This window comes from Prinia subflava, chromosome 5, assembly GCF_021018805.1.
Source record: "Prinia subflava isolate CZ2003 ecotype Zambia chromosome 5, Cam_Psub_1.2, whole genome shotgun sequence".
Lineage (NCBI taxonomy): Eukaryota > Metazoa > Chordata > Aves > Passeriformes > Cisticolidae > Prinia > Prinia subflava.
This window is the reverse complement of record NC_086251.1, coordinates 51383612-51833643: the sequence shown is the minus strand read 5'-3', so window position 1 is coordinate 51833643 and position 450032 is coordinate 51383612. Positions and strand designations below refer to the sequence as shown.

Here is a 450032-nt window from a genome sequence, read left to right as displayed (position 1 = left end):
GTGCAAGCCTCTACCTCTTCAGCAGAGTGTTAGACAGTAAAACACAGCTGTTGTAATAGGAACAGTGGCAAGCTCCAAATCTATTTATTGATGTTGCTGGGACACTATCAGTGCTCTCTCCAGAGTGTGTGTCCCTGTATCTTTTTCTGCAATATTCCCAAACTGTATCTGCTTGAGATATCTGCCTTACACTAGTGAAAAGTCTATGAGATGCTACATTATTGACTAGCCAATAGCCTTTTTCTTTTATAACTAGCTGATTTTATATGATTTAACAACCTCAGGTCTACTTGGAAATTAGAAAGAAAACCCAGCTCTAGAACTATAAAGCATTATTGTCTGGGACTTTGAGTTCAGCTGCTAAAGTCACATGGGAAAGAGTTACTTAACTGAAAAACCTGGCACCAGTGAGTTCAGAAAAGAGAACTTTTTCTAAATGCCAGCATTATTATGAACTTATGTTGAGAGGGGATATATACAAAGGAATTTTATCTTGCAGAAATAGGAAATAATTGAAACTACAATGAATTAATTAAAGTCTTCAAGCAAAAGCAAAACATGTCCCTTAAAAACACTTCTACAAAGCAAGTTTAATGCTGGAGAAGAACCCCATGTTGTTTGTGGGGGGAAGGAATCAAGGAGCTTCTGATACCCATCCTAAGTTGATCAATACTAATTCAGGGATCTCTGCCATGAATCTTTGCAAGCAGTGTGCACTGCCCTAGTGCAGATATAGACCCATTTCAGCAGCAATTGTTCAGTCCTATGCCTCCAGCATTAACCTGACTTCTTCCACTGGCCCAACCCAGAAAAAAAATAAAATCTAAGCCAGAAGTTTCTGTAGCTTTTTCAGGAGGACTCTCAACCTTAACAAAGAATACTCAGACACCAGTGCCAGGCTCTGGGTGTCATAGGAAGTGCACAATCTCACTTATTGCCCACATTTGTTCAGGACTCATAGGAGTGTCCACATCCCAGAGTTCATGGGAAGTTTCTGTAGAGGCACAATGGTCAGTCATCCTGCCAAGCTTGTTCTTTTACAAGAAATGGTTTACAAGAAATGGGTGTCTTTACTATAAGGCTATTGCAACAACAAACATTCCACATGACAACTGGAAGCTGCCTTGAAAACAGGCCAACCCATAAAAACTTGTCCAGACACCAACCTTAGTGGCTGTGTATCTACTCTGTTAAATAGCCTAGCATTTATATTTAGCTGGACACCTTGCCTCCCAGTCATTGACTTTGCATGTGGATACAACTAGTGCCAGAGGATTTCAAATACATGATGTTGAAAGTATATTTTTATACCCGTTGGCAGTGAAAAGCCATTAGCTTCACAGAAAGGTTCCTGTAAGAACAGGGTAACTTAAGAACAAAGCCATGAGGCAGGCAAAGGAGGTTGTCCTCCTAGTTCTGCCTCCTGTTCCCCCAGGCCAAATCAGTATTACCAGTTTCCTTATCTATAAAATAGGCATAATTGCACCTTTTTACCTCACAGAAGCAGCCTGAGGCTTAGGTTATAATTTCTGCAAATTCAGACTGTAATAATGCCATAAAGTTGCCAATTACTGAGCTTTTATCTTCCTTTCCTGAATGATTTCCCAACAGTTTTTGTCACCAATCACAAGCGTATTTGCTGAGTGACTGAGTAGCCTGCAGAGGGAAAGCTGAGTAAAGCTGCTGGGCTGGTGGATGGTTATTAGCTCAGGTGACTGAGCTCAGTGCCAACTCTCTTATCCCAGTGTGGTATTCATGGTCCCTGGCATCTCCAAACTGTGATGCTGAACAGCATTTGGGTTCTGCCGGAGACCTGCTCTCAGTATCCCTGGTGGCAAGCACTTGTAAAGTCTTCTGGCCTTCTCCAAGGAAGGCCAGCAGCTAGGAAACCTGCTCCACCTGCAGCAAATAGAAGAGAACACAGTCCTTGGAATACTTCAAGTACTTTGGACTCAGGTCCTTGCCCAAATACACATTTAAAAAGTGATTATCATTTCTTAGCCATCATAGTATTATCACAGGCCAGAGACAAAGATGGGACCTGTGATAAGAGAAGACCAGACTCAGCATGGGTGTGTGTAGGTCTGAGACTTCTGGCTGACCAGAAAAACAACAGAAAAGGAGAAGACTCAGCAGCTGCGTTAGCAAAACCCTATGACCTTTGTAAACAAAGGCAGTGCCAAGGAAAATCCTTTGGACTAATGCCTGTGGGCAGCTTTTTCTGGTTTTCTGGTCTGCTCATTTCTCATCTGCTTCCAGGGAAGAGCCCAGGGGTTTGCCATGGTTTTGTATTTTGAACAAAGCACAAGACAACTGACTATGAACAGGGATAGATTCCTCCTCAGAATGAGCAATAATGTTGTGGACTGTTCAGTGTGCTTCTTTCTCTTCTCCAACACACCAGTAACCCAAACTAATCCACATACACGTGTAGCAGAGGCTGAGACAAACAGCAGAAGGTGCATGTCAGAACTTGGCCACTTCTGCTTAAATTGGAGAGGGGCAGGCTATCCAGGAGGTCTGTGTTCCCAGGAATAAAAGTGTTTCCATTTTACCAGGATAAAGCATGGAAAGTTGGAGCTAGACCAAACTTTTCAGGGCACCTTACAACTTAGAGTATACTAAGCCACACCTGTCCCCCAGCACCTCTGCTTCTCACAAGCTCAGCATTTCAGATATTAGTGAGGCACTTGTTCATTTGCCATGATTTCCCTGGGCACAGAAGAGGCCTTACATGCTGGGACCCTGACCAGGGCATTTTGGGGGGGGTCACAAAGCCTCTACCCATCACTACATCCGTAAGCAAGGCAGCTCTGTTTCAGCAGCACTCAGCTCTTGTACCACTGCATCAGTTACATCTCATGCTTTGAAACACCAGTCTTATCAAGGGGTTTTATCAGGTTGGGAAGTTTCAACACTTGATATACAGTACCTTTGAAGCCAGTGGGATAATGACGTCAGAGAATACCCTAAAGGTCACAAAGTTAATGGATAATAAAGGCATCCAGTCCCCTGAGAATAATGCCTTAGCTGCTCTATCTTCAAGTACAGCTGCATCCAGAGGATCTGGAGTATCCCACTGACCTGACTCAACAGCACAACATTGAGTGGGACAATGCAAACAACAGGTAGGGCAGCAAACACAAGAGTGTTCAGGAAAACAAGGAAAATGGACCTGAATCCACACAAAGGTACCCAGTGAATCCACCTGGAGAAGATTATTTTTCAGACAAAGGGGTGTTTCTGTTCAGCAGCTCGGTGCCTGCTTGTTTCCTATGTACACTGTGTCCCAATGTTTCTCTCATTTCACCATTTGGATTTATTTGTCATTGCTTTAGATGCCAGCCATTCTGTAAAGCACTCGATTGTCATCAAGCCTGGTTGTGCTGGACTGCAGTTTCTGGGAAATGCAAGGTTTTCCTTGAAACAGTTTGCTGCTGGAAATACAAGGTTCACATTGCACATGGTCTGAATGCTACCCATGTTCACATAACATGGGGCACACAGAGACCTGCTGCCCCAAAGAAACTTTGAAGAGTGAGTCAGGGAACCAAAGAAGGTGCCAGGAAGAAGCTCAAAATACAGTCACAGCTCAAAATACAGCCACAGCTCAAAACAGAAAGAGAAACTGATGCATTTTTCTGGGTAATACGATGAGAGCTGGCCAAGCCTCAGCAAAGCTCTAGGGAGCAAAAGGGAGGCTGCCCCATCCACCACTCTCCATATTGTAGTGGGACCTTTCTACTGGGACATGGCCAATTGCTGATGCCAAATTCACAAGCAAACAGAAAGATTTTGAAACATCTGAGTCAACAATGTATATTTTATTGCATGCCATTGCCACCAGAATTTCCACAAGTTTAACACAACTCCACATTTTTGTTCCTTTCCTACTTCATTCTGCCCCCTCTGCTTTATGTTACACTCACCTGCAGTGTTTATTCTGTCACATTTCTTGCTCTCTGCCTTTTTCTGTTCCATTCCCTAGTCTCCTGATCCCCCTGTGCAGGTTTCAGTGTGGGCTCACCTTCTCACAGATTTCCCCTGTGTGCCACTGAGGACAGCAGACAGCCAGCAGGTCACTTCCTCCTCAGAAATGAGGAGAAGCTTCCTCTGCTATCTCACCCCTCAGCGTCCTCTACAAAGCCTCTTCCACCTAAAAGGAACAAAGGTAAGAGGTTCTTTGAAGGGTTAGATTAAGTTACAACCTTTTCTCTCAGACACATGGCAGTACAGCTGCTGTACATGCTGGCAGACTCTGTGTGTTTCCCAAGCTGTTCTGGCCTCTTTATTTTCTGTCTTCTTTATTTGAGGGGCTCACATTTCGCCGTGCAGCGGGGAAGCTCAGTGGTCCCAAAGAAGAAAAAAGCAGGAAAAGCACAAGCTCTCCCTCCAGCACCCCAGGGTTTGCATCCCAGAAGTTGTTAGTTAGGTTTGGAACAGCCTTGGCAGAATGAGGAAGGAAGTCACAGCTGAGCCTAATCCACAGAGCCTGAAGGGCACAAGGGTCCAGCAAGCATCTGAGTCACACTGAACCAGAAGCATTACACATCAACAAAGTGGGCACAAGACTAGACACAGCTTCTAGAAAAACAGCCTGAGTGAAGAGAACCACTAAATCTGGGTTTCCTTCAGTGCCAGGTTAGGTGTCCTCTCCAAAATCATATCTATACTGCACACATAAGGCCCTGGAAGAATATTAAAAATACTTGATCTAAGAAATACTGCCCAGCTGGAAGAGCTCTAATACTTCCTTCTATTATCACACAAATACAAGCATCTATGCTGACTCACTGTCCCACCCACACACCATGCTCATGCCTTAATGAGGTAGCCCTGGACATCTCAGAGTTTATTCCAATGACCCCTTGATGTTCTCTGCACTGGTACATAAAGTGGCCCCCACCCCTCTGAAGTGCTCCAATGAAGTTTGGCAGCATTGAATAAAAGATTCTGTAATATTAAATAAAGCTTATTAGGAACAGCTCAAGCATACAGGAACAAGACAGGCCTTGGGTGATTGCAGCAACCTGGGAGGAGCTGCACAAACATCAAGAGCAGGATTAGAATTCAAGTGATCTTGACAAACTGGAAATACCATCTGGAAAAAGCAATTTAGCATGAACAGGTAGGAACAACTACAGAAAAAAACCTGCAAGGTCAAGGTAGGGGACACTGGCACACAGCTGATCTACTGGAAGGGACCTGGAGCACATCACATGTCACAGGCTGCCCATAAGTGAACAATATCATACAGTGTTATGTTATGCTATGTTATGGTATGTTATGTTTTATATGTTATGTTATGTTTGTTATGGCTCCTGTGAATATCTGATCTCATATTCAGATACATGAACAAGAGTGTTGTCTGCAAATACCCAGGGTAATCTCCCAGAACTCACTCAGCAAGGCCTCAGGGCTTGGTTTAAGGAGCTCCACATCAGAGTGGATGAAAAGGAGGGTAAGAAGGTTCAGAGATCAGAAGATAATTATTAATATAAAGCAGAGAAGAAAAGACTAAGACTGAAACCATCTTCAGATAACCTAGAAGTGCCTACAAAGAGAGAGGAAATGTTTTCCCTGACCATTGTGGCCAAACATTAGAATTACAAAACCATTTCTGGTAGAGAAGGTAATTCCTCTGAGGCAGATTGCTTGGGAGGTCAGAGGATTTGAATAACAGATTAAAACCACTTTGGCCAGGAACCTTTTAGGTGAAGCTGATCCTTCCAAGGCTTATGATAAAAGACAGAGGCATGTAACATCTGGGTTTTCACCTGCACGTGGTTCTGTAGTTTCTCCCACGGACCCAGGGTGCACAAGAGTCACAGAACGTCACTTCCACTCATACTTGCATAAAATGCTTAAAGAAGTACAACTGATGAGGGATTCCTGTCTGATCTCAAGTACTGTCTGTAGGTGTGTGGGTTCAGGAAAACCTCAGGTTCCTGTTAGGAGGTGGGTGATAGAGCAGGAGTGGGCAGTTCCCAAAGCCATGGATGCTGCGCCAGAGGGTAGGACCAGCCCATCCATCTGCTCCCTTGTACCAGCTGGTCATCCCCAGGTAGGACAGGTATGGGAATGAGGGAACCCAAAGCATCCTAGAGACACCTTGGTGCTTGATTCGATTTGACAGGTTTTAGAGATGAGAAGGAACCCAAATGAGCATTGGATTGGAAGATATGTAATGTCAGGGATTCATTGAATGTTTTACATTCACATCTTGTCTAGTTATTAATTATAATAATGGTCCAAGAGCTGCTAAATCTGGGACAGGTTCCCTGTTTTTTCCCCTAGTAATAGTCTCAGGCCTCTTTGAAAGCATCCTTGTCTTTGTTCATTTGTTTGTGTGCTTTCTTGGCACTGAAGGTGAAAGCTGGATTGATTTTAATGCGCTGCTCCACTGCAAGATTGTATTGACTTTTGTGGAGCTGCTACACCTAAAAAACAACTGCCATACCATGGAAAGCAATTATATATAAAAAAAAAGGAAATAAAAATCCACCCATCTGCTTTTCCATTCTACTTCTGGAATTTACTCTCTAAAAGTAATTTGGACTGTGTAGGCCCTGAAGAAGATCATGTTACTCTAAGCAAAGCTGGAATAGGGTCCTTATTGTTCTAGGCCACTGGTGTTCCCCTTTCTGCAGAAATAATGAGCAGCTTAAACAGGGCTCCCTTTTGCAACTGTCAACAGATTGAGCTCCCCATTTAAAGACTCTGGCATCAGAGCACCCTGGAGCCAGGCAATGTTAGCAGGAAAGCAGAATTAATGCAGAACTAGCACAGCCTGCAGGGAGGGAGAGGTCCCTTGTGCAGGGTGAAGTGCAGCAGTGCAGTGTAAGACTGAGATGCTCTGCAAAGCCCCACGGGCAGCAGGCTGCTCGTTTGTGGCTTTGACCACCGAAGATTGGGTCTCATTCCCACACTCCCCATTGTGCCATGGGGTCAGCATTTGGCACAAAATCTGCTGGTGCAACTCTTCCTCCTCTCTCTGGGACAATATTTTGGGGTTATAGAATCACAGAATGGTTTGGGTCAGAAGGGACCTCAAAAACCATCCAGTTCCAACCCCTCTGCCATGGGCAGGAACACCTCTCACTACAACTGGTGGCTTGAAGTGCCATTCAATTTGGACTTGAACAGTTCCAGGGATGGGGCATCCACAGTTTCTCTGGCAGCTTGTTTCTGAGCATTGCCAGCAGGTGGAGGGGGGTGTTCCTGCCCCTCTGCTCAGCCCTGGTGAGGCACATCTGCAGTGCTGTGCTCAGTTCTGGGCTCCTCAGTACAGAGGGACATGGAGCTCCTGGAGTGAATCAGCAAAGGGCAGCGAGGTTGATCAAGGAACTGGAGCATGTCTCTTCTGATGAAAAGGTGACAGAGTTCAGCCTCTTCAGCCCTGAGGAGAAACCACTGAGACGGGGCTCAGTCAATGTCTGTGAGTATCTGAAGAGGGTGGACTCAGGCTCTTACTGGTGTTGCTAAGCAAGGGACAATGGGCAGAAATCAACGCACAGGAAGTTCTACCTGAACATGAAGAACTCCTTTACTGTGCAGTGACAGCAGACTGGAACAGATTTCCCAGAAATGGTCTCGGGTTTTGCCTCAGTGAAGGTATTCAACAACCATCTGGACACAATCCTGTCCCACGTGCTCTGGGATGACCCTGCTCAAGCAGGAAGGTTGGACAAGATGACCCACTGTGGTCCCTTCCAGCCCGAGCTCCTCTGTGGAGCTCTCCCTGGAGCTTTCTGCAGGCAGAACAGCCCTGACTCCCCCAGCCTTTCCTCGTAGCAGGTCTGACAGGCATTTTATCCCCGTTAAAAGGAGACATTGTCTCCAAAGTCCTCATGATATCAGCTCCTCAGGCTTTCCATCCACAAGCACTCAGGGATGCCTCTCCCAGCAAGCAAGACCCCGCAGGACAGCCTCCCCGACCCACCCAAAACAACCGAGGTGCTACTGATGCTCCACAAGAGGGATGCTCTGCCCCTCCACCCTCCAACCACCACCTCCACAACCTCCCAATTTTTTTTTCAGCCTTTCCTTCTGCCTCATTCCGCCGCTGTTGCAGGGAAGGAAGTGCCAGGCTGGAGGCGGGGGAACAGGGGGGTGTCGGAGCTGCCGAGAGGATCCCATTCCCGGTATCCCCAGTCCCGGCAGCCTCACCCCGTCCCGTCCCCCGGCGGGAGCCGCCCCTGCTTGGCCGCCAGTGGCTGGGGGCGGCCTGGGGGCGTTGTCCCCCGGCCCCCGCCCCCGAGGGCGGCCCGGTCTGTGCGGGTAGAAAGGGCCGGCGCTGGGCGGGCGGCGGCAGAGCGGGCTGCGCTGCCGGCATGGCTCTGGATTTCCTGGCGGGATGCGTCGGCGGTGAGTGCCGGGGGCTGCAGGGGGAAATGATCGTTACAGAAATGGTGGGGAAAGGAAAGAGAGGGAGAAGGGGGTGAGAGGAAAATAACAGGAATAAAAAAGAAAAGCAAGCAGAAAAAAGGCTAAAAAGGAAAAGGGGAGAAATATAAAACGGTAGGAAACAGAGAAGAGGCGTAGAAGGGGACAGAGCGAAATGTTTTTAAAATGCGAAGAGAGGCAGGCAGGTCGGCGCGGAGGGCTGGGCGCGGCGCTGTTATTTTGGAGCGGAGGATGGGGCCGGGGGCGATGGGAGCGGCCCCGCTGCGGCAGGGCCGGGCCCGCCCGGGGGCCTCGGGGGTTCCGCGGCCCCTCCCGACCCCTCCGCGGCCGGGGCTGCCCGGGGGCTGCAGGGAGCGGGGGTGGGCACGGGGGTCTGCGCGGGGTGGGAACCCCGGCCTGAGCGCAGCGGCCCTGGCAGCTTTAAGATGGGGAGGAGAGAAGGAGAACGCGCCTCCTGCGCTTCCCCGCGCATCTGCGGCCGGCCTGCCGCCTGCTATATTTAGCAGTTAATAAATTGTGTTCAGGAGACTTATTCTCGCGTCTTTTCGGGTGTTTGCGCTTGTCGTTTTTCTTGCCAACCTGGCAAACATGTTTTCAATTCCTTTTCCCGGCGTCTCTCTGGTTTCATCCCAGTGCTGCTTGCCTTGCCAGGGGTCAGCTGCGCCGCTGGCCTTTCCGTGCCCAGCACGGTGCACGTTGCTGTTTTTCTATCTTGGGCTGTGTTGCTGCCGTGCTGGCCTTAAACAGCCCGGGCTCCCATCGTGGGCAGGCACGGTGCTGCGGCCGTGGCCTGCCCGGCAGAGGAGGGCAGGATCCTTCCCCGGAGGCGGCAGAGGCGCTGCAGCCCTCGCTGCTGTCACTGAGGGCCGCCGGGTCACACCGTGCAGAGCTGAGGGAGCATTGCCTCAGCCTGTGCCTGCGAAATGCCTGTGCTCAGAGTGCTGTGACTAATAGGCCTGCATGAGATTTCTAAAAAGTCCTTCCATGCTGGAAGAAAGCAAAGGCGTTTAGTAATGCGTGGTTCCTCTGCAGGTGCTGCTGTCGCGTCTGGAGAGGCTGTGGGCAGAGAGCAGGAATGTTCTGCTGCCTGTAGAGATGTTTACATATTTACATAGAGTGATATGTACATGAAATATTGTGCTCTAGAGGAAACTTGCATTTTCTGCCCGCTGGACTTGCCTTGAGCTGAGGGCAGGAGTCAGGGCCACATATTCCATGTGGTGTGGCACATTCTGCAGTCACACAGCTCAGCCCTGCCTGGGGCTCCGAGGCTTCCTGAGAAGCATGAAGGCACCTGGTACTGGCCTGAAGGACTAAATTGTACATCTCTTATCTCCTGACTTTGTAGGATGCTCTTTAACTGGTTTGCTGACCACGCTATGCACTCACACCTCAGGCTGGTGGTCCTGCTTTGATTACTGTAGCCCCAGACCCAGGAAGAAATTGTAGAGTAATAGCCATGGCATTTCTTTCATTTCAGGTGCTGCTGGTGTGCTGGTGGGACACCCCTTTGACACTGTTAAGGTGGGTTGATTATGAAATATATTTCCCCTCCAAGTAGAAAGCTTAGTTTCTTCAAGGAGTAGGCGAGGAAAAAATATCCCCAGATGCTGTAGGAGTGTAAATCTGTGTGGGAAAGCTTGGAGCAAGCCTCCACCACTACTGTTTTAGATTCCTCAATCTCCAGCTCTCCAGAAGTGAAAACTTAGTAACATAAACCTTGGCCTTAAACTGCAAGTTCAGTGCAGTAACAACGTGGTGTTTGGAAATACAGCTTTGCATTGAGCTAAATTTTGTTCTAAGCCTGCTTCTCTGCAGCTGTTCAACACTAACTGCTAAAACTGCTTCTCCCTGCATTTGTAGCTCAAACCCACTTTGTTAGTAGGTTAAAAGATTGGTGTTTTGTCTTCCCCTCAAGCTCTGCTATTACTCCTTAATTTGTAGCACTAGGTGGAAATCAATAAAAATCCACAGTATGGAGCTTGTCTGGGGGCTGTTTCCTCCAAGTATTATGTATTTTTATAACTTTCCAAGTTAAAATTGCTTTTCTGATGGTTAGCTCTGTGTGTTGCACATACTTCAGCTACTATAAATACAAGATTTGAGATCTCCTGGAGGGTCCCTCAGCAGGGCTCTCAGGAGTCCAAGCCCATCTTTCAGAACAGAATGACAATTTGAGTCACCTTTTGGCAGCCTTATCCAAAGTCTTGCACTGAAGAACAGAAGGAGGGATATCAATGTATTCCCTGCTAAAGTAATACATCAGGTCACTTGACTGCAGCAGACAGCATGCCACGTAGTAGATCTATATTTGGAACACCTTTACCTTGCTGAATTTAGATATGCAAAGGCTGTGGGCTGATAGTGTTACCGAGGACCCCCCCAGGATATTCTGTATTCCAGCACATGGTTAATTCAGTACAGAATTCATGAGTTAGTGGGTATTGATCCTCCCTGCAAGCTTCCAGTGCAAGCTGCTCAGACAGTAAAATCTGTCTTTTTGTTTCTCAGAATGTGGTAAATTTGACAGTTAAATAATTCAGCTGAATTCTAGAATATATTTTTGGGAATGGCATCATCCAGACTTGCACAATTTTTATTATAGTGGTACAGGGCCAGCTGTCTTTTTCTCTCCCATCCTGCCAAGTTTTACATGCTTAACTGGAGGTGATCAGTCATTTCATTGAATCCAGTAAAAGTGCTAAAATTCTATGCTCAGACTAAAGGTAACCATGTGTGGGTTCTTTAGCTGATTTTTTTTTAAGTGGCACGGCTTCTATTGCATGAAACTAAACATTTAACTGTAAAAACTGGGGCTCCTATGCTGGTTCCAGCAGATATATCATTGCAAAGTAGATGTATGAGCTTTAGAAAAAAGCATCTTGCTTTGCAATAGAGCAAACAATTAGTTTCTAATTTTTTATAGCATCCAATGTAACACAGGATATTTTCATATCCTTTAGAAGGTATTGTAGGTGTTTATCTCTATTTTGTTAGAACAAATACTAATGTTTGTATTATTAGCGGGCACAGTCAGCACTGTATGTGGAAAAACTAACCACCCTTTAGGGAAAAAGGAAAAAAAAAAAGACATTGCATAACTTGTGTGTGTATATGTGTTAAGAATTAACTTTTTATTGTTCTGCAGTGTTTAAAGAGCTAGCTGGTGGTCACCTTAGACGGTGCATTTTTAATATAACTGAACAATGGCAAAGCTGCTTAGATAAGCCAAACTTTTACCTCTGTCTTGGCATTTAAGCTCTTCTTTTTTTTTTTGGCTGGTGCTCGTGTTTCAGAGCGGGGAGGGGGATGGTGGGCCACACAGGGAGGCACTGAGCCCATGGAGTCACCCTGCAGCTGAGCTCATCTCAGAACTGCCAAACTCTTTATCCCTGGTTTGTTGATGTAATGTATAAAATTGCTTTTTTGCTTTTAACTGCCTTTACTTTCTGAGCTAGGGGCTGTCTTCATTAACAGCAAAAGTGTTACTTTGTTGTAGATGACAGATAAGCCTCATCACGGGAGAGTTACCTAGTAAGTATAGCCCAGGTGAACACTTCTGTTTCTCTCAGTCTTAATTTATTCCCAAATGTATTAGTTCAAGTAAAAAACTGAAAGACTTATGAAGCTTTTTCCCTTTTTAATTTTAAACTGATGTGTCCCTCTTCTACAGCTATGGCATGGAGGGAGTGGGGTTTAAATATCCCTTTTTTTTTAATGTAGTTTTATTCTGAACCTTCTTTCTGCTATGCATTTCTGGCTGTATACACACACAGTGCCTCTAAAATGAATCTCGGGCACAGTGCTGTTGAGGTCTTATCCACTACATATTCTTGGATGATGTTTTCATTGCTCAAATACTTCTGAAGTCACTGATTTCCCACAGTATTGAATGCTTGGACTGTTTTGAGGATATAGTGGTTTGGGTTTTTTTAATTTAGTCTTGAGTGCCTTTATGCAAGTCTTTAGTGATGTAAAATTACTAGGTGTTATTATTTGACCTAAAACCTTAGTAACTGTTTTCCAATAAGAAGGAAGCTAGAATATTGGGCAATGAATGGAACAGGTGGATAAACTTTGCACAAGATTCATCTCTCCTACAGTTGTACACATCAAGGAGCTTGTTGAAAATGGCATTAACATGCATGAAAAGGCAAGTTTGATGTGCACTCATTGCTGTATGTGGCAGTTTGCTAATGTGGGCACCCTTATGTGACCAGCACTGCTCAAGAGAAAAAAGTTGTTCATTCTTAGACCTGGGGAGTCAGTACTCTAAATATTCTAGCTTACAGCAAGGCTTAATTGGTTAATATTTCACAAATTATTTAGATAAAAATAGAGGGAGCTGTATGCCACTAGGAAATTCAGCCCATAGATGTGACTAATTCTAAACTATTAAACACAAGCAGAAAAGATGAAGTAAGAAGGTGGAAGTCACAGACAAGGTTTGAAACAATAACGGTAAATTCTAAATGGAGTAAAACATTTGTTTGTGCAATTAAGATTTGCCTTTGCTTGTGGACCTGCTACTTTAACAGTTTTGGCAGTCTGTCTACGCCCAAAAGTCACTTGAAGTGACAAAGGATTGGTTTTCTTGAATCCTACTGTAAGCCTGCTTTTAGTGCTGAGATGTTGCAAGACCCAAGGTGATCTCAGCCTCCTCCTATGGCTAGCATATGCTAATGTATGAATATGCTAAATATATATAATATATATCCTAAATGTAATGTATATACACATATATGATGTATATGCTAAGGCCACACTGAAAACTAATGTTCTGATTTACAAAGCATAAAACAACATGTAGGAAAAATACTAAAACTGTCAATTTCTTTTTGCTTTGAAGAAAGCTAACCTGAATGTAGGATTCTGACAAACCACCCCCATAAATTGTTTTCTAGACACACATATTACAGGTCCTTCATTGCTCTGATTGTGTTTTTTATTACTTTAGGCAACCATGAAAACAAATTAAGTTCAGGAATCTTTCACATAGATGTAAATTTTTTTCTTTTGCTCATAGTAAGAGACTGAAGTTTTTTGCCCTGGAGTTGCAGCGGCAGAATTACGTGGTTGATAAGCATCATTTCTGAAGAACATTGCAGCCCTCCATGTGGGAGATCAAACACAGATTTGTAACTTTATCAATCCAGTGAAATCAATGTACTGAGTTCATTGCTGAGTGTAGAGCTTTGCCTGAGCTAGGTAGAACTAAGACTATTTTAAAGTGTGCTGAGGGCAAATTAACATGAAAAACAGAATTGGAATTTTCCATTATAGGTTAAAAAGCATCCAGAAAAGGGATCTCTTAAGACCACCAGTTACAGTTATGTCTCCAGCAGAACATACTGTTTCAGTTTTTGGAAAAGTTAATCCATTGATAACATTTCAAGGTTTGAAGCAGCTACACCCTCACCAATTGCTTGCATTCAGCAGGCTAAAAAACTAAAACAGACTAAAATTTAAAAGGTCAAGTGGCTTTTTACTTCTTCCCTTATGCAAAGACAGACATCTTAAGAGTCACTGCCCAGCTACCCTCAGAGAAAAAAAATCAGATCTCAATGAATGGGCTCAAATCTGGCATTTAGAAACACTGTGGGTATTGTTGAAAGTTTCCATCCCTTTAAAATTATCCTAATCTCATGCTTGCAAATAATCTTTTTATTAAATTGTCTCAGGTTTGCACAGATATTCCTTAGTAGGAACAGAAGTATTCTTCAGAGCTAAAGAAAGTCCCTATTGTAGGCTGTACTGGAAAGCACCTGTTTGACATTCCAGATATTAATGTACCCTTCCACTTATTGGTTTGCTAATAGTCACAAGAAGTTAATGATCCTCTCCCTCTCATGTTTTCACCCCCAAACTTAATTCAAAACACTTAGACAACATTTTTCAAATTGTTGTGCCACATATGGCATTCCAGTGTCCAGCCTGTGCTCTTGCATTGCTATAGCAAATCTCCACCTAGGTACAAGACAGTAGCTCACCCTTAGGCTGTTCCTGATGTACAAATTGGTGTCTCACACAACTTTTTATAGGTTCGTCTGCAAGTTCAAAATGTAGAGAAACCTCTCTACCGTGGGACTTTCCATTGCTTTCAGTCCATCATAAAGCAAGAATCTGTGAGTACAAAATTATTGTATTGTGTACTTTTTTTAATCTTTGTATATTTTGGCTCAGGAGGGTGGGAAAGCTGTTTAAAAGCTGACAAATATTGAAGATCAAAAGATAAAGCATACTCTGAACCTCACCTGACTGTAGGGCAGATACTGCAGTCAGAACTTTCCCAGAAATTTTATGAAGAAGATCACTAAGTCAGAAGATGGTATTTTGAGGTCAACTTTTTAAATTAAATAAGTTATTTAAACAACTAGTTTTCTGAGAATCTAAGCAAAGAGTGAAGAAACTGGTGAGGTGTTTTTGCTGCTGAAACTTTAGGACTATTGTTAAAAAGTTGGCTTCATTGTTAAAAAATATACTTGTTTAAAAAGTAAGCTATTTAAAAAGAAAAAATATAAAATTTGCCGGAAAACTTTTCTCTGAGTGGAGTAAGATTATTTTCTGGATGTGTTCAACTATATTTTTGTACTGCTAAATTGCTTAGATGTTTGTGTCCTAGGCAGAGATGAAATTCTCATTGCAAAACAAGGTGGTCCTGATGTGGCCACTGTTAGAAAGCTGGGGTGCAAGGGAGAGCCAGAAAAGCTGTGTTCTGCAGGTTGAGGCTATCCACACCACTGTTAAAAAGGGCTTTTCCTCCCTTTTTCCATTAGGCTTTGGGACTCTATAAAGGCATTGGGTCACCCATGATGGGACTTACGTTCATTAACGCGCTGGTGTTCGGTGTGCAAGGAAACACCCTGCGTGCTCTGGGCAAAGACACTCCTCTGAACCAGTTCCTGGCAGGGTCAGCAGCAGGGGCCATCCAGTGCATCATCTGCTGTCCCATGGAGCTGGCAAAGACAAGGATGCAGCTTCAAGGAACAGGAGAATATAAGCTGAAAACGAAGAACTACAAAAATTCCCTGGACTGTTTGATCAAAATCTATCAAAAGGAAGGGCTGAGGGGTATCAACAGGGGCATGGTCTCCACCTTCATAAGAGAAACTCCAAGCTTTGGCTTTTACTTCCTGACCTATGACTGCATGACTCGCTATCTGGGCTGTGAGGCTGAAGACAGCTACGTTATTCCCAAGCTGCTGTTTTCTGGAGGGATGTCGGGAATCGTGTCGTGGCTCTCAACCTACCCCATGGATGTGATCAAATCCCGCCTGCAGGCCGACGGCGTCGGGGGGGTCACGCAGTACAAGGGCATCCTGGACTGTGTCAGGAAGAGTTACCACGAGGAGGGCTGGAGGGTGTTCACCAGGGGCCTCACCTCCACACTGCTCCGGGCTTTTCCCGTCAATGCAGCCACCTTTGCTACTGTCACTGTGTTCCTCATGTACATGAAGTCAGAGGACAACCTTCCTGAGTGTGAGCCAGGTCCAGTAATCCATCAGCCCTCCAGTCTGTGAGCCTCCTCTCTTTGTTCTCCTCCTCCAAAGCCCGGCTGCTTGGGTTTTGTGAAACATGAACACTTGACCCACACAAGTAGTGTAGATTTATGCTATCTGTACAAAGAATTTCTAAATGTATCAAATTAGGATTTCATCTCACTACTTGTATAAACAGCATCTTGCCTTATTCAGGACTCCATGTCTAGTAGTATTCAAGTAATAGGGGGACCTGCCCTTAGAAAGTTGCTGTTGTGGCTCCAGAAGAAACTCTGGGGAGTGTTCTAGCACCAGAAATTGAGTTTTCTTTCACTCAGGTTCCAAATGACTGAGTTTAGTTGAATGCAGAAATGTTTCCATGGAAGAAATACTCATTTTGTATGTGACAGGAGTAAGTGTACTCCTCTAAGGTGAAGAACGGGGAAGAAGTTTAATGGTGGAGGTGTTTTGCAGGTAAACCCTGAACTGTAAAGACATGAACTAGCATTCAGCTAGTCCTGTGTTTTACTTTTCCTTTGCTTTTATATGTCAATGGTTTTAGTAGCAACTTTGTTCATACTGATTTGTAAAAAAAAGAAAAAGAATTGTACCCAAGTTACTCCCTGACCTTTCAGCTTTGTATAAATATCTTAAGCACAAAGTTAGCATCTGCACTCAAATGCACTTGTTCCTTTAAATCTCAAGGCTTGTAAGGATTTAGGGAAACTCAAATCTAGTGGAACTGGTGTTTGCCCTCATCTGTTTCTCCTTTGGTGGGTGCACAGGCTGCATTGAGTAGTTCAGCCCAGTGGACTTTGTTCTCTGAAGTTAATGCAGCTTTGCACCACTTCTCCCAATGTGCCCCATAGCAGCCAGTGATGTACGGAAGTCAAAGTCCTGCCTGTGGTATTGCACAAAATGTTTGTGGGTGCAATGTTAGCTTAGCAGCTTGAGGTATCTTAGAAATACATACTTATTTAGGATTGGAGGTTTCATACCTTTCCAGAAAATAAGGGTGTAAGTGTCTGAAATGGTTGCTGTTCAATACACTTGCATTACGAATTTAAACAATACTGATTTTTATGTATTTAGTTACAGTGCTACTGGAAAGAAGACTGAAAAGGGTTTTAGAGAATTTTCTTGTTACATTAATCTGCTGTAATTTTTTTTTAACCAGTCTGTCCAGGAAGAATTGAACTAGCCAAAGAGCTACAAAAAAATATTTAAGATTTGAGCTAAAAGCTACACATATTTGGCACAAATAGCCAGGAGGAAGGACTGTATGTGTGTGAGCAATGTTTTGAAACATATCAAACCAGTACAGTAAGTACAACTTGTTACACTTTTGGTTGGGACAAGTGCAATATGTGTTTAATTTATATGAATTTTCTAAAGAAGCGTTACTTCATAGCATTTTGCACTGTAACAAAATATGCTGGAGAAACCTGTAAAATTGGTATGTCTTTTTATACCTTGAAGGTATGGTGGATGTTTTAGTGCCTACTTGCACTGAGATTCAAATTGAATGTTAAATCTGTCTACTAAGCTGCATATGCACAACAAATCACAGCAAAGACCATTTACACCTTTGGAGTATGTCAAATCTTGTAGATATATATATATAGAGGGAATAAATTTTTTTAAAAAAAATTGCATTTGGTTCTTTGAAGGGTTTTTTTTGTTTAATGTTTTACTATGTTTTTGCTTCTTTGTGTTAAATCAAGCTTGCATGAGGATGGAGTTTCTGGTTTTTGCCAAGGGAAACTTGCTCTGTATCTGCCTTCTGTGCACCACAGGGGAAGGGCAGGGTCTTGCTTTGGCTTACACCCCAGCACTGGAGCAAAGAAAGGAAGTTGCCTGACCTCACTGCAAACTGACCTTTTCTCTACTGCAAGAACAATCCTGTCCTAGAGCCAAAGAGCTGCCCCTATGCTCAGACACTTCCTATTCTGCATTTATTTGGTTTAATCTGTGCTGATCAGCTCCAAGGCTGCACAACTGTGGTAGACAAGTCTTGGGTCCCTGTAGGGTCACATCAGAATCCAGTACCAGGCATTCATAACCTCTCTGGCCAATGTGTTCCAGCACCTCACCACCCTCACAGTGTGAGAATTTCTCCCTAATACCTCATCCTGACCTACTCTCTTTCAGTTTAAAACTGTTATCCCTTATAACTCCATGCCCTTGTAAAAAGTCCTTCTCCACATTCCCAGTAAATCCCCTTTAGGCAGTGGGAGGTGTCCCCAGAGCCTTCTCCTCTCCAGGATGAACAGCCCCAATTTTCTCAGGCTGTTTTCAAAGGAGAGGGGCTCCAGCCCTTTGATCATCGTTGTGTCCCTCCTCTGGACTCGCTCCAGTAGGTTCATGTCCTCCTCTTCAGAGGTTATTTCTGGTACTGATTCATCTTCTTAAAGGGTAGATACACGTGGCTGAACAAACACTGTCAAGCATCAGTCTCCTGGATCAGAAAACAGCAAGGCCACCACTTTTCCACATGACCAGGGTCAATTCCAGTCAAGTACCTTTTGTTCTCTCAGCAGGAACAACACCTATGTTCAGCACTGAACTATGGAACAGAAACAAATACCTGGAATAAGCAAACAGGGTCTCCTTAGAAGATTAATATCATTAAAACAGGAAAGGGCTATACAATGTTTTACTTGCAGTGCTTACTAAAGCATTCTTTCCAGAAATTCATCCATCTGGGAACTTAAATAATCAGTAGCAGACAGTGGATGTTACTCAACAAGCCTGAGAAGAGGCTAAAGCCAGCTTTCAGCCTTGTCTGATGTCACTTGCGTGAAATTCTTGTGACTTCCAACTATTAAATCAAGCTAGAAAACAGCCTCAGCCTATTAAATCATAATACACTTGTTTCCTGATACATTTTTGATATGTGAGCCAATTCAGACAGAACTACGTCCTGCCTTCCCAGATCCTCATTTCCACACCATTAGCAAGCAATTCCCAAATAACAAGGAATTAGGAAGGTAAAAATCACTGAAAATGAAACTCACTATCAAGTCCCTCTGTCCTGTTCTTTCTTAAACTAGATGAGTCATGCCAGTTTTAAAAGTTACAGCCACAAACATGTCCAATTCGGACAAGAGGGGAAAAAAGTACCCTTGTATACTGCTTCTGGAATAAGTTACTACAGTACAACAACTACTGTGAAGTTTATTTATCAGGCTTGTAACATGACAATTTTTTGTCCACTCTGCCTTGTCTTTCTCTGCATATCTGCAGTGATAGGACAAGGGGTATTGCCCTTCAGCTGAAAGAGAGGAGGTTGGGATTGGAGATTAGGAAGAAATTCTTCACTGTGAGGGTGCTGAAGCCCTGGACAGGTTGCCCAGAGAAGCTGTGGGTGCCCCACCCCTGGGAGTGTCCAAGGCTGGGGGTCTGAGCACCCTGCTCTAGTGAAAAGTGTCCCTGACCATGATAGGGGATGGTTGTAATTAGATGAACAATGATCTTTAAGGTTCCTTCCAACCCAACCCATTCTAGGATTATATGATAAAGCTTCTCACATGGTTCAGGTAAAAGGATAGCAAGACATTCAAGGGATGAAAATCTGCCCATTGCAGGTGCAGCACTGGCAGCATACTGGGAAAAAGACACAAAATGTAAATGTTGACCTTGAAAAGAGGTTTGTTCTTTGAAATTAAATATATTTATTATTGTGCTGGAAAACAGGTGTTAACAGTTTCATGTTAGCTGCTATTAGCCCGATTTTTAATCCATGGATAGTTAAAGAACAATCTAAAGCCCAGGAGAGTGCCAAACAGCATTAGATTAGCAGAATGTGCAGTTAAACCCCTCTTCTGCCAGAAAAACAGGCAGAGAGAATGCTTACCCAAGCCAAGCTACCCTATCAAACACCACAGCCATGGAGACAGATGAAGCATCTGAGGGAATCTGTGACTCTGGGAGGCACAGCAAGAGATCAGGGAAGCAGAGAACATGCTGGGCCAGACCTAAGGAGACAGCCTTCGATATCAAGAGGAAGCAAACTGTTGCTTTCCATGTTCAGGAATTTCTGTGTGTCCATGGGCAGTAGGGGAAACAAGCAGAGGAAAACAAGCCATTTTCATCTTCCCAGTACAACTGTTCTGCAATTTTTGTATTAATGTTGTCCTCATGAATTGCAAAAGTCGTTATCACCAACAGAAAGTGACATAATATGCACAATAATGTGTAAGATATACAGTAAAAGCTTTTTACTTATAGTTTATTACTAGTTTTAACTGAGTTGACCTAGAAAGTGATTTTGAGCTATACAGGTTCATCAATAAATAAACTGAAACCAAGGCAAAGTCTGCAGTGAACACTAATGCCCTACAGATTGATATAAATTGAAGAACATCAAGTTCTTATGTTCACAAAATACTCTTTGGGTCTATAAAATGTAACAACTAACACAGTTAAATTGCTTAGTTATCATTCACTATTATAATTTATTATAATTGTTTTTCTTACTGAAAGAAGCACACTGCATTTCTTACTGAGAATAAAATAGACTTCTACCATTCTAGCCACATCCATGTGTCAATCAATAAAATACTAAAATCATAATGATGCCTGACCTCAATGGTCTGCACCATTTCCTATATATATCAAAACAGAAAGAAGTGTTGCTCAAGTAATTTGACTTGGCAAGATTAAAGTTGGTATGCAGTAAAAAGAATATTCTTTTTCTAGGATCTGATATTCTCTTAAGCAGATTTATTGTAGATCAGGAATACTTCAGGGTTGCAATCAACCAGGCCATATACCTTCTTCCTTATGCACTGAGGTATTTTCACTTAGGAAATACCTTTTTCAAACTGGCCAGTAATAAAGTTCAAACTTTTTAACTGCAGTTAAAGGAGGCGAATGTAAAAATTATTTCTACCCTTAAATTAATCCAGGCAGTTACCTGCTTCCCTGTCAGTTCTTAATTGAGAGACTGGACATATTTTCATTTCACACTCTGGAAAAAATTGGAATGGATTCCCCTTTCCCTAACTTATGCAGGAAGAAAAAATAAAAACAAACAAACCAACCAACCACACAAGAGGAAAACATAAAGACCTCCCATAAATATTATTCCTTACAATTCATTTTCAAACCATAAACATTTGTATGCCCTTTGACACTATGGGAGTCACTGGATTCATACAAATCCATTGGAGGTTCAGTCAAAGCATCAGTTAGAACTAAAAACTGCAGGATTCTATATCAAAAAGCCAAATTTTCTGTTTTGCAGAGAAAAAATAAATGTGTTGAAAAATAAGTCAAAGCCTGAGCTGCATGATGCCTCACATGTGAGGCAGTCAAAATCTTTGTATGCCAAAATTGGCACTGGCAAGGTCAAAACACTAATCAACAAGGCAGTTTTCCACAGATTTGTCTTGCAACAAATTCTTGAGATGAGCTTTAGCCAAGGGCCAGTAGGACCTATCTGGTCACCAAGATGTTTTGCGTGTGGATTTTCCGCTATTTAAGAAGCAGTATGTGTTATGCCACAGTGCTCGCATGCTCTCATTTATCTCAAAAGTATTTATTATTCACATCCTTCTGAAAGACACCTTGTCTGTGGGCCTGCTCCAGGGAGGGAACCAGGTTCCTTGAGATCTCTGATCCCCTGAAGAGCAGCAATGCAGGACTCCAGTGCACCCTTGGTCCTGTGCTGCAGTCTCTGCAACGCCCTTGCACACATTGTGAGCAGCAGCAGAGTGAGGCAAAGACCCAAACTGCCTCAGAAGAGCTTGGACTTTTTAAGACACCACTGCTGGAGAGAAGCAGCGTTTTATAAGTCCAGCAGTTAACCAAAATAGCCACTCTCAGCTGAAAGCACATTCATTAACACCACTGATCACTGGATTTCCACATTACTCTCTAGTTGATGGATGTATGCATACATGATCCATTGTCACACTCAACAGTTTTTATTTACAGTCTCTTATTTTCATTGTCTTGCTGGTGCTTTTAATGAATGCACAAGTACACTCAGGACTCTCAGAAATCAGCACACAGTTGTACTTCTGGTTCTTCTGAGTGGTGTGTGGACAATTTGCTCTTTGACACTGGCACGCTCCAAGCCTGTCCAGGTCTGCTGAACGCCCTGCACACACTTGAGCCTGCAGGGCAGCCTGACAGTGCCACTCTGTCTGCCTGTGCAAACGGGTCACTCACTGCCACCTCCTGGCAAACTGCTACCGCGTCTGAGCCGGCTGAACAAAGCACTGACACCAGAGCGATCAGAGAGGAATCACACTGAAACCTACAACATCACTTAAAAAGGGGTGGCAAAAGCAGCATCTCTAAGTCCTGAAAGGACAGCACAGATCCTCCATCCCTTTCTCTCCCTTCCAAAATTCACCAACATTTGGACAGAACTTCAGGCTTGCTCCTGAGAGGAGCTCCCAGCAGACACAGGCACCTGTGAGAGCAGCAGCTCACAAGAGGGTATCATGTCCACACCATAACACACAACTGAAGCTGTGGTACCCAACAGCACCCAGGCTTAGAGCTTTTCCCTTAGAAAAAGCAACAGAAGACTTGGGAAACCCTAAAACAGGAACTGTCGAAAACCCAGTTGCTATAAGGAATCTTATTCATTTACCTACAGCAAAACAGTGTCTTCCTGATACTTTAGGGGAAGCCAGGACCTGAAAAATTCACATTAACTCTTATACAGAATCTGATGTGCTTGCCCCAAAGGAAATTCAATACTTTCCAGACAATTTCCAGAAAAAAGGACTGAAAAAATTCGAAGTTAAACTGCCTTAATAACATAGGATCATGGAGAGTACACATAAAAGCAGGTTTGCTTTAGGCAAAAAGAATGAAGTTGAGAAAAGGACCACTGATTCAATTACCTTAAAAAATTAAACCAGTAACCATCCAGATGGCATTTCAGCATTGCTGTAAAGCCATCATCACATTCTTGGAATCTGACACTAGACCAACTCATCTTATCAAACTGAATATTGAATATTTCAATACAAGCACTTACAGCCCTGCTCTGGTTCACACCTTCCGTCACAGATCCCTGTGCAGATGTTTCTGCTGCTTGTGTTCAGCAGCAGGGTTGCACTGCCTCTGCTCTACTTCACCTTCCCATTCTTTTGCCCTGGGACTCTTCCCAAGGAAAGTGCGCTAAAAGTTTTTAAAGTATTCCATTTACACAGCCAGGAACAAAAATACTCAAGTCCAACTCTTGTTGGTATTTCTGCCTGCAAAATTAACAGTGTTCAGTTGTGAAATCCACCACAGGTTTCCCTCGGTAGCTTTAAGTGCTCCATGAACATTAGTGCAGTAAAGCTCGATGCTGACACAAACATGTTTTACTCCTCTCCTCACACCACCACTACACAGATTTTAGAAGGTGCTGTACAGATGAAAGACTTCTTAAACTTATTCTGAAGTGCCATCATTGTAGATGGCACATTATAGACATTATAGCGTTATAGACCAACCAATGCCAGTAGCAGCTGCCACTTGACCGATTAAGAATTCCCAGACAGATTTTCTAGCAGCCCTGATGAAAATTCCAGGTTTTTTCAATTTCTTCAAGGCATTAAGGCAACACTTAGGAGAATGATATTCAGCACATACTGTCCTCGAGTTTATGCATCTTAATTGAGTAGAAAAATCAACCAGCCCCCGTTTTTCCAAGGCATACTAACAAAATATCCTGTGAGCTACGTGATAAACACGGGGAAACACTTGTTATTACTGCTGCCATGCCTCTTCAGCACTTTGAAAGAATTCACTTTCTTCAAACAATTTAAAGCCTGAATACTTTTGCCATTTCTGTTAATTATTGCATCTTTTGCTTTTTACCTGCAGTGGAATTAGCAGAGAGAAAGGATCTCCACCTGCCCTTTAAAAACTCCATTATTGCTGACAAGCTGTTGTTAGGATATGTTTAGTATTTGGCTTTGGTGATTGACAACTTGCAGCCATTACAGGAAAAAGTCAAAATGTACCTCAATTCCACAGTGAGTCTCTTCAAACAGAAGATAACTCAAATTCAGAGCAGGTTCAGCTGAGGTCCTGGCATTCTGTTTCACTTTATTCTCTTAGCATTTCAAATCTGAACCTGCAGTTCTACAACCTTTTCAAGAAACACTCTCCACAAGTAATTAGTATTTAAGATCAGTTTGTTTTGCCTTTACTGACAGACCATAAATAGAGGAAGTCTAGTCAATTCTACCCTTAAAGTAGGTCTGAGTTTGCCTCCTTTCATTTTGACAGCAGCAGAACCAAACAAGGTGTATGTACGATCAAATGAGCAGCAGAACATGTGTAATGAGCTGGCATGGAAATTTTTTGCCGGTTTTAAACCCACATTTCTACCACCCCTCAGATTCTCCTCCCCTTACCTGAACCTGCTCACTAATTGGTGGTGTGAGGCAGGAACTTGATAGCAGGCTAGGAATGGTGGTTTCAAAGTCAACTCTGTCGCTATGCTCAAATCCTGTAATTTCTTCACTGAAAAACCTTGAGAAAAACTCTGGAATCAATTAAGCAGGATGTTTTAAGAGCAAGGTATGCCAATTATACTTTAAAGGCTTAAACAAGTTACAGCAGCTGCTCAATGCTAGTATTTATTCATACCAAATATGGAATTAAGTACTTACAAAGCAAGACCTTTCAAGCTACTGAGTGTTGCTACTTAGACTCAGGAGTATATTGAGTGCTACTGATTTGAGGCCTAGATGGAAATGTCTCTCTGTAATCAGATGCAAAATAACCAGAGGCAATAACAGTTACAGTTCCCAGTTGGTCCTCAAATCAATATTTAACATAGCTTAGTCTCAAATGTATGTTCAAGGTAACACACTTCAGTCCCTAATAGATGTTCAAGGATGAAATACTGACACCTTGCAATTCAATAAATGACTTTATGACACAGGAAAGCAAACTTCTGTGTAAGCCTAACAACATCACAGATACTGCTTAAGAAAAAATATAAGGTCAATTAGAACTAGACTGAATTAATTTTATTTCCTTCCAAAAAGAATAGACACTAATTTAACTGTATACAGAATTTAATTTAACTATAACTATACAAGTTTCAGTATATTGTCCTGTTCAAAAACTGCTTATATATAAAAGAAAAAATACTGCCAAAATTCTAACGCATACTTTACAATTAAATGTCCCAACTTTCTTTCTACCCCTAATAACCTCAGACTAGAGTTGCAGTGTTCAGATTAACTTATGTACGGATGAAAATTCCCTTGGTTTTAAGTGCAGTTTCTTTATTACCCATGTTTTTGCCACTACCACCAACACTGGACTCAAAATTAAGTTTTACAGTATTAGCAATGAAAACTTTGATGAACCTTTTAAGAACAGAATTCAGAAAAAGATTAACAACACTTTTTACTGCATTAAAATATGTTACATGCCTCTAAAAAATAACTTATGCATTTCTCTGCATTTTTTCTGTTTATTAATCTGTCACATTTTACTATAGTATCTGCTAAGTTTTCTTTGAACACTTGAACAAATGAGAAGTAACCACTCTTAGTTAGACCATCAAAACTCAACTCCATCTAGTTCTTTCAGAACTTCAAGTTCTTGTTTTGAAACAAAAGGTGTCCAATAAGGTTCCAAGGATTTTTATCATTACAATCAAACACGTTAGCCAAAAGAAGAAACAGTTTCTTTTTTTTTTTCCTGGTATGATCACCCAAACCCTACCATTCCTCCACTTTCTATTGTTAATGCATTTAAACCGCCAACACTCTTTACCTTGACTAAACAAAGGTTTCCATTTAGTTATTTCCTGTACTGTTTTACCTACTTGCTGTCCAGGCACACAGAACACTCCCCACTACACTGCCAAGTCTCCAAATCCAGTGTTCCAGTTAATGGAATTCTAGGTCACTCAAAACCAGAATTAGTCAGCAATTCTGTTCAGATATACCACCTGACGTGGCATTAACTGCATCACAAATCACTGTAATTGAATGCAAAGTAAAGGAAACTTGAGTTTATTTAGCTTCCAATTTCTGGGAGGTCAAGAGGAACTAGAACTGCTCTGGACAACAAAAGAAAATTGACTGCGCTTACAGATCATTTTCTGCCAGATTCTTTCTTTAGGACCACTGTTTTATTGTTGTCCTTTCTATTACATGGGGGATGTACATATTATCAGGTGTTAATAAACGGTCAGTGCCTGTACAATACATTCTACAACTGAGCACCACTTTCCGTAACTGAACAGGCGAAGAAATTACACTGAACATCAGCATCTGGCAGTATTTCTCCAAAAAAAGTGACTAAAATGGGTTTAAATTGATTAACACTATTAAATCACATCTAATATTTGATACTACATGATTTCATTACAGCTATACGATACAATTATACAAAATGTGTTAACATCAAAGAATACAACCAAAATTAAGATAGCAAACAAAACCTATATAACTTTTTTTTTCTTTACAGGAAAATACTTTTGAAGTATGCATGTAACTGCCCATTCTTTTAAAGAAAATCTACCGCAAGCAAGTTATCAACCTCCAGAAAATCACACATAGCATTACTACGCATATCCCCAAAAAGTGTACAATATGCACACTTGGAAAATACAAAATTAAAAAAAATTGTAAGCAACAGGTGAGCTTCATATTTATAAGAATGTGAAAAGAAGTCCAATTTTAGCACTGTTGTATAAAGAATTGTCTTTTCTGATGCAAGTTCATGAGCTGACCCGTCCGGTTGGGGCCACGCTTTACAAAACACCGTGTTCTTGAAACGGGGTTACAGATCAAGGTGGATCATCTTAGCAATGTCACCTTAAAGTTTCCCGTGTGGTTTTTTTTTGCTTTTTATTTACTACTTATCAAAACACGTCCTTTAGGTTTGTAGGGTTCTTTTTAAAATTTTTTCCTAGAAACAATATACAAAGGGGAGGCGTATTTCTTTCCAACTGATTTTCCTGTAAGATGCTTAGAGTTCTAGAATGTTCTCCTCAACCTTCACTGGTTGTTTTTGGCCTTAGCATGTGTTAAGATGTGAGATTTCAGGTTGGTTGATTGCGCAAACTTCTTATTGCAGCCGTCAAACGGGCAAACGTAGGGCCTGTCGCCAGTGTGAATTCGCACGTGTGTGCGCAAATTGAAGTCCAGTGAAAAACGCTTTCCACATCCTTCAAACGTACACTGTTGGAGGGAAAAGAAACTCTGTTAGCTGGGGGAACTCATCTCCATCACTGATCAGGAGAACAGCCTTTTTTAAATCACTACCCTGCACAAACATGAAGCCAGAGGCTGAAGATTGTTGAGTGAAGCTGTGGGGATCCTGGGAACTGCACTAAAAACTGCAATACTTCAGTATATAGCATATATACAATGGCATATCTATTTTCAAAGAGGGAAATAAATCACCTCTAGCTTGCAAGCAAGCACTTCACTAAAGACAGCTCTGCATGTGAAACACTACCTACATCGTACAGCAAACAGAAACAGGATTTCACATCAGAACTTCCCCCTTTGAGTGATGATTTGCAAAGATTTTCTCATTTTACCTGCTTTACTTTTAAGATGGGCTTGATCTAAAAAGGACAGCATTTTCAGCATTAAATACTTATATTTACTACACAGATAATTTAGTGTATGCATCCAAAAGAATGCCTGAGGAGTGAAAATCAACTTTCTGAAATATTTTAGAAAATTATCAACAACAAAAAACCACATCTATCTTAAGTGTGTTCTGGGGAACACATATATGCTCAAGACTAAGAATAACTTTAAAGATTTATAGGGAGTATCATACAAAGAGGGCAGGGGACCTCTGGTGGCAGAAGCCCACGTGACTCCACATAAATGAAAGAGATTCAGTGACTCCACCATTTTATTGAAAACTGATTAATAACCTCTACTGAAAATTAGTACCCTGAGGTAACTGAGCAAACAGCCTCAAGTCTCAGCTGTCCACAAGCTGAAAAGATGCTGAGGAAAAAAGAGACATTTCTTACTCCAGTAATTGTAGGCTTCATTTGTAAACTTTACATCATTTTTTGATATCTCTCATGTACACCCAATTTGTAAGAGAAGTCCATGTCAGTAATTAAATGATAGCCTAAATTAACTTAAGGGGACTCGCAGTTTTTCAGGTGCCTTGTCTGATTTTAGGAAAGCCCTCGTATGCCCAGGTCCTGTGGAAGGCAGGCTACAGCTCAGTCTCCAGTGTTCCCAGACCAAGAGGAGGCACTCCTGGCTGCAGGCAGCAGTACCTGAAAGGGTTTCTCTCCGGTGTGAACTAGCTGGTGCCGCTTTAGCTTCGAGCTCTCCACAAAGGCCTTGCCACACTCTGCACACACGTGTACTCGAGGGCCATGGGTGTGCAGATGCTTCCTCATGGCAGAGTTGTCCCTGAACATCTTTGTGCAGCCCTTAAAAAGAACAGTGAAACTCAATTAGTAGATAAGCTAGTTCTCCTAAAGAAGGTTTTATCTGCTACAGTACAAGCATTGAAAATGCTTTCATATCCTGAACACTTTCTAAAGAGTTTGCCCTGAAAGGACATCCCTTACATTTATTTTTTTAAAAAGCAATACAAGAAAACTAATCATTTGAAAAGCTGACAAAAAAACCCACAAACCCTAAACCCAATCCCAAACAAAAAAAATCCCAAATCATTTCCTCCCTCAGTATTATGAGCCATGTGCAGTCAAATGAATGTAAGGACAGTCTCATGGAGAAGATGCAGCATTGACAGAAGCAAATGAATAAACCAAACAAAAGCACTTGACAGGTTTCAGAGGAAAAAAACAAACACAAAACAAAAAACCAACCAAAAAAAAAATAGAAGACAGAAGGAAAGCTCATGGATACCTATGGTATACTCTTCAAAGTGCTATATTCTGAGAACTACAGTACTACTAGATATTATATAGTCTCTAATATACCACAAATTGTCCTCTAGTATGCACAATTGGTATGTGCACCATCTCCCAACATTCTGTCCTCTTCTCTGTCCTTCTCATTTCTGACAACGAGTGGAGCAAGAGGGTGTCCAGCACATAACTTACAGAACTACCCTGTCCAAACTGGCAGCAGCAGTTTGATCACCACCACCTGGAGACAGAGAGTGCCACTGCTGCTGCAGTTCAAACCTACCAAGTGATACTGGGCAGTGGAATAAGATGGGACTACAGCTGGAGTTAACTCAATCCAAAAGCAGAAGATACATTAACCCAGGTACAGCATCAAAAGTCTTAACCTGGGGTCAACTCTGCATTGACAGAGGAATACCAGGAATACCACTTTTGATTTCAGAGTATGCTTAAGCCAGCTGTGACCTGGGGGTCTATTTACCTAATCTTTCCACTTCCATTCCACTTTCCACTTCCTTTACCTAATCTTCCACTTCCATTTTTTTCACTTCTTAGTGACAATCAGTGAGTATCTATCATATGTTTTATAAATGTCTTCCTTAATTCAAAATCCCTTATAAAATCCTATTAATATTCATAAATCTTATTTGTAGTACAAATGAAGCTGTTTAAACTTATAAAAAATTAGTCTGCCAACACCACTGTGTTATGAGGCATAAAATTTAACAACAGTATCTAAAGGACTATTAAATTGCTAATCTTAAATTCTGCAGGCTTTTTTTTTTTCCCTCCAAACAAATACATTTATTTAAGCTTTGTTTCTTACAAAAAGGGTGAAATGTCACTTTCAGGAGTTCTCTCTTCAGGCACTAGAATCTCTTTGGTTACTTTTGAAGTATTGTGCCACCATTTGTGGCACATAGCAGAACTGGGTGGGGCAAAGCAGCACTGAAGTAAACAGACCATCAACTTTTTTTTTTTGCATTTATTTCAAAGTCCCTTCTCGCCTCTGAGAGCAGCAGGTAGAGCTACAATATTTTTCTTTTGTTAAACTGAATTCATAAATGCATAAAGCCTACAAACACTACAAGATAGAAAATCAAAGGATAGAACATTCTTTTTTTCCCCCCATTTAGATGAAGTTGAGGCTATGAAAAAATAAATCAAAGAAATGGAGGTAACATTCCTTGGTATAGTAAAAAGTAACTGTCCCTGTATCTCTGCATACTGTATCACAAAAAAACATGACACTTTTAGAATGTGGAGAATTGGAAAGCAATATAAACCCAAAGAGGAATTCAGAAAATTCCTTACACCATGGCTGACAGAAAGTAGCCTTCTATTCATGCTCTCTAATAGATAACTCTAATAGCTATCTGCCCTGATTATTTGCTTAGGCTCACACTTATCTAGACCAGAAGTCAGCAAGATTGTGTTTGTCTTTTTTTGTTACAGACTAAGTCAGCTAAAAGAAGTGCTACAAAAGCTGGATAATGCAGTAAAGCCACAGACTACCAATCTAGGTGACTGGCAACATTTATTCAAGACAGAAGCTTCCTTGCTACCAGTGGATCAGAATCCTATCTCCAAGATGCCTGCCCTCTCTTTCATGATGATGCACTTTCCAGCTCTGTGGAACACAATTCAGAGTCTTCCAATAAAGCTGACTTTGCCATCTGCACCATAAATTGCTGATTCCTGATCTAGACTCCAAATCTGTCATATTTCCAAGCAGAGGATATATAGATCTTAGGAACGTACTTTGAACAGCTTTCAGAACATTCTTTCAAGTATGTATTCTTGGGTGTCGGGAAATCACAACAGTAAAACCAGCATGTTAGGGACTGTGCATCATGGTTACCAGAAGATTAGGGATGTACTAACCTTAAGACAAGGAATGGGAATAATATATTATTCAGTGAAAGGTTTTAAAGGAAGCCTCTAGAGAATGACAACTAAAATACATTTAACTGAGTGCATTCTATTAACAGTAAGATATTTTAGTTATTCATTCTCAAGAGAAAACATCAATACAAAATTCTGATCTACAAATTACTATCTACTTAGACACTGAGCACTTCACTTACTTTGTGAGGACAAGCTATCGTCCGTGGAGCATCATCTTCTTTAATTTTTCTTGGTTTCATTCTTAAAGATAAAAAAATACAACAAAATATTAGTAGAAACACATTAGTAGACAGCTCTTCTCCCCTAAGTGCCTACATAATGAGCACATTTTATCCCCCAGTATTACATGTGTCAGTGGCACTCACTTTAACATTTTTAAAACCTTCACAAAAACATTAACAGTATAATTTAGCATTTGGAATACTCTGCTTTTCCAGAAGGTCTCAATTACAGAATAAGACACTTCATACTATCTTCTTAATCCTCTGAATACGTGGAAATTGAGATTTTCTTTCCTGACTTATGCGAATTGTAATGAGGAGGTTTTGTTTGAAAAGTCCATTTTTGTTGTGCCAGTACCCATGTGGTCTATTTAGCTTCACTTCCTCTCCATCCATGCAGCAGGACATGAAGGACTATAGGTTCAATCATTCTGCAGTATTTTCATCACACAAGATTTACAAAGAAAACTCTACAGAAGCAGGGAAAGCAGAATCAGGCAAGTTGTGGAATCTACACTGACAATGTAGACATCCATTTCTACCACAGGAATTCTTACTTAAGGCTACTGTGCACACAGATTCCACTCCTGGCAACTGACAAGCAATCACCAATTTACTCCTGGTCACTGACAGGGATCTTCACCATTATTTTATAGATAATCTTCACTGCTACAAAAGGAGCCCAGCAAACTACTGCTTATATGTGCTAGATTTGTCTTACATACAGTAAGACTCCCTGTACAAAACAATCTGAGAACAGTGTTATAACAACCATCTGTCAGAAAGTCAGAAGAGCCAGATGTGATTCTGGGGAGAAATGTGCATTGCACATTCAGCTGTGTTTATTTGTCAAACCTGTGGTGCTGTTTTCCAAAAATTAAAAAGAGAAGGTTTATCTCCATCTAACTATCGAGGTAGGTGGGTGTAAATAAATGGACATCCATACAGCTGAGATTCCCTTAGGTAAGCAGTGAGGCTTTGCACATTCCCAAACCTTGCTGTGGAAGCACAGTTAGTGTGCTCATGTGGGTTACTGAACTGCTTTTCCTGGCAGTACAGCACACAACAGTTCTGTGTGACAAGGTAGCTAGGCATCATATCTATAAATTAATCCACATTTTTGATGGTGCACCCTAGTCTAAAATAGAATGAGTAGCTTGAAATCAACAAAATAATTGAATTATCATAATCAATCTTCTTAATGTTAAGAAGGAAAGTGCCTGTTGTTATCCATGACAATTTTAATCCGTATGAATTCTGTTTCTGGAAACTGATATAAAAGAACAAGGTTGGGGGAAGAGATTTCCAAGCAATGCATATATGTACTTTTTAACATCCCTTTTTTATTATTTCATATGAGAATGGCTAAACAGCAACTCTCAAAGCACTCAAAAACTTCCCAAGAGCTGTAGAGAAAATAAACTAAAATGCCTCCCTTCTGACCACAAAAACATTTGATTTTTGCAAGCAGAGTCCAGATTTCTTTGGTACTGTCACACTCCTACGGCTGAAATCTGCTTTCGCCTGTTTCGTTCACATGGACTGTTGAGAGAAGAGGGTGAATTAAGGCAAGAGCAGTGAAAAAACTCCCTCAGAAGTCCTGAAAACCCAGGAAAATCATCTGACAACTGCCAGTGGAGTGATATGTGAGGGACAAGTCTCCTCTGGCTCTGTCAGCTATCACTGGTCCCTCACTCTGAGCCCTTTCAGTACTGCAGATGTAGCACAGTTCAAGTGACCACCTACAGACTAAAGCACTCAACAGCCACTTCACAGACAAAACTAAACCCCAAGGATTTAGAGGTTGCTTTTGTTCTTTTTTCTGAATGGGCATTTGGGAAACTCTTGCTTGCCTCAGCATCTCCAGACTAAGTAGGTACAGAGTTAACATGAAGAACCCTACAGTCTCCTGCAGGGTTACAAATGCATTTACAGATACTAACAATGACTTGAGAACGGGTGTAAGTTGTTTGAGTAGTTCAGTAAGCTCCTCTTGTGCACCACACAACCAGCAGCACAACTAAGATTTCATCAACTTAAGGGCAAAAACATTCTGAACACAGCAAACGACATCTGTTCCTGTACAGCAAGTTCCCGTCCTCATTATCTTAATTTTCACTGTAGATATTTTTTTCAAGACTACAGACCAACTCAGCTGACCTTATTGATTAGACTTAATTTATACAATCCAACTGGAATACAGAATGGTTGTGCTGTTTTTAGTTTACATAGTCTCTTTGAGTAAAATACCTGGCTCTAAACGAGTGACTGGGATTAACTGACTACACTTTCCAGTAAGGTCCCAGACTCAACAGTACTACAGGTACTGAGGCTGTAGGAAAATACACACACACAAGCTACAGTACCCCTACAGAAAGCTTTCAATTATCTTTAGCACGAGATTCTCCTTACTATAGCTCTGTGATTTAAAAAAAACCAGGAAAAGGGACAGAAATGACCACCTGTAATAGTTAAAATGGTCACAGAAGAATGATTTGACAAGATCGGACATGAGAGAACAGAGTGTCATGATTTCATTCCACTGGAGAATAAACATCCTTAGGAGACAAAGCTGGTGCCAAAACCATCTCCTTCTAATTCAATCAACCTGTTAAATGTTGGCTGAGTCATCCCCCCAGCGCCCAAAAAAATGAAGCAAAAAAAATTTCCTAGGTCTGAGATCTGTGTCACTGACATGATCAGAATGAGTAAAACCACTATTGTTCCAAAGTCTTAACTGGCCACCTGTAAAGGGAGTGACTAGACCAAGAGAAATGCCAACAAGAGATGTGACAAATAGTTTTAGTGGGCAGTGCCTGCATTTTCACACTTTGTGTTAAATCCTCTTCCTGACTCCTGGATCTTACCTCTGGTATTAAGTCACTCTTGGAGAAAAAAATGCTGCAACAGCATCATCTAACAAGCTGCTGAGATAGAGAAAGAAAGTGCCCTGGGACAGTGCAGTAAGGGAGCTTGAGGAACCAATTGCAGGTGAACTGGATGGTCAGACACAGGGCAGACTGCAACATCAACATACACCTTACATTTTTCAGTTCAGTGTCTGAGCAGGCATAGAATATGAATGTCCACCCAGGACTTCTTAATCTTCAGGCTTTGTTTCTAAATTAAGCAGTATCAGCCCTGTAGTATACTTGAACATTTGGACACAAATGACAAAAAAGTTCAGTAAAAAAATGAGCAATTTTACATCTTCTCATTTTTCATGGAAACACAGCAAGTTAAGCCTAAAATGTGGAGAAAGACTGCTTTTGCACAGGGTTCCATAGGTAACCAGGCTTATCAACAAAACAGCAGCAGACAATGCAAAAGAAGAGATGGCAAATGGTGTCCAGGTTGTATCCCAGTGCCACAGGCACGAGGAAGCAGCTGGGCCCTTTGTACAACTGGATTGAAGGCATGAGGGCATAAACACCACAGGCACAGCTGCAGGATTATTGTGTCAAAAAATGTCATCTTGCTCACAAAGCTGCAGAAGCCATATGGACAATTCCTCAAAGAAGAATTTAAAGACTTACATATTCAATGCATTAGAAAGAAAAGATTTTGGTCTTACTTTAAAATTAACTTTCTGCAAAAGGAGACCAGACTAGAATCTGTGCTGTTGATCTTAATTACACTGGTGCAGGTAGCTCTTGCTGGTGGTGGTTAGACTTTTGGCTCCCACCCAGTAGAGCATCTCTACCAGCTCCATCCAAGTTTTCTTAGCCTGAAACATTAATCAAAAACAGAACTCTAACAAATATCACTATTTAACACAACTACACACACACACATTAATACTGGGGTGGAACTTCAGAAACAGTTGCCTTTGCAGAAAGTCAACTAACATGGCAAGACCAAAATTTTCATTTCTGCAGTGAGTTTACATGTGTTGCACCCAGTACAGGCAACTGCAAATCAATTAACTGTGAAAATCAGGAAGGCTGCCTTTTGGATCACCTCACTGGGACACTGCAATTAAAGGCTATGTCTTAACTTGCACTGGGGGAGTGGAAGGAGGGAATGGGTGACAGCAGAAGCAGCACAAATGTGCGCAACCCAACAGCTTTACAGAATGAGCTGCATAAAAGCACGCTCCCTTCTCCATGTATAAAGATGACTGAGGGAAATCACAGGTAGTAAACCACTCAGTTTCTCAAAATAAATCAATATTGTGTGGTATCTGAAAGTTAAATGTAACTACCTCCTTTCATCTACACAGCTGAAATGCAAGTACTTCACCTTAATCCCCACCCCAAATCCCTGCCAAACTCCATAACCTAAAGACTTGTCAATTAATGCAATTTTAAAAGTCAGCCATAGAAATGACGTTAAAGCTGGGAAGAAAGGAAATAAAATTCAAATAACAGTATAGAATTTCCCCCTTGCTCCACGATCTCCCCTTTTTTTGCCACTGCCAAAGAGTTCTGTGTTCTCACTTCCTTTCTGTTGCCTCTATACATAAGCTAACCTTAATAGCTTCACTCTCTCTCAGGCAACTCCTTTAACACATCCTACAGGTCTCTGATGACCAGCAATGACATTCTCCTGTGCTGATGCCACCCCCACTCCACCTCCCCAGGAACACTCAGAGGTGGAAGAAATGATTCCCCCTCTGTGTTACTGGCACTGCTGGTGTGTTCCCCTCATTCTGCCATTCCCCTTGCACTGCCCTGCTGAGCAGAACCAACTTCAGCATCGCAGCCCTGTGCTACTGTGAGAGTTTATTCATGCTGAACAACTCCTGGAACTGGCTAGACTGGCTTTTGGATAAACAAGATGAAAGGGGAGTGGCACAAGGTGTCCCAGGAATCTATCTACATACAACCCAAGAACAGCCAGTGTCTTACCTGCTTCAGTCTCAGTTAGGAAGCAAACTGCCATAGGCAGTTCTTTCACTCCAGGATTCTGGCAAAAATTATTACTGTGTTTGTTCCAGTTATGAGGAATATGATATGTGTGAACAGGGACAGTGACCTGTGCAGTGTGGCACAGAGCAGATCTACCCTGCCCTAGAAGAATACTGGCTAAGGCAGTTGCCACTTTACTGCCCTTTAAGCTTCTCTGTAACAAGAACAAAACCAATACAAAAGCATACACCTTATAAAGAGCTCTGAGTCATAAATCTGGATGACCAGAAGGCTTTGTCACTTCTCAGAAGGGTGTCCAATTTCCAACTCTAATGCAGCTTCCTCTCCTTTGTTTTCTATAGGTTTGGAAAGCAGATAGAAAGGAAGGCCAGCCCTCACAATGGCTCTCCTTCAGAAAAGATACCAACATCAGCAGAAAATAAAACCACAAAGAATAAAGTTTTTACCACCAGGACCCATTACTGTGCCAATTTCCCAGCTACAGGATATTCCTTCTTATTTCTTTGTTTTACTGATGTCTGTATTCTGCTGTCTTCAGCCAGTAGGGTCGTGTATTTGGAGGACAAAAGGGAGGGAGGGGGCAACCAGGGATATGGTTTTTAGTGGCTTGCTTTGAAGGAATTTGCCATATGCACATTCTAGAAATATCCACGCTACCTTCCTAAGTTTTCACTACCAAGCAGCTATGATCTCCTCACAGCTAACTACTGAGCTGTCATCAATTTAGATTTGGATGAAGCATTTTACTCCACTTGAAGGGATTTCCAGTTTCCCAGTCAAAGGTATCAAATGAAAACATGGTAATTTATTAGGTTTTGTCCTTCTGAGCAGATCATTCACAATTAACATTTCACATTCTGATATGACTGTCCAAGAGAATCCCACCATTTACTTTTTTATCGCATTTTTAAAGCCTGCTGGAGAAAATTCAAGACTCCTAAAACAGAATAAAGTAATCTGTAAAAAGTGATAAACTGCCAGCCAGGTGTAACTTATGGTAATTTGTCTATGCATTACTGAACATGTCCATGTTCTGACACAGCCTATTTATTCACTATGTTTTCAGTGGAAACATAGAATGCACAAAAGCTTTTCCAGGAAAAACTGTCAGAGTTCCAGTTAAAGGATTCAGATTCCTGCTCCATGACTCAATGACATATGCTCTAAAGCAGGCAGTGCAAGACAACTGTATGGCAAGAGGCACCACAACCACTCACCCTGCGAGAGCCACCGAGCTCTGAGCACTGGTGGCCACTGCAGATGCTCAATTACTACAGTTCTGAATTATTTTCAAAGGGCTGCAGAGCTACAAACAACTTCAAACATCAGGTTTGTCCCTGCATTACCTTTCACTAACTAGATCATGATCAGAATACCAGAACCTTACTCAAAATCTACTACCACTAGAATTCAAGCTTTGTCTGTTAACCTCAGAACTTAACCTCAGAACTTTGTTCCTAATAATCAATGCAAGTATTTAAAATTAATTTATCCCTAATCAAAACAGCCTGCATTTGTTATAAACAAATAGTGGATCTAGTCTGATTCACAGAAGGTAATTTCTAAAAATGTATGGTGAGATTCCTTCCTACTTTAATGAAAACCAGAAAGCAACCCTACATAACTTTTTCTCAACTACACACACGATATACTTAACACACAATTTTACTAACTACTTCACACTTCTTATATGTGGACTGTCACAATTCTTTTTTCAAGTAATCTACATAGAAATTTGTAATTCAAAACCTTACAGCATGTGAAGCTACTTAAGTTTAGAAGCAATTTTCAACTTCATGTGCTGCTAAAAGTTTGCAAATATAGCTACTGAGAATTTTGAACTTCTGAACTGTACAGCAATGAGCAATGTTTGACAATTTCAGAGAACTTCATACTAAACAAACACATTCTTTTAGCATGAAAAACTACTCCTCGAACCTCCAAAGCCAATTCCAGCCATGTGAACCCAATTTCTTCTTCCAGCTTGCCATGCAAAGTTCCTAGGGATACTGCACACAGCAAGGTCAACAAGGCAATTGAACAGCAGCCTCCAGACATCAGTACTTGAATTCATCTTATTAACTAAGGGGTTCCTTCAACATACCTCACTGCAAGAGGGCAAGACCTTAACAAGAAATGTTCTAATTCTAACACACCCATACTCTTCAATCTCAGAAGAATAATCAAACACAGTAATTCAAGACAAAACATACAACTGTAAGGCAAGAGTAAAAGTTCAAGAGTCATTGATTCTGACCAAGAAATAAAATAACCTTTCTTAGAAAATGCATTAAATACTCATACATCTACAATTAAGCTATGAGGACAGTTCTTCCCATGTTTTGAGCAACTTGGGGATGTTACTAAAGGTGATATCCACGCAAGGTGCTTCCTCTACCATTATGCATTTATCTTCTGACTGAAACAGATTACATTCATGTGCTGTGAGAAAAGAGACTGTACACGTAGAACTGAATCTTTCCACTACCTGCAGCAAATTCCAGCTCTGGAACTTCCTAGAAAATTCTACTATAAATATAGAAAAGTAATAACTTTAAAATAGTGCCAGCAGCCACTATTTTCTCAATAGAAACTTAACTAAAACATTTTACAATATTCAGAAATATGCGGACACATCTGATAGAAGCAGCCTGGTCGTTTCATGAAGCCCAAATCCTGACAACCATTTCAAGTATTCAACTCAATCTGAAGAAAAAAATAGTCAGTATTTGCATGGAGAAACTATTGCTGCTTCCTAACAAAAGACAGCTATTCAGTACTTCAATGTCTAACAGAACCAGAGGTTTCAGCATGTTTAAAGTAATGGAGAACACCATTCTAAACACATGATGTGTAAGAATACATAAGTAACAGTTTAGAATTGGAACACTATGGACACTCAAGAATATCACTTAAATATTTGCTTTCACAAAAACTTGTATGAACTCCTCAGCAGCTCCCAGAGAAAATTACAATAACTTTGATTATTGTTAAACACAGAAGAAGAGTTTCAATAGCCAGAACCACCCATCACTTCAGCTAGACCCCTGTTCTGACTTGTTTGTGATGTACTTTTAGACATTTCCAGATCAGACAGCTTGAAGCAGGAAGCAAGTCCTGCAGAACTATTTTACTAGAAGCCTTCAAAATTCACAGTTCAATGGCTTTAGTGAAAGTAATTGTGGGATGAGGCTGTGCTGTTATTCCTCCAGCACAAACACACTACAGAGTAACAGGACAAAACTTGTAAAAAGCAACAAGATCAAAAAGGTGGAACAAGAGTAAATGCATGAACTGAACACCAAGATCCAGCTAACCAAGAAGCCAGACCAGAACTTGTGTCAATAGTCCCTGCCACCTAGCAACTACCTGGAGAAAGGTACAGTCTCTCTCTGCTAGGCAGTAAGGTTAGCTACATGCGACTGAGCACCTGCTCTGAGAGTCAGAACTGTACACCTGAGCTCTGAAGAGTAGCCAGCGCTAAAAACTGAGAATGGATGTGGCTTTACACATGCTTTGCTTTCAGCTTGGGACAATCTGGCAGCAGGGGCAGAGAGAGCCGGCAGCCACACTCAGACCGCTGGAGACACAGCAGTGGTGCTGCCCGGCAGAGCGGGGCACACGGGGCCGGGCAGGCAGCAGAGCCAGAGCCGGTCCCAGCGCGGGGCCGGGCGGGCAGCAGAGCCAGAGCCAGAGCCGGTCCCAGCGCGGGGCCGGGCGGGCAGCAGAGCCAGAGCCAGAGCCGGTCCCAGCGCGGGGCCGGGCGGGCAGCACAGCCAGAGCCAGAGCCGGTCCCAGCGCGGGGCCGGGCGGGCAGCACAGCCAGAGCCAGAGCCGGTCCCAGCGCGGGGCCGGGCGGGCAGCACAGCCAGAGCCAGAGCCGGTCCCAGCGCGGGGCCGGGCGGGCAGCACAGCCACAGCCAGAGCCGGTCCCAGCGCGGGGCCGGGCAGGCAGCAGAGCCAGAGCCGGTCCCAGCGCGGGGCCGGGCGGGCAGCACAGCCAGAGCCAGAGCCGGTCCCAGCGCGGGGCCGGGCAGGCAGCAGAGCCAGAGCCAGAGCCGGTCCCAGCGCGGGGCCGGGCAGGCAGCAGAGCCAGAGCCGGTCCCAGCGCGGGGCCGGGCGGGCAGCACAGCCAGAGCCAGAGCCGGTCCCAGCGCGGGGCCGGGCAGGCAGCAGAGCCAGAGCCAGAGCCGGTCCCAGCGCGGGGCCGGGCAGGCAGCAGAGCCAGAGCCGGTCCCAGCGCGGGGCCGGGCGGGCAGCAGAGCCTGAGCCGGCCCCGGCGCGCTCCTCCGCCGGCCCCGCGGGTGCCCTCTGGTGGCCACGGGCCGCCCGATCAGGCGGCACCGGCGGACACTTTCACTGCCCCGCCCCGCTCGAGTCAGCACCGCCAGCGGAAAGAAAAAGTCACCTTGGCACTCAGGCCAGCCTACCGAGATGGAATCGAGCGACAATTCTGACTCACCAGAGACAATCCGAGCAGTGAAGTTACCTACCGACTGTGAAACTGCAATTATGAGTGGCACGTGAAAGTGCAGGACACACGAGTTAAGATCCTGAGCTTAAGAAACAGGTGAAAAAGAACAGGAAGTTGTGTTGCCAACTAAATCCTGTAGCCTTGGTATTTTACTGGACAACCTGAATGCAGCGTTTCACTTATTGGATCCTTCGGTTCCCAGGAATTTAAGGCTACTCACGTGAAAGAAATATTCTGCCATGTAAAATCACGGAGTTGCTGGGCTTGGAAGGGGCCTCTGGAGACCATCTAGTCCAGTCCCAAGGCAGGGCTACCTACAGCCATGCAGTCTGTCGATGTATTTAGGTCCTGTCTCACCTAATGGAACTAAGGACTGGAATACACTGAAGAATTCACTGCTGAATATATAATCCTGTTATTTTAGTTCAGAGCAGAGTAGCTGATGCTGTGGTAAGCCCCTTGTTTTAGAAGGTAATTAAATGGAATAATAAGCCATACTAAATATACCGTATCACCTAACAGTTTATAATTAAACCAGTAAAAAGAACATAATGTTGAAGCTCCTTTCTTCCTACTTACCTAGCAAATTCAGCCAGTTGCTTGGGGTCTGAGAGGTCAATGCCAGGTATTCCTCCAGGAGGAAGTTTCTTCCCTGTCATGTACTCTGAGTAATCTGGAGGAGAATTCTCTCCAATGATTTGCTCTTCCACCACTGTTTCATGGTCAATATCCTTTTTATCATCTGAAATACACAAAATACTGAACTCAATACATAAAAAAGATCAAAACAACATTTTTATTTATTAGGCTACATCTCAATACAAATTCACTATTGCTGCATATTTAAAAGAATACACTGCACTTCCAGATTTCCACACTAATTGTGAAGAGCAGAAAGATACCCATGTAGTTACAGCCTGAAGAACAAAGAATACAGTGAGTGTGGAAAAAAAAGCAGAAATTGCATATCTACTTTAAACACAAACAAATACAGAAATTAGTAGAACAATTCTATGAATGTCTGCTGTACTTGAAAGATAACGTACTTTTCCTGAAACAATGCCTAAATATTTAATTCCTTTAACCTCTTCAGGACTAATCTTCACTATACCCATGCTGATACTCAACAGCAGTCCCTAACTTTGCAAGCATATCAGAAGAGCAGCAGACACTTACCCTAAGATGTCAGGACTACTGATCTATACTTCAAAGTCTTCAGACTTCCCTGACCTCCAACAGAAGTGTCATAGAGACAAGAAATTTAAAAATAACTGCTGTTGGGCTTCAACACCTGCTAGTAAAATTAAGGTTTTTTTAACACTTGCAGACAGATCTCAAAGAAAGCAAGTAACTCAATCGTGCACCTCTCTCAAGGGGATGACTTCCTTCTGTGGCAAAGGCCAGCCTAAGCTCTTTCCCACTTCACTATGCAAACAGCAGACTGGGACTATTCAAAGCTTTGATCTGCAAGCCAGTTAGGATATTGTTTTCTCTGCTCTAGAGCTCCTCCTTTGAATTTGTGCTCAAGGACTGCAGTGAAATCAGGTGGAAGACCTGCTGTTGCTGTCTACTCACATTCATACCTTAGAAAACACTGTACTGTGTATTCTATCCCCTCTTGCTATTTTATAACGGAAACTGAGAGACACACAAATGAGAGAGAACAGAAACATCCATCTATGTTCCTCACTGCAGTGTTCACAGCAGCAGAAAGGAAGACACAGCAGCTACCCAGTTTTCCACCCCCAAATACACCTGGGACAACAGATGTATATATGGCTGTAACTACTCAGCTCAATGTAATAGAACTTGACAGGACTTCTCCTACTATGTGTATGGGGAGCAGATTCTGGAAATTGTTTTATACACAAGAGGCTACACAAAAATAACAGGAAGTTTTCTTTTACAGATATTGTTTAAACAGTGGAAACACAAGGTGGTAGGACAGAAATAGTGTTTCACCAATTAAAAAAAGATAGGAAAACATAAGGCAGAAAACAAAAGACAAAATGTTTTTGGATTTTTCCCCTAAACAGAAACACAGGAAATAACATTAGTCATTACTCAGTAACTTGGGCTAGAAAAGAGAGAATAAGACAAGCAAATAAAAAATATATACCACACACAAACTTCTATTCAATTTGTAATGCCTGCTTTCCATGTTTGCCACCGAGCTATTTCTAGAAATGTTACTGCTAGTTTGAGGTTTAATCTGATCTACCGGATCAAATAGCAGTTCATGTATATTCCATGGTGAAAGAGGAAAACAGACTCCGACGCTGCAAAGACAGAAGTGTAAATAAGAAAATACTATCTGCAGCACTAAACTCAAACTACAAAACTGACTATTGACCTTTTAGCTGTACACTCACCACCACACTACCTTTTCAGTCCCTACCAGTGCTTTCAAAAAGCAATTGAATTTACCTTAAGTGACGATTACATGTGAAGTTTTACAGCAGTTGAAGGAGTAACAAATTCAAGTCAATAAGCCTCTAGTCTGGCAACAATTTGCTCTTTCTAACAGAAGCTTGCAAAAAGGGGAGAAAAGACTCCGCGCTCAGAATGGCACAGGATTTCTGCAAAGCTAGAAGTGACACGTTCTCTATGCTGTAGACTAGAATGAGATCAGCTGCCCTCCACGTGGCCATTCCCACAGCCACCCAGAACGCGCAGTTTGACTGATGACACTCGTAACACAGACAAGTTTTCACTTCCTGCCTCACATCACATGCATGAGTCAACTGGGAAGTTCTGTGTATGTTCTTAAAGACCTTTCCTTCCTTAGCATAAAGGTTTGCTATTCCACAGTCCTTTCTTGCTATTTGAGGACCAAACTGAAAGCCAGCCTTCAGTGGCTTTACTGCCCAAAAGCCTGCCAACAGAAGTCAATTCCACAGCTATTTAATTCCACAGACTACTGGAGCAAAACACAAAAAACTATAAACATATTGCTTGGATAGAGTAAAACATAAGAGAAATGATTGTTTACTATATTAGCAGTTATATGAAAATAAAAAGCAACCACATTTTCCTATAATAAAAAACAGCATCTTTACAGTTGCTCCACTTCTAAAAACAAATTTAAAGGAAAACAATAAAATACATTTAAAAACCTTCTAAAAACAGATTTAAAACAAATCAATAAAATACAAAACAGTTACCTTGAAATGTTAGGTTAGGCTAATATTTCTGAAAAAAAAGCAGCAGCAGACTTCAGTAGCTCTTTAGTATCGTGACCATCCCGTGACATTATCAGGTCATTGGGAAAACAAACCAAAATCACACAAAAAAAACCTCATCCATTTTTTTTGGACGAAGTTTGGAAATGGAAAAACTTTACCGATGTCCTCTATGCACAAATTTAGTTTATTTGTGATGGCCTACCAACCTGGACCAGGCAGCTCAAAGTCTGGAGGGTAAAGTGCAAGCAAACTTTCACTCAGGCTGAACTGATCATTCTCGCTGCTAACTGGGTAAGTTAACTGTTTGCTGGTTTTTTTGCCTTCAAGCAAGTCCTGATGCCCACTACAGGCAAATTACTTCCCCATTTTCCTCTCATGAAGCATCAAACATACTGCATCCAAAGCAAAACACAGACAAAACCCTGAAATTACAGTGACACCTCTGGATGCCACCCATGCAAGTTAAATATGGACAGAACCATGGAGCCAGTCAGGAAAAGGAAATTAACTACTATATATACACTATCTAATCTACTTTGTTTTGTCCCTTAAAACCACCTGAGAGTATAGCAGACTCATATATAAGGTATTCGGCTGAAACTCAGTCCTTATAGATCCAATGCAGCTTTTTGTAATGAACATAGAACACACTTTTAGTGGCCTCCCCCTATAATCCTCCTATGCCAACTCACATTAAGGTAGAGTAAGTCTAAACTGGGTTGTTCTAGGCACATTTTTAGGACATACCCTAACACATCTTCATGTTCAGTGTCCTTCCAGCTGCATGTCTCTCACTGCCCCCTAAACAGGGACAATACACATATTGAACTGGATCTTCTCAGGCCCTTCAAACCAAGTATGTCAAACATTCTTCTACTAAGATCAGTCAAAGTTCAGTGTCTAGCCAGTTGTGTCTTTTGACTCCTAGTGAAACAACCTGAAGTTTTAAGAGAACCAAGCCCAAGTATTGAATGAAGTAGGAAGAAGCAAGATTACTGGGATAAAACTAGTAACTCCATGCAACAAATCAATAACAAAACATGGTAGAGTCTGCTTCCCAAGACTTTACTGGGCACATTTTGCTCCTATTACCTCACTTCCTTGACATATCTTGCAGCCGCTTCTGTTTCTACACTGAAAAATCCACCCAACCTGGAATCCCACTATTTTGTGCATTTCTTGAGTAGCAGCTGACAACTCTGGAACTCCCCAGATGACCCTCTTAACTCTCAACCCTAGAAGCTCTGCCATTACTTTTTCTTTAGTTATTCTTGATTTTACTGTATTCCACTTCTAAATTGCTGAATCTCCGAGCCATCCTCCTCCTCTATTACTGAGCAAGGAGAACACATTGTTCAATCAGTTTTCATCTGAGGAAAATGATGCAAAAGGGAACTCAGGAGATACACCTGGTAGCAAAGCAGTGACACCTGATCCTACATCTTCCTCCTCAAGGCACTAAATTAAAAGACATTCTACTTAGCCACTAAAAGGATGAACAACATTTAAGCTTAAAATATGATCACACAGTTAAACACATTTGCTTTTAGGAACAGCTGAAAAGCAATTACAGGATAAAGGATGTATTCAGCAGCTGTGCACTACCAAGGCGCTGTGGTAACAGCTTGGTTATTGCTACCACATTGCAATCTCCTCAGGCAAATTAGTTCATTGGTCATGTTTGGAAGCAAAGAACTGTAATTAGCTTGTTAAATAACACAGTTATTTAGCAGACACTTCTGAATGTTAAAATTCCATTTTGCACAGTATGTCATCTTTTAACCTAAACGGCTGCTAGGTTACTTTCCCTCTGACGTGCCTTGCACGCAGATGGAGAAGAGGTTCTTCTTTCCCTGTGTCACCCATCTCTCATTTCACACCACTGAGACATGAACTGACAAAACCAGTGCATGTATCAATAGTCGTCATCTGACTTCAGCATTTATGAGACTGTGCCGAAGCACTGTGACCTTCTGAATGGTCAGCACAGAAGTGACTCCAGCGCCCCAGGGAAGGATCCAACAGCAAGTTACAGGACTGTAGTCTGAAGGGGGGCTGAGGAGCAAATTAACTATTTTAGATGGTGAAACACATTCATGTATTTCACTTTCAAAACTGAAAATACATTTAAAATAAAAGCAGAGAAGTCTTCCTTATCACTGGAAAAAATGTCAGAAGAGATTCAATACTTAGAGCAGAAGCCTGTATCATTGTCTTAATTGGAGTCAGAAATAGATTGTCATCTTAGTATTTTAAACCAGAGAATCACTTTCTGCTTTCACTATAACAAACTTTATAAGAAGTTCATTATCTGTCATTGCAAAGCATTTTGGTCATCCCTGATACAGGCCCACAATTGAACTAAGTGACTCATCTATCATTTATACTACAGAAGACAACTGGTCAGACAGCAGATGGTTATTTTTCTCATTCTTGCAATCTGATGAAGTGAAATGAAAACCTTTCTATTTTTTGAGACATTGAAAATTTAAGAGATTTTGAAGAACCTTCTAGAAAGCCAATGTGAACTTTCCAAGCTTCCAACTAAGGGTCCACAGCACAGGCTTCCTGAACTATCAAAAATAATTTCCAAACCATACATGTAACTTCTATATCTTTTTCTTTCCCATCTAGGGATGGGACACTTGATCAGTTTAACATCTGTGGGCAATGTTTGGTTGTGCTACTTCAGCCCTTAGCTTGCAGACTATGCTAACAGTAATAGTTTAAGCCAACACCTATTTGAGGTTTGAAAGCCTGACAGTCATTACCTAAAAGGAGATGTAGTTACACTAATCCATTTTTTTGCCTTCGAACTTAAGCCCCAGTTGCTTGAAATTTCCAGCATTTGGTGCAACCAGCACTTAAGCACCACCTTCCCAAATGTTCCTGCATGCAAGAATCAGTTTTGCAAGCACCATCTGACAAAGTGATTTCTCACGATCCTTCCCCTCCCCCTTCACTATTGTGCACTCAACCTGGAAAAACTCACTAAAGACAATGATTCAAGCTGAATGCAGCAAAGGTACAAATAAATTCCACTTGCTAAGAACAACTGCTCTAGTACAAACTGGAGTATCTCACTTGGAGAACCCCATTAACTACGTGCTATTTTCTGATATACATATTTGATATAAAATAAACTTGCTAAAATAAAAAATGCTATAGGAATATGATTGAACATCCATCATATACTCTCTTCAACCCTTTTAGAAATACACCTTCATTCACTTCCTCCTTTCATGAATACATGAAGAAAGACAAATAATCGTATTCTTCAGAACTGAAAAGCTGATCTGAACTAGAACAAGGCACTCATCCTGCTTCAAACGAAACACTTTAATCATGGGTCACAAGTTTGATATCACCATAGACACCAAGGTGATAAGAGAAGTTATGCTAAGTCCAAATTGTTGCCAACAACAGTACTGCAATTTCTAAGTAACCACATAACAAGACAAGGATTAAGTAGTCCCCTTTAGTCACATTACTATATATTTCAAAGATTATTTCTACACATTTCAAGACATGCTACACGACATGTTATACTCATTTATGGAGAAAGATTTATGATTGGTTAAATTTGGTACCACCCCTGTACAAGCCAATATAGTAGCACCAGCAAACAGTAACAAAGAATTCATTCACTTTGTCATCCCACACTGTGGTGAGCAAAGTGTCCTTTTTCCCAATTCAAAATCCTGTGCAGAGCAATATAGGGCTCACTGGTTTATCTTGATGCATGGCCTTATTTGTCACTTGTCTTTTGATTAATTTTTCACTTAGCTTTTAAAACAGTCAATTGAATCAGTGTGTAAGCAAATTTTTAATTATGTCAAAATACAGATTCAAACCTACTATATTTCTTCAAAATAAAGTAGTTTGATTCTTTAGGGAAACTTTAGAACTACCCTTTTGCAATCCAGTGATTCTGGGTTTTCTTGACGTTGATTTAGTTTGAGGTTTTTGGGGCAGGTACTCAGGTTGGGGTTTGGGTGTAAATCCCTCTGCCTCAAGTTTTGTTTCTTCTTCAATTCCTCTGACAACAATTTAGCCTCTGAAGTTTCAGGGAAAAACAAAGGAGAGGAGAGGAGAAGAAAAAAAAAAAGCAAAAAAAAAAAAAAAAAAAACAAAAACAAAAAAACAAAACCCACAAAACAACAGCAAAGGAAAAAAAAACCCAAACCAGCATTTGACCACATCAGACCCCTTCTGTAACATTAAATAAGCTGTACCTGAGGTGAAAGAGCCTGTCCAATATTCTCAGCAAAACTTCATTCTCAACTGAGCAGGTTATTACCAAGGCTCTTTGAAGCTGGGGGGTGGTGTCTGCATGTGCAAAGGGAGGGGAGGTCAAACTTTTTCCCTACGTATTTGATTTTGCTTTTGGAAGTGTGTTTTTTGGCCAGTCAACTCAGACTAGGTACTCTTTATTCTTTTGCATCATGGATATAATTGAGTTAAATGTAGCAATGCAATTCAATATCCAGTAAGTTATAAGTGGGTATCATTCCTACTGAGCTTGCATGGTCATGCTCCTAAACAAGAAAACCACCAAAATCAATAAGGCTACCCCTGAAATAAAAGCTGTGTATGTGGGAAGAGAAGCAAATTTATTGATTATACACATGCTTTGCTTGGGCCAAGTAATAATCAGCATGCAGTCCTAAGGAAGCATCCTATCAGGCACTCTGAATTTCCAAGTGCAAATGCATGCTAGAAATTGTCAATTGATCTCAGCGAGGTCCTGTATCCTGCCAGCTCATGAGTCATACAGCCACTTGCATTCAGCTGCCTCCAGCAGCTTCCACAAGCCAGCAGACTGTATTAGTTTCTATTATCTTTTATATTTCTTGGATGGTCAGGCCTAAGAAAACTACTAGCAAGGGAAATTATTCAGTTTTATACAGTGATACAGAAGCACACAGAACACCATCCTACTAAAGAGTATTTGGGAAATTCTTCGTCAAGAATTAAAGAACTTCGATCAAATTCATTGGGCTGTCATTTCATACGCCAATAGCGTCAAATACTCTGTGAAACTTGCTTAAGTAGTCACCCGTATCTAAAAAGAGAATAAAAAATCCATACCACTGCGTTTTCCATCTTTTCAGGCAGGAGAACTCAGCCGTCCAATACACCTTCCCTTCTATACTGCCCTTTCTAACAACTTCTGGGCATTCACAAACATCACAGAGTGCAAACATTTTCGACTACATCAAAAGATTCAACAGTATATCTTACTAGACTCTTTCTAAAAAATTTGAAAGAGTATAAAATTACGATATGCGAGACAGATTATCAACTCACTATTCAGAAACCACCCACCAATTTAAATGTCACTCGAACTGTATTATTTGACCTCTTTCTTTCACATTTACGTAACTTATGGACAGAACTCTGATTACAGAGCATTGCTGCCGGCAAGACATTTTTGTAAAAAATTAAAAAAAAAAAATAAAGTGGGTAGGGCAGGTGTATGTCAGCTTTACTCTAGGTCCCAGATACTAAATACCTTCACAAGATTTTATTCCTTTAAAAGACACTCCCACACACACACACACAAAAAAAATCCTCAAGAAACACAAAATCTCCCACGACAAGGTCTCCCTGTGCCTACTTAAAAAGCTTATTTAAAGCTTCAGACTTAGTCGAGGAAAAGCCCGACGGTTTCCGAGCGCCAGGCAGGAATTGCCCCTTTCCTCCCCGCGGGGACGGAGGTCAGCGCCGGGGCCGCCCCTCCCGGCTGTCACCCCCGGCGCCCCCCGGGCTCTGAAGGGCCGCTAGTTTGCGGCCGCCCCTCCGAGGCGGCGGGAGGCGCGGGCAGCCCCGCGGGGGCCAAGAGCTGCTTCCCCTCGCCGGCACCGCGGGCTCCGGGCGGGGAGGCCCCACCCACCGCCGCAGCGGGCCGGGGCCGGGCGGCCCCCGGGCGAGCTGCTCACGGTATTTCGGGGTTCGCCGTCCCCGCGCCGGGGAGCCGCGGGGTAGGGGCGGGCGGGTCTCCGCCCGCACATCGCGGTCACGGCCCGGCGCACACGCCTCACCCGCGGCCGCGGGGCGGCAGGGACGGGAGCGGAACGGCAGGCAGGGAGCCGCGGAGGGGCGGCGGGACGGGACACGGGGGAGAAGGAGGACAGAGGGCGGCGGCGGCCGGGGAAGGGGGGAGGGCGGGCGAGGGGCAGGCGCGGAGCGGGCCCCGCGGGGAGCGGCGGCGGGGCGGGGACGGGGGGAGCGCGGGGAGGTTCGCCCCGCACCCCGCCTCCCCCTGCTGCAGAAACTACGCCATTGCGGCCTGGCCCGGGAGCCGGCGGCGCTGCCGCCCGCCCGCCCGCGCACCCCCCGCCGCCGCCATCTTGGCGGCCGCCGCCATGTTTGCCTCCTTCCCCCCGCCGCGGCCGGGCAGCAGCGGCGGCGGCAGCGCAGACCCCGCCATCTTTTCGGGGAGCCGCCATACTTGCCCTGGCGATGAACATGGCGGCGCCCATCGCACACATCAAAACATGGCCTCCCTTCAAAACAAAACTGTCCCGGTCGCACCGCGCGGCCGCCGGCGGGGCCCGCGGCCCAGGGAGGGAGGGGTCCGGCGCGCACTTACCCGAGGCCCACATGGTGACCGAGAACTCCCCCTCCAGTGTCTTGATCTGCACCTGCTTCTGCTCCCATTTCCTGCCGCCGCCGCCCTCGGCCCCGCCGCCGCCTCCCCCGCTCAGGTAACTCTTCTTGCTGCTCTTCTTGCCGCTGCCGCCCTTCTTAACGCGGCCTCCTCCGCCGGCCGAGGAGGAACCGCCGCCTCCGCTCTTGCTGCCAGCGGCGGCCACAGTGACCAGGGTCTGCTCGATGTACTCGTCCTCCCCGGCGGGGGCCGGTACCGGGATGAGGATCTGGTCCTCGAACCCGTCGTCGGCCCGCAGTCCGTCCGAGTCGTCTCCCCCCACCACCTCCTCGCGGGTCTGCACCAGGATCACCTCCTGGTGGTGGTGGTGCAGGTGGAGCTGCCCCCCGCCGCCGCCGGCCGCGCCGCCGCCCGCCCCGCTGGGGTCCCCGTCCGACACCAGCGGCTGCAGCGCGATCATGGGCTGGTGGTGGTGGTAGTGATGGGGCGGGTGGTGCGGGCCGCACTCTTCGCAGCACTCGTCCTCCTCTTCCTCCTCCTCGTCCTCCTCGCCGCCCACCACGGTGGTCTCGATGGTCTCCACCGGAATGGTCTCCACCTCGATCTCGTGCAGCTCCACGATCTCGGCCGGCATCTCCGAGCCGTCCGTGGCGATGTACAGGGTGTCTCCCGAGGCCATGGCGGGGCGAGGGAGGGCAGAGAGAGCTCCGCGGGCGGCGAGGGGGCTCGGGTCCGCTCCCCTCGGCGGATGGTGGGGCTCCGGCTCCTTTCGCCTGCCCTCCTTCTCCTCCTCCTCCCCCTTCCACACAAACACCAGCGCCTCGCAGCCAGCGACAGGCAGGGAGGGAGGAGGGAGGGAGGGAGGCAGCACCGCCAAATCCCGGCCGCGCTCCCTCGCGAGACTTCCGCCGCTGCCGCCGAGACGGACCCCAGCCCCGGAGGCCGCTGCCGCCGGACTCGCCCCCCCGCCGCCGGGCGGCCAATGGCAGCGCCCGCCGCGCCCAGGCGAGAGGAGCAGCCAACGGGGGCGCGCCGTGCCGCAGCGCCCCGCCCCCTCTGGCCCGCGTCGTCCTATCAGGGAGCGCTGCGAGCGCGGGGCGCACCCCCGGCCCTGAACAGCCAATTGGCACGCGGCGCTGCCTCCGCCCCGCCCCTCCCCGCGCGGAAGCGCCGCGCGGGCCCCGCCGCCCCGTGCGCGCTCGGCGGCGGTGGCGGGGTCCGCGCCGCCAGGGGGCGCCGTGGCCGCGCGGCCGTTAACGGGCGGGGCGCGGCCCCGCCGGGAGGCCCCGTGGGGAGCGCGCGCCGGCAGCGGCGGCCGTGGCGGGGGCGTTTCCGGCCCGCCCCGCCGCCCAGGGTCGAGCTGTCGGCCCGGGGTCCTGCGCTGCGGGACGGACGGACGGGCGAGCGCCGAGCTGCGGCTGAGCCTGGGGACTGGGCAAGGTCGGCGCGTTTGAATTTTACCGTTGAGCTGTTACTGGCACGTGGGAGTTTTTTCCTCTCCTCCCTTTATTCTTTGCTTTCCCTTTGGCGGGGTTGCGTTCCCCGTGGCGCGGTGCTCTCCGCAGCCTTGCGCCGGAGTCGCGCCCGGACACACCGGGGGCTTGCGGAGCGCCGGCTCTCGGTGCCGCCGGCAGCCCGGCCTGAGGGCTCGGACTAGCTGACCGAGAAAGAGCGTTTACAATAGCTGAAGCATTGCAGTTCAATCACTGCACCAGATTCCAGTACGTGAACTGATCCCCTCATTTAAACTGTCTAGTGTAGGTATTTGCCTTAATTATTAACACACCTCTCCGTCCCTGAACTCCGTTGCTCCCCAGAACCCTTCCAACAGCAACACAGCAGTTCGTGCCTTGCAAATGCAGCAGCTCCGCGCTCCAGTCACGCTCCACTTCCTTCCCCTTCTGCCACTGCTGCAGGACATCCCTTCCTTACCCCAGCACGGAATGCCCCGTGCAGAGGTGCCAAGGGAAAAATACTCGAGAGTGTATTGCACTCGTTTGGTTATTAGCTTTGTAAGGGGTTAGGCCTCTAAATCAGGAGCAGAATTTGCAAAGAAGCAGCTGCCTATCTTGATGTGAAAGAGTTATGAGTAGGAGATGCAGAGCTGTGGACTGAGTAATTGTAAAATGTTCTCTACAGATAGGCAGAAGTCCTTCAAAAGGACCGTATGTTATCTTCAGTCAGACGTTAATGTGCTGGTGGCTCTACAAGTGTGTACATCTTTTTTAAAAAAAAGTCTTGGATTATACAAAGTAAATTAGTACCACTGAAAGTGCGGGCTTTAAAACAAGCCTCACAGGCCTTCTGTACTCAGGGCAAGATCATCTCCTCTTCCTCATTCCTTCTTTTTTCCAGCTGTTACAGCACCTTTGCTTCCCCTTTTATGTTAACCGCAAGTGCAGATTTGCCTCATAAGTATTTCCAAGTATTTCCAAGGTTGCTGCAAGTATACATTCCATTTTAACCTTCACTTCTCAGTACACCATTGCTTTGTTTGCTCATATCCCAGATTGCCACAATATAAAAACCGATAAAAGGTTCCTGCTAATAAATACTTTCTTCTTCCACCTCATCATCAAGTGTTCTCCACGTTAGTCTAGTCCAAGTCTCAAGACACCAGTACTGAGCTTTGCCCTAATGATGAGATTAGGAAATACTTTCCTATTAACTGTTAGAAATAGCAACAAGTTTACTTGTGGAGATCTGGAATTTCCTTCTCTCCAGTCATACTCAGCACTCCCATTTTAACAAACTATAAGATGTAGTTTATCATGGCAAAATTCTCACAAACTGAAAGGCTGTTTTTAGATCCTGTAAAGAGATTTCCGGAACTCTACATATAAATTCTGCCCCTCTTTTTATAGCTGGAAGGACGAGTGTACCAGCGTGGGAAAAACGGTTCTGTAGCTTCTAAGAACAAGATTTCAAAATTAGAATGAAGTCTCCCTAGTCCCTCTGTAAAAGTTACATGTAATAGAAAAAAATGGTGAGTCATTATGGTGTACTTCAGTATTTATTTTTTCAGGAGAAATACACCACTCAGTTATACTTTATATTCTGAGCTTGCATAGAGAAAATACTAATGCCTCCTACATGTTAGACATGCACTCAGTCCCGCTCTTGAATTCCCATCAGAGCTGACATTGCCATCAGAGCAAGTGGAACTGTGCCTGAGTGGATTATTTTGGGTGAAGGGTGGTTTTTTTGGTGTTAGCGTTGGTTTTTCAAATACAAGAACAAAGTCACAAGTCTCTCTTGTTTATTGAGATAAAATTTTTGGTTCAGGTCAGTGATAATAGTTAAATAATCTTGCACAACCTTGTTTCATTTTTGTGGTTTTCTTTTTTTTTTCTGCAAGCAATTATATAATTTTACACAGAAAGGCACTTTCAAGTTTGTATCATAACCACCTCATTTTCAATTGTGTTCTCTTTATCCTAAATAAAATAATCTGCTTAACTTACATTATTTTGCCATTAACAGCTTGACAAAAAATACAGCAACAAGGAAAAATAAAGACGTGAAAGCTGCCCAGTGAAAAGGTGTTTATAAGAAAACTTTGTCCCTTATGCAAATAGCAGCAGAATTTATCCCCTTAATAATTGCTTATCTTCTTGCCCTATGCACTCCGTTTTGCTCCCCATGCTCAGAACTCCAGTTTGTTTCCTAGACACAATTAAAAAGCAAGGGAAAATGGTTTAATGTAAAAAATGTAAACCATCCATTTGAAATAAAAGTTATTTTTAAGCATCTGTAACAAGTGTTTAGGAATATATATTCTTTGTAAACTCCAGATGCCTCAGATTTAGCTGTTTTATTGGGGGGGGAAGAGGGTGGGGGTGTTCTTCCCTGGTTTCTTCCTTAAAATCTGCTGCAGGAAATTGTAGTCCACCATCAGTCTGCAGAAACCAGATTTCTACTTTTCACATGCACACACCCGCCAGCATTTTTTTATCTCCACTCTCTGTTCTTGCCACTGCAAAATTCCTGGTAGTAGTTTCAGGTGCCAAGCACACCTGACTGAAAGAACAAAATGTCATGGGTTTTCTCCTGACAAACCCAGCTTCTGCTGCCCTCAAAGCCTTCCTTTCTTTTGGATTGAACTGACTCACACATCTGCTTTTCTTAGCACCAGAATGTGCAGGGAAAACCTCAGGATTCAAAGAGATGGCAACTTCAAAGCCAGCACAAACAGTGTAGTAGTTCTGTACAGAAATTATTTGGACAAGTTAGAAAGCTACAGTCACTGAGAACTCACCTCTTTTCTTTTTGGTGTAGTGTTGTAAAAAAAACAAACTAGTGCCATCCATATTTACCTGAGCCCCCAGTACCCTGCACAGGAAAAGGAAGGCAAGAGAAGAAAGGAGAGGAAGGAAAACGAAGATGCCTGCTCTCAAAGACTTTTTTTTATGCCTCTGAATTTCCTTCAGCTTTTAGCTTTCACATATACTTTACATGAAGTACTACAGAGTACTGTATGTGCTGGGTTCTTGGTTTTGGGTGAAGAGGTACATCAGTGTAAATAGTAGAAAGTTCTGCAGGCAGGTTACTGCCACCATTTGCATTGATGGCATACAAGGATAATTTGAAAAATCATGTTAAAATTAACTAATCCCGAAGAATATTAAGTTGAATCAGAGATATTGACCTTCTCAGTTTCACAGGATCACAGAGGAGCAGAGCTGAGATTGCAGGGGATCTCTAGATAAATTCTAGTCCAAGCCCCAGCTCAAAAGTGCAGTCAAATAGAGCAAATCGTTCTGAGTTGTGTTCAGCAGAGCTTTGAATATCTTCACTAATGGCGACTCCACAGCCTCTCTGGCAACCTGTTCCCATGAAGGAATCTCTTCCCTTATGTTTAACAAAATCTTTGTGTATTGTGCCTGTAGCCTCATGTCCTTTCACTGGCACCACTAGAAGAACATGGCTACTTTTAAAATTTTATTTGTAATTTTATTTTGCAGTTTCTGGAATGCATTTGTTAAATGCAGACTACCTGCAGAGAAATCAGCAGTGTTGCTCATAGCACGAGATAAAGGGTGCTTGAGGCATCGCAGTACCATAGATATATTTATATATACACACACATATATATATATATGTATGTATGTACTATACACCGTTTATATGATCACCAGATAATGGTCAATACTCAACATCATTAGCCACTCAATCAATATTATGCTTTTAATCTTGTACATTTTTTTTTCTAGTGAACTAGTAGTTCACAACTTCCAGAACCACAGTTCTAGTTGTACTAGTCCAACTTTGTATATACTATCTGGCTGTGTGATATTTATATGAAGAGCTGTTTCTTGTTTCATACTACAGAACTAATTGTCCTGAGCCTTATCTCAGCTGCACCTTGCCCAGACTAGGTAGCTGTTCTTTTGAAAAGAATTACTCGTCAAATACAGATGTCCGCTGTATTTTAAGAAAGGTCACACAAAACAATCTTTCACAAAGTACGAGTGAATCAACAAAATGATCAATGCTTATCTTCTAAGTATTGGGGTGGGGGGTTTTTTTAAGTCTTATTCCTGCCCTTTTCACACCAAAGGGAAGACATTGGAAGTGTGAAACTTGTGAAATAGGCGAGGTTTTCACAGCCAGCATCTACAGCCTTCTCTCTTGCCTCTAGCAGGGTCAACACACCCTTTTCCTGATTTGTTTCACCCACCGTTTCAAATTCACTGGCTTGGAAAACCCTGATATCCTATTTTTCCTTCTCTTTCTCACACAAACTATTTGTCTAATGTTTAGGAAAGAAAGAAAGATTACCCTACACATTGTAAGCCAACACCGATCACTAAACTGATAATACTTACATATCTAGTTAAATATGTGACATGGATAGCTGTTAAGATATTTTTTGCTCTTGTATAAAAAAGACCAGATAGAAAGCCACTTACTGGAGGAAAGGAAAACCAGTAGTTGATAATAAAGGGTACTCTTGTTAACACTCGTTAAAGGCTTATCTAGGACTAATGAATAAATTCTGCCAATTCAAGATAGCAGGTTTTCCTTGTTATCTTCATCTAGAATGGCCTATTAATCAGTTAAGACAGAAGTCTTGAAGAGAAAAAAAAACAAACAAGAAACACCACCCAACTCAGGAAGAAATTTAAATTGGGATTTACAATGCCATTAAAGTATTTCACTGAGTAAAATGCTAATTAGCTGTCTTTCCAGAGCCCCTTGTCCTAGCTCTTTGCAGCTCTGCAAGAGATGTGGTTTTAACTTTACCTTTCTAGTCCTTCACAATTTAGCCTCCTTCATAATTTAGGTTCCTCATCTCCAGCTGATCTAATATGCTGCCTGGCTTTATGGGTTTTCTCCTGACAGACCCAGCTTTATGGCACTAGATTCTGCTACAAATGTCGTTGCCATCTCTCCTCAGATTGCTAATTAAACATGAGGGAAATCCCAATTTGTGTATGGACTCCTACAAAACACATTTAAAGCTTCATTATGAGCATGAGGTTCTGCTTACTGACCGTGACTAGAAACAAGCAGTGGACTCTGGGTACACCTCTTTTCTCTGTTTCACTTTCTAGTACTTTTAATAATTATTGTTTTATTTGCTGTATCACATCCTACAACAGATTCTCCTCTTAGTAGCAAGCCAAGCAGCTAACAAAGCTACACCAATTCATTTACTGAGATTTATAGTGCTCTCCTACATTTGTCATCTGCTTGTTTTGAGGCTGAGTAGAGTGAGGAAGGATTTTCTCTCAGTCATCTTGCAAAGTGATGGAGAGAGAGTTTGGAATGCCACCGTTCCACAGTAATTTCTAAGTTATGGTCATTAATCACCCCAGTTTCATTAAACAGGTTTTTGTTGTAAGGACAAGATCATATAATTAGTTTTTCTTACCATATGAAAGTATACATGAATCAGTGGGACTAATCCTCACTCCAGAAACGTTTAGCCCTTTAATTATGAATGAAAAATACAAATAATTATTATTGAGTTTTAAATCTGATGATCATAAATGAAGTTTTTGTCCTCCATTCCTAATTTCATGGCTGAGGGTGTGAAACTACCTTTCCAAAAATCCTCAGTCTTCACGAAAGAGCCAATTACACCAACACAGGACGTGTGTGGATATATGAACAGTCCGTATCTTGCAAATTGTAGACAACACAAAAAGCAAGAATTTCTGGGGAAATAATACCTATTAGTTGAGCCAGCATGGTACGATTTCACACTGCCAGCACAGGCAATGTGTGTGAATGCGTGTCCTAACTGCTCCCACTGCTCCCTGGGGCAGGGAGCAAATCTGCAGCTCCCATTCACGCTGATTGTCCTGCAAATAGCTGCGCTGCCTTATCTCTGCTCCCGCATATGCACTCTCCTGGGTTACAGACCTGATGCTGGAAAGGGCTCAGCTCTCGGCTGCTATTGAAGTCATCGGATAGATCCCAGTAGCATTAAGGAAGATGTAGCCCTAGAGTTAATAATTCATTTTAAACGGAAAATAGATTGAAATGAACAAGGCTAAATAAAAATAAAGTATAAAATGCTGCAGTCTCAAGGAAAACCCAAGGACTTTTTTTTTTTTTTTTTAATTAAACCAACTTAGGTTTCCATGCGAAAATACATACTGTGACTTGACTGACAGTTTACTAAACTATGAGCAAAACCTTATACTCTTTAGGCATGGGCAAAGCTGATCAATGGTTTTTCTACTGTGCTTATACTAGAAGGATTTGTAACTCATCAGAAGAAAGACTGTAATTTTACTTTATCAACTAATAGTCAAGCCCCAATCCATCTTGGAGGATCTATATATGTTGCTACAATAGAAATACTAACTAAAAATATTTCTTAAAAATAGACTGTATGACATAAACTTTGGAATCCAGTTCAGTTTGTTATCAAAGTTGTTCTCCAGCTGTTCCCTACAGAGGCAATTCTTCCTACACATCCACACTACATACACACACAGCAAGACATTTTCAAGTGTCTTTTTTCTTCCTCTACTCAAAGTTTAGTCTCTGACTTCAAGAGGCTGAACAAGTACCCCTCTTAACCCCGTGTCACTCCTATTGTCAGAAGTGAGCTCAGCAGCGCTCAAATGAAAGGTTTTAAGTGCATCAGGCTGAAACCTGAGTATCGGGAAATAGTTTGGGAAAGCAGATCTGCGAGGGTGAGCTGCAGCCCCGAGCGCACTGCCAGACAGACCAGCGACGTACAGCAGGATGAACTTTCAGAGGACAGCGGCATCGGTGTTTAGAGGGGAAGAAGAGACGTTTTCTTCACCGGACCCACGTTCTCTCATAATCCTGACAACTCGTCCACAGTGAACCCCTTGGGTTCTCATATTTGGATAGATTACAAACGTTGTTGCTACTTTTTGTGTTTTAAATTTTCGCTGTAGAATAGAAGGCTAGTTCCCACACTCAGGAGTTTGTGTCAGGATGCGAGTAAAGCTTCCTGAAATGCCCAGGATTGCAGGGATGGTAGCATGAGCTATCCATGGAGGAAGCACTTAAGATGTGTAACAGCAAATACGTCTTGTGAGAGAAAGCAATTGCAAATCCTCTGGACAACATAAGCCACTCCGTGGAATAAACTGCTTTGTAGAAAGATTGTGATTCTTTAGAAAAGCAAAGAAATGTATCCCGAGGGGGAAAAAATATCTAGAAGAGGAAATTGTTTCCGTGTGAATTCTGCAGGAGCGATCTGTCTGAATATATTATGTACTGGAACACAATGGGATCGTTAGTTACAGCAGCCCCGCATTTGCTAACCGCCAGACAAAACATTTTTAAATTCCTTAAGGACGTATTTCTATAGGAAGCCAGAACACTCGAGCGCTACCAAGTCCGTCGCTCTTTGCGGAGTGAGCCCTTCCTCGGCCGCCCTTCGGTGATCGCCGTTACCTTCGGCGGGCGGTGGGACTGTGGGGATGGAGGAAGGCGTGTCTCGGAGGGGCTGAGAGAAGGGGAGTGTCTCGGAGGGGCTGAGGGAAGGGCAGTGTCTCGGAGGGGCTGAGGGAAGGGCAGTGTCTCGGAGGGGCTGAGGGAAGGGCAGTGTCTCGGAGGGGCTGAGGGAAGGGCAGTGTCTCGGAGGGGCTGAGAGAAGGGCAGTGTCTCGGAGGGGCTGAGGGAAGGGCAGTGTCTCGGAGGGGCTGAAAGAAGGGCAGTGTCTCGGAGGGGCTGAGAGAAGGCGTGTGTCTCGGAGGGGCTGAGAGAAGGGGAGTGTCTCGGAACGGCTGAGAGAAGGGCAGTGTCTCGGAGGGGCTGAGAGAAGGGCAGTGTCTCGGAGGGGGCTGAGAGAAGGGCAGTGTCTCGGAGGGGGCTGAGAGAAGGGCAGTGTCTCGGAGGGGCTGAGGGAAGGGCAGTGTCTCGGAACGGCTGAGAGAAGGGGAGTGTCTCGGAGGGGCTGAGAGAAGGGCAGTGTCTCGGAGGGGCTGAGGGAAGGGCAGTGTCTCGGAGGGGCTGAGAGAAGGGGAGTGTCTCGGAGGGGCTGAGAGAAGGCGTGTGTCTCGGAGGGGCTGAGAGAAGGCGTGTGTCTCGGAGGCGTCTCGGGACGGAGCGGGCGGGCGCGGTCCGTGCCCGCGCTGGCGGCGCGGCGGCGGCAGGGGGCGCGCTGCGCCCGCGGCGGGGCGGCCGAGGCTGCGGGGCCCGGGGCGAGCGCGGCTCCGCTCCCCGCCCCGCACGGGCCGGCAGTGCCGCAGTACGGGGCGAGCCGAGCCCTGGCTGCAGCGGAGCTGTTCATGGAGCCCTTCGGCCGAGCAGCCTCCCCCCGCCCCAGCACAGTGCCCCTCGCCGTGCGGGCGCTGGTGCAGCCCGTGCCGCCTCTCCCGGGCGCTTCCCGGCGCTCCCGGCCGCGAAGGGAGCGCTGCCCCGGCCGGAGCTGCCCGCAGGGCGGCTGCGGAAGGCGGGCAGTGATGCGGCTTATCGCGGGCAGGGCCGCAGCGCGGAGCTGGGCAGCAGCCAGCCCCTCTCCTGGGGAGCTGTTGGCTTCTCGGAACCTCCCGTCTCATTTGGGCAGCCCTCAGGCAGGGACACCATGAGCCAGCCAACATCCAGCAGGGCTTGCCGGGGGCTGGGCACACGCGGCTGCTGTGAACGCCGGGCTGTGTGAAGGGTGGCTTACACGTAACACAGCCGAGTGTATCCAGCATCTTAGCACTGCCAAAAGGAACGCGCTTTTCTCCTCTGGCTCCTGCACCAGCTCCTCAACATCTTTGTTTGGTCAGTTGAACTCAAAAGTCTAGCATAGAACTAACCCAGTGGAAAGAGAGATCCAGGATGACCTCGGGAAGGGCCAGCATAGGTGAGAGGAGAAAACAAAGGAGCTCTTATTGGCAAATTGTTTCTCCTGAGCTTACTTCGATGTGGGTGTGTCTTGATATGGCTCATCTAGCAGCTATGCTGCCTATGAAAATTTGACTTTATTCAATAAAGTACGTCATGTGGTAAATGTTGGCAGTAGTTGCGTCAAGTCAGAGAGTGATACCCGATTCAAAATGACAGCAAAATCTTCAATACAAAAGCAAATATTATAGCTATGTTTTCTTCTGGTAATGAAAGAAGATCCAATTTATACAGATGGAGAAGAAAGTAGGTTATGCAGTAACTGAAAATACAAGTCTGTCATGGGACATGGAGCTCTTACTTCAGAGGAGAAAACATTTTGTTTAGAGATAAAAATCCCAGACAACTTTATTTTAGTTCCAGAACAACAACTTTAACAAAGATTAGTTGTTGGCAACCACAAGAAGAGGAGTTAAGGCCTGCACACCAGGGCAGAACTAATATACCTCAAACTCCCAAGGCTGGCAGTAGTCACTAGGAGACGTGTGCAGGTGTTCCTGCTGTATTCACTCTGTCGCCTGTCCTTTCTATGAGCAGAAAAAAGAAGTAACTGGCTTGTGTAGCAGAAATACATTCATGCTGGGAAGCCAGCTGATGGATAAGCACCTTTGGGTGAGGAAGGGTGAGTCTGCCTGGATGTGTGCAGGTATGGACCAGTATGTCTTGCTTCAGAGCTGTATATCATAGGCCGTGTCCTCAGTGGAGCAAAGGATTTTTGTCTCTTTTACCCATGCTGGATGGGATGCTGGAGATTAGTGTGATGTGTACTTAAAACTATGTAAATGAGATATTTTGATGGTACCTTGCACAGAGTCAGCAGTTGTGCTCTTCCTTCTGAGTGTGTTAGAAATTTCCCTCAGCTAGGCTTCCCAATAGTTCCCAGAAATCCCAAACAAGTATGGGAAATTAAATAAGAAAGGGAGGCTACAGTTGAGAGAACCCGGCCATGTGAAGCACACTTGAACTGTGTAAAGTGTAGTGACTCTGTGAATCTGTAGAGTTCACAGTCATTACAGTATCCATTAAAAGGACTATTATTGGTAGGTGCCATGAATACCCCTCCCTCCCTTTTCCATTGCGAATGGTTTTGCTAGGATGCTGTAAAACTAAGGATGCCAAATGGTCAGAACTGGATAATACTTTAGCCAATTATAGAAGATGATCTAAAGCTGGTGTTTCTTGTTTGTCCAGCATCCACAATTACTCTTGAATTAGTATTATTTGTTTGGCTTATTATAAAAATATAAAGCATGAAGTTCTGTTTTCAAAACCAGATGCCAACTCACTGGAGACAGAAAATTTTCTGTTCTTCTTTTGTGGTCAGGTTGAGTCTCTAGTAATGAGCTACATGAAGGAGATGTTGTTTGCCTACAAAGGAGGTACTTAAATTTCCATGTGTAACTTACTGTATGCAATGGCACTATCCTATTGGATGAGCTTTGGGGTGAAATCATATTTGTTTTCTTTGTAACTGCACGGACTGCCCCACTAATTTCTTTTTTAGTCACGTTCAGCACACCTGAGCAGGAAGTGACAAAAGGGTGTCATCACATTTAGTGTCTTTGGCTTCTCCACCGATACTGTCAACACCCTAAAACGTTTGAACCAATTAAAGGTTTAGGCTGAGATACTGATGGATCTGCTCTCTGAACAGTCCATGTCTTCTAGAAATACGTAATAACCTTAACTTGGATTAACAGTCCCTAATCTGGGCTGGATCCTGCACCTTCATGGGCAAGCACTAACCTTATGCTGGAGCAATAGTGAAGAAACTATTGTACTTACAGAGAGCTGAGCTGTAACAGCAAAATGGTTAAACTCCTGCTCCTGCTGTGGCTAAAACTGTTTCCCTTTACACCATAGTCCTTCCGGTCACCCTGCTTTGCACCTTTCATCATTCAAGGGTTTACACTGTAAGCTAGAAGAGAACATCCAAAGGAGGGCAACAGAGATGGTGAAGGGTCCTGAGGGGAACCTGTGTGAGGAGCAGCTGAGGTCACTTGGTCTGTCCAACCTGGAGGAGGCTGAGGGGAGACCCCATTGTAGTTACAACTTCTTCATAAGGGGAATAGGAGGGGCAGGCACTGGTCTCTTCTCTGTGGTGACAGTGACAGGACCAGAGGGAATGACCTGGAGTTGTGTCAGGGGAAGTTTAGGTTGGATATTAGAAAAAGGTTCTTCTCCCAGAGTGTAGTTGGGCTGGAACAGACTCCCCAGGGAAGAGGTCAGTGCACCATCCTGACAGAGTTCAAGTGTTTGGACAGTGCTCTTAAATGCATTGCCTGGCTTTTGTGGATGGTCCTATGCAGGGCCAGGAGTTGGGCTCAATGATCCTTGTGTGTCCCTTCCAACTCAGCTAATTCTGTGATTTAGACAGGGAAAAAAATCCCCAACTCTCAAAAAAGCCTCCTAAAGCTTTCTAGCAGTCAAGCATCGGGGCTTTGGGTTTGTGGTTTGGTTCTTGGTTGCTGTTTTTTAGCCCTTGGTGTAACTGTTCTACCAAGAGATCCACTAGGCTAATATAAGAGGTGATAGAGTTGCCAGTGTTTGTAGGCAAAAATCTTGCTGAAAAATAGTTACATCTCATATTTTCAAGGCTGCTTTTTTTGTCGCCTTTAACTTCCATTTGTCATAGACATTTTTAAGGGTAGGATGGAAGGAAGGATGCTAGAGACTTTCATATTGAAACATAAAGAAACAAAGATGGAGCTGATCCACGTGATGTTGTTGTTGGAAGGACTAATGATAGGGATCGGGATAATGAGTGAAGATGGACAGGAGGTCAGGTATGGACTTGCAAAAGAATATAGTGGGAACAAGGACAGCACTTTAATTTTGGGTAGTGTGTGTAGAAACATCACTGTGTAACATGTAACTCTGAATCAGAGAGGCTAGAGAGGTATATACGGTTATTTAGTTTTAAGGTTAGCAAGTCCTTTGCCTGGTTTTGTTACCAAGGTAGCAGTGTGGTTTCCTGCTGCTCTAGCGGGGACAGTACATGGGAAATGGGCCACAGACTACCAGGAGTGAGGTGTTACAGCGCCAAGGGCAGCTCACGAAGGTTGTCGGAGCGCCAAGGAAATGTATGTCAGCTGTTGGTTGCCTTGGCACTGTTCTAGGTCTTCCACCCCTGGGAGGAGCTCACACAACTGGGCTTTGCCCTAATCCACTGTTCTGCTTAGGGCTTTGTCTCTGGATTTATGGCGTTTGGATTGCTGTGTCTGGAAGTGCTCGGGGACCTGCAGCGCTGGAGTTCCCCTTGTGCTCTGGAGCCGCCCCAGGCAGCGATGGATGTAGTGGCTGTGCCGAGCCCTGGTGCTGGCAGCAGCGGGGATCCCTGCTGCCCTGCAAGCGCACCCACCCCACACACACACCTCTCCCGGCTGTCTCCGAGGTCCCTGCAGGACGGTGAGCCTCGGCCGCCCGTCCCCTGTCCCCTGAGTCTTTCCCGAGGCACCCTCCTCCGGCCGGACTGCCCTGACACCCCGGAGGGCCCTGCCGGCTCCTGCCGCCCGGGAAAGGCGCGGAGCTGTCCCGTCCCGCCTGCGGCGGCCGCGGGGCGGGCGCGGGCGGGGAGCCGCCCCTCGGGGCGCGGAGCTATAAGGGCGGGCAGGCGGCGCGGAGCGGGGCGCAGCAGCGGCCATGGGCAACCGCGTCACCCGCGACGACTTCGAGTGGGTCTACACGGAGCAGCCCCACACGCAGCGCAGGAAGGAGATCCTGGGTACGACGGGTAGCCCGACGGCGGCTCGGGCAGCAGGGCTGGGCTGCGCTCCTGGACGGGAAGGGACGGGCGGGGCGGGGGGTCCGCGCCGGGACCGCCGGTGTCGGTGCTGCTCGGGCTGGTGTCCAGGCTGAGGAGAGCGGATGCCGCAGCCCGTGGGGTTCTCTCTGCCTTCTGGAGGCAGCGGCGGGGATGCCGAGCCGGGTCCCTGGGTGGCGGCAGCGGCGGCGGGAGACACGGGCTGTGCCCGGCGCCCGCCGTGCGCACCGCGCCCCGGGAGCGGCCGCTGCCCCGCTGCGGGCACGTGTTCCCGAGCCTCGGCAGGGCATGGAGGTACACGAACGTGCGGGTCGGGTCTGCTGGAGAGCAAGTGCAAGTCCCCGCTGCTTGTCGGGGACAAGGTACACTCCTGTATTGACGCTGGACACGCAGCGCTTAACTGCGCACAGGAGTGTGATGGGTCGGGAGGTTTAATTTTGTAGGGAGGTTTGGGCTATTCTGAAGATCGTTTTTGAGAGTCATTTATAATTCAGAATTGTCACAGATTATTGCTGCGTATCTCCTGAAAATACATTTTCAACTTTTTGTTAATAAAAAAGATTTTTACTTTTTCCCCTCTTCTCGTTTTGGTGGGTTGGTCGTTTTGTTTTCCTTCCTCTAAAGATTTGGGTAAAGTTTCTGAGGAACTTTTATAAAACGGCTATGAAGTTTCTGATGGAGTTGCTGCACAAGGTAGATGCTAATTAGGTGCAGTTTTTTAACTCCCCCACAACCTTACAGATTGAATCCAGGATTAATCTAAATTACAAAAACATTTCCGGTATAGTTGCAGTGGTGGAATATCCACATCCAGGTTTGAATTGCATCCAGGAAAATAATAATTATTTTACTATGCAATCATGATAGTCAAATTACACCAGTATAGAATGATGCTACTTGGTGTTGTGCTCCTCGTCCCTTCAGTCAAGGGAAATACATTTTGGTGAGCTAAGGACAGGAGAGTCTATGGTGGGTCTCTGCCCTTGCTGCTCTCTTGCCTTTTGGGTTGTGCTGTAGAATGGGGTGTGCAAACCATGATGAAGCTGTCAGGAGGTACTTGTATTCCCTTGTTACAGCAAACTCTTTTTAGGACTCTTCAGCAGCACATTGCAGGGGTTTTGCCCGCCCCCTCTTTGCGTTAAGAACAAGCAATTGGAATCAGGGTCCATCTCCTTCTTTACAGCTTCCCCTGCCCCAGCTGTGGGAGTACAAAGAGGGGCACAGAGAAATACAACATAGAAGGAGAGATATGAATGATCTGGTCTGATGAGACAGAACGGATTATAAAATTGGTGTCACAAATACCAAAAGTTACTGAAACTATCATAATATCCCACATAATATTTGTATGATGATCCTCACTCTATTATTCAAAGCCTAAGGTCACCTAGTATTCAGAGTATATAGTTCCCAAAGTGTTTAGTGTCTACTAAGCTGGAGTACACAGTAAGAATCTTAAACACGTATGAACAAATAGCTATAAGAATCCATGTATTTTACATTTTTGTGTACAGCAATGCCTTGGGGACAGCATTCCATGCTGGTAAAGGAAGTATTTCCTTCCCAATAGGTTAATGATTTAGTTGCTAAGCACTGAAACCTGATTGTTCTCTGGGCTGCAGCTTTTAAAATGTTGGTCTCTCTCAGGCATGGCTACTTGGATTTAAATACAAACGGAAATTATCTGTCAGGGAAAAAAATGGGTAAACTGACAAACATAAGGCAGTTTCTTTCTACATAAATGGTGTTTCCCGGGCTGTTGCCCCAATCTGTTTCTATAGAGCTTCTGGCAGGTAAAGTAAATTCATCACGAAGTTGTTTGTCCTGACTTAAGTGTTAGTAGCCCAGGTCTCTGTAAGACTTTTGTAGTCAGTGACTGTGTCTGAATGAGAACTCCCTGAGTGCAGTCTCCCTACCATGGGCAGGGACATCCTTTGCTAGCTCAGGTTGCTCAGAGCCCCATCCAACCTGTCCTTGAACACTTGCAGGGATGGGCCATCCACAGCTTCTCTGGGCAACCAGTTCCAGTCGAGCTGCAGATCTATGAGCAGTGTTTATCAACTGGGCTGGCTGGAAATTGGCTCTGTGACAGGACACTTGCATTAGATGAAGGTTGTGATTCCTAAAGGTTATAATTATACCAACAAATAGATTGACATTTTGCACAAGGGAGAGGAGATACTTTCTTTCTTATCTCTTGGTAGTATCTGTGTATTAAAATGTAGCTTGTGCTTAGTACAGTGTGGGTGCAATTGCTTCTGAACTTAGAGTGGAGATCTCTTGCCAAGCTGGCACTTCAACCCTGATCACGTTATACATGTTCCTGAACACGTTATTCACGCTTTTCAGTTTATGAAATGGAATTGTTTCATTGCTATTCTCTCGCTGTCTTGTTTATGAAAAGCCTGTTACTGCCTTGTGTCAGGACTGGGATTTGTGTAATGCTGCAGTAAGCTCTGTTAGGGAAAGATCTGGTTAAAACCTTCCTGATGGAAAAGTTTTTTCATCTAGATCTGATTAGCCTTTCTCTATAGTTACAAAAATGCTATTAGTGGGAGATATAGCGGGGAGATATAACATAGAGAGGGCATTTAGTAGAAATAGGATTTCTACTTTTTGTCAGTAAGGATTTCTTGGGCTGAAAGACTTGGAGAAACTATGCTCTTGCTCAGTGGGAAGTGTTGATGGCTTTTCACTCTTGAGAGATGAAAAAGTCATTGCTTAAATGCAGGTAACACCATAATCATACAATGTGTGGTCATTTCACCTGCAAACAATTTCCCAAATGCAAGCAATGAGCAGATGTTGTGACATGGAAAGAGTGAGATCATATTTGTGCCATGGCCTGGATCTAGCCTCATAAAATTACTGTAAGTTGGTCAGAAAATGTCTTGCCTCACAGGATCCTTAGGCAAGCACTTGTTTGCTGCTGAGGATGAGGACGGAATCAGTGTTGCTCAGGATAGACCAGAAACATCTGAATATGATCTAACATCCAAGAATGCTTAATAGTTATGTAATTAGTTCTTTGGCAAGTTATTTTGGAGTGGAGATGGTGCAAGTGTTTTATATGTACTTTATCCTGTAAGGAGTCCGAGATGTTAGCCCATGGGGAGGGGTAGAACAAAATTAAAAAGCCAAAAGCCATTTCATTTGAGTGTTTAACTGATCTGAATATAGCTTCCAGTTCTGTTCTCTTATTTAGAGATTAATCTGCTATTTCTTCTGGCTGTCTCTTCTGTTGCCTTTTTAAACCTCACATTTCTGAAAATTCTGATAAGTTGTCCCTACTGAAATATGCAATATATTATGTCCTTAGCTTAAATCAAAGCTCTGAAGTACATTCTCCTGACAAAGAAACTGTTTGCCCTTTATGCTGCAGTGTGTGGGTACAGTGCTGCCCCAGATTGTGCACGTCCTCTGCTAACTGCACCCAGAAGAGCTGCTGTCCCAGTGCTCATGCCAATTCCCTGTGGGCATCACCTTTGAAATAAATCACATGGGCAGAAAGTGACTGATGCAGGCATTTGTGGTCTTCTGTGGGAAATCTATTAAGTGCAACCAAAGGCTTCAGCTTAGTCCAAATTGCAGATTTTTGTTTCAGAAGGAGCTGGAAGCCCTCTTTCTAGCATTGTTACATCCCTTTACTCTGAACTAGCTAATAAACAGATGGAAGCAAACAGGTGCTGACATAGAGATGTGCTGACATCATCCACCCTGTTGACACTGGCAGAGTGGCATTGCTGTGGCATTTTCCCTCTGGTGGCCACTTCTGGGTCACCCACTGCCCTTGGCCAGCTAGCACTAAGCTATTTGGAAACTTGTGGTGACAAATAGGAGATTAAGACACTTGTCCTTGCACAGTGGACATATAAAACTTCACTGTAAGTAGCTGGGCCTAAACTGGTTCTTATTATTTTGTGTACTGGAGCGGCTTTTTCACAGGAGGCTGTGAAAAACCAGAAGGTGTTGTCATGCACATTGTCTTCTGTGTATCCTACCTGTGCCATGACTCATGCATTGTTTGAATTAATCATTGAATCATAGAATAGTTTGAGTACCAGGTACATCATCTGCTAGATCAGGTTGTTCAGGGCTCTAACCAACCTGTCCTTGGATGTTTATAGGGATGGAGCATCTACAGCTTCTCTGGGCATCCTGTGATAGTGTTTCACCACCCTCATTGTAAAAAATTTCTTCCTCGTGTCTAGATTAAATGTCTCCTCTTTTAGCTTGGAACCATTACCCCTTGACCTATCACAACAAGCCCTACTAAACAGTCAGTTCCCATCATTCCTATAAACCCCTGTTAGATGCTGAAAGGCAATAAGTTCTTCTTTGAGGCTTTTCCTCTCCAGACTGAACAGCCTCCATTCTCAACTCTCTCAAGCCTTTCCTTATTGGAGAGGTGCTCCAGCCCTCTGACAGTTTTCTAGCCCTCCTCTGGACTTGCTCCAACTCATCCATGTCATTCACAGAGGACTTGGGTGTGCTGTGCTTTTTTAAGCACGTTTTTGAGCTGAGCTTCTACAAGGCAAAGCACTATAATGTTAGTAAACTGTCTTCTTTTGTTTTGTTTATTTATTTATTTGGTACAAATATCAGCTCCAGCATAGGACATGGAGTAGTAAAGCTTACATCCTGTGCTTGGTGTCTCTTTTATCTGTTTTGGCAGGGACTCGTAAACAATAGAATGTAATCCAGGACAGCAGTATCACAGATATTTTTCCTCTTTCCCTTTAACAAACCTTCAAAACGAATTATGCTGAGGAGTATGTCCACTTTGACTGTGTCAGTATGCTGCACTTGGGGTGAAAAGAAATAAAAATTAAGAAAATTAATTTCTTCTCTTTTTACTACTAGTTTCTCATGGATGTGGACAAGGCTGCTGCTCCTTTAAACCTCCATCACCACTGCCTCTGTGGACAGCTCCTGCACTTGTTCAATTTCAAATCCCATGTGTACCAAAATATGAGAGTGTGAAGTATGTGGTGTCACATCAATGAGAAATTGTGTCTGGTGCCATCATTGGGACTTGCCTCAGTTATCTCAGGGACAGGGTTAGTAGGACAGAGGATGAGTGAGAGCTCAGAAGAAGCTATTTTCTGTCTCCTGAGGAGGAGGAGCAGCAGGACCTGGCAACCAATGGCCTGTCCAGGAACAATTGCTCCAGCCCTAACTGAGGACCACTGTAGGGCTATAGTGAGTGCTCTTGGATCTCCAGAGAGACACATCAACAGAACAAAATACATAATCAGACTAATTTGTCAGTTTAGGCACTTGGCGAGTGAGACCTGCCTCTTGAGAGATGCATAGAACCGTGATCTCTGTGAAAAGTTAATTCAGTAAATGTTTTTTTTCAGAATTGTGAACCCTTCTGAAAATATACTTGCAGGATTTGTTTTCTCTTGACTTGTAAGAGTGGGGAGTGCTATCTTTCACCAGCATGGAGCAGAGAGACTGTGGAGCTGTCTGGGCAGAGTTAGTGACTACATTTACCTACTGTACTACAGTGCCCGTGCTGCTTTGGCAGTGTGCTGATCTTGGAGACAGAAAAGCCGTCCTTGTGCACTGCTGTACATCTGCACCCGTGTCCCCAGCCCTCACAGCAGTACAGTGCCTCAGTCTGGACAGCTAGAAGTCCGTGTGGATAACCTCTCTGCTGGCCTGAGCTAGCAGACCTCCCCAATGAGCTGGAGGCTGGAAGATGTGCTGTGTAGACATCAGAGTAGCTGGGTCTCTCCTGTTTTCATTGGACTATAAAGGGCAAAACTTGGTCCCATGCAGTCACATAACTGTAGGTGTTGTGTCCTGTCCTGTGTTGTGTCCTGTCCTGTGTTGTGTGTCCAGACTTCATCCACCCTCCCCTTCCTTCCCCCCCATACAGAAGGGATGAATGATGGGGTTGGTTTTTTCCTCCTCTTTCTGTGCCCTTTCTCTGTGCCTCTGATTCTCTGTTGCCTTTTTTCATGCTGGTGGGTGATGCCTGGTTTGCACAGCACTTACAGACCCTTGTCACAGCAACCTTACAGGGATGTCTGGGCTTTTCAGCAGCAAGTGAGGCTCTTGCCTTACTAGCATTCTTTCAGCTAACTGCAGGGCATGAACACAGGGGAAAAAGGAGATAAAAATTCATGTTATCACAACTTTGTGTCAGCACATTATACATAAATTGCAGTCATCAGGATCACTTATTCTGGTGTTAAATGTGTCTCACTGAAGAGTGCTTGGCTTTTCACGTTTGAAAAGGTCAGCATTCAACATTCTGCATTTTAAGTGCTCCTGAACCAACAGGTCTCTGGCAGGCTACTCCACCTTTAGCTTCCAGTGAACTTACCAGCACCACTCCCCTGCCCAAGCCATGGTTTCTCCATGAGAAGAAACCTGAAAAATTTCCATGCCATGGAAACAGGATGGCTTTATCAGTATTAATGATAAACAGCCAGTATTGTGGTTTGACTAGTATGCAAAAATTTAGTGTTGAAGTTAATCATGTGTTGAATTTAATATTAAACCCTGGCAAGTTACTTAATAGCTGTCACCTGCAATAAGTGCAACCTGCCTGCATTGCTGCTTGCACACACTGTTGCTACCATTTGGTTGCTCTGGAACCTTTTAAGTGGAATCTGCAGTCCTTGTTAGTTGCCACAGAAAGAAATAGGTCCAAAACTTCCATTATTTTCAAATTACAGTATGAAGCATCTCTAAGCAAATTTCCCATCCCATTAAATTTCTTTTTTTTGCCTCAATTTGACCAGGCTGAGGAACAGATTTGGTTGTTTTACATTTCATCTCTTCTGGTGACTGCAGTAACTTATCTCTACTAGCTGTGTGGTATGACAACATTTGAGTGGCTTGACTTATTAAAGCGTTTTCTGTCTTTTGGACAGAGACCCCTAAGGAAGAGATTAAGACACATAAAACTGCATGTCTGTAACAGTCTTTCTGACTGGGCCATTATATTGTATTTTAGAGTGAGCTTTGCATAAGCAGCACTTTGTCTAAGACTTTAGTAGCTATTCAGGTACTAGAGAACAACTTTTGGCATGTTAACTTTATTGGTGTGAAAAATATAATTTCAAGAATGGTGAAAACAGCAACAAAAACCAAACCAGCAAAACAAACGAACAAAAAAACCCCCCACAAAACCAACCAAAAACCCAACAAAACAACAAAAAACCAAACACACACAAAAAAACCCCCAAAAAACCCCCAAAAAACCCCCCAGAAAACAACAAAAAAAACCCCAAAAAACACACACACACACACAAAAAAACCCAAAAACAAAACAAAACAAAAAACCACAAACAAACAAAACAAAACAACCCTGAACTTTCTGGAGATTTTTGTCAAAAAAATTGTCTGACTTCAGAAAGATATGAACTTTTACTACAGCTTTCCCAGCACTTAGAAAATCTCTCTCTTGCCTGAATACTCCTCATGGTGACCTTGGCCTCCTTGTCCTCACAAGATTTGAGTATATCTTCTTTGTCTTCATCTTCCACAGCACTTGTCTAATCTTTGTAATCTCTAAATTCTGTCAAGATGGGCTGAAGTTGGCCAAGAGGCTCAAGGGTTGTTGGAATGGTTGCAAAGCATGACCACATTAACCTGCTTCTTTAAGTAGCACTTCATCTCTTTGAATTTCTGTAAATTTCTCAGGGGTCACTTCCACAAAAACCTTCCCTACATCCAACGTTCAGTATCTGCCACTGCTTTCAAGGTCACATAAATTACATGTATGGTCTCCAGCCTTTGTTTATAGTAGACACAGCTGCATAGATGCAGATCATTGTAATCTGATTTTATTGTATTGGTATTATACTGTGACAGTCGGATGATGTTTACTTTTCTATTCATAAAATGGGCCCATGAAACTCACAGGGACACTGTGTAACCTCAGGGTTCAGAATGAATGACTTCTCTATGCACTTATCTGTGTAAGCTGCAATTACTGAGAAATGCAAAGTATTAGTTAAAGGAGGGAGGTCAGTACGTGGGTAAAAGCCGTAAGGCAGAAGAAGGAATCATGTGCAAGTTAATATTGGAAGTGACAAGTGTGGATTTGCAAAGAGGAGATGTAAATCAGTGAACAGCACCTAGAGGATGGGCTATACTCTGTATTTTATGTTCTTTTTAAAGGACAGATGACTGGCTGGTGGGACTGAAGATCAGTAAGCTGGTCCTGGCCTGACATGAGTCAGACTTACAAGCCTAGCCCATGTCTCTCTGACACTGTATTGCAGTATTTGGGAGGCCTCATGAAGCTGTTGTGTGATAATCAGTGTGGCTTCTATGCCTGCTTTTGGTATGTGACATGGGAACAGAGAAAAATTTTCCATGCCTTACAAAATCCTGATAGGATTACTGACTTTACTGTGATGTTACCAGGTGTGAAGAGTTGTACCTGTTGTGAGCACTGGTAAACACTCAAATAATTAGGAACTCTTTTTAAATGCTGTGTTTGTCATCTAACCACGGAGCAAAACCTGGTGAGCCTGTTGCTCAGCTCTCTCTTCTGCCTTGTGTGTTTGAAACAACAGTGTGAAAAGGGCTACAAGGAAGGCAGTTGTATCCCTTTAGTGGAAAATAACATCTGAGCAAAATACTGAAGGACATTAAAAGCTTAAAAACATGACAGAAGGTATTTCTTAGAGCTTAAGTCCTGTGGGATTTGGCATATTGCTACTCATCACTGTGAAGCAATACTCATTGTGGGGAAGGCACATGGTACCACAGAGAGACCATCAGGGGATTTTAATATGTCTGTATATATCAAGATCAATCACAATTGCACATGATGCTGGAACTAGTAAAACTTTAAGCGTAGTGGCAACCCTGCCTTGGAATTGGCATTTTATAAAACTAAGGTCTCAAACACAGTGTGATAAAAACAGAGAGTCACAGTGGTGATTTTGTTTACCTAATTATTATCTAACCAAGTTTTTCTCTGCATTTTTCTCTTTAGCAAAGTATCCAGAGATCAAGACTCTGATGGGACCAGATCCACATTTAAAGTGGATTGTATCTGGAATGGTTTTCATGCAGCTACTGGCATGCTACCTGGTGAAAGACTTATCTTGGAAATGGATTTTCTTCTGGGCTTATGCATTTGGGGGTTGCATCAACCATTCCCTGACCCTTGCCATCCATGATATTTCACACAACGTGGCCTTTGGGAACAAGCAGGCCAAGTGGAACCGATGGTTTGCAGTCTTTGCCAATTTGCCCATTGGCATCCCCTATTCTGCCTCCTTCAAGAAGTACCACATTGACCATCACCGGTATCTGGGAGGGGACAGCTTGGATGTGGACATTCCCACGGACTTTGAGGGCTGGTTTTTCTGCACACCGCTTCGGAAACTGCTTTGGCTGTTCCTTCAACCTCTGTTCTACAGTCTGAGACCGCTCTATGTGAACCCCAAAGCAATCACACGGATGGAAATTCTTAATGCTCTCGTCCAGTTTTCTATAGACCTCATAATTTACTACCTGTGGGGGCTCAAACCTGTTATTTACTTAATAGCAGGTACAATTCTTTGCTTGGGTTTTCATCCCATTTCTGGGCACTTCATAGCAGAACACTACATGTTCCTAAAAGGGTATGAGACCTACTCTTATTACGGACCTCTGAACTGGCTCACCTTCAATGTAGGCTACCACATGGAGCATCATGACTTCCCCAGCATTCCTGGATGCAGATTGCCCATGGTAGGTATAGCATGAGTGAGTTGGGTTTTTATGAAAGCTGCTGAACTGTCTCAAAGAAAACACTCCAAATCATAGCAATGGGTGAATTTAAGAGAAAAAAAAGGGAAAAAAAAAGAGAACAGCTTTTTGGATTTGTTTCCAATTAATTTTAAGCCAGATATTGATAGAAATGGCTGTCAAACTGCTTTAATACTTAGGTTTTTTGATGCAAACAAGAACATCTGATCCTCAGAGGGGCTTGAGGAATACCTTATACATGATACAGTCCTCCAACAAGGCTTTGAATGTCCCAATTTACATCCCTCAGCCACTACGTTTCAACTCTTTAAAAGTTTAAAGACCCATCAAAAGGGAGGCAGGTGGCAATTGCTACTTGAAATTTGTCTAATGATCAATCTGCTAATTATATTGCTTGATTAACATCAAAGAAAAGTTTTTGTTTTTGAGATGACATAATTTTGGGGGCATGTTCCAGCCTGACACAGATAGCACTAGAAAATAAAGCCACACTCTGTGCGACTCCTTTTAGCTCTCCTGCCCCACCCACAGAAACTGAGGAGGCCTGCTCTGTCGTTGGGAAAGTGATGTGGCTTTCCTCCTTTGAAAGGCAAACCCCTTTTTGTTTATGTTTTATCAGTTGTGGGAATCAAATTTGCAAAGCCCAGGTGTCTAGGAAGGGTTTTCAATCTCCCTCCAGGTGTGTAGCTGCTCCTGTGCGTTTAATACAAGGTTCCTCAGCAGGTGCTCACAGTGTGAGGTACGTGACTTCGAAGGATTGCTCCTACACTCAGGTTCTCTGATGTAATAGGAAGGAAACATCTTTCTGTGGGCTGATGCAAAGTTGGGAACTGCTACTGCAATATCCATACGAGCTGGAGGTAGAGCTGAGGAGCCTGAGGTTCAGGACCTCCCCACTCCTGATACCACGTGTAATTTCTGTGACCGCATACCCGGGCAAACCCTGCTCTGTGGGTTCGTGTTCTCTGTCACAGAAACACTCCCTGAGACGAGATTCAAATCAAGGGGAGATTTTCTTGTGGGAAGCCTCTATACAGTCTGCAATTGTGTTTCATTCAGTCCTTTGCTCCTGGAGGTCTGTCCTGAGACACTCCTGTCCCTGGTGAGGCCCAGAGGAGCTGGTTCAGCAGCCCACTCTCGGATATGAAGTTCTCCTGTGAGGCACTCCCATCACTGATACACCTGGTAGCTCAGCAGGGAAGTGCACGTGCTTAGTTTTAGTTTCAAATATTCAAACTTGTTAGATGGGCTTAAATGCTTAGATTACTGAAATGAAAATAGAAGAGAAGGAGGTTAGATAGTATCCTGCACAGGGGAGGTGAGTGACTAATTGAACTTGCTGGGACTGTTGCTCCAGCCCTGACTGAGACCTGAAAAGCTCTTCTCCACCCACAGCACAAATAGTTCAGCCTAATTCCTTGAGGCAGTGCAGCAGCTGGAAGTATCTGCCCTCCTGTGTAAAGAGGATGGAGTTATTAGCTGAATTTCATGGGCTTGTGTTCACGTGTGTTTTACTCTTTGGCAACTGAGACTTGCCCTGCTGGTGGAAGAGAGAGCAGGCTTGTTAATCACTGCTGCCTGACAGAACTATATGGAAGACTTGGAGTCTGACAAGTGATCAATTACAAGTAAAAATTCTATTAAGAAGAATTCTATTTAAAAAATTGTATTTTCTTTGGCAAAACAGTTCCCATAGAAAATCCTCTGAACAATAAAACAAATTGGTTACTCTTTTCTGCAAAATGAAAAAAGACAATCTCTGCCCCTCTGATAGAAAGAGATAAGAAAACAGATCCCCTCTTATTAATTTTAAATCTGGAACTTCACAGTAGGTAAGAAAGCTCACTTGTTTTATTTTGCTCCTGGCAAATTCTTCACTCAGCAAAGATCTATTTTTTCATATTTAGTCTCTTAGACACTTGAACTTCTAATAGTTGCATTGTGTAATATAGATGACCTCTCAATGAGCCTATTTTTATTTTTAATTATTGGCAAGTAGAAAGTGGAGTAAAGATCTCTATTTTTAAAGATCTATCCTGCATGATTGAGATCAGGGGAGAAATAGGATTTGAGAATAACTGAATCTTAATCTTGGAAAGTAACTGGCTTTTCAGCTTGCTTATCAGGAAAGTAAATTCAGCTTTTTCCTTTGTTACAGGTGTGTCATTCAGAATGTTCTGAGTAATGTGTTTGCCACTGGAAGGACCTTTACCCTAGGACTGTGACAGATTTGAAAGAGGAAGAATTAGGCTGTCCTCATAAGCTTATGGATATTAACCATGAGTGACACGGGTGTGCAGTAAGAACTTGTCCCACTAGTATAATGAGAGATTACACAAGAGACCATGAAATTTAACATTGCAATGAAGGACGTGCTCTAAGAAAACCCTCTGTAGATTTAAGACTAGATTAGTCTTTGAATGTAGTCTTATAACTATAAAATATTGCATTGTTTACCAAATGAGTAAAGAGATCCATTCTTTGTTGTCTGAAGGATTGAGTATACTTATGGAAAGAGGAGATTGGTGAAGAAGGAGGAACTCTACTCCTAGAAGCCGCAATAAAAGCAGCAGTGTTACCAGAGGCAAACTAGTTACTCATTAAGCTTGTGGGAAAAGGAAAAAACATGGTATGAAACCAGATTTATTAGACAGACAAGACTGGAAAACATGGTAGATGTGCTGGTTTTGAATTGCAGATTTCATTAACCCTATGATGGCCAGGAGGGCTACCTTGAGTGCTCAGCATCCTGTGGTGGGGATGTAGGACTATAGAGAGAACTTCTTGTAATAAGCCTTTGAGCATTCTAAATGTAATTCTGCAGCTTCGTGTCATAGGGATCTCTAGCTTCTGTATAGCCCCAGGACAAAGAGTGTGTAACAGCCATGCTGAAATACTAGGCTGCATTTAACTTTTGTGCCTATCAGATATGAAGAGTAGGAGTGTGGTCCTATCACTGTGCTCTACAAGCACAGCACCAGAACAAAATTTCAGTCCAAAAGATGTGATTTCTTGCCCTGCCACCTTGACCTACTTAAAGAAAAGCCTCAATATACCAGGTGCCAAGTGCCTAGCAATTGTACTGCAGGCTTTGCAATCTCTTGTTATCCTTCCATGATAACAGAATCACAGAATGGGTGAGGTTCAGCCTCCCTGCTCAAACAGGGTCATCCTAGAGCACATGGCACAGGGTTGTGTCCAGATGGTTCTTGAATATCCCCACGGAGGGAGACTCTGCACCCTCTCTGGAACCCAACCTGTTCCTGTGCTGGTGCCTGGGGTTATTCCTCCCCGGGTGCAGGAGCCTGCACTTTCTCCTGTTGAATTTCAGATGGTTCTTGTGTAATTTTAATTTACAAACTAGCAGTGAGTTAAGACTTACAGTTGAGACTTGTAAGGAGGAAGGCAGGGAGGAGTTGAACAAAATGGACCACCTGCAATGCAGTATATGGAGAGCTTGAGGAGTAGGATTTTGGAATACTTAACTACAGTGTCATCCTCTTTAAAACAATCTATGATCTGGCCACAAAACTTGCTACCTGGAAACTGCCATCTACAGGTTTTGTACTGTAACCAGAATGTAACACAGAGGATGACTCTTCTGGAAGAGGATGACTCAACCATACTTAGTAGATATCATAGAATCATTAAGGTTGGAAAAGACCTCCAAGACCATTGAGTCCAAACTTTGATCTAATACCACCAAATCAACTAAACCGTAGGACTAAGTGCCATGTCGAACACTTCCAAGGGTGGTGACTCCACCACTTCCTTGGGCAACTGTTCTTATGTTTGACAAGTCTCAATGAAGAAATTATTTCTGACGTCCAACCTGAACCTCCCTTGAGGTTCAGGTTGCAGCTTGAGTCCTTTTTTCTTTTGTCCTGCTGCTTGTTGCTTGGGAGAAGAGGCCTATCCCCACCTGGTTACACCCTCCTTTCAGAGAGTTGTAGAGAGATAATGTCTCCCCTGAGCCTCCTTTTCTGCAGGCTAAACAACCCCAGCTCCCTCACCCACTCCTCATATGATGTTGCATTTAAAAGCATTAAGCTCCAATTACTTTCTGCCTTCCCACTATTCAGTTTTTCAGGTAGATAAGGTGATAATTCTGTTTCATGTATGGAGATGCTGAAAGAAATAATGAAAAATGAGATGTTTTTGCTGGAAAACTTTTGCATAGATCTATTATAAACGAGAAACATCTTTTAAAATTCTTTCCTGCCACATGATAGCAAGATGGGAACATGTACCTAACAAATTCCCTTCTTTTCCATAAGAAAATCCTTCAGAAGTCCCCCCTCTAACTGCACTCATTAATTTCTCTCTTTCCTCCATTCCTTATTGCAGTTTCACCTTCTCCTTTGTATTTTCTGTACATCCCATACAGTTGACCTGCCCACAGACCTTGCAGTGGTGCAAGTGGTGCCTGCCTTCCTGTACAATGCCTGCCTTCCTGTACAATAGCTTCTGCTGCTCGTGTTTGCAGAAGCTATTGGGCTGAACACAGGCAGGCTGTTTATTAGCCTCTTCTCTGGGCCATTTTTTAACTACTTTGTCACTAGTACTTTTCCTTTGGAGCCAGAGGACAACCCGAGACATTGTTCCTAGGAGCTGAATTGGTTTCTGTGAATCTCCAGCCTTCTACTTCCATGTGCAAGGGACAATATAGGAAAACTTCCTGAAGCTCTTGTAGTGGTCAGAATGTAATGTGGTCAAGAGCTCTGCAGAATAATGTAACTCCTTAAGAAAACATGGTCTCATTCAGAGGCCAAGAAATACATGGGCCTCTAGAGAAGAGGGGAATGGTAGACTTGCCATATGAACTTGAGTATAGTAGATGAGGGCTAAACTACAATTGAAAGGCAGGATTCGGGCAGAATTTCTAAAATGGAGGTAGGAAGGAAGGTCTAAGCAACTGTGTGCTAGGTAATGACCATGTCAGAGCTAGAGTGAAGCTTTTGAAGCTGAGTATCTGAGCCCCCCTTTGTGTTTGCATCAGGCCTCACGAATAGCCTTCATTCAAGGGAGCTTACTGTTGAAATAGTTCTCCCTCTCATCCTCTGGCTGTTTCAATTACCCAGCTGGGAAAAGGGAGGATACAATACCCAGATTAAATTATTTCTGATCGGGGTTACACAAGGAACATGGGGAACTAAATCTGCATCTCCAGAGATCTTGGAAACCTAGAAATCACCTCTCTTCCAGTCATTAACAAATGTCTCTAAGGCGAAATCCTGATATTGTCTGAATCCCATTGAAAATGAACTACTTTGAAGTACAAACCAATACTTTAAAGCAGGATAGAGAAAATTATTATGAAGTTGGAGGTATTCAGTGAAAGACAGAATACAGTCAGATCTGAACTGAATCTTCCATCTCCAGCACAGCACTACCATGCGAGGAGCACAAGGAGTGTGTAAGGGACAGAGGTACAGAGGTAGAAGATCGTAATGACTCTTGTACATTACCCAACTTACTTCACAGAGAAGTATCTGCTAGGAGCTGAATTAATGAGGTAATTAGCAGAAAGCCTTATGAGCTTATAATTTAACTTTCAATGGAATTCTTACCTTTTCACAAACAGTCAAATGCTGTGTTAAGGTTCCACACTATACCTCAGGTGGTGATGAGACCCTCTTCCTGCATGACGATTTCCATGAAACCCTTTCTCTCTTCACTGCTCTGTGCTCAGTGTAGCTGGCTTTAAAATTCTGCAGGGTTTTTAAGGAGGGAAGTCATGCTGTCCAGCAAGACAAACTACTCCATTCTAGAGCTTTGTTTGTCTAGGAGGTGGAGCAGCAATAAAACCATGCCCAAGCAGTTATGTGGAAGTGCACTGTAGTTAACAGATTCTGCTGCTTCATAAATGTGTTCAAAAAGCAAAGCATCTAGTTGGAGCAGGAATAATAACTGATAACTTGGGAATCCTCACAGTCCTTTGAACCTGCCAGCTTTGGAACCTTTTTGTCCTCTGGTTCTGGCCTAACTCTCACTACAAGCACCACCCTAATGATTCACAGTGCTTCTCTGATGGTAACAGTCTTAAGACTTGGGGAATTATAGCAGGGATGAAATTTTATTAGATTTGTGACCTAATAATGAATCTCACAGTATTTTTAATATCAGACTGAGGAGAACAGACCACCCCTGCAATTTTCTTTGCCTGCTGGAGGAACCCATCTCTTGGATTTGCATCATGGTTGTAGAATGCAGGGTAGGAAACAAAGTATAATCAAGGTGTCTGTCATTTTCTCAGTTGTTAATGCTCTCTTACCCAGAACCCTCAACAGAAGAATATTACAAGTGGCAAACAGGGCTTTAAATAGCTGGAGTCTTGGCAGTTGATAAAGTGGATAAAGTACCTCATTGTGGAGATCCCACCACCTTTGAAATGAGACAAAATAGTTCTGACTGAAGGCAGCAATCCATTGTCTTTCAAATTATGACACTGTGAGGCAAAACTTACATCAGAAATCTGCTGAGAAGTCTCTGAATGCCATTAAGTACATCTAATTTGGCTGAGCTTCAGAAGCTCACAAGCAATAACAAGATAACAAGTAATTTCAGGTAATGGCTGTGCTATCAGATCTGAATGTGACGGCTGAAACACACCTGCCTGTGCAGCCGAACAGCTCATTCTCTCTCTTCTTCTTCCAGGTGAAGAAGATTGCAGCAGAATACTATGATAACCTCCCACATCACCAGTCCTGGATTCGAGTTCTGTGGGACTTTGTTTTTGATGACACTCTTGGTCCTTATTCAAGGGTTAAGAGACTGTGCAAGCTGGCAAAGGAAAGCTAACGGGGTAGCTCCGCCGGCTGCAGTGGTGTGTGTTTGTTCATTCCCATGACTTCAGTTTTCTGCAGAAATAGAAGGATCTTTGTGTGTGCTGAATTTAAGTTGGTGCATGCTGCTTATGCCAAGAGGATGGGTGTGAAAATGAAGCAATTTTAGACAACTGATACCTTTTATCAAAAGATATTTGTATATGTAACCCTCAGAACCTAGATTAGAGTGAAATATGATGAGCTGAACCTTTGGTCTAGTCTTATAATTAACTTCCTGGGAAACATGTGCCTAGGCCTAAGTTTTAGCTTTGTCTGTGGGGGAGAATGTTGGCTGTGTGTTACATGTGAGGATGAGTGTGTGTAGTTCAGGACTTGTTTCTCTTGATGCCAGATTGGAAGTAGATGCTCTGTGTGCACAGGACTGTGGAAGCAGGGAAGACTGGCATGCAGAAGTAAATGATACTCTCTGGAGAAGGGTGCTTTTAGCCCAATGTCTTGTCTAATCTAATATCTTCTGATAATTGCTAATGGCAGATTTTTTATATATGCAATGGAATATGTTTATATTTTTGTATGTTTGTAACATTATTTTCCTAGCTGCTGTTTGATCTTTATTCCAGGGCTTTGTCTAAACCTTTTCTGAATAAATTTCTATTCTTAGGATCTAATACTATTGCTAACTGACAGATCTGGACTGTGGCAAGGAAAAATCCTTTCTTTAGTCTTCCACCTACTTCCTGATAGCAGCATGGATGTGCCTCTGGAGGAACTGGGTGGTCCTTTCTCACTCACCTTTTCAACAGTATTCATAACTTCATGTATCTCACCCTTTTCCCTACTGTAAGTCCTCTGGGGAAAGGAGAGGTTCTAGTTCTGCTTTTTCCTTGCCAAGACTGTTAGCATTCCTGGTCACCTTTCTTGGTCTCCTCCATATCACAGCCTTTCTGCACACGGGAGTTAGGAGTGTGTGTCAGTGAAGGCATGGAGATGTCTTCATCTTCATGGTGGTATTTGTTCCTAACTGCTTTCAGAGCAATGGCAATTTTTCTCCTCAGTCATTCAAGGGACACAAGTGGACATTTGGGAAGCACATGGTACTCCAGTTATATGAAATTGCCACTGGTGGTGTTGGGGGGATGTATCTGGAACATGGAGATGGTGCAGTTCCTCTCTCTCTCTATCTCTTATTTGGTGCTATTGACATTAACCTTCATCTCTCATTTCTACCCAGTGGCATACTAAAATCTTCCTGCCTATCTTCTCCAATTATAAACTTCTGGCTATCATCAATAATTCTGTATCATAAAAAACCTTAATCAGCATAACTTTTCTCCAAGCAGAACAATATCTTGGGAGCCAGGAATTGAGATGCTATCTAATAAATTCCCTCTACCATGGAAAGCTGGCAAAATATTTTTTTCCTTACAAAGTGGTTAAAAGAGAGAAATTTTATATATATATATATTTGCTCTGTAATCCTCTAACAATTTGAGGTTTTTCTTCTGTAAATATGTGGCTGTAATAAAGAAAAAAACTTTTGTGCAGCCTCATTGGTCCCTTAGAGTATGTGATTAGGCCTGGGAAGCCTGATTTCCTCACTAAACATGGTTTTGTTCCTTCCTTCAGCAGCACTGGATCCAGTGAGCCAGTTTGTCTGTTCATTAGACAGCTGAGATAACCTGCAGCAATTTTGGGTTCCTCCTTCATTTCTCCCTTCTCTATTTTTCTCACCCATGTGATTTTGGCAGTTGGGTAAATAAATACCCAGGCTTGCTTAGTAGATCAAGATCATTTGTAATACAGGGGCTGAGCACCAGTTTATTCATCAATACTGTTTTGTGCTTCTGGATAAGAAGAGCAAGAATGGGGCTTCTTCCAGCACTTCAGCTTTTACTGGTTCTTCAGCGATGAACATAAGACATTATATCTTAATTATTAAAGCTACTTTTCTCCCAAAGGAAGAGGCGCTTGTGTGGGAGCTTCCATTACCTTTGTGTCAGTGCTCATGTCAGGGAATTTCAGGTTTTTTGTTAATTGACTTCAGATTTTCTGGCACTCTTATCATGTATTCAACTTCCCATGTCTTTAGCAGCGGTTCCTCAAGTCTCTTGTCTAACTTAATAAGTTAATATAAAAACCACAATAAAGATTATGCTATCTTCCTCAATCTGACTGTTGTTCTTATCCTCTTTGATGAGTGACTTTATGCTGTAGTTCCCTTACTCAGCTGTTTCATGATCCAGTTGCCCATCTGCTGTGGACTACTAACCTAGCCTGACACAGAGGCTCTGGTGTAAATGAGCCAACCAAAATCGTCAGCCTCTTCTTCACCTGCCTCCCATCAGTATTTCCATCATGGTCCCAACTTGTTTAGCCTGGGCAGCCCCAGAGCCCTCCTGCTCAGCACTGTCCATCCCAGCAGGAACTGGAAGTGGCTGGAAGCCTGCAGATGTGCAGTGTGAGCTGAGTTCCAGTGAGTGGGATGCTGCTGGGGAAGGCTGTGATGCTGTTCTCTCCATGGGCACTTGTCTTTGCTGCTACCAGTAATGTTGGCGGGAGGGCATATGGGTCTGGGTTAAACGTGTGTTAGAGCTACACATAGTTTTATTCCCTTTGCTTAAAAATTGATCCAGATCTCCTTCATTGTTTGGGCACACCAAGGCTCTGGCAAATAGCTGTATGATAGGAAGGATTGGAGAGTGATGTCCCCTTAGATTTCTGCCGTGTAATATGCTGTGGCTGCCCTGTTGCAGTGGCTCAACAAACCCAGTATGAAAGGACGCCCTTCTCTGCAGAGGCAGCTGGCAAACTGAATTACTGTCTGGGAGGAGAGAATCCTCTGGTAGTGCCACTACTGGAAATAAGCCACCTTGCACATCCCTGTCACTGGAGCTGAAGGCTGGGAACTGGCACGGTGCTTGTGATGCCAGGACTGCTCCCCTGCCCCTGTCAGCCAAGCTTCACCTCCACCCCACACACTTTGCTCCCACTGTTGAGTGGGCCTGTGCAAACTTCAGCTTATTATGTTGTAATTATATGAGGCGTGCAAAGGTAATTGAAGAAAGTAACAACATCCCATTTACAGCAGCTGGCTGTTGTTAACACAGGGGCATGCCATACCCAGGCTGTACAACATGGTTATTACTGACCTTAGGCCACATTCCAAGGAAAAACGTGAACCACGCCAAGCACCAACTTCCAGAACCTTAATTAGGATTACTGGAGACTTTCACAGAACAGATGTGATCTTGAGCAGCAGCAGTTTTGAAGTGTACTTGCCATTATCAGGTATGACATTAAATGGGTTTATAATTAAGAAATGCATCAGCTACTGTAAGAGATTTATGCAACAGAGCATTCTAATCTCTGTTGTTACTGAAGCTTGTCTGGGTTGTTCATTCTGGGATGGCTCCTTCTTGTGGTCCTGGCGTTCTTGCAATGTGGTGCACATCAGTGTCTGCCTGCTTTAGTTCCCAAGTGTAAGTCTTTATCCTGCTTTTTAACCTCTCTCTTGCCTTCTGTTTGGATTAAACAGCTAACAAACATCAGTCTCAGTCCAGAGCTCACTCTTGCATTAAACTCAGATTTCTCCCGTATTTAATCTACAGTATAACCAGACTGTGAAAAAGACTCATTTCTAAAAGGCATTTGGGTTGCTTTGAAGATGCTGAAGAACACCCCAAAACAAAACAGGTAACATTTTACAGCTGACTGCCAAACAGGACCTATCTGCCTCCTCTCCTGTAACAGGCTGGCTGTCCCTCCTGCCTGCTGCCTGCTCCACCAGCAAGGGGACAGTCACAGGCTCTCCTGTGCTGCTGCATCAGCCTCTGCTCCCAAAACCAATCCCTGGGGCCCGACTTTTAAAATAACATCTTTACGGAAGCCTGAAGAAATGAAGGGATCTTGTAAAATACTTGAGAGGTTTCAATAGCTGAACTCAAATCCCTTGGCTTTTGCACGAGGTTACCAGAAGATGGTATCAAGATGACTGCCACACAAAGCTTGCACCAGACTAAGTCAAGCAGAAATTCCCAAGATTGCTCTGGTGGGAAGAATGGCTGTAAAGGAAACAATTGCATGGCTTGGATGATATGACTGGCTATGCACTGTTAAGTGTTCAGTGTCCTGTACCAGTAAAGCTCAAGATGTGCACACCATTAACAAATGACTCCCCTTAAGTCCCTAGTCAGCAGTGCTGTGCCTGGGATTTCAGTCTGCATCCACCTAATACCTTTGGTAGCCTTGTTCTGCATAAACACCTCCCTTGTATTACTGCAAATCTGCAGGAGTGCAGATGATAGGACCTGTGTTTTTCCAGTGACAGCATGAGATGTGGTGGCACTGAGGAGAGCCTTAAGCCACTGTTCTTCACTTGCTTTGGCAAAAGGTTGCTGAGGTTGTGGCAGCCTGACTGCAGGACAGGTGCTCAGCCAGCGATGCGAGAGCACTGGGCAGGTGAGGGCCACATCTACCTGTGAAAGGAGGCAGAACTGCCACCCCACAGTGAGTCTCAGTCACCTTCCTCTTACCACCAGGTGACACAGAAGCACAGGAGCTCAAGGACAAATGAAACAAAGAAAGGCAGGGCCGTGTGGACAATAAACAGTTTATTACCAATATGAACACAGATACTGTGATGCACTGACGTACCATTTTTTAATATTGTGATAACTCTGAGACAAAGAACTTGTTGGCTGACAACTAAACATGTCTCTCTCGTCTGGTGATGCCTCAATACATTTCTGTTGGCAAAGGATCTTCATTTACATTGCAGACTACTAGTAAAATTACTTTGAAGTCATCTATCAAAAGCAAATGGTTCACGTGTGTTCTTATCTACTACTAAAAAGAAAGGTAATACATTTAAATAAGCAAATACAAAATACAAAAAAGGCTGACAAATCCAATGTGCAGTGTCAGATGAAATCTAAAAAATCCAGAAATTTAAAATTTAATAATCTTTAGATTAAGACTTGTAAAATGAAGCGAATCCAAGGCAGCAGCAAGCTTCAAAGTGTGCTGAGTCTGCTAATAAAAAGGGTGTAAGAACAAAGACAGTGCCGGTGTCCTCTCTCACCATCTTGCATGACCTTGGTACACTTAGAAATGATCCAATCTTCCTAGCATTCTTAGTACCGTCCAAATGCTTTGCAATCATTATGTTGTACTGATTCTACTCAACTCCTGCCGTATGGCTAGAAAACCAAACCAGAAAGTTAGTGCATCAAGTTACATCCAGGGTGATGGAAAACACTACGTACAGAGGCTGCAGAAAGTACACGCTGGTAAAAGGATGAGTGGAGGGCAAAAGGATGAGTAAGGGTAAGCAGTCAGCTGCTGGCTTGCAAACTGCAGTACTACTGTAAGAAGTTGCATCTGTGGTGTATGTGAACGCCTTGTTTTGCACTGGAATGAACTAGGGAGGCTCTGAGGGCCAAGCTGCTGGGACAGTAGCGTATGGACAAGGGTCTCTCCAACTGCAAACTGCCTCGAGGCTTTGTGAGCACACAGATCTAGGGCAAGGGCACAGGGAATGGATTTTAGCTGTTTCACAGTCTCCTCTTTTTCCCCTTCCCTGTCAATCTAAGGTGGGGAGAGCAGGGCGTGGACATGCATCTTTGTATGCCCTAATGTGGCCTTCAAATGGGAATTTTGCTGTGTATTTCAATAATGGCCCTGAAAAATCCCTTCACTTGTAAACTGCAGAGCAATTTATAAAAAAGTAGATACATTTGGTACAGTTGCTGTACTTTTCAATGAATTGTAAAAATATGTGGTTATTTGGAAAGCTGTAATCAAGTGAAAGTCTGAACTAACTCTTCAAGAATAGGAAACGTACAGAAGATTTTTGGGAAGGATTTTCAGTTAGCTTCCTTTGTCCCCTCCTCATCCCGGACCTGTGTGGCCGGCAAGTTACAAGTGATTTCACGCTTGCTGATTGTGATAAATTGATGTGCCATGGGCTACAGGCAGGCCCTTTCTCACCCTCCCACCTGTGAGAAACACCTGCCAGTGAATTTCTCATAGGCTGGTGGTAAAAATGCTCATCAACAGCATAACAAAGGATGTAAATGCAGTGTTATGGTCAGAGCTCAGATAAGGTAGATGCTTGTTCTTCAAATGTGTGTATAAATCAGAGCTGCTCAGAGAAGTCTGAAGATACCAGGGAACTCTCTGCAGTTCCTATCATCTTATCTATGGAAAATTAGTCATAAAGATGAGAAAAATAATAATTTTTCTCTTTCTTACCATCAATTATCTCCTCTTTCACTTTGTGTAACTCTCTTACAACTTCCTCCAATATTTCCTGATGAGACAAAACACAAGTCAGCTGCTCAGAATTTCCTTCTAACTGGTGGAAGAAAATGCAAGTTTAACACGGTTGTGCTTGTCCCCCACCTCCACTGCTGGTCAGAGCCTAGCACTGCTAACAGCTATGTCTGCACTCCCGGGCACGGATGCAGAAGATGCTGGCATATTTACTTGCACATTTCTGTGCAGACATAATGATGAAATAGCAGTGAGATTGTGCTCTCTTGCTGCTCACCAGCTAGCCCTTCTCTAGGCACCTAGTTATAGAGGAAATCAGAAGACTGAACAGCCGTTTTGCTTGTACAGCGCATGCATGGGGGAAAATGGGTAGCTTGCCAAACCTCTAAAAGTGCAAATGACATTTTCACTCACCTGTTTCATTCGATCAAAATCTAAGGCATCCATAGCCACATCATTGCTGCTGCTCACTGGTTTCATCCTTGAGAAAATGAAGAAAAGCATAAAAAAGCCAGTCAGTTCCCTGCCATGTGTGCTGAGCTGCACCCACCTGATGGTGTGGATGAAATCCACCCCGGAGCAGGAGTGCCTGTGTTCCAGTGCTGGACAGGAGGCTCCCTATTGTGCTGCTGAGGAATTTCTGGCAGCCAGAGAGCAGCACTGCTCCTGCATACACAGCCTGGCCCTCAAAGATGCTGTGGATTTCTTTTTTTTTTTTTTTTTTTTTTTTTTGTGTGTGTGTCGGGAATCTCAGCGATTCCAGATTAGAAAATGCTGAGGGGATAAAGCCTGTTGAACACTGTGTTTTATTACAGCATTTGCAATTTGCAAGCTGCATGTTTGGTTTTCTCTCATAGCCCCTTTACTGTACAGCAGCCCTGTGCTGGCAACCTAGGCTTTGACTGGGTGCTAAAGTAATAGTAGATTACAGCTTAGAAAAATATTATTGAGAAAATAATAACCCATTAATCCTTTTCTTGGAAGACTTGAATGAGTCAAGTGGGGCTTGTTGATAGTGTTATGTATCACAGCCATTTTTTATTCACTCAGAAACATAACCAGTCTGGCTTAATGGCTAGTGCACCTGAGCATTATTAGCCTTTCTGCATGGTATTAGTCAGTGGGCTGAGCCATGATGACATCTGATAAAATAAATTAAGGAACCAAAAGCTGTTTGCCTTTCTCTTTTAATCAGTAACTCTAAAACATTTAAAAAACTAACCATGCTACACAAAGGCTTCAAATAACTTTGGCATCATCTTTGGAGCCCAAACTGGGAGCTGGTGGAGATGCTGCTGCCTCAGGAGGGTTGCTTGGTCTTGCAAACCTTCCTTTGTAAATCTTGACATTTGTCCTAGCATCCCAAAGCTAATAGAGTTAAGAAAGATCCAAATGCCATCAAACTGATCAGGAATGGAAACAGGTCACCCCTGATAGCTTTAGAAACCTGTCCTGCTACCCCTACAGAAGTCTTTCAAGCAAGCACTACTACTACTGAGCACCATCCAGGTGCTAAACCAGGAAAGCATTTTTTTCCCACTGAACTCTTCCTCTCAGGATGCAATGCCATTATAAAAGATAGCTACTGAAATGTGATGGCTGCTTTAAATAGCCCATGTTTAATTTCCATTTGCAAGGAGGAAGAATGATCTTCTATCTATTTGAAGCTCATGTATTTCCTTGAACCAGCATGTTTCACTGGTTTTAGGAGAGCTGGCAAAACTGTATTTTGCTATAGTAACACTGATGCATCCCTCTGAATGTTTGGGCAGAACATGTTACAGCATTTTTAACAAAGCAGCAAGTATGTGCAGATAGTTGCCATTGGCAACTTAGCTCTCTCCAGACTATCAGCGCACTCTCATATACCTAACAATGTAAAATAGGGACATCTGTTTGCAGTAAATACTAAACATTTGTAAACCTGTGTTCTACCTCCTTAGTCAGCTTATCCATCCATCTCAGTGTCCAGTGACACGGGGTGCTCCTGGACCAGCACGGGAAACAAGCCTCTCTAGCTGCCCAACATCGAACTTTATCTCAGTCTCTGTGATTAAAAACATGGGTGCTGATCCTGAAGCTTGGCTGTTCTGACTGACAGGACTTCTGGAGTCCTACTTCAGGTTTCTTGGCTTTTGACACCAGCTAGTTTTTGTACCCCATGTGTCTGTGGTGGGGCCTTTTTACACCTTGATTTTATTACCAAGCTTCACTCTCCTTTCTTATGCACCCACTGCAGTTGCATGGGTAGAAGAATAACTTCCCTTATCCCAGCTGCAAGCTCTTCAGATCATTTCTGCTTTTGCCTTTTAACTTCTGCAGAGGCTGGGCAATGAAAGCTTCACCTATTGGCAGTGTCACCATGAACCTGCTGTAGAACGATGTTCCAAAACCTGCTTTCCACATGGCACACACACACACACAGATGGTTTAACTGTTGGTTCCAGCATGATTAACATCTGCAATGCCCAAGTGAGCAGGGGGCTGTTTCCATGGAAGAAACCTCTGACATGACACCTTCACACTTTGTGCAGCAGCAGACAAAGCAGGTTGCAAGAGAATGAGCAAGAGACACGGCAGGAGACGAACACTAGCACTGAGCGATGGGATGAGCCCAAGGACAAGCCAAGACAGTTAAGAAGCCAGGCAGTTAGCCAGTACCTAGAAGACACGTGGGATTGTGTGGGGCTCTTAGCTTCACAGCTCTTCACCACGGATGGATTTCTACAGCAATGGAATGAAACGAGACATGAGTCGTGCCACAGGGACAGCAGGGCCATCCCGCCTGCTGGCCAGCCGCAGGGACAGCCCGTGCAGCTCACCTAGAAAGTAATGAAGATACAGGCTTTTCAACAGAATTGCTCCTTTCCCATGGCTTCTTCCCAGAGTCTGAAAAACAAACATGAAAAGTCAGTTTATTATTTTTGCTCTAAAAATAGAAATATCCTGAAGTTGATTGCCTTATACAGCTGCTTTCATTCAGTGAGGATGAGTGACTTAGGAAAAGAACCAGGAAAATGAGATTGCTGAATGAGTGCATTTGCCTACATTACTGGGAAAGCATTGGCAAAATTCTGCTTAGTGATCTCTTTAATCAGGGACCACGTAGTTAAGCAATACTAAAAAGAAATTGAACTAGTAGGAAGAAAAGCATAAATAATTTCTATTAGGAAATACAGACTAATTGCTGCAAGGCTTACTTTACTCAGTACAATATTTATGTATATTTTAAGTTATGAAGTCTTATGTTTTTTGTTTGCATAGTTGGCAGAAAATGTGGGTGTATGTAAAAAAGGGCAGTAAGACCCCACTATGCAAATCTCCACAGAGAATTTATTTAATGTTGTGTACATCTATCTCACAGAACACTCCCAAAAAGCTGTACTACATAACCCTTGTTGCTGAAAGTGCTTCCTAGCATCCCAGTCTCCTCCTAAAATTAACTGTTGCAGAGATTTGACAACTTTATATACAAGGATTTGCTCTTCTGTGAGGTCGTAAAAAGCCTTTTAAAAGAATTACAGGCACTCCCAGGAAATCTCTAGATATCATTTACGTACACCTTTCTCCTGGCTTCCTCCCCTTCCCTTGCAAAGCACACAAGTCATGGCTTTATTCCAAAAGGAAGCTGGAATGGTTAAATAATCATTCCCTTGGGAGAGACTTCTCTCAGAATGCGTGAAAACCAAGACTGACGCAGGGATGAATGTGAGTGCTTGCAGCTCATCTACTCAGATATAGTTATTTCAATTAATTGTAGGACAACCAATTTCATCTAGGAACTCTCAGGATCAGCCTTATTGCAACAAACTATTAGATTAAGGAAAAATAGCAGTTTGATATCCAAACCCCACCTGTATACATCAGGACATCTACATTACATAAAGTAAAATAATACAGCTTTTTTCTCCTAAAAGATATAGGTGTGTAATGTTGAATACACAGATCCTCAGCTACATGTCTAACTAAACTGCCTGTCTTGCAATTTTCTTGACTGTGAAGCATGTAAAAGTCATAATTTCTTGCTGAGTACAGTTTTTAAAACAAAAGGTATTTGGGAATCTTTCTGTTAGTTACTGCTGCTGCACTCAGAAGTAGGACAATGAATCCAGAGTCCAGAGGTGGTGGAGAAGACTAGATTAAGAAGACAACTACCAGAAAGAAATGCCAGCAGTTTAACTTAATACCTGATGAATTTTGCTGCTGCTGGGCAGAGCCTCGTGTACTGGTTGAAGGAGAGGTGCTAGCATCATCCTGCAAAGAGAAAAACAGGATGTTACTGAGTTTTGGGGATGAAGTGCAGAGTCCTCTTCTACTCTGAAGACAGCTGCAGCACATGTGGTACATACAAAAGTAAATTTCCTCCCTGTCCAACAGGCACTGTTGCCAAGGTATGGGCTCAAGGCCATTTAAACTTTAACTTTTCTCAGAAAAAATGGATGCCACAATACATCCTTTTTATTTTAGTTAATGTGGACACCTTTTCATGATTATACTCAATCCCTCTCATCTCTATACACCAAAGCAGGTGAAACCACTTTAAAGTGCTGTCTGCTGTTGTCTAAATACAAACCATCCACTTCCCAAATTCAGAAACTCTCTGAGATATGGAGACCGAGCCACCTAAAGGAAGAGTTACTCACATCCCAGTCTTTCACTCAGGACAGCCACCAGTACCAGAGAGAGGAGTTCAGGTACTAACAGAATATCTAACTAAATCAATCAGTACTCCTCTTAAGTAGAAGACTAAACACTTCATCAGAGATTTGGACTCTTTTATCTTGGATGTATGAGTGACAGATCATAAACCCTTCATCCATATATTTGGCATGACAATATTATCTAGCAACCCTCAAAACATACTCAGGCAAAGCATCAGCTCTTCATTGTAAAATGGCATTGTACCCAGTTTGAAAGAAGATACCCTGAACATGAAATGTACTCAAGACAAATTAAACAGATGCTCTCCAAAACACTTTTCTAAACAGATTGGTGCTATTGAAAACTTTGATTGAGGGTATAAACTAAAGAAGAGTTTCAAGGTGGGAGAATAAGGGACAGAAAGCAGAGGCTGGCAAGTTAGAAGCTAAATGGTGCCTTTCATCTCCAAGTGTATGGTTCAAAACCAGCTTTGGGGCAAGATTAGGAGCAATGGTTGCATAGCGGGTTCAACATGCAAATTCCACGCTTGAAGCATGCCCTGGGGAACGTGCAAAAAATAGCTGCTTTTCTCCCTAAAGAGAGAAAAGTGCTTATTCCTGCTCTTCCTACAAACCTTTTTGCTTGGGGCAAGACCTGGACTGTTTTAATGGATTTCCTACTGAACAGCTTTGTCTTTGGAGAGAACATCTCTACGCAGGCAATATGAGGCACACAGGATGCTCTGTGACCTTGCAGCCGTGGCAGAAAGCCTTCACGAGGGTACTGGCTAGCAATAGGAAAGCTGAATGAGCAGCAGCCTGGAAAAGCAGCACACTGGGAAGGACACAGTGCAAATCCTGCCCTCTCCTAAAACAGGAAAGATCTTCCACCCTTTACCAGTTCAACAGGTAAAATAGTGTTTTCATCTGCATGTTGAACTCAAAACTCAATCTACAGAGTCAAATAAAACCTGGTATAATTGCTTTTATGGAAGAGAAATTAATCAAAGTCCCCCAAATTTGTCCAAATTCTATCTCAGTTTAGTGTAGCTACCATGGTCACATATTTTGACTTCTGCACAATCTAATCATTAATACACTGTTTTCCCTTCTTCCACCAGGCATGGTCTCTGTGCACTCTGGGGTCTGAAGTGAGCTGATTCTAGCTTTGCATGGAGGTTGGCAATCCAAAGTTACACTTCAGGGCTGATGGTCCACTTTAGCTTAGCTCAAGCCTCAAACATAAAATAAGAAACATGAACTTTATCTCAAGTTAGCTTGCCAGAAGGTTCAATGCACCTTCTTACAGGGCAAGAATCTCCTGTTCCCTACAACACTGGGATCAGACCATGAAATAGAGCTCATTAACATGGTTTAGGCAATGCCCTCCCTATGAATAAAGCAGCTGTTCTTGTTTATAGGGTGCTGTTCCCAGGAAAGGTGGGAGCAGTTACATTCGGCTCTGGATCAAATGTGCACATCTGTTCCTGGGTCAGCACTGCTTGTTACTGCCTGCCAGACACAGTGAATGAGCACAGGACTTTGGCTCACCAGGAATCTGCAAGAGCACAGCAGGGAGGAGTGTTTCACTTACGTTTTGGCTTTCCTCTTCCTTTCTGTCAGCCGGCTTGTCTGACTGTGACGCTGCTTTCCTCCTGTGCAAAGGAACAGGAGAGAGGACACAGTCAACCCTCTAGGAACAATCCTCACAGGAAGACTAATTCAGGCTTTGGTGGGGGTTACTATTTATTTAGCTCATCCCAGAGAACATAGCAATGGCTGGATGCGTTTGGTTGTGTAGGACTGGGGTGGAGGTGAAGAATCCAGATCCCAGCGATACAACTCAGGGAGAGGGGCAATATTATGAGATGGTGTTTAACAGAGGAATGCAGGGTACACAGCATAAAGAAATGGGATGAAACAGAGCTGGGTACACAACTGCGTGAGAAAAGGATGGTTTCTCTCCAGGGTTCAGAAGTCCTGACTCCTGGGTCCTACACAGCAGGAACAACTCATCCCCCATCAGGGGTTTCTGAGGACCATCCCTGCCCACAGCAGATGGCTCAGGTGGGCATTGCAGTGATGACACTGCCCTCAGCCAGCTCCAGTGTCTGTTTGTCACCTGCCACATATCCCACATCCCTGATCCCGCACAGACAAAGGGCTGTAGCAGGGCTCCCACATGATGGGAAAACTCTCAAAAAAGCCCATCAAGCCAGGTCCACCCTCACTGGGAAAGATTGGGCTATTTCTGCTCAGCCAAGACTCCTTCTTCCCTCCAGGGTGGGAAAGCTCTGGTGGGAGATCAGGAATCAGGAAACCAGCTCACCTGCCTGGTTTTCAAGTGCCCTTGGTGAACAACAGGAGATTATTTTTGTCTCAAAACCACTTCAAAGGCAGCAGAGCTCCTGAGTAGTACCAGGACCAGCAGTGCTGGAGCTCCCTACAGAAGCTGAGTGAGGACCTGAGACCCACACTCGTTTCTGCTTCCCAAGGAGGAGCAAAACTCTCTGAGAAGTGGCAAAGAGCTGCAATCCATCCACTGGGGCAAGTAGATATGACAGCAAAAAAAGATGTTGGTTGTTTATTTTTGAAAAATGCATGGTAAAACTTCTTGGGCATTAGCCAAACTGGATGATGGAAAGAAAACAAAATTCTTGATTTTTAAGCCCTATTTAGGTTCTAAGCAGTACTCAGTGGGCCAGGTGCTGAGGGTCTAGAAATCCAATTTCCCATTTTAGACCATTAGGAGAACTGCAGCTCAAGTCTCCACGTGGACTTTGGTTGTGCTGAACTTTACCCTCATCCACCTGTGAACATTACCCTTAGCAGATGTTTCTTAAAACACCAATATGATAGGTTTTTCATTTAGTCTTGGTTCTGAAGTGAACAAAATTCAACTCAGGAAAAAAAAAATCCCAGAAAGCACTAAGAAAGGCTTCTGAGAAAAGCCTCACTGGATACACAACTTGGAGGATTTGATGAAAATTTGGCAAAAAACCCAAACAAACTGAGCAGTATGTGTCTGTGGGCCACAGTGCTCTGTGGGAATTATTTCCAGATATTCAACTGCATTAATTCAACTGTATTACTAGATCAGTAATGATTTTTTGGTCTTTCTCTAATATTTACTTGATTCTTCTAACAAAAAGAAATTGTGATTATTACAAATGTAAGTGGTGGAAATATTTGCCAGGGTGAGAGAACAGTGTTACATTTATATCCTCCAACAAACTTAACTGGGCTGGGAGTGACAGTGGTCTGTGGGTTCATTATTCTGTTTGCACTTTAGTCCTCAGGCAAAGGGCTGCTCTCACAGGGCTCAGTGAATCTAGAGTGTGTTATTTTATAGCATCTGAGCTCTCAGAAATGTTTTCCTCCATTATTTACCAAGCATTAGACATATTCCCTGTTTCTGAGCATGGGGTTTAATGCTCAGAAAAGGGCCCCTGAGATCCCATGCTCATAACTCTGATTTCTGTATTGAACATGCTCAATTTAAAACCAAACCAAGCCAATATTTTTTTTACCTCCTGGTAATAATAGGCAAGTAAGGTAGGTAAGTACAACCTGAAACAGAATGCCAGATTCTTCCTTTCCCTATGTCATCACACATAAAAAGGAATTTACAGTCAAAAGGAATTCTCTCAGAATCAGCTTAACAGCACATGCCCAGACTGAACCCTTGAATTGCACTTCTGTATTTCCAGGTACTTCCATGGCTTTGTGAAGAAAAATTTAGAGGACAACTCTGTTGCTATCAGCTCCCTGGGAAAGGATTTGGAGCTCATTTATTTTCACAGCAGAGGCAGCATAATGCTTGTGGCAGAGCAAGTGCTTTTGCTAAGATACCAGGGGAAATCGACCCTAAATACCTGAAGACACAAAATCCTACTGCCAAAAGCCATACTGGAGTACACTTTAGACTAGAACCACACAAATGTGCAGAATTTCTATGTCCAAACATATGAGATGTCCATTCAGCTTGCTTGCTTGAACAGAGCTAGTTACCTCAACATCTAAGTCACCAAAACTTACTTTGCCTGTAGACAACTTCCAGTTAGGGAAGGTCATTCTTGATACACAGCAGGCCAAGAACCACTAAAAAACTATTAAGAGCTGTCAACCTATTTTAATTCTGGAAGAATATTACCTATTTGCTATTTTATACTGCTGGGAACTTTTTAGAGTGTTGTGTATTTCCTTAATACTTTTCAAAGTATTACACCCATAGTCTATGCTCAGGATTTCTTCTGAAATGAACAGGACATGGAGGAAAGTTGAAATCAAATCTTTTGAGCTGAAAACTGTCTCTATACTAAGACAACATTATTTAAAAACTCCATCTCTGTGCACCTTATAACTGTATCTACCCTTCATTATTTTATTCATCTCTTTCTTTCACTATTTATAACTTTAAAAAATTTAGATCTAAAACCAGAGCATCTTACACTAGGAGAAGGCAGATGATTTTTCCCATGCAACACTTCTTGCATTAAAGTTGGGCAACACTGTGACCAACATCTATGCAGGACCTGTCAAATTGCAAGGAAACACCTACTGCTAACCACAAAAATGACAGCACCCTCTTCCACAATCTTCTGCAGATCTCATGGGGCGTACTTGAGGTGTAAGTACAAACCTTTTTGCCAGTAATTTATTCATTTCTTCCATGAGTCCTCCTCCGCCTCCTCCACTACTTGTTCGATTGGCATCGCTCTTAGAGACCCCACTGGGGCTGGACCCTCCTGAACCATCTTCTGGCTTAAGAGAGAAATCAAGATTGGAATTAATGAAAGGTTTGCTTTACAACCATGCCCTTAATGATTAGTTTTCCCAAGTGTTAAGAACAGTGATCACAATCACAGCCCAGAGATAACCAGAGATAGGCTGTGTCCTGCCTTGGGAAGAAGACTCACAGGAATATTACTAAAACCAAGACAGATCTGGGTGATGCAAATATACAGGCAAATGATTAAAAACTCCAAAGTGCTGCTTGTTCATAATTGCATGGTTAAGCAACTCTTACCTAAGTAGACAGCCACTGACCAGGCCTCAACAATCTACATTGGGTTTTTTTGTAAGTATAATGTACTTTTAACCACTTAAAACAAGTGGAAACAATACCACAAAGCACTATGGTGGACTATGTTGAAGTAATGAAATCCTGGCAATGCGAGAAGTCACAGCCATTTGCTAACTCATACATTCTGAAGAGCATAAACTCCACCCAACATTTCCCACTCAGCTTTATTTGCACTGCAAAATCACATTTCAAAGCCCAGCCAATGGTCAGCTGGAGCATGTGTCACTCTGGGTTTGCAGAGCATTACACCGAGCTGTGCCAGGCTTTCCTGCAGCGGAGAAGAGCCCATTGGGAGTCCCAGTGCCACCTCCTTACCCGCTGGACTCTCCTCAGTTTGGCACCAGCCAGAGCTGCTGCGAGCCCTGACACTGACCCATCTTCAGCCCCTTGGCCAGCGCCAGCCGGCAGCGGGGGCGGCGGGGGCGGCGCGGCTCCCATGGGTGGCGGAGGGACTGGGGGGGGTGGCGGAGGTGGGGGCCCCCCAGATGAAGCAGGGATCACAGCAGCACCACTGGGGTGGCCAGGTGGAAGCGATGGGCCTGAAATGCAGAGAACAGGAATCAGACGTGAAGCACCATCTCCTCCAGCCCACAGGCAAGGTCACAACGCCACGGCCTGGCAAGTGGTCAGTGCAAGGGAGCACCGTGCACGTGAAGAATGGGAAGAGGTGCTTGTATCAGTGGTCAGTCAGCTACACTTGTGTCCTCCTGAGAGACCCTGTCGCTGACAGTCTGCTCCCTCCTCTTCTCCCTGGCTGGGCTAGTGTTTCATTCTGTGTCAGAAGCAGAACACAGACAATGCTTCCCAATTCATAGGTGGCATATTCCTCTGCTTCTCCCACAGCTTTCTATATGGAGATAACAAACTCCATGGACTTTGGTTGACATCAGCTTTTCAGGAGAAGTGTGGGCTACAGCGACACATCCTCCTTTCTGTCACGCAGAAGGTGTGTGCCCTCAGCCAGTTTTGCAAAATAACCGGGGGAGACTCCAGCTCCAAGTACCTCAAGGTTCTGCAAAGCTCCTCTCAGCAGCAGCCTGCTGGAAGGGCTGATGGTGGTGACTGCCCTGCAGTGTTCTAGCTGTCTGTAGCAGGTCAGCTGAACATATACACCTCCCCAAGGGTATTTCCCCGTGTACACTCTGTCAGAACAAGCTGCTCTTGCTACGTATTCACAGCTTCAGTTGTTCAGTAAGCGTTACTTTGAAAGACAGGCGGGTTTTGACTGAGAAATACTTGGAAACCATATTTAACATTAACAGCTTGTTTCTCTTCTTATCTAGGTTTTCTTATAATACTGCCTTATTTCTGTGGTTACTTCTGCCATTATTTCACACTCCCAATTCCATTCTTGAAATGAACCATAGCTGCTATTAGAAATACTTTAAACATTTCAAGCCCTCTTTCGTTCATGAACATAATAGCTAGTAATTCATTGTGGGTACATTTAATTGTAATTGCAAAACTACACCCACCTAATTAGAGGGCAGCCTCAGGCAAAAATTGAACTGAGTCAAAATAATGGAGTGATGTGAGTTTAAAATAACTTTATTGAACTAAGTGGATTTCAAGGACTTACATCAGCTGAAGGACTGAGCCTCCACTGGTTACAGCAATACTTTTAGTAGAAAGTAAAAGGAAATGTCTTAGTTTTCTTCCTTTTCTAGGCACACCACTTTAGCATTATATGTGGTTATAAACCTGAATAGATCCAAGTCACAAAACATATGCTCTGAGTTGCAAATAGCCATTGCTTGCAAATTGTTCTCACTCTGCAGGCTTTAGATAGGCACGAGAAATCAAGACCATCTACAAAGTGGCCAGACCCAAGCCCTTGATCTGCCTTCAATAAGAAAGGTTTGCTGGAATAGTTACAGTGACAAGCCCACAACTATAAATGCAGCAAATACCAGGACGAGAGTTTCTTGAATTAAATAAATTGCACAACCACAGGGGATTCTGGGCATCTTAAACAAAATCCATGTTCTATGTTTCCCTGGTAGCACAAATACCACTTAACAAAAAGAGTAAAAATCACAACCTCTACCAATATTCCTACACAGATAAGAAACCTTCTTCTTCAGAAGAGCCCATCCACTACATTTGGACCAGCTGAAAATAGGTTCTATATGAAGGTCTTTGAAACAATTTGACTCCGCTAAATGACAAAAATCTAAGTCTAGGACAATACAGTAGGAATATGTATTGCAACACCCCAGCTACAGGGTTCTGGTTCTGTAATTCTTAACTTTTTGCCTGGTCCCTGGACCAGTCCGAAGTATTTTGGTATCTTTCCACCCCAGTTTCAGAAATCACATACAGCAGGAGCAGCTTTGGGTCTCTCAGCCCTTTTTCTTTTGGTCAGGGGCAGTGCCAACCAAGCTTTTTGAACAGGTGACAGCTGAGGCTTTACACAGGCTTTACTCATTCAAAAGCAGTACTTACTCGAGTGGGCAATGGCTGGTGATGTCATGTAAGGAGGGGTCCTCCTGGGCATAGCCACCTCAGACACAGCAGCGTGAGGGGGAGGCAATGGAAGACAGTGTGACATGGGCTGACAGCGCTGCTGTGCAGGACAAGATGACAAATGGGAGGACGGGGAGGGAGCCTGGCCACAGGAGCTGGGGGGGCTGGCGATGGTGGGCAGCGGGGAGCAGGGGGCAGCTCCTAGGTGTGGGAAAAAGGACCCATCCACACTTTTCACCTGGGTTCCAGGGGAGCCTAAAGCAATTTGCTCTTCGGGATGGCCGTCTGGGGGTGCATTTGCTGAGGTGTCCCACCCTGCTTTATCTGTGGGTGCCTTGACCCTGTCAGGTGGGACAGGAATGATGGGCAGGATGGTGGGACCACGTGGCTGCAGGATGTCACCCCTCTGCAGAGATGGTGCATTTGTGGCAGAGGGAGAAGAAGACTGAGGAGAGCAGGAAAGAGAAGAGCCCCTGAGAGGCTGGTGAGAGGGAAAGGGGATATGGGAAGGATGGAGAGGCGGTGGAGACAGCGAGGTTCGCCTGATGCCTGGCATGGCAGCCCTGCCATTTGGGCAGGGTGGCGGGGAGGAACCCGGGGCTGTTGGCAGCTCAGAGGCCGAGTGCCTGTGCAGGAATTGCGAGGGCTCTCTGGCCCTCTGCTGGGAGAGGAAAGGGGACTGACCAGTGGGCTCAGGGACAAGGGGTGCTGAAGAGACAGCGCTGGCTTGAGGAAGAGGGGGGAGCACAACACCAGAGGCAGGAGCACCGCAGTTACTAGAGGCAGGAGGAGGAGACTGCGGATGAGAGGGGGGAGAGCATATGCTTGGTTGAAGGGTGGAAACTAAAAGAACAGAAAAGACAAATGAAAAGAATAAGGTGGGTACGCAGGAAGGAACGAAACCACGGCAAAGTGGAACGGAGGAAAAGGAACCGTGAAGTAAACGCAAACAGAAACTCAAACAAAGCAAAGAGGAGATGGTGCAGGCACCAGCTTGGGGATTTCCAGCCCTCAGCAGAACTGGAAGGGTGTGCAGGGCAGAACCCTGGCAGCACGGGATGGGCTGCATGCTCTGGTGCCAGCGAGGCTCCTCCAAACCCCACGTGAATCTGAGTCAGGATCACGAGCATCACCTTTGCACCGGGGACAGGTGGAAGGGACAGGCTGAACACAGAGATGGCCACCTTGCAGGCAGAGAGGGAACAGCCAGCAGCCCCTAGGAGACATGTCCCATTCCTTTTGGATGCCAAGACAGGATTTTGGCTAAGTTCCCCATACAGAACAGCACGCTAACCTCTGCTGAAACAAGAGTCCAACTCTTTCTGTCACCAAAGGCATGTATGTGTGTCTGAGCTGGTTTCTAGTCAAAAGGTTTAACAGCTGAGGAAAAATAATTCACTTATGTGGCCAGATTAATTGAAAAAACTTACCCAAAACTAAAGCCCAAACACAAGATGGCCATCTTGGCTTGCTTATTCTGCCTCCTTTCAGAGAGGCAAAGCCATACTTTGAGGCTATAAACTATTCCTGTCATCCCTTCTCTCAGTTTAGTGCAACTTAATATGCTATAGATTTTTGTAAGCTCATTAAATATACACATTTTTTCCATTAAGTTCACAGAAGACATCCTGATCACAAAATCCCCCATGAAGAGCATCTAGAGCTGTACCTTCCTCTGTGCTGTAGTTTGTTTTGTGCTGCAGAGCAATGGGAAGAGCCTGAGCACATCCAGCACATCAACCCCTTGGTGCTGACATCCTCTGGAAACACGGAGCCACTCTTGTGGTGGCTGTGCTACCTGCTCTCCTCAGGGGTGTGGGAGAAGCATGGCCAGGCCCCCTTGGTACACCTAAAATGCCCCTCAGCTGTACAAGTTTTGCCAAGTGCAAAACCTGACTAGCTCCACCTGCATGCCTCAGACCTGAGCCTCTGCAAAACAAAGCAACCATGCCCAAATGCATGTAAGTCTCTAGCAGCAAATCTGATCTTTAAAATGTAATTTTGACTATAACCACTTTTAGCAGTCTAGTTTTTGTACAGCACCCCACAAACCCCAACAAACAGCAAGAGAAGACAGTCAGGGAGAGACTGTATCTGCTTGATTTGATACATGCCTGTGGTAGAGGTTCTTCTTTCCAGAGATTCCTGGCGCTGTTGCTGTTGCTCCATCACTTGTCTAAAATAGCAATGAAAAAACCCTTGGTCATTAGTTATTCCTTGTAATTTTGAATAAAAGCTTCATACCCTGAGAAGCACTGTGTGTCTGGGGAGAGAGCTGACCCCATGAGATGGAGGTGGGTGTGATTTCCCTTGCCCTGGCCGCAGCAGTGCCAGTTCACACACGGGGAAGCTTCACCAGGACATTGCCCTGCATGCACCAGACACTGCAGGGGTTGGTTGATCCATTGAACACAACTCCTCAGTGGCTCTGCACAAGGAAAAGGCAGTGCCCAATGCCCAGCAGAGCACAGCAAACATGCATGCTGTTAACCTGAGGTGTATGAGCACTGCAAGGAAAGAGTAAGTGGCTTTTCACATAAAATCACAGAATCATGCATTGAATAAGTGTGGAAGAGAGCACTGGAGGCCATCTAGTTGAACCTCCCTGCTCAAGCAGGATGCCCTGAAGGATGCAATCCCCAGGATTCTGTCCAGACAGCTTTTGAATATCTCCAGGGAAGGAAATATTCAAAATGACACAGTCCAGAATCTTTTATGGATCAGAGCCCAAACCACTTGTAGAATATTAGCATATTAGAATGAAAATACAGCAAAGCTTCATCTTTGTTTTGGTGCTGCCTGTACAAAGCCTCTGTTGTCCAGGGGCACATCCAAGCCCTCTTTGGCACTGGCCAGTCCAGCTGACAGCCCCAGCACAGCTGTCCCTGTGGCACCAGCACCCCCAGCACGGCTGTGCCCCCTCTGCCAACCCATCACAGCCCTGCCCTGCTGCTCCTTCCCGCAGGAGCTGCCAGCTGGGCTCCGGCGGGGAGAGCCTCGGGCAGCTCTGCAGGGATGTGCAGTTCCAAGGGCCCAGCAGCAGAGGTCTGCTCCTGCCCACTGGATGCTCCTGCAGGAAGGGATGTCCCTGACCCCGCCACAAACCCACCCTCACCTGGCTCCCCTTAAAAAACCCGACACCCAAAAACCAGACTGCTTGCCAGGCTTCTCAGCAAGTGCATGGATATGGACTAAAGATTTCAACAACATTAAAATACAACTCTACATTGACTTTGCTGAAGTACTTGGTAATAAATTTATTACCATTTTCTTCCACAGTTTCTAGGTCAGATTTACCCTAATTAGTTTCATTTATCTTTAGACCAGTCTTCACTGTGCCGTTTTCTCTTTTCTCAACAGCTTTACTTCACGGTCTGTACAGTAAAGCAAGCTCAACTCTAAGCAACATTTCTATTTTGACTCCTTGCACAGTATTTTAAGACACCTCCCTGTTACATTTTTACTTATACTTTCCAGAGTCTGCAATGCTGAGCAATTCTATCTTATTTATATACCAATAGAAGCTTTTAAAATAAAAAGTGGTCCATAAAAATAAAGTTATATCATGTGGAAAAGAAAGAATATCTTGATTTGCAAAACAAGTTTTCTGTGCATCATATCTAGTTCAAAATATGGGAAAGGAAAATAAGTAATTTTGCTGTGGAAGGATCAATCCTAAAGTGGTTTTATGTTCAGGATATGCAATCCATGCAATTTCTAGAAAAATGCAGGTTTCTGAGAAAATTATCATATGTGCAGAGGTGAATCACTTTTGAGAAAGTCTTAGCTGGTTCATTCAACTGGTGCCATTTAAGCTATGACACATTAAACCAAATAAATAAAAATCTTTACTTCAATATATACCTTAGCTCTTTTTTGATTGTTATGGATGCAACAGCATCAATTGCACTGCTAAAATTTCAATTGTTAATACATGTACTAAGAATTTCCTGAGCATATCGTGCCTTACCTTAACTTGGCATTTATTAGCAAAATTTTATGATGAACAACTTGATAAATACATTTTCCTGATTAAATCTGTGGGAAATTCTTGGTTTATCTAGAGAACCAAGCTGGAAAATTCCAGTCTGACAGAACAGGAAAGAAATATGGGTAAAACACCCCCAAATCACTAGAGCTGCTGCAAAACAGATTGAGGTGCAGGGTACAAAAATCCAAACCAGGGGTTAGCCTTTGCCACTTAAAGTCACTGGGGTTCATACCAGCCCTTTCTGCCCTTGGTCAGAAGCAGTTTGTATGTGCCAAATGCACCCTCCCACACATGCTAAAAGTAGAAGTTCTTAAACTCTTAGGAAATCAAATTTATTTCAGTCGAACTAAATAAAGCCTGGGATTGGCACAAGGCTACTTAAGGAGTATGCAAGGAGTAAAGTACAAGAGAGGACAAATTACACTCTGACTTAAAAAGAGATTCTTTAAACATTTGTGTAAAGATCTCTAAAAACCTTTTAAACAGACAAATTTGCAGGGTAGATACCATAACTTAATTTCCTTCCTGTTTATAAGATGTTTAAACCCCCCTAGGCTTAAAATTAGGTCTGCTGTATGCTTAAAGTATGCATCAGCATAATTAAAGCTGAAAGTCCTCCAGTGCAGATGCAGTAATATCTAACTGCATCTACTGGCATGTCTTATTCCACTCCAGTGGAGCAAAAGAAGCTTTCCTAGGGCCATGTACCCTGGAGCAGTCAAATAATACCTACCCAACGGGCTTTTATTGTCTCTAAACAAAAAAGAATAAATAAAATATGTTTATTCTAACATAGCTAACCTGCTCACATTTTAAATGTACAGAATAGACACCCAAACTAGAGACATGAATTACATATGGTCTGCAGAATCAGTGACTTCCACTGGTTAAAGGAAGAGCTGGACCAGGTTTGTCAGGAAGGCAGTGGGAGAGGCAGTATCACCTGCCTTGGCGTGAGCAGGGGCTCTCTGACCTTTATGACATCTCTGCTATCCCAAAGTAAATCTCAGAGTGAAATATCACTGCTCACCCATTTAACAGTCATGGTAAATCCCTACTAGATCTTAGCTCCTTCACAGTTATTCATTAAAGGTGCAGGAAACTAATTTCCCTACTTCCCTTAGAGTTTTTGGAGGCAGCAAGACTCCTGAATACCCACCAAGCAAAGAGTTTACCTAGAGTGTGAACTTTGGCTCACTTCACCCTTCAACATCATTACAGAATCATTAGCAATGATTAGAAAACATTCAGATCAGGCTTAAAATATATACGAGTAAAAAGAGCAGTGCCTACTGGTGAGCAAGGACTGCATGTTCATCCAAGCTACAAACTAGAACTCTGCCACTGCTGATTAACTCACCTTCTCTGAGCTTCCATCTCATCTGGAGATGGACCATTCTGGATCTGGCGCTGGGCAGCTGGACCTACAGAAAACATGAGAGGATCCTATTAAGAAGGCAAAAGTGTCTGACTTTGAAAAAACAGTGCCACTCTGTTTCTCCACCTTACAGATAAACCTCAAGCATCATTGTCTTCTCTTTGCTTTATTATTCTCTTTAGCCCCCTTTTTTTCCTATTAGACAAATCATTGCCTCCTGTGCATTTTCAGTCCCACTGGGAGAATCCAGGCGCTAAATGTGGGAGCAGATTTGTCCAGAAACTTGGCACCACAGTTGCTGTAGATTACACACTAATCCCTTGGTGATGTGAAGACCTGCAGTGTTGCAAAAGTTGTCCTGTAGAAGGACAGCCCATTGCACTGGGATGCATTTTCAGGTTTGATGTGGTTCAGCTCCATCCTTCAAATATTATTCTGTGCTTGCACAGAAATTCAACTGCCTTGCTGAGTCTGGGAGCACACAGTGTGCTAACTTGTGCTGCTCTGATGCTGAACTGGCATCAAAAGCTGCTTGATGGAAGGTGCCAAGAGATGCAAAATTAAACAAGACTTTCATAAAGGTGGCTTTTCTTTTTACAGTGCTCTGGTCTTCTGCTTCTGGGAGACCTACATCAAGCTGAGCTTTCACTGGCATCCACCAACAAAAGCTGACTATGCATGTGACCATTTAAGTCACATCTCCTCTCTCGATTGATCATTTAATCTCTGTTCTTGGACATTTAATCAAGGACACTGACACTACATACCATTTTCAGAAAGAAACAATTATTCTGAAAATAAAAATAATTATTGGTAACATAAGTGGTCTTGCATTTATTTCGAGGGTTGTTCCATTCATTTGAGGAGGTAGGGTTCAACTGGGATTAAACAGGTAAGACTTCTATTAAATCCAACAGCAATTCTCCTGATAAACTGGAAGGAGATCAGTTGTGTGCAGGAAATTATTATGCTTACCTTATTTTTTTCATTTTCAAAAGTTAAAAATTATCCAACAAGAGCAAATCAGAATTAAACACTTACAAACCTAAATATGTCACTCTCAAATTGTTAAGCATATTTATCTCTATACTCTTTATGCATTACTGCCAGGCTGAATGTTATCTGAAAACCAATTAGGGAAGTATGAAAACAGGAAAGATGGCAGAAATGCATGGTAGTCAGAAATTCCAGAGCATTGACTGATCCTGAGGAAATCGTGCATATTTTTGAAATGTGTTAAAGGACTAACATTTAAAGTAAGAATACACAGAACTTTCTGAAAAGCAGGCCTGCTTATTCTAATTTTGGGTCTCCCAGAAATGAAGCCAGTGACAACCACGAAGCCAAAAGCTCTGACATTTAAAAATATCCTATGATTGGGCATGAAGACAGTTCACTTTAATGACTCATGACTGACAACTTAGTGTTGTTTATCACAGCTCTTTGCCAAACTATTTAGACAGAAGTGCCACATTTTGTAAAGATCACATGAAACAATGAACGTGGGGGAGCGGGTGATTGTTTCGGGAAGGAAGCCTCAGGGAAAAACTTCGCAAGTATTTGGGAACCCCACAGCAGGCGGCTCAGGGGAAAGGAGTTTAAGGTGCAGCAAGGATCTTCTCAGGAGTTCCACGGGAGGAAGGCAGGGCCAGCTTTCAGCCTGCTCAGCCACAGCTCACGGCCACGGGCGGCAGGGATTAATTTCATGCTTGGTTCTGCACATGCTTTGCTGTGCACGTACAGACAGCTGGGAGGCGGAGCGGGTTTCAACTCAACTGGATTAACTTAATTCCCCTCCGCATTTTTAGGTGTTTCTCAGACAGAAGCAGACACGGACAGGGAGTGCTCGTGGTGATGCCATCCTCATTGGAAGATGCTTCTCTGTGAGCTGCCTCTGACCCTGCCAGCCCCTGGGAACAGCCACAGAGCAGAGCACCTCTCACTCAGCACAGTGACCGGGAGAAACACTGCTGCTGCTGACCCGTCTGCAGCCTCACAGCTGCTGGGAGCCACTTTTTAAACAACTAATGAACGCAGGAGATACTCTGCGAATGTCTGTGCTTCCTCGCCTGGCTGCTTTGCACTAATTAACCGCGCTTTTATAGAAGCATCTTGCGATTCAGCTGAGGGCAGATCTCGGGAGCACACAGATGTTTTCCGCGGTTTTTTCTCCTCCTGCTCAACCTCGCCGGCTCCCCCTGTGCCCGTGCCCGGCTGTCCCTGCAGGCAGCAAGGGGGGACTCCCGGCACAGGCACAGCCTTGTGCCGGCCCAGGAGGGCTCCGTGTGCCGGGGGATGCCACGTCTGGGACCGCGGGCACCAGGGCACTGAGCAAAGCTGTCCCCGATGGAAACAACCCCCACGCCAGGAAAGCATGAGCGAACAGCAGCAATGCCATCCTTTCTCTCCTCCCGGAGAAGCTCCAAGCAATGCTTCTTTACCCTCTTTAACTTTGGCTGCAACTGCAAGCAACACTGAGTGCATACGCTTAGAAACGTATCAAAACCTTTTATTTCTCTGAGCAACCAGTATTTTGTGCTTCTTCAGCACAGCAGGTCCAATCTAACACACTTTCATGCATTATACAGAATGGAAGCAGACCCTGGCTGGGGTTTCTGCAACTCATACATCCTCCATGGTGCTTATGGGCCAGTGTGGTGAAAGTGGTGGGCTAAGGAAAGGGCCCACAGTCAGAGCTGAATTAGAAATACATATGGCCTTGAAAATCATGATATTGAAAATTTTCCTTTTGCATGACACAAACATGATGATTTCGTGAAAAAAAATACAAAACCCCAAACCCACAAACAAACAACCCGCCAGCAGATGATGGGAGCAGAAGAGGTGTCAGAGAGACAGACAGCTCTCCCTCATTGTTTGATGATTCCAGCACATGCTTGGATTGTGGAGGACTCTGGTTCAGCCATCAGGTCTGACCTGTCATCATTTATATTCTGGCAATGTGACATAAACTCTTGCTTATCCTGACAAGAACAGAAGAAATCTTTCCAGATTACAAGTTTCTGCAAAGCTTTTCTTTCCAACAGCAATATCTTTCAAACAAATTGGCATTTTCTGTCATAAAAGCCCACATATCAGTTGTTGAAAGCATTTCTGACTGATGCTAATGCCATCGTCCCTGTTCAGGTGCAGCCTGGGCCACGCTGGGACTCAGCTGGGCAGGGTGCATTGCTGGGTTCCCCATAACCCCTCCTTCTTCTCCTGGGCACTTGGGGCTCTTTGTTCCCGAGTGCCAGCAGGCCAGCCCCACCATGAGGTGACATCCAGTGGGTGCTGTCCTGCTCCAGCCATGGATGTCCCCATCCGCCACCACTGCCCCACTCACAGCCTGCCTGTATTTTAGCTCTCTTGCCGCTGTTGGGCAATCACGCTGCCGCTGCTGCAGAGCCTGTGCCAGCACTTTAACACCTCCTGTGCCCGGGGAACTCAGCCTGCTCGCTCCTGGTGGGGACCACACGTGCTGGAGATGTCCTGGCACAGCTACGCCACTATAAAGCATGGAGCAGCGGGGGCTGGAATGGGAATAACAGTGCTGGGGACTAGCTGTGCCAGTGACACTCCCTCAAACTCATTACTAGGGACGATTATCCTGGACAAAGCACTGATCTAATTAGCCTAGATAAAGCCCGCAGATAAAGCACGGTGCCTACACTACTACTCGGGCCCAAGAGTACAACCAGCGTTGGATGACACGGAGGTCAGGCAGACCTAACTTTCCATGGCGAGTTGAGAAGAGGGATCACTGCTCACTGCACTGCCACTGCAGCTGGGCAGAGCCACGGGCCCCTCAGCGTGCTGCCACACTGCCACGGCACTGCTGTGACGGGATTTCCACATGTCCTGCTCCTGCCTTGTCTGGTTTGACGTGCACCAGCACCCGCGCAGAGAGAGGGAGCACACCCCGCTGAGGGAGCACAGTGCCACAAAGCCTGCTTTCAGGCAGTGTGCCTCACTCCTATTAAACATTAACCCGAAATAGAAAGACTTTCAGAGAGTGTTACTCACAGGCTGGGTGCCTCAGTAGCATTTTAACAGAATACATTAAATACCTTCTATAACATCATTTACACATGCACCAAACTTCTCCTCTGAGAACTGCAAAGAACTTTATCAGCCTTAATTAAGCTTCACCAATGCTATGAGGCAAAAGTGACTCGATTACACTTAGGCCGTGTCTGCACAAATAAAATTTGGTTGCATCAATTTACCTACAGGTGAGATTTGCTACTGACACAGTCAAAGTTATGTAAAAGGTCACCTAAGGCATTCTTACTCTAATGCAGACCAAATTTGGTTTGACCTGAGGAAAGCAGAGTGCAGGGAAATGAGCATTTCCAACTGTGTGCCAGAAAACCTTCTCTATCTCCCTTCCTTGTTCCTTGGTGACCAACAGTGCTCTAAATGTGTGGCAGAGCAGAGTAAAACACATCCTCTTAAAATCATCCCCAGCAGTGCTTTACACAACATGAGTTTACCTTATACCACACTGGACAAGGAGCAGTATCTATCAAGTACCAGCTGAATTCTAGAAACTCCCATCTTAGAAGCTATTAAAAGCACCATTCCCAAGATCACAACTGCTTTGCTTTTATCTTTTACCTTTTACCTCTAGATTACTTTAATCTAACATGAAACAGGCCCTGCTTAAAGTGAAATAAGGGTGTGAGTACAGGGGGGCTGTATGAAGTCTATTCATTTGAACTGAAAAATGATTTAACATTCACTGCTGAAACTTTCTGATGCAGATAAGATTTAAGGACAGTGACAGAGCTGGAAAAACAAGCCTTGTATTTAACATGGGCGTGCCCTACCCTCGCATTAGTTCACACCTCCTGCAAGGACTTCTGTGCAGATGTGTACGCTGTGCACAAGCCTTTTCTTCCTTTTTATTTTTTTAGGAAAAATCAACAGATGGAATTGCAAGGGCCCCTATATGCAGAACCACACAGGTGTGCACTGTGCACGATGGAAAGCCTGAGGTCCAGAGAGGAGTTAGCAAACAAAAAGGCTGTGCAAAGATCCAGTGGTGGAAGATGATTAGAAAGAAAGCATCTTCAATTCACCAGAAGTGCTACTGAGCACACCAACATGAAACCACCGCTTTTGACTCAAATACTACAGCCATTATTTTGCATAAAATATGATAGCACTTGTTTGATCCTGACTGTTTATTCATCATGACTATTTATTCATCATGGCACTGGCACAACATTTGGTAACTTTTCATGCTTGTGTCTTGGTTGAGCTGGTGGAGAAAAATTTATTTCTTGCTCCTGAATCCAATACAGATGAGACAGTGCTAAAGCAGCTCCTGCAGCAAGCAACTCCACTCTGACAGCAGGAGTCACAGTAAATATGTAAAGGACATGGCTTGGCTGCATTTATCTCAGCAACAGTGCCTCAGCTCAGCAGCACAGCTTGGGTTACCTCTCACATAAGAAACAGCACAACAGCTTTAAAAAAGATTTTAAAATACACATAGGTGACTGTGCAAACAGGAAACCTTTCACAGTGAGGTGGCTCTTGGGCTATTGGGGTCAGCATCTCCCCCAAAATTCAGCCTGGAGTGGTGGGAATGCATCCCCATACTTAGGGCAAGCAACAGGGATGGGAGCCCATGTGTTCTGGTACGGGACTCCCTGTATTTTATCTGGTGGGTGATTAACATGACATATAAGAACTGTGTAAGAACTGGGAATTATTTTCCTCTCAGCAGCTCAGCTCTAACAGGAAGAACAAAACACACACTGATCTAGAACAGCATGAGCTTTTTGGGGTGGGAGAAGGTGAGCAAGGAAAGCTGCAGCTCTGCCTGGGCAGGGGAAGTAGCTGAACCTTGGAGGAAGTGCTTCAAGCCCCAGACCTTGAGGATGGCAGCCCAGGGGAAAGTGGTGGCTCACACCCAGCTGCAGAGCACAGAGCCTGGTGCACGTGCAGTGCTGGCTCTCCAGGAAACAGAGAAACTCTGGCACGGCGTACCCATGCAGGACAGAAAAAGATGGAACTCGAGCATCCCAGGGGGATCCTGTTAACTGTGCTGAGCCCCGAGCCAAAGAGAACTAATTCAGCCATGGCTCAGTGATGGGTTGATGAAATGGAGGTGGGTATGGCAGCCACCTGCCAGGCAGCTCCCTCCTTGGCAGGCTGGTGCAGGGGCGCTGATGCATTTAGAGAAGCAGCATTGTTTCCACAGGCAGTGATAAGTAGGCATCCAACTTAGTTGCTGACCAATTGTTTTTGTTAGGGGAGCTGCCTCTGGCTCAGAGAAAAATGTTATATGCATAGAAAAGTGTAGGAAGAGTAATTTTACTTTTGTTATTATTTAAAAAAAAAAAAAAAAAAAAAAAAAAAAAAAAAAAAAAAGAAAAAAAAAAAAAAGGACATAATTTTATTTCTAAGGATGTCATTCCAATATTGGTTGCTTTATAAACAGGCTCTGGGAAGTTGATGGGAGAAGATGTCAATCAGTCCCACAAGTAAAAAAGTAATCTATAAAATTCAGGACCATGAGATTAGCTTAAAAAAATAAAAGAAATTAAATTAACCTCACAATTACTAGTAGGAAGTAAACAAGCCCCCAAGCACTTCTGTTCCTTCCTTTTCTTGATTGTTTTTCAAAATGTGCATCAAGCCTATTTTCCTGAACATCCAGGATTGAAACTTTTCAATAAAAGTGAAGATTAGCTCATAATCTTGTGCCTCTAGGCAATAATGGAGCTTTAAGAAAAACACCAAATACCATCAGAATCTCATTAAAATTGAGAGCATGGGCCATCCTGAGAAGCTGGCAACTCCCCACCACTGCATGGACGTTCAGTTAATGCCAGAGCCCAGGGAGTGGACGCTCCAAAGAAGCTGTGAGTGGAAATCAAAACACAACATCTAAAGATATGGTTTATATTGCACAGATATTTTCCTGAATTTGGTTTCAGTGAGGACATGAATTGTGTCACTCCAGTATCAGTTTGCCAGGTGCTGTCCCAACAGAGACAGGGACACTGCAATGCTGGCCTTGTGCTCTGCATGCTCAGCTCAGAAAGACTTTCCCCTGGATGTCTCAAGCCCCACACATCTGTTCTGTGAAATTACAACTAAGTGTGACTTGGTTTCTGCACCCAACTAAGTGCATATACCTGTTCATACCCACTTCACACTTACATTTCTTTATATCAAATAAAAGGGAGGGATTTGACCCCTTGGGGGTTTTTTTGGACAAATTGAATTTCTGAAAATTTCTGAAGTCAACAAGAAGAAGAACCCAGCCACTGGCATGGGCAGCAGTTCAATCAGCTGATATTTACACATGTAGCTGGTCAAACATCATCTCTGTTTTTGCCTAACTATAGGATTTATAACACATTAGATCAGAAATGTGTATGTATACACCCCCTGTGGCCTGGTGCAGCACCCAAGGCACCAAGAGCAGCATGGTCTGTTCTTGGCCCATCTCCACATACAACCTTGCAAGGCAAGGCTCTCTATTTTCAAGGGTCTCCTCCCTGTCTCCCTCCTGGTAGGACAGCAAACCCCTCAGGACAGTCTTTTCCACCACGTGGAGAACAGCAGGGCCCATACATGCACTGAAGCACCATGCACACACAGAAAGCACCACATTATAAACACACAGTTTGCATCCAGTCAATGGTTCAGATCCAGACAAGAACCATTTCACCAAGATTTAAATCCCAACACTGCTGTAAGACAACTGTGGTGGGTTCCTGTAGCTGGGTAAGGGTACTGGACAGAAGAGGACTTTTCTGTGAAACACAACTAAATGGAGATATATTTTGGGATTTATAAAAAAACCACAACCCAACAAACCACATGGAAAAAAACATCATTAGAAACAGGTAGGATTCCTTGATAATTAAGTTGCAGTCTTAAATAAATTCAACAGATAAACAAAATACTCAAATACAGCACCGGATCCCAGTCACACACCCACAGCCAAGCTATCTGCTTAAGGGAAGCAAAACTCCCACTAGCTAAGAAGGGCCAGAGTAAACCCACTCATCTCTGCAAATCCTCATTTACTGAAGAGCTAACAGGAATTGATAGTCACAGGCAGGTCATTATGGAGAAAAAAATAGGCAAATATCCCATTAACTACAGCAAGTATAAAATGCTTCCCTTTTTCATAACAGTTTTTAAAACCACTATGTATTCCACGAGTACAGATGCTATTCACTAGCAATCCAACACATTGATTCAGAGGTCCATGTCCCTCATTCCTGCTGTAATGACCTCTCCTGATTTAACAGCCCTGCCTAATGCCGGCATCTCCTCAACCTAACGGGTCATTTCTCTCAAATATTATCCCAGCCTCCCACTGCCCCTGCCTGAATTAAAGGCAAGTTAAAGATGAAGGATCCACCAACCAGCTACAGCTGTAAGTGGTCTCCCAGCACAAGGGGATGGAGGCACACACCATGTCCACGCAGGAACGCCCTGGCACCAGCATCCCTTCCCCCTGCCCGGGAGGGCTCCTGCGGGAGCACAGCATGCACGGGACGGGACGCGCGAGGCAGCGGGGAGCTTCCATCACCTACAAGACATTCGGCACAGGATGATGCAGTCGCAGTGGCAGAGGCAGAAGCAGTGCCAGCTCCATTCCCTGCTGACCATGGCACGGCCGCGGCCTCCCCAGCACGCTCCCGCGGCGCCCAGTGCTCCCCGCCTGCCACAGGCCGGGTTTCACCACTGTAATCAATCCCCTGCTGCAGCAGCACAGTGGGCACGGACACCTAAATATTTAATTGGACCCTTTTCCTCACCTATCACAACACTCCTGGTGTCTGAAGCCAGACTTCGTTGTCTGGACTTTCACGTGATGCTGTCAAAGTAAGAAAGAAATTGCGTTTTCCGCCTCTTGCCCCATCAGACCTCCCTATGTTTGCCTACTTGCAAGCAATTACAATAAAAGCAAAGTGTGAATAACCAGAAGGTTCAGTTGTCTTCGGGAAAAAATGGCTGTTATTGAACATGCAGGATCAAGTTCACTGGTGGCTTCTGAAGTCAAAGGGGTTCAGTGATAAATGTTGAGCACCATTCTTAAACCGTGTGAACAAGATGGCTTCAGAAATATGTATATGTGGTTTAAAATCCCACCTACTATTAAATTTTCTCTTCATCACCCAGTCATACCTGATCTCCTCTGATCCCAACACTTCACCCTTTTTACTTCGCCTGCTAATCACTTTCCTCTTCTATATTTAAGTGTGGCAGGTCCTCCAAAGGCAATCCAGTTGAAGTTAATGGAGAGTTTGTATGAGGAGGCTAAACAGAATATTTATTTGCTCTGCACCTCTGCCTTATCATCTTTGATCTATTTCCTTCCCTTCTCCTTGCTTTTGCATTATTCTGTCTGCTGGGGATTTCACACAGCCTAATGCTCTATTCCTCAAGCAAATTCACAGCTGGTTTAGGGTTGTATCTCCATAGCTTCAGTGACACTACTCTGATGTAGATCAATCAGTATTTTGACCCACTAACCTCAGCAGCTAAGTCTTTTATCTAATATCTGATTTTCAGAACATGCTGGATAAAAATTCTAAGTTTTTATAAGTTACCTATAGTTACACCTGGTGAAACCCTTGGGGAACAAGTTCATAATTATCAATTTATCAGAGCCATTCCTATCCTTCTCAGGCAATACTTACTCATCATAACTGAGTAGTTGTTCACTCTCTGTACCTGCCTCCCACAGCATTCTCAGAGTGACTGATACGTAGATATTCTAATAGTGAAGCTGCTTATCATATGTTTTCTAATGCTTGCTGCTATTAATTATTTATGTCCCATTTTAAGTCTACTATATCAATACCTCTCAGGTATTCCCCACTATCAGATGGAGCAAAACAAGCATTAACCAATCAATATCTGAGACAGCAAAAACTCTGTTGATAGCAAAGTATCTTTTTCACTATGGCACACAGATGGTTTGAACTCTACCTGTATATGCTCATTGTTTTCTGCCTGCTGGCTTATAAAGCCATTAAAGGCACACCAGAAACAGGAATATTAAATTCAAATCTGAGTGTAAATTCAGGGTCTCACAGCCATAAATGCCAATGGTTTTATGTAACTACATTCTGAGGATTTAAGAAGATTTGGGAAAATATTTAAATGAACAAAAATGGCATTAAAATTGTAAAATTGTAGGCCATGTTTTATATTCAGGACTCCAGTTTTCCTAGATAACACAGTATCATCAAACCATTGCATTCTCAGTTTTGAGGGAACTTCAAATCCTTTTTGTTCTCCTGTGCTTTCTTCCTGTATCTCACACTGAAGGGCTGAAGGGAAGCATTGGGCTGATGTAAAATATCAGCAAAGCTCTCCAAAGTACTCACTTATCCTGCAATACCATTGGAACCACCTTCTCGTTCAAAAGAAAACACTATTACAAATTACAAATATAATTACAAAAGAAAACACTATTACAAATACAGGCAATTTTAAACACTGTATCAAACTGTTGACAGAATCTGTAAACCCAGAGATGTACAATTTAATTCTGTCCTAAGAATGCATCTAACTCTTTCACTGACTTATTTGGCCAAGACTATGTTACCCCGTATCTTTATTATTTTCTTACACACTTATCTCTTACACAGGGAGTTTGTGGTTTCTACAGGGTTAAATATGGCCATGACTAATAAAAAGCTAAAACACATCCTTCCAGGCCAAACAGCATCTCAGAGACTCTCAAACTGATCTAACAGAGATTAACAAACTCCTACAGATCCTCCGGCAGACTTACCACCTGCACAGCAAACTCCCTGCCAACAGTCTGCCATGGAGCCAGAAAACCACTGAGTGGGTGGGATAACTCCTGCCTCCACCCCAGCTCCACCCTCCTCCCTAAAATTGACATAATGTTTTAAAATAGCTCATTCAAACCATGTAGGGCAGCACAGCCAGGGCCACCATGTGATGGAGTAAATGGCAGAGTGGGATGCTCATATGGATTGGGAACAGGTTCTCTCAGAGACTTCACCATCACTTCTGATTCTCAAATAAAGATTGGTATACACAATCCCACCAAAAAGACAGCGACCTCTTTTTAAGTGGAAACAGCAGCATGGCCCACAGGAAAAATAATTACAGACCCTGAGAAGGCAGTTGCCCCAGACAGTATGACATGAGCCACCACCTCTGCTTCTACTTTGGATAAACAAAGTTATGACTTGTTGAACACTATCAGTGTTGGTCCAAGTTTGGGGGGAAAATCTGATGTGGCCAAAAAACACCGTGAAAATACTTTTATAACACCTACACTGGGATTCCTAAGCTGTGGTATATGTGCCACCAGCTGCATGCAAGTCATTTAAAAGAGATACTCTACCGTGCAGTAGTGGGCATAACCTGCCCAGAAATCTTATAATTTCTTATTAGCATTACTTGACTCTCACGAAGGTTACAGCCCAGCTTGCCTTGGCTGCACAGATGATTCCTGAACGAGGAGCACTTGCAGATGCTGTGCACCTAAAGAGATTTTAAGTAACAGTTCAACTGACCACCTCTTACTCCTGTATGTAAAACCCCCTTGACCTCATTTTGAGCATGAAGCAATACCAGCTGGCTGGAAGGCAAGCACTCCCCCAGCTAACTGCTCCTGCAATCCTTGCAACAGGAAATCAATGGTGAAAATTGCATTTTGACAAATATAAATCATTACTGACAAAAAGGCTGACAAATCCATCTCGATGCCCAGCACTTACCGGGTGCAGCAGCCCGCTGGAAAGAGATGTGCTAGAAAAATGCTTCTTTTTTAAACAGAAGTTGGAAAACACTAATTCCACAATCTGCAGCAGTGAAAATAAAGGACAGCTCTGATCCTGCAAGTGGTAGCAGGCAGACAGGTGATTCTCCTACGTGAAGTCTTTTGCAGGAAGGTTGTAATTATCTGGCTGAGCACCTACTGATTGTATCTGGAGACTGTGTGCATAAGAGCCAATGTGCAGCTGATACAACTCATGTCATTTTACTTTCTGTACATTTTGTCCTTAATTGAAAAGGTTGCTTTCCTTTTCTATTCCTAATATCTATTATCCATGCTTGAGAAGGCACTTAACAGTACATTAGACAGCTAAGAACCCAGAGGCCGTGCCAAAACTGAAGTAACACTATGAAATGAATCAAGTGCTTGGTTTCATTTTAGTAGTGCCTTTATCAACTGGCACTCTGAGAAGGTCTGTACTTTAAAGAACTCTGGAAAATACTCAAGAAGGAGAACAATCAGCCAGATAAAATATACTAAAAAAGCCATGCTCAAGCCATAGACCATATCTTTGTAGTTCTCAAGATGGAAACTCATTTCTGTTAAGGATCATTGTCAGATGTTTTGTTATACCTGTAGAAGCTGTTTATACTGAACTAGCCTTAATTTTTTATATCATTTTTCTCTGCTCTCAACCTCCATTTCCACCACCAGTGCCAAAGGACTCCCTGGTGCTGTGCCAAGGAGAGCTGAATTGTTTCCCAGCAGTTCAGGATGCCCGTGGGATGGCTGCAGTCCCACAGACAATGCAGACACACACCTTAGCAATTAGGCTGGAGTATGGAGCAGATTTAAGACCTGGGAGAAATCAGCCTATTCACCTGCACATTTTGTCTCTCTGGAGCTGCTCCCTGCACAGAGGCTTGGCTGAGTCCATGCCAAGCCAGGACACTTAAGTGGATGGATCCTCTCCTGAATTTCAGTACCTGCAGTACAGGCACAACTGAGCGAGGCCAGCCCAGGAACTCAGAGTGTAACCTGCAGGTCTGGCGTGGACAGCCCAGATTCAGGGGCCTGAATTCAGACTCAGCCATGGGAGTGAGAAGACTCACCATGCACAGCATCTATTTCAGAACTAGCCCCTAACACATATTTCCAGTCACAAACCATTTTAAACGGATGCAAAACTTGAAGTTTCTGCCAATAAATAGTGAGCAAGAAACATTCTAGGCAAATGGAAGTCTCCCAGACTAAGCCCAAAAAAACCCTGTCAACTAAAGTAAAAATTATAGTTACCAGAAAATTATCTGCATTGGAGCATTTTGTGCTGATGCCATTCCCTAGTAATATGCTCTGATTAAATCACGTCAGTGTTTGTGGTACTAAATTAAACAATATTTAAAAGACATGCTTACACATTGCATATCTTTTCTTTGCAGGGCACTGCTAAGAGCAAAATATCTGCACAGATGAAGGAAAGATGAAGGCTGGTAAGTCAGCCATTTCTCATGACAGTTGCCCCACTTACAAGTTATTTAAGCTGCTGTCAGTATCCTGTAGTATGGTAACACATAGTAACACACCTATATTACAGTATATTGCTTTTTAAATTGCCTGCTATGAAAAAAATTCAATCAGTTTAACTGATGGGGAAATTTGAAGTCTGCTACAGTGCTATTAACATCATTTGGTATAAAGGAAGTGCAGGCATGCATTTGATACTTCTTAGAGGGCTCGACTTGAATTAATTTAAACTTTCAAATTGATTATGATTCACTTGAAAATGCATTCTGTTCCCCGAGAGTATAAACAAGCACTTGTTGGGAAACCATGATGAACTTCTCCTATGATGCAGAAAGCCAGGAAAAAGCCCCCAACTCCTGCAAAGAGGCTAGCAAGCACAATTCAAAGTAGTTCAGCTTTGCAAACTTCTAGTTGCATCACCACCCTCCTCACTTATCAGTGCCAGTCTAAGAGAGGGATGAATCCTCCCTGGCCGTCTGTCTCTGCTGATTACAGGAGAAGCCTGGGTGAGACTCACTCCTATAAATATAGCTGGTATGAGTCCAATCCTAAGAGACTAAGCCATAAACTCCACCAAATCACCCACAGATTCTGGGAGGGCTTGGAAAATGGAATACCACTCTGCATCTTGGCTCTCCCTCTGCTCACCGCTGTGACTCACGTTGGGTGTGCCAGAAAAAGCCTTGCAGGGGGCACAGTGGGCAAACACTCCTAGCAGTGAGTAACAGGTTAGGCTCTGCCTGACCTTTCATGATGGGACCTCTCCTGATAAATCAAGCAGGCTTTTCCCCTCCCTGTTCATCCCCCAGAGTGAGGAGTGGAGGTTTATTCACCACTCAGCCTGGGTGACCAGCCTTCTGTCCTTTATCTGTCTCATTATTGAAAGGAGGCTGCCGAGGTAAGTGGTTGTGAGACAGCTGTGACACAGAGCACGTCTCTTTTCTCCCAGCATGGAGAAAGAGGACTTCCCAGAATGAGAGTTAAAAATAGCTGGTCTGCCTTAGAGGGTGTATTCACTTTGAAACACAGAAAACAAGTCTAAGCTGCTGCATCTAATATGACAGTCACCTTTAGCAGCCTGCTCTCTGTCAAAATACCTAAGCCCCTGGTCTTTCTTCTCCTTAATTTTTTTACCATTTCAAACTGTAGATGCTTTTCAGCATGTTATGAGAAGCCTTGGGGGAGAGAGGGCAGATACAACCTTCTAAGTTAAAACCTGCCTTTTCTTCAGACCAAAAAGTCTCTTCAAGATTATCTCTTGAAATCTCTTGCAGTCTTGCCTTAACCCCCCACATTTCTCACACCAGTGGTGTTTCAGCTCCCCAGCATCCTCTTTCAGCCCTGCTCAGTGCCTGTCTCCCAGGTGGAGGGCAGGCTGCCACATTGCACCCGGTGCTGAGATGAGTGGACAGTCTGGTTTGGGTATCAGAATCAGTAAGGCAGCTTGATGCTTTCAGAGCAAGGTGTATCCTTTCAAACACAGTATTTTATTTACCAGTGATGGTGATGAGCCAGTTGGGCAAACTTACCTGGGGCAGTGGTAGATTCTCTATCACATGGTGTTATTATATTAAGGCAGTGTCTTTCTAAAGTACACCTTCACTTGGTAAAGAGTTTGTGGTCAGAATACCAAAGGTTTGAACACAGAGGTCACAGTGGATGGCTTTAATGATTTCTATTGACTCTAAAATTCTAGGAATCCAACATCATTGCTTACGGGTGTCTTTACACCAAAGATCTGCTTGACTCTTCTGGGAATACATTAAAGCTTAAAAGCTTGCCAAGCTGAGAAAATAACCATGATATTTCCAGCTGCTTTCCCCAGAATGTTACATTAATCCTTCCCCGGCCCTGAACAAGCCTTGCCACTTTTCTTTGGAGCAGCTTGACAAAGGAGCACGGTTGGGCTGCTCGTCTCTGTGCCTCTGTCAGGGCTCCCCCCTCCCCATAAGTTTGCTCTCAGGTATTGCCAAGCCACCAAAGGATTTGGGAAGCTTTCCTTGCTGTTCCCTGACACAGGTATAAGCATTTCTTTGCAAGTCTGGAAGCCAGCCCCACAACTCACACTGATGACCAGGCAGACCCTGCCAGCAGATTCAAGTGATAGCCTAAATAAGAAGCACTTGGAACGTCATTCACCATAAAGCTGAAAAACTAGCAATGTGCCACACTTCTCCTGCATGCTGAAGGGACAAACAGGAGACAGGGCTTGCTGTCCAGATGCCGAGGATGGGACCTGGCTGAACACCCCCTCTCCACCCCCAGAACAAGCCCACCCAGGCACCCAGGAAACGTGAGCAATTCTGCACCGCGCTGACGAAGCTCTGAACCTACGCGTCACCCAGGCTGAACTGCGGAACAGGGCTGCCTGCCCCAGTTATCAAATGACCTGAAATCCAGCACGATCATCTGCCATAACAGCTGGTTCACTGACGAGGACAGAAACTCCTGCCTGGCTGCTGGACCCAAGCCAGCAGCTGAACTCAGGACCCAGCACACACAGCTTCACACACCGAGCTGCTGCTCCCATCCCCCTGCGTGGCACGGCCTCAAAACGTCTCGTGTTCTTCGAATTCTGCACGCTGACTCCTTCCTCTGTGTCTCTATTTTTCATCTGTGTCATTAAAAAGATATTTCAGAGACCTAGCACTTCAAAGAGGGGGAAAATAATGGAACGTTCTTCCCAAGGAATTAAAATGAAGGTAAGGTTGGATCTTGTCAGTTTTTTTACTTTCTACATAAATAATACAGCGCACCAGCAAATTTACTTCTTTTTACAGTAGCAACCTATATAGAAACATAGTACCAAACATGAAAATGATTGTACGAGGAAGACTTAAGTGCTCAACACAGGCAAAGTAAGGGATCTAAATAACTTTGACAGATGTTATAAAGATTTTTTTAGAAATGACTTATACTCTAACATTCATACTTTTTGAAGTTATTTTGATGTACATGAAATTATATTTTTCTATTCCACTGACAAAAAAAAGTCCTGATCACATATTAGTACAATATTAGTTTCATTAATGTGGAAGTTAGTATTAGTGGTATTTACTACTCCTTAATAATGAAACAAGCAGAATTAAATGTTTGCAGTATATCTTAAGATAGCTTTTGCACTTCTTCCCCAACTAGAAATGAAGAGTGAAAGCTGTTATTGAAGACCAGCCCCTCAGTTGGAACCCAAATGTTACTCCATTGAATCCAATGGACATAATTTCCTGCTAAATTGGATCTGGAAGATGATGTTTTCTGTGTGGATCTGTCCTCTTGGCTAAATACATTTTGCCATTCCCTAGCTGAAATGGGAAATGTGATCTGCACATGTTCGTAGTGTTCTCTGTCTCAGTCCTAGAAAGTCCAACAGGTTCACACTGCTAATGTTGTGCCTAAGAAGCATCTGTCTGATTTTCACACATGTAACTGGTTGTAGCTGTTGCTAGAGCTCATATTGCATGAGCAAGAAAAAAGTTTGGACTGAACATATGCTTTATTCCTGTGTTTACTTCAAGGTAGGCTTCAGAATCCTTTCTGTAAGTGTGAATACAACCATGAATATTTGATTAGAGACACACGGTAAGAATCTGAAATCATATGGCACCAAGGCTTTAGCTAAACTATGCATGAACAAGAAAAGTAGCTAATATATGTATGCTTGTATTTTTCTTGTTCTGCAGCCTTGTCTGCACATCAACGTGAATTAAACAAATTGAAACCCCACACTGAGCAGCATCAGACCTAATTGCAGTGCAAAATGTTTCCCTAATGAATTTCAGTTTTCATATTTTCTCCTACAAGTAGTGTTATCATGCTACTGAATAAAAACAGTTTTATTACTAATATATACAGACATATGTGGATATATAGGGCTAATTAATATTAATCCAGTTATTTTGGCTAATTTATAAGAAAAGACTATGAAAATAAACATTTTTATCTGTATGAATTTTACTTGCGGGCTACTGTCAGCAATGCCTTGATTTTATTTTTTGATGCTGTTTGCCAGGTGCTGACAAATGCATGAACAGAGTTACTCCCTGTCCAGGGCAGATCATAATCTGGGCAAGCAAGTCTTTAGCATCTCCTAATGATGGGAGTCCTCTGGTGAGGCAGAGACACCCTCCAGCCCTGCTGGATCAGCTGAGCTCTCCCATCAGCCAGGTGGGGAGGAGGAGGAGCACTGCTAACCCCCAGCCTTGCAGCGTCCTGAGCCTTGATCTGTGAGACAGACACACAAAATGCACCAAGGAGGGCTCAGTGGAAACAAACACCGGGAGTTTTCCCACTAGGACTGCATGCTTTTGCAACCTGAGCAGAACTCCTGTCTCCATCACAGGCATTTATCTCGTGGAAGAAGGCAGTGGCTAACACACCTTATTTAATAGTCATGTGGCTGCCTGACTGGGGATGATGGGCTTCAAGTGGCAGGTGGACCCAACTGTGCAAAGTGCTGAGCTCTGCGTGGGAGATGCCAGCTCACTGCCTCTCCTGGCATTACAAAGAGCCACCAGCACATTCCTGAGGTGTGTGCAGTCAGCACCTCCTGTATCAGCTCCACCACACGTCCTCCTTGCCATTCAGCTTAATTCTGTCTGGGATTTTTCTAATACCTGGAGAATGCTCCTCACAAGCCTTTTCTTAAGCCCCTCTTTCATTCATTAGCTGTGCCAGAACAGGGGCAGGACAATTGATATTGGACAATTTAAAGGTTTATATTACATTTGCACCTTTTTGGGCCATTTTCTAAACCTTTTCTTTCGTAGATGAAGCCAATTCAGCATAATTTTGCCTTAGGAACTTTTTAAAAAAGGTGCTTTTTTAGGCTGGCAATAATAATACAAGTAAGATTATCATAAAGCTTCCTGCAGCAAAATCTTGCTCAGCCACACATAATCTTAAAAGTGTTGCTCTGAGAACTACAGACAGACTTCTTGGGAAATGCCAGAGGAGGTGTTTGGCTTTCAGCTGTAATGCAACAGACAGCTAATTAAAAGCTTTGCTAATAATAGTATCCTGTGTATGAGGAGATAAGCTCAATTACTTACTGAATTTAAGTGGAGTTTTGCAGACATGTTGGCATAGTCCTGGTAGCTAAACCAACTTTTTTTTAGCAGCACAATTTGCTCTCCTTTCTATTTCTCTAGTTTAGCTGTATCATTAATGAACATAAAATGTCACTGATGGAAAGAAATAAACAAATCTGACATTTCTTAGTTAAAGCTCTATTACTACATCAAAAATGACCATCAACTCCATAGAATAATGGCAGACACTCATCACAAAACAACCTCAAAAGAAGTCAATGGAAATCCTCCTACTGACTTAAGGCAAAACTAGACCAAATCTAGGATTGTTCTCATCAAAGTATGTTTGCAGTCTGCATGTAATCCATGGACCACACAATGCTGTGAAATTCAGTACTTTCAGCACATAATCAACACTTTGACATTGAGCAGGGAAAATGGAATCCCCTTTGCTTCCCAGATTCTTTGGGAAATACACAGTTTTCCCAGTGTCACAACTCTTCTTAGATTAGGGTACAGGACTTTTTACTCTTCACACTCCATACTCTCAGAAAACACAGCAGTGATTTGGAGCTAGAGTACACAGCCTAAATTGAAAGAAAAATTACTGTTCATGAAGCAATAATGCCATTTGTTTCATCTCCTTGGCATGCCTACCCAAGGCAGCAGGGCCATGCAAGAAAACTGCTGACACAGTGCCGTGATCAAGGGAGGGGATTCTTCCCCTCTGCTCTGCCCCTCTGAGATTCCACCTGTGTCCAGCCCTGGAGCCCTCAGCACATGGAAAACATGGAGCTGCTGGAGTGAGTCCAGAGCAAGGCTCCAAAGAGGATCAGAGGGCTGGAGCACCTGTCCGAGAAAGAGTCTGAGAGAGTTGGGCTTGTTCAGCCTGGAGAAGAGAAGGCTCTGGGGAGACTTTAGCACTTTCTAGTTTCTACAGTGAGCCTACAAGAAAGAGGGACTTTTTACAGGGGCATGTAGTGATAGGACAAGGGGAAAGGCTTTAAGATGAAGAGGGCAGCTTTAGATTAGATATTAAGAGGACATTTTTACTGGTGGGGAGGCACTGGCACAGGTTGCCCAGAGAAGCTGTGGATGCCCCATCCCTGGAAGTGTTCAAGGCCAAGTTGAATGGGGCTCCTGGTCTAGTGGAGTGTCCCTGCCCATGGCAGGAGGGTTGGAACTAGGTGATCTTTAAAGTCTGCTTCAACCCAAACCATTTTATGATTTTATGATTCTGTGATTCTGAGATCCACTGGAGGGTGATGAAGATGACTGTCAAGGAAGAGTTGTTCTAAATTGTGATTTCTCTTGTAATTAAAAGGGCAGGTTGGTACAGATAAGGGCCTGTGTTTCAAAACAACACTTGCATTTGGAAAGGAAAAGAAAAATGCATATCTAACATGGATGGAGGTAAGAAAAGAGAGATTGAAAAACCAAAGCAGCCCGTGGGTCAGTGGAACTTGACTCTGAGCTGCATAAATAAACACAGCTACAGCTTCTTGCAGAATTTAGGAAAATGCCCTAAGCACATGAAATGTGGTGGTTACCATAGCAATTTATATACAGTCATCCATCAGACAAATCCTGAAACTCTCAATTGAAAACACAGGATTGGGTACAAAGAACAAACCTCCTGTCCACTCTGGTTGAGACATTTCTCACCTCATTCCACAGGGGTCAGCTCATGCCCTGTGATGAGTGACCACCCTCCACAGTGCAGGCTTTACACTCTGGGTGCAGCTGATTGCTCCACTCCTCTGTTTTGCCTTTTAAAAATGTGTGTGTGTATATGGAGTAGCACAGACACAAACCTCCTTCCTCCAAGGAATGTGCCTGAATACAACACAGAGCTGCTCCCCCCACCCCTGCCAGCTCTTTGCATGGCATCTGTTCCGTGGTGGTGCACGGCAGCTCCTGTGAACTATGCTGCACTGCCATCTCCAGGACCTGGCACTGCTCACTGCCTCGGCCACCTGGCACAGCCAGATCAGCTGCTGGGGCTCTGTGCCTGCCTGGATGCCCAGAGTGCCCAGCCCAGCCCAGGCCCTGCCTTGTCTGTATGACCAGCTCTGAGCATCCCTCCCAAGCAGGTGTGTATCAGACTGGGATGGGGCTGATTTCCTTCACAGCATCTCATGGGGTGCCATGCTTTGAGTCTGTGTCTAAAACAGTGATTCTTAAGACACCAAAGTGTGTTATACTCCTTTCCAATTCCCCAAATTAGGATATATTAGGGAAAACTAGGAATATTAGGACAAGGGCAGAAGCTGGGGAGCAGCTGCCAGGCTGGAATGGCAGAGGGACCTTCTTGCCCTGCACCACTCCCCTTGCACTTCCTCGCAGCTGACTGTGGATAACACTGCTGCCTGTGTGGAGGGGACTGAGGATGAGGTGAGCACTGCCTGCTCATGGAAGGGACACAGGCTCTAGGGCCAGGAATGGTGACAGCCAAGGAGCAGGCACCCACCACCTCCACTAGCAGGTGACGATGCTGCACAGATTTGGGCTGTCTGGGAGCCTGCCTGGATGTGTTGCTGGCATTGCTGAGCCCAGGCAGCTCAGCCCTGAACAGCCCAAGCAGCCTGCAGGAGCTCAGAGAGGGTGCGTGCGAAGGACTCTGACTCAGGGACAACAAAAGAAGAGTCAATACGTCTGGACATGCTCTGAAAGGATGAAAAAGCAAAAAAAAAAAGATGTTGTTCTCAGGTCTGTGGCCAGAGGGAAAGTAAGGAGCAAAATGGTGAATGAGCCATGGCTCTCAGCTGCCAGAGCCATTAATAGAGGGAGACAACAGGATGGGGAGGGGTTGCATTGGAGAAAGCACCGGGGTGCTGCAGATGGGAACAGTGGCTGCACTCGGCTCTCCCTCGAGGGCATCCTTCCTGGGGGCCTTCCTTCCTGGTGGATAAACACGCTGCACAGAGCTGTCAGGCTGGAGCTTGACATCCTCAGGAATAAACAAAGGTGCGTTTGACTGGGAATGGGAACGACAAGAAATATTGAACAACAAGGAAAGGCAGAATCGAAGTTCCCTTGATGGGAAAGGTCCCTCCCTGACAGAGATCACCCTCCTCTCAGCAGCACCTGCAATTCCTGAGGCTACAATTTCACTTTCAATAAAACACTTTCATAAACAACTTCTGTGATAATGCAGCCGTGGCCTCAATAGCAGAGCTTGTGGCAGGAGGGTGCTGGACAGACCTGCTGGAGACAAGGCCTGTCTCCTTCCTGCTCTGGGGGTTTAGGAAATTTGGGACAGCAACTGGCAGCTCCGTGAGTCCTCTCCAACACTTTGTTCTTCTGCACTGCAGTACTGCAGTGCCATTTGGGATCCTACCTGGACAAGCAGGTGGGCACAAACCCCTGAGCCATCGCTGCTGACAGCTGCACTGGTGACGGCCAAGCCCCATCAGCTGCAGGCTGAACCTGGGCTGCAGGGAATACACAGAACTGATGCACTCGAACAGCAGACCTGCAGGAATTATTGTGTTCACACTGTAATAGCTGAAAATAATTAATTTCCAGAATATGGATTTGTGGAAGACTTTATGCTGCTTCTGTGCCAATGCACAAGGTGTTCTGTCAGACTTTCTCCACCTGCCATCTCTTAGTGTCCTAAAAAAGGAATTTTTTTTCCCATCAGGCTCTTTACAGTTCACAGGGAATCTTCCAGTATCACTTAGCAAATGAAATTATACTTCCATCCCCCCCAAACCCTCCAAGTGTGAATTTTAATTCAAATAAATCTTGGCAGAATAATAAATCTATTTAAATGTTGTATTTTTTTCTGAAACATCTAGAGTTTCATGCAGTGCTTTTAGGATGATTGAATTGGAAGACTGGAGAACAAAGCCTATCCTTTCCTCATTCAAAAGGTTTGATTTGGACCAGCTGCATGCATTTCTGGTTCCTGACTAGCTGATGTACTCTGCTTATGTTTTCCCTAACAAATAAAAAAATAAAAATCAATTGCAACAATGAGAAATCAGGACAAGGCAGAGGGCAGGCACTTTGGTTTCTCTTCTGAGACCAACAGAGACAGATTTTTGGAAGTACACTCTGGACCAGCCAGGGGCAGACAGGTTTTGAAGGACATGGAACATTTTTCACTCCCTGAGGCAGCACAAAGTGCTGAGACTTCTCAAATGGCTGCACAGCCATCACTTGCTCACTCCTGGACTGGACTTCTGTCCAACGGGAATGAGAACAAGGAAACAAAGCACAAAAAAAGCAAGGAAAGTGCCCCATCCTCCTGCCAGTCCCCTCAGCACTCACCACTCTGTGCCATAAAACCTGACACACACTTAACCAATTTTTTACACATACATGACCAAACTTTACATGGTACCATGGATTAAAGATTCTCAGTTCTCAAGAAAGCACCAGGAGAAAAAAGACTGCTGGAGACCACAGCAGGTATGATTGCTATAAAAATATAAGAATATCCCAATAAACCAATTATTAAATCCAACTTAATCCCATTAAACTTGCAATATGCACTTGTTCTCAGATGGCACAACAAACCACCACCAATCCTCTTTGCTGAAATATGCCATCCCTTGTGTCTGGATCTTCTCAGGAGAAAAAGAAAGGAGATATAAGCATAAATACCACACTTTACATCTGGAAAATAAAACAAAATGCAGGTGTAATTGCTGATCTGCCTTCTTTTATGCTGAAATTAATTTTCTTATGACTCTATGAATCTCTTCACACAGCTCAACTGCAAGAGAAAGGTGGAGGTGACCAGATAGGTCAGCTGAGTTAGCAAGCAGAAAAAGCCTGTCATGCAAGAAGCTTTAACACAGGTCATTCAGAGGAAAACATGCACGCTATGATCATCTCACATCCTCCTCTCCCTCTTCAAAAGGAATAGATTGCATTTATAAACCTCTCAACAGACTGGGCTTCCACCAAATGTGTAAATCAGAGGTGACTGCACAAAGTCAGTGCATTGTGCAAAGTCTGCATTGTGCCAAGGCCATGTAAGAGAAGCAGATATGTAAGAGTAATAATAAACAGCAACTGAGATTCACACATGAAAAAAAATGCAATTTTATTTCTGGCTACAGTACAACTACTCAGAATTAACATCACCTAACTTCTTCTGGATGTACACATATTTTATCCCAGTGTGGTCCCTTCCAACCTTATCCATTCTGTGATTCCCTCTTTCAATCCACCCAGTGAAAGTACTGACATCTGCTTTAGCAACCATGTATATGTCTAATTAATAGTTCCCATTACTATATTTAAAAAATAATAGTTTAAAGATACAAGCAGGGGAGGGCTACATGCAGTTATTTTTATTTTGAAAAAGTGGCACTGAAAAACGCAGACCAGCTGTCCCAGGCAGGACTGAGGGCTCTGTGAGCACCACCACTCCCAGTGAGTGCTTGGCTGATGGCAGCCCAAATCCTCCCCTCCAGGAGATGCAGCTGAGCCAGCTGCTCTATAAAAAGCTTCCTAAGGGGAATGTGGAGAGAGACGTTGACTTAAGCAGTCAGACTGTGTCCAAATGAGATGATGGGAAAAGCTGGCACCTAAACATAGACCCAGTGAATCCCAGAGTGACCAGGGACATCTCGTGTGATGAAGAACACTCTGGGAAAAGAGTGGGATCTCAACTCAAATCTGTCACAGAACTTCACATCTCCTGAGGCTGGTTTGCACCTCTGCTCACACAGGAACAATGCACAGGCTTCCCTAGACCACAAATCCTGGGATCAGGCACAGCCTGAGGCCAGAGATGACTTTATCCACAGCCCATGTCACCCCTCTGCCTGGCACCACAGTGTGAATCACACCTGTCTGCTACCAAAGATTTGCTAAGCAGAGCTGAAATAGCAACGTGACACATAAAACATCTCAGTTTCAATGTTAAATACCACTTTTCAAGGGGTAGTACCTCTTGAAAGTTAGAAAAGTGCCCATCCCAGACAGGGAGTGGGCATAGGGTTATGGTAAAGACTGTGGGGTCCACAGGAGAAGCCACACCAAAACCAGAACACAGAGGCTCTTTTGCACTTCTCACTCAGGTGATGTCCTATGCAGCAATATTCACTTAGCTGGTGAGATGTGAAGGGTTTATTAACTCTTCACCCATGTTAGCAAAGCAGTTCTGAGATCCAGGTGTGGAGATATCTCTGAACAGCAGGATGGGCTGCTGGGGTCACTCCCTCACCACTGACACCAGCTGGGCAGGTATTGACTTTTTACCATTTAGGCCAAAGTAATACATGTTCACATCCCAAACAGACAGGAAATTGTAATAACAATAAAATAAATAATTATTAAATAATAAAAAAATTGAATAGAACTCATTTAAACCTAGGGACACCAGGGGCACCAAATACTCACACCTTCTGTAGTAACGTGACTTATTATTGAAACACATTATTAGAGACAAACACTGCTTTGTATTTAATAACTGGTTTGCTTTTTTCACCATATTCTAACACATAAATACAAAGGCACCTGATGAATGGCTTTTGTCAAAACTTGCTGGCTTTTGGAGGTGGTCCCTCAAAAGACATTTTAAAAATGAATCATTTTTTGCAATCTTGGCGTGAACAATTCTGTAGAAGTTTATTTTTATATATATAATTCCAGATATATGCTGAGCTAACTGGAAGAGAATAATTATGATAAGGTTTCTTCTCTGTATGTTCAGGCTTACCAGCTCAATGTTACTTTTCCTCAATAGCTGGTGAAGTCTCCCTTGCTACATCCCTCTCACAAATACTTGTGGTAGCAGCACACCTCCTCCCAGGATCAAATATATACAGCAAGGGTAGGAGATCAGGCAAGAGCAATTCAGTGGAAGAATTGAGCCCTAGAACACCTTTAACACAGTTGTTCTATTTTTAATCAATCATCTCAGCTTGGATGAAAAATTGTGAAAGCAGCCATGAATAACACCTCAAGGAAATTTGGGGGAACAGACTCAATATTATGAAAAAGTGATACACTGACACTTTAAATAGAGATATTGTGAAGTAGCAGGGTCACATCAGTCTCTCACTGTCATCAGTCAGAACCAAAACAGCCCTGACCGTGTTCATAAATTCTACAGTAACTCACATTTGGGGATATGGGAGCATTTTATCTCCTTTTCTAACTAGCACGTTTTCCTAGTGAGAGCTAACCTCTCACTGAAATACCATGAAGCCCATTTCATACCATCAGCACATCCCATTACCCTCTGGCTGAACATTATTGTCACATTTTAATAATTCTCCTCGATGTGAAGTCCAACAGCTGAAAATCCACTTCCTTCACAGCAATTTTCTTTCCTTACCAAAGCATCGCAGGAAATAGCTTTTCCCTCAAAACGCTTCCTCAGAAAATCCTCCTGCAGAAGAGGAGGCTGAACTGGGCACAGAGCAGGAGAGAGTCTCAATCCCACAAAGCAGCACCTGTACCTGGATCAGGGCTCTCAGTTAACACTGGGATAAGCTGCCTGGAGGAGCTGAGGATGCCCCATCATGGGAAGTGTTCAAGGTCAGGCTGCATGGTGCAAACTGAGCTAGGGAAAGGTCACAGAATCACAGAAATATTAAGGGTAGAAAAGACCCTGTTGTGGCTTCAGCTGGGATAATTTTCTCTGTAGTATCTGGTGTGGTGCTGTGTTTTAGATTTAGTACATGAATAATGTGGATAACACAGCTGTTTTGGCTGTTGCTGAGCAGTGCTTACCCTAAGTCAAGGACTTTGCAGTTTCCTGTGCTCTGCCAGTGAGGAGATGCACAAGGAGCTGGGAGGGAGCACAGCCAGAACAGCTGATCCAAACTGGCCAAAGGGATATTCCACAGCCCAGTGCTGTGATCAGTACATAAACTGGGGGAGTTGGACTGGAAGGGGCAGATTGCTGCTGGGGAATGGTTTCCCAAAGTCCCTTAATACCCAAGCTGTGATTCTATGAATAAAATTAGTGTATCTTTGTGTGTTGTGTTGGTGTTCTGCAGATTTTTAGGAAGAAATACACCAACGTTTTCTGCACTCCTGGTGTGGGTGATCACTTTGCAGAAGGCTGGTGTGCTGGCTCCAGCTGCAATAGAGTTACTTTTCCTCACAGTAGTTAGTATGGAGCCATATTTCAGATTTGTGCTGGGCATTATGTTGATAATACAGGAATGTTGTAGTTGTTGCTGAGCAGTGCTTACACAAAGCCTGTCCCCCCACCCCACCAGTGAGCAGGCTGGGGTGCACAAAGGGCTGGGAGGGTCACACCTGGGACAGGTGACCCCAGCTGACCCAAGGGGTGCTCCACACCATGTGGTGTCATGCTCACCAACAAAACTAGGGGGAAGATGGGCCAGGGACTGCTGCTGGAGGACTGGCCAGGCATCACCCCATTGGTGAGCAATTGTTTGCATTTGTATCACTCCTTCTTGTGTTTTATTTCTCTCTCTGTGTCCACTTCCCCTCATTACCTATCTTTTTTGAGACACAGCTGTGATGGAGACTGCAGGGATGGGGTGTGGCATGGGAAGCTGGACCCACACTGCTGCTCAGGACAGGGGAGATGATGCACCATTCCCCGAGGGGACCAGTAACATTAAAGGATAGGCAGCTCTGCTTTGTCTTACCAATTGTAAACTTTATTCCCTGTGGAGTCAGAAAGACCTTTAATTTCTTTGAAATAAAAATCTGTGCAAATATGGGGAGTAATTCACACATACAGTGTGGTATCTATTTTTACATCCGTTCCAAATACGAAAGGAAATTAATGTATTGGAGTGGGCTCTTCCAACTGATAATATAAAATTTCATTGCAATTCAGCATAGAAATACATCAGAAAATCTCATAACTCTCAAAACTGCTATCTGTGTTTAATTCACCCAGGGCATGGCATAAAACCTTAATCTGACATGCAAATGAACATAAATCCCTGCATAATACTCTCTCTACACAATCATCATTGTAAATGTGCCCTCATCTTTAGTGCCCCAAAATAAAGATCTATTCTTACAAGACAAAGCCCTGCTGATAACTCCTGAAAGTCAGTTAATGAAAGACTTTAATGAAAGTCAGGGCCATGACAAAGGGCTTCTTTCCCTCTGCAAGGCATTTCAAGCCCACAAGGTGCAGCTGTTGGCCCTCTTCTAGAGGCAGAGTCATGCCAAGGATTCCCGGCTATTAGATTGGCCATAGTCCTCTGATTTGGGGGATTTAATTCTTGTCCCATGTGTACATGCCCTGTACACAGAGCCCTACAAAAACACACCTCCTGATGGGTTCCCAAAGCACCTCCTTTCAGAACTGTATCTCCTGTGAAAATACACCGCCCCAAAACAGATGGTTTTGGGTGGGAGGAGCTGCTGCTGGTGGTGGTGATGGTTTAGTTTAGTTTTTGTTTGTTTGGTTGGTTTGTTTTTGTTTTGTTTTGGGTTTTTTTGTGCCATGAACAAAGAAGCCAGCACAGACACTATGTTTCACCCTATCAGCAGGTCAAATTTTGGGTTTGCTCTTTCTTGAATAAAAGACCTTGACAACATGACCAGCACACTTAAATAAAAGCACTGGAAGACCATCCAGTACTGACAGGGACTAACAGAGATTGATTTAAATTTGCTCCAGCCAACCACCCCTGTTGATAAACCCACTGTAGAGGACAAACCCTGAACAAGTTGGGCCCTGGAGGAAGGAACCCTAGAGACTACTGGCGTTCATCCTTGAATGCTCTCATAGTAACAGGAACTCGCAGGAGGGGAAAACATGCTTCAGCTGAAAAAATGAAGGAAACTAAGATTTAATTCTAACTTCTGTAGGCACTGAGCTCGGTGAGAAGACTGAAACACAAAGATGAAAGTCCAGTGAAAAACATTTCAAAATTTCCAAGCAATATTAAAATGGAAGAAATAAAACCACTTAATTTTAAGGCACATATGTATGGAAGACATCATCACTTTCTCAGTGTTGCAGAACAGTTAAAATGAAACTCAAAAATCAGCTGATTAGCACAAAAGATACTTTCAGAATCATGTGATATGATAAAAACCACAAATATCCTACTGTATCTGTTTCTCATGTAATATGAGAAAATACCAGTTTAATTTATGTAGTGTGAAAGCTAACAATATGTTCTGCAGTGTTGTTTAAATAGCTAATGTTCTCACATTAGCTGTGATTTTTGACACTAAAAATAAATGTAATAAAAATAATGTGAAATCCAATAATTCAAGATGCTGCTGACCAGCACTCATTGCTGCTTTACTGTTCCTAGTGCAGCCATGAAAAATGAACTTTTGGTAGAATTTTGGAGTTTAATTAAAAAATTTATTTTAGAAATGATGTTTGAATTGATGCACAGAAATAGATGGAGGTTTGATTCTCATTATAAGATATTCCTTTTATTTTAAAATAGCATGTTTCCTCTCATCTTTAAAAATAAAACATGTCTTTTTACAGTTTTGTAATTTGCCATGAATTTGAGCTTCAAAAGGGAAACACAATGAATGCTTAGCTTGAATTTCTCTTTATTTTGAACCAAAAAGCTGGAGTTTTGTCATTGCCCTCATGATAACCAAATATGGAAATTTACTTGATATGCATTTGAAAAAAAAAGTGAAGCAAAATGTAATTTCAGAATGAAAGATACATACTTCATCTTCTCAGGAAGGTTGAAAGTTCAATTTTGTTTTTAGTAAAATAAAAACTACAACCAAATGTAACACATTTCCAGGAAAAAAAAATGGTTTCCATTAAAAGAACCTTGAAAACCCTTGGTGTGGACCTCTCAGTGAGCTGAGGGACTTTCGGGGGCTCCAGAAGAAAAGCCCAGTTTGTGTAATTTTTCAGGAGCTGCAGAGACACTGCAGTGAGTGTAAGCCATGGCAGTGAGATGTGAGAGAGACCCTGCCTGCAGAGCAGACCTGTGCAGCTCCTGCCCCCCATGCACCCCCCACGCTGACCTCTGCAGCAGCACCAGGGACACAGCTCTGCACACTGAGGTCTCTGCAATGGTTTCTCACTGCAAAAATAGCCTCCCTGTGTGTGACAGCTTGCTGACCAAAGCTCCTGCCCCCAACTCAGCAGCTCAGGTTGGTGGCTGGCTGCCTCTACAGTGTTCTGCACCATTTGCAGCGTCAGGGAAAACATTATTTAAAAATACGGCGGTGTTGAAAGATCTGAGTGCAATATAATGTGGTGTAAGACAAGCAGTATATACAGCATGGCTCTTGTTGGGCAATTTCTGGACACACCAGTAAATGCTGATAAGCAAAAAGAGGTGATTTGGGGGGAGCACTCACAGGCTGATGAGATAATGTAAAGCCACCCAGGGGCAATCTTGTCTGTAAGAAAATCATTGCAATAACAGTAAAAAAAAAATCCCTTGCAGTCACTCTGTGCTTGTAGGAATGTTACAGCACAGAGCAAAAAAAAAAAGGAATCAAATGCCAGCTCATCTGAAGAGCCCAATATCTATTCTCAAATTTGAGCTCTGAAGTTGAAATACCATAGTAAGAGTAATAGTGAGATACCATAGTAAGAGAAAGGTCAGAGAGATGAGAACATAATCAGCAGGAAGCATAAGGCATACTTCGCTTTGGATCCTCACCTTTGTTACACTTTTCAAATCCTTCTTCCTTCCACAAACTAGGGATAATTTACTCATTTATCTGAGTCAGGAGTTTTCCTGCTGACTCTGCCAGAACCAAGCTTTCTCTTGGTGCCTTCTGCTTTCACTGCAGAGCCAGAAACTCGTCCACACACTTGGGTCCCACATCTCCAGAGCCTCTGGCTGCCTGCATCCCTCCCCCTCTCCATCCCTGATGCAGGGTGCCCCTCCTGCTGCACTGTGCCTGGTAACTCTTGCCAGCTTTTGCATTAGATGTGCCACCCTGGTTAGTCATCACCAGCACTGAGTGCTTTGGCAGGCTCCAGGGGACACTGAGAGGCTTTCTTGTTGTCCAAGTTCAGCTAGCCCTGCTGTTTTGCTGATTCAAAGTGTTTTCTTTTGCATTTAGCAAGGATCCTGTAAGATCTGCTGGCAAAGCATCTTGAGAGTGAAACTGCAATGTACGTATTTGTAAATGATGCAGGGGAACCTGGGGACCCAGACTCAAATGTGCAGAGTCATTTCTATTGTGGATGCCAGAGGTAAGCCAAAAAAGGAAAAAATAAATACTCCATAATCTAAAATGCCTTGGAAGGGATGTCCATCAAATTTCAGGACAATCCATATTCAAATGGATTTCTGACAACATCCAGTCCTCTGAACGTCCTCCTGCTCCTGTCTGCAAAGCACCAGAGCAGCACACACGCTCCTGCAGCCGTGCTCCTCAGTCTGCCACGCTGCAGGAAATGCACCACTTCTTGAAAGGAACGAGCAGTGCACACTTAGCAAGTTTAAACAACCAGAAGAGGTGATAACCTAAGCTTTGACCCCAAGTTTATTTTTAAAGGTGTGAGAAAAGCCAAGATGCTCTTCAGTTCACCTCTCCTAGCGGGCTGTACCTCACAGCTGATGCTCACTCAGCTTCCTAACCACCAGAGGGAGTCCCTGGAAGCCAGCACTGCAGGAAGCGGAATTATAATTCATATTTTCTACAGAGATCTCCAGAATACCAATCAAGACCAACAGATAAAGCAATCCATGCAAATCTGATTGACGGTGATTGCTTGGCAGGGTTTGGCTCTTCTGTCAGTGGAGGTGGAGCAGAATTTCAAACACCCCATCAGGCCCTGAAGCACGCTGTGTCCTCCTCAGCCCTGCAGCTGGGCACGTGCGAGGGCAAAGGCTGGGTGCTGCAGAACTGAAATCTCCTCTTAGGAGATTACTTACTTCCTGAACTGCAGTACAGCCCCATGCTGCTCCATTCCAGCACACGATTTTTGCTCCCTGCTGAGTGGCAGGGACTGTGCAGCGTGTTGGGCCACCAGCCAGCAGCACAGGACTACAGCCACTCACCTCCAGGTGAGCCCTCCTCGCTCCATGGAGAGGAAGGAAAATGCACAATTATTGTAAGCTGGATGCCTAGCATTTAAATGCCTAAAATTCAGTTAAATGAATCCCATTTTCAGCTGTATTGCTTCATCAGAATTAACTGGAGAAATCACAAGTCATTGCCACAGGGGTCTGAGACTCTGCTTGCAGAAGGCAACACAGCCTAGAGCTTTCGAAAATAAGAAGCTGGATGACCACAGAGAGTCACCTAAGAAGGCCTTTAGACTAAATAGACTTTGTGTGAGCTCCCAGGGATTACCAGCCAGCAGGAGAAGCTGCTCTCATGCTTTGCTGGCAGCAGCAGATGGCGATTCACTCGGAGGCTGGAATCAAGCAGACTTTCCCCTCAGCTGAGCCTGCTGCTGGAGAGGGTTCCAGAGCCCTGCCCTACCTCCCCAGCTGCACCACTGGCTGTCCCTGCACAGTCCCCTGGTTCTAAACTCTGTGCTTTGACAAGGAACACCTTTTTACTGAGTGCTGTTTGCACGCTTAACCATGGCACATAGTGACAGCATGATTTAAAAAGAGAAAATTCAAAATACTATCAATTTGATCAGTGAAAAATCCTCTTAGCCTGGCAACGTATTCCTGACTTCAATCTATATATGTGTGAATATCTTCCTAAATTCACTTCTGGTGTAAAATCAAAAAAATTTGCATGCAAAAAGCCCATCTGTTTGCAGAGCTCAGACAGTCAGAGAAGTGATAATCTGATGTGCAATGCTCATGTGAACACATATATGGACATGCACAACACACATGTATTCCTGGGAGTTCTCATTAACTGTCCCAAGGAAATCCACGGAGCATCACTAAGAATACACCTTATACACATCAGTTTCCATGTCCCAAATTTATTATTGTGAAACTAGAGGTTCGATTATCATTGTAGTTACTAATTAAGTACACCATCATTAGAAATCATTAATTCATTACTTAGAAAGTTTGGAAGAAGATCACAGTAAAAATCATCAGGGACCAAAGAAGGATTTTTAGCATTAATCCTTTACACTCAGGGATGGAAAAGAGAGGGAAAATGGATGAATTTTGCTTTTAGGGACACCTAATATATAACTGACTGCACCAAGAGCACCTGTTACTGTTTCTTGACCACACAGATATCCCAGCTCAGGTATGAAATGTCATGCACATAGTTCTACTCCCATTAACAGGAGGATCATGGTCACACAATTTTTTAATTGCTAGGAATATGAGCACAGCTAGGGGGGTAGATGAGTTACTGTGCAGAGACAAACTATTATAGAGTCTGGCTCTTAGCTGGGAATACAGAAAGTCTATTAAATAAAAAGAAGCAACCAAGGCGAGGCTGGGTGAGGCTTTGAGCAACTTGATCTAGTAGAAATTGTCCCTACCCATGGCAGGGTGAACTAGGAACTAGGTGATCTTTAAGGTCCCTTCCAACCCAAACCATTCTGTGTATGGTCTCCAAATGAACACTGGCCAAAATCTGGCCTATACTGCTTGCACATAAATTACTGGACTTGTTAAATTTTAATAATTTATTTTTTCCCTAAGCTAATATAGTCTTCTGCCACTGACTGCACTCTAGTGAAAAAGCCACAGTGAACCTTCTATCACTGAGCTCTGGAAACTTCTCCAGTTTGCACCACACTCAGAAAAACAGGGCTTTGAAGGCGATGGCACAAAGGAATCTTGCCAACACAAGTCAGTGTGTACAAGTCTCTCTTAAATCTCTCAACAACTTTTTTTCCACACACAGTTTCCTTCCTGAAGCGGTTTTGACTTAGTGCAGAAGAGTCCAGCACAGCAAAAAGCATCAGCAAGAGACTCAAGAGCCTTGAGGTTCATGATGCTGCTCAAAGAGCAGAGGAGGTTTTGTTGTTGCAGAGGTGGGACAGCGGCTCCGGCGCCGCTGCTGCTCTGAGCAGGGACACAGCAGAGTCCTGCAGGGACACAACAGAGTCCTGCAGGGACACAGCAGAGTCCTGCAGGGACACAGCAGAGTCCTGCAGGGACATGGCTGAGGTGCACACAAGCAACACATCATGGGGGTTTGCTTGCATGACTCTGAGAGAGCACTTCAGTGCCCTGGAAAACTTTCTGCTGTGGGTTCCTACCGTCCAGGGGACTGAACAACTGAACTGAAAAAATGCCTACTTCTATAGAGCAGAATAATTAAATAACGGTTTGATACTTCCTGACAGATGAATAACAGCAATGATATTTACAGTTCTAGCACTGAAAGCAGTCTGTAACCCCAGTTTATCTATTCATGACTGAATCAATCCACCTCCTGTGCTCCAGTCAGCTGGAGCCAAGCTAGTACAGAAGATTAACCAGTTTTACTCACTGCTCCTCCTGGCTGGAGCAACTTCTTCCAGTTCTGGTTTTAAACATGTTTCTCTTAATGTGAAGTGTACCCAGGTTCCTAGAAGCTGTTTAGAGCCTAATGCTAATAATGCAAGGGTTGTGGGTTTGATCCCTGTGTGGGCCATTCACTTCAGAGTGGGACTCGATGATCCCTTCCAGCTCAGAATACTCTTTGATTCTGTGAAATGTCATACATCCAATTAGGAACTCATGTTCACCTGAGAAAAGGGCACCTGAGCAGTCTGGCAGGCAGGGGAGGTCTGCAAGCAAGTGCTTATTATCTCAGAAGTTTGGTTATTTTGGAAAGATGGGCAGAGGGCTCTTGCGAGGACTGTCACCCCCCTCAGCACAGAAGGAAGAAGATTTGGGAATTAAAAACACAATGAGTGGTCCTGTGGCTGAGCTGATGTTTTACAGCTGGGGTCACAAGGGACTCCTGCCCTCACAGGATTGGGCAGAGACCTGTTGAACACAGTGAGGCACTGCCTGGGGTGTGCCTTTCACTGGTTGCTTCGGGAAAATAAATTCCCACCTAGTCTGCTGGGTAACAGCTCATCCCCATCCAACTGGCAAAGGAGGAAATGTATTTTTACAGTAAGCAATATACCAAAATATTCTTATGTCACGTGAACTTTTCTGGAACAGTTTCAGTGATAAATCAATGCAGCAGATGAAAGGAAAAAGCTCATCATCTTATTTGAATTTTCCCTCCCTCTTCATTGACTTACAAAGCACAGCAATTTAGATCAGAAACCCCCCTATCTGCAGAACATTTCTGAGTGACTGAAGTTGATACTGAAACTGGTGTAGGCATGAGTCTGGAAATAATGTGAAATTTATTTCTCTAAACCTTTCTCTGGTGTTTTTGAAAGATGTTGGTCAGAAAACATTTAATCTCCTGGAAAAACTTTTGTTTTTTAAAGAAGCAGAATTTTTTTTTTTTTATTTTTCACATGCACCCAATTAACCATTGCCTGCAGGCTGCTATTTTGGCCAGCCCTAGGTATCTGATCACATGGATCATATTTACACCAGTGAGTCCAAAAGTTTGTTGTTTACAAGTTCTCTATGCCTGGAATATAAATAGGAACAAGGTCCGGAATGACTTGGTTCAAAGACCTGCAGCAGAACACATCCTTATGTTCTGCAATGCCTGTGCCACCTGAAGTTACACGTCTCTAAATGTTAGTAGCACTCTGAAAAGTAAAAAGTGCCCAGAATACACCACCTTAGGGCTTTATAATCTGCACCAACACACCTGATAGTGTGGGAAACAAGCCCACAGTGCAGCCTGTGAAGCATCTTGCATGGAGCACAGATCCCTTTACCCCAGCACAGTTTTGGAACCAGCTGGCTGCAGGTGGGCATTGTGTTCTGTGGTGGGTCCCTTCCATTACTGCTGAGCTTTTTTATGTATTATGCAGTGCTGTAATGAAGATGAAGTCTTTTGACTTCCCACACTGTGTCCTCTGTGGTGCTGGGAAGTCTTGGGGCAATATTATCAAATAAAACAGGCACTGCTTTGTAGAAGATGAATTTAGATGACTGAATCTCTCTGAAGTTACACTTTACTGCCACTGAAAAACTGAGGGATGCAGGATGAGTTGGCAAAATGGTAATGAAAAAATTAACTGAATATAGCATTAGAAGAAAGTATAAAAAACTCTGTGTACCTTTTTCTCTGAAATCCAGTGCATCATAATCTTCACACACATCGTTCACTGACAGAAGCCTTGCAAATACTTAGGGCATCTAACTAGCAGAGAGAATGTGTGGTGCATTCTGCCAGTTTATCTGCTATTTGATGAATCAAAGCTTTATTCTTTTATTTCTCCAAAGTATTTTTTAAGGAACTTCCTCCTAGCCATACAGACATGTCCCCACTTCTGAAAAAGGAAAAAAGCAGAATGACTGAAGGAAAGGAAAAAGATCTCAAACTCCTGAGAATTTAAGAAAATCCAAGATCTTATGGGAAAAGAGAAATACATGTCAAATAATCCACAGTGGTGGAAAAGGCAGCAGATCTTCTAACCAGAGGAAGAGGAGTGAGGAGCAATCCTGCTGACTATCAAAACATCCTCCCTGCAGAGATAAGGCTGGCTCTGTGAAGCTGAAGGCACAGGGCTGAACTCTGCACCCTCCATGACCTCTGTCTGTATCGTGTGGTCTGTAAGACACTTAGAACAAGAAAATGGCTTTCTTGCAAGGAATAAATAAAGAAATAAATCACTATTAATTTTCTTCAAGCCTCTCTCCTATTTCAAGCTTTCCTCCAATTTCTCCCTTCTTAGTCAGATAAGGCAGCTGACCTCTAACTATGATTAACTCTGCAATGAGCCCTCTGCATAAGGCTTTTCAGCATGTGGTGTTTACATTTAGAAATGGAATTTTCATACACTGTATGCTAACAATAACTAAGTCCCCAGGGCACGGACATCAAAAGAAAAGCAGAAGTTCACAATACATTATGTTCACTATGTCACAGGCAGCATTTACCAGCAGCACAGACTGGAGTCTTAATTCCTCTCCAAGAGGTACCACGTCCCTAAGCCATGGAAGCCCAGGATGCCCCCAGAGCTGGTCACGCCAAGCCACAAAGCTGAACCACTGCCCCCTTATGCAAGGTGGGAACATGCAGGTGCTGCCAGCAACCAGCTGGGACTCCATGTCTGAAGAGAGCAAACAGGGAAAGAAAAAAAATGAAGAATTCCTCTGCCTGTCCCCCGAAAACTGGGGAACAAGAAAGGAGAGAAAACAGTCTCATTCCCTCTCTCCCAGAAGTGTAACCACTCACTGGGAGAAGCTCTGAGTGCACAGGCTCCATTAAGCCCTGCAGAAAGTTACCTTCATTATAGGCACCACTGGCTTCCCTACAAAATTGTGGCAGGGGAGAACTTGCCCATGTTAGTGACTAATGCTCTCACATCATGTCCTGCTCCAATAACCATGCTGCCCTGCCACCAGTCACTGCATTGGTAAATCTAAGAGGATGTAAGCCCTGAAAAACATGAAACATCAAACAGCCTGTGGGCAGGATCTGTGCAAAATTCTTCCACACTCTCCTGGGGCAGGAGGGGGTGATGCTCTGTCCCAGCGAAACCTGGCTGCAGGTGACAAAGTAAGCTGGTGACACCCTACCTTGTAGCAGGTAATTTATGCCAGTGAAAGGTCTGACTTCTCAAAGTGGACACCCATGAAAGAAAAACAATTAAATGAGAAGTTGTTTGTCACATTAACGGTCTTACTAAATGACACCATTAAAGCACTGTAAGCAAGAGATTGGTAATGAGCAAGTCAGTGTTATCATTTGCTCTCATTTCGCAGGCTGGCTCAGGACCAACATTTCTCCTTTTGTTTGTAAGGGAGAACAGATTAAAGAGATGTATACGGAAATCAAAGTAATTAGGTACACAAACAAGTTGGCAGGTAAACAACTGTGATTCAATCAGGCAACTGTCAACCTCTAAAGGAAGGATGGTACATATTTGTAATATTATTTCAGTTTTAGTCCCATTTTATCTGATTTTGGATTACTCCTAACCTAACCATTAGCATCCTTACAAAGCAGAAGAATGAGGCAGGTCTGTGTTCACCTCTTTCAAGGCTTGCTTTAGCCCATTCGGGGGACATGCACTGGGAGAGCTCCCACCACAGCCCTGAGAACATGGACAGCTGTAAGGTGGCCAGCTGTCCCCACGAGTAAGAGTGTGAGTACATCCACTGCAGAAACACTGCCAGCCAGAGAGTTTAGGCTGGGACTTTTCTCCCAACTTTGCAAACTTTGGGATGTCGCACTCCTGGGAAGACACCTGCCCCAGCACTGATCTTGACGTGTAACCTGGTTAACCACACAGTCTGGCTGTAGGATCTGATTCAGCCCCTTTAACCTTTGGCATTTAACAAAGTACTTGGTTTAGTTTTCACTCATGCCCCATGCAGTCAGAACAGAGAGATCAGTGCTTGTGCTTGTGCTTGGGCATCGCAGTTTCTCATGAGGCATCTCCATCTCACGAGGAAGAGGGACAATACAGTAATTCCAATCCCTAGCTCACAACTATGTATTCAGTTGAAGTGACCCAATCATCTGAAAGTCAGCACTACCTAAAAATTATTTCCAACTCCCCAAAACATAGACCACTACCATTTTTTCTAACTAGTTCAGCTTAATGCACCATTCAAAACCCCACACCATTACTTTGTGCCAACACTATTTTCCCAAATGTAACAGTACCCTGACTCCAAATCTGCAGAAGATATGATGCAGTTTCACATCTTCTGCTGTAGTCTGCCATGATTAATTTTAGTTTATGGAAGGGGGTGGTAGAACGAAGGGAGAAGCAGCCATGGAAGCCAGAATCTGTTCAACTATGGGAGAATGAGCAGTACTCAAATGTAATAATGCCTCAGTGGGGAATACAGGAAAAAACTAAACATTAGAAATTGCACGTGCCAAGTAGTGCACACAGCATATTCCAAGCTGCAGAACAGCAGGTAGGGTTTGCTGCCCTGTGAATGTGACAGAGGGAAACTCTGTTTCACCCTGTGCTCTTGGGTGAGCTTTTTATGAGTTGTATGAGCAGTTCTGGGCATACAAATGCACCCCTTAAAGCTCCCATCCATCTGCATAAGCACATGGGCAACTCTAATACATGGATGCATAGATATAATGAATATGTTTTTCCTAATGATTTTTCCATATGAAAAAGCAGACCCTAATGCAGCATGCAGGCAGCAGAACGGATGGGGTATGCAGGCAGTGGCAGTGCCTGAAAAGATATATGGATATATGTGCTTGTATGAATCCCCACTCACATTAATTCATGCCCACAAAAGCTTAAGGGCTATAGAAGCCTGGAAGAGCAGATATGAAAAAACATTCTATAACTTATGTCCATTATGTACTTTTGCTGTCAATTTGCACACTGAGATCACTGCAGTAACGGGAAAAGTTATAATGATATAAAAAGCTTCATTCTGATCCATTATCAATGTGTAGCTAATATTACAGAGAAATACCTCTTCAGATAAATTTCATTATTAAAAGAAGAAAAGAAAAATGAGTACTTTTGGAATTTGTTTTATAGAATCAGAGGGTTAAAAAAAAAAAGCTTAAATAAAAAGCTTAATTTCTCTTTAATCAAAATTTCAGATTTTGACAAGTTCAGCTGTAAAGAATGGGGCAACTGGCAATCTTTGAAACTTATAAAATTTTATGTATGAGACAAAAAGGGTTGCTGAAGACTGAATGTTTATCAGACCATTCTTTTTTTTGTCCAGAAAATAAAGTTTTTTATCTGTGACCCAATTCATGTCTTTGAATGTGACAACTACAAACTCTAAACACAAGCTCTTCAGCGTGGACTGAATTTTAAACCTGTAAAGCATCTAAAGCACACTTTTGGTGTGCTAGGGAAATGAATTAAAACTACTCCAAAAAAGGCAAAATGAAAATTATTGCTGGCTGTATATGCATAAACTTCTCAGAAATTTAATAGGCTTTGCAAGTGCTCAGAAATAATTTCTTAAAAATATCTCTTGCTCATTGCTAGGTGTAGCTAACATAATTTAAGACAGTTTCTTGTATTTTAGCCTATGAGCAATGAATTCTTATCCTGAGACTTGTGTTTCCACAAGGCACCTCCCTGAAGCAAACTCAAAATCCTGCAAAAACCTCACTCCCTTTGACAGGAAGAAACAGATGGGAAACAAACCCAACACAAAATTAAGGGCTTTTGGGAGAAAGGCAGACTCATCACAGACTTTGACCCAATCACTACATCCAGACCACAGCAGAAGTATCCAAATTTGGAGGGATAAAAGGGCTGGGCACATCTGAGCAGACAAAGAGCTCTGTACTCTTCTGACTTTCCTGAGTTTAGGACTGGTGAATCTTGGCCAGATTTCCTCATGAAGTCTCCTGCTGTGGCACATACTACAGCTCAAAATCTTCAAGATGAAGAAGGCAGAATTAAGCCCTCAGTACCTCTAAATATAGCTAAGAATTTGAAATATGTCTTGATTTTTGATGAGTTTTGCATTTTCCAGCTTAATAGAACAGAAGTAGCAAAATAAAAAAATATGAATTCTCATATTACAAGTACACCTTTTAGCAAGACGTATTTGTGTATTGAAGGCTGATTGTCAGGAGACAATCTCTCTCTAAAGAGCTGCTGTCCATCACCAGTGAACACTGCAGTGAAACCTGGATGGCAGCAAGGGCTGCAAACTTTGACTCACCGTGTTTGCAAAAGGAAAATAGGGCTGTGGTGTGTGCTTTTGCAGGAAAAAAAAAAAAAAAGACACCACACAAGGACTGCTCTGTTCCCAGCCCAGGAGCTGCAGAGAGGTTATAAGCATTTAACTGAGGGCAGTGCTTCATCCAGATACCACAAATCAGAAACTGGCTTCCACTGAGAAACCAGGACTTTATTTATTTTGGGCCCTGTTCAAGCTAATGCAATGACAAATTCCCAGAACAGCAAAATTCACCACAAACTTCTTCTACAGTTAATATAGCATTCAATGACCAAGGTGCCACACCTCTTTTGGAAAGCTGACCCACAAGAGCCAATGGCTGAAACTGGCCCAACACACTGGAAATACCACATCTAAGTCCTATCCTGGAAGATTTTGTGACTTTTTCCCTATTTTCTGTTTACTTGAAAGTTTTATTCTGCCATCTCATATGTAAAACAACACATTTAGGGATCCACATAAATCAGTGGAGCTACCTGCCTGCTGAGGCATTCCCAAATAACTACTGATTTCCTATGGTGAGTTAAGGCACCATGAAAAATGAGCAGAAAGGGAAATAAAATCTGAAAACATGTTCAAATCATACCACAGCCATTTCTCATCTAAAGGCTAAGGGTTTTTATTATAATGTGTTTTATGATGGCATCATACCCAATACGACTGCACGAGGTGATTGCTAACAAGCATTTTAAAATGCCACAGATTAACAGAGATTAATTTACCTCCATCTTGTGAGTTCATGATGTTCAGAGCAAACAGCATGGCATTGGAGAATGTGGTAGCCTCTTCTTTGCTTGCAAAATTCAAGCCATAGACCTGCCGTGCGTCGCGCCATTGATGAAAGGTAGGTGTTGCTTGATTGTACTTCAGTCCTTTCACAATTGAGTAATTAATCACTACCTGTGATTTGAAACAGAGGGGTGAGGATTAACAACAGCTCTTCTTTCAGTGGGAAAACCCCTTGGGTGAAGGTTAGCTAAACGGGTTGAGGCAGTTCCCGAGGCAGCTCCTACACGGCTGTGCAGTAAGGCAGTGTTTGTTTCTGTGACAAGACCCACATCTGGGGGTGAGATTCACTGCAGTTCAGCTCAGCCTCGGGGACTTGCAAGCCAGTTTTGCAAAATCTATTACCTGCTCGTGTTTTCTACAGCACCTCCACAGGATGCAGCCGTGCAGATGCTGCAAACAGCTGTCAGGAGCCAGGGCCAGCAGCTGTTTCCATCTTTTGGAGGATGATCATGCCCAATTGTTAGAAGAAGAGCCAGACAGAGTTCTTGGAACTAACCTTGCCCTATAGCACACACATTACTCATTGCAACAGTTTTGCTTTCCTCCTCCCATGTGTCTGATCACCACCAGCTTCTCATGCTTAGACTTTTTCTTTAGAATCAGAGGCAATGACAAACGCAGGAAACCACTCCTCTCTCATTTCTTCCTTGCTGTATGTGTGGTGTTTTCCAAGTAAGGGGTGACTGCAGCAGAAGGCTGTTACTTTTGAAATTTAGCCTGCTAAATACAATGCCCTGTTTATCCTTGGGCAGGGCACTGGGACACCCAGCTACACAGCACAGCTGGGCTCCAGACAGAAACCTCCAGTGCTGAAAGTGTAAGCTGCTCTAGCTAAGGGCGGAGAGGCAGGAGTGTCCACTGCACCACCGTAGCACTTTGTACACAGAATTTGTGTTAGAGGTGGATCCCACACACCAGAAAACCCACCAATACTTTTTTTTTTTGCGGTCTGATCAGCATTTCGGAAAGTTTTCTGTTAACACTATGATTGCAACTAAAAAGCTTCAGTGTATTTAATTAGTCCAACAACATTTCTGGTAGATGACTGACAACTCTTAATTATAGAGGGCAGACTTTTAAAACTAATTTCAAAGATTAACAACTAGCTCTGAGTTTTGAATTTTTAATGGACAGACAGTTTAAACTGGCAGAGAAACATTAGATGAGCACCTACTAAGGAGCAAATTTTTTTACATACATTAGTATTTTTGAAGGACAATACAATTTCATTGATATAGTTAACAGATGTCTTGTAACTTGACTATATTAGCATACAAAAAATTATGGAAACCAGGAGAGAAGCCACTACACCCCTAAGTGATTACAGGTATACTCCTATTTCTAGGATGCATTTACTTACAGAGCCAGCCTTAGAGAGTGATGTAGAAGATAGTCTTTGACTACTTGGTCTAGCTTTAAGCACAAATATGATGGTGCAGCTGTTGCACTCAAACCACTGTCATTACCAAGGCTCCACAAAAATGCATTGAGAAGCAGTCAGACCCACACTGCTTTCTGGACACATTTCATTGCAAAATTCCTGACCTGTGAGACAAAGGAAGATGCAGCCCTCCACCAGGTGTGCAGGCTCCTAAGAATTAGTCCCCTGGAAATAGGAACTGCATCACCCACATGCTGCATGGAAAGACACCCACACCAACCAGAATAAAGTGGAAACTGGTCACAGCAAAGGCACTGAACTTCCTCTTGTATCTGAGAGCTTGGACAGCCTTTTCTCCTTGAAAAATTGCGACATCACCCCCATTCTTCTACTGAGCATTGGGAGAGCCTGTAGCAATGTTGCTCACACTCAAAGAGTCTCTTGAGCATCAAGTAGACTCATGCCTGGATTTCTAAACCAACAGTTTTAACATAAACCAATCTTTAAGTCTTCCAACCATTTTGGGTAGACTAACCAAGGGAAGGCAAATCTTTGAGAAAATATTAGAAAGATTGTGAGCTTCTACCAGGTTTTCAAAGTGAGTCTTTCTCACCTACTAACAGAAGCCTCTGTTTCAAAGGACACCACTATCAAAGCCCAAAGAGCACCAGAGGGTGCAGAACAGCTGTATAATGAAAGGCAGAAATTGTACAAACCTATGCCAAAAATTGTTTATTGGAAGCCAGGTAAACTGTTCAAAACCTGCTTCCAAGGAACTCCATGGATCTGCTTTGTTCTGAGGGTTAGATCCCTTTAATTGAATAAAGACAGAATTTAAATGTTGGCCTTCAGTAATCATCAGGATGCCCATACATGTAATACCTTGTCTTCAAACTCAAATCAGAGAGTTTACTGAGAAATGAATCACTGGTAAATGAAACTTAAAATAGCCAGAGATTCATTTTTATCTCCTTTGGTTCGTGTTTATAGAAAATGGAAAAAAGAGGAGGGGATCTCCTGCTGTTGTTAAGAATGAGTACACAAAGGTGTCCTGTACAGATGGTGTGGAGCCTCTGCAAGGCACATGATGATAATGAAGTGCTTCAGAGCAGTAATTAGAATAAAGAAAGTCTCCTTGTTTGAAGCATGGGGGTTTTTCCAGGTGCTTCTAAGGGATCTTTACTCTAAAGCTTCGTATGTCAGTAAGAGAGCACATCTGCCAGGCTGAGCAGAGTTCATCTTTTAATCTTCAGTTGCAGTCTACAGCAGGTGAATTGCAGAAGCTCTCACTGGAAATCTTGAAGAAATAAATCATGGATTTGTCCATGGCAAACAGTTCTTCCTATAACTCTTCCCCTAGAATTTGACTTAAAAGATGAAACATGACATTTCATATGCCACTTTTTTTCTTTTCAACCCTCTTTTAGTATTTTATATCCTGAACAGCGTAGTTTTACTGCTATATCTTACTGATATAAATGTCTGTGTTGTTTTGAAGCCTGTTAAATTCTGTATTTCAGTGATCTCATATGGCAAGGATGGTTTCACAGACCAGTCATGTACAGCATTATCTTGACACATTTCAACGTTCCCATCACTATAATGTTAAAAAAAGAGAGATTTGCTTCACTTCTACCCAGTACTCTCCCTCACCCTTTCACCTCAGTTTCAGGTGTAGGCTCCCTGGGACCAACAGGGAATTTTAGAATCTCAAAAGCTCAAAACCAAGAACCTTCCTTTTGACTGCAGAGCTGTGAGCTGTCAGCAGTGACAACAGTGGTGGCTGATGGGGCTCACAGCAATGGGGCTAGAAGGGATGGAATGGGCTTCAGGGTAACACCTGAGGTGTAAACACAGCCAGGATCGTGGGAAGAGTTCCCACACAAGCCTCACCACCAACACTCTTGCTTATTGAACCAGGACAAGACAATTGCTTGTTTCTGCAGAGCATGAAATGGTTCAGCAGCTTGGGCCCTGCTCTGCTGCCAGAGCTCAGGCTCATCTCTCAGGGAGCAGCCACGACTGCCAAAACAGCAAGGATATAAAAACTGCTACAGCTGAGGCCAGGTTCTTTATTCTGTAGGCAGGCCCAAACCTGATGAACTTCTAAGAAGTTACAACAGTGATTAATTGGTTCTTCCTTTTCAAAAATTGTGGTTAGCTTATATTGCAAGAATGCCGTCCCTGCTTCAGTTTTGGCTTGGCTTCACATGTGAAATGTCTCACCTTTCCCAAGGCCCTGTTTCTACATTCACTTCTCAGCCACATGAACACACCAGCCCCTCAGGAGAGGTGATTCACTTGTGAGCTGCACCCTACTCCCTGCCTGTTTGTTCAGCACGTGCCTTTGGGTGATGAGATCAGGCTGAACTGACATCACTTGATGTAAAGTTCTTATTTAAAACCTTAGGTTATGAGGACTCCGGAATGGGGAGCTAATGCTTTTTGGCTTTGTGAACCTCTTGCATGGTGACTGAAGTTCACACTTGTCACCTTTACAAAAGGCCAGGTAACAACAACAGCTGGCAAGATGCAACGGGTGTAAAAGACATGATTGCGACTGTTGGCTTCAAGAATCAACAGAATCATAGAATTGTTCAGGTTGGAAAAGACCTCAATGAACATCAAGTCCAAAATGAAGGCTGCAAGGAAACATCAAAGCTCGTGACGTTAAACGATTGTAGCACTGATCTGGCCTTAGCTTCAAACCAGTTCTGGCCTCTGTGTGGTTACAAAGCTTCCAGACTGTGCCTGTGGTTTTCTAAGGTTCCTGCTCAGGCCAGTGTGAGGCTGTGCAAGGCTGCACCTCGAGGAGAGCAGACAGGGAGCCGAGGCTGCGCTGGTCCGTGATGCAGCACTGCGCCGCTCGCGGTGAGCGCCCACACACAGAGGAACCAGACCTGCTGCCCACATCCTGGGGGTGACAGTGCTCCAGTTCTGCTGCTCCACAAACCAGATCTGCCTGTGGTGTGCTTTCAGACACTGTCAGCAGAGGAGCTACGGTGATAAGGAGATAAGGCAAGCAGAACAAGAATATGGTGTCGTAAGCTACACACATGCACCAAAAAGGGGGCAGAAAAGAGAAAGGTAACTAGACAGAGACAAGACAAGGAGTCTACAGAAGAAGATATGTGGAAAATGAAAAAGAGGATGAAAATTAAAGAGAGATATTATTAGAGGTGTAATATAAACCACCAAAATTAAGAAGCAAATATAGTCAGGCCTGACTATATGAATGAAGCCACTAAGATTATTACTCTAGTCTGTGCTTGACAAACAGAATGTAAGAAAAGTTTAAATTGTTCCTCCGTGGTATTGTTGTATTACATATTTTAAACTAGTTTCTCAACTCCTCAAAAATCTGTGTAGCTTCATTAGCTTCATCATATGCCAAATCCCATTTTAGCTGAAGATTGGTCCTTTTCAGATAAATATGTCTTTTTTGGCAAACCAACAGCTTTACTAAAGCCTCAGTTTCAGTGAGGCTTTCAGTTTAACAGAATCTGAGAGCACTCATGAAACGGCTTGAAGGGAGAACTATTTTAACTGAAATTAATTTCTATTCTCTTTAAATCCAAATACTTAGCAAGCCTAGCAAGCTTATGATTCCATGTGAGACTCATATAAAATATATTAAATTCTGAATCTTGAGACTTTCAGAGTGTTCCTTTGAATACTGCTATGCTACACTGTCTTGACTTTATTCATAATACTGGATTTTTGCAATCATATTTAAGGGAAACACTTTGTTTCAGGGAGTTTTAGGTGACTCACGTAAGTGACTATACTTTCTGTTTATTAGAAAGAGGATTTTTAGTCTTTAAACTCTAGAGAAATATATTCTTCTACCTGTTTCCTTCTGAACTGAGATGATTTTTAGACAGCATGCAGCATCTTCATAAGTTGGAACATTCGAAAGCAAATAAAATACTACAGTTAACGCAAGGCATGTTCAAAGTGCAGCTTAAGATTTGACTTTTTACTACGTCCTACTCTTTAAAGTGCATGCTCTGATTAAGACAGACCTCTGGTACTTAGTCTCCTTTACAAGTATACATACTGACTTTATGACTTGTGCTTCTTGTACACCAGCTATTCAATCCCATCTAAGATCGCAGTCACATGAAAGTAATTTACATTCACCTGCTGGCTATGTAAAATAATGAACTAGCATGGCCCAGGATAAAGCAGTACTCTCTTTCATAACTGACTAAGAAGACATTGTATTTAATTTTTTTAATATATATTTTCTCTTTCTGAGTGGAACTGCTTTCATATATTGCCTTTGCTCTACAGAGAAGGATAAAAGCAGACACAAAACTTTTGGCAGATGTTTCAAAAGTGCACTGCAAGGAGAGCACTGAAAACCAGTGTGCTCAAAAACCACCTATTTTTGTTCTGCTTTTCCTTTCTCAGAGTGACTCTGTGTATGCACGGTGTAGCAAAGCCATTACCACCTCCAGTAAGCAACCTGAGTAACTTTTCCAGCTGGCCCAAGCATCTTCACAGCTGTCAGCTGAGGATCAGCAGCGTTTCCACAAGCAGCTCAATCCACTCCACATTTGTGGTGGCTGAGAGGTGCTGCTACCCCGGCTGCTGCTCTCTGGGCTGGCCTGACCTGGCTCAGCTGGGCTGGGTTTGCCCTGCCCCTGCCAATGCCACACCAGCAGCAGTGCCAGCCTCACCTCCCCAGGAGGCAACACCACTCCTGAACCAACAGGCAGCTCCTGGGAAACTTTTTCCTGATCCTTGTGCCACGCAGAGGGCTCGAGGTGAGCCAAGGGTGGGCAGGCTGGGCTGCCCCTGCCAACCAGCCTCATGCCAGCACACCTCAACCCTGAAATTGCTGCTCTAAAATGCAGGGGTTGCACCACTACTCACTCAAGTAAACTTTGTCTGGGGTCCAATTGTGACACTCAGGGAGCTCTGATGGCTTGTGCTGCCCAGCACACCACAAACCAGGCTGGCAGGGCCACGCCGTGGCAGCCCCGGGCTGAGCATTGTGCTTTGGTGGCCAACGGGGGTCTGATCCCCCTGCTGATAATCTAAATCCCATTTTATTCCTTTAATACCCATGGAGGTCCTAAAAATTAGTGCGCTGTAAATCAGATCACAGTGTGCACCTGGGATTTTCAAGTGCATTACAAGGAACTAATTGCTTATCACAGCAATGCAACAACCACCCTTTGTGGGACAGCAGCACAGAACAACTGATTTTTATTCTTAATATAGTACCAAAACCAAGCAAAAAGTAATTTGGAGGGAGCTGAGAGCAAAACCTGCAGAGTGAATAGACACATTTCACAAGAAAAAACTGGGCGGGGGAGGGTGGACATTTAATTTAAATTAAATGTTAAATTAAACATTTAATTTAATTTTAAATTAAATAGCATTTAAATCTCTTTGGCATCTCCCAAACACTCTGTTTTCAAATAAGCAGTAATAATTTCTGATACATTCTGTGTGCAAAAAAAATTATACAAAACCTGAATCAGTGGAATCTAAACAGACTAGCAGGCACTTTGCAGGGAGCAGGAAATGTTGCATTAGGTGTAGAACTGAGGTTACCAAATGAGATCAAAGGTTAATTTACAGGAAACTTGATAGAGTTACTCACTTGTTGATCCTGCAGTTTAACTCCAACTACCCTGAAGGTGTTTGTGGCCGTGTTGTGGTAGATGTTGATTCTGCTGAATCCCTGCTGGCCAGGTTTGATTGGCACCCATTTCTTACTGGTATCGTCATAGACCATAACTGAAGCTCGGGCTTGGCAAATACTCTGTTCACTGGGGAGGAAAACAAAAATATCAGGAAAGAAAACAGTGAATTTGCTGTTTATTGCTTATTACTTAAAACTTCTAAAGGAAAAAAAACACCACAACAACAGAAACTATCAGTACTACTTTGAACATATGTTTTATAAGAGACCTGCTAATCCTTTGAATGTGATCTGTTAAATTAAAGCTGACATGTCATGTGTTCACAGACTTAAAAAACCTCCTGTATGCTGCTGTTTTGAACCAATAATCTATTTTATATAAAACATTAAGCCTTGAGAAATAACCTGCATCACATAAACATTATGAAAACTGTCCAACAGTACAAATGCTCTATTTATTTTATGTATCTATTGGCAAGCGAAGCCTTTTACATTTGCATGAAAACCTACCAATATTTTATAGCTTGCTGACAAAACAAACGTGACACCCACAGCTGAGTTATACATTTCAAACTGGAAGCAGGCAGACCTTGAACCAAAAGCCATGTTAGGTAAACTGAAGAAATCAATTAAGTTAATCCAGCTGACGCCCTAATACCCAGACCCATTGACGCACTTAGGAGTCCCAGAAAACACAGTGCAAAACACACAGGAATGCTTTTTTCCTAGTCCTAGTAGCAAAGAAAGTGGGGAAGGGGAATCTATGAACGTGGATGCATGCCAGCATTAAAGTACATAACCACTACTTTGTATAAATATATACAAATTTGTATAGTGTAAATAACTCTTTTCCCCTTTAGAGTCACAGAAATTCCTTAATACATTACCTCTTGTTTATTAGTCATATCCTGACTAATATACATATAGAGAATCATAATAAAACACACCCTTCAAGGGCAATAAATGCCACTGGCAAATGCTGTGACATGTCAGAATTTCTGTTCTGCTCTCCTGGTTTCCCACCCACTTTTGTTATACCAGAGGAAATACAAGTTGAAGAAAAAAAATGAATCCTGCAAATTTTGGAGATTTGAGATCTTTAAATGTAACAGGGATTTTCAACAAGCAAATAATGCACCTTATGACGCATTTATGATTCAGTTAGTGCATCTAAATGAAACTGTTGAGATCTATGTCCTGCGAAAACTTTAAGTTCATGACTGTCCTGTTAACTTTACACCTATATATAGGTATATATACCTCCCTTCCTCAGCCCAAGCCATATTAAATAATTTTCTACAATGCAACAGCAAGTGGTTAATCCGCTTTGCACACAAATCCCCTTCCTTCCCTCTTTGGGTTTGCCTCCCTAGCACACACACACACACAGAAGAAAAGGAGAAGCTCCTGGGTGATGCCAGACCATGTTGCTGCACTGCCACAGTGCCAAATCGCAGCACTTGTAAATTATATAAATTATATAAATTATATAAATTATATAAATTATATAAATTATATAAATTATATAAATTATATAAATTATACAAATTATATAAATTATATAAATTATAAATTATACCCACTGCTGCCCACCCCAACCTGCCTGACCCCATCGCTGTCACTATTTTAATGAAAGGGAGCACGTTGCTTCAAGTATTAAGGGGATCTGGGTTGATTATAGCAGCAATTTTCAATCATTTCTGACTTGTGTGTCACAAAAAGATTTCCAAGGCAGATGTATCCCCCACGGTACACTAAAGCCTACTGACTCTGGCTTGTTTTGTCAATCACTTTGCACAGCCTCCAGGTAGCCCACAGAGCTCCTCCAGGCTGTGGGCAAGAGCCTGGAAAGTCCTCACAGGATTTATAGAGGGAGCAGTGATGCCAGCAGACATCTCTATAAAGAACAAGGTAGGAAAATTCAGAATAGATTGTATTTTTATTACGTGTCATAGAAACAGAAAAATTCTGTTACCAGAGCAATATATTTAGATCACAAGGACTAAACATTATTTTATTTATATTGTTCAGAAGTCATAAAATCCAGCTCAACCACCAGTTGCTATTGCATTATGAGATACCTGGAGAACAGCTGTGCCTTTGCTGATGTACTTACCCAGCAAAGACCTCTCCCTCCTGTTCTTTAAGGTACGCTAATGTCTTGTGGCAGCTCCTCCATATCTGACACGAGCAGCTGAGGGATTTGAGCTCCTTCCAGCCTGCCTAATCCTCCAATTGCTGCAAGAGCTGCAGCCTGGCAGCAGTGACAGCATTGCCTGCACCCTCCAGACCTGCTGGGGGACACTTGGATTCATAGATGGGGAGAATGGGAGAGAAATATACCACAAAATGGCAGGTTCACTGGATGGCCTTTGTCATATGGGAGTGGAAAGGCTAAAAATAATCCCTGGTGCCACAAAGTCTTGTAGATGGATGGATGGTGGCCACCTGCCTTTGCTGCCAGGTGTCTTGTGCCACCTCCAGCTCCACAGGTGGGGGGAGCATCAGCTGCCCAGGGCACTGCAATCCCCTGCCCAGGGAGCCCAGTGAGCCGAGGGCTCCAGGAAAACATTGTTCCTGGGAGAGTCACACTCAGCCAGTGTGACACCACGTCCTTCTCCTCAAGCCTTGCCAAGCACTACAAGTCCTGCTGTAAACTAAAATAAGCAAGAGCACATCACTGGCTTCAGCAGAACAAGCCTAAAACCCAACACTGTCTCCATTTCAGATGAATTTCTGAATGGTGTACCCACCATTACTACGAGCTGCTAAATTAATCAAAATTAATTAAAATATCCTTACTTACAACAAAGAGACTACACCTAACCATTCAGACATGAAGGCCTTAACATGGCATTACTCACAGTGCCACACCCAGATCCCAGCAGATACAGCAACTTTGCCTTCAGGCTTTGCTTACACCAAAATCAGCAGCAAAGGACCTGACACTGTCCTGTGGCTGAAACACAGACACAGAGCTCAGGAGCAGGGTTTGATGCACGACAACCAATTGGTACTGTGACATGAAGCAACAACACATCAAGCTGGATCCCTGCTCTCCTGCAGTCAATGGAAGATTTTCCTCATTCATTTAAATGGAAACAGGATTGAGCCTGTTATCTGGCCTCCAGTGAAATAACAGAAAGGAACATAAAACACGAGGGGAATCCTTTTCTGCAAAGCACTTCATCAATCTTTCAACATCCAAAATGCCTCCAGGGACCCATTGCTAGCTTGCTGTCTCACCCTAAATGGAGGTGTAACTCTTTATTCTGCAGATTTTTTACTTTTCCTGTGTGTAAAAGGCACAACCATCCCACCGCTGCTTTAAGAGGCTTCTCTGAAAACAGCCCAGAAAATGTTCCCTTTATAAAGCTCAGTGAGAATCTCTCTATTACTCTTTGTACATTATTTTAAGCACAAATCAAGCACCAATGGTTTCATGAATGTCCAGCAAAATTTTTTGGTTATTTTTAGGACCATACATCACTGATACTTATGTCAACTACATGTGATAATAAATGTGGGGCTTAGTAACACGATTCTGAGTATCCACATTCCTTCTCCATGATAAGAGTTTGTTATGTATTAGTATTTATATGCAAAGTATGCTTGTACACTTCTAGAACTTGCTTTATTTTCCTATTACACAAAAGTTACTGAAAATTTGGTATTTGATGGAGGTCCATCAAATTTCACACATGTAAAATATTGGGAATTCTCCTACTGATATTTTGTTTTACATTAACATGCAGTCAGGCTCATCCACCATAGGTAATGATGTATAAAAACATATAAAATTGAATCATAGAGAGGTCTTAATTACAAAATTGTTCATGTTTGTGCACAACATCTACTTCAATTTGCTACACTTTACTGTGGGGCAGATTAAAGACATCTTATTTAAATGTAGAGGGGAGGGGGTTCTTCTAGGGACCCCAAATCCTCATATTTACCCCTTTTTATTCTGAAAGCGTTACATCTGCGGGATGGCAAACTTCTGCACTAGTAGCATTTGTTTGCCTGAAGTTAAAGAAAGTCTGCTTAGTTTTGTTCACAGGTGATATCTAAAATGGAGTGTTCATAACTGAGATTTATAAAATATTGTTTCAATACTACAAAGCTGTAAATTAAGGAAAAAAGTTTGCAGATAAATACTATTTGTTTTATTCTGTCTGACACATTTTGACTCACTCTCATCCATCTCTTCTGTGTAAGATTCATCGTCAAAAACCAGCAAATTGGTTAAGTTGGATTTAACCCTTCTTGAGAGGGTCAGCATTGACCTTTCTTGCCCAGCCCTGGTGAGAGTGGGCAGCCACTTTGAGACAGTGCTGCAGGGAAGGTGCTTTTATCCTGGAATAACCCTCCTCTCCTCTTCCACCTGTTCAGAACCTGAAAAACACAGTCCTTTCTTCCTGACTTTTATAAAGTAAGCATATGATTACCAAAATCTACAGCCAAAAAAGAGCCACAGATGAGTATGGAATGGATAGCACCAGGAATCTTGGGAAAATACCTGTATTTTTTGTGAATTATCACATGACACTTAATGTGGTGGCTTGACATGACCTGGCTGACTGCAAGTAATTAAATAGGAGGAAGAAATATAGGAGGTGTGGGGTAACCAAATGGCAGAAATTACTGTGAAGGCTGGGAGTGGAGGAGCCGTGGATCAGATAGAGAAAAACCCTCCTGCTTCACTCTGCCTAGCCCAGTGGGTTATCCAAATATTCAAGTAAAGAGCTCAGGCTGGAACCACGAAAGATCTCTCATAGAGAATAAACAGGAAAAAGAGAGCAAACCATAACGTGTGGAGGAGAGTCTGGCTCTGAAGGGTCTGTAAGGCTTTTCCCTCTCATTCCAGACTGAGGAGAAGTCGAGTGTCCAAGCTGTGCTGTGCTCCTTCCCTGACCTGTTTTCTCTACTTACACAGTTATCCTCTTAGGAATAAAACTTTTGCAGCGCTTGGTACTGAGTGCCTGAGCCACCTCTGACCAGCAGCCCTGTGCAGAGCCTACAGAGTTATCCCAGTCCGACCCTGGACCCCCTGTCCAGCACCAAACCTCCCAAGGTCACACCTCTGGGGCAATGGGAGAGGTTTGAAATACTTTCTCTAGAGCCAGGACAAGGTCATACCGATTTTGGAGGGTCACCAAATCGTGCTCACAAAAAGTGTAACAAATGCACAACTAGCTAACTTTGGGACTAAACACCTAATTCTGTGGGCTTTAGTCCAACCTGCCAGGAGGACCTGGACTATCCTTCCATTATCCTTCATATTTACACACACAACTGTGTCCTTGGGACAGAGATTCCCTTAGCATAAACTCTGAAAGCTCCCTGATAGAAATCAAGATCTCATGCTTTGAACCTATTACGGCTCTACCTTGTTTCAAGTTGCTCATGATTCACTGACTTTCAAAGATGCTCTTTTCTGGTACTCACAGAAAAGGCAAACAGCTATTTATACAAATATTTACCTTATTTTTCATTTCCAGCTCCCATACATCCCCTCCCTGAATATTTGCATTATTAATAATTAAAAGTTATTTTAGATTGCTCTAATCACTTGTATTGGTGTGAGAAATTGTTGCTATTACTTAGCCCCAGGCTTGCCTTGCTGAAACCTCAGCCCAGAGAATGTGGGAGATAACACACAAGGCACTTAGCACATCTTACTCTACTTGTCCACCGAGTTTGCCACAGGAAGTCAGTCACACTTGTGTGGTTAAATGTGCCACGCAAGAAATTGCTGATGCTAACTTAAGAAGATGACAGAATACTCTCAATGTCAGCTTAAACAGCTAATGTAAATCCAAAATCCTGTATACAGCGATGTGTGATCTGTGCAGTCGAGATCTGTGTTAAACTCAGAATCAGCAAGCTACAAGTCATGTTCCTGCAGCATTTTAAAGTGTACTTCAAACACTAATATACTAATTTGCTAAACATTTTAATAGCTTTCACTTTAATAAATATAATAATGACTGGGATGCAGGGAAAGTGTTTCAGTAGTAACCTGAAACAAGGGACAGTTCTCTCTGACCACTGGATTTAGAGAACAGAAAGCCTGAGAGACTCTCTGAACACAAGACAGGTTTTTTGGGCTTATGTGGAGACCACAGCTGAGATCTGAGCTTATTGCAGATAAAGCTGCTGTAGTGCAGTGGCTCTCCAGCCTTCCCACCAGAGATTCACCACCAGCTCTGCTCATGACCCCACTTCTCCCTGGGAGCCTCATTTCTCCAGCACAATGTCAGTCACACTTCTGACTCCTTCTGGGACCCCCTGTTCCAAAGCCTACTTCCCTCTACAACCAAAGTTGCAGCACAGCCAGTGTCACCATCGTTCACCTTTGTCCCAGAGCCCTGAAAAACTTCCTCAAGCAATGCAGCAAGACCTCCCAGTGAAAATACAGCATTTAGCCACACCAATGGAAATGCCCAGGACTATTTTATAGCAGATATTTTCACAGAAGTCACACTCTCATATATAATATTGAGATGCCACAATGACTACCTCCAGTTTTTTTCTGAGCTCCACGTCCTGGCATTCCCTGAAAAACCAACCCATGGACGCAGTGGTCAGAAGTTCTCAATTTGCACTCCCTCCTGGTTGCCTGTCTGTGCAGAGAGGGCTACCCAACAGTGTTGCCCTTGCTTCATTCAGCCTGAAGTGAAGCCCAGAGAAGCTGCTATTTTTTGGTCTCTGCTCAGGCTTGCACATTCACACTGCAGATCTTTTGGTGCTGGAGTTTGTCTGCACTGCCAGCTGGAGATGAGCCTTTTGGACCAAACATCTGTGGAAGGTGCCTGGCCATCACCTTTCTCCACTGTTAAACTCTAGCATCTAAACAGTTTAATATTAAGTAGTTACAAGAAAATAGTAGAATTATGAAGCCTCGTTCATAAGAGCTCTCAAAAGAACTGGCGCTGTTAAATAAAGTCCTGACACACCTGCAAGACAAATATATATTTTACAGAGCAGGAAATGGAAATACTGGTACTTACAGTGCTATCAAAAATAAGATGAACACCAGTTCACCTCCATAAGAAAGAACATTCAAAAGTTACTTTCTGTTAGGAATAAGACATTAATTTTGAATTCTCCCTTACTACACTGGCATACACAGTGGGAACTGCCTTGTCCAGTATCTGCTGCAGATACCCACAGCAGACATTTCAGCTGGAAACCAGAGAAGACACAGTTTGTGAGGCACCCAGGATGCACACTAAGCCAGGACTTTGGCAGACGAGTTGCTAAATTTGGGAACACGCACACACAATCCCGGCATGACCGGAGACACTTGCATAACCTTCTGTCACCCCTCCATGCTCCTGAGCATGGGAAAAGCGAGTAGAAATACAAAAAAAATATACAGTATGCAAAACATGACTGCAGGAACAGATATCTCACCTGGGCCTGACTGTCAGTGCAGCACAGCTCAGCCCTCAGCACTGCCAGCTGAGTGTGTGGAGAGCCCTGACCTCGCGGTGCCTGCCGCGGCACTGAGATAGCACATCTGCCAATCAGTGCAGATCTGGGGCCAGCACTGAGGCCACACACTGATGCCCTCATAAGCCAGCACATCTGCTTAGTTTATGTTGCTGAGATTTTTAAACCATGCAGTGCTGTTAATTTTAACCCATCCCTCTTCTGCTGGGTTTTGCACACTGAAGCGTAACAATTCAAATGACTCTAAGGGGAACTCCAGTTATCAGCATCTCAACCCAGCACGTTAAGAAATGCCCAAAGAGATCTGCTCTGCAAAAGACACTTCACTGAGGAAGTGGTGTGATGAAGAGAAGTGCCACTGCTGCTGGGCATTGCTGCCAGGCCATGCCCAGGAAACTTTTCCTTCCAAGTTCCAACAACTGACTGCTAATGGAGTCTCCCAGTGGAGGAACTTCACTGCTCCATTAATGCTTTGAATCATGCAAAATTTCCTTCTGTGAAGGGTTCACTTTCAGATTTTACACACCACCTTGATGATACACTTTGGGAGTTCCTAAAAGTAAATATCAAGTAAATGCTTAGAAGTTTCTAAAAATGAGTCAAGTAAATGGCCTGGAGAAACACCAGGAACTCAATTAGACAAAAACAGTAAAAAAGCAACTCGACTGGATCAAGTTGCTATTAATATAAACTACTTCCCTTCCCCCTTAAATTACAGAAATAAAAACAAGAAGTACCTAATTGTGTAAAATATGAATTATGCAAAACCCCAAACTGAACTATCAAGTGAAAATACATGACTGAGGGTTCTCACTCATGGGCCAACCATATCTGTATTTCAGGAGAAAAATACCTTAAATAAAAGCTTTGAAAGATTATAATCATAACTAATGACCAGGAAAGGCAGACTCATAAGTGAATAGAGGAAATCAACATAAAGATCTTTCATTAAAGCTCATATCACTTTGCCTTGGTTTCCCTGAAATCCCAGAAGAAATGTAAATAAATCTATGACAATTCCCCTCGAGCTGATGGAGGCAGATCAGGAATGAAGAAGCTTCAAGTCAGCTTCTCCCTCACTGCCAGGGGATGCATATTAATGTAGCATTGCCATAAAAGCTTAATTACCATTTTATACAACTATAAATTATCCTACCAGGCTATAACCAAAACACAAACCTTCTGTGTTTATCACAATACGTGCTCTCCTTCACATCCAGTCACATTCATTCTGGTCAACAAATTCCCTGCCAACAGGCACAGTCCCCAGATACTTACGTGCCTGCCATGGAGGAGGACCTGGTCAGAATCCCACAGAGGTAAAGGCTCAAAGCCGGCACGTGTGCTCAAATCCAAATATTCTATTTCACCTGAGCAGAAGACAAATTTGGCAGAGAGACAAGCCAAGAGTCCCTATGAAATCTTATAACCAAAACAGGAAAGGGAAGTGCTATTGAGAGACCAGGAGGCCAGGAAGTAACACTTATACAGCAGGGGCGGGGAAGGGACTTTAAAGAAGAAATGTATAATTTCTTATAGCTGCTTTGCTGAGCAAAAGTACAAACAATATAGATTAAGATTAGATGTGCCGTTGTTGCCTCATTGGAGGCGTGGATATTAAAAACTTCTCACACATTTTCTCAAGGCACGGGTTCACTGTCCAAGAAAAAGCAAAAGCAAATAAAGCTCAGACCCAGAGAAAAGAAATTGCTGTTATTCATTTATGGCACAGGTGTTTGCACAACTCAGAACCAAAGCCAGGGGCCCCGGTGGTACCACCTGGCAGCCAACCTGGCATCCTGCTGAGGCCCAGCTCCAGCCCAAAACTTTAACTGGCAGAGCATGGTGCAAATTTTCTCTCTCTCACTGACTTAGATGCCTTTTGCATATCTGCACAACTTGACCTGGAGCAGAGGATGCAGGGTGCAGGTACCAGGTAACTTCCCAAAGCACCTCATGAACTGCAGAGCTTCTCAGCTCTTGAAGAACTGCTGGAAACACAGTCAGAAGCCAGAGTTTACCATGAGGCACACAGACCTTCTCTGGGAGTCAGCACCAGAGGCTCTGAAGTCTCCACTAATGAGAGCAAAACCTGCAGAGCCCTCAGGAGATCATACAATTCCTGGCGTCCTTGTAGTGCTCTCAGAGTGCAACATACATTTGTAAAAGCTTAGATCCCTGTTTAATACAGCAAAAAGAGAGATGTGCAAGAAACAGGCTGAATTTGGCATGGCACATCAGCTACACAAACCACTCAGTGCAGTTTCTGCTGGGGAACAAGGGCTGCAAATGCTGCTCCATCTAAGCAGGGGAGCAGAGCGTTTTCACCTTTTTTTTTCCTGTTACAAGAGATTACTTTCGTGGTGCAACTGAAAGACCTGCAGAAGCTACTGCTGAAATGGCACCTAGTGAAAACATGGGTGTCAAAATCTGGCTGCTCTCACAGTTGGTAGTACATCGCCTGTTCAGCTGCTGCTTCCAGTTCCTCTGCAGAAAATCTCTGTATGACTGAAGAGTTTCAGTTTTCTGATGGGGGAATCTAAAAGCCAACAAGAATGAAAGTTCTCACTGACATTTAAGCACAGTTTTTTCTGTAGTTTTTTTTTTCTCTCTCTCTCTTTTTATTTCTTTCTGTTTAATGAAGCATTTTATTATCACTTTCTTGGGATTTCAGTTTGGCTGCATTTTCATGACACTACATCTTTCTGCTTTGAGATCTGTGTGGATGTTGGGCACTACCTTGTTTCATTCAAAAAAGGCCTGCTTTTCATGCATTTAAAATTTGACTTTACTTGGGGTCAAGTAGCAGTTTCTCTGTATAGCTCACACACTACTTAGACTATAATTGTAGAATTAGTCAGTGCAAATAGTGCTTTACTGCATGTATTAGAAAAGGACATCACCTGAAAAATGCATCTCCAAGTAAGTATGGACACAAATCACTAATGGTCCAGATCAGCCATGCTGGCTCCACTGCTCTAGACAGAAGATACAGGAAGATGGACTAAGCAAAGATCTGAGGAGCGTTTTTATTTCTCTGATGTCATGTGTCTGAGACAGATATGGTTCCTGATTCGTGGGGAAGGAGACAGCACTTTTGAGATAGAATAGTTCCCCCATTAAACCAAGCAGGTATTACTCTCCTTACACACAAGTATCAACTGCAATGATATCAGCTAGAAAGCCCTGGTTTTAAAGATTTGGTTCTCCTGAACAAACACCTTTGAGCATACCTGGAAACTCCCAGTCTCCCCCCTCCTGCTAGCACCATGCATGCTGAAAGCACAGCAAAGAGCAGGTCACTACTGACACATCCAATGTCACCCTGGGAAACGGTGACAGTGAGTAGGACAAAGCCCAGGGCTGCCTTTCCATGCCCCTGTCATAAGCCAAATTAATTTCATTAAGCACCACAGCATACATTCCAGCAGAAGTGCCTCTAATCACCTCTTTGCATTGCTAAAATGCCTCCATGTCCCTGCACTGGAAAGGGAGCACTTAGAAGGACACAGCACTCTGTGACAAATGACACATAAGACCGAGTAGCTGACTTCTATCCAGTCCTCACAAAGAACCATATGCTGGATAAACAGATTATTTCAGTCATGTGTTGAGATCTGTGTGAGCAGATCAGGATTCCTAAACACAGAAGAGAGGCTTTAGTTGCAATTAAGTGAATATTCCCATAGGTTTCCAAGCTGCATGTCTGCCGGCCATGTACTCGACTTTCATGTTCCAAAGACTCCCAAGTGTTGGATTTGCTTTCTTTTGGAGAGTTTCATGACCAGATGAATCGTGATTTGTATAAGACAATAACATTATGTATTTACAATCCTTAGAGGACTAGCCTGAGCCAGAAAGGTGAGTGCCTCAGCCTCAAAATTACTCATCTCCAAACACAAAACCTAGGCTATTTTTAAGAATGAAATGAAGCACTGGAGAATGCATTGCTTATAATATTTAAAAAATAAGAATCACAATTATAATATAAAACTGTATCCACCTGAGAGTTATTTGAAAGTAGACATGATTAAAATATTTTTTTCTTAATAAGCGTGTTTCAGACCTTCCAAATAACTATTTATACTTATATATCTGTCGGGTTTAGTTCTGTGTTATCCTCAAAAGGCATCATGTTATATTGCACAAATTTCAAAATTTGCATATGGCAAGTCTTTCATTTAATGATTTCCTGATTAAGAAATCTGGAAGTTCACACTGAAACGGTACACTCAAATTTCATAAACTACAAGACAGTTTCATGAATATATGCACAAATTATATGCAACAGCATATAAAATATGCAGTTATATATTCAGATTTGTAAATCTAATTTCACAGCTGTTAATAGTCTTTGAATATAAGACATTTCCTCATACACTGAGATTTGCAACTGTTAAACATGCTGATGAGGCAAAAAAAAAAATCTTTGTCCTCAGAAAGTTTAACCCTATATGTTAATATATGCTCTTGCTCTCCCAATCTCTTTTGTTCCATGCTTCACACTCATTTGAAAGGAACAAGAAAGAAACCAAACAGGAGAATAAAAGATACATAATTTACTATTAGGAGAGTTAAAAATGTGCAGTGAAGAGAGGTACCAGCTGCCACCACCAGAAAAACAATTGATCCTGCACTGAGCATATTTTACAAATTAGTCTTTTTGGGGATATTAATTTAGGATGCAATCCCATCACTGCTGAGGTCCAAGGAACTCTTTCCATGGATTTCAGAAGGACTAAATTCAGCCCTTTGTTTAGACCCATTCAAGTAGTGATAAATAAACATATGGCAGGAAAAAAAAATCTTTTAAAGGCCACGAGTTATGCAGGATTTGGGAAGCCCTGTTTTCCTTCTGGGAAGCCCCTGGCTCTCAAGTCATGCAGTGCCCTTTGCTAAGATGATTTCATCTCACCCTCACTGCTCAGAGGGAACAGCCAGCACTCACCTGCCTCCAAGGAGATGTTTTGGCTGATGCAAACAGCTTAGGTATTGCCTTAAGGAAATAAGTGTATTGCAAAGAATTAACTCCATGGCTGCCTTCAATTTTCCTCTCTATAAACTGTGATGAGCAGTGGGCAGTAAGCCCAGACCCCACGGTAAGCAGCATGGAACAAGTTATGTACCATATGGAGAGAAATAAACTGCCACTTCATACACAGGGTATCTAGAATGCCTTTTTTGCTTGAGTCAGCTAATTGTACATCCGCAAATCAGCACATTTATAACAAATGGGGCATTATGATATCATGGGAAATCTATTTAACATGATCAAAGTCTGCCAGGAAAAGTTCCCCTGAAATTACGAAAGTACTTAAGAGTCCTGAGTGCCGGGGACATTTTACAGTCCTTATTAAACAAACATTTTCACATTGTTTCATGGCAGATGGTGGTACCACGGGCTGGATCTTCTAAGGCTCCATGACAGCAGTCTCACTGCAGCCCCCAGCATGGGCATGTCCCTGCTGCAGGCAGGAGGCACCTCTGTACCTACAGTAGAACCAGCCACACCACCCACCCCTGCTCCAGCAGCAGGCAAAGAACAGCTCCTGGTCCCACCAGCAGCTCAGCTGGGGCATATTAATGTCCTTTCTTTTCAAGAAGCTGAGATTTACAGAGTTGCAAACCCTCCTCTACACTGCAGACTTCAAGGGGTGTACTGAGCTTTTCCATGTAACTTTTTTTTTATGTTAAAGCTTAACAATGCCCTTGATCTAAAGAGCCATTAGAAATTGTCTGAGTATAAATATAAACTTGCTTGGGGTACCAGCTGAAAAACATTCTCATATTTATGTCACCAAACACGTGCTATCCCCCAACATTGCTCCACAGCTGATGTATTTTCACCTTCAGCTTGCATTTTCTCTTAAACTTTAGTAAACATGATGAGTGGTTTTAGCAGCTGCAGGCATTGGTCCTTTCAACTGCCTAAATCACTTCTTTGTAGCTCTTGATTTATGGGGTGCTCATGTAAATTTCTGGGGTTTGTATTTGAAACAAGAAATACCAACTTCACAACAGTCCCAAAGCAAGACTAGGAGCTTCTCAGTCAAAACTAGCACTGCCTCAATTCTTAACTATTTAATGCTGTCCACCATTAAGAAATGCAATTCAAGCATCATGTGTTACTGAGCAGATAAAGACTTGTCTCATGAGACAACTCTATCCCACGCTGTGGGCACCACAAGCCCATGGAAGGGTTTCTGTCACAAGCCTGTCAGAGGCACAGGGTGGGTGAGGTACAGCCCAGCAGGTGTGAAGATAAGGAAAGGATTTCTGATGTAAGGGATGCTGGAGTAAAGAGAACACAGCTTAAGAGACTGGAGGGGAAGCAGCTGACCAAAAAACAATCAGAAATCACACATAACTGCATTTTTATCACTTGAAGTTCTCTAAAGAACTGTCTGATGTTCAGGCCATGTCGTTTGATATTCATTGGGAAAGCACTTTTCAAGACAGCAATCCCATCCCTAAAAAGCAAGGGCTCAAAGTGAAGGTTGTGCAGGCTCTGGAAGGCTAGGTTCACACCAAGATGAAGAATGCCTGGCCTTGTTTCTAGCCCTGTTTCTAGCCTTGTTTCTGTTATTTGTGTTTCTTGGAATAGGACAGGTTGGAAATAATAGCTGACTTATAGGCACAGGGAAACTTCAGCTTGCAGAAGGATCCCTGAAGGTGGAATGGGCACAGTCAGCTATTTTTCATGTCCACTCACCACACCTTTTACTGCCATGTAACACAACGTGGTGCACACATGCAGGGAAGCTCTCTCCTGTAACAAAAGCAAAGCATCCATATTCCTTCCACATTTTTCATGTCTCACAATAATCCCTTACAGCATTTAACAGGATGCTGAGGTAGTTTTGCATGAATCAAAATTTGATTTATCCTTGCTGAAGTTGGTGGCAAAATTCCTATTAGCAATTAGCCATTCCAGCTGCAGCAGAAACTTATCTTTTATATCATCTGTGTCATCAGTTAGGCAGTAGAACAAGGTAAATTATACTGGTCTGTTGAAGCCTCATCTTAAATCCAGTGCCTGCAATGAATGACATTGAATGTGGCCCTGATATTTGTAGATACACTTTGTCTGGGAAGAATAACAAATCACTGCTGGGCCCAAACAAAAAGCTGCACAACTGAGTCACAGTGTAAATTTAGATTAAGTATCTTCATTCTGATAAAAAGTGAACATTGCAAATTGACTGTTTGTAGGGTCCATCATGAAAAAGATGAAACCCTCTTCAAGGTGGGTATAAAATGTCACCAAATGTCAATAAAGTCTGCTCAAAAATCTATATTATTTGTGGTAATCAGTGTGGGAGGATGTCTCCTAAATTTCACAAAAAGAATAATTTTCAGATTATTTTAGTAAAAAAACCCACAAGGACAGCTAGCAAATGGAGATGTGTAGTAAGCAAATCCTTCCTCCAAAACTACTGATACTTTTTAAAACAAAAATTATCCTGGCAGCCCCTTCTTTTCCCCCTTTCCCTCCTTCGATTATTTATTGGCAAAGATTTTCCCCATTGCCTGGCAGATAAAAAGATTTTCTGAGTGCCAAAACTAAAACAGGATCCCTGAGCACATTTGTGCACCAGACGTGTTTGTGCACAACGTTTGTCAAATAATGGCAGAAATATTCTTCTTTACCATGATTTTTATCCTTTTCCTCCTAGCAACCTTCCCCCCTTATGAAGATTTTCCCATCACCATGCAGGGGCACCATAAAGTGCCCTTTCTCAGGAGCTCAGCATCTACTAAACACGTGCAATTGGCAGTGAATTGCTGCTCAGCCTGACCGTGTCCTGCCTTTGCCTCACAAAGGACACCACATGAATCACTCTCCTCTCCATCCACTTGGTGAGTGTCATAAACCACTGGATTTCATTCCTCTGTCAAACTAGGCTGACACTTTTGAATCTCCTGGTCAGCTACTGGGAGGGTGGTGGAGAGAAGGAAGAGGATGGACAGACAGAGAGGTGAAGAAATAAACCTTATTTCTAACTAAAGACAGGTTGTCCAAAGAATCACTGCTCACCTCTACTAGTACCCTCATCAGTTTGTTTATCTGATGACCACCACACCCTCCACAATGGCATGCACAGTTCCTTTCAAAATCAGCATCAGAATTACAGATTTTTTCCAAAAGTACACCTTTCTAGTTGTCTGGCATTTTTTTTCACTGTCTAAAACATGTAGGGGTTTTGTCAGCACTTCAGACTTGTCAAAAGCCAACCCCTCCATCCAAAGCTTAACATAAAAGTTCAGCCCTTGAGCCATTACACAGAGCAGGAGTGTTCAAAAGCCTCTGTTTGTGTCAAGATGTGCTTTTCATAATAATACCCCGGGTTTATTATAACACAACTGAAATCTTTAAAACTGTCCTTTTGCATTACTGATACAATGTTTTGGGAAAAAAAAAAGAGAAGTTACAATCGCTCACAAGTCAACAAATTACAGAAAGGACAGGTAAGAGAAAGCCTACAGAGAATGGGGAAAGCTTCAGTAGTGACTCAGCTCATTGTTCCTTCTCATTTCTTTCTGAACCTTCTGCAGCTCCACCATCTCCCAGGATCACAAATTCAGGGCTGAGGCAAGGTCATGGAGGATTTCTGGGGAGTAAGATAACACCTGCAGTGCATCTTCCACTGGGCCAGTGTTAGGGCAGCCCAGCCTCTACAGTAATGCTAACAACCACAGCCAAGTGGGATCAGAAGGCAAATTCGTCTTTCAAGTGCATCAACCATTATCTTTCAACCTCAACAAGAATATGGAAAGCAGCATTCAAAGCTGCATTATGATTAAATTGTTAATTAAAAAGCCCCAAAACAACTCAAGAGTTTTAAAAGATTCATTAAATTGCCATAGCCTTGGATGTCTTGCCCTACATCACGCCCTGGCTTTTCTCTAGGCCCCGAAGGCCTTATAAAAATCAAAACTGATACAGAACCCTTCAGTCAGTTCACAGCAAGATCCCTCACAGACAGCTTTATGACTGGTGTGTTATCAGCTGAGCAATGTTGCAGTGTTATTTGGTCTGCTGAAACCAACTCCCCAAAGTGCAAACAGAATAGAAACCAGGCAAAGCTCTCAGTTGTCTCCTGGGCTGCACACTCAGTTTAGGCAGTTACAGCCTAGTGAATAAAGCACTGACCTCTGAGAGCCCCAGTCAAATCCAGCTCATGTTCCCATGAAGGGCACTGGAACTGGGTTAGGGAGCATAGGCTTCAAAGAACCAATTTCCTTAGAAATGACTGGATTTTTTGCCATGAACCTTTCTTCTTCAATATTTCTGCCTTCGTTGACTGTCTCATCTCTTTCTGCTTAGGCTAACTGGCTTCTAACACCAAAACCATGGTCCTTTATTCACTTGATAATACAGCCACAGCTGGAAATCAGACCATGGATTGGGGGAACTCTCCCCTGAAATACATAATGAGTGAAAACAGAACTTCTCTGCCTCACTCTGATGGCACAGTGGCCTACACAGCGAATGGTTTCCAGCTCCCAGCTTGGTGTTACATAGCTAGTGGACTCTTTATCATATGCCTGGTTTTCCATCCCTCCCTGTATCTTTTCTGGATAGAGGTGTTTTGCTCTTCAGTACTCATCCCACCTGGCCCAGGAAAAGAGAAAATGGAAAATAGAATAAAGCAAGAGCTATGAATTGGTGTGCCAACACAGCCAGATGCCTCATTCTTCTGGGTCTTCCACTGACACTGCCACTTTGAGTTAGGTTCACACCATTTTCAAAATGAGAATAAGAATAAAACATGCTGATAAAGAGGTTTTCTATATCTTGCTTTCTATGGAGGCTGTCTAGGTCTGTGCCATGCCTGAGGCACTGTGCACACTGTTGCCATGCTCACTGCCCAGCTCTGATTTTGAAGTCTCAAAGCACTGCAGTTTTAAATAGAATCCCTCCAGAAAACAGACAGAATACTTCTCACTCAGCAGCATGCACATCCACACTCACCAAACTGGCTCTGGGACCAACACTCCCTGCTACATCAGTACCACACGTTCTTTGTTAGCTGATACTGGGTCAACTAAAAAGCCTCTGGATGAGCATAAGGTTCAGAAAAGATAGGGGCTTGTTGCAAATTCCATTTTACTGGTGCTATTCTATTCGATTCAATTTGATTCGATTCTATTCTCTTTCAAGACAGTTTTGGGGAGCACTCTTTTCAAACTTAGCATCACCACAGGTTAATCTCAGTCACATGCCAAAAAGGAGACTTATGCTTTAAATGTGTCTGTGTTTGTCTTAGGCCACAGACATCATGCAAGGTGGAGTTCAGTGGATGGAGCCCCTTTGCCCTGGGCAGCAGGAACCACAGGCAGAGCTCTGCCCATGGCTGGAAGCAGTGTAGTTCCTTCCTTGAAATGTGGTTCCTTCCTTGCAGTGTGGTTCCTCCCTTGCAGTGTGGTTCCTTCCTTGCAGTGTGGTTCCTTCCTTGCAGTGTGGTTCCTTCCTTGCAGTGTGGTTCCTTCCTTGCCACAGCAGCACTTGTCCAGGTCCGAAGAGGGGAGGCAGATCATGGTTTTTATCAGGAGCAATTACTAGTGGCTTGTTGATTTAGTTGGTTGCATAAATGTACAAAGGAAAAGGGAGTGTGATGCAAACCCTTGGAGGTCTCTCAGGAGTCTTCTCTGCTGGATTGGAAACTTTCTGAAACCAGAGGATGAGGGCAGAGTCCCTCTGTACAGCCTTGACACCAAAGAGCCAGGAAGCAGAGGGCTGGCTGAATGACTGGAGAGGATGAGAGGGGGTTTGTAGACTTAGATTCTCCTTCACTTTTTCATCTGTACATTTTATAAACACTTGCAATTCTATCATCCACTTCAGCTGTTACAAATAAGTACCTTCACTTACATTTTGACATAACCCAGCTTGAGACAAGGTTAGTTTCCAGGTGCCACACTAATATTACAGTGTTCCTCAAGCTATATTACAGCTCTGTTTATAGCTGTGAAGCTTTAATGAGCACCCAGCTCATTATAATAAAGCACAACACAGAGTGCAATGAAGTGTGCCCTCAGAGACACTGCGTGGAGCTGTGTGAGAGCCAGCACTGCAGGGTGAGGAGAGAGGGACGTTTCCTGCTGAGCAGGATTCCCAGCAAACACCAGGGTACAGCCAGTGTGGCCAGCACTGCATCTTCATTGGGAAACCTGGGGAGATTCAGGTTTCCAAAACAGCAGAGCTCATTTCCCAGCTCATTCCTAAAGCTACTGGCCTGCTTGGTAGCCACCCCTGACCCTCTCTGTTCAGAGAGCATCAATTTGACCAAGAGCCAGGGCAGCCCTCAGGAAACACTTGTACCGAGTCAACAGGAGCCAAGCTATTATGCAAACTAAGAAACACATATTTATGTATGATTCCCATATTAAACTTGTTTTATGCACACGCAACAGTCACAATTATTTCATGCTTTTCATCTGCAATGTTATGGTGCACATATAAGGACATTCTTATTCTGGAGAAGAAAAGAGGGAATAGTATGCCTTAGTCTTTCAGTTTATATTCAGTGCAAAGTGGAAAACCTAATTGAAAGTCATTAATTCATAGGTCTGTGCTGCAGTAATGAAAACAAATAAGGCCAAGTCCGTTATTTCAGTTGCATTTGGTTTTCAGCAAGAAGACTGAGATTTCTAAGTATATGTTAGGTAACACTCTAAAATCCAACAGAGACTTGGCACCTAGTACCTTGTATCTGAGCTTCATTATAGGAGCAGTGTTTATGTTGGATGTGTGTTGGATGGTTTAATTCCAGCCTACTGAAGAGCAGCCTCCAGGTCATAGATCTGCTGCAGCTAATTTGGCAGAAGCAGCACTGTCTCTTCACAGAAGGGCAACATAAATCTGCAAATACAGCTTCTGTCTGGGGTAATGAAGAGCTTTAATTTTCTGCAGAATGACAGTCACTGAGCAAATGTAAAAAAACCCAAACCAACCAAACAACAACAACAAAAAAAACACTCAAAGAGCCATGGTAGTAAAGCACAGATCCTCCAACACACGGAAAATCTCCAGAGCCTCAACTCCCCTGAGATGTCAGCGCTGTGCTGGGGTCACAGCAGAAAGAGAGAAGAGACTTTTTTCTCAGCAACACTGCAAGCACTTTCAGCCATTTCAGGTTTCCACCTACCAATGCAATGTGATGAACCTTCCCCCCTCTAGTCAAAAGCATGTTTCAGCACCTTGCAGGGGTGTGCAGGAGGTGGTTTCCTTTCCCAGAGAACCCCGGGAAAGGCAAAGCATTTGAGCAGTGCTTTTGGCAGACAGCAGTGGGAAGGCAGCAGGCAGAGCCCTCCACACCATTCTCTTGTGGAGGAAGCAGAATATCCCAGCCCATACCCCAGGGACCAACTACAGGCAATTCCTGGGACAAGGCAGCCCCAGACAAACAAGAGATGCCCACCAGTGCCCACCAGTGCCACAGGGCTTTGGGCATACCATGTGCTCAGGGTGGATTAGAGGAGGAATGATGGAGTACTGTCCTTTATGCTCTGCACGTGCTTCAGGTTTGCTGAAGGGTAGAGACAAATGAATATTTCACCTGTAAGGAGTCACCACGCTGAGCTATGTGGTGGCACATGGCATTGTAGGGAAATGGGCAGGGAAAAGGAGGCACAAGTGGCTATGCCAAATGCTAACGAGAACAAAACACAGAGAAACAATACCCAGAGCATTTACTGTCCATCTTTGCATATTGGCACTGTTCTTCAACGTGCTTGTCTCTGAGGAGGAAATATTCTGTGATCTCCTCTCTACTACTGGCACTCTCCTTGCAGAGAAACAACTAGCTGAATTACAGCATATACAGCAGCCCATGCCAGTGTTAGCTTATTTGACTATTAATTACTCTACGGAAAAATCCTGCTGTTCTGAAATCTGACAATTTCCACAGGAGACTCACCAACTACTTATCCACTAAAACCTAAGATGACAAAGACAAAAAATGTTATATAAAAAAATCAGTTTATTAAAAATATATTTAAATAACATTTTAAATTTTTTAACAATTAAAATAAAAATGTTAAACCCATAGTTTATTTTAAAATAATTTTCTATGTATTTCCATAATGTAATTTCAGTTTTGTGAGATGCATATTGCATTGAAAGAGATGCAATCAAAGACATCAGAAAAACAAATGGGATGATCTGTAAATACAAATCATATTTTTCAAGACAGCACTATTTTCTTGATCTTAAAAGGAAGATTTATCATTATGGAAATATACTAAATCCTACTTAAAAATGAATCAGAAAAGGCAAAACCAAACTGGTCCCTCCAGCAAAGAGCCCAGACTAGGACGATGGCAATTTTTCTTCGCATCAGTTTTAAGGGATAACACTATATTTCTCTACCTTGATAACCTTCTACAGCTTGCAGTACTCTTATAATTTAAACTCTCTGGAAACCTATATTTCTTGTGTTTGGATAAAACCAAAGCAAAGAACCCTCCCACACAGGCCAGACCTGCGGCGAGCTGGGGTTGCTGGGGAAGGTTTGCTTGGCGGCTCAGGCGGAGGCTGAAGCAGTGCAGGGACAAACTCTTCTGTGTATTTCCCTTTCTGCAGTCAGCAAAAAAAGCCCCACTCTGAAAACAGCGTTTGTAGGTTGCCACAGGATAAAACAAACCTCAGAAACATAAATCAGGCTTAACAAAGGAGCTTCTTCTTAACATGGCTAATGGCTCGGGTTCCTCCACAGACAAAGACACTGTTTGACCTACTGCTCTAATTAGAGGAGTAGTGATGTTGACATTTGTGTTGTATAAAGCAGACATGTTAACAGCCAGAGGGAAAGCTGTCAGTGCCTCTAAAGATCACAGCATTCATGGCAATGCACGATTCAGCCTTTAAATATTCAAATAATCAATGCAATGCTTAATTTCTTTTACTGATAATAAGAAAGAACTCCCAGATCAGAAAAAAAACCAAACCAAACCCCACCAAAAACCCACCCCAACTTCAACCAGTGTTAATGTTGAAAGATTAACAGGCGATACATGAATAAGTTTTATTCTGCCGAGTATAGTGTTTCCTTCCAGGTTTACATAATCCAGTTTTGTCGTGAAGAAACACAAGCAATTTATGCTCTCTGGGCTTTTCACTTACTATTAAAATAATACCAGCCACCAGAGACTGAGGTTTGTGCATTCATATGTGTCAGGTTCACCAAAGCAGGAAAACAGATACTGCTGCTCATTTATAAATACATGGAACGTGTTTTAATTTGACTCTGATCTGTTGCATCCCATTCCCTTGACATGAGATGCACCATTGCAACATTCAGGCAATTCCTGTCTCACAGATCAGAATCCCTGTGGTAAATCCTCTCTGTGAGCACCCAAATACCCCAGAATGACAGCCAGCCCTTAGTGCTGTAGCTCAGTTAGCTCCAAACCCCGCCCAGATTTCTCTCCCCAGGATGTTGTTGATGTTCTCAAGCCCACTTTTACTCCAGCTGAAGCTGAACACAAAGTACAGCAGAGTGATAGAAGCTTTTGTATTGCAGTCCAAGATGAAACTTTTCTACTCTCAGCACTTCTATCCCAAGGAGAGGAGTCAGGCACAGAGATGGAGAGAGGCTCAGCATCATTCATCACATCCCACAACATGATGCTGGCTTGACAGGACCCATCCTCGACACTTTTAGAGCCTGTTTTGTAATTATTTTCTGTAAGTGGATAATTGACTCATTAAGCTGAATTAGAGCAATGTGATAATGCACAAACCAAAAATGCAATCATTGTTTATCTTGCTGTTCAGTCCAGACTTCAAAGCCACTACAATACAATTGCTAAAGCCAACGACTTCTGAAGGAAAAAATTTACAATGTGTTGTCCAAGCTTTAAAAAAGTTAAGAAAAAAGACATTTACAATGGTATACATTTTGTTTATACACAGATGGCACAAATTGCTTCCCATTCCTTTCTTAATGCTTTTAATATTTTCCCCAGCTTTTAAAGACTGTTCCACTTTCCTTTGCATGACATCCCATGGGGCCAGTATTGCTCTAAGGGAAGGCACGTGGAGATCATCTCTCTTCCCCATACAGCTCCAAACACAGCACAAGGACATTTATATATATGTGTATGTGTAAAAGGTAACAAGATTAACTTAAAATGCATTATGGTGAAGGGATCTGTGAACCTCCAAATGTGCTTGGATGGTAGGTTATGAGGAGACACACCTCTGAACAGCAGCAACATTTTGGGTTGCTTCAGTAGAGTTAAATCTATAACTTCTCTTTTGATAATCAAGGAGACTCAAGCTTGGAATGACTCTGGTATAAAGAAGATAAGGGAACAGGGCCACAGCACACTATCCATCCCAGCAGGGGAGGGAAAGTTAACTTCATGTCATTCACTCTTCACTGCACAACTGCTGCTATTCCCTATCGATCCCCACAGTAATTGTGAGTAGCCACAGAAAGCCATTTCCAGAGCCAGGACAGTGCTTACCAGGAGCAGTTTTGCTGTTTACAACACTTCAGGGAAAAAGATGGAGGCATGAAGAGGAAGGAAAGGGATTCTTCCCTCTCAAATTTGTTTTATGCTGACAGAAATCCATTTATTTTGTTGGAGGTTTTTTTCCTCATTTGCAAGGACAAATTCCACTCCATTCCATGAAACTCCCTGTTCCAAAAATTGGACTACTTAAGCATAATTTTGGGACTCTAGAGGGAGATACAGCAAACACAAGGGCATAGGGTAGACATAAACATGACAGCAACAAGACATGAGGCCACAGCAGAGGGTTGGCATCTGGCTGGGCAACAAAACGGAGCCAAGGTGGGTGACACAGCAGGTACATCAGCACTGAATGACCCAAACGAGTGAGGTCAGAAATGGAAAACTCCTGCTGTCCATGGAGTGACTCCTCTGCTCTCAAAGGAAGGTCTCCTAAAGAACAGAGCTGAGACCATATCTTTGGAGAAGGGGACAAAAGTAACAATCACTTTGGAGCCAACAGAGACAATATTTGCGTGTTAAGCTGTAGATGAACACTGCAGTAGAGAATTTAAGTATGATGTTAACACCTTGCCTGAACATTTTCAGGAATCAGCCTGTGAAAAGACAGAACCAGCCAATGTATTGCTCCCATGCGCACCTCAGTTAGGGCATTTAGACAGTGTTGTGGTGACCAAGACCCACCTGCCACATGTCACCAGTCAGATCTCTCATAGCCACAGCAGGCTCAGCACTAGCAAGGAAAGAAACAAGCCACAGTTACCCCAGAACATTTGCAGCTCCTGGTGGATCTAGAACGCACTATGGTGAAAAGAAATAAACACTATTCCAGTACTGCAGCTAGCACTTGCATAACTAAGTGTTATAATACAACACCTGATGTGATAGTGCTCTACACAGTCCCTGAAAGGACAAACCACCACCTGGAAGAACACAGGGAGGAATCAGTCCCCTTTTTCAACAGGAATTCCAACAGAATGATATCTCAGTGAGAAAGCTTTGAAAATTCATTGAACAAGTCTGTACTCTGCTGTTTATCTGTTTAGCATGTGACTGGCACACAACTTCCAGACATTACTTTAAAGCAATTAATTTCTCTAGACAATAGGAGGGAGCAGTAGGTTTCTCCAGAGCCAAAACTGCTCCTGCTTTTAGGCTTGGCTAAATGCAACCCGTGCAGACTGTGGCAGCTGGCAGGCTCAGCCACAGACCCTGCTGTGAATTACTGCTAAAAAACACATTTGGGTTTATTAAGCCTTTCTTCCTCCTCCAAGTGTTATAGTCATGGTTCTGGAGTAATCACAGGCTTTGTTTAGAAGTGTTTAGGGAGTAAGTGTTTGAAAGCCCTTGCAAGGTTCGGCTCAGAGCTGTTCAGCTCAGGGATCTACCAGCTGCACCAGAGATGTACCTGCAGCCTGTGGGGTCTGATGCTTCAGGAGGGATTAGCCTCAACTCCACAGTCCCCAGCTGCTCCCTCCAGGGTGTCCCCTTTCCTGTCAGGATCCACACCCATCCTCTCCACCCTGGCAAAGGTCTTCCCTGACAGAAATAGATGCTCAAATTCAGATTAAAGTGCAGCAGCTCCCACTGTGTGTGCTTGCAGACCAGCTCAGCTATGAAATGGGGACCACATATGAATGGAGGCCCTGAGCCTGCAGCCAAGTGGAAGGAGGGTGGGGGAATACACAGGAAAAGTCACAAGGGAGGAGGAGGGACCAGTGCTGCTGGATGGGGTGCAGGATAACAGCAGCAAGGCTGTGAGCCTGCTGCTCTGCAAATAGCTCTGCTTCTTCTGTTATTGTGAAATTTCAGGCTTGGTTCACACCATATTTAATTAAGTTTTGAAATTTCTCTTTTTTCCAAAAAACCAGTGTTGGACAATAATGCTTCTGATTAGCCAGCAAAAGAGATGACTGTGCTATTGGATTGAAAGCCATAAGGCATATGTAAAGTCTCAAAAGGTACCAATCTGGGTACCAATCTGACGTGGTAAAGGAAAAGATGTCATTTCAGGCTCATATATGATAGAGCCAAAGCAAATTACCTGCTGCTGCTGTCTTTTTATAGCATTGATGGCTGGGGTGGAATAATGGTTGCCAAATGAAAACTCATTCAGCCCTGGGAATCAACTGATGTTCCTAAAGCCAAAAATCATGTTGTTGATGCTCACAGGAGATGGAAATTGATGACTGTAATCTCCATGAGGAGGATGGAGACTGCACTAAGGCACCCCTGCTCCCCACCCCATGTGGCACAGCCATCAATCTGGTGTGTGTTGTTAGCACAATGCAAGGTTGCAGACCACTGAAATAAAAGAGAAAGAAGTAAAAATTTCCACAATGGGAAATTGCTGAAGGAGGCAGAGAGAGAGGATGGCAATTTTTGTCAGTTCACTGGATGAGAATATGACCCTTGAGCAGTTCTGAAGTTAACACCTGGCTATTAGAGGGACACGAGGAGGTTTCTGTTCCTTTAGGCACACGGTGTGGTTCTGCCTGTCTGCCCACAGCCCCAGCTGCTCTCACAACGCCGGGTCACAGCAAGGGGGAAGAGCAACAGGGGGATGACGGTGGCACCCAAGGTGTGTTCTGGAGTGCTGTGCTTCCTCTCAGAGCAGTCCAGCTGCCTGCCAGGAGGGCTCTGTGAGCTGGCACTGTGCAGGGGTGGCTGGTGCTGGGCAGGGTGCTGGGGGAGCACGCACACCCTCGTGCCCCGCGGTGGGTGCTGCTGCCTCGCCGTTCGGGGCCGCCCACGTTTCCCTGACTTTCTGGAAAAGACAGAATCAGGCCAGCCAACTTTTCACCATGTGCCGTGCTTGCTGCCAGCAGATTTTCTAGCATGTGCACGGCCACAGCAGCAGCCGGGTTCTGCTCATCATCTCCACTTACCCCCATATTTCCATGGATGAATAACATAGTATACATCAAAATAAATTTATCTTGGGTGTAACCTCTGGAATGTCACTGTGGTAAAAACAGAACTACGTGGGCCATAGAACAGATGAATCCATGTCACTGGAGAAAATAATTTCAGATGCATTTCTCTCATAATTAATAGCCACTAACTTTTTCAGAGGGAAGAAATGCTGGGAAGATTTTGCTAAATGCAAGCTTAAGAGAAAATAGCAGATTGATTTTAGAGAATAATTTTCAAATGCTTGTAATGAGATGATGTTCTTCTGATACGTAGTTCACAAAACAACCCCAGGCCAGAGTAGGTGGAGACTAACATATTGATTTCATTGAAGCAGACACAGTACTCATCCCTTTGAAAGCTGGCCTTACCCTTTCACTTTTTTCAGTCAGTAGCAGAATGGCATAATAGGAAAGAATTTTTAAAAATATCCACTGTGGCTGATACAGCTGAAAATATGTTCTGAAACAGCTCTGATGACATAGAGAGTGATAGAAACCCTCAGAAGCCCAAAATTAGACACACAGATAGGTTGTGTTCTTTCACGTTGGTGTTGGTAGACACTGCTGCAGTGTTAATCCCTATCATAAGGGCATGGTTTGTCTTTTCCTCCTAGCCTAGCAGCAGTGACACATTCTGCTTTCAACAAATGGTCCTGAAAGGCTGCTTTGCTCTTAAAAAAGAATATGAAGGGACTGGAGAAGACCAAATCAGCTTGTCCTGAGCACTGTTTTGTAGTGAAAATTTGCTCTCCAATTGCATTGAGATGCTGTGGTTGAAGCTTTTCCAGTGTCATCCTCCACACAGTGGTCCCACTGCCAGGGCTGACTGATCTTGCTTTCCATGCCCAGAGCCAGGTGCAGCATCAAACCCAATGCATTATTCAGCCATCAGGTCTCACTGCACTTCTGGCAGTTTGCTAAGGTACAAAGGTTATTCAGCACACATTATTGCCTAGGGATCATTTGCCTATTCATAGCATGTCGTTTACATTTCCTGGAATTTTTAGCAAGGTTGTTCTGCGGATAGTAGATATTACAATAAAACATTCAATTCCTATCAAAAAGTCATCAGCTCTTGTTTTATTTTTTCAGACTGGAGGGTACATTTGAGGACAGCATGAAGCAGATGTGTAATTTTTTTATCCCTTGCAGTGTTCTCAATCAAAGAGTGATTGACCATTCTTTAAATCTAATGGCAAACTCTATCCAGCAACAGACATCCCTCCTTGCACCGGAGGCACTTCTGAGGATGTTGCAAGATATCCCCATCTTTGCCTTTTTATACCCAGCTCTTCTCCTCAGGGATTCTTTTGCCCATCTCATGCATTCATTTTGCATCTGCCTCACAGATCCACACCAAGTTCAGTGTCTGAACCTGCATCTCAATCAGTCTGCAGTCAACAGAAAGGCTCTCCCCCTCTCCCAAACCAAGGCTGGCTGATATTTTCATCAAGCTAAATTTGTTTAAGTGGAAATTTTAGATATAAAACCACAAATAAGAAGTCCAGAAAGAAAATCAAAGCAGCATAGATCATTGTGAGGTCTGCAGTCTAGCCTGAAACTGCAAAAAACTGTTGTTTTTGCAAACTTGTCATGAGGTTTTTTCTTACAAAGTAGAAAGTAAAAAGTTTACACAATCCTACAAAAAAATCCAGCTCCTCCTGTGAAATCTTAAGTCTTCTGATGTATGCTGTCCTCTCTGTGAACTCCTCTGCCTCTGTGTATGGGTTTATTGCAGCCTCAAATGCCACCAGAGCATCTCATGTTTCCATTGGAGCAAACTCTACCACCAGCAACGTTTCAAGGTGTGAAACCTGTCCAAGTGCCTGATGGCCTTCTGGAGTTTTTCCTTTGGAGCCAGCTAGAGTGAAAAACCACTTCTGCCACACACAGCCTCCTCCGTTTTTCAATTTTTTTTGAAATTAACCTGGGATCAGCAACACTGATAGCATTTTCCAGAAACAAGGAAGGGAACAGAGAAGAGGATCCTTCCCCCTCTCCTAAATGCAGGACCATCCATCAAACAGGACTCCTTACTGTTGACATCTCTCAGGACAGTTTGGGAATGTTTTTAATTATTTGCCTCTTGGCTGATGTGCAACAGTCTTTTCTTGGGAAAAGCAGGTAAAGAAGCATGGGAGGAAACATGTGGTTCGTGGCAGTTTTTGGCACGGTGGTTTTACTGAGGGTTTGTTTTGTTTTTTTGTTTTGCTTTGCTTCAATGAGTCTCTTCTGTCTTGCTGTCAGCTCTGAAGCAAGACTTCCTGCACCGAAAGCCTAAATTTTCCATTGCAGAGACATGAGACTCCACCACCCAAGAGTACAGGGTACGTGTGGTTATTCCCAGCTGGTGATGCCAGGAAGCTCACCCAAAGCTCGGGTGAGTGGAGCCAGAGGCAGGCAGGAGCTCAGGACAGGTTACAGCACAGCTCCTCCTCTGCTCACCCTTTTCAGTCACACCACGATGTCTGTGTCTCACCCCAAGCCCCAGACAGCTTCATAGGGCAGAAGGGGAAAAGGGAAATATAAGTTCTAACAGGCAACAACTACAATGTCTGAACTTTTACTGTCTGCATGCTGTAATTCCTAACAAGGCTCCTCCATAAAAGAAAAGCCTTTTTAATGATGCCGAGGATTAAACCCCAGTGAAACCTGACAAAGAAAAGCTTATTCAGAAACTCTGATTTACTTCTTGGGGATTAATGACACTTGAAAGCAGAACAAACCATCACACCACAATAAACAAGCATAAAGAGAAATCAGCACATAATGGTGATTTATTTCTCTGTACAGAAAACAGCAAAATTGAACTATTACAGAGGAATCAAATGAAAACCATCGTTTTTGGCTATAAAAACCTTTTATGTCAAATTAATGTAGCAACTAAGCGTTGCATTCCAATTTGGGATACTTTAAAACCTTTCTACTAAAAGCAAAGGCCAGTTTCAGAGGGGGAGTGCAGAGTGTGATTTCACAGCCCCTGTGGAAGCTGCCCTGGCTCTGTGCTGCAGATCTCTGTCCTGGCCAGCTCTTCTCTGGGAGTCACAGAGCTGCAGTGAGCTGGGTGGCAGCTGCAGCCCCGGTGCCACCTCCCTGCCCCCTGCCCAGGCTCCTTCCCAGCCCACCTCCATTTCCAAGTGGGTCCACAAGTTGTTCTTGCAAAAGCAGGAAGTGTTAATTATGGTGTAAATCAGTAAAATTAATTAAAACAGGGTGTTCTGCACTATTGCCATTTTGGTTTGCATTTGTGCTTTTTTAAGCTGTTTCCCAAAGGAAACTCTTACTGGTTGGAAGAAGCTTGGTGCATCTTCAGGTGATCAGCAGACTACCTTATTCAGTATTAAAACTCAATAAGCAATTAAACAGGTTAACTGTACTTGTACTCAGAATTTTTAATTTTTACATTAACTTAGGCAAAAATGAATGACGTACATTTTGCATTTCATAGGGGTTGTTTTTCTGGTTTTGATTTGTCACACTGTGTAGCAATAGAAATTTGAATTTTAATTCATAGCACACAAGAATAACTTAATTACATTAAGAATTACATAACCCCCTAAGTTCCATCTAAAAATTAACTTTAAAAATATTACAGAATAAATATAAAATATCTGCCATAACACTGAGCTGACAGACTTAAAGCTTGGTGTTCTCCACTGCTTTAATGCTACCAGGTTACATTTTTATTTATAATTCTATTCATAATTACAACATGAAGGTGGAGAGAAAACAAACCCCAAAACTTTATGTTCATTCTATTTGGTCTGCAAATTTTGAATTCACATTATTCAGCCAATGCAGGAGAACTAGCAGGAGTTAATGCAGTCCTCTCAATAATTCTGCAGGAAGAAGCTATGGTGGTCCAACATTTAAACACAAACTACTTTCTAACCTCCACCTCTTCTGTAAGTAGACATTCTTTTTAACTTCAAGAGTCAGCATGGAGAACTTACTAAAATATTCTTAATTGAAGGCAGATTTTAAAAATTGTCTTTTAAAGATATAAAACTAGCAGAAAAAAAACCTTCATCCATAATTCACAATTAATGAAGATACTGATTTGTGATTTCATCCATGGTTTTCCACCTGATGCTGCTTCTAATAAAGTGGAACTTTCTCCAGTCTCTGAAGGCTGCTCAGCCATACATTAACATGGAGCTATAGAAGTATCTCAACATCTGTAGCAAGACTTCAAGGAGAAATCTCTCACATCTCCCACCTTTTCCAAGCACTGCTCAGAATAATGATCAGGAAATCAGATCCATTGAAGGCAGAAAATAGTCTAATAATGACTTTCTTGGCCTCCAATTTTTCCAACATCTGTTTTTCCTACTGTTTCATATTTCAAACCCCTTTTTAAATAAAAAGTCCTCATTTTAGCCACGCCTTATGAGCATGTCATTAATAGTGTCCCACTAACAGAAACACCAGGATAAATACAAATGATTTAATATACACTATTCAAGATCAATTTTTAATCTGATTAACTCCATTACATTTTCTGTTTCTTATTTGTCTTCTTTAACTGTCTGCTCTTTTTCTTTTTTAATCCAATCATAATAAATCCTGAAAATAAAGATTTTTCTTTTTATTTCTTAACTCAGTCAATGCTAGACAGGTCATACTCTTCCTTCTAAGCAGACTTATGCAGGAATACACTTGATGGATGTGCAAGATTGCTCAGTCCCCTCTCGGAATAACCACCTGGAATAACTCTAACGGGTCCTTCAGTAGGACTTGAAGATGGAATTTTACCACCAAAAGGGAACTGCCCAGCCAGCACCTGCAGTGCAGGCATGAGACCTGGCAATGTGCTGCACCAGGGTCTTGTGCTTTTCAAGCTCTTCCAGTGTCACATGCTGGAGGATGCAGCATCACAGGCTCACTCCCACAGTGCCATCCCTGCAGAGCTCACTGTGCCAGCACAGAGTGCTGTCCCTGTGTGCCACAGGAGTGCTCCTGCCTCTTGCAAGTTCTCCACCAGTCTTTTTCAAAACCAAAGGCAGCATTTGCTTTCTGGAATATCTAAGTGGCAAGAAGGCAAAATTGTTCTGGGGTTACTCCAGCAAACTAGCAAATGGTGTGTTTGTACATGTGATCCTTGTGGCAGCAGGAAGAAGGGAAAAGACCAGAAAAAGAGAGTTGGGGAAAGATGAAGGAACAGATTGCTGAGAGACAGAAGAGAAGGGGACATTGCTGGTTCGAAAGAAAACAAGTGGGGTTTTTTTTGTGTTGTGTTAATCTAGTTGTCCTGGGTCAAATCCAGTGGAGCTGGCCAGCTGCCATTAGCTGAGCAGCCAGCCCACTGCATGTTCTGCCTGGGGATTGTTGTCTCATTTCTAGAGGCCTTCAAGACACCTGCTAGGGCTCTCCACGGCCAAGCATTGCGTACCTCTGAAAATATGCTTTGTTTATTTAAATGCAGCTTCAACAGACTGAGGAGCTTGTGGACTGCTGTCAACAGCAGTGGATGTGTTTACCCAGAAAACAGGTGCAGTGAAGGCAGGGCTCTGCCCTCCCTCGGCACAGAGCAGGACACCAGCAGCAGAAGGAAAGGGAAAAACCCACAGGATAAGAGCAGTCTGAAGGATCAATAAGGCCAAAATGGAGATATTTCAATCTCCCCTCCCCAGCCCCTTTTTATCCCAGAGAATATGAATCCCTCAGGCACTTCTGACTGTGAGATAGGATGATGCTCTTTGGCATTCAGATCTTGCTAAATGATACATTTTTAGGACATTTTCCAGTGTAGTAGTCTCCTTTGGGACCACATCCCAGCATTTTCCCTGCTCCATGGCCCCACAGTCCAGCCATGACTGGTCACACATCAGCTGCAACTGTGGGATCCAAGCTGGGAGAAGCCTGTAACACACTGTCCAGAGCATGAGTCACTTGTTCCCCATGCAGGCTGCACAGGGGACAGGCCAGCCTTCCTTCTGCTCTTTAACCACTGCACACTCACTTCAGTTTGGAGTTAGCCACCTCTGCCACAGGCAGGCAGCACACCCATCTCTGAGATAACCCCTGCTGGCAGACAGATGATGTGTTTCGGAGGACAGGGAAGGAGCAACAAATCTCATCTTGCAAAGAAGATTTTGTGACTTGAGTTCATTCCTCCAACATAAGCATTTGGAGAGAAACACAAGTCCAGAGATTCCACCTCTGGGCTTCTTTAGACAAAAAGCCAAAGAGATCCCAGGAGCAAAGTGCCACAGCCGGCAAATCAGATCTAAAGTTCCAGGAAGAAAGAAGAGAGGCTTCTTGTGTGTCCCCACAATCCCAAATATAATACCCACAGGACTCTAAAACACACTAGAGCAAGAGTACGGATGGATGTTTAAATAGACTGTTGTCATCTAGTACATCTAACAAATCTAATCAGAAGGAACTAATGCTGCTAAAAGCCTGCTGCAATGGCATCAGGTGTAGCATTTAGGAGTCAATTTGCAAACACTATCAGTTTCTTTCTTCCTTTTTGGATGTGTTTTGTTGATATCTCGTATCAGGTTCTGCTCCTGTCCTAATCCACACTGATTTCAGTTTGTGACCATAAAAACACCTGTCTGTCAGATCCCCTTCTTCCCAAGGGCAAAAGGGAAAGATTCATTGGTAAGAGGTGCTCAAATACAAATCTAATGGATGTAGTGTGAATCTCAAGAATTAACAGTAAACAGGACATTTCCTGGCAAGTCAAGAAATCTTTATCTAAACTGGTCCTGAGCCTCATGAGGGCATTTGCAGGCAGAATGCTGTAGTGGCAGCAATCACTTTTAAGCACGAAGATGCACAGGAAATGTCAGGCACACATTTGGATGTGTGTAAAGTTAAGGATGTGACACAAAGCCTGCTGAAGCCAGAGTGTCTGAGAGCTGTCTTAGAAACCAAAATTTAGGTACTTTGTAGAAAAAAAAAGGAAAAAAAAAAAAGTGGATGTATTTGTGACCCATGACTGAATAAAGCTAAATACAGCTAAAGAGAATGGCTTTTCCTAATTATATTTTTCAGGAGAATCTTTTTGATTTAAACACTTGCATAGCTGTAACAATGTTATCTAATTTTGGCAGAGTGGAATGGAGTAGACTGACTAAAATTAGGTTTGCAAACATGCACTAAGAGACACAAGGCTTCACATGACTCATCTACATCTCTACTAACGCCTCCCTGATAGACTAATGGAGGGCTCATCAGCAAGGGATCCTCAGCAAGGATGATGATTTTCTCAATAAAGGCAGAAATTTTAAAGTAACCATGTTATGAGCAATAAGAAGATACTGCATTTGCCCCAAGGCAGCACACTCATTTTCAGGATGTCTAGCAATGGAAAAACTCTTATTTGGAGAAGGTACCTCTAAATATTTTCCTGAAAAGGTAGTTAAATCTGAATGAATGTGTAAGGCCTATGTATCCTCACCTCCTGCCACAGATAGGCTTTGCAGGGAAGTCACATTATAACAGTGTGATATGGAAATAGATGAAACTTTGTCCAGGAGGGGTCATTCAAAAGAAAAACACCTGAGTAGAAGCTGTTTGCAAAACAAGACTGTTGCAGCCTTAGCAGGTTTATACTCCAGCAGCCTACCTATCTCCATTTTTTAGACAGTGAATCTTTTTGCCCAAGAGACCCCAGTGTTAGCACAAGCCTAGGAAGTAACCCAGGTCTTCCCAGGCCCTGCTCCCAATCCATCCACCATATCCCACCATCTTCCTTCTGAAGCCCATCCTGAGTGTGGGTATCTGTAACAGTGGTGGGAATAAGAATAAATCTGACAGTGCTCTGCATTAAAATGGTGAAGTTGCTGAGCTCAATACTTTCTACCTTCATCCTTTCAGCTCAGAGAAGAGCTCCTACATGCCATCCATGCCTCATGTCCTCTAAAGGCTGGGAAGACACAACACTGCCAGAACAAGGCTGCTCTTATCAGTGCCTCCAAGACCAGGCAAGCAGGCAGCAGGGTTACAACACCCTGAGACACAGGGGGTCCCTGTGGTGATGAATTGTAGAAAATGTAAACAGTTAAGACAACACTGGGTGACGCACATGGGTATAGAAAAGACAAATTGTTTCACTGACCAGGATGGCACAAGGACAAACACTGTGCCTCTCCTGCAAACAAGAAGTGTGACTTCAAGTTCTGTGTATGCAACTCAGTCAAAATTATCATGGAACTAACAAACTGGGATCATGCCAATGCAGACACGAAGTTCAGCTTAGCTGAGTGCTATCTGAGCAGATGAGCTTCACAGCCTCTGCACCACCCCTGATGCCAGGAAGCATCAGACAACAGCCTACTGCTACACAGGGAATCACTGTCAGCCCCACTGACAGCTGCACAAGGTCTGACTAACACTTTAAGTCAATGATAGATAGCTGATGGGCAGGGAAGTAGGCAGAAATTACAACCCTGGGGCTAAACTGGTGAACTGGCAGTTGGAGTGGCTCAGGGAAGGATATAAAAGGATCTGCACCAAGGGGGGAAGCATTGGAAGCTATGGAAGAGGGCAGAGTGGTTTGTACTTTCAGCCATAGATTAAACTTTTGATTCCACTTACCCACCTACCTTCCATTCCTGGCTAGACTCCTGCAGCTTTATTCCAGTAATGGCTCCAAATTGGGCAGCCAGGAGAGGGAATGAGAAAATACCCACTATTTCTTGTTTTACATACATACACTCAGCTGCTCTGCTCCTCCCTCTCCCCTGAGGCTCATGGGTGTCCTCTGTGAGGAGCTCCCACCTCGGGAACCAGGCAATACAGAACTGCTCTGGTCTTTGCATGGCAGGGCAGGCTATGAAGAGGCTATGAAGGCTTCTGATGCTGGAGGCTGCACTAGAGGACAGGCCTGTGTAAAGCAGGGGCCTTGTGATAATGAGGAGAGTTACTATAAAACTGATTTAATTGGTGTAATTGAAGGCAACACGCCTCACTTTATTGCAGGAAAATGAAATTGTCACATCTCATTCTCTCTCCCACCTTATACCCAGAAATACAATGGCACCAGGGTTTGAGTGACTGGGAATAGCTCCATTTTCTCTGCAAGCAAAAAGTCAAAGAACTTTGTATTTTTAAAAATGAAAACTGAGATTAGACCTGACATTTAGAAGCTTCCAAAACTGGCAGGCCCTAGGGCCAGGGACTTTGCAGCCCCAAGAGGGCAGCTGTGCAAATTCAAAGAAATGAAGTGCAAGGAAATTGCATAAGTTGACCTCCTCTTCTGCAGCGAGGAGAGAAAGCCCAACACTTCCACGCTTCACTGGGCAGGCACTCATGAAGATGAGTACAATGTTATGATCAAAAGCTGTCTCCACAAGGAAACTCACTGAGGCAGCTGGTCTCCATCCCAGCTTAAAAATTCAACTCTGCTGGTCCCCTTAGAGGAGCAGGACCCTGACACAAGCCTGTTACCTTCGGCTTTCTTTTCTTATATGACTTCCCAACACTTGAGCCTGTAGATGAATGAAGCCTCTTTGCACAGCCACTGCCATTTCACTTGCAGACTCAGGCACCAAACTCACAGAGCAGAATCGAGTCCAGCAAGCCATGAATGCATCTTTTCTGTCCTAAGGAACTGCAACACAGCATTTTCTGCCAGAAAGAAGGCTCGGTTGTTCAGCACCTTTTGAACACATGCTTCCAGATGAAAAATATCTGCCACTATAATTAAGGGTAGGGTGCTTAACTAAATATTTCTTTTGTCAGCCATTCATTTTAAAATGCGAGTTTGTTGCCACATTATGCCATTTCAGTACTGGATTGCCCTCAACCAGAACATCTGTGTACTTCACCAGCTGCTTTAAACAACTGCCTTCTTCAAAACTAAGTGAAGCAGATTATGTGTTTTATTATAGTCAGATTTCACTGTGAAGTTCATTGTTTCATGTGCCACAGTTGGCAAGAAGAGAATTATTAACTCACTTCCAAATTAATCAAAAAACTAAAACTCAAACCTCTCTTCCTAAAGGGACAGCAACTGCCACCTTATAATTGCGATAAAGATGTGAGCACAGGAAGATTTAACATTATTTACATATTCATCTGCTTAATATTTGCTAAGACATTTGGAAGCATGCCCCAGGAAACACACAGGTTCAGTCATTCTGTAGCTGGCAGTACCAGGGAAGGAGAGATCAGCTCCTGGGACACGAAGATAATTGCAGCCTTTAGTTGCACATAGGCTTGGCTGGAATAACTGTTGGCTCAGGATATTCATGTGCACTTTTCAGTGCACAGCAGTATCTCTCAGAGTAGTGAGATGCAAAAGCTTAGGTGTAAGAAGGGATATGAGATTTCTTGTCCCAGAGCTCAGCTTTTAAAACAAGAAGTTATCAGTTATCCTTGTGACAAAGAATTTAAAATGTAGGCTGGATACAATGGGCACATCTGCCCAAGTTTTCAGAAAGCATGAATCATGCTTAAGATCCATACTTATTCCTTGTTATTTCAATGGTTAATGAATTATTAGCCAGATCCAGTGCAGGAATAAAGTAGTACTGCATGGAGAACATCCCCAGCTACTCTACAAAAAGCACAACAGATTGAGACTTTGACAAGATCATGTAAACAGGAGCACAAGGATTATTTCTTGAAGGGAATTTCCTTTTTCGTGTTTGCAAACTACTGCACCAGTGAAACCAGGGTGGTCTAGGATGACATTTAAAACAAAGCACTTCATAAAAACAAGTGGTTTCAGGCAAATGTCAGCTATCCCAGCTTCATTAACTAACTGATTCAAAGCATAAAGATAGTAACACCCAAATGAGAGGACGAAAGTTACACATTGTCCTTGTAAGTCACAGGCCAGGAGAAGCTCAGATACACTTTGACATATCCACTTTTGTGTTTCAGGTGTTTAACTCACCAGGAACCTTTTGAAATCCCCTGCAATTCTTTCCACAACTTCTCCAGCATCCCAAAGGGCAGATAGGTAGAACATGAACTATTCTCAGTTTTCCTCATCTGAATGGGTTTTACTATCCAGGAAAAGGCAGCTCTTTGGACTTTTAAATACCTCTTTCCCTCGGAAAGCTTCATGACAGCACAGAATTTCAGTGGTTTGGGTGCTATTACATATACATAATCGAGCCAAAGCACAACAAAGTCACAAGGCACATCATACACCTTAACACAGAGAGGGGCATTTTATAAACAGCCTGTATGGATACACAGGAGCACAATAAACTAAGAATACTGATGCAGTAGTGCTTTGGATACCCCTGTACAAATGGTCTTCAGATGGCTGTGTAAGCATCACAGGCACTGCATTCCAAATACATTTCAAGGAGAATTTAAAGTCAACTGAAAGAAAAAGAACAACCCAGGGGATGTGATAAGAATCAGGATAACAATGAACAGAACCCCTAAAATGGTCCCTATAAAGAGGGGAGTAGGTGATCTTGTTGGAAGAGGTGCTTGTACCCCAATCAGAAATCAAGTTTTGTCTTGACTAACATCACATTTTACAAGGGAGTTTATTTGCTCCATTTCCTGCAATGAAGAGATGCATTCAAGCAATAAACTGGATTCAAAGCTGTGGTCTCACCCAAGTGAATGAGACAGTACCTGGGTCATTCAAATATTTGTACTCTAAAATTGCGGTTAAATCTAGTGGACATTAAAATGGGGGCCAGAAGCTGAAGTAATGAAGATAAAATGAAAAGTGACACATGCAAAACCCCAGTATAAAAAAGATAAACTCCTGTAAGCCACAGTTTGAGCCAGACAAAATACTAGAAGCACACTCTTCTGAGTTGTGCTTCACCTTGTCCAGTCCAGACAACCTCTAAGTGTCAGTTCTTCATTTGGACTCTCTTAAAACCAGAAGAAATAGAAGTGTTTCTAGAGCATGCTCTGTCTGCTCCTAAATTAGGTGGCTAAAACAGGTCAGATGAATCACGTTAGCAGCAGTTTTTTCTCTCCATTGATTACACAAGGAGCCTACAGGGACCAGGACGGATGTAGACATTCAGAGAGGAGAAATGAAGCTCATCCCAAACATCTGCACAACTGCATCCACAGCACTACTAACCTTCTCATGGCTGAAAGTGGGACTAATTTCCACTGCAGAAAAAAAGACAAAAGTAGAATACACCCAGCTTTCTGAAGAGTGATCTCAAATGTGAATTCTCAACATGGCAAGGTCTTTCCATTTCAAACATTTGAATTAAGTCCATGGGTTGAAAGAGTCTGAGCCTGTTCCCTATTCCCAGCACTACATTTAATCTGGAATCTGACCTTTGGCATTTTACTTAACCTTACTTTTCCTTCTAACAGCAAACTAGGGATAATTTTAACAACTCTGCCAGAACACTGAGTTACTTGATGAACATCTTTAAAGTGTTCTGGGATTTCTGTGCTCTTCATCAAAACAGGGATACTATTAACTATTATATGAACACTATTATGATTACCATTACAAAGACAGCATTTTTTTGATATTTACCTTTAAACCAGCTGATATTATTTTTCATGTGTTTTTTTTTGAACAGTCCTTCTCAGTCATATTCCCATGCCTATTTCTCTGGGATTTATATCTTCTGATCTGTCACTTTGCAGGTTTATCACCAAATTCCCTTTTCCTGTTGCCTGTTAAAATCATGTACTAATGAAAAAGGAATCATTCTTTTCTTTCTGCCTAAATGTGTCTATATATAAATAGATCTCTCCATATATATAAAAGCCCACACATTCTGTCATTAAGTGTAGCAGACAAATAGATTGAATTGCAGTAGTGTAAATAAACATGCAGCCTTTTCCCAAATCTAATGGACAGATACAAATAAGTCCTGTCTAGGAGCCACACTTGAATCACTGTACACAGTAACTTGGGCTAGAAATCAAAACAAAGTGTCATTGTCTCCATCCTCTATTCTCACAACCCTAGAAGGGAAAGTTCAAGGAAAGTGCTCACATAACACAAACTTTCATTTGCAGAACAGTGTAGAAACACACATACAAAATATCAAAGTATGTTTATGTACACATACACACACATACAGTCATGTTTCAGAGGGAAGGCATCCTTGGACCAGGGAGACCCACACAGCAGGGCTTGGATCCCACTCATCAGTGCCACTCCCAGGATTTAGGACACTCTGTACCTCAATTTCTCTGCCTTTAACAACTGGTCTGGGGACAGGCCTCCACATCCACGGGCACACAGGTCCCATGTCTGGCAGCATCTGCACTAAACCCCAGCATTAAACACAAATCCTCAGCTCTATGGCACAACTGTCAGATTTGATCCCCCTTGAATTTACAGTGATTTTGGACTAGAATATGCATGCTGAATCTTATTTACCAACTAAGGAAACGCAGCTGACTCCTCCAGGCCAGGTTCCTGGATGGATGGCTCCCTGTGCCACACGTTTCTGGGGATTGCAGTGAGAGGTGCAATTGCAGCTCCTCAGTGCCCCTGCACTGCCCTGCCTGCCCACCAGCCCTGTCCTTGCTTGCCTCAGCTTGCTTGAGCATCAAAGTAAAACTCAAACTGACAAGCAACACCTGTCTCCACAGCTATTTTCCACACCCAGCTACATCTAATCCTTGCTTCACTGCCTTCTTTAAAGTTTAATAAAGGTTTCAGTGAGCAGTCTTAGTCAAGTTTCTGACTCTTTTTCTTAATGCTTCCATGACTGAGCTCAGACATCTGAAGGAATCTGGGTTTAAGTAAGCTGCTCACGAAGAAAGCCCTGGAAATATGCTTTCTGCTCATCATCACCTTAAACCACAAGTGCAAATCTGCAATACAGTGCATTTTTCCTATGTAGCAACATGATGGCATGGTTTTGCTTCCCTTGCACTGGATTTTCTCAACAGCTCCTCTTCCCGATGGACTCAATATAAATCAGCATATATGTCTCAAAATTAATTTTTAAAATTCAACTTCCTATTCATGGTACCCACCATGAAAAGGCTTTGTATCATCCTTTTGGAGTAGTGAGAAACAATTAAAAGATGCAGCAGAGTCTATAGATTAGTTGTTTTACTTTAAACACATGTAATTTCCAAGCATGCAATCTGACTATAAAGATTTGAACACCTCAGAAATTCTGAGAAAGCACCAGACACTTTAATTTGGTGAAGCATGGCCAGCTGAGTGCTGTATTTGGCTCACAGCACATACTGGGGAAGGTGGTGGGGTAAAGCCCCAAGAAGTAAGACTGTAGCAAGTTCTTGGAGTTTGGTGGGACCCCAAAGGTGTCAATCCCTGCATGTGACACCAAGGCAGAGCTGAGGCTCTCATCCTCGGCATCGCCAGTCCAGACAGATCAACCTTAGATAGTTCAGGCAGAATAAACCAAAAAAAGCGAAGGAAAACACATTCCAGACCTCAAGAGCCAAGTCCTGCACCTACAGGGAAAACCAGTCTGTGTCTGAGCCCTTGCTTTCTCCTCACCCCCACACAGGAGCAGCCAGCTGAAATCCCCAGCATTTGGCAGTCGAGGTTATCCTGCTGCAGACCCGGAGCACTCAGAAGGAATGGCTCTGGAGCTCTGGCTGGAGCTCAGAAGGAATGTGGGAAGCTGCAGGGACTGAGCTCAAACCCACACCCGATGCTTGTGCACTTGCAGGCTCAGATGTGACCCTTTGTGGGGAGAGAGAATTGTATCTGAAAGGAGCAGAGCTGCAGTGGGAGCTGAGGTGATGCCAAAAGCACTGTGTCCCCTGGAAACAAACCCCTCCACTCCCAGGTCTTGATGCTAGGAAATCACATCATACTTCAGGATTGATTCATCTCTTACTTCCACCTTCAAAACCAGGATATTGTTACATCTTGGTCAGTGATGTCAGGATTTTCCGCAGTAAATCAGACACCATTTTAATGTCAAATTACTGAGATACCTTACATGGGCTGTACCCCGTGGGTACTTCATTTTCACCTTCTTCTTTAATAACACCTTCTCTTTCTTCTCCTTTTCACACTGAACTTTATAAAGAGTTTAAATAAATGCCTATCTTTGTTTAATGAGCTTGTGCTGTCTGAGTGAGCTTTGAAAATACCATTGGTAATATGGAGTAGTTAAAAATTACCATAGGGGAGCTACTGACATGAGTGCATTGTCTCTTATTAGCACTAATAATCTTGCCTAACAATCCAGTACAGTCTTTGAAGTGCCATCCTCAAGCTTTGAGATTGATCCTTTTCCCAAAGTGGTGGTGGGTTTCCCCCCATCCTTTATATCACTAGTACCTAGGACTCCTAAATCCTTTGCTGTTTCTCTTGCAACAAAATTGTCCCAGTACCATAACAGGACCAGTCCAGCTGCACCATACAGAACAGTGTCAGGGCCAAAATGCCTGCTCCCCCCATTCTGCAACACACTCAGACAAGCTTACAATCACATTTTCCACACTCTTCATGACTGAAAAACAAACAGAAACTTTCAGATAATTCAAATACTCCACATCTCTGTGAGCCTGTAAAGACAAAGGCCAATTTTCTACATAAATAGCATCCAGCTGGTCCTCCTCCCTGGAATAATCAGAGCCAATACATGCTCTTGTGAAAATCTGATCCGTGTAAAATGAATTTTTCTTCAATTTTGAAATATGGTTTTTAGATTTCCATTCCCCAATTAAAACAAGAATGTGACTTTGATCTCAAATAATTTGCAATGCATGTCAAAAAGAGTCTTATCTGTTACTTCCATTCTAATGTCACTTTATAAGAAACAGCCTCTTCCCAAACAGCAGCTAAGCTGTGATGGCTGGGCAGAACAGCGTTAAATACATGAAATGGCATCAAAAAGTGCTGTCTCATGAAGCAAAGACAATCTGTGGAGGCAAAGCTGGCAGGAATATTTCTTTTATTATAACAATTCTTACAGTCAGAAGAAAGACTGAGCTTTTTGGTATAAAACCCTCCTTCGGTCTGAAAAAAAAAGTTTCAATCATCTCTTTCCCTAAATTTCTACCTGTCTTTTTCTTCTTTTATTTTCTTTCAGCCTATTTTTTCCCCCATTTCCTTCCCTCCCATGGACAAATTTAATGTGAAGTTGGTCTGAGGCTTTACACCACAAGGATTAAAATGGATCATAGGAAGAAGCCCCCATATCCTGTATCTACCTTATGAATAGCAGAAATAACAAGACCAGCAATTTTATCCATCTGGCCTTGTTGCACAAGAAAAGGCAAGAGGGAATTTAGACATCCACACTGTTCTGTAGCTGAAAATAGGGACAGGGACAGACATAATGAGCATCTCTGGGAGACACCAGGATATTGAAACTGAGCATCCAGCCCTACGAAGCAGGCACTGCAGGTAGGAAGCAGTGGGCAGCAGCTGTTTACCATGAAAGGTCAGCTGAAATGCTTCAAATCTTTATAGACTTCATACTAAGGCTTAGAAAACACAGGATCGAGAATAACTTGCTCTAATGGATGCCCATAGTAGATTTAAAAATCATCATAAATTCCGTTATTTAAAGAAGCCATTTGTACTTGTGTTTGTTTTCATTTTAAAGACTGACATCAACTTCCATGTGTCTTGATAACTACCTTCACTTCTGAAAAGTGTGTCTGGACCCTCACTAAAACAACAGCAGACACTTCTTGTTTGTAAACATTACCACAAGGTTGGTTAAAAAAAGGACAGGGGGCTAAACCTGTTTTGGAGATGAGAGAGAGGTTTAAACAAGAGAGAAAGGGATAAACATGTTTTGGAGATGAGAAAGACAAGATAAAAATGCAAAAACAGGTTATCATGCCTAGAAGGCAAAGGGAACAGAGAAGAAATTCCTTGGGCTTGGAAATGAATTACCCTGCAGATCTCAGGTAGCTGAACCAAGCCTTTGGCACCAACGAGACTGGTGCCCTGTAGGGTTTACAGTTCAACAGGAGAAAAGAAGGGAATGTTCTACAACAGACAGGCCCCTGTTTTAGGCACTAAATACACACATCACAGACAATTTATACTGATTTAATTGTGACTGGAAATTACCTCCTGACATAGACAGGGGAGCTCCTCCAATTCAGTGAATATCCTGGGATAAATCTCCTTTCATATTTATATGTGGGATAAGATTATATGCCCAAGCATCAGAATTTTTACCCCTTAAAATCTGGCAAAACCTGACTCCACCACCTCTAACAAAGTGTCTCTATCTATTTTCCTCTTCAGTAGAAATATTTCAACATCTCCATTATGAGAATAGTATGTGTTTATCTTCATCTCCAGCAACAGCATTCTCACATTATTTTCTTAGAAGCATTTCTCTCCTTCTCTTCAAATTTCTCTGTGTAAAACCACTGAAATATGTGGCAACTGCAGTGTCAGTTGTCACAGGGAAAAATATGTCAGCAGAAACATTTGATTCAATCTGCTGTTTAAGGAAGCAACATTTCCTCAGGGTGTATGCCTTGTGTGGATAAATAACAACTGTCCAAAATCCAAGGATCGAAAATCAATTTCCAATATCAAAGAGCAGATTTGAAGCAATCATCTTCATCAAAAGAAAAATGCAAAACTAGATCCTTTTTCTCCTTTTTTTATTTAGTGCACATTTGTTTTGGAAAAAAACATTATAAAATTTAGTCTCTCAGTCACAAAATGAAAGGTGAAGGATTATGCAAAGGGTGTTATAGATCTTATTGGGACCATAATTTGGCCCCCCAGGCTTGTGCATTTTCTCTGATGGGATGCATCATATGGAATATTCACATTCGCATATTGAACAACAAGACTTGCCAATTCCTGCAGATAATAAAAGACTTCTGTCTCAGCAATGTGTTTTTATCAAGTTTTGCATTCAGCTCTGAGACTCCCAGCATGAGGACATCAATCTACCAGAGTGAGTCCAGAGAGGCCATGAAGATCACCTGAGATTTGGAGCACCTCTCCTGCAAACACAGGCTGGGAGAACTGGGGCTGTTCAGCCTGGAGGAGAGAAGGCTCTGGGGAGACCTTCCAGTGCCTAAAGGGGCTACAAGCAACATGGACAGGATCTTTTCACAAGGGCATGGAGTGAAAGGACAAGGGGAAAGGGCTCCAGACTGAAAGAGGAGATGTTTAGAATTGGTATCAGGAAAAAATTCTTTACTGTGGGGGTGGTGAGGCTCTGGCACAGAGGAGCTGTGGATGCCCCATCCCTGGAAATGTTGAAGGAAAGGTTGGATGTTGTTTTGAGTAACCTGGGCTAGTGGGAGGTGTCCCTGCCCATGGCTGGGGTTGGAAGTGGATGGTCTGTGCAGTCCCTTCCAGCCCAAACCATTCCATGATGCTGTCAATTTGTGTGTATCCAGGGAAGAACAAAAGAGAGGAACATGAGCAGCTGGCTCACTGGTGGACACTACTGCAGAGAAGGCACTGAGCAAGCAGAGACTTGGCCAGCCTGCAGCTTCCAGGTTCACATCTCTGTGGTTATTTATTAGGCACCTACAGGATATTTTGAACAATCTACAATTGGAGAGTTCAGCTATGCAGGTCAGAAGAGACTGCAACTAATTATGGTCTGCCAAGATACCATCTTTGAATTTTCTCCTTTTTAAGCTTGCTTCCTCCCTTTCATTTTAACACTTTTTGAACTGAGAAAAAATTACTCTTCAAATTTTTTCCCCTCTTGTCAGAAAAGGTTAACTACACCATTTGGTGTGTTTTTCACTAGCTGCTCCGTCTAACCTGGAAGGTCAGAGTCACGAACTTGGAACAACAATTTGATCCATTTCTCTGTAGTACTGCAATCCCATTACACCTCTACACAGAAGTTACACTCCTGTAACAACTTGAAATAGTCTTTTGGCAACTCTCCTGATGATTCTTACTCATCAATATGATCATATTTCTTGCAGCAAGGAACAGGAATCCTTTTCTATTGTCATAGAGTCATAGAATGGTTTCAGTTGGAAGGGACCTTAAACATCATACAGTTCAAACCTCCCTGCCATGGACGCCATCCATGTTCTTGGGATTGCCCTGAACCAGGTGCAGGACCTTGCATTTGGCCTTGCTGACCTTCGTGAGGTTCACATGGACCCATCTCTCAGGTCTGTCAAGGTCCCTTCCCTCGAGTGTCACTGGCAAACCTGCTGAGGGTGTGCTCAGTCCCACTGTCCATGTTGCCAACAAATACATGAACAGTGCCAGTTCCAACACTGCCCCCTGAGAGTGCCACACATCAGTGTGGCAGCACTGACCCCACACCAGTGCCATCAGCACTGGTGTCCACTGTCACACCAAGCTGTTGACCACAGCTCTTTGAGTGTGAGCATCCAGCCAATTTCTCATTCCTCGAGCTGTCCATCTGTCAAACCCATGCCTCTCCAGTTTAGAGTCAAGACTGTTGTGCAGGACAGTGCCAAACATTTGGCACAAATCCACGCAGATGATGACAGTCACTCTTCCCTTATCCACCAACACTGTAACCTCACTGCAGAAGGCTTCCTTTGTCCCCATGTTTGTCAGGGAGGATTCACCCTTAGTGAAGACATGCTGGCTGTCACTATTCAAACTGCAGAGTCACTTCTGAAAATTAGGATTACTTAAAAGGCCTCCGTCTTAGGAATTTTCAGCAGGAAAAGCTACTGGAGACAGGCCTGCATTGCTTCACAGCACCAGAACTTTGTCCCTTTGATAAATCATCTTATTGTTTGTTGGGGAAGGGGGAAGGCAAAGTCAGGTGTCTTTTACTGTAATATCCATTTTTACAAAATGATCATGCTTGTCCTTCATACGGTTCTTTAACAAACATGCCAGGTACCCTGGAGATACCTAAGCTGTCAGCAATGAAATGACAGAATCATAGGATATCTCATGTTAGAAGGGAACCAAAAGAATCACCGAGTCCAATTTCCTGCTCCTCACAGGACTACTGAAAACTAATCCATATAACTAAGAGCATTGTCCAGGCACTCCTTGAACTCTGACAGCTTTGGTGCTGTGACCACTTTGCTGGGGAACTGTTCCAGTGACCCACCACCTTCTCAGAGAAGAAAAGACTTTCCTAAAGTCCAATATGAATTTCCCTGATGCAGCTTCATTCCATTTCCTTGTGTCCTTCTGTTGGTCACCAGAGAGAGGAGAATGCTGCACTCAGAGTCAGAGCAGGCATTTGATGGGCACCTGCCACCAGAATTCATTCTTGCAGAATCATGTTAAAACCAAAATTCTTCACTAATTTGCCGTATTCATGGGTTTTTTTGCTTGGTTTGTTCTGCTTAAACATCAGAATTCCTGTGTGCTGATCCAATTGCGCAGCTAAACTCAGCCATGAAATGCTTATAGGTACAATAAACTCAGTGCCTTCGTCTGCCCAAAGACACAGGGGATCATCTGCTCCCAGAGGATGTCTTTTAAAGCTGCTGCTGCTTTGGGGATCAGCAGGTGAGAGGCTCTCCATGCAGCACGGCACCCAAAGGCTCTGCCCTCATTGCGAGCCTTGCTTTCTATTCCTCGGTGGGTTTCAGTTCCTCTGCTCAGAGCCAGCCCGCTTTGAGAGACTCTTCTTCCTTCCTGTGGCGTTCTCAGTTTTGCAGTTGGAGGAGGGAACAGAAGATGTAGTTAAAAATACTGCGATGCTGTGGTGGGCGGTGTAGCAGAAATAGACAGACACCAGCTCGCTGCGAAGAATACCAAGTAACATCCCAGAAAGATAAAGGCATAGCAACAAAAGAAAAGAAAATGCATTTGTGTTCTGCCACTAGAGAGCTAAATCTGGGCGGAAGATACCAAATGAGGAGTCCTGCTCGTGGCCAAGTGCACCATCCTCCTGGTGGCTTCACGTGTCATCTTACAGCAGCGTGGTCAGCAGCAGATCTTGAAAGCACGGCTTGTGAACAATCCTGCCTCCAGTTGTAACCCAAATGTATGTGAACTCTGGGGTTTTACGAAGACAGCGCAGGAATCAGCAATAAAATGGGCCCAACCCATAGCACACAAAAACCAGAAGCCTGTATGGACTGAGAGGGGGCTTAGCTCCATCAACCCCTGCTTAAAAGCAAAGTTTTTCAAGGGATATTAGGTTCTTTCCAAGAGAAAGATAAACCAAGCCTGGCTGATACAAGAAGCTGTGAGATTATTCTATGGCTTTACTCCCTATTTTTCCAGAGGCTTAAATCTCACTTCACCCAGCCAGTAACCACACAGGAAAGATTCCATCCCAAAGGGCTTTACAGATAAGTTTTTCACAAACAGTACACCAGAGTCACTTACAGTCTTTGAGACAATTCTTCAGAGAGGTCCAGCAGCTGCTTAACACTTCACAAAAATAACCTGGCACTGTTTCACCAGGGAAGTGAGGATGGCTGCATCAAAATGGAATCACTGGGGGAACTTGGGTGCCCTGATTGCAGCAATGCATCTTGGCAGGGGCCCAGGGTGGCACAGCCCGCACCACCCATCTGGGGACTCCTGCACGTCCTAAAGGCCCAGTGTGGAGACAGAAAAAAACCCCAAAAAAGCAGAGTAACATACGGAGATGTCATGGTTGGGTCTGCATGAGCAGGCACCGCTGGGCTCCCCACTTCTGGGGACACTTGGGTGCTCAAGGCCTGTGGGTGCACTGGAGGATGGCGACAGCCCTGCTGCTCCAACACGCACACAGCATCCACCGCAGGTTAAAGTCAAGGAGAGGATGAGTGCAAGCCTGTGCCCTGTGCACAGGGAAAACAGGAACCTTTAAAAGAGAGTGGGGCAGCCCTGCAGCCGGGGCCTTGGGCCAGGGAAGAGTGCCCTCTGCTGCTGCAGCCACCTTGCTTCCAGGAGCCCATAGCAGCTTTCACCCCACTGCTCAACCAGACCTCTTTTGAACCTTCATCTTGCAAGATATGTTTTGATACCATCAAAATCTAAAATAGCCACGGGCATGAGAATAAGCATACCATAAAAAAACCACCCATCAATATGCAGATGCAACCTCAACAAAACACCATGGAAATTCCTAATAAAATAAATGCCATTTAAAAGCTGCTGTACAGAAACTCCAGCCCTACCAGCGCAGAAAATTTAAAAGAAATTGTCTAGCAGTCTGCACATCAAATGTTAATACTATTTTCAAATCAAGTCTAAGAGAGGATGACACATAATTTAATAAGCCTAATGGGTGTGTAATCAACATTTGACCATTCCTGCCAGAAAGTAGGTGTCTTCTGGCCCAAGATGTCTAGGAAAGACACCAAAAGACAGCTAAGGCTTTCAAAGCAGAATTTTAAAAACATCCTTTTTTTTTCTGATTGTAGATTTATTGAGAATTTCACTCAATTAAGAATAGGACCCAACCAACTGGCAGAAATACGAACAACTCTGTGGGCACAGTGAGTGGCATAGTAAGTTTGGGGCCCATTTGCACCTTAATTTACTGCCAACAATCAGCAATGTCAAGATTCCAAGCATCTCCTGACAGCCCTGACAACAGCAGTTACACAGCATTATCTGGTCTTCCAGTAAAATCTTTCCCCTCAGACAGCATTCATGCTGCATTTCACAACAGGAGGAATATACAGTCAGCCTGCATCTCCCCAGCCCTTGCAGCTGGAATCAGAACATTTTGGGGAGTGGGGGAGTCCTGTACCCGCTTTTTCTGCTTTTGCCACCACTCACACACAGAACCGAGCAGCAAGTCACAAAATAATGGTAATTGCCAAGATATTTACCTAACAGAAGGCAGAAATAATGTTAAAAATATCTCATCTGAAGGTAGAAAGTTTAATTTTAAGGTATTTGATAAAAATGCTCATTATGTATAGAAAGAGAATCCATCATCTCCTCTAGTTACATACTTAGCCAAACAATCAATTTTTTTGAATCACAAAAGAAAGGTATTTTTAAGATACATTACAATAACATGTATCTATACAGACAAATGTATCATAAGGTGATGCCTAGTGCTATTTCAATATTGTCACCATTTTACCTGGACAATTTTATAACACAAGTTATAAGAACTGGACACATTAAGCATTTTTTTTTTTACAAAAAGTGAGACACTCCCTACCCCACAACTACTGACCAGAATTTTTCCAAGTCCCAAACAGCATAGGAAAAAAATTGTCTTTTAGTGAGGGTAGAAATTCTGTTTCATGTCTTCAGATATCTGTTGGGGTTTTAATAGACCTCAATACTTGCATAAGGATGGAGTTATACTGGGGTTGGGGACGGAGGAGGAGAGGGGGCAGAGGCAATACTGAGTAGAACCTATATCAAATAAAAAGTGCTAATTTTATATTCTAACAATCACAGTTGCTCAAATGTTTGCAAACTACAAACCAATCCCAACAAACTTAACAATATTCTTATTTTAAATGTAATTCATAAGGAATTCTGCAACTACAAGGTTATGAAAAAGACATGTATACTCTGCAGCAGCATAAAATATAATCCTATGTACAATCCAAGCATCAATTTTCTCTTCTCTATCACCATCAGTATTTTATCTTGAAGGAGCATCTGTCAGATTCTCCAGAACTAAAAATAGCAAAGACCCTTTTAAAGAGAACAGCTTCTGGTTTATATTTATAACTACCCTGTACTCGCTGCTTCTGGCTGCATGGCTATGAAATTTGTGCAAGATATAATCAATTACCCAGCTTTGCACTTCATCATGCAGTTAAGCTCCCGTTACCTGCAACGAACCCTTCAAGCACTTCTCCCCATGCACAGGGTAGAGATTGTAAAACACAATAAATATCTGCACATTGAAGAACTAACTGTAGAGCTGACTGACATTACACAGCAAAAATCTTGTGAGAACAAAAACCAAGCACACTGATGTATAAAACAGAGAGCCTACCTGAATTCTTCAAATGCATACATGGCCTAGCAACTACACAAATGCTCTGAAATATAAAATAATCTTCTTAACGTGGAGAGGACCATTTAGTTTGTCAAACTGCAGCAAAATGCATAATGACGAGACAGTATATTTGGAATATTCTGAGGAGAAAGGGTATGCAGATACTGGCCTGCAGCCTACAGCTCAGCCAGCTGCTGACAAGCAGCAGCTAACAGGAAAAGGCGATAGAGTACCATGTGATCATTCCTGCAAGTCTGATTAATGCAGCATACTCCAAGAATACAGGCTGATATCTTTATTATTCAAGCCAAATAAGTCAAATACGGTACGCGACAGGCTTCACAGCTGAATTATCATTCACATGCTACATCAAAATCAGCAAGCGCAAGCAGAGGATAATAAAAAACTAAATATATATTGTAACCAAAGAGATTCATCAGGCCCATTCAAGCTGGTTTTCTTACCTTGTAGTGATATTTTAGTCTGTTTTTATTCATCTAAACCATCAGTGATGGAACAAAAGACTGCATCCACAAACCTCCCCTTCCATGAAAGCCAGAACATTTAAAGTAGTTTATCTGCTAGAAATCATTTCCTCTGTAGTCTATCCCCAACCACTTTAACTCCTTCAGCCCTGAACTCGCTGCCACAAGCCCTATTTGCGGTGCCGTGCGGGCTTTTTAGGGTGTACAGGGTTAACACCGAGAAATCGCAGCTCTGCTACCGAATGAAGTGGGATGAGAGCCAAAGGAGTCATATCTGCGAGATCACAGAAGGGAGACAGCAGCGAGGAAAGTTGAGCATTTCGTGGCATTGCAGTGTGCAGGCGAGGATGCTTCAGCTGCCTAGCAACAGCGCACGCAGTCCCTATGGCAACAGCGCAGCCAGCGCAGGGCACAGCATCCGCCGCGCACCCCAGGGGCGACACGGGGGACAACCCCGCGGGCACGGCCACCGCACCCGCACGCCGAGCCCCTCCCGGGGAGCCCCGGGCTCGGGGAGCAGCCTGCCCCGGCCCCGCGGGGCTGCGGCGGGCGGGACACACGGACACGGTCCGGACAGCCCGGCCATGGCCGGCACTGCTCTGCAATAACGCGGCCCGAGGCGTGCCGAGGTTGAGTAAACACCGCTCACACACCACAGACACGCTCGCCATCCCCACAGCAATGCCTCGGAAATGCTGGAATCACCGGCCGGATGACTCCATCCCCGGTTTGCTTAGGGATTGTCTGGGTGTGAGAATGGGACTGGGACACTCTGCCCAGGCAGCCAAGCTCAGCAGCGCGATGGGGAGGGCCAGGGCGAGGTGTAACCCCGAGGCTGTGCACGCTGCATCAGCCTCAGCATCAGCCACCACAGCTGGGGCCACCCAGGGCTGCCAGCCGGAGGGGGACAGGCTCTGCCAGGCACCTCTGCTGGCTGGAGAGCAGGTGAAAGGTGAGGATGCTGGAAATGGGGGAGATTCAAATCCTGGGAAATCGACCCCAGCCCTGGGAAGGACAGAGAATGGGGCAGTGGGAGAACATGCTGTCTGGGAAAGTCACAGGAGACAGCAAATTCAAAGTTACCTCTGGGGCTGCTCCCCACCTTGACTTGCCTCTTTTACTGCTAGGGCTGTTTCTGGCACAAGAAACACGTGGAGGATTTTGGCTGGAGTCTGAAATATCCAAACCCAGCTACAGCTCCTGAGGTTCACTGTGCTCTAGGGCAGTGGCTGTCCCTTTGAGCTATGGGATTTGAAGGCTGGAAAAGCATCCAAAGTGTACAGTCACATCTCCTAGACACAGTGTTTGGGGACAGGCCATGGTAACTGTGGCATCTGTTCTCATGGCTCTGAAAAATACAGGCAGAAAGAGCTGGAATGAACGGAAAAGGCACTCATGGCAAAAAAACCCCAAGCATTGAATTAAAAAAAAAAAAAATCCACATTTACTTGAGATGTGGTGTTTTTAATGCAGTAGTGACCTTGGGTTTCATTTTATTTCCTTTAAACAAATGTGATAGCTTTAAGTGACAATAAAGGCACACTGTAGGAACACTAAAACACATGCAGTCACACCATCTGACAGAAATTAATTCTTCCACAAGCATCCAGCAAGAGAAGGACTGCGAGGTAGGTGATTCTGGCTACAGCCTAATAAAAGATTAAAATTGGCAGAGAGAAGATTGCAACCATCAGGAGAAGCTGCTTTCCATATTTAGGCTGAACCTCACTACAAGTATGCTCACTGTATACAGCACCCAAGCAGCTGGGCACGGGAGAAGTACCCCTTGCAAGGAGCTGTTCTGCTACTGAGTTTGTAAGAAATAGTTTTATACCTTCAGAGCTGGCCAAGATCCCTCACGGGAGAAGAAATGGAATTCTGAAGTTCTGTTTTCTTGCTCCCCACAATCTTCCAATAACTTGAATCAAGTGGAAGGGGGCTAGTTTTCTCTTGAAATGTGTTTCTTTTTCATGCTGTTTATCTAAAGTAAAACCTTTCTTCAGAATTAAGAGTAAACATACTGCTTCCCCTAAGCATTCTTCTTGAAACAAAGTTGACAAAATCCCTATCTGGTCTTCCAATTCCTGCAGTTTCTCAACAGCCGCAATGCAAATAAATAGTCAGCTGTTCAAGTCAAGGCTTCTGTCATCAATGAGTTCACTGTGAAAGACTAGAAAAGCAAACATCCTCCACAAAGTTTTCATATACAGTAGAGGTCAGCTGTTGAAAGGTTTCATTAGGATAACATTTTACTTTTTTTTTTCTTGGCCAGCACTCTCACAACAGCTGATAGCATTACAGACAGAAACAGCAGGACTTCTGTCTTGTGGGATAACCAATAGTCTCAATTCTGGTTAATTAATTACTAGGATTCCCATATTCAACAGTAAGATGAGACCATCATGTCCTACAGTAAACATGAATGAGGCTCAGCATGAAATTTTACCACCCAGAACTCGCAGTGGCTTCAGAAAGTCACATGAATACATGCAATGGCCAAACACATAAATAAATGCAAGGCTATAATACCTCCTTATAACTTCTTAGCAAAGACTATAACTTCCTGTGCCCTGAGCCAGACTGAGCCTGAAGGTCTTGACAAACACACAAACTAAGTCAGAAACCACATTCAGCGATGACATTTTTTGCAAGTTGTTTATTCCCTTCCTGGCAGTATAACCAGTCCTGACATTTGATGACAAATGTCCCTCACTTTACCAAAAATTGAAATGATGTCACATGAAAGAAAAATTTATTAAACATTGGGTGGAACAATTAATGTAATGGGAACTGTGGGACCTAGACCCCACCTTCTGATCAGAGGCCAAAAAGATGTGACACTGAGTGTCTCTCCCACTGAAGACAAGCAGTAGCTTTTGGGAAACAATTTGCAATTTTAGTGCTGGGCTCTGACAAACAAGTGAGACTGTAATAGAAGTGGTTATCCTTGATGAAAGCTTGTCAAAAGAGCAAAGGAGGCAAAAAAAGCCTGGAAATACAACAAACCAGAACAAGGCAGAGGATACTTGTGAAATTTCTGGCTTTGTCTAGTATTTCTCTGCCATCCAAGGGCCTCATGCTGATACCCTGCTAAGAGCCTGCTTTCCTCAAGTGTAACATCTTGCATTATTGTTATTTAGTGTATCAGGGTATCAGTGTTTGTCCTCCTGACCTGAGATTCCACCAAAGCCTTTGCCAGATGCTTGGTGACATTATCCGATCACAAACAGACTGAGATATTTTAATGAAGTAACTACTTATTCCCTTGCTCAAGAAAGGAAGAAAGCCACTAACACAGTGGACTCCTGTCATTAAGCCTGCATTATCATTATGCTGAAGTGATATTCAGACCACTCTAAAAAAAACCCTGCAACTGCGCTGAAAAATTCAGCATTCACTTCAATTCATGAGGAAGAAAACAGAAAGGAGAAGGGAAATGAGCCAACAAGAGCATATCTAATGAGTGTTCATTCACTGCAGCTCCAAAATTTCTACACAGTGGAGAATGTGGCAATCACAGGCAGCATCCCAGAATATGCTGAAAAATCTCCTTTCGACAGGATTGGCTCTGAGTTCAAAAGTCTTTCTTTGTATTAAGAAAACAAGACTTAAAATGTTCATTGAAACAGAAAAAGAGTGGCTACCTTGGTTTGTTCAAGTACTGGGGAAATTGTGAAAATAATTGCAGTGCCCTTAAGTTTACAGAGCAAGGATGTATTCCACATTAGAGTATTGACTCAAAGCTTCAGCTGTTGAAGGGAAGGATGGGTGGGGCAAAAATGAACATGTTTTTCCTCCTTTTATCAATGGGATTTCTATTATGTGTTGCCTTAAAATAGAATGTGATTTTTGATGCACAAGGATAATCCAACATATTTCAGGCTTCTTCTTTTATTCTCAGTTTTTCAGGTTGACCGTGAAAGTTTGATTTCCTGATGTCAACCTTCACCAAAAAATCCTACCTCATTTATATATCTTGGAATTATCACAGCCCATGAACATTTGCACAGAAAAAAAATCAATTTTTTTCCGTCTCAACTCTGGCCCAAGTATGCTTCATGCTTTGCAAATCTCAGGATTTGAGATTCCTGATCACTGGATGGCTGATGCCTTCTCCCACAGCTTTACTCTTATCATTCTGGGAGTATCACACACCATTTTCATGAACAGATATACCCTGTACCAGGTACAGACGAGTGCACAGCAACTCACAGGGCTGGATGTTTTTCCAAATACAGCCTCATCTGCCTTATTCCAGTGCTTTAGGGAAGATGCACTGGAGTGAACCAGAGAGAATGGGGTTCTTACTGATTTTCTATCAGCCCTTGGGGATAGCACCAAGTCACAACTAGCAATCCAACAGAACTGAGCCAGTCAGGGTGAAAACTAAAAGCTCCATACGGATTATTAAGTTATCGATCACTGCAACAGGGCCTGAAATATCCAGCCAAGTGCAGGACTGTGTGGTGCTGACCACCAAAGAAAGATCAAAATGGAAAAGCAGTTTACATAAACAGTGGACAAGGATATATGAGATAAATTCAAATTGGTAAAAGAAGGAATATGGTTAAGCCACCAAACATCTAAAAACTAAGATTCTGTCTGTATAGGTTGCAAATGTTAGTTGATATGACCATGATTTGAGTATTGTTTCCTGTTTATGAGAAATTATTTAAAATCATACAAAATGTAGTGACAGAACAAGGGACAACGGCTTCAGACTGAAAGGTCAATTCAGAACAGACATCGGGAAGAAATTCTTTCCTGTAAGGGTGGCGAGGCACTGGCACAGGTTGGCCAGAGAAGCTGTGGATGCTCCATTCCTGGAAGTGTTCAAGGCTAGGCTGGATGGGGCTCTGAGAAACCTGGTCTGGTGGAAGGTGTCCCTGTCCATGGCAGGGGAAGGGAACTAGATGTTCTGTAAGGTCCCTTCCAACCCAAACCATTCTATGATCCTATTGATTAAAAGACAAAAATCCCTTCCAAGGAAAGGGACAAGGCTATACAAATTTGAAGTGCAAGGTAGTAATGTATTGTTTTTCCTAGATAAACAATTATCAACTTTTTTTTTCAGTTCAGCACAGATACATTTGTATCATGCAGACAGAAATCTCTTTTGTCATAAAGAATTACACTGACAATATTCACCTGACAGCCTCAGTATCTTACAGCAGCTACATCTTTGCTGTTTAGTGTCTGTACACAGAGCAGAACATTGAAAACACTATTCAAGAAAATAAAAGGAAATGTATGTTGGAAACTTCCTTAAAGCTAGCTGAAATGAGTCAATTTGACGTTTTCCAAGGTGTGAGGGATTAAATAGGGATAAAAGGGAAGTTGGAGGCTAAAACTTGACCAGCACTATCACCACAATCAAATGAACTGTCAGTGGAACTGGAAATAGTTGTGAAGAAACCATGGTCATCCACTAAAGGGCACTTCACAGTAAAACTTTTGGACACTTGTGTGGGATGTACACCTCATATCTCAACAAACACATCTGTGTGCTTCAGACATGAACACAAATACACATACCACCACAAACCCCCTGGCTTCTTGACATCTCCAAGCAAGCCAGTGGCCTAAGTCTTATAAGTGTTTCAACTGTACAGTGGCACGCTTGCAGCCAAAAGCAGCAGCCACCATAAACCAAGCAACTTCCCCCACGCAAACAGACCCATTATTGCCTCAGTCTTTGGCTCTTTATCAGGTATACTGGCTGGACAGAAGTTATTCTGCATGGGAAACATCAGTGTCTATAGACATCTTCTCTGGTAAACATTAGAGGAGTATTCCTATTAACAACTGGGCTCCTTGTTGTGAGACATTGAAACAGTTAATGGAAGAAACATTTCTCTGGAATAAGCATTTTTCTCTGCTGCCTCTTTAGCATTACCACCACTACAACCTCCTCATGGAACCAGTCTGCAACCATCAAACATTTCAACAAACATTGAAAATAAAACAACCAAGCCGCAGTGTGAGGCCCAAGGGTGGTGAGATCTTTCTACTCTCATCCTTTCTTTCTTATACATTTCCTTAAGTGACACTTCTATGCTTTCATATTGTCATATTGCTGTATATAACCACCACCAAAAAGGCACATATCTGTTTTTCTGCACAACCAATTTGTTCTGCAATGAACTCCACACGTGAATATTTACAGACACTGAGCACTCAGCGTGGTTTCCCTCTATTCTGCCCCAGGGATCTGTTAACAAAACCTGGGTCACCCTTGCCTTCTGGAGTGGGCTGTAACACTTACACCTCTCCACTCTCTGGCTAGATAGTCTGATGTAGGCAAGAGAAAAATTAAGGCTAAGTTTTACAGTTCTGTTTCTTGGCCAAAAGTAACCTCACTGCAGTTGATAAAACTGCAAGGCTAAACCACCTGCTGTGCAAGCTCTTTGCAGCACTAGATCACAGCACCCAGGTTGTAGGAGCTATTGGATTATGGGGATTTCACATACACATAATGTGAAAGCTCAAACTGGATCAAGGTCTGGAATTTCACCAGGAACATAGAATTATAGAATGGTTTGGGTTGGAAGGGACCTTTAATATCACCCCATTCCAATCTGTGCAATGGGTGGGGACACCTTCCACTATCCCAGGTTATTCCAAACCCCATCCAACCTGGCCTTGAACACTTCCAGGGATGGGGCAGCCACAGCTGCTCTGGGCAACCTGTGCCAGTGACTCACCATGCTCAGTAAAGTATTTGTAAAAAAAAAGGCAGTAAATTATTACTATTTCACAGTGAAGAATTTTTCCCTGATACCGAATTTAAACATCCACTCTTTCAATTTGTAGCCATTCCCCTTTGGGCTATCATTACAAGCCCCTATAAGAAGTCCCTCTCCAGCTCTCTTTAGGTGCAGGAAGGCTGCTACATGTGGGGGTTATTCAGCGTAAGGTGTTGCTGATAGGGAATCTGCCAAAACTGAGCTGTGTTGCTATCACATTAGCATGTATTCTCCCCCTTCTTCCTACAAAAAAACTGAAAAAAAAACCCCACGAATTTTTCTTTCCCTTGCATCCAATGCAAAAGATGTTAGAATAAACATGTGCAGGAATTATTCACACACACTGTGGAATTCTTTGTTCAGAAACAGCTTCTGACAGCAGCACCAGACCTAAGCTGTGGCAATTTCAGAACAGCATTTCCTCACTCCCATGAGAACTCCCAAAGTTCTGATTCCTCCAAGGCTTCATTACACCCTAGCACTAATCAGCACTTTTACACATTAGCCCAAATGACCTTGCTGGCAGGAGAGAATTCCAGTGTCTGGTGCCACTGGAGCTGTGCTTCTACCAGAGGAAGGTGACACCACTGTCACCCTGGCCAGGTTCTGGCCTGCTCTGCATGAACAAGTCTTGTCTCCAGTCAGGCTTTTGACATCACATCATTATAGACACCTTCACCACTGTGTAAAAATAAATACACAATGGGGGAGTAAAGAAGACAGTCAGACCTTTCTCAGAGGGGACAGGACAAGAGGCAATAGGTACAAATTTTGAAATACAGGAAATTCAGTTCAGAATACAGAATCAATCCAGAAATAAGAAGGAACTTCTCTACCATGAATGCTCAAACACCGGTACAGGTCACCCAGAAAAGCTGGCAACAGCATCTCGGGAGATATTCAAAACTCATTAGGACAAGGTCCTGAGCAAGGGTTGGACTTGATGATCTCCAGATGTCCTTGCCAACCTCCACAGCTCCTTGGTCTGTGAGCAGGACTCTCCCATCCCTTGGGAGCAGTTTGCAGAAGGACAGTTTGCTCCCGAAGTGTGTCTGGCTGCTACAGCAGATGTTCCACAGGCAGCATCAGGTCATTCCCACAACCTCTCCCCTTTGTGATATCTCATGTGGAATTTACTTACTGACAACGCCCGCTCAGGGGAGGAGGATTATACATCATCTTTAACGAGAGCCACTGACACAGCTAGACCACAGCACTGAGACCTCATGCTGCCTTCTTCCCTTAAGGCTGGAGGAAAGTCAGGGTTGGCCACAATTATATTCTACAACCCAGGAGAACCTCAGGAAGGGCTTTCTCTGCAGTTCATGTGGCTTGGCCATGCTGACCTCTGCAGAGGATCAATGCAGATTTGCCAACTCTACCAATCTCTTTGCAGAGCATCAGTAAGTCCCAATATTTTTGAGCCAGACCTAGTAAGGAGAAATGTTTTATGATATTCTATGGCAAATCAAAACCAAAGCAGAAAGCTTATGTTGCAAAGTACTGTTTTGAATATCATGTTTCCATCCCTCACTTGTTCTTCACATAAAGACTGAAGATTGAAAAACTGTGGGGTTTTGGTTTGTTTTTGTTTAAGAAGCTGAGAAATATCACAGCTCCAATTTTTTTCTGCTTCTGCTGGACTCATTGGAGAGGGTCCACTGGCTTTTGCAATGAAACAGTATTAGGTCTGACACTTTAACTAAAGGGTGTGTCAAAATAAACACAAAAATACCTTTCTAACATAAGCTGCATGTTACCCTTTGGAGTCAAATGCATGAAAATTACAAAAACTGCATCACAGCAAAAGCCTTTATACAATCCATGAACCTAGGCAGCATTTAAGACCTCACATCATCTGAATATCATCAGTTCTCCAGTTTCCAGTGGTAGTAGGGATGAGATTCAATTTTCTACCAAAAGGACAGCACTAAAACTCATAAAAGAAAAACACTAACAGAGACCCCATGTTAGGGGGAGTTTGTTTTGCATTCTATAACCAGAATTTTCCATGAATTTCCTACTCTTCCTGCATCTTCTCTAATAAGAACAGGATTTCTGAGTGGTGGAATAGTGAGTAAAGCCCCACTGTTTGTGCAGCAAAGTTACTGATGAAGTCTGAATTCTCACTTTGGCTCTGCCAGTCCCCAGACCTCTGCTCTATGCACAGTCTGAACCAGTCTTCAACAAACCCTTACTGTGACCTGTCCCAGCAGCTCTAAGCCTTGGCCATGCACCACTTCTGTTCAGGACCCAGCCAGAAGAAACCAGGACAGCCTGGGAGGAGGAGCAGAGCAGGGGGTCACACACACTACTTGCCCAGCCATAATTGCATGGCTTATCATTTCTCAACTGAATGATCCCATTTTCTCACTCTGTCTTTAAAAAACCTGCCTACTTAGCCTATACAACCATGATTAATTAGCTATGGTAGAGCTAGTAGCATTTTCACACCCAAGTAAGGATCTGTAGTACAAATTGCCTTACACTACCATGAATCAAGCCTCGTACAACACCAGTTGCCTCCCTGCCTGTGCTGAGGGAGCCCTTTTCATCATTTAGGCTAGACTAAGAGGCAAGCCACACAGAACACATCCAATCTGTCCCACAATCAGGTCACAACCTTGGGAAAAGCAGTGGGATACAATTTTATCTGTCCCAAAACTGCACAAAGGAGGCAACCAGGAGCAGGAAAGGACAGAGGGGAAATTAGGAGTGAGTTTTGCAATCACAGACAGCTGGCTCTAGTTCCACTGACTCATTTTTGTACACCAAACCCCAGAGCAAACTGCAGCAAGCAAAAGCTTTTCCCTCCCAGCAGTGCTCACAGCTGAAACATTGCATATTCCCACTGCCATCCTGCCTAGCATTGCTTGGGGTTCAAATCCAGGGATCCAAACATGTGTACAGTGTCTGGCAGCCAGCTGGGCTCTGGTCATGGCCATCAGCCACACATCCAGCTCTTGGATACTCCAGGTCATTTGAAATGGAACTGGGCACCAATTCAGTTCAGACAACTGACTTTTATCATTAAGTATTTGTTCATGAGTCAAATCCTACTTCCCTCATCTTTGGAGGGAAAGAGAGGTGAGCAGGACCTGTCCTTTAACATGAGATACATTTGTCTTTTCAATTATGAATGACTTCCTGAAGCAAATGGTTCAGGTCATCCTAGATAAACATCCTAGTCAAATTCCATCTTAGCTAATTTCTAATGAATGAAGCTACAGAGCAACCAGTGCATCCCAACGACCTTGAAAGGGAAGACAGAAATAGCAAGGCTCTGGAAATCAATTCACAAGACTCATAAAATGAGAAATGATCACAAACTGTCAAATACCATCCAAAAATTACTGCCCTTGCTCCCAAAATTCCTTCTAAGTTTCCAGCCACAGACAAGAATCCCTATTCTTCAACATTTTTAACTCACAATTCTCTCTCAGAGCACTGTACATCAGCCTCACATTCCTAGATGTATTCACCACACTGGCTGAAAATCGCTCAAGTTTCACAAATCTTTCTTTTCCATCCATTGCCATGGGCACTGCTCCTTTTGCTACCTCAGGCTGGTATTAGATGCACAATATTAAGTGACATCAGTACAATGCTGGACCCTTGGGCTTCTACTCCAGGCACTCTGCCCTCTCCCCCTGCCCATTCTCCAGAACCAGCCAAAAGTTACCTCTGCCACTGCAGTGCAGGGCTGGGGACAGAGCCCAGCCTGTGCAGCTGCCTCCCCACCTCCTCAGAAAGGCACTGGGCAGAGCAGGAAAGAGCTGAAATGTGTGTTGGGTCACTACAAGCACAGGCATGGCAAGAAGAGGTCAAGGAAAACCCGACAAGGATGCTGGAGGAGAGGATGCAATATCCTGAGAGAAGGGTATTTTGTAGGGAGCAAAATCTGAAGGATAGGTACTAGTCCCACAGCCAGACTGTGTTGACCTCACCCTCTTCCCCCAATTTCTCAACTTCCCCAAAACTCTAATTATTTCAGAGTATTGTTGATGCTTGAGGCTGTCCTTTCTGGTATCCACGCTGTGACAGATCCACGTGGCACTGCCCATCATTGTGCCCCAGGCCTCCAACATCAGTGTGGCCTGAAGGCCCTTCTTCCTTCAGAATTCACCGAATTGTGCAGCTTAAGTCTCTGAAGTAATTTTATATTCCACCTCTATATCATATAGACAGGGGATTCAGAAACAGCCACAGTGATTGTTAGGTTATAATCACACTTTCCTTCTCTAATTCCTCTTTCTCCTTCAACTACGTCCTCTGAAACCTTTTCAAAATGCTGCTGAGATAATCTCTCTTCTCTCTCTTTCTCCCCAAATAACTCCAAGTCTAAAATGCTTCTGTCTCTGACACTCTCCCTACAGTTTTTTATTTATCTTTATCACACAGGCTCTTTTATCCCACCACAGTTCCCAAGGGGTTAGGGACATAAAGGAAATGTTCCCAAGGAACGTCAGCATCAAAAGTGATGTCAGACCAGATTATTCCTAAACAATCACACACTTACATAAACAGAAGGCAGCATTCAACAAATAAGTAATGAGAAATAAAAAGGGTATAGAGAAGTAATTATGATAAAAACATGTGAGTTTGCTCAGGAATACTGAAATACCAGGAATTTTTTCATTTTATCTTTGAAAACCTGCTTTTTCTCTACATACTTTGGTCGAAAGGGGTCTTTGGCCTCCTTTGACCAAGATACTGGTTTCTCCTCAAGCAAATATTCCTGGGAAGGGGCGAAAAAGACACACAACACTTGCAAGCTATCACTGCACAAACCCAGGAGTTACCTCACTGAAGAACCATATAAAAGAAAACTGTCATGGAGCCAAAATATTCTCTTGTGACAGCCAAGCTTCTTGCAAGTTCCCAAATAAGGCCACGACTTTAAAGAGGATGTCTTTTCAAAGCCTCATTGATTTTCAGTGCCTCGTGAAGAAGCACATTGTTTACGTGCCTGGGTGTGCTGATATTCAAACAGGATGAGATGGGCACAGCTCGGTGGTTTCAAGGCCTGGCTCCCACAAAGAATGAACCAAATAATCACAGGAAGCTTCTAAAGGCTGACAGCCCTGCTTTGGCCACTGTTTGGGAGTGATTCCTGGTGCAAACTCAAACTAGAAGGTGTGAAGATGCTAGCAAGAACAGCTAGAATTTTCTGGTATTCTGGGGATAGACCTCAAGTGAATTTTGAAGCACAATATTATATTCCACCTCACTTTCCAAAGTTCAGAAGCTTTTGCATCAAAGTTAGGGTTCTTGTTAAAGTTCAGGACATGTTTTGGAGAATTTCTCTATTCTTCAAATACCAATTCAGAGAAAGAAAAAAAGGAAAAACCACCAAGCTATGGAATCAGATAATCTTTGCTGTATCTAGTTCATATTTACCATCCACTCCTCTCCTCCAGTCTCTCCAGTATTTTCTGCTTGGCAAATTGCTGAAAATTATCAGATGCTTCAGTTCAAGTTCTACACTTGAATCACAGCACTGTTTGACACAATTCTTTGAAAACAAAGTCCACCCTTACAAAACACCCTACACAAAGACTTGCAGGTCTCACCAATTCCAGCTATCCCATCTTCACAATTATGGCGTGTCCATTCCCTTAATAATCAAACAGCAAAAAATGCACTCACAGAACTTCAAGGCCACCAACACAAGAGGAAGAAAAGCAGTCAGAAAGTGGGTCAGTAGAGCTTGAGTGTATTGAGGGCATGAGCTACTCAGGTGATGCTGCTCAGAACCACATGCTCTGTAGTACTACTGAGGCACACAGCAGACAAGCCAGAGGGAAAGAGTACAAGCCAAAGCCAAGCAATACATCACAGTTGTACCTAAACACCAAGAAAATCAAAATTGGTGCTATGTGGCTTGAGGCAACTCCAGCAAAGCTCATTTCTTCTGTCCATCTGCTGTGTAACCCAGCAGAGTGTGGGTGTGAGCAGGGTGTCTCTTGCACAAAGGCTGACCCCAAGTGAGTTCCCACCCTGTCCACCTTGATCACACATTCACACTCCTGTCTTCACCCTGTGGAGCACCATGCAGCCACAAATCAGGTGAAACTGTGACTAAGCCAACAGTAAAGTGATGATTTTCCTTTGCCTGGATTAACAAATTAACAAAACATCCCGCAACAAAATGCTCATGAATTGCCACAAGAGGAGAGCAGTGGGAAGGTCCTTCTACAGCCATGGGGGAATAAACACACAATCACACCAGTTTAGGCCTAAATGATAAACTGTCCTGTAATGTTTATCTACATGAGAAAGCTCTAGAAAGGTAATCTGAATTAACATTTCTGTAATGAATCAAACCACATTAGATCCCTGCAGACTCACTCATTATTAATTAAATCAACCCTATTTCATATTTAGTATCATTTACTTTGATGTGAATTTAGCTGAATCAAATTAAGGTCACTTGAATGCTGAATCAGATAATATATACAATGGTTTAATTTCGTTTACCTAATTTACTCTAAATTCACATTTTTGGTACTTTGGATTAGTTTTCCTCCAAATCCTTGTTCAGACATTTTTAGAATAGAGACAGCAAAAACCTGGGGAGATGCTGCAAAAATTCCCCCCACAATCAACAGTTCTGAGCTGTGCATGAATCCAGCCCCCAGGAAAGGGGTGCACAAAGCTGTGTGTCCCACTGAGGACACACTCTGGGCTGCTGCATGCTCAGTCTCCATGCAGGCTCTCCCATCTCTGTCTTCACTAAAGTTCCTCTGGTGCCCGGAGGCTGGAGAGAAAACCAGACCCTGGAAGTCTTCACTCCATCCTCCTGCACTGCAAGAGCTGAACAGATGTTGATGGGCCATGAGAAATACATGTCCTGAAGGAAAATGCGACAATCCTCAAGGAAGCTGAAGCATTTGATGTGGTTGTTTTTTAAATAGCAGGTCACGAAAATATTTGACATGTTTTTTACTGTTGGGAAAACACAGCAGTTATCAAAGTTCTTGTTTGTAATAAAATAACAACAAAAAAATTCATAAAAGCCTGCTTCTTCAGGCAGACATGTTAAATTGAGTTGCCATGTTTATTCACAGTTTTAAGGTCTTCTCGTTTTGCTTATCCTGCTCCAACACTTAAAAAGTCACCACTGAGTCTTCCAGCAAACTCCCCTCACATTCCTCTTACGTGACTATGCTTTTTACCATTAAAGAGATTTTTCTGTCTACACAGATGTGTAGACAAATGCACTCTGTCGTATTTAGGGCACTAGTCATCTAATATCTTCTGTGATGCAGGTACCATCTGTGAAACTGAACTGCAGTTCAGGCCTATCATACTGACATGGGTGTTGGGGAATCAGAGATGGAAATTGATATTAGATTATAATCCCACTGCATTCAAATAGAAGACAAGGGCTCTAGCAAGGTCAGGCTTAACCTTTAATACCCAGGCATACCTTTAAATATTTTTTTTCAGGTAACCTTTAGCTGTGTTGTTTGTTTTGCAGTGTCCACTCAGGATTATCATCTTTTAAAGGTCACAAAAGGTGTCCAAACCTCTGAAGCAAAAGGATGATGAAGAGGTCCTGATAGCAACAACCGATGACAGCTGGCATCAGGGTGCAACTGAGGTTGCAGTGACAGACTTTGACCAAAGTGACAAAGAGATCAGACACTGGAGACCATAGAAAGTATTCCTGGGTGAGGAAAAATGACTATTCTTTAAGCTATCTAGCATGGAAGTCCTTAGAAACCACCTGGTTAATCAGACCATGCAGTGATCTAAATGTGAGCTCTTGCAAGGATGAAATCAGCACTGCCAGGAGGGTCAGACACGGAGCATCATTTCCACTTGGGCTGACCTGCTGTGTTGTGGGGCATCACAGCCTTCCCTGCCACTCCCACTGGTGTGGTGCTGACACATTTACACAGCTCCTTGGGGAGCTCATCCAGGAGACTGAGCCAGCTGGAAACTGGGAGAACTGACTAATCCAGACCTGCACCAGTATTCAGGACAGCAGTATCATCCAAATGCACACGCAAGGCATTCACCCCTGACACCTCTGAACACACTTCAGAGCTTGAGAAATGTCCTTGTGTGCCTTTAGTGCTCTTACAAACTTGTTTCCACATTCCCTAGCTTGCTGGCTCAGTGTCCCCTCTGCTATTTCTGTAACACTCTCATATTTAATACCATGAAATTTTAAAATAGCATGCTGGCTCAGGTTTTTTGAGCTCCTGCAAAGGGTTGCAGTCATGCAGTTCCAGCACTATTTTTTTTTAGCAAGCCAGGACAGAAGAGACAAGCAGACCCTTGCAGCTCACCCTTGGGTCACATCTTGAGGAATATAAAATGAGGAGGCATTCACTGGGGTCAATACAACAAGCCCTGGGGGACCCCCCAGTAAGACACACACACTCCTCAGCTACTCTAAACGCTCTGACCATGTTTCTATTCCTTTCTTATTTCCATTTTTGCCGGTGAACCCCTGGAAGGGAAAGACCCACCTCACCTGCCTGACTAGGATGATTCTGGCAGCCCCAGCCCTCCACACTGCTCCTTGCATCACCTGCACAGCTCCTCTGCTCCCCAAGGGCTGGGGTTGTTTTTGACTTACTGACAGGTCTTCAAGTAATAACTGTTCATTGGGGTGGGGGGAATATTTTAAACAAGATGCCTATATTTCTATTTGTCTATGTTAAAGGTGAAGAATTCCATACAAAGGACAGGAATAACTTTTGTCTCCCCTCCTAAAAATTACAAATCTCCCCTGCTGAGTTCTGCCCTCAAATGAAGAAGAGAGCCCTCACTGCTCCACCAGACCTCAACCCCTTCAATACTTGCAGGGATACTTAAATTTATTACGGTCAGTGGTCTCATCACAACAGCCATTAGGCTCACAGACATAAGGGATGCTGTTCCCAGTAATAAGGTCAAGAATGTGTACAAGTCCTTTCAAGATTAGGCCCTTAATGCTGTAGCATCAGCCAGCTCATGATATCAGCATGAGCTGCGGGCAGCAGAAATCCCCAGGGATGGAGGCTGATGGCTCCAGGCTGACCTGCAGGCACAGGAAAGTGCCTCTGGACTGCTCCTGGGTGTGTGATGACCCAGACACCCCTGGGCACAGCCCTGCAGACAGCTGTGTGTGCTTCCAGATGCTGTGAACTAAGGTTTGACAGTTCAGCACCAATTAAAACAAATAAACACAAAGCCAAGGGGCAGCAGGTCAGGCTCTGGGAGGATCCATCACAGCACTGGGCTACCAGTGCGATCCGAGCTGCTGGTGTGAGCTGTGATCACGCTGGTGACAGCTGACAAAGCAGCACCTCTAATGGACAATGCTGCACGTGCCAAAGTGTGATGAAGAGATGCAACTCCTTGTTCCACCTGCTCAAAGATGGTTCTTCTTGCCACACAGGCTAAACAACACACAGGGACAGATAAAGGACATTTCATTAAGCGTACAGGTAAAATGAACATGTAAGTCCATGTTTTCTCTCTTCTTCTTACTGAATAGTCAAAGAAATTAGTTGCCTGAGAAGGCTGCTTTATTTGGATGATATAACCCTTACTTCTCAACATAACAGCTGTGGGATCAAACTGACTTACATTCACCCAGGTAATGTATTTAGTTAATTAAAAAAAGATTAGCATGCAAATGTGTTGCAGCACTCAACACTAATTCATTACGGAGTCAATCTTAAAGTTACCTCATTCTGTCAAAATATACTCGTCCAGTATTTCTCTCATTTTAAATCACAAATCCTTTTCAAAAAGAATTTCACAGATTATCTCAAATCCCACTACTGTTTGGCAGGTGGGAACTAGAATGACAGACAAAACAGAGCTATGTAATAAAATAATTGTAGTATCAAAAGTGTTTTAAGTGGGTAATAAGAACAGAAAGGAGCTAATAGGAATAGGTACACACATACAAACTGCATGAAATATGTGCACATGGGGATGATTTTAAACTGCCTTGTTTCTGATTTTTTAAATTTTTATAGGCATTTTTTGATCTCTCTTTTGATGTCCTCTGGACCACGAACCATGAATTGAGCAGTGCTAGTCTGTTCAGTGCTGCAGAAATGTTCCTACTCATCCAGCACACGTGTACCAGGCATTTCCAATTACAGCTTTTACACACGAATTTCCTTATTCAGCTGTCCTTTCATCATGAGCACCATCCAGCAGCCCTGGGTGTGTTCAGCCGTTCCTGTTGCATGCAAACACACCCTGGGAACCCCGCTGCAGCCAAGCCCCTGCACCACTGTGTGCTGCTGTGGAAAGAAAAGCATGCAGCATGCAATTAAAGGGATTATGGTGGCCACGGCCCTGCTTCTCGTTAATGCCATTTCACTGTATTTCCTAGATCTCCTCATTACTGAGGGAGTGGCTTACTGACAAGGGATAAAGGAAGGAAGCTACACACAGGCTGGCTTAGAAGCAGCGAATGATGGGAATGGGAAAAGAGGAAAGGGGAGGAAGGAATGAATGGATGGCAATGCACAGTGAACTTTGCTGTAATGCTTAGCATTTATTACAAAGATGGTTGTCATCCTCGGAAATGCTTTTTGAACAGGTGACTCCAATCTAGCACAGCAAGGACTTCAACAGGACCAAACTTAAGCCTTAAATCCTGTGCTAGACTGAGACCCAGCTACTTAATCATCTTAATTCCCTCTCAGGTAAGAATTGTCATCCCCCAGCAGATAAAGCAATGATGCCAAAAAGGTTAAGAGATTTAGCAGCTGCACACCATGCCTGCACCATGGAGCTCACCCCAGCAAGGACTGGCCCTGAGCAGCCTTGCTGCAGAAACACAAACTGCTGGAGCATCTCCCTGTGCCGGCACCCGTGGCACAGTACGAGTCACAGTGCTACACAGCTTGCTTTTTTTTTTCCCTCTCTTTCACTCTCTTTTCAGAGAAAAGATGTCTATCCATCCTGACACCTATGTGAAGCTGAAGAAAGACAGAAATACAACTGTGAGATCTCAAGTTGCAGGAATGACACCTACTGCCTGGGAAATGAACTGCTCACCTAAATGAGATGAAACTCAATGGTGAGGAGCTTCCACAGGACAAACCAGCACAGGGACAGGGGCCAGGAATGTGTGCTCACAGCCCAGAAAGCCAATTGAATCCTGGGCTGCACCTAGAAGGGGTTGCCAGCACGTGGAGGGAGGTGATCCTGCCTCTCCATTCTGATGAGACCCCACCTGCAGTGCTGCATCCAGCTCTGGAGCCCCAGCATGGGAAAGACAGCGACCTGTTGGAGTGATTTTTAGAGTCCCTCCCGACCCAAAGTGTCCTGTGATCCTACAAAACAGGTCCAGCCCCAGTGCTGACTGCGAGGGTGATCACATGAAAGCCCACAGGAAATTCAGCCAGGGAGGGAGGCTCAGTGATTTAAGAAAGGTGTTTAATTCCTGATGAACAGTATATGTAACTCAGGGCAGGTAAAAATACCTCCACTATGAACTCAGGTGAAAAATACCTTTTTTTGGATAGGAAACATGGTTTGTAGTTAGAAAATGCTCATCCATACCAACAGCTAGGCTACACAGTTTGTATCTCAAAGCACTAGGGAGCCTGCAGTGGAAGGTCTGCAGAGCATAAGAGGGAGAGCAGGAGCAGCATCTCAGAAAAAGAAATATTTTAATTTGTAGTAATAGCATTCCCTGAAGAAATGGTTCCTCGGGCATTTCTGGTGTCAGGGAGCACTCCTACAACCTACTTTGGATATATACCTTTTGCATATGGAAAGTGAATTTTCTTCTTTCTGTGTAAACACTTCATCACCCAGCTCATCCTACCAAACCACAAGTGGCTAAATTGGCACAGCTCAGGGGAACAAGAATGGGAACTCAGGAGAACTATATAAACACTGAACTTGAAACAAATGTAAGGCTTGAATGCCTGCACCAAGAAGGAAAGTCAAAAGTTTCTGGTGGCCACATGTCTCTATGACTTTAGGACCGTGATATATCCAGTGAAATGTCATGCTTCACTGGTTGTTGTGGTATTGCAGAATGGCACTCTGGATAGGCAGAAATGTGAAAGTTTCCAGGCTCAAATTTTTGGCCAGGACTTTCCTACTCTGTCTCCTCTACTAATAAAGATAGATATCCTTAATGCTCCTACAGCTCTCAAATGATAAATAACAGTTTTGGAAAGACTGTCAATAATATTCCAAGCATTTGCTCAACACAAAAATGCAAAGTGTCACAGGAAAAAGCATTCTGCAGTGCTAAATACACCAGAAATGGAAAAAAAAAAAAAAAAGAATTGAACTGTTTTCAGTTTCACAGGGTCACAACCTGGACTGAACACACTTTGAGTGTTTACTGGGTGATGTGCACACACTCTTGTGGACCTGGAGCTGTCACAGGAAAAATGTGCTGGAGGAACCCAGAGGTTCCTCCAGCGCAGGGTGATGTCCCCAGCAGCCCTGGGAAACACGCTGCCCTCACCCTGCAAAGCTTCCCGGGGGCTAATTAGAACAGGGGAGATTAACCCAAGCAAGGCTGTGTGTGCCATGGCTTGCACGCTGGCAGCCTGGCTGGAGGTCTGGTGTCCCTCCCTGGGCAGCATCAGGGCTGCAGTGTGACAGGGACAAGGCTTCAGCCCATCGAGCTGCCCTGGTGGTTTCCAGTCGTTTCCCCTCATTACGGCACATTAGGTCAAAAAGCAGATGAAATGGAAGTCTGGGGTAGGTGGCTGCAGACAAAATCTGCCTGAGGGCAAACAACAGGCCCAGAGGAAAGAATGTGGCACAGTTACTGCACCTCTCATCCCTGCTCCTCAGAAACTGAGTCCAGGCCACAAGGCTGAGAAAAAGAAAAACGGGGGGGGAGCCCTGTGGATCCCTGGGGTTCTGCAATGACTGTGAAGAAAACAAGAAGTATGTGGGGGCAATACCAATGTGCAGCTGGGGCAGCTTTTGCTGCTTACCTACTGCAGTGAAGGACAACACCAAAACATCAGCGAGATTTTCTTGAATGTAAATAAAGTGTGGATGAGATGACACTATGGTTCTGATGCTGCAAAGAACCCTGAAATATTTATAATGACCTTCTCAAAAAAAGAAAACCAGCAGCTCATTCAATTTTTTTTAATTTCAACTTATTTTATTTCATTTCTGTAATTATTAGGATTAAAAATTAGTTATAAGTCATTTCATTTTGGCAGGAGTTTTAGAAATATTTTCTAAAGAGGCTCCATGCTGCTCCTTACACAGTGCTCAGAACTGAGTGAAACTATGAGATAGCAAGAAAAAGGAAAGAAGTCACAAAACTTGCAAGATACAGGAAATTATTTGAAACTGAATTGTGTTTGCACTTTGGAAAGATTTTTATGATTTCCCACAAGAAATACAAATATTTAAAGTAAAATACTTCGAAAGAGAGAAGTACTGCACTGCCCAAGGAAGTAGCCAGCCAAGTGCAGACAGACTATGCAGATACCTTTAATTGTGACCCACTTTAATGGAGCTGTCCTGCATCAGTGTATCTGTTATTTAACATGGTCTGAGTGACCCAGGACAGACAGAAGGGACACACCACACAAACCCACAGCCCTGAGTTAAACAGATCTGTGCACATTTGAAAGATTATCTTCAGCCTCAGTTATACTACTACAAAATACAAGCCAAAATACAAAAAAATAAAAAGGGAATGCACAAAAAGAGGTCCAGGATCTGTGCTTTATTTCAGAGAGGGGGAAAAACATTGAAAGTATACAGAATGACAGTATGGAAGAGGCACAGCTGGCTGCCTGTTCCACAGCCTGGCAGTCAGGGTACTCTGATGGAAACCCAGCATTGCCTGTTCCCACTGGAACACCACTGCTGCCTTTGCATGGCCACAGCCAGCAGGGTACAACCTTCAGTGAAGGTCCAAAACCTCCTGGCAACGAGTCTGTCTGCAGCTAGAGCTTACCTAGCCCTCTAAAGGTAAAGGCTGAGCTAATAAAAGCAATTTTCTGTCAGCAGCACAGTACCCACACTTGGGATTTTGCTGACCAAACCATGACAGGCAAAGGGGCTGGATGTTTCCCTGTCAAGAGATGCTGGCAGAATTGTGTGGCACAGTTCAACTTGAAAGGCTGCAAACCTAAACATGTCCAAAGGTGGTCTGACAGCTCCCAGCTGACCACAGGAACCCACAACCACACACACCACAATGCCACAGCACACAGCAGGAGTCAGAACATGCAGGACAGAGCTTTTGAATTAAACAAAAATTAGCTAAGTTACAGGCATATTGCTCGAGCTCAGAAATCAATTACTAAGTGACAAAGTTAAATGATATTTTATAGCCAACTTGGTTTTATTATCCATCTCAGGGTGTGCTCCTGCTTTTCTACTGGAAACACTGACCTACAAAGTCCACCAGTCCAGTGAGGCTGGTAACCCCAATTTTAATGACTTTATGTAAAAACATCATGTTCTTTCATTTTTTACAGATGCAAGCAGAAAGAAATGGTAAAGAGAGAAAAGTTAGAAAATAACACTGCAAACATACAACTCCAGTTACCCTCCATGCAAACTGAAAGAATTGGCAAGACTCTTGAGTTATCTCATGAACTGCTTAATGAACAGAAAATGGGGAGGACACTGAAATGCTCAATACATTGTGATTATTGGTAAAAATGTAAAGACTTTGCTTGCTTATGTCTGAAAACAAAAGGGTTAAGAACTATAATGTATATACCTTCCTCTTATTAAACAGGTTTGTACTATGAATATTCAGTCCTCTTTTTTTCAACATGTTGATCCATCCATTTAAATTAGAGCTAAATACAACATCTTTTTCAGATTTGCAGTTGATAGCTATACAAAAACCTCAGAACAAAACAACTGACTTTTGCTAAACTTTAAGGAGCTCGATGACATTGTTTTCCCCCATAATTTCTGTGCTGAACTCATTACTTTGGCTTGGATTAAAGCATGTGCTACCACAAAAAAGTAAGGAGGTATAGTTTTAATCAGAATAATCCTGTTTAGAGGCTGGTTCCATCTCCAGATATTAACTGTGTGTTCTATTTAGAAAAAAACTGAGTGCTTAAAGTGGGAGGCTTCCCCCCACCATCACTGCCAGCACAGAGAGCAAATGTACACTCACTAGAGCCATGGCAGAAAGAGAGACGGATTTTTTTCAGGGATACACCCAAAATGCTATGTCTGGTTTTTATTTTTAAGAACAGAACCCACTGAAACACAGATGCCCTATAAACTACAGGTATGACTAAGAAATTACAGGTTATGCCTCTGGTGACAGAATATAAAAATGTTATTTTCACCTACAGTGATATTTATAGACATTTTCCCAAACATGAGCTAATTCTGTTACTTCTAAGAATAAATGAATATCTGCTGTCAAATAACCACTACATTTGTGGTACTAAAGCAGTATTTTTGTGTACTAAAAAATAATAACACCTCTGCACTTTAACATTTTCCACACAGGGATCCTAATCCATTTTTGAGTCAGAATATCTATTACAATCTGGTTTATTATTACTAAGGTGTCTGCTACAACCACTATTCACACACTTCATACCTTTGAAGTGAAGACATAAAGAATTATCAAAAAATGGAAATCATCACATAAATGCAATAGTGCAAAGAATAGCACTGCAATCTATTCACCACAAAAAGCGATATAAATAAAACACACATGGCTAAGCAAATGTTTCAAGGAGGTTTTTATTAAATGATTATATAGCCTGCCAGGGTATTTTGGAATTTTACAGCCTGTATTTATTAAATAAGAATTGTTATTGAAAAATGTTTTAGGTGATTTACAGACATATTTTTACTGACAAGTACAACCTATTCAGTAATGTCTGCATATGCAAGGGAAAAAAAATCTGTAATGAAAGCCTTTAAAACAGGAACCACTGAAAAAATCCAACAAAATAATAATGTACATTAAGTATGAAAGTGGTATTTATAACAAAAGACTACTTTAGGTGTGATCCACCTGCAGGTGCCAAGTGTCACGTGGGGAAAGCAGGAAAGGGCAGCTGCACAAGGACGTGCCCAGCAGCACACACAGAGCAGCTCTGCCTGCCTCACCTAGAGCAGAGGCAGCCAGGGGGCTGTACCTAGAGCAGCACCCCCTCCATCATTGCCAAAAGGGAAGATATGAGGAAGTTCTGGAGCCTCTCCTGGAGTTGAGCTGATTTTCCTTCCAAAACATGCTGTGGCTGACCTCTGAGAGTGCCCTAGCTCTGCTGGTGGGGATTACTTTGGGTACATTATGACACCCTAATTCACAGTCTGTCTTGGTGGGTCTCTCCACCCCATTCCCTCTTCCAACAAAAAGTGCAAAAATTTGGTGCTTTTGTAACCACCAAATGAGGAAGGTCACGTAGAGCAGAACCCCTTTAATGGGAGAAACCCAACATCACTGCAGCCCTCCAATCTGCCCATGGTGCCTCCTTGGGGCGGAAGATGGGCTTAGGAGTCAGTAAGTCAACTTTGCTTCTTGCTGGGGAAAGAGCTCCAGGGCAAGAGTTCTCCCAGCTGGGCTGCTGAGTGAGCAGCAGGGAGCAAGGGACAACCTCCCTACACCTGCTGTGTTTGGTGGCTTCTCCCTGCAGCTCTCTGACTCGTGTGCTGATCAGACCAGGCGAGAGTGATGCAGACACACCTTCTGCACAGAGACACATGACCACCAGACTCATGTCACAGCAGGTCCGCGTGCTTTTGGCCCTTCCCAAGAATGCATTTTAAGCAAGTAAGAAAAACTAATGGTAATGTAAATGGCTAAAAAAAAATCAATGCAGCTCCATGTCTTCAACACACATGATCGTGCCAGGAGTAAATGCAACTGCAATTGCAGGCAAAGGCTTTTCTGGACTCCCACTGCACTTGGTAGGAGCAACGCCAACCCTGCAATTCAGGAATCAGGCACCACAGAAAGATATCTGGCTTCAAACTGTTATTTCCATTTTTAAGGTTTCCCAAAACAATTTTACTTTGCTAAAGATAATTATTAAGTGGAAAAATTCACTAGTATTAAAGATGAATCAAGGGGCTGGGTTGCTCCGAGATATTGACAGCTCAAGCAAACTCGAATAAATGAAAGCGAGAGGTTTGGACGAGCATAAACCAATCCAAATAACATTTCCTCTCCATCCTTCCACCAGGAAATTGGGCTGGTGGGGCTTTTTGCCCTTCCTGTTCACAACTGACAAACTGACCTCGAGAAAACTCCGAGCTGCAGCATCCGCTGGAGAGGGAGCTGGGAGCTCCGGCACGGCCCGTGCTGGATGCTCTTGAGAAATATCGCATCTCCGCTTCTCCGGGGAACTCCTCGCACCCTTCCTCGCACACCGCTCTCCCCGCCCGGGGTCTCCTGCGCCCCACCAAGCTCTCGCCGTCCCCCCGGGCTGCACGGCCCGGCAGTACCGGGCGGATCCCGGCACTGGGGCACGGCAGCCCCGGGCACAGCCCGGCACTGGGGCACGGCAGTACCGGGCAGATACCGGCATTGGGGCACGGCAGCACCGGGCAGATACCGGCATTGGGGCCCGGCATCACCGGGCACAGCCCGGCATTGGGGCACGGCATCACCGGACAGAAACCGGCACTGGGGCACGGCATCACCGGACAGATACCGGCACTGGGGCCCGGCATCACCGGGAACATCCCATCATTAGGGCACGGCATCACCGGGCAGATACCGGCACTGGGGCACGGCATCACCGGGCACAGCCCGGCATTAGGGCACGGCATCACCGGGCACAGCCCGGCATTAGGGCACAGCATCACCGGGCACAGCCCGGCATTAGGGCACGGCATCACCGGGCACAGCCCGGCATTAGGGCACGGCAGCACCGGGCACATGCCGGCTGCACACGGCGGCAGTTCCACAGGCGCTTACAGCCTTTTGTAAGCGCCAGATAATCTGTCAGATGGACTTAGGCACTGACAGTCAAACACGCCAAAAACGTCACCACCCACTCGTGCTATCCATCCGGTGAAGGACTAGGAAGCGCCGCATTGCTTAACCTCTCCTCCGCCTTCCACTCGCACAGGAAATCCCCACCCCCACGGCGTGACACCGAGGTGCCCGCACCCCTCCTGCGGGGGCTCCGGGCCACCCTGCCCGCGGCGCTCGGCGCATCCCCGCCCGCACTCACCTCATCTTCCCGGCGGGGCGCGGCGGCGGCCGGGGCCGGAACGGGGCCGGGACCGGGCGGCGGCGGCGGCGGGACGGGGGGGCTCCGGCGGCGGCGCCGCCCCAGCGGCAGCGCCGGGCCCCTGGGCGCTAGCCGGGCAGCGCGGCGCCGGGCAGCCCCTCCGCCGGCCCGGCCATGTTGCCGGCTCCCGCCCGGCTGCGCTCTGTGTGTGTGTGTGTGTGGGCAGGACAAAGCGCCGCCGCCGCCGCCCGCCCCGCTCCGCTCCGCTCCCACGCGCGGCGGGGCCGCGCCGCCCCCCGCCCCGCCCCGGCCCGCGCCGCCCCCGCCGCGGCTGTCGGGGGAGCCCCGGCCCTGCCCGGCCCTGCCCGGGGCCCCCGCCCGGCGCAGGTGGGGCGGGAGCGGCCGCGCTCCGTGCGCGGCTCCGAGCGGCGGCTCCGCGCTCCGCCGGGCCCTCGGCCCGTGCCGGTGCTGGGGCTCGGCCGTGCCGCGTCCCCGAACCGATCCCGGCTGGAGCGGGGCAGTGCCGAGGATGGAGACCTCTCCTCTGCACAGTGCTGGCCTGTGCAGGGATAGAGCCCGTGCTTTTGTGGGCAAAAACAGGAGCAGAAATGGCATTTCCAGCTAACCGGAGGGCAGCTGTCGTTCCTGCTCCGTCACCCTTCCCACTTGTCTCCCCGAGTGTCCCTGCGAGCTCTCTTGCCCTGCTTTCAGCCTTGTCCTTTCTCCACACCCACCTTCCCACCACCCAACCTGAGAACCCTGGGCTGCTTCAAGTCCTGTGTTTCTCCCATCCAACTCTCCTCCTCACTCCACATGTCAGTCCCGTCCCTAACCCGCTGCCCTTCTCCTTCCAGTCACCTCCTGCCAACTCCATTGTGCAGCCCAAACCACAGGGTGATGATATCCACAAGGTCCGGAGCCTGGAACTTCCCTTGGCCCTCTCCACGTCTCTACCTCTTCCCATGCACCACTCAGCAGAAAAAAGATTATGTTGAAATTGGTATCACTTGAATATCCTCAAGGATCTGCCATGATACAGGACAAAATTATGCAGTTGTTTCTCAGGTCTTCCATACACATGTCACAGTAATCTGTTTGCCATTTCCCAAGTGTAAAGGCTCTTCCCTCTGACTCTCTGTGGATCATCTCCCACTGATCTCTCCCAGTTCTGCATCACCCAGTTTAGGCACAAAAGCCCCCAGCCAACCATGTAATCCCCCAGCAAGCAGTGGCTTTCCAGGCAGTTGGTGTGTGTGCACAGTGTCCTGAACAGTAAAGGCTTCTCTCTCTCCTTCCCTCTGTGTCTGTGTCACAATTAACACTGTCCCCATCACTCACTGAGACACACCCTCCACATGTGCTGTGAAGGGACAGGGAGCTGTGGCCCGTGTCTGTGTGCAGGGACAGTTTTGGGAAGGTGCAGGCAGTGTGGATGGGAGGGTGAGCTCTGGGCAGTGTGGATGGGAGGGTGAGCTCTGGGCAGTGTGGATGGGAGGGTGAGCTCTGGGCAGTGTGGATGGGAAGGTGAGCTCTGGGCAGTGTGGATGGGAGGGTGAGCTCTGGGCAGTGTGGATATGAGGGTGAGCTCTGGGCAGTGTGGCAGGGAAGGTGAGCTCTGGGCAGTGTGGCAGGGAGGGTGAGCTCTGGGCAGTGTGGATGGGAGGGTGAGCTCTGGGCAGTGTGGATGTGAAGGTGAGCTCTGGGCAGTGTGGATGGGAAGGTGAGCTCTGGGCAGTGTGGATGGGAGGGTGAGCTCTGGGCAGTGTGGATATGAGGGTGAGCTCTGGGCAGTGTGGCAGGGAAGGTGAGCTCTGGGCAGTGTGGATGGGAAGGTGAGCTCTGGGCAGTGTGGATGTGAAGGTGAGCTCTGGGCAGTGTGGCTGTGCAGGTGAGCTCTGGGCAGTGTGGATGGGAGGGTGAGCTCTGGGCAGTGTGGATGTGAAGGTGAGCTCTGGGCAGTGTGGATGGGAAGGTGAGCTCTGGGCAGTGTGGCAGGGAGGGTGAGCTCTGGGCAGTGTGGATGGGAGGGTGAGCTCTGGGCAGTGTGGCAGGGAAGGTGAGCTCTGGGCAGTGTGGATGGGAAGGTGAGCTCTGGGCAGTGTGGATGGGAGGGTGAGCTCTGGGCAGTGTGGCAGGGAAGGTGAGCTCTGGGCAGTGTGGATGGGAAGGTGAGCTCTGGGCAGTGTGGATGGGAAGGTGAGCTCTGGGCAGTGTGGATGGGAAGGTGAGCTCTGGGCAGTGTGGCAGGGAGGGTGAGCTCTGGGCAGTGTGGCAGGGAGGGTGAGCTCTGGGCAGTGTGGCAGGGAGGGTGAGCTCTGGGCAGTGCCTACAGTGCAAAGTGTTTGAGGGCTCAGGGGAACGTGCCCATGGTGCAGAGCAGACTGTGGGAGTGCAAGGGAAGCAGCCAGATGTGGCACAGAGCCTGCAGGAGATGAAGAGCAAAGCAGTAGGGGCCATTTTCCCCATAACTACTTTACATTTTTATTTCAGTTTCTCTGAAAATTTTATATACTCATGCTAATACAACACATTTTTACTGTAGTAGTAATGTATGCCAGCAAAATAAATGTTGCAAAAATCAAGCCCATAGATCTGATGCCCTACAGAGCAATTTCACCACTGGCTTGTCAAGCTTTGCTGCTGTCCACCCTAGCTCCATACCAAGTAAAATGTACTACAGTAACTACAACAAAAATATGACAGCAACAAAACCCATGGTAGTAATCATATATATGCCTTTGTTCAAGGCCATGCTTGTTTCTTGGTAGCTAATACATATCTGTTATCTGCCGTTTTCAATGATCATTAATATGTTAAAAAAATAATTGGAGACAGAGCTACTGAAGGGCCAGGGGGAGGGAACCCCCACCACTTCTGTGCCTCACAAGCACAAATCCCAGCTCGTGCTTTCCCTGTCCCATAGCAGGTCTGCTCCATCCTCTTCCCAAGTGACCCCACCAATGAGCCTAAGCTCACTTCAGTTAGCGAGGTTCTCCTAAAGAAGCTGCTTCCCTTATATCTAAGGGGCCTCCTTGTTTGTTTGAAACCAAAACCTATAGTCCTTTCTTATAAGCAATTATCCTAAATCTCCTAGGAGGCACAATATAAGGAAACAACAGTGTCAGACCACAGATCTGATATGCAGTCTCCCCCAAGTGACAGTGGCTTGGAGAAACTCGTCCACATAATTTTTGATGAGGTTGCTGAAGGAAGTAAGCATATGAAGAAATAATGAGCAAAAATAAAATCTATTTTCTTGTTACTATCATCTGACTAATCCTTTAGAGTGTGGGTCACTGACCAGCTCATAGGACATATGGGAGACAGCATAAGGCAGGGAGGATACTCATTAAACTAGAGAGTTTCGTGGTAATACTAGAATTTAAAACTTGATTAAAATAGAAAATCCATATGTGATTTCACTGATAATCTGTTTTCTTAAAATATAATTTCCTTAAGATAAGTTTATACAGGCACAAATCAAATAGGCAAACAAATTTATGTAAATCACACTATGGTTGAGATATAAAACTTGAATGTTTAGTTTTATAGAAGCAAAAATGTCTTCTGCAAAGACTTTAATCTGTGCACTTTGGCTGCAAAGCATAAGGGGGCACAAAGAGCTGAAATCACAGCCACCACGTGCCCCAGTACTGACACATCCAGCCCTGGCAGCTGCCCACGAGGGACTGCAAACCACTGGGTAAGGACAGAGGTGGCTTTTGCCACTCACCACTCTGTACCAGCACTGCCTCCTGAGCACAGGTACTCTCTGTCCCTGGGCAAGATGCAACACCACTGGATATAAACTTGTGCAGCATCAACCCTTGCAAGGGGTTGGGAGGCTTGATTGCCCATGAGGTGGTTGAGAAGTGATGCAGAAATGCAGTGAGGTCACTAGATTAGACAATTATATTTGCTGTTTTATTTATTCTTACAGAAAGAAGCAAGAGAGGAAAGACAGATGCCAATCTTGCTGGCCAGTAACGGCAAAAAAATAGAACAGCATTAAAAATCTTGCTTGTATCAGAATCCACGAGGCTTCCTTATCAACATTCATTGGTTGACCACCAGATCACTGTGTTGACAGAAAGATGTTACTGGACCATGATATAATTGTTTTGCTGGGACAAATCTGACATTATATTGCAATCAGAACTATATGTCTTCTAAGAGACTTAAAGCTGGTAATTTGTATTGACAGATGTATAATCTGTGACTGTAGTCTTGTTAATTCACCTGCTCTTTGCCCAAGGGGCAATCCTGACCCACCAGGGTGTTCTCCATCCTGCTGGGCTCATTGTTCCCATTGAGCCTCTCCCTGACTGCAAACTCTCCTACAGAGCCCAGCAAAGACCTGCACAAGAGAAGTGCTGTCCCTAAGGCTGCATCCTTCCCAGCTGAGGCCTCCTGCATGGCAAACCCTGCTGGATCTGCTGCCATGCCTCTGGGTCCTTTGCAAAACCTGCCCTGGGGCCTGCTCTGTTTGTTGCTTCAGAGATTTCATGTTAGGAGGGGAGGAGGAGGAAGAGGATGCCTTCTTTATGCAGTCACACAGCCTGAGGCAAAATCCTCTGTAAAAATTCTCTGATCAGGAGCTCAAGGTCATCCAACTGTTTTTCTCAGAGACTCCATGACGTGTTCAGGCTGGTGCAGCAAGAGTCTTGTGGTCATTTTTTCCCACTGAATTTGTCCAGCTCAGAGCTTTCTCTTGAAATTCTGGCACTTTCCTGTGGACCTCTCCACAAAACTACCTGTTTTCAAGGAAAACGGATGTCCACAATAGGTTTTTTTACACACTTATTATTGGAAGGCTTTTCCCAAGCAAGGAGAATTTAGCCTTGTGAAGGTCACCCTTGAGAGGAATTCGTTATATCAATTCATCTTTTCTCATCCAGTAATATATGCATGCTATTATTTCTAAAAGGAATTGTTCCTCAGACAGCAACATGACTCAGAACTTTTGCCAAAGATGAAATTGTACAATTTCACAGAGACCTCACTAAGGCAGAAAGAACATGATTACCAAATTCAGGTGCAAAGCAAGATTCAAAGATTCCCAAAATTCAGAGAGGTTCAGTCCTGGATTTGGGGTTTCCACCCATCACCACATCCCTACGATCTCTGGCACCTTTGGCAAAGGCTCCATCTCAGGTTTGCTGTGGCAGCCCAAAGGAGCCATGGTGAGGTCACTCACTGTCTGCACCTGGATTTCCTTAGCAACATTTCATCCAGTTCTGGGATGGAGAGGATGAGAAGAGAATGGAACAAAGAATCAAGTAGCAGAAGAGTACAGCAGGTGCTAAAGGGGACAGGAAAATGGAGACTACAGAAAAATGAAGGAATTACGTAAGTTTGGAATTTTTGTTTTTACAAGAAAAGGAGAGAAAGAGAAATTACATGAAAAGGAAAAAAAATGAGGAAATCATGAAGAAGGGAAAGAAGTAATATAGGAAAGGGCAGAGAATAAATAGGAAAAATAGACTGTTGATATACTTTAATTCTATTTTATTACACTACCTCCAGTGAAGATGGGAGTCCAGCTTTGCTTTCAGGGAGATAGTCAGTGCCTCCTCTTGGAAAGGGAGGAGCTCACTGGCATTTTTATTTTTCCTGTTATGCCTTCTGAGAGCAGCATTTACAATCACTGGGGAGGCCGAAGCAGGAAGCTGCAGACTTCCAGGCAGCAGGGAGGAGCTGCCTTGCCAGCAGACCCTGGGGACCCGCTCAAGGCCAAAGGTGCCTTTCCCTCTCCCCCAAAAGCAGCGAGAAGGGAGCTGCACAGAGGTGGTGCTGTGCTCCCAAAGGCTGAGGCAGCCGGGGCTCTCCACGGCGTGTGGCCAAGCCTTTCTGCTGAGCAGGAGCTGCTCATATGGGAAATGCCACGGGGCTTTTCACTGGGGCTCAGCCTCCTGTCAGCTCACTCTGCAACTGTTCGGGCTGTGGACAGAGACTCCCAGACAGAGCTCAGCTTCTGCTCTTTTTAGGTGCTGTAAAAAGGCCAAAACACTCAAACCTCTGGAATAACTTTCCCTATGGTTATAGACTGATATTATAAATTTGATGTTAGGATGTCAATGAAAGCTGATGAAAAGGAGAAGCAGGGTAGAGAGGAAGGAACCCTAAAATGTTGACACTTATCTCAATGAGAAACAGAATCCAGAAAGAACAGCCAGGCAATTGATTTTGTAGAGAGGAGTTCTCTTCAGGCTCACGCAGACTGTTCCCCCTTCAGCACATCTCTGCAGTGCAAGGGCAAAGCAAGGCAATGGCAAATTACTATAATCTAACATGGCTGCAGAACTCGCCCAGGCTTTTTAATTTTTTCTTTCTAACCATAATGACTGAACAGCCTGAAGGAGATTTCTTTATCCTACAACCTGGAATTTGGAGCAACTGTAGCATTGACAGAATCCACAGAACAGATGAATTTGCTTCCCTGTGGCTACATGCTTTTTCTAGGTGATTTCAAAGGGCAGATTTAAAAAATGTTCATCTCTTACAAGCTCATGCTAAAAGCCCATTCAGTTGCATGGAGACCCAGAAAGCAGGTCACCATTCAGTGGTTCTGGGCTCAGCACCTCAGACTACACCCAAAGAGGCAGCCTTTAAGGACAGATATGTCCACTACAAACAAACAGAAATGTCTAAATTCCTTTAATGTAGTCTGTAGTCAGCCAAAAGATGGTACAGCCCAACCTCTGTGAAGGTGGTGGGGAAGAACCACTTGAGTCCAAGACTTCAGGCTTCCTTAACAAGACAGACAAAATGTGAGGTCCAAAGGAGTGCACACAGCCTCAGGTGATACTGACAGGCCCTGTTGAAAGGAGCTCCTTCTTACATTCCCACATTTGGCAGGAAATGGGAGGACCCACAGTGCTGTGAACCTTCCTGACTGACAAAGGTGTCCCAAGTGGCTTTTGAAGATTAGCCACTGCTATCACTGCTGACCCAAATAAGGTCTGTCAGGCTCAGAGTTGGATGGCAGCTTTGGCTGCACTGCCATTGAAACCTCCATGCAAATTATCACTTCGTCTTCTGTTATTATTTAATGAATTCGGGGGCAAAGTAGTTCCATTAAGAAAAATGAAATTGCCGCAGAAGTTCATGACTAAGGAGAAACATAAATCTCTTCCAGCAAGAGCATGAACTGCTCATGTCCTCACTCCCCCAGCAGCCTCCATCCACGAGCAGACACAGGAGCAGTTCTGTCCTCACCCCCAGGAGCTGGCTCCTCATCTCCCACCTCTGCATGTGCCCTGCTTGGGGCATCCCTTGTGCAGGGCAGGCTGCAGCTGGGGCTGCACGGCAGTGACCACACAGCTGTGAACCCCGGCCAGCAACAGGAGAAAAAGATTCAGTTTAGGCTTCCCATAAGTCTGTTCTTTCCTCTAGTAATTAAAGTGACATTTTCCCTGCCATCTGTAGGATTTTTTGAGGATGCAATCGAGTGATCTGTCAACAGCCCTATTTCCAGCAGAAAACAGAGCAAAAAGACTTCCTGCTTCCCTGAGCAGAACCAGAAGAAATTAAAAATGCCAACTCTTGCAAAAATGGGGCTGTTTGACCTTGCAAGCTCTTGTCACATGAATACTTTGGAAGGAAAATATCCTCTAATGCTAAATCTTCTGAAGAATAAAAATCATCCAAATATTTCACATAGGAAATATGTCCTTGAATTAACTAACCCCATATTAATTACAAGAGTAAAAAATCCATTTGAACAAAATTGAATTGCTCCATAAGGAATTTTTTAATATAATTGAAATGGTAGGGTTTTTTAATTTACCAGCATTGCAAAAACTATTTTCTTTTACATTTATCTCCTTCTTTGCCCTTTTTTTTTTTTTTTTAATATAGTGACTGGTTTTTGTACAGTTTCTCTGCTGGAAATTGTTAATACCTCTCAGGTTTCAACAATCTGTCAAAACCGAGCACTATAAGAAACATTTATATAATAATCATCTTTCAGGAAATAATTAAAACAGTACATATAAGACTAAGTTGAAAAAGGCTGTAGTTTTGATATCATACAAATATATATCCTTTCTGAGTAAAATAAATATATGAAGACAGGCAGAAGAGGCAAACAAAATAATGAAAAGTCTCTACTTGAAAATGGGCAATGGTCCTAAAAACCAGATTGAGTCTATGTTTATTTTATAAGTGTGTAAAAGAGGGAGAAAGAAGTATTTTGAAAGCATTTGTATTGTTTTCTGAATAATTTAAGACTTAAGAGAATAGATAGTATCAACTTTAGTAGCTAATCACTTTGAATACCTTAACAGAGAAGCCTTACCTGAGTACACGCTCATCATTTTGGACAAATATGACAGTCATACTGTTGGAGTGAGTCTAGGACCCTGAAATCCCATTGCTAAATGCCACAGAACAGAGAAACAAAATCGCTACCCTAAAAATATTTCCAAATCTAAAGACATGGTACAAATTACAGGCTGCCCACAGACAGAGACAATTGAGAAACAACGAGACAGTGCTGGTCCCCTCAGTGTCCCCTCACAAGGAGGTGGCAGGGCAGGGAGAAAGGGCTCAAAGCAGATGCACTCACTGACATCCCGAAGCACAAGTCACAGAAGAAGTGTGAACAGAGGTACAATAAGAAACACAGCCCCAAAACTGTCAGAGATACTCAGGGCCCCTGGCTTTATGAGCAGATAAGGGCAGCAACATGTGCCAGTCATGGATACAGTGCTGGAAGCTGAAGAGTAATGCTAAAAATGAAGGGAAGAAAAGCAAGAAATGGGAATTGAAACCAAAGGAAGTTGAAGGGGAGTACCTGAATGCTTGGTAGACAGTACCAATACACAAAGGACGTCTCTTTTTCTTCGAACAACACTGCACATGCTGCAGCTAGGATGGGGGGAGGGAACAGAAGCAGAAGCCCAGGTGTGTCTTCAGCCATGGACTTTAGACCAACCTTATATATACTCCATGGCTGGGCAGAAAAAGAGCTGCTGCAGACAGTGTGTCAGGTAAAGAATTCAGGTGTTTCTGAGAGAATAAATACACAAAGCTTAGGCATAACTCTTTCTTTATTTTATTTCGTTTTCTTTTTCTTTTAAAGTGAAAAAGAAGACACTCCTGAGAAAACAAATAAATGCAAGAACAAAGGAACAAGGATGGAAGGGAGGAGAGCTGAAGATCAGCTATAACAATAGCAAAATTGTGTGGAGTTTCCTGGATAAAGAAAGGAGAATCACTTTAACAGTCATCAAACGGATATTTGGCTTAAGACATTACCCACCATTTGCCAATTCAGCTAATACGTTTATCAGGTATTCATAGTGGAACAAAGACACATTTAACAGCAAAAGTTAGAAACAGAGGAGCAGCAGAGGCACAGATGGGATGGGATTGTTGAAAAGCCCTTTGATCAGTAACCCTAGGGATGAACTTGCAGTATTCCTCATCTATTTCTTCTAAAGGATAACAGTTTAAAATGAAGAAAGGGATCACAAATGCTTTACTATATCCCAAGAGTAGCACCATGTGAGAAGAATGAAAAGGGAATGAGCCAAGCCAATTTGCAACTCCTGTTTTCTCTGCTGCAACTAATGACAAATCACCTATAATTCCAAACCCAGAAAACCTGACAACATCCAATTTGCAAAAGCAAATTAAAAAAACAATTTAAAAAAATCAACAAACAGAAAGTATTGTGGATAACCAAGCACCCAGACACAATGAAAACCTGTCACTTGTGTGTTAAGGACTCCTATGACTGGATTAACCTTAGGAAGGGTAAGGGTATTGTGCCTTAGCTTTACACACTTCAAGAAGAGGGAATTAACATCACTATTAAAAAAGTTGTTCCAGTGCTCCTCTGGCCATTTATTTTTCCACATTGCACATCTAGACCAGAAACAGAGGAAACAGTTTTTTTGTCTGCATTAGTTGTTGTGTCCCAGCTGGGTTCTGCTTATGGTCACAATAACTCTTGTGCTGCTCCACGGGATCAGAGTAACCAGCTGGGATCAAGACCTTTGCCTTCAGTGGCAGTGCCAGGTAACATCAGGGTAAAGTCACCCTGAAACCACGGCCTTCAAAAGTCTTGCCTGAGGACAAGTTCCTAACACAGAAATTGTCAGGAGCTCTTGCCATGAGCATAACTGAGCAGTGGAACAACATTCCACCAGCTGAGTACCCAGAAACAGGAGATGTGTACATGAGAGCATGTGGTGTATCCTTCCCTGCTGCAAAGCTGAAGTTTCACTCTCTAGGTGTGCATTGTCATTATGTCCCCAGGGTCATGGGCACAGATAAAATTATGTACCCCAAAATCTAGATTTTACTGGTGAATATTTTCAAATGCATCTCTAATCGAGAAATCACAAATCTGTGTTGTTAAATAAAAGCCTGTCTCTTCTGTATCATGCTTAAACAAAGACAGCTTACTAAACAGGAAGAATGCATGGAGAATTCACTTTAATACATGTTTATTGGTGTCCTGCACTTTCAGTGTAGGAGGTTGGAGATGTAATAAAAAAGTTTCAAAATTTATTGATTCAATTTCATTTAAATCACTCTAAACAACCAGTGCTTTAGAGTTCAGATAATTAACATTTACTGTCTGTTAACAAGCAAAATTTTAATATTACCTTTTTCAAGTCCGCTTAGAATTCCTCTTTTAAAATTCTTCAGATACATTCGTCATAGTAAACAATACATTTCAATCTGTGTCACAATCAACATTGATAAGGCCTTCTCAACCATTTTATACCACCTCCACTGTTACTTCATTGCAAAACACAATCTTATTTCATACTATAAATACCCATCCATGCACAAAACACAGGGGCCAGAAGTTACACATTAATATTTCATGTAGGCTTCCAAGTCTTCCTTTACCCTCTGCAGGTTTATGGTACACTTAAAAAGATATTTTTAGACTTGGTCTACTTGGTCTTAAAATACAAATATACAATATCCATAAGCATAAAAAAGTAAAGCTAGATGGCCTTACCATTTGTTATGAACTGCTAAAATCTTATACATGTACAATATAGCATCATGCTGATTAATTAATATACATATTAGTTAAATATATGAGCCAATAATGGGGATGTGGCCAAGCTTTATTGTTTTGTTCTCAAAAAGAAATTTTTCATATACAAGTAAAAAGATTTTTAATCTTTTATTAAACTCATATGGACTACCTGAACCACACAGACATCTGTAAGCCCTGCTGAGAAATTCAGGTCAAACTGGGACAAAGCCTGCTGATTCATTGGAAAAGGAACACAACTCCTCGTGGGTGACGCCCACAGTGTGCTGTTCCCAAGAGAATTCAAATTTACCAGCATTCACATTTTCAGGTCTAGAACACTAATTTTTGCATCTTACATCGCAGTTTATACTTTTTGCATCTACTCATCAGCCTCCAGCAGAAACAGTTCAGTACCTTGACATTGTCATAGATTTTTCTAAATAAGTAGATATATAGTACAAAGTGTAGATAGTGAAACAGATAAGCACATATATACAGTCTTTGAAAGGCATTTTTGTGACCAGTTTAGCAGTGTTTATAGAAAACATTTAAGAGAGTCACATTCTGCTGATACCACTGTATTGCAAACTGTCAAGCCACATTTCTTATATTAAACTTGTACTGCATTGTATATTGTACAACAGAGAACGATCAATCTTAAGGTGTGACACAATGAAAAAAAAAATACTAGACTGAGTAAGGTAACCAGCACAGGGCCTTATTTTCCTGAGGTTTGTAAGAATTTTTTCAACAAAAATCACAGTGACCAGGCTAAACTGCAAACATACTGTTAAGTTTTAAATATACAGTTTATACATAAGTTCTGTGCATGGTCGACTGAACTTGTATGTTCATGCTGATGTTTCCGTTAAATGACTCGCCACTGCATAATACTTGTGTCCTTTCCTCCTGTGGAGATGAGGTGGGTGTCTTCACAGAGAAAATCTACATTAGTTACATGACTACTGTGTCCACCGTACACATGGCTTGGAGCCTAGAAAACACCACATTAGTGAGAATAGCAGCTGCCATAAAAGCATCTCGTTAGAGCATTCATGCAACAATGAAACCAAGGCATCACATCATTCTCTCAAGGTGTTTTAATATTAAATTACTTTTAAATTGAATTGCTGTCTCAATCAACCTTAAATAAATCCCTCAGATGTATAAATACTCCCATTCTTCTTGTTTTTATGTGTTTGGGGTTTTTTTTTTTGTTCATAGGAAAACAACATTTAATGCATTTGTGCAACCTGCAAGAGTAAATTTTTGAGAAATACCTTACCCTAAACTGTGAGCATGGATATGAGAAGAGATGCACTTTGCCAAAGTCATCTCCTGTTGATAGCAGTTTTCTCCCGTGGGATCGACAGACAGCATTGATATCTGTCCCATCTGAACCCTCAGGCCATACACCTGAAACACACAGGGACTAATTAAAGGCTTTTACAGTGGAAACAAAAGTGACAGTCTGAGTTTCTGTTAAAATATTAATAAAGGATGAATTGTTTAAGGTAAAGAAAAACCTATAAAAATAACTGCATCTGAGTCAGAATGTGTACTGCCATACCAGCTAAAGTCCAGTTCATAATGGGTAATCAAGCACTTAAAAAATTCCTTATTCCCTCCAGTCAGCAAAGTGCTTTTTACTTTAAGAAGATGTATTCTGCTGAATTACAGTCATGTGTCTGAGCCTGAAAGAATTTTCATATGGTTATGTGGAAAAGTAACAGCTACTGCTTTTATTTTCTCTTCTCCTTATGTATGAGTTAACACACTTTTTTCATATTACATGGATATGTTTTTTACACTACAGTATGATCCAAAAGTAATTTCTTAATATTACTGAAGTATAAAGTCAATGAAAAAAGAAATTATATAATTTAAATTATTATTTATTAATTAATAGAGCCCTTGAAAAGGAACTGAACCTACTATAAGGTTTTTAAATGCTTCTGTTCTACTGTAAGTACTTCTCTTCCTTCCCCACACACTGTACTCTTTGCTATTCTTGCATGAAGTTGTGTCCTAAAATCAAACTGTAAGGTCAACAGTGCAGAGACCAAATCTGTGCACCACATCTTTAAAGCCTCTGAATAATTGCCTGTAATAAATTGCAATTTTACTAAAATCCACCGAGTTATTGAAATTTCAGGATTTTGTATGCAGTACTGCAGGTGTTTTTTGGTTATGATTTTCTAATTTAGATTTTATCAAATCCCTAGGCAACATAAAGGGCACCAAGCTTTCAGAGACCACTGTCATCTCGAGTTATACTGCGTGTTCTGCTGTTATGACTTGGCAAAACCCCTCTCATGTCTTGGCTCTGTGATTTTCAGTGCCTGTCCCTGTGTCACCCATCCTCTGCAGCCCTGCCCACTCGAGGGCGTGCTCCTCCTCTGGTGCTGCTGCAGGTCAGGGTGAGAGGGTTGTACTCCCCTAGGAGCTCCCAAAGCACTCCAGCTCCTCCTTCTTCAGGACACTTCTGACCCCACAGAGGACGCTTGCCATGCACCGAGGGAACCGCTGTCCTTCAGCCACTGGGACTCTTCCCAAGTACAGCCTTTGTATCACTGCACAGCAATTCACCAAGAGGAGGTGATTCCATGTCTTTATGAGGAATTACAAATTGCTATAAATAAAATGCAAAGTCTGATTTGTAGACTGCTCTTAACTTTCCTGATGTGTGTGGAAACATCATGTTGCTAGATCAGGGATAGTAAAAGAGGCCCAAAGAAATGGAAGCTGCAAAGAAACATTGTAATTGCTACTCGTGGAATTATGAATATTCAGAACAAAGAGACACAGAAAAGCTTTTAAAAATATATTCTTTGACAAGAAGGAGGCTATATGAATATCAAATGCTAGCTAAAAAGAGGCAGGAGTCTTCCCAAGAGGTCACTATGACAAGCTGGAAACAACCTCTGAAGGAAATGGTTAAAGAAACAAGACTAACATTTTGAAATGGGGAATAGATAATAGCAGGGTTTTTCTTTGAACCTCTCAGTTCTTTCAAAATTCATCCAGTGCCTCACTATCAGTTTTTATGAATATGCAAATTGAATCCCCCTTGCTGAAAAAGTAATCCTTATTTTTTCCTATCCTCTTCAGGCCTGTAAAAGAGACCATTGCCTTTCTCTCATTTGAAGACTGATGCCATGTTATTTTTTTCTCCTCTTCTTTAACATTCATTCATTATGTCTCTTCTCCCAGAACAATATTTAGATGGATAATTAATTATTCTTGCTAGTCAGCACATTATCTGTTGGTCCAACGTGCAAAACCCAGAAGCAGCCATTCCAGCTGTGACTGAAGCTGATACTGATAAATGGATGATTGCTTCACATTTTGCATGGCATCCTTTATCTTACACACCCACTAATGTATCTGCCTTTCCTACAACAGCATAATGCTCTTGACTCATGTTCAGTTTGTGTACAAGAGTAATCTGATCTTTCTGTGCAGATCTGCTCTCATCTGTTCTGCTTTTGTACAACTGGGTTCTGCCATTCTAGTGGGGAGCCTCCTCTTTGGCTCTATTGAATTCCTTCCTTTTTTCATACCACTCCTCTGTTTCTCAAGACAACTTGCTAATTCTGCAGCTTTACACCACCTACAAACTTTACATGCTGATTTATCATGCATGCTATTAATAAATATATTCAAACAAACATAATATTCAATTTACAATGTTCTAGTTGGTTTTGAACCCAACCAGTCTGAGCTCTGCTTTGCTTGCAATGTTGTCAGGCTTTGTACAGCGTCTTAGATTTCTTCTGTTCCTGTTCTTCACCTCAAACACTATCTTCTTCAAAACTAGGCATGTGCTATGAACTGATACCTTGTGTATCCAGCAGCACATGGCTCTTGGAAGAGCTTATAGATCAGTGAATGTTCTACAGTCTTTGCTCCTCCACATTTATGTGTTTGTATCCCTAAAACATCCTCCCTCAGGCACACTTCTTTACATGCTTTTGACATTCAGTTGAATCATCTCTAAACACTTACAAACTGACTAATCTGTTCCCATCTCAAAGACAGGTGCTCAGCAGACCAGAGTTCCTTTTCCCCTGCACTGGTCACGCTGATCTGCGGGTGCTACGCATGGTTTGGGATTTTTATGTGGTTCTATCAGAGAGAGAAAATAGCCCGAGTTTCAGTCAGCCATAGCTACTGAAAAATCAATATACTAGAAGCCTCACATCCTGGATACTGTGAGTGCTGCTTCTGTGTCCAGTGGGGTGATCCCAGCAAGCATGTGAAGACTGCTCTGAGGTCCCAAAGTACTGATGGACTTGCAATAAAAATGAACTGGTTTCTAACTCATAATCTACGTGCTTCTTCTAGCCACTCACTTTGCACTTTAGCCTCTCCATATGGGCTCTGAAGGTATATATAAGATCCTGCAGAGATTGCATTCACTCTCCAGTTTTTCAGTACTTTGCCTGTTCTCTGTGAGGTGTTGAAAATAATTACTACTGATCTCAAGCTGACATTAAGCAGCTGTTTTTACAGATACAACAAGCTTCATCAAATACTTTGAAAATACCTGACTTATTTCAACTTTCCAAACTATTCCTCCCCTACTGAATGCAGTAGGCACTAACTGGGTTTGTCATCAAATTGCAGTAGGTCTTTTATTAAAGAAATATTTTAAAAAGAGTTGGGTTTTGTAAAACTTCAGCTTTAGCAGTGTCATCTCTACTCCCTCCTCAGTAGATTATTTTGTCCCATGGTCTGGCTCAAAAAGTGGATCTGTTGCAAGGCATGGAGAGAATCCCTCTCAAGTATGGCAGGCCTCTCTCCTGTGACTTTCTATGCACCAAAAGCGGCCCCAGATTCTAAGAGCACTGTATTTTGCAGGAATCTGAATTAAAAAGTAAGGAACCCTCACATGAAGTATTTAGTATCTCAGAGTATCTGAACCTGTGATGCTAAATGCAAAGACTTTTTAGCTCTCTAACTATGTGTAGGGTGTACTCAAACTCCAGAAATATTTTACTAGTTCCATAAGAGCCTCTATCCCTTAAATGAAAAATACGTTATGTCAATGTGCAGCCAATCTTCCAGGATTTCCTGCTTTTACTAAATCTGCATGCTGTGATATCCAAGCACTGTTTGTCAGCTAATTGACAGAAAATGTGAACATGTTTTCCCAGCATACTGCTACTGCCATAGCATCTTCAGGCATTGAAAACATCCGTTTCTGGCTGCCTTCAAACAGATCACTGCAACCTATTCTACTTGAAACATGGGTGCAAATATTCCTTGTTTACCACTTACACTAAACCAGACTCTTCTCTGAACTTCTACCATGACTTTCTATTTCCTCTTGAGGACTCAAGCATTTGAAGCTTCTCATACTCAGTGTTTGCAACCATCTGTCCAGTTCTGCACACATTGTAGAAGGAGTACAAAGCTTCAGACTACAATGGGGAAAGTGGATCCTTCAAAACTGGCAAAAGAGAAGTCCCACGGAAACAAACCATTGGATTTTGTTAGGTTTTTCTTTTTGAATTTCTTTCCCTCAGTTTAATTGCTAGAGACTGTATCATAATACATGATAAGTTCTTAATGAAGGAGACTATAATCGATTTTGTGTTTGCACAGTAACCAGAGCAAACGAAACCAGTTCTGGTAAGGGGATTCAACCCAGTAACTGCCTAAATACATGACAATTTCACAGAACTGGTACTTTAATTTTAAAATGATGAGAAGCTGCTCTACTGTGACAGAAAGGGCAGTGTGTGTTTTTTTCCTTATCTGCCACTTATGTTGTAATATGATATTTGTACTTGAAGCTAGCAGGAATATTAAATCAGAGTCTTTCTGGATTGAAATAAGAAGACAGATTGTAATAAAAATGGCATAACAGAAGTTCTGTATTTTTCCCTGAATTATGAATAGTCATGTTTCATAAGCAAAAGTTGGCATTCCAAGTGTTTGTTAATAAGAAGAATGGTAAGAGCTTGTTAGAGGAAATATACTTACCAAAAACATGGAATCCTAAAGTACAGGTGTAAGTGGCCCATTCTATATCCCTAGTTGTTTCAACACTCACGACTTGTTTACAAGCAGAGGGGATCCCTACAAAAGAAAAAAAAAAACCCACATAACAAAATATTTCATTCTCAAATTGTATAGATTCCTGGTTACACCAGATGAATTAAAACATATGGTTGATCTTGGCAGTTATATGGTCTCATTTAAATTTTAAATCTGTGTTAGACTGCCTGAACTTTGCACAAAAGGACTAAATATAATTCTTACTCACAGTATAAGATTTCATAGTCTCCTGAATTAGACACAAGATATTGTGAATTAACAGACCAATCCAGATGAGTAATGAAGCTGGAATGACCCTACAAAGAGAAAAAGTGTTATAATAACTGTACTAACAGTGTGCCACAATGTGACAGTGATAAGTGCTACAAAATACACTTTTGGTACTGATACTGAATCAGGAGAAAAAAGGTTACTTACTGAACATTTGCCAATTCTAGTGTACTTTCTTCCATTTTCACTTACACCATATATATAAATACAGTTGTCATGGGAACCTATTGCCAAGAAGTTTCCATCTATAAACACAAAAGTGAAACTGCAATTATTTCTGTAAAAAAGAACTTAGGCTAATTTTGAAAAGTTTGTATGTCACAGACAAGAGGAACTCTTCATAAATGCCTTGATACCAAAAAATGAATATTTTTTTTTTTAATTTTCCAGTTGCATATTGATGTATCTATCAAGACTACAAAACAGCAATTTCATACTAACAAATATTACTGTTAACAACACATAACATTTCTGGAAGCAGCTATAGTCCATTTAGGGCTAACCCAATTGCAACAACCTGCAGAGTTAAGCCTTTCTTTTTCCCTTCTTCACAGTGAAACCATATTGAATGTGTTGGGGAGGGAGGGAAAACAAAACCAGAGCTTAAGACACCATCCATAAAGTCCTGCCAATGTTTCACATTTCACTTATTTTCAACTTCAGTATGGCAAGCAGGGACTTATTTTAAAACAAACCAACCCTGAATTTAATAAAAAAATCCAATGCCTTTGTTTTCCCCAGTAAATAAATGCTCTCAAACCTGGTGAGTAACGCATTACAGACAGCTGTTCGTTTCCATCTGTGTGTACAGTGACCAAGTCTTTTGTTTCTGTGTCAAACACAAACCACCTGTTGTAAACACAGAAAGAGGCCAATAAATCATTCCATAAGGAATTTAAATCTACTGTGATCTTGACCAACTTTTCTTCTGTCAAAATAGCATAAGTTTTGTACCAGGAAGAGAAAAACAGCAACTGCTACTCAGTTCGGTTTATTTTTACTTTAACACAAGGATAGTTTCTTTCACATCTTTTTTAACCATAAAAATGTTCAGGCATTGACCCCAATATCAGTCTTCAGATTTTAATGTGTTTTAATATGTCATGCACAAGAATAAAGTGAGCATTGCCTGTGATAACCCTTCTCCTTTAAAGACCTTCCTCTATGCTATGCTGATGTTCAAATTGATGCCTGCATTAAATCCTAGAGCAAGGGAAACCACAAGCAAGCATCAGGATCATTCTCTTCTGATAGAAGAAAAATTATTTTATTTATTTTGAAGTGAATTAATTAATTATTTTTTTCAGTAATTTGATTTAACTAATTAGTTTTAATGAACCAAAAATTAGTTTGTGGAAACATGTTGAAAGGACAAAGGTCTGCAATTAAATAACTGCATTACATTACTAAAAACAAAGAGAAGATTTCCCTCAAAGCTTCTCATTTTGTTTTACTTTATCTAGCAAATAAAGTACATTCAGTAACAAAAGCAAGTCCTTTATTTAGGGCTGATATAAAGTCTGAAATAAGCTTGCCTTGTAACCTACAAGCTTCCTATGCGTTCTCAGTGAACTGGAACTGTTTGCAGTACTAACAGCCAAGTCTGCCCTCAAGTGACATTAAAGGAGAGGGAGAAGTTAGGCACAGGCAGTGCCTCCCTGTGAGAGACAACCACAGATACACCCAGCAGCTGCCACTGATGTCACCAAGGGCTCAACCTGCTGTCTAAAATACTCTCCTGCACCTCAGTTTCCTCTGCCTTGTTTATCCCTCACACTCTTCATGCAGAACAAGTCTCTTAATGTGCATTTTTACACTATGTTTAGCACAGTAGAACATTGACCAAAAATTTTTAAAGCCTCTGGTTGTCACTGAATTAGGGATCATGAACCACTTGCTACATTTTCCAACACACAAAATTTTTCTATGTGATTTCTTCCATGCAGCCCTAAAGGCCTTGGAGGAAATCTCCCTTCACATCTGCAAAGTTAACCCACCATATCAGACTCCCCCTTTAGTCTCTCATTTTTCCCAGTGGACACAAAGATTTAACATTTAGGTCACTGCTATGGTGACAGTACTTCCCATGCCTGGTCTCACAGCTAGCCTAGACTTCCTGCCCTCTCTAAATGCCCTCCTCTTACACAGTCTCTGCCAGGGCAGAAACCCTCTCTTTGTTCATGCAACTCTCAGCAAATACAGTGTGCTGGCCCAAGCCTAGGGTTTCTAGGCACTAAGGCAACACAAATAAATTTCACTGTGACACTGAATAGAAATCAATAGGGAATGAAGATGAGTCATTGCATATATCTGCAAAACCAGAACATGAACTTGGATGTGAGCTTGAAAAATCAGTGTTTGTTGGTGCCCAAGGTATAGCTCTGCACGTCTTACCTTCCAGTCAGAGTCCCTACTGCAACAACAGATGCTGAAGGATGAAAACCTGAAGACTGTGCTGGATCCTGAAATGTTTCAGAAAGAAGCACAGTTTTTACCAGTCCAAGTTATCAAGTTATAACAAAAATACAATTCAATTATCTGCCTCTGGAACACACTAAAACTATCTTGTTGATTTTTAGGGGTCATTTTTTCTCTTTCAATATAAACTTGAGGGGTAGAAAAAAGCATTTTCAACTGAATTAAATATTATCCAATTAACTTCTTTTTCCTCTATACAAGGCCACTGTTTTCTTTACTATCTAAAAATAATTTGGCAAGTGATTTCATAACAATAACATTGGCAAAGGAAGCTTCTCAACAAATCACAAAGAAGTAAGATAAAAATGGCTTCTTAAACTCGAGCTGCCCTTAGAATTAAGCTCAAAGCTGCAGTTCACCTACAGTCTGAAGGACAAGCAAGTGCCTTATTCAACAAAGGTATCTGGCACTTTGCAGGAGGGGTAAAGCCTAACTCCTACCCACACCACCTTTTCCCAGCACCTGCCAAGCTGCAGCTCAGTGGGAGATTACTTGGGCATGAACTTGGTTTCTTATTTGAATGTACAATTTTAAAACATTTTACTTCTTAAAACTCTAGTTTTTCTTCAATTTCAACATATACCTAAAAACAAGGTAAGCATTTTCTTTCTAATACTTGTCAAGTCACAAAGAATGAGGCCCAGAACCTTTCAGGTTATAGCAGAAAATACCAATATAGCTTTTTTCCCCTCCTACCATTAAAACAATTTTAAAATGTAAGCAAAAATCCCAGCCCAGTGATTCATCTCATAGAAATACTTGTGTCCCTAATTTTCTGTATTTTAAAACAGTATCACATTGTAGCTCTTTCAGTAACCTGTTGACATTTTTAGTAGATAATTACTAGCCCTAGAGGCTAGGTGGAAAAGATATTCTCATTAATTATAAGTAAGTGCCTAATTTAAAAGAATTACCAACTCTAAAAGAAAATTTCACAGAATTCTTGAGATCCAGGATTTCTATGCACAGCTTCTAAAACACTACAGCATTCCAGAAAGGAAAATGTCCTAATTTTTTTCAAGTATAATTTCATAGCAAATCCTAAGATACTTCACTGAATAAACTAGAGGTTCAAACAGTGCATTTAATTGTACTTGTACTGAGTAACTTGTACTCAGAATAGCTACATTAAAAAGCTTTTACATTGATCTCTATGACACAAATAGGTTAACATGAAATGATTTTTTCCCTCAAGTTATCATTTTGAAGTTTTTTTAAACAATAATCTTAATAAAAACCAAAATGACAAGAGAATTTCTGTAACAGGAGAGCTGTATTTAATAAATTTATACCTCTATGATCTTGTTCCAGATAGGATGGTGAGTGGTTGCATCCCAGAGTGTAATGTGTTTGTCATGTCCACATGTGAAGAACTGAGGCTTAGAGGAATGGACTGCAAGTCCCCAAAGCTCATCTGTGTGACCCTACACAAGCAGAGGAGTTTTTAGACAAGAAGGACAGGCCATCAAAAGTAAACATGTTTAAACAGTATTAAAATGACCAAACTATATATTAAAACATTCCAAAAATATGTTAGCTCTAGATAGATACATATTTATAATTTCTAGACAGATACATATCCAGATAGATACATATTGCCAAAAGTAATAATAAATCAAATAGATGCATAGTTATGAAAATTAACTTTAAACAGGATATTTGCTGCTCTCACACAGTTAGAAGTGTTTTTGTAAGGAAACCCAGCCTACCTGGGTAATTGGGAAAAAATCTCCTGTCAGCGTGCCCTGTAGGACGAAGTTTCTGGTGGTTCCTATTAATACAACGTCCCCTTTCCCCTCTGCCACTGTTCTTATTGGACCAAACTGCTCTGGTATCTGTGGTTATAACAGACAAAAGGATAGATTAGTCTGGCACTTTGTCAGGTATTGCAAGGACAAGAGAATTTCATTTTAAGTAGCAGAGTAATTTCAAGATAGGCGGTATCACCTCAGTTTTGTGAATTTTTTGGTAATTTCCATTCCAAGAGATCAGCTTTCGGTCTTTTCCCCCTCCTGATACCAATGTGCCATCTCGCAGCATACACAGTGCAAATATTCCACCCTCATGTGCTCCTTGAACTGCATGGCTTATTCTGTTGGTACCTGAATAGAAGAAAAAAAAGGCATTACTACTGAAATATTCAATTTATTGGTTCCTTTCTCCCTATTTTTTTTCTCTATTTCTCAACTATCTCTCAAGGATTGCATTTAAACAATGATAAAAGTGGGCTTAGGGTGCTGAACCAAAACACACAGACCTGCAGAAGAGGCTGAATTAGTACATCTAACTATATATTCCCCCCACCTCTAAAATGAAAAGTATACTTACTCAGTCTAGGTCAAGGACAAAATAAAATAGGTTTATTTAAACCTTTCAAGGGGGTTTAAGAAAAATAATTTGACATCACATTTGACCTGTAGTAGCACTATACACCTTATCAGCAAAAAACCCATAACTCAGTCACTTTTATCCTCTAAAGACATTCTGCAGCCTCCAGATCCTGAACTTGTACCAAAATCTGACTAAGCTAGAGGTCCTTGTATATCTGGCAGGATGTGCTGATCACTCTCCAGAGGAGCCTGTACTTTTTCATTGATGAACTTGGCTTGTTCAAGTAGCTTCTTAGACTCAACACCGTCAAAACCAACTGCCTTAGATTAAGTATCACTAATTTGGTGAATCATTAATATTATGAAGTACAAATAAATGATTACTAGTGATTCTATTACTGAAATGTGCACCTTGCATCAAAGTTTGGCTAACTTGATGTTTTAGCACAAGTGAGGGGCTGATGCAAGTTAGGAAAAAACAATTGCCTTTTCCTTCATCCACATCTGTGGATATAGTGTGTCAGGCACAACTGATTCCAATTAAGAGAAGTTTTTGCTAAGGGTTCTCTGACCTGGTAGAAGCAGCCCTCTCTTGCACATAAAGCTCTGAGTCAAAAGTAGTGAAGACATAGAAAGTACACTATACTGAGATAGAAAACCAAGAAAAACATTTTTGTCCAACCCTTAAGGGCTGGAAGAAGTTGAGATCTTGAGCACACTGAGAATTCCCTTTTATTTCTGGAAGAAAGGGCAGGAGAGGCTGCTTGCAGTCAAGGTAGAAATTAGTTTACCAGCATGATAGTAAACTGGCCCCTGTCTCCCTTGTCTGCTGACAGTCCAAAATAACAGTGAAGAACAGGGACATGGGACATTGCAATTTCTAAAATCAGTTTAGAACGAAAAGTATTAAAGTGCCTTGCTTTAAATTACCATAGGAAGAAGGAAAGGGAAACAAATGAGAAGCCAATTTACAAACACCACATCCACCCCTGTCCTCAGCAGTGTAGTGGCCAAGGAGATAATTAGCTGACAGTTCTTGGTTGAAAAAGAAATCTACACAAACAGCTCAGTAAGGCTCAACTGTATAACTAATTCACTGTAATTGTTTTCAGGGTCTTATCCCTTTGAGTAGTGTCTTGGGAGAAAGCACTTAGTAAATAGGAAAAAGCTATCATCCATATTCCTTCTTCCTTTACTAATAAGGCCTCCTTTAAGGGATTCTCCTTACTCATTCCTATGCATGGCATCTCAGGCACTAAGTAAATGTTTAGGATGTTGCTGCTGTTTGCCCTTTGGCAGGCATTGCCTTCTGCTGCCTTAAAAAATGTCTCTTCTTACTAGAAAATGCTTTTTAGGAAATTCTTCCTATCCATCTGTTCTTCTGAAATAAAGCTGAGGAATTCAACTAGATCTGAATACATTTTAGCTTGACTTCCTAGGAAAACAAATACTGCTATTTGTTGTCTTTTTAAAAGGATGTGTCAATAGGCACAATTTCTGCAAACAGTAGAGAGGAACAGGATAGGAGACTGGAGATCATAAATTACATTAACAATGCTTCTTTCTATACCATGATTAAAGAAAGAACTTTTCTTGGCATCTCTTACATCAGTAAAAGCCCCACATGCTGGCATAGCTCTGTGATTCAGTATTTGACCATAGGGAACACATTCAACAGAATTTTGTGCTCTAGCAGTTAGGTACAGATATTCTCTATCTTCTTGTAGAAAACAATCCAGGCACAATCTGCTGGATTGGTCTTGGGAAAGAGCTCAAGATAAAACAAAATTTATTCTTTGTGAAATGAAGCTCTACACTCAAGTCTACATTCAGTCTAATATTAAGATGGCAGTTAATAGTGAAATTTTATCTTACCTTTCCCCCAAACCAAAATGTTTCCACTTGAGTCTCCTGTAATAGTATCACCATTTTCAGAAAAGGTCACACACAGGACAAACTTTGGCTTCTCTTGTTTCTGCATGGTTATGAAAAATATACACTCACAGCAACACACAACCCATGGATTTTACCTTTATGCATATTGTTAATTTAGTTTAGTCTTATACAGCTCTATTATTACTTAAATATCTACAAGTATTAAACACATTCCTACAGTCTAAACATTATAATCTGTGCAAGGGCAGAAGATGCATCAGCTGAGGTTTGTGGCCACATCCTGCACCCTTTAATTGCAAGCTGGGGACAGAGTGAGTGAGAAGGCCTGCCACCATGGAACACATGACCAGGAACGCTCTAAGATAAACCAAACCCCCCAACTACTGCAGAATGCCAAAGACTTTAAGTATTTAGAAATGGCCAAAGTTTCCAACAAGCCTTATTATAATAATTCTTAACTCCAAAGTTTCCAGGAGAAAAAAAAAATACTAGAGGGTTTGGCCATAGTGTAAGAATTAAGGAATCATCTCTTGAAAGAAGCCCAAGATTCAGTAATGAAACCCCTGCATTTAAAACATTGACAGCAACAAAACAATTAAATGTGTAAGGGAACAAAACCATCATTGTAGCTTCTAAGGACATTATACTTTCCTTGTTTACAACCTATGTGTATGAGCTCTTTCTCCTCCAAACTAAGAGTTGTTCTATGCTAGGGCCACCATCCTTCTCCACCTCTAATCATCATCAAGACCAACAAAACCAGAACAGAGAGAAAAATCCATTAAAAATGCACGAAGAATAAAATGTAACAAAATTTGAATGCATTCTCTCAGCATCTCCTCCTGATTTCACACAAAGTATATTAACTGACACTGTAAATAGTTGTTCTGACTATCCTTGAGAGCCACAACTCCACTAGCAGTCATTGTAGACATCCCTCAGTTGTGCCTGCAAGTGCTGTACAGCTTAGTCTATATTCAAGAACAAATCAAAACCTTGAAATGAAAATTATATTTACCAAATAGTGGCCAGCTCAATCTGTATTTGAATGACATATGTGCATGTGTCTGAGCAGAACACAGGAAAAGGGAAGAAAATTCACACAAATGTATTTTTATGGGGTCTTTCCTCTTACAAAATAAAAATCTCCTCCACCACACTCTTTTTTTTTTTTTAACCTGAGTTAATCATAGAGAGTTTTAAGGTAATTTTATTTTGCACAGGTTGGGGATAGGGGTAGCAAAAAGAATACAAGAAAGAGATTACAAGGAACAATGGATAACTGCATTTCAAAATTGCAGTGTGGAAGTTTTACCCATGGAGAAGTTCCCTGTGCAATATGATAAATGCAACCTGAGCTTCTGCAACATTTCAAGTTTAATAATGATCACTTGTTTTGATTTACTCAACCTTATTAAACCTTGCTGTTGTATGACTGTATCATTACTATAAATATAAAATTAGAGAAATATTTTATCTTACCTCAAATAATCCTTGCTTTTTAATAAGGGAATTCCCTTCTAGTGTCCAGAAATAAAGGTGTGATTTTCCACAAGTAACTATTATATTTGTATCAGTAGGGTGAAAATCTGCAGCAAATACAGCCTCATTAGAGCACTTGGAAGGAAAAAGAAAAACATTGTATCAAAATCTAAAATACAAAGGAAAGAAAACAATATTACATGGTTCTCTAGTTAGATAAATTGATACTTCTGATAGAAGAGAAATTTTGAGCTATTCATTTACTGGAATAGCTCAAACAGACTGGAATATTTTGTAGTCAAAATATTTTATGTCTTTATAAGTTTATCAAAATATGTCCTTAAAAATCATGTCAGATAATGAGAAGTTCTACACAAAAGATTAGTTTAGGCCATTTTTCCTGCACATGCTCCTATCATTGCTGCCTAGAATTTTCTAATCAATTCTAGATTGACAACAGCAAAATTTAAAAAAATCCAAAGCTACTTGGATAATCTCAACAGAGAGAAAATACTCCCCTTCTTCATGTTCCTTGCCTTTTATATAGTGAAAGTTTTAAAAGGCACAAAAAGTTAAATACAGAAAGACATTTTATTACAAGAAGCCAGATCTACATACAAGCAAATAGTACAAAATATCTTATTGCAACACCTTGACATCTGCCAGCTTTTCTTCTTTCTGCCAATCCCACACTGAAAGCACGTGGTCGTTGGAGTCATCCACAGAGCACAGGCTACTTCCTCCATTCTGAGGCAAAACATGGGAAATATTAATGCACCACCCAAACAACATGAGGAACATATAAATACACATTCAAAGTAATTAAATACTTATGTGGAAGTGGAGATATTTACACACATTTACCATTTAACTGTTATACTTGTAGTTAGATCTCCATAAAATATAACAACTTATAGGGTCATTGAAAAGATGGCTAAAAAGGGACCTAGAGGAGGAACTCCTGCAAACTGCAGACAAATGCCAGGAATGTGGTAGGTATCTCTTTACAAATACTCAGTAGTGGAAATTCTAAAGGCAAACTACACAACCTTATCTATTTTATTAAGAAAGATTTTCCTGATAACTATACTGGATATCTTTCTTTGCAATTTAAACCAATTATTTCTTCTCAGATGTCTGTTAACACAGGAAACAGTTTTATTCTTCATATTGGTACAGAGGATGAAAATCAGAGAACATAGTAAGGAATTAGAAAACAACTTATTCCTGACAGGTGTCTTTTTTATAGTTATGATGTTTATCACTCTTTCTAACCTTAATTACCCTAATTCCTTCGTTCTTTCTTCATGTATCATATTTCCTAGACCTTCTCCTGTTGATACCCATTTTTCTGCAGTGTCTGGTTCCATATGAGGTTTCTTGGTTGTTATCCTGATGACTCAGGCCCACAATACACCTCAGACACAACTACAAAAACAACTGTGCCAAAGCAACCCTCGGGGTGGGGCAGAGGCAGGACTAAGACACCTGAAGAGAGGGCTGTCTAAAGTGAGACAAGTGCTGCTACAGAATGGGAAGTGATGTTCAGAACAGGCAAAGCTGTGACCTAAATCACAAAACAAACATATTAAATATTTGTTTTCTTCTGGTAAATGCTAATAGTGCTCCTCTGTTATTATGTATCTATTTCCCTCTAGAGGGGTATTTACAGAGCATTTGCTTGCTAATGCTTTTTATTGCTCCTTCAAAGGTGATGTCAAACTGTGATAGTTTTCAACTTTGTATTCTTAACTAGTTCTCCCAATACACCCCTCTCTTTTCTACTTTCTATAAACATAGTTATTAATGGATTTCAAATGTTTGTAGAAACTTTCACTGAAGTAAATTTTTTCTAGGGAATACACCAGGTAGTTCCCTCCTATCTAAAAATGCTGTCAAGACAACCAGACACCACCACATACACTGCTTACAGATTCTGTTGTTCACAAGGGGTTTTGCAGCTTGCACATGTCAGGTCACAGACTCAGGTTTTTATATGGGACTTAAATGCTGCCTGAACCAGCATGTAAGTATTTCCTTTATCTCTCTGACAGATTAGAGTTCAAAGGATGGTGCCATGAGGACAACAACAAGATTTTACTTTTTTACAATCCTTTATCCATATGTCTTTGCTGCTTTTCAGCAAAAAGATTTTGATTCTCCTATGGGAGCCTCCATTTTTAAAAGTCTTTCATCAATGATTTTGTTAAAAGATGTTAACATCTTTTAAAAGGGTTAAAAGATGCAGAGAGAGTAAACTTCTTATGTAGGGAGAAACAGAATAGGATGATTCAAGAAAAGCAGGGATGCTGAATTTTCAAGTACACAAAGTATTTTTGCAACAGCTGAAGAAATTGCAGTTTATTTTAAGTGTATGGTAAATCTCTGAGAGTGCTGAGATAGTGTTTAATAGCAGCCTAAACTGTTGGAAACAACTGGGCTGCAAGCTTTCCTCCTCTAAAGAGGAACCTGAGAGAAGAGATAGCTTGGAAGTTTGTTTTGGTCACATAAATTTGAAAGATTTCAAAGATCTTTCCAGCAGACAGTGTTAATATGACTATTCATTTACTTTACTTACAGATTTAGAAAAAGCAATGCAAGTGACAGCTCGGTCAAAAAACCCCATTCCGATGACATGCAGTGTATTCAGAGTTACAGAATCCCAGACACGCACGTGTGGTGGCAATTGCTATAAAACAGACACAGAAAACATCAGCTCAATCGATGATGGAGAAAACCCATCACGATTTGAAAAAATGAGAATGCATCTGAAAAAAAAAATCACAGCCGAAGGTACAAAAATTATCAGAATTTCTCTAGAGTCACTCATGTAAGCACAGACACATTACAAATGGTTTGCTGATTACTGTGCCTAGGACCAATATTTGGAACTGACTGTCCAGAGTGAACAGCACTCACTGATCTCAGTTCGTTCACTGAAGTTCACGGCCACTAAGATACTCGGCATGAACTGAGAATTGTTGATGACTTTGTGACATGGGATTTACTGGTAGGTCCAGGTAGAATTTAAACTGCACCAACTGAGATAACTCTGGTAAACATAAAAGGTAAAAGTGTGAAAAGAAGCTCAGGAATTTTTAAAATGTCATTCATTTCAACAATGGACCGGGGACAACAACTTTATGTACAAACTCTTCTTCACAGCCATAATCAGAACAAGATTTTTTTTGTAAATGACATTTCAGATGTACATCTTAGCCCCAGATCCCTGTGAAAGCCCCGGGGTCTCCCCTCCCTCCATCCGTCCCCTCTCTGTGCTTGGGCTCCGGGAGCCCCGCGATGCTGCCCACAGCCACCAGGGGGCGGCCCCGGGCAGCTGGTGGAGAGCCGGCTCGCAAGCGCTGAAATTGGCCTTTGACATCAATAAATACATATAAAAAAACTTAGGGCACAACAGTACCTCAGTTACATATTTTATATACCTATATACCACATTCCACTCAAACACAGACCTCAAACTTTTAGGTTGTATTTCATAAATACAATGGTAAGTAAAAAAGCTCCAACACATAATAAAAATGAATAGTTTACACTACTCAGCTAAGTTATCTTTATATAAAACTTACACTGCATAAGTGGTACTTCATTTTTTTTTCACTGTCCTGGTTTTGACTGGGATAGAGTTAATTTTCTTTCGAGTAGCTGGGGCAGAGCTGTGTTTTGGATGAGAATAAAGTGGATAACACAGCTGTTTTGGCTGTTGCTGAGCAGTGCTTACCCTAAGTCAAGGACTTTGCAGTTTCCCATGCTCTGACAGTGAGGAGCAGCACGTGAAGCCAGGAGGCAGCATGATCCACACAGCTGATCTGAACTGGCCAAAGGGACATTCCATACCACAGAATATCATGCCCAGTATGTAAACTGGGGACTTGGCCAGGAGAGGCCAATTGTTACTGGGGGATGAGCTGGCCATCAGTCAGTGAGTGATGAGCCCTTGCATTGTATGTCACTTCTCTTTCTTGGGTCTTATTTCTCTCTTTTTTTTTGTTGCCTTTCCTGCTGTTATTATTATTTAATTAAATTTAATAATAATAACAATTACAACAACCCTTCTTATTTCAAACCACAAGGTTTGTCCTTTTTTCCAATCCTCTTCCCCATCCCACTGAGGGGTGGAGGGGTGGATGAGTGGCTGTGTGGTATTTAATTGCTGGCTGAGGTTAAATCTCGACACTCAAAGTAGTCAGCATATTGATAGTCCAGTTTTCATCCCAAAATTCTTCTTTGGTGCCTGCCAAAAAGTTTGCAACAGTTTGGTTTTGACAACAGCTGCATACTCTGCTGATTAAATTTCTCCTCTTGGTTTTTACTGCCTCTGCTTGTTGCCATTCTTTTTCCCTTTTGTTCACTCTTTGGAGTAGTGTTCATCTTTCTCTGTTCAAAAAAAGTCCCATCTTACAGCTAAGCTAACAATAATACAGGTGGCAATAGAGAGAAAAATATTCTTGCCTAGGGGATGGCAAGAGTAAAAGGTTTGGGTTTTTTCCAGCAAATAACCCAAATCCGTTCTTTATAGTTTAGTTTTATAAACTCCTTTTTATAAAGGTTTCTTTGCAGCCTATCCCTCCATGCCTCTCAGAGACTAGCTCCAAATTTACCTTCAGCCTAAGTCATGGAACCAGAAACCATGACCAGTCTTAGTAATGGAACTGGGTAACTGTCATAGCGTGCAGTAGGGACTCTCAAATTAAGTTTTGCTTTCATTCAGTCCAAAAATGTAACACCAATTACAACAGGAAAAGAATATAGCATGTATCTTCTTAATAACATATTCTTATGAAATATAAACCATTATATATCAGTAAAGCAGCCACTTACTTTCCCGTCCTTGGATGTCCCTGCAACTTGACCTGTTGCTATAGTGATCCTATCAGGATGAACAGCCAGGCTACAAAAGAAAAGCAGAAGAGGCCAAACTTATTGACTATCTATTTCAACAAGCTATTACTTGAGCTTGTAATAAATAGCCCTATTTTAGTCATATAAAGCACACAGATGTGGGTAAACATTTTAAGAATATAAAAGCATAACTGACAAAACAATAGTTATGCTCTTGTATTTTAAAATCTTCTGAATTCTTTTTTCACTGCATCTGCTTTGCATGCAGTTTTAGAGACCAAGTACCCTACAAAATGAACTGTGGCAATAATTCATTTAGCTTTACAAACCAGAAAGGCATCCTCTTTTCAGTAAACCTGATAGCTTTGAAATATCTAGAGACAGAAAATTTGAAAGAAGGAAATGAGATGGAACAGGTCCAAGGCAAAAATCTCCTTGTAAAACAACCAGATTATATAAATAACTCAATTTATGAAACATGCTCACAATTCAAGCACATTTGGTTATCAGGCGTATTTTTGGCTTTGAGGGACAATGGGTGTTTCATAATGCCTAATTTAAAGAAGGGATGTCAAACACACATGAGGGCCCATCAGATAATCCAGGTGCTCTTTTTCAGCTACACCATGCAAGCAGACTGATACCATCAAGATAAACCATATGTTTATTTAAATTTCAGTTTAATGATTCTGATATTTGCTGGTATTTAGTATCCCCTGAGCTTCAACATACTTAGATTGCTTTGAAACCCAATCTGGCCTGTGTGCATGACAGCAAACAAACCAGGTCTAGTTTACAGGCTATCTGCCATGGGGTCAGCATGCCTAAAGACTACCAGGAAGACCACAAGTGAAATTACAACTATTTTGCTGGTTAGGTTGAACCTAAAGAAGTGTACAGGGCACCCAGGTCCTGGTGAAAGGTAATAATTCAATCCCACTTAAAAAGGCAAGGAGAAGTTTCCAAAGAAGATAATGTTCAATTATCCTAAAAGGAGAGTAAGGAAAATGAGTGATCTATCTCAAACACTGTTTTATGAAGAAAAAAACAACTATTATTAGATGACTTACCACTTCACATCATCGTTATGACCAGTGTAATGTCTCTGAAGTTGCTCTTCGACGTTGAATAACACAACTACAGATGCAATGAAATAGACGGTCTCGCCCGTCGGCAGGAGATAGAGATTGCTGCGACAATCCCGACCCCTATAGCCATAGCTAGAGGGTTGGTCAAGCTGCAATAACATTATCTACCAATGAAGAATGTTAAAAACAAGAAAAAGAAAAAGGAAAAGAAGAAAAAACAAAAAAGGATTCTCTGTCCTTGTAGTCTGTAGTCTCTGTCCTAGTGTCTCGATCTCTTGGCTTGAGCACAGCTTTATTACTTGACAACCTTCAGAACTCTTTCCTTTACTACAGTAGAGAGCTGAAGCACTTTGAAGACTTTAAAACCTACATATCCTACAGAAAATCCATAGCGAAGAATATGGGAATTTGCAGATGTACTATTCCTTTAGCATCCCCTAGAATTTTCTAAATACCAGACAAAGGCAATACTAATTTTGTCCCAGGTATATTTACTACTTACACTCCTTGACTAATTAAAATACAAAACTAGACTTGATAAAAACACTAATAAGTCATTCAGCACATCTCCCTGCATTACACAAGGATTGACTGCATTATCCTGTGTGCAGGTTGATTGATTTCATTAATGTGGACATGACCAGCCAGATGGATAAAAACCATAAAAGGGTTACATCATCCATTCCAATTTATTTTTGTAGTATTTAAAAGGCAGTAGGCCAAATTCTGATGTTAGTCATATCAGCACGAATCTAAAATTATTTCAGTGAAATTACTGGAATAATAATCTCATTTAGACTGCATGTTAATTCAGCCAAATTTTGTAGTTTTATTCTTCTGAAGGGTCATTAGGGACTACAACTATTTTGGCTTGCTTTTTTTTTATGGGAACAGAAAGAAACAGCATTAGCAGAATCTTGGCAAAACAGAAGTGCATTCTAATGCAGTCAATATGGAGAAACTGGCTGTGAAAAATATATGGACACATAATGAAACCTCAATTACATGATCTAAACAAGATACTTGTGCACTATTCTGTATGGTCAATGATAAGCCACTCGAACTAAAATAGTCATGTTAATGTTGTTGAAGTAATAAGGTCAATGGTTAGCCTACATAAATACTTATTGCTGTTTTTTTCTTACTAATGCACTAGAACTACTGGTGCCTACCCAATTATTAAAGTGTAAATTCAGAAATAAAACTTTTTGTCTCAAACTGAAACATCTCAGTCAAAGTTTCTTCAAGTCTGAGATATTGAAGTGCAATGACATTGAAACAATCAGTATCTTCAATTACAAAGAATTTACTATCAATTTGAATCTGTCTGTGACAATTGGTGTTACTACTCTAGATTGCTGGACAATGCTTTATTTGTTTAAATTTCTTTTTCTCTCTAAGGCCAGATACCGTTACGAATTGAAGCCAACACAATATTTCCCTAGTTTAGCAACACATAATCAAATTTACAGTGAACCAGCAGCTGAAGTTATTGTAAGGAATTGAACTTCTAAAAAAAGTGAAGAATATTACACAGGCATGCATAAGGAACAAATCTCAGTGCACAAAAATAGCCATTAAATGGGAAAGATTACATTCTTTAGGGAAAATCTCCTTTCTTTACTATTCTTCCTGTGGGGAACAATGCTGCATTCAATCCTTCACATGACTGCTGTTGTCAAACACTCAATTTCTTTCTAGCAGCCTTTCTTCTCAGATGCAAACTCCTGGGGTTGATCCCTCCTTCTCCTCACTGTTTCCCACACTCGGATTTGGAGGCTTCGACTTGGATTTGGTGAGCTGGCACTTCAGGGAGTGTTACCTTGACCTTTTCTTTTCATTTGGCCTGCAGTTTTTGTTTCAAACCTCCCGCTTGCCAAGTGAGTAGCTCTCAAATGGATCTGGGCAGGCCACTGCTCCCACCCTGATGTCCTTAGTCCTGATTTCTCACTTGGATTTTCCACCTCTCCTCCAGCCCCCCTCACACTTCATCACTCAGTGTTTTTGTCTCTTCCTGTCCTAATATATATGAGATAATATATCAAAAGTGTGCACCTTTTTCAGCTTACCCAGACAACTGCTAATGTGACTGTAATAACCCTTTAGGGTCTGTATGCCCTGAAATCTATATACATTAGATTTTCTTCCGTTTCTCATCACAGTCTGCTTTCCTTTCATTTGTCCATGCCAGTTCCAATATCTTGTTGCTCTATCCCCATTTTTACATTATAGAGCATTTCTGGCTGTACTCCCACAGCTAGACTCATTTGTCGCTGCAAAGATTTTTTTCCCATTCCATTTCTGTTACCCTCCAATCAAACAGTGCAGCTTCTCCAACTCAACTGGAATGAATGGCTGCAATATTGCTTGGTTTTCTGCTGTATTTGCTTTTCTTCTTAAATGATCTTATGCTCCTGCTCATAGTTTCTCTTCTCCTTGCTATAGACTGCAAAGTGGGCATTAACTTCTCCCTCTCTTTTTAAAATTATTTTTTAACTGTCTTTCTAAACCTTACATATACCTAGTCATTGCTATAAATACCAAGTATGGATACCATGATTAGATTTAATTGCAAATAAATGAGAAACAGAAGAAGCTAGCACAGTATTTTTGGAAAAAAAACTACCTCCTTCCTCAATATCATTTAGAATAACCATCTAAGGTGAGTTAGATTGTTTTATTAATTCACACCTCTTCTATTCATAGACAACCTTAGATAGGATTCTGCTGGGTATAGGGTCACACACACCTGGAAGGACATATGAATATTCAAACTAAAAATAATAGTCCATCTGGCAAACATTCAGTCATTTAAATAAGCTTAACTGAGAAACTAATGAGACTGAAATCATGACCTACCCTAATTATAATTTCTTATAATAGTCTGAAATATTGACGTCAGGTTCCACCTATATGCTGCTAATGACATTCTGCCTTGTTTCATGGTTGGTGTTCTGTTGTTTCAGCAAGCTTTCTAACACTTTCTCCTTATCATCCTTAGGTCCCTCCAACGAGGAGCTCCTCACAAATGCAAAAGACATAATTCAGTTCTGTCGTGATAGATGGCGAGAACCCGAACAATGAGATGGTAAAGTGCTGCAAGCAGCGTTTATCACTCTAATCTCACCTGTTTTACTAATTTTATGGATTTCTTGTCTTTTTAACTCATCTTCACTTACTTGTGCATGCACTATCTATGCAGTTCCAGCAGAATGGGATAGAACCTACAGCCTCAGCTGCAATAGGAATAATAAGAATGGTTACTAAATCTGTCATTAATCTCTTGTGAATACAAAGGGACTTTTGGAAACTCTCTGAACATTCTGAAACCACATGCAGTTCTATTTATACAACTTTGAAAAAGACTAGATGCAGTCTGTCTTCTTCTATGAAGAGAAAGTAATTTCCTATTTTCACTGCAACCAAAAATGAGATTTTTCTTAAAAGAGAAAACCTTATGAAGACGTCATCTCTCTAAAGATAATGGATATTAGAAATAGACTCAGACCATGTTGTGTTTATATTTTATCTTGAATCATCTACTACATATAAAAAAAGATTATATAAAAGTGAAATGTCTTTTTTTAAAATAAAGAATATATTCTATCATTATACTTAAAAGTGAAATAGGAAAACTTTTGTATGTAATGAAACACCGATTTCTTTCAAGCTAGATTTCTGCAATTATGTCCACTCACGGAAGTCAGTGGAAAAATCTGTTTGTTCAGTATTTATGGTGTTTAAGCCCCCTTAAGATACAAATCCATATATCATTTTATATACTATATTTTATAATTTTTATGGCTAAGCATGTATTAGTTGCATAGAACTACTCAGTTCAGGGCTTATTCAAGTTGAATGTACCATCCTCTTAAGGACAGTGGTGTACATTTTATAAAACAGTTAAAAATGATAAATTACTGCTAAGAACTAGAAAAAAACCCTGAGCTTGTCTTATGCACATTATAATTAATAATCCCAGCTCACTAAATTCTTATGATATGCCTAGTTTAATCTTTGGCTAATTAGCATGCTTCAGACTTAACCTTCAGGCAACATTCAAGCAAAATCTTTCTTAAGCTGCCACCCTGTACTTTACAAGGTGCACAATAGCAGCCTCAAGAACTTAACACCTATTTTCAATGGAATGTCACTACATCAATTAAATGAAACCTATGACCTTAATCCTGCTATACTTTAGCTCGGAAAGTTATTTAACCCAAATCATTATGGAATGATTGATTTCCAGTAGTCCTCCAGCACAGAAAGGATACACCCATTCCAGTTTAAGCCTCTTGGCTGGTAGTTCTACTTTTGCTTCCAAATTGTAAGATTCCACTTGTTCTTTGGGCATGTACATGGTAACAGGACGTCCACGAAGAAACATTTTTACGTATCCTTCCTCTACAAAAGGTCAGAAATGTTTAATGTTACACAAAAAAGCCACCGGGGAGAATTCCAGTGCTCCTCCATCCCTTCCCACATAACAGTTTGGTGCATTACAATTACAGAATGACATGCAATCTCAGACTTAGAAATTTAGCAGGTATTTTTTTTCCTAAATCATAATCACTAAGCAGAATTTTTTAAAAGCATTTTTTAAAAGTCCCTTCTTCCTCTAAATATTCTGAGTAGCAGAATTAGAACTAAACAATATCATGAAGAACTACAAAACAGAAAGGTCTGAACTTGAACCTTTTAAAAAAATGTTACAATATTACAGTTTTTAAATATTAAAAATGGAGGGGAATACATCAAAGATTACAATTAACGCAGAAATGCCACTTAAAATTAATTTTATTTTTAAATCAATGTTTACAGTTGAGCATCAGCATCTAAATTATTTTCCAACACTCAGTCGCATTTTTTGCATCCCAGTGTAAAGTTATGCTTTACACTTGACACAGTGTTAGAGATACATTCGAAATAAGGAACACAAACAATTAGTTAGATGAATCATGCTGATGTACATGCAGAAAAGATATGTGCTTTAAGAACTACTAAACATTGAAATAGGAATGACAACATTGACAGCACATTAATAGAAAGAAAAATGACATACAGGAGAGAAGCTACAAAAACTCAATTGGCTGACAGAAGTAAACATTTCTAGAAGAAAATACTAAAAGTAATGTGTTGAACTGGTAAGAAATATTTTTGGGGCAGAGAAGCAGAGATTAATAACAGATCTGGAAGTACTGACTTGGGGACTTCATGGGGCTTATAAAACTAGGAGATCTGGGAAATGCCATGAAGGTCTGACTAGGACTTTTGGGAAGTGGCAAGGCCAAAGTGGGTGTCCTGTGAACTTCTGATGAAGTTTGTCCAGATTCAGAACGTGCTGGCTCTTGCTGCTCCATCGGCAGATCAAGGGGTTCAGCCTTGTTCGCATGCGAATCAAGCAGTTTTGGAGTCAGTGACATCTGTAGAGTTACTAGACAGAATAATCGTGGGCACAGAGGAAATGGAAGGGCAAAAGTAACAAAAATCATGTAAATGAAAAAAAAATTATACAATTTAGGACTGTTAAATTATGCTATGAATTTTTAAGTATCATTACAAATATACCATTATTTTTTAAATTTGAAAGCTAAGGCTTTATTTTAATTGGAAATATGCATATGCTACAAATCCTTACTAAATTAATAAGAATTATTGATTGAACAAATAAACATCATAGCTATGCTATCTTACCTAACTAGATGTGTATTTTGCCTTTAGACTGAGTCAAATGGGAAAGAGATCTACCTGATCTGTCACAGTAAAGTTACAGCTAGGTGTCTCTTGCTTCATTTACAGAATGCATACATAAAATGAAAGAAACAGAAAACTTAATGCAAAAAAAAGAAGAGATAATAATGATGAAATAATGGTGACAGAAGGTTGGAACTTCAAGATGCCCATTAAAATAATAGAATATTGGATTTGTTTTTAAAAATCTACTCCAATATATCTGTATTGGAAAATAAAATAGAGGGTAGAGCATTAAATAGCAAAGCATTACAGCACTGTTTGTATGCGCATGCAGCATCTATTTAATGAGCTTCAAACACGTGCCAACACTGCTGATGCTGGTGCACTGGAAGTCAACAGATTTTCAGCAATGACAACTACTGGCTGTACTTATTGAAGGCTGTGAATGAACCACAGTTTAATTCACCGAGCTGCTCTTCTCACCTGAAGCTTACAGGACTCATAAAAGATGCATTTACCCATCTACACTGGGAGCATTGGACCTAGTCACACCAGACTAGAAAAGTATATACTAACCAGTAAACTATATCAAGTATATTACAACAACTATATAAATTATGCCTTCAGAATGCGTGCATGTGTCTCTCCTAACTACAAAGAGGAACTTAGGCTGATTTGGTCAGGCATAGAAGTCATATTGTGTATTTAGTTCTAACTTCTGGTAATCCATCTCTACCAGCTTTTGTTCCTAACCCAAATACATTATTTACACAATCAATCACCATCCTTCTTTTCATACTTTTCTTAAGTAAGTTTATAAGACAGTAGAGTTCTAAATGTAAAGATATAGATATAAAGACAGACAATCATCAAACTACAAAGACAGATCAACAATGATCCTTTTAGACAAATGTATCTTTTACATCTGCAGTTTTGTAAATTTGCTATTGTTGTTGCATAAATTAACAGTTAATGAACTGAAATAAAAAGGTACATCAATGTCAGTGGGATCTGCAAAGGAGAGCACCACTGATGGCAGATATAGATTTGTACAAAGAATACACAGAGGTAGAGACTCTCTAACAGACTTTGCCTTGAGAACAAACATTTTTTGCGTTGTGAAATTCACAATTATTGCAAAGCTGAAAGACGCTGATTGGTGGGAAAACTGTTAGGATATAGCTATTTCTAAACAGCAGATAAATCTGTGATTAGATCACAGATATAAACATGCATCAAAAATGTGCATATTTACACTACAACTTAACTAAAGCTTTAGGCACCAACACGGTATGTTTACCAAATGTAACTCTGCTTTATGACACTAGGCAAAAAGCAGCGAGAAATTAGTAGTAGGCCTAGGTCTGTTTATTTAAGATTCAGAAAAATCTACAATCTATTCAGTAAGAAAAAGCAAGAGAAAACAAAGGCTTCTATGATCATGTTAGCCAACAGCAAAACAGCCAACAAAGGGGCAAATTCTATACGAATTTCAGCAAAAGTGCAGAATGCCATTTCAAACACAGTGAACATCCACATGTTGCCATATAGCTCTCTCAACATTTTTTTTTGTAATTTGAATTCTTAGGAATAAGTCCACAGAAATGTAAATTATAACCCTTTATTATGATTAAAGTGCACCTGAGGGTTATAATTCAGTAGATCATATAATAAATGATTGTGTTTCACTCAAAAGGACCAGAAAAGTTTTAACATTGCAAAATGCACACAGGTTAGAAAACAGTTGTATATATATTGAGCTTTTATTCCACCAGAGCCATTTTGCTTCGAGAGCTATGAGGTTTTGAAGTGAAGCCTACCTTTGCAGTGTGTCACACGGCGCTTCCCTTGTGATTACAGAGACAGAGACAGAAGGGCTAGATAAAGATGTGTTTGAATACAATAACTCTCTAAATACCTGCCCTACACGCTGTCCAGACTTATTCTGCTGTAGGCTAACCTGGGCCTGGACAGAACACTGAACCATACACTGGGTAATTACTTTCTAAACCTCTTTCCTCAGTTAGAGGCCTCTGGTTCTACCATTAAAACACTGGCTTAAATTCCATTATGTAACCGTATACTTAAGTAAAATACCAAGTAAAACCTTCTTAGAAAAATCTTAGAAAAACCTTCTTCCTTTCAGTAGGGATTTTGTCTGGGGGGAAGGACATGAATGTAGTGTCACACCTATTTAATTACTAACCTTTTTCTATGGGAAATGTGGCAGAAGAAAAAAATATTACAAACACCTTTGCTTACATGGTAAAAAGGAAGGAGAAAAATTAGGCAAGGAAAGCATATTCTGTGCAAATCAGAAGTTGTCTTTTTCTAAAACATCAGTTTTCATAGAAGGGACGTGAACTATAATTCTGTTGTCACAAGAGACTCAAGTGCTTATTTAACTTCATGTACAAAATCAGCTGCATTAAACCTTGAAATATGGCTTAAGAGCTTTGTTGGATGCTGATCAATCCACGCAGTAAACAAAAGACATCCAACTTTTTCATCTTAATGTATGATTACTGTCATAGAACTATGCATAAAAATAATACAATACAGCTGAGAAATCAACAGCATTTTTTTTTCCTTCCGTATTTTGTTAAAATAAATCTTTATTTTAGTTGTTGGCTTTTCAGAACAAAAATAATTGTTATATACACTACTCAGCTTCATATTTTTATTGAGACTCTTCAAAATTTTTAACTGTCTAATGACAAGGACAAACACTGCTTTCACTTACACCTACTATTTCACTTTCAAAATCTTTCAAGCAGGGATAATGCCTAAGTTGGAAAAAATTGAAGTGTTCTTCAAATCAAAGATAGATTAACAAAACTGTAGTAACAAACCACCTTTTTATTTGTAATTTGACAAATTACATTACAAGGCTTTGGGACAGATGAGGTAATCTTTAGAGGGCACTCTTTTGTGATTAACATGACAGCCTCATAGCTGGAATTTGGCATTGCTTTAATTACCAAAACCTTAATACTGCTTTGAAAGAAAATACATATGCTAAGCAAGAAGACATGGTCTTTTTTGTCCTTGCCTTCTTACAAAGAATTCCAACCATAAAATAAATCTATTAGATCAATAAAATCTAGAGTGAACTGATCAACTTTTTAAAAATATATCTGCAGCAGCCTGTAAGTATCATGATTAGATGCCCAATACCAATTTCTAGGCATCCACAGAAGAAAGGGGGCTAGTGGGGGAACCCAAATATGTTATCACAGTTACTCTCTGCTTAAAAATTTTAAAAGTTCCTACCTGCACTGAACATTGGTTCCTTGGGTTTGCTGTGAAAATAATGAAGAAATTACTATTTTAAAAGCATGCAATACAGTCTGCACATGTATTTGTATCAATATAATACAAAACCAAAAATATAATAATATAAATTTTTGTTGAATGTATGTATGAATAAAAATATTTTTTCAATTACATTATTTACAAAATAAATCCCCAGGCAAACACAATTAAAACCAGTTAACATTCTTGATGGCACTTTTACTTTCAATTCTCATTACATTTTCCAAACTATAGATTTTCCTTTGCTAACTACCAAATTCTCTTCTTCTGTGAAGTTAGTCCAGTTATAGGAGAACACCGGAACTGGCCACAAGCAGCTGTATCAGTTTTTGTTTCCAGCCTGGATTTAAGGATGAAATCAAAGTTTGAATCCTGCTTTTTTCAAAGACTTCACATAAAACGTAGAACTGCCCAGTTGTTCCTTGGTAAATGACAGTACTTGGTAAAACATAGAAAGCACATATAATGATGATTAGAATGTCTTTTCTTTGTCACAGTACAGCTGCCTGCAAAACAACAGGATATGGGTTTTTCTTATTGTTTTAAGAAAATATTTGTGAAAACGTGAGCGGAAAACACATACAGCATGTTGAGATGCTCTCTGGATAGTGCTACCCTAGCCAAAAGGAAGGAATCTTTGTCAAGAAATGCTAGTAATTTCTTCTTTTTTTGTCCTTTGTCCCTGTAAACCAAGCTTAAGTGTGTTGTTTCTGATCAAAAATGGAAGGGACATAAAGTTATATTATCCAGTTATTTTTCTTTCCAGTTCCCTCTTCTTTAATGCAATAGAACTTTTGAAGTATCAGATAACTGCTGTATGTTTCTTAGGGTGATCCCAAAAGGGTTGAACTCCCTATCATTCTGATGGAGAAATGCTGAGGTATGAAGTATTCCTAGAGCTTGATGCCACCTCAACACCCTCTCCTAGACTGCAGTGGGTAGATAAGGAGAAATCAAAAAAAAAGAAACAAGACTGTGTTGGATTTTTGCACACAGGTTTTTTTCTAACCATAAAAGATTCTCTCTCATGACAATGAAAGATGTAGCAAATAATTCTATTGTATTTCTCCTTTTGCTTTGGTTTGACACTTATATTAAGAATAATACTTAATGATAAACCAAACCAAACTAATTCTGATTCTACTCCCAATTTAGCAACTTTCCATAATATCAGCCTTTGTGTTAATCATGCATCAAAATACATGCTTCAAGCTGGCATACACAGCCAATGTCATTTATATAAATAGCATGATGTGCTGCCATTGTTAACACCAAGATGAACATTTTCTCTTATGAATGAAGATATTTTAAGAAAACAAAAAAACTTTATGGGATGGAGCACTAGTCAGAAATGCTGCCATATTAGAGACAAAACAGTCCCTAGCTCTGTACAGACCAAGCCAACCTATTCAAGCTAATCAAGCAAATGTGAAAGGCTGATTCATGACAGTAATAAAGCAAATCATCTGCACTTCCTAATTATACAAACCCTAACCACACACAGCTCAGAGCTCTGGTTACCCTTTTTCCTGAACTTCAGTCACATCCTACTTACCTAACTCTCAGGAAGGCTTACTCCTGGCTGATAGCTACTAGGGACACTTAATAGTAGCACGGGAGATTATGGTCATCTTCTTATGCTTAAAGCTTCTTGAAAGAGCTTTCTATAGCATTCTGGCTTTGTGTAACAGCCTACAACCCTATATGCTTTGAAAAACAGAGTCACAGAATATCTCAAGCTGGAGGGAATGCAAAGGGGTCAAGGATACAAACAGACTGGGAGTAGATGGTTAGGTTAACACACTCTTCCTCACTCTCACACAGTCAGTTTTTGGGGGACAGTCTTAGTCCCAGCGTACAGAACCATCATTTTCCTTCCCATAACTTGGGCTTTGTATTTTGCATGGTGGTTCAGTTTTAAGAAGAAGCATGAGGCAAGCCTTTAGCCAGCCTCTTCCACAGGATAAGGACATTCATTCTTCAAGGAGGTGAAAGCTGGGTGCTGAACAGGCTGCATGCATCTAACCATACAATGATTGTTTCCACAGTGGTACCAACATCACAGGCGCCAGTTGAGGCAATCTAACACATGCTCTTGATTAGTGCCTTGGAATACTTGCACTTCACTTAAGCATTGCATGCCTTGTGTGCTGGATCTCCTCCCCAAGTCCTAAGTAAGAGATTTCTGATCAGTGCTGTTGCTCAACCCTTTGTGGCCTAACACCTGCAAAATTATATAACCATTGAGTTTCTGTTGAAATAGTATGTAAAAATGAAAAATGCATCTCAAGTACTGTGGTCAATCTTAGAGCAAAACCAAAATATTATGCAGATAGCCATTATTTTGTTGCAATGTTTTTATTTCTCGGCTGTTTTGGAATCAATTTTCAAAAGTACAGTACATGTATATAGCTCATAGAAGTCATAGCTTTCTTTAGTTTAAATGAAAAACCTAATAGTCTTACTTTATGAGTTTAGTAGCTTTAACATATAACTAATTTCAGATATTTGTCACCTTAAACAGGCAGCAGAATCAGAGATATATCCATAGAATGGACTTTGCAAAGCACTGTATTTAGATTTTGACAGGTAAATCTTCCACTGCCCAACACACACTGAATTCATCTTTTGGGCACTTGATCTAATGCAATTTATTATATAAGATAAAATACACAGAGCAAGGGCATTGTAAGATCATATTTGTTAAAACTTTTTCAAAAACTACAGTAAATTACTAAAGCAACTTGGAAAAACAATGAGATTCACCACTGGTAGGTGAAATAATTGCTGTTCATATTCCAGAAACAAGTCTACCCATCTAAGTATAGAAACTTATTTTTTTAACAAAAACTATCCATAAGATATTTGTTTTGTATATAGAAGATTATTTTCATAATCAATGACATCACTACATAATGGCTGTTGATATGATTTGATATGTGTGATAGAGTAGGGAGTTATATATAGGTGCAAAATAAAAAGCAAAGCCTTAGAAAAAAAAAGCAACCATTTCAAGAGATCAATACAGAAAACAGCAGCTCCATGATAATGACTTGACCAAGGCAAAGCAGCTGCATGAAGTCACACACCATTGCAACACTTCTAAGAGCAAGCTGTTTTTAGCTGTCCCTTCACTGGTCATTATAAATTTTGCATGGTTTTGCCTTTCAAACCTTTCAGGCTCACTTGTCCCTAAGATTGTTGATGCTTGGTTTGTTGATTCAGATGTGTGCAGATACACATTCTCTGTGCTACAATGGTCTGAGAAAAGATTTCAAAGCTGCAGGTGCAGAAAGACACTTTGTTCCTAAGTAAACTAATAATTGTTCTTCCTCTCAAAAGTAGTATGTATTTACAGATATAATGTATTGCTACCATAATTATTTTTCAGTTATATTGTCTTTTAGAAATCTTGAAGTACAAAAATCTTAGCAACAAAATGAAACCTACATCTATTAGAATTTTTTTATTTATAATTATCTTACAAAAATTTTAAGGGAATAAAATTCAGATGCTAAGATAGAGTCAAATTTCCATAAGAACCAGAAGGTCCAGTCCTGTGGAATTCTGCTGGCTTATTAAAACTTCTTTCACATGCATAGATGCAGGATGCAAACAAGATTTTAATTTGTGTAAATATTACATCTTCCTTGGTTACCATTTTATAACATTTTCTCTGATCGTATTTAATTCTTTTCATTATTCCTTTAATTTGCTAAGCCTTTCACTGAGTCACAGAATAGGTCAGGTTAGAAGGGATCACAACTGTTCATCAGGTCCAACCTCCCTCCTACTCAAGCAAGGTTATACCAGAGCACATGGCACAGAATTGTGTCCTGACAGTTCTCAGATAACTCCACTGAGGGAGACTCCACAATCTCTCTGGACAATCTGGTCCAGTGTTCGGTCACCCATATGGTAAATCATGTTTCCTCCTATTCCTGTACATCAATTTCTGCCCATTGCCTCTAGTTATTGCTTGGCACCACCAAAAGGAGCCTGGCTCCATCTTCTTGCCACCCTCTGCTCAGATACTTATAGATATTGATGAGGTTCCCTCTCAGTTGTATCTTCTTGAGGCTGAACAGGCCCAGCTCCACCAGCCTTTCCTTTTAAGAGAAATGCTTCAGTCCCTTGATCAACTGTGTACCTCTGCTGGACTTACTCCAGGAGCTCCATGTCCCTCTTATACTGAGGAGCCTAGAAATGGACACAGCACTGCAGATGTGGCCTCACTAGGGCTGAGCAGAAGGGCAGAATTGGATGGTTGGACTTGATGATCTGGAAGGTCTCTTGCAACCTTGACAATTCTAAGATTTTGTATAGGATCACCTCCCTCAACCTGCTGGCAATGCTTTTCTTAATGCACCCTAGGATTCCACTGGCCTTCCTGGCCACCAGGGCACACTGTTGGCCCATGGACAGCTTGTTGTCCACCAGAACACCTTCTCCTTTACCCATGCATGCAGGTCTCTTGCCCACTTTTCCTGATTTCTTGCTCATCCGGATGCATTGTTCTTGAGACTGAAGGAAGTGATCCTTGAATATCAACCAATTCTCTTGGATCCCTCTTCCCTGCAGGTCCTGTTCCCACAGGATTCTTCCAAGATCCCTGAGCAGGCAGGCTAAAGTTTTGAAGTTCATGGTTAAAATCCTTCTTGCTGTCCTACTTCATTCCTTCCTGGTACTGAACTCCACTTCATGGTCATGACAGCCAAAGCTGCCTCCAACCTTCACATCTTCACCAAGGCCTTCCCAGCCTGTTATCACAAGGTCAAGCAGGACACTATTCCTTGTGGGATCTTCCACTACCTGTGACATGAAGGTGTCATCAGTGCTTTCCAGGAACCTCCTGGACTGTTTGTGCTTTGCTGTGTTGCTTCTCCAGCAGATATATGGGTAGTTGAAGTCTCCCACAAGAACCAGGGTCTGTGACTTTGAGGCTGCTTCAAGCTGCCTGTGAAAGACCCCATGCACTTCCTCCTGTTCAGGCAGCTTGTAGCGAACAGCCACAAAGTGCTACCCTTACTAGTCTGTCCTTTTATCCCAACCCATAACTTATTCTAAGTTCCACAGTTTGCACACCTGATGTCTTGCTTCACAGCTGAAAGCATAAGCCAGAAACCAAGCTATTAATAATGTAATCACCCATAATTGGGCTGTAAAATAATACAAAACCAGCTCAGGCATTCCTTACTCAAGCAAATATGCTGAAGGGATAAAAAGGAAGGAACATTTTGTGCCACACCATTGACAATGACTCGTATTATGGCATTGATGCCCACACACAACAGGTAAATTAAGTTATTAGTTGAGCTTCAATAACAATGTGTTTTTATGGTCACATCATCTGTGAGACAGTGAAACACTACTATCAACATCGGTCCTTGCAAAGGAAACTGCAACAGAACAGGTCAAGCAAATGGCCAAAACTAAATTCTGGCTAGAAAATACAGGAAAGAACTGCTTGACCTATACTGACAACACTGATGAACCTCAATGAAACAGCTATTTGTTCAAGGCTATCCTAAGTCTGAAACCCTTGGACAAGATATCCTCTTTTCTCTGTGCTGTCAGCAATACAAAGAAGAATGATCAGAGATACACAGAGATAGGCATCACTTCATTCTGCTTCACTGAACAGTACTAGCATGTAAACCTCTCCCTCCATTTATCTTTAATCTGCCTCTCAGACCAAGGCATTCACAGTTCTGAGACTGGCTGGACATCAGTCTACATGTGGGATGTGGTGACTGAATGCTTCTCAGCAATTGTTTTGGTTTTGCCTCTTCCTTCCTTCACTTCTTAAACTACTTTTATCTTGATTTATGAGTTTTCTCACTTGGGCTTTTCCTATTTTCTTCTCCTCATCCCACTGCAGGACAGGAAAGTGAATGGCTGGATGATACTTAGATGCCAGCTGGGGTCAATGCACCACAACCAGAAACTCAAAGAAGTACTTGTCAGGAATATGAAGACCAAGGGAAAGCACTAAGATATTAGAAAAGGCATGTTTAATAATTATGAACTTTCCTGGGAAACTCTAAGTTCTCACACTGTTTATAGTTTGGAAATAAGGCGAAGAAATTTAATCTAAATATAAAAACCTGGTTTATTTCAAATGTTTTAATAAATACTTAGGTCCAAGAATGGGAGCTTTGTAAAAAATGAAAGCTTCCAATATTTTAAACAAGAAAAACTAAGTTCACTAAAGAAACTAATTTAATTATTAGAGCAGGAGGCAGAGAAAGGGGATAGATACTTAGATAACATTACCTTTCACTGTTCTTTTTACCACTAGATGAACTGCTGGTGGAACCAGTGCGGTTGCGACTCCCTTTGGAATCTCCATAGCTTTCCCTCCGACCTCCTGGGGACACACGCTCAGCTGAACTGGTTCTCTTAATGGTGCTAATAAAACAAGGAGCAAGTTTCACAGTGGCACTTGGAAAAGTATATATTCTACAATAAATATTTTTGAGAAATGTATCAAGTAGAACACTGGCTCTAAAAAAATAACTATGATGTTTTTAAAATCTTAACTTGGTTTGTTTAAGAGCCTATGTAAGAGTTTTGCTGAGTACCTAGTGCAACAGAGACAAACATACAGCTTTTTCCTTAATCATAAAATAGAAGATGGGCTAAACCAATTTCATCGAGTAGCTGCAATCATTCTTCTGGGGCACATTTCAAATCTCTAACTACCTTTCCATACTTCTGAACTTTTGGATTCTCTTAGAGAGAAGTGACAGATTTAAAGAGAAAGCATATTGCCTGACATTTCCAGCCAGACAACAGAGAATGCCAAAAGTATGTCAAAATTTGAACACAAGCAAGCTAACTTTGGGTCTTCATCCAATATCAATTACTCTGTGGTTCAAAGCTAGTTTTAACATACTCCAAACTGCAATTAATGGAGAGCTAGCCTGCATTTCTTTTATTGTTGACAAAAATGTATGTTTCCTAGTTACATGTATGAATAGATTAGATTCCCCACATGTCCTGACAGGAGGTTTTTCAAAGGCCTAAAGTTCACCCTGTCCTCTCACTCTTCCTGCCAAGATAGCCATCAAGGGAGTTCCTGTGTGGCTTTATGGCACCACTTAGACATCAAGCTCTCTCTGATGAAAAAAAATGTGAGCCAAAACACAAGCAGTGTTACTTAGGAAATTAAGAGAAGCTCAGTCAGAACTTATACCTTATAGGAGAAAAATTATTGACTCAAACACTTTTCCCTAAAGCAGTGCTTCCTAGCAAGAGGGAGCAGCTAAGGGTGAGTCCCCAAAGCAGGTAATGCTTTACACGGTGCTGCAGGCCCTTTGCAGCAGAGAGGTTCAGGCAGCAGCACACAGACTGAGGCAGGAATCACCCCCATGGCAGCAGCCAAATGACAGAACTCAATGTCAGGGTCTCATTTCCCCCCATTTCAGTCCTGTACTATTTTCTCCCCTGCAGAAAGCACTATGAAAATATCCCCTTTAAGCCATAAAATCCCCATACTAATAACCACCTTCAACAGCTCTCCTATCCTGGAAACCAGGGACACCAATGGTTGCTTTCAAGCTCACATCTCTCTATCCAAATCCCAACCACTAGCTCCATCCCACTGTGAAGATTTTGGTACTTGCTTCTTTAAGGCCAGTCTCTCCTAGTCACACCTTTTATCATCCCCAGCTACTTCCCTCTTGGTTTCCATATATCCCCAGAGATGCTCTGCTTACCAGAACACTCATCCCACGAATTCTTGAGGACTACTCCAAACCTCCCCATCAGTCCCTGACAGCTATTCCTACCCTGTCATCTCAGTCAGCTCCTCTGGCTCTGTCCCACTTTACATGTGGTGTAAGTTGGCTCTCCACAACTAGAGGAATCAAGATAGACTTGCCTGTCTGGTCAAAAAATACCTAGCTTAGCAACTGTATGCCACTTGCTTTAAAAAAACCCAAAATTTATTTATGCTGCCCCATGTCTTTTTACCAGCAAGGAGGGGAATGTTTCACCACCTCAACTGAGACTCAGTTACAGAAATGATGGGAACACCTGAACCAGAGTCTTTCTGCAAAGCAATTGCCCTTCTGAAAAGAAGGCAGCGCCCATCCAGGGGCGGACCTGCAGAGGCGATGCACGTTAAGGCAGCTTGACAAAAAACCCTTCTGCTACATGCAATGGTAGGACAGATGTTCAGTGCTGCATTCTTGTAATAAAAAGAAGCTTCAAATGATTAAGCTGAAATTAAAAAAATAGTGTTTCTGTGGAGAAAGCAGCGTAAGAGAGCAAGCGGAATGCAAAATTACACAAAGACAGAACAAAATACATTTATAGGAGAAGACAAAAGGCAGCAACAAGAATTTAGTTCTGTCTTAATTTCAGAAGCGTACTTCCTACACTAGACTAATATTATCCAAGTCATCTCAATGTCAAATGCATGAAAAAACCTTCTCTAGTAAATTAAAAAATACACTGTTAATATTTAACTTTTCTCCCCACATCTCATAACATCATCCAATTTAATACTACTCCAGCTAAAAAATAAAACCTTGATACTAAAAATGTTTATTCCAAATTAAATAGCTTTAGTGGCATATGCCTTCCACTATTATATACATTAATAACAGAAAAATCCTGTGTGATTTGTTAGGATCAAATCTTTATTTTGGCATCCCTTCCTGGTTAACAAAATTTCAGTGTAGGCTGATGCCGACACCTCTTATCCTTAACGAAGAAAATATGAGTCAACAGTAGCCTACACCAAAATTAAATTAAGGACATTATCAAAGTATACTAATCTTGGAAAAAAATAAGTTACAGAAACAATTTGAAACTAATTTTAATGTTGTTTGGGGTTTTATTTTTATAGCTGTCAACGTTCAAAAGATGATATAGAGGATAAGAAATGAAAGAGTGGGACTAAAATTTAAAAGTCTAATTCTATATTCTTTCTGAATAATGAAGTCTCATATCAGTGTAAAAACTACTTTAACCACAGGTGTAAAGTTCTTTTAAACCCTCATGATTTCAGTTCATCACTGCTTAAACTAATTAGTAATGCTATCTTCTGACAAATTTTATTTTAAACTTTCAACAACAACAACAAAAGCCCAGGGAGAAGTATTAGTTGGTGGTTGGAAACAAGGACTATAACTCCATTATATTAACTCAGTTTTGGCATTATACACATTTTGTTAGCTAGACTGTTAAACACCAGTGATTATATCCATGGCTACAGTAGATACACTGTCATCTGAGGAGGAATTTAAAATGACAGAAAATACTCATTTAACTTACAGGTTTGTAAGAGTATAATTGGATTCCAGAATTTGACTTCAACATTAGTGATATGAAGGAAGAGCATTTGCAATTATTTAAGAAGATAACATTTAGTTAGAAATTTTAAACTTGTTTAAGACAGCAATGTGGTCTAACACTCCTATAATAAAGTTATGTTAGTATGAAATAATGCAGATACCATCACCGACATTATTATTATGTAAATTGTATGATGCATTTATCAATGATGAGAAAGTTTTAGACATGTACTTCTGGAAATGTTAAAAATGGTAATAATAATTACAGTTCTATCATGTTAATGCTTTTACTAAAATAGCCACTTTCTGTATGTTGAATTGGAATGGAAAGGAAAAACAACTGAACTTCAACACTACAAAGCTATTAAGGATCCCTCACCTTAGAGCAGGCTTTTTCAGTTTGCATGCATTGAGAAGATTCACAGACCTGCTTAATCCAGATTGAGAGGTGCGTAAACAAAGCAGAATAAAAAGTGAATGCAACAATAAAATGTGGAAACAAGACATTTACAAGACTTACATTAAAAGACAAAATTGCATGCTTTCAAGATATGAAGTCACGTGCAAGAGTAAACAACAAAGTGCTTATTAACTCAATTAGATGTTTGATCATTTCAAACCATACATTTAAGAACATCAATGTATCTTTGAATGACAAAATCTCAGCAGTGCCCCGAGAGACTGACCATTTGTAAAGCGACCCAAAATTAAAATTAAAAAATAAAAATAGAAAAAAAAAATCAAAGAGGTTATCTGAAGGAACACGACAGATGATCCAGCTAAAAGACAAAGACTATTAAAAAAGCAACAACAAAGACAAGAAAATAAATCCTCATATATACATACATATACCACTGCATAGCATGAATGTTTCAGGTAGTTGCATTACTGAATTTTGGTGAACAAATCTGGCCAAAATTAAAAAGATATATACTTTATTACTAAAATTATTTGGGAAAATATAAAAGCTTTTTAATAAAAGAAAGTAAACAGCACACAATGCTCTTAAGACAGAAACTGATGGCATTAATATTTTGTCTAGCACTCATTCTGACCCTCATTTAAATCAATTAGAATGAATTCAGGAATAACACATGACTCTAATTTCATTACGCCTCTGAGCAAAATGCACTAATAACTTTAATTGTTAGAGATACTGTGAAGTGGCATAATAGTTTTGCCACTCGAAGTTCAATGGAGAGAGATTTCTTTTTTCATTTATATTCTAAATATTTTAAACCATTTTCTTTGAGAGACAAGTGTTACACAGAGCATTTAATTGAAGGTTCGATTCAGAGTTTGTGTGTGTGCCAGTTACAAACCATCGCTGCCCCCCAACAGAACGCACAACATTAATTCCAGGCGACTGAACAATTTCCTAGGGGCCATGTGTTTAGAGTTTAGAAGAACAGGAATTTATCATATTAAAGTATTTTATTCTCCCTGCAAACAAAGCTCTTTATGTTTTCTTTGTTCCTGCTTCTTCCTTTTGATCTCCATTGTCAGAGTTTTGCACCATTGTAATACTTAGCAATCTGCTGGGGGAGAAAGAATGACTGATTGTCTGCTTTTGAAAGGCAAAGTATGTGCAAGCCTGCAGCCTGCACCAGCATCCCTACTGGGAAAGGTACTGTCTGCATTCTCCTCCCTACTTTTTTTTTTTTTCCTTTTTCCCCCTCAACTCTTGGAAACAAAGCTATCCTAAATGAGTCACAAAACCTTAAGATTTTAATAGGGAACCCGAAACATCACTTCTACACACTGGCCAAATTCCAAAGACAAATTTAGTGTTAAGCAGCAAACCTCAAGCCACATTACATGCCAAAGAAAGAGTGCAGGGGGAAGGGAAAATTCTACTCATGATCCACTAAATTTATCTTATTCAGAATGAAAATTTCAAATAAATATTCTAAGCACAAAGTTCAGAATAAAATTATGGAAGCATTCAAAAAGCCGTCATTCAAAATAGCTCATACACTTCTACATCACAGAAGTGGTAAATATATTAAAATTAAAATCAAATTTTCTGATCAAAGGTTTCTGTAAAGATGACGCGCAAACACTTTACAAAGCCAGGAAATTCCTGATTGTCTGTCTGTGTCAGGTGATTGTTCAGCCCGTCTCAGAATCACTCCAGCTCTCTGTTAGCTGCCTGGCACCCAGTCTCCCAGCTGTGTTCACAGGGCCCCCAGAGCCTGAGTGCAACAGCCTCTCTTGGTGCTTGACCACAACTTTTGGTCCCATACCAGCATCACCAGGCTTTCTATCTTGCACTGTACTAACACCATGTACATTTATAATCCAGCTGATCCATGTTTTGGATTTGTGCTTTTGCTCTATTCAAGTTATTTCAGTCCTTCCTTAACTTGGATAATTGGGCATTGACTGTGTGAGATCTGAATGCTGAAGTGGGGTTTGGTGCCCTCAATTCTAATTGAAGTCAGAGTCAGTTGAGGTTACTCAACGCTTTGCAAGATCTGGATCTAATTATCACATTAGGCCCTATAAGAACCTACTGATATCCGGAGATACATGTTTTACATATGGAAAAGCAATATGCATAGAGGTTAAATGATTTGCATAAGGTCACTGAGAGAATATATGGCAGAACTCAAATAAAAGCCTGCTAGTTCCACCCTTTCAGCCTCAAGCCTTTTTTATTACCTCCAATTTTATATTACTGCCAGAAGTCATTTCCATTTCAAATATTATACAGGAAATCAGAAAATGTAGTGAACTCTGAACCACATCTCCCTGGTAATCCAGCAAGGCAGATAAGGCATACACCAACCTGTGGGTTCAAATGAGTTAACCAACACATTTAATACAGCTATTGTATGAAATGAGATTATGTCTGCAGACATACCAGTAAATACATCTGTCTCCAAGCAGGAGAATGTATGGATGCATACTTAGTCCCCATGCAGACTCTTTGCATATATTTACATAAATAATGCACAACAAACTGTTTCAAGGGACAGACTGATGTCATTTCAATTGGACATCATACACTCTTAACCTAAACAATGCTAAGTACAGGAGAAGAGAGGAATCAGAAAATATTTGATTGTAAGCTCTCTTTTCATAAGGCAGTAAAACATTTGGGAAGGACTCCATTAACCTGCACTTCCTTTTGGATATATGGTCACAGTTAATAACAGAATGGAAGATGTTATTTTTTACTACTGCAATCCTAGTAGATATTTGTCAGATCAAAAGTTTAGAAGATGACTCAGAAAAAAAAATTTCCCTTTCTACTGTTGTTTTTAACTTTCATTTTTCAAACTCTATCTTTTCAATTGTGCACCTGTATTATAGAGAAAATCTATTAAAAGCATTCACTCAAAAATTAAGTTAAAGAACATCTATAAACACTTAATACTATTTACAGCTGCTGTGTCACATGACCATATTTTGGACTAAAGAATACCTACACTACAAATTAGCCACAGTTCTGGAAGCAGTTCATAAGAAAAGAGCACTGCTTAGCAGAAATCAGAACTAAAAAACCCTCGGGACTTCCCATCTGTAAACTGTGCAATACTGAGAGAAGCTTCTAACACAAATAAACAAGTCCTACCCCTTGATAAAGGAAGCTATTTGATTTTGCTGATGTATTTCCATTACTGTTTTATACATAAACACATGCAGTTCCTGAAGGTAAAAGAGTCCAGTATAAATACAAAATGTGATTGAATTCACCTTAAGGATGCAAAATGAATTATTCTACTTGACTGTATACAAGAAAGATATTTTGAGCACTTACTGTATCATCTTTGAATACTGAATATGTGGAACACCATTTACTATAAACCCCTGAAATCTGACCAGTTATTTCAAGCTTTACTATTAAATGATTACGGAATAATTTACCAAAAAATGTTTTGTACAGTAATTAATCGATGAGGTTCTTACCATTCCACTTTATTCCTCTTGAAGTACATTTATAGGCAAGGCATAGAAATATGCTTTAATATAGTTTAATAAAGGTAACAATAAAGAACATTTTCACATTAGAGACACCAATATAGAATTTTAGAGCATTTGAAGGCAACAATAATTCTACAGCACCTGAATTTACAACTTTCTTTTTTCAGGACATGAAGCAATCCCACCCTCTGAAGCACTCTTAAGTGCTCATTTATTTATACATGGATAAACTGTCCATATATATTTTTTATTTTCTAAAACTGAATACACATTTTCATGCTGCATACTTAAAGCACCTTCAGCCTAGCTTCTTCAGCAATGAGAAGGGACAAAGGCATAACAAAAGGACACTAAATACTTGCCCTATGGAAGAATTTCTCACACAAGAATCAAGATAGTCTAAAAATACTCCCTAATATACTCTCTAAGGACTTTCCCACTTGCATTCTGGGTATCCAGGCTGCCTGTGGGTCAGGAGGAAGGGATACAAGGTGCCACTTATCTCCAGGGATCCTAAGCCAGGATAATCCCTACAGGCAGCAGGCAATACCAGATGGAACACCTGAACTACATAAAGATCTCCAAGAATAGAGAAGGCATGAGAATGATCCTGACCTGCACTTCATCCACCCGACTCCAGGGCAGAAAGTCCTGAATGCTGAACCTTAGAGCATAGAGACTCAGGAATCACACCCTCTCACACAGGTGAACTCTCCCAATGCCTGTGCTCTCATGAATTTTATAGCTACTATTTGAAACTTAATTAGGAAGAATGAAATTATGATGATTATTAAGAAAAAATAATTTGTGAAGACAAATGTGTTTTAAAATTCAGCATGTACTAAATAGTACTCCTTTTTAAACACTAATACGTTTCCTTTTTTAAAAGGAAAGTTCTTTCACCCATTTTCAAACTTCTGACAACACAAATCTAATAATGGAATAGTTTGGACAGTATTTGATTTCCTTCTCTTCTGTTAAGGGCTGATTCAGACCAGCTTGCCAAAGCCTACAGCTGCAGCGAGCTCGTAAGAGCTCACAGAAGTTCATTTTTGTGACATAAACAAATATGGTGTTCTCCAGTTTTAACTGTGCACAGGGTAACTTCTCTGTACTCTACAATAACAGAACCTGGAGTCTCTTGAAAATCAGTCCCCTTCAACACAGTAACAAAAACTGGCATATCCTTAGCCAGCATCTCCCCTTTGAGGAAAAATTCTCTTTATGAGAGAGACTTCAGATCTTAGCAGGTTAATGCCCTCATCTCTACAACTTACTCTCCCTCAGAGCTGACAGCATCATCACTACACAAAGATGAGGAGACACACAAAAGAAACATACAAAAAAACCCCCAACCCAAACTCCAAACCCCACATTATTATCTTTTACGCGCATATCACACAGCAGATTAGCACCACAAAAACTGCCACATATAACTTGAACTTGCTTCACCCAATCCATTCCATTCCTTATAACCCAGATGTATAAAACATTTAGGCTATTTAAAAACAGCTACACACAAAGCAAATTGGGACAGAGCAGCAATTTTTAAAAGGGCTTAATACATGCTAATGGTAAGATATCTAAAGATGGATGTTTTCATTTGCATAAATATGTGCTAGGCATAGAATTTTCCTCCTCCCTGAGATGCTGCTAACCCTGTGCATGCAGTTTATATGATAATTTTGTTAGTGAGAGAAAACCACCAAAGATAACATACTGATTTGCAATGATAACACTGTTTCTCTACAGACTATGTATTTTCTGCTAGCTACTCAAAGAATTCTTGCACCACTTCTCACATCATGTTGGGCAACAGCACAGTAGAAATGCTTTATTCTCTCTATGGTAAATTCTGAAAAGCAAGAAATGAACACAAACCTGTAAGACCAAGCATTATGCATTCTTTCAATACTCATGGTAATAACCTTAATTGTAATTAGAATGAATAAATTTAAAGCCTTTAGAATGAAATCCAGCTCCTTTTCTTTCCGAACTAAATATTTAGACTGCTGCTTTGCAAGTAAGAGAAACTACATATCTAGAAGGTTACACCAGGAGTTATACCACGTTTTCAATGCCGTGGTTATAAGGTTTCTCATAGATGCTTACCTTTTTGCTGCTGGTGATATAGTCTCCTTTCTGGTTCCTGATGGAGAAGGTAAAGAGCCACTCGGTTTCTTTGGTAATACAGTTCCATTGTTAACTGTAGTCCTTAAAGGCAGGGTTTGTACCAGTGGTCTTGCTGTAAAACAAGTGTAAGATGAAATCACTGCCTTCATTTACTTTTCTGTGTTTTTTCCTTAGCAAACAACACTAGGATATCTTAAATTTTCCATGTAGTCTGCCATTTTTGTGTCACTATGGCCAAATTCAGCACAGATGAAGGTTTTAATATTGAGGAATTTTTAGAAATTATTGTTACTCATAATAATAATAGTCCTATCAAGTGAAAACTCTGTCCTAGATGAAGGAGCTTAGTGGTAAGTGCAAAAGTAGTTGTTCTCCTCACAACCAATCCTGCTCTGTTAAAAGAGCATCAGTCTCTTGCCCACCTGGATGGCTTTCAAAGGAGTGCTAGAAATGAAGGCAAGCTGTCATCCCACAAATTCCTGCTCTTCAACCCTCATTCTTCTTGGAGGTTTTCCACAAGCAAATTATCTATTAAGAAATTTCTACTTTCCCCAAAAAGTCTTTTTTCAAAGAATGTGGGCTTATGTTTGACAGAAAGGATTTGTAGCCTTTATTCAGAAAAAGCTACTGAAATCAGCAGAAGAGTGAAGGTAAAAAGCTGGCATTATCTACCTACATTCTTCTGATCAAACATTGGCTCAAAAAAAGGATCTATATGTCATAGCTGTAATTAAAATTAGAATAACAGAAAACTCCCATTCAAGTAGTTAGAAGTTAGTTGCAAAATCAGTGTTTAAAGCTGCAAGCAATGAGTACCAACACAAAAACTCCTGTGGATCCTAGCCTCGAAACACAGACACCAACATGACTAGTGCTCTCCCTACAGTAGGGAAAAAAGTTTGAATCACTTGAAATTTGACAGGACTTTGTGTTACAAGCCATTGTAAAGATGCCAAAAGCATCCGGGTTCAGAGAAACACGACCTGAGAGAAGGCAGCAGTCACAAGTCACTTTAGGAACATAAAATTTCATTGAACTTGGAGAGGATAGTGGGGAGAACACCTATGAAATGTTCTTCAAAAAAGACTGCCAAGGACAAAAGGCTAAACTGAAATAGTACCACTTGTATACAATTATAGGTCATATTGGAACCACATGTTATTGTAGCACTGACAGAAAGCATTTATTGACCTGTTCACCCTAAGTTTTCATATACTGAACAAAAAGATAGATGTGAAAAACTGTGCCTTCAGAAGATTGTCAGCAAATATGGTCTACTAGAGAATGCAGCTTGCAAGACGAGCTGTCTTGAAATTTTGTTAGAACACACACTTACTTGTTATGTATTTGTCATTTATTTGTTCAGAGGACAGAAATTTAGAAAACAACCTATAAGGGAAATACTGAAGGAATGAGGCTTACTTGGCTTAGTAGAGTAAAGGATGACAGAAAGAAAGTCAACAAAGGAGATAAAAGGAGAAAATTTTCTCCATGCCCACTAAGGGTGCCTTCTAGCTCTGTCTTGTATGACCTGTTTTAACTCACTAATGCTGTCTTTAGAGCTTATACAAAACATCTGAAATTTACTTAGCTTCCCAAGCATCTGTTTATTTTTTTTATTAATGAAGTCAGATATCATAATTCTATTTACTTCTCTCTCTCTTTTTTTTTTAATATTAAATTCTTTTTACAGTTTTGAGCTGGAAGCTCTGCTGCTTGTTTCCTAATTGCTGCACTGCTGTAATTAATCCATACATATAAAACTGATTCTACATTCTACAGAATCACAGGTAGCTACAGTTGAGAAGTTGTGGACCTGTCTCCTGGCAAGCTTTCTGTAGCTCCAAAAACTTTAATGAGCTTTGAGAAGACAAATAAGAACAGCAATTAAAGTTTAAAAATAAATGATTAAAATATTTTCCTTATTTGTAGTTATTTCAAAAGAATGCCTACTAAAGAATAGCTGGAGTGAACTAGCTGGAGTCTGTTTACTCTCCTAACATTATGAAATTGAAACTAGCCACAGCCAGGAATAAACCCTGCAAACTTTAACAGAAGTTTTGGTTAAGATCCAGCACCAACCCACAACCCACACTTCTGGATATAGAGATTTAAATGGTCAGCTAGTGTAGAAAGCAACACTCTTGCACAACACACAGAAAAATTGTGCATCATTCAATAACTCCACTGTTTACTCAGAAGATATTTAGTTTTACTTACAACAGCTAGTTCACACCAGTGGTATCTGGCATCACAGTCACACAATCCCAAACATGCCATTGCTGTTAGAAGTCAGTAACACACTGCTATTACTGCTTTGTCAGTAATGTTTATTTTGGAAGTCCTGGTTCTTCAAGGTCTTACCTGTGGTAGCAGGACTGACAACTTTATCAGCCTCAGCAGCAGCTTTTTTAATCATACTCTGATCTATGGATTAATAGGGCTGTTAAGTTTACAAACAAACCAATAATTGCAAAAGGAAAGAACAACAAACACAAGTAAAACAAAGGCAGGAAGCCATACTGAAACTCCACCAAGTAGTAAAATTAAATAAGGAAAGGGAAAAAAACCCCAAAAACTAAACAAAAACTCAAAACACCATTAGGGAAGGAGGTCCACAAATGGACAAGATAAGACACTCCCTTTCCATGATGTATGCTGCTTTTAAACTGCTTAGCTCAAGTTTAGAACAAGAACACAAAGACTGAAAACAAGCTCAAGATTTATCCATTATAGATTTGAAAGTCTGAAAATTGAAATCTTTACAATCATTTTAAATCTGAAATACTCAGAAAAATGAAATCATTTGTCCAATGAAGATTCTTGTTCCACACTGCATACAGTACTGGGGGGATCCTGGTTTTCCAAAGGCACAGACCCTTCCCAACACACACTTAATCCTGATCTACTCCAGCTATGGATCAAGTGATAACAGCAGCATACAGTATGTTTCAAGCCCCAGGACACAATCTCTGTGACATTCTGTGGGATCAAATACCACTTTTTAAAATTCCAAATATGGAATTAGTCATTAAATAATATAGGGAAAATAAACAGGTTCAGTCCATACAGCCCAAGGGGTAAAGCATGAGAAGACACCACTCCAGCCACCCCCATGTCTAAAAAAGCCCCTCTCCTGAGAGTGTCCATCAGGAGCCTCCATAATGCTATTTCAAACTAAAACTAGTCTTATCCTAAGTAATTGCATACAATTTGTTATAAAGTAGTTGTGCCTACTAAGGAGTAATAGGCCATCGTGAAAGAGATCATATTTGACAAAACAGCTAGAAAAAACCACAAGTGATCAGAATACTTCAGATTCTCTTTCATGTTTATAATTCATGTTTAATGAGGTTGACCATACACTAAGTGATACAGCTGATGTACAGCAAACTGAAAGTTCTTTACATAAACAGTCATAGTATCCATCTTCTAAGAAATTAAGTGGGTTATGTTGATAAATACCAGGAATCATTCTGGTCATTTGTAACTGAAGAGGAATTGACATTTGTAGTCCTCTAATTGCATTATTACAGTAAAACTTCTTACATTGTAATTTCACATTCACATTAAGGACCAGCCATGCCATACTATACAATAAAAAACCCCTCCAAACCCCACATACACACACAAATTCCACAAACAAACAAACCCCTACAAAACAAGCCATAGAAGACAGGGGGATGGGCTTACAGCAGCTTGTCTTCAATGTACATTGAACTATGGCTCTAATTGTCTGCCACGATCAAGAAAACATCTCCTGATTTAGAGTTCAACTCTGCTCAGAGAAGCCATGAAAAGCTGGTTTGTATTTTGCTAAGTAAAGCCAGCAGACAAGAAGAACAGATTTGGTTACAACTCAGTAATAATTACTAGACTTTATTTCCTCCATGCATCAGATAATATCTATTTCACAGGCAACATGAAGCCTCTTAATCCCTTGTAAAACCAGATTTGATGGAACATTTTATCACAGTGGAGGCTATCTTTAGTAACATTTAACTTATCTTTTTTTAATATTTTTTCTAAATAAAACAAAGAAAAAATAAGGAGATTACAACAAAAAGGGAAGAGAACATGAAGAAAAGATCACAGATATTTAGTGCCTTTTCCATCTGACAGCTAGCATGAGGCACAACCAGCTCATTACTTGGCTTTGTAATTCTGTCCCTTTCAGGTTTCCTCATCTCCTAACACAAAACTTTGTAACAAACATGACATCTCAGTTCAGCAAATTAAGTAGTTCCTACCCAGTCTGTTAAATCAATGACTAGAACTAAATATTTGTTGCAGGGTCACAAATATATAACTAAGATTAAAGGAAGTCCTAACTTTAAACTGACAAAATTATGAATCCATAAATATGTAACATAATTCTCATGCAAAGTAAGGTTTTAATTAATAGTAATAGATACCAGGACCTAAAAGAAACAATTTTTAAAGTTAGACAATAGAGAGCCTATTGATGTGAAGTCAGTGCTTTCTTTCACGTCTAGGTTGCCACTACTCTTACTCCTAAGTCCACCCTAAAATACCTTGTGTGTTGCTCTAAGCTGTGCACAGGCAGCCTCCCAGGCCTCTGCAGCCTCACACACTACAACAAACCACAAAGGTTGGGTTCTAACAAACCTTTATTCATGTCAAGTGCTGGATGTTCAGGTCCAGCTTTTCTCAACTGTGCACAGAAAAACCCATTCCTGCAGAGCAGGAGCCACCAGAGAGCACACGGTGGCACGTGGGCACAGCACAGGGTTCTGCCAAGCAGTGACATCTGTCACACCTTGCTGGCTCTGCTGCTCTGGAACCTGCTCTGCATCAACCACAGCCCTGCCTCTCTTTCACAGCTGAGCAACTGGTGTTGTACCATCTCCTTAGTCATGTCAACTCTGTGCTAGCTCAGAGCTCTGTCTTATGTCTGTATCATCCATAGACACTGAAGACATTTTAAACGAAATGTTAATTACATTTGACTTAAGTTTAATTCATTTTTTAGGATAAAAAACCCCAACCTATTAGGAGTTTCACCCAGAGAAGACAATGCCTTCCCTAAAGAGTTTATAACAGATCTTGATCAGATGTAAGGAAATGGTAGCAATGGTTAAATGTAGATTGTGGATTAAGCATTAAAAAATGCAAATGCTTTGTTGGTTCATGTAAACTGTAGAAGGCTCACAGATTTAAGCATCTGGATTTTTATGTGTTCTTTTTAACACGTTGAATTTCAAATGTATTTTATTTAGATTTTCATTTGGAATATTTCAAGATCTAATGAATAACCTATTTTAATAGATATGAAACACTAATTGAACTATTTTACATCTATCTGAAATGCAAACCTTTGGTAGGTCCCTTCTTGTTCTGCATGGCCTGCTGCTCCTCTGTAATATTTAAGCGTCGGACCACATCAGCAAGGGCAGATTTGAGCAGCTGGATGTCATCCTCCTGCATCTGGACACGCTGCTCCAGAGAGGCAATGCGATCTGTAACCTCCATACTGCTTGCAGCAGAGGCACTGTCATCTAAACAAAACAGCAGCAAAAAAAAAAAAAAAAAAGCATTATCAGTAATGGATAGCCATCCAGAAATACCTTATGCAATTGGCTGCAGGTAAAAACAAGGCTTTTCTCGCAAATGACCTCCTGAGGAAGAAAGTTTTTAAGTGACCAAAAGGAAGAGATGGAAATAAAAATAAATAAATAAAAGATACATATGTAAGTAAGATGTGATGATGAGGCTGGCTTCGGGGCCAGTTGTTAATTGGGTTCCACTACCAATTATCTGCATGTCAGAACTGCAGTGCTCAATCATCCCCTTCACTGTTCTGCTCAACACAACATTCTGACACTGCTGGGCATTCTGGTAGAGAGGTGCATTTTCTGATATGCTACACACCCTTCCAGATTTTTGTGTCTCATAGCGGTCATAGAGATACATTATAAACACATAAGTAACAGACAGGCTTACACTTTTGCTAGCTACCATACACAGAATATCTGAAGAACAGACATTGACCCAAACTCCTAACCCCTAGTTTATACCAGCAGCTTTGAGAACACGCCCTCTGACTGAAATAAAATCCCAAATGAATTCAGAATTTTTCAGTAACTATACTCTAAACCTGCAAATTATTAAAAGGGCCATTATTTTGTATACAATTCACCCATTATTTGGAACGACAGTAAGCCATAGTAGCTTCAAGACTGCAAAGCTATGATGAGGACTACATGTTCTTTCCTTTCAAAACTAGTAACAAGAATATTTTTCCTAAATGAGCACTTTTGTTCCTATCACATAGAAATACTGTCCCTTATAACAGTTTTTAGTTAGGAGAAAGAAGAAGAAAGCAACACCAAAGACATCAAAGTCAGTATCAAATAGGGAAATAATGTACAGTTTTTAAAGAGAACTACAAAGTTTTATTTAACTAGGCTTTGAAACCTAAAATGTTAGGTGTTAACTTATTGGATGATCTTAAGTAACATTAGTCAAGGATCATAGCTTTCAATTCATGACTTAATAAGTCATATTGTAGCAAAAATGGATATTTATGCTACTATCTGCAAGCATAATTGACTTCTCCCTCATTCCCAATGCAAATCTGTATTTCTTCCGTTAAAGCTGAGCTCTCTTTGTGAAGAAAGCGGTGTTTGTTTCCATTTCTTGTGTTCTTAATTCTCCTCCACTCCAAACCAGAGTTTTCCACTTCTTTTGTAAAAGGGCACAAGACAAAAGTTAAATGGCTTGTGTATAATAATAACTCCTGTTGAATTTTAAAACAAAGTTAAGTGTTTAAAAAAGGAAAACAATTGTTTCTGGGTACATCTAAAAGCATACCCAAAAATGTTAATGCATACAAACTTTTAATCATAAGGATCTAGGAAAAAATGGCATTATTATTTTTTTAATCTATTCATCTCCACTCCAGATTGGTTTTGAAATCTGTTCATCAGATCAGTTTTGGCTTCCTCATCCCTCACACCACTAATAGCTATCTGTGGTTATCAAAAGCTGAATTAGAAACAACCCAGAAACAATGTAACAATATTGACAGTCCATAAATAGCTACAGGCTACTATAGTTTAAAATGCTTGCTAATTCTGTTATAGCATTTTCAGACCTTATTTAAAATGTCAGCATTAGGAAAGTATTAGGTTGAATATAGTAGTATGGTAAGTATCTGGTTCTGAATGAATTAAACCAGAACTCAAGTTCCTGAAAAATGTCAAAAAACATTCCCATGACAAAACTTTCCAAACTTTGGCCTAATCAGACTCCTGCTCAATGCAGGACTCTGTCCTGTAGCAATTACAGGTAATTAGTCCCAAACCTCAGATTAGCAGCAATGCTGGCAGCAGTAAGAGCTGCCTGCAGAATTTAACCTTTCCTCTACAAACAAAAGCCCCACGCTGCTCTAATGACTTTACACTTTAACTCAGCTGGAAATAACATGGATTAGCATACTGGACAATAGGCAACCAAATCAAAAGCTTGATTTAACCAGTACAAGCCAAATTCAAACTTCAGCCATTCTGCCAAATTCAGTATCATCAGGAATAGTTTTCCTGTGAATTCAGTCAACAAGAAATAGCCAAATCCCAAAACCAGGGCAGTAAAGGAAACCCAGGGGAAAATCAGTTAGTGTTGAAATGATCTGCCTTTGCTACAAAAGAAAACATCCTCATCTAAGTATCCATTTCACTAATTTTAAAGTAGAAACAGTAATTTTGCCCAGACATTAATCTTCAAGTGGTAAATCAGTGGCACTGGTTTATTTACAGTCCTGTAAGAATTCACTCCCACTAATAACAATTAAATTGTACAGCTCTCTCCCTTCTGCCCCCTTCCCCATCTGCCACGGTGATTCTTCCCCTCACACCCTCACTGCCCAACAGGCCCCAGAAAACCCTTTCTTGGACACAACATCTGTACCTTCCACTATCATCATTCTTGTAGGGTCCTGGCAACATAACTCTCATCCTTGCTGTAACCTACAGCTTGTTTGGTTTTTATGGTTACCTCGCTGGATGCAGTTCCTTTCCAAGGATGCAGAAAAAATAAAATTTTAACAGCTTTTAGTAAGATTGCAGCTGGAGACAAGATTGCTTACAGTCCAGTATCACTTCACTTTACCTCCTCTTTGCATGCATGTACAAGTAAGCTAGAAAAGAGGCACAGAATACAATAAAACTACATTTCATGAAGAATGCAAAGTTCAGTTACAAAATAAGCATAACCTGTTTGTTATGCAAGTTGTGGATGGAATGTTCTTGCCATTGAGATCATTACATCTCAGTATGTTAAGCAATAAAGTTTCACCTTCAACACAGCCAAGTAAGTGAAATGGTACCATATCACAAGAGAAAAAAACAATTAATGCTGTAAACTAACAATACAAAAACAAAAACATCACTGCCGATGTCACCTACTCTGCCCACAGAAGCAAGAGTGGCATTGTTAGCCTAATTTGTGACCTGCCTCTGCAGTGTAGCACTCATCCTCACAGCAAAGGACATGTGCAAGGAACATTTTAGTACACATTTGCAATGAAATTTGGAAAGGCACATGAAGGAGACTGCAAATCCACACAAACTGCATTTAAGTGTTAGATCTCCTTATCAGTCACTACCACCCCTTGCCCATGGATGGACTGACCACACATCACACCACCTACAGGGTAGCATCAATAGCACAACAGAATTAATCATTACTTTTTTCCATCAATGAGAAGAAAAGGGACTTTACAGTGAAATTTATGCAACATGTTTTTAGAAATCTGAAGTGAGTCACTTTCTACAATGTTCATTTCTTTTCACTGATTTCAAGGCAAGACAAAATCATTGTCTCAAACATGTAAATCATAGCATGGTTTTAGTTGGAAGGGATCTTAAAGATTGCTGCCCACCTGCAATAGGCAGGGAATTAATCTACATCTCATGAGATAAATGCCATCTACAATGTCCAAAACTAGATAAAACAAGGAGGTATCAATTCTGATGCCTGAATTTTCATTGCAATATGTATTTGAGGCAAAACTTGGGAAAAAGAGTCATTTGTCATTTTTGCTTTGCTGAGATTCTACAAGCTTGAAAGGGAAGGCAGTAAAAAAGGAGAACGTACTACATGTCTCTCTAAATTGTCCAACCAGCTAATCCATGATCTCATAGATTGGAAAGATTTCTCATGGCAAACTAAAAGACAATACTGAGTCAGATGATTAATCTGCTTCCAGAGTGTATTCCAGTTTTACAGCAATTTATTACTTGAGCTTAGCCAAATGTGAAGAAACAGCTGAAGCAAAGCCAACAACAGGATGTGTATGCTGTTTACAAGAGCAATTTCAGTACTATTTCATTGTATGTAGGCTAAAGCTAAATTACATACTTACACCATCAGTTAGAAGGAAGCCTATTAGATGCACACTATTTTTTATAAATTTCTACCTTCTGAAAAACCTAAATCTTAACTGTATCTTAATGTGTATGAAAAATTAAAATAAGACTTGGCATTCACCCCCCCCCCCCCCACCCCCAAGAAGAACGACTTTATTAAACATATTCCACCTTTGCATTATGCAGACATTAGTTTTGAGGCTATCTTGTCCAGCTCAGACCACAGCAGCTGACCACGCAGTGGAAATATTAGGTATTGATTCTCAAAAGACTGACAAAGAAATTTGAGTTTATTCAATCTGCATGGCCTCTTTGGAGCACCAATTAACAGAATAAAACTGTACATGAAGTACTTCCAAAACTGATTGCAACTGTGGTTGCTAGACACTTTTTTAATAATCTATTTTAAACGCAGCATCTCAAAGTCTTTGCAGAGTTGTCCTTGTATTTAGACACTCTGCAGGACATCAGGAAAGAAAATGCAAGCCTTCTGAGGACAGCAAATCCCAGCAGTGGTCTTTGGCAAAAACTAAAGATAACCCACATGACGGAAAACATGGCAAGGGATGGCAGTGGAAAGGCAGCATCACCCGCACACAGAGCAGCTCTTCTTCTAGCATAAAGACATGGACTGTGCCAGCAGCCTGAACTGAGCTCAGCTGGTAGGAACACTTTCCGTCACTGAGAGATTTCATTAAGTGTATCACATTCTGCACTTCTGCTGAAATTGGTTGGTACAAGTATTTACATTCCTTGGAAACAGCTATGAACTTCAGGGCCACTACTACAGCTGTACGAAACTGCACATGAACAGAAAAGAATTCTCCACCCTCAACATGCAGCTAACTCTATGGCAGAACACAGCAGCTGCTGAGAAAGCCATGCCATCAAAGGAGAGAAAGTTAAAAACTGTATTGAGGAAAAAATAAACAAACAAAAGAAAGCACAATCCTGCAGATTAGGAGATCCATTGCCTGAATTTGACCCAGTATACTAGCAAGCAATTAAGAACACTGAAGATTCCACACTTCCAGAAACATCTTTCTACCCATAAAGGCCCATGGTTTTGCACTCCACTAACTGCAAAGCTGTCATATGCAGCACATATCACTTGGCACTCGTATGACAAGTTCCCCTTGTCCTGCCCACATCATCACTGAGATCTCATGCAAGTAACTGAGATGCTCAACTACTTCCTTCAAGCATCCTGGGAGTAACACTACCACTAACTTTCAAATGACCTCTCTGTTTCACCTCTTTTGATTCCATATGTTTAGATTGAAACTCTAAGAGAGCAGAAAAACATCCCTCTGTGGCAGACATCTCCTACATCTTCCAAACCCTGCCCTTCCTCTTTGGTTCATTTCATACATCTTTGAGTCCTGGCCACAGGAGTCAGGCAGACAAGGTATTTGATAGATACACTTTTTCTGAACTGACAGCAGCAGACAGGAAAAAAAAAAAAACTGGTAAGAGAGACAGTCATCCAACTTCTCAGAATGAACACACGCGATTCACTGTAGCACAGAAACAAGGGAATGCAGCCACAACACTGTTGCCAGGCTTCAAAGCAAGATTGGAAAGTACCAAGTATTCTCCTTGTATCAGTTTCTGTGGCATAATGTCAGCGGTCATTCGCAGACCAGAGTCTCTGTGCAAGGGAACAATGGGAAAAAAACCCAGCAGGTTTAGTTTCCTTTGACAACACCACGCCAAGGTCCTTTGTTTAAAGATTAGTGTCGACAGTATTTCACAGACTAAATAAATATCTTTCCTCTGCTCACTTTTCTAATGCAAAACACTGTACCATACCTGAAACACAGCAGCAGCCCTCCAGGCTTGTCTCCTGGGGACAATGACAACACATATGGGCAACAGCTTATCATAAAGTCTGTTACATACTGGACTGGTCTGCCAGATTAGAGCTTCCACTGTGAGAAGCAAGTGGATTTAAAGCCCAAAATAATGTTATCCTATTTAATCTTGTTACTTTGTGTGGTTAGGGGGAAAAAAACAGGTAGAATCTTTTAACTACAGGTAAAACTGTAAACACTGATGCTTTACGTGCAGTTTTGGAAATCAAAACTCATTGCCAGCTAATGTCTAAACCTCTAACTGTATTTTGCTATAAATGTATATACAATAGGATAAAAGTGCAAGCATCAAATATACTTTTTGAGATGGAAAATTTTGATCATGAGAAATAAGAAATCATATCTAATATTTAAACCAAACAGCTACAGGAGCAATGTCATGCCTATCTATAAGCTTATGTATGTATACACACATACCATTTTTGAACAGGTAGGACAACTTTTCAGTTCATTCTGTATTCTAATTCATGTTCTTAAGAGTGATTAGCAATGCAAGGAGATGCCCTAGTTGGGTACAATCAGGCACATCTCACATTAAGTAATCTGAACAGCCCAGATTAGTTTTTCCATGTCCTCACAAGGTATGTCTGTGTAGGAGGAAATGGGAAGAAAACTCTATCCCACACATCTGCCTAATGCCCTACTCTGGATGTACTGGGAACCACAGTAGCAGTAAAGTAAAGCATCATCTTGTGAGAACAGATCACCTCTAAACCATTCTAATAAAAAATAATACTACAAATAATTTTTATCAGCTAATATGGACTACAGATGGTTATTTTTTGTGAACAGTATTTTCCCTCCTCTAATACAGCTAGCTATTTCAACCAAGTATTTATAAAATCGTAGTACTGTATTTCCCAACACTCACTGAGGAATAACTTGTCCTTTTACAGTTTTACCACTAGAAACTTAAAGACAGGAAATACAGTTTCTCAGAATTAGAGGCAGAATTTGAAAGGATAAATTCATAATAGCAACCATCACTCAGAGCCTCACAGCTGGGAGCACTGCATTCATTAACAAAATGGGAGAGAAGAAAATGATCTTAACAGAGCATTCTCAGAAAGTTCCTTGTGGCTAATTAGTTAGGAATCACTGCAGCAAAATTATAACCATGTGCCCTTGACCTGCCTGTAGCTGTCAAGCTATAGCCAGCAGCTTACTATTTTTCCCCAAGCAGATGGTAAATGAACTTCTACTTGGAAATCAACCAGTTAAAAATTATCTTCCCCAATAGTGCTTAAGAAGAAGATGGAAGAAATTTTTGACACATTAATAAATTAGAGGAATTTTACCCAGAAGAGGTCTATGAACATAAATGCTTTAACAGTGCAGAGCTACTGTGCTGGCTCTGTTGAACACAGAAGTCAATAGAAAATGTTTTAGGCAGTTATGATTGCTCTACATTATGCTGGGATCAGCCCCATATCATTAAAAAACCCCCAAACCTCAACACTGCAAACAGAAACCAGGAGAGTAAAGATAATATTCTGTGCAAAACATTAAAGCAAGGATTGTAGTTTGAAAAGGAAGTGACTCTATGGCATCTGCCTGGAGTTAAGAAGATGAAGATGCCGCCTAATAAGAACTTGCTAATAAAGGAACAAGTAGGTTAATTAAGATATCAGGACAGAATAGCTGGGCTGTGTTTTACCACCTTATATTCTCAGTGATGTGCTGAGAGTGTACCTGTATCACACCCTTAAAGCAAGAGAAGAAAAATGGATTGTGGAACATGGGAGAACATCTCCAATGGCTCTCCATGTCACAGCTATGGCTCAATGTCCAAGTCATCCAGCAGGAGCTAGGAAGCAATGAATGCAAATTCACCACATGATGTAAGGTTAAAAACCTCCAGCTTTTGTTTAGCACTACTAGAAAAAAGAACCAATTCAGAAGAGATTTGCTTCTCCTAAATATACTTTAAACCATATGCAAATAAACATCACACATCAGTTCGCAAAAATGTTCTCCTAGGAACTTTATAGCATTTATTTCAGTATCTTTTCACTGCTGTAAAAAACTGGATGTCTCCATTTGATTCAACTATGCCATATGCACAAAAGCAGAAAGATTTACTTTTACTTGCAGTCAGGAGAGATTCAAAAGGCAAGAAAACTTATTTAAAACACCTTTTAAAAGTTACTGATATTAGCCTGTGGTAATCCATTACAAGCCAATTTTATTTTTTTCTTGTTTGTTGTGTTTTTAAGTTATTTTACAAAAGAAAAGTTGACTCATACTATTAAGAAACCCTAAGATATATCAGCCAGTAGCTCATCTGCAGTTAAATGCAGCTTTTATGTTACATTAGAGACAGGACCATTTAAACACTTAAAAAACTACTTAACTTAGGTGAGCATACATTGTGTCATTTTCCTGATTTCCATTTTCAATATTAAAATGGCAACTGTTCCTCACATTTACTTGGATGACTAGCTTTTTACCTGTATTTTTTTATAATCTACAGTTTAATGAAAATCATAATTTTATATATATATGGCTTTTTAAATACAAATTGAAAACACTATTAAACTTCAGAAATACATAAGCAATTAAACACTTTTCCATTTAAGAATTTACAGATTTACTAAACTGAGACTGCATCAATAGCAAGTAATCCATAGTTATCAATTTGAAATTAATTATGTTTTGTCTTACGTCATAAGTGTATTCTCTGAGAAAAAAGAATTGGAAAATCACAGTCTCTAATCAATAGCATTTATTTACAAAATAAATACCACTCCCAAATATTCTACACTTACATTTCTTAAAGGCTTATCAGCTTTAGTAATTGTTTTCTGTAGACTCAAACTAAGGGACACAAAGAGAATAAAACATTCCTCCTGCACCTACAGAAGGGGCCATTGATGTCTAAAGCAGATTTATCACTTTTGCAAACTCTTGGTACTTGCTTCCAGCTAATGGCTTTACTTTCAGCAGTGGTCTGACTTTTCTTTAGAACTCTGTACCTCGTGAATATTTTAGTTTCTGAAATTAATGCAGTGTTAGGCTTCATTACAGCTTGTCACAAAGACAAATCACAATTTAAATATTTAAAGAAAAAGTTATTTCAAATTTAGAAAACTATTATGTCTTCTTTTAAAACCTGTCTTGTTCAGTACTGTCTCTCACAGGAATGTGGAATTTTTTTCTACAATGGGCAGTTAATCTAGTGCACGTGAGAAGTACTTGAATTAATTAGTGATAGCCCTGCTTGGATGGCAGATGTAAAAAAGCATCCAGGATGCCCATAACAGATTGGAATTTTACCCACACTGTCCATTTTCACATTCAGTTAGGGTTAAGTCTTCCCTTCATGTAATTCTGACAAATAGACTACAATAATATTACTAATAATTATCAGCAATACATTTTCTTACTGTAACATCTTTCCATTACATATTCCCACTCTCCAGCAAAAAAAATCTTTGCTGACATAAATGCAGAAAGAACGAACTGCCCTTGCCAAGGACGCAAACACAGCCAGAGAAACCACATTTGATACAGGGTTTGATGTCCTGGTACTGACCAGGAAGATGATGGTTTTAAGGCTGTTTAGGAGAAGGAAGAAAAAAAAATCCCTTTATTTGTGAGCCTTAAATAAAAAATGAATTCAGGTTTATTTTAGGAAACAGAGAAACACACATAATCTGAAAAATTACTTGGTTAAAAATACAACTCTTCCAATCGAAGACAATTTGCATTCTTTTTATTTTTAATTGGGTTCCCTAGCATGAGATCATACTCTTATTTCCCCACAACAGGGTGCACAGCATTGTCACAAATCCCACCCAGCTGCGATGCCATTCCCAGCACACGGTGCAGGTGTGGTCCTGCGAGTTGTATTCCAAGGCTTGCCCCATCCTCCACACTGCTTGGCAATGATACAGCATGCACATTGCCTATTTTTAAAAGAAACTCAGGCTTTCATGGAGAAGGAGACGGAGGAGGAGACAGAGATAAACTGTTTTACATCTTTGACACTGTGTGAAAAAGGTTTACAAATACACTTTGATCAAGGAATGCAGTACTGTCTCTGCCCAGGGCTACGGAGAGCCCTCAGTAAAAGCGACAGAGTCAGCAGATGTCTGGTCCGCCCTTGGCTGGGAACAAGCCCCAGGCCAAGGTCCAAGGAGAGCCTGGCTCTGACCGTTCTCTCCTCAAGGACTTGGTGGGACTGATTTCCTTCTGGCGGCAGTCAGTACTTCTCCCGTATGAGTTTTCACTTGAGAGATTAGATGGGCAAAGGCTGTGCGGAGCAAATCCTTTTCCAGAAACCATCTCCAATAGCACTGTACTGAAGGACTAGTGTGAACAAACCCTGCAGAAAGCCTGGCTGATAATGCTCTTGTACCCTGAGATTACTGAGAATCTGAGCTTCAGCCTTCATGATAAGGTGGAGTCTATCAGCAAAGACAAACCTTTGGCAAAGACAAACCTAAGGGTAACACGTGTGGCCGTTCAGCTTTAGGGCACGAGTTCTCTTGTGCTTTCTTAGCTCTGGGTGTGGGTGGAACTCGCAGAGTTCTGTATGCAAGGGCACAGACACAGGTCAAGTACAGCCACTTGAACTAAATGAATTTAGTATTTTAAAGGCACTGTTTAACAATGCAATGTTTACTTACAATTCAAGAAGGAACATTTTTTAAAGCAGTCCTGCACATAGATTAGTGGTCTACAAGTGCGTAAAGATTATTGCAGTGATAAGATTTGCCCAAAACAACATTCAGGTACAGTAAACTTCCTCAACACAGCACAGAGCAATGATTTCCACAGGCAGTAAACTGAGAACCACACTGAACTTGAAAATTACTAGATTTACAAGACATGGAAAAAGTTGAAAATGGCTGGAAAACATTTCTTCCAACTCCACTGAAGAGATAGTTCAGAAAACAGTATCTGCTCACAGCACATCAATTCTTTAAGTCAGCCATGGCAAGCAGGAGATGCCTTTTTCAGAATATCCATCATGTTAGCAGAAGACAGTCAAGATTAAAGCCTAGTACAGTACATCTTCATCACAAAAATACTTAGTTACATAAAAGCCACATATTAATACACAAGCTTATGGTAAGATACACAGATCAGACAGTCATATTTTAAATATTTAACATGACCACTTAGGAAACCCCCTAGAAGTCAGGCTCTTTCCATGGCAGAGAAGTCCAACACTCAGAGCTACAGCTTCCCACACAAGAATAAACCCAAACAGTTAACAGAAAACTACATTTTGAGCAGTCATGCACAGTGTGTTATAGTTTCTGCTTCCCTAATCATTAAAAAAGGAAAATATTTTTTCCTACTCTATTGCAAACGAGTTCAATACCCTATTAACTCCCCTTACATGAAAAAGAGGCTTTTGAACTGGACATCAAATTTACTGGTTTTGTATTTACTAAATTTCAAAATTACATTAAATATGTTTATTCGATCTATCTCACTCCAGGAAAGTCTGCCTTCTGAAATGAATGAGGCCTAATTCCTACAAAAATTATAGGGAATGATTGAGTAATTTAAAAAATCTTATAACACATGAAAAAAACAGTTTTGTTTTAAGCTGCATTATTCAGTCTTAGTTCACACATTTTCTTATTTCCCAAACCTTAAAAAGGAAAGCTTAATAATTTTTCTGATTTTTCCAGAGTTATTAGAACTTTTTATCTGTTTACACTTCATCCACAAAACAACCAACAGCAAGGAGAGTGCCTCAGCATCCACAGATCTGTACCAGATGATTAAAAAACCCCCATATTATTTCATGGACAACTGCTTACAGCAGAAAAACGCAAATTCCAAGAATTTTCAAAGCATTTCCTCACAAACTGCAAGAGACTATCCTCTCATGGTGCAGGTTCTGGAGTCTTCTTTTCAATCCGCTCAGTGGCTGGTGAGGCATCAGAACAGAGTGCCCAGAGAGGCTCCAGATGCCCCATTTTTAGAAATGTTCAAGGTCAGGTTGGATGGGACTGTGAGAAACCTAATCCAATGGAAGGTGTCCCCTACCTCCATCATCACTAAACTCTACCCAGCCCTACCCCGCAGCCCTCAGTCAGGGCTGCTCTGTGGGGCTAAAGACCATGCAGCCAGGCATGGCAAAGGCTGGAGGACATTCAGCTGTGCTGCTGAGACCTGTACACAGAGCCTGATCAGCGTCAGTGCTGTGAGAGATTACAGCACACTCAGCAGAAACATCTGCTATTTTGGCAGCTCCCATCTGATTTCTGAAGGACTTGGATCCTGGCAAACAGGACAGGGCAGCAATGGGGTGGAAAAAGAGTCCCCCCAACAGTGCTGAGTCATCCAGAATTCAGCCTGACCTTTTCTCAGGAAATCAAAATGGTATTAAAAATTTGCAAAGAAAATAGTATCTAAAAACTGCCAGCACAGAGCAGGCCCTCACAATTGCCTCTTGACTGCCCACAGACAAGTCCCTGCAATACAGGCAGCAGTTGCTGCTCCCACCTTCACAGAAGAGATTGCCCCACATCTCAAGTCAGTACACGCAGCGATGCCTTCACACCTGAGCTGCACTTGGGAGCTGTGGTCCCAGGGCACAGGGCGAGGGACTGACACCCGCAGCTACTGGAGACAGCTGCCAGCACTGCCAGGCTGGAAGCTCAGGGGGCTTCAGCAGGTAGGAGTGGGTCTCTATTAGTCGTGGGAAAGAGCTGGGATCCAGTGTGCAGGTGGAAAGTATGGAATCAGGCTCCCAGATGGCACAGCACATAGAACATGGACAAAATCTAATGCAGGCAGTCAGAAACATGGCAATAGGAGAGGGGCCACTACCTGAACCCAATTCTGCTGCCACCACTACATTTGGCCTCCTGATGATACTCTGCCAAATTAAGCTGAAGATCCCCAGATCGCACAGGAATACTAAATGCCATGTATTGTCTTCTGCTTTATGTGTATCTCTCTATAATTAACTTTCCTATCTAAATCATAAAATTCATACACTATAGGCAGGTCAAGGCACTGTTTCGTCTTCACTCCCTCTTCCCATTCCTCCTTCTCCTTATCAATGTAAATTACAAAAATCACCCTCTCCTTTAGCTGTTTTCCTGCCTCCTTGACAGGTTCTAAAGGCAGTAAGTGTAATGTTGAGAATATACAGTGCAAGAAAAAGCTTGTTATTCCTGAAAGTTAATTTGAAAGTGAATAAATAAGACACTGGGTAAGCCAATGCACATTGGTAAGATTATACCCATAATATGCTGTATTAAGAACTTCTTACCAAGGCAAAGGAGTTATTCAGAAAAAGAAATGAGAGTGCCAGTAGCTTTCACCAGCTTCCCTTGAATTATTTCAAATTATTTCAAATTTTCACATTTAAACCTCTGCTTTACACAACTGTTCAAAGGGCTTCATCTTCAGTGCAACATTGCTTAAAGAGAAATGGATACGAACCTGCATATCACTCATATCTAATGCCTTGCCAACCCACACCTTCTTTTTACTATCTAATTATCATGTGCAAGCCTGTCAAAAGTGTCAAAAGCTTTTTTTTTTAAGCTGCTACTTTAATCATCTGAAAGATGTCATCACTTTAACAACACTCATTTGTTTCGCAAGGTTTGTGCCTTCAAAAGGTCAGAAGAATTCCCTGGACCTTACTGCACTCTGCACCAGTCACCTTGGGAGGAGCCTTGAGGGACTGAGCTTATTTGACTGCTTCCCATTTCTACTCCCACAGCTGTGGAAGGGGGAATTGTGCTCGTACAGATTGCACAATGTGATAAATGACATTTAGTATGCAGTGCTCAACCACAGCTCGCTAAAGGACAGGTAACACGGGCTTGTAAGACCAACAACTCAATTGTGTCAATTTTTCCCAGTCATAACTGGAAAGAAAGAGGAAAGATTTCACAACTGTGCAAGTTGCTGACTGGTCAGCAGTGTAACAGAATTGCTGTTTGCAGCACAAAGTGACTTTAAGTTTTTAAACAGATCTACCTCTTTATGCAGTAGAACTAAAGGTACTCTAATAAACTGCATGTAAAACCAGATAATTTACACTTCTTAAAATAAATTCATTTTCTACAAAAAAACCCTGCTACTACATTTACAGTAAAGATAAAGCTTCCATAGTGCACAGTCTTTGCAGCACAGAAGAACACAGCTTGGTAAACCAAGCAATGGCTGCATGACAATTGATTTAAAATTACTGCATGTATTTTAGCCACTACTAAATCTAGTAAACCCAGTTAATACAAACCAGTGTCACAAGTGCTCTATGCCAGAAACAGCTGGAAAAACCCAAACAGAAAGACTTTCACCATGTCATAATCAAGATGTTTGAAATAGCTTTCTTTCCTCCCTGATGTACCGTCCTACTTTTGATTCCATACAACAAGACACTTATTTTAAGGAAGCCAGACTGGGAAAAGTTGGGAATAGCCAAGAAAAGGTGGCCTGTATCTATTTTGTTCTTGGGGGAAGTACACAAGCAGAGCTGAGATAGAGCCTTGCTCAGAAAGGTGAAGGTAGGAGGTGCTTGCTGTCTGAGATCCAGACTGCCATGGACTTGGCAATTGTTTGCTCACTGAGCATGGGACTCATAGACACTATTTAGAACCAGAATTACAAAGAATGAAAAAGTTCTGCTGGGTTTTTTTTGCCCACACTCAAATATCCTTTTTTTCTGGTATTTGTCAGTGGTCCATTGGGCAATATCTAAGAAAACTGGGCTGCACTATCTCCCTCTTGAATCTCTTGTTCCACTTCTTAAATGGATTAACCAATTCCTAATGCCAGATATTAAAACACTGACAAAATGCATGTGGCTTTCCACACCACTGATTTTAGCAATTGTTCTAAATTAAAACCAAACCACAAAAGAGACAGTCATGACAATTTTGTAATTTTAGGGTCTTTACTAAAAATCAGCTGTTTCACTTCTGTTAAAATATCTGCATGATGGAAAGAAAGAAAGAAAATGTCAAAACTTTATTGTCCTCCTTGCCTCCAGAGAGGCTTCAGCCAGGCAACAGCTACTTCAAAGCTTCACATGACACATGCCTAGAGACTTAAACCAAGAGAAGCAACTGCCAAATTCAGGAGACAGTAAAAGGCTTAGGTTTAGAGGGCTCCCTGAGGCTAAACATTTTTTTAAATTAAAAAATCAAATATAAAAGCTAGAAAGGAAGAAAAGCCCTGAAGTTACCCCCTCCTGGAACAATATGCACACAAATCTCTCACAAATTTCAGAGTCACAACTACCAAGGTTAATAACCCAGCATCAACCAAAGGGTTTCTGGGCTTCACAAAATCCTACAGAGCCTTGAAGGAACCACTGGAGCTGCTTTAGGCTTATTTAATCTTCTTGGAAACAACAAAGAGTAAACAAACAGGACACAACTGCTCTCTCTCAAGTGAAAAGTTTTTAATCCATCCCTCCCTATATGGGACCACTGAAGATGATTCCTAGCTCCTGCAAGAGTATTTGTGTTTAAATTCCTCAGTGCACAGATCTTGTGGACCTTCCTCTTCTTGCAATGAGTCTACTGTAATCAAAAGAATGCCCAGACTTGGTTCTGAGAACAGAGCAGCAGCATCACACTGAAGATGTTTTTTACTGATTAATTCTGCTTTTAGGGTATGCCTTTTCCTGACAATTTATGGAATAATCTGACGAACATGCCCCTGAAACAACTATGTTCCCAAGTAAAGTAATATAAGAAAGAAGAGATCCTTGTTATTTTGATAGAAATTTTACTTCTATCTCAAAACTATAAAGGAAAATTGTAAGAAATACGAAGTTACGAATTTCCAAAGTGCAAGAAAAAAGGTAGGTGATATTCAATTACTAATTATAATTTCAGTTTAAAAAAATATTGAGTACACCTGTATGCCTGGGGCTATGTTTTTTTTTAATTGAATGTGATGTCATATTCTGAAAAGCACATAAAAAGGATTACAAAAAAGATTGAGATTCATAGTTTCTAGGGAGGAAAAAACACAACAAAACACACACAGACACACATGAAAAGTAACCACAAAAACTAAACATTCACCAAAAAAGACAGGAATCTCAATGGTAAAAAATGTATGTTAGTTCACTCTGCTTAGAATAGGTAGGTGGACTGGAAATTAAATTTATGATGCATAGGTAATTTTCCACCTCTATGAACCTTAATTCAATTTTCAATCATATTTGTAGCAGTCAAAAAGTATTTAACCTCTTTATTAGTCTTCAGCAGCTGCATGTCTCTCCCTTGTACTGCCTCATGCACTGTTTTAAAATTTGCCTACCACCACTACGCCTGGCACAAGACAGAAAAAAGGGGATCACTTCTACCTGCTACAACACATAACAGATGGGCAACCCTTCTAGCTTGGATTAATTTATTGATGCTGTGCAACACATGGTGCCACAAGCAGCTGCAATGACAAAAGCAAGGGTCCAGTTCCACAAGACACAATGGCCATTCCAGAAGCCCCAGTCTGCTCACCCCGTTTTCCTACAATTTATCTTCTGCTGCCTCTGCAAGCTGATTTAATTCTCCAACTTGGCAGAAAACTAACCCAGCAAAAGCAAGACCAAAATACCACACACAGATACTGCCTGGTTTTAATTTTTTTTCTGTTAGGTTAGCATGTTAGGCTAACTCCTGACAATTTAATCCATCAAGCAGGTAAAACCACAGAGGGCAAGTGAGGGAAGGGGAAACAAGACCTTCCTCCCAAGCAGCTGCACAGTGTGGTGTGGCTTATCAGCCCCAGTTGAAACTGGGAACAGGCAGTGGGGCAGGGACATCAGGTTTGCCCTCAAGACCAGAATCCACTTAACCTCCATCTTCTGAATTTTACAGTACTATCTTCCAGCTCCCACAGCTCTCTGGTTTATTAACCTTTACTCCTAAGGAACACTATACACCCTCTAATCACATAACATCTGAGGGACCAAGCCTGTCATGTTTAACATCCCTTTGTCTCCCCATCTATGTTACTTTCTATCCTTTCATTTCATTGAAACAGTTGAAACATTATCACGTAGTGTTACTCATCTTCAAAGTTAGAAAAGTGATTGTATTACATCAGTATGCATCAGAAACAAGGTACATTTTCTTTTAAAAGGGCAGATGAAAGGAGAAAGAGTTCTTTTGATTCATCTTGGCCCCGTGGGAGGGGGGAAGTGGTATTTTGGCCTGCTATACACTCCCCCTATTTAAACAAAATTTAGAAATAAGCAGATCAATCACCCAGGGGTATATGTTCACAGAAGAAGCTACAATCCCAGCAAGAGTATCTTACCAAGGACTGACAGCTACAGAACAGAATCTGTCAAATAATTTACACGTGAGGCAATGCTGGAATAAACCACACTACTCTGCCCACTGCTGTAAAGTTTCACCTTAATGCCTAAAATCCCGTGCTCCATAAAAAATCAGTGAGTAGATACAAATATATTGCTCTCTGGAGACCATACCAACAAATGCGTTTTCCAGCTCCCATGAATTTTAGTTATAAAGCATTAACACAACAGCAACCACTTTTCAATTCCATAGCTGAACATTCAATCCTGCAACCCAGTTACTTAACTCTTTCCTAAAACCAAAACAAAGCCTCCAGATGGTAAACCAAAGCAGAAACACCATTCAAATAACTAATGATGTAATTCAGCTATAAATTTGTTCTGAAATCCTACTGGTGTGATAGTCAGAACCATTTGTTCTTTCTCAGGTCGTACAGATAAAATGTTTATCGTAACTCTTTCAAACAACAGGTTGTCCAATACAGTCAATCTAAGCAAAACCCACGACAGAATAATCAATAACAACTGGGGGAGGAAACCCCATAACCAAAGCCCTTACTATTTGTACCCTGTTTTTTCAGCTTTAAAAACAGAGATGGAAACACCAAGCTATTAAATAATAAAAAGGACAGGTAGACTGCTACACCCATATTCCTTCCCCTCTCTCTGCCTTAAAAATGACTGGGTTTAGATCTTGCAGTAAAGCAAAACTGTTGTAAATGTAAACCCTTAATTTAGTTCTGTCTGATCCATTAAAACTTGCTCAAAAGAAAGAAGCCCAGAATTTTTAATTTTTTGTTCTGAACATGATCAACACTCATAATGATCTTTCTGACAGAGAAACTTTAAAAAAATCTTCAGACCAAAAATGCTCAAGCCCAACACAAGTCCTGTGATCCTTTGCTCATAATACTGAGAATCTTTTCTCAAGAAAACCAGAACAGAACATCAGAGAAGCAACTTCTCTCAAAGACTACAGCAATACAACTGCCCCAGCTCTAGCTGCCATAGCTCCCCATATATATTTCAGTTTGGACCCAGAGGAAGCTTACACACAGCTCACCAACCCTCACTCCTCTCTGGTTCATGGAGAGGCCAAGGCTTGGAGAGCACTCCAGCAGCACAGCAGGAGTGCCCTGGTGCTGGAGCGTGTTTGGTGTACGGCACCAAGTGAGAGCCAGCCCACAGTAAATGCAGAGACAATTGATACCCCAGCCCTCACCACAAACTGTTTGGCTTTCCAGATTTCTTTCTCTTGTCCTACAGCTCCCACTAATGTGGACATAGTGCTGAAATGCAGCATCACAGAGCTAGAGCACCTTATATAAAGCTCTTGTAAGTATTCAGCCCTTCAGCTGCAAGATCCTGCAGTACACCACTCAAGAAAAGGCGTATCTATATGCCACCAGTAGCTGGCCCCAGCCTGCCCATCTGCTGGATCACACACCAAACCCCCAAATTTTAAAAATGGATTTTCCTCACTTCTCAGTAGAGAAAGGCCTCAAGCCTTGCAAAACATATAAATGCTTTACTTAAAAATTGTATGTATAAAATATTTGGTCCCAAAGGACCCCTCATTAGTTCATTAAAACTTCTGAACATAGAGGAAATTACTTATTTCCAAACTGACATACAGCTACCACAAGAACTTCTCAAACTGTCTCGCATGAAAGGGAGAAAAAGAAAGAATCGACCCTCACACTTCCTTCCCTGCATGGCATTATACAGGGTTCACTAAATAACAATAGATATATATTCTACTATGAGAGCCAAAATTTCTAAGAATCCTCATTTTTTTAGATTCAACTGGACTTTGCCACGATCATTTCCACAGTTTCAAACTACAGTCGTACTGAACTCCACAATTAAATTTCTATCACCTGCACATTGTCTGGATTTTGCTTCTTACCCCAAATCACATCAGTAATTATTTACTGTGCTACACTGAGTTATTGTACATGTGCTTTATAACACAGCCTCATATAATACAAGGACAGAAATTCCTTAAATTCAATTTTAAAATTTAATTCAAAATTCAACTTTTAGATTCACAGTTAATAACCTAAAACAATGGCCTGATTTTTCAGATCATTTAAGCCTGGTCCTGTCTGTCACTGCCCTATAATTTCAGCCTATATTTGGAAGATGTAAAGCAAAAAGGCAGCAATGCAGACACTGGTTTGAATAAAGACTGGCCTGAGCCACAGAATATGCTAATGCCTGGAAGGTTTTTATCAGTTTAGATAAAGACCTCGTTGCCCCCTGTGGCCCAGCCAGCCCTGCTGGACCACCCATGTAGGCACAGAGCCCGGTCCCCTCCAGGGAGCCACCCTTGGGCACCGTGCTGTTCACTGGGCACTGAGCAGGGGGACAATGTGGGTAACACAAACTGGGACAGAGCCGTGCCAGGGGTAGCACCAGGAGCCACCCACCACACCCTGCAAGCTCTTTAAAGTAGCATCTCCACGTGGGAGATGGAAGGATGCTTCCTAGGCAGCAACAGGCCTGGGTAAAACAGCTTGTGAAATGCTGCATAGGGAAGGGGAACAGGAAGCGACAAAATAGTAATTGGTTTTAGTAAGCATAAAGTAAATATGAAAGTGTCTGTCAGGATCTTTCTGAGGTTTCACAGGGATTTTTTTTTCACCAAAGGGAAAAAATAAAGAGCTGCTCCTAATGCAGCTGACTTCAGGGTACAGAAACCTGTAACAGCCTCAAGGAAATTCTAGACACCAGTGTCCAGTCAGCCCCACTTGAGTGTACTTGGAAACATCAAAAGCTGTTTCAGTCTGCTGTGTTTTTCAACACAGTTGTAAGAAAAAGAAAGATCTAGTTTCCATAAAACACAAGATTCTTTACCAAGTTTTAATTTGAAAATACTTGCCTTTACTAGCTTGAAACAAAACAAAACAAAAACATTGTTTCTATATTTACATATTGAAATGTGTTCATCTACCCAGCATCTTAGGAACCTCACACTTCAGAGCTTAGCTTAGGCTCCTGTTCACACTCAGTTCTCAGATGACTAAAAGCCAATAGCAATGCTTCATATTCACTGGCCTGCAACAGATCATGGAGTTATACTTAAAACCAGAAAACATTTCTTCATTCCTGTTTGCAGGAATCTTGACATAAGTTTCCAATCAAATACAGGGTCCATGCTGTTAAGAAATGCAAACTGCTTTTATCACAATGAAGTGTTTATTTCAGATTTTAAATCCAAACAGGTGAATAGTTTCTCCATTCCTCAATACCTAAAAAGAGTGCTAGAGGTCTCCAATGTTAGTTTTCAAATTAATATATTATATTTATTCAATAATCAGTCATTTCAAAGCAAGACGAGAATATGATGGACCATGTCAGATTTTACCCTTTGGAAGTAATGGAGTGTGGACAATCTCACTTAATTACTTTCCAAAGAATTAATTTAGTGAAATCATGTTAACATATCATTATCCCCACCCCATCTCCCTAAAAAACCTCAGGGAGCTACTTCCACATTTTAATTATGTAATGGACGAACATTTAAAATTGTGTTTCATGGAAGAAGATCATCATCCACAGCTCCTTTTGCACTCCCTTTAAGCTTTCACAATTCCTTATGGTTACCAAATTAGTGTCATTTGCAAATAGCAAGCACCCAACAAGAAATGCAGTCATTACACTGTTTCATGCAACCTTCCTACTTATTCTCTCTCATCATCCCCAAGATTTTACAGATCAAAAGACAGGTTCTTTATTACAGCTTTGCAAAACTTCTCTTGACAAAAGAACTGCACATCAACTTTAAAATCTGCATCTTAAATTTCTAAGGAAAGGAGAAGGAAGAGGGAAGTCAGAATAAAACCTATTAAAATGTATGTCACTGACTGGTGCGCTCCCTCACTGCCTCCTCACGTATATTCACTTTTTAATAATGTACTTTTAATATAATTTTAATCCTTATCTGAATTATTTGCATGTGGTTTAAGGTTCAATAAAAGAATTTCAGATTTGCTATTTTTAATTAGAACTTAAAACATATATTTTATCAGCTCTGTAAAGTACTATTAAATTTTTTAAAAACTCCTTGAAGATCAGATAAAGCATGCTTTTCTGCTGAGAGCCCAATGCTTTAATTTGCAATTCTGTATGTTGTTTTATTCATGATAAAATACTTGATACTTGTAGTTTCTCTCCATACTGCTCACACTGACACAGATTCTCCATTGAGGTTTGACTATCACTAGAGGATTCTCTCATGACTGGTCTACATTTTCATTTGTTTTTAGAAGCTTAGTTAAAAAAAGAAAAAAGGAAAAAAAGTTAAATTCCAGTAACTATAATTAACACCATTCATGACTAAAACAAGTGTTAATAATTCATGGTTTTGAAATAAATAGCTAATTAAAGGGCAACAAATTCAGTTTACTTATATAGTGTCTTACTAGTAATAATAGTTTGAGCTCTAATAGGCTAACAATATATATTGTGCAAGTGTCCATTGCAGGAAGTTATTTTTAATCCATAGCATACTGATTTATTCTGTATTCAATTACTGCACATACCAACAACAACAAAAAAGCATTTCTGTATGCCACCCCTCCCTCCCTTTTACTCCAGTAGTGAAGAAAAATGTTCTAGAATCAACTTATACTCCATATAGCTCCAAAATGCATAAAACTGACACTTAATGTGGAGTCCAATTCAGCATTTCTTTTAAGAGTTTGACTGCAAGAGCCAGAACAAATCTCACTGAAAGAAAAATTAAGAAAATGATGTCTAAGCAATGTCTAAGGTGTCTAAGGTAATAAAATATGTCCTACAAAACCGGTAGAAGCTTCAAGTGGGGTATCACCTCCATTCCTGAATTCAAAACATGCTGCTGCTCTGGAGAGAAGAGGTCTAGAGATGAAACAAGAGAAAGCCTGATTTGTCTCTCTGACTGTGTTGTTATGGACTTCTGAGAAAAACAACATGAGTAATGCTATTAACATGTTTGCAACATCTTTCTGAACATGCTTACAACACCTTTTCTTACACCCAGTGAGAACTGAATTAAATCCAATTTTGTTTTGCATTATTGCTAGGAAGTGATCACAGTAAAACAAATTACAGTCTCTTCCAGCCCTTGACAGATTTGAACTGGTGCCCTGAAAGCTGCAAGGCTCAACTCACCATTGTTCCTCCCATAACCCATTCCATATTGTGTGACTTTGGTCCAGCTGTAGGAAGAGGGTAACTGGCTGCCTTTAGGAAGATTTAGGAGAGGAAATGCAAAAGTCGAATGGGAAAGAAGAGACAACCACCAGAATAACACTGTCCATACAGATTTCCTGTTTGTGGTGCTCATTTCCTCACTGACAGGCACTGCTCCACTTGCAGATACAGGAGATGGAGAGAAGAGGTACACATATTCAATTTGTTTTCAGGAATGGAGGAGAATTACAGAAGCAGAAGATTCAAACTGTAAATAGACTGACAAAAACTGAGTCACACAATTTACTTTTCGTGACTTAAGAGTGACTGACAGTTATCAAAGCTATTACCTGTCAAAAATCTTGGTATGATTTAGTGATTTTGGGGAGAGGGAGCCAAAAGGAACCATTACTTTTTAAGAGGTTTTTTTATTATTGATCTGTTCAGCCTGGAGAACAGGAGACTAAAAGGAGACCTCATCACAGTCTACAACTTCCTCCTGAGGGGGAGAGGATGGGCAGCCACTGCAGTGACCAGTGTGAGAACCAGAGGGCACAGCCAGAAGCTGTGTCAAGGGAAGCCTAGGCTGGATATCAGGAAAAGGCTCTGCACCCAGAGGGTGGCTGGGCTGGAACAGGCTCCTCAGGAAGTGCTCACAGCCCCAAGCCTGACAGGGCTCAAGAAGTGTCTGGACAATGCTCTTGGCACATGTGGGTGACTCTTGGGGATGGTCCTGTGCAGGGCTCAGAGCTGGATGATCAACGACCCTTGTGGGCCCCTTCCAAATCAGCATATTCTGTGATTATTCTGCTCTTTTTAAAAAGTAAATTATAGCATAGTTTGTTTCAGTTTAAATTTTTCTCTAACTCTAAATTTTTTTACTAACAATTATACTTCAGGTTGTCTGTTAAACAGAACTGTAATTAATATTATGGAGTCCCTTGCCAAATATATCAATTTCATTAAGAAATAATGTTTCACACTTTTTTTACTGCTTTACACAGATACTCTAAAGTTGAAGCTTCTGTCAAACATGGCATTTGTGGTTGCAGGAATGGTCATTTGACAGCTAAGATTTTCTCAGTAGCCACATGAAGGACATTTAAAAGATGCTACAAATTCCAAAGAAATAATAGATAAATTTTCACTTCCATCTTTAAGTCTACAGAGGCATTTTGCAGGAATCCCAGATTTCACCCTTTACATTTCCCATACCTAATAATCCTGCCCACAGCAATTACTGTGCTGAAGGCTGTGTAAATAGATAGAGAATAGATAGATAGGGATTTGTGGTCAGGGAACCACAAGACTCTGCCCACACCCTACATGTCTCCCCAACCTGTCTATAATCAGTTCTGATCACAGCTGCAGCTTAGTAAATCAGCTGGAGGCGAGATGAGCACTGTCTCCAACTCCAGCTCTTGTCCTGTTTGGTAGTGTTGCATGTCCAGCATGGTTTTCTCCATCAGTTTTCAAGCAGATGCTAAAAACCTCAACACTATTTTGCCTTATCAGTATCCTTCCACTTTTACCTTCAGCTTAAATAACACATGACTAACAACCTCATTGAGTGTAGATAAACATGCTGGCATTCTACCTAAAAGTAACTTCTATACCAAGAAGGGTATCTGTAACCAGACACAGTTAGTATTATCTCAGCTTTACTTTACAACATGCAAAATAAACCAACAGAGTCCTTCATTGCCTGGAAAGTGACACTTGAGAATTGTCCTTGGGCTTCAAGAAGAATTATTTTAGTGTCTTTCTTAAAAGTAAACAAACAAACAGAACAGGCAGAGTAACTAACAAAACATTTTGTGTGTCTGAAGATTGTCCCCTGAAACTGAAGAGGGAGATACCAAAGAAATCAATAAATATGATAAACTCCTCCAAAGCAGGCACGTACTTTCTGCTCAGTTTACAACTATGGAAACTAAGGCATCAAGAATGAAGTAACTTGCCTAAAATCACATTGGAAGTTTGTATTTCTTGCTTTGATGTTATCTCAGATTGACACTTATGTTCATTAACACAATGTTTCTCAAATGCCAACTGTACCTTTACTATTCTGTAAAAGGAGTTTGAAGAAAGTAGGTGTCTTTGAACTAGCTGTGCTAAATATTTGCCCTAGATTTTAGACATGCAGCTCAAAACTAACATATTTTCCTCACCTCTTTCTTCTCTCCCTTCCTTCTCCATTTACCTTGTTTTCTACACATCACAAGCCGTAAAAAAACACTACTAAATAATCAGGTTACCTAAATCTGCATATGAGTGAAGACCCAAATACTTCTCCTGAACCCAGGAGAAAGAAAGAAGCAAGTCTGGGGCAAATCTGCTCTCATATTAACTTTTTCCTCCCTGACCAGGTCCTCCACCAGGTCAAGGTCCTGCTCCCTCACCCCCATCACAGCCTCCTGCCCACTACTGCTCCCTCCCAATCCCCTCTTGGGCTCCCACCCACTCCAAACAAGGAGAATGTATTGAGAAGTGGGAGAAGCTGCAGCCATCCCCGGCCCAGGCTAGACCTTGGTTGTTACCCTACACGTGACTCACAGGTATTTTTTCAGGAGCACAGCCTTTGCATCCTAATTTTTTGAACCACTACATATGGGCAGTCTCTGTATCACTTCTTCTGTTTGAGAGCACCAGGAAATTCCCTCATGTCTTTTCTTGTACAACTAAAATTAATCCTATTCAGAACAGGAACCTTTACAGCATACAACAGTGACCACTTTGAGTGCTTACCAGCCATTCTGTACTTCACTTTACCATATACTAAAATCATATTGTCTTTCTATCTCTACCTCTTGCTTGCTTTGTTTGGTTTCTTCTATATGTCCACCCCGCTCCCAACTTCACATCATTTTTCATACTGCCCATTATACTTGCAAGAGCTTTCCACTTCCCTGTAAAGCAATTTTATTTACCACTTTCCAACCTCAAAACCCTCACTGGCATCCTCTATCTGTATTTTCTTCCTCATGGGTCTTGTGTGAAACACCTGATTACCTCAAAGTTGTACTCTAAGGCCTGATTACCTTTAATTCCTCATCTCATCTCACTAAAGGCTAACTTGTAAAATGAAGGGTTTCTGAATTCAACTACTTTCTTTTATAAGGTCAGAATAATACAAACTTACAATAGCCCTTGAGGTCACTATCTACAATAGAAAAAGCTAAGCAAGCGATTTGTTCTAGAAACACATTCTATAATATAATACTTAAGGATTAATTAAGATTTTAAAAACTATGTACAGTATAAATACCTATGGCTTATTTCCATCAAGTATAATAGGTGCTCAGAGTTACCAAATCAGCATCAGGGACAGTTCACAGGAATAAGCTACTCTGCTTTTTCAAACTATTCCAAAAGTGATGCCACTCCTTCTGCTCCCACACACAGGCTACCATCATGATAACTGTACAAGCAAAGCCCAGGGATTTTGGTAGGAAAACAGCTTGCTTATAAATGGATTAGAGTAAAAACTTTGAAATACATTGCTGCATGTTTCTTTATTAAAAACACAATGAAATATTTATTACGTTTAGGCAAAACAGGCATCTGCTATTAGTGTACAACCCCCGTACACAGTCACAGTTTTCTCTCCTGGAGAGCTCCAAAAATACAGTGTCACCACACAATGCTCAGCCCACACACAACTCCTGCTGCCCTGAAAAAACTGCTCCCTCAATCTCCAGGTCCACATGTACGAGAGTTTTCTGCAAACCTGTCCCTTTCTTGCACCATTCTACAAAGAAAATAATGTGAAATTTATCATCTTTGTATCTTCCAAGGAAAGAGGCAGATATATCTGATGCAGTTGCTGTCATGAAGCAATTTCATGTTAACCTGATTCCAGCTGTTCAGAGAGCAGTAGAAAGCAGAGACTACTACTAAAATGTAGAGGAATAAGAGACCCACAAATACGAAATACGAGATTATGAATGCTCACAATTTTGCTGCTAAGAAGGCAATAACTCATATCAAAGTAAGGTATTTTGAGATTATAGTTTACCATGAAGAACTCTCTGTAACATTTAGAATAGCTGATTTATTTCCCCCAAGGGAAATATCAGCTCGTTGAATAAGCCCAAGTACTATGCAGGCCAATCTCCAATACTGCCTGTGAGGATACTTGCAGCTCCTCATCTCCTTCCTTTTTTACGACCCGCCACTGCAGCCTGGCAGCTTCCCTGTCATGCTGCCGCCCAGGTGACGCCACCAGCCCAATAACCCCTACCTTGAAAAACAGCAGAAAGAAAAGTCAGTAACTCCACACAGGCACCTCGCACCTCAGCACCGCCCTTGGCTGCGCTCAGCGAGCAGCGGGGGCGGGCAGGGGGCTGAAGGACACCTGCCCCAGCCGCGGCGTCCCTCGGCACCCCCGGGGGCACGGGCAGCGCGGCCCTATACACGTATATAAACACATCTCTTACATATATATATATGTTATATATAGGTATTTATGTAGGTATGTATGTATGTAGGTATGTATATGTGTGTGTGTACGCTGGCATACGCGCAAAGGAGACACGCAGCGGTGGGTGATCGCTACCAGCTCTGCCTTTGGGAAAGATGCACACAGGCATCTACAGCACCCGCACACGCATCTCCGCGCATTCCCGTGAAGGAGGTGCAGAAGTTGCTCGCAGAGGCGCCCCGAGGACTGGCAGGTTTCCCGCCGTGTAACGGGGAGGCTGAAGGGGGTGAAGTTTGCTCCCTCCCGCTCCTCCTCCGCCCGAGTTGCCGCGGAGCCGGGCGGCCCTGGGCGGCGGGGACGCCGGCGGCAGCCCGGAGCAGGCCCGCTCCCGGCGCTGCCTTCCCCGCGCCGGCCTCCGCCTCCGCCCCGCCGGAGCGCCGGGACCCCGCCGCTGGCCGGGGGCGGCCCCCGCCCTTACCGTTGCAGAACTGGAGCAGCGAGGAGGTGTCGTAGAGGCTGCTGTAGCTGGAGAAGCCGTCCTCCATCCTGCCGCTGCGCTCCCGGCGTCCCTCGGCTGTCCCGGCGGCCGCCCGCTGCCTGCTCGCCCACACGCTGCGGAGCGGAGGCGGCTGGGGCCGCGGCGGCCTCGCTGCCTGCCTCACTCAGTTGCCATGGCAACCCATTCACTCCGCCGCGGCTGGGGCGCGGCCGCTCGCTCGCTCGCTCCGCCGAGGCGCGGGGGGGACCCGGGGCGGGCCGGGGCGGGCCGGGGCGGGGCTGGCCCGTCACGGCGCGGCCCGGGAGGCGGGGGGACCCGGGGCGGCACGGCCGGCCGGGAGCCGCGGCCCTCGGGCGGCGCGGCCATCTCTGCTCGGCGGCGCCGCGGGCTCCGGGCCGCGGCTGAGAGGAGGACGGGCCGCGGGTCCCCCTGCCCTGACCGCGGGCCCGGCGGCAGCGGGTGTCCCGATCGGTGGAGGTGCAGCAGAGGCACTGCCCGGCCCTGCGGCGGGAGATGCCCGCTTTGACCCGGGGTTAGCCCCAGGTACGACCCCGGGCACGGTCCGGGACCCTGCTTGCGGGCAGACGTTTTGCAGCTGGGCAGCCGGGGAGCCCCGCAGCCCGAGCATCCCTCCCTGCTGCCTCAGCACTCGGCTGCCTCATCCGAGGATCCGCTCGTTTCCTCCACTGAAGCAGCAGCCTGCCTGTAATAGCACCTCATGCTCTCCACTGATTTCAGCGGCGATTCTCCTGGCTACAGGATGGAGCTGTCACGATAACATTGTAATTGATACTCTCCTACAAAACCAAAAAAGAATTATACACACTGTCATTCCTTGCGCCGTTTTATACAGTTTAAACTGTAGTTTGGAGAGTGATACACTTTCCCAATATAGGGTACTAAAACATCTTTAACTGTGTAACATGTTTTTATCTCGGTGTGTTCATAATGTCCATTCACGGTGAAATGAAGGTAGTGGTCCAAAACTGGTGGGTGGTAATACTGTAAAATTATTTGATACATTTTAGGCTTCCATTTCTGTGCTAAGGGATGTTGAAGTGTCCAATGACTGAAAGACATTTTTAGTTCAAGCTCCTCAAGGAACACAAGGGAAATAGTTCATTGCATATCTACAGCACCTTTCATCCTGAAAAATGCTGAAGCATTTAACACATCATGTCTTCAGACCTCAATCCTTCAAGGAGCTTTTTTTCAGTGCAGTTTCCATCATGAGGATCCATTTACAGGCGTGGGTTTGGTATATGTGAGTCTTTTCACCAACCACTAAACCATGGCAGTGCTAACACAAAAGTATGCTATAAAATTAGACAGAGATATCAGTTCCATGTTGAAGTGGAGTGAAAAGTGCTCCCTCCTGAATTGCCAGTGCCAATACTGGTAGAGTTGAAGTCATCCCCAGCACAAGCACTTACCCAGCCTGATGTGCTTAACTTGTATCAGACAAAAACCAGTGCATTTTATAGCTGTAGGCTATAAATAACAGAAAATCATGATAGTTTAATGACATATTTTAAAAAACCAAAACCAGAGATCAAAAAATAATAGAAAATTACTTCAAAAAGACAAAACTATATAGGTTTTCTTAGTTTTTAAATGAGTCATGATTCTGTCTCATCTTTAAAATTAACACAGAGCCCTTAGGTTTTCTCATGACCTTTTCTTTCATAAGCTATCAAACATTTCAAAGATGCTATATTATTCTAAAACATTGTACACACACAGAAAGACATATAGGGGATTTTTGGCAGACAAGTTGAAACAATAGAAAAATTAAGCCCATTTTCAGTAAAAATTTTGACTAAGAATTTCCTTAATTTTAAAACATTATTGCCATCATTTGGTTATTATTTCTGAGGTTGAGAAGTGTTTTAATATGCTTATTTTTCACCATCTTGTGACAAGAGGTGTGCTCACCATAAGATGTCAATGTTACTTCAACTTCCTTCTAGTGCGTATGTTTTGGAAAATAAAAATATGAAACCTATGCTATCTAAAGGTATTACAATTGTAGTAAAAAATGTGTTGTCAGTGAGGTTGCTATGAAGATAAGAGAAATAAATGCTCAGTAACTTTCATGAGATTTGCCAAAGTAGGAGAAAGGCCAGAAAGAGGCAATGCAGCTCCATTTCAGAGAGTAGAAATTAAAAGTCACTTGGAAACTCAAATCTAATCCATTCTTAAAGAGAGATACAACATGTAAAGCCTTACAATGGATTTCCCCCTGAAATTGATGGTGAAGGTGTCTGGGAAGCCTTTCAGCTCAGCGCGCTGCAAATCAGCTCAGCGAGGTGACAGAAAATTGTCTCAGCTCCAGTCTCCAGATGCTGTTATGATGCCATTATACTCTAAGAGTAAGGGCTAGAAAAAGGAAACACTTTCATAATGTAATGATTTTGAGACCTGTTACAATCTCATTATACTAAACTGTACCACAAGGCACGAAATGAAAAAGAAATTCTGTCTGGCTGTGGGAACAATGGGACAATGGATTAGAAAGATGCACTAATGTGTCTCTGGGAATTCTTCTGTTATGGTGAAACAACAAAAAAAACCCTTTTAGTTGTCCATTTTTCAGTATACTGTAGCCTTCTTCATTTGTACATTTCAAAGCCAGTTCTTTGGTAAGTGTGGAATCCTAGAGGTGGGGATGTGGCATCCTGAGCAGTACAGTGGGGCTGGTATATTGGGAAAGGATTTGTTGCTGTGCACTTGTGCACACTGGCTGCTGGCAGTCAGAAACTGTATGACATTACATTTTTGAAAGTTGTATTTTCTACCCAGTGATTTAACTTTTGTTTGTGTTGAGGAGTGTAATGCAAATGACTGTTAGCTGAATGAGAATAAACAAGTTTTCACCCATCCCTTGATGAATTTTGAGGAGTTAATATACTCCAATGTTAGGACAAAGAAAATTTGCTTTCACTCCCTGTTAACAGCCTATAGTCAAATATCACTGAATTACAGAATATTCTGAGTTAGGAGAGGTTTACTAGGATCATCAAAGTTCACCTCCTGAAAATGTTGATGTTCCCTTTATCCCTTCCTGAAAACAGGACCAGGCTGCTTTCAGCATGTGGTGGTAGCTTGGACAGCCTGCCCTCCTTGGCTGCCCCCTGGGTCTGTGCTGAATGCCAGTGCTTCCAGCAGCCCTGTGTGGGGGGAGAGGGGATGGCACTTGCTGAAGGAAGGACACTGGGATTTGGCTGTCAGTGGCAAAGCCCACTGTGCAGAGCTGCTGATGGCATCAGCTGCAGTGAGCCCTTCTGTGCAGAGTTTGCAGGAGGTGAAGGCTCAGTTCACCCCAGAGACTGGAGGGCTTTTCTTTCAGGTCAGTGCAAAGCCTGTCTGCTAACAGATCAGGGAAGCTCGGGCGGCTGCTGCGCACAGTGAGCATACATTGAAACTAGAGAAATCTTCATCAGGCAAAGCATCTAGCACCATCAGCAAATGTGCTGGTTTGGCTAAAATTTATCAGTGGATATAATTATAGCATCTATTTTACCATGACTAACTTTTGAAGATCCCCTCAAGCTCTTTAGCAATCATTTGATAGGTCACGTTTACTGCAGCATGATCAAAGAGAGCTGAGCTCATTTCTGTAGCTCACTGTGTCTCCATTTAACATGTAAGAGTCCATTTCACCATTCACAGTCTTACTTAAGGCAGCAGTTGGTCTCTGCTTGAGCCTTGAAGCTTTTAAATTGTATATTTGTTCAAGTTTTGCTTTTCCTCTGTGAGTCAGAAGTTTCATCCATTAAAAAGCTGAAGCACTGCAACACTTGGTGCCTGGGCCCAGACTGCAATCCAAAACACAAGGTACCACACGTGTGCTTCTCCCTGAATCATCTCATTCAAAACAGAGGAAATGGGCATCTTTTCCAGCTGTTTACCCACAGCACTGAGAGTTAGATGGTCTGAAAGCTGGCATCATAGCACAGGCACAGTGCCCTGCCTCAGCATTAGAGGACACAGTGCTTTGACAGAAGCTGGGGCCAGGGCTGAGCAGCACAACACCCAGCAACAGCAGCAGCAGCAGGAGCAAGCTGCACACAGCAGGAGCCCTGGGGAAGGAAGAGCCAATGCCTGGTTTAGGCACTAGCAGGATGAGATCAGCACTTAGCAGAGAGAGGGTCTGAGGTTAAGTTTTAGATTTAGCTTCCTGAAATCTGATGAATCCTAATTTATACTGATTTTTTTTAATGTTTACTTGTTTTCCCTTTCTATTCCGAAAGCAGCAGGAATGTTTGGGTTTTTTAATAGAATTTCATGCAGTGAGTATATTGTCTTTATTCTTCAGAAGTGGCTTTTTCTCACTGCTAAGACTATCTCCAGGTATTGGCAGTCAGGATCCCATCACAGGCTCAAATAAGGATTTCCTCTCCTAGTGTGGTAGGAAAGGAAAAACTGCCTCGCTGCCCAGTCTCCTTTGTGAGAACACTTCAACCACTGGAATAATCATTCATTCTAAATAGCAGGACTCCAGTGTTTCAGCCACAGCAGGGAGCTTCATGAATGTCACTACAAAGCAGACTTCATGCATGTGGGAAAGATGGGGTATAAGAGGAGGATCATCATTATACCAGCACAGTCTGAGCGCATTAAAAATACAATATAGCAAATGTGGGTTGAAACCATCAAAGCTATGCAGGTTTAACAATCCAAATGAAAATACATCTCAATATGTCATGCTGTTTTGAAGTACATATATTGGAATTATGGAAGTTTCCCTATAACTAACAAGAATAGTCTTAATCATACTGCCCAGGAAAAAAAATACTGCTTTGCAGAATGGTTAATTTGTAAATACAAAGAGAAGACTTTGAAGATGAAAAGAATAATGCTTTCCACATCTATGATTCTTCCTATTCAAAGATGGAAGGCTGCTCAGCAAACACTGATGCTTTCAGATTTGCACCACCTTTTTGAAACAAACGTTGGCTTTATTTGCTTTTTTGGAGAATGGGAAGAAAAACATGACACAGCCAAAGTCATGCTGGGAAATGTGTGACAGAATCAAACCAGAATAACTACCAGTTATTGCACCAACTGCAATATGAGTCTACTGAGAATACCCTGCCTGTAAACACTGAAGATACTACTTGTATGGTTTGTTATGAAATGTTTTTAAGCACAGTGCCTGCAGTAGAAATAGCCTTCTTTTTGCAAGGCCCCCTAGCACACGGGGTTCAAAGCACATCAATGTATGCAATGGCCGAGTGCAGACTTACTACATACACAGCTGTGGCATTATGATTTGACACTGATGAGAAGCAAAATATCCACGGATACACAGGAATGCAACTCCTGTTCCATATTCCATTGCAATCTGCAGGTGGGAACAGCATTTCTGAGATATTAATACCCTGCAGGATTGATGTGAAGAGGCGCAGTGATGGATGGCATCATAACGAAATGATCCATCCACTCTTCAAAATTACTCCTTAGAAGTTTTCAGTTATAACTCAGTTCTGCAACCCTATTTTTGGTAGCTTGAGCCTTCAATAGAGGCTGAAAGCTTCTGCTAGCAGAGCTCTTTGAGATCTATGTACCCAGGGGCACAAATCCTCCCTCCTGTGAGCGGTGCATCTCTGGTTTCAGGTACAACAGCTTTGGCACAGGTTCACTAGTTCACTGTTCAGGGCACGGGAGGATCATCCCTACAAGTCTGTGACACTCTCCAGGGGCAATTCCCTCCCAGCAGAAGGATCTTTTCTGCACCCACTGGAAGCTCAGGGAGCCCCCAGAATGTAGATATTGGGAAATGCTTTCAGCAAGTATGAAAAACTGATGCTTTTGTGTGGCTTGCAGCACACTGACACCCTTCTGCACATGGCTGAGGTCAGCAGTTTTGTTTTCATTTCTATGTTATGATTATAAAGATGCTACTGCAACAGTATATATTACAGAGATCTGTTTTATGCATATATTTAAATAATATTTTGTTAAAATTTAATGTCTGTGTTATACAAAACCACAGCTGCATAAATCTACGCCTTCTGAGTTATATGAGAGAAGAATGAGACCAGAGTAAACTATAATATAGACATATTTCTTTAAAATTATATTTAAATAGCAGCATAGCAAGTTGATAATTTAAGGTGTACACAAAATTTGCCATTTTTAAACAAAGTGGTTCTACAGTACCCATTCTGTTCACTTTTTAGGAGTATTTTAACTGGACTGTAACAATTCACACAAATATGTAAAACCTAGAAGTACAAAACAGGATGTATGTCCAAAGGATACATCAGCTACACTGTGAGAAAGAAGTGTCTCTCTTCTGCAAACAGGTCCCCACAGGGCCTAAGATGAGAGGGAAGGATCTCAGCACTCTATTTTTTATTCCCTGGTCAGTAGGGTGATGGTTTAAACTTGTGCTTTACCAGAAGTGATATTCCAAATTTCCCACCATCCCGTGTCACTGTTTCACTGTTTTTGGGATCCAGCACAATCAAGGGCATCTCGTGGGAACTGATGCGTACCAGGAGGATTTACTGTCAGCCACATAGATAACAAAGCACACATAAAAATGTATGGGTAAGACAAAGCACCATGTTGGGTCAATATATTAATGTTAGAAGGGGCTAGACAATCTCATTTATGGCACTTTTTACATTTGCAGTTCTGTTACTGGAAATTTGCCCAGATATGGAAAATGAATGATGGCAAATATCTTCAGAGAGATAGCTGGAAAAAATATTGTCTTTCTTCTAGTGATTTCATATGTTATGCTTGCTTTTAGTCAGTGATTTATTGGAAAAACTAATTTGTGCTATTAAACAAGTCATAGGAAGTAACTGCAGAGAGTTTACCTGTAATTTTAACTCCATTTACCACTTTAACTTAGTTAAACTTGAAGTTTTGCTTATCCATCCCCCTGCATCCTTTACCAAATATGATATTTAAATATTAAATAGAAAGAAGACAGTATTTCATTTGTATGGTGTGGGATATTTCTGCAGGGACCACAGCAGCTCCACTGGTTCAAACTCATTGAATTTCCATGAGCTTTCCTTGAGTGGGTGGAGGAACAGGAGAGTGGATTGCAGTGTGACCTGCAAGGGCTAGCCAGGAATTTCAATCCACTACACTTGCAGATTCCTTTGATATCTTACGGAGCCCAAGACCACCTACATTGAGACCTTCATCCCTCCACTGCTTTTGCTGCCTCAGGTCATTTCTGCTTTCCCAGTTCAAGATCCCAAGGCACAATCTGGGGATGGAAGGAAACAGTTAAATCATCAGCTTATCCAAGCTTGGCTAGCTGGGAAAAAGGCAATAGGAAATAATCCTTTCCTACACTTTCAAGATTACTTTACACTGATTTCCAGCATTAGCTGTAGCTTTTATTTTTGTGGGTAACTATAATTCTGAATTAAACTTTTTTATTTACTTTGGAACAGAATTTGCTTTGGAAGAAACTAATTTTTTGTTATGGTCTGTGCAATCTCCCAAGGCCCACAATGTAATCAAAGCAATTCTGTGTTAAATGTGTTTTTTCAAAGTAATTTCTTTCTGCAGGTTCATAGCAAGTGCATCCAGAAATTTAGATAAATCTCACTTTTTATCTCCTTTGAACATATAAAATATAAGAAATAAAATGCAAGAAAGGAAGTGGTTGAACCAAAGACGCCTTTACTGAAATGCCCAGAAATGTAAATAGGCATTAGGCTTTACATGGCAGGATCAGGTCCATACAGTAATAAAATATTTGGCTTTGGGGAAAGAGCTCTGATTGTTCTTAAAACACCTCTGCCAGCCAGTGCAAGGTGTAGGATTACTAATCCTCCTCAGGGTAAGCCATGCGTGGCATTCTTCTCTTTGGTGGTGACATTCAAGAGAGTCCTGGACAGAAGAAAAAGTAATAGGGGCAATAATGACAGTGTCTGAATAAAGCCCTGAGAAAGAGCCGAGGCCCTGCTGCTGGCTGCCAGCCATCCAAGCATGAAGAACAATCGTACATTTGTCTCAGATACCAAGTTACCTAATTTTAAAAACGTTTCCTGATGCAGCCCTTTAATTCTTAAGTATTTCGCCACCTTTCTCTCTCAAGCTTTCAAAGAGGGAAAACCAGAGCTACAGATAACTGAAAGAAGAAAAACTAAAAGGATTTTGTCAGTAGTAGTCATAATTCAAGAAAAAAAGTTCTTTTCAACTTTTTTGATGCCAGATAACCTCTCATTGTCCCACCACTTTCTGACAGAATAAATGCGAGAATAAATAATAGAGTGAATCTCAAAAGAAAAATATGTATTGTGTGCCATAAATTATACAAGCAGATGCAGCCACGCACAAGAGAATTAGGAACATAAAACCCCTGCAGTGTGCCCTGGCTGCTGAAGGGCTGGGAGTTGCTAAGGGACACTGTGACCACCATGCCATCCAAGCTAAGATCTTGCTCTAAACATCAGCCTGTAGCTCTGTTCTGCAGGGGTCTGCCACCTTTTCCTTTGCATTCTTCCTCTTAAACAACTCTTTTTTTCATATCAGTAGCTGATGAATGAATGCTTTGATCATAACCAGCTTGTGGTATATTTTACAGATGTCACAGATTTGCAGATGTCAGAATCTTGCACTGAAGAATTTTGCATCTCCTGCCCAAACCATCCCTTCAGACAAGGACTCCCATATTAAGGTGAATGAATTTCCATAAAGCAAGGGATGGGTAGAACAGGTCAAGGGCCAACTCTTCATGTGTAACCTCACAGAGCACCATCAGCTTCAGCTGAATTCTTGGTTTCATTCGTGTTTATTTATTAGGAAAAGTGTTATATAGCTTTGTGCCACTCTACACAGGAATAATTACAAATAACCTAGCTGTTTAATGCTCATCAGAGATTCCATTCAACTAAACAGTCTTTTGGCAAAGCTGAAACTCTGGATCCAGAGTTGTCAGACTTAAACATTCATAATATCTTCTCATTCCTTCATGACATTTTTTATTTCAAGACATCAGCAGATCTTTTTTATTCAGCATGTAGTTTCAGCAGGAGAAAAAGGGTTTTGCAATATTGATGCAATTTATTGTTTTATGACCAATTAAGAAAATAAAGACATTTAAAAGAAGTTGATGGCATTCATTTCAGATAAGTAAGATGTTTTAAAGAAAACCCACATAAGATTGTGGCAAAGGACATTTTTCCAACCTCACAAATGACATTAAATGCCATTTTATGACCATCCAAGAGTAAGGAGTAAATACTACTTTGTGCTGGAAAAGAATACATGTGACTCATGATTTTCAGCTGTTGTAGATGTGAACTTGTGGAAAATGATGCAATTAGAGGCCAGAAGCAGAGCAAAATATCTGTTTACATTCAGCTCTGCTGAGCAGACCAGAACTGCTGAAGGGCTGGAGAAAAAAATGTCATTTTCTCATTTGCTTGTGTCCTCCACAGGCTACATTCTGCTTGGAGTTACTTCATATTCAAGCAGTACAATTAAGGGAGAGTCTTGATATGATTTAGCATTTTTTATGTTATTAATTTTTCTGATGAAGAGTGTTTGCTCTGTCATTCATTCATGGTTTCCTTCCATGTGAAATTAGGAAATATGGCACATGAAGTCTGAAACCCAGGTTTTTTCCATCTATGCCTGTTTTCCCTTGGAACTCAGAAACTCAAGTTCTGCCAGCATAGAGGAAATGTAGTAATCAAGTTCCTGGCTTTACCACAAGCCCCTTTCTGACCTGACCAGGGGAAAGTGTATGGAAAGGGATTGAACTATTCAGGATAAGTGTAGATGAATGGCAGAAGTATGTTCATGTAAAATCAGAAAGAAAAACCCACAAAATAAGATCTGAGCAGGGACAATGAGGTTACAAGATGTCATGCTACAAAATGCATAGGAAGAAGGCCAGGAGAGTGCTGGTTCAGTACTCAGGGGTGCAAGGCAACTAATGGCACATGGTGTGAGGAATGTGCAAGAGATTGATGACTTTTTTTTTGTATTTGTCTTCATTAAAGCAATCAAGACACTGCTGTTTCTGAAAACTGTTCTACACCTTCCTTCCTTCACTCCACTCACACCTCCTCACTGTTTTCCTTCATCCCTCACTCACAGTGATGTGTAAGGGCATGCAGAGATCTGGATGAGGAACTGCTCCAGCTGGAAATTAATCCAGCAAATAGGTGGTGGTTACTAAGGGCAATTAGCTCTGCAGTTTGATCCATCTCTTAGCTGTATCACAATCAATGTTTTATTTTAAATTAGCTAGATGTATTAACTTTATCCTGTGATGCTTAAAGGGCAGACTGATTAAGTTGCTGAGTGACTGGATGTTTAATGTGTCGAGGATCAGAAGTAGGAAAGCATGAAACCATATTTTAAATTGGGAAAAAAGAGTAGTGGATTATTGATCAGTTGATTAAATTAAATTTCTCCTCCAAAGTTTAGGATTTTTTTAGACATACACATCATGAGTGCTTACATAATAAAAGGGAAGTGGGTAGCATTCAGTTTTCATTGTAAGAACAAAGTCTGTCAAACTAGCTTAGCTCTTCTCATGCCTGTATTGTGCTGTGGACAGGGGAAAGGGAGTTGGTGTCATGTAACTCAACTTCCATAAGGCTTTCTGCAGGCTCATGACACTCTTAGAAGCAAATGAGGAGAGGCAGCCTTGCTGACCCCACTACACCTCCTCAAACAGGTGCAAGACTGATGAGGTAACCACACCTAAACAGTGGCACAAAATGGAAGCAGGTATGAAATAAGATTCTGCACATTTTCCACCTTAGTCTCACTGCAATCCACATTTTCATTAGTGACTGAAAAAGGAAGCAGAAGACATTCTCAGTAAATGTGCTGGTCACAGCTTGGGAGCCCTGCAAGTATACTAGTGAATAAGCAGATAAAATTCTTTCAAAAATCTTGTCAGCTTGAGGGAACTATCTTTAAAAGTAAGATAAAGTGTGCTAAGGACAAGGGACTACATTTAGACAGGAATTATCTGCAGGAAGGTGGGTAATAACTGGTTAGGAAATAGCTTGACTGTGTGTAGACCACAAACCAAACCTGGACCTGTATTGTGCAGAGTGGAAAAGGCAATCAACATAACACAATGGATAAATAATCCTGAAAATGTATGAAGAAATCTGGCCACCCTATTCAGCATTGATAGTGTCTCAGTTGGAACATTGTCCTGCTTAAATTGTATCAACAAAGATTCTCATTCAGGTTAGACATTAGAATAAAATTTTTTTCCAGCTGTTAGAGCAATAAAGCACTGGGGTAAGTTGCCTAGGCAAGTAAGAGCTCCCATGAAATCATTTCAGGGAGCTATATGTCCTGTTTGATGTGATGTAGCTGGTCCTGCTTTGGGTCAGATTGACGAGATGAACTCTCAAGGTCTTCTACAGCCTAGGTGAACCTCAAATAATACCAATTTACTTTAAAAAAATCTCAGTTGCTATGAAGCTGGAATATAATTTACAGTATTGTTCCATTGGTTTTTGTGTGTTCTGAGGAGATCAATTTTTCCCCGTTTAAGTCATTGGTAATATATTCCTACCACCTCCAAGAGCAGGTGGTGAAGAAAACAGTTTAGTTAACATCAGACCAGAAAATAAAGTTGATATACCAAAAAATAAATCAATTTACTGAGTAATCATGTGCAGTGCTACTATTCTGGAGGCTAGTGGTGGAGAATCAGCCTTTCTTCTCTCAGCCACTGGTGTGTGTCAGGTCAGGTCAACACGAAGCAATCACAGTCCACTAGTGCTTGTTATAAAATGAGCTAATGCCTCTTTCATTCTTGTGTGGGTACAAAGCAGAGTCAAAACTTGGCCAAAAAATCACTATCACAGTTGCAACAGTGAAATGTCAAAAGCCTGTGCAGGCATTAGGGCTGAGGTGTCCTCAGTATCTGCTTCCCAAAAATTACATGGGATGCCTGGGATTTCATTTTTCAATTCTGTTCCCTTTTTTGGATCCACTCCCTTCATGCTCATATGGACAAGCTGATGAAGAGGAAAGGCAATTCACACTGACTGAAGTATTTGTTTTCAGTTAAAAGCCACTATTTGCTGTTTAGCAGGCAAACACAAACACCTATGGAATGAGGAGCTGTCAGAAGAGCATTTGATGCTCCTGAGCATCTGTAATCAGCACATCTGAAAATATTTTAAAGTGAGTTCAGCCTATATATGTCTTCATATCACAAAGCACTGCTAGGGACAGCATTGAATGTCGGATGTGTTTGCATTATTCCCTTCTATGAAAGGCATTTATGCATCTCTTTTGTCTGCATTCACAGACACCTACACATGAAAGCATTCTGTCCTCCCTTTCCCTTATAAAGAGTGATGATCTAATATGATTTGTGTCTTAGTGGCACAATCTCCTAAACAGGCACTGAAAATGATCATTAACCTCAAAGGCTAGTCTATCTATTTCCTGTACTTGCCCTTCACAGTGCTAACAGAAGTCATTTGTACAAGAAAAAATTGGCTTTTACATTATCTAAGGCACACCTTTAAAACAATAAAATATATTAATCTTTTATACATTTCTGAATCTAAACTACAGCATTTAAAATTATGTCTTCACACTTAAAAAACTCAGATTCTGCTTGGGTATCACAGTGTGACATTTGAGAAAGCTGTGGCATTTGGATCTGTGTCCAACAGAGGGAGGTGTTCAGAAACACGGATTTGGTCCAAACTCTTTCTAAGATTAAGGAATTCAACAGGAGGGGAGAGGAGGACACACACAAATGCGTGTGAGCAATACATGCTTTACTATTGCAATTCAATTTGTTTAGCTGCTCTCTGAGAATTCAGGTGTGGAATCACAGCTGCTTACAGATTCAGACCTGCTCAGAAGATTTAAATCAGAGGATTTTTAGGTCAGACAGGTGACAATATCACCTCTGTTTCCAAAGGGAAAGCTCTTAAAAAGAAAAAGCACTACTTCTTTCATATCAACTTCTTGATGTAAGATAAACTTAAGCAGAGGTCCAGTCTGGCAGGCACTTTGGGTTCAGTAAAAACCTGAGGTTACTTGGCTGAGCTTTCCTCACAGACTGTCTCTATGGCAATGGGAAAATATTGTGAGGTATAGGAATGAAGGGAATATGACTCAGAGAGTACAGAAAAAGGAACATTCAGAAACATAATTCCCAATAGGCACAGAGTACACTTTTCAAAAATACACACAAATCAAAGAGAATCTGCTGCTGCTTTGCACTGGTGGTTTTACTGGAGAATGCAATTAATAAATAAGAAGACCTAGTGCTGCATCTTTTCAGCCCCTCAGTTATCAGAGGGAAACAGAAGCTGGTGGTGAAGGAAACAGCAGCACTCTGCTCTGCTCCTTTGAGTTGTGCACCATTCTCCACAGGGCTGCCATGTGGCTGGAAGTGTGTTTATCAGTAAGGGACAAGTTTGGACAGATTCAGTTAAGTCAGTGTGCTACATCCATGGCCTTTCCAAGTGGAAAGGCTTCTCCTTTCACTTGTGAAACCACAGAGGCCATAGGAAGTCCCTGTGTGACGTCCCCTGCCTCACTGACCTGGGTCCCACCAGACTGGGATTTGGCAGTAGCCCAGGGCAGGAGCCATCCTGCAGGGAGACATCCCTACAGAGCACTGCATGGGCAGGAATCCCCAGGCTAACCCAGACCTGTGCTCTGACTGCCACAGCACCAGATGGGCTTCAGATTGCCACACAACAGGCATTTATAAAATAGCTTGCCCTCAGAAGAATTTCCTCCCCACTTTTCCTCTTTAGTTACTTAGTCCCAGGAAGCACATATATATATTTATATATATACAAACACATATATATTTATGAGACAAATTCAAGTGGATATATTTATATACGTATTTTTTGTCCTTGTTTAAAAAAATCTTCTACCTTTTGCAGCTAATGGTGATTTTGTGGCCTGTATTAGTACTAGACATTCTCTGAATCATTTATGCTTTTGGCCTCAGTAGCACTCTGACATAGTTAGTCCCACAGGTCAGTTATACATTGTGCAAAAGCCTTTCTTTTAATCAAATTTATGTCCTGTCTTTTACTTAGTTTAATGACTCTTTATCCTTGAACTCCAAGAAGCATCAGATTAACTACTCTCTCTATAGCATTCAATTTTTTCCTACATCCCTCTTAAGCTTCCCTTCCAATTTAACTCCTTCAATCATTTCTACCCTGAAGAAGGCAACAGCTTCCTTTCTTCTGGGACCTGTGGAACTTTGGGACTGTCCCCAAGCTTCCCCTTCTGACCTGAAAGCTGCTGCTGCTCCATGAGAAATGCAGTGAGCTGATGCAGTCCTGGGCACCCTTTGATCCAGCTCCCCTGGGTTTTACTGTGGGAGGTACAATGGAGTCCTGAGGCATAAACATGATTATACTGTATTCCCTTACTTTAAAAGTCCTGGCCACCAGAATTGTTGCTCAGCAACATGAAACTGTGTATCACTGCTGGCTTCATTAAACTTTAAAAATATTTTTCCTTGCCAACTCAAATAAATAATTGACGATGATTTCACTGTATGTTTAGCATGCCCATTCAAATTCCAGTATGGAGGTTAAACAGTTTCATACACCTAGAATTATGAAGAAATGACTAATATTGAAAAATAAAAGGCATGGCTGAGAAATACTTGCACTTACAAAGCAATTTGTATATTGCTCAAAGCTGCTGTGTCAAATAAATGTCCAAAGCCTGTAACTATTTCTTTACTGAACACACTGCGCCTCCTTTTTCTCCAAAGATTATTAAATCTTACTTTATACTTCCTCTCTAGGAAAGATTGCAACAACTAACCTTTTAACTGCTTTATTATACTATTTATTTGCTATAATATGCCTATATTTGCTAATATAGGCAATTGAACACATTAAAAAAGCATAAATATAGAAGAACAGATTTCAACACCGATATTTTCTGATTGAGTAATAGTGCCTGGGGTTATTCAAAGAGAATGGGTTGTAAAACTCAAGTGTACTTTCTGTCATCTGACTGATGGATTGCTTGTTACTCACCTCTAGCATGGGTCCCAGCTAAAATAAATTGCTGCAGCCCTTATCTGTAGTTTCTTTTCTATTATGTGTGAGAAATCCCAATTTTATCTAATTTGTGGCATTACCAGAACATTTTTCTGCAAATATAGAAGCTTCCTGGTAAATGCAATTGCTACTTTAACCCATGAGAGGTGCAGTTACATTCATATCTGAGCAGAATGGAGAGAACCTAAGCTGGGAGCTTTGGAGATCTCCAAGCTAAATGACTGCCAAAATAAACATGACTGGAGATAGAGGGATTAATCCTGTAATCCTCACTTAAGCAAAATTCCTGCTATCTTCAGTGAGATACTCACTGGGGAACAGCTGTAGAAATTGGCCTAAATGAAGCAGAAATGAGAAAGGCCAAATTCTGCCTCTGGGTGTGAGCGTGTGACTTCTGTAAAACCTGAAGTGTGACACCCTGGGTCTGGGATAATCAGCACAGAAATTCTCACCAAGCTCTACAGAAACTCTCACCAAGGCTTTTCTTGGTATAAATAGGAGGCACATCCATAACCCCACAGGGAAATGTTTCTATCCAAGGTTCACTAACAAGTGAGAATACAAGCACAAACTAACATTCAGAAATAAAATGTGCATTTTATTAAAAACTGTCTTACATTTAAACCAATCCTAGGAGTGCTTAGAGCATTTCTCTTCACTGAACTCAGAATTATTGCCCCCATTTTCCATCTGGGGTGGAAAACAAACATGCAAAATTAAGTGATTTTCCACAGACCACACAGCAAGTGATTAGTATCATGGGGATGAATTAATCTTGGGTGTAAATCCATAAAGATTAATGGAGCTCTAACAGGGATTAATTTGGCCCATCATCTCTAAGGATAGCAAAACCAATTAGATGATGTCATTAATCTTCTGGTTTGTAAAGGACTGTTTCTTAAGCAATACTGAAAGAAAGGCAATAAAACAGGAATGACCAAAGCATCCACTATGACAGATGAATTGGTTATTCTTTGGCAGAGGATTCTCAGCAGGAGCCTCAAATAGTGACAGCAGCCTGGATGTGCCCTCAGGCTCCCTCCCCAGCTGAGATGCTCTGGGGCAATCATTTATTTGAGGATTGGAGAGTCAGCCCAGACTTCAGTCACTGATTAGGTTCATGTCTTTTCTTAGGGCATGACTTCCACACAGCTGATTTGAAGTCAAATATATTTATTATGGCCCTGGGAGCCCCAAATCTTTGGAAAATAACAAGTGCTTAATGTCCTATGGAAAACAGCACTTGAAAGATTCACAAATTTTAAGGCTTCCACTTTTGAGCTGACAAAATGTGAACTATCCCATTAGAAAGACGCCAGTAAGAAGAAATCAATCCAAAAATCTGTATAACTGACTTGTTCTGAGATTTAGGGAAAAAATTCTTCTCATTCACTGGTTGTGGCAATGCACATTTTCTCATTTTAAATTCTGTAGATGTTTCTGATGCTTGCAAAAGGGTCAAAACTGGCCCACAGCAGAGTAGGATTGTTCTACAATTTGCCTCAGAATTTTTGTTTTACAAAGAAGAGAAACGGGAATGTTTTTGTTAAAGGGTAATGACCAGCTATAAAAAATGCACACAAAGCAGCAATGAACAGAACAACAAAAATCACAGCTTCCAGACCATGGTTGATGGAATTTATGGAAAAAGAACATCTGTGACACTGGCAAGGTCTAGCATGAGGACATTGAATAGGAGATAGTGAATTTGTGCCTGAAAGTTGTGTGCATTACCTAATAGGCCTGGTAAAAACGTTCCGCTGGGATGTTGAAAGCAAAACTTGGCAACAGTGAGATCATTAAAACCCTACTGCATAGAAGCCTTGCATTCAAAATGTAATGTAATATGTATCAGATTTTTCATTATTATTATGGGAAAGAATGTTTAAGCTGTAACAGGGATCTTCCCATCAATAGTTCTGCCTGAGCAAGTGTTTAATGGCAGAGATTTTATAGTCAGTGAAATGACTTAAAACTCCTTTCAGGGGGATGTTCTTGGATAAAATAAAACCTCTTTCCTCATTTTATATACTGTAGGAGTTCAAATGAGGTGATGTGCTGGGCCTGATAGTGCAGCTCCACTCCAGAGGGATCATGGCCTGACGTTCCCTTGCACCCTGGAACAGAAGCAGGGCTTGGAGGGGCAGGGATTTATTTCCAGCTTCCCTTTGCCCCATGGTAGAGAAGCAGGGCTTGGAGAGACAGGGATTTATTTCCAGCTTCCCTTTGCCCCATGGTAGAGAAGCAGGGCTTGGAGGGGCAGGGATTTCCAGCTTCCTCCCCACCCTGCTCGCCCCAAGCTCTTTTCAGGAATGTCATGACACACTGCTGCAGCCACGTACGAACAAAGAATGCAGAAAAAAAGACATGGCACAAGCACCTAATGAGAACATGAAAGAAGCCTGAATTTTGGCAGGGAGACTTGAGTAGGGGAGATGGAGGGGGATGCCAATGTTTGATGATGTTTCTGAGTCAGTGCCGTCGATGTGATAACGCTTAGGAGTTGGTACTGCTAAGTTCATAAGCCTAGAAAGTGTGATATGGAGAGCTGAAGCAGCCAAAAAGAGCAAATAGATGTTCCAGGGAATGTTCCTACATGGTATCATCTATGCTTCAGAAAGGTCATGAAACCAACAGGAAATGTGCTTCAGAAAAAACTGTCAACTTAGGTCCATAATATAAAAATAGATAAATTAATATCTTCCTTTGGCAGATGGATCTAAAGAACTATTCTAACAAATGCTTCAACACAAGCCTATGTTTCCAGAAGACTTTTCAGACTATAAAATGAAAATATTTCTGTTTCAGTTTTTTTTCACTATTATATTCAGTGGTTATTAGAGGCAGAAATGATAAAAATATTCTTTTCATAAGCAGCCATTATATTTAACATTTTAATTTCTAGGCAGAAAGAAAATTGTGTATGTGGACAGTTGTATTTTGATAGACTAGCTATCTTAATGCTAATTTTCCTTTTGTTTTAGGCCAGCTTTGTCATTTGTGATTAGGACAAATGGGTAATGAACACATCACCATTTATCCAAACTTTCTTAAGTGCAAATTTACCTTCAGCACAAATACATCTGCAGTGCTACAAGCACAAGACCATGTAAAGCCAGACAGTAAATGTAAAACTGTGCAAAAGCAGTGCAAAAAAAGTGCAGTAAATGTAAGCCTTATCATGCTCTCAGCCCTTGTACAGCCAAGGTAGGAGCTGGGTACAGGTTCCTTATCTGATCTTTTGCAGCTAATGTTTGTTGTAGAAACCATATAGCAACAAACACAGCATCACAGATATCAGCTCTATGCAAATAAATTTATATTCAAAACCCTATTTATTGATCAGGGGAACATAATCAGTACTTTAATGATATAATGGGCACCACAGTAAAAATACCTGTAATTCAAACCCGTTATTTCACAAAATATAACTGCACATAAACAATTACAGCTCATCTAGTTCATATGTCTTTTTTGCCTTACTTAAAACATGCATTCCAAAAATAATTTATGAGGCAAGATATATGCATAGTCATAGTAACTACTGCTTCACAAGTCCAGTTGTAAATCTTAAAGATCTTGGGGAAAATTAGAAAAAAATAGTAATGGCAACTGCTTCGAAGCACTGTGAAGCTGAGTGGAGCCCAGGCTTTGTCCTGTAAACAGTGTTGGCTCTTTGCTGATCATCTGATTAGCACGGCCACTGCTGATTTCACTGGCAAATTAACTCTGGGTGTGTTTCAAGAGCAGAGTTAGAGGCACCTTGAAATTATTATATTTATAGAAAACTCTTTGCTGTTGTATATATGTTTGAATATATTTGATATTATGCAGAGGATTACTGAGGTCTTTGTTTCAGATTGTAAGCACAACAATGGGAATATTTATTCCTTGGCTTGCATAGACATTTACTGCTATGTATATGGATTGTGGAGACAAAAAATAAAAATTTGGCTTATGTCACCAGAGACATCATTTTCACATACTCATTTTACTTCTTATTTACAGCAAATTAACAACAAATTAGGTCCTCATCACATCCTTGCAAAGAAGCAAGGCGTTTCAGCTGTGGTGGCAGCTTGTTCCCTTCAGAGGTACCACCTCAATCACTTGCTACCATCCCACAGCGCCCAGTGTCACCCTGAGGGATGTAAAACATCATCTTTTAAAATATCTTGGAAGATTATACCAGGCTGAAGGAGATAGCCCAGGTCTGTCCCTGTCAGGTCCCTAGGGAAGGCACCACCTCAAGCCCTGTTTTGAAGGGAACAGAGTGCACAGAAAACAGAAAATGGGATTTTTGGTGCCCCAGCAATTCAAGACAGATACAATCCCCTCGCTTCAGGCACACAGCTGTCAAGGGAGTAAATAGGAAGATGACACAGACCATGGTCTGAAGTACATCCCACAGAGTTAGTGTCCTTAAAGCATGAGCAGCTGGTTAATCTGATTAGAGAAGATGGAAAAACATCTTGAGGATGACATGGCCGGGAGGAGAACATCAGTATGCAATAAAACCAGATAAGTGCCTGGGTGCACGCATGGCTCGGTGTCGACACCAGAAGATGTGCAGGAGGCAATCCAGCATGACTATTCCTTGCACAGCTTTGTGGTACCTCCAAAAGCCACTGTCCCCACCTCCCATGGGTCCCCTGCATGCTGGGGATTCCCATCCCACACATGCTGGGCAAAGTGAACTCCAGCAGTATGATAAAACTAGTATTACTTATCCGCATCTAGCTATCTTATCTCTTTATTCTGAGCACAGAAGAACCCATGAGGATGGATTCATCACAGCATCTGTTATAAACCACTTCTGTTAAAAAGGAAAAATATCTGATCTTCTACAAAGCCTGACATTCAACCTCCCAGCTGGACAGCTTCAGATAGCTGTAGAGATCTCAGTGTGCTTCTGTCTTTCAATAGCTCCTGGATGTCTGGTAAAGTGTTGCGCTTGGCTTGTGCCAGGATAAAATGTCTTGGCCCTTCAACCGATTTCCTCAGCCTTCAGTGTGCCTATTCCACATGATCAAGCATAACATTTTTGTGAAGCTCTCTTCCGAGCGAGGCAGCCAAATCCAAAGGCATCTTTCTACCTGGGCAGTCTCAGCTGCTCACAGCTAATGAGTCACATGCCATGAGGTGCAGCAGTGGGGCTGTCACAAGGACAGGTTTGGACCTGCTCTGGCTGTGCAGGGCCCAGGTTTGCTCTGTAACACAGATAAATAAACCCCCCTGCTCCAGGATGCCCCCTGCCAGGCTCGGGCAGCTTTGTGGGGTGCAGTGCTGTGAAGGGAGGGGCTGCTGAGGGCACCAGCAGGCACTGACAGCACTCCCAGGATCAACCTGCAGACCACCAAGCCATTTCCTGGCAGCTCACTGTACCCAGGCACAGGAGAGCTGGGGTTTCTAGTGTGGGGTAGAAATGCAACACATCCTTCTGTTTGAAACCTGGTTGGGGGGTATGCTGCCAAATGTAATCTACATAGATTAGTCTCTGCATGAACTCCAGTCTTGGATTTTCTTGTCTAGATCTCTGATGTGGATTACTTTTGTTAATGGGTAAAATAAAAAGATCTAGAAGTCTACTACTTTCATTAGGAAAATGAAACATATTAAAAAATTATTATATTGATAGCTTGTCTTGTTATTTTTTTCCTTCCTGACTAAAAGTAGTTATATATAATGTCAGCTAGTAAGCAACAAATCCTTTCTTATTAAAGTAACTTAAACCATTAATGGCATTATAGCTTGCTTTAGATTTGTAGTCCTTTTTTTTTTTTACTGCCACCTGTCTGTTTTCCAGTCTGCACTGAAGGAAAAGGAAATATATTTTCTGTTCTACACTCACACTAAACTAGCCACCATGAACATGTAATACTTATAAAGAACATTTATTCTTGCTGTGCTACAGAAATGATACTAGCTTACAGTAGTGCTTCCAGACCCAAGAAAACATCGTTGCACTATCTCTGTCTACTTACTACTTAACAGCAAGCCCCCATCACAATTAAAGAAAATTAATTACTTTGTAAATTAAGTTAAAATCCCAGCTGTTACAAAATATAAGGCAATCATCATTTCAACAGCAACGTGGGATTAAGTAATGGAAGAAACAAATAACCTGCACAGAACTCTGGTGCTCCAGTGTGGTCTGCCTGGGCTGGCTCCTCGGGGATGGACTTCATGTTCCTCAGCGATGCCCCTGGAGCAGCTGGTGGGTTGTGTCCGGGACTCAGAGGGCTCTGCATGAGAGGCAGCTGAGTGCCTTCCCTTCTTTTTATTTATGTGGATGTTACAATGGCAGCAGACAGCAATGCATAGACACTAAATTAATTAAGCTGTTTTTAAGCCACAGCATTAAGGTGATGTCATAAGAACATGCTTAGGAGAGCGAGGTCACTGGAAAGGGAGAGTACATGTCCGGCAGTAAAAGACTGTAGCTTGGAGGGCTTGTTGGATGCCTTCTCTGAATTTGTCAACTTTTTTCTCAAATTTGGCACCACCTGGAGAAATACTTTGTCTATCCACTGAAATATGCAACAGCATCTCTGATTTAAACAGGAGAAGAGCTGCTACACCTGCTTCAACTCTGAGCAATATGAACTATACACTCTGAAATGCATAAATTAGTTATATTTGGAAACACACAGAACGGGGAAAATATTTTGATGCAAGATAACATAGTTCACCTAATTCATGTCAGACTGACTTTATGTTTGCATATAAGCATGCTCAGAGAGTCGCATTTTGGGCAACCAGAAATCCGCTCATCTTACTGCTTCCATTGACGTGGCATTGCACTGCCTTTTTGTGTTGGTAGTCTGATTATATTGTACAGCTGACCTGAAGATTTTTTTGTCTATTTCTTAAGTAAGAAGTTTTGTAAAAATCAAGAATAGCAGCAGTTAGTTTTTATTTCATCTTTACAAAAGATGAAAGCTTTACAAAACCCCAAAAACTTTAGCAAGACTTTAACAGAACAAATAAAACAGATGATGATACATTGCAAACTTAAAGATGTTATTGCTTCACTGTGAACTATTTTAACTAAGAAGTGTTGAGCCCCAGAACAGTAGCCATAATCCTCTCATACAGAAGCCTTTTCTCCAGCTCGTCCAGGGTAAGTGCAAGCCTGTGTCTTCAGCGTTAATGGGATCAGCTGCAATGAGTAATGCTTTGTGTATGCTAAGGCTGTGATCCTGCACACGTGGTAAAAGATGGCAGTGTTGGTTTTTCTAAGCACTCAGTCCCACACGAGGTGAAGTGAGTCAGAGCATTCGAGATGGATGAGCAGCTCTCAGAAAGGAGCTTTTGTTCCTCATCTCCAGTCTCTAACAGTCACAGTGAAATCGTCTCCACCATCTACCTATTAGCATCAACATCTCTGGGGCTCTTTGCATGAGAAACTCTTGTGCATGTAAGCAAAGATCACTCAGGGAGACTCTTGAATCAGGATTTATTTTGTAGCAAGCTTAAAATGACCACACTGATGACCCACCACTGCCTCCCGTAAGGAAAAGCTGGAGCTAGAGACACGAATGAGAATCAATTTTTCACTGAGGGCTTTACAGTTGTAACTATTTGTCCTTGTCTGCAGTGTTCATACAAGGAGTTGAAGAGAAACATTTCTATTCACACTGTGAAAGTCTCCTACCATTTCTTTAGCTATTACTTGTAATTGCAGCAAGAATGATATCCTGAGGGCCTTATGCTGATCTGCTGGATTTGAACATCACCCTCTCAACTTACGTCCCCCACCGCCAGACAAGTACATACTGTTTTTACTATCCAATAAAAGCTGAGGAAGCAAGCTTAAACCTGCATGGGTTTTACCACCAATTGCATACAAGGAATTGAATGCAAAATTGACATTGTAATCATGCAAAAGGGGAAGGCAGATGAAATATCTCTGTGCCCCCTGGATGTCACAGGGCACATTCTGGCCTGGTTTGTGGGTGACAGGCAGGGAGCTGCACAGGACCCGGCCGGGCAGGGCGTGCCAAACAGGGGATGTGCTCTCCTGAGTGTTACTTCTTGTAGCATCTCAGCACTTCAGAGTGCTCCAAGGTTATGCCCTAGCTGTGCTTCAACGGTGCGGAAAAGCACTTTCCATTCAAAGTGAATAGTCATCAAAGTAATAGAGAAAATTGTTAAGTGCCGGCAATGGAAACATCTTGGCTCTTTTTATAGATGTGTTAATGGAATGCCCTGCCACAAATCAAAGGGGCTTTGCAGCCCGTTACTTCCAAGTGGTGAACATAATGACAAAACCAAATATTGTGTTACCAGCTGGTTTCCATTATTGGGCTAAATTGTTGGATTAAGTCATGATCCTTACAGCTGAAGTCAAAGGATTTTGCCCAGAGCAATGATTAGGACATCAGAAAATGCGATCTCCCTGATCCCCACAGAGGAGCTGAGTGGAATCTGGAAGTGGAGGCTGTCAGCACAAAGGGTGCCTGAGGACTCCCATTCTACCCACCTGGTGATGATGCATGTTGGGAGAGTCTATTACTACTCAATGGAGACACCTCCCCTCATATCTATCTATCTATCTATCTATCTATCTATCTATCTATCTATCTATCTGTCTGTCTGTCTGTCTGTCTGTCATCTCTGTGGGTCTACTGCACACCCAGGCCAAAGGCACTCCGAGTCCTGCACATCTGTAGGGGGAAGCCCAGCATTGCTCTCCATGAATTTTTAGCATCTCCTATCTAGTGCTTCGCAGTTTTCTCAATGTGAAAGGCAAAAGTAACATAGACACTGCTGCTAAAAATAGCCACTTATGCCCTGGATGATTCATTTGTTGGTGGGGAATACCCATAAGCGTCTCTATCTAAACATTCTGTTCCCTGTCTCAGTATCTCCTATGCCAGCTTGTGTATGTCTCTCCAGTCTTGTTCAGACTGTTTTCCTATGGGCTCTATATTCTTTAGCTAAATATGTTAGTTTGTTTATCTCCCTCCATGACAGTAAGACCCAAGCATGACTTCCTCCTCCTGTAAGAATTTCATGAATAAATCCCTGTTTATTTCCCTGGAAGCATACAACATGAGGAAACAAACAAACAATCAAACAACAAAACCCATTGCCCCAAAATTTAAAATAATTATAAAATAACCCCAACAGACAAAGCCAAGGAATTTCCCCTTTCTTAGGTTAGATATTTTAGAATAACAGAAACACAAATATGCTGCTGAACTTCAGTGGCAGATGTCTTTGCATCGCTCTGGTTTATGCAAGTAATAAATAATTACACTGAATGACATCTAGAAGTACAGCTAAGGAAAGCTTTATGTGAGAAGGAAAGCTTCATGTGACTTAAATGCCCAGCCCCCAAACATACTCAGGGTGATGATCGAATTTTAAATCAGAGTCCTGTAAATTGTCATGGACTAGGAAGAAATTAAATTGGGCACTTTGGTGACATCTTTGTAGTTCAAGTGGTGAATGTGTAACTGAGCTTATTGATAGGCATTTTGAGCCTGAAATGGGCTGTGTTTGGAGATGTTGGATTTTTAAATATCTATTAAAATATCACTGTATTCCTCTAAGTATCCTTTACATTTTGTATGCAAGCTCTACCCACTACTAACAACAGTAGGAAGAATGATGGAACAAGATGCTTCTCTAGTTGCCCATGATCTTCCTTATGTCTGCTCCAGTGTGAAGGGTGGGTAAATCAGAGGAGTTTAGCTGAAAGGGCAGGACAATGAATGAATGTTGATGTTACTCATGTGAGCCCCAAACACAGAGGAACCAAAACCTGCTTTTCCTCCAGAGCATCCCTGCAGCTGCACATGGCTGTCAGGCCTTTCCTGGGGCTGAAACCACCACTCACCCATGAGTGCCCATGAACACCATCTCCAGAGGGAATGAATCTGGGATGCTGGGTTCATGGCCCTTTCCTTTCCTTTCCTTTCCTTTCCTTTCCTTTCCTTTCCTTTCCTTTCCTTTCCTTTCCTTTCCTTTTCCTTTCCTTTCCTTTCCTTTCCTTTCCTTTCCTTTCCTTTCCTTTCCTTTCCTTTCCTTTCCTTTCCTTTCCTTTCCTTTCCTTTCCTTTCCTTTCCTTTCCTTTCCTTTCCTTTCCTTTCCTTTCCTTTCCTTTCCTTTCCTTTCCTTTCCTTTCCTTTCCTTTCCTTTCCTTTCCTTTCCTTTCCTTTCCTTTCCTTTCCTTTCCTTTCCTTTCCTTTCCTTTCCTTTCCTTTCCTTTCCTTTCCTGACATTGTTTATCTTTTCATGTGTAGATTCACTGGTAACTAATAAAATTAGTAAAACAGCTGGTTTTAATTTTTGCTGCTAAGGACAATTTTCTGAGGTATTTAAGTTGCAGTAGGATAACTGGGGAATAATGAATTAATCTTTTGGGCAGTTATACTTAGTTCATAGGTCCATAGAACCGTTTGGGTAGGAAGGAATCCTATTTACCAACAATTTAGTCTCTTCAATTTAGACAAGCCACGTAACCAGATTTTTGTGTTTTATGGGTTTTTTGTAACTAAATAGAATTTTCTCGATACATTCACTGATATTGCTTGGCAGTCACCTCTTTATTTTTCCCTGGAGGCACAATCTGTCTTTGTTAGGAAACACTGTTACCACTGGCAAAGGCGGTGATGTCTTCAGGCAATCTGCACATAATGCTACATGTCCTTCCTGGAGCACAGCATATTCATCTTCCAATTTGTAAAAGTTTCCCCAAACATTTTCCTTTCCAACAGCATGCTTATGATTGCACATGCTTAGATTTTACATATTATTCTAACAAGGTAACTTTGGAAAACTTGTGATTTATCCCTGTTTTCCTTCAAGAGCTGGGCATGCACAGTACAACACTCAAAGAGGAGAATTGTTGGCTCCCAGCAGCAAAAAAGCAAAGCAAGACTCAAGTGCTACAGCTCCCTCTTAATGAGTAAGCAGCTGAAAATAATACTTACATTTTCTTTGGCAACAGGGCTTATAGGCAACATTTATCCTTCTTTTTAAATTTTCTGTAAACCAACTAGTGCAAGATCACAGTATACAACTGGAATACAGACTCTAGTTTATAGTGCTGTAGCTGGCTCCATCTCCAACAGAGCAGCTTTGAAATGCTGATAAATGAATCCATGAGATATTCTGCTCTCTTCTGCATAGCAGCGGATTTTGCAGCTAGTGTTTCTCCTTTCATGTAGTCTGACCCTATCTTGGTCCCACTCTCAATGCTCCTCACCATCAGCCAAGGCATTGATCTTGAGAATGTGTCCTAAGTCGGTTCCTGGAAAGGCAGTGGAAGTAGGTACCAGTGATGTTCTTCAGTTCAACCAGTACATGCCATAAAGATTACATTTGTATGAGGCACAACAAGACAAAGATACACTTGTCAGCTGATGACTTTTTGGATCAAAAAACTTCCAAGAAAAATAGTAGATATGATCTTGAGATTTTAGGAGCATGAGTTCAGCCCAAACTGTAGGTCCAAGCTGAGCTCCCTGAAATCAGTGAAAATGTGAGGAATGAGAGAGACTCAGCATGAATATTTCCAGATGGGAATGCAAACCACCTCCAGACATCCTGCAACTGGTAATTTCTACTGGTAGCAATGTCACATAGCACAGGTCAATGGCCTTCAGGGGTCATGCTTATCCAGAGATGAGCCCTTGGAATATATCTGCAGGAGACTCACTGGGATTGATTCCCAAATGAAGTAGCAGCTGTCCCACTGGAGGGCATTAGGAGGAAAGGCCAGTGACAGCTGGGAGGAGAAGCAGTGGCCCAAGCAACTCCAGTAGAAAAGAACAGAATTAGAAAATATCTGTGAGTTGGGTCCTTGAATCAATATAATTAATAACTAAACAATGATGCTTTAAACCAAGGCCTTCACTGCCCAAGACCACAAAATGAACTCTGTAAACTGGACCTTGCGTGATAGTTTTGAAGCTCACAGTAAATGAAAAGGAATTTTACTGATTGCTGTCCCACATACCTGGTACATTTACAGTAAGTTCTTCTCAAATCCAACAGATAATGATTGGATGCTTTTTTGTCTGTTAAGTGAGTAAGTGAACTTCATTGACACCTTTATTTTCCCCCTTTCCAGAAAAAGTAAAAAACCTCTAACAGCCTCAAAAAAGTTGTGTTTTTTCCCAGGTATCATCACTCATGGAGAGTGCAGGCCAGCACACAGGGCAGAAGGAGCATTAACATCTCCTGCTGCACACCAGCCAGGCAGGGCTGTAACCTGACAGGGGGCCAGCAGCCCTTCCCTTCACAGCATTGCCAGGGAAAAGGCCAAGGTCAGTGGTGGAGGGTGAAGCAGTGGATCCACACTGCTCCCTAAGTGCTTCTCCACAGCCTCTGTGCCCAACAGCCCAGCCCAGGCAGTGCCCTCTGCCAGAGGAGTGAATCCTCTCAGGAGGCTGCAGGATAAGCACCAGCGCTTATCTGCTCATCAGTGTCAAGGCTCAGGCGTTTGTGTGTACACACACAAGTGTCAAGTTCTCCTGAAAGGTCTTAACCAGCCCTTTTATCAGAGTTCTGGCACGTGTGGTGGGATTTGAGGCTCTGGTACCCAAACCTTTGCTCCTCCCTGGGATTCTGAACAGTCTGTGGGCTTAAAGTGGCTTAGCAGCCTGTGATTTGCTCACAAACCATGAAAGACATCAGAAGATAAATTCCAGCCTTCCTGTGAGATCTATCCTGGTTGGAACACAGGCCAGCTGGGCCACCCTTTGCCTCTGACTGCAGCGAGGTCTAAGTATCTCTTAAAATTGGCCTTATTCAGGGAGACCCTCATTTCATTTCATATATTTCATATCTGTCTAAGAGCACAAAACCTCCCAAACTAAGCCCAAATAAGGATTGAGTTCATTAACTACTAATACTATCCATTACTAGTATTTGTACAGTAGCATTTGCATGCATGAAACTTCAATACAAATGAAAATATATTCCTCCTTCACATGTTTTATGACCTCATTTATATGCAACATAGCTTGTCAAGAGATGGCAAACAAAAGACCTGGGAGGATGAGGATTTATTCTGGGTAAGCTCATAGCTACAAATGATTATGAATCATACTAGAATTAAGTAACTTAATGCTACTAATGCCACTGGCACTGCTACTAGCCTTGACACTAGTGAGACACTTAATCTAAAAGGCTCTTTTGATTTCTCAGAGGCTCCTAATGGTTAATTTTCTATTCATTTTCCTTTTTTATTTCTCCTTTCTGCTTGTTGGGCAGAAAGGCTGATATGTGAAAGGATCTAATCTAGGCTAGGCTTAGGTTAAGGAATGCAAGGAGACGAGGAACAAAATAGGAGCAGGGCAGAAAAGATATCTTGCAGTTTGTCTGAGCCACTAATATTTGCTAATTGTGATAAATATAGTACTGCACAGAAGGTCCTAATAAGCTTATGTAAAGCATTTGAGTGGGATGCTGTCAGGTTAAACATTGTGTTTAAAAATATGAATATTCTTAGTAACTCCAAATTTAGCAAAATGAAGTTTGACTACCCAAATAATTTTCCCCACTTCATGCCAAAGTCTGAACTGCATTCCACACAACTCAGCCACTGAAAATAGATGGGGATTTATTCTGCTGCTGTTGGGCTGGAGCACACCTAGATCACAGAGGGGAGGACAGTGCAGGGATGTACCAGGCAGTGCTGGAGATGCAGCTGCAGAGACTGAGGAGCCATGTTATGTCCTAGCTCACCAGGCTGCCTGGGCACCTCTCCTTACCTTTGCCCAGCCTTGGACTTCCAAGACAGCAGCTCTGGGGCTTGCATGAGGGTTGTATCCATGAGACAGCAGCTCTGGGATTTGCAGAATGATTTCCACCCTGGGATGGCAACTCTGGGGCTTGCAGGGTGGGTTCTACCTGGGGACAACAGCTTTGGGGCTTCCCAGGAGAGTTCCCACTGAACAATGGCACGTCTGGGTTTTTCTTCCAGCATGGCAGCTCTGGGGCTTGCAGGAGGATCTTCCCTGGCTGTTAATGGGGCCATTGCAGGTCCACCAGGATCAGCCCAGGGGTCCTCACACAGCACTGCATGCAGCTTCATTTTCTTCTTTTAGCACATGACTTAAATGTTTCCATGTTTAGATTACAGGCCCTTCAGGGCACAGTTTCAATCCAGAGCAGTGACTATGTTGAATTTAACTGAAATTGAAAGAAAGAGCATGTGGAAACTTCTTAACAAAGAAGTTTTGTAAACATTGTCTTGATACTATGGTGATGGGTCCTTAGAACTGCCGACTCCATTTCTCTTTCTATTCAATCCCTTATTTTTCTTCCAAACATTCAGATTTTAGTCCTGTCTACATGGCAGTGTTGATTGTACATTTCTGTGCATCTAACAAGTGCCAAGGAAATCAAACTTAGGGAATAACAATGCTGGATCTACTTCTCAGCTGACACTCTCACAGAAAGTGTTGGAGAGGGCCAAATGCCTTTCCCTGCCTTAGTATTCTCCAGGGGCCTCTGGATGTACTCACTGACTCTGGATTTGGGTAAACCACAAAGGATAGTCCAAATCTGGCAAGGGTGAGAGTGCAATCCGAACAAGAAAATCCACTCCCAGACCAAAGGGCTGGGCTAGGTTTCATGTGGAAGCAGCACCAAGGACATGCTTGAGGTCATGTCCTCTGCTGTTTGCATCCTCTGTCTGCTGAAGGCTCCCCTTGCTCCTGCAGTCTGCAGTCCACCCTCTCACCAGGATGAGCTGAAGATGCTGCCTGCAGCAGGAAGAGCTGGACTGTGCTGGCAGCTTGAGCTTTGCCTGTGGATTACAGGATGTCTGATCCCAAAACCCCTGGGCTTCAGGGCATGATCACCACGAGTCTGTTTGGGTAGGAACAGCCAGCCTCAAGCATTTGATGCATCTGGGTGCATCTATTCACCCTCACCAGAAAGGCACTGCTGCAAATATAGGGGGCTGCTGCATTTGCTCTCTAGCTAATTCTCCTCTCCCAGGTGAAAATATTCTCTGCTTCTTTTATACTGAAAAGGAAGAGAAAAATGCTTCCAAATAACTCACAATCTGGATGGCTTCAACAGAAGCAAGAACAGGCACCTAAAGTGTAATTGAAGGATTACTGTCATCACATATCAGTCTGCAGGACAAGCCTGATGTGCTGGGAGCTTTGTAAAAGTCTCAGACTACTTAGGGAATCTGCAACACAAGCTGAAATGTTTGAAAATGTATTTTTCCTAACCCATACATTTCCCTTATGGGTACAGACAAATTCAGGTCTGGAAGAAATCCAGTGAACATGGTGAACTACCGTTAAAGAAGAGCAGATGCAATTGTTTTGTGCCTCCCTCTTCCTCACAGAATGATGCAATATCTCCTAAATTCCATGGGAGGAAAAAAAAAAAGAAAAAAGCCTATGCAATGTAATTAGGATAAAAAGTTTATTCCAGTTTTCTCAGCCTCCAAGCCTGGGCACAAGTCTGTGTGTGCTTCATACTGCAGTCTCATGGCCTGGCCAACTGAGCCACTGAGTGTTTTCTGTTTACTTCTTTCTCCAATCTCTTCCATAAGACAAAGATAAAGCCAGCACAGCTCCGGCTGTACTTTTGAACCCATGTTTAAATGGGGTGGAAATAAATCTTAATGAGATTGTCCAGCCTTATTACCTTAAGTAGTATACCTCAAATGAACCCTGCTGAAGGCTGTAATTCCCTTCTGAGGTTTCAGTGACATGAGCAAGTGGATCATATTTCACTATTGTAGTTTGTGTCATCATTGGATATTTGGTAGAATTCCATGTTAGTCACACGAGAACTGGAGAAACACACCTTTATTAAAGATGCACAAATAGTAGAAGATGCTTTCTGTTAATATGTATAAAGAATTTTCTCACAAACAGAAAATTACTTTGAATTTCTACTTCATGAGTATTCAATTGGTTTTTTGATGCTACCTCTTTCCTCTCTGGATAAAATCAAGGTATTTTCCCAAGTATTGCTGGTGGGCAGAACAAGGAAGGCAGCAGCACATGGGCAGGACTTGAAAAACCAAAGAAAAGCCAGAGAGGTCTCAGAGGAAGTGTCTCCAGGGAGCACTGCACTGCAGCAGAGACATCATTTATTTAGGATCTCTTGAGATCCCCATATAGAGCTGAAGAGAGAATTTTTAAGAAGTGCTTGACTTAGGTAACATGTTAAAAAGAAGGGGGTGATCCTGAGTCTTTGGAAACCCACAGCAGCATCCCTCAGGGCTCAAGGCATGTGCCCTTCACATGAAGGGCATGTGGAGGTCTAGTAGGCAGCAAGAAGAAATCAGTTTTTCCAGCCCTAACCCACTTGGCTCTGCAGCAAATGGAATTTTAACTCAATGTGCCCACAGCATTCAATGAGTAACCCTCAAAATGAAGGTCAAGAGGAGGAGAATCTCCTCCTTGTCTAAATTTAAAATAAGGCCTTGAAAGTACAGACAGGGTACCCAAACATCATCAGTAGCCAGAAAAATTAGACAAGGAAGATAACTCAGTTCTGGTAAGTGGTTTGGGGAAATAATGGAAGGAGAAACAGGGATCTAATAACCTCTTACTGAACTAAAGTTAACCTCCCTCCCTGGACAGGAACCTAGGACTATCTCTGACCATAGTCTGAGCTCCGTGAGTAATTAGCAGTCCTGCTGATTTTTTACACCTTTTATAGATATTTGATAGTGGATCAACACAGAAATTCAAGTACATGGGCTCATCAGATGCCATGAACTGTTGAGAGGATAGGTCTGGGACTCACTGCAGGTAACACGTGATTTTGCACAGGAGAGCAAGACAAGCCTGCAGAAGCTGTGTTGGAGGTGCCTGCCCAGCTGTGTCCCTCCGTGGCACTCCCCAGGACTGACCTGTGAGCAGGCTGGCCCGTGGCAGGGCTGTGCTGGCCCTGCACTCCAGCAGCCCCATGGGGTTGTGCTGAGAGCAGGGCACTCCATGGCACAGACCTGCTGCTGGGGTGGGCCTGGGGCTGTGCTGGGATGGACTCTGCTACAGCCTTGTCTCACTCCTGTGTGACTCATGAAATACTACAGCCTTGTCTCACTCCTGTGTGACTCATGAAATGCTACAGCCTTGTCCCACTCCTCTGTGACCCATTAAAACAGCCACTTGCCTCCAGTTCTCCCCTGTCCCTCAAGGCAGCCTTCTCAACAAGGGAGGTTGTCAGTTGAGAAGTCATGTCAGAACAAGGAAATATTTAAAGATTCAGCACCATTATCTAGGATAACTCAGCTGCTGATTTTCACTGGGAAAATCACTGGGAAAAGGAAGCAAATGCACATGCTCAACTCTTTTCTGTGAGAGAAAATAAAATCGGTTTAATACAAACAAGTATTTTCTAATCCTGCGCCATCCCCTTGGACAAAATGGAGATGTCCAGCTCCTGGCTGCCTTTGTCTCATAGCCAGAGAGCAGTGAGTTTTCTCATTAATCCTGTGGTGCTCCTCTGCCTCCCCTCCTCTGCAAGGACACCTGACCTTGGGAATGAGAGAGGTGGCACAGGAGCACATGTGCTGCTTCAGGAACTGGCTTTGTCTTCTGAAATGCCAAAGGCAGAATGAAGCAGGGAGGTGCTCTTGCTCAAGGTCTGATGGTCTCTCTGCATACCCAAAGCCCAAAATAGTGCTGGATCCTTGCTGGTGTTGGTTATGTTTTGATTGGCCTGACCAGGGAAACTTCTAAAGCAGGGAGTGAGACTCGCCATGCCTCAACAAAAATGTGTCATCTGATCAATTTTCAGAGGTTTTCTCCTTCCAGTGTAGTGGGAGAATAGAGAAGAGCTGTCTTCTTATTCCTCCCATTTTACTGGATATCAGAGTAGGCAGGGAATAGTAAAGGACAGCAAAAAGGCTCTTTAGGATGTGCCAGGATGCTCCCCAAAGATCTGGAGAAACCAAATAATTGTAGGTGATGAGTTTGCTGAGAAAACAAACACTCCTGTGAAAAACTGTGAGCAGACTGAATGCTTTCCCTGGAGTTTTCTTTTTTTTTTTTTTCATTAAATGACTCAAAATTAAAACATGCAGAAATGTGGTTGGTGTTTAAAAAGACAGCTTTTGTTAGAGAAATATTATTCTTCGTCCTACATATGTGAGCACTGTATGCCTCACTCTGCCATATGTGTTCCAGACATTGCATTTTCTCTCACACTTTCCCACATGATGTTTCTCCCTAAGCCTTGGATGTTTAAATACCTGACCAAAACATCTTTGCAAAAAAATCCCCTCTCTCCTGTGGCATAACAAGCCCAATGTGTTGGTGACTGGGTGAAAATGGACAGTGCACAGACATTTTGACAGCCACCAAAAACTCATGACCCAAGAAACCTGGCTTTAGGGAAAAAAAAATTAAAACAAGTCTTAGGAGGCTCATGATAAACATCAAAGAATTGGCAGCACTAAGAATAATCAAACAGTTTAAATGAGATTTCCCAGATAAGTTGTTTCCATTTCATCAATGAACTGTCTGGTTTTGAACAGTTATGCCTGAATATACCATTTGGAATTTATGATAGATGCAGGAAACAATAGTTTCCTTCTCAAAATCCTTTCCACATGTGATCCATATGCCCTCCAGCACAAAGAGATTGTGATATCATGCCTAAGTCATATGGGTGTCAGAAAGCCAGCTGACTGTCATAGCAACGAGATGAACTTGGGAACCTCTGATTTGAGATAAAGAGCTGTAGAAAATGACAGATTTAGTGTCCCAAAGACAGGTTGCCTGTATCAGAAGTGTTTGTGTGTGAGGCTAATGACATTGCAGAGCATCTCCAAGCAATTGGTGAAATACCAAGTTATAATTATAACAAGAATGCTTATTGCTGGAGATCTAGTTATGAGGTGTCTGAATATCTTGTATTTTATGACATAGGTGTTTCCAGTATGCTGTTTATAATAATATCCCAGCTTCACCTGTTGAAGATATTGAACATGGTAAAGTATACCATTCCAGAAAGATCAAGGACAATTTCAGGTTAAGTTGGCTTGAAAAGTTCTGCTGGGAACTGGATTGCATCTGTGCTTCAGCTGCAGAGCAGCTCTTGAAGGGAGAAGGGTTGGTCCATGGAGCAGCTCTGGGAACCCAGGTTTTCCCAAATGGTCACTAATGGCTTGTTCCTCATCTCCTCATACTGGACCAGAGACCACAGGTCTGATTTATGGACAGGCCCAGTGCTCACAGCTGCAATGAAGTTTGAATATGTAAAATACAGTGGTGTGCTGGGTGCTCTGAAAGAAGAGATCCTTGGCATCTCCTATTACACACCCACAGCTCTGGGAACTGTTTTTGGCTTGATCTTGATGTGCCTCATTCTCTCACATATAAACACTGAATAATGCTGCACCCATGGCTCTTTGTGTGACTTATTGCTGAGTCACATCTAGCAATGATTCAGTAAGGGAAACATGAAACCTTCACAAAGTTTTAATTAGTGCAAATATAAATACATTTCTCTGAGCAATTGCGTTGGGACAAAGTATGACTAATGCCTGGTGTTCCCCATGCACCACAAGTGATTGCTGGCAGGGCCTCACCCAGCAAATCCCACCAACCACACAGCAGAGGGCTCAGGCTGCTGCTCTGAGGAGTACAACTGAACTGACCCATGGTTTGTACTGATGGGTCAGGGGATAAAGATATTTCTGAGATTTTTGAGTGTTGTGATCCTAATTCATTGGACTGAAGGGAAAGGCTCCTCTTGATTTCAAAGAATCTGGATCATGCTCCCAAAGCATGACTGGGAGATGTGCAAATTATAAGTTTAACCTGAAATCAGGTCCTTCATCATCACATGATCAAGTGCAACCTGAGATGCTCAGCTTGCTGTCACCACTTTAGATTTTTGAGTGTCTGCCAAAAATTACTCAGGTGTTCAGATGTTTTACACACAGGTCTTTTTGTGTGTGTGTGCCTTTATTTCTTTATTTCTTTCATTTCTTTATTTCCTCAGCAGACCTCTTCAGGTAAGTTGTCTGGCTGCAGGAGTTTTCACCTTCTGGTTCAGCAGCAAGGACTTTACCATTTTCCCAGTAGCTGTGTTAGTCACTGGGAAGTGTTCTGGGTGTACTGTGTGACTGCAAAGCCAGAACATATCCTGAAGCTCCTCAAAGAAAACAGCACAAAGGTTAAATGTGTGTGTATTTATCTGTAAGATAGGTGAGAACCACAAGAAATGCCAAATTTGCAAGTAGTCTCTATGGATTTATGATGGGATTTTGGGCCTAAACCTTTCAAAAATCTCTCCAAACTTAATTTCATGCCTTCATAATACGTGGTGGGGATGAGCCTGTGTTCTGCCAAGGAGCACTGAAGTGGTGGGAACGTGAGCCACACAAAGAGTGCTGGGAGCAGTAGTGTGGTACTGGGGGGGTCCTGCCTCAGCAGTGTGGGAAAGCTGCCCAAGATTAATCAGCCATTGCACCTCTCTGAAATGCTCCCTGTTTTTTGTGATGGAGACAGCTTTGTGCTTCCCAAAGCCTTCATGGAATCTGTTGTGATTCCTCAAGGGTCACCACCATTTTACTGAGCCTAGTTTGGAGTCCTCTGAGGAAGGGCTTGCTTTTCTTCCCAAAGCAATTTGTGTGATTGACAGACCGTGTGCAGAACCAAAGAGCAGCTATGAGCAGTCCCTGTGTGCCCTGCTGACTCAAGGGTGACTTCAGCTGCTCCGTGAAACCCAGGACTCCTTCAGGGAACTGATCCCAGGCACTGTTAACCTGTCCCTGCCCAGCACCTGGCACTGCTCAGGAGCACATTCCTCTGCCCCTGAGTTTCTTTCCTGCAAAGAAGAAAGCATTTGGAGGATCTTGACAGCCTTATTTGTGAGTTTTAGAGGAGGTCTGAGATGTAAGGTAATCCTTAATGTTACAGATTTAATTGTGGAAACCACTAGTGTGTGTTGAGAGAGCTGACCACGCTCTGTAAGGAAACAACAGGGACAGAGAAGCAACTGAATATGATGATGAGAGACTGGGCACTCGCCAGGTTTTTGGGAGGGCACACTGAGCATTCATCTTGCAGTCTGAATGGCAAAGGAAGGGAAGGGGGCCCCACCCTCTAAATTACTGCCTGTATAACAGGTCTGCAGCAACAGAAGGCTCCAGACATTGTTAAATGCAATTGTGGCTTCTAAATACTGATGGCTTAACACAGAATATGCTGGAAATACTGCAGATGTTATGAGGGATGGAGGAGAGGAGGAGAAAAGTCACACTGTGGGGTTTTTTTTGCATGCCTTAAGTTACAGTAAACATCACGGAATAAGATGTTCAGAAATGTGCTGTGCAGTGCTCTTGCTCACAGACCCTGGGACAAACTACAGCTTCCAAGTACTTCTGCAGATAAGGAAAATCCTCCCATTGAGGGATAGGGGAGGACAGGAGGACCACTTGGAAAAGATGTAGCATCTTCTGTATTTCCTGACTAGATCCTTAACCACCATCCCAGCAGCAAACGTTCATGTAAACTTCTACTGCCTCTGCTGACTGCCTGAAGGAGCTCTCCTCCTTTAGCACCCCTCCTCAAAGAACAAACAAACAAACAAACAAACATTTTTCTTGTGGAAATGGGTGTTAATGTGTCTGTAGGTCAAATACCCTCACTTGGAGCCTCTGGGGCTCCAGTCTGCTTCAGAAAAGCAGTGAACTGGCACAGCCTCTGCTTGCCAGCTGAGCGGTTAGACTAGTCCAGCAGTCCAGTTCTAGTCTAGCTAGTCTTAAAGGAAACCACTGCTACTGCAGAGGCAGAGGCTGGAGATGAAGACTAACCCAGTGCCTGTGCTCAGGACACTCCTGGAACACAGTCAGCTTCCACTGAACCACCACCAAGCCTAAGGGACAGGACACCCATGTTGGAGAAGAAAAACAGAGCTAGCAACAGAGTTTGCCATTTTTCTAATTCCAGAGGTTGCAAACTTTTAAGCCAGTTGTCAGAAATACTTTATGAGTGGCAGAGGGGTGTTGTGCTACACAGATATGTACAGCTACACTAAGTTTGCCTAAGCTAGGCTGAACCCCTATTGAGAGCCTCCCAATATTGGGCTGCAGCAGAGACCACCTTCTTTCATCTTTGCTTTTGATCACAAAGAACCAGCTTTTCCATTTGTGGCATTTTGCCCAAGTGCAGATGTGGAGCTGCTCCTTGCCCTCTGTCTCTCTTCCAGCTCTCTCCCTCTCTCAGCACTGAAACAATTGCTTTGTGGTCTGGGGAGGCCTCAGACTTCTCCCAAATGGAAAAGCCCTTTCTCCCTCAGCAAAACATCTGAGGAGCTGCACGAGAAGAGAACAGAGCTGAGCCACACAGCCCCAAGGCTTTGAAAGCCCTGTCTGAAGGAGAGAACCCCTCCTCAGCAGGGAGCCCTTTAACCCAGGCTCAGCCCTCAGCAGCCTCTGAAGCAAGTGAAGGCTGCACCCAGGTGATTTTAACTCTTCATGGACTGTAGGCTGAATATTTTTACTCATGGGGCTGTCTTACAGTGCTGTATGAACAGAGAGGGCTTTCCAGGCATACCCAGTCTGGTGTCTCTGTGGGGCTTGCTCATCACCATAAATCTACTTCTGGGGTTTTTCACCGATTTCTGGGGCACCAGAGTCACTCATTTTTCCTTGTGAGGTTGCCTGATCTTTGTGTTCCAAACCCTCTCTAAAGCTTTAAACTGTAGCAATTGCTTCATCACCATCAGTGTTTGTGCCCTGAATGCACAGCCTCTGCTGCTCAAAGCAATGCTTGGACAGAGTGAGGACACATGGAATTTCTGGAGGAGCAACAGAGCTGGTCAGAAGGACTCCCAGCTGCCAAGATAATTCTGGCATTTCAATTCAATTTTCATCAAACTGGGGCAATACTCCAAGATATTATATTTTATTTTACTTTACCTGAGCATGCAAAGGCTTTCTGTCTTACTCCCACTCAATTTCAGTTTTCAAGAATGTGATTTTTAGAAATGTATTAATATATTGACATTGTCAACAAAATGTTACATTTTAAATTAGTAACATCTGTATTTTGTGCTGAAAGAACACTCTATTGGAAAATGTGTGACTGTTTCTAATCACTAGCATTCATCTCCTAAGCTGACTTAGCAAATGAAAAAGGAAATGAGTTTGCCAAGGGTCCATACACCAAGATCAGAGTTTCTGTGAAGTGTTTATCAGTCACAAACCCTGATAAAAAATACAGATACTTGCCAGGTTCTCACCACCCCAGCACCCTGGGCTCCCCTTCCCCTGGCAGGGAGATGCTCCTGGGGAGCTCTGAGCATGCAGGGCAGTGCTGGTGGGTTTAGTGCAGTCGGGAGCTGGGGTTCACCCTGCAGACCTCTCTCCTGAGATGTTAATGCCATTTCATTGCCAAGATGCAGCAGCTAACTGCTTATGCTGGAAAAACCTTCCCACTCCTCTGCTTTTCCCTGAGCACTAACTGCAGCCTGCACAGCCACTCTGCAAGGAGATTTCAGGCTGCTGCCCCTGACTGAGGCTCTCACCCTGCAAACTGTGATGCAGAAGTGGTGCTCCACCCCTGAGGGAAACATGGAGTTACCTGCAAAAAGATTGACAATCTTTACCAAATCTAATGAAATGTTAATTTCAAGCAGAGTCCTATGCTAATATGAGTATGTGAAAGTGGGGCAGTTTTATTTGACAGGAGTAGTGCTCGTGCATGTGCTGGGTCATGATTTTTTGTTACAGAAATGTATGTGGGCTGTACTTTATTCCCAGTAGCTGTTTAGAGACAGCCCAGCATGGCAGCTGGAGGTCTTGCTCACTATCAGCCTCTCTGGCTGAGATAAATGGACTCCCCATGACAGTGAAGAATGTGTTGAATTTCAGGAAATCTAAATTCCCATGTTTTTCTGGGATATCCTAATTCTGAAAATACCAATTTTATCAACTGATTCCAGTCTGTCTTCAAGACATGTTTGAAATATGTAATTTTAGCTCTGAACGGAAGTATTTAGCTAAAGAGTCAGGAACATACTTCAGATGAAATGTCTTCCTTCCTCCTCTACTGAAGCAAGGCCAATAAAAGTTTGTGAGGAATTTTAAGGGAATTCAGTTAGATTCTCATGCCACCTGCTGCAGAACAAGAGACATCAATTCTGTTTCTTCCCTTCTTAGCCCCGTTGCAGTAAATAACAGAGAAAGTATGCATATATGAGGCTCCTGGTGTTCTTCTTCAGCATTATAATCTTCATCTGTTATGGCTCAATACCCTGTGTTATTTCAAACGTGGTGTTATCAACAAGAAGTTACCCATGCTATTCAAAGTCACTCTGTGGCTGAAAGGGGAAAGAAAGGAGGCACTTGAAGAACCTTTGCATGACTTCAGAGATTTTTCTGAAGTCAAAAGGTTTGTGTTAAGAACCAGAACCATCATGACTCATATATTCCTAATCAAAATGCTGGGTGCGTGAAAAGCTGTTCAGTGCTTCAGAGACTGAACTACGACTCCTTACAAGAGGAAAATAATACACACAAGGGGAAGCACTTAAATAATTGATGTGCTTTTCTTTTATCTGCTTGTAGGAGTGACAAGAAATCTATGTAGCTGGCACTAATGGATAGCATCTGTATGTCAATAATTGCTAATGAGGAAGTAATAGGAGCGCTTTTGTCCTGAAGTGACTGATCTTTCCTTCTCTCCCTGTGTTACAATGGGAAATTATGAGTGTAAATTTTAGAATTCTGTTCATCTTCAAATCCCAAACAGCTTTCAAATGCCTTTTTTTGGTATGAATTCAATCCAAAATGACTGTATGCTTGCTTACGTGTAATATAAATTCTGGCATTTAAGAACCTTTTTTTATATCTTCTGTACTACATTCAAACAACAAAATAAAACCTTGTTTGCATCACATGTTTCATTTTCCATTCCACAACAGTGAAAGGGTGCAGCCACTCTGGAACTGAACAGAAACCAGTAATTTAAAAACACCCAATTCTTTCATCACAAAAAATTGCATAACCATTTCCAGCACTGAAGTAGGATACTCTTACTGAATAAAGTCTCTTGAAGAATTATTGGTGTATCAAGCCGTTCATACCCAGCTGTTTAAGTCTAAGATTGTGTTCAGCCATTCCCCCCAAGTTCCTTTTCTGAGGGAACAATTACACAGCTGTTCCTGCTACATTCTTGTGTAGGCTGAAAGCAGTCTAAAAACTCTGGCACTAATTTCCTGTAACTACAAAGTGCAGTTCCCAGATTGTTCGTGAGGCATACCCTTTGCAAAGAGGTTACTGAAGCAGTCCATACACTTGACACTAATATTGTGCCTTGGCTAAACTTATTTATAGCCGTGTGCATGTGTATACACGGGCACATGCACAGGGCTGTGGGGTTTGTGTTAGAAGCAGGGCTCTGGATTGCAGCCACATTGCAGTGCTAATGATATCTGTCACTGCACCAACTTTTTGTAGCTGTATTATCTGGCTGCATTCAAAACCAAGGATTTTAGAAGTACAGTTCCAGCTTTGTTATGCTCATTGGATTCATCAAAGGGGTATTCTGCACTAGTGAACACTAATAAGTGTATTAGAAAGTCTGATGATGATTTTTTGCAACTCTTTTTATGGAGTGTTAAATTTTAAACTGCTAAAGTTTTAAACTTTGACCTAGCTAGTCAAAGAGCAATAGCCACAAAGAGAATTATTTCAAAATTCCTTGATGTGAAAAGCAAGATGTCAGCAGCTGGTTCACTAAGATTGCTTAATAACTCTGATGGAGTACCTTTCATTTCTCACTGCTGGTTTTGTGCATATTTTTATATGCATATATGCATTATATGTCTGTAAGTACAGGAACCAGAATATCTTGCAAGGTCCAAGAAGCACAGGCTGGCGGTGTCTGGCATGGGGCAGGGTGAGCCCTGATTCCTTAGAGCAGGCCTGGGCAGCATTGGGGAAACAGAGAAATAAACCTTTGCGCTGTGTATGCTGGCACATTTCTGATCCACATCTAAACATCACTTTAATTTTCATTCCTGCCATAGAAAATAGCTTCCTTGCCTCAATGCATCCATGAATGTTTTTCTGGCAGAAAACTCGAAGGTCCTTTCAGCAGCAAAGGTAATTGAGATATCAGTAACTTCTGCACACAAGATGCCATGCACTCTCAATATCAGTTTCATCATTAATATCAGATGCCAGCTGATACTGATACTGTCACCCTGAAATATCCCACCCCCTTATTAAGAGTGCTTAATAAGCAAACTGGGGCCAGGCCCTTAAAATCAAAGCCTGGAGAAGCGAAACTTTGCTGGTTAACAGTTCACCCGGTTTAGTAGGTAAGCAGGAAATACTCATTTTCATCTCTCCTGCATTTAGCTGACAGCAACAGCCCAGGGAATTGTGCATGGTGCAGCTCACTCTGCACCATATACATAATTTATATTTTTCCACTCTAGTTATGAGTGTGCCGCTTTGGACTTGGGATTTGCTTTGTAAAATGGAAGTAGAGAGAGGAAGAAAAAAGAAAAACACTGCAGCAGCCTTCTCCTTCTCCAGCTGCACTTTTTAGCCCAGAACTTCATCTTTGATGCACAGCCCTCACAGAGTAATGGAACAGGAGTGCTACACAGTACATGTTGTACATACATATACACGTGAAAAGATAAAGGCTTGCTATGGCTAAAGGAAAAATAAAAGGTGTTTCCAGTAGTCCATCTCTTTATTAGTAAAATGCCTTGGCAGAGAGCAGAGAGGTAGGCTATAATTTGGACAAGAGTTTCCTTTTGTAGAGGCAGCCTAGATAATATTTACAGTTCCTATAGAAGTTTTTAAAAAAACAGCTGAGAAACCTGCTTCCTGCTGACATGCTGCTCTGCTCTGTGAAGTTTGACAGACACAGCCCCACGCTCTAGTAAACGATTCCTTCCCACATATAGGCAAAGTGTGCAATGCACTTATTTTAAAATAATGTACATTTCTGTTTCCTTTCAGCAAATAAACCCTTGGCATTACATTTATCTGCCCTTGCTGTGTCCGTTACCATCCGGGGAGGTTTATCACGGAACAAACAGGACACGCACACAGCGCCTGGTCCTGCAGCACCCATCCCCACAAACCCTCCTCAGTGACTCCGACTGACACATCGGTACCGTCATCCCTGCGGACCCTGCAGTCTGTCTGAATTGCAGACCCTTCCTGCTCGCCAGCGCTCAGAGGAGAGCCAGGCTCTGTCCCTCGGCAGCCCGGCACCGGGCCGTGAGGCACCGCGGGCTCTCGGGGAGTCCCCGCTCTCCCGCCGCGCTCCGCTCCCCTCGGCAGCGGCGGCTCCGCGTGTGGCTCTGCAACCTGAGAGTGCCGGCCGGCCGGCAGGACACCGGGGGGAATATAAATATAAATATAAATCTGGCGCTTACCCACGGGCAGTCCCTCGCAGTCTGACATGGTGAGAGAAGTCCTCCTCGCCGGGGGCTTGGGGAAACCACTGCAGGACCGCAAGGGCAGGTCCTTCTCTTCGCAAAGGCAAGGGGGGAAAGGGCTAACAGTTTGCGGCCACCCTTCCCTTGCGCTCCACATCTACCCACCCAGGGAGCTGCAGCAGCAGTCCCGTCCCTGCCTTCTCATTATGGGATGCAAAGATAAGAATGTGCTTTTGTGCCAAAAGAGTGTGCTATTGGTGGATAAATTTGTTGTCATCCCTCCCCTCCGCAGAGTTTCCTCTTTAATGTCACAGAGGCACATTACCCCGGCGGAAAGGCCATCGAATATTTATGAAACGGCTTTTAAGAGCGGAGCCGCAAATCTGCGCGGGAGCAGAGCTAATTGCTGTGCGCTGGGCTTGGCGCTGGAGCCACCCCGCAGGGCTCTCCTGCCCCGGGGGGCTGCGAGGAGCTGGGGCACATTGATGGGCTCTGACTGCTTGCTCTGCACCTTCTGGTTCTGCAGGGTCCCAGGACAAACACTGCTGGAAAGGGGGCACAAGCCAGGGTGTATCTCTTTAAGGAGGAAAGGGAAAAAAAAAAAGGTCTTTGTTTATATTGTAATATCTGAGAAATTGTTTCGTGACACTGTTACCACAGGCTGTCTCATAGTTTATAATAATACTGTGAGTGCAGAATTCTCTGTAACTTCATGACTTTTCTTGTTAAAACATGCCACTTTAATGCCAGCTTAGTGGCTGCTCCTGCAACTTATTTTTTAATCTTTGAAAATGTCTATGTGGGATTTGCTTGATATGAGATTCCCAGACTCGCACAGTCAGTGGAGAGTACCCCTGCACTCTGGTGTGCTCATTAGGCACCTTAATGAAGAGCAAGCAGAGGCTCTGGCAGCGTTAGAGCCAGGCTGGGCTTGGCAGGGACATGTGCAGGACCTGGTGGGAGCCTCAGCAGCGGGGGGTGCTGATTTGCTGCCACTTTTTCTCCTGGGAACAGTCAGGAACAGTCTGGGCTCTGCCTGACTCAGACCTTAGTGTCTGAGCCCTTCAGAAATGTCGGGGATTTGGACCCAGGGCAGGAGGAAGGGATGGGAGGAGGCAAGGGGGGCTCCATGGGGGGTTCCCTGGGATGCACTTCCAGACAGCCCCTGGGGAAAATGATTAATACCTTTCCTTAAAATGCCTTAAAGGAAAAAAAAAAAAAAAAAAAAAGCATAAATTACATTAATTATACTAGGAGCTCAGCACCTCTAAAAAATTGGGCTATTTTTACTCAGATGCTTCAGTCTAAGCACCCAAAGGCTGACACTGCTGGCTCTCCCTGAGCTCTCTCTGGAGAGAAGCCTTTTAATACTCTGCTGGTTACTCAGCAGCACAGCTAGCCATGGATTCAATTCAGGATGTCAGGCCTCTGACTAAGAAGCAAAAATAGCTGCAAAAGTAGATTGTGACATGTTCCCCAAACCATTCCTCGAGTTGCCTACACAGGCTTGGGCAAGCAGAGCCAGCAGTGTCCGGTGGCCCTGGGGCTGGCCAGTGTGAGGCTCTGTGGGCACAGGTCTGTCAGGGCAGCCTTGGCAGGGCCTGCCTCTGGAGCTGCTCCTGCAGCACACATGGAGGTGTTCACTGAGTAAGGCTCACCTGGAGGGCAGCTCCGAGGACAGGCAGAGCCCCAGGCTGTGCTCTCTGCCAAAGAGGCTGTGCAAGGAGGAGAAGTGCAGGGCATCATCTTAACCTCTCCATCCTGCTGCTGCCCACAGACACAAGGAGTGGCCACCAGATATTTTGGCAGTCAGGGAGCTGTCTTGTCTTGATGTCTGGGAAAGGAAGAAGGCCTAAACCAGACTGGAGGACTTTTCTTGCAGTGTCATCTGACTGCAGAAACATATTGCTCCAATGTGCGAGAATCAAAGCTTTCTCAGCTCTTAGCCTGCTGAAAATGCAGGCTCCCAGCTCTGCAAGCATTTACGTGCCAATTTATCTTCAAGGCCCACTGAAGTTCCTGGAACTGCTCACAGTTACAAACACATGCATAAGTATTTGCAGGATTAAGGGCTCCCCGTTCCTCCTTGTATTTGGAGCAGACAGCTGCAGCTGGTTTTGAAGTTACCTCTCACAGCTGTGTGCTGGTGCTCCTCCACTGAGGTTAGAGCCCTCCAGCAGAGCTGGACAAGTGCCTGCAGGGAAGGCACGCCAAATCCCAGGCTGGTGTCTCATCTATCTCATCCTCCAGAGGAATTTAAGAAGCCTCTGCCTCAGTAACCCCCCTTACATTGTCCATGGCCATGTCTGCTGCAGGTGGTCAGCATCTTTTGGGAGAGAGGCAGAGAAGGCAGCAGAGAGGGCTGAGGGGGAAGGACAAATACATCTTAAACTATTACAGCAAAGCTGGCGAGAGCTCATCTGCCAGAGCCCTTACTAGGGTTTTGTCTTGGGACAGCTCTTCAGTGAAACACTAAAGCAGGTCAAAAGTTGAACAAATCAGACCTAATTCTCACAATGATACTCACAAACAAACACCTTTTTTTGATGTGGGTACTTCAATCAAAAAATTAGCTTTGTTCCCTAGATACTTTAGTTACAATGGAGAGTTTTGATAAATTATAAGACTTTTTTTTAAAGTTTGATTAAAACACAGTATTTCTTTTAGCTTCCCCCGTTACTCAGCCTGAAAAGAGAGGAGCTATGTTTGCTCCTGGAAAAAGGCCAAGCCTGGAAAATTTAAGTCTGACAGAGAAAGTTTTGGACATTTATGAATAAGCCTGGTGTCTGTCATGAAAAAAAAGGCAAAAGTCAAAAATTGAAATGAACAATAAAAAGCAAGGGGTAAAGCACAGATTATTTCAGCAGGTATTAAACCAACACGAGAAATGGGCTAAATATTTGCCAATAACTGCTCTCACTTAAGCTTTCCAAGGAATTGGAAGAATGCTTATCCCTCAACATGCAGAGAGAACCATTTATAAATCTCTCTGCTTCATTCTACTCCCTGACAGACAGCCATCTGCATAAATCCATCGCAAGTACCATGACTGTAAATGCAATGTATAGAAGGAAGTATTTCCTAAAAAGATTTTCCTGGACCATTTAGTCTCCTGTGGAAGACAGTTGCATTTTCCTGATGCATCTTGAAATACTTAAGCAGTTACTACGGTGTCCCCTCTCTGGAGATTTCCAGGAAGAATCACTTTCCCAGGAATATTGTGGATGTCCCACCCCTGGACATGTTCAAGGCCAGTGCTGACAGCACAAAGGGCTTTTGAGATACAAAAGATCTGGAGCTGAGCTGATGTGCCAGGGGAAAGAGGGAATATTTGGGGAATACTGGGTGCAGGGCACCTACCATGGCACAAGTACCCAGTCACCTTAGAGCCCAAATAGTCTCACCTACACAAGTAAGACATCTAGTGTGACTTTGTTTCCCATCTACATGTTTACACATCCCATCTGATCTGTGCCTCATCTAAGTGCCTAAATATCCTGGAAAATCTGGGCTTTGAGATTTCAAATCCCATGTGGAGGTCATTATTTTCCCTGGGACCTGACTGAGCCAGCAATGTGACTGTGAAAAGAGCCTGATCCACCTGACAGCTCCCAGCTGCACCAGAGCTTTTGCTGCTGCTGACTTGCCTCTCACTCAGCCACGGATGGAGCCAGCCTCATCCAAACCTCACAGGAAGAGCAGGGAGCTGTGCTGCCCACTGTGGGATCTCAGCCCTGCCAGGCTCTGGCTGCCTGCTGACATTGCTGCTGGAAGGGCTTTGCTAAGCTCAGCACTGCTGCAGGGGCATGGGTGAGTTGTTCTGCTTCCCTCTGCCTTTCTCTCTCCTGACAGAGAGAAATCATGAGAAGAGAGAATTATTTCTTTAGCTAACCAAGTCAGATCTGATTATTGAATTTGCAATTTTCCGTGAGATTGAAGCAAGCTCCTTACTGCCCGCTTTGGCAGGCATTGATATCTCCCATCAGCGTGATTTCCACGCAGTTTAAGGAGAGAATGGCTGAAATGCGCTTCTCCCTTCTAATTTATGCAAATTCCCTTGGGGTTTTTCCTGCCCTGTGAAGAGATTTCTGACTGTTGTGTAGGGAAGATTCACAGCCCAGGGAGGGGGAGGGGAAGGGCAGAGCCACAAGGGAAACTGCAGGCTGATATGAGCAGGTTGGCATCAGGATCTGGATGACCTTCTCTCAGAGCACTGAAGAGCCCAAAATGTTGGGAATTTGTTAGCTCCTACATGTGTTTCCCCCTTGAAAAGCCCTGCAGTGGTGGGGATAGACTGTGCCTTTCTGTCCTCTAACATAAGGGGTAAAATTTACCACAGCTTTTGAATTGTACCCAGTTAAAGGGCAGAGAAGCAAGAGGGGAGCCACCACCAGCCCCATTGTCAGCCCCACAGCTCCTGAGTCATTGATGGGACCTTGGTGGGGTCCCAGATACACCTATGGGATCAGCGGGCCAAACCCAGGGCAGTGGGATGCTGTGGCACGAGGACACATGGCAGAGAAATGAGTTCAGATGGGCTTGAGCCCCTGTACAGCAATCAGCAGAAGGAAAAGCAACCAGGCCCAGCAAGAAGCAGAGGGCCCAGGAAGTCCCAATTACAGGAATTTTATTTCATTATTGTTTTCTGACATATTCTCTTCACATTTCAACTTGATGGATGGGAGTGTAATTATACAACTTCAAGAGCAGGTGATGCTCTGACAAGATCTCATGTGGGTTCATCCAGAGAAGGAAGAGTGAGTAAAAATAGGCAAGATACAGCTGACAGCTAAAACAGCCCTTCTAGGAAGCAACAAATACAAAGGTAATAGCAGCCCCCCAGAATAACTAGGCATGTCATAATTTTACATTTATCTCTATTTCTTTTTATGTTATTAGCAAGATTTTCACTAGTAAAAATTGAATCTGAGCTTTGTATTCAAAAAAGGAAATGTCTCCATCATCTCCTCTGATGTCACCCTAGAGAGAAGATTAGAAGATTAACTATATCAGGTGACACGAATCCAGCAGCAGGGAAAATAATTTTGCACATTCAAAAAGAAAATGAGAGAGAAATTCTGGCTATCTCCAAGATATGTGAACCTTACCAGTGATAATTGCTGGGTCACAGAGAAAATGCTTTATGCAAATGTGCAAATATACAGTAAATAAAATAAGAAGATCAAAAATTCAGAAGAGGATGTATCTTAAAGAAGAAATTAATTGATAGTCTGAATCTTGCTGGCACTTTCATCCCATCTAATTTATAAAAGCTTGCATTCTCTGGGGGGAGTTGTGAAAGACCACTGCAATGATGTGAAGAAACAAAAAAACCTACATTTGAAAGACAGAACTGGCTTCTGAGCTGCCACAGCTCTTGCTGACAGTGTCTTCTGATACACTGAGCCAAAAGGAGCCTGCCATGGCTCTCAAGTGAGATGCATTTGCACAAGGATGGAGAAAAGGTGAGCAGGGCAGTGTGAGCCCAGCTTTTGGCATCTGCTGACAAACATGAGTGGCTCTTTGCTGGCCAGCTCTGCAGGAGTCACCCAGCACAGGGGACACAGGCCAAAGCTCTTTTCCCACCAATACATGGTAGAGTTCCGTGCTTTAATTACAGTTATTGTCAGTTCTCTCTGCAGAGGTTTCAGGTGTTACTGAATTGTCTTCTAGTGAACATAAAAAGCCAAGAGGAATTGTATGATTCAGTCTGATCTTGTTGCTTTTGGGTTTAAGGGCATTATTGCTGTTTATTTTACTGGGTTTGAGTCTCACAAAGATGAGTGAAGCTGCATTTGCTCTGCACAGATCTGGTAGGAAAAAGCATTGAGCCCTGGATGTAAATATTACAGTTTCATGTGGTGGGTTTGAGGAGAAGGTGAGAGTCTTGCAAACCTGATTTGGCAGCTGCAGAAACAGCATTCAGGCAAACAGATAGTCTCTGCAAGAAGGGAAGTCTTTAAAAGATTCACAGATTAATGAGCTCTGCCAGGGTTTTAGTGGTTCTGACCAAAATTCCTATAAATCAGTCTAACTGGAGAGGGAGGAGGTGGAGATGAGAGGAATCAATAACTTGCCTAGAGAGCTTGTATATCCAAGGTCAGCTGACAAAGGCTTCAGAGCTGGGAAATCTCCAGAGCAATTACAGAGGCAGAGTGGCATTCTTTAGGAAGGCAAAAGCCACAGTGTTCATCATGTACTATCAGTGCTCTGGGGACTAATTGCAGCTGCCTGTGATCAAGGATATCACTTTGGTGATAAAGGAAGGTGAGGTGTCAGCCACACTGAATTATTGGCTCCTCCTAGGAAACCTGAAATTTGTTTTGATGGAGTGAAAGCATCCTCTGTCCACTGCAGGTCAGAGAGAGATCACACCTTCACCTACCTTTACTAGAAGCAGCCTCAGAGAGCACATAACCAAGGCAGAATATTTACAGCAGCCAAAACCAGTCCTACCTTCAGAGAAATTACATCTCATTCTCATTCTCATCTCCAGGACTTTCTCCCTGCTCTGCGTTGTGTCAAGCATAGAAAGATGTTTTCACCAAGCTGAAAATAAGATGTTAAAACTGTCACTGGTCAAGGTTAGCCACAACAGGTAACCAAGAGATCAGGCTTTCATCCTGAATTTGGAACAGGAACAAACTATGCTTTTGGGAATGACCAGCAACAGAAACAGAGCACCAGAGAGCTCTGATCTGATTTGTCCAGCTGATTTCCTCTAACAAAGCAACTGCTGTCCCCAGAACACTGAGTGAAGGTCTGCCATGCTAGGAGACAGAATTGATTAAGAAATTGATAATGGAGTCAGAGGTGAGCAGCAGGGAAAACTATTCATTAGGTTGTCTAAGTAGTTTGTAACATGGTGCCCTTTACAAGCCACTTTCATTTGCTTTTCTGCAAACATTGGTCAGTAGTGTTGGACAGCAGGAGTGCTCTGGGAGGAGTTTCCATCCTCAGTCCCTTGGAGCCGCCTCTGTGTGACAATAAACACAGCCACAATTAGAGGAAGTGGTGACCTTGTTGGCAGTTTCTGAAAAGAGGACAGGACTCCTTGGGAATAGTGAATCAAGCAGATTAGTACCACTTAAGTAACCTCTCTCAGTCACGTTGTGGGTGAGGCATGTTGCTGGGGGAAAAGGAAAGCTTGCTTGTGACTGCTTAAATAGCACATAAGTGTTTTTTTCAAGCAGTTTTCATTGAAAACAGGATTAGATTTGGTTTAAGTTTTCTGATATTGATGTTTTTCACTACAGGCATCTCCAGCTTTCTCATGAAGAAATTCAAGACTGCTTCGGTGTGGTCAGACTCTCAGGTCTGGGGGTGGGAAGCCGGGGCTGAGATGCAGAGGAGGGACTGCCTTGGAGCTGAGCTCAGGCTCCTGACAGGAATCAGAACCCCCTCTGCCAGCAGGGAGATGGGGAAATCCTGGAAGAGGGTTAAGTGGCTTCCCTGGGGTCATCCTGTGAGTCTGTGGTGTGATGGAAGGGGAGTCTGGTCCCTGTTCCACAGGAGGCAAAGGGAAGATTTAATTAAATCAGTCAGTTTGGAGTGCAAACATGGAGGTCTAATTTGCTTATTGTTATAAAAAATAAAAGAGAAAAAAAATATGTTTCCATTCAATGCTCATGGAAGCTGTAACAACCTTCATTCTTCTTTCTTGTTAAAAGTGTGAGTGTATGAAAAAATATTTTTTGTGGGATGGGCTGACTGGGCACTGATTTCTTGGGGTTTTGGACAGGTACAGCTACTGCAGGACTGCTGGAAACAAGGCTTGAAGTGTGTGACATTCTCTCACCCAAAACCTCTGCCTCAGTGTACTAAAGTGCTGCAGCTGGTCCAGGAGTGCCCTTTGGACACTTGCCAGCCTGGCTGCAGCTGCTGCATCACCACAGAGCTGTGGCAGCTTTGTGATTTGCTTGGTGCCCACCTGGCTCTCTCTGGTAAGCTGCAATCACTTCTGTGACTGAAATATCTTACAACCATTCTTGAGATACACAGCAGGCCAGCAGCAAGTGCTTCTCTCAATATATGAGCAAATGTCCCAGCCTGCTCTGGGAGCTGGAGGCATCCAGGCAGTGCAGATCAAATATTTTACACTTTAAAATTGGAGCAACAAGCTTCCTTGCAATTTCTTAATTTGATGCATGGAGCTGTTTTTTCATCCTTCCTCTCCAATTCTGATCCAGGGAGGATGTGGGGACAGAATTTCCCCCTCTGCCTTTCCTGCACACAGGCACTGTACCCTTGCTGGAGCAGTGGGGCCAATCCCAGCACTCCCACATGCAGTTAAACAAACCTAAGGACTCTCATCTCAGGGCAGAGCCAGGGTTGTTCCTGCCTCTCAACATCCCCCAGGGCTGCCTCTTGCAGCTCTCAGTGATGCCTTGTCCACACTGTGCCTTTACTCTCCTTCAGCACAAATCCAAGCCAATATTTCTGTTTTATCCCAGATCCATTCCTCATCAACCACTTTATTAATCCACAGAAATGACAGGAATTAGAAGTAGCAGGTGAACACTTGCCTCTGAAAATGTGGTTTGCAGCTAATCAACAGGCCTGGCACATAAAATCATCCTTGCATGTGAAGAGCAGATCCAGATGTGCTGAAGGGCCATCCCCAGGCCATCACTGCAGCAGCTAATGTCCATTGATCAGGGATCCTGGCTTTCTTGAGGTACAGTATCAGTGTATAGTTACATTTTATTGCAATATTATCCTTAAAAGTTACTAAACCTTATTAATGACAAGATGTTAAACTTGTGTGGAACAGACCAGAAAACCCCAAAGGTTGCAGAGCTGAGAATTAAACCACCATTGATATTCTTTTCCTTTAATTTAGAAAGCAGCAGAAGCCTAAGAGAAATTTGGCTTGCAGCAGAGCCCACATCTAAGGAAATTCCACGAATGGTCAGATGTCAAGTTGTTTCTCTTGCAAAGGGCAATGAGGCAATTGTATTTCCATTTGCAGAGAAGTTTTTTCCTTTGAGCTGAGTTTTTCAGTGGGGGAAGGGAAGAGAGAGAAAGCAAAGGGAGCTTTACCTTTCAGCACACATGCATTCAGAAATCTGTCTGCTCATTTTTAAAAGGTCATGGCTCCCTTCCCCACTCCTCCCTGTGGCACGGCCAGGCCAGCCCTACCTCTGTCAGATAAAAGTTAGGCCCTTGGAAAGGCACATGGTGCTTGGCACTGAAATAACCAAGACTCCCATCCACCTATCTAGAGGCAGAGTTTGCTCCAATGCTGTCTTTCCATTTAAATATTCTTTTTCATTGCTGTTTCCTCAAGAAACAAGATTTGCACAGTGCCTTTGGTAATAAATCCTCACCCCATGTCCCTAGTTCCAAGTAAAAATGAGGTTCACAGGGCATTTAAGTTTCTACAGCTTCCAGAAAGCATCTGGGAGTATTTAAAGAGGAGAAATTGGAGTATTTAAGGGTCACACTTGTACACACTGTGAAGAGGCATGTGTCAGTGTGACCCACAGTCACTGAGTGTGGCCAGGGTGACTGTGCAATACAGAGAGAGCCCCAGAGCTGCCCTGCATGTGGCACCTCTGTCCCTGCCAGCGGCACAGACAGGGTCACACCAGAGGAAGGTGGGGAGCCTGGAGCGTCAGGGAGTACTGCAGTGGGGGCTGCTGGAGGGGCCATGGAGGACTCCTAGGATGTGCTGGGGATGCCAGAGAGCCAGGGGTGTAAAAAAGGATTTTTTAAAATTAATATTTTTTTTTCATTGCAGCTGAAGAAAAATAGGGAGAAGCAAGGCAGTGTTCACTAGCTCTGCAGGGCTCAGGGTCTGCTCCCAGCAGCCAGCCTGCCCAGGGCTCTCTGCCCACTGATGCCCTGACCCACAGGGCAGTGCTTCACTTCATGCCCTGCAGGGCTTCAAGCCCTCTCGGGAGGAAGCTGAAACCACCTCTCTTTGTTTCATGGAGCCACCTTTATCATCTTCACCTTCCTCCCCGACGTTCCTGCCTCCACTGTCCTCCTGCTGTGCTGCTCAGAGGAGGGAGGCACAGCTTCCCCAGCTGTGAATCCTCCTCCCTGGCCATTTCACTGTTTTGCCAGGTCATCACCAACCTCAGAGGAGAGCCCCGAGCTCTCCCTGCTCTCCTTTCCATTTTCCCTGCTTGCTGCTATTTATTGCCCTGCGGTATTCGGGCGAGGAATGCAGCCTGTCCCGGGGAAAGGGCTGCTGCTGCCAGGACTCAGCAGGCTAAGTTTAGTTCCTGGCTCTGCCAGGGATCGCCTCTCTAACACTAACCAAAGATTAGATTTCTCCCTGCCTCAGTTTCCCTCTGTAGACAGCAAAGCTCCCTCTTGTAACCTGCCTCGGGTGGGAGCTTACACAATTATACAACTTGTTCACACTGCTCCTGTCTCTGGAGCTCCTGCCCTGGCTGAGATCTCAGGGTACTTTTATAGTCAGTGCAGTCATGGTATGTTTTCATCAAAGGTCTTGTTACACTTGTGATATGACACACAAAAATACTAACTAGAGCCTAATTATAGTTCTTCACAACATGCCTTTTTATTCTGTATGCAGTTCCATTTAATTAGTTGTAATTCTCTAAGAAACAAAATTACTTTGGGATTACTCTTATAGCTCTGAATATTGATGTGAGAGCTGATGGGGCCATAAACAATCTGTCAGTGTTGGAGCCCTTCCCGCAGGTTTCCCATGAAGAAGTCAGTCTTTGGAGGTGTAACCAGAACTACTCTTTCTATAGGAATGAAATGACACTAGTCTATGAGCAACAAGAAAAGAAAACCCTCTGTGTATGAGCTGAAGGCTCAGCTTGATGCTGTCTCTTTAAAAAATTGCTCAAATAATACATTAAAAGGCAAAGCTCTTCTATCACATACATATTTCATCTGCACCTTGGAACTGTAATTAATGGCACAGGAGGCTTCATTTGACAAGCTGTCCTCAGGGCAGACTTTTTACTTCTATCTACATCACCAGTGCTCTCTGCTACTGTTTCCCTTGGCAAAACTCCTCAGCATCACCCTGCTCCATAGCAGGGAGGCAAGCAGATGTGAGGCCAATCCACGTTTCTCTCTCCATTGATGAATACTTCCCTCGGATACAATAGGACTAAAGAGAATAATTTTTCAAAGATGGAAGAAGACGTGGGGAGACACACGGCAGGAGGTGAAGAGAAAACGCCTGTTTGTAAAGCCTGCCTGCTGTGTGAAATGATCAATGCTAATTCAAACTGAACACGATCGAAACGGAACACCAAGGGCCAAATTAGTCCCTGGTGCAGCACCAGTAACCCAAAGGCAGATGATTTGCTTTCACTGAACTTGTGCCAGGAGTGAACTTGACCCTCAGAGTTACGTGGCATCCAACAGTATGGCCAAGAAACCTGAAATATATCACAGGCATCCAAAGAGGGGTGTTCTGGCTGTGGCTGGTGCTCCAGCATGTGTACAGTTTTCAGTTCTTCAGCACTGTCATGCCTGACAACTGTTTCTGGTGGTCCTTTACCCCATGCTTTTCATAGCAATGACGGTAATTTACCTTTGTCTTTATGAAGAGGTTCTCCAGAAATAGGAGGAATAAATTAGCAGTTAGGTTTATGTATTTACACAATATTGGATGAGCTGTATTTTTTCTAACCCATTCAATTGGGGGGAAAAAAGGTAACAAGAAGTGGTAATCTTTCTGGAAAATCTGCCTGGCATAACACATGCTCACACGATGTGTACTGAGTCCATCACAAAGCAGGTCAGCCTGCAGCAGGATGGAGATGCACTGACATTAACTCCAGGAAGAACTCAGGTGGTCTGAACCATGGGATCCCAAGGGCTTTCAAACACTGCTTTATGGATCTTAGGCTTTGAGCAGGAAAGAATTCAGCTTTCACTTTTCCCATCATTTTGTGGCAGTAAAAGCTGAGGCTGCTGAGCCTGGCTTTTCTGTCTGAGGGGCCATGGGGTGCTGCAGTGTCACCCAGCAGCTCTCTGCAGGGACATGTGACATGTGCCATCATGGCAGGGACCATTTCCAGGCTCAGCCCAGCCTGTTTGCACAGACCCTTCTCTGCCTGTCCAGGGCCTGGGCAGCCACCCAGCAGCTGGGCAAGGAAGGACTGAGCTCAGTGGGAGATTTGCCACCAGCTCCCAGGGTAATGGCCAATATCCAATAGTGGGTAACACAGCCTGGTTAGAGACCAGGTAAACTCCCCTGAAGGTTTTAAATACCCAAAAGTAGAATTTCATGTTTGGTGTTCTGGCTCTAGGGTTTATCCTGCTGATCATCTGCATTTGTATTGAGCTATTTCATCTGGAATCTGGCAGGAGCTAACACTGCTATCTCCTCTCACCAGTGATTCAGATCCATACATAGATTGCCAGGTTGGATGGGGCCCTGAGCAATCTGGCCTAGTGAAAATGTCCTTGCCCATGGCAGGGGGCTTGGAACTAGAGGAGTTTTAAGGTTCTTTCCAACTCTAATCATTCTATGACTCTATAAAATCTCAGAGTTGGGATGGCACTGCAAGCTCAAGCTATTGGATGAGATTTTATGAAACCATAGCAAAAACTTGGCTTTTTATCTGGCTGTCCTTCTAAATTGCATCTGGGTTTAATTTGGTTTTTTGGATCTTCCAAAGAAGGATTTCATTCTTGTGGGTGATTTATCCACGTCTTGTTATCCACTACCTACATGCCTGTTACTTTATAATTTAGTACAGCAAAATACTGCTTCAGACCCGTATCTATAGATAGCCCTAGAAATAGTTCTTTTGAGTAGCATCATTGATCTTGTCAGTACTAAATGTTGCAAGATATAAAACACACAAGAATGAAGGAAATTATCAAACTTTGAAATTTTGAGACTTATATAGATAACTGATATTTCCAAAATAACCCTGAAAGCACAGGCACTAATACAACTCCATGACGAGGTGACACAAGTTAATAAGTCAGTGATGAAGAACACTCAGTTGAGACAGAAACATCAATTTTAGACATGGGGATCTTAGAGGACAGAACAGTAAGTCAACAGAAACAGATGATTTCAAGATAGAAAAAGCCATTTGGATCTGGTACCTAAAAGCTACAGGAACAAAGAGAGATGTCATTCTGTTAACCAGTCAACCACCTTGTATTCGGGAGAAATAAAGATGTAGGGAAATAATTAACTGAAGGCAAGTGGCAGGCTATAAGGACTTCTGTAAGGGTTCAGAGTCTCACACTTTTGTAGCTAAGTGGATGCTGCTCTGGTCACCCTGGGGGTGCTGGACTCGCAGCTGGAGGGAGAGTCAAGGAGGCCCTTGCATGGTGCACAGAGGGAGAGGCCCCTAGGACTGGGGTAGAGCCTTGAGAGAGCCCTGTCACTGCCATTGCCCTCTCAGGCTTGGCACCACTGAGTGATTTAGGCACTGTGTCTGCCTCTGAAGGGACCAGAGGTGCCCATACCCTGAAGCAAGGTGCACACTGCTGGCTGGAGGGAGCTGGAAAGGACATCCCCCAGTCCAGGTCCTATTGCCTTGGCTGGCCCTTAGAGGGTGAGGTTGCAAACCCTTTTGCAACCATGCATGAGGATTTGAGAAGCTCTGTGAGTGCAGTGTCACCTGCAGAGTCATCAGTGCCTTGTGAGGTGATAGGGGACAGGGAAGGCTGGGACCCACCTGGCTGGTGGTAGCATGGCTTGTGTGACCTCCTGAAAAATGTTCACCATTCAGTGAACAATGCTGTAGCACAGGCTGCTGAAATGGCAGGACAGCAGCTGGATTGTTCATCTGGAGGGTGCCAAGGATGGTGGCTGTGGATCTGGGGACAGGGCTCAGCTCCCTCCACGTGGGCAGGGGTTTTCTCTCCCCACTCATCCTCTCCTTGCTGCATTCCCCCCACCCATGCCATACACCGCCACTGCACTCCTGTGCATCCCCTCTATCACCTGCTGGAAAAAACCAGCAATGCCGGTGTGATTAAAGATAACGAGCTGCTGATTAGCACTGGAAAACACAACTGAAAACATTTCATTTCGATTGCCTTTCTTGTCGAGTTAATTAATATAAAACACAAAGCCTCTCAGCGGTATTACAATGCCTGCTTGGCACAAAGTGCTTTGACTGAACAGGTTTGCAATTATTATTTGTGTTGACTTGCACCTTCTATTAGCACAACAAAAGAGATTAATAGCACCTTTCAGATGATTCCCAGTGATGTAGCTACTCTTGGGCTATTGCCCTCTTGCTGTGGGGATGCTTGAGCTGCAGGGAAGGTGCAACACCATCCTTCTTCCACAAGCACAGGAGTTCCTGAAGAGGCCATGCTAAAGAGAAATGTCCACGGACCACCTGCTCCAGAGTATTTAAATTTGCCTTTAGTACAATGCATTAATGTCTGTCAGCTGCTTGAAGAGGCATCGTTCAGGAGGTCAGTAAAAACTTTGTCTGTAACATTAGGGAGAGTATTTTTGATCCCAGACTCATGGTTTGAAAAGTTCAGGGCTGTTTTTTAGTCTGAACTGCAATGAGCAAGGCCATGAAAGCAGAAATAAATGTTCATATTTGTTAGGTTACCTTACATATGCTCTGGGTTTACAAATGGTTTGTGAACCCTGTGTATGTCTCTGAGTGCCCTCTCCTGGAACATGATGGAGTTGCTATTGCATTCTTCCAACCAGCCGAACGTTAGAGCTAAGGAAATTACTTTTTTTTTTTGCTATTTTAGAGTTATATCATGTATAGGACGTGTATGACACACAAATATGTATATAGTATATAAATATAAACTCTATGCCATATGTCTAACACAGGCATACATACATACTAACCAAAGGCATAAATACATAAATTTTCTGCAATTCTAAGAGCATGGTTATAACTGATCTACTTCTTAATGCAACAGTTCATAAGCATACCTGCTTTTTTTACAGCTACCAATATTATCATCTTACCAGATTTACTGAAAAACATTTTAGTAACTGATGCAGGTATTCCTATCTGTAAGCTCCACTCCCTCTCTTATGTATATATTACTTTAATCGTAGTAATGACTGAGTATAAATCAAGGACACACATAGATTTATTGTGCTTTTTCAGATTGCCACCTATTTTTAGCAGTTTCAGCAAAAAGCATACGTAGAATCTGACTCTCTGTAAAGAATTAAGTCACTTATACAAGGGGTTTTAACAAAAAACAAATTTCCTGGTTTTATGAATGTTAATTGATTGGAGAAGATTGCACTGGTTTCTGCCTAAATTCACTTTTATTGAGTTCTTATAACCAAGACATGAGTGATCACCAAGAGCAGAAAGGTTCATATTGTTGCTAGCAAGCATCATTGTTCTGTGCAGAGAACGAGCTTTTCTTCTGGGCCACTCAGAATCCTAGAATCATAGAATGGCCTGGGTTCAAAGGGACCTTAAAAGTCATCTGGTTCCACCCTTCCTACAAAGGACAGGGACACCTTTTACCAGACCACTTTGCTCAAAGCCCCATCCAAACACCTGGGGGGCAGAAAAGTCGGGTTTCATCACATCACATCAAAATATCTGGCCTAGTCTTGACTACTGTATTAAAATGCTTAATTTGTCTCCAGTGTGGGAAAGTGGATGTGTAATTAATAATTTAGGAGGCTCATTAGGTTTGCCCCATATTCAGTATTACATTGGCTGAGTTCTTTAGGCACCTTCCTTTACAAGGAAGTGTCTTGCAACATCCCTTGCAAACAGATTGGCACCTCTCAGTAGCACTGGGTGAAGCAATAAAACCAATCAAATTCATTATCCCTCCTTTATGTTGGTATTATTCCATTAATTTTCACAGCCTCCCTTGACACACAGAGGTATAAAGGAATACCAGACTCCTGCTTTGCTATTTTTGGAAGCTGACTTCAGTACAGGAAGGTCAGAAAAGCATGTGTGGGTTGATTTAAATATTCTCTTTTTTTAACCTTCAGATTTTTTTATTTACAATTTACAGCTTATTTTAAGACATCTTACTGAAGAAAGAACCTAAAGCAGATTTATTTGCTTTAACAGAAAAGAGCATCATATTTTAAAATTAATGCTAGGAAGCAATTCAATGAGAATTAAGGGGCTAGCTGTGTCTTAGGTTCATGCATGTTTTTTAAAAGCTGGCATTGATACTACAGGGACTACCACAAGGACAAATTCACTAAAAGAAGCAGGGGTGAGCACAGAACACCATGGCCATGATTTGAGAGCCTAATGGATGTGCTACATAGGACTTCTCCATGGTTTAGTCATCCTTAGAGGGAAAAACAACATCAAAACCAAACAAATAAACACAATAAAAACCCAGAAAACTAACTCTACACTATGTGGAACTGTTGTAGGTAGAATATTCTAAACCAAGAACACTGTGTAACATAACAGTGTCGGCTTGTGGCATCATATCAAGAATGGTTGGTCAAAGTAACACGGGAGAAATTGCCACAGTTACCAATGGCATGTCCAGCTTTTCCCCCTGCAAAGGCCCAGAAGGACTTGAAGAACATCTCATGCTCAAAACAGCTGAATAAACCTGTGCTGAGTGATGAACATTCAACACATTCAAATCTCTTGCCTAATCAAACTAATCTCTCAAGCAGATCATCATCAAACCCCAGCATTCTTCTGTAGCTGGGAGGAGCTGCTCTGCAAAGAGGGGTTGGGGTGAGATGAAAATGGGCTAATGGCATCTTCTGGGCACTATCACTGGAATCAGCAGGGGGGAAAGTGAATACCAGGTAAAAATGCACAGCAAAATCAAAACATGAGAGTGGGCAGATGTAAGATCCATTAGCTCATTAAGGGTGGAGCTGTTGGCCTGCTGGGAAATTATTGTCCACTTTATGTCTTGATATTGGAAAGAAATTAACTACAAGAGCCAAGGCAGTTTTAGCACTTGAGCTGCTTAATTATGCCTTTTAAAGTTGTCTTTGAAGCCATGGAGCAAAGGATGAACGAAATGCTCTCTGAATGATTTCCTTATTAGTCATTCCCGATGGCAATAATAATTACATTGTCCTACACTGGAAGGAGCGTTCCTAGCGAGTCCCCATACTCAGTGTTAACATTTCCATCAGGGCAGGCTGCGATAATGATGTGGGTAATTAGAGCTCTGGCTGCAGGGGAGGAGAGCTACGGTGGTGAGCTGTGACTGTCCCTCCTGGGCAGAGCATCCCAGCCTCACCTCCCAGGGCTTAGGCTGGAGGAGAAAATCCTGCAGCTGAGGGGAAGTCCTGCTCAAATGATTTGACTCCTCCTACGTGTGTGGACTCCAAAGGAATTTCCTCCCGTATTGTTGTGGCTGCAAACAAAAGGGTAGATGAGATTTTTGTTAGATTTGATTTTTGTTAGGTTTTAATCACTAGAAACACCTTGTCCTTCAGTCTGTGTGCTGCATGATGTACCACAAAAGATGCTAACGAATATCCTGACTCTATTAAACATTCAAACCTGTTCTGCTGATGGCAAAAGAGACCCATAAAAAGGCAGTGGTATCTGAGCAGCACTTTTGTGCTACTGATGCTTCATCTGATATTTGCAAAGCGAAACTGCCCAGAAATTGCATCCCTGGAGCACCTGCACCTGTGGCATCAGCAGCTCTGGTGAAGCAGCAGGCAGGGAATGGCAGATTGCAGCGGGACTTTCCCTGGCAGCACCTGACACAGGCATGAATAATGGAGGGACTCATTAATCATTTACAGAATAGCTGTTCCTGTGCATTTGTCACTACTAGAGACTCATGTTGAAGTCTTTCTCTTTTGATCCCACCGAGCATTTTGTGCTTGGCAAGGTCATGCTGTCCCTAGGACGGGAAAAGTCACGCCAGGAGAGGGTGTTACAGCCCACAGCTCAGCCACTTCGAGATCCCTGCCCAAGCTCACAGATCACAGCGCTGCTCCGAGCGCGGACTGGCCCTGAACTCCTCAAACAACAACAAAACGTGAAAGGAAGTGCGAATAAAACCTAAACCATAAAGTTTAAAACTGTTTAAAACTGTAACTGCTGCTCTATCCTCCTATGCTCGGTGCTCCGTCGCTGTCCCCGCTGCCCTGCCCGCCTGCCGCCCGCTGTCCCGGGGCAGGGCAGGGGCCCGGGGCAGGAGCCCGGGGCAGGGCGGTGCAGGAGGGAGGGAGCGGCCGGGCAGCCCCGGTTCCCATCCTCACCGCCCCATTCCGTGCGAGCGACTGCAGTGAAAATGGCTGTAATCAACGCGGGCAGCCCGAGCCCGTGACCCCAGCGAGAGCGCGGGGCGTGTCACCTGCGGGGTGTGTCACCCGCGGGGCGTGTCACTCGTGGGGCGTGTCACACCTGGCCTGAGCTGGCAGCCACCAATCGCGCCAGGTGCCCGAGCACGACAGGGACAGCCGCGCGTCCGGACCTCTCTGTGCTCATGGCACTGCCCTGCGGGCTGGGGAAGGGATGATGCGCTGTGACCTCGTGCTTCTGGAGGCTTCATCAACCAGCTAAGAGTCTTCTTCAGAACACCTAAAAAAAACTCCAAAAAAATCCCTCCTGAATGTACCTACAGTTATTTTTCTGTTTGGGGTGGACATTTGTAGATTCTCCTTAGCTCAGTCAGGGCACGGTGTGCTGCTCTGGTCGCTGCCTGGCTGTAGGAATACAGCGTTCAGTCGCTTAATCAGAGGTGGGGACCTGCGGCTTCAAGGCAAATATTGGGCTGGATCCGAAGCTTGTTGAAGGCAACAGGGGTCCCACAGGGCTTTTTAAACAGGCCTATCATTAATTCCCTAATGAAGTTAGCTGCTTATCTTTATTAGATGGACTCTTCAATGAATTGATTTAATCTGGAAGACTTCTCCTCCCTGACAGATTTTCAGAGCCCCACGCACTCCTGCTCCTGCGCAGAGCCCAGCCTGCCCTCAGCCAGCCGTGCCCTGCTTCCCAAGGAGCTAATCAGCTGGCCCATCTCCTCTCAATCAATAAGCATTTATTCTAATTGAAACCAACATCGACTGGATACCACCCAGGAATGTGAAATGCTCTATAAATAATGTGCATGAGCTGGAGCCTGGGAGTTGGCAGTGGCAGGGCTGTCAGTGGGAGTGCTAATGGGGGGGACAGATGCCACCCAGGGATCTGTCACTCTCCCAATGCCCTATTTACAGCTCTCACCAGGGAGCTCCCTGACTCACTTTGATGATGAATTAGCTTCCTCTGGTGGATCAACCTCCCAGTCCCCCATTGCAACACCTTGCAGAATGCATTGCCTAAAGAGAATTCCCCATTAACATATAAATCATGATGTATTTCTTTTTGGCACCCCAGGCAAACAATGGGCCAAGAGCTCCTGCCCATCAAGCTTTTCCCTGAAGGGAGAACTTTCATTGATTGCTAAATGGAAGGTGGAAGGAGTGAAACCATTTAATTGTATGAGTCCTCTGATATGCTGCAGTGTAGACTTTAAGTAAATATATGACTTCCCCAGCAAGGAAGCTTTCTCCACATTTTATTGCAGGACTTAGTAGGATTCTTCTCTATCATAACCTGTTACTTTAGTAGGTATTCAAATGTCAGTTTACCAGCAACATCAGGGTCTTTTGAATACCCCACCTGCAATGGGGATAAAACCTAAATTCACAAACAGAAATTGTATTTCACAGAAATCTGCGATACCTATACAACCTTTTGTAGACAGATCTGTTTTCTTCATGTCACATGGCGCAAGGACACAAGGTGTCTGTGAGTCAGGAGCAGCCACTGCTAACACTGCTCTGTGCTGAAGTTAATAAACACTTTTCATAGTGTTCAGTCTGGGAAACAGCAGAAAAAATACCTAGAGGCATTTGGTGTTTTATATCTAGCTCTGCTACAAACTTGTAGGGTGATGGTAGCTGACTGCCTGTATGGACAAGTCAGGATCATCTGAATTAGCGAATTTTCAGTTCACTCACTATAACAATTAACAAAATTGCCTCAAACTACCCCTGTTTCTCATTGGTTGGACTATGCAGAAACTCATTTCTGACTCTGTATTTTCATGTGGTATACCATGGGCTGATAGCAATGTGGCAGCTCTATCTGTCAAATCTGGCTTGAAAATGAGGACAGGAAGCTCCACATTGTCCACTAAATCAGATGAAGCTTGGTGAGGGATAGCACACTGTGGTTCCACCTCAAGCCTCATTAGTGTGTCCAGGAAATGGACCAAGTGGGCACAGCAAGCAGCAACTGCAGGAAGGAGATGTTGAGCTCTGGAGCTGCAGTGCAACCCCCTTGGAGCATCCTCTTCTTCCCCTGGAGCTGCACCAGAGATGACATCCAGGGCCTACCAACCCATCACCAGCATTGTGTCAGTACCTGGAGAAGTAACGAGCACCATGAGATAGTTAATTTTGGATGAATGGCAGGGAAGCCTTCTCAGCCCATCCTGTGTGCTCTTCTGGCTTCCACACTGGTGGCACAGCCCACGTAATCTCTCCTTCCCTCAATCTCAGGGAAGCCAGTCCTGTGGCTTCCCCCATTCCCTGGCGTGTCTGCTAGATGAATCAAACTTCCATATGGTGCATTTGGCAAGAGGTGCCTGTCTGGAGAGCACAGCAGATGGCCTTTAAGGAACAAGATGTGGTTGCTCCCCACAATACCTCATCCCAGACAGTGCAGCAGAAAGCCTGTGAGTGTCTGCTTTCCAGTTCATATATGTACTTTTCACTGGAGTCCCCAGGGCCTCAGGGCAGCTGCAGAGAGAGAAGAGTTGTAACAACCAGCACCTGAGACCAAGGTGAGAAACATTTCCCAGAGTGTGATCATTCCCAGGCCAGGATCTACAGTAGCAATTCCCACCACATCCTTCCAGCCAGCAATCTGCCCCTGCTGAGCTCAGGCAGCCCAGCCTCTGCCCAAAGCATCACCAGTGCTGCCCTGCCCCTTCCTCTCCTGCCTCCTTTCAACCCCATCTCTTTTCCCACAGCAGCTCTTCCTCCACAGGCTTTCTCCTGTGCTCCTGCACTCCTCATGTCAAGGATAAATGCAGTAAACCAGCACAGGCACCATCTTCTTTTTTCCTCTCACCTTTGCTAGGAATCTTTCTAATTTCACACTAAAATCCATAGACAGATGAAATTTTGGCAGTTTCAATAGGAATAATAAGAATGATTTCACTGTTGCAAACTTGCCTTTTTGCTGTCCTACCTTCTGTCAACGCTAGGCAGCAGCTTACCTGCCTTTACACCAAACACCAAGTGCAGCCTCCAAATGTAAGCATGCACAGGCCAGCTCACCCTCCCTTCGACCTTCTGTTTACCACCCATTCGCCACATTACACAGGCTTTAAAGCAAGGGTACATTTTCTTTTCTTGTTTTGTGTTTACATTAGAGAGATTGGGATCAGTTTAATTAAACCATCTTAAAATGATTTTGCAGCAGGCACTGTTTTCCTGGTGCAGACAGCAGCAGAGCACGGAGCTGGTGCAGCTCCATCCAGCTTTGCTGCCGGGGGGCTGAGCCAGCTGGGCAAGGAGGGAGCCCGCAGCAGTGCAGCTCGGGGACATTGCCTCCACCAGCACTGCCAGAGGGAGAGCTTGGAAATTCCAGCAAGTCTTCTTGGATGGGTATCCTTTGTTAACATGCAGGAACATTAAAAGGATGTCTGCTGCCATTGTTGTAAGGTGGGCTAAAAAAAAAGGGCACGGGAGGCATGCTTCTCCTAAATCCCAGTGCTTTTATTGCTGTTTATTCATCAAAACATCCATTAGTTTCATTTGTGCAGAGTGCTATTTTCAGTTTTCCAACTTTTTTGAGGTGTTTTTCCTGTACTGGCCAGGCCTTATCTGGTACACTGTTAATCCACAGCTGTCCTGGCACCACCTGCTGATCTAGTCCTCCTTTTTTTTTTTTTTTCTCCTTATGTTTCTCAGAAATTAGTAGAGAGGCCTGGAATTCTGACTGTTTTAACTGCTGAATACTTCCTTCACGATTTTTAGCTGTGGGTTTGAGTCATGGCTCATGGTGGATTCTCTTCTACTGACTCATATGAGGGGAAGAATTCATCACTGTTAGAAGGCTGAGTGATCAAAATGATTTATACCCATTCATGCTTTTATCCCTTTCAAATTTACCGTGTGTCACACAGACCCAAACTGGAAATGTCTTGTGAAGAAATGAAGAAAAGAAACCAAATAAGAGTGATTTTGAGCATGCCATTTCTCAGGGAGCCCCCCAGTCCTGGGAGCAGCTGTCAGAAGATGCAGCACAGTGACAAGGCTGCCCACCAGCTCCACCAGCAGGGGTGACTGAGGGTGAAACAAGCCAAAAGGAGAATTATGATCATGTGTGCTGGCTTTGGCTGGTGTGGGGTTAATTTCCTTCCCAGTGGCTGGAATGGGGCTTTGTTTTGTATCTGTGCTGAGTACAGGGCTGGTAATAGAGATGTTTTTGTTATTGCTCAGTTGGGCTCACACAGAGCCAAGGCCTTTCCTCCTTCCTGCACTGCCATGCAGGGAGGTTGGAGGTGCATGGAAGGCTAAGAGGTGACACAGGCAGGACAGGTGACCCCAAACGACCAAAGGGATATTCCAGCCTGTAAGACATCATGTGCAGTGTATAAAGTGGGAGGAAGAAAGAGGAAGGGGGGATATTTGGAATGGTGTTTGTCTTCCCAAGTCACCATCATGTGTGATGGGGCTCTGCTCTCCTGGAGGTGGCTGAACTCCTGCCTGCCCATGAAGCAGTGAATTAATTCCTTGATGTGCTTTGCTTGTTTGTACAGCTTTTGCTTCCCCCATTGAACTGTCTTAATTTCAACTCACAAGTTTTCTACCTTTTCTCTTTCTGATTCTCTCCCCAGTCCTACTGGTGGGGAGTGAGGCAGTGGCTGCCTGGGGCTTGGCTGCTGGCAGGGGTGACACCAGGACATCACGGGAGCTGAGTGGCTCTGGCAGCAGGCACAAGGGCTCGAGGAGAACACAGCCCTTTCTTAGAAGAGCTCTCAGCAGCAGGGAGCAGTGCAATGACCACTGTATGAAGCACCCAAGGGCACATGGGACCTTCTCTGGGGCTTCACCAAGGGCAGTGCATGACAGGCCCTTCCCCAACAGCCATCACCTCAGCCTGGCAGAGCCCCCTCAGCTGGGGAAACTGAGGAAGGGGATGGCTGTGTTTGCTGGTACCGTGAGAGAGCAGATTCGTTCCACCAGTAATCAGGGCAAGAGTCAATACAAGGGAGATGCACGCAACTCTTATGACTGGGGTCATGCCAAATGCTTAACACTACTGCCATCCTGGCCTTGCTATTGTGCTTTCATAATCCAAGTTAATGGGTCTGCAGAATCTCTTTGTGCAGTATTTATTCAGAGATTTGGGGTTCCTAAGGCCGAGAGCTTTACTACTTCTTACATGAACTGTGCAAGCTGTGGTTGCACAATAGTTAAACATCACCAATCAAGTGTTTCATCTGGTGTGCTGTCCCAGTCCCTCCTGTGCACCCAGTTGCTGGCATGATGCTTATCTGACTGAGGGGTAAGTCAGCTCAGGAAAATAAACCAGCAGAAAACTGACCTGGCAAAAAAAAAACAAACCCAAAACTTTCTGCTAGGTAAGCTCCTGCAGTGGCTCACTGCAGTGTCTGTGAGATGGGAGTGCCTCTCAGGGCATATGTCCATTTGGGGAGGTATCTTCATTAGGCAAGAGGGGACCATGCCGGTGCTTACCAAAGTAATTTTAAAACAATGTGACAGAGCATATTCAGTTGCCCTATCATAGAAAGGGACAGCTAGACTCAGGAGTCCAGGCAGGGTGATGAAATGCAGTGTCTCACAAGTTCAAATTTGAGATCTTCCCTGAAATCCCTCGTTGAAGAGACGTGACAAGCACTTGTGTTGTTCACATTGTGTTTGCAAGTAGGCTGTCTGGGGAAGTTGTGGCATCTCTCTCTTTGGAAATAATAAAAAACCACCTAGGTTAAATCCTGTGCAATTTGCTGTAGGTGGCCCTGCTTCAGCAGGGGGGCTGGACAGGATGACCTCCAGAGCTCCCTTCCAACCTCAACCATCCTGTGATGATTCTGCTCTCATTTAAAACAGTTCAGAAGCAGCAGTAGGCACAAGAGCCTCGGGGTGGAAGGCCCCAACCCCATGGAGGAGAGCCAGAGGTCAGTTTCTTAACTAAGGTGAATCAGTCTCAGTCGGCACTGACAATGGATGGAAACATGGGGTTTGAGCAGCTCCCTGGTTCTGGAGCCACGTTCTCACTGCCTCCCTGGCCTCCAGACCACACTCATGCAACCACACGTTCACAGCACGGAGTTCCCTGACTTTAATACCTGCTTCAGGTTCACTTCTGTCCCTAATGCCTGGTGATCTGCCTGGCTGTGGAGCAGCCTCGCTGCAGGGGATGGAGCAGGGGAAGTGGTGGTAAAGCTTTTCCAGAAACACAGATTCGTGTTTGTTTTAGTGGAGCACAAAACCACAAGGGCAGTGTTCCTGTACCATGGTGCTTCCAGCCACACTTGCACAGCTCTGCCCTTTCTCCTGTCCTTTTATGTTTCCCTGCCCATTCTCCAGCCGTTCTTTACTGGTATATTCTAACCCATCAGCAACCTCCCTCTTCCCTCTTCCTCTGGCACTTCTCCACCCAGTTTTTTCTCACTAACCTCACCTACTAGTTTTAATTTCTTTGCTCAGAAAACTTTCTGCCATTTTAATGGGTGAAATTGGTTTTCAGGGAGCAGGAGTTCAAGATACCTGGCAGAAGCACAGAGGCAAGGGCAGACAAGGAGTTTGTGAGATCCTTTTGTCAGTAATGAGGTGCTGCTTTGGCTTGACAGACTGAAGTCAGATGCTCCTGTTTATTCTCACTCTCCAGTTTAATTATTTGTGTTCTTTCCTCCCCTGTACTGATAAAAATGGAGTTTTTGAAATGTGAATTGGGCTTGTAAGTGTAGTCGTTTTTTTCCTCCAGCCTCTGAACCAACCCATTTAACAGCTCCCTAACTAAAAATGTATGCTATTATATGACTGGAGTATGGATAAACTGTAAATTGATAGCAGGGTTGAGATGCAAATCTACAGATAACATTTTAATTCAAGGGCAGAGGGTCTCAGAAGTCCTGGCTGTAATGTACCCCAGGGGCAGCCCTGAAGAAGCAGAGGGAAGAGCCAGCAGGATGACAAAGATTCCCTTCCCACCCTGTCCTCCTGTTTAAATGCAAATAAATCCTGAGAACTGAAAACAGAGAATTATTAATATATATATATATACATACCTATTCCTGCCTTTCTCCACGTTATTAATCCCCTTTTCCTCTACCAGAGAACATATTAGTGAGAGCAGGCTAATAATGCAGAAACATCTGCCTGAGACTAGAAAGAGTAGCATGTTTATGCATTATTAATGTGTCAGAAAAACCAGACTTTCTGTGGCCTGACTGTATTGGATCAGTATGGAATGGCCTTTATAGGAGAGTTAGCACTGATAACTGGTCCATTCTGCTTATCTTTTGCAATGGAATAATCTCCAGGAAGAGGTATGTTTATTCTGTCAAACAGTGAAAGAGATTATGTTTTGAAATAGCTTTTACTGAGCAGTTAGAGCACAACACTACTTTATTCCTAGAAGACAGAATGTGATCTGGGAAGCAATGCAGGGTGAGCAGAATAGGGAAAATGCAAATTTCCACCTTAGCAAATCTGTAATCACAAACTGTGTCTTTGGGGATCCTTGGTTATCTGAGAACAGCAGTGCTCCAGTCCTGCTAGTGAAACAGAAAACCTTTGAGGGGAACACAAAATTACAGTGGGGCTTCCCAAGGCATAACTTTGGCACAGAGGAGATGCATTTTGTTGACTGGCTTATGTCTTGACAAATATAACACAAGAAGGCTAAAACCCCAAATCTTGTGCAGGAGGGCAGGGGGCCATTGGGGCTGCCCAGGTGTGAGACATAATAATGGGTTTTATCTTCCAGCTTTGTCTCCCTTCAGTTTATTGGTTGGATGTGTGATGGTTAAATCAGCAAGAAACTGGAGGAGGCCCCAGCCTTGGAAAGAGAGAGCTACATGCATTCATGTGTTGCTCCTTTTCAAAGGATGGAGTGACTTTCTTAGCATCTGGCTCGTAAATCAGGGTGCAAGGAGACAGCCTGGCTCCCCTCTCCCCAGCCTCTGACATATGAAGACCTTGGCTCAGCAGAAGGGTAGAGTCACATTTCCAGCAGCACAGGGAGTGCACCAGCCGTGTCTCTTAGCTTATACAGACAAGTATTGGCACCAGGCTGCTGGACTAGGATTCATTTCACAAGTCTGTGTCTGAGCTAGTCCCCCTGGACTGCCTCCATAATCGATAGGTGCTGAGGATGTAATTCACCCCATGCAGGAGTAGATATCTAATAGGGGTCAAATGCATTGCCCCAGAAAGGACCCATTCCTCTCTGTTGATTACAGAGATCTGAGCCTGCTGCCTCTGCTACAGCTGCCCACAAAACCCTGGCGAGATGTCCCTGCCGTGGCAGAGGTGTCTGGGCACAGCACCTACAGCCACAGCACGGGGCCACGGCTGTGAGAACCACAGCCTCCTGACAGGGACAGCAGGGCCCTGCAGCACAGCTCAGTGGCACCCAGGCAGCTGCCCCTGGCCAGGCTGGCTCACAGGAGAGCCACAGTGGCTGCCCAGGAGCTGGGATACACACGGTGCCCTGGAGCAGGGTGTCCCTTCAGGGAACCTGCACAGGTAGTCAGTGCATCCGAGGCATCTTGAAATCCCAGCTGAACATGGGGCTCTGCTGAAGCAACAGTAGAACATGCATGAAATAGGATGTCTTGGCTAGGTTGAAGCAAGGTGCACCCTTCCGGCACAAATTGCTTACCTGGCTAAATAAACAGCCTTGTCTGGAGATGCCAATGCATGGGCACAGCAGACTGAGACAGGGCAGAGCTGCTGTGCTCATCCAGGGGATGTGCAGGCAGGCAATGGCTCCAGCCACTCTTGGAATGGGCCATGGCAGCTGTGCAGACACCAGCTCACTCCCAGGACCCTATGGGTAGCTGTGCCACACTTGCAATGATGTTAAAAACCAGCCAAATCTTTGTCTTTTGAAAAGACATGTCTTTCTGGGGAGCCATGAAACAACACTAGAACAAGTGAATCAGAAGCCTGCCACTTTCCAAGGCCCCAGGCATGGTGCAGCTTGTCAGCAGCTCCCAGGCAGAGCCAAGGAGATGCATCCACCTTGCTGAGCCCTGGGATCGGGGTGAGGCTTGGGGACAGCACCAAACCCAGCCATAGCTGTGGGAAGCACTGAGGCAAAACCCCACAGTGTGAGATTCACACCCAGTGTGTGAGATTTGACGGGTCTGTCACTTTGCAGAGCCAGGCTCTGGCCCCTGGTGAGTATGATGACAAAAGGACAGATGCTGCCAGGCTGTTTGGCCTTGCTGTCAATGGCAATGACACTCAACTCAAAAACTTGGCAGCTCTGGAAGAGAACTCCTGGTTCCTTGTCCTGCCCACAGGACTGTGGCTCTCCCCCAAAAGCATGAGACCATCTGGGATTCTTGATGATATTTCCAGTCCCAAGCTAAAGAAGAAGCCCCAGGAAATGCTGGGTTTGAAACTCATTTGAAATGAGTTTGCACCTCTCTGGTTGGGAGAGTTTGATTATTTTGGCCGTGTGTTTGCAGTGCCTGACCCCCCCCCACACACACACCTGGTCCTACCTGCATATTTCCCCCCTTCAGAGCCCCCTTTTGCTCAGAGTGGGAAAGAGAAACAGTCTGACTTGGCAAATAGCTTGCTATGAAAATGATGAATTCAAGAGCACGTGGAGCTTGTGGTTGAAAAAAACCCGTCTGATCAGCAGAACTGTTTTCCCTCAGCATCTAAGGGCAGATTTAGTCTCAAGGCCAAGCTGCCATGTGGTTATAAAATAGAAGCAGGCCTGAAGAGCTGATCTAACTTCTTCAATTGTCTGTGTATCTTTAATCATGTTCACCACTTAAAATGCAGCAGAGCTGGCAGCTGATAATTAGACTGAGCCTGCAGCAGCATGGCCACTGGCCAGATCACATGGCTCCTTTCATCTGCATATTTATGCATTTAAAGGAGAGGAAAACTTTCATAACATTTTAATAACTAGGTTTTTCTGAAGCCATAAATCCAGTCCTCTGGGCTTAGCCTACACTCTCCTTCTGATCTCACAGAAGTGGAAGAGGGTGGGGTGTTTTGTTTGTTCTCCCTACTCTTTTCCTGTGCATGAACGTGCAAGGCCCATCCTCTGCAGCGTGGGGTCCTCCGGAGGGTGGGAGGGTCAGGCAAGGTAAAACTGCACTTCTGAGGATGAAGGTATGACTTTGATTTGGTTCCTGGCGTGGGAACAATTCCCCTTTCCCAAGATAGCTCATCTACAGACCAGCAGGAATGAAGCTCCTTTGCTAAACAATGGCTCCAAACAAAGAATTCCTGATGTCTGTATTTCAAACACAAGTTACAGCACACATTGGCTGTTGCTTTTCTTAGCACATCACCATCAGATTCAGCCCTAGGACAGTGATCCTTCAGATCATGAGCTGAAAAGATGTCAAAACACAGGGAGCTGGTCCCAGTCCCACCCACCCCTGGCTCTGTGGATGCTCAGCTCTGCTCTGTTTCCCTGCATGCTGCCAGAGACAGCCATGGGTGGGCTGTCTCCTTACACGAGGTGCCTCCACCTCCTCCCATGGACAGACCCCAGCAGTTCCTGCCCTCTGTCTGCAGCCACTGCCTTATCTCTTGGTGAGAAAGGGTCAGGGCAAGGCTGTGAGGCGCTGTGACAAGGGGGACGCTGTGTCCATCTCCCCTGCCCAAGGGTGGCAGCTCCCTTGACAGCCTTGGTGACATCCCACAGGGTCTTTCACAGTGAGGCTTTGCAGACCATCCTCCCTCTCCCTGGAGGCACCACTGGCATGTGCACATGGGCTCTTCCATTAGCATGGAATGACAGCTACTATCAGCACGAAAACAGAAGGTGAGGATGAGAGACTAAGCCTTATGCTGCTGTGTTGTCTTAGTAAGATGGAGGAAGCACTGTTAAAATAACCCTGATTCACAGATTTTTTTCAAAGATGAAGCACTCTGTTAAAACAAAATTGAAAGCTATTTAATGAGATGCAGCTCTTAAACACCATTACTTTTTTTTTAAGGAAAAGTTATTATTCTGTGCTGAAAGCAGCTTCTACCAAAGGTTCTCTGGGTGAATCAAAAGTTATGTTGCTGATTTAAAAGGGGCTTGATAGAGGTTTCAATTGCTGTTTTCACGTAGCAAGCAAGCAAACAAATCAATTTCAATCATTAGGCAATTTCCTGAGTATATCTTGGACTGCTCTTTAGCTGTGCCAGTTAAACTTTGGGGTTTGACACAACTCTGGGGTACAAGTGAATTTAGGCTGGTGCCACTGCTTTGTTTCAGAGGTAATGTTAATTGATATAGTTATGTAACAATAGTTTTGCTAGATAAACTGAGTCAAGCCCAGAAAAATGCAAACCACAACATTAACTCCACTGGGAAGGACCATGGTTTGGTTTTTTGTGTATTTATAGAATTAGAACAAACAAACAAGGGCAAGATTAATTAGGAGGGGGAGTAAATTACTCCCTCCCCAAGTCAAAGAGGAACAGCACTGGGCAGGACACAGCAGCAGTGTCAAAATATTTCCTGACATTTTCCACTGGAGGTCCAAGAGAATTTCCTTTGTACTCCACTGCTTCCAAGACATTCATAAACCACGCCTCTGGCTACCCGTTGTGATGATAAACTTGTATTCTTAGGTTTCATTATCAAGTTTTTAATCTAAACCTGAACCCTCTGATCTATCATCTGAAGCAGTGAGGGAATTTGCAGCAGGGTTTTTCCCAGCAAAGAAAAACAATTCACTTGCTAAAGACATTATGTGGGAGATATAACTCACAGACACAAGAATTTGAAAATTTGGGTGTTTGTTTCGTAATTTTGGGGGTTGCTGGTGTTTAACTTAGTTTTGGGGCTATATCTGCCATTTCCAGTACTGTAACTAGGGCAACAGATTTTATCAAAAAAGTCCACTTGAGACTCCTATTGATTTTGATGAGGTTGGAGGATAAATACTGATAAATGTAATGTAATGTCGGAATTTGCATTTTCCTAAACCTTGTGTAGACTTGGATTTGGAAGGTATGATGCACCATGTGACATTCAATAGTTAAGGCAATGTGAATTTAATGCACTGCTTTAAACTTGGTTGCTTTTCAGGAAGCTGTTACTACGCTGCATTTAGCACTTGCTAATCTAGAAACCATTGATGGTAAATTAAATAGAGGTTACAAACCAAAAGCAGGTTGATCTTGTGGTTACACACATTTCAGATGTGGCCTCCTGCTACACACAGGGCTATTTCACCTCTGACAGTACAGAAATAAGGACCCCCCAGCCCTATGTGGTACTGCTTCCCCAGGGAAGTGGTGGAATCACCATTCCTGGAAGTGTTAAAAAAACATGTGACACAGGGAGATGGTTTAGTGGTGGACCTGGCAGTGCTGGGTTAATGGCTGGGCTCAGTGACCTTAGAGGCTTTTCCAGCCTCAGTGATTCTCTGATTCTGTGATTCTGTGTGTTGGCTACGAGTAAGAGGCATGTGTGGATGTTGAGGGTGTTGGCCTACAAGGGGTTAACAAGTAGGTGTGCTGGGATGGCACATGGGGAGCAGGGGTGTGAGTGACTGACAGGACAGACAGACTCGAGTGTGCAGGCATTTGGTTTAGATTAGGGCTTGGGGGAGAATGGTGGTTGTGGTCATTGGGAGTGGGTGAGGATAAGGCAGTCGTGGCAGTGGGGGTGCACTGCAGGGATGTAAATTTGTGCCCAGAAAGTCCAAGCACATGTATTTTTTAAAATACTATCAGCATCTCCGTCTCCTCCACAGCTCTGCCAAGGAGTCTCCTCTCCCAGTAAATCCAGCACTTTTGCCATCTGGGTTGGCCAGCTGGGCAGGCTGGGGCTCTGCAGCTCCTGAAGCACAAGCCCTTGCCTGGAGCTCTCACACAGAGCCAGGAGCTGAATTCCCAGCAGAGGAGTCTGACTGCTGCTCCCTCCAGCTATCACCCATGCCCGGTACACCCAGACCTGTTTGATGTAATCTGATACACTTTCCATTAGCCAAGAACTGGAATTGAGGGGAAATCCACCATCCTGACCTAAGTAGATGCTGCAGAGGAGCTCAGAGTTACCTCTCATAAAATTCTCTTCTGTGAACTTCCCCATCTCCACACTGCTGGTGGTGACACATTGGTAGTCTGGGACAGTGGAACCAAGGGGAAAGATTGCTCCCAGTACTACAGTTAGCAGGAATGGTCTGCACTGAAGTCCTGCCAATCCATCACAAGGGGCCATTCTGGAGTTACACTTCACTGATTCCTCAAACTGGAGCCCAAACTCAGCTCTTTCAACCCAGTAGGACCAAAGTGCTTTCTAGTCTTTTTTCTTTTGTGACTTCTAGTCACAAAGTTCAGTGCTTGGTACACAAATTTATGGGTGCCCTTACAGAAATCACTGTTAATCCAGATGTGTGATTTGGGCCTCCAGCTGACTGTGACAGATTCATCTTTTCTTTCCCCAAACCAATCTGAAATTTCATCTGAGTGTTGTTTAGAGCATCGAAGTTTGCAGAATATGCCATGTAAAAATAGAAGTATGACACTCGTTGGTAGTTGAACCCTGCCTGATGCACCAGGAGTTGATTTTTCATTTCGGGGCTCTGTCTCCCTCAGCCTGCTTTTCGATCTGTCATGCAGTCACTGGTCGTGTAAATGTCTGTGCAAACATACTGAACATGAGTAACGCAGCATCTGTTGCTATTTATTAAACTGTGGTTTATATCTCTGGAGTACGTGGCATTATCCTTCATGGATGTGGCTTTAACTCTGCTATTACAATACAGAATTAAGAATATTAAAGTTTGTGTCTAAAAAAATTACATTCCTAACTTACATCTACAGAGGCAACATTTTCATATCCATTCTCTCCCAAAGCCAGCATCCTTTGGGAAGATGTGATAGACACATTTAGGTAAATATGTAAAACAGCACACATGGTTTCCATTTCAAGTGATCCCCTGCTGTTTCCTTCCAAGCACTTTCCTCTGTTATATTCCACAATGGTGGCTGAAATACTGATCAGCGATAGCAGAGACAAATTGACTCCAGCAACCGGGAGCTTTAAGGACAATAAATGTTTATATCTGAGTTCTTATGTACCATAGTTACTAAAATACAGATTTTAGGCATGCACTGAAATTTTCAGTGGCATTGAAAGTTTAAAGTTGCTTGAGCCAGTTATAATTTAGTAAAAGGATAGAATGAATAAAAGCTGACTGAGTGAGATGAGGCATAAAGCTAGCGCACTACAAAACAGCCACACGGGCCCAGAAGCTGTATAGAAGATGCTTCCTCCTGTAGCCTCCCCTTAGGGCTGGGAACAGCTTGGGTGCTTCACACAGACCTGGCACAGAAGCTGCCCCTGAGCCACATATGAGCTGCCTGAAACTTGGGGGTCACAGGCTGCTCACTGCAGTCTAGCAGAGAAATAATCCCACATGCTTTTAAACTGGCAAGCCATTGGTAAAAGTTTCTCAGCAGACAGTAACAGCAAGAACCTGGGAAAATGCAGGGTGGGAATTGCTTTTCCCAGTGCCTGTGTTTCCTCAAATACATGTCAAACTACAGCTGCAGATGTGGCAGGGTGAGAAAACATTTTCTGTCACCCAGGATTCGCTGGGCACCATTGGGCTGCAGTGGATGTCACCTCGAATCAGACTGAAGCTGGCATGCCCACCAGTGGCATGGGGAGCTGCACACAGCTAGGAGGAGAACCAGTGCATGCACCAGCATATTTGTGGCAACTTCTAAGTCTCTAGCACATGAACAGCATTTGTCATGGAAAGGCATGCTTGTGTTCTGGCTGCTTCTCTGTGCCAGCCAGATGAATGTGCACATGAGAGTCCAGGCTCCAAGAATGTGCTTACTCCTCTGCACAGGGTGGCCTAAATGTCCTACAAAAGCCACTTGCTGTGGAACAGCAGATCGAGCATTGTAATTCTTTAAAGCCTAGCTTCCCATTTTCTTTACTTATTATTATTATTATTATTATTATTATTGCTTGTTAATCACTGTGTGCTCAAAACTTTCAAGATATGATGCTGGAAGCTGCATTTATACAAGTGACACTGGCATTCCCTGCAACTTCACCATCTGCCCTACTCACCATCTGCACGTGATTGGCAGCAACCCTCCAAGGAGTACTTGACAGAAAAACCTGCCACAGGAAAGAAGCATCAGGCGACTAAAATACTCAATGTTCCTTCTACCAGGAGAAATTTTTAAGATGGGAAGATCTTTTAACACAAACTGGAACCGCTTTAACTTTTGCATTTTGTTTCTTCCTCTCTGAAACGACCCCAGGTTGGCCCTTGCAAGGCCTTGCTTTGGGGGAAGTACTGCTGATGTGTATCTCAAGAGGCTGAGAGATATGGAATTAACTCCCAATACCTCCTGCTAATGTAGAGCACAGCAGATGTCTGAAACCCTGCTCAGTGGGGTCGATATAAAACAATAGCAGACCCCCGGCAGGACCTTCCCTTTGACTTCCACCGTCCTGCTGTAACAGAGAGAGGGCTCGTCCCTGGCCATTTAAAAAGCCTTGCTGTCACAAAGCCTGCAGCAATGTGGTCATCACAAGAGCCTTCTTGTTGTGCTAACTAGGAATTCTCATTAATTGATATCACTATCGGAGCCCTCCAGCACCAGAGTAAGCAGCAGGGGTTACAAGCATGAGAAAGACACCAGCAAAGGCATTGCAGTGGGTTAATTGGGTAAAAACGAGCTGAAAGGTATGCCCTGCCCTGGGAAACACAGGGAGAGACCATCAAAAACACAGCACGGCTCCAGGCAACAGCTCCAGCGCCTTCAGCCCAGGGATGTCCCAGCTGCTACAAGGTCCCACACAGAAACAGCCACAGCATTGCTGCCCCTGTCCCAAAAGCTGTAATTCCAGGTGTGGGAGAAGCAGAAAACAATGTGGCATCAGGCAGAGGCTGAAGTGTGGCTCTCCTGCACAAAGCCAGCAATTTTCCCTAGAAGACAGGAGGTCAGTGGTGATTTAGGCTTTCCTGACAGTGCCACAGAGGAGGCACTGGATGGTCACTGCTTCCAGGGACTGCCAGCAGTGGCACAGTACACTGTCATCTCCTACAGTCTGGAATTATACTAACCCCAGCTGTTTTTCAGAGGCCACATCCACAATTTTAGCAAAGGGCAGTTGCAGGAGGCTCTTGAGACCACGCTGTCTCCTCCACGCTCAGGAGCCTGCAAGTACAGCCAGTGTCCTCCAAAACCTAAATGTCTGAGGGGGCTCAGGAGCATCCAAACACTGCTTGGAGCACTCACAGGTTGGCTTCAGGAGTGGGTAACAATGCTAGGTGAGCTCAAGGTAGGAAACACCAGCATTTTTTCATTTGGTTACAGTAAAGACTTAGGCAATTAAAGAAAAAAAAACCTTTTCACAGCATGCTTAGAATACAAAGTTATTCTTTATCATACAAAGTCACACTTTACATATAAATAATTCGAATGTCTCGCTCTTTCATGGAAAGTAACAGAGAAAAACCTTCAAGGTTGATACATGGGAGCTGGTATTAGAAATCACATAGGATCAACCCCAAATCCTGCATCCAAACACACAGATATTTGGATCCAGTGCTGACACCACTTCCCTCCCCTGCACTGGAAGGAACTGAATCAGGACCCTCCTTGGAGGACCACCCCCATCATCAACCTCTGGTTATGAATCCCAACCCTGCAACCTTGGCCTGGTCACTGAAATCCAGTCCTTTACATTTGCAGTAGAAAGAAAACCCAGTTTGTAGCTGCAGAAAGAGCCATTGCCTTCTCCAAAGTGCATTATCTGTAGGATTTTGGAGGTGACTGAAATAACTAAGCCTACCCAAGCTGGATCCCTTGCAGCTACTTCTATTTCTTGGCTGACAAGCTGGCCAAAGCAGCAAAGCTAAGTATTGCACAGTCTAGCAACATTTGACTAAAACTGAGACCATTTATGTGGAACAGCAGTGTGGGAACAGAAAAGAAGCTAGTGGAGCAGCAATGAGAAATTTGAGCTTTGATCAAGGAGACAGCAGCACTTGACTCTATCCGAGCTGGCAGAGAGATCGCATCCCAAAGCAAAATAAAATATGTCATTCTTTCCAGCAGATGAAATTCTCCCCAGCAGTTTGTTCCTCCCAGGATCATTTTATGTGATCTCATTGTCTTTAAAGTCTTTCCCCTGAGGAAGCTGAACGTTTAATATAGACTACAGCGTTAGCATCCGGTATTAAATCAGTCCAGCTACTCTGAAATGAGGCGAGTGGGCGTCCTGGAAAGGAAATAAAAACACAAGTTCAATAGAGGAGAAAGGTTCACCTTGACCCATGCTATTTATTGCAAAAGGAACACACTGCTTGCTCAATAGGGGTCACTCTGCCCTGCCATAGATGTGTTTTACACACCCAGCAAACTCCAGATGCTCAGAGTGTGCACAAGGAATGCATCATCCAACCCCAGAGGCTTTAATGTCTTGCTTTGCTTTACCAAGCAGCCCCAGGAGAGACCAGCACGCTCCCACAGCTTTCATTAATCCAGCTGGCAAACTTAGGCACTCGGCATTTCAGCCACACAGTTCTGGCATCTTTGGCTGCAAAGATGAGCCATGAAACTGCAAGGAAGGAAAATGTCAGGAAGGGAAACACTAAAGACCTCAGGCATAGTGCAAGATGTCAGGGATCAGCACCTTAACAAGGCACTGCAGAAAGAGTCTCTGTCCCACATGCTTCTCCTGCATCCTCACTGTGGTTTCCAGCAGGATTCCTTGCAGGCAGGCACTACACAGCACTAACAGCTGCCCCGTGAGGGAGACACATGTGCTGTGCTAGGCACAGCTCACACAATCCACTGCTGGTAGGAAACTGAGTGGCTCAAAGAGATTTACGTTGCATCTGTGTAAGCCCTCTTACGTAACTAGTTCACCACATGCCAATTGCACACAAGCCCACAGAAAAGCTGCATTTTTGGTAGTTTGGGTTTTTTTTTAAATGTCATGTGAGCTGACAAAACATGATTCTTCAGCAGCATCGTGAATGAAAACACTCATTTACCTCATTTAGTGTTTTACTTCAAGAAACAATTTAGCCCACGCTTGAAGTGTCAGCTAAATGAGATAATTTAAAATAATTCTGAAAACATGCTAACTGTAAGAGGCTATAATCAGAGCTAATTACAGGGACATTCTGGAAATCCCTTGGCTTGGGGCTTTAGTTTTGATAAAGGGGATAACAACTTGTAAGCTGTGATTCTTTTAATTATAACAATAGTAACCACCTTCTTTTATACGGCTTCTTTCATCTCTAAAAACCCCACAGCTTTGCAAACTATACATACTACAGGGATTGTTCAGCCCAACACCAAAGTGAAGCCACTTACTCTGCAAGAAATGAGTAAGTGTTTAACAATACCTGGCAGTCCTGGGCAAAATTTGTAGAGGAAAAAAGGTGCAGAGGGAGAACATGATTGCTCTTGTGTCTCCTTACAAACACTCAGGGGATTTCTGGATGCCCACGGTAACAGCCATCTGAGTTTGAGAATAATAAGGCAGCTTTTACATGTGCCTGCAGACTGAAGGCACTGTGGAGGAAGGCAGCAGCACCTCGTGGCAGCAGCGTGTCACACTGCCCAGCTCACCTGTCCACGTCCTGCGCTGGGTGAGGACGAAGCTTTGGCACTGCAGCTGGGAGCTGCAGATGGCAGCGGCTTCCTCGGCGCCGTGCACGGACAGCAGGCAGCCCAGGTGGCTGTAGGAGGGCCAGCACTTGTAGTCTTCTCCTGCCACCACTCGGAAACCCTTCAGGGAGATGTAGTCTGGGGACAGAAAGAGGTGTCTAGGGAAAGCTTCAGGTGCATGTTCAGAGGCTAGTTACACTGCACGCCTAGTCAGTGAAACTTGAAAGAACTGCAGCAGTGACAGACTTAGCTGACTGGCCAAGGGGGAGTGGGGTGGAGCTGCAAAGTTAAAGGAAACTCAGATCCTGCCCTTTGGTTCTGCAGTGGAGCACAGGGCAGCAATTCCCCAACAGATGTAGGAGAGGGATCAGAGGTCTCAAGGGTGAAGGGAGGGGGATGCCACCACAAGGGTGGGTAAGAGGAGCTTTGCTGCTCTTTGCACACAGCTTTGCTCTGTTTCCCTCCATGTTTCCCCTGGAGAAGCCAACCTCAAAATAGCCTCTCCTACACCCCAGCCTCAACAGCAGAAGCTTGTCACAGATCCAGCACCAAGCTACACGGGGCACAGACTGACCCACCCATCATGGTGCCACCCACAGAAAGAGGAGATTGGGGAACACCACTGGGGGAAAGGGAGGCCAGATCCTGCTCCTGACAAGCAGACCTGACAAAAGATCTGACAAGCACACCTGACAAAAGATCTGACAAGCCTGAGCAGGTGTTGTTCAGGCTATTGTTCACTGACTGCTAAGAGTCTCTCCCTACCTTCCCACATCTCTAGCATGGTGATCATTTTGGCACAGTGCAAAGCCAACAGACAGGTGTTGTTGGAAAGTACCAGTAATTCCTGTTAAAGCTGCTGGTCCTTCCATGCTAATGACCAGATATCTTTGTTCATAATAGTGGAAATTATAGTTCTTTCACATGTAAAGAGGTTTCCTTCTGCAAGCCACCATCACCTCATGTGAATGCTCAGGAAAATGCAAGCCACAGTAACTGCTGGATTTTTGAAATTTCCTTTTGACGAGCCTCATCTCTACCACTGAACAGGTCCTCTTCAGAGGAATGCACCTCATAAAGGCACATTTATCCATCCACAGGTCCAATAGAATGATCTTCAGAGAAAAGGAATTTAGAGGGCTCCAAGGCTCCAGGTACCCTGCCACACTCCTCTTGGTGCCTCTCTCACCTCCCCACTCTGTTTCTATAATAACCTGTGCTCAGCAGACAGAAGCCACACAGTGACATGGGAAGGCTGAATATCAGCGCAGAAAACCGACCTGTTGGTCCAAAGGATAAGGATAAGTATATCCCAAGACAGGAGCCACTCAGTTTGCTATCCCAAATACATTCCCTTGAACACACCGATGCTCATTATGAGGGGAGTATTTAGAAGCAGTGCAAACATGTCCATGCAGATTGTCTGCACTGCTTTTACTCTGCAAAGCCATATAATCATGCATAACTCCCATGAAAAAAAACCCAAAAAAAAAAAACCCCAAAAAGCCTGCTCCAAAAAAGACACATTTGGTGCTTTTTCTAGTGATTATAAACTGCCTAAATGTATGGGAGATCAAAATTTCACCAGTTACCAAGTGCCTCAGCTCCCTACTTTACTTGGAGCATTCAAAATCAATTACCTTTTAAAAGAAGTGGTCTTTTTTGCAGATAGAGTCCAGACTTGTACAGATGTAAAACCTTTTCAAAAGCTCTCAGGGTTTCATTTATTCCGTATCGTAAATCACCTACATTTAAGGAAAAAGATGACAAAGACAATCAATCCCATAACATACCATTTGGAGACTTCTAATGAAGAAGTTTAGGAATATCAGCTGATACCTGTTGCATCCAGAATATCACTCAAAAGGGGCCGCAAAGCTGGTGGTGCAGAATGTGGCAAGAGATAGGTGAAAAAATACCTGCAAAAAATCCCACAGGCTGATTAGAACACTGTGCCTTCATTTCCCTGGTGATTAAGTTATCTACATTTTCCCGTGACTTGATTATCCATATGCAACTAGTAAGTCTGCTTTGGTTATAAAGTTATGTTGGAGCCTCCCCCAACTCCCCTGGGTCATTTTTGTATACTAAGCAATGTATTTCCCACCAAAAAAAAGAAAGACCTGTATAAAAGAAGACTCATACAAGATCTTTCTCTTGCCCTGAAAAGGTTTGACCTTCTTATTGCCCAGGAAAAGTCAGGATGACTCATTTCCTGACCCTTCCACAAAATTCCTGTTCTATGGAACAAATGCACAAAAGACAAGTGCAACTGCAAGGCTGCAATAATCTATGCAGAGATTTGCCCTTTAGCACTGAACCCTGGAAATCCAGGCTCTCTTACTAAGTCCTTCTGTGTAAATATCCAGCTGCCAAGGCTTCCTTCCAGGATGTGACCTTCCAAGCACCTTCCAAGTGGTGAGCAAAAGTCCCTGCATTTTCAGCTGATGCCTACACCAAGTGCTGCAGCAGCCTCAGCCCCTTGCCCGTTCCCTGCTGCATTGCTCTCCCACAGGAGCACCCAGGGAGGTTCAGAGATGAGGGGAAGTGCTGCCAGCCTGTTCCCAGCCAAGGGGACTCAAAGCTGGTGGGGTTTTGCAGGTAGCCTGCACTACCACTGCTTTCAGCAAGCACAGCCTGTGGATGGCAAGCACCAGGGCTTGTTTGGCAAACTAAATTTACAAGTGCAAGCTCTGGGGCAAGTTTTTAGAGGGCGCTGGGGAAAGGGAGCAGCAGAAGAAAGATGCCTTCAATCTCACCAGACAACTACACTACTTTCCTGCCTTATAAGGAAAATAACTTGCCTCAAAGTGATCCTTAACTACCCTTTGACAGAGGTGAGGGGAATCACTGCATGGAAGAAGAACAAAGTGCTAGAGGCTTACATGGCAGGGCATGAGCTCAACTACCCCAGATCCTCCCCCGTGTAGCTGGACATACCGATACGCATTGAATAGATTCTTCTTTTCATTTATTCCTTCACATTTCCCAGCCACAGAGCATTTGAGAGGGAAACTTTTGGTGGGGAAGTCGAGTGTGCAGTCATTATCTTCCTTGCAAGACAGCTCCTCGGTGCTGGCATCATCCATGTCTGTCACTTTTAGGTTTCCATCCACCATAACAAACTGCCTTGGCTGGAAATCCAAGAGGACTATTGAACCCAGAGGGGAATGTGCCAAGTAAAACAGCAGTTTCACAAGACTCAGGCAAATCTGAGAAAGAGAAGATGAATATGCATGGAGAAAAACAGATGAAAAACAGCTATTAAATTGGAAGTAGAACAAAGGGGAGGGCATTCAATTAAATTAAAAGGGGAAAAAAAGCATATAGAACTTAAAAGGTAATTATATGTATGCTACAAAGTTTATTATCAACATTGCCACAGGATTTGACTGGTAAGTAGTTTAGCAACATTTTTTAAAAATGTGTGTACACAAAAAGAAATATTTGCAGTTAGAAGAACTAGAAGAGAAAGCTGTGAGGAAAACAATAGCAGCCTTCATGTTTCAGGAGTTATATTGATTTGCCAGCTGAAATCAGAAGGGTTTTTCCCAGTCTGGCATAAAATAAATAGATTCCCCTCCCTTCCCCCATGCTGCTCAATACAGACTGAGGCTCCATGGTCATTAATACCAGATTCATGCCTTGCTGCATCACTCAGCAGTATGAATTTGGGCACACAGTCATGCTTCTGAAGAATTACTCAAGGCTTGCAATGTATTTATTGCCAGCTTTTTTGCTTTTATGACAAGCTTCTGGCAGCAGGGAAAGGCCAGACAATACCTGACCCAGCAGAACGCTTGGTAAATTATTTTTAAACAAACTAGAGCTAGAGGAGTGCATTTATACTGCACCAGCACTTTGCTAAAGTAGCTTTTTGCAGCAGTTTTCATTCAGTATCAGGAGCCCTGGCATCAGAGAAAGCGTATCCTCAGCTGGGTGTGCCAGGCAGCCCACGTCACCCCTGGACCCTGCCGATAGCGATCTGTGCAGGCGCGAGGGTTTTTTCCCTTGGAACAGCCCGCACAATCCCTGGTATCTGATGTGGCTCATCACAGGGGAATCCCATAGGTTTAGACACCCTAATTAGGAAACAGGGCTAGACAGCGCCAGTGTAAATTCTGAATTAGTGTCTTCTGCAGTCAAGAGATTATTAAAATCTCTAACGCCATCATACCAAGCTTCACCAGCATCGTGGGTTTCTTACAGGAGACTTTGGCACATTTAAGAAGATGAGGTGCTGGGAAAGCTATGTAGAAGCCAGTATGGAATTGCAGAAAGTAAAACTCCCCAAGCCAAGAGAAATGACTGTGGAAGCTCTGATGCTATTTTGTTTAGTGAAGCAATCATAGGAATCCCAGCTTTGCATCCTTAGCTGAGCGAGCACTTGCCACACTCCCCCTCTGGCTCAGATGGCAAGGCTCCCCTTCAACATTAGGGACCACATGCAGACAGGGATTTTATTTTAGGACTTTTGTTGTGCTTTTATTTTGCCCAAAGCATTTCTTGCCGACACTAAGATACCCTTGCTTTTTTACAAGATGATTTTTTTCTCCTGGCACCCAAACAAGTAATATTGAACCTCCAACTGAGCCCTTGAGGCAAACTGTAAAATAAACTATAACCAAAGTAAGTGCCATGTCACAAGTCATTTATATTCCTGGGGAGCATATGGGTCCCTATGCAGGGTGCCTGGGAGATGAGGCAGATCTCACTAGAAGGGCTGCAATCCTAGCACCTACAGCAGGAGGAAAGCAGTTTAGAAGTGATTTTGCCACAGGAACTCCTAAAGGGCCAAAAATCAACGCCACACAAACACATGGTGAGGGTGGGCTTGGCTGCCTAGAACAGGTCACACACAGCAAACCACAGACTGGGAGCATGCTGAGGCGGCTTTCCCAAGATTCGGGATGCTGAGGGACATCCTGGCCAAAGCGCTTCTGCATATATATATATAAAAATAGGCAATACAGAGGCAAAACGAACGTTATCGTATAATAAATAGAAGGTATTAACCACCTCCCCAGCACCGAGTACGATTTTATGTTTATCTCCCCCTAGATGAAGTTCTTTTAACACCGCTCTATGGAGAAACTAGCCGTGAGACACCAAGCTAGGGCCGTGTTAATGTGATTTTAAAGGAATGAAAAGGAAACGATTTACAGACAATTTGCGGGATCAAACAGAGTGTCGGCAGGAGAATCCCGTTTGCCCCAGCGGTCACCACCGGCTCCTCGCCGGTTTGCCCAGTTTGTGGTCTAAAAGCCACTGATAAAACTCCTTTGCTTTGTTTTCTTACTTTAAATCTTTCCTCCCAGGGGGTCTGCAGGAGCTGAATCATCTCCAGCGGGGATCCCAGCTCCAGCATGGCTGTGACCCGTAGCTCAGCATCTCCGCTGTTGTCATAGCATTGGCCGTGCAGCTGTGCGAGAGCAGAGCAGAAGCCACGGTCGGGGCGATGTCGCTGCCAATGCCAGCAGATCTCTGCCGCGGGGACAGCGCGGGCACCGCGGGCGGACCGGCTCAGCCCCGGCGACACTGCCGTGCCAGCGCCCCCCGCCCCCCGCCCCGGCGCGCCCGCCGTACCTTGACGATGCCGGGGTGCTGCAGGCGCCGCAGCAGCGTCACCTCCTTGAGCAGCTTGTAGGCGGCCAGGCGGCGGCAGCCGGCCGGGGCCCGGTAGCGCTGCACGCACAGCCGCACCTCCCTGCCCGCGCCGTGCACCGACTTGAGCGCCACGGCGCCTCCGCCCGCCAGCGCCGCCCGCGCCACCACCTTGGTGAAGCCCCAGCCCAGCACGGCGCCCGCCGTGGCCCGGCTCAGGTCGCCGCAGCCCAGCCCTCCCGCGGCCGCCGCCCCGCCGCCCGCCGCCGCCGCCTCCAGCCGCCGCAGGTCGCGCCGCCGCTGCCGCAGCTCCTCCCGCAAGCCCGGCGGCAGCAGGAGCGGCGGCGGGGAGCCTGGCTGAGCCTCGCCACCGCCACCGCCACCGGCACTGCCACGGCCGGGTGGCAGCGCCAGCAGAACCAGCAGCGCCAGGGCCGGCAGCGCCAGCAGCACGGCCGCGCTCAGCCCGGCTCCGCGCCGCGCCCGCCCCGCCGCCGCCATGGGGAGCGGGGCCGCTGTGCCGCCCGCGCCCCGCCGCGCCGGGGAAGCCGAGCGCCGCCGAGGGGCGTGTCGGGCTCCCGGTGCCCCCACCCCGCCCGCCCGGCCCGGCCCGGCCCCGCGGGCGCACGGGGCAGCGGCGGCACGGACCGCCCCGGTGGCTCTGGAGGAGGTGGCCCGGGGTGTGAGCCGGAGCCGCCGGGTGAGAGCCGCACACCCCCGGCCACCCTCCGACGGCGGCTGTTTATAGCAGAACGCGCGGATTTCACGGGCGTGAATTTCGTCAGCCCTGCTAGAGGGTACCGCAGATTACAACCGAGGGATGTACGACGGGTTAAAATCAGTGAGAACTGGGATATCACGTTTCCCTGCCGCTTAAAACTCGCAGGTTAGATCTCCACGAAGATCAAATACTGGCAGTTTCTCTAATTAGAAGGATAAACCCTATTAGGCTGAATCAGCAATACCCTGCCTAAGAACGGAATTGGATTTTTTTCCAGGGGAGAAAACAAAATCAAACCAAACCCGTCCACCATCGAAACCAGCCAATGCAGGCAGGAAACACACACGCATCGTTTGTTTGCGAGGCGATCAGCTCGATAGGCGGCGTGGTGACAGCTCAGGGCTGCCTCTGTGACACACGTGTACCTGCACAGGATAGCAAATCGTTCCAGACGCGGGTGCGAGCAGCAGGACAGGTGCCTGCCGCGGCTCTGTCTCTGTTTCAGACACGTGTCTGCACCGGGCTCTGCCGTGCAGTCAGTCAGATCAGCTTAGGGCAAAGGCAGATGCAGTTTGTCTGCTTCTAATTTAGGCAATATGCAGTTAACTCTCCTCACTGAGCAGACTGAAACACCAGCCAAATGGGTGTATTCGCTTTTTTATTTATGTTTATGCTACTGGGTTAGAAATTAAAATAAATGGTCTGCCTCTCCACCTGGGCTGCTTCATTTTCTGCCCTAGCGTTTCCAGTGGCATAACTAGCCACTAGACCCTCCCCAGAAAGGGAGCAGGAGATGCGTGGCACAGCTGGGGTTGGAGGATGCTGCTGTGTCACCTGTTCCTGGTGACATGGCCCTGCTGAGAGCCTGCAGCTTCTGGCAGTCACCCCCCGCATACAGTGGGTGAGGCTGCACTTGTGCCCTGCTCAAGCAGTGGCTCTCAGTCCTGCAGTGCTGCACTGCCCTTGGACACATCTGCTCCATCCTCCCCTCCATGCACAGCAGTGCCCACACATCTCTCCTGACTCACTCATAACACACTCTGTGCACACTGCTCAGGTCATGGTCACAAAGAAAACTGTGTGAAACATCCCTAAGAAATTCAGCTTTAATGTCACAGCCAGTGGGATGGAGATTTTCAGAGATTACAGCAAGGCAGCTATGATGACTGGTGATCCCCAAGGCCATTTTTATAAAAATAATTTATAAAAATGATCACTTTTAAACAGCCTCCTTCCCAAAAGCCTGCAGGAAGTTTCCCTTTTGCTGCTTGTTGGTTCAATACCACTGGAGCAGCCAATGAGACAGAGTAAAGTGCCTCAGCAGAGCACAGTTTTTTGGTAAGAGCAGGAGAACTGCACTCTGAACTCAGGTCATTTCCAGATGGCAGAGTTTGAGGAGAGAAGGCCAACAAACGGTTTGCCTACATGTCCTGTAAAATAATCAAGTGGAAAATCTCAGGCCTCCAGTGCTTACCCATGCACAGACAGGTTAGAAGCTGATCCCAGAACAGCTCTTTCAGTAGCTGAATTTTCTTTGTTGCTTTTTAATCTTAATAGCTCATTAATTACTATTCTTATTTTCAAATCAAATATACATCTGTGTCATATTAATGAATAGTCATTGTCACTGGAGAGGGATTAAATGCATTTTACCTGTGTTTCCAAGGGAATAGATGCCAGCTGTGTGTACTATTATCTAATTTCAGCCTGTCCTCAGCACTGTAATAGTATCAAGACCTATTAGAGAAGACTATAAAATAACAATGGTTATTTACTTGCTTTACAGTAGCACATAAGGATTCCTGCCAAGATCATGACTCTGCTGTGCAAGGCTTTTTGCAGACTATGGCACAAGTGGTGGCCTTGCTTGACATAGCTGACACCTGAAATGGGACACACAGCAAAGTGCAGTAAGGATGTAGCAGTGGAGTATGTGGTCATTTGAGTGTGTTTTAGTTCCTTGGAGGGTTCTGCCTGACTTTATGGCCTTTGATACCATGTGAGCACTGTGTGGAGCAGATGGGTACGTGCTACTGTTACCTGCTTTGTGATTTTATGGTCTCGGCAGCAGAGGCTGCTTAAATCCAGGGAAGGCCTCCTGCTGCAGCTCTCATCATACAACCCCCCAAAGTGCAAATCCACATATGGTTAACCTGTGTGCTTGCCTACCAGTATCTTGCACTTTCTTATCTACATTCATTCTTTTATAGGCTATAGATGGAGCAGAAGGCTGTCCACTGTTCAGAAAATATCAGGCTGTGCTATAATTTCAACGAGTGTGATTAAATCCCATCCTTCTTAGCTTCTTCTGGTTTCCTGCAAGGGCTGAAATGGGATTCCTCTCATGAAAAATTGTCCTGGCACTAATGTTAGCTGGGATCCTTTCTCAAAATGTATGAGTCTGTACATGAAGTGTAGATGAAAAATTGGGAGTCTCCTGTGCTCCAGACTGACTGGGGTGAGAAAGCATCCCATTTTCCCATGCCAGCACTGAAACTGTTTGCCTTCTGAAAGACAGACACCTCTGGGTGCAATTTCCCGAGCGGGTTCCCTCCTATCCCAAGACATCTAGGCAGCAGCATTTCCCTATTTCTTGTCTATGACACTGATCTAGAAGGGATAAGATCAAGCTTTTGGGTTAGCATAAAAAACCTGGGGAGAAATCCTGGGGGGAAAGTTTTCCCTCTGAGCACATACATGAAAGTCCTGGGCATCAGTCCAGAGCAGAGAGGCAAGGAGTTTGTTTATAGGTCTGGGAGAGGGATCAAAGAAACCTGCAGCAGCCACTTCAGAACAGGAGGAAGACTTAGCTCTATTAAAGACTCTTGGGAATACATGTCATCACTGGTGCCCTTGCCTTTGAGGGCAGCAGTTACCTTGACTCCTGCCAGCTGAGCTTCTGGCTGTCTCCAGACAGTTCCTGTCCAGCTGCCAGTGTGCACATCTGGGGCAGGGTGAAAGTCCTGAGCAGCCTGGCTTTGCACTTCCATGTCAACTGAGAAAGCTTCTGGCATCCAACCTCCAGGCATGCAACACTGGCCTGTGTGTGGCCACGCCTGGGTGGCACGAGGAAAAAATCACCCCACCAGCCATTTCCAGATTTCTCTTTGTATTGCCCAAGAGCCAGGAAAAGGATAAGAGGAAAGTTAGATGCAGGTATGATACCTTCCTACAAGCAAGGGAGCTAGGGAGACAGGCCTTGCTCTGCTTTTTTACCTTACCAGCCAGGAACCCCAGCCAAGGGCCTAGTGCAATAATGATTGCTCTAGAACTGAAATAATATGTTTCTCTTCCCCAGCAGGAAGAAAAACTGTCCTTTTCTGTGGTGTCCAAGAAAGCTGCAGCTCCCAGGTGTTTTTACAGCTCATGGCAGGCACAGCTGTGTCTCCCTAAGCACTTCTGGTCGAATGTTTCTTAACAGGGTTTGGCAAAGCTGATGCCAGCACCCAGTTGGCAGACAGGGCACTAGGGAACTATTTTCCTGAACCTGCTCCAGGTTTTTTGTTTGTTTATTTTGGTCAGATGAGGGATCACTTCCTGGCTAGAGGTGCAGGATGAAACCATGAGAACACTGCAGGGTATTTGCCTGGCCCTACAGATCACCACCTCCTCCAGGGGTGAGGGCAGCCTGATTTAAGAGAGGAGCTGTGGAGGCTGAGGAGCCCTGCAGGTGTTGGGTGCATCAGCAATGAGTGCTTGCCATCTGCTGGGAGGCAATCAGCCTGACAGGAGACACTCTTGGATGAAGGAGAAAGGCCTGGGCCAGTGGTCCCTGAAGAGCTGGATGGCATTTGGGTTTGCAGAGGGCAGGAAGAGTATCCTCTGAGGAGGGTAAGCACAAAGCAGTTGGGAAGTCCTGGTCTTGGGCACACGAGGGCTGACAGAACTCACTGTAGGATTTTAATATGCTAACATCCCCCTTGAGCCCTCCCTGGAGGTGCCTGACCTCATTGCAGAGGTGGCAGAAGGCAGCTGGGTGTTTGTGTAATTAATGAATCTCAACTCATTCATCAGTAGCACTGAGCAGAGTCGTGGAGTGGTGGCATCTCACATTTCCACAGCACAATTTCCCCGTGTCTGTCAAGCTGTCTGTGTGCTGTTCACAGCCTATGCCACTCCTGTCACAGCTTCCCTCCTCCCCACAGCACCGAGATAGTGCCCTGCCTTTGACATATTCTCAGGATTTAGCCATTTGTTATGCCACCAGCACATCCAGCCTGACTGGTATGGAACATCCTGCTCCCTATTGCATCAGCTCCTGGGAACACATGTCCTGAAGAGTCCTCAGTCTTCCCAATGAGATTTTATTAATGTCTAGGAGGATATAATCAGACTTCCAGCACAAAGTCTTGAAGAGCTGGTCTCCTGATAGAGGGACTAAACCTTCCCTTGCAGTACAGGTATTGGTACCCCAGGTGCAAATATTTCTACACTGTGAGGTGTTGATTGTACTATCAAAAGCAGCATCAGCCTTCTGGGCCTGCTGTCCCACTGCTGCACTGAATGAGATGGTGCCCAACAGGAGCAAAGTCAGGGAAATCTCTGGGGTGTTACTCTCCTGCTAGGGAAACCACCACAGGAACCTGACAGTGTATAGACTGTGCTCTTGCCCTTTTAATTCAGAAAGATAAGCAACAAAAGTGGCAGCATCAAATGCCATTAAGTCTCTGCATTTCATGATAGAGAGGCTCAAACTTCTATTAGGTATTCACATATTTCTGAAAGGCAGCATTTTCAAATGATAGTCTTTCTCCCCAGCAGAGCCTGGCTGCAAGCCTACATGCAGTGAGCTATTTGGGCACATCTGCAGAAGAATGGGGTGCAAGATCTTCCTTCTCCTGTCTCTGGCTCAAATTGCAGACACATTTCTTCAGTGGCAACATCATTGTATGCAGCAATTAGTTCAGGCACTTATTTCCAGCCCTCCTGTACCTACTAGACCATCTGGTCTAAGTGTTACTGTAGCTTTGTGGCAAACAATATGGGGAAAATGATCCAGAATAAAATAAATGCAGCAAGACCTTCCTTACAAAGAAGAGTGTCTCAGAAGAGTGAGCACAGGCTGTGTGGAGGGGTAGGAAAAAGCACGAGAATCCCTTTCTACAATGTGGACTGGGAATCTACACTTGTGTAATATCAAAAGAAAAGCAGAAGAGACTGAATAAAAATCAGACAGTGGCAACAGGAGAAACTAGTGGCCTTGGACTCTCATTTTTGCTTTTTTTTTTTCAGATTGTTCCTATCAATTGTTATTCTCATTTCGAGCAGGTATAGAAAAATTGCTTTGACCAAGAGACTATCTCCAAACTTCTCTTCCTAAATTCAGCCCAAATCTATGCTCTACTCTTTTCTGATTTCATTGTGTAAGTAAGAAACTCCCCAAACGAGGGCTTTCTTAGACCATGTTGTGTTGTATATAAGCTTGGTGGAAACCATGAGCTGGGATTGGAGAGCAGGTTTGTGTGGCTCTCCAGGGATACTCCAGTGAATGGATGTTCTTTTCCAAGTCTGGTCAGAATCAAATAGCCCCCCAGGAAAAGAACAAGCTTGGCAATTCCAGGTACACTCCAGATTGAAGATGCTCAGTAGAATGACTCTCATAAGGTTTTCTTCAGTAAATTATGAGGAAGGTTAGAAATAATTTCAGTCTAGTAATCCTTTAAAGGGATCTACTAAATCTAACCTTTGATTAGTGTCAAGATCTCCAAAATCAGAAGAAACACTACCAGTAGCATGCCACACTCCCCTCCCTGAGCAGTCATGCCCGGCATCCTCTTGCAGAGCTCCTTGGCTTTAATTTACATATTACTCCATCTAGTGGCTTTAAGGTTCCAGCCTCCAAGAGTTTAAAACTCTGTCCCGGCACCAGCTGAAATTCAAACCTCTGCAGCAGCTTTGCCATCACCACTTTTACCTCCATCTGTTAAGAAGAAAAGCAAACTGTCAGTGACAGCAAATACAGCTTGGACTGCAGCTGCTTAAAGTCAGTCTACTATTTTATACTGCTTTGTCAATAGAGAGATTTAAAAGTTAAATGTTACTCTGCTAATGCAGCCGGTTGAGTTTGGGCAGGAAACCTGTGACTTTCTGGGTTTGAAGACAACTGAGAGGCACGAAGATCAGTGTTTCTGTTTATGTATTAAACCCATTTGGGAAGTCAGACTGTAAAACTAAAGCACTCTGAGCACTGGTGCTTAGGTGAGCTCACAGCACAGACCCAAAGCATTGGCCTCTGGCTGTCCTGAAACACTCTCTGCCATGCTCACACACAGGAAATTGTTTTCTGTCCACAAAGCCCCCTCCTCACCTTCCCTGTGCCAGTTCTGGCTTGTGTCCTCCTCCAGCTGATGTTTTCCCTGCCTTGATTCTGTCAGTGCCAGCCAGGGGATGACCCCCAAGACCCCCTGCACATCTCCTGTGTGCCTGACGTTGGCTGGCAAAGGAATGTTGATTCCCACGAAGGGATTTGGATTCAAGCAGGCTGTCCTGGGACAGTTCAGAGGGAGCACAGCCTGTTGCTCCTCCCTGCAGATGCTGCATGGACGTCTGCTCTTGTGACAGCATTTGGGAGACATGCCTGTCATGGGCATGGGGGGAGATCCCCCTCTGAGGAGAAGAGGTCAGTGCTCAGGGCACCAGTGTGGTCAGCACACCCTGAGCTTGCCCCGTACCCACTAACCAGGAGCTGTTCCAGGCCTCTACTCACCTGTGCAAACACCTGCCCGATGCAGGAGCGGGGGCCCAGAGAGAATGGGAAATAGCAGTAATAAGGCCTGCAAGAAAAATGTTCAAAAGTGTCACTCTGACAACTTGGTTGTAAAGAAACAAGCAAATATTTCACCACAGCAGCAAGGAAATGGTCCAAACGTCCCCTTGTCTATGTCACTTGTTAAAGTGTCTATGTCACTTTGTTAAAGTCTCCAAATTAGCTCACTCTTTGCTTCAGAGCAGCAATACAGCTCGGCAGCACCTTTCCTTATCATCTCTCCTTACTGTATGGCTCAGCTGCCAGAGCTGTTTTAATGCATACCAGCTTTATTTCAAAGCTGAATGTCAAGCACACTCTAAATGCTCTTCAGCCTGTCATGAGGATGTCACAATCTGCCCAATTACTGCTCCTTTGGGCAGCTCTGAGCCACGTGAGTGAGGAGCTGTTTAGTTTAGGAGACCAAACTAACTCTGGGCTGAAGGAAAGCTCCTGACTCATGAAGTAGCTGGTGCTGATCTCTGCATCTGTTTAGTCACTCACTGGTCCCTTCTATTGCACTCCTGACCACTGACTAGAGTTAGTCTGCCTGCCTGTGGCTGAACAGCATCTTCTCTCCCTCAGCCCCTTCTCCCCTCTCTAATATGGAGACATTTCAAGCATCCTGGGACCAGGGCTGCCACACATTAAATGCTTGCATTGTACTAAGGCAAATATTCAACCTGGTTTGGGCTCAAAGATTTGACCTTAATATAAACATTTAATAACAGTAATATTGGTGGGGTTTTTTGGGGGGTTTTTTTTTGGTTTTGTTTTTTGTTTTGGTAAGGTAACATGGTCCAAAGAATTCTTGAACAAAAGCTGTGCATTATTGCTCTCTATTTACGTTTGGATGATTTAGTATTACTCATACTGGAATGGAATAACAATTTTATTCTACTTTTCTTTCCCTTGAAATCTCATCCTGTAATGGTTTCTTAATACATATTTAATAACATGGGAATAAAAAGAAGCTCACTTAGGTGCATCTTTGCTGAATCGATCTGGATCAAAAGTAAGTGGGTCCTTGAAAAACTTTTCCATCCTTCCCATTACATAAGTGTTGAGCTGGCAAGAAAGAGTTTGTTTGTGTTAGTCAGGAGCAACACACTGAAAATGCCTCTTTGCTCTCAGAGGTATAAAACCATAAATGCCTTCCACTCCCCAGTCCCAACTGCGAGTCTTAATTCACACCCCAGTTTTGGTCAAAATTTTAGAGAAGCCAGTTCAAATATGCCCAGGGAAGATTTTGGTCTCCTACATTTGGATTAACTGGAGCAGCTAAAAGCTGCTGCTGGTGGATGGGACTCACAAAGACCGTGGTGTTTGCAGGAATTCTGATGCCACTGATGAGGAGCTCCTTCTCCAGCCTGCGGAGCGTCCCCGAGACGGGCGGGTACAGCCGCAGTGACTCCTTCAAAACCTGTCTCAGCAAAAAGCACAAAAGATCAGCTAGCTCACACACTGCAGGAAGCAGAAAAAATTAATTACCTCCCTATGGCCTTTCACTTTAGCTAAATGGGAGATTTTGACTTTTGAAACGGATGCTGATCTATCTGCCTTGGACTCCTGTGGGCAAAATAGGGCTAAGTCAGCTCCTTCAGGCCTGGCTCTTTCTTACAGCTGGTAAAATACAGAGAAAAAGACACAAAACCCAGAAGAGATCCTGGAACAGATCTAACACCTCAAGTCAGATGAACAACTAAGCAAAAAAGTATTAGGAAGCAAACTCAAGGGAATATCTAAGAGTGAAGTCTCCTGGCCCTGATGAGCTGTTCTGGCTGCCATGAGGGTGGGTGATTGCTCCCACCTCCCTCCCACTCTCAGCTCCTGCCTTTGTCCTGCTTCTGCTTCTTGAGGAGCTGAGCCAGGTCAGAGCCCCAAAAAGATAAAAACAACCTGGCAAAGGAAAATGAATGGGGAATGTGGAGAAAAAGAAATGGAACAAGACCATTTCTTTTGGTGTCAGTGAGCTGTAAGAATGGCTTATTTCATCAAAGTGAAACCTAATTAACAGTGCACATGAGCATCACACTGAAAATGCAATTAACAGTGTGCATGCACAAGTGGACTAATGAAAAAAGAAACCTGGACAAAAGGATTCAGAATTGCCTGAACAACAGGAGAGGAGTTCCATAGTCTCTGATACTCCAGTGATGGACTGGCTCTGACCAAGGGTGACTGATTGTGGTTGTACAGATCCAAGCTTGCTCTGTTCAATAAATGGCCTGCTTTGAGAAGCTCTCATGTGATCTGTCTCAAACTGAAAGGTTTAGATACCTCATCCTAATTGGAGTGGTATAATTGTGACGATGTTTAGAGAAGCCTAAGGAAGCCTGCTGATTTCTGTAATCACATAGAGTTGCCTTTTCCTTATGAGAAATAGACCTATGAAATCTGTCTGCTATCAAAGCACAGTAATTTGTGGGATGGGATATGCCAAATGGTAAAACACTATTGCTCGCCTCAGCAGGGCAGTTTAAAACAAAAAGGATCATGGCAGACTACTAAAATCACAGGGTAATTTATGCAGAGCAGCTGCCAGGACTGTGATTCAGCTTCTCCTGAGGGCTACCGGTGTCCCCTATCTTGTAAAAAAAGGAAATGCAACACAAACACTGGCTAGTAGCCAACCCTGGCTTTGCAGTTCATTACCAACCAGCATTTCTATACACAAGACCTCTTTAGGATCAAACTCTTTCCCCCACCACCCCCGAGTGACTGAAGAGGGTTTCAAGACTGAATAATGAAAAATTTGACATCAGAAAACCCAGCCATTATTTTTGGCTATCCTCAAATCCCACTTTATTGCGTATGGTGAGATCATAGCTGGAAATACTTTAACAATAATCAAACAAAAACAGAGCAGTGAATTAGGAAAGTGTGTGGGATTCACACACAGGTTGGGCTCAAAGTTACACATCTTTCTTAAAATTACAGCTGTTGTTTCACCTTAAACAGATAGGGATTATGCAACTCTAGCTCTCAGACTGGTAATAATTAAGGAAAGCAGTGAAGGAATCTGTAAATGTGAGGAGCAATAAGATTTCCCAGTAAGGCTGAGCAGCTGCAAATGTGTCGGGCTACCTGCTTGCTGACTCTCTGGGGACAAACACTATCAGGATAAAATACCAGCATAGTTTTTAAAATTTTGAAAGTGTGGGGCTCCTCCATGACGTGTCAGAGGTGCTACCAAACAGCTCTGCCTGGTATCTTACCTCACTCCTACAGTACCTGCGATAAGTAGGTGAGCTTGCCAAGATCCTCATAGTCAACATCTCTCTTGGCACCAAGAACCTCATCCACTTCAGCCTGAGCCCTGCAGTTCAATTAAAACTCGTTAGCTGCAGATGCCTGTTTCTTGCTAGGCAAGTTGACAAATTACATTATTTTACTTTCCAGACACTGAGTTGGACTTAAACACCCATCCTCGGGCAAAATGCCCACCAATTCCCATCCAGGCTTCCTGAACTGGCACCTCATATCAGGATGAGGCAATGGGCATGCAGGGCAGCTGAGTCAGGTGGGATTTGCATATCTCTATGTATAAAGGCTTTGAAAAAAATCACCAAGGTGAAATTGAAATAATCCATCTTAAGGTTTTTCTTTTTATACAGTTTGGATACATTGGTACTAGGAAACTGTTTATTTTGGAAGGGAGGCTAGAATTTATTTGCAACTGATCCCATCTTTTTAATAATCTTAATTAAGTTCCTCTTGAAATTAACATCAAGCTGGGTCTAAAAATTGGAGCATACATACCTTTCCAGTATTTCAGGATGCTGACCCAGTGCCATTACTGTAAATGACATCTGAGTGGCACTGGTTTCATGACCTAATGATAACAATAACCAGTTTAAAAGTTAGTATAACATGATACCAAGATGGTCTACTGGGATGATTGTGAATAGGAAGCTTTAAACATCAACCCCTAAATGTTTCACTTCAAGTATGCTAGAAAATAAAGGAAATAATAAAAGGTACGTAAAGTCTACATGAAGGGCTTTCAACAATGACAACAAAAGGACTTAGCTGGCAAAGATATGACCCATCTTGCCCAAGTGAAAGCTGCAGTGGTTGCATGCAGCACCTACAGTTCATGAGCTACCTAACCCAGTGAGGTCCAGGACTTGCCTTGTCATATTATGAGACACACAGTTCTGCCAAAAAGGAAGGATTTACTGTTTTTGAGGGAAAACAGAGCTTCTTACCATCTTTCTTTGAAAGGTCTCCTTTACATGTTAGGATGACCCTGCTTGAACAGGGACGTTGGACCAGAAGACCCTTCCAACCTTACCCACTTTGTGACTCCCTGATATGGACATTTTTCCCTCTTTTTCATGGATAGACATATGTACTATTTTAAAGCGTTACAGAAAACAGACTTCAGCAAAGATGTCTGCTCCAATAACATCTTTCTTGCCAAAGAACAGCATTTTGACCTCACCTTATGAACCTAAATCCTCTTGATCTGCAAAATGTTGTTTATCTCACATAATTTCTTAGCCCATACATTTTCTCATTTGCTTGACAGTGCCTTCTCCTACTTAGGCAAGAATGGCATTTAATTATGTGGGTGAGGTGATGCAAAGACACACTGAATATGTAAAACCTGTTTTTGGTGGGGCTTAATGGGATCTGGGTGGAAGGGCCAGAACCCCATAAGGAATATGGACCCCAGTGGGCAGTGGAAGGACAGAGGCTGGAAAACAGAGTGGGAAGCCAATGGTTGGAAAACACCAGCCTGGCACTATTTCTGCATTGATATCACTGAAAGGGGATAATATATCATTTGCCTGTGAGGAAATTAAGAGTTCTCTTCAGACGTCACCCAGCTGGTCCTATGCCAGTGTAATAATGCTATCTTGCAACCAAGAGAATTCTGGTTGCAGCAGCATCAATTGGAGTCATGATGTTAATCATTAGGTTAATTATGATTAACAAAGGTGTTAATCATGACCTTGTAGACAGCTCAAGAATGAGTAAAGCTTCCCACGTTACATATCCAAGCATTAAAATAGCTACCAACCTGCAACAAAGAAAGTGATAAAGTTATCCAGAATGTTTTCATCATCTCTAGTCTTCTCCAGAGCTGTCACGATAGAAAAACAATTGGGATTAGAAAATGCCCCCATGCCCCAGTTGGACCAGCCAGAATGCTCTGCCCTGTTTGGCACATATTGGCTGAGGTGGCATCAAGAGAGGATGCTGAGTGAGCATTTCAGTGGTGACTTGTGACCAATATTTGATCCAACAAAAAGAAACAGGGAATTTTCAAAGCAACCCTCACTATCTTCAGTGTGAAAACAATTTTAATGGAAGATCCAAGTTCAGATCCCCAAAAAAATCCTCCCTGAATTTCACAGCAAAACATCCCACAGAGAAATTCACTCGAACAGCAAGGTGTCTCTCACCATCTCCTTTCAGTATCTGTGTGAGAATATCCATTGTGGCCTCTTTCCCATTCTGGATGGCTTCTCTCCTCCGGTCAAGGCACTCCTTCCCCACACGTCTCAACAGCCTCACACTCTCCCTGGCCTCCTTCACCAGCTGCCAATTCCCTGGCATGAACTGAATACAGAACATTTTTGTCATTTTATTCCATTTACTGGTAAGAAATAATGTCAGTGTTATTTTACAAGTGAGCACCTCGTTTTCCACTGAATGACACTTGTCACAAAAACATTTGCTCTCCGTGCAACAAACTGAATGCCCAAAGGATGAAGGGTATGGGCTGAACTAAGAAATATTTCAATCTGTGCACGCTGTAGTCATGTCTTGTCAGAGCTGATGTTTTGGGCCCTGTGAGCAAAATTCATCACCTCTCCATGGAAAGAAACTGCAGCACGCAATGCAGAATCTCACCCCGGTGTCAAAAAGGAAAATAGGAGCTCTAAAAGCCTGAACTTCAGCTTTCATGAGACACTGAAATAATTCTTTACTTAAATATTTCATACTACATCCATCATTTCCTAGTAGAGGATTTTGGGTTGCAAATGTAATTTTTTCACGGCAAGGATGCTCAAATTTCTTCCACTCTGAGTGAAGGCTGCCATCCTTCTTGGACAAATGGCAAGAATCTCAATTTTTAATGGGTATGAGAGCATAAAACTGTATCAGAAGGAGACACATGCAAAAGGAGACACAAAAAGAAAAAGCATTAAACATTAATGTTAATTTCATGAGTTTTTCAAAGCCCTAATGAATTTTATCTTGACATGCACTTTGGAGGGAAAGATCTACAGATGACTGTTTCCCCTACATATATGGCCCTTGCCCAGCTCCAGGAACTCAAGCAGGAGCAGCTGAATGTGAGGAGAGAGGACTGAAGTGAGGGGAGTACAGACCCTTATGAAGGGGTTGCGTGCCTTGTTCAGTCCCTCCAAAATCTTAGTCACAGCATTGGGTAAAGGCGTCTGGTCATCACTCAGTGCATTCAATTCCAAGCCAAAGGCTACCTGAGAAAGCAGGAGAGAAAAAGGCAACTTGCTGGGTTGAAAGAGCAGGATAGCCTCACAGCACCACCTTTTCCCCTAAAAATATCTCAGGCTAGATCCTACCTTGCAGGAGGCTGCGAGGGGAGGGCAATATCGACATTATGTTTTCTCCTAATTTGGGTGGATTAATAATTTACTACTACTCTCCATTCCTCCCAAACTGGCTTGCATAGAAAGAGAAAAGGCAGTGTAAGGCAGACTTCATGCTGACAGGCAATGGCAATAACAACCTCCAACCATCAAAGAGCTCTGGTGTGTCCCTTTTAGCATGGAGGGGTGGGAGATATGAGGCTGAAAGGACTTTTGCAAAGGGTCCCCATCCTGTTTTGGTAACTGTTTGCAACCATGACTATGCAGACCCTTCCCTAACTGCCCTTTCCCCATGGCTCAGCCTAAATGGCAGTGGCACAATTAATCCTGCAGGTCTTCTGGCACTGCTGGGTAAAGGTCTTTCTCCCTGCCTCCAGCTCCTGCTCCCATCCTGCTGCTGGTAGGCATCACTTCCATCTCCTCCTGCCAGTCACAGAGGAAACAAGAAAGGGGCAGCTGGTACCTTTCCAATGATATCCATGGTCACCCGGCTCATCATCGACAGCATGCTAAACTCTGTTTGTCCATCTGCCTTTTCCTCTAGCTTCTCCATCAGCTCCTCTGCTTTTTCATTGAAAGTTTCCATCAGACCAATCAGGTAGCTGAACAATCAATAGAGATGAGTAATGGGGCTCTGGAGAGGACATCTTTGCTCAGACAAAAAAAACTTTGTTATATTCCATAGGAAATGGTAAAGTTTTTCTAAAATTATAATTAATTTGCCTTAATACATTAAAAAGCAAACATATAGAATGAGCTACAATCTTCTTACAGCAGCCCTGCTCTGCCCTGCCATGTAATTAACATCTGTCATGGTAAAGGGTGGTGACCTGTGCCCATCAAGGCACATGGACTTTATCTTTGGACCCTACATACAACACATCAAGGCACACAAGGAAACCAGACCAACCCTCTGCCTTATGTTTTCCAACAGCAGGATAAGGCAGCCATAACCATGCTCCAGGATACACAACCTTCCAACCTTTCTGCCATTGCTGAGCTCACAGGGGTGTCACTGCTCCATGGGAAGTCCGGTCAAATTATACTTAGCATGGGAATGGAGGGCTGGACTCTAAGTTAAATATAATTTTGGCACTGAATCTTGGGATCCTTTTTATCCAAATATCAAATAATGGCAGGGAGAAGCATGACAATAAGTAAAAGCAACAGCTAGATCATCCCAGAAATATTTACCTTACCTTCGGCTGAAAGCTGGATCCATTATCCTTCGCTGCTTGTGCCAATGCTCATGGTTGCAAACAGTTACCAAGCCATTCCCTAGAAACCTAGCACACAGGAAAACAAGGGAGGGAACAGTTTTATAAGAGAGCTTGCTGAACCCCGTGCAGTCACAGATATAAGTTTTTCACATCTACTTTCCTTTATTTTTCCCATGTGTAGCGAGCACCTTTGACTATGCAACCATTGCATCACTGTGGTCAACAACCAAAGCACAGATATTTTTGCCAGGTAGGTGTGGACTGCTGAATCCCATAAGATGCTGGTTCATTACAGCTGTTATGCAAATAATTAATATAATAGCTGGATAATTATACTTTTTTAAGCTTCAGACTTACAAAGAAAAATTCCCCGTTTTTGGAATTGAATTTAAAAGTTGCAAACTGCCAAGCCTTATGGAGTGTTCTAAAATCAGTGCTCTAAAATCTGAGAAGTTTGATGATGGTCTTGAGCACTGCTCTGAGACTAACTGAACATCCCCAGGGGGAAAAAAGATATGTGATCAAGGTAAAACAAAATCCAACATATTCTCCTCCCTGACTGGGAAGACATTTGACTTGACATATAGTTTAATAGGTACATGCTGCTTACATATGTCTGGAATTAGAAATTAATCCTCATACTAAGGTAAATGGCCTGGGTCAAAATGTCATGCCTGTGATATTATTAATCTTGCACTCATTTTCAGATCACAGTGGCTTCAGATGGGTTTTGCCTACCTCTCACCGAACAGGCTGAAGAGAGTACCGTACACCATCGGATCCTTTGGGTGCTGAGGTGACATCAAGAACTCCTAAAATCAAACCTCAGGTCAGTAAATGCTGAGTGCAATCTGTTTCCCAGACAAAACACAAAATTTCACTCACACACATTTACTCTCTTCTTCTGCAGCAATAGTCTGAAGAGTGGATGAATTATCTGGCATGCCCTGATTCCCCAGTTCCTCGCTGGCTTTGCGTGCCTCTAAGCACTTTTTTGCCCAATGTCCTGAAATCACACTCTGTTGTAATTGCAAAGACTTAGAGAGAGAAATTTGGTCTCTTGTGCCCCACTAATTTGAGATATTAAGCTGCTGTAGAGAGCCTGCTTTTCACAAATGGAAAATGTTTGCTATATGTGCTGTTTAAATAAAAGTAACAAAATAATTAACTGATCAAGGAAAAGATAAATCAGGACAGCCTGGAGAGCAAAGCACCTTCTCCTCCCAACCCAGCCTGAGCCAAGCACAGATTGGCTGCTCTGTGCTGCTCCTATCATCAGGCACCAGCTCTCCCCTTATGGAGCGATGGGCCGATCCCCACTATTGATTTGGCTTTATTTTTCAGTACCTTCACTCCTTCAGGGCTCACAATCAATAGTGACACTCTGTGAAAGGCATTCATTCGTACAACAGGTCCATACTTCTCTGCCCTGTAAGAGGAGAAAATTTTAAAAAGAGAGAATTATGGTACAAACTAGCAACATGTAACATCTCAGACCTAACAACCTCAAAGGATCAGAGTGGGAACTATTGCAGTCCCCAGCCAATAAAGCCATTAAGAGAATGACAGGACAGAATAATCAAGGTTGGAAGAGACCTTCAAGATCATCTGATCCAACCATCAACCCATTACCACCATAATCACCCCTAAACCACATCCCCAGATGCCACATCCAGATGCCTCGAGCATTTCCACAAAGTTGCTCCACCACCATCCTTATTCCAATGGCTAACCATTCTTCCAGCAAAAAAGTTTTTCTAATATCTAATCTGAACTGAAAGATCAATGCTCTCTCTCCAGCTCCTTTGCCAACCTCCTCAATGATGCTAATCATGTAATTCTGTAGGGTCTTTGGGCCTTGATTTCTCCATTTATGCTACAGGACTACCCCTCTTAATGTTATTGATGTGCCTCAACTTACCACTGCAGGAAGAGATCTGGCGTAAACTCCAGTTTCTTCACCATTCTCCATATGATTGGCAGGTGTCCAAATAAAAAGCTGCAGAGGATGAAGGTTAAGAGTGTCATGAGGACGCCAACACATGGTTTTGTATGGAGTGCAATCCTTGTTGCTCAGTGGGTGTTGCTCATGTCTTCTTTGTAAGGGAAGATGAAAATAATTCTGAGCTCTGCCAATGCTCAGCCCTCACCAAGCTGGTAAAGTGGGGACTAAAGACAGGCTGGTGCTCGCATGCAGCCAGGAGGACCAGTCCAGAGATGAGGGACAATGTCTTTTTCTTATGGTGTATTATAGAAAATGTTTGGGTCTGGATGGAAGCCCCCATGAACTGCTTTGCTCTTTGCCTGGCTGACTGAATCTTGACTGCAGCTATTACATTGCTGTACAAGAGAGAGGCATTTGCATTAAACAGTCATTAATACACGCTCATCCCTGGTAAGTGTAACTTCATTTCTGTCAATGGATTTCTGTTAAGAGAAATTAGGAACCATCTCCTTCTGTCAAAAATTGCGTCATTTCAAATACTGAGGAGGATAATTACTGGCTAATATGGAAATTGAAGACAGTAATAAAAAACGTTAACTCTTCAAATAGTATAGCTGCATTAAAAATGTAGAGATCAATTCCTTCCTTCAACTGTGAATGGTGAATTCCCACTGGCTTTGCATAAATCTGAGGGAAGATTTGGCTAAGCTCCACTCTGAATGAAGCAAGTTGCAGTCAAGGTCTGTTTTCCATCTGAGAGACAGAGCGCCATGCTATCATCCTTTTCAGTATAAATAAGCTATGGGGGAAAACAGGATCTTCTTTTATTACTGTTGGAACTGGGAGGCGCTTAAAATAACAAGAACTCAACAAAGTCACTCAACATCTACAGAAATTTTCAATCCTCTGCTTATTTGACTCCTCCTTAGTAACTGTATTCCAAAAAGATGTGAAAGCCCCAAATACAACACAACTGCTTTGTTAGCTCTGGAAACTGCTCTATGTGCATTACAGGAAAGGAGGTCCCACTCATGGCTCCCCTGGTGTGCCATCACTATAGCGTTACTTCACACCTCAAAATGAACCTAAGGACGGGCAGGTTCGGGTAGGACAAGAACACCCTCTCTGTAGTCTTGGTACCTGACCCTGATTACACAGGCAGGCTGAAGCCTGGAGCTGGCAGGACAGAGAGGTGCCCTGTAAGGCTGTGTAGGAGTGCTGGCGTCTCTTCCCGTGGCATGTCACGGAGGGCATGTGCACCCACAGGTGAGGTTAAGCGGGAAGCTCACACACTCCTGCAGGAATCATGACTCCTTGTGACAGTGCTGCCACCGCCTTGCTGGCAGCTTTCTCACTGCCCCTTATCACTTATGACATTTTTATTTATTTTTGGCAGAAACTAAACACCTGGCTTATGAAGGACAGCCCGGAAGGTGCCTGGAGGAGTTAGTGTCAGTGTGTCTCCTGAGCAGCGTGGGACGGCCGGCGCTGCGGGTCCCTCCTGCGCGGCTGACGCTGCTGCCGGGTCCCCCTTCAGGGTCACGAGCAAACGCACAGCTCGGCTGGGCCGCTCTGGAGCGCTCCTCCGAGCCGCGGTGGCCACACGGCTGCCGGCCGGGCCGGGCAGGCCGGGCCGGGCAGGCCGGGCCGGGCAGGCCGGGCCGGGCAGGCCGGGCCGGGCAGGCCGGGCCGGGCAGGCCGGGCCGGGCAGGCCGGGCCGGGCAGGCCGGGCCGGGCAGGCCGGGCCGGGCAGGCCGGGCCGGGCAGGCCGGGCCGGGCAGGCCGGGCCGGGCAGGCCGGGCCATCCCCGCGCTCCCCGGGAAGCGGCGCACAGCAGCGCCGTGCCCGGCCTGCGCCACCCGCACCCGCCGGCCCACGGACACCGGCTGCAGGGTTATTTCCTGCTCTGTCGCTTCCTCACGGCTGCAGCCTGGCAGGGAGCGCTCCGCGGAGACACCGAGCCCGCCGCCTCCGAGCCCGCCCGGCCCTTACCTCTCCCGCGGGGCGCCGGGGATGTAGTCGTACTTGGCGTGGATGTACCGCACGTAGCAGCAGTACAGGACGAAAGCCAGCAGGGCCGGGGCCAGCAGGAGCCCCCCCGCCGCCCACAGCACCTCCATCCCCGGCGGCTGCCGGCGCCTCCCCCCGCGCCGAGCAAAGGGCGGCCGGGGCGGGCCCGGAGAATGCCCGGCTGCGGGCACAGCCCCGCTTAAAGAGCCCGGCGGGGCTGCGAGCGCCGGGCCGTGCGGGCATCCCGGGCTGTGCAGAGACACCGGGCTGTGCGGGCACCCCGGGCTGTGCAGACACGCCGGGCTGTGCGGGCACACCGCGCTGTGCAGAGACACCGGGCTGTGCAGAGACACCGGGCTGTGCGGGCACCCCGGGCTGTGCAGAGACACCGGGCTGTGCAGAGACACCGGGCTATGCGGGCACACCGGGCTGTGCGGGCACACCGGGCTGTGCAGAGACACCGGGCTGCGCGGGCACACCGGGCTGTGCAGAGACACCGGGCTGTGCGGGCACCCCGGGCTGTGCAGAGACACCGGGCTGTGCGGGCACACCGGGCTGTGCAGAGACACCGGGCTGTGCGGGCACACCGGGCTGTGGGTACACACCGGGCTGTGCAGAGACACCGGGCTGTGCAGAGACACCGGGCTGTGCGGGCACACCGGGCTGTGCGGGCACACCGGGCTGTGCAGAGACACCGGGCTGTGCGGGCACACCGGGCTGTGCAGAGACACCGGGCTGTGCGGGCACACCGGGCTGTGCAGAGACACCGGGCTGTGCGGGCACACCGGGCTGTGCAGAGACACCGGGCTGTGAGGGCACACCTGGCTGTGCAAGCACGCCAGGCTGTGCAGGCACACTCAGTTGTGCAGAGACACCGGGCTGTGCGGGCACACCGGGCAGCCAGGGCCCAGGAGTGCGAGTGTGAGCACGGATACGGGCCAGAGGAGGGCACCAAGATGCTCACAGGGCTGGAGCACTTTCCCTGTGAAGACAGGCTGAGACAACCGGAGCTGTTCAGCCCGGAGATCAAGGCTCCCGGGAGACCTTATTGCAGAGGCTGCAAGAGAGCTGGAGAGGGACGTGTTACGAGGGCATGTAGTGATATGACAAGGGGGAATGGCTTTCAACTTAACGAATGTAGATCTAGATTAGGTATTAGGAGTAAATTCTTTACCATTAGGATAGTGAGGCACTGGAACAGGTTGTCCAGAGGAGTTGTGGATGCCCTGGCCCTGGAAGGGTTCAAGACCGGGTTGAATGGGGCTTTGAGCAACCTGGTCTAGTGGAAGGTGTGTCCCTGACCATGGCAGGGGATGAAGGTGGAACTAGATGATCCTTATGGTCCCTTCCAACCGAAACCATTCTATGATTCTATGACAGATACATATATATATGTGTACATATATGTGTGTGTGTGTATGGATATATGCTTTCCTGGGTGGGGATGATGCATTGCACAAGTGTGTGAGGAAATCACGAAGGATGCTGCACTTTCCTATGTTTGTTTACAAAAATGTTTTAAATAAAGGCTCCTAGACAAACCAAAAGTCCCAGGACAAGGAAGGCAGAGGCTTTTTGTTGACTTTTAACTGCTTAAATTAAAAGAGACAAAGGAAATGTACTGTTGATGCCTGTAGGAATCAGTAGGTGAAGGTTTTTAGAGCATTCTGTTTTGGGCACCATATTACACAACATGCTTGTTCCTCATCCAGGCATAGGAGTGAGAGCTGATATTCTTTTGTTCAAAGCAAGAAATGTCATACTCACACAAATTGCATAAGGATTGCAGGACACAAAAGACCAAGTCATAAAATGGTGGAAAGTTATTTCTGATGAATGAAAAATAATGCATGGGGGAAGACAAAATATGTCTATACACATATACATGCAAGCCAGTTTATATATTATTTATATATTATATATTTAGTGGTAGTACTTATTCAGGAATTTCACCTTAATGCTCAATACAGATCAAAGAAGCAAGCAGAGCATTGACAGGATTAGAAATGGGGGAGCAAGTAAAACAAGATGCCTGAATGTACTGGTAGATAGAGGCCTGGTTAAACCCGGGGCACACTGTGTGGGAATACCCCATGCACTCTTCCTACCAGCTCAGCATGTATAGATAGAACAGGTTGAGCCTCAGACTGGAAAAAGGGTGAGTGAGAGAGGTTATGACAGGTGTCAAGAAAATCACCAGTGGTTTGGAGATAAATAGGAACAAGCTGAGTCATTACTTTGCATAATTCAAGAACAAGGAGGTACCCACTGAAATGATCCAGCAGCAGGTGTAAAAGAGGAATACATTTTTCACAACAAATTGTTAAAAGGGAGAACTCATGGCAACAAGCTGTTGTGGGAGCTAAGTAAGTGAGTTGGCTCACAAGGAGCCAGGGAAAGTGATGGAGGATGGCACCAGGAGCAATCACTGGCCTCAGCAGGACCTCTGCACTCTGGGGATTTCTGACAGGAACAGCAAGACCCCAAATTGCTCAAGAAAAACCAAGAAGGTATACAAACCATCTGCTGCATCCTCCTTTCTTCCCATTCTGCCCTTAGTCCAGCAGCCTTTCAATCACTCCAACAACCTCCATAGCTCCTATAAACCCTCCCATTCTTGCTTCTCAGAGCCTTGCTATGTCACTCCACCAATGCTGCAGCAGGTTTTGCCCACTCCATCCCTTTGAAGGTTGCTTACCTTGCATATGGGGTGGCTGACACTCCTCCATTTCCACAGCTCTGAGTGCAGCAGGAGAAGCAGAAGCAGGGTCCCTGCAGCCCCACTATGCCCAAAGGAAAACAAGCACAGCACCTGCCAATCAGACTTTCACAGGACAGCCCCAGTATTCACTCCTTTCTCTGCACAAGCTCTGCTCAGCCATCTGGAGGTAGCATGCCAAGCTACCTGGAATTTTATCATGCGTATTTTTCACATTTGGGTTTCTCCCTTGTTTGGCAGCACCATAGGAGACACTGCAGGAGCTTTCATCCCATTTCCAAAGGGGTGTATTTTCCCTGCACCCCTCCCTCAGCAGCTCCCATATGGTCATGCCTCTGCAGAAGAAGGGAGAAGATGTAACTCGTGGCACCCCCTGTTTTTGTCCATCCAATGCATCAGTCATCTGGCAGGCACCTCCAAGAGTCAGCTCGCTTCAGTTTCCAAGTGGAAACTGACTGTGCTAGAAGGCAACAATCTGCACAATCTGCAGGTTTTCCTTGATTTTCTTATTTGGCTTCCTGTTACATCCAATGTTAACATTGATTTTTCCTGAACTTGCAGTACCTTCTTTGGCTCAAAATAATTGTCTTACAACCATTAACTATTTTCTCCCCTGTTTAGAGTACATATTCTCAAAGACCATCAGTATTATCTAACTATTGCTTTCATTTATCTTAATTGAAGCTACTTTTTTTTTTTTTTTTTTTTTTTTTTTTTTTTTTTTTTTTTTTTTTCCTTTTCTTTCTTTCTTCCCTGTTAAAGCTGTGGTTTTAAAACCTGCTTGTTTTCAGAAAAAAACCTACCATTCCTTCCCACTGGTCAGGCAATGCATATAATGATATCATGGTATGAGTGTCCATCACTAGAAAGGATACAGCTGATACCAAGAATAATATCATCCAGAGAAGGTTTAAAAACTAAAGGCAGCTGATGTTTAAAAATGAAAGCTAGCTGATGAAACCATGTTTTTAAGGATATTCAATGGACTTCCTGAAGAAACATTGGTTTTCTGAGTTTTGTCAGTGTTTTTTCAGCATACCTCAAGAATAGATCAAAACTATCTGTAAGTTGTTCTTTCATTTGGAATCAGTCTCAGAATAATTCCTGTGAAAAATTCCTGCTTGTACCTTGTTTGTGAGCAGCTAACTGGGAGATGATAAAATATTTGGTATTTTATGCTTTTTGATGGGAAAGAGAGGCTATGTGATACAGTTCTAACCCCTGAGTAAATTAGGTAAGCTCTCAAAATTAGGCTTCTCAGGCAAATATAATTATCAACTGATAAGTCCCCTTACTATTCAGCCTGGCTACGCTGCAGGAATCATCTTATTTTTCATGCTTTAAAGATGAACTTCAATAAAAACTTTTGTTTGTGTTCCACCAAACTTCAACACAACCCCTTGTTTGTACTCTACCGTGTTTCTATACCCTTGAGTGAAGGACACGATCCCAAGACACTCCTGTGTTTACGATCTGCCCGGGAGGCGCTCGCTGAGCTGGGAGAAAGGAGCAAGGCTGGGCTGGGCTGGGCTGGGCTGGACTGGGCCGGGCTGAGCTGAGCTGAGCTGAGCTGTGCTGAGCTGTGCTGAGCTGAGCTGAGCTGTGCTGAGCTGGGCTGGGCTGGGCTGGGCTGGGCTGAGCTGAGCTGAGCTGAGCTGAGCTGTGCTGAGCTGTGCTGAGCTGAGCTGTGCTGAGCTGAGCTGTGCTGAGCTGAGCTGTGCTGAGCTGGGCTGGGCTGGGCTGAGCTGTACTGGGCTGAGCTGGGCTGGGCTGGGCTGGACTGGGCCGGGCTGGACTGGGCCGGGCTGGGCTGGGCTGGGCTGGGCTGGGCTGAGCTGAGCTGAGCTGGGCTGAGCTGTGCTGAGCTGAGCTGGGCTGGGCTGGGCTGAGCTGAGCTGGGCTGAGCTTCCCCGCATGTCCCCTGGCTGCTGGGGACTGAAGTGCCACCGCGTGGACACGGTGCCAGGCTGCACATCCCGCAAACGCGGGCAGAGAGAGACATCTGGGAGAGGAGAGGAGCAGGGAACTGGAACTGTCAGCGGGGGAAGTTCCAAGGTGAATTCGGAAAGCTGCTGAGACACAGGGTTGGTCGAACCCCTGCTCTCTTTTTCTCGGCTTTACATGGCTATCTAGGTTTGAAAACATTCTGTTCTCTCTCTGAAGGTGCTGCATTGTTTAAGTGGTACGTGAGGACAGCAAGGAGAAGCCAGAGCACAGCTCTTGTGCTGGGCAACGCCTTCAGCAGCACACGAATGGCCGAAGGGCTGGGCGTCCTGGTCACTCAGAATTTACCACGGTGGACAGGAAAACTCTCATAACCAGTTAATAATGATAAAAGAGCTGATCTAAAATCAGACCTCTAGCCACAGCTTACGCTGTATATAGGAATCAAAACAAAATCTGCAGTGTGTTGGATGTTACTTACCAGCATTGCCAAATACAGAACTTTGCAGTGATTCTCACCCTGAGTCAGTTGTCCCCCAGCCCTGTATACTGAGGTCCTCATCATTCTCAGTCAATAAAATTTTCTAGCATGGAGTGAACAAGTAAATGGCAAGATGTTAGTAATAACAGAAACAGTCTAAGGATTTGGTGATTGCCAACAGCTAATGCCCCTGAGGAACAAACTACTTAGTGTGACACTTGTACAACTGAAAACTTTTTAAATTAAAAATAGCATCCCTATTTACCACATTATTGTAAAAGAATGATTGCCATTTCCATCATAGCTGCTTTTCTGACAACATTGAAACCTTGCTCAAGGCAGCTGTGTATGCACCTGTGCCCCAGACATGAGAACCTTGGGAAAGTCTTGTACAAGGCAGCAAGGTATGAACACACATCAAATGGCTTCCATGTTTTTATTGGTTTAGACAGGAAAAAAAAAAGATGATTTCTTAAAGCTTAAATTTGGAATAGAGTTAGTAGTTATCAAAAGATGCTTACATCGCCTTTCATATAGAAAAATGTGTGTTTATGTCTGAAAGTATCTAAGGGGGCCAATGCATCTTACATGCCAAGCTGACCTTTAGCGAGGACTACTGGCATGTTTCTGAGAGGAAGGCAGACTTGGTATTGATACGTTGTGACTTTTTCTCCTCTCTGCTTCTGAATTTCTGTGTTGATCACACCCAAACAGCGACAGGCTGAGCTCTCCTGCAGAGGGACAGATTTGTGCTGGGGACTGTCCCCACAGCTGTATCAAAGCTAACTGGTGAGAGAACAGGCAGGCTGAGCTGGGCAGAGCCCTGGGAGGGTTTTGCTGGGTTTGGGCCCTGGGGCAGGGCAGGTGCTCAAGAGCTGCTGTTCTCTCTTGGCCATCATAAAGCCCAACACAGAGGTCTAACTGCTGAGAGGCTGATAGGGGAGATAAAGGCAAGACAAACACGATGGCAGCATGTGAAGCTGGGCCCTGGCTCGTCTTTGCACCCTGTGCCAGTGTCACCCACAGTGCCACCGCTGAGCATTCTGAACTTCAGTCATGTCTTCAGTACCATGTGATTACAGACCCCTGCCCTTATTAATGTGACACATGTGACACATGTGCCTCATGCTCTTCACACCCTGCAGCCTGACCTGGGCAGAGCTGAACTTGCCCTGACATGCAGGATATCCTCACGGCGTGCTCCAGCCAGGGCTCAGCTCCCAGGAGGGTTTTGCCATCATTTGAGGGAGAACCCTGGGTACAACACCCTACCTTTTTCACTGTCCCTCCACTGCTTGGGCAGCAAGCTCTAAAGATTATTCCTAGACATGCTGGGAAGATTTGTCTATTGGATTTCTCAGAAAGAGCATGGGAAGTTGAAACGAAGGTAATGTCTATACTGCAGACTGAAACACAGTGTGGCAGTGCTCAGGCTGGATCCGGGACACCACAAGGACATAAGTGAAAAACCCTGAGCTCTGGGCAGAGCTACTCTGCCTTGGAGATAGAGAAAAAGTCATGGAAAGGCTGAGTTTATGCTGTTCCAGTAGAGATATGCTGGGTCCTCTATGTCATGCAGCTGTGCTAACTTAAGGAAAGATATGTAAGAAGAAATGCAGGTGCTCCAGTCTCAGTCACAGAGTTGAATCAGGAAACAAGGAAACCATATTGCTACTAGGCAAAAGTTTGGGACTACCACATAGTACATGGGGAAGTCTGGTTACACTTAGGGCTATTTAAAGATTTATCTTGAATCAGCATCCAGGAAGTACACTGCCATGTCCAAGTGTAGCAGCACGGCTTACTAGTTTATCTAATGCTTAATTGGTGTGACATCCTGCTATATAAAAATGATATCAATAAGAATCCTTTTAAGCAAGAGATGAGATACTAGGTATTTAAGTGCATGTGTACTTGTGTGCTTTAAATAGTACATGCTCATAATTGAAATACCACTGAACCAGACTGACAGATACCAGGATTTAGAACAGATATATTTTAAGCTTGGAAGGGACCACAATGGTCAGAAATACCTTCTCAGCATCATAGCAGTGTACTGAGCTGGCAGGCACAGACATGCACACATAGCACGTCTGTTGAGCTGGCTTGATCCTACTTGAACACCTTCCCCACTCAGTGTAGGCTGGGAGAAAGGCTAAGAGGAAAAAACCCCTGTACTTACAAGTCTTGTCTCTTTCTCTGCCAATAAATATTTCCCTCTGGAGCTGGCAGCACCCACGGAGCAGCATCAGCAAACACCTCACCTGAAAACACGGGGCATGCAGGGCTCTGTGCCTTGCTCTGCTTATTCTCAGGACCTTCAAATGGACTAAATCAAGTGCAAGGTAACTAACAGCTAAATTAGAAAAAGAATACTCATGAATTAGAAAACAACGGTGAAATTCATGCCTGATTCATCTGTGGCAGACATCCTGGAATCACCTCATTTCCTTTAGGGTAATTTTTATTGTGCAAGTCTTTTTTTCTACCCAGAAGGTTTGAAGTATAACTATGACCAAGATTCTTAAAATCTCCCAGACAGAGGGAGCTGAAATTTGGCCAAGGACGCAAAAGAAACGGAAGAGGAATTTGGAAAAAGAAAGATTGTAACTTCGCCTTCCATTTTCTTCCAGCTCTCTAGTCCCACCAGCTCAATAGGTTCCAACTCTTTTAACAGAAGAATTTACAAATGACTCTCCTGTTCCCTGAAAGTTTTGATGTGCCTAAAGTGAATTTCTGCACTTGAAATAAATGAGTTTGCAACTTCATTGCAATGGGAAAGGCCTGATAACAGTCTGGTGTGTGATGGCATTTGTAGGTTTTCAAACAAAATGAGAGTAGTACTTCTCAAAAGGCACTTTATACATCTGTTCCCCCTTCATACTTCATAAGAAGTAGAGGGAAATACTTTTTTTTTTTGGATCATCTGGTTTTGTGTATTGAAGGTGTACTTCAATACCAAAAACAATTTAATGAGTATTTATCAGAAAGTTCAGAAAAAAAAAATTAAAACAGATTAATTTACTCTTTACATGTTTTAGGCTTAAGAAGATACTGTCAACTTGAAATTGGGTTAAAATAAATATCCACAGTGAGAGTTTCAGATAGGTTTTGCTTGTAAACTTTTCTAGACACACTAGTAATTTTACATTTAAGGTGTTGTTTTTGTTTTTGTTTGTTTGTTTGCTTGGTTTTTGTCTTTCTCATGTTCTTGTGTGAGCAACAAGACCAAACCTATCCTGATTACACCAGGGAAAACAAATAACCAGGCCAAATACTTTCATAAGACAACATGTGTCTCCCGTCGCCACTCAGGTAAAAAACACATTTCAGACAAAATAGGGTTGCTTTTGTTTGCTTTTTTTTTTTAATATCCTCTAAAAAGGGGTAAATATTACAGGATTATTGCCTCAGTGCATTACCTCTTGTCTAGTCATTCACACTGTGAAAACCTGAATGAAAAACATGTGTCTTCATAAAGTCTGGGAAAGTGGAAAAACACATAAATAGTATATTCAGAGCTAAACTGGATAATGATCCTGTTCATCTAAAAAGGGACAGATTTTCAATCCTGTTCATGTAAAAGGGGTCAGATTTTCTTTTCACTTGGGCTAATGTAAACTGCAGAAATATTTTCCATGCAGTACACTACGATATCTTCTAAATAATTTGATTTTCCTTATCCATGATGATCAAGAGGTTTATACCAATAAAAAATTACAGAAAAATAATTTTCCTTTAAACTAGTGAGGGGAAAGTTAAAAAATATATATACTTTTGTAATTTGCAAAGAAAGGCACAGATTTTGGAATGCATATCCTTAGAAACCCCAGCTCAGAGGTGCAGGTGGCAAAGCAAGGCAAACAACGTGAATGCTTCCATAACAGTGAAAGACGGTCATTTGGGAACTTATTTTTTGGCAAAACATTGTGTAGCACAGCTGAAGAATGCTGTAATTTGAAATGGGAAAGGACAACAGGACACATCTCTTTTCTGAAGAAAAGAGCCTATGAAGACTGATGCTTGGGGGTTTCTTCCTACCAAAAAAAGCCCCATAGAAATGCAGCCACTGCCCTCAACATACTCAATTCAGTGCTTCATTTCACCTTTTTTTTCTCCCTCTGAGGCAGATGCATGGGGCCGAACATGAAGAAAACATGAGATTACTTTGAAGGAACGCAGCATCTTCAAGGCAGAGCACATCCTCCCCAATACCGCAGCTGGTTTGGAGGGCTGGGGGAGAAAGGGATGCGCTCCAGGTCCCGCAGCTGCCCTGCCCAGCTCTCCGGTCACGGCTCTGTCACCTCCTCCCGGCTGCACACCACGCCAGCATCCTCGTCGTGCGAGCAGTCGTGCGTGCCCACAGCGGCGTGGGAGCACTCCAGCAGCGTCCTCTCCTGCCCGGAGCACTGCACGTCATCCAGGAGGATGCGGAGGGAGCTCCCTTCCCCGAACTCGGCCTTCTTGGTGGCCCGCACCACGTAGGGGAAGCCGAGCTGGCGGCACACCACGGCGGCGGCGGCCGAGCTCCAGCCGTCGTCGCACACGGTGCCCCACTCGCCGTGGATGAACACCTCCACCCTGCCGCGGCCGCGGCCCCGCCGGCCCTGCCGCATCAGCCGCACGCTGCCGTTCTCGGGGCGCTTCCTCCTCCGCTTCCCCCGCTCCTCCGCGCCCCGCCCCGGCCCGCGGGCCGTGCCCGCCGCCCCGGGCCGCGTCCCCGGCGTGCCGGGGGGCTGCGGGCCGGGAACGCCTCCCCGCGGAGCCTCGGTGGTGGTCTGCAGCCGGGGATGTGGTGTTGGTGTTTTCATAATAAACTCTGTCGGGGGAAAAGCCAGAAAACCATGAGTGAGTCTGTCACTCTCCGGGTGATGCTTGAAGACAACTATACAAAACACCAGTTCTGATTTTTAACTTATATAACTAATTTCTTGGAATTTGCCTACTTGATCCTGTTGAGAAGCAGCAACACTATTAGCGACCAGGCGTTTCCTCAGTGAGAAATGCCGGCTGCTGTTAGCAGAGAGGAGTGCAGGGCTGAACGCCAACACTGAGCCTCTCCCAAAAAGGAAGCTCCAAATGGTTTATTGGCAAATGTCAGCCCTTAAAGGGTAGGTGCAGGCACTATTTCTGCTCTTCTCTTCATTACTAAGGGTTGGATCATTACCAGAGGAGAGCGTGGCCTCCCCACTGGGCCAGATGCTTTATTCAGGGGAGCTGAAATTGGGAACATTCAAAATCAATTCTCTCTGGCAACTGGAATGTGCAAGAGGAGCGGAGTTGCCAGGACAACACATAAAACAGGATTTGGGATTGGGTTTGTTCTTCTTTATGAAAAAAATAAAAGAGCCTTGAACTCTGAAGAGATGAAAATTCTTTGCTGTCACAGTTTCCAGGTGTTACTGGACTTGCTTATTCACATGTGCTTTATTTTTAGCTTAAAAATAAGTTTTTGTTTGCCAGAAGGAAACAATTCAGAATTTCATGGAATAACATTCAACAGAGCTGGGACAGAGTCACAGACATTTGCAAACACATCATGACTTTGAATTATATCCCAGATTTATGCATTCTCATTCATCTTTTGTTTTGTAGTACAGAGAGGAGGAAAAATATCACTGTCTTATTTGTGCTAGTATCTATTTTAGTCCCCAAAAGACAAACCCTTGCACTGGCCCATGTTTTTCCAAATAATGCTCTTTGAAAAGGAATTGTGCTCATGACATGAAAATATTTCCTTCCTTAGAAAGATATGGTTCTCAAGGCAAGAAACAGATTTGAAGTACCTCTGGACAGCTCATTTGCTGGAGCCTGGTCTGGCAAAACACTTGAAAACCCTGGGACTGACTGAATACTGTGTAGGACTGTATGAAAGCTAATGGTCACCTGGGAGTGCTTTTCACCTCATTGGATCAAGTTGTCATTATAGAATACTCTTTATTAAACTATTTATCAAATAGATTTCCAAAAATGCACTCATAACTAATAAAAGGCACATGCCTTGGTGATTCTGTTACATTCAGACTAAATACTAACCAAACCAGTAAATATTTACAGCTACACATCCTTGTTTGCACGGTTCTGAATCAAAACAGTTCTGCTTATTTTTCACCAAACAGAGAGTATAGTTCTTGAGACCCTTGGTAGAATCTCTCCCATCATTTCTAAGTTTTAATTTATGACAAAAACTACCTTGTAAACAAGCACAAAAGATTTAGTTATATGTATAGTTTAAAAATCTGAACTTTGGACTTGCATAGAGAATAATGCATAAGCAGAAACACACAAAAATGATTGAACATGGATCAAGTTACTAATATTTGGAAGCTGCCTGCAGAGCTAGAGAAGGGGAACATCTCTGAAGATACTGAGTCCTCAGGCATGTCAGCAGTCAATAATTAGCCTTAGGGTTTGTTCCACCTTAAAGGCTCGGTGTTGCAAGGTGCTGAGTGCCCTCATTATTCCCTGAAGCCAAAGCTGTAGGAACTGTTAGTGACTCAAATGCAATGTAATGTGATTAATGTTATTAAAAATTAAATAAAAGTATTCTGACTTTGGAGTTCCTGCAGTACCATTAGCTTTTTGACAAAGTTCATGGACTACGCTGAGTTGGAAGTTGTTAGGGGGCTGTAGGAACTTACATGTGTAAATTGAATGCACAGGGGAAAAGAACAGTGATAATGCCTAGTGTACTTTTGAGATCCTAATATTGTGTTTAGGTTTTTGCACCTCACATAAAAGGTACTTGGCTTGCTGCAGACTCAGCTCCACCACTGACTACTCCAGCTTCAGCAGTACAACACATGCAGCATGAAGCAATCAAAAGTCTCTGGAGGGTTTGGGTAGAGCCAAAAGTTCACCTCACTATGTGATCACTGATTCTTTTGGGAGCATTTTCTCATCCCATATTTTCTCACTTTCAACTAACAATGACTCAGCTCTCATCTTACTCAATGAGCTACTTCCCAACCCTTCACCATCATATCCTCCCCACTACCTGAAGCTACTGCAAAAAACCCCTTTTTTGCACTGAAAAGCACCATTGAGCATGGGGTCCCTGGACAGGAACAGTTACAGGGAAACCAAGTTGGTGGTAATGAAATTTGTACAATGTAGCATGAAAAAGGGAAAATGAACAGGGTCAGAAACTACAAAGCAAATTTCACATGGCCAGGAAAGGGGAAATACTGTATGACTTATTTGAACAAACTCCTCAGATCCAAAACATCTGGGAAGACTTAACTTTGAGGATACCCTGAAGGGTGAAGTTCTGGGTAGTCTCCACAAATGTGGAGAGATAATGCAAGTCTGGGGTTTGTATCTACTGCCAGCTAACATGAACCAATAATAAACAGCAAGGGTTACACTCACTCTCCTTTGGCACAAACGGGATGCGCTTGCTTTTGACTTTCACCGGCGATGGCTCAACTCGGCATTTTCCTGGTGGAGCTGTCCTTGAAAAAAAGGGACACATACACTGCACAATTAATTCCTTTCCCCTGGCATCACAACACTTTGCTTCCCATTGTTTTTCTAAGACCATAATTCTTATTGGAAAAAAAACAGTCTGTTTAAATGATGCAACTAATCTCTTGCAGTAGAAAACATAAGTAAAGAATCAAGGATCACCATTGATGAATGTCCAAATATTCAAAAGGCAGTGGAGTCCTCTGTCTGTGTTTTCAGTTGCCACTATCAAAGCCATTAAGGAAATAAAACATTGGCAGGTTCAAGCAGTACAGAAAGAGATTAATCAAACTGAAAACAAAAATTACAAAATTAGACAGTATATGTTGAACGTCTGATACAAAGGTCATGTGTACGCAAGATTGCAGACTGTTTTCACAGAAGCTATTATTCATTATTTCACTATTATTCATACAGAAAGCCCAAACAAATGTCATGCCAAAAATGCATTAGTTTCAGAAAAGAACTCAAAGTGTCTCCTCCAGAGGCTTTGTCTTAGTATGATGCTTTATTTTGACACAATTTGTTTGCCACAGAGATGTGTCTCACTTCTGGGAAGTCACATCCAATTCATCACCACTTTTTCCTATGACAGCCATCTTGGTAACCCTCAGACTTCTTCAGAGGTTTTCAAATTGATTAAAAAATGCATGATATTTGCATTAGGAGGGTATAACTCCTGTGCAATTAGGATTGTTTGCATTTGCATTTCTGTGGAAGGCAGAGAGCTTCTCTCTCAACTATCTAGACAAGGATTCCCTACTTTTATGAATTTTCCAATGACTTTTTTGGTACTCTGAACATGAATGAAACTTCTTTTTAAACTTAAACTTACAGCTTGTGTTTGACTTCTGCTTTCTTTATTTTTGCAAAAGTTGCATAACACCAGCTTCTAATACATAGTTTACAGGAAATCTTCCGTTGCATTAGATAATGGAAAATGCTCCTGACAGAGGAAAGTTGGAGGAAACACATGACAGATCTGGGAGTTCTTTAACTTTGGGGGGTAGTTTCAACATAAAACTAGACAAGTGGTTTGGTTTAAAATCCTCAGATAGTTAAAGCTGTAAATTTAATCCATTAAAAAAAAAAAAAGGTACAAAAATCTCACTCTCCATTTCTGGCTGAAAGTAGCTTGGTGTTTAGCCAATAATAGTAACACTTTAAAAACAGGAAGATGGAAAAAACAGCTGTAAGTCTTCCCATAAAACACAGCTATTCCCTGCCTTGCCCAGTTTCAGATACAGGCATGTGGAATCTAGGAGGTGTAATGATGGTCCTGTTTTCTTGTCCAATCCATATGGCTCTTCGAAACACTAAGAAGAATGCACTTTTTGATATTCATGTCTGGTTTGCCCAAGAAAGCACTGCAGGTCACACTGGTCCAGCTTTGGCTGAAGTGGCTTGGGGGCACAGGGCTCTTGTGGGAGATGAAAAAAGGGATGGACAGGAACTCAGAATAAACACCTTGAGAAAAACTTCCTCCTTTTGGGCAGGAATCTAGAGAAACTTTGCCCAAGAAAGACAAGCCACCTATAAAACACTCCTTTAGCATTTAGGAAATCTCCAAACCCACGTAACACCAACAGGCCCTGAAAAAATTTGGCACCAGGCATTGTAGACCCTGATGACTGCAGGAGCAAAGCAAACCCACAGTGGGTTGCTCCAGATGTTCCTTGATCGACCTCCCCAGAAGGACCCAGCATGGGAGAAGAGTTAATTAGTCAGCCAACATCACTCATCCCACCCACACCATGGCACATCCCACCCACACCATCCACACCAGGACTCACTGCACCATCACCAGGCCTTGCAACAAGAACATCTCCTACCTGGAGGTGTCCACCACTTTGTACACCACTCCATGGGGAGCTGTGGCACTTGGTACACCAGTAGACAGGAAGTACAATTCCCCTGGTAAAAAAAAAACAAAACCAGACACACCCATGAAAACTGTCCATGGAGTTTCTGTCATGTACAGCACAAAGACATTAACTCTGCATTATGGGTCTGAGAGCTCATCTGCAGTCCATTGGCATAAAATACTCTTAGTGGGTGGCAGCTTTTACAAATTGTCATGAATTATTATTTGGATAAATTTCCACTGCAGGTTCACCTGCCCAGACCTTCCTTGTAATCCCATTATGATCTGTGTTCTTTGACTTCTCCATTGTAGAACAGTCAAACCCTGAATTACTTTTCTTGAAATGAAGGGAAAGGAAATTAAGAAAGTTCACTGTCTTCTGCTCATTTGGATGAAGCACTCCTTTGGGCTGAATTACAGGAGAACAAGATTTTGTTTTTGCTTTCTCTAGCACACTCACAGGGTGAGACATATCTCACACAAAAGGCATTTGATTCATCACAGCTCTGTCAGGTCACATGTGCAGGGCTCGACCTTTAACCAAACAATGTCCATCACCATTTATTTGACTTATTTTCTCTTAACTGCATTTCTATCCTTCCTCTCCTGTTGTGCAGGGGAGACTGGGATAAACAGTCCTTCTGGCACTCTTTTGAGAGCTCAAGTATTTAAGCAGTGAAACAAAAAGGATCAGAGAGAAAAATACATTTGCAATATAAAAAAAAAAAAAAAAAGAGGAAATAGAAAAAGAGGCAATATAGACTTGCTTAGTGAATAAGGCAGATTTTTCTGGGGTGTCCTATGGGTAAATCAAGGGGAAGAGGGGAAGGAACAGAGAGATCAGTGTGAGCAAAGGAATGTGTGGGCAACTGGTGGCAGCTGGGGCTGAGCCTCCCTCCTCCTACCTGCTCTCCTGTGCTGCCCTGGGCTGGGCTCCTCTGGATAATGCCAGGGCAGAAACCACTGGCTGCTCCTGGCTGATTTTGTTTTTCTGGTGAGCTTTATTAATGACAGGCCAGACACAGCCTTGGTCCAAACAGGGACAGCAGACACCTGGCACTGAGTTTGTGGTGATGCATGCTTCACATCCTGCCCCTCTTTCCTGGGAGTTATCAGGCAGAAGTATGGATGCTCAGGCCAGGAAGGACACAGGCTACACACGTGTGACCCACAGACACAGTGCCTGGGGTCCCTGACACGTCCTGCTGGCCAGAGATGGGGCTGGTGGCTTTATAATGGCTGTGCAATGAGCCAGAAATAGAGATTACCCCACCACATATACACATCCACTGCACCAGATAGATTCATACTCATCAGAGCAACAACCCCCAAACTTAAATGCTTCTGTGAAGAGAACCCTGTTAAAATAAACTGTGTGGCAAACTTGTAAAAAATGAGATTCCCAGCACACAAAAAAGGTGCAAAAGAAAACTGTTCACAGCAGATAAAGCAACCTCACTACACTGTTGTCAACAGATTTCTTTCCATTGCTATAAAGCAAACACAAGGCAATTAACTGCCCCTGAAAAGAGACTCCAGCCCAAATCTTCACTCAGCTCTATCGTTCTTATGCAAAGCACAGTGTAGGGCAAAAAGGTGGCAGCGTTTCACCCCTGCTTTGTCGAGACTCTGTTCACAAGCACAGGATGAGGGAGATCGTCCATCCTCACATGCATGAGCAAGGGCTGCAATCAACAGCTTGATATTGCAGTTGGCATAAAGCTGATTTGAACTAAGTTATTTGATTTTAGGGTAAGATAGCCTTCTCACTACAGCACTGTGAAATAGCTCTAAATTCCATGAATATTAACCATTAAAGAAAATGGAATTTAACTCCAAAAAAATCAAACTTTCTAGCTAATACTTAACTTGGAGGATTTGCATTCACATGATAAAATTTGCATTTATATGATTTGAACAACATCCAAACTTGACATAATCTGCAGGAAAAAACCAGATGTTTAGAAGCTGGGGCATTCTGGAAGCAGGTGCTTGTGATCACGAGCCAAGACCTCCCTGGAACAGGGCAGAGCACAACTCCTGCATTGCTGGGTTGCACAGGAAATGCACATTGTGGGGCTCACCCTCTGCCCTTCCCCAGCCAGGGGCTGCATGGGCTGCACATTCTGCAACACCCTTGTACAAGCAACAGGAGACACCACCATCCAGGACTCTTTATTTCCTCCTCTTCAAATCACAGCAGCCCCCTTCTAGAAAGCAAAATGTCTCCAGTCATGAAAACACAGCAAAGCTCCACTGAGACTGTATCCTTCAGTCCTACGCAAGGCAAAATCCCAGCTGGCACTAATAAAATATGAACTTAAAGACTCTTTTGCTGATGCCTGACTCAAGGCTTTTTGCTCAACATAGCCTTTTGTTCTGCTTCATCTTGAGAGGTACAAATACCCCAGCCCAGGGTGAGCAGATATGTAACTGCCATTCACGGCATCTGCTTCCCTGTATCCATTAATAATGCCCGAAGCCTTCTTGACTAGACAAGAAGACAGACTTGCTCTCCCTTGGGTATCAGCTTCTCAGGCTCCCAGGACCTGCATTCCCCCTGGCTTGGCACTGTGAAGGAAGAGGGTTTTTTTCTAAGCTTTGTTTTATTCTCCTTGCCCCCCTCTGCTCCCTGTTCTCCAGAGGGAAGTGGTGCAGGCAGCAGCATGTCCAGCACAGCAGACTCAGTCCCAAGGCAGCTGACTCTCCAACTCCCACTGCAGGCACTGCATGGCACTCAGACCTCAAAATTAGCATTGTAACTGGCTTGATATTTGGGATATGCTGTGAATCTGGCACTTTAGAGACTTGTGCTGTGCCTCCCCACTACGCTCTGGCTGCCAGGAGTCCTCTCTGATCCCTTCTCTGGTGTTTTATTCTGAAGGGAAACGCCATTCAGTGTGACATACAGTTAAAAGATTACCTGCTTCATCTTCAGCAAAGGAGATGATGTATTGATAATAGTTATTGATAAGGCCAGGGAACATGCACGTTTGTCCTGTCCCCATGCAGATTTCATTGTACTGCCACTCTCCTGTAGCATGATCCTCTTTCAAAGACATCAGGCGTCTGCAAGGCAAAAGAACATTTTTACAGCCTGACCCAGATGATTTATGAATATTAGCATGGACACCTGAAAGGATATTTAATGTTTCCTACCCACACAAGCTGCAATAGGAACTGCAGCTTCTCTGAAGAGTGAAAGATTTTTAGTATTAATCCAAATGTATTATATACCCTGCAACCCCTTGTCTTTCAAGGGCAACACGAACACATGAAAAAACAAGAGGGGAGGGTTGAAGGGCTATCAGGGCTATTTTGGGGTGGATTTTGGCTAGGGTTACAACTTTGTGAGTATCTTAAGTGTTTACTCACCCACTCATAAAATCACCAAATATGTAGAGGCCGTTCAGGTTTGGAGACTCGCAGCCTCGGTAGACGTAGCCTCCTGTAACTGATTTCCCCATTTTGTGTGGGTATGCGTAAATTGGAAGCACATCGTCTGCAGGGCAGAAAAGATCTGTGACTTGTTTTGCACATGCTGCAGAATAACTCTTTATCTAGATTGTTCTGAGACTGGCAGAGTACAATCAGGCTCCCTGGTGCATCTTCTATTTAAATGAATTGCCAATTGAGATGTATTTAGTTTGACTTTCACCTTTCCAGAATCACATTTGATTGCTCTGTCCCTCACCAAGACACCTCAGCACTCTCCTGAGCCCTTCTCCTCCCACTAAAATCCATCTCTGTTAGTGCCAGTTCTGGCACATTTCTACAGAGCTTGTCTGGTTTAGCTACAAATTCACAGGTTAGTCCTAAAGTCACTAAACCCATGCAGGAAAAGTTTGCCCAATGCAGCTTTATTTAGGTGGTAAAAGGAAAAAAAGAGATGGGTGACTCCAGACTGCAAGCACTGATGAAAAGATGTCAGATGTCAGCACAAATAGCTTCTGTTCCTCTGAGATGGAGAAGCAACTTGAAAGGGCCATCAAATATTTATGGGATGGCACAGGCATGAATGATGTAGTACTGGCATATTAATTGTGAAATATAAGTTAAAAGGTAAGACATATGTAAAACTGAGAGAGATGTCCTGATTTTAAGGATCTCCATTAGGTGCCTCCCCCCTTTTCTTTTCAAACTCCTGGCCCACAGGTACCTCATGGTACCCTTTCCTCCTCATCCTCACAGCCTTTCTCCCTGCCCATGTAGCAGATGCTGCAAGTAGCAAACCCAGCAGCTCTGCCAGCAAGGAATTTGCACCAGGGGAATTTCCTCTAAAGCAGGTGTTTTCTACACTTCAGCTGTACTTATCATTCTAAAGGGGCTGTGACATTTCACTGTTCTAACAAAGGGTCTCTAAAGTCATCAAAAATTGCTCCGAATCCCTGGAGACCTCAGTAAAGTGTCTGCCATGAATGCTCAAGTGGGTACTGTCACACAGGAGAGCAATAAATGAGATCTCTGAACAACTGCTTCAGCAAAGGCAGTGCAAAAAAATCTGCTCCCACCTCTTGACATTTTTATAAAAATATACTTAATCACTCTTGTACTTATAGCAAAGCTAATAAAAGGATGGAATTTAAACTGAGTTAATATTAGGAAGAAAATTAAACAACAACACACAGCACCTAGAAGAGAAATGAATCAGAATCTCAGCTAATTCAAATCAGTGCCAGCCCACTCCGCTGCTCCCCTGAATCTCTGAGAAGAGGTTCCAGCACAAGACATAGTCCACATCAGCCCTTGAAATTCAATATGTTCTGACTTCATGTGTTCACTGGAATTTAGCCAGCTCGCAAACACCCTCAATCAATTTTTGAACAGTTTAAAGAAATGAAGATAAAATGAGGTTTTCCTTTGTGGCACAGCTAAAAGAAATGAAAATACACCTTATATTCAGTTCCCTGCAAAGCAGGCAGTATGCATAAGGGTTGATCAGTCAAGGTTTTTCACTGTTTTTTTAAAATAAGATCACTACTTGTGAGTTATGGAGAAAAATACAATTCCTCCAGATTTTTCTTGCTCCTGCACAAAAGCTTCTTTTATCTGGCAAAGACGAAATCGTCCCTCTAAACCACAGAATCTCTAAGTAATTTCACTAACAACACCAATCAACTAGAAAAACAACATGTTTCACTTTCCTCCTAATTCAGAAACGGTAACATTTCTACTTTCAGTATTTATGCCCAATGCCTTAGACAGAGACAACAGAGGTTTACATCTCAAAAAGCTGTGTTTACCACCAAACAGTCAGGCTTTGAAGGCAGGAATTAAGAATGAGAGCTCATCTATTTACCCAAGGAGGAGTTGGCACAAAGTTTTTTATCGTAACAGCTGAACCCTTCCCTCGCCCTCCAGCCGTAATTCTTCCCTTTCTCCACGATGTCGACCTCTTCGTACTTGTTCTGCCCCACATCCCCGCAGAAGAGCCGCCCCCTGCCCTGCTTGGTGTTGGGGTCGCCCCTGTCGAAGGAGCAGCGCCACATGTTCCTCACGCCGTAGGCGAAGACCTCGGGGCGCGCCGCGGGGTCGCGCACGAAGGGGTTGTCGGGAGGGATGCGGTACAGGGGCCCGCGGTCGTTGTCGTTCACATCGATCCGCAGCACCTTGCCCAGCAGGGCTGATCTGTGTTGGGAGGAGAAACGAAAAAGACAACTGTTATGAATGCCAATCAGATATTCCAGTTGGAAATATGATTTGGTTTGTTGAAAGATCAAATTACAGAATTTCGGTAAAAACCCCCAGCGGAGTTACGATGACGATGACCCGGGATCGTCAAAGGGTGAACTGGGACACAGTCTCTAGCACACTGCAGCCCCCACAAAGGTTCAGAAATTGGCCCCATTTGGGGCTCAGGTTTTATACACTTTATTTTGCCCCTGGCACAAGATTTCCCACAGTCTCTGTTCCCAGGACCGGTTATTCGAATTTATCTTTGTCATTGGTCTGCTGAAAAGATTCTCCTCTGGTAGGGAGAGGTGCCAATTTCAGTCTTCCCGTGGGTGAATGGAGACCGTGGTTTGTGAATGGAAAGACGTTCTTCTCCAGAGATCCAGAAGATGATGGTGCTCTGATGGCTCCGCTGCCCACGGGAGGAGAACTGATTTCTTATCTTAATTTGTCTTTCTTTCTGATGCCAATCTCATCATCTCCAGTTCCCAGCATCTTATTGTGTCCCCCTGAATGGTGGTTACTGGGTGGTGCCAGCCTAGGAATTTCTTAATTCTGTGGCTGGCTGGAATTTAGGTTACATGTTATTTTATTTTTACCAAACCATGAGTTCAACATATTATAATCCCTAAAAACACGAATTAACCCACTATATTTATTACAATAACGAAGTGTTGCTATGATATTTCTTAGTTTTCTGAGCATTCATATTGAAGTACAAGTTTTCACTTCCTCATGCTTTGCTCATAGAAACAAGAGGTTGTTTTTTGTAAATACTGCCATTGTTTTGAATTCCTCTCCAGGAGAGGACCAGGTTGTCTGGCAGTCCTTTTGGCCAGTTGTAGATGGGAGTAAGATTTCTACCCTCCAATCCATGGCCACCTTTCTGAAACTATGTAATAAAATGTAATAAATAAGGGGCAGACCTTCTGCCCTGCTGCCTTCTCTCTCAGTTCCCAGTCTCCGTGTGTGGTCATTTGAGCGTAGCAAACAGCGACAACGAAGTAAGGCTAGACCTTGGCAAAAAAATCAGAGAGGGGAGAGGGGTTGGAAAACTTAGGGTTTCATTCTTGATGTGTTAGAAAGACAAGTCTTCGCATATCTCTGAAAAAAGAAGCATTTCAAGATAATTGAATTTGCCCCCGAACAGCCTTCAAGTGCCTGGCATTGATTTCCCACACCCTGGAGCTGCCATAGTGATGGACCCACTCTTACTTGTTCTGGGAATTTCCAAAGGTGCCAAAAGGATCCCCAGCCATGCCTCCATCTCCAGTGAAGATGTAGAGATACCCATCATCTCCAAAGAGCAGCTCTCCTCCATTATGGTTGGAAGCAGGCTCTTCTATTTCAAGGATTATTCTAAGTGAAAACATGGAAAAAGCAATTACCTACTGCACAAGCACTATGCAAAGGGCAGAGCAGCATAATGACAGTGTAGTTCTTGACAGATGGAAGCTGCTACAGATTTGGTTTGATACAAATTCCTCCATATCCATGTTACTGAATTTTTCTTGGGCATAGCTGATTTTCTAACCTTAAATAGTTTCAACATATTTTCCAGATTACAGAAACACCAAATTGTGTAATATGGAAAGTCTGGGAAATCACATGATAAAATATACTTTTAATTACTTAAACTTTTCCTGTGATTCTTTCTTCCTCCTTGTTAAATGTCTTTTTTTTATTTTTCTTTATAATTGATTAAAGAAAAGGCATTTGAGCTTATAACCAATGGAAATTGTAAGAGAAAGGACTGCAGTCCATCCGTGCATGTACCCAGCTTTTGGCACAATCCGGCCAGGCACTTTCAAGGAGAACATAAAACTTTTCAAACATTAAGAAATAGTTAAATTCTTAAAGAGAGAAGAATCCTTAAATGATAATTGCACACTCAGGACCTTATGAGTTTAAAGAGCAGTTAAAAGCAGCCCCACCAACAAACTGAATTTACCAAATGTTATTCAAAGCAGTATCAACAAAATTTAATTTTAATCTCAAACTCTCTATTTTGTTTGTTTATTTTATGCATCTGGAATCCCTCCCATAGCACAAAAGGAGAAAATACATATATTATCATTTTATAGAATGCCAAAGCCAGAAATACTTGCAGTAGAGGTTCCCAGGTATAAAAACTGAAGTTTATTATTTCCAGCTTCTAAAAAACCCCTAGATTTCATGCTGGCAATGCATCTTAATAGCTACAAAAGCAAATGATAACATTTACTAACACCACCTCATTTTTAGACAGGTTTTTTTTCCCCCCTCTGAAATGTTGACAGTCACTGTGAGTTGTGGGAAGGAACCCAACTACAGGGTTATTGTCACCTCCTGTTAAATGTCATCACCTCTGTGGTAAGGTAACTGTGCAAGAGTGCACAGGTTCCAGCTGACAGAAGGAGTGAGGGAGGATCCTGTATGCACAAAGGTGAGTCTTCCTCAGCCTCCCAAAGAAGATGGAAAAAACCAAAACGCATTGAGAAACATCTGAGGTTAAACAGACACATGCATTTGTGCCGAGGCAGTGCACACCACACGTTAGCTTGAGCTCCCTCTTGGGCAGCAGCTTGGGATGAGGTCAGTGGGACCTGTGCCTACATAAGCACAACAGAACCACAATTTTGTTTTCCTAAGCTTTTGCTGTACTAACCATAAGCTAAGTAAGCACAGAAATTGTTACAAACATAGAGCCTGAGGATTCCTGAACAAGACAGCTCATGGGCTGTCGGTATCTGCAGGTTTCTGATTCACCTTCCTGAGTGCCACATTGTAATTCCCCTGTCATCTACAGTGCTGTTTACACTGGATTGTTCTAATTGCTTTATAAACAAATATTCCCTCTCTATCATTAGGTTATGTGCATTAGGTTATTTTGATCTAGAATCATCAACAGCTGGGTGTTTAGAAAGCCCCTAATAAAATCCAAATAATGAAGCAAAAATCTTAGCATTAGTAATCTCCAAGGGTCTCTTGAAACAGTGGTTCTAAAACACAGTTCTGCAACAGGCAACTCAATCTATGAGCCTGACTCCACAAACAAGTCTCTCATCATCTGTGCATGTTAGTGTGGAACAACTGCAAGACCAGACTCAAACAAATGACCTTTCCAATTAAAATGTACTCAGTAATAATATAGTGACTTGTGTTTTATTTAATTTGATGTTAAATTTGTAATATCAAAGGGTTGAGTTGTTGTTCAGATAAAGAAATATGGGACCAAATCCATCTTTGGTCTGGTACCACTTAGTTTGTTTATACTAATTTTGGAAACCTTTGGCTTTGAAAAGAATTTCACTCATGCTTTGCAGAAGTCTATTTTAAAGGGTAATCATAAAAGTACAAAATAAACAAATAGACCTCCAAGCCTCACCCAACAATAACCCCAAAATACTAACTATAAATAATGTTCAATCCGTGTTTAGTTAATTCCTCAGACATGCCAGAACTGAGAATTGTACATATTTTTCCCTGAATACTTGTAGTTCATCCACAGAGGGGACACACATTCTGCACCTCAATTCACTAGACATGGACTTGGACTAACATGCTAGCACTCTGGAATGCAAAAACATTAAGCTAAATAAGTCTCATTAACAGTCTCATTCATTAATAGTCTTTAAAATTGTACAAGTTCTTAAAGATCTAAGATCCTGTGCAGCCCTGCTGCACAATTTCCAAGATCTTAAATTCATTTGCCAGAGAAACATGTGTACAATACCTTTCAGAACCATGGTCCAAGGCATTCATGTCAGTAGGAGAAAGTCTGAACTCACTGATTCGGATTCTCTCTTCATAACCAACTTCAACTGAATAGTAGACGTAGACTTTGCCATTAAATTTGAATTTAGGGTGGAAGACAATACACAGAAACCCTCTCTCATCTCCTTCCCAGGGCGAGGTGAGTACGGCTTCGCTGATGTTCAGGAAAGGCTTTTCCAGCCTGGACCCGTCGGGGAGGTAGGTCCACACCAGGCCCACCTGCTCTGCCACGAAGAACCGGTGCGTGCCGTCGTTGGCGTGCACCATGGCCACGGGGTTGCGCAGCCCGTTGGCCACCTCCACCAGGCAGAGCTGCAGACAGCCCTCGGCGTCGGCCGTCACCAGCCCCAGGTTCTGGTTCAGGTTCTGGTTGGCCAGCAGGTGTGGGAAGCAGTAGTCGGTGTCCTCCAGGGACAGGTAGCGGCAGAGCTTGGCCATGTTGTTTTCCAGTGCAATCAGCTGCGGGTCCGCAGAGAGGGAGCGGAAAATGGAGCGGCAGTCCCGCCACACTTGCGTGCAGTAGTCCTGGCACAGTCCCGGGATCGTCCGCACGGGGGTGGAGGGATCCTCAGCATCGTACAAGTGAGCTGCATATGGAGAGCACTCCTGCAGGGAGGGAGGAAAAGCTTCGAGTCATTTCTTGGACCAGATTTGAAACAGCTGAGCAGTGATACTAATTGGAGATATTTCATCTTAATTACATATAAGATATGTTGTGGTTTTTTCTGAAGATATATTAACAGAGGGAAAGATCTTAGAAAGGGTGTTCGTCTCAGCACTCATGAAAATTATCTTCAGTATTCCTGGGGAAAGCTGACTTCCTCAAGCTGTTACTCATTTATTCTAACCACAGAACTTTTTTAAAAAAAAGCTGCAATGATGCCTATGTCACTACAACGCCCTAGTAAAAAGAGACTTTTCTTCCTTGGATGCTCTGACTTTATCTATGAAATAATAAGATCTATCACAGAGCAGAAGTGAAATCAAACAGTTATCTGAGAAGATTCAGGCCCTGCATCTCCACACTGATGATAGAATGGGAAAGGCCATCAGGACCAAAGCCTGGGACATTCATACCTCATCACCTGATAATCCAGGCATACACCTTAAACACGTATGTGATTTACAGCTTGGAAGGAGTGGGATGTGAAAGTGGAGGAGGTGGGGAGGACACCATCCTTGCTGGGGTCCAGCTGGCTTTGCTGGTGGACTTTTGCCTACAGATAGTTTATATCCCCAGCCAGGAGTAGTGAAAGGCATCTCATGGTCATGACATGGGTCACCAGGTTCAGCAAGGCATGCTGAGGTTACAGATTTCAGACAGTGAGCACAAAATGCCCATAATCCAGGCAAGGCCCACTGGCAGCAGCTGCAGCTCAACCCTTGTTTATGGAAGGTGCAGCCTTGGAAATCTGCTTAAGGACTGGATCAAGCTCACACAGCTCATTGTAATCTCCATGGTGAGAGCTCCTACAGACACATTTTCCTTATGAAAAAGGAAAGTTTATTGCAATCCAGTAAGACTCTGTAAGTTACAAACTGACCAAAAAGAGACTCAGTTCTGTTTGACAATGGTTTTTGCTTGTAATTAACACAATATCCTCCAGTTACAATATCTTCCCAACAAGCACCTCAAAAGTGCTCTTCAAATAATGCAACACGACACTGTAGAGACTCAATTATTTTGTATTGATCAAAATTTGATTTGATCAGTCAACATTTGTATCGATCCAAATTTGATATTACAATGAAAATTGTATTTTGATAAATATCTGAGACAGCAATGGTCAGAAGAGAAACTACTACTTAAATAAATTCTGTATTTTTTAATTCCTATCTGGCATTGCTTCTTCTGTTACTAAACAAAACCAGCTTAATTAGAAAGAAAAAAAAAAAGAGAGCTGTTTCTAGATCTGTAGGGAGATATTTCTTAATGCAGATTACAACACTGTTCAGTAGCTGAAAAGATATAACATCGAGATTCTGAACTGTTTAAATTAGCTGATAAGCATACACAATATTTAATTTTTATTTTATTTTCCATTACATACCATAATAAACTGAGAGGCCATATAACAGATCATTAGTGTACAATGAGCTTTCCTCCTGGAATGTCAAGCCATTCATTGCAAAATGAAGGTTATTATGCTTTCAAATGAGCAGCAATTAATGTGGTAAAAAGAAGATTGCTTGTGACACAAAGCACTGAAATTACACAGGCAGATTGGGTAACACACTCAGCTTGGTTACACGAGGTGTGCCAGGGACAGAAAGAGACAGAACATTTGTCAATTCACTTGTAATGACTGAAAAATTAGCCTTAGAACACAAATTGAAATGAGACAGAAAGAGAATTTGATGGGAGGGCTGCATGGGAGCTCAGTCTGTTGTTGCCTATGGAGGTTTCCTATTCAGAGAGGAGGCCCCTCATGTGAGTACTCAGGTGTACCTCCTTGTCTGAAAGCCTCTTTCAAAGCAAGCAGTGATCTTATGCATTATAAAGCAATGGCCTGGCTTCAGGATCAGAATTAAAAATAGCCCAGAGATGTGGATTCCCTTTCTCTGCCATTGCAGGGTGTTCACCACAGCCTCAGGTGTGTCTGTATAGAAGCTGTGGGCAACTTCTTCCCTCCTTACAACATTCCTGGTGGCACACAGCTAATTGCAGCAGCATTACACTGGTGGTGATATTCAGAGATCTAGCACTAGCCTGAAAGTACCTAAGCATGTCCTAGGGTATTTTCAAGGCATGTGAAATATCATCCAAATTTTATGCTGGAAGAGATGGAGCCTCATGCCTTATGCTAAATTTCTTTGCTTCTGAAGCAAAAGTTGCGGTCCTTTAGCCTTCACATCATCCTGTCATGTTCACATAACTCAAAATACCAAGAAGTTCTACCATAGTCAGAGCCCAAGATCAATATCAGATCTAAATTGTCATTTCCAAATGATGCTGTCTCTTCATTAATTTTAAGCTCTGTTGTGGTCCAAAGACCGAGGAAACCAATGGGCAGATGATCAGTAGGGCTGGAACAAGTTTGTACTATGAAAATAACTCATCAGAAAACAAAACAAGTCACATTAATTCAGGCTAGCCAAATGCATCCAGTCTGTTCCAGTAATTCAGTGGCAGCTCCTTATCTGGGGAATTCCAACTGTCTGAATCTGATGGAACACCCACATCAGAAAATGTCTTATTTACTGCTGCTATCAGCCTGGAGGAAGCAAGAGGACTCCTCAGAAAAGCGTTTAGCTTCCACATTATCCCTGGCATTCCTTGACCACCTCCATCTGGAAATTCAAGCCTTTAAGCAACCTGTTCCCCGAGAAGCAGAGTGAAGCATCTGCTCCTGCAGTTTGATGGAGAAGAGAGGCTCCAAGAAAACCTTATGGCATCTTTCACAAGAGAACTGGAGAGAGATGTTTTACAAGGAATTGTAGTGATAAGAGGGAGTGGATTTAAACTGAAGGCGGGTCAATACAGATTAGATTTAAGAAAGAAGTTGTTTACAATGAGAGTGGTGAAATACCATAACAGGTTGCCAAGAGAGGTGATAGACTCCCCATCCCTGGAAACATTCACAGACAGGTTGAGCAACCTGATCTGTTGAAGCTGTCCTTGCTCATTGCAGGGGAGGCTGGACTAGGTCCTTTCCAAATCAAACTATTCTATTATTCTATGAATTCAAGAAAAGGCAGGAATCCACAAGAACAAACTGAGACACTTGTCAATAAAATTTGATCACATTTGAGAGAAATCATGAATTGTGAGCAGAAAGAGATAGAAGCATGCTGAGTAAGTCACCAAAACACACTTATTAATTCAGGTCTAGGATATAAATTGCATGTACAATGAATGAATAGAAGCAGAATGTTCTAAAGTGTTTGCAATGACTGAACTTCCATGATGTGCTCGTGCAGCCAGAGGCAGTGGTTTGTAGCCACATCTGGGCTGGTGATGCACTGAGCTCATCAGAACATTTCAGTGAATCATTGCTCCCACACTGAAATATTCCCCTGCTTCTGAAGACGTTTTCAATAGCTGGCTTTCTGACAAACACAGGAGACTCAGTTATCACTTCCAGAAACAAGGGTGCTTAGCACACACTGCTAACTGGTTTCCTATCTGTGAATGTACTCTTAGACATCGCTTGTTTCAGAAATATATTCAGATTTTTTTTCCTTCCAGTACAATGTGAGATGAAATAGAAGTCAATTCTCTAGAACATGGTGTGAAAAAGTTTTGTCTTTCTCTTTATGCTTTAAGGAACTCAAGAGGTACAGGCAAAATGCTGAGAGCAGGATTTCTGAAAAGCTATTTTGATCCCATCTAAGCACAGCAGACAAGACTCCACTGTCTGAATTAATTTAAGGTTTACACTTGCACAGTGCCGAGCTGCCACTGCTCTGTCTCAGGGGCATTTTCATACATGCGAGGCCTCCCCTGATGATGGGGTCAGACACTTTGCTCTGTGCAGACTGTAATCATCCCATTATCATATCTGGCCCCAGAACATCAGCTCTGAGTGGAAATTCCCTCCTGTGCAGGATGGCCTTCACAGAGGCTCCTTGGCCATATCTGCAGGCACTACTCTGCAGGCATTACTCTGCATTTATATCACCAGGACTATTAGCACCTGGAACATGCTAGAAGCGCTATAATTCAATACAAAAAAGCCCCTGACCCGATCAATTGGTCATAACAAGGAGCAAGATTTGTGCAGGGAGGTGCCCTGTGGGTTTCTTCATTGGTCTGGTGTCCTAACCCTGGGAGGGTGAGGAGAGTCTGCAAACTGTAACTGCCCACATACCTATCTCAGAGACTGCTGCTCCTAAACTGAAGAGCAATATCCCTGTGCCTCTTTTACACAAGTGCCAAAGGACAGAAAGTCCACTGGGATACTTGATGATGGACAGCAACTCCTTCCAGCGCCTGGGAACACATGCCTACGCTGCTGTGCCATCCCAGATGCACTGATGTGTGTGCTGATGTACCCGTGCCTGTGCCCAGCTGCTAATGCCACGGCTGATGCACCTGTGGGTGGATATTCCAGTCTGGCCTTGGGAATTAACGCCATGGGCTGTCCAAAGCCCCTGTGCCTGGACCAGTGCACAGCATCAATGCACCCATGCCCGGGCCAAAGCGTCCATACCGGGGCTCAGTGCAGCCCTGCATGAGTAGATGCACACACCCCTGGGCCAAAGCACTGCGATGGGGCAGAGGCATCCATGCCTACCCCAGAGGTCCGTGCAGGGGCTGAATGTCCCCTGCGCATTGGAAGGTCCCTGTGTGGCTGAACCCCGCCCGGCGGGATCCCCTCAGCTCTGCGGGAGCCCCGGGAGCCCCGGCGGTCTCACCTGGCACAGCAGCTCCTGCAGGTGCCCGGCGCAGGCGGCGTACCCGCGCTCGTCCAGGCGGGCGCTGAGGCGGTAGAAGCGCTGCAGCAGGGCGCGGTCGCGGCGCTGGTCGCAGCAGCCGAACTCGGCGTAGCGGCGGCAGAAGGCGAGGCCCTGCGGCGGCCGGAACGGCGGCTTGAAGTCCAGGCACTGCGGGTGCGGCCGCGCCGGCCGCGGGGCCAGCGCCGCCGCCAGCAGCAGCGCCAGGGCCGCCCGCGGGCCCCGCATGGCGCTGCCCGCCCGGCTGCGACCGGGCACGGCCCCGCCGCTCCGCCCGCTGCGCCCGCGCACCGGGAGCGGTACCGGGACAGGGGGAGCGGCACCGGGAGAGGGGGAGCGGCACCGGGAGCGGGGAGCGGCACCGGGACAGGGGGAGCGGCCGTCCCGGGGCTCTCAGGGTCGCGGCACCGGGAGCGGGAGAGCGGCCGTCCCGGGGCTCTCAGGATCACGGCACCGGGAACAGGGGAGCGGCCGTCCCGGGGCTCTCAGGGTCGGGGCACCGGGAGCCGGGGAGCGGCCGTCCCGGGGCTCTCAGGGTCGGGGCACCGGGAGCCGGGGAGCGGCCGTCCCGGGGCTCTCAGGGTCGGGGCACCGCTCGCCGCCCGCGAGTATCTCCGTGGTGGCTTCGGACAGGCGATTTTATTTTGATTCCGCCCAGAGCGCAGCTGGGCAGGTACTTGGCTGGACAGCCGGCACCGGGGTGGATCGTGATGGGAACTGATTCCTTAGCCTCGCTCCTCAGGTGCTGCCTGCTGGACTCGGTTCTGTCGCCGAGGCTCTTGTGTGACTCAAACATGACAGAATAATAGCACTCGGAGTTTATGCGGCTGATGGACACGTTTGATAACAAGAAAACCCAACTTCAGTACAGCTGGTGCAGTACAGCATCCTTTGTCAATCTCATCTTGGGCTGAGACTGATTAGGTTTAGCTTTGAGGCTGGAAAGAACAGTTCTGGTGTAGTCCTGGCCCATGGCAGCCCAGGTGACATTGCTCTGTGAAGCACTCAGGATGGGGCTCCCGTGCCCAAATGAAATAAAACTGCTGAGGAAACTTTCCTTACCCTGAAGTTCCTCATGGCACACCACAGGAAAATAGTTACTCCACATACACATCATATAGCCATATCATATGTGGTGTTACCAGCTAGTAAGATCTAGTCCCACACGGAAGGCAATTTTTTGCTGTTAAACACAGCTA

At 43.1% G+C, this 450032-nt stretch overlaps 9 protein-coding genes across 22 annotated transcripts; 2 read left to right on the top strand and 7 right to left on the bottom strand.

The window, feature by feature from the left end:
• Positions 1-8259: 8259 nt before the first annotated feature.
• Positions 8260-17537, top strand: SLC25A29 (solute carrier family 25 member 29). Of its 2 annotated transcripts, XM_063399367.1 has the most exons (5): positions 8303-8367; positions 9887-9930; positions 11906-11940; positions 14448-14531; positions 15183-17537. In XM_063399367.1, the coding sequence occupies exon 5, from the start codon at positions 15216-15218 to the stop codon at positions 15924-15926; it is 711 nt and encodes a 236-aa protein (XP_063255437.1). In that variant the 5' UTR covers positions 8303-8367; positions 9887-9930; positions 11906-11940; positions 14448-14531; positions 15183-15215; the 3' UTR covers positions 15927-17537. The 2 variants fall into 2 exon arrangements, with proteins under 2 accessions (XP_063255435.1, XP_063255437.1); XM_063399365.1 differs by lacking the exon at positions 11906-11940 and having other exon boundaries at positions 8260-8367.
• Positions 17538-24862: 7325 nt separating this feature from the next.
• Positions 24863-50676, bottom strand: YY1 (YY1 transcription factor). Its single transcript, XM_063399362.1, has 5 exons — positions 49980-50676; positions 40779-40941; positions 30813-30873; positions 28123-28281; positions 24863-27049 (listed from the first exon to the last, which is right to left on the bottom strand). Exons 1-5 carry the CDS (start codon positions 50674-50676, stop codon positions 26867-26869), a joined length of 1263 nt encoding a protein of 420 aa, XP_063255432.1. The 3' UTR covers positions 24863-26866.
• Positions 50677-51328: 652 nt separating this feature from the next.
• On the top strand, positions 51329-82773 carry DEGS2 (delta 4-desaturase, sphingolipid 2). 2 transcript variants are annotated; one of them, XM_063399364.1, is made up of 3 exons: positions 51329-51437; positions 73058-73800; positions 80476-82773. In XM_063399364.1, the coding sequence occupies exons 2-3, from the start codon at positions 73084-73086 to the stop codon at positions 80617-80619; spliced, it is 861 nt and encodes a 286-aa protein (XP_063255434.1). In that variant the 5' UTR covers positions 51329-51437; positions 73058-73083; the 3' UTR covers positions 80620-82773. The 2 variants fall into 2 exon arrangements, with proteins under 2 accessions (XP_063255434.1, XP_063255433.1); XM_063399363.1 differs by lacking the exon at positions 51329-51437 and adding an exon at positions 63556-64050.
• Positions 82774-85199: 2426 nt separating this feature from the next.
• EVL (Enah/Vasp-like) lies at positions 85200-227358 on the bottom strand. Of its 5 annotated transcripts, none has more exons than XM_063399355.1 (14): positions 227071-227358; positions 152085-152253; positions 145020-145197; positions 104423-104486; positions 101186-101247; positions 96921-97144; positions 96162-96283; positions 93114-93174; positions 91067-91133; positions 89702-89768; positions 89541-89603; positions 87294-87360; positions 86859-86916; positions 85200-85804 (listed from the first exon to the last, which is right to left on the bottom strand). In XM_063399355.1, exons 1-14 carry the CDS (start codon positions 227073-227075, stop codon positions 85767-85769), a joined length of 1245 nt encoding a protein of 414 aa, XP_063255425.1. In that variant the 5' UTR covers positions 227076-227358; the 3' UTR covers positions 85200-85766. The 5 variants fall into 5 exon arrangements, with proteins under 5 accessions (XP_063255425.1, XP_063255424.1, XP_063255427.1 ...); XM_063399354.1 differs by lacking the exon at positions 227071-227358 and adding an exon at positions 160863-161013; XM_063399357.1 differs by lacking the exons at positions 89541-89603; positions 227071-227358 and adding an exon at positions 160863-161015.
• LOC134551582 (ena/VASP-like protein) lies at positions 98498-101179 on the bottom strand. Its single transcript, XM_063399360.1, has one exon. The coding sequence runs from the start codon at positions 100138-100140 to the stop codon at positions 99034-99036; it is 1107 nt and encodes a 368-aa protein (XP_063255430.1). The 5' UTR covers positions 100141-101179; the 3' UTR covers positions 98498-99033.
• A 10217-nt stretch (positions 227359-237575) lies between the features above and the next one.
• Positions 237576-358229, bottom strand: EML1 (EMAP like 1). 6 transcript variants are annotated; one of them, XM_063399348.1, is made up of 23 exons: positions 357938-358229; positions 288262-288444; positions 282905-283037; positions 273834-273968; positions 267516-267544; positions 266063-266089; positions 262823-262952; positions 258531-258680; positions 257440-257509; positions 255179-255289; positions 253252-253347; positions 252601-252735; positions 251098-251197; positions 248840-248994; positions 248602-248727; positions 248185-248316; positions 246809-246876; positions 245175-245263; positions 244562-244659; positions 244353-244440; positions 244070-244165; positions 239364-239494; positions 237576-239072 (listed from the first exon to the last, which is right to left on the bottom strand). In XM_063399348.1, exons 1-23 carry the CDS (start codon positions 358095-358097, stop codon positions 238947-238949), a joined length of 2568 nt encoding a protein of 855 aa, XP_063255418.1. In that variant the 5' UTR covers positions 358098-358229; the 3' UTR covers positions 237576-238946. The 6 variants fall into 6 exon arrangements, with proteins under 6 accessions (XP_063255418.1, XP_063255420.1, XP_063255419.1 ...); XM_063399350.1 differs by lacking the exon at positions 357938-358229 and adding an exon at positions 315531-315806; XM_063399349.1 differs by lacking the exon at positions 266063-266089 and having other exon boundaries at positions 357938-358226.
• Positions 358230-390088: 31859 nt separating this feature from the next.
• On the bottom strand, positions 390089-400898 carry LOC134551579 (extracellular tyrosine-protein kinase PKDCC-like). 3 transcript variants are annotated; one of them, XM_063399346.1, is made up of 7 exons: positions 400287-400895; positions 400000-400122; positions 397641-397912; positions 396540-396619; positions 396341-396445; positions 394662-394838; positions 390089-393300 (listed from the first exon to the last, which is right to left on the bottom strand). In XM_063399346.1, exons 1-7 carry the CDS (start codon positions 400803-400805, stop codon positions 393197-393199), a joined length of 1380 nt encoding a protein of 459 aa, XP_063255416.1. In that variant the 5' UTR covers positions 400806-400895; the 3' UTR covers positions 390089-393196. The 3 variants fall into 3 exon arrangements, with proteins under 3 accessions (XP_063255416.1, XP_063255415.1, XP_063255417.1); XM_063399345.1 differs by lacking the exon at positions 390089-393300 and adding an exon at positions 393320-393639 and having other exon boundaries at positions 400287-400898; XM_063399347.1 differs by lacking the exon at positions 390089-393300 and adding an exon at positions 393657-394551 and having other exon boundaries at positions 400287-400897.
• Positions 400899-406616: 5718 nt separating this feature from the next.
• On the bottom strand, positions 406617-419697 carry LOC134551578 (cholesterol 24-hydroxylase). The gene is made up of 15 exons (XM_063399344.1): positions 419515-419697; positions 417499-417576; positions 416925-417006; positions 416316-416389; positions 415557-415643; positions 414821-414959; positions 414118-414228; positions 413185-413341; positions 412800-412862; positions 411533-411605; positions 411005-411089; positions 409083-409193; positions 408750-408838; positions 407732-407798; positions 406617-406945 (listed from the first exon to the last, which is right to left on the bottom strand). The coding sequence occupies exons 1-15, from the start codon at positions 419640-419642 to the stop codon at positions 406784-406786; spliced, it is 1506 nt and encodes a 501-aa protein (XP_063255414.1). The 5' UTR covers positions 419643-419697; the 3' UTR covers positions 406617-406783.
• Positions 419698-427712: 8015 nt separating this feature from the next.
• On the bottom strand, positions 427713-449578 carry HHIPL1 (HHIP like 1). Its single transcript, XM_063399343.1, has 9 exons — positions 448795-449578; positions 443396-444042; positions 440896-441039; positions 439307-439635; positions 437383-437509; positions 436931-437076; positions 433976-434057; positions 432048-432130; positions 427713-429495 (listed from the first exon to the last, which is right to left on the bottom strand). The coding sequence occupies exons 1-9, from the start codon at positions 449059-449061 to the stop codon at positions 428966-428968; spliced, it is 2355 nt and encodes a 784-aa protein (XP_063255413.1). The 5' UTR covers positions 449062-449578; the 3' UTR covers positions 427713-428965.
• Between the last annotated feature and the right edge of the window lie 454 nt (positions 449579-450032).

Coding starts and splice junctions, on each gene's coding strand:
- SLC25A29 (XM_063399365.1), top strand. CDS start 8,334: ATGGCTCTGGATTTCCTGGCGGGATGCGTCGGCG. Junction 8,368..9,886: donor CCTGGCGGGATGCGTCGGCG/GTGAGTGCCGGG, acceptor CTTTCATTTCAG/GTGCTGCTGGTGTGCTGGTG. Junction 14,532..15,182: donor CCATCATAAAGCAAGAATCT/GTGAGTACAAAA, acceptor TTTTTCCATTAG/GCTTTGGGACTCTATAAAGG.
- YY1 (XM_063399362.1), bottom strand. CDS start 50,676: ATGGCCTCGGGAGACACCCTGTACATCGCCACGGACGGCTCGGAGATG. Junction 40,942..49,979: donor GGTCACCATGTGGGCCTCGG/GTAAGTGCGCGC, acceptor TGTGTATTTCAG/ATGATAAAAAGGATATTGAC. Junction 27,050..28,122: donor CCGGAGAGAAACCCTTTCAG/GTACTGCTGCCT, acceptor TCCCTCCAACAG/TGTACGTTTGAAGGATGTGG.
- DEGS2 (XM_063399363.1), top strand. CDS start 63,969: ATGGGCAACCGCGTCACCCGCGACGACTTCGAGTGGGTCTACACGGAG. Junction 64,051..73,057: donor GCGCAGGAAGGAGATCCTGG/GTACGACGGGTA, acceptor TTTTCTCTTTAG/CAAAGTATCCAGAGATCAAG. Junction 73,801..80,475: donor CTGGATGCAGATTGCCCATG/GTAGGTATAGCA, acceptor TTCTTCTTCCAG/GTGAAGAAGATTGCAGCAGA.
- LOC134551582 (XM_063399360.1), bottom strand. CDS start 100,140: ATGCAGCCCATCCCGTGCTGCCAGGGTTCTGCCCTGCACACCCTTCCA.
- EVL (XM_063399354.1), bottom strand. Junction 104,487..145,019: donor CATGAACTCACAAGATGGAG/GTAAATTAATCT, acceptor TGTTTTCTGTAG/GTCCAGCTGCCCAGCGCCAG. Junction 87,361..89,540: donor CAATCCCACGTGTCTTCTAG/GTACTGGCTAAC, acceptor CATTTTCTCAAG/GATGAAACCAGTGAGCAGCA.
- EML1 (XM_063399348.1), bottom strand. CDS start 358,097: ATGTGGAGCGCAAGGGAAGGGTGGCCGCAAACTGTTAGCCCTTTCCCC. Junction 273,969..282,904: donor ATATCACCAGCAGCAAAAAG/GTAAGCATCTAT, acceptor TTGTTTTATTAG/CACCATTAAGAGAACCAGTT. Junction 267,545..273,833: donor GGTAAAAAGAACAGTGAAAG/GTAATGTTATCT, acceptor TTATTTTCACAG/CAAACCCAAGGAACCAATGT.
- LOC134551579 (XM_063399345.1), bottom strand. CDS start 400,805: ATGGCGGCGGCGGGGCGGGCGCGGCGCGGAGCCGGGCTGAGCGCGGCC. Junction 396,620..397,640: donor AATCTATTCAATGCGTATCG/GTATGTCCAGCT, acceptor GATTTTTTGCAG/GTATTTTTTCACCTATCTCT. Junction 394,839..396,340: donor AAGACCACTTCTTTTAAAAG/GTAATTGATTTT, acceptor TTCTGTCCCCAG/ACTACATCTCCCTGAAGGGT.
- LOC134551578 (XM_063399344.1), bottom strand. CDS start 419,642: ATGGAGGTGCTGTGGGCGGCGGGGGGGCTCCTGCTGGCCCCGGCCCTG. Junction 416,390..416,924: donor TGAGCCCTGAAGGAGTGAAG/GTACTGAAAAAT, acceptor GTTTGATTTTAG/GAGTTCTTGATGTCACCTCA. Junction 413,342..414,117: donor CACGCAACCCCTTCATAAGG/GTCTGTACTCCC, acceptor TTCTGTATTCAG/TTCATGCCAGGGAATTGGCA.
- HHIPL1 (XM_063399343.1), bottom strand. CDS start 449,061: ATGCGGGGCCCGCGGGCGGCCCTGGCGCTGCTGCTGGCGGCGGCGCTG. Junction 432,131..433,975: donor AAAGTGGTGGACACCTCCAG/GTAGGAGATGTT, acceptor CTTTTTTTCAAG/GACAGCTCCACCAGGAAAAT. Junction 429,496..432,047: donor CCCGTTTGTGCCAAAGGAGA/GTGAGTGTAACC, acceptor TTCCCCCGACAG/AGTTTATTATGAAAACACCA.